At 40.2% G+C, this 571,540-nt stretch overlaps 2 protein-coding genes and 3 long non-coding RNA genes across 7 annotated transcripts; 2 read left to right on the top strand and 3 right to left on the bottom strand.

Moving 5' to 3' along the window:
- Nucleotides 1-13,704: 13,704 nt before the first annotated feature.
- On the top strand, nucleotides 13,705-33,772 carry TMEM242 (transmembrane protein 242). The gene is made up of 4 exons (XM_063151344.1): nucleotides 13,705-13,855; nucleotides 15,602-15,702; nucleotides 19,804-19,941; nucleotides 32,595-33,772. The coding sequence occupies exons 1-4, from the start codon at nucleotides 13,720-13,722 to the stop codon at nucleotides 32,691-32,693; spliced, it is 474 nt and encodes a 157-aa protein (XP_063007414.1). The 5' UTR covers nucleotides 13,705-13,719; the 3' UTR covers nucleotides 32,694-33,772.
- A 53,294-nt stretch (nucleotides 33,773-87,066) lies between these two features.
- ARID1B (AT-rich interaction domain 1B) lies at nucleotides 87,067-411,979 on the bottom strand. 3 transcript variants are annotated; one of them, XM_063151340.1, is made up of 21 exons: nucleotides 410,344-411,979; nucleotides 379,489-379,683; nucleotides 331,111-331,251; nucleotides 312,160-312,270; nucleotides 231,229-231,270; nucleotides 185,795-186,038; nucleotides 168,711-168,800; nucleotides 153,181-153,360; nucleotides 146,552-146,879; nucleotides 128,797-128,942; nucleotides 121,265-121,374; nucleotides 120,326-120,484; nucleotides 114,198-114,407; nucleotides 110,616-110,820; nucleotides 102,856-102,994; nucleotides 101,674-101,846; nucleotides 99,873-100,023; nucleotides 97,220-97,316; nucleotides 93,170-93,959; nucleotides 92,173-92,303; nucleotides 87,067-90,150 (listed from the first exon to the last, which is right to left on the bottom strand). In XM_063151340.1, exons 1-21 carry the CDS (start codon nucleotides 411,874-411,876, stop codon nucleotides 88,438-88,440), a joined length of 6,888 nt encoding a protein of 2,295 aa, XP_063007410.1. In that variant the 5' UTR covers nucleotides 411,877-411,979; the 3' UTR covers nucleotides 87,067-88,437. The 3 variants fall into 3 exon arrangements, with proteins under 3 accessions (XP_063007410.1, XP_063007411.1, XP_063007413.1); XM_063151341.1 differs by lacking the exon at nucleotides 231,229-231,270 and having other exon boundaries at nucleotides 128,791-128,942; nucleotides 410,344-411,978; XM_063151343.1 differs by lacking the exon at nucleotides 231,229-231,270 and having other exon boundaries at nucleotides 410,344-411,978.
- Nucleotides 411,980-432,422: 20,443 nt separating this feature from the next.
- On the bottom strand, nucleotides 432,423-450,544 carry LOC134416715 (uncharacterized). Its single transcript, XR_010027343.1, has 4 exons — nucleotides 450,448-450,544; nucleotides 447,465-447,583; nucleotides 436,059-436,212; nucleotides 432,423-433,059 (listed from the first exon to the last, which is right to left on the bottom strand). It is a non-coding gene; the product is annotated as an uncharacterized LOC134416715 (long non-coding RNA).
- A 6,633-nt stretch (nucleotides 450,545-457,177) lies between these two features.
- Nucleotides 457,178-559,385, top strand: LOC134416714 (uncharacterized). Its single transcript, XR_010027342.1, has 3 exons — nucleotides 457,178-457,216; nucleotides 459,195-459,292; nucleotides 559,305-559,385. It is a non-coding gene; the product is annotated as an uncharacterized LOC134416714 (long non-coding RNA).
- Nucleotides 527,784-561,256, bottom strand: LOC134416713 (uncharacterized). The gene is made up of 3 exons (XR_010027341.1): nucleotides 560,918-561,256; nucleotides 528,566-528,629; nucleotides 527,784-527,936 (listed from the first exon to the last, which is right to left on the bottom strand). It is a non-coding gene; the product is annotated as an uncharacterized LOC134416713 (long non-coding RNA).
- Between the last annotated feature and the right edge of the window lie 10,284 nt (nucleotides 561,257-571,540).

Below are 571,540 nucleotides of genomic sequence, written 5' to 3'. Positions count from 1 at the left end.
ACTGCAACAAGGGAGGGGCAGGAACAGAATGCCCAAGGAAAGGGAAGTGAAAGAATAAAGAGCTTTCCTCTTGAAAAAATATCTATTATATAAACTTGAAATATATATAAAGTAAAGGGGCAGAGAGTAGGACTGTAGACAGCAGCTGGATTGGTCTAGGCTGCCACTGAACTTCAGGCTCAGCCAGATGTACTCATGGAGGCATTCCATATGATGCAAGAGCTGGCAAAACATGAGGACACAATTCACAGCTTCAAGACAGAAAAGGAAGGGAGAGCAGGACCTTGTATCCCTCAGTGCTGGGCTGTTAGAGCAGCCAGCTCATCATGACGTGCCCGGGGTGGTAGTATGTCAGACCCAAGAGCTTTAAAAAGTATTGGCATCAATTTGTCTTTTTTTCATTGATTTTCTAGAAACTTAAAAAAAATATAGTTAAACTTGAAACCTCTCTTTTCCATTCAGCTGAGCAACTTACTCTCTGTGAAGAGAAGTCCAACTGACACTTAAAACAATTGCCTAAGTCTGTTCCTATAGGAAACAAAACAAAGAACACACCTACAAAGGGTCACACAATTTAAAGGATGGTGTCAACGACAATTATTTTAATTAACTAATTAATGTAGTAAAAATGTTTTGATACTGTTCTTTAACTAGTATCTCCTGTTTAAAAAAATATCCCTTTTACAAGTTTTCTTCTTCCCCTCCTGTTTCCTGCTTGAGGCTATAGAAGGAACTGTATTTGTGGTTGACAAAACAGCAATTGTAAATATGCTCTGGTTTATCTCATATACAACCTTTTTTGCCCCTCTCTGTGTATATTTCCTTGTGCCTCTTCCTTCTCTTCTCTGCTGCCTCAGTAAACACCCACTCACAGTACTGTGGGAAAGCAGGAACTTAAAATGCTTTGCTGTGGAGTGCAAGAAAGTGACTCCATCCAGCTTATGTGGGAGCATGACACTCATTTTGAGAAAAGCCTTCTTCATAATATACTTGTGGGCTGTTTCACTGTTTTGGACTACACATTTTGAGCATTTACAGAAGCATTTACATCCATTGCTGTCAGTGGAACACATCCATGATGTCTTATACGGAGTAACACAAAATACAGAGAAGGTTTTCTGGAGGAAATCAGACAATTAGAGAATTCTGTGAATGTCAGAAAGGGGCTACCTGCATCATTAAACACTTAACTAGGCCATCTCAAAATGGAGCTAACTGCTTGTGAAATCTCTCCATTGTCACATTCAGCATCATTAATGGGGAAGATTTAGTATTATGTAGTTGCTTTTCTCTTGAGCCTTTCTTTTCTTTCCCTTCTCTGCCTTCCACTTGGTTTTGTGTCTATTTGAGACCTGCCCCCCGTCATGTAAATACTTTATCTCAGCAAACAGCAATGTTGATCTTAGGTTTCATACCAACCCCTCTTTCCCACCTTCCTAACATAAAACAATGAGTAAAAACAATAAGGGAGAACAGGTAATTTTACACCTCTCAGAGCTATTGTTTTCAGAAGAATAAGCCAGGACTGCTGCTCAGGGGTGCAGCACTGCAATGATTGAATTAATTTCAAATTTGGAAAGCCTGAGTTCCTTCCCTTCTCCCTCACCAAATAGGATAAAAAAAATTAGTTCATTTACTTGGTAATTTACACTCTGTGGAATCTGAATATTCAATGAGCTCTGTATACAAAAGACTAGATATGACTCATGAATCATATGGCTGACAACACTGCAGTAAGAAAGGAAGTCTGACAACAGAAATGTGATACTGATCATACACAAATGTGGTCAGAGGCATAAAACAAAAACATTTTTCTTCTATTTTTGTTCATGTATTTACTATAGTGATCATTCTGATATTTCTGTGAACACTTAAATGGATGGACTTTGCTCACAAGTGTGTGCCCAACTAGGTATGTGCTTATGGAAGCAGAGTTTTAGCAATTACTTCTGCTACTAGTACATCTTCTGATGGAAATCTGACTTTCACTTCATAAATGCATAGTCCATATTGAAATCAACATAATGGCTCACTTTTAAGTGTTCTCAGAAGTTTGTCTTCTTCAAATATGTCTATGTGGGTGTCATTAGACCTATTTCTATTTTTTCCTGTAAGATTTATTAATCTTAATTATTTTAACCAATAATTATTCTTTTAAAAAATCAAGAACTTATTATAAGAAAAGCTGGGGGACTATTTGGATGGTCAAGAGAATGTTTTGGCCAAGGTTCTGAGAATGATTGTAAATACTTTAGAACATATGCTTTTTACACCATAATAGGAGAACAAGCTTATAAATCTGATCTTTGTAGAGTTAGTTTAATCTAACTCTAGTGCTAATCTATTAGCATTCATCTAAATTAATTCTGATGAGCAAATGGCAGTCTGGAGTATAATCACATTTTAAACCAATAAAATTGTAACCAGCAAATATGGGAAAACTATTCAGAATTTTAAAGAAAATTATTCATGCAATAAATAATATTCAAAGATTAGTCTTGGAGGCATTCTGAATTGGTCTGTTTTATTTGATTAAGAGAAGTGTAGGTACAGAATACCAGAGGGAATACAACAGGAAAAAAATTAACATTGATACACAAATATAAATATTTGTATGCAAAAATGTATTAAGTGGGGGTTCATATAGAAGGATGAAGTCTTCTTCCATGAGGACTGAGAGTCCTTCATGTAAACAGCATCAGCCCTGGATGCCTCAGAGATGGTGAATACTTGCTAAAGCTGATGACTGAATCTTCAGGTGGCTACTCAGAGCTGAGGACTAGGGACAGAGGACACCAGCAGGGGAAAAGCCTGGCATTCACTTCCTGTGGGATAAACTGCAGGTGGACTTTTAGGGACACCATACTCAGAAGGAACATCTTGTGAGGGGAAATAATATTTAAAAACTTGCCTTTTTTTTTTTTTTTTTTTTTTTTTTTGTTTTTTGGTTTTTGGTTTTTGGTTTTTGGGTTTTTTTGGTTTTGTTTTTGTTTTTGTTTTTGTTTTTGTTTTGTTTTTTGTTTGATTTTTTTTCCCACTTCTGAAGATAACTGCAATTAGGAAGATTTCTTCCACAGAGAAACTCTAACAAAAAGCAAATTACTGAAGGGGCAGCTCATGGGGATTTATGAGAACCCAATTTAACTTCCTGGTTTTTTTGTGATTCTCTTCATCCAAGCCATCTGGCACAGAGTAGCTTTGGCACTCAGGTCAAAGCTAGGGCTTTCCTAGCGGACTGGCTCCACTAGGAGAGCCCTAGCTGGGCTGCCTTTCTTCACACTCACCGAGCTTATTTTAGTGCAAAACCCATCCCACGCTGGTTTTATCTGCGTGCCACAGCCCTGCCTGTCATGCATTATGCACAAGGCTCAGCAATTGTCCGCTGCAGTCCCTAACCACAGCACATTGCTCACCATGAGCCTAGAGCACGCCCATCACCTTGTGCAGCCTACACCACAAACACACCCCACCCCCTGTTATTGTGCTTTGCTTGCTGGCTGCCACTCTGCCTGCTCCTTGTGCAACAGCTCAAGAAATCCTGACAGCATCTCAGGCCTCTCCTCAGCCTGCCTGAGCCAGACAAGCCAACTCTAGATATCACATCTCAATACCTTGCAAGAAATTCTAGAATTATATGAAATACTTTTTTTTTTTTCAATAACTTCATAACTTATGAGGCTTTGCATCTTGAAGACTAACTTTGCCTGTGGCACCATGCTGTGGTCTGTATTTGGAACAAGCAGCAGATAATCAGAAGCTCTGTGCATGCCAGATGCTTGTCTCAGAGTTAGCACCTGCCATTCAGCAGGAACTGGCATTCTGGGCAGCCATGCATATTCAGGAGGCATCTAGTACAGATGAGCTTCAGCAAATCCAAGGGTCTGCTTTCAGTCAAAGTCAGATCTTCAAAGCCATTCTCCACAGCATATATCCCTACATAATTAATCTTCAGCAACAGTGAAAATATTGATAGCTCTTGCCCAGTCTGGACTCCCCCACTGCCAGGAACAAAAGACAGGATTCACATTCCCACAGGATGTGTCTATGCAATTCTTACAACTACACTGAAGAGAAAAAATATCAGTCATTGTCAGCTCTGTACTCTTCCAGAGTGGGTAGCTGGCACTCTCTCCCCCACTGCAGAACCTCAGCTTCTGCAAAGCTGGAGAACTTGTGTTTATTTCTGGCATTGCTGTCTTTTTATCTTGGAGGAAGTGTCCATTCCCAGCCAACCTGCACACATGCTGGGTTGTGAGGGACTGTGCACTCAGCTTGTTGACCATGTGGACTGCCAGGATTCATGGAATGTCAATTTTCCAGATTCTGTGGGAATCCCTATGAGTGGATACATTCCACACCATCTCTGTGTGCAGGGTTTGGTGTGGTGAATCCTTCAATGTAGAATAGCCACATAGATGTCTTTCAGTCTATCTATGTCAGCCTCTAAGCAATTCTGAGCCCTGGGATGGTAGGCAAACAACACAGCCTCACAAGCACCACCTGGGTCTGTAGGACAAGAAAGGCATTACTTTAATGAATGTTCATTCCAACCAGTGCTTACAGGGCATAATTGTTCTCTTCATACATATCCAAAAAAAATACACTCATTTATTTCCTTCCTCTGCACCTCCTCAAGAAGAAAAATACAAGTTTCCTCTCTATACAAAAAGATAAAAAAAACCCCTCAATCCTCCCACTTCCTTTTCCCATCTCCTTCCAAACTCATGAAAACCACCAGTTTATCTCTCCTCTCCACCAGCCCACTGGAAGGATACAGCTCCCCATCTTCTTACACTTGGTAAGATTAGCTCCTCCCCTGCCTCTGAGGAGTTGGAATGCTCTTTTTGAAGGTCGGGGATCAGGCCTGCATCTTGAAAGGCCCACACAAAAAAAAACCCCAAACTCTTTGGGCAGATCAACTGTATCTCACTGCTTTGTTCCTGCTCCATATCCCCCCTAGACAGAGGCAACCCACATTCCCCACTATCCCCCTCCAGGAGGCCAGCCATGGAGCTGAGATGAAGGAGGAAAACACCTGCCTTCGAACACCTCACTCAAAATGGATGGCAAGCAGAAAACTTTAAATAAAACCATGTTGTACAATATATGTAGATCTAAGTACTTCTCACAAGTAGTAGAGTTCATCATAATTAACCCCCTTGACTTCAATAAACCCAGGTGCTTATGTCTTAAGTCTCCATCTAGTGTTGCTATGCAGAGGCCACTTCAGAAAAGAAAGACTAGATTTGGGCACCATGGATAAGGGATGCTCAGGCTGGAAGCTGCTTGGGCTAGTTCTGTTGCTTGGTGGGCTGACAGAACCCACGTGGCTCCTCCTTGGATGGGGTTTTACAGGGTGAGAGTCACTGTTAAAAGGGGAAGGTGCCAAAAGAGGTTTTGAAGAAATGCTCCATGGTATATGACTAGCAGCCAAAGCCACCAGCAGTGCAGAAGCATGTCCTCAATAATTCAAATTTCTTACACCAGGAGTGAGAGGACATCACTGCTGCATGGCTTGAAGACAGAAATACAGCTGGGGGGAAATAACTCTCTCATGATAGCTGAGGATTCAAACCAAGTTTTTATTACAATTTCCTGTTTTGAAGGAAATTTTCACATTTCCTTCAAAAGAAGAAGGAATTCACTGCAGTGACAAAAGATGTCTAGATCTTGAAAAATGCAATTAGAATATAAAATTCAAAAAAGAAATAGTATGATTTCTGAAAATCATGAAAATAAGAATACTCTTTGAAAATACTCTCTTTGAGAGAGCATACTCTTTTTTCAGTAATAAATACTAATGGGAATACTAATTTTAAATGGTAAGGATTTTGAATTTTGAATATTAACACACTCTTTTGAGCTTTAATTAAAAAGTTGGTACAATTTATAATTTTGTAAGTAAAAAGCAAAGTTCCTTCCATCCTTAGGAATGCTATTACTCTGTATTATTCTTTATATAATAAACTATTTGAGATTAATTGTATCAGTGAAACACATTACATTGTTGTTTTAACATTTGGGAAAGCAAAATAAATTGTATTGACCAACAAAGATCTCCTTAAAATCAGAGACAGCTTAGCTCACTGGAAGAACAGTGAGAAATTGTGCTGGTAGCTGCCAATGTTTTGGAAGGCCTGCTGGATCCAGTGGTAGTGATGTACTGCTTGGAACAAACACAAATTAGATCACAACATACATCATAGGGGTCCACCATCTGCATGGCCAAATGCCATTTTATGCCCTCCAAAAGCATTTGCTGTCAGATCATTTTGTCGTGTCTTTGTCCATGCACATGTCACAACCCTGGTGTTAATAAAGTACAGAATTATACTTTTATTTTCTGTCAAAAATGAAACTAGGAAGATTCTCTTCAGTTGCTGCTTTTTTGTCCGCCACATATCAGACAGGAATACCCTTTTTTGTCAGTTCAAGGGATCACAATTCTTCATCCACCTGAAGAGGAAGTGAGAAAAGAAAAGAGTGCAAGGGAGCTTTCCTCCACACCTGTAAGTTTCTGTGGCTTCTTCTGAGCTGAAAACATTTTAAATGTCAGATGTTAATCAGAAACTCTAGGCTGCTTAGTGGCATCTGTGCCTCCTCTTCTACCAAGTTGATCTTCCAGGTTCAGTTGATCTTTCATGTCCCCCAGGGCCTCATGTACCATGTAACAGGGCAAACCATCCATGTTTGCCCACTGGGACATTAGGTTTAATAAAATCTGTGTGATACACATGCATGCAACATACATGCACAGGTACAAACTCCATAACCCCGCGCACAGACAGAGCAGTGACCCCATCTGACCTTCCAGCCTGTCAGCTTTTCATGGGGCTGATAAAGCACCCTTGTGAGCTACCTCCTGACCCAAGGGTTTATGATAAGATCAGAGCCATAGTTTAAACCAGGTATCAGTCCTGACATAAGCAAGAATACTCATACTTTCAGTTCAGTGAATGTGACAGTGTTCTCAAATGCAGTATTCCCATTTCTTTCTCTAGTCCTCTCATTTCTTGAGAACCAAAAGTGCCATCCAATGAACACAGAAGGAGATGAGAAGTCAGCTGTTAGCTTGAAGTTCTATTTTGGCTCTAAAATCAAAGGTCTCTTTAAAGCCTAATAGAATTATAGACTCAAGTCTACCATTAATAGCATGTATGGCGCCAGTGTAACAAGAAATGGAAATACATTGCCTAAGAAGGATTTATGAAGTCCAGTAATTCATGTCAGAGTTTCCACAACATCATGATTCTCAAAAAGTCTCAGGTCCAACTAACTAACAGTGCTCAGTTAGACATTGATCCTTTAATGAATGAGCGCACTTTACTGATTTTATTTTGGCAAAGTTTCAAGTATGGAAGCAAGAGAGAAAGAGAGAGAAAGAAAAAGTGCAGTAAAATATTCAGTGATATTTCTAATCTGCTTTGTAAGTGGTGGTTTTAGGATATTAATTTCATCTTTCCATCCTCCAGGATGAATTACTATAAGCATGCAAATTTCTGAAAAAATGCACAATTTTTAATATTGAGTTCGGCAGATTATATAAAAAATGGAGATGAAGAATCAAATATCAGATTTAAGTATCATTTCAATAACAGGCTTTATTTCAGGTCCATAATACACATAATCTATAAAAATAGTGCATAAAAATATTAGTTAGCCTATTTTTGACCATTTGTGTCTCTGTAGTGCTATTCCAAGTGAGCTTACTGATTTTTTTTTAAAACAGTGTACATTTAGTTTTAATGGTTCGGCTCTTCTTCAGTCATCAATAGGGAGCCTTGTTACCATGGTGACAGACAGATGGATTAATGTGATGTTTAGGGAGATACAGTAGTGCCAAATTTTGATATATATGGTAAGCTGTAATGTACTGCATACACATGGGGGCATGCATGCAGAAAAATTCAGGAACAATCTTCCATATGCACAGAGTGTCTTGACACAATATTCCCACTATCTTCTGCCAGAAAGTGGCCATCTATGTCCCACGTTATGCTCTTGAAAAATACCGACCTGTTGGAGTCACAGACTCCAGTTGCTCCGGAAACTTCGACTGAATGTGTGATGAGGCCTGTTGGAAGGGGCCGCGTCCAACACCCGACGTTGGCTGCATGTACGAGGCCATGAAGCTCCGGTCACTGGGGAGGGACTGCCCCTAATCCACTCCTTGAAATGCAGCCTGACATCTTCAGCTGACACCTTTCCATTTGCCTGCTTACTTTATTCACTGCAGGTCTCGTTAATGAGAAAGAAATGTGAGCTTTGGGTTTTTACAGAGCACAAGCAGGTTGTGTGTGGAGTAATCCTTCTTAAAACTTTCACACTTCCTTTACTTTTAAACCTTTAATGACCTGCACCTTCCTCACCCATCTCACTCCCTTCCCAGAGCTGTTAATGAGCTTTCCTGTTTTCAAAGTATTAGATTAGCGGTTCATGTCTCGCAAACACCCTCAGACGGAGATGAAATTAATACAGGAAGAAAATGTGTGACAGTCATGCTATGAATTCCTGTCATTCAGACTGTGAATCCCCCATGCTCACAGAACTAAGCAATTATGATAATTGCATAGTTTTATTTTATTATATTTTACTTTATTTGCTGTCCAACCCTTGAATCATTCTGTCATTGCCAAACATCTTCAGTGCAGAAACCTATCATAAGATGCTACTGAAAAGTCAAGTAATTTTAAAAGAGAATTTGACCTGCCAAGTAAAATTCTGGCACAAACTTGGTGCTCTTAAAAATAGTTTAGATGTGAAATCAGAAGTGCTTTATCCAGAGCACAATATTAATTTATGTAACAAGACTAATTTAATTAGAAATGTTTTCCATCCATCTACACAAAGTGATAATTATAATTCATCAGGAACCTAGCCTAATACCAGCTCTCCTTCCAGGCCTTTTTACATTGTAATATTAAACTATACCAATTAAGCTCTGTGAATGACTGTGAAAAGGGCCTTTGGATATAATTGCACTGAAGCCAATTAGGAAAAATATACATCTCATATTCCTGACAATTAATTCTACAGTTGGCTTTCTCAGCAGGTGACATACTACTGGCATACACAAGACAAATTTATAGTGGCCACCTCCCCACAATAAATGAAATGCCAGTCCAATTTCTTCCTCTGCAGCACACAGCACTGGTGTCACTGCCTATATGAGCATGGCCAGTGGCACAGGGTGGGCACAGCAGCGTTCCCACAGGTACATGCAGCACCTTCTGAGGGACCCTCTGCCAGCAGCACCCCCTCCCACCCTGCAGCCACCGTGGTGTGGCTTCCATGAGAGCCAAGCTTGAAGTTTCCCTTGCCCATGAACATGATTGTGGAGGAGTCAAACCAGACACCCAGGTCTTGGTGCAACCTCCTTCCCAAAGCAGGCTCAAGCTGTATGCTCAGAGCAACTCACTCACAGCTTTATCCACGTGAAATCTTCCTTGAAAAGAAATTGTACAATCTCTCCAGGCAGCCTGATTTCAGCCTGACTCTTTGTGGGAACCTGTTTGAGTTACCAAAAAAGTCATCTCCGTGAGCCACAGCAGGACAACTCTGTCTATGGGACTGTCTCTGAGAGAGGCCTCCTTTGTCTTGCCAACCATAATTTTGGAAGTTTCCAGTTCTGGCCCCGTAGGCCAGGAGCAGATTTTCTCTGTAGAAATCCTGCTCCCAGGCTGCCACCCAGCAGAACCTGGTCAGATGGTCTGGTGGCTCAGGATTCCTGCTATTACCTCAGGTTGCAGCATTCCAGTAAGAGTGGCTGAGACACAAGTACCAGGCCATGCTGTAATGACACCATGGAAATAATAATTAATTTTGCTGGTTTTTTTTTTTTTTAATTTAATCAGAAATACTTTTTTCTCCTGGACAACAGTAGAGGTTTTTCTAAAATGGTACAGCAAAGTAACTATTAAAAGTTCTATAATGAAATATAACATACTAAGACCACTAAAGATGTGGTATCCAGTGAAATTAAAAAAAAACAACTTGTAAATATATTTTCTAGGTCACTAAAGACAATGGAAATACCACAGGAATTGGGAAGGGATCTGTGATTTTCCTCTCTAGTAAATGTGAGCAAAGCCAAACAGATATGGGCATATTTCACTTGCCAAGAGAGAATATTATAAACTTAATATAAATAAATAAATAAGTATTATAAAAAGGATAAGAACAGAAAACAAATAGATATAGACATATGAAAGAAGACCCTACTTAAGAGTTCTCATATCTGCAGCCTCACCAGAATTCTGTCCAAGGCATGTGACAGCCTTTATATGTTATCAACAGCTCTGAAATCTGTAGTGTGCCTCTGACCATATGCCATAATGTCACCATCCCCAAATGCTAATTTGGGATTTATAACTGGAACTCTGGCCAGATTGCCAACAGGACTTTAGCCATTACTGAAACTGGCCAAGCTATGGCCATAACAAAAAGTGCTGCTGTGGTGTCTCTGCAGCATGCCTGCACCCCCAAAGTTATGCCTCACATGTGCTCCTGAATACCCAAATGTAGAAGTGAAATTAAGGAAGAGTGCTGCATATTCTGCAGAAGCAAGCTGCAGCTTAGAAAAGCATCTCTGGGGCTGGGGTAGGTGGCTGGAAATCTGGAGATCCAGCCTCTCAGCTCCTGCCTTTGCTGGAGAACCACAGCAAAACCTCGTGCAAAATGATTAATCTCCTTAATCACCTCCAAAACAAAAAGTACCCCTCCATAAATAGGTGAAGCCAGCTCAACCAGTATTTTTTATGTGTCCTTTGATTCTCCAGTGCAAGACTCTTCTTACAATTGTGAGTACATTTGACAAATGAGCACTGCCTTTTGTCAGTATTTCTGTAATTAAAGTCTACACATCTCTATTTAGTGACCAGATTTTTGCTGCAGTGAGACAAGAGATCTGAGGACAGACTCTCAACATGGGAATTTCAGCCACCAGATCCTTAGGAGATGCACAACAGTAACCAGCTAATTATAAAAACAGAGGTTTCTGCAGAAACCAAATCATAGCTGCAGAACACTTTAATTTCTTGTCCAATCGACTAGAAAATTGTTTGGAAATATGTAACTGGTTTCTTCATGCCCCTGCCTGTACACAGTGCTGATGCTGCATGGTGCTTTCAGGAATATCAAAGCTGCCATAAATAGAGGAAATTACCCCAGTGAGTCAGGCAGAGAATAAAGCTCAGCTCTCCTGAGAGCCAAAGGGCAGCTCAACTGCTGCATTTTTCTCTCTTTCCAAAACCAGTGTCCAGCTCTTTCCCAAGTTCTTTTACATAAACCAGTTCAGTTACTGAACACATCAGTTTAACCAGTATGCAAATCAATCTCCTCTATGGTTTGAATTGGATTTTCAAACTCCAAACAGGATTCTGTGTCTCAGGTGCCAACATTTTTTGCAGTGGCACTCAAAACTTTTGCCTATATAAATCAGACAGCTAACTTAGTGAACATAACAAATGACTGCCTTTATTAAGTCCCAGTCAGCTTATCAGCTAGCTTTTTTGCCTCTGAATACCTAAATTGCAAGCTTGGTGCTCAAGTGGATCTCACTGTTAGTGGAGGTGGCCAGGTACCACTGTGCAGCCCTGCACTGGAGAGGAAGGAGAGCAGCAGACACACAGGCCAGGACTGAAATATCTCACAGCATTACATTAACAAGTTTGTACACTGGGCTTCTATTTCTTGATAGAGCTGTTTATTGGCAGCAATGCCACGTGTTTGCAAGGGTTATAAAAATCTCTTAGGGAATATATTTATGCTAAATTATTTCTGGTTTTATTTTAAAATTTGTTTTCTTCCTTGTGGTCTTGCTTACCCTCCACACTCCTCCCTCGCCAATACTGTACAAAAATATGAACTCCCATAGGAGAGGCACCATGTTACTAATTTTTTGTTAAAACCCAGAGGTCATTATGAAATTCCTAACCATAACGTCAGAATCACAAGTGGAGATTTACACATCCTTTGAAGTGGAACACATTGGCTCCCTCTCACTGTCTGCTTTTGGTTTACAAAGATTTTTTGCAATAAAAAGAAAAAAAAGCATTATATTCAATTATACAACAAGAAGAGATTAATACTGTAACCTAAATGAACATAATTCTGCTGAGTATCTCTTGAATTTTTTAAAGCAAGTAAAATTTACAACACTAAGAATTTTAAGTTATTCAGAGTGGATTTTATGGTCTTTATGCTCTACTTTCAGTCTCTCTGAATGATTAATAGAGACAGATCTGATCTGACTCTCTTAAATATAGACTCTTGGCATTGTTCAAACAAGGATTAAATAACACTATTATACTTTTCTCTTCTCTTTCTTCCTGGTTCTGGAAAAATTGGAAAAAAAGATTGATGTGATTTCAAAGAACTATTGACTGTCTTGATTGATGTGAACTCAAAAAATTATTCTGAGAAGAAAATACAGGATTGTTATCATCAAAGACACAAAATAATACAAAAGACACAATAACCTAATTGTCTCACACTTCAAGGATTCCTCTATCAGGTGCAGTGATGATCTTGACACCAATTACAATCAAAATGACATGCATGCTCCTGTTTTAGTTTTATGCATTCTAATAAATTTAAATACATTATATAAAAAGTAATTTCTTCTTTTCACATTGTCACACTGCAGTTTTTCTAAGACATCCCTCTCTAAGCTTTTCGAGGATATTTTGTAATTATTTGTGGCAAAGTCCAATTCTATTCCAAAGCACACACAGGATTTTGGGGTATTTTTTTTTCATGGGAAAAAGAAGCAGGAATAATTTGCTTGCTGTCCAGATTAGAAAAAAAAATAAGTTAGCGATGGGCTCTCTGTGTAAAATATTGCTTAATTTACAGAGCACACTATTAGGAAACAGCTTTGGGTTGGTATTTAGAAGTATCATGAACAGGAAGTTTCCCAAAATACTCATTTTTTGCCTAGCAACCCAGTGCCTATAATTAGACCCTTAGATACATGCTATAAATTATGTTAAAAGATACAAAGAAGGAAGATACAAAGCTGGGGAAGAAACGCTTGGTTTGGATTTATTTACATTCATTGTTTGCTGTTGAAGTACTGATTGTTATAACTAAAAATTCACTTTACCTGTTCATACTGAATCTTAAGTTAGTACACTGTTTGAGAAAGTGATAAAATTAGGTAGCGCATCAATTTATATTCGTCAGCAGCTGAGAATTAGAGTGGTGCAGATGAAAAAACTCCGATTGTATGTTCTCATAGTGTAAAAAACTATTTACATAATTTGAAAGAATGACAATTCGGAATGAAAATATCTACTTTAAAGGAACACCGTTCGTCAAGATACAGCTTACTAAATTAAGAACGGAATTAATAACGTCTCCCAGTTTTATTTCGTAAAGTCCACTACGCGATCCGTCCCAAGAACATAAAAAACCCGCAAAACCAAACCAAATCCCTTATGAGCCTGCTACAAAAGCCTTAAAGATTTAAAAGAGCCTTGGATAACTTCTCCCGATTTTCCCTGCGCGCGGTTTGGGCTCTCGGGATGCTGAACACGCCCCAGGGCGGAGGCCCCTCCTGAGGGGCCGCAGCTCCGCCCGCGCTGCCGCTGGGTCCCGCCGGGCTGCGCGGCCGCGGAGGGAAGGAGGAGGAGGGAAGGCGGCTGCGTGTCCCAGCCCAGCTCCCTTTCCTTCCGGGTTGCAGCCTCCTCCTCCTCCTCCTCCTGCCTGCCCTGGGCCATGGGGGCGGCTGCCGCCGGGGCCGCCCATGACGGAGCTGTGGCCGCAGCGCCGCCAGACCCTGGGCGCGGGCTGTCCCTGCCCCGGGGGGCTGGGAGCTCTGCGGCATCCCAGGACAAGCTCTTCTTAATCAAAGGTGCAGACAGCCTTCCTCTCCTTTCCTCTCCTCCTCCTCCCCCTGCACGGCTCAGGGACGAGCAGCAGCGTGTGCGGCACGCCGAGACCGTCCCCAGCCGTGCTCCCCTTGCCGTAGCCCCAGGTCTTGTCCCTCTCTCCCGCCCCTGGGGAGTAAGCCAGACGTTTGGGAATGGCCTCGCCGCGGCTTGTGGACACAGCGAGGAAGCCCCTGCGGCGTCGGCCGCCTTTCCCCTCGCCCTTGGCAGCGGCGGCGCCGGTCACCCTTCACCCTTCAGCGGGGCGGGACAGGACGGGCGCCCAGCGCAGCCGCCTCCTGCTCGGGTGGGAGCTCAGCCCTGAGGGGTCCGCGCCCCGCGCTGCCGGGCCCGAGGCGGCTCCTGCGGGCTCCCGGCAGCGCTGCGGATTCCCCAAGGGAAGGAGCCGGTGTCCCGAGCCTGTGGAACCGCGGACAGGGCATAGCCAGTCTCCGCAGCCGCACACAGCTGCAGGGCGCACGGCGTGCTGGCGGCGCTGTGCGGCTTCACGTTTATATTATATTGTAATTTTTCTTCCTAACTCCGGCTGCTGCCGGTGTCTGCTCGGTCTCCCCGCGCCCCCCGGCGGAGCGGAGGCCCGGGCTCAGGCGGCCCCGTCCCAGCGCTGCCGCCGGGGCATCCCGGGCAGACCCTTCCAGAGGATGGACCTACCGCCGCCAATTATTGTGTCTGAAATTGGGGAAATGTTGGTTACCTGACCTGGAAATGTAGAACTTAGTGGACTGCATAATTTGGCCAAGGTGCGAAGTCTTTGTGCTCTCGAGCAGAGGAGGCACCTTACAGATTTCACTGACAAAGAGTACAGGAAACTTCCTCATCACAGTAATCAGATCAATAACTTTTTAAAAAGTGAGACCTAATCTAACTGTATTTTTGCTTATTTCCTATTCAGACCATTTTAAAATTACCTAACTGGTGTTAGGAAAGGGGAAACAGGATGGGTATCAATACCTGCAAAGGAAGAACATGTAACGCCCCTGAAATTTTTAAATTTTAATATGAATAAAGTTGATTTCTACAGTGCAGTATTAACAAGCCTTTTTCTTGAAAGTGGGCAGGTGTGGCTCCATGTGCCTTTGGTGCAAGAGCTAGAAAGGATCAAGGTACCTCAAGGACTTTTGAAACTGAAAGAACTGAACAGCAAGGGATTCTTTCATTCTTGGGATACCTTTTGCTAGTGTAATTTTCTTTCTTTTTTAATGAAAATAATTCAGTTATTTAATTTTTTTTAAAAAATTAAATAGAATATTAAAACATAAAGCTGAAGAACAAGTGTTGCTTATGTAATGGTCTTTAGAGGGACAGGTGGTGGCCATTTGAAATCACAAATGATGCAACAAAACCAATTACATTTCCCATTTAGGGAAGGGTGAGGCATCACCATAGAACAAGATTTTAGTAGGCTGGTTATGGAATGAGGGGAATCTCAAAGTACTGCAAAAAAAGCGTCCTGGGATTTGAATTTTTGTGTGTGGCTTGAAAATACATACACATGACATTATTTTCAAAATTCCTTGTTTCATAGAACTAATTCTTTGTCTTGCTATTTTGTCATACTGACTTAGCATAAAAAATGTAGACTACTGGCCCTTTCCCTTCAGCATGGCTAACAAATCTGAAACTTTCTGTTTTTTTTTTTTTCTAAACAGGTTGTTTGGTTTTTTTTTCTTCAAAGTATTGATTTTTATTTCTTCAACTTTTCTTGGCAGGTGGAATTTTTCTAGGTACTGTTGCTACAGCAGGAATGATAGCAGGTTTTGGCACTACACTTGCAATGACAAAAAAGAAGAACCCAGATTGGTTCAGTAAGGTTTGTTCTTTTAAGCTTTTAAGATCTTTTAAGTTTCCCAATAGTGATAATGCAGGAAATAAGAATGCATTGAATGCTCTATAGACATGCTGATATACGTGGAACTTGGCAAAGTTGATGATAAGAGCACTAGATTTAATTGAATTCAGTACAGGTGTAGGATTAATTTAAAAGTCTATTCAGAGTAGGCCCTGCTAAATACTTCAGTACTTGAGATTAGCTGAAATACATAATGCTTACACTGTTTGCTGGAATCATACTTCTGGTTAGTGAAATACAGATACTGATCTGTCTTCATTCTGTGATGTGAGCACGCTTTAGACATGAGCCTGCATCACCTCAGGGATCCAGTTCACTATGCAGTCTCAGAGTGCTGCAGTGAGTCTGGAAGCAAGGTGACTGCAGTAAGGGTGGGAATGAGGAGGTAGAAGGTCTGTAAGCTGTGGAATATGTAAGTGGGATCATTTAGTCAAAACTAAAGCTCTCCACTCCCATCTCACTGTATAAGGGGAAGGATGAGAACAAGTACTATGGGACTGTGAGATCTCATGATCTCAAAATGAGTCTGAGCTCAGGCAATTTCTAACTGGATTCACTTGTGCATTCTGAAGAAAAGAACTGCCAAGCAGAGCTAGCAATTACACCGTGCTGTTGTATTAATTTGAAACACAGCATGTTTAATTGAAGGATGCTTTTTTCCTCAGTAATGCTTTGTTATTTCCAAAAGCATAAAAATAGGCCCTTAAAATTGATCAGGCTCATCTCCACCAAGCTCTTAAAATGCAACATGTATTACAGATGTTCTTAGGGAATTAAGAACTGATCAATTTTGTTTATTTTAAAAATGATGATTCAATAACATATCAAGTTAATTCAATGCATATCAAGAGAAAAAAATTCTTCCATTGTACTTTATATCAGAACCTTCATTTCTGATCACTCATAATCTCCCTTTCTGGTCAAAGAGCATGAGATCCTTCATTTGCTTTCCAACTTTCCTCTGTAGGCTGCTGTGTCGTGACTCATTCATTGCCTTTACAGAAACAATAAGCATGAGTCTTTTTTGAAATAGACAAAATAGAAAGCTTCACAAGAAGTTATTTCACAAGCTGTGGAAATACATTCCAATAAGGAAATTGTCTCCTTTTTTGCCATCCTTTTTTTTTAACTTCCTTTCTCTTGAGCACTGCATTTTTTCCAGCTTTCATATATTTCTGGGTGTCTGAACTATCCTGTTATCAGTGTGAAACTTATCAACAGTGACATTGCATTGACATCTGAGAATATATATTCTAGAAATGTCATCAAGTGATATATATCATTTTGATCTTTGCTGAAAACTGTATCTGCTGCTATTTGTGCAAAAGAATTACAACAGTTTGCTAGAAAAATCTGTGATATCCTGGGCTTCCTGACTTAAGTACTCCAGAGTGTAGAAAGATACTTTTTCATTAAGGTACTTGTCAGTGAGCAGTTTTAAAAAGGAAAGAGTAGACTTTGAGAATAGCTTAACTCTCTGTAGAGGTTCCCCAAGGTACCTATGAGGTTTTGCCTTAGCATTCTTACTTAAATTTATAGTTACTTACTGTAAGTAACTTTTAATAATGCATCATGTATAATAACTACAAAATATTTCACCTTTTTTAGATGTTTCAATGCCTAAATACGATTTTTATCCATGTTAAGGTGAGGCCATAGTTTGGCAGGTACTTTAAGCCAGCATCAGCCAGCACTGGTGTTAAAAGAACTAATTCTACCAGCCCTCAGTTTCTGGCATTTCATTCCTGTTCCAGTGAAGCCACCAATACATATGCCATTGGGATGGTGATATGATCCTGGTTAGTTGATGGGTTTTTTTTCTTAAACTTAAATGTTCAGCTGCAGCAGCCTCCTTTTGAGAAGTGTCCAGTTTTAGCAGCATTTATCCAGGTGTTTAATTTCACAATGGATTAGGTCACACAAAAGAGTGAACACACTGAATGCAATCAACCAAAACACTTGAACACACTTTATTTTAGGCACTGCTTCCTTTTAGACATGCTCTGCACACAAAAGGGCAGTTACACAATCAAGTCCAGTCTGAATAAAAAAGCAATGATTTTTTTCCTTCTCCCACTTCCTGTTTATATGTTCCAGAGGAAAACAAAACAACAGCAACCAACAAAATGAAAAAAGCAGCATATATTTGGAAAACAAATCTGTTCATTCTGCCCTGGTTTTTTCTGGCCTGTTTTTGGAAAGACTCAATATTGTTTAAAAGCTCATTTTTTAAATTAAAGAATGTTTTCTTAAAAAATACATAAGAGTAGTGATGAGAAAAGAATTTGAACATAGAATAACAGGTTAGTGAATAAAATTCAATTCTCTTAGGTTTTTTTTGCTGGTGTCATCTTTTTGTTCCATGCTACCATTGTCCTTTGAAATTTTTTAACATTTCATTAATCAGCTTTCTTGATGCTCTGAACACCATATATGATAATCCTTTAACCAGCTGTCCTGTTTACAGAAACCCTTACCTGTGTACTTAAGTGCCCTGAGGAATCAGCCTGTGACTGAACCCTGTTTGACTGCAGTCAGTAAAACCAGATCAGTTGTTTCCATTTACCACTATTTTTCTGGGACAATCAAGCATTTAAATAGTAGTTGGTTGGGTTTTTTTGCCAGCAGTTTTCACAGATAATGACTCCTATTTAAAGTTTCTGTGTAGAGGATATTTTTGTCCATTCATTTCCCATCTTACAAATAGGACCATTTTTTCTCAGTGTTGTTATATATGGTTAGACTATGGAAGCAGGAAAAATGTCAAAAATAATCAGCATTTCAATACTCAGAGCAGTCTCTACTGAAAGAGTTATAACAGTTCATTATCTGTGGTAGGGAGATAATAGAACCTGATATTACAGCGTGACTAGAGATCTCTGCTTTTTGTGTGTGTTTGCTTACAAAGCATTGTTTTTGTTAACAGCTTCCACTTTGGGATGTCCAAATTAGAATAAATAAGGGTGAAGATCCATTTTGCTTGTGCCTTTTCCAAGTGCATGTTTGTCCTTGGGTAGCTGTGCCTACAGCTGAATGCCAAGGGGGAGTGTCAATGCTGAGGACTGTCTAAGGATCATTTTAACATTTCAATAAATACAAAGCCAAGAGGAGAAAAACTACTGGTGCTATTTGACTGACCATAGTGGTAGACATTAAGTATGTTTAATTGTATCAAAGAAGAAAGAGGAGCATTTAAAAAGAAGTCAAAAATTTAAAGCAAGAATACAAAATATTCCCCCCTCCTTTTTTGTGATGAGAAAAAAAGAAGTTATTTGGCATGTTTTAGAGAAAGGTATTTTGATCCTTCCAAAAGTTAATTTTGCTTTTCAGTATTTTATATTATAAATGAAATAATTTTTTGTAATTTTTATGTGTGCAATCTCATTTATGTTGCCCCTGAGCTTGGTTTTCTTTTTTCCAAGATACCCAGTTAAGTAGAACTGTTGAGTTGTGTAAGGACCATAAATGCTAATCTTTAACAATTGCCATCTGAAATCTGTGTTTACATGTGAACAACTGAACAGTGATCCTTCAGAGGGGAAAAAAAGTTGTAGCCCTCTTAAATTAGTCCCTGGGTCACTGCAATACCCTTTCTGTGTGCAGATGAGAACTGCTCATGTTCTTGTAGGTTTCAGAAGTGCAGATAAAGACCTATAGGCCATCAGGTGCCCCCATGAAAAAGTACCAAAATCAATGCCCTGCAGTGATTATGTTCAGATGCCACTGGCATAAAGGCTTGTGACTGGTTTAGATTCATTTTTGTATTTTGACTGGTGAGATAACTGAGTGTTGGATTCTTGTGCCCATGGAACAACTGACTCTGGGCAATGAAAGTCATCCCCAGGTGGCATGGGCAACTGTGAAATCTGTCCTGGTGGGAAGGCACTTCATCCAGCCCCTTTCTTGGCTCTTGAGGTGTGCTGGCAGCCATAAAATTTCCTGTGGCCACACTAGTGCAACTGGCGGGTCAGGAAAAAATCTAAATCACCAACTTTCTTAGTTTTTAATGTTTTTTTCCAATTATTGTTCACTTTGTCATGAACTTTTTGTCTTTGGTTCTAGGGGATTACTGCCACAGCAGCACTACCAGAGAGTGGTTCCTCACTGGCCTTACGAGCCCTGGGGTGGGGCTCACTCTATGCATGGTGTGGAGTTGGATTGCTGAGTTTTGCCATCTGGAAGGCTCTGGGCGTGCACAGTGTGAGTAGCAAGCGTGATCCCCCCAACTCTATGTTTTTCCTTGGGTAATGCATCTTGGGATGGCATCTCTATACTACCTCAGCCTAAGAATTACACCTTCATTCCCCACCTGTGGAATGACTAACCAGAATGTGTGCAAACAGGGAGGGTGTTCTTACATCTGCAAAAAATGGCATGCTGTGGGAGGAGACAGTTATGTCCTGCTTCATGTTTATTTGCACAGATGTTTCAGATACCTCTCAGAAGAGCCAGTGTTCTAATTTAGAGGCTAAAATAGTAGCTGCTAACTTTGCTTATCGAACTGAAGGCTATCCCCCTGAATCCTGTTTTTAGAGCAATGCATTTATTTGTCCAAGTTCTATTTTTTGCATCAGGACCCAGAGGATGTAAGAAAAACTGAAAGGAAGCCAGCTTGCTTTCTAGAAGCAGCAAGGGACAGAAGTTTGAGTATCCTGTGCATTAGGATGGTGGTCCTTGACGTGTCACATCAAGGCAAAGAAGCTCAGGAAGCATTTGTACATCCCAGGATACCACCTACAGCAATCTTCAGTAAATTGATTATGTTCCAGTATTTCACAATGTTGAGGGTGAACACTGAAGTTCATGTGAGCATTTTTGTTTGCCCCTAGTAATGAGCCGTGACTTAGAGTCCCCTGCAGCTATAAGTTTGGGAGAGCTGTTTGCCTCCTCTTTAGGACTAGGAATGAATTCTTTTAATTTATATGGTAATTATTTATATATTCAGCAAAGCATATATAAAGGAGAAAGATGGTACTACTATTGTTTCTCAGTATTAAATTGTGAAGGATAGTAAAATTCTGATTGTAGGCAGTGGAGGTGTTTGATTTAGCAAACAAGAAGGATGCTTCATTTGCATGTGGGAGTACCTCTGCTCCAGCACTCTCTCAAATCCTTTGCCAGCTCAGTCCCTGTGACTCTGTAGGTGGGATCTTGGTGAATAAAGGACTTGACTTTCACTTGCAAGATTTGAAGGGGAGTTCCAAGTAGGACTGAATTGTTAAGTGTTTAATGTCTTGAGTCATCTGAAAGAGTAAAGTACGAGAAGCCTCAGTGGAAAATGGGATGTGATGGGTTGGCAGACGCCACACCAAAAGGAGTAGCAGAGCCAGCAGATCTTGGTGCAGGACTGGCGTGGCCAGGGAGGCCGTGGGGCTGTTCCCGTCCTGGCCAGCCCTCAGCACACCGGGGCAGGCCTGGCTGGGCCGGAGAAGGAACAGAGCTGGGCACTGAGCTTGGAGCAGTGCAGTGCAGGGTGTGCTCGGTGCTTTTTGTGCTTTGAGCGCTGCCCACGGCGCTGGCCCCGCCGCGAAGGCATGGGATATGCAGTCGGTGTCCCTGGGCGGCCCTGATCCTTGTGCCGCGGCCGGGAATGCCTGGTGAGCGGCCCGGCCCGGCCCGGCAGAGCCTCTCCCGCACGCCTGGAGGGCACGACTGAGCCAGGCGGGCGCTGCTGCCGCCCAGTCCCGCCTGGGTTCTGCGGTTCGCGTTCCTGCTCCTTGGGGTTCGCGTTCCTGCTCTTTGGGCTTTATGTTCCTGCTCTTTGGGGTTCGCGTTCCTGCCCTCCCCCTGGGGTTCGCGTTCCTGCCCCCTGGGCTTTGCGTTCCTGCTCTTTGGGCTTTATGTTCCTGCCCTCTGGGGTTCGCGTTCCTGCCCCCTGGGCTTTGCGTTCCTGCCCCGTTCCCGGCGGCTCTCCCGGGGCGGGCGCGGCCGAGGCGCCGCCGCTGCCCCGCAGCGACACGCGGTGGCGCGGGCCGGAAGTGCAGCGGCCGCGCCGCGGGCCCGGCCCATCCCCGATCCCGGGACTGCGGCTGTGTCCCGCGGCCAGCCGGGCTTTAGGGAAGCCGTGCCGTTCTGCCCGGCCCTGCTGCCCCCAGCACAGCGGCCTCACTGGCCATCGCTGCCAAAATGCTTCTCATGGCGGGATACACGTTTCCCGTGAGCGTGAATTATTGATGGGACAGTGAGTCATTGATAAAGTATGTGTTATCCTGAGCTTTGTGCCTGTTTAAATTATCTTCTCATCACTTCCAAAATCAGAGATGAAAGAGCAAAGTGGAGTGATGGTTTCTTGATGCGTTGTAATTAATCTGTGTTAGTGGCGTGATTGCTCAGCAGTTTTGTGTTGTGGAAGGAAACTGAAACCACAGTTCAGGATGTCTCATCCTCACACCTTCTGAGACAGCCTGTGTTTGCCTTAGAAACAAGTTGTTGTTAAGATTCCTTCCAGGCACTGAGATGATGCACCAAATTTGGTGATTCTAGATTTTTATTTAATCTTTGTGGTTCATTAGTTCTTAAAACAGTGCTGTGACAATGCCTGCTTCCAGCTCTTAAGTGGCTTTATTGTTAAGGGTGGTTCCCTATGGCTTTACAGTCTGCTGCTTTTATGCCAGCATAACCCAGGGGTTGAGAGTAAGTGGCTGATCTTTATGTCTTGGTAAGGAATAGAAAAGATTTTACTGTGTCTCAGGTTAGGTTGTTAACGTTCTTTGATTGCAGTTACCACTGCTGTAATCTGGTGACAGGTTGCTAAGTAATAAATGCCACTAAATTCCACTCCACTCCTTTTCTGAAATGAAGAAGTGATGGTTCAATGAGAACTTAGCTGGATAATGGTTTAAGTTATTTTTTTAAGTAGCATAAAAGAAATTTTTCGTTAGAACCTAGGAGATGGTGCTTAAATGCTTTTACATTGTAATTCTTGGAGAAAATAATCAGGTGTCAGTGATAATCAGACTTTTTAAACTTGCTTCCTGCAGTCACTCGGGAAAATATTTAAATTTGTACCATCTTTGATTATCTCTGAGCATAAAAACTCTTTCTATATTAATGAGTATTATTGACCAGCAGCACCAGGGCAATGAAACATTAGCAGGCTGAGGACCTGATATCTACAACCATTCCAGGAATTTTCAAACTTTGGACTGACACTGGCCTTGCCCCATGGCTTGAATGCCTGTTGGCAGCTGGACTGTGTTATGTGCACTGCTAGAATGCTTCTTCAGATTTGTGTCACCCCGAGGAGCTGCTGGTCATGCATTTTGAGACTGTGCAGTAATTACACAGGCTCGTGCCCAGGGAGCATGGACAGCTGGGAAATTGGCTTCCAAAGAGCTCTCCTGATCTGAATCTGGGACTCATCCAGATGTGCCTGCAGCCTTCCTCTCTGAGGCACATGTGCTGTGTTAAACACAAGCTTTAAATAAGTCTGGCTTAAAATAAAATGGCACCATTATTTTCAACAGGTTTATTTGCTATTTAACAACTTCCACATCGTGGTATTATCTTCCACGGCATTACCTTGCTGGTTTTGAGCTTGCAATGTCCAAACCATATGGGTGACCACTCCTGGTGCAGTGGGATGACTGTTTGCTGATGCAAAACACAGAAGTATTGAAAGAAATTTTGTAGAAAAGGTTGGGTTTGACCAATTTATGATTTCTAGTTTATTTTAAAATTAGTTGTTGAAACATCTTATTTCAAAATTCTGCAAAAGAGCTGTTCAATGAAATTTAAAATTTTCAGTTAAAGAATAAATGGCATTTTACTCAGTAAAAATTTTTAAAAGTAAAATATTCAAAATATCTTAAACCTGCTGTTGTTACAGTTGAACTAAACAAATATTTTCATTGAAGTTTCCAAAAATTAAACTTTTAAAATTTTATTTGCCTATTCTGCTAGTGTTATGATCCACCACATCTTTTTATTACTGGGAAGAAAAATTTTAGTGTCATAGAATCTCAGAATAACTAGGGTTGGAAGGGACCACTGGAGATCATGTAGTCCAATCCCTCTGCCAAGGCAGGGTCACCTACAGCAGGTGACAATTTTCTAGACCTTTTCTAGAACTTTTTAGAAGTTAACTTTGGAGTTGTAAACCTTTCTTTTAAATTAAACTCACAGCTACAGAGTACTTGGCAGATACTAAAACATACCTACTAATGTTTGATGTTCTTTTTTCTTTATTTTTTTTAAGCTGCCAGCAATTATGAACCTTCTTTTAAAAGCAGAACAATGCCCTAAGCCTTTGTCGAGTGAAGTGTGCAACAATTAACAAACAAGATAAATCATGCTTTAAAAGCCCTCTTGTTCTTCATGTCCTCAATAAATTAGCTTTCATTTCCTCAAAAATAAAAGCATTCTCTGTCCCATAGGAAAAGGGCTGGGATGATTCATATGTAGGTTTGTGAGATTCTGATTGTTGCTGTTCTGTGGAAGGCTGGAAAAATAGAAGAATTGCTTAGCAATTTGTGACTAATATACTTAGAAAATATTAGTTTACCAGTTTTATGGTGTCTCCTAATGAAATATCCCGTTTTTCATTGATCTTAACCTTTAAAATATTAAGAGTCTAAAACAATTGCATGGCCATAAAGAGACATCTAAAACAATTAAAAGCAATGCAGAGAATATATGCTTGTTGTGGCTTTGATGGAAAGAACATTTCCTAAGTGAACTGCTTTTCTCCATTAAAAATCTAACCTCTGAATCACCATTTTGAGCATAAAAATAAAATCCCCCTGCTTATGTTGAGTGATGTTTGTTATAATTTTGTGAAACTATAGTCATAGGCACAGTATAAATACAAAGGAGTATTAGCTTTATGGATGGATTAATGTAAAACAGAAGGTGAGAGCATGGAGACATAGTCTTCATATATGGCATCTGTTAATTGTACTAAGATTTATAAATCCCAGTGTAGGCATATTGCAGTGGCTGAAATTCTTACTCTATTTCATAAATGAGTAAATGTTGTTATAAAACCACCATATCTCCTAAAAATTAGAGTCATCCTAGAGTAATTTCTAAATATTTTAAGTTTTTAATTATTGTTGTATTTAATCCTCACGAATATATTATTGATGAAGTTTCTCTTTCTTGTCGTACTTGTGTCTGATAGCATAATAGAAACTTACTTTTCCTTGATATTTCATGGTCATGTATTTCTATATGAATCAAATCTGCCATTTTTTAATGCACTTTTATTTCCTCAATGCTAATTTAAACTCAAGCTCTTAGAAAGAAGATGGAGTACTAGGACAAGTTAGCACTTCCTCCTCCTGTTTGTACTCCATTTTTCTCTGCTGCTTATATTGCCTAATTGGTTTGGAAAGGACTGGTCTGCACACCTATGTACTGCTAATACTTTATTCAAGAAGGAAAAAAAAAAATGAAACCAGTGAACTTCACTGTTTACTTGATGAGGCAGAATGCTTATTCAAGGATTAAGATCATAATTTTTGTACTGGAAAGCTACAGTCTGCTTTATGAATAGGGCCAGCTGTGAGAGAGTATTTCAAAAATGGGAAGGCTGTGGCTGCAGCTTCTGGAGGGGTTTCACTGCTGTGTCCCGGGAGTGACTCGCAGCTGTGGCTGCCACCAGCCCGCTGGGGAGCCTGAGGTCTGAAATGCCTCTGTGCCACCCTCTGTGCGTGAGAGGGTTGGTCCCTGTCCTGGCCTCGAGTAGCTGAGAGCTGAGCAGGTACAGGTAGAACATGAATCCAGGCTTCTCTGACAGCTGTGAGTTACTCGTGCTGCATCTTGTTCCACGGCATCATCCTGTGTGCTCAGTGTGGCCACAGCCGTGGGCTGAGCGCCCTGCTTGCTGTCCCTGCCTGCCTCTGTGTGCCACACTGCCTCTGACAGCTTCCTGCAGGGAATTCAGCCCCCACCGAGGCAACAAAGTTGAAACCTCACTGAAGACTTCAGGATTTTTGCTGGTCCTTTCCCCTGCCTTGAATTTACAAATAAGCATCAAAAACCAAGAAAGAATAATTAATCAATCAAATTATATATACCATCTTGTGGATGATGTATATAATCTCACTTGCGGATGGTTTATAATTATATTATAATTATAATATAATTCCTGGACATATCAAGGGAAAAAAATTACTCAGGTTGCTCAGCAGATTATCTGTATTTTTGAATTTAATTCAGAAATCCAGATTACAGCACAGAAGTGTTTATAGGGTTGGGGCACTCATCCTGAGGTTTTGGGTCCATCAATCAGCTAGCTTTATAACTCTGGATATGTAACTACTTTAAATTTAAAATTATTTCAAGACTAATGTTTCAAATTGCCCAGGGTGGCTAAGGGGCAATGACTAATAACACCATAATAGACTAATAATGTGGATGTCCTTTCCAGGCACCCAGAGTTGAAAGTAAGATTCTGCAGAAGTAAATGGCACAATCTACAGTTATAGCCACACTCCATTTTTCTGCATGGCACAAAAGCCTTTACTTTAAGATACCATTTACTACAAAAATTTAAGTTCATCACATTTATTTCAGAAATATCAACACAGGAATGTATAAAAGTGAAAAGAACACTCCTGTATTTCTGGACCTAAGGAAATTCCTTCTTTTTTTTTTTCAGAATCCAGTTTACAAAGTTGCTGTCTCTGTGAATAAAAAAATTGAATGTAATTAGCTAACAGTGTCCTTTTTTTTTTTTTTAATACTTAAATTCAAAATAATCTAGCCTTAACCCAGAACAGTTTTACTTTCTTTAGGCTTTTTTACTGGAATAGCATCTTCTTCCCACTTTGGGATCTAAGTCACATTTGCACCGAAATGAAACCAAAGGGAGGCTAGTAAAACATGTTTGTGATGGAGATCAGCTCTCTTCCCATTTATGAATGAGCAACATGTCTTCTGCACTCGTGGAAAAGTAATGTGAGGAAAGTACTTCATGTGTTTTATCTCTTCATGTGACCCAATAATTGGAAAAGAGGCAGCCTGACCCCTGTGACTTGACAGTTCTCTGTAGTTCACCAGTAATTCAAGACAGAATATGGAGTAGCTGTGGGAGGCTACTACACACTGAAAATTGTTTGGGAATTGTGGCAGCTTTGCTCTCAACAATGATGGTCCTCTCCCCCTCTCCCTGTAAAGTTCACTTAGGTTCTTTTCGTGTTGTTTTTCTTTTAAAAAGCACTGAATATGTTTTACCCACTTACACAGGATTTATAGAGATAAATTTGTGGGGGAATGTGTTTGTTTGTTTAATTTTGGGCACTGTAAATAGCTCTGTGATTTCACAGAGGGTGCTCAGCACTGCACAAGGTTAGGCACGTGTGTAAGCCTCCATGAGATGGGGCCAGTATGAACTCAGTATGACTTCTCTGGATGGGGTAGCACAATTCTGCTGCTGCTTTTCTCTGAGTAGGCCTGAAATGCTGGGATTAGCAAATAGGTGCTGAACAGGGTACCATGAGAGTACATAGAAAATATTAGGTTGTTTACTGCCAGGATTGACACTCTCAGGGCCATTTTCATAGACTTGTAGTTCTGCATGATCCAGACATTCATGATGCCTTTTCCAGCGAAGTGCAAGATGTAAGAATGTGAACCAGAGCTCTGTTTTCCATGTTATTCCAGAGCTGGCACAGAGTGACCCTCAGTGAGTGCCCCATTTTACACTGAGAGAAGGGCAATCACCTTGAGCCACCAGGCTGGCTGCTCTGCTCCTCCAGTCCTGCAAGGGCTGAGCACTTGTCATTTTCTACAAATAACTTGCTATTTCTGTCTGTGGCCCTTGGTAATCATTTGCTAACAAGGGCAACCGCAATCATTTTAAGATTTGGGAAAAGGTGGCAAGAGCAGTCCTCACTAATGCTTTTAAATCCAGGACAGCCTGTCTCATCTTCCTGCCTTGTGAAATGGATGGTGGCTGAGGAGAGCTGAGGGCATGAATGTGCTGCATTCTGCTGCCACTTGAAATTCCAGTTCAGGGCATCTAACCTCATTTCTCTTGGAAGCTAATGTAAGCACTTCCTACTAAAATAGGAAACTAATAATTCCTGGAATCTGCGTTGGCCTATTATGAATGTCAGACGTTAAAGAGAACATTTCTTCCTAAAACTTTCATTCTAGGAATCAAATAGACTCTCTTAGCCCCTCTTCCATTCATTTTAATATGAACGGCCATGTAAGTGCTCTCAGTAATAGTGCTATCCCAATTTTTGTGTGACATTCTGTCAACGATGTACATTAAAAAGAGATTATTAAATGGAAGATGCTTTTAGGTCCCCATATTTTTGCCATCTGAGGCAGGATCATTAGGTTAAGATAAGAAAATAACAGTGATCTGTAGCTATTACAGATTATTTAATGCAGTAAGGTAGATGATACCCTTTTAGAAAGGAGCCTGACAGAGGAAGAACAGTTACTGTAATTTATTTGGCGAGAAAAAACAGCGTAAAGCTCTGTAATATCTGTGACAAAAAAATAAAATTCACTTGAGTGAAATTCACTTCAGAGAGTCGCCTGCAGGAATGGAGCATGCTGGAATGTTAAGAAATGTGTTACAAATTGTTCATGTACCTGTAGGTTCAGGAGCAGCAGTTGAGAGTGGCCTATGGTACTGAAGGCAGCAGGAAGAGGTAAAGCACATTCAGCTTTTAGTGCTTGGTTTACTGCACTATTAATTGAAGACATTATTGCAGTTGAACTGAGTACCCCAGTGCCGGTGTGGCTGACAATAATAAAGAGGCAACCATTGCAGTGAGTTATGCAAAACATTCCAGTGCTTATGTAGCACATTAGCTCTTGCAATTAAATTAAAGCCTTTTGATTTGACACCACTGACGTGAGTATTGTGGAATCTGGAGGAAATATAGGAGATTTCCTGAAAGGGAGGAGAGAGGAGAAGAGACCTCTTGTGTTGCATGTTTGCTGAAAGGAAAAGGCAGGACAAGACAGAGATTCCTAATTACAGCGTTTCCCTCATCAAGAAGTGTGTTTGTCCCAGGAGTTAAAGCAAGTAAAGGCAAGGTCCTAATTCTCACACCTCAAGTGTTCAGTATTAATAGAACATAAAGCTGATTAATCATCTTCACAAGAAGCTCACCACACTGCCAGAGGACTGGGCACTGGTGAGCCCAGTTTGTTGAAGGACTAAATTGAATGCTTAGTGGACAAATTTTACTTTCAGTGCAAGGATGCTTTGAAGTTGCAATTGGCCTAGTGTGACAGTGTCAACTAAATGCAACCAAGAACAACCTGGAAGCCAATGTGAGGTACTCCGGAGGCCAAATTTAGTCTCAATTATAAAAATATATTTAATAGAGTTTGATCAGTCAAGGCCCAGAAGACTGAATTCCTTGTCTCTGAAAGAATCAGAATCATTAAGACTGGAAAAGACCTCTAAGATCATAAAGTTTGTCCATTAAGAAGTTACAACCTAAAATGGGATATTTGAATGGTTTGTAAGCAGGCACACATTGTCAGTGGGAGAGAAGGGACAGGAACTTAGGGATGTGATTTTCATGGTTGTATATGTGGGTATCCACCAGTTCTGTGACATCAGAGAATAGTTCTCTTTGAAAGCTTTCTCCATGGTTTAAGGTAAGTCAGTTTTAGGGGAGTGCTGAGTTCAGGGAAGACAGTGACTGGGATTTGGAAGTGCCTTTGGGAGAGCACCAAGCACAAGTTTGGAAATGAAGGAAGAAACTCAGAAGCTGATGTTATTGGTGGAAGAGGAAGGAAAGGAGAAGCTACCTTTGAGGTCCAGATCAAAGCTGTAATGAAACCTTGGACTGCACTTTCTGGCTGGGATAAGAGGGGGGAAATAGGAGTCTGTGACTGGAATTAAATAAGTTCCTTAATGTCTTACTAGTGAGAACTTAAAAACTGTTGTGGAGAGAAATAATCAGTTGCAGTATCTTTTAAGGGCTATGAAAATGGAAACTTCTAGTAAGAGTTAGTAGCTGTGACATTTGTACCAGGAAGAAATTGGCCCTGTTTTAGACGTGCTATGAAGTCAGGTGTTAATGAGGCCCAGGCCAGTCAGTGCAGATAATGTCCTTCCCAAAGAGCTGACAGCCTCAAGTGTTACCCTGAGAATACAGTGCGCACTTGTGATCAGCTTGGCATTGTGGTTTATTGAAATAGATCAATGTCCAGGAATCACAAAGGAGGAAAAGCTGTGGAAAAACATAGACACAGTCCAAGCTGTGAATGGCAATGAAAATCTGTTTTTGTGCAGTGTGCTTGTGGGAAAGGGCAGGTGGGAGAGGGAGTGGCAAATGAGACACTGAGTCTGGCATCACTTTCAAAGTGGTTTTACAACTAAGCATCAAAGTCTGAGAAGACAAGGCTGAGGAAATTTCTGAGAGTCTTAAAAGCAAAATAAAGACATTGAATATTTCAGATCTGATCCATGTGTTAAGGAAAGATTGCTTTTCCAGGAAATTAGTTGCTTTTACCTGCAGAACATAAATTAATGTTTTGAGGGGACAGAAATCTATCTAATATTCTTAAATCTACAGCTGCTAGCAGTGTTTCAGTGCTGTCTAAATAAGCAGTTTTTTTTCTTTTAGAACCAAGTTGTAGTGTTTTATTTCCCAGACAAGACTGCTTTTTGCATTCAAGAGTTAGGGTTTGGCTTGTTAATAATTATGAGGTGGTTGTCAGAGTGGAATCACTGCAGATTTATGAGTTGCTCCACCCATCATCTTCTTTTTGGAGGCTTTATACAATTACTTTTAGTTTCCCTTTGGTTTTGTGCATCTTCAGTGTGGTAACAGAGATGTCTTCTAGAGCTCATGACTGCATCATTTAAATTGATCACTAAGAGAAATTTAAGTCTGAGTTTAGAGGCAGCCAGAAAATCCACACTGCACCAGATGATTGGCTGGTGCTGAATATTTTATTTTGGTTATATCAACAGAGCTACAGCATTTTACCTCAGTTTGTTATTTGACCACTCCTGTGTTCCAAACACCCCGATAATACTTAGAGTGACATGAAAGAATAGAAGAGTTGAATCACTCTTTAGGAAGAAAAAAATGTTAAGTAAATTGAATGTTTTCCACCCATCAGCAAACTGGGATAACTTAATTACATAGGACTGGAAAAAACAGCTAAGCCAAAGCTCCTAAAACATTTCCTACTGTAAATACTTGTATTGAATTGGCAGCAATTGTTTAATGTAATTTGGGCTGTTCCTCTACGTCAGCTCTGATACTGGTGTTTATTATTCTTGGAAACATTAGCTGTCTATGAGAGCTTCTCAGTTTTAAATGAGAAGCAAAAATGTTAGTTTAGGAACAATTGTGGATGATGGCCAAGATTTTTAAAAGCCAAGAAGGAATAATTAATCAAAACAACTATCTGATCAGAATGAAATATAAAATAGAGAGTGAATTAGTTTTACTTAGGAACAAAATCAGGAAAAAGCAAAAAGGATAATTTGGCTCTGAATTTTCCTCCTACTTTATATAACATATATTTTTATTTGATTAGCAGTACCCAGGCATTATTACACAAAAACTAGGGTTCTGAAATGCTTTCATCCATCATTGTTAGCTACTGTCTTACTAAAGGACTGGTAATTTATTTGTGAACGGTTTCATTCTTTGTATCAGCTGTAATTTAAATAATTGTATTCCAGTAGCATGTCTGCAAAGAAGTACCAATTCTTTGTCAGAATTATTCACACACAGAAGGACTTGCAGAGAAAACAACCCAGAGGTATTTGTATAAATACTGATGACCTATAACACACAAAACATGGGCATATGAGAGCAGATGCCTGTGTGGCTGTTTGGAATATCTAGATTTCCTGGAACCTCTCTGTGGGACATACTGCCTGAGACTGCATTTGCTCTTCAAGAGGTCATTGCATCCAGTGCTTGAATACCACATCCTGTCTTCTCTGTGTGAATGTCATACATTCTGTCATAGAGCTTCCTAAAAATAGCAGTCCAAAACTTCCCCTTGTACATCCTGCTGTTTGTGTAACAGGATTTTCACTGTTCTGGTTTTCCATGTCTATCCTTTAAAGATATATTATATATAAAAATACATGTAAAAGTCCTGGAAGAAAGAAGCTCACTAAGTCTAAATAGAAGTGATTTTTATTTAAATGAATGTTTGGTTCTGGCATTCCAGGACTATTGAACCACATATTGGTGATAAAGTTCTTAGCATAAATATTAATTATAAATATCATATATCTATTTTTATCTATATCTGTATAATATGGAAATACTTCCTCTTCCCCAGCATTTTAATAGCAGTGAAAGAAAAGCTTTGTCCCATATATTATTATGAATCTTGTTTTCTTTCCTGCTGTTCTATGCACGTGGATGAGACTGTTTTGTCACCTTTATCCACTGTTTTGTCACCTTTATGGTGGGATAAACCTAAGCTGTCAGAGCTGAACAGCATTTTTCTTTAGCCCTTGTTTTAAAATCCTTGAACAGACTACTGGACCTTTTATCCATTACAAGTGTAGAAAAAGGAACTGCAGTCAAAATAGGAGCACATTCCATGGAGGTAATTTTCCTCCAAACAAAAATATTTTAAGTGTGAAGTGTGTGTGTGTGTGTGTGTGTGTGTATTAATTCATGTAACAGCAGTGGATCATTCAGGCAAGCACTCCAAATGAGGCACCCCTGTGTGGTGCATTAGAAGGGGTGATTGCTGTGGGTCCCTTAATGCTTTTTTTCACTTTGTTAATTGAACTAACATAATCAGGGGGAAAGTCCTAGTTTTCTATTATTTTAAAAGCTTTTTACTTATTCTTTACCTCACACACATTGCTTTGTGAGGTTCATGGGGCTACTTTATTTGTTCCTTAGTAGCAGTTAACTGATTTTATTTTTAAATCTCTTTTACAGATGAAAGAATTCCAAAGTAAGATGCAGTCAATCTTCCCAGCAATTCCTAAAAATAGTGAGTCCAGTGTTGAATGGGAAGACTTACTTAAATCCAAGTGAAAGACTCAGAGCCATTTGGAGATGGCTCTTCCAGCAAGAACGGGAGTGGAAGTAGCAGAAGCGTCCCCTCTGGAAAAACAGACTCAGACTGAGCAAGTTACTGAGTGCACGGAACCTGGGAATGCCAGTTGACATCCAGGAGGAAGAGATTTCAAACCAAACCAGTTTATACTGTACTTTTCAGCATGTTTGGTATAGTTGATTCATGAGAAAATGAACCCTCCAAGATAGGTTGGATTCATCTGGAAAAAAAGACTTTTTCAAAGACTTAGAGAATAAACTAATCTTGATTAGTAAATATATTAATATAATCCCAGTAAACTCCTGTCCCATCCTGCATTTCAAGAAGAATTTTATGAAATTTCCCTAGGAAACATGAACACTACTTTCAGTGACTTGTCCTATTAGGAATATAACCATCAAGTCAATCATAACAGATCTGTTGCTGAGCCTGAGGGTAAAGCATATAGTACACTCTTCAAAAGTAAAGGACATATTTGAATTTTCAACAGAGAAAGTATCTAAATCATTTTTATATGTCTGAAGAGTAAGCTTAAAACCCAATATGCAAGTCATGACCTCTGAGCTCCTCTGCAGGAGAATCTCTACAAAGTTCATGGTTTTCTCATGTTAACTTTTTAAAATTAGATCCCACAATAATGAATCTGATCGTGTGTATAAAAGTCTCAACTATATTTGTATATCAATTGAAATAGTAAGTGAAAAAGGTATAAAACAGTGAGGCACCCAGTCAGTCCTACACAAATGTTTTCAGCCAAGTATATGGGCAGGAATAATTTTGTGTGTCCCAGTCATTTCTGTGGCTCTTCTACCAGGAGAAGCAATGTGACATTTTCCACACTGTAGCAACCTCATGAAGCGTGGGTGTAAACTAGAACGAGTAATGTCTTACTCAAATGTTGTACTTGCAGAACTGAAGATATGTAAAACTGCAGAAATAAAAAAAAAAAGTGCTATCAGTGAACTGTCCTTTGTTGCTCAGTTACCAGATTTTCTTATTAATTGCACGAAGTCCAGTTAGTCAGTTGTCAGATTTAATAAAGTCTTTTTGAAACTTGTCTTTTGTGATTTAAGTCTTTATATTCCTGAGAAAGAATGTAAAAAAGCTTTAAATGTCAGATGAATAATAGAGAAGTATGGCTTTCCTATGAAACATGACACTAAAATAATACCTTTAACCAATTAAAGTGCAATAGTTGATGTCTTTTCCAGAGCTTGATGCTTGTAATTCAATATTAAATATATTATGGTGAATATTGCCATCATACACACGTGAAAAATGGTACTATTTTTGTATTTTTGTTAGTTTCATGTGAGTGGTGAGCCCTGTTTTGCCTACATTTAAGCATATTAGTGCTGACTTTACCAAGTTTAACAAGCAGCTGTCTCATTATAGCTGGTCAGGTACTGAAGTGGACTAAATAAATGCAAATCGCATGATGTCCTTAGGATTACTTTTGGTTTCTAAGGTGGGATTTGGGTCATCTTTATCTGGGTTAAATAGCTCACCTAAATCAGTCATTCAAAGTGCCTTGCATGTTCAGTGGAGAAATGGCTTGCTCTGTCCTGAAGTGAATGGCTGTCCCTGGAATTGTGCAAAGTGTGGGATCTGTGCTGGCTGCCTCTGGAGAGGGCTGTCCTACCCTTGCCTGCCCCCATCAGCACAGTGACTGCATGTGGACTACACAGTTCAGGAGAAACTCAGAAGGAAAATGAGTGGTCTTCTAGACTGTAGAGCTCTGAGGGTTAGGCAGGTGTGAGTCTTGGCACAAGAGAGCTGTTCCTTCTGGAAATGGTTAGCCATTGGATTAGTATAAATGTATTATTAAAAAAAATAAATCCATATGACAGATCAGATGAATTAAATCTGGGGCCACCCAGTAACACCAGTAACAAGGACATACCAGATGATGCTCTCCAAAAAATGCTAACAGTGAAATACACAGACAAATCTTTAATACAGAATCACGCTTAGAGGGCAAGTACAGAGTGATGACATAAATCCATGTTGAAGTATAAGGCTGAACATTAAACACGTTTCAAAGAGAGAGGAATTCATAGCTCATTGTATTCCAAACTTCATTCTGTGCTTTTGGCTGGAAATGGATTTTCTCTAGATAAGGGTTTGTGTAGAAGAGTACAAGCATAAATCAAGTCTCAGTTGATATGAAAAACATGGGAGATCTTGGATATTTGTTAGTGCACTGTGCAGCTCTCCTCACTCAGTGAACATTCTGCTGCCTTTGTGGTGGCTCATTTTTTCTTTCTATGAAACTAATTGTCAAAGAGTTACTGGAAACTACAACAACAGGTTGAGCAAATAGAGGGAAAAGTACTTAGTATACCAATAGCTGCAAGATACCATAGTGTATGTAGTTATTGAAACTGAGCAAATAAAAGTAGGCAAAAAACACAAACCAACAGACAGAAAATAGACATTTTTTAAAAACCTAACAATTTTCAAAAGTTAAATACTAGAAGTAGATACTGGTGCAAAAAAAGTTACTGGGTCAGTGACTCCCTAGTTTCTTTCTTTTATGTAAAAATGGGTTACTCTCCTTCTCTTTTGAGGAAGTGTAAGGACTAACCAGAAGTTTATTTTCATCATCAGTTTTTCCTGTGCAAAAAGTTACACTGAAGTAAGCTGATGTTTGCAACACTCATACTCAGAGTGGATAATGTAGAATAGCCACAGTGAGTTCAAATTGTTTCAAGATACTCTTCAGCTGGTTTCTGTTTCATTTCCACTGCTTTTTCTCAACTTTCTGGTTGCATTTCGTTATAGAAATAATTTAGGGCATGTATGTTCTTAAAATTAGCCTGTAGGCTAATGCTTAATAATCCATGAGCTCCATCCATACTCCTGTGTTGCTTAGAAGCAAAAAGAAAAATAGGAAAACAAATGGTGATGAGAAAAGATCAGGAGCCTGCCCATCTCTGCCGTGCTCGTGATTACAGAGGGAGCTCCCACAGTACCATCAGCCCCAAAGTCACCAACAGTGTATTTGCTCTAGAAGGCAGCAAATTAAAACAAACTGGGAATGTTTGTTTAAATTTGTCCACTGCCCCCTCTGGCAAAAACATCTCAGGGGCTTCTGCTGTGATTTTTGTCGCCTGTGGCATCTGCTGACTTAAAGCAGGCAGCTAAGAGCTCACTTTTTCAGAGAATTCAGGTCACCTAAGATGCACGCAGAACTGAGTAGCCTTCAATATTTAGGCTGTCAGTCAAAACTCTCCAGAGAGTTTCATGCCTGAAATGCAATTAAGGATGAAGAGCTGAATCAACACTGCGAGAATCTGGGCTGGTGGTTGAAGAATTTCTAGATGTTTCAAACCTGATAGGCCAGAAAACAATCCCATCTGGGCAAATGGCCTGTTTTAGCAATTGGGATTAAGCTGACAGAAGTTTTCTGTAATTTGTCTCCTTCTTTCATAGTGTGGACATATTGTTAAATTAGTTAATGGGAAGAAAAAATGTTTAACAGCTAATGTGATCCTTTATGTGGCATGCCATCTGTGTATTGTGTGCTGAATGTCACTGGCTCTGAGAGAGAGGAAATCAAAGAATTTCAGCCTTGTCTTCTTTACTGTCATTATCTTGGGCAAGCATAATAAATAATCATATTTATGTTCTGGAGCATATACAATTTAAATCAACCTATTAACCAGGAAGGCATTCTTCACAGACTTTGGAAGGCACAAAAAAGACATCATCTCACCATAAGCAATCCATTTCATGGGTACTGAGCACTAGAAACTTCGAATGGAGTGAACAAGACAAGTTATTTTTCCTTTCACATTTAAATAAAGCTATTTGCAGAGACTTTATTCAGGCATATTTGGGGCTATGCCTGAGTTTCTGGAAGGGAAAAAATCAGATTCTGTAGTCTGTTACATAGATAGTTTAAGAAATTTTTAATTCTCCATGTCCCAAAATCATCAGTTTTATTTATTTGGATACATGCTTGTGTGAAAGACTTTTTGCTATTAACTGGAGCTTCAAGAGAATCTGTTCAGTTTTTCATCAGCCTGACAACTGTGGATCCTGCTCTCCTTCCCTTCTGAGGTGGTAATCTGATGTCAGCAGAGCAGGGAGGAGGCAGCTGGCAATGAGCAGGTTGGGCATGGGTGCAGTTCCTGCCCTGTGACCTCAGGCTCTCGCTCTGGCTCACCTGCACTCACCTGCGGGTGCAAGGCTTTCCTCTCCCGAGGTGTGAGTGGGGCACTCACTCCTCACTCACTCCTCACTCCTCACTCACTCCTCACTCCTCACTCACTCACTCCTCACTCACTCCTCACTCCTCACTCACTCACTCCTCACTCACTCACTCACTCACTCACTCACTCACTCACTCACTCACTCACTCACTCACTCACTCACTCACTCACTCACTCACTCACTCACTCCTCACTCACTCACTCCTCACTCACTCACTCCTCCCTCCCTCACTCCCTCCCTCCCTACAAAGAGTTTGAGCAGTTGCCAATTGCTCTGCAGCACAGCCCACTCAGTCACAGGAAAGCTTCCCAGACCAAAACTCTGTTGCCACACGTATGGTTTAGGAACGTGCAGGGACAGAATCTGCCTCATTAGCTCCTGCTGAAGCTGTTTCATGGAATGTAAATAACACAAGGCTTGTTACATTGGAGAGAAAGAGGAAAAAACCTGAAGAACTGACTGACAATTTTGTGGTCAAGCTATTCACTTGGGATAGGAAAGGGTAAAGTTCAAGAATATCTAACATAAAGGGGGAGCAGTTTTGATGGTGGAGAGGGACGCCTCCTGTGTCAGATATGCCCCAGGGTAGCCTCTTGGGACATGAAGACCTATTTCAAATTCAATGCTTTCTGCTTTGCTCTTCCTTAAAAACCAAAAAACAAAAAACAAAAAACCAACTCAGAATGGGAACATTTACTTTCATGGTTGGTTGGATTTTTCCAGTAGAAAAACATTTTCTGTATTCTTCCCTAGAAGAAACATTTTCACCACAAGACTGAACTTACTTTTATCGTGCACCACTGGACTTGATTTGCATTTGTCTTTTCTGTAAGGCCTCTGGAGCTCTTGCAAGCAATAGCAGCTGATTAAACTCTATTCCTGATTCCTATCCTTCCCCTTGGCTGTTGGACTATGACTTAAAATTGATAAAATGTACTGGACAGGTTATTGTTCTCTACTCTGCTTGGCTACGCAGCTTATTTATTATTTGGTACGACTTATCTCAAGAGTACTGTGGAGATGATTTGCAGAAAGTCTGGGATTCACTCATATATCTGGGTCTGGTTCATTGCTTTCATACTCTTGTTCTACAGAGACATATGTAGATCCATACCAGTTCTTTATTGCTTTTCCTTCTTCTTTCATTTAGGTCTTCCTTTTTTCCTTTTTTTTTTTTTTTTTTTTAAGGAATGAAGAAAAAAGAGAAATGGTTTTAGATGTGAGGATTTTAGATACTCACAGTAAGAGCTTTATTGATAATAGAAGAACAGACAATACTGACAAGTCCTTTTTTGCAGCCCTTTAGAGGAGGAGGATTTTCAGATTGGGCACACAGGGTCATCTGCCTTTAAAAAAATTGCCTTACTACATTAGATATTTGTATTTGTAATGTCTTGGTATGTCCTGTGGGACCACAGTGTGGCTCTGTTTTGGAAATCTGTTCTTATGGGTCACAAGTTTATTTTTATGTCATCTATTAGAACACACTATGAGTTAAAGAAAATTTACTGCAGTGATCCTGTTGAAAAACAGAAGCTCACATACCAGGGATGACTTACTTCATGCCAAACACTAATCTGATATCAAAGTACACAGCAGTCAATAAAAAACAATGCTTTGCATCCAGTTCTTTTCAATTAATGTACTGGATTTCTATTCCCAATTCCTGTAGATGTCTGCAGAAGCATATTTCAAAATTTTCCATGTTAAAACATTTAAGTGAAAAATAAAGTGCACCTTAAAAACTATACCACAAATTGTATAATAAATTCATCTGAATTTTTAGGCCAATTTCTACTGTATAGTCACAAATGATAGTAACTTTGCTAGCAAGCTGACAAGTCAAAATTGAAACACTTGGTTTGAGTTAAGATGGTTTTCCCTCTTTGTTGTTAAGCAGCATTCTTTCCCTCCAAAACTTACTGCTCTGGACTCTACTGTCATTAAGAAAGACCAACAATTTTCTGGTTGTCAGCTTTTGCTACCTGATAGAGAATGTTGGAGAAGAGCTTTTTGAGTCCATGTTGGAATCCTGTGGCTCTTGGCTGGCCCGACCTCAAACCAGCTGTAACATGGTGGGTTTTGCTAGGGGTTTTCTTTTGGATTTTGAGTTTCTTTAAAGCTGAAACTTTGAAGCTCAAAATCCTCAGAAGGAACAGAAAGAGAAACCTCATGCAAACAAATACCACTGATCTTTACACAGCTTTGATCTCTTCTGTATCTATAGTGCCTTTCATCATGAAGAAGCCCAGTAAGATTTATAAACTGCCTTCAAAGTGAAATATCCTATCCTCTGTACCACAATGCACACCACTGAAAACCAGTCTTCAGAGCAGATGACCTACACCACAACGTGCTCACCTGGAGCATGATGCACATTAACTGGCAGTAGGGCAAAAATTAGCAAATACAGAGGATAAACATTATTTGGCAGGATCCGCAATGCCAGAGAAAATAGCAGAGACCTCACATTTTAATGTTGTATTTATCTTAATGGAACAGACTTCGTGAAGCATTTCAAACTCCTGGGTGCAACAACCCCTGCTGCTGGGGATGGCTCAGGAAGGGTTTTTGTTGCACCTGTCAGCAGTGTGAGTTATGCCAACCCATCTTCAGCACGGGGGCTTCTGTATCTCCTCCAGGCATGCACTGGTACCCCACAAGACTTTTGCACAGAAAGTTTTACAAGCACGTTTCTCCTCTCTCTCCACGTCTCTCATGAAAGTCCTGGCCTGAGGGAACCCAGCTGAAGCAGCTCTTCTCCCTCCTTTCCATTAGCCAGAATCTTTGATTAACTGAGCCTCTGACTGTCTGAAAATTGCAGGCACCCTTGAAGACTTCCAGGTAATTGCAGTGTCTAGTGCCTTTCAAAGCTGAGGCTTGGGTTACTGAGCCCTCTCCGTAATGTCTGATCAACGGAGTGATCAATTAGGAATGGGAAAATGAGCTACAGCAAGTGGAATGGCTAATGACCTAGCATGGAGAAGCCTTTTAATCTCTGGGTCCCATGACTGCATGCCAACCTGCTCCCTCACAAAGCCAGCAGGGTCCTGCAAAGTTGAAATTACCATAAAAAAGAGAACAAATAGGGAGCGGGTAAAAATCAATTAAAACTACTGGTATTGTAAGGAGCTAGAGTGGGCTCAGGAAAAAATCTGAGTTTGTTTAATGGATATGTGAGCTTGTTTGCCCTAGTAACTCTGTCTCTGTTTGATATGTATGAGGTTCTGAATATTTTATAACAGTGATGGCTGTGTTCACTTAAAGCCAGCTGCTTAAAAAAAATTAAAATTCCAGAAAACACTTTGTCTTTCAACTCAGCATTATGTAATGTCTCAGGCTTGATACCCATTTTCTTTGAAGGTTTTTTCCTACTGATAACATCAGAAATGTCACCCAGGAAAGATCAAATCAAATTTCATCTGAAAAAAAAAAGGTTGTTGGATCTTAAAGGTTTTGTTTTGTTTTCTTTTTTTATTCCACTGACAGATAATGAGTGTTAATGCTTCATCTGAAAAAAAAAATATGATAGCTGAATTGGAAGAGTGCTGGAGAGGAGGGCACTGGGGAACATATTTGTGAGCCATCACACAAATTCTCTAAGAAGCCCAGGCAGAAACTCAGAACATCACATCTTAACAGAACATAATGTATACTCCAGAAAGAGTAGAGATAATGTATCCTAATGTATTCAATATTTGCCTTTGATGTAAGCTTAAGCATTATTCCATATGTTTTACTCCATCACTATATTAATTTTGGTTGGAAACCATCACACATTAATTATCAAATATGACTAAGCTCCAGCTCACTCATTTTCCTAGGTTAATTGATGTCTGCTGTGAGACAATTACACTGCAGAATTTTGTTTATAATAGCTGTGGCTAACATGTTAACAGTGGCTGCCAGATTTGCCAACCATCAGGCACAGACACAGCTCAGCTGTCCAGGGTGGAGCTGTATAGGAAGGGAAAGACCCAAACCTCAGCAAAGATTTTGCAGATGCACGCACAGGGTCTTCTTTGAAACAAAACTGAATAAATTAAAATAAATTTTTACAGAGAAAGAATCAACTAATTTGGACTAAACATTTTAAATATTGCATGGCAATTATCTCAAGCAAGTGCTTGAATAAAGAAGGCAGAAATGTATTTAATCTTTTTCCCCAGTATTACAGACCACTCCCTGACCTAATGCTTTACTTTGTTTTGAACAGCTTTTATGTGAGTTTTCAAGAACATTTTAAATAATAGATGTGCCATAATTACAGCCTGTGTTTCTTATGAGAGGGGGTTTTACTATTCAGATCTTGTCATTTTAAGATCAAAAGATTTCTATTTCAGAACTCTTCTCCTTGCTGAGCTCTAGACAGACAGACTAGTTCGTGAGTTGCCAGATCTTTAGCTCTTGTAAGCTCTATTGCCATTAAACTAAAGAAATGTTCCTGAAAAATCCTTTATTACACGAGCAGCTTATTGCAGTACTGCCCACGCTTCTTTAATGGAGAAGCCCACATCCCTTTGAAATAATCTAGGGACTATCTTGTGTAAGTGGAACCAGAGTGGTTTTTATCTAAAGAAAACTATTAAAACATTTGAACTAACAGTAGAAATTCATGGGGTTTTTTTTCTGTTTGCTTACTTAATCATGGATGTGTGCAGTTTTTTTGCAATATTTTATCATGTCCTCTTGGTCACCAGAGATCCCTGAGATACATGGCAAGAATATGTCTCTATAGTCAGGGAAACAGAGGGAAAAATGATACTGAAGGTTTTCTGAAGCTGTTCTTTGCTTATTCATCATCATAAACTAACATATAACCTTCTATCACAAGCTAAAGGTTCATAAATCTAGACTCTGTTGTATGAAAAACAACTCATCCAGCCTGTTCCATTGACAAGATGCCCCTACCTACAGGTGGGGGAGGCAGAAGTGAGGAGGGAGTGTGCACTGCTTGTATTTGGCTCTTCAAATTCAAGGCTAAATGACAAAAGCATTCTGAGTACAATAATGGTAAAAATCACACAAACTGCAAAAGCTTCTGCCCAAATATTTTCAAGGGCAAAAATCTCTCAAGAATGATGGGCTTTTTCCTACTATGTGTCATTTCAAATGTTGTTAAGAAAATAGATTGTTTCTAGGTTAGGCTCTGACAAAAGAGACAGTTTGGGCTAGAGTGGAGATGTATTTGTTCTACTTATGACCTGTCTCTAGTGATGTGCCAACCTTGAACATTTGCTTATTCCTATTACAGCTGCTTCTAGCTTCACTTGAGGCTTTAATGGGACATTTATTTAAGAGGATGCTGTTGCATGAAAAAGCAGCCTGTAAGTCCCTTTTTCCTGCAGCCGTGTCCTTTGCCATCCCCTCAGCTCAGCTAGCTAAATCTGTAGTGCAGCTGAGTGACAGTTCAAGCTGAAAGATAATTTCTCCCAAAAGGATTATTTCCCAGCTCTCTGGTTCCCTGACCTAGTGCATCACAATTCCTCAGCTTGGGCTGACACAGAGTACAAGGTAGAGGATGGGGACCAGTTTGGGACAAGGAAGCCATGATCTTGCTGAAGATAGGTCTGTGACCTTTTATTGTAAAAATCATGACCTTAACAAACAGGAAAACTCGTTACAGTTACTTTCATATCAAGCTACATTCTTCAGGCTTTAATCACTTTTTACCAAAACTTCTGCAGTCAGTGGAATCTCACCAAAACACAGGCAAAGCTTGAACCAGTGAAATATGAATCTTTAGAGGAAGGGTAAATAGCAAGAAAGGGGGAAAGGTATGAGAATAGCAGAGATATGATAACTAGTTTTTAGAAAATGTTGAAAAATAAATCTGTCCAAAATATTATGTAATGAACACCAGAATCTAGTATTGTAAGACAATGTTTGGAATCAACTCCTACTTTTTTTATTGTCCTACTGGCCATCTGTTAGCATTATGCCACTTTCCCTTTAAAGAGCCATCTCGTCTTTAGCAGATGTTCAGTTTGTCTACATGTATGTTTTCTAATTCCTCTCAACTCTACTAATGGTCTTTGTACTCTCAGAACTCAGAAAGTTTTCTTATATTGCCTCCACAGTCACTGTAACATCCTCTTAAAATTTGAATAGAAAGCTTCTATTAACATCTCCTATCTTTGAGAAAATAGTATTCAAGCATCTTCCCAAAATAGCCTTTGCAGTTATCCCTAATGGGCAGTAGCTGCAAATGCTGAAGTTCCTATTCATTCTGAAATATAAAATTGAAAGCCTTGACTATCTCTTCTATAGCTCTAAGTTGTCACAAAAAGAAATGGTTGTCTGTTCAAAAGGCTGTGAATATTTCAGAACAGAATATCTGTCTGATACTACTTGGACTGAAACAGAGTTTTCCCACTGTTTTGCATCCCATATAGAAGTCAATGTGTGTGGTTAATAGTAAAACAAGCAAAGGAAATATCCCACAGGGCCATTTTGTGTCCTTCCAGCCAAATGAACATGAGGGATGTCTGCCTCTTGCTTGGTAGGCAGAGATACAGAAGGTCAAACATTTGTATGGCATACATTGCAGTGCAACTTCCTGACATTTATAAGTTTTTCATGTTCTAAAAGAGTCATGTACCTGTCTCCTTTAATATATCTGTTAGCATTTTCTCTTCCCCATTTCTAAATTCTCTCTTATTTTATGAAATAGTTGTACAGTTAGCCTTTGTACCTGTGACTGGTAGAAGAAATCAGGGTAGAAGCAGCTGAGGAAGTAAGAAAGGGATGTTTGCAGTGGCTGAGGAATGTGGATTAAATGATGATCTCGGTAAGATGAAAATTCTTAGCAGGGCAGCAGGTGAATGTGAAAGATGATGAGACTAGGGACACTGAAAACTCACTGGCATGCTTAAAGGAAAGGTGTGCAAAGGTTGCTATTTCATACCAAGCTGCCTGAAACTGATATGTTCCATAGAACAGCTGCACGAGTGGGAGTCAATTATCAGGTGGTGCTGCAGATTTCTGCAGAATACTGCCTCCTTGGGAGGAATATTCCATGGGGTAAATTTGAACCCAGCCCCAGAAGCATTGTACTCTTCCATCATTGCTGACTAACAATTAAGTTTCCTTTAAAACAGCTTGCTTCCAGCCATCTGGAGCTCTTAGCTTCCTTATCTTTGCTTTGTGCTTCTGCTTTCCCAAACAGACTTGGTTTTGATTGTCTCAGTAGCTAAAATAGCACAGCCTAAAACACAGTTGGCATATACAAGCTCTCTCTGCCCCCTTACTTGCTGGAGGATTTCAGCCTTCCCACTTGTTTCTGGGTCTGTTTTTATCTCTGCTGTCACTTCCAGCAGGGGCATGAGGGAGGTGTGCAACCTGTGCAGAGCTGGGCTGAACACCCTAAGAGAAGTGATGAGGAGAGCAGTTTTAGCCATGAATATCCTAATGAAGCTCCTGTGCTGACCTTACACACTTCTGATTAAGCAAATATGCAAATGCAAAGCAGTTTGGAACTGGATTAGCATTCAAAGCTTTTTAAAAAGCTACTGTGGCTACATGCAGAGTGACCTTTAGGCCTGCTCAGATCTGCTGGAATGCAGATGAGGAAAAAGAAAGACATTATAAATACAGTAGGACTTGCAGTCACCATGAAATGTGCCACAGGATTAAAATAATATCCAGATCAACGTTTTACAGCTGGTCTGGTTATGGGGCAAGAGATTACTCTGCATCATACTTGGGGATATTTCTTCCAGCACCTTCCAAAACCAAAGTCAGCTCAACAGTTGGTTTGATCATAATCCTGCAGGTTTAGTAATTTAAAAAGAGAGGAAAGGTGGCAAATAAGGAACCAAATCTGTGCCCCAACAGTGCTGTAAAAATTCAGAGAGGAACAGGAAATCCAGGGCAAGTAAGAGACATATCTCAAGGTAACAGGAGGGTCAACACTCAGGAATCTGCTGCTTCCACCAGTTGGTGATTAGAAGGTGAAAATTAGGAGCAAAACCTGCTGCACACAGCACAGCTCAAAACCACAACCTGGGCTGTGGTTTTAAGATTGACTATAAAGATCCTCAGATGTTCTAAGCTCGTACTTCTGAGAGAAAACCGCTGGAAAGAAATACAGAGAACTGCTCCCTCTACAAATGCACACCTTATTTCTAGGGACACACCATGGAAGAGACCTCTTGGGTTCTCAAGACTCTGATTGCAAGGACCATGTCATATCCTTCATAAACTGATGAGATTTAGTTGCTGCAATTTACTCAACCCACTGAAAATCTGTTCCAGAATGAGCTTCCCTTATAACTGAGAACTTCCTTATGGTTTTTCAGGCTAAATGTATTCGTAGCTACTTTTCACTCATTTTTTCACAAAACTGACTTTGTTTAATTAATTCCTAAGGCCTGTGTATCAATATCTTTATTTTATTGTTCTTTAAATAGTACTTGAAAAACAATTTTAATAATGAAATAATGAAACGGGGATACTCTACTGGTATTAAGATACTCTACTGGTATTAACTGGTATAAACTGGTTTAACTTTCATGCTAATGTGTATGGCCTAGGAATTAAAAAGAAACTTTTTTTAAAAGAAATTTGTAGGGCTTTTTGTTCAGGTTACACAAGATAAAAAATATCCGTGCTAAAATGCTATGAATACCTCCCTAGCAACCACACTTTTGGTTAATATATCTGTATTTTTTTTCCCTAAGAATTCTTTTAAAAGAAATACAGAACACTGAAAGAAACAAACAAGCAAAATGTTTTCTTATTGTGATTCCTTGGCCATATAATATCCCCATATCTTAATGTAGCATGTGTATTTCTGTTTATTTTTGCATCAATCAACTTCTTGATTTGGAAGAAATTGTCAAATGTATTTGTTTGCCCAACACATACTTGAGGTTCCAGAATGTCTTTATGCAGATGGCAGCAAAACATTATAATACATTGCTTTATTTCCTTGTTTTGGAGATAAACAATAAAGATCAAAATTTACCACAGCTCGAAATACAATAAAATGTTCACAATAATTTGTTTCAGTTACAGCTGAAAGGTATAAACTTGTTTTATATCTTAGAAACAATCACTTAGAGCTTTTGAATGTACTGATCCTTTGCATGAGATGATTATTTTGGAAAGGTTCAGGAACTTGTTTTTCAATAGTTTTCTAAATTGACAGTGAACAAAAATTTTGATAATGATAACAAGAACCCTTAAAACCAATATCATGAGACTGTACAGGAAAGTAGCAACAATTCTGTTTCTAATGAGGAAAGAACACATTTTTCCTGTGATTTAAACCCCATCAAGCTGTATTTAGAACTCAAATAATAAAAAAGCTCCATATTTTATGCTGGTTTAAAATGACAGGCTTCATATGGGCTCTGAGGCAAGCTCTAAAATAGCTCAGGCTGGTTCAAAATCAGATCTGAGTTCCGTGATAAAGCTGTTCTGTGCTTATCACAAAATGTGAAACTGAATTTTGTACTTTTACATGTAATAACTCTTCATACAGTAAATATCCTGCTTTATTTCTGCCCAATAGGAGGACTATGTATTGCAGCACCAGGATAAATGTGGCTGATTATTCTATGAGACCTTCTGCTTATGCAGTCTGCAAACCAGAATCAAACGTTCCTTTATGAAAACAGCCTGCACTTTAGGAAAGAAAAAAACAAATCAACAAAGCTTTATGAGGCATAATTGGGATCAATAGAAATTACTGTAATTCTGAGATATATTCTGCAAGTTTTTAAACCATCCTTTAGTATTCTGTACTAAAAGCATGATTATACATTAAATTATAGCAGATGGCATCATGTAGAAGTATCATTTGTTAATATATTCTGCTGGGCTTAGCCATCAAGGTAGTACAAATTGGCATAAATTACATTTTCTTTTGGCTTTTTGGCATGTTGATTGCATTGCATGACGTTCTTTCACAGCTCTGCACTTACCCTCTAAACTATGACTAAAAAGTCATCTTGTATAAACTAAATTCAGGAAGAGCAAAATCTATGGATGCCAGAGCTACAAACCCCAATGGCTGGCACTAATCTTACAGGAAAGTCCAGTCAGCTCCTTTTCCTCCTGAACTAGACAGTCACCCTGAAAAGGATAGGTTGCCAAGAAGACAGACAGAAGACAGGGGATAGATTTCAGAGAAAAAAATGAAAGCTGGCAGTGAAATGAGACCCAAGCAGATCGTATCCATGCAAGTAAAGAGATGCAGGGAAGCTGGGGTTTGGACCAGCTCCTTACGTGGCTTTGGGGCAGAGATGAAGGTCAGGAGGGCTCTGCAGCATCACTGCTGCACATTATGAGAGGCTGTCGTGCCTTGCTTTGTTCTTAGAGCCTTGCAGAGAAGTCAGGGACACTCTCACGTGCCATCTTTTCCGGGGGGAGGGTAGCCAGGAAAACACTGTGGCTGCCATTTAGAGCAAGCAAGCCTATGGATCAGGACAGCAACCTGATTCTGCCCGTGTCGCCTCCAGTGAGCCCGGGACGAGCCACGGGAGGAGTAAGGCTGGAGAAAACGAAGCTGTAGCGCTGCAGTTCCAGCAGAGAGCAGCATCCGCATGTGGAAAATGCTGCTCTCTCCAGCCAGCGCGTCCTGCTCCCTCTCTTACCGAGCCCGGGAATGTCACCCTGTCCCCTCCTCCGTGGTGCATAGGTAAATGAACTTATCACCCGAACCTGAACACTCAATAAAACATGGAACGCTATGATATTCAAAACGTTAAGTCAAGATTAAACTTATATTTTAAAAATCAAAATTATCAGCAATGAAACAATTCAGACTCCTGAAGCGAAATTGAACTCTCTCCATGTCTTACATTCTGCGTGTTCTATGACACACACAGTGTTATATCATTGATTACTGTGATGATTAAATATAGATAGTTTAGGAATAGAGAAATCATGCAATCCCTATCAGGGAGTAGAACCTCAGTTCAGAAGGTGTTGAATGCAGAATCACGAAATATTCTGATTTGGAAGGGACCTCCAAGGATCATTGAGGTGAATCAACTCTAAAGTGAATTGCCCATACAAGGACCAAACCCAAAACCTTGGTACTATGGGCACCATGCTCTGACCAAATCTCTGTGTGTGTCTGTGTGTGTGTGTCTGTGTGCAAATGAATTCAACAAGTTCCAGCAGACACTCACCTCAGCAGCTTTGTTAAGCACTTCTAGGATCTTGGGTTTTAAAACATGGGGTGAAAAAACAGTCTGCCCATGAAAAAGCAGCTAAATTAGCGGTTCTTAGGGCCTAATATTTTACATTATTTTTTATCATTGCAGTTTCATTGTCTCAGTAATTTTGTTGCATTATTGTAAGCAACTGGAGGAAATCTGCCCATGTTGAGAGGCTGAGCCACACTGGGGCTGCTCTGCTGATCTCTGCTGTTCCTTCATTCTGGCTGTCCCTTTGTCTGAACTTAGGTCTTCACAGCATGGTACTGCTTAGCTTCATGAGCAGGGAGGTGTGGTTCACTATAAAGATGCTGAAAGACCAACACGTAGTTTGGATGTTCCAGTCATAATTCAGAGGTAATTAATTTACAAGGCCTTTCTAAACCTTTCCAAAAATATGACAACTGTGATCAGGAGAATAAGAGTGTGCTTGGGAAATTATGCTATATAAGCAGAAGTTCAAGAGACTGTTGGAAGTAACAACCATGTTTGAAGATGCTGAATTAACCTCTGAACTTCTAGAGAGCACCAGCAAGCGTGGGAGACACACCTGCACTTTGTAGATGTAATTCATGGTAATGAGTTGAAAATGGCTGAGCAGAAAACAAATTTGTGAATTTTGTGCATGGTTTGTGTGACACTGAATATCAGACTGATCTTGTGGGTTTTGCCATGCTGAAAAATTATAAACCATGTAACATGGAAATGAGAATATGGCTTAAGACATATTTCTGCTCTGTATCTTTTTGACAAAAAAGATATTGATGTGAAAAACCATCAAAAAATAAACTACCTGTGCAGGCAACCCTTCAGCACTCAGAAAAATAAAGATCTACGCTCTTCTTGTTTATTTACAAGTCTTTCTTTGAGATGAGAGAAAAAAACCCAAACCAACCAAACACAAGCAAACAAACAAACATAAAAACCCAAACCCACAACCCCATAAAAACAAACAAACAAAACCCCTCAACCTCCCACAAAAAAATTAAACTTCCCACAAATCAAAACAAAACAAAACAACAGTAATATCCATCCAATTAATTCTGTTGAAAAACAAGGGTTTAATAGTAAACCAGTGATACTTTATACATAGTCCTTCAACACTGAGTTCATGTGATAAAAATACATTTTATTTTAATGTGAACAATTTTGTATAAGCCTTAAAAAGTCAGGTCCAAGGGAAAATTAGAAGTTTATTGAAAAGAAAACAGATGTTATAGAAAGATGGGCAAAAAAAAACCTGCAGAAAGAAAATGAAAGAATAAAGCAAAGTAGTAAAAGGTGGACAGAAAAAAAGGATGGATTAAAAAAAGAGACAAATTTTGACTTCATACGTTGTGAAATGTAGACATTTGTCATAAATACTTATATCTATCTATGTAAGTGAAAAAACTACATCCATTTCATTGCATTTTCCAGTTGAAAATGATTATGGTTTAAGTGTGTAGTATTTGCAATCTATTCAAAGTAATTTTAAATCCCCCAGGAAGGATAAAAGTAAAACACTGCCTATTTGCTTTTTTCACACTTCGGTGCTCCCTCCCTGTACCTTACTTTTCCTTGTGCAAAAGCTCCAGTTTAAAAACCAGAAAAACTATCATGTCAAATGTCAGATTTTTCAAAGCTGCTCCTGCTTTGAATGTCACAGAAAAGCACACCCCCAACTGCTCATGACTTGGTCCATTAAAAACTATAATTGAAATTGGCTACACCAAAATACCTGTGTGATCCAACACGACCTTCCTTTTTCCTCCTTGTGCATTTCAATGTCTCTTATACTTTCCCCAGACCTTCCAGCTGCCCCAGTGACTCCATTCCTTGCTGACACTTGACTTCCCTCTCATCTACTCTCAACATGGACAAGACTGGCTACACATCCCAACTGCAGAAAACTCTGCAGATGTTTGATAAGCTTGCCATGTGGAAGGTGTATCCAAATTTTTGCTAGGTAGGGGATAATTTTGAAAGGCCAATTTCTTTAAAAGGGGCAGAAATGACATAGTGAAAAGCAAAATTGAGACACTTCAGTATACATGCAGAAAAATCTACACCAGCAGAAAAGGAGAGAAAAAGAAAGGAACTCTTCTGATAAACCTACTTGTCATTCTTAGCAAAACACTTTGCAAGAAATACCGGATGTTGTGCTGCCCACAGAGCCTCCATACCCTGTGAAGGACATGGTCTTATTGATATCTTGTTTTCACTTTCACCTCAGTAATGGCAGAGATTGTATCAGAAAGTTTTTAAAGCAAAATAGAGGTTAGATCCATTTTCGATACTCTAAATTAAAAGAATAAATGAATCACCCAACTGTAGTTAATGGGCAATTAACATAATTCTGGTCCGGTGTAGCTGAAAGATAATGAAAAAGCTGATTGCAAATGAACCAGCAGTAATGTAGGAGGTCATAATAGTCCCATAACTCTGAATGAGAAACCAATTTCTCCTCTAACACTTGGTGCTTTGATTGGTGAAGGGCTTTATCATTCTATGAAATTTACCCGTGATAGTATGAGACATAAAAAAAAAGGTTCTGCTGTGTAAATGGTGGATGGCTGACAGAACAGGTACCCTGAGCTGCTGCATGAGCCTGTAGTAGCTATCATAAACTAGAGGGTAATTAGAAGTGCAGTGGTGAATAGAGAGGAGAGGAGCATATATCTGAGTAATGAGCTCACAACTGTACTGCAGCAGGGCAACAACCCACCAGGGAAAGGCAGGAGGGCCTCAGACTCTGCTCCAGCCTGGAGACTGGATGTGCTGCTGATGCCCTCTAACTCCACCCACCTCCTGGATACAGCACGATATCTTCTCTGTGCTCAATTTGTTCATACTTGAAGAAGGGGTAATGGGGTGGGATGAATTCCACCCACAATGCTTCTCTCCACTTACCATCTATGTCCTGATCCTATTAAAACTTAAGATCGTGTTCAGCAAACTGTCATCAGATAAAGTAAATTACATTTAATGCCAGTGGTAATGCTCTCAAAATCAAGAGAACCATTGTGTCTAGGGCAAGGACTGTCTCTTTCCCCAGAATTTTAAGTAAATCTATATTATCTATATTTAGCCCCTTTGTGGCTTCTGAGGGGGGAAAAAAGGTAATCATGTTAGAACACTGTAATGGTAAATGAGTCTACATCCTAGCAGCAGATGGCACATTAATAGAGTACAGACACATGCACACAAGAAAGCCTTAAAAATGTATTTTTTCCCTTGGTACTTTTCATCACTCTTTCCTATGTCTTTTGTACCAGGATGAATAAAATGATGGTAGATTTAACAGAGAGGACTTATTCCTAGTGCTATATTTATATCATGACAAATCAATAGGTTATTGCTGCATTATGCAAAGTAGAAAAAGTAAATAGATAAAGTGACAGTGCTAAACACTCATAAATATTTAGCATAACACTTTAGGTGCGTGGATTACAAGCAACCTTTTTGGGGAGATTTTTACATCACCTTTCTCACCCCTGTCCTGTTGCCAGCATGAGTGACAGAAGTCACTAAAGGCTTTGAGATAACTGGATCTTCTTGCTGTGTCGAGATGCATGCAGGTCTGACACAGGAGCACCAGTGCAGATGCCTCCAAGCAGTGAGTGCTGTAGCAGACACTTGTGGTTCCTTCACACTGAGTAGAACATCCATCTTTGTGGTGTCCATCAGATAGTAGAGCCTGGGTTCAATATGGAAAAAGCACATATACCAGGGAAAGTATTACTAACCTTCCTGTCTAGCCATCAAGAAAACCACTTCCCAGATAGCGTTCCCATAAATACTTGTTGGAATAATTCTGAAGATCTCATATTTTTCAGCTGATAAAATTATTAATAGCCTAAGAAAGGGCAGGTAATAACTTTGACAAACTCGGGAAAGCCAACGTGGCATGTATAATGGACAGTCCTGTCTTCCAAAATTTACTAGAATTCTCTGAAGACATCCATGTGTTAATGGTGTTAATTCAGTTGGCATAACTTACGTGGATTTCCAAAAGTCTTCTAAAAATCCTTCATAAAAAGTTTATAAGAAAGCTGAGCAGTGATGGGATAAAGGGAAAGGCCCCCACATGTATAAGAAACTGTTTAATGGAGAGGAAACAGAGGAAAAGTGAATGAATAATTTTTGCAATAGAGTGTGTTTCACCCTTGCAGTTCCAGTGGGATCTGAGCTGGCAACTGGGATAGTCACTGTATTCATAAGTGATTTGGGAAAGTGGGTGAATAGGGAATTCAGGAAGTTTGATGAGCATACAGAGTATTCAAGGTAGCAAGGGCAAACAGGGACCAATAAACCAGAGGAACCTTATGCCTTATGAGTCTGAGTGACTGGGCAATTAAGTGACAAATGAAATTCACTGTAGATAAATGGAAAGCAATGCACATGGGAAAACCAATTCTAACTCCACATATTAATATGATGGAGTTGATCATTACTACTTAGGAGATAGATCTGGGGTTATGACAGATAGTCCTATGAAAATGTCAACCTGATGCTTAATAGCAGTCACAAAGGCAAGTCAAATGTTAGAAAACATTAGGAAATAAATGAAGAACAAAACAGAGAACATCACTGTGCTGCTACAGAAAACCATCACTCAACCCCACACTGAATAGTGTGTGCTGAATACTGTCAGGTCCCCTTTTTTCAAAAATGATGCAGGTAAAACAGAAAATTTCAGAGAAAAGCAACAAAAATGATCAAAGCGGTAAAGCAGCCATCATATTAAGGAAAGCCACTCAGCAGCTACAACAGGAGCTGCTGGCACACGTTATCCTGGGAAAAGGATGACCTGTAAGAATATGACAGAAATCATGAACACAAAGAGAAGGATGGATCTTGATTCTTCTTGCATGAAAACTAGGGAACATCAAATGAAGATTTTAAGAACCATATTTAAAACAAACACAGAGGTAGGTGTGTAAAAATAATTTCCTGATTCTGGGGATGCATAGACTAAAAGGGGAGACTATGCAAGTAGATTGGTCAGGCACTGAGAGTTATGAAAATGCAGTGACTACATCTATTCAGGATGAACATATCTGAAGTCTGGAAAGCAGCAAGGGCAAGTATTATGCAGAAATAGGTGATGAGCCTTTGGCCTTTCTAGTAATGGCTCTTAATATGATCTTACATTCTTCTAAAATATTGCTGCACCTGGGATATTCAAAATGAGGTTGATTAACCAAGATGAGGGAATGAATAACACACGTGTTGTACAATTCAGACAAATGGTAGGTATCTTGAACTTCCTGTCAATACACATTAAGGATAACTAGCCCTGGCAGAAGGCAATGCACACATTACAGAGGTAGGCCCTGTAAGAAAATGACATAGTTTCAGATATTTCTTCTTGACTCACATGAATCAATTTATTTTCTTTGATTACTTTAACAGGACATTTCTTATTCAAGAGGGACAGACATTTCCTCCTTTTACTCTCAAATGAATTACGACAGAGATCACCTTATCTAGTGATCTGGGACTATTTGCCAGGATCTCCAATAATCTTCCAGTGTAGTCGCTACCTTAAAGAAATATCTATACTTTGTTCCCTACAATGAAATCTGAATTATTTCAGATAATGATGCCAACTGGGAAAGAAGAAAAGGATCTAAATTTGAAAGAAGGCTGGGAAGGCAGGGGAGCTATATAAAAGAGACTTAAATAAATTGCTATAAAGATGGCATCAGCAGATTGAGCTGTTACACTCTCTAAATTCTTCTCTGTTGCATGCAAAGATCCTCTCAGTTTTAAGGCTTTAAATATTGCCTAATTTTGGGAATTAATTTATGTGGTCCAGCCTACAGAAAGCAGCAGGAGAGTTTGCTCTGTCCTACTGCCTCTACCAGAGCTGCAATTCTGGGAACTCTTCGGTGCTTTCACTGGGCTTCAGAATGAAGACATCACCTGAACCCTCACTGCTCTTTATTCAAAGACTATTACATGACAGTGGAAATAAAGTATCCTGCACAAGGACTATACCCTAATTTTGCCCTGCAATGGTAAGCAGGGCTCAAACACTGAAGGTTGCTTTGGCAGAAAGACAAGCAGTTACAGCTGATCCACACATAACCTTATCGATTGTATCTCTCCTCTCCCGGGCTTTCCAGAGCTCTGCTTGTGATGGGAGCCTCTCTGCCATTTTTCTTGCTGTAGATCTGCTTATTCCTTCTGTTATCAGTTCTCCCAATATGCATTATCTCTGTACATTATCAGCCACAACAAAGCCAAAAGAAGAAAAGCTTTTCCTGTGAAATATTTAACTTAAAACCCCAGTTATCTGATCAAACCTTTAGCTCTGTCCCAGGGAAGAGAGCAACCTTCAGTTTATTGCCCATAAAGAAGCCTGTTCTTTTTAATCAAGACACCTCAGCACATTGTTCAGTGAAAAGCCATGCTTGGTGAAACTAGCCTGATTGCTGCCTCTGTGGGTTGGTGGGAGGGAGACTGTATTTAGAGAGGCTAGCACAACCTTGCAAAAATTGCCTTCTCTTTGTTAAATTCTTGCCTGTACCAGACACTACCACAGGGCTTTAAATTCCACTCTGGAATTCTATTTTTAGAGCTCAAGTGGGATTTATGGTGCTCCGACCTAACACGAGCTCGTTGCACAAGGCTGAATTTAGCCTTGCATGCACTCGCTGCTGAAACTGCTGACTACAATAAACTGAGAAGGGCTTGCTCTACATATGTCTAATAGGCTCCCATGTACCTGAAATGTAGGACTTCCATGATGGCTTTAATTTCACCAAATGCTTGTAACAATAAAGATGACAGATTATGTTTCTAAGTTCACTTTTCCTTATCATCGGTGTCTGCACGTCTTTATTGACTGTTATAGAAAAATACAAAACTTTTGTTTTAAGAATAAATGAAATAAGATTCCCAGATTTTTTTACAACTAAGGAAAAACTGCCTTTTCAGCCTGGTCTGCAATCATGCTATAGTCAGCCCTGTCTCCCTTCACTTGCATAAATTTTGAACTGTTGACCAACTTAAACAAATAGATAGAAGAGCACAGGGGAAGAGGTCTCATGGACATTAAACTACTTTGGGCTTCATTTGGTAGAGGAGAGAGTACTAACATCCCAGTGGCAGAAATATACTGAACCTGTATTAGACAGTAGAGAAGGCAGACAAGAGCAGACAAAGACGTAAATATAATAGAAAATGAGATGCTGTTGATTTGGTTGCTCATGGATAACATATTAATGTGAAGGAACAGATATACAGGAGATCACGACCTATGTGCTTACAATGTTGTTAATGTAGTGTGTTTTGATGTTTGTTGCTTCAGCTTCAGCTGCAAACTGGGCAACCATAAATGAAGTCCTTTGATATAAAAATATGGATTGAAAAAGTCAGTCCTGAGTGTCTTGCCCAAATTCAACCAGTAGTGGAAACAATTATATATGTTGCTTCAAACTGTCTGGCCCTGATAAATTCCTGTGCAAAGCCTGGGCTGAGGTAATGAAAAATATTCCCAAGATGGTCTCAATTTCATAACTACACAGTAGCTATAAGCAAAAAAAAAACCCCAAAACAAAACACCAAATGAAGCCAAACAACTCACAGTAGTAGAATAAAGCAATGAAGAATGACAAAACAGATGAAGAAATCCACAATGTGCTCGCCTATGCCTCACAGTAATTAATGCTTTTTGAGATATTAGATAAACTTTTCTTTGTTGTAATAGAAACAGATTTCCCAGATCTCCTATTTCAGCTCTCAAGCTCCACCTTTTCTCAGCTTTGTCTGAAATTAGCCACATTTTCTACCACTTTAATAAACGTGGAATACAATTTGGAAATTATCTGTTTGCATCAGCACTGGCAAAGAACAATAGCTCAAATTTTGAGAGTCAAGGCTTCAATAATAAGGCCTGATTTTCTTAGCAATCAGATGCATACACACGCGTACACACACACACGCACGCACGCACACCACATGTCTTTGTGAATAGGGCCCAAAACAGCTGCAACCTTCCAGAAATTAATTGGATTCTGGATCATTTGCATTTTTATATAGTTTACCAACAAAAGATGGAGATAGCAAGTTTATTAATGTGAAAAAAGAGAGACAAAGAGAGCCAGGGAGGGAAAGTGAACGTTTTGGTTGAGCCACTAATCCAAATTTTAATACACACAGTGCCTATTCACCTTATAATACTGCAGCAGATCCTCCAAGGTGGAAATTGATATGCAGGTCTAAACTGCAGGCAGCTGTTAAGGACTCCTAGTGATGCCTAGGGCCCTTACAGTTCCTCATCTGGGTAGACATTATGATTTGATAATGGCCATATTCAGACAACACCCAAGGCAATTCTAGGATTTGCTGTCACAATAGACACACTGAAAATAAAGTCAGTGTAAATAGATTAAGAAATTGACAGAATAACAAGGCAGAAAGAATTAGAATGAATACACAAATGGCAGATGACAACTCAATGTATTGTGATGCAGAGACGGGATAAGGAAAGTGGAGCTGGAGGATTTATCTGCTGCCAGTATGCCTCCAACCTGCTTCCTGCCTGCACAGATGCCTATTTCACTGAGAAGTGAAATCTTTATTAGAAGATTTCTTATCTCCCTTGCTGCCCACTGAAAAACTTCCTTTCTGTTCAGTCGAAAGTGAAAGCTCCTGAAATCTCCGGATCCATAGGTGCTCAAGATGTCATTTCCCTAGGGAATAGGAAGAAAATACTGACTCGATATTCAGAGGAGAGACTCAATTCCTCATGGGAGTTGATGTGAACACTGTGTGACAAGGTGGTAACCAGAATATTATTCTATGCAATTAATTTACAAATTTCTTAAAATTGTGCTGAGGTGTATGTGAGGTTTAGTGCATCAACTCTTCTCTATCTTATTAGGTATTTTTTGAAATGACAACAAATTGATGGAATTTCATTTATTCACTTTTATCAGGATTCAATTGCAACTTTATCTCTGCCAAAAACTGCTCCGAGCTCTTCTCAGCCCAGCCTGAAAAACCAAATCATACCAGAGTAAAGAATGTGACTTCATGTGCAAAATAACTGTGGAGAGTGAATGGTTTATTGGTTGGTCTCTGTATGATAGATCCAGGGCATGTGCAGAGATGGAATATCAGCAGGGACATCTCCAGTAGGCTGGTGGATGAAGAAGGGACTGAAGCTGCTGTAGCACTGAAAATGAAACTCAGCGCTGTGTTAGTGCTCAGCTGGACAAGGATCCTGTGAACTTCAGTTGTGTGTTGGGGCAGTGAGTGCTTCCTGAGCCTGTCAGAGCTGGTGCACAGCTTTTCTCCGAAACAAGTTCTGGGTGGGAGCACACAGGAAGGCCAGGCAGTAGCATTGCACAGGGCTGGCTGTAGCACAGGGGGTGGAGACACCATACACCAGGAAAATGCCATCTGCTTTGGCCATGTCAGAGCTTTGGGCAACGAGACTGGACACCAAGGAGACACTGGAGGAAAAGCTGCTGCTGGGAGGGAGGAAAGAGCAACTTTCCCCCCCTGAGGCTACATGAGCACGGAGTTGTAACCTCGACTGTCCAGCCCAGCTCCACCTTTTCCTTCAAGCCCTTTCCTACTTACTTATTTTGCTAAAATCACTGAGAAGTCATGAGATAGCTCTTGTGTTTGAACAACACAAATCCCAAACTCTCAGTGCAGAATATTCAACCAATACATTTTGAGTAATCTGGAGGGAGCTTAGACTCATTTTAGTAAAATACTTAGTTTTGCTTGACTTCATGGGAATTAACCCAGTGCTTGAGTGCTGTGTTGAATCAGGGACAAAATTATATGTGTCTAAATAATGATTAAATATTTTATTATTTTATACGTGCCTATTACCTTTTGAATGTAACAGTTCTATCAAAATCTGAAACGTTTTGCAATGGAACAGTTTTGAACTTTATTATTAAAGTTATTATGAAATTTATTATTAAATTTCCTTACCTCATTTTCTTTCCTCCTGCCACATTTGTTTTGCCCAATAAGAAGTCTCCATGACTTCCTTACATTTTCTCCATGATTTTTCTCCATTTCCTACATTTTCTGTTTGTTTTCCTTCTGCATGAAGTTTGACCAAGCCTACTATATAAACTCTGGTCACAGTCCCCACTTGAAACACCTTTTTTTTCTCGTTCATTTGCTTTCCTCTTTGTTTTGTTCTTTTAGGTGTTATTTTAATTCTTCTTTCTTTGGGTATTATCAACTGCTTTTGTTTAATGCTCCCTCATTCTTCTCTTTCTCTGAATAATTTACCCTGAGCATCGACTGCTTCTATTCCTGTCCCATAATATGTCCTTTAGGGTTAGAGAAAAAGATAAGACAAAGGTCTTGGAAGGAGAATTCAGGCATCAAGAATGAAAAGGGCTGAATGTCACAGAGCCTTCAAGTATGAGGAAGGAGGAGACAGAATAACAAATATTAAAAGAAAAAGAGTCAAGGGAAAGTTTCCATAAAGAACACGGGAAAAATGATTGAAAACAAAGGTAGTGAGGGAAAAACTGCAGGGCTGTTACTTTTATTCACAAGTTGAATGTTCCCTGATTTTTGAAGGACCCAAAGCTGCAAGGAGTAGAGAGCTCCATTTAGCCCTAAATCAATCCTGTTAAAAGGAATACCTTGATTACAGTTAGCTTGCCAGCGTTTAGAAATGAGACAGGAACATGGCCAACATTCTTCTGGCTGAATACACAGATGGAGCGAGACACATTATGGAATGATAAAGCATCGAAGTGCACCAAGCCCTTATTTATCTAACTTTTGTTAACCTTTGCAGAAAGCCTGCCAAAGTATTCTGGTAGGACTGAAAAGCCAAGCAAGTAACAATCTTATAACCAGGCTACATTTTGTATGGCACAAATAACTGTATTTGTACTGCCTAGGGACTTTGTAATTTCCTGCTTTTGAGAGAGTAGAGAAATGTCAGCATTTTTAGATTGAAATCCTGGCCTCACTGAAGTTAAAGGCAATATATCCACTTAAGTTCTAGTAGTACAGCCACTTTCCAGCTAAAAGGGTGCTTATGGAATGTTGCCTGTGTGAATGTACCTAATTTAGATGGTTTAAAAAAGCACCAGAGGAGAAAACGCAGAACTCTGGTGAGTACTGGGGCAGGAGGGATAGAGAAACTACAGATAGAGCAAGATCATGAAAGGAGTAGGGCTGAAAGGGTGGAGGAGAGAGCATGCCCATAAAGGACTGTTAAAGAACAGAGGAGGATCAAAATTGTCAGGGACTGCAAATGAAGTGGAAAGGAGGACACAGGCAATGAGAACTCAGAGCCATTATAGGCAAAGCAGAAGCTGTTGCTACCAAGTGGGCTGAATTTTCTGCATGAGGCTCACTCAGGATGTGTTTATGGAAAGAGAGAATTATCCTGCAGATGTGCTTGGGAACCCAGCACAATACACTGTAGCTTTGTATTTGTTTATTTTGTAGCTATGAAATCAATTTTGTTTCAAGGAAGTACCAAACACATATACTTCTTCAATATTCAGGATTTATGGCAGTTCTTTTCCGTATTTCAAGGGTGCCACACCCTGAACTCTGCCTTCTCCAGAATGAGAAGACAACGCTAGGAACAGCTCTTCCATATGAAGAGATGTATTTCACCTGTTAAAAATCTCATAATGCTTCTCCAAGCAGAAATACAAATATTGGACTGCCGCTTCACTAGGCAATATAATTTTTTTTTTCTCTCTGTGGTAAGAAAATACTCATGAACCACTTATTTCATTCCCTGAGAAGAAGCAAGAGGGAGATGCTGTTACATCGCCAAAACCAAAGCCTGATAACAGAATTTGATATGAATTTTCTATTGCCTTGTCAAAACTTGTTTAAATTCCCAATGGATAGGTCTTCTGCTACTCCTTTGGGGATTGCACTCCATCGTACTCCAAAACTAAAGAAGCTTTCTGGATTTTTTATTTGCTTTGCAATATGGTAATTTTTCTTTCTCCTTAGCATTAACACCCTATAAAAATTTTAAATTTGTTATATTTAATCTCAGTTACTCTTTCACTAAGTTGCCTGTACTTGACTGGTTGGGTTTTTTTTCATGCAAGTTCATCTTCCTGTTCCCATTCTCTGGATTTTCTGTAGTTCATCAGCTGCCTTCTGGTGACATGATAAATCAAAAATATACCTATTTTTCTGTTGTATTCTATTCAAGCTACAACAGAACTACACAGAGAGGCCTATTAAGTCAGGGCTCAGTGGCGCACAGCTTTTGCACAGGCAGCCTGAAATTTTGCTACGCTTCATTGCAACTGTGTCACATTACATGTGCATGCTTAATTTTCTGTTCACTATTATCCCTTTTAGAATATGTAAGACAGTGGCATAAAGCTATTCAGCTGGTTTACTCTTTCTCAGCACTGCTTGAATGCTAGTAATGATGTAATAAAAAAAAATCTGAAATCTGAATTGGGCTCCTGTCGACTTTATCCAGAAATTACAATTTTATTTTATTTTCATTTTAAGCTGTTGTATTATGAGAGGTCTGATGTTTAGCAAAATATTTGTTTTTTGCAGATAACAGTTTCACATAACGAAACCAGGGTTTTGCTTTGCAAAGTTTGAAGAAAGCCCAAAAACCATTTTGCTAATCAGGAAACAATTCTGATGCTCCAATGGACATGGCTAATTCAAAGAGTACTTGAAGTAAAAGATTAAAATCAGAATAGTATATAGGCTTGGTAAGGAGTTTATACTGCACCCTCCTGGGACGTCAGAAGTAGTGCATCATTGCTTGCAGAAGTGAAACTTGTGGTACTAAATGCCTACATAAGATCTACAGAAATGTAATTTATGAGGAGAAAATGCTCCATAAATAAATAAGTATAAATTATTTCAAATAGAGTACTGTTGTTTCCTTACACAGTAGGATCTGCCTGGAACAATCTGAAGATGGGAAACCTCCACTATAGTGTAGCATTAGTATTTCATTAGTAATTGTAAATCATTCTGAGGTAAAAGATGAGGAGGGGATGAGAAGGAGTATTTTTTGTTTTAGCGCCTTTGTGCTGTTACTCTGCAAGATAGGGAACGATCTAGCAGCGTGGTTGATTGCCTTGAAAAGATAAGACATCAGCAAGGCTAAGTGTACCTAGATTACTGCTAAATTAGTTTTCCTCAACATCATGAAAAGCATGAGCTACTCAGGTTTGTCTGGGACCCATGGCATATTGTGAGATAGCTGGTTTATGTGGAAGTCTAATTTACATTCTGCTGCATTTCCTTGCTGTTAGTAACGTTGCGGTTGCTCAGGAAGCAATTAGTCCTTCTTGTTGTAATATGGACACTGCAAGGCACAGAAAGCAAAACACATCACTTGATCAGTCCCTCCTCAATTCGTGTCACACCCTCTCCTATACTGACTTTGTACCTTGAACATTAAGGCAGGAGCAATGCCTTCCAGCTGTGCATTCTCTCCTTTCAGATGAAGAGGATAGGAACAGCTTGAGACACTGCAGATCAGAAACCTACAATACAATATCAGCTAACGCCATAGTATTTATAAATAATTTTCAGATAATGGACACCATGGAATTAATATTATTAGTTCCTAGTTCTTTAATCTGGTTTGAAATTGATAAAGCTAACAGGGCATCACAATCCAAGCCGTACGCCCCACAGATTTAGAAACTGGGTTTGTGCATAAACTAAGCTTAAACCAAGTTTGACCCTGTATTGGCAGCTCAACCCACATTTAAATCAAAACTGCATGGAGTAGTAAGTTTTTATGCCAAAGTAATAAAAACTGTAACGAGACACATACATATACACATCCCTGTCACAACATATATACATTGTGTCCTAGGCATACTTTTAATCTACATCTAACTTTTTTAGTAGTGACAAAGATCCTTTCAGTCATTACTAGAACCATTAATTTAAGTATCAGCATTGTCTGGATGTACTGTTCTCCTACAGTGCCTAGGATGTCCACGCAGCCATTGATTTAGGAGACAATATCACTTGCTTCCAAGTTTATGAGGCAATAAACAGCTCCCGCATATTGATGAATGCGGAGGTGTTTGCTCAGCACATTTGCAGGGGACGTTTATTACCCAAGTGCTGTGCTTTAGAAGCAAATGAAATTGTAACTATTCTCACTTTCTTTTGTTGGGGGGGGAAGGGAGAAAAATACTGTTGTGTTTAATTTGTTCCTGCACTTTCCCTCCTCCTGTGACTCATTAAAATGACTGACACAGGCATGGACGTTTCCCTCATCTGTGCAGTTGACGAGTACAGTCATTTTTTTCTTTGGTGGCTTTACATGAGACTGCTTTAGAACAGGGTGCAATTGTCAGAATACCAGAGAGACACGACTAAGATTATTCCTTCGTGCTTTATTACCCTATTATCCCCTTCCAAAGGATTAAGTTAGCTCATCAGCATAGCCACTTAGACTTACTAACTCTACAATAATATTCATTGCTCTGCCCATACAATAAAAGAATGAAATAATTTTTAATCTGCAGAATTGGATCATGTGAATGTAAAGGATTAAAAGATGAGTCTTTGGCTTGTACACCTGGCAAAACACTGCTTAGAATCTAAACTCCTTTGAAGTATATTATGCTGGGAAGGAAAAGAGAGTGGAGGAAAAAGATGAGATTGCAAAGCTGCATGCCAACTGAGTTGTTATGAGGATGCGAGGCAGAGAAAGCAACCCTGAAAATGTATTCAATTATCAAACCCACAAAGTTGATTTATAGCTGCCGTAATTTCTCCTTTGCTTTTTTTTCCCCATATGAAGAATGTCAGGGGCAATATTTACTTACTAGAAAAAAATGTTTCTAGCTGTTAATAAAATATATACAAACATATTTTAATTATTTTATTTATCTAGGTTGGGAACGAAAACAGAATGACAATTTAAAGAAAAGTTGGAATACAAAATGTAAGAAGTAAACAAATATTTTCCAAAATTCTTAAGATGATGAATCATTGATTCTTCTGGCTTGTATGAAAAGTCTTTAATCTAAATAGCCTTTTTGTTGTTTCAAGAAAATGATGTTTGAAATTTCTAGCAGAGCAGATGATTTCTTTCTTACTATTACAATATGAAATTAGGGAAAAATATTATGAAATATTTATAATGCTCATTAACTTAACTCATTTTTTGTCTCTTTTCTAACTCAAGACTCAGATATGCAAACTTGTATTCATTTATATAAACCTGTTCATCTGAGAAGTGGCATTATAATCGTTGGGACACATTCTAAGGACAAGCCAGTTCTTAGCCATGTTATGCCAAAAGGCTGTAAAAGGTCATACCTTTCCTTCATGTTTGAAAAATGCCTTCCATCCACCTAGGAGTATGAAAATTATAATATTAAGAACCAATCCTTATATTTAATAGTAGAGAAACTTTAATTGGTTGTACCTAACCAGCTCTTAATGCTTTACACTGTTAGAAAGGAATTTTCTACCACACCTGCTTTAATCCATATACTTGGACTTTTCCATTATAGCCCTTTTCTTACTAATACTCTTTCTGATCCATTCAGTTATCCTGAATTTTCATTTTGCTTTGATTTTTGTCCTTCATTCTTATTTGATAGAGTGAATTTTTAAATGGGAAATTGAAATGAATTGTGTCCTGTGCTGATTCACTGCAAACAGCCCGACTCTGGTTTGCTCTTATTGTCCTTTGCCCTCCTGCTGCTGTGGGCTAAGGGAGTTAGTCCACGGGAGCAAGTTGGACCATAGCAGCAGCAGCAGCACCCCTTTCATTTACAATTCAGTTGGCAAGACTTAGTTGGCATTGTTATCTTGGTAATATTAGGTTACCATAGATTTTGAACTATGAAAATTAGAAGGAACAAGCCTTCTGACAAGTTTTGACCACCTCACTGACTGCTGCCAGGGGAATTTATTCGGGGCAGCATAGGGCTGGCTGGTTAAAACCACACATTTAGATTCTGCTTTAACTTATCTGGATTCACTGCAAAAAGTGTATTCCAGAAAGTCAAGAAACTGAAATTGATGTTTTTTCATGCTTATAATTTTAAATAATGGATGTGTGGAATTTTGAAATTGGAATTACTTTAAAAAGAAGTCATGGCAATAATGGATGGAGCCTGTGCTTCAGTCTGGGAACTGTAGAGAAAATGTGTGTCATCATAAAATGGTTTAAGTTAGATCTAGTTACCTCAAGTGTGAAACAAAGTAATGGAAAAGAATGTTTTCTCTATAGAGGTTTTTATGTATCCTGTTCTATAACAATTGGACAATTGAGAAAAAATATAGGAAGCAGGTACAGTTGCTCACTTACGTTTACTACATATTTTGCTCTACTGTTACTAATTTCATCTGAATGTCTCTAGAGATGTTCATAGCTGCCTTGACTAAGGTCCATACATGACCCTGTTCTTTGGAGGTCTGGGCATGACAACAATCTGCTAAGAAAGAGAGCAGGAAGAAATGGTGGCATAACTAAAAACGAGGCACTTGTGTATTTAATGGACCTCTGGAATTAAAGTAAATAGCAATATCTAATAGCACAGGGCTACATGGCCTAATAAAGGACTTTTATACTAAAAATATAAAATAATTCCCAATCAATGTAGTAAATAAATAAAATCAAACCTGACAGTACATACAGCTGATAAAATGGGATATTTTTCAAAGACATAGAATTAAATGAGAGTATGGTATTTTTTGAAGAAAACATTTTTTAAAAAGTTATTTCTCTTATTTCTTATTTAGGCTGTTACTGTGGAAGAAAACAAGGTGTAATTGTTCTAGTTTTGGGCTTTCATCTTTTTAAGTTTTTCTGTACAGGAAAGTTCAAGAAGAATTACTTTATTTTCTAAAGTTTTAAAAATGACTAGTGCAGCATATTTTTATTTCTGGTCACCTTCTTTGATTTTTTTTCTTTCAAAACAATGGGAACACAGTAAGGCTACCTCCAGGAAGAATAACAGAAGCTTTTGACACCACATGCCTGACAGAAAAGTCAACAAAAAGCAAATGGGGGCAGTGACTAGTCTTTGTTAGTCAGGACTATTATCCATATCCCATGGAGGGAAGTGGCTGATGACTTTGGAAAAGACATTCTGAATGTTAGGTCAGGTGTCTCAGTCAAAAGCTAGGACATGGTAATGATTTTGAGAGAGGATCCATTATTTTGATAGATATGATAGGCCAGCTTCTGTAGGGGGAAACTTCAGAAGTATATACCAACAAGTGAGACACTTTTCCTTCTATATTTTCTCTGCTAATGGTCTCAGGTATGAGCAATCCTTACTGTACTCAGTAAACTTTAATAGCCTGGAAAGTGTTGACAGCCTATAATACTTTGTGTGAAGATTATTTGGGGTTCCCCAAAAATCTCATGTTGAGTGACTAATTGCTAGCAGCAGACACATTTCTAATTAATTATAACACAAATTATTCAGATACTCTCTTTCATTGTCTAAGAATTCATAAGTAAGCTCTGCTATTTGCATATGCTCTTTAGCCCAAGGGACATGTTAGTGCTGGCAGTGAAAGGAAACCAAAAAGCACTTTTGTTAAAAGAAGAAAGGAATGATGCAATCAGGTCTGTTCTCTGATGCAGTGTTACTGACTTGCTGATAACAGAGCAATCCTGTGTCTCCAAACACAGAACAAACCTAGGTGGTATTCATATTGACAATTGCCAAGGTTGCCTTCCTAGTCTGTTCGCTGCCCCAGGGCCTTTTCCTTTCTTCTGTTCCCTATTAAAGCCAAACAAGCACCTTATATCTCTACCTGTAGTTGGTGAACCTGGACTTCCAATCATTCCCTTACGTGAAGCCTTTTGCTAGTGAAGGGAATTCCTAATCTTTCCAGCTGTTTCATTTGTATGAAGGGCCTTAATCAAGCCTTCCCTTCAGTCAGATTTAGGGGTGTTTAGCACCCCTAGCTAGAGATGCAATGGCCCAAAGATCACAGGCTTGCTTGACAGCAGCCTTCTAAAACTTTCTAACATAGAAATATCATATCCAGGTATGATTTAATTTCAAATCCCTTTTGTTCCTGCAGGGGTCCCATCAAACAAAGCATACATTCAAAGCATAAATTCATAGAAAACACTGGCTCCCTATGTGGATAAGACATACACAGTAAAGGGGAAAAATAAAAAGGAATTATATCTGGCCTGCCGCTTCTGTGTGATTTTCATATTTATTAGCATAATCAGATTTATCATTATTGTTATGTATCTCTTGAGAAGCAGAATTGCCAATTATTTAATTTCTTAGCAGTAAAGAAAAGCACATCTCTTAAGCACCAGGTGACAGGAGAACCTCGGTGTGAGAAGCAAACATGGATGAGCCAGTATCCATGAAAATATGTATGTACTGGTGTACAATGGACACCCTGAATGGAGTGCAGGTGAATGCAATTCTTTCCTTAAAGAATTAGTAGAGGCAAGCTTTGCATGCTGGATTTATTTACTCCCTCCTCCCCATAAGAAAAACACCACCCCACACTTACCTACTGAAAATGGCTGCATCCATTTGTTATTTCCTGGGCAAAACTGAACTGTGGCTCACCCTCCAAAAAAAATCCCAGCAGACACAGACCTATAAAAACTATCTTGCTATAAAGGACTCTATAAAACAGTATGTTTTAATTGCTTCCTGGTTTCAGCAAACTGTTTTATATTCAAAGTTAACATTAGGTTGACACTTAACTTCCTTGGGCTTTTTATTATTTTAAGGCATAAATTATCAGAGGCTATTTATTTTAGCATTTGCTTTCATGAATGGAGGTAGCATTTGTGTGACTGATTAAGCACTTAAAAAAGCAGCACAACCCACCGCAGATTTAATTAGTTGCACAAATTATCACTGAGCACCGTAAATTTAATGTCATCTCTTTTACAATAAAAAAAAAATACTGAGCAGGTAATAACACATTTGTATGGTTCAACTGAGTATCCCGTGGGCAGGTTACTATTATACTCATTTGGGATATAGGAAGATGGGATTGAAGGAGTTGCCTGGGGTGTTATTCTCAACTGATGGTTTGGCGTCTGAAGGGGTGGGACTGACAGTTCGGGAAATAAGGATGTTTGGATTTGTACAGAGATGACCAGAGCTACCCTGCCACCCACCTACAGAAAAGTTTAGGGATCACAAATATAATCAGCTGAGCAATTACTACCTTTTTTAGAAAAAAATACATGAAACATTCTCTGTTTGCATTGTACATGTCTAACAATATTTTGGTGCTCAGCCAGGTAAGTCTTCCCTTAATAACCTGTCTTCTCACAGATGCTGAGCCTCTAATACAGCTACTAAAATGTATTTAAAAGGTTTATTAACTTTGAGACTCTTCAGAAATCTGTCTCACAACAAACTGATATCATTCTGGAGAGAAAGATACACAGTAGTTTCTGTAGTGAGGCCCTGGCACTGTTTATCTCCCAAATGAGATATCAGCTCATGAGGTTAGAAATCAACCAAGTGAATTTTTACATTATAGACTCTCACAAGAATCAGATGAAAACTGGTGACATGCAGGAGAACTGAAAGCATACCTGCTACTTACAGTACAATCTAGTCATTAATAACCTGCTCCCAGGTGTGGCGTCATGGCTGACCTGTAAGGACAAGTGGGTCATGAGGTAGTTTAAAACCACCAAGTTTTTTTAAAAAAGCCATTCCGCATTCCTCACTGGGGAGGATAGGAATGCACAAAACAAAGCAGTATGTTACTTAAAGGTAAATCAGCATCCTATGAGAAAGAACTAAAATGAGACTGCACAATCTGAGGATTTAGCCCGCTTCTTGGAGCACAGAAAATTTTCTAAGCCCCAGCAGAAACAACAGAGAAACTCTGCATCAGTAGTAATCTTTTTCTATAACAAGTGCTCTTCCAAGGTCATGCATTTAAGGGAGCTGACAGATGAAATCTGACAAACCTAGCTGCAGCAATTTGGGATGTAATTCCCAGCATTGCCTGGATTAATCTCTCCACCTGGATTACCACAGGACACAATGCATGCAGCTGCTTCAGCCCATCTCAGCTTTGTTCCTGGAGGTCTGTGCTGCAGAGGCAAGCTGTGAACGGGGCTGGCAGAGGTGCAGCCAGTCCTGCTGTTGTGCTGCCCCTGCTGCAGGGGCTGCAGCCTCTGGCACAGGACAGGACAGCCTTGCTCTCCTTGGCTAGGTCTGCCTCAGCCTGCCTGTTGAATTCACTGGGGTGCACTGCAATTCAGAGGCTTAACTGCAACCCCTGCAGATAAGAGCTTTCAGCTGCCAAACATTATGCAGGATCCCTGATGGGCTCCTCAGCCTATGTCAAACCCTGTGAGGTTGTAGTTGCCATCACGCTGCAATCATGGATCTGAACTGCGGGCTACAATTGCACCTTGAGAGGAGCAGCACTGAGAGAACACAGCAGAAATCTGTCTAGCGTGCAATGCTATCTCTTAACAGATGCCTGGAGCACAATATAAGAACACAGGTACATTTAAAGCCAGAGGTTGCATCCCAAATGTCTCATGTACAAATCTAGCTAATTGCTTTTGGAACTCATAAAAACTTCTGACTTCTATTTGAGGAGATCCAAATTACATAATTTCCTTAAAATGCATTTCTTCTTGCTGCTTTCAACCAGCCGTTTCCCAGTAGCAGTGGCAGCACCTACTTCTTGGGTTGAAAAAAGCAATGACTCCTTGTTCACTTAGCCATGTATCTCATAGATTTGGATTTTCAACAATGTTGGTCATTGCTTCTCCAGAAAGAACCATCCTAGTGTAGTTGTTTCTCATCTGGAAGACATTCCCTAACTTCTCTCTCTCTTGTCATTTTTTTTCCATCTTTCTTACTCTGCTAGTGAGGTGCAGGTAGCGCACTGTCATCTTTGTGTCACAGGAGTCAGAGTGGCAGATGTGAGGAACAGCTAAATCAGAGTTAACTGCCCAGCATGGGGGATGGCCACCAGCTGAGCATCCCCAAGGATAATGTGCACATCCACCTGTGATGTGCACCTCCATGCTTCCAATTGCAATCATATGCTCCAGACTCTGGGCTCATGAAAGATTTTCTACTCTTCTCAGGCCTCTCTCCATCTCTTACTTTTAGCAAAGACATGAACGATCCTTGCAGAGATGGAGACTCTCAGTAAATAACATCACTCAAGCTAAATTGTAAATGTGTGCTGATATCAGATTTATCAATAGTTAGAAAAACTCTAAAATAAAACTGTAAGTACTTATTCTGCCCTTCTGCTGCTTGACCCATTCAGTTAAATTCACTAAATTAACAAGGTTATTTCCACTCAATTGAACTATCAAATAACAAACAAACACAAACAAGCAAAAAAGCAAAGCAGAAGAGCAAACAGCAACCACAATAACATCCAGGAGTAGTACTAGGCTGGGTTCCAAGAAACTGTGAAACTTCATTACAGATTATGAGGTAAAAAAAACCCTGAATAATCTGGGATAAATATCTTAGTAAGGTAGGGATTCTGTTCTCACATTCTGTCAGCAATTGTAAGACGGAAAAGGTTACTTTTACAAAGAAAGCTGCCTAGATGATGCCAAAAGCCACAAACTGAAAAGAAGCCATTAAAAATTAGTAAAACCAGTGAGAAAATTCTAGGTAATGACACCATGATTCCAGCCAAGGTCCAAGTCACACGGGATTTCAGTTGGCTTAGGATTTTCAGTTTGTGCAGATAAAACTCACAGATTCAGCTCTTTACTGTAAACTAGTGAAGCAAGGATAGTTGTTCAGTGTATTTTATTAGTTTGGGTAACAGATACTCTGGATGTTATATTCACCTTCAATATATTTCATGTGTCTTCTTTTCTATATCCCCTGCCAAAAAAAAGGAGAAAATACTTTTTGAGGGTGGCAACACTATTTCTGGAAATGACTGTGCCTTCATCTTTACAGACTCAAGAGGAAACTGGAGCTGCTGGGGAATTTGTACATAGTAAATGATCTTTTCAGAAAAAGAAATGTAGAGAGATTCCTGCAAAAAAAAAAAAAAGAAAGTACAAGACAATTTCATTACTGAGAATAAAACAGAAAAATCCTAACCAACTGACCAAAAAACAAAGCAAACAAAAAAAAAAAAAAACCCACAAAAAACCAACCAGCCAATCAACCAAAAAAATCATACAAAAGAAAGCATTATAATGAAATTAGCCCTCAAAGAATTTTAGCCAGCTGCAATTACACTTAATACAGTCAGGTTACACTTCTCCAAAACCATTACTTCAGCAGTTTTCATAGTCATTACTGATCATTAATTGGCCACGTCTGATTGCCAAGATATTTTAGTGGGAATTCCTTGACCATCACAGGTTAAAGCAAGTCCTTACTTGCCACTTCTATGACATTTCTAAATTAATAGATACGCACAATCTAGAAGACAGGGTGTGATTTGTCACGAATATTCAAAATGAGTCACACCTTTTCCATATTAGAAAAGAGTATATTTGCTTTAAAATAAGAACTCAACATTACCCACAAATTTTTATGTCTCCTCCCCTATGTCTGAAACTGTAAAGAGCAATCTGCACTCTGTAGGATTTATATATGGAGAAGACATAAGGTTTGCTTAATTCCTACCTTTGCCAATGCTATGAAGAAATATAAATTGAGAAATCTCAACCTCCATTTTTCTCAAATTTCCCCAGACATTACAAAAGTGTATAAAATCATTATACAACAAATAATATTAACCATTGTACCAAACTGTATTACTGCCTTTAAATAAAATATTTATACTGGTCCATAGAAAACATATAATATTTTTCATTGGAACTGAGAGCAAACAATGCATAAAATACTTCTGAGTTTGTTAATTACTAAGGGAGAAATATAATTAGCAATAATAATTCTTGGGATCACTTTATAGTCAGTCTTTCTCAATTAAACTCGCAATCTATAATTTTCCTGGAGGAGATACTGAAATGTCTCAGATCTCAGCAGGCTCAGTTCTGTGTATAAAAAAGCTCCATAAAAGGTTGTCACACAGCAAAGCATGGGCTCTGTTTAAACAGAGTAATAGTCACAGTAATAACTACAGTAATGTTCAGGTTTTGCGGTTTGCAGTAGAATAACTTTCCTGGAGATCTTGTGCAAAGGTTCTCCTGCAGTCTCTGCCAGCAATAAACTAGACTTGAAGAGGGAGTGCAAAAGGAATATTTTGACCCACATCCATCTCTACTCCTTGATCTCTGTGCTGGTGGGCACTTTTCTCTACGTGTAGTTGGCTTCCTGGACTGCTGATAGTCTATGCCGGAAGAATTCACTATTTATATATTGCCATCAGTTCTAAGAGGAAGAATTCCTTTTTACTGCAGAAAAAGCAACTTCATAGTGAATGAAAAAATAAAGTAAACCACACTGGACTATGGGCCATGCAATTTTACAAAGGCATAGAAGAGTTAAAACCTGTGCAGCTTCAACAAATTTGGAGGATGTGTCTTTTATCCTATTTTATCTGTAAGGTTTGTCCACCTAACCAAATCCCAGGAACACATTCTAGAAATGCACTTTACCCAGAGCCATATCTAATAATTTTGTTTACAGATGGGGCACTTTTAGGATTATTACAGATTAAATTACTTATCTTGGTTCAGCATCCTAAAGCATTGACATGTGGAGCAGGAATGTAACATTGTCCTCAAGATGATGTAGAAAACATTGAATAATGTCCAGTTTAAAACATGCATGTTTAAATGTACAGTATGGTCAAAGGCAACTATAGATGGAGTCTGAATTGGGGTACTACAATAGACATAATTTATAGATGACTTTTTAAAGTACTTTAAGATAACTTTGCCTTGAATTTTTTTCAAAAATTTTATAGTAACTTTGCAATCATACCAGAAACATTGCAGTCACATATCATTTGTGCCCCTTGCCCTTGTTCTGTCACTGGGCTCTGCTGGTGAGAGCCTGGCCCCATCCTCTTGATGTCCACATTTAAGATACTTGTGTGCATTGATAAGATCCCCTCTCATCTGTCTCTTCTCCGAGCTAAACAGGCCCAGCTCCATCAGTCTTTCCCAAGGAGAGTTGTGCCTGACTCCTAATCATTTTTGTAGCTCTCCACTGGACAATCTCCAGGAATTCTTTTTTTCCCTGAACTGAGGAGCCCAGAACTGGACATAGAACTCCAGATGAGACCTCACCAGGGCTGAGCAGATGGGCAGAATCAATCACCAGCCTCAACCTGCTAGCAATGTTTTTCCTATTCCCCCCAGGATGCCAATGGCCCTCTTGGCCACAAGGGCCAGCTCTGTGTCCACCAGCTCCTTCTCTGCAGGGCTACTTCCCAGCAGGTCAGCCCCCAGCCTGGGCTGGTGCCTGGGGTTGTCCTTCCCCAGGGGCAGGACCCTGCCTTGGCCTTTGCTGAATTTCAAAAGGTTCCACTCCAGCCTGTTGAGGCACTTCTGAAAGGCCACAAAGTGCTCTGGGGTATTGGCCATGGCTCCCAGAGAGGAAGTGCTCTGTTCCTTCATCCAAGTCCTTGATGAACTATCTAAACAATACTGGACACAAGTCAGAATCTGTGCAGGCAATATATCTGTGTGGAAACACTACAGGGGGAATTTTATCCCAAAGTGCCTCTTTTTAAGTAGAATCTCAATTTTTGATCCCACATAATGTAATCCCCTCCTTTGACCTCTCATTTTGGGCATTTTACTTGGAAATACAGATTATCCAAGAATATAGATTACTTGAAGATTTTTTTCCCCAAGGAACAGAATTTTTAAAATAGCAGTTACCATGTGGAAGGAAATATGGGTAATTCACTCAATCCCTCTATCAGCGTGCTTGAAGCCAAGGAATCCAATACTCAGCTCTCTTGGTCAGGTTGTAATTTCAGATACAGCGGGGCAGCTATCTGAATCCCTTTGCATGTTTATGTGGCCTATCCCCACATGCTGACAGGTTCACACCTATAAATCTGATTAGCAGACAATGTTTGACTTGATTAGTCAAGTGCAAAGCTCAATGCAGTCAGACATTTGAAATTCAAGATTTCCTGGAGCTGTGTTAATAGGTTTGAGACCTGAGCAGTGTGTAAATGAAGCAATAGGAGCCACGCATTCTTCCAGACAGTGTTTCATTTCTTCATTCTCAGGGCATGCCGAATCAGGAACTGTTTGGAGCTGATGTGCCCCTCAGTTACCAAATGCCTCAGGACAGACGCTGGTTGCCATCAGAGCTTTTCTGGAGCTTCTACAAATGGAAAATATCAGGTTTGTGTAATATTAAATTCCAGTTTCCTACTGGTTACTGTCTGTACATTTGATGATCTCTAAAGTTCCACAGGCTGCTTTCAGATTATTTCTTCACATGAGAAAAAAGGTCTATATTCTCCCTCCAGCTTTTCACAAGGGTTGTCTATTGGTAGCCTCTGAGCTCGACCTCTTGTTTACTTATTGCTCTTCCACTCCTGTGAATCCAATTTCTCCTCAAATTTTTGTCCATGCACAACTCTCTTTCTCTTCTGAGACTGTCTCAGTGAAGCATTTCTGATACCACACATCACGGGTGCTCTGCGAAATCACTTTCAGAGTAATGGTTAGCTATACATGCTTAGAAAGGCATTTATGTTTCCAATTATCTCCTTGCACTTTATTAAAGTTTGTGGAAAAAAATGATGAGTCATTCTGCCACCATAAGGAGACCAGAGAAGAAACACATGTAAGTCCAGTCCAGTCTTAGTGTGGGGAAAAAGTCATGGAAATGTTGTCATCTATTACTTATACCTCCCCACTATGAGCACGGTGTTTTACTATCCAGTAACAAGAGATGGATCCTTGCCCCTTGATCCTGTAGATCCTGGAATGTAAGAGAAATTACACTGCACTGGAGTAATTGCAGTATTGCAAACCCTTGATACTGGCACAGTTTGTAAGCAGCAAAGTAAGATTTATTTTCATGTGGTGCACCCAATAACACAGTCAGGAATAAGCTGTACTCTCTGGTACCACACCTTAATGTCTCTATTCAGACTCCCAAAATAGTGTCTTCAATTAGGTCAAAACACAGCATACAGGACATTATGACAGGGCAAAGTAATGGTGGAAGGAAAAAAATCAATAAATATTAAAAAAGGCTGGAAATTGCTTTGAGGTGAGTAGTTATTCCCACAGAAAGACTATTTGCATTGATCTAATTCCTGACATGCTTTGTTTTTAAAACTTATAATGAACTGTGCTATTACTGTTTGTTCTGAAGAATTGTCTGAACAAAGTCATGAATAAGCAAGAATGGAAATGAAAAATTTTAGTCTCCATGCCATCTGTGAAGAGCAGGAACCACCTAGATGCACTAAAACATGAGCTGGATAAACAAGGCTGGCAGGAGGCTGGAGGAGAACAAGATCAGAGAGCAGTGACTGAGGTGACAATGGGGGATTTGCTGGAAAATGATAGACACAGTACTTTTAGTAACCATTGACCTTGCACTAAAGAGCACAGGGAAAAGTCCGGGCTCCAAATATTTAACATAGGACAAACTCAAGAGGACCAACATTAAACTGATATCCCTCTCATATCCACATTATTTCCCGATCCATTTCTCCCTAGCCATATTAGCCGTGTCCTTTCTCCAGTATCATATCTGCTCCCCTCCCTGCAGGCAGCAGTTCTTTCTCCCCTCAGCCACCAAAACTCAGAAGCCTCTGAAACCTGCAGGGTAACATTTATACACAAACCCACATTTTCTTTGGTGTGAGAGGACTACTTACTGATGAAAATTCATGATTTTTCAGAAGACATTTAGAAAGAATAAAACCAAATCCTAAGCTTACAATACTGTATTTAAACAAGGGAAGCCCATGGAATAGCTGATTTTCATTGGGTGCTTATGTAAATGTACAAATGACTATCAGAAGACTTTCCCCCGTACCATTTCCTTTATTGCAAAGCAGCCATTGGGAAACTTCATGATGATTTCAGTAACTTTGCCTTAAGATCAATGTTGGTTACACTATCATTTGGCACAGCACAAGGCAATTAGAGAATCTGTTTAATTTCAGAGCTAAATGTTTCTTGCTCATGGACTCTTTCAAAATGAAGCCCATATTTTTACAAAACGTGAGTCTTGGGGATGGACTGCCCTCTGTAACTCACTTTCACATGTTCTGCCTCTTTTCTCACATCTTGCCAGATGTGTGTGAAGGCACTGTGGTTTACAAGGCTGATGCCTGTGGTGCCTGAGCCACAGAACAGGAAAGCAAGTGGTGCACCAGTTCTGGAGAGCACAAGGTTGCACAACGCCACAATCTCCGTCCTCCTCTCTTACCCAAGACATTGGGTAAGTCTACTTGGTGAATCAAAGGATCAACATTCCAGGGAAGAGTGAGTGCTGTGTGGTGCTCCATCAAAGCATGTGATGTGGTAGCATACTCTAAGTCATGTTTTCTAGGAAGCAGAATATCTGTCTTAAACCAAAATACTGGTGCACCTTCACTGCTGCTTCCACTTCCCGCCTTGACTGACCCAGTGCCCCTTTCATTATTCATCTTTCTCCTTCTACAGGTGATGCAGAAACCTCTCTCACCCAGGGCTCCTCCCTCTCTGCTACCTGGACCCCTGTGTGCCCATCTGAAAAATCCTGCCTACCCTCCTGATGACATGCAGCCGCGGGTTGCACAGCGCATACACACTCACACACACACACACACACACACACAGAGACAGACACACAGACACACACACAGACAAACAGACACACAGACACACAAGCTGTGGGAAGGCAAGAGGCAGCCTGCTCTTACAGCCAGCTCTCAGCAGGGCTGTAGCCTGTGGCAACCAATGGCAAATGCCTAAAGGAATCCTTAGGACAGTATTTAACTCAGTGCTGTCTTCACATGGAACGCATTCAGTGGAAATAAAGAGGAGGGAGCAAATCCCAACTGCTTTGCAAAAGGGCTGCACGGTTTCCAATTCTGAGAATTTCTGCCTTGGGAAGCAGGCATTGTGAATGGCATTTAAATGTTACTGGAAAGGGGAGGGGAAGGCTGGTGGGAATGAATTTCTCTCTCACGACACACCACGGTCACCAAGACTGGCAGTATGGCCAGCTGCCTGCTCTGGCAGCGTCACTGCTGGTCTGCTGCTGCTGCTGCTGCAGTTTGTACGAGAGCTTGGGCCATCGGATTCAGGCAAAATCAGCCAAGGTGGCTGATAATAACCCATTGGAACACGCTGTGTGAGTTTCCCTGGCTCACTTTGTTTCAAGAGCTCACACAAAAGCCGTGGCCAGCAGAGCTGCAGGAAAGGGGCAGCAACAGGCAGTTGGGAGGCAGGGAAGGCTGGAGCCAGAGCTGTCTGAAACATGAACATCTGTGGCTCGGTCATTTACCAGTACAGTTGGTGTTCGTCAGCGTGGTCAATGAGGTCATTTGTCAAAACAAAACTCCGCTGAGTTCCCAGATGCCTCATTCTTTCATGTGAACTTCCCTAACATTAGTGCAGGAATAAAAAGAATGTACTTGTCATTACAAGAATAAATTCATTAAAGGTTAGAGCGAAATCCAAAACAATTATAAGGAAGCATTTACCTCTCCACAGACAACATCTCTCTGTTATTTTTGCCAGCAATTTGGAAAACTAATTAAAATAATGGATTATTGTACTCACTGTTTTAAACTAATCAGTAATCCTAACATGCTATGCATTTGCTTTTTCCTATAAACACTATTTTTAAAAGCCTTCCTAAATTGACACTTTAAAATAAAAATTAATTTCTTTCTCTTCTTAGTTATTTCTAATCCAATAAATAATTAAGCTCATCTTGCTTAATATTTGCATGAGTGTGAGAAAGCACAGGCCATTCGGCATGGGTACTGAGGAGATCCTAGATCTCTGTGAGGGGAAGATTTTCATAAAGCTTTTTAGATACCAAATACATAATGTTTTACAGCCATTGACCTTCCAAAGGGTTGAACACCTTTCATATGTCTCCAGGTGAGCTTTCCAAAGCAGGGGCCTGCTAACCTAACAAGCAAGCTTGAATGCCTTGCCTCAGGGTGTTTTTCACAAACAATACAGACACACACTCTCTGCTCATAGCATCTGTGTCTCCCACTTGCCTGAGAACTAAAAACCAAATAAGGGAAAGAGATCCTCAGTTGAGATATGAAATATGAATAGTTCTTCTGTGAACTGAACTTTGAAGCTTAAATAACAGAGCAGTAAAAGTCTGGGAAACTGAAAGATCTACGCTTCTAATTTAATGCCACCCCAAAAACTCAGTTAAAAGATTTAAACATTTTTTTTTTACTTTAACTAGAATCTTCAATGGACCAAAAGTGCCTCTGGGGAATCAGCAAAGCGTTCTGCAAGATCTGAAGAAGATTCGGGGGGAGGAGACCATGAGGGGAATTATCTGCACTTCAAAGTGTTTCCCTCAATATCACTATTTCAGATGAAGATTTACAAAATGTTTATTATTTATACATTTAGTTATTTAAACAAATGTAATGTATTACTCAGATGAGAACAAAAAGAGTTTGAAAACTTAATTTTTATGCTATAAAAAAAAAAAGCCTATTGGACTGAAGTTTCCTTTGACGTTTCTTTCTCTTTTTAAGGAGACTTTTTTCAAACCAAAGACAAAAATAATGTCAAGTTCTCACCTCTCTGTTGAGGTTCAAAGGATTTTCCTCCCTTCATTTTAGTATTATTTTGTATGGTAAGTATCCTATCAAATGAAGGCTCTGTTTGCTTGAATTTCAATGAAAAATAAGACAGAATTAAGAAGCCAGCAGCAAGTATTCCACACTAAGTGCTGCTTTCTACACTTCTGATACAACTTCTCGAAAGAGTCTGCAGAAAGGATAGAAACAACCATCAAAAAATGTAGAAAACCCCCATACTGACATAATTTTGCTGTTTCATTATGTTGCATCATTTAAAATGAGCTTCAGAAAAGAGGAAAGTACTTTCTAAAGTTGAGGTATTTAGAGGCATGGAGTGGCCACGGCTGTTACCTGTGGGCAGGAGGATGGCACAAAAATGCTAGCCAATTATTTGGTTTTATTAAGTTTCTGTGAGATATAAAAGTCCTTAAAGGATATTTTGCACTCTAAAGATATGTCTAAGTTCAGCTTAATGCTACATGACTTTAGGATGTACTTTCACCATCCTAAGGTGGCTTTAAAATCAGGAACAACCTATCACAATGTAACTTCTATAATCTTCATCATTTCCAGGCCCCACTCTGTACCTCCAAATCATTTCTATTTCTTAGGCATCACACATTTTCTGAGGAAGAAGTTTAATTCAGGCAGGTCAGGCTAACCTTTCAAAAAACCTGATCAAGCGAAGCGAAAGATTTTTTTAGAAAAGTGTTAGCAAGCATCTCTCCTGTGTCCCCATTACCTTTGTGGGACAAGTCCTTTGAGGAGGTAAGCAGTGCAGAAAAAGCATGTATAGCATTGCTCTCACTCCATCTGTTTTCCACACTCTCCTGTGCTGCCAGAGGTCCTGCCTGACACTCCCAGGTCCTTCAGGAGCATTTCTCTGCTAATGGACACCTGCCTGCTCTCAGCCTCACAGCTGTGCTGGGCCCTGCCCCACCTTACAGCCTTGGGGCAGCACTGGAGAAAGCCAGCTCTGCCAGCAGCTTCCAGGCAGTGTGGGCAGCAGGGAAACACAGGTTTCTGTGCAGCTTTGGCTCTCAAGGTGAGCTCCTCCAGACTGCCTAAAAGGCAGCAGTGAACCAGAAGCATTGTAATGGCATGTGATGTATTTTAGCATAACTTTGGTCGAATCACAGGCTATGGATTGATTTCAAGGCTGTATGAATGCTGCCAGCTCGACTAAAATACATGGCAGGCCAGACCTGAGTTCATGTGCCAGCAAGACAAAGAGCTGTAGCCAGCAGGGAAATACAAAGCTCTGAGTTCCCCAAGGCTGTAACTAGGTGAAGCAAAGGTATGGCTGGTTACCTACTGTTATGCTACTGTGACTTGTGCCATTCACACAGCTCATGAGAAACTCCTGGAAAAATGTGGATGCCTTGGCAATAGTGTGATACTGAGAGCATTGTAAGGATTGTTTGCCATTTCTTTGCCTGAAGTAACATCCCTCATTGTTTGGAGAGCACCAGTAGCAGGGAGATTTGGAAAGCTTCTCCAGTTTGCTGTCCTTCATCCTCTTCTGTTATTCCTATCCCTCCTGACAACACACGGCTAGTCAGCACACTTCTTTATTTGGATTAAAATTTGTGTCTTCTTGACTAGGGACTGAACTTCCACTTCAACTGAGAAGGTTCAAAAAAGATATACTGCTTTCAAATGTATTTTTATTATGGGAAATATTCAGATCAAACCACTTGAATTTACTGATTGATTTACTGGTTGAAAGGAAACAACTAAGCACAGTAACAGTGAGAGGTATGAAGACAGACCCAAACTAGTTCATGATTTCTCACATAAGTTGTTGAGGAAGAAATCTGGATGGAAAGTCTGAATGATCTAAGTCTTACAGAGACCTTTGTTATATTAGGGAGTTTTTACCTATTTACCAAGAATATTTCTATTATTTTACCTGTTATATGTTGCTACAATTATGTTGTTTTCTTCCTGATAAAAAATAAAACTCAAGATGTGCTTGATATTTTAGTCTGCAGCCACCAGATGCTTCAAAACACAGAAGTAACAAAATATTGCAATATTTTGTTTGTTGCTATATAGTTAATGGAAGAATGGGTTATTATTTATTTGATTATTTTCAAAACAGCACAGGACTTGCAAAAAGATTCTTCAAAAAAATCTGAAGATATAATAATACCACGTGTTTTTAACTTTCACTTATCTACAGATGATAATGCTGATACCAACACTAGTAAGCACCACTGCCTACAAACTAATTAGAAAATGAAAATTTATGCTTAAATGATTGTTCTGCTTGCATTTTTCATAATTGACTATAACAAAATCATTGTTTGATCTAGAGTATTGCATAATAAATGGTACCAGCTACCTTTTCTTTATCAGCCAATGAATTTTGGAACAAAAGACATTTTTTCAACTTCTTTTTCTGTTAAAATGAAGAGGTATGTCTTTAATATATTACCATGGCACTGAAGGCTCTTACAATACTGCATATTACTAGATACTCCTAAACATGAGGCAAGGATTGCATTTTTTTTAATAGCTTAACAATGATAAAGTGGTCCTTTCAGTGAATGACTAGTACTCATATTTCTTTCAATATGAGCTGAAAGACCTTTTTTTCTTTGTTTTTGGTTTTTTTTATTTTTTAATTAGAACAAGTTTATCTGTATGGGCTTAAGTTTGATACAGTATGCTAATTGCTTGGTTCCCAAAAACTGATGACAAAAGCTGTGCTCATAAATAGAGCTCTCATACAAACGCCTCTTTGTGAAATTGGAAAAAAATGTATATGTATATGTATATGTATATGTATATGTATATGTATATGTATATGTATATGTATATGTATATGTATATGTATATGTATATGTATATGTATATGTATATGTGTGTGTGTGCACTTTTATATCCACTTCCGCAGTCTACAAGAAACATGGAGAGAGGCTTTTTACAAGGGCACGTAGGGACAGAATAGGGGGAATGGCTTCAAACTGAAAAAGGATAGGTTTAGATTAGATATTAGGGAGAATTTCTTTCCTGAGAAGGTAGTGAGGCATTGGAACAGAGAGGATATAGATGCCCCATTCATGGAAAAGTTCCAGACCAGCTTTGATGGGGCTTTGAACAACATGGTCTAGTGGAAGGTGTCCCTGTCCCTGGCAGGGCATTTGGAACTAGATGACTTTTAAGGTCCGTTCCAAGCCAGACAATTCTGTGATTCTGTGATTTTGAGTGCATCGAACAAAAATTACCTCAATTCTGTTCTCAGAGCCGGGGCGAAGCCATAAAGTCAGATTGACTCTTTGGGAACTCACCGACGGTGTTGAGTTGTGTCCCGATTGCAGAAGGTGGCCGAGGGCTGGTCAGTGCTTGTGTGCGAGGGGACGCGGTGGCACTTGGTGGCAGGGTGGGTGCCGGGGTCCCCAGGAGCTGGCTGCCACCTCGGGGGACACGGGACAGCCCTCAGGGGAGGGGGCCGCTCCTGCCTCCCCCTGTGCCAACAGACTGGGATGGATTGCAGCGACCTGCTAAATATTGATTCTGCCAAGGCTTGGAATTAAAGTTGATTTAAATAGTACGTGTAAAGAGTTTTATTAATTGATTTCAAATGACAGAGAAGTATTGGAAAAGCATTAAACCTAAGCGCCATTTTAAACAATAAATTTAAGCTCACGGTAATTGAATTACGCGTTTGCAGCTGGAAGGGCGGGCCGGAGGGAAGCGCAGCCGGGAAGCAGGGGAAGAAGCATGCTGCAGGGAAATGCTGTCCTGGGCCAGAGGGGCTGTGGGAGGCCGGCCCGACCGCCCCAGGCCTCCCACGCCGACTGCGAGGCCGCCGGGGCTGCCGAGGGGCCGGGGCTGCCGAGGGGGCCCTCAGGGAGCCCGGCGGGGCCAGCGCGGCCTTGGCCGGCCCTGCCCAGCCGGGGCAGCGCGGGAGGGAAAGCAGGGGGACACCAGAGGCCGGTGTGGCGCAGGAGGAGCGGTGGAGAGCGGCTAGCATGGCGAGAGCGGTGATTCTGCCTCTCCTGACTGGTGAGACCCTGCCTGGCGCACTGCCTGCGGCTCTGTGGCTCCCAGCGCAGGACAGGCAGGGACCTGTTGGAGAGAGCTCAGAGCGGGGACACCACGATGGTCAAGGGGCTGGAGCATCTCTCCTGTGGAGAGAGTTGGCGCTGTTCAGCCTGGAGAAGAAAAAGCTCTGGGGAGATCTTAAAGAAGCCTTCCAGTACCTAAAGGGTTCTGGAGACCCGTGCAAGAGAGCTGGAGAGAAACTTTTATGAGAATGTTTATTGATAGCATGGGGGACAATGGCTTTAAACTGAAAGAGAACAGGTTGAGGTTGGATATAAGGAGAACTTCACAATGAGGGTGGTGAGGCACTAGAACAGGTTGCCCAGAGAAGCTGTGGGTGCCCCATGACTGAAAGGGTTCCAGGCCAGGCTGGATGGGGCTTTGAGCAGCCTGGTTTAGTGGGAGGTATTCCTGACCATGCTTGCTCTAAGTAACATGCCCATCTTTTGAAGGTGAGGGATGTCAAATGTGTAACTCGAGGCTCTTTTCTTTGTCCTTGGCAGATCTTGACCACATCTGCACTGTTAAGGCTGGGAGCCACTGTAGTCACTTTTCCCTACAGGATAAGAACCTTTGGAACATGCTGCTCTCTCAAGAACTGGTGACTTAATTCAGCACAATGAAGAAATCTCTCTGTATACTAGAAGGTATCAACAGAGAAACCCTAGGCTAGTTATTTGAAAAATGAGGACTCTCTATTTGGTACTAATGCATGGGGGAAAGGAAGGAAGCAACACGAGAGGTTTAGGGAGTAAATATTAATAAAAAATAGGAACTAAAGAACAACTTCTGCACTGTGAGACACATGCCAGTGAAACATGCCTGACTATGCAAATAGGTGGAAATACACTTTTATTTTTTAGGTGAACTCAGGATATTCATAACAAATAACTTCTTGTTACAAGTCTGTCTTCCCTAACTGCATATAAAATGCATAGTGGTAGCTCTGTGGATGAAGCTTTATGCTTAAATTAAAGTATTTCTCAGGTTTTGTGTTTCAGTATGTATGGAGCTTTATCTTTTGTATTAAAAAACAAAAAAAGAATCTTGAAGAAGTCCGCTGTAAGCTTCACTGCTGGTGATATATCCAGTGGAACATTGCTTCTTTCCAAAATCTCTTAGAGCGAAAGAAGTTTAATAGTTGATTTTGAAATTTGGTGTTATAATTTGATGGTAAAACATGATTTAGTTGTTTTTCTCAGTTGCAGATGCATATGTGGAACTGGTAAGTAAATTACTACATGTAAAGTAGAATTTCATCATGGAATACCATAAGTTTATCTAGCATAACATAAACATATCTTTCTCCTGGCATGATAATACATCAACTTGCCTTTTAAAAATGCTCTATAGAGGAGCAAAAGTCAGAATGTTTGTCCTTCAGGAGTCTCTTTGCAGACCTGAATAAGCACTGCAGAGATGCCCAAGTCATTAGGGATTTGATCTGCTAGCCAGGCAATTCCACTGCATCACCCTTTCAATGTAGATAACTATGCTTAATTAATGGAAATGCAATATATACTAAGTAATGACAGAACAAGTAAGTTAACAAGTGCAGGGGAAGACATAGCTCTGTTGAGGGCATCAGATGAAGATCTTGCTATGTCATTTGTTTATGCCAGTTAAAACAAATGTGAAGTATAAACCTACACTTTTTTATACTGCACAACAGCATTGCACTGAAATGCATTTTAGCTTGTGTTAGAATTAGTAATTAGAAGCACAAAATGAGTAGTTTAGGCACATGACAGGCTGTATTTGGTATGCAGTCCAGAACAGCTGTCTCCTTTATCTGGAGTTACTGACACTCACAGAAAGGATGGCCACCCATTTCTGACCGTGCACAAATAAACAGCTGAGGGTGGATTTAACAAAGGTAAATGCAATTAAGAAAAACTTGAATTTACCAGTCTACACTTGGAGACTCATACTTTCCTTCCCTTGCTCCCACTAAAAATATGTTTTTAATTCCATTGTATTTGTACCAGCCACCAATGAAATGCCAAATTCCCCTAGCTTGGTTTAATTGTTTCTTTGGAATGGCATAAACATAAAAATAGAGTAAGGGACATAGGAAGCTTTTCTTTCAGCTTTGTGTTCTGCCTTTCTCCAAATGACCATGCCTATTCACCCTTCCCCCCCACCCCCTTAGTTTTCCTCTCTCCTTTCTTCATGCTCAGTAATCTTTAAAATAATTTTCTGAGGGATGGATGGAAAGGAATTTGCCATGGGGAACTGTAAGATGTAATGAGAAGACAAGTAGGGAGCACCCTGAAATTTTACAAATTATCCTGAGGGAAATTAAAGTGGCATGGGGCTGTGTTCTAGATCTCTGAATTCCACTTTGTTACAAGAGTAATACCTGCCTTCTCAGTTTACTGTTGTTTTTGTTTCTATTTTCTCCTCTTTCTCTACCTGCAGTTACTTCTTTGTGACTTGGAAAATAAATTTTTGCAGCAGGGACTGCTTTGTGTTTTTTTCTGTGATCATGGGTCTACATATTCGATAATTCTGGGCTAAAGGTGATAAAAGTAATCTTTCTCTGGGTGTACTCAGACTCAAAATTTCAGACTGCTCTTAGTTAAAAAGACTCACTTCTGTGGTAGTGTTATTATTGCTGAGGTACATCACCACTACTGCCTGCAGAGTAAGGAATCTGCTCACAGCTTCTTGAAAGGAGAACTCGCTGTGTGCCACCTCTGTTCAGTTTCAAATTGGCTTGAGCCCCTGCACTATATGAATGCTTACAATCCTCTCTCTTCTGCGGGGGGGAACAGTGAAGATGATGGTAATTTCTTTTCAGTTACACCTCTTTATTAGTAAGAGGTATTTTCATATTATTCATAAAATTAGAGGTGTAGCCTGAATTGCACAAGTTGAAGTGTTGTATAGGAATCATTTAACATGAATCATGTGTATATGCTTTTCCTACAGTATTCCTCTAATCAAGTAAATTTTTCTTCTAGGTGCATCCATGCCAAAAGGTAATGGTCTTGGGGGGGTGATGGCACAGATTGTGGTGGGAAACAGCAAAAGAAGATGGAAGAGAAAGTGCACAGACTTTTGAACACAGGAAGTTTTCCTTTCCGTCTTTCATTTTGGGTAGTTGAAAACACGGAGTGTCTGAGCAGGATATTTTCATGTGTTGTTTTTTGTTTTGTGGGGTTTCTGAAAGAGTAGTGTAGGAAGTTATGTTAACAAGAACCAAAACCATTTTTTCCTGTCAAAGGGACAGGCATTTAATTCCTGAAGTGATTCTAAAGGTCAGTAAAGACACACGGATGTTCTTTCAACCTGCAAGTAATTAATTGTTGGGTTTGCCAAAGAATCGGGTAGATTTATATACATGTATACAGTTAGTTAGTCAAGTATTTGTGCCAAAAATACTAATTGGCTGCTTTCCCTTAAATAATTCAAATAGTCCATCCTGTTACTACTGCTCTGAGCTTCATCACAGTGATCACATCTGCATAAAAATGTAGAATTTGCTTCCTAAATAAATGCCTTATGTAAGAACAATACCAACAGCAGTTCAGGCTTGGTCAGGACTCCATCAGAACATGCTAAATGCACAAGTCTCATGAGCAGGTCGTCTCCAAAGGCTTAAGAGACATTGTGGCAAAAATGAAATCATACGAAGACAAGAGGGAGAATTGGAGCTCTGATGTGTCACCTTTCCTCTGATAAATGTGATGTAATACTAACCAGTGATTCAGACTGTTAGTACTGTTACTGTAACAGAATAAAATCATGTTCAGGCAGAGTCCTTACTGTTAACCTTTTCCTTTCACTGCTGCGTTTCCTTGGCTAGTTCTTATACTGCTGGAAAGGTGGCAGGAAATGTCACATACACGTGGACATTATGTGGCTGGCTGGGTGTTTTTCCCCCCCATGTTCTTTAAGCAGACTTGGAGCAGTCCTGAGGAGCATTACATGCTGCCTCTCACAGCTCAGAGTGTTTTGCCAAAGGTGCAGTTTTCCCCAGAGTATTCAGGGTCTGAAAGCTGAAGAGGGAAGAGAATAGAAGTCCTTTGGTGTCCTTGATCAGAAAGGGGTGCGTAGCACTCAGCAGAGGGTTTATTTAACTGCTTGCTTGTATCCATGGGGGTGGCATCAAGCATTAAATATTGGTAAGAAATATGTTTACCAGGGCATTCTACTTTCACACTGCCCAGCAAAAGGCTGTAAAAATCATCCCTGAAATGTGCCTCCCTCTGTGATAAAGAGTTGCAAGTGGGTTATAATTCACCAGACATTTCTAAAAGCAGTGATATGGAAGAGGAAGACAGACCACTGCAACAGATGATGTAGGAGTGGAGAGATTACTGGGTAGGAGAAGCTAGAAAGAGAAATTACTTCTTGTGACACTAGGGAGGCACGTTTCAAACTTGGTTTATAATTGTATGTACTTCACCTGTCTCTGAAATTCTCTTACATATATTAATGTTATAGCAATCTATATGAACAAAATGGGCAGTGTGCCAAAGGGGGTTGTAATTTTCAAGTACCTCTGTATTGTTATTGGAGAGGGGAGGACGATATCCACTAACAGTGTAATTATGTGGCAATTCCAGGGAAATTGATTATTATTAGCTTTTTATGATCACACTAACAAAGTCAATGATCCAAGATAAAATAGCAAAAATTAGTGCTTGAACAATATTCAGCAACAAGGTATCACCAGGTGAGAGTGGATGTATCTGAAACCAGCTAATTCCTGAAAGGGAAATGGCCATCTCCCACCAATTATAACGATGGATGTGCTCCATTAAAGCCTGATCCACTCTAACGGGGGACTCCCAGCATAAGAGGCCACGTAAGTATGCAATGACACATACAGTATCCAGAAGTGGGTGGGTGTTTATTCTAAATACCCACATCACTGGGGTATTTGCACCTTTAACCAACAGAGAGAATTACAGGTAGTGAATACAGATCGATTTCTTCCAGTTGGTTATTGCTTTAACAAAATCTTTTGTCACTTTTTCTAACATCTGCCTTCAGTCCCCCAAACACAGCACGGAGACTGGGTACCTGCATAGTCAGAACTATCACTTGTCAGCCATGTCTTCCCCTTTGAGGCTTCGTGGTTTTATATATAATAATTAAAAATGCTTCTCTGAGATGTGAGAAGGCTTTTCTAAAAGAAGAGCAAGTTGCTGCAATACAATAGCGTAATATTTTTGAAGGTCATAATAATAAAGTAGGGGAAAGAGAATAATCATTATTGCTCTTTCTTGTAATTAGTTTGCTTTCTGATATCCCACACTGTAACTAGAACACTATTCAAGAACACCCATCACAGTGCTTAACAAGATTTAATGTACATTTATTCTTAACATGTGGAACATATAAAGATTTTATACTGAATAAATGAAATTCATTAAGCCAGAGGAAAAGGAGGAATTTACATCAAGTTTTTTCTTTTTTAACTACATTATCTTGAAATACAAATGCAGATTCTTGTCACTGAAAAATCTTTGAAGTTGTGTTTCTTGCTTTTTTTTTTTCCTGTATATATTTTTTGTCTGTAGACTGGTAACCATTTTCTTAAATCAATCCATACGTAACCATTTCCACACCTTGATTTATAAAGCAAATTGTGATCGGCTGCTCTCCCGAAATAGAGCATGACTTTATACATACAGAAACTTGTACATTACCCTCAGTTGTTGGTTTTCTGTGTTGGGTTTTTTCTTTTTTCTTTTTTTTTTATTATTTTTTGGAGATATGGCCCAAATGAAAGAAAAAAAAATTCTACTATCACTTTGTAGATACCACATCATGAAAAAGAAACTAAAAACTTTGTACTAAAAAAAAAAAAATGAGGGTATGTTTCATGTACAACTTCTATATACATCACGGCCCTTAGGCAATAAAAAAATATTTTAAAAAATGATTAAAGGAATTGTGAAGAACTGTCATTGTGGAAGGTCAAAAAAAAAAAAATATGTAGACAAGACAGTTCTGGTGAGGAAGCAATTGATGTTTAACTTCAGGTTTTGTTTAAAAATCTTTTAACTTGACTTATTTTGTTTTGTTTTGCTCCTAGCCTAATATAACCATTTCTCCTGAGGAGAAATCAGTATTGTTTTGGATTTTGACTACTGACTGACACCCTCCTTGATCCCCTATACCTACATCACTAGAATCTTCTATTGCACAGAGCTTTGGGTGATGGTATACAAGTTTTTTTTTATTTTTTCCTTATCTGAAAAAATAAAACACACAGGAACTTGGTATGTTGGTTATTTTTCACCTTTTTGTTTCAAAGTGGTGAGATTTTTTTCCCATCATACAATGGTTTGCCATAACATTTTTTTTAAAAAGTCACTAGTTCGCTTCCCAAAAAATATGCAATACAAACATGGAAAAGAACATTGAAAAGGATAATCTATGGAAAAAAAAAAGTGTGACCTTTGAATGTACTAGACAGCAACTTTGGTTAAAAAAAATAAAATAAAAAGATGTACTTATACACATAGACAGCAAATATTAATTTCATAACTGTTCAAATTAATAATTTCTTTAATTCCCAATTGGTAAATAGTGAATGGGGCAGAGGAGCAAAGATTCTTTTTTTTTCCTTCTTCCTACATTGGATAAACAAGAACAGAAAACAGCCAGTTATATGTGACCCTCTAATCTCCACTCACACATGCTTGGCTTCTCACTTATGTCATAACTGCCCAATCTGAAAAAGTACATCACAGATGACAGATGCAACCAGAGAGTTCAGGACAGCAGATATTGAGATATCCAGCAAACGACCCTCGTGCAAAAGGAACTCGGAGCGGTTCTCGTCCACTCTCGCCATGGCCAGCAAGGCCTTGGCTGCCCTGCACATCATGTCTACGCTAGGCGGCTCCAGAGGCGGAGGCTGCATGTGCATGAGGTTATGCTGGCTCTGCTGGTACTGGGCCATAGTGACCCCATCCTCCAGGAAGCTTATCAAGTTTCCAATGCTTCCCTTCTGCACAGCTATTGCCCTTGCTGCTAATGTGTCCCCCTGGGCAAGGTTCGATAGGAGCGCCATGGACATTTCTCGGCAGACCGGGTTTTTGCGGTCCCCAACGTACCTAACTAAAGTAGCGTAGAGTTTCTCCTGACGGCTGAATGGGGGGGTGGCCAAGATAAGGTCCACATTATTGTCCTGGATACTGAGCTTACACAGGGTCTCCAGCACAAGTCTCTGAGGCGAAAGAACTGAGTTGGGCCCCACGGTTGGAAAAGGATCCTGTGCCTCTGCAGACGGGCACACCATCCAGTGCAGCAAGCCATCCAAAATTGGCAAACAGATGCTTTCTGTGTAAGCAGACAAGTCTAGCTGCCCAGAAATGTTGGCTAATGTGACCAATGTATTATCCCTCAAGACCTCGAGGCAGTCCCACCACCACTCATCCTTGCTGCAGGCCACCCCTTTGTCCTCCTCTTCCTCCTTCTCGTAAGTCTGCGGTGCTCGCTTTCTTTCTGGATGCTCGTGGTGAAGAAGGATCAACTTTCCCAGGATCAGCACCAAGCCTGGATGTTTGGACATTTCGGTGTCATTGCCAGGCACAAAAGACAAGCTACGGACGATATTTGACACACAGATGCAGCGTTTGGCCAAGGAGTCTTGCCAGTGAGTTATGGTGCATAGAGGAGTCTCATCCCGGCTCCTTGGTTCATCCTCTAGCAGTTTAATATTCCGGTGGCTTTTGGCTTGATGGATCCCGAAGGGAAATTTACTGCTCTCTGTTTGGGAACCAGAGTTTGAGTCTTCAGGTAGTGCTCCTGGCCGAGCCGAGAGGACATCATCAATGGTTGCTGTTATACTCTTTTCTTGCTGCTCCTCAGATTCACTTTTCCCCTCGAGGTCCTTCTTTTTGCTTGGAGAGTTCAAGGGAGGAGGGGCTTTCCTGCGTGGTGGAATCTCCATCTTGCTTTCAAAGTGAGTCTGGATATGCTCAGTTGTGTCACCACCACCAAGCTGCCAGTGGAGAAGTCCACTATCAAATTCCTGAACGCGTCCAAGTTTGTCAGATCGGTCAACAACAAATAGGTTATTTTTCTTTACAATCTTTATTGGCAGCTTGTCAAATTTACTGGCTTGTTTTGGCCTCTCACTTGGATCAGCAATGGCACCAGGAGTAGAAAAAACAATGCTCTTTTCTTCTCCTTCTACCTTTTCATCCTCCCCCTCCTCCTCATCTTCATCAAAATAGTCAATACATTCGTCATTCTCATCTTTTCCAGTATCCTCTGCCAAGGACTGACTATCATCTTTCTTGGCTGCTTTGTGATCAAGTGCTTTGTGGCCTGGATCTCCCACTTCATATTCCATAAGGATTCCAAAAATGTCAATCAGGCATTTTCTAAAATATTCTACTAAAAGCTCAAGAAATCCAGACAACTAAGGGAAGAAGAAAGAAAGAAAGAACATAAAAATCACATAAATATTTTTGTCTGCATGGAATTTTACTAGGAACACTGATGCATTCATATGTGAATATTTCTCTCATCCTGCTGTGGACTTGTGGCTAGGTCCTGCATGGCAGAAGTTAATCAAAAGAAATTCTTCTAGAGTCTGTCCAAACAGTATATAATGTCAAATTATCACAGCTCTGTTTGTTTCAGCTGTAACAGCTATGAGATGTACAGAACTTATAAATGTCTCCTTTAAGCCATAGCAGACATCTGGCTTAGCTGTTCTGTCCCCTTGGAAATGCCTATTACTCTTCATTTCTTGTACAGAGTACTGAAGCTCCTAACTTGGCTATTTTTTCTGATTTCTACTTTTATTAGATATCTAAAGTTTGCAATTTTTCCTTTCCTCCTTTGTCTCTAAAACCAACTGTCATGTAGGAACCTGCAGTTCAGGGTCCAGGTACTGATATCCTAGATTAATATCTCATCTCTATTGGAACAGATCCATTTTTTTTGTCTGGCAGTAGTTTAAAACTGTTATTGGAAGCTGGTGCTGTAAGTCACCCTTCAGAAACAGTTTTCATTTAGGTTTAATCTTCTTAATTAACTTGTAATCACTTTCTTATGGAAAGGCAGTACTTGAACTTGGTATTAATTTACGCTTAGTGGCTTTATTATTAAATTTTTTTTGTTATGATGCATTCAGCTCAATTGTCTGGCTTTTAATGTGTTTTTTTTTAAAAATTGTGGGCTAATGGGTTTTCAGTAAAATGTCCATTCTATATTTTGTCCATTCTATATTCTCTTATGATTGCCAACTTCTCAAAGAACTAAGAACAAACCGATGCTTATCAAAACCACAGGAGTTACCAGGCATCATATGATCCTGGCTGCCATTGGAAACAGAGTCCAAAGCAAACATAACAAAAAGAATATAAGTATTTACAATATGTCTGGTATTCTGTGCCATTTGCATAGGGTGTATTAACACAACTTCTGTCAGAATTCAGAGGAGATTCACCTCCTTTAACTTCAAACACCCACACTAGTCACACAACCTAACCTAATTGTCTTGATTCCTTTTATAATCAGTGGTCTTTTACAGGCCATTTCTAGGGTATGATTCATCTGACCTATTTTAGATCACTTTTTCTGGGTGAGATAAATCATGCTATAGATATCCCCAGTTCTAAAGTCAGGTGGGATGTAATGTACCATTTGTGTCTGTATTTTAAAAAAAAAGTCATTATATTTAAAAAATGATGAGCTACACTATTAGTAACCAAGGAATGAATGGAGGAGAGAAACTGAATATTTAATTTGTACAAATTTTAGATGATGTGAATTATCAGCATGCCATCTATTACTACCACCTATCAGGCAAATGATTAGAGCAGAGCTGAAAAATGCTGGGAGGCAGTGAGGCGAAAGCACACACTGTTAAATCCTGTGTTGTTTGTACACTATGGATAGACACTGGATTTTAGCCTTTAAATTGTCAATTTGGTATTCCTGTGAAAACTTAATTCACTGGAAGAAGAAATGGAACAGAAAATAAGCAATTAAACAAAATCCCACACTCTCACAGGGAAGCACTGAACAGGACAAGTTGTCACCAAAAAACAGTTTAATAAGTTTAATATAGTCTTGCAAAGTCTTTAAAGAAACACAGATTAAGAAAGATTACTAACATACTGCTGTTTTGAGGGATTATACTATCATGTGTGTGAGTTTACACATTAGGCTTTTGGCAGTGCTAAAATTCTTATATTCCTACATTCTCCTTTCTACAAGAAACATCCTTTTTTCAGGCTTCTTTATTTCCTCTATGTGACTTCTGTCTGTCTCTTGTTACTCACTGTTGCCAATCATAAACAAGTGCAAGTTTTTCAATATTAAAATTTATGTTAATTAGAATAAATTGGAAAAGCCAGCAGCATTTTTGTAGGTGTCTTACTTCAGTTTTCCTTCCCGTGAAAGTTGAGAAGTATAATGCTTTCCCACCTACCTGAGAGAGGTTGAAAGTAGCAACAGTGCTGTCATCATACAGAAGAATATTAATAGTGTCTAGCGCCCAGGTACTTTCAGCCAAAAGACCAGATTTAAGAGACATCATCACTCTCCAGGCCTCAGGAGTTACTGGAAAAAGAAAGAGGGAGAAATAAAACAGCATTAGTGCATCCTTGGAGACTGTTAGTGAGTTCCGAAAGAGTAAACTGTGACATTCTGAGGATGCAAATTTAAATTAAGTGGCTACTGATTAATACCCTATTTTCACTGCTTAGTTCTGTTCAGTTTTCTGTAACTGCTGCTAAGCCATAGTGCTGGAGAATATCCTGGCAGGGCCCTTCTTCCTGACACTGCTGAGCCTGAAACAATCATACAAACTTAAGAGCTTGACTAACCCAATTCATCAGTAAACAAAGGTAGAACACTGTCAGGAACGTGGAAATCTGAAGTATGAGAACTTCAGATGAATGGATGAAATGTAACCAAACCTTAAGATAAGAAAATACTTGGGGATCTTTTTAAGAAGTGGGGGAAAAACAAACATGACAAATACTATGGAATGATTTAATGGACCATTCAAGGAAAGCAGAGACTCCAACTACAGAGCAGAATGGCATGAGCTTCCATGGAACAAAAACATGGAAAGCTTTGCTAAGCTAAATGCTGTACTGGTGATTTAACAGACATTCTAAAGGACATTTCAACACATCTCATTTTGAAATCTGAGGCAAGCTTCATTTTTAATGCATTTGTGAAGACCTTGAGTCTCCATATAAAATATTGCTTTCATTTCATGTCAGATTGTCGGGATGAGTTTTACCTATCATCCTCACTGATGCACGTTATCACATTTTTATTGAAAACAATCACACTGTAGTTACCAAAGTTCACTACTTGTCAAGAGTGTCTTAAAATGTGAAAAAAAACTCCCAAACCAGAATCTAAGTCCCTTTCCTCACAATTTATATTAAGGTTGTTTTTTTTTTGATGCTTACCAATATCTTTTGAGGTAATCTTTCGTCTTGGTTTTAAGACTGGTTGGGATGCTTCTACAGAGCCTGGGGGGAAGGTAATCTCTCTCCTAATCGGTGGTGGTTGGGGTGGAGGTCCTGTGACCTGTGACACTGGAACTGTGGGTATAACCTTTTGCATCTTCATGGAGGGTAGGAAAGGAGACTTGCTTGGAGACATACGGTTTTCCAAAGAGCGCTGGAAGGATGCTGGACTTGGAGCTCTGGAGATGTGGTTTGGCATAGAGGGTGGTGTCTGGTAGGATGACTGAGGAGGTCTAGTGATAGGCTGCATGGAGGCTGAGGATGACATATAAGAAGGCTGCCGTTGGTTGACATGAGAAGGCCACTGACTCTCGTGGTTTATCCTCTGGTCAGGTACCATCATATCATCAGTGCGATTCATCCCTGGATACGGAGGGGCCTGTGCAGGGCCTCCTGGACCTTGCCTGTTCTGGTAAGGGTAAGGCATATCATTTCGTGTTGGCCACATGTTCTGCTGAGGACCTTCACTGGAGGATGACGACTGCATGGGGCCACCAATCATCTGGGGAGGTATTCCATGCTGCTGCATTTGTCCTGGGCCCTGCATCCTTTCCCTGTTATATGGATATGGGTACTGTCCCTGCATGGGCCTCCTGTCAGGCCCTGTGTAAGCATTGCCATACTGGTTATACATTTCCTGCTGCTGGTTGCCATACTGCATGTTATACATATCCCCCTCGTGGCGTTTGGCTGGAGGCCCATACATGCCATCCATGTGTCTCTTGTAGTTCTGAAAGAAAATTTTGGAAAGATGTGTCACTTTTACTCCGCACACAATACAAATATACTGGATGAAAGCTCATTCAAAAAGCTGAAGGCGCTTAGTTCTAGAGGGATCGTGCCGACTCCAGAGTCGGGCACACAGCACTGTTAGGCTTGATCCAGTGCTTTCTTTTTAAGCCTCTGTTTTGCTGTGTTTATAACTGAATACTGAAAGGAAGCTTATCCTTGGGCTAAATTTTCTTATGCTTGCTCTATTTTTTTCCCTTTCCTTCCCCATCTGTCAGACTAAATTCCACTGGTCATTTCAGACATGTATGAGAAGGCAAAAGTCCTCACCAACTAAAACATTTTCACTTCTTTTTTATGCTTAGTCTATTAAGAAGAAACATCTTAAAAAATTCAAAACCACCCAGTGAATCTTTTCAAGAGACAAGCACTGAATAAACTCTTAAAGTAACAAGATATGCTGCAAGCATGCATGTCTGAAACACTGAATCTTACAATATGACATCAGCTACAGACAAGAAATTCAGTAATAGAAGAAAACAATCTGCTGCCTTTGATACTCTGTGTAATTCCCAGGAATACTGTCCTCTTTGGGCAACCATCCTCTTCCCAAATCATCCTAATCACATTTAATTTACTGTGAGATTATTACAGCAAATGGTCACATCCAAACATTCTGTTCTACTTTGAGCAGGTTCTTACCCTGCTGTTCTGTAATGAATTAAGCAATGTAACTAACAGCTGCCACCTATGGTTTATTCCCTCTTTGTTTCTCACCCTCTCAAATGGGGAATGTTGTGTGAGGTAAGCTGTTTTACCCTGGGGAGAGCTGAGTGGTTTTTAAACCATACAAGCTCGAATGTATTTATGTTTAAGATGGCAGAACAAAAAAAAGACATGTTGCTCTTTGAGGGGAAGGTGGTAAGGTTTGCAGCGGTCCTTAGTTCCTGCGGGAGTTTGTTCCACAGTTCAAACCACACTGACTGTTCTGAAGCAAAAAATGTGAATTAAATGGGTGATTTTTGAATATATGATCTATGGCAAATTCAAAGTTACAGCTCCCCCGGAAACTCAGTAGCTCAGTAGCATTGTACAATGTATACTAATGTACTAGAGTTAAGATCAGATAAAATTCTCTCTGTATTCAATGAGGGAAAGTTAAAACAGCTCTGGGATTCATAAAGTCATCTTCCAACTTTGGTGCACATAAAACCACAACTACTGTATTGTATGAAAGTATTTTTTTTTCCAGCTTATTATAGAGCTTTCTGGCTATCTGAGAAATACCTATTTCCAGCCTTACATGAACTACTTGCTGTACCAAATTGCACCCTTGGGGCCAATTTCTGCATTAAGAAATGACTTGGCAGCAGCCACACCTAAGAAGGTCGCGTTTGTTTTGCCACAGTGACTCAGTGCTCACAGCAGACACTTGGGAATGAAGCATGTGCCTTTCTAAAAGCACTCCCACACCCTGGCACATGCAGTGCCACTGTGCCCAATGGTCCCCAGTGCAGAGGACAGTGATGCACCTGAGCTCCTCCCTCCTGTGAACATGCTCAGCAGGACACTGAGACTGCACCACGTGTCTCTCTCTCCACTGAGATGTGGAATTCTGAGACCTCACAGAGGACAAAAAGCCTGCAACCAAGACAGGGCACCTGCTGCATAATAGCTCTTGGGATGTAAGCATTCATACAGACACTGGAAAACCTGGCTCCTAGTGTTTCATTAGCCCCAGGAGTTCATGCTCCAAACACCTCCTTTGCAGGTCATTCCCTAGCCTTTGGGTTGTAGATAAAGCTTTGAAAGGGTCATTTTTCACATTCCTCCTAAACTACTACAGAGTAAGATTTAGGAAATTGTAAATAAACTACTGGAAACAGAATGTCTAGCTAAATGAAGAAGTGGAATCCTCTAGGGATGGGAGAGAGAGGCCGAGGCTGGTCAGGATCCTTGTCCTTCATTCTCCACTGCTTTTCTGCATTAATGCATTTTGCTTTCAAGAGTCATTGTACAAAATATATAAACAGTACTAAGGACAGAGCCAAATATATTTTTACAATTCTAGCTGTCTCCTCACTTAAAGGAACATGCAGTTAATATATTCTCTGCACGTGTTAGCATGGAATATCACAAATTATTCTGTTATATATCTTTGCAGTTACCCCACTAAATCACCTAGACTGCTAGCATATGCTCGTCATAAAAAACAACAAAACAGTTTTCTGATTATGCCATCTTTGAGATGTTATCAACCAAAGAGATAAGCAAGAAATTCTGAAATTTAAATTTATGTATGCTTTTAGTACAGTGCAATCTAAGATCTGTTTTGGTTTCTCCCGACCACACTCCCAACTCCTGACCCCAATTTCCTAGTAAAGCTCTATCCCTGAAAAGAACTATCTGAAATTGGCTCAAAACTAGTTTACATTTTAGTTTTTTATAATAAGGAAATGCTTTCTATTCTGAAAGCCAACTTCAGGTATTGTATGACTAGAACTGAATCAGTAACATGCAGAATGAAACTGATCCTGTTGAAGTCAGTGGAGTTTTACTATTGACTTCTAATGTGGGATTTTGCTAACAAGGTATTAATCAAGCATGTAACAAAAAAATTTTATTAATTAATATAATTTGTATTTTTGAGTTGTAGGAATTGGAGAGACTGCAATGTACAAATGTTTAAACTATTTTTAACACCAACAACATTCTCTCCTATGTTTTTGTACCATATTATTACTAGAGACATCATGTTGGAATATGCCCTCTGATCTAAATTAAAGATAGGTATCTCATATGAGCCACCACAGCACTGAAAATAATTAAGAGTGTTGCTCATTTTACTTTGTTCCATTTCTTTATTGGGTTCACTTGGCTGCATGACATTAAATTAAGGCCCTTGAACCTGCCATCCAAACAGGTTGTTCCTTCACTTGTTACTTCACTTCTGTTTGTCACTTCACTTAACTATGCTTTATACCTTCCCAGACTGCTGGTTATTAACTTGGGACAATCACCTGATGCACATCCAAAGCCACAAAACATCTGTTAGAATTTACATTCTTCCAGTGTAAGGAACACATTTACCTACAGCTGCACATACATTGTTTATCCATACAGGCTGTGACTTTGACCAGAATTACAATGCTCCTCTGTGCCAAAAAACATACACTTTATAAACAAATTTTTCAATACAGAATCCTGGGGTGAATTTTTTTAAACGAATGTTATGAACATAGCCATTTCCCCCTCAACTACCTGCTGCTGTGGATACATTCCAGGTTGATGTCCTCCATATGGTGGCTGTCCTGAGGGAGGTCCTTGTCCTGGATACTGCTGCCCATATGGTTCATGCCTAAAATAAAGCATTCAAATCAATACTTAGAGCTGCTGGAGTTTTCAAGCCACCAGGAAAAGTAAATTCCTCTGAAAATTTTGCACCTTGAAGGTATCTGCCATCTGGAAACAAGGTGAAGGTACAGTCTGGTTATGGTCCTGAGCCTGAGGTAGTAAGCTCTGCTGGAGCTGGTTGTAGAAGGAAGGAGGTAAAGTAGATAGAAGAGAGGAGGAGCAATGAAGATACAACAGAGGGATTTAGAGGGAGCAGTCAGGAATGGGATGAGGGTATGGTCAGCAAAGAGGTAAGAAAGGCAGCTGCAGACATGGGGAGCCCATCCTTGGTGGGGAAGTATCTGATGTAAAGCTAAAAGTTTGCAGGTAAAAATTCTTGTGGCAAGCTACAATTTTAATCCAATTCTAATAGCAAGCTACTTTCTGGATTATTCAAGAATATATCAATTTAAAGCGAGTAAAAACAGTACTCATAATTTTGGTAATGTTTGTGTAATTTTTAATTAAAGCTACATAATGAAGCATACGCAATAAGAGACAAAGTTGTGTTGCACTTGGAAACTTACCTGGGGCCTTTAAGACCTCTGAGGAGCACTACAGTGCAACATTTTAAGCACATATGAATGAAATTTAGGTTGCTGAAATCAAGTACTTGGAAAGCATTAGGACTGATAAATAGCACTGTATTGCAGGCTAATATGTCAGTAATTTCTCTCTGTACACTATCAGTGAGAACACATCAACAATTAGAGGATAATTATAGAAGTAATGTATCAGGAAGAGGTACAGAAACAGAGAACTGGGGAACTTGACATGTTCAAAGAACTAATGGGACCTCATTTTTCCAAATGTAGAAAACTAATTTCTTTTAAAAAGAGATGACCAGAGAGAAAGAAATAGCAATTCAGTGTCCCTAAAATTATGACATGGATGGAGAGAAATTATCCAATGCCTGTTAAAAGAACAATGTAAATGAGGGGACTTGTCTGTAGCTGCCCAAGAGTATATGCAGTAAGACAAAATTTAGCAAAGGTACACACGTGTTATACATAAGGAAAGACTTTCTAAATGTTCAGCTTTTTAGCCACAGGATAACCATAAGCCAGGTGAAATTGTGGGAGCTTCAGAAGTGGGAAAATTTAATGCTGCTGGAGAACTTGGGCCTGTAAACTACATTCTAGTCCTGTGCTGTGCAGCAGATACACAAGGTGGGATGTACACTCCTTTTCTAACAGCTGATACGACTATTGCAGAAATCAACTCACTCACAGGAGCCTCTGCTGCCCTGCAAGAACTGAACCAAGGGTAAAAGCCTAAACAAGAGAGCAAAACAGAAGTAACACAGTGAGAGGCCACACACTCTGCCTGCATGCTCTCTCTCACAGGGGCTGCCAGCTGTTAGCTGGTTACTGTGGGTACTACAAACAGAGAAATCAGGGTTCACCTTTGCTGGCCAGGGTAACAATTAGGAGAGTACATGCTTGGGTCACTGTTTGAAGGCACCACATTGCCTTGACCAGGTGGTACCATACTGCCTTCAGGACCCAGCCCATGATCCAACCTAAAAAAATGACAAAGGAAACCTCATTCTGTAAAAAGTACTTCTTTTCCAAAATTGCCAACCTAATAAAATAAATCACATCCTTCAACGGAAACATTCTCTTCACTTAACACCTTCCACTTGAGCCCTTATTTTCACCAACTCCCCAGCAATGTGACCAATTGAACAGCATGATGATACTTGATTTACTTGACACATCTACTACTTAAAACTACTGACTGAAAACTACTTTGCCCTTACACTTTAAAAACCCACACTGCACTGCTCTGTTACCATCAGGAAACAAAAAGAGAAGCTAAGTGCACAGACCAATGAAAAGAAAAGCAGGAATATGGCCAGAGCAGCAAAATCTGCCAGAATACTTAATATAATCCAAACATTCCCAGAACATTCTGCTTGCTCTACCAATGCTTAGACATCAGAGATTTTACCACTTTTTGTTTCCAAAGCCTTTCCCCAGATAAACAAAAGATGACCAAATTTATTTCATGTACTTCACTGAAGGACAAACTTATGAGAATCCTGTTGGACACACTGCAAGACTGATGCTGCTACAGCTCTGACAACAGACTCCAGACTCTCCAAAGGCAATTCACTCACAGACCACAAATCAGACACATTTAGACTGTGCATTTTGTTTTTCATTAAAAGCCAACTAGCAACTGTTTAGGTAAAAACATGGCCAGAAGACCAACTCAAGTGCTACTTTATGCTATCACAGCCCAGCCCAGCTGCCAGCTGAAGGCAGCTGTCAAAGACACCCACGAGCTGATCTGCTGCAGCCTGAGTGATTTCTAAGGTGTGACAATTCCTCCTTATTAATTTCTGTGAACAGCCAGACTCAGTCATTACCAGTGGTTTGACTCCCAGTGATTTAGTAAGATGCTGTAGGAAATGTAGGCTGCTATGTTCTCTGCAAAGTGGAATGGGAAAATGAAAAGGGAAGAGAGAGGATCATTTTCACTAATGGGATTTGCTTTTTCCTGAAGATTGACTCACCTCCTGTCATAGCCACTTCCATAAGAGAACTGCTGTCGCTGGCTCATGCTCATGTTGGACATTGCTCCAGATGGATTCTGGTTATACATATCTTGTATTCCACTGTTAGGCATTTGTCCAGGGGTCATGAAAGGCTCATTGCTTCCAGGCACTGCAACAGTCAGTAAAATGAAATTTATTAATCTGGGTGTTTGAAGTTCACTTTCTTTTCAATGAAGTATTTTAGGAGAATGTTCAGATCTCTAACACTGCCAAGGAGAATTAGCAGGTGGAGGTCTAACAAGCTCTCTGGGGTCTAATGGGAACACATGAAGCACCACCACTACCAAGATGATGGGTATAATATTAAGGAGCTGCAAGTAAGGAAAGAAATCTCCTCCTATGGAAATGAGCTATCAGGCACCAGGCAGCTGCTTCCCTCTGGTCTTCACAGCTGAAGATGAACTTTACTCTTGTTCTTTTCACTAAAACAATGCTAAAAATGAACGCAAACATAAGCCTGACAAAACAGATGAAAGCAAATCTGCTAGTTTGAACTACAAAGCTGTCAGAATCAAGTTTTTATTTCCCCCCATAAAACCCTCATAAACATATATACAATAATGTTGTTTTGGAAAGGATACTGTATCCTAATACAGCTTCTCAAGTAGGACGGGCATATCTATGGGTCCAAGAAAAGGCACTATTATCAGATCTAAATCACCAAGCAAACAGAAGAGACTTCAGTCCCTCATAGTAGATACTGAACAGAGATATTTCTGTTTCAACAGGATGAAGTGAAATGTATGAGAAAGTACAACCCACCCACTTAATCTCATATAGATATAAACCTAAAGTGAATCTAAAGCAGAGAGTGTTGTCCCTTCCTTCAACTGCGTTATATGTTAGTGTCCACAGTCCAGGCAAAGGGATTTAAAGGAAAGGCTTTTAAAAAAAAATCACATTCAATTAACTACCTCTTTTAAAGCATCTCCCTACTTCATCACATCTCTCCCTTTCCTCAGTTTCATAGCCTCTTCTTGCCGTATCTCCCTTTTGCTCTGTTTTACTTTACACTTAATCTCCTCCACCAGCTCTTCTCTTTACAGCCATTGTGAGCCCTGCCTGTGTTCTTTCCTCCTACTTTCCTATATCTGAGGCATGCAAGATTGATTAATTTTAAAATCTTCTTACAATATCCACAAAACCAGCTGTAGGCTAAGTACCCAAAAGGACCAGAGTAAATTTTGAAATTAATTTTAAATTTTGCTTTTTAAAAATAAACAAACTTAGAGTGTGTTTATCACCTTTTATCACCTTTTGTCAGGGACTGCCCAAGTAACAAAAAAATTAGCTTTACTATTATGAAAAATATGTAAACTGAGACAGAGAGTATTAGGAGGCTTGCTCAGTTTCACACAGTGAATTCCCACACCAGTCCTACTACAACCAGGCATGTTGCTTCACCACTTCACATTCTAATAGTGAAGTCCAGCACTTGATTTGCAGAGTAGCTTACTAACATCAAGAAATATAAATTCTAACCCTATGATTTATGCAATTTCCCAAAACTTATTCCTACAAACATTTTTAGGATTCTCTTAATTCCAAAATAACAGGCATGACTGTGAGTGGGGAAAATATGACCAGACCAGAAACTCAACTGCACTGCACCTCTCTTTTTGCTACAAGGACACCAATGGCAACATCATCACAGTGACAAAGCTCATTCTGACTGCAAAATCTTGATTACCTGACACAGGGAAGAACACTTAACCAGAAAGAAAATACAGGGAAGAACACTTAACCAGAAAGGAAATACCTTTTCTCATTCCACCGAAAGGATCTTTATTCGGCTCATATGGCATCCTTCCCATCATATCTGGCATGTTTATTCCCTGCTGGTATGGTGCATTTGGCGTCATGGAGTTTCGCTTTGGAAACGCTGAATCACTTACATCAGAAAAGGGATCATGCACACTGACTGCGCTGTTTCTGGCGGATTAAAAAGAAAGAAACATTAACATCATCCTGTATTCTTAAGAAAAAGAAATTCTACAATAAATGTTGTGGCAGTGATCAGTGCAGGATTCATAAAAGGAAGATGCAAAAGACTTTCAAAATGGACAATCATTTAAAAGAATCTACCCAATTTCCCCTCAACCTTCTCTGTTTACTTACCTTAGAGATCAGGGTTTTTTATTTAATTCTTCTATTTGTGCATTCCTATCACTCATTTAGAAGTCTAAACCTTCCTGAAATTTTACAAAGCTGTTTTGTTCTTTTTTACCTAGAAAGCTCAAACTGAATTAAGATGATTAAAGAAGGTTCTTGCTATCCTTTCTGCAGCATTACAGATGGAGCAAAAAAGAAGTTGGAGTGGCTCTGCACACAGTACAGAGCTCAGTCATGTTCCTGATGAAGTCATAAAAAACTGTTTTGCTGGACTTCAGTGGGCTAAGGCTCCTTAATGAATGGTGAGACAGCTTCACTCCAGATTAAGCCAGTCTGTGAGACTTACAGAGCACAGAACTGAAAGGGGTCTCTTGGTCCACCGACTTGAAACCTCTGCTATCTCAACTATTGTTATTGTATGTGCTTTTCACAATTTGAACTCAGGCAACACCTTTAAACCACACATTTCTCCTTCCTGAGCATGATCTGTTGACCAGAGGTGTACGGGATAAGTGAGGAGAGGAAGGTTGTGGTTCTAAGTAGGTGCTCTTGGGTTCCACCTTCCTCCCCACTACTGACATATTGACATGCACTTCTTTGCACTGCTGCTTGTCTGATCCTTTTCTGGTGTTTAGAAAGCTAATGGACCTCTCTCTACTCCTTCCTCCCTTTCCTTCTTTCTCCTCCAAAAATAAGTAGTTTTCTGCCACTTTTTAGACTCTGACTGGTTTACCACAAAATCCTACAAGTGCCAAAGGAGCTAGGAAAGACTGGATTAAACTGCTGTAGAAATAGAGCAATAAAAAATGAAGCAAAGCCCTTTTCATACCTGCCACCCTGCATAGGTGTCATCTGTCCATGAGGTGTGGATGCTGGTGTTGGGGGCTTCAAATCGCCTGGCACTTCTGTCATGGAATTACTACCAGTGGACTGTGGAGTCTGTGGGCCTTGCAAGGAACCAGAATTAGCTGAAAAATTAAAAAAAAAAAAGTAATTATGAAAAGGTAGCAGCCAAATTCCTGTGGAAATAATAATCATCAAGGAAAAAAAATGGTTCTTTCCTCCAGATGCCTGTGTATACTTCAATCCATCTCAGTACTTCATAACTTCCCCCAAATCCTCAGAGATCAGGATATGCTGTGTAGTAATAGCCATCATCTTTCCTAGAACCATGAATTTAATCTGCTGCCTGAAGCAACATGGATAGAAATCATCCAGATGAAGGACCATTTAAATCAGAGGTCAGAGATACAAAGTTAATTGTCTGTAGTTTACAACCAAGTAAATGAAGGTTGTTACTTGGCATAGCTTCTTCATGTAATCACTATCACAACACATGTGTTTATAAGAAATATTTCAGCCAGAAGATTTTCATCATAAATTTAAGCTGCTGTATTAATATAAACTCATGTTTCTATTTAGCACTAAAAGGCAGACATTTCCATGGTGAAACATAGCAAATGATTAGCAGCACACTGCAATCCTGTGTCATCTTTGAGACAGCATGGCAAAAGCTGGTATTTAAGAAATGCAAAAGGCAATGTGGGATCAGAAGAAAACAATAACTCAAAGTAGAACTGGAACAGAAGGCTACAGATAACATTCCTAAAAGAATTGTAAAAATTTAAATGGGCATCTTAACAAAATGTTAGTTAGGGTCAGTGATGGTAAAGCATATGTAACAAGAGCAGGTCAACTCTGCAAAGGATCTGTTTAATCAGCAAAAACTTATTTGTTGAGATCTCAGAAAGCAATAGAATATCTGTACTAGGGTCATCCTCAGTGGAGGTAAATACCTTGATATTCTTGGTATAACAAACGTAGAAGAGCATTTTACTGTTGTGTTCCAATGTGACTGAGCAGCAATAAGGGCATTAAATTAATACATCAGATATTGGTAATGGTGAAGCTGATGGTAAAATACACCCAGACCAGTCTTCCAGAGTACACACCAAAGCTACTATTTTCATGTCACTGCTGAACAGAAACATGCCCTGAGCCCAAAGCTCTACATAACACTTTTATGATTTAGAAGGTGGTAAGTGAGGATTAGTAACAGCATCTAAGCCTTGGATCTGACAGGTCTTGCAGCAGAAATCCTACGGAAGGAGAACTCGTAGGATTCAAGTCTTTAGATGCAACTGGGAAAAAAATTACCAACAGAAAAAATAGACAAATCTAACACATTGAGTAGGACATGGATTTGGCTTGAGAGGTCCTTCTTTTTTATGAACTGTCATGTAAGTGTTTTATTATGCCTGCCTATCTACGTTCAACCAATTAACAAAACTTTATAAATTACCGTTACAGTGAAAATTGGAACAAGCAGTATGGGTTTTTCCTCTGTATATGAAAGAGAGTAGTTTATAATTGACTCAGAATCCTAGAACACTCATCATCCTGACAGGCAGAGCTTGTTTTTAACTGAAGAACACCTTTTTTATATGTGTTTCACATATATCTGTAGCACATGTTCTCCTATCTGGAAATCAGTTTCAGTAGCAAGTGCATATGTAAAATCCACTTTGTGTGGACCACATTGTTCTTGTCATCAGCTTTCTGAGCAGTTTTGAATTATGCTTACATAGTAATGAGGTTCAAAAAAAAGTTTAGGAAAAGCTCTCTAATTGCATTAATACAGGAACAAGAACATTTGCAACAGCTAATATTAGTTATATTAGTCTACAGTTAGCTGAAAGCTTTAGTGCTATAATAAAACAAAAACTAACCATATTCACATAAAATGAGCTCTTTGTATATTTGACCCCCAAGCAGGTCAGGATCATTCTTCTCCCCTTGAGCTTTAAACACAAATCTATATTCTTCTTAAAAGCTTGAAAGCATTTCTGAGTTATGTCACAGATTGTCACATATTAGAAACGTGTAAGCAAACATCTTACTGTACCCATATGCTTACTGTAAATTCAGATATTGCCTAACCCTGCATATTTCTCTTATGCTGGGCTCTTAAGAAGCAATTAAGCTTTTCCCTATCCTACCTGAGCAAGAGCTTAATTCATATCTCTAGGAAACCTAAAGGAAAAAAGTAAAAGATTTTTCAGTATTTACAAGCTGCAGGAGTGCAAATTTATTAATAACAATGTGTTTTATATCCTATTCTATAAAGAATGGTTTAAAAGAGAAAAAAAAGACACCCAATTGAGAAGTTACAAGTCCAATTTCCATCTTCAGGCTGGCAGTTATGAGGTTGTTTATTTTTCCTCTATCTTTCTAAATGACTGGTTATGTATAACTGAAAAAATGGAAGGCAAATGCTGTCAAAGTTTCTGGTACTGCTTTGTTAACACACTTTGCCCCTGACCTCCACTGGGTTAGACACACTTCTAGAGAATAGGAACTGCAAGTCTTTCAATCTCTGGATTAGGACTCCATCTACCAAGAAGAGCCTGTATTTACTATTTCACTGTAAATGTTACATTTGCTGGCTGCACTCTGAAATTTTTACATCTATTTTTGCAGGGATTTTATTATGTTAATGCTTAATTTTGATTGTGGACATTGTGAAAGAGAAACAGTATCTTTTAGATGGCTTCATAAGCTTCAGTATTAAACCAAGCTCTAAGAAGGAAGACAAACAACAATGTTCTTTTAGGAAAAGTAATCTCTGCTTACATGATTCTTCAGCTGTCTTGGGATGTCCAGGAAAAAACCTGTGGGTTCACAGATACTGAATTCCTCATCCCACATCCACATCTAAGCCATAATTGTCTTTCCGGTATCATAACAGATTTGTAAGAATATGCTTTTCGCAATACAAAATACATCAAAACTTAAATACAACTGACATCCTGGTCAGTGAGAAGGTGAGGTCTTCCACAGTTTGCTGCGGAAGCATGTGTTAATAACACATGATAGCATGCATTGTTCTCTGCAGCATGTAATTATGGTACTGGAATGCCTTTTGCCTTGCAAAGCCTGCATGGCAGTAAGCACTGTTTTCTGGAAAGACCTTTATTTACCAGAGAAGAAATATGCAGCTAAAAAGATATACTAAACCTTTCTCTTACCAGCAATTTTTTCCTTTTGGAAATAAAAAAAAAAAAGAAAAGGAACGAAGAATGAAACCTCTTGAAACTCCATTAATGTGAGGCCTGACATGCTCTCTAGGATATCCCTACCTTTTGCCAGAAGCTACAAATGTATACTCTAAAGTAAACAATGGAAAGGTTACTGAAGGTTAAGTACATTCACATACTTCAGAGTGAACAGCCAGCCACCACGCTGGGAAGATAATTTACACAGCACGAAGCCAGTGCCCCAGCTAGGCTGGACTGGGGGCCGCTGGCGGCTGCAGGGCCCCCCGGGCAGGCCTGGATGCAGGCACAGGGCCAGGTCCTCCTGTCCCCCAGCCACCCCTCCCAAGCCCTGGCCCATCCATCTTCAGTGGGGATTCCCTGGCTGGCCTCACACACGCTCCATGACATCACCTGCCTGCTAATAATAGCACTCAGTCAGGCACCGCCAGCAGCAGAGACGGATGGCTCTGGTTACAGAGGCACTCGCTGAATGGCCGTGTCCTGCCGTGCCGTGCATGTCCCCCCAGCACCCCCTCCCCAAGTCTTCTCTGCTGCCAAGGAAACGCAGGCAACACACTCCTGGTGCCTTCTCACTCCCTCCTCCCAGCACAAGCCTACGATTTTCCCAGGTTTGCTTTAATGAAATCTCTGTTGACATCAGGGCCAGCTGCTCTTACTCACAAGCATCCTCTGCTGGACCACTCTGGCCATCCTCTACATGAAACACAGGATAAACTCTGAGCCTGTTCTTTTGAGAGCTGTGCACACATAACCACACATTGCAACTAAGAATTCAGAGTGCCAGAGTACAGCAGTGGAAGGTAACTCCTTCATGCTGATGCTCCTTTGGAATTTTTTCTCCAGCATCCTTTAGTGGTTACAGTAATGCTGCCTGTAATTCTTCTTAGTTTAGAACTTGCCACATTATTTGTGAGCATTTTGGTCAAAACTATCAAACACACATGACAGGAAAAGCATTTTGTCTTTGCACCCGCTCCTGGAAAGAAGGAAGACCTACAATGCCTCTCTCTCTAATGGAGTTTTTAGCAGCGAAAGTCATCAACAGGTGCCATGGCCCTTGGCACACACCAGTGATCAGGACAGAAAGCCATCAGGGATCCTCCAATAGTTAGTTTGTCATTAGGCATTTGCTGCGGGCCTTCACTGCTGATGGTATTACCTGACCCAGGCAGATTTAGGCTGATGTGAAGGCCTCAGCCTACCACAAACACGTCACCAATTTGCACAGCCTCAGAGCAGTGCAAGGCACACTAAAACATTCAGGCCCCCATCCCTCCCAGGAGCTTTATGAACCAGCAGAAGAGGCTCTGACAGTGATATAAAGTAAGAATAATTGAAATGAGCACCTAATCCTAACCCTAACACCTTGGCTACTGTGCAAATCTCTGCTGATCAAGGCCAACCGCTCTGTCACTTTGCTGCTCTACTCTCACTCCTTTTTTCAACTTCTTGTAATTGCTGACACTATTGTGAATTTCACTGTACATAACACTAAGTTATTCACTCCTTTATGTACCATTTACCTTACTAATGATGTTGTAAAAAACAGAAGTGTTGGGAGAATCCTGAATATACAAGCAGATGGACACTGATCCTATATCACCGTCTGGCAGTCCCATAAATTTGACTTACACATCACATCCTTTTCTTGACCGTGCTCCTCCATACGAATCTCCTCGCCATGGCTGTCTCACTGTGCTCCCCAGCACTCCCTCTATGCCTGCATTCTAAAGGTCATCTATGAGGCAGTCACATACCCACCCCTTGGGTGTGAGATATCTGCAAGAATGGATTTGCTCTAAGCTGCACTTCAGCCTGCTCCCACCTTGCATAACCACCCACCTGGAAACTGCAACGACATTCCAACTGAATCCTTCGCTGTACCATAAAGGCTGCCAGTCCTGATGTATTCTTATGAGCAATTGAAATACCTAATTTTAAAAGTTTTATGAAGATCAGCTGACTTTTAAGATCTCAAGACTTGTTTCATAGCATCAGCTGGTTAGAACTGGACAAAATACAGCACCTTCCCCTCTGAGACAAGTTCCTCTGCTTTCCTATCAGATTAACTTCAGCCCTAATACTGTAACTAGTTCCCTGCAAATGGATTTGGCTTCTAAGTGGCTCTGCCTACACTGAGCTAACTGCACAAGAGTGGCTAATGGTTAAAGTAAGGACCTTGGGAGGCTACTGTTTCTTGTTGTATTGGGCTCCTGTTCCCTCTGAATGCCAAAGAGTGACAGATTATCTAAAGTATGTCTACAACTCCGCTTCTTTTGTGCCTCTAAAATGTTAATGTTGGTATATACTGAAAAAAAAGGAACAAGAAAAAAAGCTGACTATTAAAGAGAACAGGCTTGTACTCTCTCAGGCATCTATACCTCAGCGGGATTTCATGTACTAAAGCTGATACACACTGGGAAAGCCTTTCTCCGTACAGAAGTGCAGTCCCATTCAGTGACACGAGCTCTTTTCTCTCCAACAAAACAAACCTTGAGATCCTTCCTTGCTTCCCCCTTTTCTAGTCTCTATGTCCTGCTGTGTTTTTATTTTAGAAAAATAGTTTCAGTTCTCCTCAAAGACAGCTTGCATGAATGTTATGATAAATTTAAACTTGGACTTTGCCTTTTTCATTCATAGCATCGTGATGCAAAAGGACCCTGTAAAGTGGTACATCTGACATTTCCATTCCTTTGTTTCATGTTTACATATTTAAATAGCAATTCCTCATCTCAAAATTCAGCTGATTTATGGTGAACATCCCCAAATCAACTACTGAGAGCAGTATTGGAGAGAGAAAGTAAGGGAGGAGAGAACAAAGTGTAATACTCTTTCATTTTTAGAGACAGATTAATTTCTTCTTCACTGTCTTCAGCAAGTCTAACCATTTCAACTTCACTTACCAGTCTTCTCAGGAGGTGATGGGCACCTCCAACATATATTATTTTTTGCAGCTGTGCACACTCAGGACACTCTGTGCTTATTTCAGACAGATAAATATTTGGACTATGGGCTTTACTTCCAGTACCAAGTGTTTTTCTCTATCTTCTAAACTTGAATTGCAAAGTAACCTAATCTCCTCTCTATTAAACAATCACCACTGGGGTACCATATAACCCTACATTTTAACAAGTTGGAGGAAATATTTTAAGCTATTACACAGAGATGTGCTTAGGAAGATTTTAACTGAACACTCCCTCAAATCCTTACACTGAATAAAACAGGCTGAGAAAGATTAAAGCCTTATCACTGTTATCTTTTTCTGTACTGAGAAAGCACTATTGTAAGAGATAATCTTGGAAAGGCCAGAACTTTATTATATGATTATAAAGGTCTTTGCAATTTTCTAGTGTCCATGATAGGGTAGTGAAGTCATGCAATTGCAAACTGTCTGCAGGGCTTTCTGGGTCTGACTCTCTTTTCCCCATTTTTAGCCAGTGAACTGTACTAATAGAAATTAAGTGAATTAATATTTTCCTAAAACTGTGTTGTACCACAGGAAGCTCCTGTAAACATTCCAGAAATTATATTCTCTTGGCAATAAATGATGGTGGTCTGCCTAATAAGTAACTGTGCAAATTCTGTCAAACCATTTTGTTGGTCAGAAAAACTAGCAACAAAAGGAATAATCCAAAATAATTAAGGGGTTTTTTTACTCTTCCATGGGTAGTCCAGAAGTTAACAGCTAGACTAATATTATGACTCTTCCTATGTACTTAAAATGTTTCCACTCAAGAATAGTCCTGCCTTGAGTATCAATTGTGACTATTAAATCTTGAATATCTGAAGTGATATGAATTTAGAAAGAAAACAGTGGTTTTCATTTACACCACACTGTAAATGCAAGAAAGAGCAGCCAAAATAAAGCAATCCCAGTTCCAATTTTTCAGATGAGAAGACAAAACCAGTGATTCTAACAACCTACCTGACACAGAAGATTAGCAACAAAAGAACAGAGCGTGCCTCCAAACTAGGACGTGTGGCAGTGAGGACACACCGTACTCTCAGCTCTCCATCTGCCACACATTGAACACGAGCTGCACCAGAGCAACCATGTGAGACACGCCCATCAGTCCAGCATCCGCCATCCTGCTCCAACTGAAGCCTTGCTGATCAACACTTGTGCTGAAAAGCAGCTTCAGTCACAGCAAGGAAAGTGCAGGTACCAGAGCCTGACCTTAGGCAAATGCATGCTCCTGTCATACAGCAGAAGCACATCTGTGCAGACCTCTGTTCTTTTTATTATGCCCATGCCACTGAATGTGAAGGGTACGCTGGCACACACATCTTCATGTGTCAGACTGAGGAAGGACAAACCAGACACACAACTGTGCTGGTGCTTCAGAGTTAACTCTGATTTGACTCAGGAGCTGGCTCCAAGTCTGAGAACGAAGACTCCAACAACAGGTTTATCCCTGTTTTTCCAGCATTATCAAGACACGCTTATAAATACATGGGGTGCAACAACCTAGCATGCCTTGCATTAAAAAATTGGTTGTGTAAGAAGGAAGCTGCAGTTTATTTGACTTACCAGGAGATGGCGGCTGAATCTTAGGTTGTTTCTTGGTATCTCCAGTGCTGAAGACTTCTGGAGGGGGCTCCTCCCCTCGCTCAATCTTGCACTCGAAGGCAAACAGGTACTGAATGTATTGTTTTTTCAGGGAGCTGGCTGCACTGCTAGAAGTGCCAACGTTCAAGGTGGTTGCCAGCTCACGCCACTTCTTGTTTTTATTAACCTAGCAAAGTAAACGGCAGAATCGTTGGTTTGCAGCAAAGTGTTTTGTTTAAGTCAGGAAACAAAAAAGGGGAAAAAAAAGCACTTAATGTCTTGGTTTACTTTTTTTTATTTTCCTCTTTTAACTAATGCTCATTACTCCCACACGCAGTAATGCACAGACAGCATTTACAGTTATAAAGCCATTAAGGAACCTGCTGATAGCTACATAAAAAGCTTTGCTTGTGGAGTCTTCTGCATGGTGCATCCTTTAAATGTCTTACACCCTTCCAGGGCCTATGCTCTTCAGTTAGCAATCCATCTCCAAGCAAATTCCTGCTCACTCTCTCCCTCCCCGACACCCACCCACACCCACCCTCCTCTAATTAAAAAGCAGCTTCTAAAATATAATTTAGAAAGCACTAACAGTGTTATTCTGCAATTTGTTTGAACATTGATATGAAAAATAAATTTTTCTCCTAAATAGCCACCAGCTGTCAAACAGTTCAGCTTGTAATTCCTGGTTCAATTCCTTTCACTTTAGTGCATCTTGCAGGGACAGATCAATGATCCTCTGGCTAGATGAGAGGCAGAGTGAAGCCAGGCCCCTTAATTAATTACGGCAGACTTCAAACACTCACGGCTAGTCCAGCAATACTCTGTATTACAGTGCTGACTGCACCACTCCACTGTGAGTCTTGTTTGCAGTGTAAGGCTAAGAATATTGAAAGACTCTGCTCATGAGTTCCTCAAACACAGCTGATCTGTAATAATAGCCAAGCTCATTTGTCATCCTGGGTGATGCCACTGACTCACTCGGCTGTACCACTTGTAGCAGCCATTGCTTTTGCTCCAACACCTGATGCCTTTGAGTTCATTCAACCAGTTATACAATTTCTAGGTATGATCCAAGGAGCAGGGTCAGCACCAAAATAAATTTGCTTTAAACATCTGAGAAATCTCATCTTTTGTGGGTAGCAATTTTGATTCCATGATTGTCTGCTACTTGCCCTAAGGCCTGATATTATAATGACTCCAGCTTAACTTGTATAGATAGAAAGATTATCATTAGCCATACTATTCCTTAGTCTGTGTGCCAGCAAAGAAAACATTTTTTTAAGTTTCTCTCAGTGTTTAATAACACTGTAACTGCTGCCAGTCAGCAAAGATCTTTTGAGGATGGCATTAATAGCAAGCAGGTTGGCATGGCTATGCTACGTGTTTTTATTTCTCTGGTACATCCTACAAGAACCCAGGAGTTAAAGGAGACCAGATTTTCATTAACTGCCCTTGTTGAGGCCTGAAATCCAGTTATACAGCTCTTTGTGCCTACTGGCTTACAGCTAAGTGGTGCGTAATGAACACATTGCATAATGCAAACAGAAACGTTCGTGCCTAAATGCCCAGTGTATTGGCATTTAAAGGAAGACTGCCAGCAGCTGGTCTGTTCCTGTTGAGACCCCAGCAAGGGCAGCTCCTCAGACAGGGAATATGCACCACTGCTGCACAGCTCCTCTCCCTGCCACTCTCTGGCCAGAGTCACGAGATGTGGAGTGCAGCAGCTGGAGCAACAGCTTTTTAGGAGGGCATCACACAGATGCATTTAAATAAAACTCAGCAAGCAAAGCTCTGCACCTCTGAGTAGCTCTAAACAGATAAACATAGGGACCATTCATGTGAGCGCACCAGCAAAATCAGGAGCCCTCATTTTAGGTGTAAATTTTAACCAGTACAGGCATTTGTAACTCAAGCTCCTTCAAAAACCAGTCTAAGTGAACAGCATCTATTCTTTGGCAAAGCATAATGTCTGTCACTGAAAATCAACACTGAATGTCCCAAAATAAAATAAATTTCCATAATAAGCAAACATGAATAACTCTCTAGAATATCCCATCTGCCCCCCATCTTGCTCAATTTTTGATGCTAAGAGTCACACTGTGGGCACAATCATACTGTACAAGGCAGAGCAGCTGCATGATACGATTTACCTGTAATAAAGTTTCTCAGCTAAAAGTAATCAAATCCCTATGATCCTGAGAGGCATGAGCTGATCACTAAAAATGTCAGCATAACATCTCTTACCAATATACGGCATTTAACAACAGGCAGAATGAACTATGTGAGGTTTCTCTGCCTTCCTTTAATAATAAGAATAGCTAAAATCCCTGGATTTGAAGGGCCAATGATCTAAACCAGTAGTCAAATCCTGTGTTGTGAGGTGCACTATTAAAAATAGCTTTGAAATGGGTACTAATTGATGTTGGATATTCCCTTCTTGAACTAACCACATACATTATGAAAATATGCTCTTTTTTGGAGACTCTAATTTGCTTGCTATATTTTTGAGCTCAGATTTTGTAATTAGTGGAGAATTGTATGTTTTAACATTACATTTTATATAATATTACACATGCATATTTATCTACATGTTAGCTATGTTTAAGACCTCATTTTGCAAGGCCTTGAACAAATGTTCTCATAAACACAGAAGTTATGGATCCCTGCACTTCACAGGAGTGTCTAGTGTCTAGCCAGTGATCCTCTATATGCAAGAGATGCTTTGTACAAGCATCATGCAAGGACAGGTGACTTCAAATGCCAAATCTAAGACCGCAAGTACTGACTGTTTTCTCCTGCTTTCCCTTTAGATGCTAAACAGTAAAACATCTCCTTTTGCTCTGTGGTGAACAACCCCATAGAACTCAGTATTTTTCCAACATCCCTTTGCAAAACTTCAAATTAACTAGTGAGAACTCAAATGAAAACTTCTGTCTCCCATCTGTGACTTTTTTAGTCTCAGCTCTTCCTGCTTTCATTTTTCTTCAACTCATTTAGGTAATTCACCTTTTCCTTGTAATCATTATGCTAGCAAGGCAACCTAAAATATCCTGTAAGCATTTTCCAAACAGAGCACAGTCCATGTCTAAGAAACACACATACTGTATAGAGACACTCAGAATTAAAGGTTCGGTATGAAGGAGTGTGTTTTAAGAATATGTTCTCTGGGGAGATGAACTGAATTGTCTTACAGGCTGTATCTCTATGTAGGAAAAACGGATTAAAAAATTTCTTTTTCCTTTTAGCTCCATCATCTGCTTCTTACTCGTAACTTTGATCCTGTGGCCTTTTCCTATTTTCTTCTCTCAGCAGCATTACTAGATTCCCCTGAAAAGGCAACAATTTCATCTCTCTACAGCGATGGTCAATCTTGATTCAAACTTTAAAGTTTTACGGCCATTATGCAGCCCAAAATGAACTCCAGACAGCTATCAAAGCATGAAACCGTTTTCTTCAACAATATTGTCTGGGCTGAAAACCTAATGATGTATTCAGCAGGAATAGTCTAGAAAAAAAGAATATTGACTTTTTGAAGGTTCACTTTTAACCAGTTCTTCTCACCTGTGCTAAGCCTCCAATCTCCTTGACGCAGACATAGAGCCTGAAGAGGTCCAAGGGCTTCTTGCCCACAGCTGGCAGGCTGGCCACAGGCGTGCCCCTCTCCTCCATGAACGTCAGGTACCGGTCCACCCACAGCTTGCGCTCCGGCTCATTTCCCAGCTCATAGACTTTAGTGATCTTCTCTCCAGTTGTGGTCGAGGAACTTGATTTCTAAATTGCAAGAAGAAAAGAAAGAGTTGGGGGAAGGGTGGGAGGGGAAGGGAAAAGAAAGTAAGAAACTCACAACATTGAGAAAGAGAAGATGTCCAACAAACTAAAGCTATCACACAACAGTCAGGAATGAAGGCTACTAGTTCAGGCACAAACAGTACATTCTGTCCATATACAGAAAAGTCAGCTTTATAAATAAAGGGCCCAAACTCCCCATTCTCATATTTCTTTCACTGATCTGATCTTTGGATCCCAGAAGGCAAGTTTCTGATGTTGCCTCATGTCGTTTTAAGAAGAGGTAGCTCTCACAGAGTGCTTCTCGTCCACTTATCTCAAAGTGCTTTGCAAGCAACTATTTCAGTAAAATCAGAAATAAGTTTGTTCCACACAAGTTTAGAAACTCCTAAATCCAAACCTATTCTCTCCTCTTTGCCCTCAAAGATGGCCTAGAAAACCTGAAAGTGATCCTCCAGAGCAGGAATTGCACAAAAATAGCCTAAAGTGTGAATCGTGGCAAACTAATACATGGAGAAGTAGTCCTTTCTTTGGAGTCATAAATGGTTATGCTTTATTACCACTTCACACCACTGGTGGCCAAAAGGCAAGATGAGCAAGAGTGCCTACAGTACAAGGAGATGGTAGCAATACTCCTTGCCAATTAGCTGCCTGATCAATAAGGCTTTTAAGTAGCATCTACTCTTCTCGCTTGCTGAAGTACAGATGATATCCATCTCTGTTGTCCTACCTTGCAAAGGGAATGTGTGTTATCACCTGGGGAAAACCAAGGATGGACAGCAATCAGAGCTGAGACACCACCAGCAAAAGCAGAAGAGGTGGCAAGAGCAGAATTCCATCTCTGTGGCAAAAAGGCAGGAGTGAACCTGCTTTTTCTCTTTTCTCCTTTTTTTTCCTCCCTAATGTAGAGACAGCAGAAAGCACTGAGGCTGCTGCACAAGCTATAAATTCTCAACCTATCTTTTCTGTGCAATGTAACCCTGTGAGCTGGGCTCTGTGCCATGTGTGGACAGACCCTGTCACAGCCCCTGGCCAAGCTCAGCTCTGACAGCAGAGGGGTTGCTGCTACAGCAGGACAACCCTCCCACTTGCACAAAGTGAACTGATTTGCTCAGCGGTGGAAGATGGGAGTGGTTCAGAACTAAACATAAGGGAAAAAGACTGACATAAAGCTTTGGGAAAGGAGCCAAATATGTGAAGGGAAACATATCCTTTATGTCTGTATAGTAAAAGCCTAAACTTTGTTGTTGATTGCAGTAGACACTTCTTAAAACTCATCTAGTCAATCACTTTTTCCCTCTTTTGCCTTTTCCTCACTTTGAACTGAAGACAGACTATTGTCAAGTAAACAGAAACTCATTCCTAGTTGAACATCTCTAAAAAAGATCCTCACTGTACCTCACAGATGCTACTGAACCACTCACTTGTCCATGTCCCCACACAGTGGTGAGGCCTGGCACTCAAAACCATGAAAAAGGGATACAGCAGAGTAGAACCCCACTGCCAATGATTTCAAGAGCATTGCCACCATTCATCTTGCATGTTAGCCTGGAAAATATGACAGACTCTGTATCTCCTTCCAGCTACCAGCTGCAACTTGGCAAAACTGGAAAAGAGTCAGGAAAAAAGAAACATGAAGCCAAGGGGGTGACCTAGCAGTTCCATGAGCCTTTGCTGTTCTTTCCAGTGAATGGATATTAATTTTAATGAAATAAATAGCCTCCTTTAAAGTCTGCTGCCTTGCTGACACTGTAACTTCTTCACAGCAATCCTTCCTACAGACATATATGATTACATTTCTTAGCAATGAGGTGCATGCCTGAATTTACTTCAGCCAGACTCAGTTGTGTTACAACTCCTACTGAAGTGAGAGTCAGGGCTAAATTTGTTTTATTAATACTAAGTGGCTGGCAGGAAATACACTGACATGAATCCTGCAGATTATGCAAAGAAAGCACAAACTGATTCTGTAATAGCAACCAATTTACTGAAAGCATCACTTGCTATATATCTGGGTACTCAAGAAAATCAGTTTAACTCTTAGCAACAAATACACTTTGTCCAAGTTTGGGAGGGTTTTTTTTGGGTAGGTGAAAAGGGGGAAGTGGGGAAGTCATGTTGCTACTAATTTGATGTTGTGGTGAGCACCAGATACATGATCACACAGGCTTGAACAGCTGAATGAACTGGAACTACTCCACTACTTTTTGCAGTAAGCACAAAGTTAACTCTACTGCTCACCAGTATCAATTTTAATCTGACAATTAAGATGCCCCAGATCTCTACAAAAATGAAGGCGGGAAATTCCAGCTTTTACGCAGAAAATTTTCCATGTGCTCATATTCTAATGTATGAGGCAACAAAACAGTTTCTATTTCACTTTTTTATGGTGAACCATGATTAAGAAAGTTCAGATTTACCAGTTTTAGGGTTTCATTTTTATTTGTTAAGATTCACTTTTTCAAATCAGAATCAGAGCAGAAGGGAAACAGTTAAGAATTTTTCTTTCTGCATTTTTCTACTATACATCTCAAATGATGCTGCTTTTCAGCAGTGTGGCAGCAAGCTCTAAAATGACAGTATAATCTGAAAACTTTTCACAGCTTACAGAAGGTAAGAAGTGTTTCTTACTGTGTGAGCTTTCAGGTTGTCATGCTTTGTAAAATGGGTGCAATTTTCTTCTAAAATGAAATGTTAACTTTAGAAGAATGCACTGGAGGGAAGAATGCTATTCCTCAAGAGTAAAGATCTTTTTCTCTTCTCTATTTTTATAAAAGTAAATGGATAAAAATGACAGGTGTGTGCAAGCTAGTCTATACACAAACAAACTTGAGTTTCAAATGGGCAGGTTCAGCTGGAAGCCTAAATTTACCTATAAATATTAACCCTTACAAAGCAAGGGTTTATAAAAGAAAGATCCCATTTTAAACTAAAATGAGCACATCCCAAGCAATGCTGGAAGAACCCAGATCACGACCTCTCCTTCTGTTAAGTATGTTGATAATTCTGGTGACAGAAGAATGCTAGTGCAGGCCTATGGCACATTAATTTACTGATTTAGTTATATCCTACTCTGCCTGCAATCACCAGCACTCTTCTACACAATCCACTGGCAGTGTTTGAATGGGTGATTAAAAAACTCCACCAGTGTATGCGGATGCCAAAGCCAATTCCCATACTGAATCTGTCGAAACCCATACTTTCTTTTCAGTACACCTACCCACTATTAAAAATGTATTATATGCAGACCCTCGTATGGTGAGTCTGCAGAATCCTTCAGAGCAACACAAATTTATGTAGGAGTTATTTTCACATGAAAGGCAGTGGGTAGTTGCTTCTCTACATATCTTTAAGGATCTATATTTATACAATTACCTACTGTTCACTTCCCTGACTTCAGTGAAGAATTTGCCAATATTACACGTGTTACACAGATCTCTTTTGCTACAGGACAGAGTGTGCATACACAGGCAGCTAAAACTGCCAAAGTCCAATCCTTGGCAGAGGCTTGTAGAGGACACATTCCTTTGTCAATATTTTCTCCTGAAGGACTCTGGAGACCCCTCTCAACCAGCACCAGGGAGGTGTAGTACTGTTCAGGTGCATTCACTGTCATGTTCCTGGGTACCTATGGACAGTTAACAGCATTTTATGGGGTTTTTGTAACCTACTGTTCTACTCATGTTGCAGTGACCCTGCATGGTTTAAACCCTCACTTGAAATGCCTCTTTTAAAGAATTTTAGAACTATCTCACCACTGTCAGGGATGCACATTATATGCAGAACTGGTAGAGCAGAAGCATCCTTTTCCTGACATACCCAAGGAAGCCTCAAAACCTAACATTCATCAGTTCTTTCTCCCCATTTTCTCGTGCCTCACTTCCACATAAAACAGCTGAAAGAGAGGATCCACTTAGGAGGATCACAGGGATACCTTGAAGTGAATCAGAGACCATTCACCCCGCTTTTATTCTCTACTGGAATGGACAAGTTGTAGCACATGAAACAGCTTTGGGATTTAATGAAGCAATTCAGGCTGTTTTCAAGTGTAACGAAATGCCTGCAATCAATCGTTCCAGTCTATGTCAGGCTGCTCTTGAAGTCGATGAAGTTATCCAATCCACTGGCCTTCACAGGTAAAAAGGGATCAGCTCATTGGCAGCACTTATTTTTCTATCATTCCAAAGCTCTGTATTTATCCATGTCTAACTGAACCTTTTGGAGAGAAGGACATTCAGAAGAAACTGAAAGCACAAACTTTCTTCATTTATTTTTTCCAGTGTTTTACTCTGTCAATAATCTATACTTTATTTACACAAAAAAAATCTCCACATCTGTTCATGATGACTCCAGGATTTCCTATGCAGTTTATGCAATAAGTTCAGGAATACATTCTTGTTTGGTTGTAGAGGAAGCATTTGATGTGTTAGACAGCCCATGCAATTACTCTCCTGCTTTCCTCCAGAAAACTGCCCAAACAAGCAGTAACCCAAACATCACTACAAAGAAAACTAACAGAATTTTTGGTGTCACCCTTTCACAAATGTTTTTAAGAAAAAGATGAGACCTTGTGGGAACAAGTAACATCAGCTGCCTTCTGAGACTCAAAGTTGCTGTCAAATCAACATCCAAAGATATAAGTGGTGCATTTCATGCCATGCTGCCCCCTTGCTCAGGGGATTCTGTAAATGTCTGGGTTTTGGATGGTTAGATTTCCTCTCGTTTGACTGGCCTTCCTCTGTTTGCCCTAAGACATACTCTTTAACATATTACTTTGTAAAAATTGTTATCAAAGAATTATTGCTAATTTAAGTACACTTTTACATTGGGGAAAACCCCCTTTATATCCATGACAAGAATATGTTACATTATTATTCTACAGAGAAATTACGATCATTTCTACTTTCGAAAGAGAAGAACAACATATATATTCCTAATTATTAAAAAACAAAACAAAACAAAGCAAAAATGACCAGATGGGTATTTGCTCCCCATAGACCATATCATCTTAGGTCTGCATTTCCCTTTTCTATATATGTATATAGATTTTCTACGTGTGTGCATATATATAGATAGAAAGATAGATTATTTGGTTTTAGTACCACACATCTCTCTCAGGTTCTTCTTTACAACCTGTATGAGACTGATTAAACATTACTCATCTAAAAAATAGTTTTCTAAAAATGTACATGCATCAGGATCTTTTTTCAGCTCATAGTCTGGGTTATTTCAAAATAACCAAATGAAGCAAATTAGAAACAATTTTGGTTTAGACTGTGCCTTGAGAGCCTAATGGCTGTATTTTCAAATACACAATTCAAAATTAAAAATGTTTCATAAATATAAATGGCAACTTTTTTGTGGTGCTGAGTCTATAATTTAACTTTTGATGGTATTAGTTTCAATAGGGGAGAAGATTTCTCATTTTGTTTTGTTTTTCTTTTTCCCCCTAAATATCCTAGTAAAGACAAGTGCAGCAACCAGAGTGAAGTCAGTTGTGTGAAGGAGTTTGGGCCCAGGAACAGAAAAGGAATTGTTCTTAACAACACAGTCGGCATGCTTGGAAGCTGATGCGTTACAGAAAGGATGTTTTCTTCACAACAACTGCTGTTTTACCAGACAGCACACTTGCATGATGCACACAATTTTACTCTTTCTTATTTCAAAGTACTGTTGGGACAAATTTTGCCCTTGGATAAGCATGCTCAGGCCCCACTGAAGCCAGGCAGTGGAACTTACAGTCATGTGTCCGAGAGCAGAATTTGTACCCAGTGTTATAAAGAAAGAAAACTGTTTAGTAGACAAATAATAAAGAAAAGGAATTTACAAAACAAACAAGCAAGCATTAAAATATAATTAATTACAAAAAATAAACAAAAACCAATATAACCAGAGCCACTTACAGGGCTTGATGGAGTCTTTGGCCAGCCTGGGCTGCTAATGCTATCACTTTCATCTCCATGAAATGAGGAGATGCTAGCAGAGCTTGGGGACATTGGGGAAGGGACTGGCAGGTTGCCTGGGGTTGGGGGCTGAGAAATACCCTGAGAGCTGTAGCTATCCTGTGGTAGAGGAATACAAAAAAAAAAATATGACAAAGGCAGGGCAAACTTTATTAAAAACAAAAAAAATATACATCCAGTTTAACAGACTGACCAATTTTTATATATAAAATATATATAAACAGAGAGACACATACAGAAAACACACACATATATAAATATATTTATATATATATATATATATATATATATAAATATAAAAGGTATTAAAACAACATTGTTAATCAGTATAATTTGGAAAGTTTGCTGGATGCTTGGCTAAAGTCACTAAGCCACCATGCTTACTTCAAGCTCACATGAAATGCTAAGCATGGGTTTCCCGTTATGAAAGAAAGAAACAAAAACAAGCCGTTCGCCTTATTTAATCAAATAAGGCAGGAAAGCAAAATATGAAAGCATGTTGCTGCTGCAGCCAAAACAGGAAGCTATAACTGAAGGCAGAGAAAAATGGCTGCGAGGACTGAAACCAGGCAAGACCCTTCTCTCCCACCCACCTGGCACAGCCAAATGCCCATGCAACGTTTGGCTTGGGATGCTTTGCCCCCGCCAAGTTAAAATGCCGTAAGAACTAGTAACTTTCAGATCCACACAATGAAGAAAATAAAAGAAAATAAAAGAAAAAAAAAAAGAATAAAACCAAAAAGAAACAAATAGATTGCACGTGAATGGAAAGGCATGCAGGAAACAACAGAAGTGGGTAGGCCAAAACCAGGAGATGAAGGACAACACAGCAGACTTCTGCGGGCAGAACCAACACCACGTGCGGAAGGCGGTAAATACCTTTGACTTGCTCTCGGGCTGAGGGGCTCCTTCTTCTTTGCCATCTGCTTTGAGAGGAAGGGGAAGTTTGGACTCACCAGGTGTCATCATATCTGCAAGACCCATAGGTGCTAATCGAAAACAGGAGAAACAGTTAAGCATGACTATGTTTGGCTCTGTAGGAAAAAACATGCCTCCTGCTGCATGGTTGTGGTGCCACGGGAAGGAGAGGTTTTCCCACGTCTGTCCTGTTACTCTAGCAGCCAGAAACCTGGAAACCTCTTAGTTTAAGTGAGGAAAAAAAGTACAACGAACAAGTAGAGAATACAAGCACCATGCAACAGCAACCATCACTTAAAAGAGTAGAATTCATTCTTCATGCTGCTGGTGCTTTTCAACTGTCTCTGCATTGGACCACAACATTTTAACAAAATAAAGTCTGCTTTAATTACTGCACTCTCCCTTTAGCAATAGACAAATGTAAATGAAAACAATGCACATTCTCCTTGCCATGTTAAATCCAAGAAAAAACTTGAATTTTCCAATTACATCTGTAATAAGGCTGGTGTCCAGCAGATAATTCCTGCCCCTACTGACTTCAATATGAATGGCTCAGCCACTGTGAGCCTTAACTACAGAATTACAAGCTGTAAACCGTGCTCTGTTGGAGAACCAGCACTCAGCTTCTTCCTCCTGCCAAAACGAGGTGGGACTATAACGAACACATAAATGTCTTTCTCTGATAATGGCATGCAGTTGCTTCCCAGGGGTGCAAGGAGTTTAAGGGGTTTTTTTATTTGAAGATGCAAGTGCCAAGTATAGTATTACTGCTGCAGAGCTGCTGGGTTCCTGGATTTCTAGAAAGATGCAAGAAGAAATATTCAGACAAATAGACAGAAAATACTGGGTAGAGCAGATGCTAGGAGGTGCCACGACACTGAATCAATGCAAATAACCAGAAAACAGCAGCAAGACACCAGGTGATTCTTTGCCTACTGAAAACCATGTGCATAGCATTTGTGAAAGACTGGATAACCTTCTCTTTCTCTCTTTTTAATCCCCCTCATGCCCTTCTTTCAAATGATATGAGGTAAGAAAAATTCAGAATAGCCTAAAAGACAATAAAAAAGAAAAAATACATATCCCACATGTAAACATGCAAGAATCAGTAAAGCATCCCTGTCTTTACCAGAGTAGTGTGGCTCTCACAAAATGACAGTGCTGGCTTGCACCAGGCAGCAGGCACACTGCACAGCGAGCCAAAGATAGGAGAGGGAAAAGAAGCTTTAAAAATACTTCACAGATTGCCCACTACAAAATGATTATTGCACATATTCATGTATTACTATGTTTTAGAAAATAATTAGTTTTAATTACAGCAGTGAGAGCATGAGCAGGACTCTAGCGAATACGCTGGCAAGCTTTGCAGTGCTAATTTGCTAATATCTTTAGCATCACTGCAGGTTGAGACTCTGGCTCTGCCAAAAAAACCTACCCAGCCATGTGCCATGTGAGTTTACAACTGTATGCTCAATATTCAGCTTTGAACTGCCCGTGTTTTTCATGGGCACATTTTCTTGTTTTTTCAAAGCACATTTGAAGCCCAATCAAGCCCTTAAAGTCATCACAACACATAAATCATAATTGAGATTTAAAAAAAAACAAAAACTTGCAATAGTTCAGACTTCAAGAATTGGAACAAAAAGCCTTTTACAAGTGATGCAGCTGCACAGAAAAATCTATTGGGATCAGCTAAAAATGCTGTTATTTTTATGTATGTGTGTGAAATCTCAACAAAACAGCCAGTCAACATGCTACTGGGAAGTCAGCATCCACTAAGCATTTGATTTGTATGCATTTTGCCCTTATACTCTGCTTGAGGAGCTGGGGCAGCTTGTGACCATTCTCAAGTGAAGGATGGCAGCCTAACATGTTCTAGTTTTGAATTTGCATTAAAAAAAAAATGGTTATTTTTCTTTCAGAAATTTAAAAAAATACATGTACAAAATGGTCAAATATATGCCACAGTGTGGTTTCAAACTGGGATGCAGAACTGTTATACAAAATCCATTTTAACAGTTAACACATTTCATGCTGTGAAAGTGCTACAGAAGATGTCTTGGGTTTTAGCTTTGAAGCAAGCAAAGCTGACCCTTCCCCTGTAAAGCAATTTTAGAGAGGTCAAACAAAGCAAAGTTAATGATAACGCTTCTTCACCAGAATTCTGCATAGCTAAGTCCTCTGCTGGTATCTCACTTTTATCTAGTTGGCACATCATACTTCTCTCACAAAGAATTTAAAAACTGTGTCCACTTCTGGTAGCCCTGTTTCCATTAGAACTCCCTTATGGAATTCTGTTTCAGAGGGGTTTAAGTTAACACCTCATACAAAGGGCTACTAACTCCAGTCTGCAGATTACAGCACACATTCTGACTCCATTATTATGCTTAGAAATGTAAAAATACAGGCTCATTTTGGCTTTTGACTATTTCTTGTTGGCACATACATATGTAACTATGAGGAACTGGACACAATTATGAAACAAATAATAAAATTACCCAAATTCTGTTTCACTTTTTGTTCTTAATAATTTAGCTCAGCTACATTCTTTCTTTGTACCTCTAAGAGAAGAACTGCAAGCATTTTAGATTTAGGTTGTCTATTTTCCCTATAGCTTTTACCCAAGATGTTTCCACAGCTATTTTTCTGTGCTGTTGAAATGCTGTTTCGTAACTTCTTGCAAACACGCTCTCCAGCGATTTGTGAGAAGACATTCTTGCACTTTTTTTAGCTAAGCGGTACAGCGAGAACATTGTTTTGACCCTTTCTGAGCAGTGAAATACTGTTATTGTCACGAAACTGCTAAAATAAGACACAGTCTCTTTCTACACAGGTACTAATAATTCTGCCTGTGAAGTGCAGACCAAAGGAGAAAACATTGTAGAGAGGAGGATAACAGGGAAATCTTGACTCAAGAAGTGTTGTGGCGTACTGTGAATAGGTTTCAAGTACTAGCCTCTGGCTTATAAGAATTTAAGAGCTAGAATGATTTCAAAAAGCAAGTATAGGTCAAGGTCCTGAATTAGCTATTCCACACTGAATTTAATGTACTCAAAGGCAGATATTGACATGAGTAAAACTGCAGCAAAGAATTCTTTTTTGCTAAAGGCTGCTCTACCAGTCCCAGAAGATGATGAAATACTGTAGAAGCAGCAATATACAAACATTGTTTTTCTCTTTATTGCTAGTGTGATAACAAATCATGCTCTACAAAACAGAATACTCCCTCCTCTCTCCCTTGTAATGTAATACATTCCTCTCTCCCTTCCAACCCTAGCACTCTCCCTCTGTGAAAAAAAGAGAAGCAAAAGCAAAAGCAGTGAATTAGTGACTGTGGAGCCGACGAGAGAATCCCCACTGCTTTGATGCCCACTGAAAAAACAGAAGAGGGACAACAGCACTGCCCAGGGTCCTGCCATGAGTGATCCTCCAGCTCCGGGCACAAGTGCAGCCAAAGGTGGCTGGGGACCTTATCTGAAAAGGACAAGGGAGCCCCCAGGGATCTCAGTGCCACATTGCCTTTCTGCTGACAAGTGCTGTCCAAGGAATGACAAGTACAAGCAGTTTGGGATGTGGGCATTTCTATGCCAGGTGCTGCCTTGATTTACAGTCACTCAGTCATCACTTGTTTGGAGTATAGGTGATGGGACGTTTCAGCTGTTACCACCTACTGACAGCCTCCAGAAAGTTTGTCTAAATGTGCATTAATAGCTCCTACAAAGAAATGTATTACAGTAAAAAAAGACCCTGAAATAAATTGAGATATCAATTTTTCAGAAAAATGCAACAGAAAAATCCAAATAAAGTTTCTAAAAAATATTTCACCTGCATAAATATAATTGCTTTTCCTGATAGAGGTTCATCCAAATAAACATAAATCAAATATATAGCATATGTATGATTTTTAGTATAAAGAGTGTCCCTTTAATTCCCTTAGTGCAAATAATTTTTCCTAGAATCTCACATTTTATGTTAAGTATTATGATGTTGAAAGTTAATTGGGAGTAACAATATCCTGGAAAAGCAAGGTTTCAGTAAGACAGAGGTACTGAAAAAAGGAAAGTATCCTTAAGCAGTAAGGGAATTAATGCCTTTTTAATGGTTTGTTCATCTCCACAGATAGCAGAGATCCTGAATGCCAGTTTCTATGCAAGAACAATGGCGAAACCTGAGAGATATAAACTTCCTATTGCTTCTTTTTAAAAATAATTTTCACTAGAATTAACAAAGCTCACAGCATGAGCTATATATGGGGCTGTACATTTCCTGTTTATTATATGCATTTTTAAATCTGGAATTTGAAAAATAGGGGGAAAAATGTCTAAAATATATATGGGTAATGTGAATTCATACAATAAAAGGACAGCAGCAGTTTTACAATTTTTCTGAATGGCAGTTTGTTCCATAATTGTGAAGGGATTCTGACACCTTTTTCCTGAAGCTTTTGTTATTGTTATGGACGGAATACTCTATTAGAAGAATCTGTCTTCTTTGATCTTGTAATTTCTGTGTTCCTAAACCACTCTGCATCAGCAGAAGCTGGTGATCTGCTGTTTGATCCACAGTCACTGCTGGAGTATCAGGATGCATAACTGCAGCATGACTTTCCTTTCAATTGTGACATTAATTAAAAAAACCTAAAGACAAAAGGATTAACTGGTAATGAGGAGGTATGAACACTACTAAAAATGGGTGACAAAACCAGTGTTAGACATATGCTGAAGCTCCAACACCATATGAAAACAATTCCATCAGTTATCAGCAACCTTCTCCTATTTCACAGTAAAACCTGAAACTGCATTTTATTAAAATGAAAGACCTGCCCTCCTCCCTCACAACAGGCAACAAAACTGCCTCCTTCAAAACCCAGACAATGAACAAACTAACTTCACCTTATTGCTCCCCTTAGGTTTTCACTGGCCTCTACCTGAGACCACAGCTGTTGATGCTCAGTGTATGTGCAAGTTAACCAATGCCTTCACTCCAGCAGAAGCCACTCAGCTGCACTTGGTTTTGGCCCTCCACATTGACTGAACCCTGGTTTATCTGATAGATATGGGATTTTCTGGGGCAGGGAGGAAGAGGAAGCTAAGGAGCCACATAGCTGAATTGGTCTTCCTGCCACAGAAAATCCTGTTTTCAAGCTCCTATAAAGGTATCACCTATAGGTTCTCCACCTCATCAAATGCAGGGCCAGAGCTGTCCTTAAAGTGCACCCCCAGCTCAAGAAACGATAATTAAAAGTACTGTTATTTACACTTGTCTTAAGCTTCCATTTTTTTGACCCAAGCAGAAGGATGAGGTTTGGATATGGGGAAATTAAGCATTCCCACAGCACTTGCACTCAGCAATGTATTCACACCCAATTTTCTCTTTCTGGTGTTGTGTGTGTCCATCTCCTCCCCAACAGTGTCTCCTGGAGGCCTGTAAAGCAATTCTAGATGTGTGGCTGCTCCCACACAGACTGAAAGAGGTGCACTGCACTCCTCTAGCTCATCTCATACTTACTTTCCATTGGGTAATCTCTGAATTAATAAAACTGGAACAAAAGAAAACCTCACAAATGCACTGGCAGAAAAAACCCTGATAAATGTTTAAATTATTAAAAATCCAATATTTCAGAATGCATAACACAATAAAAAGAGTATGACTACCCCATACAAAAGACTGCTAGGATAAATGGTCTTGCATTGAACAGATTTCCACTGTATGAAATAACGAATGGCTGAATTATCTGAACAAAAAAACCTCTGTGAATCTTCCTTTAAACTGGTTATTCCTTAGGAATACATAAATCTTCTTAGGCAGGGCACTCTGCCATCTGTTTGCTGTTGGTTATTTTTGCAGCTCTGGGGGCCAACAGAAAAGGGTGGAAAAATTACTTCTGCTAATAGCAAAACAGAATTTATAGCACAGTTTCAATGCTCAGAAGTAATTTTATTTCAGCAAGCCAGACAAAACACATAACTACACAAACAAAACATAATATTACCTGGGACAGCTCTGGTGGGGAAAAAGCAAGCTATTATCTAATGCTCTTTTCAATAGCTTGTCCCTCTTCATCCAGATGGTGCAGTGTGCTGTCTGGGCTAGCCAAAAGCTTCCAGGCCAGAACTGGAAAAAGCCTTTTTGTTTGTTGGTTGGTTTTTTTTGTTAATTTCTCTCTCTTTTTAAAAAAATATTACTAATTAGCAGGTTCCTTTCTTCTGCTAACCAAAACTGTAACAATGTTCTTGAAATATAAGACACTGTTCAGTGTCTCAGCAGCTCCTGTGTAGGGGAAAGGAACTCTTGGACATACTAGACACTAGCATCTTACTGTGGCTATTTTCTTCCAAAGGCACCAGAACATATAGAATTGACAGGGAAAAAAGACAGCAAAAGATGCAAAGGATGAAAGAATTACACAGGCTCAGAGGGGTAGAGCAAAAGACGTGAAAAACCTGGCTCTTGGTAAGACACAATTTAGGTAGTAAGGCATTTCTTAAGAAATAAATAAAAGTAGAAACAAAAACAATTAAGAAACAACATCGTATTACCTTAGCACAACCTATTCAGCTTTCAGAAAAAACTTCAAAACCCCCAACATTTCTAAAAGGGATAATGTAATCAATAAGGCATGCACAGAAACTCCATGACTGGAATAAGTACTTGGGAGGATCTGCTTCAGGGTCATTGAAACTCCATCCAAACACAGCCCAATCAAAGAATTGATCTTTGCTGAAGCATTATCTTGAAGGAGGATAATTGTTAGGAATTCAAGCTGAATATGGACCATGAAGCACATTTGTGCAAAACTGTATTCACCTGTCTTCAGAGTCACACACAAAGCTACAAGCAATTCTGAACTCATAAATCATGATATGAAGGATAAATCCAGGAGCTACATTGAATATGCCTTTTTTTTTTTTTTTTTTGCAAGAGGAAGTTATGGTAAAATTTTATATACTGATACCAAATGAGGAAACGCTATAAAAATTTTGAAAACAGTAAATATGGCCTATGTTTTCCAAACAGAATATTATGTTAAGTGCTCACCTTACAGCATCTTCAAGTCAGAGCAAGTGCACATCTCTTTTTTTAAATGACTACCACATTAAATATCTGAAATTGCAACCTTAGCAAGTAAAATGGTGAAAACCAAGAGCAACCTCTTAAAACAAGAAGCTGTTCTCCTTTCCTGTCTTGCAGACACACACACAAATATACATATACTTGCTAGGCAACACCTACAGCAAGCTGAGTCCAAGAGATGCTGGAACTGTGCAAAACACCGTACTCATCTACGTGCTGTGCAGAAGAACTTAATGAAAAATGTATCTGTTACTGTACAAAAAAAACCTGAGCACCTTAGCCTGATTTCAAATCACTCCAAACTACCCAACAGGGGTGAATCAAATGAAGAAGGATGTTCCTCTGCCACCAGCCCAGGGCTGATCGTGCTGAGCAGGATTGTGGAGGAAGGTCACTGCTGGAAGGTTACTCACCATTACCTGCTGAGCTGTTCACCATGTTGGGTGCCATGCTGTAAGGAGGAGCCTGTGGGTTCATCAGGCCAGAGCTGTTGTTCATTGGCTGAGTGTAGGGGGAGCTGGAGCCCATAATCCCGCTCTGATTCATGGCAGGAAAATTGCCTTGCCTAGGAGGGGAAAGCACACATACAATATCTCATTACAGACCTCATTGCTGAAGATGCTGTGGTTTGTCACAGAGCACATCACCTATTGTTTGTAAGGAGAAAGCAGGTAATTAGTTCATTTTACCTACGTGGGGAGCTTTGAGTTAGTCTTGAGCTAATTATCATAGATGTGAAATAGAATTGGACTGAAGACTAATTTCAAGACATGTGCAGAGTCTTTCTATGTCACTATCAATCGGAAGAAAAATACAGCTCACATTATATACCCTATGAGTAGACAGCAATATGATCAGGAGCCAAAATTAGAATCTAGCATTGGCATAAAAAAAGCCCCAGCACATCCCCATTCTTACCATTTTGACCATGTAATAGCAATTCTCACCTGCCAGAGCTTAATAAACAGTGAAATGACCAAAAGAAAAATGGGTACTATAGATTCAGTTTCTGATTTCTGCATTTGTAGTTATTGTGTTGAACATGCATCATCCATGCCCAATCTTTCAAAAACCTCCATACATATTCCACTTCACTGAAACAAGAAACCTCACCAGAACTATTTTGCTTTTGAAAATTAATAGCATATTTGTATAATGCTTGTATAACTGAGACTTAAATTTGTCTCAAAAACTGCCCTAAATGAAGCCCTTGCATAATTCTCCACATGTTCAGACCAAGTATTTTGAAAGACTAAAACTTATCTACTTTTAAGTTCTAAGAAGTATCTAAGTATGCTTGGTACCTGATTTGTCAAACTCTATAGAAAAACTGATGCATAAGGAAGAAAATAATCTAATTCAAGTAAGCATGATAACCCAATGTAATGCATGATTTACCTTAAAAAATAACCTTTTATTCTTTTAATACATAAAACAATTACCTACCTTTTCTTAGTATAGTTGAAGACTGCGTGTATTATCATATGTATATGAGTAACACTTATACATATAAAATAATACATATGAATAAAAGACACAGAAAAATACTTGTATATTCATAGGAAAATACGTAGGAAAATACAAAACTCAGATGTCTTTCTTCAGTGTGCCCCCTGTACATTTCTGCTGCTTTTCCAAATAAAAGAAACAAGAAAGCAACCACCCTTTTACACAGCTTTAGTACCTGTTAACTTTTATTTCCTTACAAAAAACGAAGCACTTAATTTCATCCTACAGGAAGGGAAAGCTGAATGTCTGGGTAGCAAGATGAGAGTTTTGGTAGAAATTCTACTTTTAATTATTTTACAGTATTCAAATCAAAAAAGACAACTCCTAAATCAAGAACCCTGAGTAACTTCAATGGCTTCTTGTCTTTCCAAACTCACGGCAGATTCTTAACACAATTGGTAGAAGCAGATTTCTTTTTTAGGAGGTACAGGAGGAAGACCATTAAAGCACTATTTGGCCTAATTTTTCTTGACACACTGTGAATTTCTTCAAAGGAAAAGAGAACGTGTTATCTAAATAAAGCATCTTTTTCCAAGTCAGTTTTGTCCTTTGCTCTCTGAAGACAAACTTTTCTTCACTCTTGCAAAGAGGCAAAGGCTTTCTTTTGATATGAAGGAGATAACTGCCATACAATGTCATTTCCCAGATGAAGCTTGCAACAAGAAGTGGAGGGAAAAGATTTAAAATGCACAGTGGTGCAATGCTCCAAGGGAAATTACAAAGGGAACAGAGAAGAGTAGAACGATTTGGCAACAACTATAAATGATTTCAGTCACACATCCAAGCTTTTCTTATGTAAATACTGTATCTTAACACCCCCCCCCTTTTCTAGTTGAAAATTGCTATATTTCAGCAAATGCAGTTAACTGAAAAAAATGCTTTCTATGGTGGATAAGCAAGGTCCTTTCTGTTACTGGGTAAAGTTACTAGTGAAGATGAAAAAAATGTGCAAGCGTATTTTCATACTTGAAAAAAGAAGTAATGGATTTTCAGAGGTTCTTTTGTGGAGTAAGGCTAGGATCCTGGAAAAGGCAAGTCTCTACAGGTGTCTATCTCTTTAATGCCCTTCTTTTACTTTAAAAATACACAGGAGACACACACCTTGCAGGTAAGCTGAAATTGGTCCTTACCTACCAATATTTCAATAGTATTACTTCCTACCATGTGTATCTTCTAAGCTGTGGGGCTGTTCATTGTCTCAAATTGAGGTACAACCTATTTCATGTTACCCACAATGGTCATCAATCTCAATTGCAGCTCATGCAAGCACACTGCTGTACAACAGCTTTAAATCAAAAAGTAAGAAACTATTTTCAGTTTAGATGGAGAGTGGAAATTAAATAAAGAGAATATAAAGGCTTTGGCCAGGACAGCAAGAAAACAACTGAAGTCTAAAAAAATTGCTTCTGCACCCAGAAGAACTCGAATGGCAGAACCTAATTCTGAAATTTCATCGGGCAAGGCAATAGCTTTCCCTTTCATCCTCCAATGTAATGTTGCACTTGGAACACACACAACTCTCTGTCTCTGGAAAGAGCCCAGCAAGTGAAAAGACTCAGCACCATCCCTGGCAGGACTTTGTCCTTTCCCAGCCCCCTATCAAAGCCCTGACCACAGCACGCATGAGCTAATTCAGTAACACTGAAAGGACATCCTGTCAGAGTAAATGCTGTTTTATTATCAGATTGGGTGCAGTGAGCAGTACAGAGCTCCTCCACATATTATTTTGCTCTATGATGGCTTGGAATGGAAAGTTTCTTTAGGGAGAAATAATCAGGTATTACTTCAGCCTTTAATTCTCACTCCACAGTAGGCCTCCTTTGAGTAAAGACTGCCGACTGTGACAAATTGTGCTGCATCAGTGCCATAATATGAAGTGGAGTCCATTAAGAACTGAGCTGAGATCACCAAACTCATTTTGATTAACCTCCAGGTCACTAAACACTTATAAATATGTTACACAGCAGCTGCTAAACATATTTATATATGCTTAAGGTCACAGCATCATCTGTTGGTTGTTGGAGTTAAGTCAAAAATCTTATGTTTCCTTCTGTGCTGCTTTTAGTTAAGGCATATCCAACATACTACAGTACTAGACTCTCTCCTACATCTCCCAATTCCCTCCTCCATTTTTCCAGGATGCTAAATAAAAATCAAGCCTTTAAAAGCAGTCTGCTGTACATGTAGTGACATCTAATGGCAAAAATTCAACTGGCCAGCTATGATTTTTATAACAGTACAAACTCAGCTAAGTATATAAATTTACATTATTTGCCACATAAACAGCAAGGGCTGGGTTGCTTAGGGATGATGCAATTAGGAATAATAGGAAGAAATTAAGAAAAGATACACTTAAGTTTAGTATAATGAAAAGATGTCTTCCTGGTGAGATACAGTTACCCTCCAAGGGACTGAAGGAAACCTCAGCTCCTGACATTTCTACATGCAGGCAACATATACAAATACATTAAAATGTATTGGTGAGAGAAACCCTGCATTGTGTATGAACTAGAGTATCTGCTCTTGCAATACCTTGATCCCAGATAATGTATTTTTCCCCATTTAGAAGAACAAGCAGCCAGGCCAATACAAATTTGGGATTATGCTATCCATTTAAGCACAATACCTAAGGCTACAATATTTTTTTCTACTCTACTGCTACAAGTAGATCTTGAAGAGTTCTAAAATTGAAGGCAATTTTAAGAGATTTAAAGTGGAAGAGAGGAATCTGCTTGCTTTCTATGGTTTATTTACTCTGCTGACAATTTAGCAATGCATCATGCCAGAGCCAGTTGTTATGCTTGAGGAAAGGGCTGCCACCTCAGGGAACTTGGAGAAGCTGGAGGAATGTGCTGACAGGAACCTTGTAAAAGTCAAGAGGCACAAGTGCAAGGTCCTGCACCTGGGAAGGATGAGCCCCCTGCACTGGTGCCAGCTGGGATTTGCCCAGAGGGAGCAGCTTTGCTGAGAAGTCCCTGGGCATCTTGGCAGAGAGAGCTGGGCATAAGCCAGGAGTCTGCCCTGGCAGCAAAGAGGGCCAACAGCATCCTAGGCTGTGTGACGAGGTGCAGAGTTGGGAGATGGAAGAAACGGACCATTTCCTCCTTCCTCAGGACTCACCGGACTCCATCTAGAGTATCATGTTCAGTTTTGGATCCCCAGAAAAGAAAAGATGATGATGATAAACTGGAGTGAGCAGAGAGCCCCTTACATGGCCAGGGCTTGAGCACTGACCCTGGAAGGGCTGAAGGATGAGGCCTCATTCAGCCTGGGGCAGACAGCGGTTGAGAGGAACCTACAGCAGCCCCATAGCACCCAAAAAGGAGGTCACTTTTCACAGTGGGCATGGTGGGGGGACAAGACACACTGGGCAAAACTGAAAACCCATCAAGTTCAGACTGGATGCAAGGAAACCATTTTCCCAGTGAAAATATTGACAGACTAGATTTGGTGTCCCAAAGGGCAATCTCTACCTTTGGAGATTTTGAAGATCCAAACAGGGTAACACCCTAAGCTCTAAGATGAACCTGATGAGGAGAAGGTTGGACTAAATATTCCTCCTGAGGTTCCTTTCCAGCTTGAATGATCCTATGATCTTAGCTCGTCGGCTTCACTGTGCTATTGACAGTCTGGCGTACTACTGGGTCCAAAACACAACTGCTCAAATTCAAACCATTCCCTTTTAAGAAGTTCTTCTTCTGATCTTTTGTTTTCCTTCATTTGCAATCTACCCAAAGCTTTATCTGCACTTAATCTCTTTTCTCTGCAAAACAAGTAGCATCAGATCTAATTGTGTCTTCTGAGCTAATGCAGAAGTCTGTGTATTTAAAAAGAGGAGTTGACACGCAAGATCTGGTCATCGTTAAAAAGCACAACAAAGAAATTTTTAGAAAGAACAGCACTGCCAGTACACAGGAGCACATGAGTGATCACAGCTGCTGAGCACTCTCTTATACGGAAATGTCTTCCTTTAATTGGACCTGAAATCCTCAGTAAGTTTATGTGTTGTCTCCAACTGTGACACAGAAATCACTCTACAGCCCTTGTGCTTCATAGAACCTCCTGATATGTGATTTAGTACCTCCTCAGTTTTGTCACCTGATGCAAGACTTATATGTCATCTTTTCTTATTGAAAAAATGTGAAAGCACCAACAAGTTGAGTTCAGATGTGTATGTGGTTTACCTATGGACAGTGACAGAAGTGGATTATGCTTCTCAACAAGGCAAGAAATGAAGACTCAGCTTTTCATATGGAAACATGTCAAAGCTCAGGCTGTTCTGTGTACACAGAGATCAAGTTCTAAAACTTTCTGTGGATTTCCTAAGAGGCACCTGGTGCCTCGTACTCTTCACTCAATCTACAACACCAGAACAAAGCCCTTTATACAGTCAGAAAAAGTGAACCAGCTTCTGTAATGAGCCCTGTGGCAGCCTGAGCACAGGAGGAGAGTCCAACATGGAAATGTATAGGGAACAGAGGAAAGCTTTAGAGGTGGAAAGTATAGAGGTGATGGAGGTGAGGAGATTTTGGGGCATAGAAAATGGAAATGAAGGAGACAGTAGAAGGAAATTAAGAAGGAGAAAGGATTGGGAGCATTCTCATTAGGTGCCAAAGGTTTTTAGGGCAAGGAGGATAATAGGTGTGCAGGAGAAGGCAGATGAACCAGAGAGGCAGGAGAAGGAGTAGGGAGAAGCACACAGAATGCTGCTGCTTCCAGGGTAGACACAGGTTATGGTCACTCTAGCACAAGTGGAGCCTCTTAGCCAGATATGCCTGAAGGAAAGAAGGAAGGGATCCACAGGAAGCTTCCAAAGCAGGGCACTACAAGACATGTGCCTTCTGTCAGCTCCTCAGCTTGTGCACCCTGCCCTGAGGTAGGCCCAGGCTCTGAGGTGGCCACCTTGGCCCAATGCTGGGGGGGCCCAGTCCAAATGTGGCACAACAGGGCGATGCTGAAGGGGCAATGCTACGGGGACAAGAGCAGAGATGGGGCACACAGCCCAGGCAGGGAAGAAATGGCATTGAGTCACACTGCACAAATCCTGGCAGTCACAAACTCCTATCAGTTGTTTGTTAGGCACTTGGGCACTGTGCCTCCTGATACTTGACACAGCGTGCACCTAATGTGGGGATTTCCCCCAGTTCTGCTGCTCTAAGTGCTGGACCTGAAAAACTATCCTGTTACTGTGACCTGGCCACCCGACCAGTTGGATGGTGAAAAAAAAAAAAGGCCCCCAAGTTTGCCATTTCTGCTCCAGATCTTTAACCTACATCAGTTTTGCAGTGAATGCACTGCAGCACCTCAGGGGATTAATTTGTGTAAACATTTTAAAAGGAACATTTTTTCTTTTAATGCTGACACACTGCTAAGGTGGCTACTTGATTACAAACTGTGAAAATGACTGCGTTAGGCTGCACTCACAAATCACAGTGTACTGACCAAATTGCCCTGTCCTTATCTGTGCCAGGTCTGCAGCATGACAATATTTCCTCTCTCTTTTAAATGCCAAAGTATGATTTGGGGGGTTGTTATTTAAACACACTGACCTGCACAATAACCAGAAGTACTTTATTTAAATCTGTCTTGAGCTGGGACTAGCCTTAAGCGCTTATAATCTGTCACACTTTGACACCAAATGGGTTATAATAATGAGAGTAATTCAGGAGTGAGACCTGTGAATGCTTTCTCCCTGGAGAATTTACACATAAACATGTGCAGGCAGATACATATGCTCTTTTGTTATGGATTTTCCTTCTTGCTACATTATGGGCATCCTTGGAGAAGTGAAACCATTTCTATTGTCAGCGGATATGGGAGAATTGAAGAAGGGAGAAGAGAGTGAGGGAAAATAAACCCCAACATTGCTTACTTTTTTCTGCCTGGAGGTTCACAGCACTCTTAGCAAAGGCCAAGACAAATGAAGCCTGAATATTGGCTTGAGCAGCTATAAAATGGCATTGAAGGCAGTTCCCATGTGAATAAAACAAATTAATTTAACATCATTATATCTGAAAGCAAAGTATCTTCTTTTTGTTAGTTGCTACTGTAAGTATACTAACCTGGACTTAAATGTCCTCCTCTGTTCAGTGGGGAAATTCACCAATTGTAACAACAAAGTTTCAGAAAAGCAACCACAAAAGCTGCTGATGTGAAAGGTATTAGGTCAACCACAAGACTTTCTGCCATTTTTCAGGATAGAAAGAAAGAGAAAATTTTACACTCCTGCATATCTACTTGTGGGAGGCCTAAGGTCTGAAACACACCGACAAAGCACTGGGAAACATAAATGAAAAAGTGGATTTGTGCTGAGGAGGGAGTGTGTGTACATGTCTGCTGACAAGAGGTACACAGAACTAACACAAAACTGTTCTTCTCAACTACCAGGCCTAAATGCTAATGCTAAAATGGGGGAATAATTCTAACATTGTAATTATGTGATAGTGCAAATCGCCTTGTAATCCACTGCAGTTGGACCAAGTACACTGCAATATCTGGCTGATCCAAATATTGTTGTGTAAGATACTTTTAAAAAGAGTAACAGAAATAGCCTTTCTAAATATATTATCTTTCCTCTGATTTACACAACTACGTCTGCCTTTACCATCATCTCCATTGCTTGGATTTTACTAAAAACCAATCAAGGAGAGGGAGGAACTTAAAAATGAGTTGCTCATACCACACTGATTCAATGCTGAGCTACTCAGAAAAAGTCACAGAAACCTATTGTTGGTTTACAAGCTGTTGTCATCACATTAACCATTCTTCCAGTGAAAATACCTGCCTGATGGGCTACCTACTCAGGAGTCATTTAAAGCCCCATAGAACAGGAGTGTCACACCACATGGAACTCTGGAAGAGCAACATATAGAGGCACATGTAATTCATGAGTAACAATGCTAATAACAACACAACTACCCAACATTTGCACAGCTGAATGCATGCTGGGATTAGAATAAATCTCTCTACCCCATTTTACAGATAATAAAAACTGAGGAAGAGATCCAAGATTAATAATGGTCTAAAATATGGCCGAAAGAATAATAAATTAGTTGAATACAGTTAGGGAAACACAGCACAAGCCTGTTAAAAAGAAAATAAATCCCTAACTTCATTTGATCCTAATGACAGAAGGGTGAGTGACTGAAAAGCATTTAGTAATAGTGAAATAATGTAGGGTTTTGTTTGTTTGTTTAAGTTGCAGCCATTTGATTTTCTATTTAAAAAATTCCATTGTGTTAATTAAAGTAGTTTTGGTCTGAATTTCATAGTGATCACAGCATTTGATCACCAGTATTCAAACCCACAAGGAACCCCTGAAATGCCTTTATTGCACAGCATTCTTACAAGTGCAGCAACACCTCCATATCTGAATTTATCTGTGTAAGAACAAACAAAGTTCTTGGTACTCCATGTAACCTGTACTGGATAAATACAATTATAATGCTGTGTGACAAAAACCACAGAACTGAAAAGTGGGCCAAGTCTACTGGCCTGGAAACCCATCAGAGCTCTGCTCATGGTGACCTCTGTCTGCCTTCCCCACACATGGATTTCTACTGCAGCTCTAACAGCAACTGCTTGCACAACTGTCCCCCTCAGATGTGGTATCTGAGCACTGAGGGGGTACATTTCCTAGCCCAAGTGGAGTGTGTGATGCACAAAAAAGGGCAGCTTTAATTTTTCCAGCAAGCAGGAGCATGCACGAATTGGGTTTACAAGGAAAAAAAGAAATTTGCCCTGTATGGCATGATGCTGTCAATCTGAACCAGAATGTCAAGAAGGGTGATTTAGCCTGGTGTGACTTGATGTCAAAATGGGAATGACTCATATGACTCTCACTATGCACCTTCTATTTCTGTGCATGTTTATAAATAGCTGTATTAAAAAGTCGGAAGGCCCTGTGAACTCTCTCCCAGAAAGATTACTTGAAAGTGGTGAGAGTCTGTGCCCAGCACTTGAACAGCCAGAAGGTCACCAAGGTGTGGTGCTAAAAAGCTACAGGAAACTGAGGACACACTTTGTGCTTTACTAACTCAGTTTCCTCTGGTGGGACACTGTCTTGGAGAGGTTTGACCCCTGAGCTCCCTGTCTTCCACCTGGGAATTACAATGTTCAGCCACATCCCCACGCTGCTTCTGAGCACCTTGGAATGCTCTGTGCTAACAACCAACCGAAAATCCAATAAAAACCTGAGCATTTCATGCCAGCTCATCCACGTAGTTTTTCATAGTAAAATGTCATCCGGCTGACAGCAGCATGCTGAATGCAACTGTGCATGTGCATCAGCATGGTGAGGAAGTTCTCCAGAGGGATTTTCCAGCAGACACGTTTGCACTCACCTATCTTTGCCCAATGGCCTGGAGCAGTTATATGTTTATTGATATTATTACCAGCACTGTTACCATCAGTCTTTGGCACACTGGACAGTTTCACAAGAGCAATGTAGTGCACATGCTGGAATGATTTCAGCTGCCTCTTTTCTTCATCTTTGTTTCAGATGCCTGAAACCTACTGTGGCCACTGCAGCAGGTATTTAACATGTTAGTAAGATTGCCAGCCACCATTAACAAAATCTCATGCTGTTAGGTTATTATTTAATGTAATTCTTACAAGGCTACTTATATGTCCAGCTAGAATTGGTGTTTCCATCTGAACTTATAAACAAACTGAAGGGCTCTTCCCATTTATATTTCCCCAGGCAGCATAGCTAAAAAAAAATTGTTTATTTTTCACACAAATACCACCCTGGTAAAAGAACCTAAAACCCTAAACTGCCTTGAAAACCTGAAACCCTCCTACCATTTTTTATGTCCCTCCCTTTCTGTCACAAAAATTTCAGGCTGTTCAATCACAGTACTGTACTTGCATAGTGTTATGTGCCAAATCACACAGCACAGTCACAGAATTAGCTTTCTTCATGAGTCCCATTAAACAGATGGCTATTCTACTTTGTTTTGGCTTTTTTTTCCTAACCACTTCTGTGATTTAAACTAGTAGATCTTCTGACAGACTGTGAAAACTGTTTCCTCATCTGAAATAGTTTTTGTCACCCAAGAGAGAGTATTCAATCTAAGGTCCTCCCTCATTTAACTTTATACAACATTAATTAATGAAGTATTGCATTCTTAATGTCCTAAAGATCATATTTTAAGGTACAGAATTTCTATATAACATCCAACGCAGAGGCAAAATGTCAATAAGCTACACAAAGTTCTACACTACAGTTTTGTTTCAAAATAATTAGTCTTTCTACAGAGAGCCATGAATCTCCCAAACAACCAAATCAAGCCAAAAATAATCTTGACACAATAATAATCGAATTAGAAGTGTCTCTGAGGTAAGTGAAAATTCTCATTCATGACTAAAAATCGTGCTTCCTTCCCAACACACTCCTTCTTTCACAATTTAAGAATGGTTACTCTCTGAAGGAGGAAAAGAGTAGGACTCTTGAGGTCTGTGGTTAATCTCTAATGGCATGAACAGCATACAGCAGTCTACTTGATTGATGAGTCCAAAGAAGAAAAAAATGCCTCTCCAAATCACTGGTTGCCTGCAAGAGCTCTGCAGCATGGTGACAACGAGGGCTCCAAAATGATGGATTTACCTTTTAGTAAAACAAAATTCCAGATAAAAATGTATTTCTCTTAGTCTCCCACAAGAAATGGCTTTGGTTAGCTCAGCATGTAAAGTTTCTTCAAATCCTTACACAATTTTATCAGCAATTTTGAGCTGATCCATAAAATGCATCTCCATTTAAATAAAATAATCACAGAAGATTTCTAGCTCTCCCCTTACAATAATAAATACATATAAGCTGAGCTGAACTTCCTCCCTCCTAATACATTATGAAACAAACCCATACATGATTCTGCGTTGTAAAGCAAAACATGAGGAAAAGAAAAAAGAGAAATAATAAAAAAATCAGCTTGATACAAATTACTATTTCTCATGAAGAGGGAAGAACCATGGGTCCTTTAGAAGAGAAATATGTCAATGCTGGTTAATAGCTTCCTTAGAAATTACAGTTACAGTAAGCATTAGTATTTGGACTTTTTACCCCTGAAATCACAGAGAAGCCCAGCATGGGGAGAAGATATTCCAGCTATTTTTGCATCTCCTCCAGCCTCAGGTGGAGCCAGCACAGAGTATTTGGGGTTCAGAGACAATACAGCCAGTTAGGCCAAGAAGTAAAACCACTTCAACCTGCTGAAACTACACATGGACTTTATTTTGGAAGCCAAATTTAGTTTCATGGACTGAAAGTACCACCAGGATATTAGAGCACTAATTGAAAGCAAAGTGGGGCTCATTTCAGGGTGATGCATCAAGATCTGTAAAGGAAATCTGTGATTGTCTGGAGGAGCAGAGCAAAGGGGAAATGACCAGACAGCTTGAGCCTGGAGAACTGTGAATGGCCTGAATTTGAACAGGAGCAACTCCTTCGTGTGACTGAATGTTAAATAAAAGACCCGGCAGAAAGAGCCTTTCTTGCCAGGGGCTTATTTCAAAGGCAACAGATAACGCAGGCACTGGCTCCAATTATGGCTACCAGTCCTATCTTAGCCTAGTTTACTTTGGGGATTTCACAGCTGGCAGCCTTTCATCTAGAAGTAGCCTGGTTTGAATAAGCAAAGAAACTGGAATGAGTACTTAACCTTCCTGCACTCCACCGAACTTCCCAGCAGAGAGGAACAGCACCTCCAAGCTTAAGGGGAAAAGGGAAAACAATGGAAAATATACACTCTCTCCAGGGATTAAAGATGGTAAGTTTTACTGGAGCGCTTCAAGACTTCCTGCTACAAAACTGCAGCTTTCAAAATCACAATTAGAATTTTAAATCCAAGTTTCAAGATCAAAAGGGCCAGACTGGAAAATACTGCACAAAACTGACAGGCACTAGGATGTAAAACACCTAAAACAGTTCTGGGGTTTATTTATATTATTATTCTTTTTAAAAAATTTATTCCCCATTTCCGCCTCCTTCTTTTTCCTTTTGACATTTTAATGCACCATGTCCATTACTATATTTCCTCACCAGTACCCTCTAGTCCATCAGCAGTGCTGCATTACCCTGCTGTTGGAGAAAATAATACAGAAAAAGTGCTTTGCTGGCACCAGCAACACGGGATTATGAATTATACATACATAGCAGGGGAGAAATGCTGATGGAAGGTTAGTGTGCTGGATGCGTGCAAGTGTGCAAGTGCATGTAGACACACACACAGACTAAGAAGAAGACATCTAGAAAGCACTTTTAAAACTAATTTACACTAATTGTGTTTCTCTGTACAACAGAAATTCTCTAATATTAGTGCAGCTTTGTTTGATCAGTTTTATGACTGATTAAAAACATACTAAATTCTTCTCACTACATTACAATGAGGCTGTGGTAGCTAACCAGTTGCTAAGCAATTTAGAACCAGAACCACATTCTAGAATGCCTAGAAGTATGTCAAAGCACTGCAACATCACATATTATTGTGAGACTGAACACCACTTCTCAGGTGGGGATCAGCAGAAGATAATGTAAATATCCACCTCAATTTAGCAACCATTGGCCAGGATTTAAAATGATCAGAGGTTGCAAACAGCAAAACTGGTTCCCAATTCCTCAGTTTAATAAACTACTAGGTCTGAATTGTCTCCTCTAAAATCAATGGCACTGAATTCTAAATTCACTCAATCTATAAAAAAAATTGCTTTAATTTACAAAATTGCAAGATGCAATCCTGAGAATCATATTAAGGTACATTGAGGTCAAAGGGGCTGCCTTCAAAGATAGGATTGCTCCTCATGCAGGCACATCAAAACTCATTTTGTTGTAATTAGTTCAGCTATTGATAACTGTAGTTGCACCAACAAAAGGCTCCTTTTAGCATCCAGTTGGATGCACATTTTACAGCCAGCTAGCACCAAATTACATTTTCTAAGGCCACACTACTAACAGCATCCAAGCCAGCCATTTTACAACTATGTTTTTACCTTTCCATATACCACAGTCACACTTTCAACTGCTAAGAAGACATGTTCAGAATAACACTCACTGCTACCACGAGAGATGCTGGAAGTGATGGTGACAAGCATCTAGCTCTAAAGATGGCAGTTGACTTCAGGTGCCAAACTGATCATCAGTTTTAAACTGAGAACTTGCTGTAGGAAGCAAAAGCTCACAGACAGTGCACACATCGTCCTGCAAACGCTCAAACTGAGGAGCTCAACGCTGGCTGGTACTAGAAGATATTGGCTAAATTTGCTGCCTTTCACATCAACAGGGAAATCAGTACCTCATTTGCTTAAAACTGTTATTACTGAAGGCTTATTGTGATGTAGTTTTGTACACAGAGAAATATTTAGCTATCACTATAAATATAAATATAAATATATGTGCTGTTCTAAGAATCACAGTGTGATAAAACATCTTTTGGAGACACCTGGTCCTTTAAGGTCTCCTCTGCGTTCTAATCTCCTGCAGCAGAACCAGCCCTTGGGGTTTCAATCAATGCCAGCTTTCTTCCTTGGATTTATTAGGTCTTCAACATAAAGTCCTCACCAGTCAATGGTTATGCTGAGACCAAGACAATACAAATATAAAAAGGAAAACATTGTTTTCCAGTTCCTTCACACCCTCCTCCTGAAAATAAAGTGAATTACTACACAGGGTACTAGAGATTTATTTAACATTGCCTGCTGTGAACTTTTACTCAGAGCAAGCTTGAACACCCTGGGTATCCTGAAACAATGAAGAGATTCAATGAAGAGATCTTAAAAACACTTTTCTTTCCTCTAGCCTGACATGGCAGTTATCATTTGGGAAGCCCCGGCATGCATGCCCAAGACAGCCTAGCACACAGTAAGATTTTAGGTTACAGGGAAGGTATTATGTAGTTTTGTAAACTAATCTAAACTTAACATAAAGCAGACCTCAAGATGAGGTCAAAGGCTAATTCAAATGGTGTAAACCTAGTATCTTCCACAGCCACCACTTTAATTTATATGATTTTAATCTATTCTAATGAAAAGGGTGTGGTCTGCTCTGAGGATGATACACAGGTATAACTGGCTGACACTCAGATCCTGATCATCCTGCCCTGCTTAATGAACATTGATTTTGTGCCCCAGTGGAAGAGATTTTTTTTTTCCGATGCATGCCATTTAAATTCATTTTATGCTACTGCTTAGTGTGGCTTGGCAAGGCAGAGGCAAACCAGCGTTCTGTGTCTAAATGAGACTCCTGAGCTGGGAAAGGACAGAGCCTGTGGATTAACAGCTGAAGATAAACTTCTCTCCCCTATTGATACTTGGCTACCAAATCAAAAAGTTGGCCTTGAAGTGGATCACAACCAACTTGAACAGAAATACTGCTGTGTAACCATGACTATGACACAACCATTTGATTTTATTCTTAATTCTACACAGAGGAGGGTGCTTTATAGTAATAAGAATGCAACACTTTCTCAGCTCCATAGCTGAATCTTATAAACTCAACACATTCAAAGAAAAAGGCTGGGCACTGTCCATGCCTGTTGGCATACAGGAATGGATGTCTTCCCAGTTAGGTAAAGTAGTGTGGTGGGAGTGTTCTCCCATTTCACTAAATTTTCTTTTTTTGAACTGGATAACCAGGAGACTTCTAATTTTTTTTTCTTTCTGCATTTTCTGTACACATAAATGAACAATGTTATTAAGGGACAAACCAAACTAGCAGTTACAGAAAACTGGTAATTAAAACTTAACTGCCATGACAACAGCAATAATTTGGGTATTAAAGATTTCCTACAGAGGTAACAACTGGAGTAATAGGGTAGCAGGGAAGTCCATAAGAGTTGAATCTCAGGTGAAGATGGACTTGTTTGTGAGAGAGCAACAGGGTGGGAGCCAACATAGATACCTTCTCCCCATTCTGTAACTTGTGATATGGTAACAGAAATCAGTGTGGAGGACTCTGGTGAGAAAACAGTAGTTGCACTTCAGGCAAATGTTTGCAAGGGATACTAAATGCTCCTAAAAATTCTTCTAGAGACTAATTTTTAAAATACACGCACAATCAACTACAGCATACTAAAACTTCCTTGCAAATGCTGTTAAGAAGCCCTGTAATCACTCCTGCAGTACATCATCTCTCAGAAAAGGATCATACTTTGGGGGTTGCAGTTCTTTGCCTAGGCAGTAGTGACAATACCACTACGTCCAGAAAATGTGGCTGCCCGCATTGCTGCAGACAAGAACACCAAAAATGAAGAGAGAAAAATGGTGTCTGGGTCAGAGAAGGTAACAGCTCATTGCTTCTCAGTGATGAGGTTCTTCAAGGAAATGCAGCTGTGCCAAAAGCCATGCAGGTGTGCTGAGTGAGTGACACGTAGATTTTTGTTGTACTGTCACAGTGGCATTAGCAAAAAGAATCCAAAAAACCGAAATCCCCTCTACAATGCAAGTATTTCTGTATCCTTCATGTGATTTTTATAATCCTTCAGCAGCCAGATGGGATGTTCACAAACATTTTCAAAAAATGCCAAGGTCCCACAGCAAATCCAGTTTACACTGCTGCCTACCCGTACTGGTCAGGCTGGTGCACTGAGGGAGCCTGAGTGCTGCCACAGTTCAGGTGCTGTGAAGAAAACATGGTGTGTCTGCCCAGCCCCAGACTGGACAAGCAGGTGACCTAATGTGTGGTGGCCTGAAGCAGAGCCTCTCTGGATTTGATCTGTATCACAAATCCAAGCCAATGTCAAATACATTCCTTCCATATGCGAGTCTCGGGGACTTGCAGCAATAGCCAACAGCCATTGTGCTTTCTCCCCTACAGCTGAGTTGAGATCAAAGAGGAAAACAGTGTGCTTGCAAACCCCTGGCATGAAAGTGGTGTGACAAGTTCCTCCCAATTTGCAGCGTAAAAATAACCCTTTTGCCAGTGTTTGTGATAGAGATTCAGTGATTGCTCAGCTCTTCCATAGGATCACTGGAATGGGCAATATGTGATAGGAATGCTCCGAAATGGTGCAGCTTTGTCCAGTCAAAGCTAGAAAGAAAAAGCAGTTCTACAAAATTTACATGGGAGGAAAATGTGAGATAGAAGTGGTAATCATTTAACCCAGTTTTTGATCAAACATCAGACACTATGCCCAACATGTAAGTTGAATCACAACCAAATGCTTTCCACTTAACACAAAGTCTTTTCTTGCTGTCAAGACCAACAAACGTGAGCTTTTCCTTTCATTCTGTGATTATAGAGAAATCCTGTTCCTGCAGCTGCAGTGATGGCCTATTTATTCCTTCGTGCCTGACCTATCAGCTTATAGCCTAAACCAGACAGACAGAAGCAGACTTCCATAAATCCTACTAGACAGGCCTGTTAAAACAACCAACAGAAGAAAGGGACTGCTGGTTCACAGATATCTGCTGGAGTATGGTCTGCTTTAAGGGAGCCTGTTTCTATTTTACTGAGCAAGAACATGAAGTACACTAAATTAACTGTTATTGTTTTAAAAGTTTGCTGCTGCTTATCATTAGTAGCCACCTGCCTTTCAAGTTCTCAACACAAGAAAGTAACAAATACAGGGACACACTGGCTTCCTATTTCTTGTTTAACACTGCATCTTGGAATAAGAGCAAGTCTAGTGGCCACAAACACTGATCTTGAACGATAAATATCTGGATGAATGTATGTGCATCTGTGTATGCACATGCATAAATGCAGTGAGCAATACACACACATATGAACACATTCATCAGAAGAGTGCAACTAGATTTGTGTAATTCTCAAATATTATGGACCTTCTTGCAACAGAAAAAGGTAATAAATATGCCAGGAATTACTTGAGTAATTGTGGATGTTACTTAATCTAAAAAATTTCACAAAACAAAAATCAATTGCAAATATTCAGTCATTTTAAGAATGACATGGACAGCAAAGTGTCTTTTACCAAAACCCATATACAAATGGCAACATGTAGCTATGCTGCCCAAAGGGGAGACAAGAAGGCAGAGGAGGGCTCCAACCTCTGCAGTTCTGTCTGGAGGTTCTCTATTATGGATGCACAAGTTGCAGGTTCAACACCAGATAACTACAGATTGTTTTATGTCTCCTCTGCCTCTCCCCTCCAGCTGTTCCCCTCAGCCTGCCCTCCTCTGCCCTTCTGCAGGCCTGCTTGGGAGCAAGAACATCCCACAGAAGAGAACTGCCATCAGCACTGCTGCTCAAAACATGGGAAGTAGATGCAAGAGCTGATGGGCAGCTTCACTGGCTTCCTTACTCTCTGGCAGGGGTAAGCTGCTGAGGACATGCTGGCCCTCTTTTTACCAGAGATAAAAATTATAAAAACTCAAAAAAGTTTAAAGTTGCAGAGAGCTTGTCAAATGTCACTGCAATCCTGTGGGTTTCCCTAAAGCTGTAATGCCAAGAACCAAACTAGAAGTGGCCATCATCACCATTGTCACAACTGCTTTTTGAGAGGCTAATTCAAACAGGCAACAGCATGCTTTCTCCTCAAGAAAAAGAGATGATTAAGAAAAAGTATTCTTCGGACACACCATCTCCTCCCAGAGATAAAAGCATAGCTAGAACATGTATAAATGCACATTCACACACCTCTACAGTGCTGTTACTTCAGAAATGACAAGGAAAACCTTCCTACTTGTTTGAACTCCTTTCACCTGAATGCGTACCTGCTCTGAGCGGAGTTGGCAGCAGCCTGCATCACTGCAGCAGCCGCCTCCTGTGCCTTACGGTTCACAGTCGGCATGGGTGGGCCCATCCCAGGGCCTCCCTGCTGAGACATGCCAGGAGAATTGGGGGTCATACTGCTCATGTTTCCAGGAAATGGTCTGCTCTGCATCCCAGCTGATGGCATCCGTCCCAGGGGCATGGAACCACAAGGCTGGCTTGGCCCCTGCCCATGCATCTGACTGTTGGCATTTATACCCATGCCAGGTCCTGGGCCGCTGTAACTTGTGTTGGGGACACCGCTGTACGTCGGTGGTCTGGAGTAGTTTCCTGAACAAAATGATAAAAAGCACAGAGAAAAACATTAAAACTTTTGAGGAAATGTTTCTGTTTAGGAAGTTAGCAGCTGCAGAACTTACATATGCGAACTTAAGTGACCCACACTGGCCTCAAAGTCAGGACAATGCTTTTACACCAGGACAGAGAAGCAGTGACAAACTGCCCAAGGAGGTTATGCATACTCCCTGCATGGAGGTTTTCAAAACCCAGTTGGATAAAGCCAAGACTACCCTGGTCTGATGCTTTATCAGACCTTGATTTGAATACAAGGTCAGTCAAGAACAGCTCTTGAGCAACCCTCCAACATGAATGATCCTATGAATCTGATTTTCATGTACCCTCAAACGTTTTCTGACTAATGTATGTTACAAGGCAACAGGAAACAAAGAAAAGTACAGCCTCTAGAGGGTTAACAGCACAGCACAGTGTACACAACTGCTTTATGCAGTAGAGAGAGATGTGGCATGTAAGAAGCCCATTATATAAGTTCAAGGGAGAATCTTATTTTTGTAATTTCATGTTCTCATTCCTTTGTCTTTCTGCAGTTTCAGCAACAGGCTTCTTGCTCCTAACTGTTCTGCCCATACAAGACAGAGATGATTTGGTGTGGACTGGTGAGGACAACTGCTGGGGTCCAAGAAAGATCCCATCCTGCTTTTCTAGTAAGTTCAGTTTGGCTATGTCAGCATAAGAAGTGGTAGATTACAGTGCAACTCCTCTGAGAAAACTAGTCTTACACAAGTAAGCAGCAACAGTACAAAGATGTTCATATAAGCAGGTGCCTTAAGAAGGACAGCCTGAAAACCTGGCTGAACTCAATCTGTGTTGTCACTAGAGTGAATGCTCTGCTTGCAGCAGCTTAACTCATTTGAGTGCTGATTCTCCTGCCACGTTGAAATCTCAAGAAAAATTGAGTATACAGCATGCAGTGTTACAGCAACAAACCCAGGCAGCATGAGAAAGAGGAAAAAAAAAAAAGAAAGCTAAAGATATGATGGAAAACTATTTTAGGAAACGTATCACATTGCACTACTTCAGTCATCAGTTTTGACTTGTCTTCATTTCCATCTCATCCAGATTAGTGGAAACATGACCCATTCCCTCCCTGTGGGATGCCACAAAGCAGAGTTTCCTCACTACTCTCAGATATTCCCACGCTTATTTGAAGGCAGAAGTCCTTGGACTCTTCCTGTGATTGTGCAGCCCAGCCATGCCTCTCCTCAGGCCTCAGCTACCAGGCTGAGGAGTTGGTGGCATCCAACTCCCGTTTGTATTTAAAATAAACATATTCATCCATCATTTGAATGCACACATAATTAATTCATATGCTCCTGCTGCTGTGCTTGTGCTAATCTTCTCCTCTCCAGTCTGTAACTGACTCACTCTACTACAAGGTCTCCTTGGCGAGAACGTACGAGACCTACGCTTCCTAAGGAAAAGAAGCAACCATCCTCTTCTGCCTTAAAATCCAAGTTTCTGCCTGGGGGTCGTCACAGAAGGATCCCCAATATGTGGTTCAGCGAATATGAGAGGCTCCAGATTCTACTTTATGCTGTCTTAAGACTGCCCTGTCACTTCTACTCCTCTTTTGGGCTTGGCTGCTGGCAGCTGAGTATTCTCTGTTCAGTGAGCCATCGCCCCCAGCCAGAGTTTTAGTTGCTGAGGCCGGCTCAAGGCATGCATCTGATCCAGCAAAAGTGACTACAGACTGAAGGGCTGACTAGTTTCACACTGCTCTGATATGTGTTACAGGCAACAGCACACAACTTGGATGTTGCTCTGGGTTTCCAGTTGCTTTGTGCAAAAAAAATGTAATACAGCAGGATGGTGTATATACGCACTCAAAGATTATGCACAGCAGTTAGCATATTTTATGTACATGCTATTAGTAACACTACTTCCCAAAGTGAAGCAAATTCTCTCCCTAGACTAGCAGACCTGATATCCATGATCACTGGGAGCTACTGTCAGTCCAATTTACATAAAGACAATTTGTTTTGTCATTTAGGGTCTACAAAGTACATTCAGCAGCATGTGTGGAGAAGCAAACACCAATGCTAAAACACTACTGCTGTTTTCATGCTATTTTGAATTGGGACAAAAAAATGTAATCTTATGTGCTTTGGCTTTTCCAGCATACACACAACACAGAAAAAACAGTGGAATCTTCTCCATAAAAATACAGTTAAAATATCTCCTAATCATTCATCTGCAGGGATACAATATGCACAGGGAAGTCGTATCTTTTTAGTAAGGAAAACAAGTTTCAATGTTTTTTTCCATCTTTTTCTTTCCCTAAGCATTTCTTCAATACCTCAAATACTAGCTATTCTTATACCTTTCCCAGACCACAGGAAAAAAAAAAAAAGGGCAAAATAAAAGCCAAACAAAATACAAGAGGAATTGCCAGGAATGAGGAGCGCAATCTTATTTCCATGTTTCTCTAATAGATTAGTAATTTGTTGGCAGTGGCTTTGACAGAAAACAGATGGATGCAGCATTAAACACAATGAATGCAGCAGATGCTAGGCCAGCCCACATCAGCTGGACGTGTCAGGCAGCCAAGTTCAAGAGCCCACACTTTTCAAGTGGGTACAAGCCTGGCAACAGCGGCTGCACAGTACTGCTGAACTACTCCTCCCCTCCATATCTGAGGGATTTTTGATTCCAGCTCCCCCTCGGCAGAGCAGAATTGTACCAAGAGAGACAACATCTCTAATGCATGAGAAAAAACAATGCTGTAACAGGAATCAAGAGGGGGGAAAAAAAGTGTAATGAAGATAAAGTATAAAAAAACTGACTAACAACCTGCCAAAGACAGATGTTCATACTTACTGCTGAAACTCTGGTCCACTTTGTTCAGGTTTGCTGAACAAAGTGCTCTGAGATCTTGCCATTTCTAGGCAAACTAAAAGAAGGAGATTTGAGAACTACTTTGAGAGCTTTGCTCTCTGCTTTAGTCATAGATCAGATTCACCATATTAAAAAGAGCATCTTAGAATAGTTCTAGAATTTTTTACATGTGCACTTAACTATCAAGCTATTCTTCTACAGCCAATTTAAATGTGTTGTTCTGAATTCCTCTGAACTATTTCACCTAGGGGACTTTAGTAAGACACAGCTGATATTTCAGTCTTAGCTCCACAGACTTTTGCATACATGGGTCTGGATTCAAAGGTCCAGACCCTCAAGGGCATCTCATCCTTAAGTGCTACTATTTTAATTAAAATCTAGGATTGAAATCAGTGGGAACTAGACACAAAGTGCTTTTGTGAAATGAGTCCAACATTAAAAGCACAAATATTCAATTCATACTACTTTATCACAAGCAAAAGGGGGTTTAACTTACAGTGATGCTCTGGGGTTGCGGTTCAAACAAATTCAGTACTGATTTCTCTCTTTGTTATACCCCAACAGAACAGCTTTACTGCTGAATTGAGTAGGAAAGGTTAGGAAGACAGGATGCATTTCTGAGACATTTTACTGATTTCACAGGAAGCTTTTCTCTGCCCCAGTCTTAAAAGATCCAACTGACTACGGCATCTGACTGCTCTCCAGAGTGCATTTAAGGGACATTTTGCTGTGGCAGCAGTCTGATGCTCAGGTCATAGACCAGAGCTTCATTAGCCCTTGAGCTAGATGTTGCCCAAATACAAACCAAAGAGATTCTTTCAGTAACAACTTCCATCCTCACTCTGCTTTTTTTAAAAATTTATTTCCTGGGGACAGGAAAATGCTGGGATTTAATAAAAAATTAAAATTATTCTGCTGTACTGTATGCTCCTGTGTTGTATCCCAGACACACAGAAGTGTGGAGCCAAAGCCATTCATTATTTTTGTAGGAAATGGTTTCACAGAATTGGACTAGGACCCAGTACAGAACTGCTTCCTGGGAAAATATATTCTGCTCTTATTATAGTTCTAAGTGTCATGTAAACACATGAAAATCAAATAAATCAACCACAGGCACAGAATGGATCATTCTGCTTTCATGAACTGGGGGCTAATACTTCCAGTGCAAACTTAATGGTGTAGTCTTTACTATGGTGAGCAACTCCACTGCACAGAGGACACTAGCCTTGAGCAATTGTTTTCAGGACAGCACATAGTGAAATCCAGTATTCAAAGCTGGATCAAAAGCTTAGTGTCCAGAATGCTTTGATGCATATATGAAAATACAAGTAGTCCTGTCAAACCCAGCCTAAGCTTAACAATATTCTGGAAGAAGGCCTATGTGAACAAAACATGGAAAGCAAATCAGATCTGTGAGAATTACTTAATTTAATAATTTCAGAACTTGGTTTCAACCCAGGTAATTTTTTATATATTTCCTATTTTGGCAGAAAAAGGCAAATGGGATAATATTATTATATATTCATCATTGCTGGCATATGATTATGCTTTGTAATACGGTATGCTAAGAGTTGCAATTATGGATTACTTTCATTTAAAATTAAAAACTGCTATTAAAACCTTAAGTCCAGATAAACACATAACTTGGAAATATCACTATCTTCACCCCTAATGGTTAGATCAACCTGGTGAAAATGTAGTATTCCTCTGGTGTAATTGTTACCTACAGAGCTGACAGTCTGCAATGCCCTAATTTTATGATGACCAGTGCACAGAATCACTGGTACTTTCTAAGCACTGGCAGAAGAACATGGTTTTCATCCATCACACTATTAACCAAACCCTTTTGAAATGGCCTGCTAATGACAATGATGCTCATTTTCTTCCTGTCCCTCAAGTTCACTTTTTAATAGCAGTTTCTTCCTGACCATGACCCATAAAATCATTACATAGGCACTTTCATCTACAGAGGGAGGAAAAGAACTGCTGAACTCAAGCAAAAAAAGAAAGTAGTATTTGGCATGTTACTTAAATGCATTGATTTAGTACAAAACCCTTTCCATTCAATCAGTGTGGATGGCTAATGTTTTACTGCACTTGACACCCACTATTCCCGTGGTTCGGAATCTCAGCAGCAGCAGTACAGCTGGAAGTCAGGATAGCACATCATAAATCCACTGGATTTTTTACCAGTTAAGCTAGTTGCTCACTGTGCAGATAAAAATAAGCACTTGGACAGCATTTTATGGCCACAAAATGCTTTCCAAATAAAAGGAAAGCACCAGTCAACTGGAGTTAGGTAATTAATCTTCACACATGGCTATAAGGCATTACTAGTCCCATTTTATAGTTAAGGAAAGCAAAGCAGAGAAATGAATCTACTTGCCTAAGCTGAAAGATGATGCAAAAGGCAGAGCCAAAATTAGAAACTGGGAAATCTTGGCTTGTAGCCCTGTGCTCAGAACACTAAACCAAACGCTACCCAGAGATGAAACAGAAAGGAGCATTGCATAGGGCAGCAAGGCTTCTTGCAAACAAACATCAGAACTGGTTCTCAGAAACTCAGGAGACTAAAATAACCATCCTTGCTAGCACGGGAGAGTCACTGAGCCCTACAGAAATTCCCATCGCTAGCTCAAGTCCTTTCTGAGGCTTTTAAGTAAGAAAGCAACAGTAGGAAGTGCTGAAATAGAAAAGCTTCTTTATGTACCTCTAAAGAAAATACTGACCCTTATTTATGCCATGGCTTGACTTCAACTTCATTAAACCCCGAAACAGATGCATACTTTATAAAGGTTATCCATTAAAGGCAAAACAATAGACAAGTTCAAGGTTGTCCAGGGGCAGAAATTGTGAATTCTGTTTTGGTTTACTCCCCCACCAATTCTGTCAAACAAGCAAAATAAAAGGAACTGTCTCTCTCAGTCCGAAGGGTTAGTTAAGATTCACATATGCATTAGAGCTCAATATTCTATTTCCACAGTAGCCACTGTATTATTATGCTTGTTCTAAGACTTTACCCTCAAAGTCACCACGCAATTTCAGGTCGGCCTTGGGATTTCATCCAAGAAAAGAAGTCCTATTTTGGGAGCGGTGTTGTGACCTTTATTCCATGCTTGCTGAAATGCAGCCTCATCACAGAGATGACATGCTTGGGCTCCTTAACAATAGACCTGGCAATGCCACAGATTCTTCACTTCCTTGCCTAATTTAAGGTCACTATTTTTATACAGAGAAAGGTGCTAATAACAGAAACAATTTCTTCTACCAGGTGCAGCTCCACCTTTGGATACAGCTTAATTTGTTCAGAATTTTTTTTACTGAGAGTGTTGTGTGTGTGTTTTTGTTGTTTTTAGCATTCATACTCACATACACAACACATATATATATTGTAAAAAAAAATATAAATTATTGTATCTATCACCAGCAAGCATCTTACCTTGTGGTCCATATTGGCTCATCTGAGGCCCATAAGTACCACTTGAATTACTCTGCTGAAAGCTACCAATTCCAGGATGCACTTGACCTCCAGGTGAAGGGTGTGGTGACATGGAAGGTCCAGTTTGTTGAGGTCCATACTGTGACATTTGGGGATTCCTCTGTATGCCTGCCATAAAACCTATAGGGAGAAAAGCACCAAAGAAAAAATTAATATTCAGGTAACTGTTCTTTATTTAAAAAAAAAATCTTTGTCATAAAATAAACCATCCCTCTTTAGTTATTTCAGACTAAGAACACCCAGAAAACTGCTGTTGTTCATCCAAAGAAAACCAAACACATCTCCAAGTCAGCAATCATGTCTCAACCACCAAAACATGTACATAAGGTTTGAAAACCTTTACTTGTAAATGAAGACAGGGCAATCCTGCTTATTTACAAATGGGTGTCAATTTTAAAATTAAAACAACTTCTAGGGAAAAAAATAAAGGCAATTATATGCACTAGTTAATTAGCAGTACTAGGGAATTTGCCTGATGACTTATGGTGGGAGTATCACATCTTCAAAATTATAGGTCGCTAGCAAAATGCCTCACTTCAGCATATAGAAACCCACTGTAAATACTCCTCTATTGCCAACAAACTTACCAGAGCTAAAATTTACTTCTATGTGATGACTAGCTATACTAGCCAGAAATAACAGTTGTTTTCTTATCTATTTATTCTCTAGGTCCTTCTTCTAGTCTTTCCCCTTCACATTCCATGGCATTCTCTCCTTTTTCCTTTTTGTACATGTATTAATGAATCCCAACTTAATTTAAGGTTCAAAAATGACAGCATGAGACCTAGTGAAACAGTATCAAATTTAGAAGCTTCACATGAAGGAACAGAACTAAGCCTGTTAAATGAAGGAAGAAGAGGGTTTTGAGGTGGGGTTTTAAAGTTTTCATGAACTGGGAAAAATCCTGCAATTGTGCCCATGAAATCTCTACGTAGGGATGCAAGTTTTCTGATGTTTTATACCCTGAAAGGTTTTAGTGCTGCTTTGAATGTTGAAGAGGATGTGCTGGCAAAATGTAGTTTTTTGGGTTTTTTTTTTTTATTTCTGGAGGAAATCCGCTTTCTTTCCTGTTCTGTTTGCATATTAAATTTCATCTTTCCATTTCCCTGCGAGGCAAAAGCCGCACATAGCACAGGCCAGCTCTGGCTGTGCTGCCACCGTGCCGGGTGAGGAGGGAGCCCCGGGGTGTAGCCACATTTCTCTTCACAGAGAAAAGCAAGGCACAGTTCTTCCCAAGAACATTTCTGAGATTCACATTCTCTGAGCCGCAGAGAAATAAAACACAATTCTTATCATTCGCTGCGCCTGTGTTTGTGCAAAAGAAGAATGCAATATGGAGATTGGTTACCCAAAGTGATGGTGTTTTGTTTCCTTGGCCTGTCAGGGCCAAGTGTGTGTGTGTCAGGACTGCCGGGTGACAGTCACGAGATTCAGTGCAGCGTGTGCAGTTGTGTGCAGGGTTGAATGCTTGGCAGATTCAGTTTTAGATGTATAGAATTATATAGTATAATAAAGTAATTAATTAGCCTTCTGATATCCATGGATTTAGATGCATCATTCTCTCCCCTCGTCGGGGCCCTCACACACAGCGTTGCTATACCAGGGTGTGGCACTAAAGGACGACTCTCCCACAGGGCCGGGGTGTCCCCCCGCTGGGTAGCACCAAACATCACCCCCTCCCTACCCCCAGACACTCAATGCCTGATTCACGGAGAAAGGTAATTTTTTCTGACCCATATCCAAACATGTGATCAGACTCATAACTGTAAACACTGAAGTGCAGGTTGTAAGGAGAAAAACCAGGAGGTGAGATGACTTTGTACCCCTTGGGCACAGTTCTTTCGTGCTGTGAACAGAACAACCCATACTGTGCTAAAACTCCAACTGCAAGATTTGCTGAATATGCATCAGTTTTTCCTGATCTTTGTGCAAGCCCCAAGACAAGGAACTTGATCACACCTGAACTGCAAAATCAGAGCCTGGCACTTGCTCTGGAGATAGAGCAGACATTGACACACGACACAGCAAAAAACTGAGTGCAAAATGGCAGCTTGGAAACTGGTCTGTACTGGTTGGAAAACTCCACACTTCTGCAAAGGAAAACTGGCATGACCTTCTCCATTTAGCTTTATTTTGAAACAGACCCCTTGATTTTTAAAGCAGTTCCGCTCTGGGCACAACTCTTATTACAAGGCCTATGTCTTCTGCTAACAGCGCTGTAAGTAATTTAGAAACCTAATACAATCTTATGTCTGTACAAAACCAAAGCCCATGTTCCTGACACACACCATATATATCACTCTTTTGGGATCCATTTGAATGAAGAAATTTGTACTAGTCACACTAAGGTTTTTATTATAAAGATAATAAAGTTACTCCTGTGTCTGGTATGGAAGTGAGGGGGCTTTTTCTGTTCAGCTTTTAATCTATATGAGGTAACATTCCAAACATTGCACTAGTGATTAAGGTTTTTCAGCCCCATTATTATTGCAAGGAGTACTTTTCTTAACACCACAAGGAAGGGTGATATACTGAACAGCTACTGGTATAGGAATTTCCAGTAGAGATGCAGAGAGACTGCTGGTTGTTGAAGCTAATGGAGAACATGGAGTAATGTCTAATGAAAAACATGAAGATTATCAGTTTTAACCAGCTCTGTTGTCAAAAAGGCTTCTAAACGGTCCAGAGTAATAAGTCAAAAATAAGTGTTTCTACTCAAATGACCTCTTCTTCAGTAAACTCCTCCTCATTCATTTTGGATGCTGTGGAACGGACTGTACAGCTATGTGTACAGTCATAAATAAAACATGCCAGGAAGAGAGTGGTACACTTGTGTCCATCCAGATAAACCTTCCCACTCAGTCCTGGTAATCTTATCTGTATGGCTTCTGGGCACAGTCCCTTGTCCTGCCTTATCCATGCTCTGGGCTGCGGCTCAGGAAACACTGGCCAAAACCAAGCTGGGGGCATGCCAGTAACTCAAGAGCAGAGATAACTGTCTGATACTACTCAAACTCAGGCTCTAGCTGCAGTTTAATAAAGATGTTGATTAACACAACAAAAAAGGAACACACTCCTAAACTGCTTTTGATGTGAGGCATGAGTTTCATCATCTCAGAGGGTGTAGGATTCCTCTCAAATCAAGGCTGGCTTTGCTATTTTCTCTTGAAGGAAGATAAAGAATTAAGGAAAAGGAATCCTGAAATTCAGGAAGAATATCTATGCTATACTATGTTCTGCTACTGTCTGTATGGTACACTGAAGTGTGATGTTAAAACAGGACATGTTCTAACTTCTTTCCAGAGAGGAGAGGAGTCCTTTCAGCTATAGATGAGATGTGGAGTAGCAAAGAACAGTTCTTACTGTGATCTGGATTCCATTACAATATAGAGGAGCCTATCCTCATCAACCTCCATGAGAGCCCAGTCATCATCCAGAGATGAGTGCATGAGTATGAAGTGTTTTAAGTATTTGCAGAAAGCTCAGATGTCTTAGAGAGAAAAGGGTTCCCGGTCAATACATTAACATTCATGCATCATAAAGAAAAAAACAACATAAATTCTAAAAATCTTATCAAAAATGAAAGGGAGCAGCTGGCATACATTCCTTTTTCCTTATTTACACACATTTTCCCTAGTGTTCAAGTTCATTTTATGATACAAAAAGAAATAAATTTTCTTTCCAGAAAATTAGATTTAAGATAAAGTTTTCTTCTGTAAAGAATGGAAGTAGGATTACATTAGAGGTGCACTGGAGTAATGGCAGTGAAGTGATTCAACAGCCAGACTGCATCTGACATGTCAACCCCTGTGACAACAAGGTGGGTCGTTTTTTGTCTTTTAAACTGCTAGGAAACAGCTATGAATTAAGCCTTAAAAATTGTAGTGGCAACATACTCATCAGTGAACAAATCTACTCCCTTCCCTTAATATTAATGATAAAAAGAGGTAGAGGTGATACTTTACTTGCCATCACAACAAAAGATTACTTACTGAAAAAACAATTGAGTGGGTTTTGGCAAACTAAGCTATTTCAGAAGTAGCTGAATAAAGTGACCCTGCCAGAAGCATTCTCTTCCTTTTGAGTTAGCTTTTATACTACATTTACACATGTGAAGAATGACTGTATTAACAACCATGCAGAGTCATCTTTGCAGGTTTGGTTTTTTTTTCCTCTCAGTGGAAGAGTAGCATACTATTAACAATTACCACACTGTAACAATAATAAAGTATGTTTGCATGTTCAAATTGAACATACATAGAGCATTTAAATGGTCAGGTAGCATTTTATTTTTCTTCCCTTTTTAGCAAAATACAGAGAAAAGTAAACCAAGCAATGCTCATGCTAAAAGTGGTTCTTCTCCTTTGATGAAGGAAAAGAAAAAATGAAGCTTCTCTTGTTCTAAAGAGCCTTAACACCTGGTAATGCACATCATTTAGCTAATACCACCAATGATGCCTTTTTAAAATAATTTAAAACCTCGTCCTTCCCTCAGGCATATGTATACACAAAACAGATATACAACAGTAAATTACTAAAGCTTCATGAAATTGTGCACTAAGGTTGTCTGCATATTGACCAGTACAAACCCATCTGTTTCTTGAATACTATCACCTTAGCACTACCCATGAAAAACACCCACTGAATGTGCTGGGTGCTGCTGTAAAACCTCAGATGGATTCTTCTGATATTTTAAAATCTTTGCTTGAATATGAAAAAACCTTACAGAAAAGTAGAAGCTCAAACAAAAAGGAAGTGACTGCAAAGGAACAGGTTATTGCATATCAGTTGATGGTCAGCAACTCTACTGGCACACACTTTAACCACAGTCAATGAGAGGTCTTTTGATTTAGCCAGGAGTAGTCCATTGATTTTCATGAATGAATGAAACCTGGAAACACGTGCAACCCTTACTCATTATAAGCTCACAAAAACTTTGGAGTTTAAAGTGCTAGCAGATCATCATTAACTTATGCATCTGGTAAATAAAAAAAGAGGAAAGGTACAACGTGCAACAGTATATTGTAAAAATGAACTTACCTAAGAAAAAGGTACACTGGGCTACAGCTCTTTCTAGAGGGCCATGCTTAGTGACAGAGCTTGGGACCAAAACAACTCAGGAACCTTTCTGAGTAAGGAACAAGGAAGTTACCCTTGTTCAAGGGCAGAGGCCAAAGCAAGGGCTATTACTAGCTAGACAGGCTTATTATTCTGAAAATCATGGAATAAGAAAAGTAGAAACAGATTGGATGCACACACTGATGATCAACTAATTAGGGAAAAATAACATAAAATCGTGTACTTATGAATCAGCTCAAAAAAATTAAGTATGGGAAGAGATATTTTCCACTACCTCTAAAGGAAAACTTGTGTATGGGGAGAAACACAGAAATTTCCAATGCTTGGTATTTTACCAAGACACTGGTCAGTACCCTTGAGAAAAAAGAGCAAATGTTTGCACACCCATGACACAAGGTTTTGGCAGACCTTCCCTCTTCAGACAGCGGTTTGTGTCGTATCCACTCTCTCAGGATTTTCACCAGAGTACACAACAGAACTGTGTCGGATCTAAAGCAGTGACTCCCAAATCTAGCTCATCTGTGGATAAACAGCACTGAGACAGACATGTCAGGGTAAAGCTAAACAAATGAAAAGCATTATTCTGTGATTTGGCACCCTGTTAGCACAGCAGGATGCTGAGGAACATCACAGTGACACTGAAACTCTGCCCAGCCCACCCATTTCAGATGGCAAGGACAGCTCAGGAAGGCTTTGGACTGGTGAACCATGTCTGGGCTTTTGCCCAGCTAAACATGTCCACAGTCAGCACCTCAGAGCACTGCAAGGAAAGATCCAACAGAACACAACTCACACATCATTCAAGTGCTCTAGTAATTGAAAGAGTTGGTCATTCTCAAATAAGGCTGTGACACTAAAACCCTGAATGCAACCAGGCTGTCTGCAGATGGTACTTGAACAAGCATCTTCACATGGTTTGGTCAAACCTGGAGATGTGTGGCTTCCAGACAGCAGGAGCTAAGAAAATACTGTTGTGCCGTCACTTATGGGGGGCCAGCTCTACCTGGCCATAAACGACTTACTGTCACTGACCAAGAATGGCATAGTACCTGCCCCTAAGGTGCTACTTAAAATAAACACTGAAAAGGACACAGTGAAAGAGATTTAGGCACTGAAAAAAATCTAAGCAGTCAAAAATGTTATACAGGTCTAAACAAATAACAGCAATGAAGAAACTGGTGAGGGTTTAACCCATGTACCAGAAAAGAAACTAAGTTAATCAAGTGAAATCATGTGGATTAAAGAACCTGGTATCTAGAGCAAGCAGGCACAAAATTTCTCTACATTCAAGATACCTCAGATCCTATTTTTATTTTCCAGAAAGCAACCTTATTAACATATGCCCAGCTAGACCTGTGTTTGACACACACAAAGCATCTGACTTAGCAATACACTCCACAGGGTGATGGGTTGGTGAGCATGAGTGCCTGAGCTTGACATGTCAATCTCATTTAGACAATGCAAATACTAAGTCTCAATATTCCTGCCCAGTTAACAGGCAGATAAAAGATATAAGAAATCAAATAAATAAAATACCTGCACTGCACCAACACAATATCTTTGGACATAATACTTTATAAAAGCTTAAAAAAGTATGTAAAAATTCCTATTTCTTCCTCCAATCACATTCTGTTTTTTAAAAAAAAAAGTTCCAAAATGTTTTTAGGAAAAAGTTCTTTGAGAAAAAAGAGCAAATGCTTGCACATCCACGATACAGTTTTTGGCAAACTTTCCTTCCTCAGACATTCACTCTCTCAGTTCTTCTGAGAACTCTTCTTCTTCTAATGAACTGCTCTTCTTCTAATTAGAAGTTCTTCTAATGTTTCTCCATTAACCATGAAAAAATATAATCAAGTTTCTACACTGAGCTCTTTTTTTCAGCCCACATAAAAACCCACATAAACCTTGCCAGCTTCTTCAAGTCCATCAGAGCACCACTAAAACCATCTGAACTTCTCCAGGCTAGAGTACCAGTGACATGATTTCCCTTTGGTATCTGGACAATTTATTTTCACAATGGCATCTGCTAATATCTGCAGTACAACCACCACATTTCTTCACATCCATTTAACAAAGAATGTTTCTTCGCTTATGTGAAACAGCAGTAAAGGAAAACATCATCATAGCAAAATTAGGATTTCCTGCAAAGATCACTGCAGTATTTCTTGCTTCCACAAAAAGACCAATGTTCTGTTTAAGAAAAAGTGCTGGACTGATTTTATTTTTCTTTAAAATTATTTTCTTATTATGCTTTAATATCTATCTTACAGTCTCCTCACTGTTTATTTGTCTGACTGCTTCTCTTCACAATGTGAATAGCTTTGGGGAAGATGGAAACTAATGACCTAGCTAAGGTTTTAACCCAGACCCCCTAGTGTTTTACCAGCTGTGCTATTAGGTTAACTGGCTGAATCTCCTCTGCTTCTCTCTCTGATATTACAAAACCCAGTCTATGTATAGCATGCAATAATGTTTAAATTTTTCCCACCCCTAAACCTCCCTCTGCTACTGCCTAGCCTTGAAATTCATATAATCTATCATTGATAAATTAGAATCTGGGGAAGGATCAGACAGATTACCCAGATGGTAGCCGAGGAAGAAATATTCAACCTTTCCTAATGCAAACCTTGCATAATGCTCTCTGATGCAAATTTTAAGTGCTATACTGAGGACAAAGAAAGGAAGACATTTGTGGAGATGTTCATGCACAGCCTAAACAAAACGCACATTGCTCATCCACCATTTTACACATCATTTGTTACTGTAATATACCTTACAGAACATGCTTTTACTATGGCGCTTGAAAAATCAGGGTCACAGCGACTTGCAGTACAAAAGCACCCACCCTGCCCTCCCAGCTGCCCCCAAAGAGAATCCTGAATTTCAGGAGGTAGCTTGGGCTGCTGGAATTAATTTCAGCAGCAAAACAAAAAACCTGAGGATTCTGTCTGCTTTGCACAATCAACATTTGTCTAAGTTTCCCTAGTAACGTGCACTTAGGAAAATCATGGAGGAGAGCAAGCAAAGAACGGCATTTTACACCATGTAATGTGCAAAGCCTGCAGGCTTTATGGTCTAAATTTCAAGTTTGAAAATTTTACCCTCCCCAGAGACTGCTGTTCAAAGGTTCCCTGAATCAACTCAGATCTTCCTTTTCATGAAGTAAATATACTGAATATTGCTATATATACTTTGTGGACAAGACTAAAATATATGTGATGTATCTTCTGTTGCACACATGTAAAATAAATCATATTGCTTCTTTCAAAAACACAAAATCACTGTGTTGTCCTCAGTGCCAAAATGCCTTTGCCTCAGTCTTATTTTTACCATGATTTATGATTGGACTGATTTTTTCCTTTCCTTGTTTTGCAGCTGTTCCCTGATGAGTGTTTATTCTTTTGGGATCCTTTGGGATGGTAGGAATTATCCAGTGTTAGCTATTAATATATACATTATATAGTCTTCAACTCACTGTCCTGTATATTAATTTAAAAGGACATAAAGGGTCTTAGATCAGAGGTCGTTTATCTTCACAGAAGCTTCATAAAAAGGTTAACTTAGTCTCTGAGTGTCCTGACCACCATGGTGCTGTTGAACAGGCAGACCACAGGCAGCTCCCAGTTTACAGGCCACGATGGGAAGCTCTCCCAGGGACAGGGATCCTACCCCGTAACTTTACATCAAGTGTGTGACAGCAACATTGACTCACTCTGTCAAGTTCTTCTTCAGAAACTGCTGTAGCTTATCTTGCTCCCTGAGCCCAGAGGCAGGGAATTTGATGGCCGCCTAATGAAGTCAGTGGAAACTTTTCTATTGAGAAGTCTCTCTGCTGGCAACTATATAAACTCTCTCAGAATAAGTCAATTCTGCTCCCTAATGTCAAAAAGAGAATCCCCAATTTAGTTTAAAAAATGAAATAAAGATTCATCTCCAAGTCTAACAAGATTTAACATCAGCAAGAAGAGTGCAATGACCAGCTGCTAGTATACAAAATTTATTTGTTGAGAACTGACTCTGGGTTTTGATTGTACAGATATTATTACCTACTTCACATCTGACTCCTGCAGTTTTGCTGTCTCCCAGCATGGCTTATCATATGTAAATCATACCCTTTTGTCCTTTGGTTCTTCTTGCAGATGGCCTGCTGTATATTTAGCATAGGTCACAAGTAATCAGATCAACCTAAAGCTGAGACTGGCTGGTGTATGTCTGAAATCCAAATACAGTCTGGAACCAGCATCCTGAAATGGCGATTGACTTCTTTAAGAATTAACCTGTTTTGGTAGAGTAACATAACTTCTAATACTTTTGGGCAAGAAAAGCAGGTTTTCCTGAAGCAGGTTTTTCTGAAACACTTAAGAAACAGACACAAAACTATGCACTCCACAGCTCAGAGAGAAGAATAGGAACTTTTCTTCCCAGTGATGTTGATTACTAATCAAAGTAGACATATTGTAAGCTTATTTGCTGTGCATTGCTAATCAAAAGAGCAAAGAAAAATAGTGTGTACACATTTTAAAAACCTGCTTATCACACTGACACTACACTTCAGTGCACTTCCACTTTTACAATCCAATTAAAAATACAGAGATGAAAATAAATGATGGCCCGATTTTTTTAGAAACTGTCAATAAATTTAGCACTCACTAAGTTGAGAAAGTAATGTAGCTTTTTGAGTCACCAGAAAAGCTTGGTGCCTGGCTCTACTGCACGGCTCTGCCTTCACATACAGACCTGCTCCGTGTTCTCCTCAGCATCATGTTCCTACTTCATCACGTGCCTTGAGATAAAAAAGGGATGCTTTGCAGAGCTAGTGTGACAGCTCCTAAACCCTGCCTTTCCTCCTTACATGATGCACTTTTTCTGTTTGTTGAGGGCACAGCACCTCTTATCCCAGTTTTCTGGGCATGATTTCTGCCCAGCCTGGCAGAGTGCTCCTGCATAGCAGACAGAGCTCAGCTCCCCTGCACTGACCCACTTGAAGAATGCTGTGTGCAGAAGAGGCACTCAAACATACCTGTGGCTTTGCACTCTATGCATGTCTCAAGCATCTTTCTTTAAGAGCCTGAAATACTTCAGTCTACATCAAGTAAACTTATTACCAAGTCTGATTTAACCTTAAGTGGTGTCATCGTTAACATGGCAAGCAGAAGAATGTTAATGACAAGAATCATTTTATTCTCTAGCTCCTCAGTGCTCTGAATAGATCCCAAATCCCCAAATGAGAGCAAAAAACGTATTCTCAGGGAAAAAGTCTTTTTAAGATCTAAAAGCAAACTACAGTATCTTTCTTGTTGCAATAAGAATTCTTTGATCTATTTTCTTCCTTCTGGTTTCCCTTTTTAAGAAAAAAATAGATTTCAGGGAAAAGAATCTCTACCACCAAATGTCAGTATTAAGCCATAAATCTGATCAGGAACTGTAGGTGCAAAACACCTGATTGGTATTCTGTGTCTTCCACACGAGCAAAAACATTTATATTTCGTTAGAAGAAAATGCATGACAGTGGAATTTATGTAATGACTGTGTACAAATAAGCATGCCCAGAAAATAGTTGAAGGGGAGAAAAATACCTGTATGAAATCTAATGGGTAAATTAGGGAATTTTAGTTACAGGAATTCAGTTGCTAGTAGTGTTTGTAGGGAAGCACAAAGAGAACATCAAAATGCCTGATCACATCCCATCTGTTACAACCTCTTACTGGATAACATCTTGACTGCCAAAAAAGCTATTTAAATTTACTACATTGCAGCTACTGATAAATATCACTTCTGTGAAGATCTAATACTAAATAAGGACAAGATCTGAGGATAAACCTTACAAGCAGCAGTGTCAAAAAGATCCAAATTTTGCTTAGTGTAACACCTGTACTCTTAGGAGCGAGCAGTTTTCAGGGACTCCTTGTGCCTGACTGTGATATGTTTTTAATGGAGCACACAACTGTACAACACTCCTCAAAAGCTGGATGTCAACAATGGAACGAAATAAAGGCAGAACAGAAAGAATGACATAAAAAAGAAAAAAATGAAAAGGTACTAGGAGAAGGTGATGGAGAAGGCGGCAACTTCTATTCAACAATTTTGGAGGTGATTACTCCAGGCACTGTCCACATAGATCTGACAGGCACAGAATGCTGCCATGAAACTGCCTCCAGCAATGGAATACATTTTCCAGCACATCACAGCAGCTGCAAAGGCATCAATTCTGCTTGCAATCCATGTCCAAAAAGAAAAGTTCTCAGTGGTCCTATTTCAGCATATCTCAAGGACTAATTAAATCCTCATTACTATCTTCTAATTATTCCAGTGCTCTGGGATTTCGCTCCACAAGTCCCCAATGGTGCATTAGATGAAAAGGGTTAAATAACCTGTGTTGATTTTGAGACTCCAGATCTATTTCAGACCTTTAGCATATCATCAGCATTATCATGAATATTTAACTATGTACCGCTGTGAAAATTATAAGGGGAAAACAATTAAAGATTTTTTAAAAATTAATTCTGACCCATATACATTTGCACTAATAAATAAGGCTTCTTTAAGTATCCCCATTATGAGAGTGCTTGCTAGAGTAATAATGTAAAGTCATTAACTGTCTTCATTAGATTCAATGGTTTTCAGGAGCTCCCAATTCACTATTTTAAGTGAATATAAGACTGAAACCTGACATCTACATATCCAACTGCATAAGCATGAAAATACTGTTTAAAAGCAGGTAAGTTTTCTAAGCTTTTTCAGAATTACATAAGGAACCATTCATTCCTGCAGGGGTAAAAGTGCCTATTTCAACATTATTATGACAAATATTCTCCTAACAGTGCTTGCACAGGTGAATGTTCATATAAGCAGACAGAAATCTCTGTTAGTTTACAAAAGTAAGATTGGGAGTATAAGCTAATGGCCAGGACAGAGGTTTCTTTTTCAGGCTGCAGCATCAGGAAACTAATTTAGTGGGTCAATTGCGATGTGCTGGGCTTTTATTTGATCCCTAAAAATAACTTCAAACTCGTTGAACACTTCTGGCTACTAAGGACATCGTCAAACTGCAGCTTCCAAAACTCAAGCAAATAAATAGATACAGCTGAACATGGGGAAATCAAGTGGCTGTGTACCTCAAGTATTTGCTGAATGATTATGACAGCTGCCCTGCCTCTGGGGCTGATGCAAAGAAAAAGTCTTGACTTAATAAACACAAAAATATGGAACCCCTACTTTTGATCATATCAAGAAAAGTTTGGAGGAGATCTATTAGAAACAGAGAGCAAGATGTGCATCCTCCTTCCTCCCAAAAACGAAGCAGGTTTCAATGACTACCTCAATTAGTCATGACTACACTGTCATTACAGTAGCCCCAAGTCACCGTAATTGCTGGGATTCAGCAGCAGTTAAACACACTCTTGCTTCTCCAAGAGACTTCTGACACCAGTCTGTCTCCACAGCTGATTCCAAGAGTTCTCTAAGATGTATGGGACTTGACTTCAAGCCCCACAGCTTTCCAAGTCATGTGAGCTAAGAAATAGGTTATGTACATAAAATAAATGCAATTTCTTATTTCTTAGACAGCCAATATGTGCTGGCAGAACTAAAACCATTTCACTGACCGGGCGTCAAACAACAGTGGCCAGTTATTGGCTGTTCTAGAAGTGCCTAGAACAGCAGGCTACATTCACAATGAGCAGGTAATGAAAAATTTAAAAATTATTTTTTAGAAGTAAGCATTTTAATGCTTATTACAAAAAAGTAATAAATAAGCTATATGAAATCTGAGGAGCATAAAAAAATCCAACCCCCCAAGAAACTCCTATTACTGTATATATACAGTATATTACTACTCCCCTACTATCACATGCAGAATGTACATATAAAAATGTGGTCATTGCTTCATGCTGCATTGTGAGACAAGGGATGTAGAGTCTTAGGTAGGCAAACATAAAAATCCCAGAAGGGTGCTGAGTAACCATGGAAAGCATGATAAAATATCATCAAACACTTTCACAGTAAAATAAGTAAGTGTAAACTTAATGGTTCAAGGTAATGGTTTAGCATCCTGAAGTGCTACAAGCTCAGACTCCACCCATTGGTCAATCTTCATGATAGCTGGTAAATAACATTTTTTCAAGGATGGAGAGAAGAGGATTCTGCTCAAGCAATGATTAGTAGTCTTTTGTTCATCCAGTTCTCTCTCTAAACAAGGAAAGAAATGCTATATGAAGTGTGAAAACAAACAACATTACCTTATCCTATGGAGTGTCTCTGGGGTTTTTGTTTTCATTTTCCTTTAATTTTTTTTCTCTTTTTTTGGAGAAAGTGTATCAGAAAGTTGAGAGTTTAAATTACTGTAACAGATGCCCAAGGATCAGGTGTCCTTAGCAGCAACGATTTTCTGCTCAGGTTTTTATCAGTAAATGACAAGCACCTTCCCTTTGAGTCCCCATCATTCCCCCTCCTTCCTTTCTTCAAGTTCTGTGGAAACCAGTTCAAGCAAGCAAAGGAATCAACTAATGTAACAGCCTTTTTAAAAGGTGAAGTTTTCCATTTCAAAGGAGCCTCTAATCAATGACAGGGCACAAAAGGGAATGCATGCATGTTTATGCACATACAGCACAGACTTTAGAGAAGCTTTGGGGAACATGATCTGCAAAATCAATATGACCTAGCTAGTTACAAATTTTGAATCTCCTGCATGAAGCAAATGGACTTCTTGTACAAGCTGGGTCACAAGGATCATGCATATTACACCAGATTTTGCATATAAAGTGTTCAAAACATTCCTGAACACATTTTCTCTAAGAACATACCTGCAATTCTCACTGTATACATGAAGGACAAACTAAATCAATCTGTAAATTTTACTTCTCTCACTGTTACTTACTTGTTTGACTTCCCAATTATGGCAGCTGTGTTCTGTTTTACTTCTGAATACCTGTTTGCCTCCCCTGATCATACACTGAACCCCAGTTTTGTTCTACAGCAGAACAGAGAGGTTTGACCTTTGCAGTTCTGTCAGACCTGCCTAAGCTGAGCCCCAAAGCCAGCTGAGGAACATACTCTGCAGAAATAATTATTACTGGGCACTATAACATTTTATGCCAAGACTCAGCTGTGCCAGGAAATGCACGCATCTTTCTGAGATGTTTGGGTCTGCAAAGCCTTCATCTGATCCATTCCTGCTGTCTCCTGACATTTCTATCCCACAAAGCATCATGTTTTTGCATTAGGTACTGAGGGCATTCTTTTTTCACCAAACATGTACGTTATTCTGAATTTTTTTAATGGGAAAATATGTCCCTGCACTAACCACTGAGTATAAAGAATGACTGAAAAGGAAACAGAACAAATCAGCATGGAATTCTGTATTTCATGTTCTCATTAATCAGCATTCCTGGAGGAGGGGACATTCAACCCAGAAAAATAGCAAAAATTAAGACTCTCTGCTCTTCTTTGTAAGTCCTCTTAGCTCCTCCTGGATGCTATCCCAGAAATTTGTCATTCTGTGAGTTCAACTTGTTTCACTGTGAGAAAACTTCTAGTATTTATGGTATCCCCATATGGTGCTACTTGGGATATTTCTGGAAGCAAGACATTTTAGGAGGGGCATTTCATAAATAACTCCATGTTTATCACAGTTATCATGTGTCTGTTTTGCAAGCCTGTCACTGGCACATGTTAACCACTGCATGGACAGGATGCCTGGTTTACAGCAGTTGATCACACGTATGGCCACGCAACAAAGCTGAGACAACTGTATTCCATCAGCTAGGGAGAAAGGAGCTGAAAGGAAAAAGGCCTTAAAGTTTATAAAAGGTAAATTTAACTTAAAAATGCTCTGCTTATTTTTGTGAGCACATGGTAGGGAGCATCCTTTTAGAACAGTGCTCTTGCCTGCAAGGTTTTCCATGGCAAGATTTCCAAATGATTGAACCATTTGACCTAAATATTTGATTTCCCTTTATATTTAAAGATATTTTATCCTAGAACTGGCTAGAGGACTATTGTGTCCATGCAAAGATATTAGACATCACAATTTTAAGAACAGTAGCAACACTACTCCTAGTTAGCACTCTTTCTCTACATCTTAATTTTAATATAGACAATGAAGAGCTGTATTCTCCAGGACACGACTCAAGTATTTACAGAAACTGCCTTTATACTCTGGGCATTCGCTGTATTTTGAGAAAACCTTATTTTCAATTATAGTTTGGTAAAACCTGCTATTCAGTTGCTCTTTCCCCAGAGACAGAAACCCCCCAAGCTTTTTACAATGAAGACTGTCATTATTTTCCCTGGGAAAAGAAAAGAAATTCCAGGAAATCTCACATTGCTAACGTGCAACTTAAAATGAAGGCTGCATTTGGCACCAACTGAAAAAGCCCCAACACCTAACAAACCTCGGTCCTGTGGCATTGGTGACTGGCTCAAGGCAGGGTGGGAGCTGGATTCTGACTGGCTGCCAGGAGGCTGCGGTGGCATCTGACTGCCTGTAACACACAGAGAGAAAAGGGAAAACACACTTGCTTTTAGCATTTCTGTGCACAAAACCAAGCATTGCTGCATTTTTCAGCCACTCAACATCAAAGAAAGTACCAGCTGTATAAGGTAAAGACAGAGCTCAACAGGTCTAGCTTTTTTCATACGTTTTTCTTATTTTTTTCTTTTATTTTCTGAAACCCATGGAGGAAACATGCACAAACACATTTAGCAACAGGCATGGCGAAATGTTCAATTTCGCACTGAGCGAGTTCCCAACCTCACCAACATGATCCAATTTATAGCTGCAAATCTCCTGACACATATTTCTGTTAGGGAGTTTAACAAAATCCAAGTCTGCTGAACAATAGGGCTCATCCTGCCTAGCTTAAACTGGCCTCCAGCCAGGCAGACATGGACTGCTGCCAACAATATTACCAATGAAAAATTCAGTCAATACAAAAATGACTAACAACAGTTTAAAAAGTATTTAAATGAATCAGTGGTTTTAATATTATTTGAATGTCCATGTAGAATATGGGAATAAAGATTAACATGTAGGCACGCATGGGGAAAGTGAATGTTAGAAAGAGATCAGACAGAAAAGGGATATCTTATTATTCAAATAAAAACAAGGGGAAATTATTTATTAAAATAACTAGCCAGAACAGACACATTCATTTTTATGTCCTTGTTCTTGCTGTCTACCCACCCAAACAAGCAGAACACTCCCAGTGCTGTCTGTGAGACTCGGAACACAAAATGTTCCCTTTCAGTGTTAAAGGATAATAAGGCAGATGCTTGCTGCACTGATGCAAGCCACTCCTCTGGGTCATCATCCAACACCATGTCAAGCAGAAAGGCCCAGCTCACCACCCTCCCAATGCCCCAGGAGCCCCAAGCTGAAGCATCAACCTGCCCCAGCCCGAGCAGGAGGAAGAATGAGACCTGGACATACCCTAGGACTCCTCTTTGCTCTTGGTCTTATACATGCCTGCTCGGGACAGCCCAAGTGGCTTGAAGACCATCTCAGGTTAGGCAGCAAATATATACTTTAAGCATTTAGACACTTGCAGTGACGAGCACGGTATAAATAGCAGCCGACAGATTTATACCCCTCATCCTCAGAAACTGTTCAGATTGTTTTCCATTTGAAAGAAATGGAAAGAATAAAAACACAGGCAATAGATTTGTGCCTGCTGAGACTCATTTCCTCCTGCTCAGCAGCTGCCCCTGTGCAGTGGCAGGAGCAGGAATCCTGCGGGCGGTGCTGGCGCTGGGAGCCGGGCTGACAGCGGGCGCTGCCCTTCAGAGCGACCAAGGGCCCCGGCTGGGACACAAACGCAGGAAAGCAAATGTGCCTGCTCTGCCCCATCCACTTCCCGTCCCAAAGCCACCGGCTCTCGGCAGCAACTCTCAAGAAGGGCCAGATTGATACAGAACAAAGAGAAAATCTGTGAAATGTGGAGTGTAACCACTGCCTAGCTATTCAGATGAGGCGCTTTTGCACTAAAAACATGACAGTCAACATCACCGGGAGCAGCTGTGACAACTGTCTCAGAGATGCAAATGCTGGACCAGAGGCAGAATTGCTCCTCCAAAAGACCAAACATGCCACTCAGTGCCCAAGGCTTTGGGTTCCACAGCCCATTCACAAACTCTTAGGCATATGACAATAATAATGACAAATTCCAGCTTATGTTTTGATGTCACTCAAGAGCAGGCTGTGGAGATGGTAAGTGCCTGCATTATAATGAAAGCTTTCGGCTTGACAGGAAGGATTCAGTGACTCAAGACTGTAAACAAACAGCATTTCCATGTTAACACAGGGCACTGCCACTTCCACTGTGTATGCCCCAGGCACTGCTATCAGAGAGAGCATTTCAAGTTGATGTGAACCATCTAAGATTTCTACAAACACTTAAAAAAAAAAAGTAATAAAAAGCAGGGGTGGTTCTGACTGCACCACATAGCTCTCAGAGGATCCTCCTTTGGGTGGATGCTTGGCAACTTTGAGAGAAGCTATAGTGCAGAGAATATCTATTATAGGCAAGATATTTTGTATATTATAGATGGTGTCTTGTTTTCTTGTTTTTTTACATTGATAGTAACATCAGTTATCTGGCTGGAGCCATATCCCACCCAGGCAAATGTTCAATCACTGACCAGTGAAGTCAAAGTGTAGAACAGTACCTGAACAACTTTTATGAAGAAATCAATTTCATCCACATCTTCAGTCAATACAGACTCTGGAGTTTTGCAGATTCACTGGAATTGTCAGTCTCTGCAAACCTTTATGCTATTTTTTCAGTGTACTTCTGTTTTTTTTCCCTTATTAAACAAACTGTCAAGCAGAGTTTTTGTTTCACAAAGAAAAACGGTTTCATAAACATGACCAACTCTGCACAATTAACAAATTTCCAAGAGAAATACCCACTACACTGATTATCAGTGGGTGCTACAGATTATCCAGGTGCTGGACATGAAGGTCCTGCATCAGAGAGTTTTCAATCAAGCTGCCATTTTATTCTTAGAAGTGATGTGAAAGGTAAAAGGAGGTTAAGCACCCAAATACCTTTGAAGACTTGAACTGAACTCTTAATTTGGGTATCTAACTCCTATTGATTGGGAGCTGATGACAGGACTTTAAAACCTTTGAAGATCCTGTCTGCCATGCTTTTTAAGTTTCTTTGTCATGAAAAGAAATGACCTTAAAGATTTTCCGTTTCTTTCCTTTAAATGATAGTAATCCTTTTCCCTTTCAACCAGTATTGCCGTTGTGTTTCTTGGAAGACACTTTAAATAACACATGAACAGACTTTTCTATTTTATTAGGGAAGGAAAACTTCTACGAAAGAAAAATAACCTTTATTCATTTTTAACATAACTTCTACAGCTATCCAAAAATACAGTATTTTTTTTTTCACTGACAGACTGCTGCCTCCTTTGACCCAGTGATACACAGAAGAAAGTTTAAACAGGGAAGACCTTTTCCCATCTTCTGTATACCATTGTTGCCACATTGGTGAGATACTCCACTGGCCAAAATGTATGCAAAGTGAATACTACAGATGTTTCACAATACTACTGTTATGCAGAAGCAAAGAAAATGCAATAATGCATGTTAAAAGGATAGAAACTGCCATGCTGGTTCTTTCCCCTATACTTAACAGAGGAGCAAAATGCTATACAAATTTATATAGCTATATAGTAAAATTAGTTGTTAAAACTACTGAAACCAGCAGTCTATCTAATATAGTATCTGCTATTTAAAATAAGAAAAAGTAATCTGAAGAGGTAAGGGAATTTAAAAATGCATAATACGATATTTGTAACGGGTTTTCTATTTTTTAAATTATGTCAAATGCTTTTAAATTTTTTCACTTTGAAAATCTTCACTTCAAATGAAGTCACGAGAGACTGTGTACTACGTTTGGCAAAGATGGACTGAGAAAAGTACTAAACAGAGACTGCATTATGGCTACAGCCTTGGAGTTAAACTGTAAAAAGTAAATTCCTTAGGGTCAACATAGCAAGCAAGAGCAGACCTTTGATATTCTGCTGAGGAAGAGTCCTTACAGTCCACATCAACAATGTTTTGAAAGATGCTGAGGGCTCTCTGCTCCCATCACTGTAATGATACTGGAGGATGCTCAGCTGTGATGCCCTGTACCAGCTGGACAATTCCTCACAGAGTTATGCCTGAACAGTTGAATCAAGAAAACACTTTGGTGATAACAGGTTCCCTCTGGAAAATAACCAGTTAAGGGGGGAAAGAGGGGTATAAGCATAGGAATTTTAAGATGCATGAGGAACTGGAGGGCGGGGGACTGATCACAGCCTGTGTTGAAAATGGTACACTAGGCTGAAGGAAAGGCAGAAGTTACAGATCTTGTGGGTTGTCTTTGGGACAATTCCCAATCTATTTTAGGAATTGAGAGCTATGACTGTATTAATGACATTGATTGATTACAAAGTAGGTAATATTAGTCAGTACAAAAGACGATCAAAGGTACTACCTGAGAAACCCTTGGGACCACCTTTTGGCTTGGAGTATTAAAAATGCAAACATTTATACACACAGATCAGAACCAGGCCTGTATAACTGAAGAGCTGTAGGTTATCCAGATATAGGAGGAAAAAAGGAAGGAAAAATCTGACCATATCTGTTGACCTAAAATGGTTATAGCCTACAAACAGCTAAACCTAACTATGTCATGTGGTGCTCAAAGAAAGAAATTGATCACTAGCATAAATTAGGAGGATTGTTTACAGTAGAGGTAAGACAGCGCAACATCACTGCTGATGTGTTACTGGTGGGCCTTCATAGAGACAAACCCAGAAAGCCTAATACAAACTGGAATGGGAACCAGCTACCAGCATGAAATGACAGGAGGCTGAAAGTGTGAGTATTATTTAGTATGACAAAAACTAGAGCTGGAATTTTGTGACTACTTTCTAAGAATATATTTGAGGCTAAATATCAGGGAGGAAAAAGAGCATGATGATGTTTAGGAGGATAATCAAACCATTACTGGAACATGAAACAACTTTGCTTTAGGAATAACGAGGTCCTGAAAATCTAGTGATTAGGATGAAATCTGATAAAATAATAAGATAATCATCACACAGTCACCGTTACAATAAAGGCTCATAGACCAGAAGAGACATTCTGGGTCTTGGATCCCTACATCAGAAATGAAAGAACATAAGTAGGCTTCTATATGGGAGTGTTTCAAATGAGCTTTTCAGGAAATTGGAAGTGAGGTGCAAATGACCTCAAAGGAAAGACATTTTTCTATGGGTAGCATAAAGTGAAACTGGTCATGTGTTTTGTGTTATCTCTTTCATCTTATAAAGCCTATGACCCCTTAAGAATAAAGATTATTTTCTTCCTTAATTTATGCATTGTAGCCAAGCTTCCTGTTGTATCAACAGTATTTTTAAAATTACTTATTCATTCCTGTAAAAAGCAAGGGTTGTCTGCATATCCTCTCAAATTAAGACATGCAAAATATTAAAACCTTCCTCCTATCTAGGCAGTAATCTGAGTGCAGATGTTTTAAAAGGCTTGGGGCATGAGGACCCTTTCAGATACAGCAGCTGAGGCTGTGCTGGGGGTATGTGGAGTCAAACACACTCAGACCAAGCCTTTTGGCTCTGCTCAGCACCACACTGCAACTGATAACCCCTTACAATGCTGGTAATCCACTGCAGCCTGCTTACCAAGACAATTTCCACCACCCTGAATCAGGAAGTTGGGACCAAACCCAGAACCCTCCTGCCTTGGAATGCTTTTGGCTGGCTGAGAGGCTCACTGAGGGACTGCAGGAAGCTGATTTGTTCCAGTGCAGCAACACCAAGCTTCTGTACAAGTTCTAAACAAGGAGTTTATCAACTTATGCCAGATTTAGGGATGCTCTATATCATAAAGTGTTATCAGGACTGCTGTCAGGCCCAGCCCTGATTTTCCATATTACATCTTAAAACAAATGTATTGTGCTTTAAACACACGTGATTCCCTAACATACGTGAGTATCACAACCCATGTAAAATCAACAACAAGCAAAACCTCCCACTTTGCTTCTCATGAAAGTGTAAAATTCTCAGACTACCAACACTTTAAAGTTACACTCTCACCTGCTTTTTCCTATCTATGTCACATTCACCATATCAAGAATGGGACTGTGGGTGAGTTTCAAAGAAATCACTGTAACTTCAGTGCTAAATTGCTCTCAAGTCTCCATTAAAAATGCAACAATGAGCATGGGGCCTAGAGAACCCCAGCTCTGATTTTTCTCCACACAAATGCAAAAGCATAAACATCTTAATTTCATGAGTAGAAGCTACTTGTTTGACATGATATAACATTTAATTCAAAGCAAAGTTGACACTGACGGGATGAGGTAGTTACTCAATATTTTGTTTCATCCTCATTACTCAGCATGTAGTCCCAAGGTACTACTTATGGAACACCATCCAAATGTCACCCTTACGACAGAATAATTCATTATATTATGGACTTCAAAAAAAAAAAAAAAAAGAATTAAGTAGCTGAAACTGGGGTCTGTCAAATTAGACATCCAGGATTTATTCCCAGATTGTGGAACCTCTGAGTAAGGTATAAAGACTGCAACAAATACTCAGGAGTATGAAGTGAAATAATTGTTATTACAGCCTGAACTGACAATGGTCTTGGTGGCAAGGGACAGGAAAGAAAATATACTGCCCTCCAAAGCCAAAGCTCTTTTTGCTCTGGAGGGGAAGGGAGAGCAGCAGCAGACACTGCCAAGCAGGTCTGTTTCATCTGCCCCATCCAGAAGTTATCTCTGTGTTTGGACTGAAGTAAAGCACTTTCTCCTGAGATTTTGGAAATAAGCCCAAAGCAAGCTGTCAATTGGAATGTTCAGAAGCATAGGACTCACCCAAATACTGAGTGGCTTTCCAGTGGGTCACAGCAAGCCCCTGTCTGCCTGAGGACTATTCCTTTCCAACAAATTCCAAAATTCTGCTGCAAACCAGGAACGCAGTAGAGCTCCTCAATATTAAGGATGCATCATTTAATTACTTGTATAAGTGAGGGCATAAGTCAGTCTAAATCTAAGAATTTGCTTCTCTATCTTCAGTAACAACTACCCCAAACCTGTAATTTCACTTTGCAGTTATGAAAAGTTTCATTTGGGGGAATCAAATTCTTTCTGCTTTCACCACTGCCTAACTCTGCATCCATTTAATGCATTATTTCCATTAAGCTTGGGAGAGTTTCCAGCCAAGGATATTTCTGCTGGAGGCCAGTCCAGAATGGTGCAGCCCAGGATAGCAACCAGCTAAAGCTTTTCTAATCCCCACATTCACAAACGGTGGCTCACAGTGCCTGGCATGCAGGAACTGAATAGAGCAGGCAAGCTCATATTTCTCTCACCAGGCCAAATTAATAAAAACAAAACCTGATTTCTCCTTCTCATTTTCCTATTCTTCCTGTTCCCCAATATTTTTCCTCTTTCAAACAATTTTTTTTTTTTGTTTGAGAAGCCTAATGTTTGGCTGCCTTCTGAAGAAATGGGCACAGTGACAGATGAAAGGCCGTATTCATCGCCTAATTCAGAATAGGGAAAAACCGACTGCTGTGCATTTAAGATTCTAACAACCTTGCAATTTTGTAGAGCCGTTTTCCCCAACCCATTCTTTTGAAGAAATCTGCTTTTATTCTGTTAATAACTAACCACAGTTGCAGCAGCATGGATCCGATTAGCAGTTCTTACGCTACAAAGGGGGCTGGGGGGGAGGCTGTGAACAGGGTTGCCAATTTGTCCACCTGGGTCCCCAGAAGAAAGATTAGATGAGGTGCTTGCTCCTTTCTTCCCCACTCGCTCGCTGCTCTGCACTAGACAGACCTCTTCAAAGCTCAGCCACTGATTTAATTTCTTTTTTTCCCCCTCTAAAGTCTCCTTTAACCACCCCTCCACATGTTTTGCACTCTGCTGCTGCGTCCCTCCAAAGGGATGGCGTGAATTGGGATGAGAGGGGTTGGGAGAGGCTGCAGCCACAGCTTGCCAGCATTTTCTCTCACGCCTCTACAGGGCCTCTGAATTGCTTTTCGATTTTGAAAATTATATTTTCTTAAATTTTTTTTAAAAGTGCCTATGTTCTTTAGAGAATGATTCAGACCGGTAGGCATACTGTGTTTTTTCATTCTGTCCTTTTAATCCTTCCATAAAAATGGTAGTTTTGCTTGCATTTGAACTGAAGTAGAAGACTGTAAAGGGTTGTATGGATTTAGTAATCTGTAATTACTTAGGACACATCACTCCATGTTTGTAGTAATTACGTGTAATGCAAAAAGCATATACTTCAGCTAGAGGAAAACCATTCTCAAATTTTCTATAAAATGTCAATTAAACTGAATATAAAGCTGCAATTGATGCAAGTGCTAAATATCTAAAAGCTCCTAACAAAGGAGAGGGTAGTATTTCTTTTTTGGCTCATTTCTTCCTTCCAGAAATGAAACCTACCCTGCCACACACCTGAAACTTAAAACCTCAGAATTCTATTTAGAGATTTAAACCAAGTTCCAAAAGGAAGAATTTTTCATTATCAGTGCTCATTCTCTAGACTGTATTTATAACCAGGAGGAGATTTTTTCTCTAAGCTGCTCCTTATTGTGTCACCTGCATTCAAGAGCCTGAGAAGCACAACAGATGTAGCAGACATACATTTCTAAAATTTACCACCTAATAAAAATCTTAACTCCTAACTTCAACATTGCCAAATTTTAACCGAACCACAGATCAACTGTTTATAATATCTGCAGTGTAAAAACATGCAAGATATAAAACAAAGGGTGAATGCAATGTGAAATTGCTGTTTCTTATCCATATTTCTTTTCCCTTGATCCACGTAAGTTTAAGAATTTCTCAGAATCAGGCAGCATTAACTTGGAAGACCATTAGCGATGGAGTTTGAGTTCTCCCTGCTCCTCCCAGCTCTCTCAAGTCTAGCAAGCAGGGAAATTGGAGCAGCGCTACGTGGCAATGAACTATTTACCTAGTCCTGCCTGCTACTCCTCATGCTAGATCACTGTCTCTGATTAAAGAGCATTTTAGTAGCAAAATGTATGTGCTCTCACTAATACTACCCTCAAAAGGAACAAACCCTCAGCTAATCTAGTTTTTCTTATTGTGTTATATGGCATATTACACAGCCCTCGTCTCAGCAATTCTCAGGGATGAGGGAGAAAAGGGCAAGTTGACTGCATAAAGGATAAAAGCACCTTGAGGCAAACCTGCTTCCAAAACCCATTTGGTGGGTCTGATCTCCCTAGAAGACAAGATCTATCATGCCATATTTCATCTTGCCCGACAACGATAAGCTCCAAAGACCGGTGCGGAAGCGAAGCAATTCTTCATGTATTTTTAATCAACCGAGAACTTTCATCTGGCAAGCTCCCTCCGCAAGGTCACACGCACCACGTGCGGCCACGTGCCTCTCATGCAGTTTGCAAACACCAACTCCTATGTCGGCTTCTGTTTGGAAGGGGGAGTATTAACATTAGCAACTCCTGGTTATATCATTTATAAACATGCAGATGTGGATTATTAAAGATTAATGCATTTTGGGATTGGTGTCGGCATTCCGTTTGTCTCACGCCGAAACCAATTCTGTTCTTCATTAGTCAACGACAACCCACATCACCCTGTTGTGGAAGAGAAATCAAAGGTGCAAGCGTGAATTGAGAATAAGTGATGAAACTGATTACTAAGAAACTTAACGGCTGTAATCAATCAACACATCACAATAATTTGAGTCCACTGTTATCTGAAAATGGGGAAAACACAGAAAAGCTTGCCGACAGAGTGAATTGTTCTTTTGTGTTTGCTTTCTAAAAACCCACTTTGCAATTTGACTTATGCATCTACCTACAGAGCGAGGCTGTCAAAGGGCTGTTCAAATCCTTCAAGTCGCAGTTCCAGTCACATGAATTTTGTCTCTAAGGAGGAGAAAGGATATCTCGTTTTTCATTAATTTTTAAAAAAATTATTATCTGGAGGTAGTGAAAATGTTCTTCTTTTGAGACACAGAATTAATTCAAGCCATATTTGCAATTGCACAGACTCCTTCGAAGGAGGGACACACCACGTATCTGTCTAGTCAAGTCTGACACTAACTATGAAGCATGAAGGCCACTTTAAATATCTCTCACGGCAGTGATACATAGTTCACTGAAAAAGTGAAAACTGCAGCAGCCTATCCCATCACAGAAACCAAATACCTTATGACATTTATTCTTTATTTTATCTAGGTATAACAACCATCTGTCAACAACAACAAAAACACACTGATGGAGATGTGAGAGACTTTTCCCATTTGCTCATTAATCACTGCTTAGTATTGCAAGGGACAAGGGAGTGAGAAACAACCTTTTATTTTATGATAAAACACAAATTAATGCCCTATTTGCCAACACCAATAAAGAGAGACAATCTACATTTGTGCAGCCAAATAATGACAGAGTAAAAACCCCCAAACATTCAAAACCAAACACACACCACTTTAAATTTCTTGACAAAAACATAAGTGGGTTGAGAAAAAAAAGTTATAAAGAAATGCATAGTTAATGATCAAATGTAAACTGTAGCTGTCCAAGGATGGCCTTAGAACATGCAGCTAAAACTAACAACAAACATACCTGTCAAATCTTGGCCACTGTGGTTAAGTATATTTGAATTTTGTTACGTGAAGCAGAGCACATGCATAATTATGCAAATATGTTAATTGGATTTCAACAGCCTTCATACTCTAGATGGATTTGTACCAGCAGGGTGCTACCAGTGACTCACAGAGCTACAAGAAGTGGCCTGTGTACATGTGCTGCCACAGTGTCCACAGCAGCAGATGCCCCGCCATGGGGGCTGCTCAGCCATTGCCAGGATGGTGGAAGCAGGCCTGGCAGGAATCAGCAAAGAGGACAAACCTGATATGGGGCAGAGCACAGATATGGGGATGTGAACACCACTGATCTGGCCATTTGGGGGAGGGTGCTGGACAACTCTCAGCGCCGGATCCTTCAGGGTGTTCAGTCCATAGGGCAGAAATGTTTGGCACTGGCTTAAGACAGCAATTAAACACTAAAACTGCAATGTGTGACTGAGAATTATAAGCACTGACCCACCAGATATTAAGCAAGTGAAACCACTTAAAACTAAACCCCATAAACTACCCATAAAAAGTAACCACCCAGGGCATGCTTTTTTGGGGGGATTTACTGTTTTTCTATCTGATACTTAACTTTGGGCCAATAAAAAACAGCAGGTTGATGCCTGTGGAAAATTAAAACCTCTGTCATCATGAAAACTGAACAGGAGGAACTTGAACAGCGTGTCTCTGTCTCTTTTCATCTCCTGCACCTGTTCTGGAAAGACCACCTCTGCAGAGAAGGACACCTCCCTGATCTCTGGCAACGTTGCAAGTATGACAGGAGTTTTTATAGTGCCTTTTGCTGCATAGTGTTTTCTCACAAAACCTGATTGAGACTATTTAGTTATTTCATGAAGCCTTGAGACAACAGATTATTCATCAGTTGTGACCTGGACTGAATTCTAATAGGTATCACAGGCTGGATGCTCCCTGTGCTAGAAGCAATGCCTTGAGCTACAGCGCTTTACAATTTGCTTATTTTTTCGTCCTTTGAAAGATAGAAACACTCTAAATGTTGTACAAACCATTCAAAAGAAAGGCTTTTAAACTACTACTATGTGAAACATTCACATATTTCATTTATAAGCATGCTAGATTTGCAAAACTGCTGATTAGATGTTTTGTGCACTAGAAGTGATTAAGAACATAGCTACGTCAATGGCATTTTGTGTTTTGGTTTTTTTCTGGTCTGGATGCCAATGAACAGCATGCATCTTCCTTGCAACAAGCTGTTGCAATATTTTTGCCTCCGGAGAAGCCAAGGGAGAAACATTGATAGATGTGCTAAAATAATCTTTCTAGACAGGGGGATCATATCCATTTTACAAGGATATAATCCCCTCTTATTTTGCAATTTCTTTAGGGTATTTGAAACTTCAAAAAAAGCATAGTATTACAAATTAATACATTCATACATTTGTTTGTGTTGGAAGGGATCTTAAAGTTTGTCTGGTTCCAACTCTCCTCCCCCCTGTTATGGGCAGGGACACCTTCCACTAGACCAGGTTGCTCAAAGCCTCATCCAACCTGGCTTGGAACACTTCTAGGGATAGGGCATTGACAGATTCTCTGGGCAACCTGTTCCAGTGCCTCACTACTCTTACAGTGAAGAACTTCTTCCCAATGTCTAATATTAACCTCCTTTCAGTTCAAAGCCATTCCCCCTGGACCTGTTACTCGTGTCCTGTTAAACAGTTCCTCTCCAGCCTTCCTGTAAGCCACCTGTAAGTGCTGAAAGGCTGCCTGCCATAAGGTCTCCCTGGAGCCTTCTCCTTGTCAAAAAAACAAAACCAAAAAACCGCAGTTCTCTCAAGCTGTCTTCCAGAAGAGGTGCTCCAGCTCTCTCACCACCTTTGTGGCCCTTCCCTGGATCTGCTCCAACTTAGGGTCTGCTTGTGTTGGGGACCCCAGAGCTGGATGCAGAACTTCAGGTGGGGTGTCACCAGAGCAGAGCAGAGCAGAGGGGCAGAATCCCCTCCCTCACCCAGCTGGCCGCACTGGTTTTGATGCTAAAGGTTGCCTCTCTGGGCTGCAAGTGCACATTGCTGAGTCTTGTTGAGCTTCTCCTCCTCAAATACCCCCAAGTCCTTCTCAGGGCTGCTCTCAATCCATTCTCTGCCCGGTCTGTATCTGTTGGGATTGCCCTGACCCAGGTGCTGACCTTCTACTTGGCCTTGCTGAACTTCATGAGGCTCCCACAGTCCCACCTCTGAAGCCTGCCCAGGTCCCTCTGGATGCCATCCCCTCCCTCTGTGTGTCAGCTGCCCTGCACAGCTTTGTGCCATCGGCAAACTCGCTGGGGTGTGTTTGATCCCACTGTCCGTATCACCCACAAAGACATCAACCAGTGTCACTTTCAGATGGTAGTCTTCTCTCCCCCAAAAATATTTAAAAGAGGTGCACATCATATAATATACAAAATAGTGGTGGTTCACAGGCTAAGTATGTAGAATAGCTCAATCCCAAGGAAAATATTTTCCCAAATTCTTTTCAAAAACAAGATCTACAGTAAAACTATTGTTTTACTATAGTATCTTCTGGAAACTGGTTCAACAGGTAGGCTTCTCTTTTATAAGGCATAAAAGAAATCATCACTCCTATTCAGATTCTTGCAGTAAAATGTCCCTTTGGACTATGATAGACTGCTCCTCACGTTTCTCTTCTTGCAGCATTTTAGTCACACACACTGACTAACAAGCACACCAAGACAAGATGTCCTGTTACTGTTCCATCTGGGTATCCCATTTCCCTCTTGCTCCTCTTTTTTGCCTGGAGTGCTGGCTGTAATGCTGTAATTCTGATGGATCCTGGATTTCAAGCCAGCTAGGTGTGAAAGACCTCCAGGTTTGCAGAGAGTAGAGTTCAACACTGAACAGATTACATCTATTGATTCACATAATTATCACAATTAAAATTTTGGGTATTTTTAAACAGAGGAGGATACTGACTGGTTAGCAAAAATTAAGAAGCCTGGCAATAATACTCCTAAACCAGAGTATCCACAAATGGATCTCTTTCCGAAAATTGCAAATTCATGTGTCCAAGTTCCTCAGTGAAAGGAGACAACAATTGTAATAAAAACAACAATGTAATTGAAGCTTAACAGAGTGAAAATAAACTTGTTTCTTCAGAAAGTACGTGGAATGTCTTAAAAGCACAAGTCAAAATACTGATCAATGTAAGTGAAGTCAAAATACCAATCCACGTGAAAAAAATAATGTATTTCTAAAGGCAGCATTTGCTACTCATTTTTAGCATGGCATACCCTTCTCCTCTATAGAGATAAAAATTGCTGTAGGGGTTTAAAAATAATAGAGTCTTGTACAAAATCTGCTTGTCCATCATGGGTTAAGGGATTCCTGGCCTATCAGCAATCTTTCACAGAACTCTTAATATTAAAAAAAATTTGCTGCTTACACCGCAAGGGAGAAAGAGCTGACAAAAGCCTTTGGCCAGTGAGATCAAAATTGGGGATGGGGGGGAGAAAGGGGAGCTTAGCTTATTTACATTTTTGCTTTGTTAGTAAACTGGAATTGTTAGAGCAGGAGGGAAAGGGGAAAAAAAAAAGAAAAAAGTGAAATTAACAGCCACTAAATCTTCTGGCAACAGCAGTGCATTTTGATATATGCTGCGTCAGCTTCCACTAATGGTTTAGGGTTGAATAAGGCACAGTTCAAGACCCAAAGCAGTGCGGGGCACCACATTTCGTTCTTTGGAAGAATATGTACCCTAATTACAAAGATGGCTACAAAATAAAGAGTTCAGGATTTCTGGCAAAACAGAATAATGATCTACTTAATAGGAAATCTTAATGTCATATTGAATCAGTAGAAATCATAGACAAGTAGTATTTCATCCCTGTAATGAACATACATCTGAACAAGACGTCGTCTGATTTTGAGAGAAAACTACCTTTCTGAAAAAAATCCATCAGAATTGTTTTTTCTGCTCTTAGGAGTTAATCTCCCTGGTCTATTCTGGTAATGTGAATGGAAACAAAGGCTCTATATGCATGTGCCACTTACCACACAAAATATCCATCCAGTATTTCAGAGAGCACAGGAAGGAAATGCCCACTGAGCTAGGGACGTGCCAATGTCAGTGCTGCCTGTGCCAGGCTGTTCCTGTGAAATTTGTGGCGTGCAGCAGAAAGCAATGCAGGGTGGCAGGATTGCAGAGGGGTGTGGAGACAGCTTAAACAGGCAGTGGAAGAGAATCAGCCATTTGGGAGGTTTAATAGGGGGCTGTTTGTTTGTCTGCCCTTTTGATGTTAAATTAGTTTTCAATTTTGTTGCAAGGAAGGAGCCATTGGGAAAAGGACGCTTCTCTTCCAGTAAACCCTGGGAAAGCAACACCTTTATTTTAACGGTCTTCCCACCAAGAACCCCCTGCAACATTTTGGCTTTCCCTAGCTATAGCTATCAGCAACACAACAGCTGCTCATTTTACAATGACTTGCTGGAGAGAGAATGATTGAAAGAGCCAATCTATGTCACATTGAGAAACTGTGGCACAACATCGCAGGAGGTAATAGGAGAGGAATGAGGTCAGAACAAACAAGGGTAGGGTGAGAACAGAGAAGAAAATAGCAGAGAACAAAATTACTAAAGGCAAGGTGCTGTACTACACAATCTATGTTTAAAAACGTCTACAACCTGACTGCTGCAAACAGCCACAGAAATGCAAACAAGCTCTGTGATACTTTTTCTTAGGGTCTCATGAATGCAGCTGATGATAAAAGCTACCAGAGTCCTTGTAATGAAGAACAATGGTGTGAACACACTTAGGTGAAAGCACAGTCTAATTCATACGGCTTGAAAGCCCCAGCATCCAGCAGCATTCCTCTACCACAGGCCTTTAAACAGCAGCCTTGCTTCTCTCTTTGCAGCTCGAGAAACAGCAGCAGCAGCAGCAGCAGCAGCAGCAGCAGCGGCGATGGTAGCGCAGCTGCCCGGCTGCCCTCTGGAGAGCGCTGCCTTAGCTCACGTCTGGGAGTTCACCTTTAGCAAGAGCTGCAGAGACCAGAAGCTTGTCTATGACAGGGAAACAGTGCAGGGTGATTTTGATTTAGCACCATTCATAAAAATCGTTCCTGAGAAAGAATTGCTTTTGTGTTACTGCAGCAGACCAGAAAACCACCGTGCAAAATGGTGGCACAGATTGTATGTAGAGACAATGCTTTTCACTAGGTGAGTTACAAAATGAGCTTTTGGGGCTCATCTGAAATGATAAAATGACTCTGACTCTGACCCTGACCTCTGAGCCCATATACCTTCTATTTTTACCCCATGGGGATTAGGTGGTTTCATAAAAGTTATTACTCTCCCCTACACACTTATGCTCATCCTTACATATCATGGCTACAATAAAGCTATTTTCAGCGTCACAATGTTTTTTCCCCATTCAGCAACCAAGCTGCTAAAATGCCAATCAATTTACTCACCTGAATCTGACTGTGGCAAAATGTTACCTTTCCAGCCAGGTGGACTATCTGGCTTCACTCAACAACAGAGGTGGATTTCTACACCAAAAACAATGCGAACCACCTTGGAAATACAAAGCTACCACACTGCATATAATGCTGTCCCCACAATTCCTGCTCCACCTGAGCATGTGCTGCCAGTCAGAATGGCTGTAGAGGTATGAAATAACTGCAGGGCATGCACAGCATCAGGGCTCAACATGCTCAGGCCACATTTAGTACTAAACATTCCTGTGTGCACTGAGCTTACTTCCCTCCGCTTATCTAGTTTAACCTCTGCAGACAAACAGGCAGGAACATTTTACACAGATACCTTTGTATCAAATACCAAAACACATTCTACTCTCTGAATTTTAACCAGCATTTGGTTTACAACAACACTCAAATCACCTAACAAAAAGGCATCTCTGCTTTTGTTTCTTTTAACTGAGGTCCATGTTTATTATTTTGCAGTTTTGTCAGCAACTGATGTTATCCCCAGAGTAATGTCAGCACTCTCCTACTCCTAGGAATTCCCCTAGTATTCAAAATGTCAGAAGATAATAAAAAACTTGAGCGTCAGAAAGAGAATAAACTCACCTGGAATACTAAATACAAATTGCTGCCTGACCCTCTGGAATAAGTAACATGCCAGATGGGTAGGGATAAGGTAAGAACTGAAATTAATGTATGCCATTTTTTTCTTCTGGGTATCTTAACAGATTTCCACAAATTTCTGAATATACATGATTGTGTGTCATACTCTAAATTGCACAAGAGAGCGAGCATCAATCCTGCCACTGGTATTCCAATTACTACTGATGGGGCTGAATCCCAAGTAACTTGCTAGTTTTTGCAAATATTAAGAAATATTTCATACAATATTCTGTATTCAGGTCAAAAATCACATTGCCACAATACAGAGTTAGAAAATTTCTGCCTCAACCTGCAGGTCTGTAACCACCATTCAAGCTCAACAGCCAAACCCAACAAAAATACACAGGTAGAACAAAAGAAGGACTGTAAATAATCAAGAGAAGTATGTGACAAATGATACACAAAGCAAATACAAAAACTACAATTAAGTATTCACATTCACATTGGTTGGTGATAAAGACATTTATCGAACCTATGTGGAGTCAAGTTCAGAATTTTGAGCTTTCTGAAGTCTTGGTAGCTGAAGTTTAGATTGAATTTACTTTTGCTTTAAGTATGCATTTTTTTTTCAGAAAAAGGCCCTGAAAATGCAGGATTCTCAGAAAATAAGTTAGTTTGGAATATGGGAGTATTTATTTATGTATTTAATAAACCTATCAATTGGTTTAATTTTGTTTGCTAGAACAAACTTACCTGGAATACTCGCTGGAGAAATGGGACCGGATCTTGACTGGTTGCTTCCAACAGGTGAGCCTACAGGGGAAGGCGATGGGCCCCCAGGGATGCCAGAGAGATGTGGAGAAGCATGAGGGGAAAACGGAGACTGTGCAGGGTTGCTCTGCTCCCCTTGGCTGCTCGTGGAGCCTGACGCGCTGACAGCTGAGCTCAGGGTTGCTTCAGTTCCAGTCGGCAAGTCGTCAATGGATCCAGATAAATCCTGAGCAAAAAGGAAAAATGACCATAAGTGCTTGCATGAATGCTCAGGCCACAGGACTCAAGAGCTGGCATGGCAATAGATTCATTTGTTTACTTATTGCAGCAGATAACTGAGAGGTTGTCTTTAACATTTAACACATAGTTAAATTATGTCAGAAAACAAGGACGGTGTGCACAATTCTCTGCTTAATCTCTAATTCTTTTGAGAAAAAGAGCAAGCAAGGGCAACGAATGAATTGGAACCAAATTCATTCAGCATTGAATTTAACCTTTTCCATCTGGATTAAGCTTTCAAAATTAATCCCACAAATGCTGCCTGAGCATACCAAAACTAATGAAAATGATACATCAGTTTCACTTTCACACAGTATTTAATTTTGGGGTTTGCTACCATTACAATCACAGCTCATACACTTCACTCTAAACCCCTACAATGAGAGAAGAGTGTAAAATACACAGCTCTGTAACACTCCCTTGCAGGTCCTTTGCCTTGCAACAAGGAGTGAGAAGAGGCCCTGCCCTCAGCAGCAGCACTGGATCTGCTGGCCACAAGGAATCCAAGGAGCAATACAAGAACTGTATTCTGCTGCTTCTCCATTTCCACCAAACACCAATGTACAGCTCACAGGTTCGATTCAATTTCATCTGAATACACTGCTAACCAGTTACTCCATTTCAGCTCATAACTGCTGCATTTTCAATGAGAAATTTCCTCTGTAGGTCACAGCACATTTGAATTCTAACTATGAACTGCAGCTGTAACACAGAAGTTATACTGGTCTCTGAATCTGTGGGAGTAATTAGGGGTTTTAAATAATTTTAAGATCAGATATGAAAAACCAAGAATGCTGTAACAAAGCAAGCACATGCTCCCCAACTGTCAGAAAAAATGTTAATTCCCAAGCATCACAGAAAAACCTCATACAAACCAAAAGGTGCCAATATTGCTATGCTTCTGTAGCTATTGGCAGGTCATGAGGAACAGGTTACTTTGTTGCTATTTCTATTAGCAAATTAAAGCTCAAAAAAGTGGCATGGATCTACCTCACATATAGATCAGGTAATGAAATGACCCCTGAGACTTGAAATAACTGGCATGACAGGGTGCATTACTTTGACTCATCCTGACTTCATTGGTTTGGCTCGTACAAGTGGTTGCAGCACAGACAGCACACAACCCCTTGTCCAAATAGCACAAAAAGAACTGGGTTCTGCCTGAGCAAAGAGCAAAGGAAGCAGAGCCTTAGTGCTGCCTGATTTTCATAACAAAAATGAAGTTTTTTAGAAGTGACAGAACAGGGACAGATCTCACACGGTGTGAGTTAGAACCCTGCCCAATGATGGCTGCCTCCATTGCAAGGGAGGCTCGTAGCCAGGTTCCCTAACAGACAGGACAGGAGGAGTAACAGCTGAAGCACTGATAACACTCACTAGAGGCTGTAGAATGCTGCCTGTTGTTCCTCCTTGTGCAATGCTACCCTTTATTCCTCCTTGTCCATAAGGGCAGGGAATGCAAACCACCCAACTCAGCTCTCTGCAGGGCATCTTGCAGGCCTTATTTCAGAGGAGTTCCCACAAATACTTCAAGAACAACTCTCACCACAGTTAAATTTTGCTTTTTCTGACAAGCATGAAACTGTACATGTATGCCATGAGGCACATGAAAAGCAAAAATTAAGGCCAAAACTTCAGTCTATGTGTAGATGCTGCATTCACTCAAGAGTAGACTTCCAAACCCGTAAAATGGAAATTTAATTATGATGTGGGCAATAACCTATTTTCATTGGGGTTTTTTGGAACTATCAACTGCAGAAAATGTAAACAAGAAATAACAGTGCTTGGTACTGCATAGAGCAACAGTAGATATTTTTCACAGTAGAATGTATTTGGCAAACAGGTAAGCAATTACTGCTTTTCCATACATAATATGGTGTTTTTCTAAATGGAATCAAATCGCTGCTGTCGTCATGTGTAACAAATGCTGCAGGAAGTGCTGATAAAACAAATGCTGCTGAAAAGCATATAAAAAACCTCTGAAAACTGAATGTTACAGAATAGAGCCTATTCTAAAGGAATATAAATTCTGTCTAAAAAACAGATAGGCACACAACTGACAGAAGATATAGAAAGCACACAGGTTTATGTTTAGAATAACAAAGGTTTTAAAAGGGTGTGTGGAGTAAAGCTTTCATTTGTGTTGGCAAACCAAAGTACTTGAAAAAAACAAATTTGCCAGGATAATGGAAAAGCCATGAAAAAATTAGCACAGTCCTTGATGAAATTATCTGCTGTTCACAGGCTAAGGCAAAACTTCAGGATGGAACTGAAGTTCACTTTTCCTGTCAGGTCACAGAGATTCCTCCAGCCTTCCACAAGAGCAGAACAACTGGTGAGTCCCAGGCCTCTTCCTGAGTGCCTGCTTTCCAGGAACAACTTCACTCACCTGATGAAACTCCTTCACCAAGGTGGAAAAGGAAGAGAAAACTTGCAAGACACCAGCCTATTTAAATTGCCAAGCCATGCCACCACCCTGAAGCAGTGCAGGCTGAGGGAGAGAGCAGCCTTGCAGGCACAGCACACCCACAGGGCTTTGCACGCGCCAGGTGGGATTTTCTCCCAGGAATGGGGAACTTTACAATCAGTGTATCTGCTCAAGATGCAATAATAATGTTCACTCATCAGACACATGAAGAGAATGGAGAAAGAGTTTGATCTCAGGATGGCACAGAAGATTGTTACCTATCTAGAAGTCTGGGCTGTGCAACGCAATCTCCTACATTGTCTTCAAGTGGGCTAAAATAAGAAATATCAGCTGTTTTGTACAGGGTGGTTTGGGTTTTTTAATTTGTTTGGGGGGATATGGGTTGTGTGTTTTGATTTTATTGTTTTTCTTTTCTGTTAACACACACTTCAAGGCCTTTCCTAGTTTTCTAATGTGGAAAGCCTGAGCAAGCAAGCAACCGGGAAACTTGCAGCATACAGAGGCTTTAGAATCACCTCTCTTAAATAAAGAAGCTAATTGGGAAATTAAAGAGAAGGAGAAGAAAGACTTTATGTGAAGCACCTGGACAGAAAGGAGAACAGAAAGTTGACTTCTGCTCTATTATCAGCATTTTAATGCTTTCTTTTGCCTCATTTTAACAGAACCATAGTGAAGTTGTGCAAATTTCACATCACAAACATTTATTTATATATCAAACAGTATACACATACACATTGTATATGTCAATTACATGGATACACTTGCAATTACTTAGCATATCTACATGTAAAGCCATTAGGAAGCCTGCTAATAGGAGAAATTCACAGAGGTTTAAGCATACAGCCTAGTTAACAAAGAAGCTCTGTAACTAATACTCCTCTAGAGGACAATTTAGTCAGCAGGGCACCAAGTCTATTCTTCTTTTATAAGTAGTATCAGATCTATGATGCCTGTAAAGAACAGAGAGACCTTACTTACTGCATCTCATTCAAACCAAGGCACCTTCAAGCTACAGTGCTTCCATTTATCTTGTTGGAAAGTTGGCAGGTTAGGTAATTGCTGGGATTCTTTTAAGGGCCTGAAGTCCCCATACCCTAAGGCATGCCTTAAATTCTGCCTCTTTTCAGAGGCTTTTTCTGGAAAGCACTCATTTCTTCTAGTTAAATCTAGCAAGTTTAAAATTACCAGTAGTCTTGTGTTTCTTGTAGAGCAATCTTATTATTCCTATCTATGGTATTGTTATGACTATATTTTCAAATCTGACATAAAATCTTAGAAAAAATGAAAGACAAAATATTTTCTTTCTCCCTCCCATTACAAATCTGTATTACAATTCTGTACTATTTTACCTTTATATCCTGTATTATCCCAGACATCCTAACCAGCTTTCAAAGTTCATTTCTGCATAATACTTTGATTACAAACTGAAATGTCCCCGTGCAGGATTGATCTCTTTAAGCAAAGTGTTTATCTTCAACTGTCTTCAGTTCTAGCCTCACCTTCCACCTATGCACGACTTTTTTTCTTGTCCATCTGACAAGAACAAGAGCTGAGCAAGGGGTAGAAGGGAGCAAACTGTTTATCCAGAGCCAGGAAACACAAAACTACAAAGAGACCACGGGAAAAAAACCCCTACAAGCACCCATATATAATATAATAACATTAATTACTCGAGGAACACACCTAGATCCAATAAACAGCAATAGGGAGACTACAGTAGCTCAGCAATACCACCACAATTTTACACACCAACTGTGACAGGACTACAGCATTCCCTGCAGAACAAAAATTTACACTGGAAATACTTTGTGCAGTTGCAAGCTTTGCTTAGCAATGTCTCAGCAGATACAAACCAAGATTTTAAGGGAATCCCTTGCTAAATACTTACAGTTATAAAAGGATGAGCACCTTCTCTGAAATCAGCAGAAGGAGAAAATGTGGGGCACCTTGCTAATGGAGCTCCTACGCCACTAAATCACAGCCCAAGTTCTCTAGGAAGTTACTGCAGTTTGGGGCTCTCTGGTGGGGATTATGCAGAGCACATACAACCTGTGACTTATTTAAATTTTCCAACTCTTGCCTACCAGTTCCTTTATGCTCAGGGAGTAGAAGAAAAGCAGAGATATTAAAATAGAAGACATAGATATTAAAATTAAAGACACACAAAACCTTACTGTCTCCAAGTAGCTGAACACCCCACTCTACCCTACCATCCACTGTGCTGGGATGAATCCCAGCACTGCAGGTAGGGAACTGCATCAACTGACTGGCTGCAGGATCAAAGCCTGCTCATTCCATTCAGGCCTTCCTGCAGTATTTCCCTAGGATGGTGCTGCTCAAAAAACACAATCTTGCATGAAATATCCATCTCTTTAACATGAATCACCACTTTAGAAGCAAAATTATATATACAAGCAAACATATTTCACGTGTAAGTATGTAAATATATATTCAAACAGACATACACTCTGCTATTGTTTTGGAGCCATGGGGGATTATGAACAATATGCTCTGTAATTGAGATTAACTTTGAACAAATGATTTGGCTGACAAACACACATATGTACACAAAAGGAAAACCCACAATAGCTCTGTTTAAATTTCAAGATATTTGTAAGACCTCTTTTCATCACAAAGCAGCCTATAATAGCATGTTTCAAGAAGTCTTCCAAAGGCCCTGCTGGTCACATTGTGGAGGCAGCGAGCGAGCTAACAGCCTCCCAGCGCCTACGCAACCGGAAAAACGCACGGGCGCAGCAACGACTGGGACCACGTGGAAAATCCTTCTCTTTTCAAAGGCTGCCACCCCCAACATGGGTATCTTCCTTCCACACCAGCTGCATAATAACCCTCATTTAAGCAAAAAAAATGTACCTAACACACATCCTTAAAAAATTGTTTATCAGGAGACAGCAGGGCTGCCATTACATTTCTGCCAAAATCCCTTTTACATGCCTTACTGAAATTAATTCTGTGGGAAAACAAGGTTCATTCTCTGAATCTTGTTAAATCAAGGTCTGCAGTAGGAAAAGTAGAGAAGACCACTTCTAGTACAAACACCTCCCTGAGGAAAAAGCTTGATTTCTATTGACAGGGCTTATTCCACTTGCAAGACAAACACAAACTTTGACAACAGCTAGGCAGAGGTACTTCTTATGATACTCGCGTTACCTAGAAATCTTACTTAATTCCACTTACCATATGTTTCAGTGTTTTTAAATAGATTTTTAATTTTAACCTCTATGTCCCAAACTATTAATAGAACACTCTAAAGGAAGGGAATTCTAAGTATATGATAAAAACATTAGTGTCTTGCACTAAATTTATTGACAATGCACCACTTGCTAAACATATTCCCTTCATTCTGTGGACCTCATATGCTTCCCAAAATAACTTGGGTTACTGACCTGTGCTGCAAGTACTCTCTCTGATCAGTATCAAGTATTTTCTCTGAGAAGTTTTACAGGCAAGTCCCTGAGGATGCAAAAATCTTTTCCCCAAAAGCCCTATATTCACTCAAGTAACCAAGAAGAAGTGCAATCAAACAACACAGTGCCAGTGCCCTGTCTGATGTCCTTCCAATCTATGAGATCCTGGAATTAGATCAGTCTTCAAGAAGTCATCTCATTGGAAAAACAGATTCAAATCACAGCTTACTACATAATTGCTAAGCAAAAGACTTGTTAATTCAAAGAAAGAGTAATTTTTTACTGCAAAGGATTGTTTTTTGTAAGACAACCTTACCTAAAAATAAAAGTTGTTGACCTAGGGATACAGGAATCCAAGAACAGAACGTGACTTGCCCATATCTGTCACACATGGGACGACAAGAAGTTGCTAGGATGGATACAATCACATTTCTGTGTATAAAATGATCCATAATGGGATGTTACTTGCTTGTCCAGACAAGAGCTTTACACCAAAACCAGCTTGGGGCATCTAGGAATTCAAAACTGATGAAGATGAAGGCCCCACCAGCCACACTCCCCCCTGCCAGTGCCAAGTGCCACTCACTGCAGGGTCTGCAGCTCCCTGGCCGCTACCAGGAAGGGGCTCCTGAGTCCTACAGCTGCATCAAGTAACCTAAAGGCAAAATTTCACTGGTTTATAAACAACGACTCCTGTGTATGAAATGAAATACTAATGACCCATGTGCCATCAAAGCAAATTGACAAAGTCTGACAAGGACTGTAAAGCAGAGGACACACAGCCTGTCAGACAAGGATACTTTTTAATATTGAAAATAAACAGTAAATCTCCAGAATAGAAAAACAGTAACACGACATCTCTCAAGGTACAAACTTCCCTGTTTATCTCTGAAGCAGAATGCTTAGCACATAGAATTTCGGGAAATAAAATTTAAAAACAAAAAGCCACAAACCCTTAGGAGTAATTTGTTTCTTCAGTACTGTAGCAAAGAAAAATTCTCAGCTAATAACTCTTGTAGCTACAGCATCAGTCATTTATCATCAATAAACCATCAACCTTTAAAACAACCAAATCAATGAAAACCACAACAAATTGCCCCAATGAAGAGGAAAGAAAAGTTGTGTTTGCATAACAGCAATCTAATAAAATTCAGTTTATTCATACTACTTCCCATGCATAGTACCAAACTTAACCACTCCCAAACATGAAATTCCTTCTGTTAAACCTAGAGGGTTTTTCATATAAAGAATAGTGAGGTGAGATGTAACAACTTTCCTTTTTTGCTTCTCTTCATATTACAACCATTTTCTAGATCATGTAGCCTACAGTTGCCTCCACAGGGATAAGACAGACTAAATTGGCAGAATAAAACAGAGAAGAAGCTGAATTAAGCAAACCATGTACTGACCCAAAATCTTTCAAGCTCTCTGGAACTTGTTCTTTTGGGGATCACTATCCTTCTCCCTTTATGCGGCAAGCCTAGTGATGCCATCCTGATGTTTAACCTGAATGGACACTGCATGACCACCCTGCTCACCAGCCCAGACTGCTCTCCTGGCTGTGCTTCTGGCCATGCTGAATTCAGCATCAAAAAGCCACAGGGAAAACACCATGTAGCTGCTACTCCTCCTCCCATTACCTACTTACTCTACTTTCACAGCTGATGTAGAAAGAAATCAGACTAAGTAAGGGAGTACCAAATCACAGGAAAGACAAACACGGATTTGAGCAAAGGCATATGAAAAGGAACTAGACATTATTAATAGAACATATGGGTTGGTAGATCTGAAAGAGACCAAACATTTCAGCAAGAGCAGCAGCAATATGCATGAGAAAGTACTGCTTACTCCCTTTATTCCATTTACTCTGGCCATCATACTTTGGAAACTTGCAGCACATTCAGTCAGACATAGACCATCTGTCTTTGAGACTATGTATTCAAAAATCTGATATTATGCAGGTGTGGCTCAAGCAGAAAGGAACAAACAAAACTTCAGAATACCATAACATGTGATGTGGTAAAATTCACACCATGCCTCATCTGGACACACCCAGAGACTGCAGTGCAGAGATTCTCAATAGGTCTGTGCTGGGCACCTCCTGTAGGAGAAGCCCTTTGAACATGACCACACAACCTCATGTGGCTGCATGTACCGTACTGTTTACTACTACAGACATACCCTGAGTCACAACACACCTATTTTGCAACTATTAATTGACATCTTTCTACATGTGCTTCTCACACTATCCCATCCCACACGGCATCCAGAAGGCACTAACTGTGCTTGTAACTTTGGACCTACAATACTATCTGATTTGGAGGCTGCAGCTGAGAGAATAAAATGTTGGTCCAACAACCAAGTGCCCACTGATCACTGAAAGGAGATATTGTCATGCCACAGTAAATTAGCAAGTTGATAACAAGTGAGCTGCTCTGCCAGCCCAAGGACACCTATGCATGGAGCACGATAAAGGGCTTAAACAATGCGTTGAACCACTACACCTGTATGCCCAAGGTTTAAAAACTCTCGATCCACAGCACTTGCCTTTTTTTCTTTTTTTTTTTTCATATTAATACCCTTTGTAGAGTTATGGTTTGATAAAAAAGTCTGTCCCAGCAGGTTACCGTGGGAATAAGGATCTACAAAACATAGTTTTTCATTAGCTTAGGGCTTGTGCATGCATCATACCGCGTCTCTTTCTTCTCTCTCCCTCAACACTCTGTAACCAAATACCACAATTCAATGAGATGGTAAATAAGCCCCAGACACATCTTAAACTTCAAAAACACAGGTGCTCTGTTAACTTTCCATCTCTTCCTCTTGAATCAGAGAGGAGAAAAATGTATACATCAAAAAGACTGATAAATGTTGTAAAGACAACCTTTTCAAGGAACTGAATAAAGTGACTTCCCTCAGAGAACTTCCCTCAGAATATTAATTAATTAATTAAGTATTATTTAAAATACTGGATATGCAATGTTATACTGGGGTAACAGGCAGAAATGAGTTTTATAAGGTTTACCTCAGTAAATTTAGCTCAATTTGCCACTTCAGACTCATTGTCTCATCCTCATGCAAGATTCTCTCCTCCTTGTTCCTTTTTCTCTTCATTTTCATTGAACCAAATGTAACTCAGTGGAATGTAGTCTGATCATCAGTATGGTCACAAATGCATGGGGCTGTGATCACTCTGCTTCTGCTTTGTTCCTCACCCCCAGCCACACACTCCAACTGCTTACTTCTTTCTGAGGTCTGCGGACCACAGCAGCAAAACCAAACAATTACTCTTCAAGAGCTATTCACTCAACCCCTCCCACATTTACATTCTCCAGTAACCTGGAAAAAGATGGGAAAATGAAATCCATGCCGTCAAAGAGCAGAAAATAAACTTTCAGATTGTTTCTCACAAGTGCCTGCTGGAACAAGGCTCCCAAAACACCCCAAGTTCTGGAATTCACATTTCTTTGCAGTAATTCAGTGCTTGCTGGGCATGCTAAATAATTAAGTGGCCAGGGAATCTGGTATTTTGAGATGATACAGCTTTAACAAATTTATGTAGAACTCAAGTCTCAGAAACCTCTATATAAATTTCAAAAGGCTTCTGAAATTCTAGAAAAGTGACGTGGCTTCAGTTTTCTTTTTGAAATAATGCCTTGACTAGCCCAGTAGGAAGCATAACTTGTAGCACTTCAACTAGGCATTAAGAAAAAATTCTGAAATACTAATACCCTTCCCCATCTAGTGCTAAGGACCATTTTGGCATGGGAAGAGGTATCTCAAGGGTAAGATAATGCCAGGGTTGTCTTGACTGCTGAATTATCCAACAGGTTCATAATTTCAGGTGCACTCCTGAAATCCAGTAAAGGAAGAGACACAAATGGATGTGTCACTACAGAAGTGTTAAACACTGTGCACTAAGCAATCTACAAAAAAACCTCAACAGATCAACTACTACGGTTCTTTAATTACTGTATCATACAAAGAAAAAACATCCATGGGGAATTTTGAGGGTTTTGTGTGCCTGAGCATGCTTCAATGTTATGATATAGGGGATAGGGAGTCCTGACATGTTTTAGATAAAGGTTGTAGTTGGTCATTCTTCAAAAATTTTCCTTCTCTTTAAGGGAGGAGGTTGGTATTGCAAGAAATACCTATTCCTTGCAATGCTAATAAAAGTGGGCTGAAAAAATTCCAAGAAAGCATGGGTAGGATGTCCAGTGTACAGCAACTGTGGTTCTCAAAAATGCGACTGCCACAATGGATGATCACTTGGTGGGGCCTTACTGGGCAGGACACTTCCATCTGCCTTTTAGTATGTACCCAGCCCCTGCCCTGAGGTGTCAGCTGTCCTTGTCCAACACCTGCCAGGCTACATCCCTGCTGCAGCTTCCTCCAGCAAGCACCACTGCAGTGTCACAGCCCACAGTGCACTTGGAAGCCACGTGTATAAAATATTTGTAAATACAATAAAAAGTAACTCCTTTCCCCATTGATCTGTATTCCTGTGGCACTGAATTTTGAGTGTATTCATAAATGTTGTGGAAAAACACATCAGATAAAATGACAGTGGTGGAAAAAGAAAGAACTGCAGCTGGAAGCTTCTTTGAAAGAGGGTTTCCCAGGATCTTGTAAGGCAGTGATCCTTTGCTCCCCTCTCTGGCCGCTCCTTTTCCCCTGTGGGAAGCCAAAAGAACTGCAGCTCTAGTCAACAACTGCTTCCTGGTCCTTGCAAGAGGAAGCAGAGACTTCAGCCCTGCCAGACCTTCAGGTGCAGCCCTATGCATTGCTGATTCTCCATCCTCCATGCCTGTCTGAGCTTTGCAACACAGCTTAGGGAGCTGGGCCAAGAAGGTTTTTGGGGAGTGCATCTGATAGAAGGATGGAAAAAGAGTCATCTGTACCAAGGCATCGTTTGTAATTGTTACAGCTTGAGAGGAACACTGTTCTTAACCATATGAAAGTTTTGCTCCATGGCTTCTAAGGTCATTGCTGCTTTGCAGCAGTTTTGCCTGAGCTCCTGTCCCAGTTCCCTATTCACAGTCTTCTATGCTGAAGCCTACAAATGGGGCCACTGTTTATACACTGCTGCCTCTCTTTAAAAAGACAACTATGCATACCACAACTTCTAAGATCCACCTGATGGAACTATCAAGCCACAGCTTAATTCAACCTTTAAGTTATTCATTAGACAGACCACCAAAAAAGAGGGGAAAAAGCCAATCAGTAAGTTAGATCTTCACAAAGTCTCAAAATACTTCTGAAGGATGCTTGTCAGAACAAACAAATGTACCAAAGGAAGAAACAGCCTCATGAATTAAGTAAAAAAATAAATAAAGGGAAAACATATAAAAATTTCAACAACTGTGCCAATCTGTTGCGAGCTGTACCCGTGCCAGTGGGCGGCCTCGGGGCACCGTAGGATTCCTCAGTGCAGTGCCAAGCTCCAGCAATATTGTTATGGTTAGAGAGGAATTTCTCACAAGAGCTAACAAAGGCAGAAGGTCATAAATAAACACAGCAGGATCGCCTTGTCAGTTCTCATTATTAGCGCTGCAGGCACTTGCTTTTCTATGGGCTGCTCACAGGTTCATTTAAGTGTAAGAGCTCCTCCTCAGAATTTCATGCTCATAAATAAAGACAACATTTCATTAGAAAGAAAGGCACACCTAAGTTATTTTTTATTCTTTTTTTTTTTCACACACACAGGGGCACATGTGCTTGAGCTGGCTGTGCTGTCTGCAGCTGCTCTGTCTGTTCGCACCCTGCACTGGCACAACCTTGCACTCAGCTAATCCAGAGCTGCAGCAACACCCTTGTATGCCGGCCTCTGTGAGGCCATGCAGGCCTCCCTGAGACCAGGGCCATAATGAATGAGGAGAGCCTTACTACTGTAATAATGCTCACCAGAATTACATCTGGCCAGGAAATGAGGCTGAGCTCCTAAACTGATCCTGACGTGCATTATACAACTAGGAAAGCACAGCTGTGTGATCATTACTGCAATTATAAAGTGACATTTAGTGTTAATTTTCTTTTCTTACTGAATTTTGAAACAGAGTGGGGGCAGAAACAGCAACTCTGGGGGTACAAATATGCAAAAAAAGAAAATTAAAGTTTTTTGAGAGTGCAAATATTGATTCTTCATCACCTGTCAGAGGTTAACAAACAGCTGAGTGAAAACACCTCGTATCTCCCATACACATACCCACCTTTACCTATATCCATACCAATAAAGATGAGTGAAAAGTAAGCTCTGTGTAAAACTAGACACATTTGAAATAAATTAACACTATCATGTAGTGCATGCTGATTTCAAGTTGCAGATACAGTGCTTTTCAGAATATTAGGGGAAATCAAGAAATCAGCAATGCTATCTCTGGAGAGGTTTTATTTTCTACTTATTACTTTGGGATTTAAAAAAAATTGAAAATATGTTAATAAAGCTCAAAGGTTCACAACCCTGGAAACACTGCCAGTAAATAAAAAGTAAATAAAATAACAGGCCTTATGTTATGCAGGGGATGCCTAGCAATTGGAAAAATACTTCTTGGTCACCATTCCTTCCAGCACAAGATAGGTGACAGAGAATGTAATTACTCACCTGCCTATCCCACCCCCCAAAATATTGCTCCCTCTTGTGAACTGTACTGAACACCAATGTACCAGTACATTAAATAGTTGTGTATATCTTTCTAGTTGCCTAAAATCTGACCAACGTTATTGTTAATATAAACTCAGATCCTCACCTTTTAAAGCAAACTATATGACTGACAAGCAAAAATCCTGTTGCCTTGCACGCTTTCTGTGAGAAGCTTGGGAAAACAATTTTCCTTCCAGTTTGCTTCCTATCCCCATCACCTGCTATCAGAGGAAGTCGGGTTGTTAGTCCTGATGCATTACAGCAGCAAAGCCATGTTCAAAGAACTGTTTCCCTGAGCTGTGCAGCCCTTCATTACACACCATTCATCATTATCAACACCAGGAACTGCTGGAACGGCCCTTGTGAATGAAAAATCTCCCTGTTTAACTTCTAGAGGCTGCCAGCCCACTCCCTTTGGCCTCTACGCTGAGGCAGGCTTTGTACCTTGGGCAGGGGGCTGCTGGCCATGCTGTGTGTGCCCTCTGCCCACAGCCCACCCTGGCAGGAGGGCAGCAGCCCCTCTCTCCCTGTGCCAGCAGGAACGCAGGACTGCTCTCCCAACGGCCGGCCCTAAACTGGCCTCTGCCAGGCAGAGCCGCAGGTGCCAGGGAAGAGCCTTCTCTCTGCACACCAGCAAGGCTGTGCCTCTTGGCTCCACACTCCTGCAGGGGAAAGAGCTGCTGCAAGTGCAAGGAGATAGAGGAAAGGACAACAGTTTCCAGCTGGTCAGTTCCTCAGCCTCACCTGATCAGTAGGCAAGGTGCTGCCAGGGCACAGGGCAGGCAGCAGCCCCTTCTGCAAGCACAGACATGGAGATGCTGCTCTGTTTCTAGCCTCTTCCCTTTGCTCATTTTTTCTTATTAATATTTTAAAAACATTTACATAGCAGACACGTTGCAATTAATTTATCTTCCCTGGTCAAAACACATTTACTTCTGTAGAAACACTGCTCTGCCACCCATTTCAAAAGAAGAGCTGGGTTTCAGCTCACTCACTCAAACACAGATTTGGATTAATTCGTGTGCCTCAATAATTATTTCAGAAAAGGAGAACTCCTCACAGAAGTTAAAAAGTGACCTAAACCTACTAATTGCTGTGTGCTACGAATGGCAGTGGACCGAGACAAGGAGGAAGATGTTTTTCAGGGGTCTCTGCATCACTTTTAAGTCACAGTGAGAAGAACTTCAAGTTTCACACACCCATCTATTTTTCTTCTTTTTTTTTAGTACCATCTATTTGGTTCTTCAGCAGTTTTGGTCATATTTCAGTAGTATGACATCCACAGCTTTTTTGGACTTTTGATATCTTAAACTTATTTTACAAGTTACATGCTTGGATTTTTCTATAGAAAACACAGAAATATTTAAAGGATGTCAAATTTCTAAATTAAATCATTTTGTCATATCCAGCAACATATTTCATTGCCATAGATGCACTACTGTTGTATTTTTCCTCTAGGAGTGCAAAATATATATTTTATACAGTCTGAAAAGGGTCATTTTACATTTATTAAGAATATAAAAACTTATGCAAAGAACAGGTGAGAAAGGGGAAATAGAACAGGAGGTATATTCTTCAAAAGAATTATTGGAGGAATTTTCTTGTTACAAGATATCATTTGTTATTTTTCAAAGAAAACAGCAAGAAAACACAAAGAAGGTTGAACCATCTACTCTAAAAAATTATGAATGCCAAAAGATCACAAACAGCACATTAATGTCAGAGTGTTTGCTCTCATTGACTCCTCAGGATTTTAATTTTGCTTTTTAAGAGAAGAAAAGAGGAGAGAAATAGAGAAGGCATCATTAGACTAAGTCCATCCTGCGTTGCCCTAATTTTTTAAGCTAAAACCCCCAAACTGTGTCCATGATCTGTATCAGTTTGTACCTGACCACTTCAGCCGTCCCTGACACTTGACCTGCTTCCGAAAAGCAAGAAGTCCAATTTAAGTCGACGGTCCTACAGGGAGGTAATGGTTTGACCCTTGGTCCCTCCACTGCAACCGTTCCAATTCTCTAATGATTTCCCTGCAGGGTTCATTTACCAGTTCTGGGTCAAAGACCAGCACATCACGAAGGCAAGGGGCAGCAGAAGCACTGCATGATGGATTTGAAAATAAGTGCATCGTAAAGGAAACCTCCATCAATTAGGGATGGCCTTTGAATCCAAAACAAAAGGAAGCAAAGTGCAAATCATAATGTCTACTCTGCTCACTTTAGCAGCCCATGATTTAGCAGATACACATGGTAAGAGATGCATTTTAGCCTAGGTGCAAAACCAGCAATCATCCTAGGGCAAACAGCTCATCCTCAGAAGAGACTGCCTTCTGCTCACTCTGAGCAGCTGAGAAGTTGAAGGGATTCATTATTCGACTCCATGCCAGCTTTTGGTACAACTTAGTACTTCAATATGTGCACAATGACTTTCATTAGAAACATTAAGACCTCCTATAATTATGATGCAAAATATTACCCAGGTCCACTTTCACTTTTTGGAATCTGTGGTTTAATTTACTTTTACAGGGAACTGCAAAACTACCAGTTACATCTTTTCCATCCACTCATTGCCATGTATGTTTTAAAACGGCTGCAAATTTCCTTTTTCTTCCAGTGCTCTTCAATACTGAAATGCACTATGTGGGTTTTTTTGGAAAGAAAGGTATGAGGAATTATATTTAGAAGTACAGAAAGAGATGCAGTAATGGCATAAAAATATGAAGGAAATAAAAAATATCTTTTGCTTGTTCCTAGTGAAAGATTGAGAGGAAAAAAGAAATACTGCTGGCAAATATGCAAATTAAAAAAAAAAGACAATGCTAAAAATAACTTTTAAGGTCTTTACTTTCCTGAGTGAAGTGACCAGCGACATGTTAACAACTCTGCTGATGCTAGAAGCCATGGCCATGACTAGTGGTCACTGAGCTCACATCTAATGCATTCTGCTTAGCTGTAACAATTAGGGAGCTATATCCTCATATCCTCTTTTAATGCTACAGTTATAAGACCACCAAAATTTAAAACATTAAAGAAATCCTAAAAGTTGTGGGTTTGTTTTTTGGTGTTTTGTTGTGGGGTTGTTTTGTTTTGTTGTTTGTTTCTTAATACTTTTAGTACATCTAGGCTTCACTTCCTTATTTCTTTTTGAAGGACAAGAGAAACTGCTTATCTGATATTCAAAATATGTTCATTATCAAGAAGCCTTGGCTTCTTGCCAAGGCCTTTCAAATTTAATAGTGATTGAGACCTCGTAAAAATACTTTAATTTTCCAAGAGCTGAAGAAGCCTGGAAAGAAAGGATTTCATAGTGTTTCAGCATAGCAACTGAAAACTACAGATTGTCTTTTAAACTTTTGCTTGCCTGTGTGCATGAGTATCATATACTCTCTCCAATATTCTGCCCAATACTAGTATGTGTATTATTTTCTTGCACAAGAGGCATAGAAACCCATATTCTAGCTAAAACAGAGAGAAAGAAAAGTGTGACTTTCTCCAACAATACTTGACTGAAAGAAAAACATGGCTGCTAAAAATAAAACCAGCCAAATTTAAACAGGGAGCAGAGATATAAAATAATAAGGAAAACACAGCAACAAACTTTTTACATCACCTTCTCTTCGCAAGGGCCAAACTTAGAAAATGCGTAAAATCCTCTGTATTGAGCCCATCAAGTTTGCTGACCTTGAATCTCCTGAATTACCTCCCAAAGCCTTTGGTATCCTCACTCCTATTTTGGCAAAAGTGAGGGATGGGCAACATCCGCTGGGATCTGAGTGAATGGGGTTTGTCTGCAACCAGGCTGGCTGAGAATAAGTTCTTGCTGCCAACCACACCATATGTGACAGGAAAACTTTTGTTAATAAAAACCATATTGATGTACTTGTTAACGACTCGAACAGCCCAGTAATTGAATTTAAACCAGTTAACTATCCACCAGGGCTTCATCAGCCCACCTCCTTCATCTCCTCTAGCCCTGTGTTATTTCAAAGCAACTGGAAGAATTTTACACCACCACCACCCTTCCCCACCACAAGCCTTTCACCATTATGTGCGCTCGGGAAGCCTTGCCTTAGAGCAGCTCATTTGAAGAGCTCTTAACTGCGTTTTTGAAAGAACAAAGCAGTTTTATAACTCTCTCTATACAAACAGAAGGCACTTATCTGAGGGGCTCTCTTATTTTCAGTCCATCAATAAGTGACACCGATATGTTACAACTGGCTACCACCACGGAGACAAAGTGTGTCCGTCCCTGACCTCAAAGGGATCAATCACATCAATGTTTCTATGAGGTTTGGGCTTTTTTATTAAAGGGATCAAGGAAAGAAACAAAGCTCCCCAAAGTACATAAAATGTTTTAATGCATAAGTTTTTCAATTTCCTCATCAGCAACATTATTTGAAAGCTGCATTACTAAAAGGTTGCAATTACAGAAAGATGGTTTTCAGTAGTTTTTTTTTTTTTGAAGTAGTAATTCTTTAATTTATTTTCCCTCATTTTTCATCAATTAAGTTTAATTTTTCCTAAGAGCCAACACAAGGGAGCTGACAATAAAAGCCTGATGCAGCAAACCTTTCCAGAGGCCCTTAAGCCAAGTGATTTCAGCTTATAATCAGGATATGCCTGTATTCACAACTACCCTCACTATGGCTCCACCTCTGCTCAAAAGTGTGGTTTTGCAAAATTTCTGGCAACATTTTGCTTTTGTAGTTGTATGCAAAGAATGGCTCGCAACAAACATTACTAGAAATAAAGGACTTATTTGTTTATTTTTGCTTGAATTAAATTTCTCTGTGCAGCTCATCTCACGTAGACAACAATTTACTATTGCCACTTATTTAAACAAGTTCTGCATGTGATGAACTCCTTATTGGTGAGCACCTACAAAAAATTATGAGATTTCTCTCAGAGACATGCCTCTCCCTCCCTGAATTCAGGCAGGAATAGGAAAACCAGTAGTTGTTTTTAAGTGTACACCAGGTCTCAGACATTGCAACAGATTTGCACAACATTTGGGCAGCATCTCAATGGATTGATAGCTCGTCCGCAGAGATGTGAACTTATCAAGGTTCTGCTTAGTGTAGATATCCAGACAAGCAGTTGGCAGCAAGGTTTCTTCTGCACTAATTACATTCTTTTCCAAAAGTTCACCCTGCCTGGGTGTCCAGGTAATTGCAATTAAGGCAAGAATCTGGTAATTAGAAATTCAAGTGCCCTGCCAAGAACAATACACTTCCTCTTAACGTGCTGCCCAAAGAACTAATTCACTTGGAAACGACAGAAGCTGATGTGAAGTGGCAGAATAGATGTTGATTAAGCAACAACCACAGAAGTACATTCCCTTTCCCCTAAAATCATTTAGACTCTTAGAAAGTGTTTCATTACCTTTGAAACATTTAAAATAAATTAAAAAAATCAAAATTCCACGCTTTCAAACAGCATCATCTTCTGCTCCCCATGTCTGCTTAGAATTGCTGGAATGTCTTTCTTGAAGCTCAAAATACAATGCTGCTCACACTCCCCTTCAATCTCCCACCAAAAGCTAACTTTGTACCATGACTCAGCAATTACTGCTCACAGGCATTACTGACTAAGTATCAAATCACTTAGTAATTTCTGAAATAAGTTTAACACAGAGCAAAAAATACATTTATAAAGAAGTATAAAGCAAAGCCACTCACAGTTTAGTGCTCTCACAGGACAGAAAGATACTACACTGTCATCTAAATTCCAAGTTTTTTAATGGTATTGTTAGTTGGAAACGAATGGTTATTTTTTACTCTCCCTACACATTTCTTTCTAACTCACAGCTGTTCTTTTCAATTCAGAATAACATCTCTATCCAAAATCTTGGACCTAGCTTCTTATAGTTAACATTGGTTTTTCCTTTCAGGAAACACAAAAAGCCTTTTTCCACTGGGGATAAGAAAACTCTTACTGTATGTATATTGTGTACATGTGTGTGTGCTTGTTTGCACAGTTACATGAACACAGACCTCTCTGTCCAAATCAAAGCCCTGGAATCACATGCCCGGCTTTAGGTATAGCTGACACTATTCATTTTCATATAGCTGAGCAATTTGAAATTCAAAGATGGGAGGTTGTGGGATAATGTTATTAAAACAATTTGTAAAAAATGGGGTGAGGGAGAAATTCCCTCCCTCTTTCTGAACAAAAATGTATACCAGGTCCACATTCATGCTAGATGAGTCAAGGAAAGTGCTCTCTACAGTCCTGAACTCTGTGGTTCCCAAATAACTTCTTTTGGATGACATCACTACCTCTTCTAGTGTGCTACTCAGGCACTATCAAAGAAGCTTCTGATGCCTTGTCTCGTGTTTCACCCACTGGAGACTTCAATAAAATCCCATCACTGGGATTGATCTGGGGATCAAAAACCACCACAAGCATCACTCACGGCATCCAGAGTGCACTTCACAAACGGAGCCTAGAGTAGCATGCAAAATGTGTAGAGCCCTGATGGAAAACTATGAAAAGGAAAGGATGCTTTGAAATGCTCAAGTTTTGTTGTTGGTTTGCTTTCATAAAGCATTGTAAGAGCAGTACTGCTCCCCTCCCGCCCCCAATGTTTTTAAGCCTAAAAAATGACTCCGTTCTCTCCTGACCTCTGTTTTCTATTGCCTTAGTGGGTTTCCAAGATTTCTTAGATCATAGCCAGACATAACTACTAAAGAAACAAGCTGAGATCATCAAAACCTCATGACTGAAATGCTGAAAACAAAATAAAATGTACAGTTTTCACCACCCACCCCAGAAGTACATCAAGTGCACAGCAAGGAAAGCCTACAGTAAGAAATTACCTCTCACACGCTGCAGCAAAGCCTCAGGAGCTAATAATACAAGAAATAAAACCGCTGTTTTGATTGATAGATCTGTTAAAGTTTCTTATCACTTATTTCCAACAATGTCAGTCAAATATGTTTCATCTTTTATCAGTAACAAAATAAAGTTATTTTTGCCTGAGAATCTAAATTATAGATACTTATATGTAGAGAAATAGCACTAAGCCAAGTGACAATTGGGGACTAATATTTTGCAATTGACCTAACAATGTATTAAAGAAAAAAACCCCAAAGATTACCTCCTAGCATCTAGCACTCTATTCCTTCCTATAATTCATTTCAGCTGATCATAAGCAAGTTGTTTAGTTCAGGTATATTGGGTTATAACTGAAGTAATCTTCCCCTTTACATCATGATTCAATACAGAAATTAATTGTATGGATTCTTTGTTCACATAACAGATAAATTTTACATACGTTACACAACTATTTACATATATTTACATGTTTATGCAAATACACACATTTGCATATACACAATACATATAATGCAATCTTTGATTGGTAAAGTTGGGTAGTGAAAAATGGCTCACTCTCAGCAAGGCTTTGCTGTTGTATGGTAAGTGATTTTTATCTTCCTGGGCAAGTTAAAATCTACTGTTCACAGAGTATGAAAATCATCTAACATGCACACTGAATTTATAGCTACAACATTCTGAAAGTCTTCGGATGCTTTGTACATGGCATAAAAGTGAAAGTAGTGCTTTGCAGGGAATTTGGAGCAGAAAAGTCTGAAAGTTAGGCGCCTTATCCTCCTTGTATATACCCACACCTTCTGAGAAGCAGATGAACAGCTGACTGTGTTTAGGCAGTTGGACAAGATAATTTACCAAGGTGCTGACACTGTCTGCACACAAGCAGGGCAGGGCCCCACTCCCTTCTTAATTGCACGAGTACATCACAATCCAGAGAACGAGTGAAAACTCCAAGAGGCCACAAACCACAAAAACTGCAGAAGAGTTTAGGCCGAAGAGTTTAGGCCAAAAGAAAGGGATTTTTCATGTCAGAAGTTACCAGATCCCAGCCTGATGCATATGTGGGTCCATCCTGCTGCTTCTGAACACCTGCTGGAGGGACCCACTCCCACCTGGACCCCACCATGAACAGCAGCTCCCCTGCTCCTTTCCACAGCCTCTTCTCAGCTGTGGGCTGCTGGGCTAGGATCACAGCTCCTACTACACTAGACCACACTACAACAATGTTACCTCCATTGGCTCTGCACTAATGTTGAAGACCTCAACAGCGTGCCAAGCCCTGCTCATGCTCCCCAAAGCTGACTGCTGTCACCTCAAGAAGCAAAACTGCCTGAGTTTCTCTTGGGACCACAAAATCAATTTCTTTTACACTGAATATTATATCACAAACTAAGTAACATAGAATAAACTTTCTCTTGTAACATCCTTAAAAATGGCTAATAAGGGATTTTTAAAAGTTAAGATTTTTCTATATAACACTCCATAAAACAATAACAGAGCATTTTACTTCTTCTTTCTTCAAAGATGCACAGCTTTTCTGAGAGCTGCATCCATTCAAGTAATGGAAAGAAGCCAAGGTGCAACCAGAGGCACTTATATTTTGAAACCCAAATGGTCACTTTAGAAAAATTATACTAACCAGCACATAGCAATATAAATTGCTCTATAAAAGCAGCAAACTGCCTTATAAACTGCTCTTTAAAAACTAACTTAAGGGGAAAAAAAAAAAAAAAAGGTTAACAATGGACTACATAGTGTAAAGTAAGTTGCCAGTCCCCAGACAAGATGATGAAAATCAGCTATGAAGAAATTTTGGTGAATGGCAGAAGGAACAAGGTGATGAATATATCTGGGGGAATGATCAGGCCTTGCAATCTCTCCTTCAGTAGCAGAATACATGTACAACACTGCATCCACCTCAAGCTGGCATCCAGCTCTGCAGGCATGGTATTCCAGACAAATTCATTACCATTCAATAATAATGACTCAAGAGCCAGTATTTTCTAGAAAAAATGAATTCACTGCAATGGACAAGCAGGAGACTGCCAGCAGTTAGACAGGTCTGGGAACAAGTCAACCACACCACAGATAATTTCCTCCATTTTATAAAGGTTCAGTCATAACACAGACAGATACCTTATTATCCTAACTTTGAATTGGAAGTCCTTTCCAAAAACCTATCTGATGTCTTCGTGCAACAAACTCCAAATATTTTTCTGAACCACAGGCAAAGGCTCGTGTAAATGCAAAGAATGACACAATAGGAAAATTACTGGATGCCTTCACTGTTTCTCATTAGCTATTTTATTTTTTTAAAGAAGATACAGTTTCTAATGACCTTCCCACCCAAAGGGTAAGAGCTTTGTCACTTGTGAGTTATTTGTATACTCCTGCTAATTGTATCATTACACTCCTCCAACCATTATGAATATTCATTTTCTCTCACTTCTCTCTCTGTGCACTTATTAACTGTATAACACAAATACTCGAGAGATTTTGTGTGTGTGTATATACGTATGTGTATGCGTGATATTATTTATGTAAATCTATAGCTGACCTGTGCACACAAAACATTATTCACCAGTGGTAACACAGCCCTTAGAAACAAGGTTTTAAAGGTCTGAACTGCAACAAAAATTGCAAAGGTTCCAAATAACCAAATTTTACCTCAAACAAAAACAGTTCCTTTTACAACGATTTTGTTGGCAAGGATATGAACTCACCGAGCATTTCTTATCATTATTGTTACTATTATTTACTGAACACTAAACCATGTTTTGTCTTATATATTTAAATTATGAAAGTAAGCTGCCTAAAAGACCGCGTCTTGTCGTGTTTGCTTCTATCTGCTGCTACAGTTTTAAAGCACATTTCCCTTTATTTCACTTTTCCACAAGCCATAAAAAAACTCATTTCTAATTCATCCGTTCGTTCAGCTTAACCTCTCTTCTCAGCAATTAAAGTACTCTGCGCATCCCTCATCTATCACACAGCCAGCTAAATAATGCATTGCGTCCTCCGCTCATCTTTTATCATCCCAAATGACAGGTATTAGCATATCTCCCCAGTCAATTACAGTGCAGCGGAATAATCACAGCATAATTGGGCGAAAGCCACTCTAATCACCAACCCTGCAAACTCGCAGAATAAAAACTGAGTGGCAGTTCAGACAGGCCTTGCTCTTGTCCATGACTCCAGCCAACAGGCTTGGCAGGTCTCCATTTCCTTCTGCCTTTCCAAACTTGTTCTTTGGGGCTAAACTTCCCAGCACATACACACGCAACCCGTTTGGGTTTTCTTAAAGGAAGACCAGCGCATTGATAAATATTACCCAAAGACTATTTGCTAACAAATGCCAGCCTGGAATACAGCACAGCTGTTTTCTGCCCTTCAGATCATCCAGCGGGGCTCTGCTTTACAGACTAGCTTTGACAGATGGGTTTGTTGCTCGAGGTACAAAGTTTTACATTTCATGTTAGAGCAAGCAGAATTTCTTTTCCTTTAAGTATAAAGGATTTATGAGATCTAACACAGTTAGGTACTGCTTTAGATGGTGCTGCTTACTGCAGACATTAGCCTTCTGGTTTTCAACACTAGTGAGATGCCCACAAAGCATAATTTTTATTTGTTGTCTGTTTATTACATCTAGATTAAAATCCTACCTATCTATTTGAACATAAAACAAGTGTTTCACTAGCTAAACAAAGAGACAAAAGTAAATTAACATCACATTGCTATCTCCTGTGTTCAATCTGAGCAAATGAGAGTACCAACAGAAATTCCCCACGGCTAATGGGCTCTTGTGCAGCCTCCCCAAAGCTCTCAAACTGATGGTGCAGGACTAATCTCAGGTGAGCTACTTCTTGCTCTGAGACTTCCCCATTCTGGGATCCAGAGCCATGTTCTGATGGAGGAGCTACCTGTGGATGGTGGTGGGACCATCCCAGGCCTGAGGGTGCTCCTGGCATCTGCTTACCCTACAGGGCAGGAGGGCATCAGCTCAGCAGTCTGAGATCTTCTCAACAGCCAGAAGCTGAGGGCATGAATCGTGCCCTGGGAAATCAGGATATGAACTGAATTCAAAAGAAGATTTTCCACAGTGTTACGTCAGCACAGTTGAAATTTTCAAACGTATAACAAACATGGAAAGTCTTCTGAAATCTAACAGCCAAATTATCTTCTTTGAAATTCTAAGTGAGATGTACTAAATTTGTGCTGTTGTCATCAGTGGTAGCAGACTCAGGTTGAGCATATTTTCTAGTTCAGCCCCAAAGAGCGAAGAGAAGAGAGAAGAGAAGAATATGTTACTGAGGAAAAAGAACAGTTAGACATATAACCAGACCATTAGCATAGTGCATTCCTGCTGTTTTGTTAGCTCTGTCCATAACTACAAATTTTACCCAGTATAGAGTTAAATAGCACATAATGACAAAAGCCCAAGATTTTCTGGAAGTAAAGTTTAGGCAAGCTACATACCTATTTTGGTCTAAAGGGAGAGGGTTGCTTTTACTTCCTTGTACTAATTACTTGAGAGCTTACACATTGTTTCAGACAGAATGCATCATAACTTTAAAATAGCATTTAATATTTCATCTTCTTCCTAATCTTTTTGCTCCCCAATTTTCTTTAAACCGCTTTCAAATTTCTACCCTAGCATAATTTCTTTTTCATTGGCAGATTTAATACCAGACACATTTAATCAGTGGTGATCTTCCCATCCTTGCTTTCCAAACTGAAACTTAACAAGATAGGGAGGATTTTCCTTATTTATTAAATTCATTCTGTGTAACTTCTCATGATACAGTTCTGTGTACCAGCACTGCCTCATAGTGCAGCTATGGGAACAATTTGGTATTAAATCCCTTTCACTGGATTTTCTGGGCAGGGAAGAATAACAGTTTGTGACTGGACAAAGAGAAACACCTTCCTTACCCCCATGTCTTCCAAAGGATCTATACTACTGATTTCCCCCACACAAGCTGCTGCAGCCACAGCACAAGTGAGAAGGGCAAAGCAAGGCTTGAGACTGTTTCATAGTGGAAATACCAGCAGAGGATCTGTGCTTCTGTCCCCTGAACAGACCTGAGTGTTTACAAAGATGTGGTAACTATTCTGCTTTCTGAGCTGCTTCTTTCTTATGTGCCACCACAGGGCCAAAGCCTGCTTCTTCTGCTAAGAGCCACACAGCAAAAGACCTACCACCTGTACCCTTCCACCACCTTTCATCTTAACTCGTTTCTCATTTGAACCTTTGCTTAAAAGAAACAATGACATAGAGTAGTTATACAAATAAAATTTTCACTGTTTCAAAATTCCAGTGTTACTCTGCCTTATGGCCTTCCATGCTGCTTACTTCATACAAATAGATGGAGGACACTTTCTAAATTCCAGCTTATTACCTTTTATAATGTTAGGCACTATGTCACTCTCAACAGATTCACTGAAAACAATGTGACTTGGGGCAAAGCCAATCGACAAGAAAAAAAAAATTGGCTTTAAATCATGCTTTCAACTCATAGAAAGACTTGAAAAAAATTTTAATTTCCCTTCTGCAATTGCTGATTTCACTCCCGTTCTGTACAAAACCCAGCAAAGTGAATGAAGGCCAGTCAGCCAGGTCATAACAGGTTACATCGAAAAAACCAGTAAGTTAAACGCTGTTACAGGAACCTTTATAAAGCCCTACAGACTCTGCTTTTCTTTCTGCACTGCATTTACTGCTCATAAGAAGTGTCCAAGAGCTCCTGAGGTTTCTTCATTCCTGCAATCTGAAGGCATAGAGCATGTCCCTGAGCAAGACCCACAAACACTGTCCTTTCACATCACCCTGTGCTAAGAAATGCATCTGTTCTGTTTTTCTTCTTCCTTTTTATCTTTCTTTTTCCCCTAAACAGCAGCATCCAGCTTTATGAAATTAACGACTTCTCTGTGAAGAGACAGACTAAGACCAAATCCAATTTTGCAGAGGTACACAAGTCTCCTTAATTTCTCAATGGATACATCTGGTAAAGCCAAAAGCTGAAGGATTTGGCAGCCTGTAATACAAAGCCTGCCCGGGAACTGGTGACGTATTTTGAAGTGCAAACAGTCTTGTTTAACAATTTGTTTCACCTCCAGGGGCAAAAGTTTCTACAGCCCTATTTCAAAATACCTTGCTGGGGCAGGTTAGAATCGTAGAATGTTTTGGGTTGGAAGGGACCTTAGAGTTCCAGCCCCCATGCCATGGACAGGGACACCTTCCACTAGACCAGGCTACTCAAAGCCCCATCCAACCTGGCTTTGAACATTCCAGAGATGCAGCATTCACAGCTTCTCTGGGCAACCTGTTCCACTGCCTCAACACCATCACAGTGAAAAATTTTTTCCTAGCATCAAATCCAAATTAAGTCTTTTTCAGTTTGAAGCTATTTGCCCTTGTCCTGTAACTACAGTTCCTGATAAACCTTTAGAGTTGAACGATGAAGGCTAGAGCTCTTCCATCTGTCTACCTCTCTGCTTTGCTGCTACTACAGAAAAATCATAAGAGAATGTAAACTTGTACCCAGATACTGAAACTCAAACCCAGTCCCATGGTTTAAACTACAACTGTCTGGACTACTGCAAAATACCTACACGGTTATGAGGTTTGTAACTTCTGGTAAGCAGCTAGGAGTAGTTAACACCTTCTGCAGCATCATCTGTCAAAGAACCTCCTGATAGATAACTAATCTAAAGAATGCAGGGTTTTTCTTAAAATCACACAACTCAAATTCCACAACTATCTGCTTTATAGGATTTATAATGGGACAGCTCTCAGCTGTTACAAGGAAACAAACAAAAAGCACACTCATCACACCAAAACATCAAAACCTTGGCCTAAGTGTTGGATTTTGCCTGCTTGATGGTACACCAGACATACACTGGAGTTTGTATTTTTGAGAAAAGGACAATTCATCTAATTACAACATCCAAAATCATGTGCTAATAAATAATTTCTCAGGAAATATGAAAGTCTTTGAAACAGCTTTTAAGAAAAGGTTCCACAATTTCAGATGGAAGGAGGACATGCTATAAAAACTCCTCCACTAAAACCTGGAACAAAATAAAAGCTTAAAAAAATCTTTTTAAATCTACATTACTTGGAACTGAAATTCAGGAACATTATTTCCCTTCATTAATAATCAAGATTCTGCAACCAACAAACAGATCAAGTTCTACCAAGGGTTCCTATAGATGTAGTATTTCAATGCCTCCAAGTGCATGCAAATTTCTACCCAGCAAGGGAGTTACCGTGTTGATGTTTACAAAGTGCAGATGTGACATGCTGCAGCTGCCTTGCACATTATGAGACACAGTTTTCATTGTCCTGGACAATGCCAGTCTGCAAAACTGTAAGGACAGAGAAACATAAACTATACAACAAGGTAGCCAGCAAAACAGCAGAGGAGGGGGCAGGGGAAGCATGGGTTTAACACCAACCTCAGCTCTACAGTGATGATGGAGAATTGTGTAAATTAGTCTTTGCTCCTCTGAACATTAGTCTGCTCACAGTGGACACTATCATGGTGTCTGAATGCAAAAGAACAGTCAAAAGAAAAAGCATGAAAGATAAATCCAAGAACTAATGCGAAGATGCATTCTCTGGAGTAATTCTCTGGTTAGTAGGGAACCATAAGCTACCACTCTTTAAACTGGCACCTAAGGACTGTTGAAACCACACAGATTTGCAAAGTTTAGTCACACAGGAACTCTCTCCTGGATGTAAACTCTTTATATTCTCATAGAGAAACAGGCAGAAATAGAGTCCCTTTCTTCAAAATTGCATTGGTTTATGTTTCAAAAATTAGGCAGCAGTATCCCTTTATCACTGAACTTTCATCAACAGTTGCAGTACTATAATTTATTTGAAAGTCAGGTTCAGGTTTGTTTTGTGGATCTTGAAGGATGTTAAAATACTGACATTTTTATTAAAATACTTTTATTCCAATAGATCTCACAGTACTAACACTTATTTATCTTTTTCAAGAATGCTCTAATACTGTAATAATTATGACCTATGTTCAATTGACTTGATGACTAATGAGCCTTCTGTAACCCAAGTAAAAATCCCATAAGCTTTGATAAATTGCACAGATGTAATGCCGTAGCAACACTCAGTCACTACTTTTCCAGAGTGAAACAGGAGTATGAAGATAAAGCTGAGAGGATAATTGCCTTCCCTAGAATGTTGTTTTCCCATTTCCCTCTTTTTTTCCTGGGGAGTGGGAGCATAGTGAGGAAAAGATGCATTATGTCCCAGACACAAAATCCTTAAATCTGAAATTTAGGAACCTCTTTTAATGTAAAAGACTTCCTACACTACCTGTATTCTACTACTAACAGGAATGATGCCTTATTTTTTCCATGGATCTTTCAGCATAACCACGCCTATGCCATGGGGATACAAGTGTCTCCAAAGGAACAGCATTTGCCATTCAAGAGAAAATACAGCTGAGTTCTCATTACAGAGTATAATACTCTGCATTTTAGTTACTGCTTGGAGAATTGTAAGAAAAACATACATGGTCTCAAAAATGGGATTAGAGCTCCCTTATCGCAAAAATTAAGTCAAAATATATGGGAAGCAATCAGCTCCATGCATAGCTGTTCTCATTCCCTTGCTCTGTGTGCATGAATGAAAGCAGGCGCATGTGCTTATTACATTTCTTAGTATATGTACAATATCAAGGAAATGATATAATCTATGGTTATCTAGGACTTTCAAATCCACATTATTAAATAACTTACATCATCCTAAAGACAGGTTAGTAAAATGTCATGGTTTTCTTCTATAAATAATGTTAAAGAAATGAGATAAATTAATAAAGTAACTGCACTCAGCAAATGGTTGCAAAAAGTGCTTTCTCTAAGTTAATTATTAAAACTGCTTATGACTCTCTCCCTGAAAAATATTCCAAAACCTGGATAATGTCCAAATAGTATTTTGGAATTAGACATCTGCTCATCACATCATCTATCTTATAATTTCCTCACAGACTGGTTCCAGGTACTAAAAAGCCTTTTTAAGTCTGGAATGACAAGATCCAACTACAGAATGAAAATGCTAACATACATGCACTTTAAAACAACTTCTGTTTTAAAATATTGCTTCCTTTCTGATTTGCAAGATCATACGTATGTAAGAATAGAAACCATTTGCAATCCCTTTACAAATAATTCCTCTTTCGTATCAATTTACCACAGAAACGTAAATATGAATTATTATAAAGCATTCTGAAATCCAGAAATACTATACTGCAATTTTGAATAATTCAATGTGCAACTAACTTTCAAAATTCACTTTAAAAAACTGTCTTTCCATTGTTACACAACGACTTGAAAAAGGGAACATTTCCCCTTTGCTCAGCTATGGCAGATGCCACCTCTGGGACGGAGGAGCCGAGCACCAGACGTTTGTGCAGCCCTTTTGAAACCGAAGACTGGCACCCGCAACACTCCTCCTAAATTTATTATGCTCTTTCTTATAGCTCAGCAGTGACACATAAGCAACAAGCAGTGCTAAGAGCAATCTACAGTGACAATCTCAGGCTTATTTTATTTTCACCACAGAGTTTACTATTACTGCTATCCATGCTGCTAGAGTATGCACAAAATGGACCCAAGGTATAGAAAATCTTTGATTTTATTACTTCCAATTGAGCACGTACAGCTCTACAGATACGCAGTCAGAACTTCATATGTACATAAGCCCTTTGCAAGATGTTCTCAACAAGCACACAAAAATTCAGAGTGTATGCATTAAGGAATCTCAAAATTGACAGAAAGTGAACCTAGCTTTTCCACTTACACCTCCTAGCACAAACTTTCCTGTGCAGTAGGGAGCCATAACTTTGAAATAATAACAGATAACGTTGCATTTGAGCATTATTTCCTGTTATTTGGGGCCTCTTGTCTAATTTTTTTTTTAATACTAAAATGACAAGGGGGCAAAAGCAATTACAGAAACAAGGCAACCTGCTCTTAAACTGATTAGCCTAGATGTCAAAATGGCTGTATTCACTTTTACTGAACATCTTTCTAGCAAAGTAAATCCACTCTCTTCCAGACCAAGTGTCATATACAAGTGCACATATGCAAATATGTACACTTCCATCTACCGATGGGTGTTTGATCAATTTACATAGTCGAGTGGCTCACTCAGACTCTCTGTGCTTTGAGGTTACAGTCCCAGAATGTACTGAGCTTGCTGGCATTTCGAAAATTAAATTTAGAAAAACTTATTACTTCACAGATCTTTCCCCCAAGTTACTAAAATATTTAAGTGTAAGATATTCTACATCTAGATAAGGGGATAAATCAAAGATCAAGACAATGAACTTCCAATCAACACCAGCCCTTTTCTGCACCTTTCATCTCTTTATCAAAACACAGAGAGATGAGCCTTGAGGGAAGCAAGCCCTGGAGTGAGACATTCCAGGCTTGCTGAAGTATGCAAGGAGGCCACAGTGCAATGGTTGCATGTATTTGAGCGTAGCAAAAACCATCTTTCACTTTTAAATTAGAACATGCTGAACTCAAATAACTTCGCAGAGCAAAACTGGAAGTTCAAGACTAAAATAAGAAGAGACAATTCTACCAGAAAAAGATCTGGAAATTGATCCAGCCCTTACAGGCTTTATTTTTCCCCCCACACCTTAAAGAATTTGCCTTCTCACTTTTCACCAGTAGCAAAGTGAGAAGGCAAATTCTTCTCCTCTGCTGAAGCACAGCAATCGTCTGGGCCTCACTGGAAGTTCATTTCAGATTTTGTACACCATGGCACCTAGCTCTGGGTAGACTTTAGGCTCCATTTTGGGAAGACCTCTGATTGAGGGCTCTTGAGATATTTATGGTTAAGCCAGAGCATCCAGCCCAGGGTGGCACTGCCCCCCGGGTCTGTGGCAGCCGCCCCCAGAGCACAGGGCGTGACGGGCCAGGCCAGCTCCCCCAGGAGCGAGGCTCCTGCTGCAGTTTAGCTCAGCACCATTTGCACAGGGGGGATGTAAAGGTAAGGCACCAATGACCTGGCCAGTATCATGAAGGCATTCTCAGTAGGGCTGGTTTCTAAGCATGTACACATTTGGGATTTGAAATGTATATTTCATCAGATTTAGCAGGATGCCAGAACATGATAAAGCAGGGTATGTATGGAATGCAATCTCTAAATTACACTGTCATAGTTTAGATATAATTACTTTAACTCACTGTAAAATATTACAAACTAACTCCAAATCTTAGTGAGCGATGCTCTTTGGCAAAATGTATATTCGCAGTAAAGATCAACAAGAAGAAACTGTGGCAATAGTTGCAGCAGGAAAAAAAGAATCAGGTGCTGCCATATAAGGTGTTGTTCTTAATTACTTTTAATTATTTCAGAAGACAATCCAGGATCAAAAAAGCCTTTATTACATATGTTTGAAATATTTCTATTCTAAACTGAAGATTTCATTCTGTCTAGTCTGAAGGAAATAAGTGGCAGGGAGCACAAACACCCAACAAAACTTCTTTGGCTTCACTTACTGGGGGATTTAGTGATCAGGGATTAAAAATATGTAACCAGTCTTCATCCAGCTCCCTACAATTTAAGGCAAAATAAACAGGATTTAATTCTCAAATGTAGAAAGGACATAGTTCTCTTTTGACCTTTTAACACTGGTTTTCCTTGTTTTACTAAGATCTTGTATTTCAAATCTGATGGCGATATGATCATAGCACATTACCCATGCACAGCTTCTCTCCAGTAATCACAAAACACCATGAGCACAGCCCAGACAAACAAGGGCACACATTCCTTCCTAGGAAGGATGCATTCCAGTATCTAGTATCTTCAAGTCCTAGCTCAATACCTCTGAAATCAGAGAGGGATCTGCCCCACACTGTTCTCCTTCTGGGCCATGGAGTACCAACTTGATTCTCTGCAAGTCCTATCCAAGATTATTTTCTCACTTGCTGTGAGATAAAGGTGTCTGAAACAAATCTTGAGAGCCCACTAGTTGAAATAACGCTGACTCCCTGGTAAAGCCAACGGAAGAGTGGTGGACTATTCACAAAGCAAATCGTTCTGCACATCCTTACCAGCAGCTGGGCCTGTGCCACAATATGTGTGTGTGTGTGTATACACACATATGCCTGATGATAATGGGATCCACATGATTCTCTGTTCATGTATTTTGACTTCAAACTTGTGACTTCCATTTTGGCACAAAAATGAAGCGCACAAAACGATGGCCCAGGAGGAGCTGGAGTACGTGGGGCTGGTAAGGTTTGCTGCAGGGAGCAGTGCTGCAGTCACACCCAGCTTCTCCCAGCTGTGGAAGGCCCCAGCAGCACCTGACTGACAGCAGGGAGGGAGAGCAATTGGAGGCGAGCAGAAAATTCTGAGAAACTTTTTGCAGACATTACAGGAAGATTTAGTGGCCAGGTATGATATGAACCAACTTAAGAAAAAACTACAAGATCAGCAATTATCTCTTTTGAAGCCACGCAAAAATCCTGCCAAAAAAAGAGGAAAAAGCCTACGTAACTAAACATAGATACATTAAAAAAAAAAAAATTACATGTATATTTAAATACACAGCTTTGTCTATATATATTTTATATTTCCGCATGCATGTAATAAAAAACAGTTTTGAGTATTTTAATAAAAGCAAGTGCAAATTGATTTAAATCAATCTCTGAAAATAGTGGAGAGCCAGCAGAGTAATTAACTATGTTATTTATTAATTACTATAACCATACCAACTGTCCTTTCTCTTCATCTCTCCAATAAAAACAACTCACTGCTAATCCACTACAGCTGCAGAAACTTCTATGAAATGTTAGTTAAGGTAATAAAATAGCTCCAGTTTTAGGTATGGAGGATCCATTACTGCCCTTGAATAATTTAAATCAGATTATAATCTTCAGTGAAGAATTTGATGTTATTTTAACAATCCATACCTCACTGGCACATGCTAGCACACAAAACCATTTTTTAAAAATCATACAGCAATACAATCCGAATAGGAAATCGATCACTGAACAAGCTAAATCTGCATGAAGGAGAAAGACTGGAAATGTGGGACAGAGGTGGGAGGGTAGAATGCAGTGAGCAGTATCAGAAAAATGAACATATAAATAGGAAAGGAGGAAGGATCACAGAAGTGCACCTTAGTTGAAAAGATTTTTCCAATATCTGTTGGCACTTTATTTTTATCTACCACTAGCTCCCTCTATTGCAGTCAATAATCTGAATGGGCATAAAATAGATTTTTCTCATGGTTTGGATCAACACAGGATATAAACCACAACTGAAACACATTTCCACGTGCTAAACTCAGCAATAATTATTGTAATCCAATTGCCTATATATAGCATACTTTGAAAATTGAGGTGATAGGCACGAGGAATACAGAGCAAGAAGGAAGGTAGGAACACGTTGGTTCAGATTACTGCTTTCCAAATCTACTTTTGTTTTGCTGGTGTATTGTTAAATCCTTTTTGTGCTTCATAGGAAGCTACACATTTTGAAGACAGTTAGTCATAACAACTACTTTATTTTGTTTTTGGTTTCAAACGCCTGTGATTTGCACACCCTGACACCTGCTGATTTCATGCCCTGCCTTTTCCCATCAAAGCCTCTTCTTGCCTCTCCACACGAGGAAATCTCATTTATCAAAATTCTGTTAGCGTAAGGGGAAGGGCTATGCTGAGCTGAGCTGTACCTTCATTAAACATGCAGAACATAAACTGCTGACACTAAGCACAGTCAACTTGCAGCATGGCAGAGGAGGGGGGAAGAAAAAAGGAAAAAAAAAAAAAGAGTAATGAGACTGAAGGAATGATGTGATGGTGAAACAGGAATAAAAGTCACAATTTTGCAAAGCATTTAAGTCATACTAGAGTCAGTGAGATTTAATCACAGACCTGAAGTTAAGCATGTGCTTAACTTTGCCAAACAGAAATAGATCACTAAATTATGAATGGAACAATCTATTTCTGTTCCCAGGAACACGGACACTTTGTTCCCCAGACCAGTCCCTCAGGGAATGAAAAAGGTGAGGGGGGAAAAATGATAACAAAATTGGAGAAAACAATCCCTTCTCCAACTAAAAATACTGGTCTGGATACAGGAACTGTATGTTATATTTAACAAAACAGGATTTAAAAGGTTGGTATCTATCATTTAGGTTCCAGGAGACAGAAAAGAGCAAGTGCCATTATGGTCATTAATTTCAACACGGTACCAAAGGCCAGGGCTCTGAATAAAAGAAAAATTTGTAAATTTGGAAGAAGCAAGCATGAGAACAGAATTGCATTAAAAATCAGAATTAGGGCTGAGGGCGAACAAAGTGGCTTTTTGAATTTTCACTTCACTTAATGTTCTTCGTATTTTTCCTCCCTTTAATTCTCAAAGATAGCTGTGTAATGCTGCCTACAATAGAAACTTGAATTTAATAGGCACGAAGCAGAAGGTGTGTAGCATTTTCCTCTGATCACAAGGAACAAGCACTTAGCTGTAAGAGATCCACAATGAGTCACTGCAGGGTGGAATCAAATGCATCACAGGTACATGCAAGCCTTTTTTATTATTATTCTACCAACTGAAAATGCATTATAACATACAGCCCTAGGAAAAAAAAATCAATTTCAAACCACCTAGTCCTACAAAAATATATAATTTACCAATCATATATGCCTGCATTTACACAGTTCAAGGAGAGCTAAGGCAGAGGCAAGGCAGGAGGATGGGGCAGGAGATAGGCGGAGAGGGATGTCAGTATTTCTTCTGTAAGCTTTTTTTGGTATTTATAAGTAAGATAATAATTCCAAGTTCAAATTGTCTCAGTACCAAAATGAATAACTTACCATCAAGTTTCTAACAGCAGCTAACACTTATTTTAGCATTTCAGATATTATCTGAAAAATAATATCATATTAACAATTTCTGATACTTTCCCACCTCTTAAAACATTTCTTCAAAATTAATCTAGGAGTAAAGTACCATAAAATTAATGGCTGGATTTTGCCACCATTTTCCATTCTGAATATCATCATATTCCAAAGAGAAAGAATTTGGCTCTGATCAACTAACTCTTAGCATAGTATTAACTTTTTTTCCCTCTTCCAGGGTTCTGTGTATATGCAGCTTTAACAGGAGAGCAGAAAGCAGACACACTTGTGGAATGAGGCATGTACCTCGACTATTCCTCAAAAGTGATTTCTGTAGTTTTGTTTCTTTTAATAAATGTATACATTTAACATAAATCAATAGCTGCTTTTATGTTGAAAAATTGTTGTTTTTCTTGACGCCACCTATGAAATAGAACAGGACAGTCCAATTGTTCTATCATTTCTTTCAATTTGTAAACAATGTGGTATTATCACCAGCTTTTTTAGCTTTTATTCTGGTCAACAAGGCGCTGCAGCCTGCCATATAAAGCTGCACACCACATGGCACCATTCAACAGTATATCTAGGTCAGCTTGCATTTTTAATGTGCTCCATTAGCTTTCCCTTGCTCACTGTATCAAGTTTGAACTTCTCCTTCTCACTTTTCAAACCTCTCTATAACTAAGCCAGACAACACATCAGATCCTAAGAGTATTGTGATCACCTTCAACATTTGCTCCACCAAAGACTGCAGTTCTAATCCTATTTCCTTAATTCCATGCTGTTTCCAAACCCAGCATCCCCCAATTTCTCCTTCAGGATCCTTTTCCACAGTACTGCTGGTTAAAAAAAAAAAAAAAAAAAAAAAAAGAAAGAAAAAAAGAAAGGAAAAAAAAAAAAAGAGAAAAAAAAGAGGTTACCTAAATAAAAAATCCCAATGCTTTACCCAATGTAATTCCTTCCCTCAGTAGTACTTGGGGAATCTTAACAATTTTGACCTTGGCAGCATTCTGCACACACCATGGCTAAACAAACCTACAAGTTAATAAGCATATAAACAGCCTACATACCTACATTACTGTAAAGCTTTTGCAGAATCATATATGCTATAATGGTATTTAGTTACTTCAATGCAACAAAAACCAGTTCCACATGATTCACTTCATTACTTTCCTTCATAAACAGCAGTTAACCCATTTCTTAAAATACATTTATTAATTTCTAAATTAGCTTGTATTCTAACTGCTCTTCCCACAGATGATTTTAAGGTGCACATCCCTCCATCGGGGCACAGCCCTTGCCCAGGGAATGAAGTGGTAAAACCACCCTAGATATAGATTACATGTACAAGGCAATCAGTCCATCAGCTCTGACACAAGGAATAGCACCGTGAGGAAGTTTCACAGGAGAGTCAGGGAGATTCAAACAGATCTTGATAAGTGGGGGGTGGAACTGGATGATGGAATGAAAACAGACAGCCACGTTAAATTGAATGGTACAAATAATGCTTATTTTGCTTCAGATTAAAATGGTAAGGCAAGTTTTAGTCAAGAGACTGTAAATTCATCTGCTGTCTATTTCATGTAGCAGCAAGAATTTAGTAGTGAAATCATAAAACACACAGAATGATTGTTACACTGGAAATCTGTCACAATAGTTCACATGTGTATAGTATAAAACAGTGTAAAGCATTGCAACAATATGAAAATCATGCCAAAATGATCTACAATCTTGATCCTCCTATATTACAAATATGAAACCACTGTATAATTAGCTGTTCACCAAGAAAATCAAAGGAATGACCTAGAAAAACAAGATTTTCCAATGTCATCCTAATCTAATAAAATTATCTGTCAATATCCCAATTCACTAGAAAACTCCTTCTCACAAGAAGAAATTCTTAAAAAGCAACTCAAATAATTGAATCTTCAAAGTTAAAAAATTATGTCTTCTGTAAAAGAAATATATGTTCAGTAAAAGCCCCAGATTCTGCATTATTGTCATTGTTTTTTCCTCTTGGAATCTGCAACACATCAACAGCACTTTTCCCAGCAAAGCACAGCTCTGAACGATGATACACACCTGTCCTTGTCTCAGGGAAAAAAACAGGGGAAATGAAAACCTAAATCACATCTGTCTACCCAATAACTTTCTCATGCTCCTCTCTGCAACTCCCATTCCTCAAACCTAGCATTAGTTTTAACAAGCCAATTCTGAAATCAGGGGAAGCAGCCACGTAGCAGAAATCTGAATCTTTTTCTGTATCTGTATTTCATGCTGCTAAAAAGTATGCTATAAAAAAAAAAGGCAAACACATTTACACTAGCTTTATAAAAAAATGAATACTTGTGGGTTTTTTGTTGTCTCAAGTCCCAATCTGAATGGGAGCATGAATGTAGCAAGGTGGTGTTGGTTGCTGGAGGGCACAGTTCTGGTCCCACCAGTTGTACAATCAGGTAGAATTTACAGAAGAAAAAGAAATCTGGTCTAACTTGCTCACCCCATCAAGGAGAAACAGCAAACTATTTGCAAATATTCTGAACTGCTCTCTTCCCACCCCTAAACAAAGAGACCACCGGCCTCAACATTTATTTAAAATGTGCAGGTATTTACAAGCAAACTTTGTGTTCTGATTGTTAGATGACTTGGTAAATCTGATACTCCCTCCAAGTTCAAACCAGCAGTGTAAATCAAAGGGGCCACCCGGAACTGTAAAGGACCCGCCTGATCCAGCAAGCATCAGCCCCGTTTGCATGTCAACAGGAGGCAGCTGAGCGAGGGAGGATGCTGAGCAGCACACCCAGCCAGACAGCTCAGGCACACCACACTCGGGCTCTGCCTGAGTGCACCCACCAGTTAAAATTTAATGAGTAACAGAAGGAAGACTGAGAAAATAAATTCTTTTTCTCTGGTAGAAACTTAAGTCGCTGTGGCGTAGTGACTGGTGTTAAAGGGTGGGTTCAAACCTTGGAGGAGATGCATATTCCTACCATGAAAACAGTACCAAATTTTGCATTCTTCTGACATTTTTATGAAGTATGGAAACGGAAAAACCATACTACAGACTGTCTCTTCATAAAAGCAGCAAGGGGAAAATATGGATTGCTGCTGCTGCTGATGCCACCACAAAAGCTGTATGTTCAATGTTGCAGCAGTTCATTTTAATATAGTGGCAATCTAAACGGGCATAGGACCACTCAAAGAGGGATGCTCACCAATCAGAAAAGCAAACTTAGTTGCCAAGCCTTTACTGTGAGGGTCATGAAGCACTGGAACAAATTGCCCAGACTGTGGATACCCCATTCCTGGAAGCGTTCAAGGCTGCCTTGGATGGAGCTCTGAGCAACCTCATGAAACTGTGTGGAAAGGTGCTCCTGTCCATGACAGAAGTGTTGAAACTACATGATCTTTAAAGTTCCTAGATGATCTTTAAAGTTCCTTCCAACCCAAACCATTCCATGATTCCTAATTTCAGACATCACTTGAGCAAATACCTAACAGTTGCTTTGAATTGCATACAGATCTTCTGAAACCTCCACACTGGTACTCTCAGAAAGGCAATGAGAGCTTTAAATTCATATCAAAATCCAAAATGTGGCCACATCCACACCTTGATAACCTAAACCGTGCGGAACTGGAGAGGAAGGCTGTTCATCACATTTATGTACGTCCAAAATAAAGATGATGTCGGAAGGAAGACAGCAGTTTACATTTTCTTAGCACTAATCCCAGCTGGTTGCAGGGCACGGGGCCAACCACAGGCCAACGATGTTCCAGGGTGCTGAGGAAGGCACGTTTACCATCTGTGCTCACTCCAGCTTGCCACAGAGTGCTTGGTAGCTTTGTAAAATAAATGTTACCACATACCCATGTAAACTGCCTAAGCCTAACCCTGAGGCCATCAGTATTTATTCTGCAAGCACCATGAGATGCTTCATGTTGAAAAGGAACATTAAACATGTATTTATGGCTAGCCTGGATCACTGGCAAAAAAAAAGGAAATATCCAAGAAAGCCTGAGATGCTGTAGACACACAGGGACATGCCACAGGAGACAGGGCCTCCCAAATGCCTCACCTTGCCTTGTCTTTTCAGAGACTACAGTAGTGTGGGCATGGGGCACAAGGAGGAGAGAACCAACTCTTACTATGTCATTTATCCAGCTGATCTGGACTTTCTGACAAGTGGGTTTCTCAGCTAACATAGCTTTTTCCCTCTTTTTCTATGTATCATTTTGTCTTTTCTTCTTCATGCAGGATTGTTATGGAATTGTCCAGATCCACATCCACAGCACAAGGAGGCATCACAATCTCCAGGAAGCCTGCACTTTTTTCCATCCTCCCAGAGAGCTTTAAAATCTTCTCCATATGGGAAGTGGGACAAAATTCCACAAGTGGGTGTTGTTTGGAATCACCCTCCATACTCAAGGTGGTTAGATACACTCCTCCACTGCCTGCAACTCTCAGGACAAAGCTGGACCACAATTAGGACCGTATGATGGATGGAAAGGAACTTACGGCCATAAATCTCTCGGTGTACCTCTTAATTAGTATAAAACTAATTGGGGAAAAAACCCCACAAACCACAGAGGTATTTATTGAGACTAAACTTACTAGACATTAAGAACTATTGGTTAAGGAGATGAAATCTGTAAAACATGATCATAATTTCTTGGTTTTATGGTTTTTTGGACTGTCACAAATAGCATAGCAGTGATATGCACAGGTTGTTCAGAAAGAAACCTGTTCACGTTGCTGCTACTTAGTTATAAGTACTTTAAAACACTGATACATCTGCAAGGGGTCCCTAAAAATATAAAAACAGCACCTTGTTCCCTGACATAATGCCATTCTCTACTCTTGGATAACACCCAGCATGGAGGGCACTTCAGCAACCCCAAAACTCAACTTTAACAATGAGTCAAAGAAAAGAGGTTGGAAAATCCTTTTAGTCATCTGAACACCTCGGGTGAAACAAGTCCACAAAGAAATGAAAAACAGAACTGGGGAGACATGCAATCCTAACTCTCCTATAAGTAGCAAAACAGAATTTACTGGAGGTTAATAAGAGTATCTATTTTTTCTAAGCTAAAACAAACCCAAAAACTTATTTACAACTCCCAGGTTCCTAGCTAAGTCAACAGTGCAAAGACAGAAGTAAATGAGGACTCATTTCTCTATATTTTCCCATATACTAAGCACACACAGACAATCCAAGTGTCAACACATCAAGACAGAGATAATTCTGACCCTTGAAAACATTCTCTTCTGAAAAGGATTAATTGGCTTTAAAACAATTTAATTTGGCTTTGAAGATGCAACTGTTATTAGCAACCACCAGATGGCAGGAGCAAAGGCTGCTTACAGTCTTCAACAAAAGAAAGCTGTCTTAAATAAGGCAAGCATTAGAAGAGAACAATTTTTTATGTCTACTTTTTCTTCTCTTTCAATTGCTTATTTTCTTTTTCTTTCCAAGAAGTATTATTTTACTGCAAACTAATACATTAAAAAAAAAAAAAAAAAAAAAAAGGAAAACATCTCTTGAGAACATGTCTCTCAATTTTATCTCATGCCATCTCCATCTCATAGCTCAAGGGTTCTGTTACAGATATTGCAAGAACAACAGTTTCTTTCTAGGTTTGCACAGTCATAACTCACAGTCAGCCACCAAATGTATTCCCTTTGATGTCCTATGTTTCAAACCAGGAAGCTGACACATAGCTACACTGTGTAGCTCAATTTACCCTCGGGATTTGAACTTTCTGGGATATGAAAATAAGTAGACTACAGAAGATGCACCATGATGTGCTGATTGTTGCAATAATGCTGTATCTACAAGGTGGAGGAAAGCAAAACCCCTCCCCTAAAAGTATGAACCTCCCCACTCTGCCCAACACTCGCCCACCAAAAGACACCTTGACAAACTGGAATAAAAGTAGTATGTTTGGGAGGAAAAATATTTTAGCCCTGAGCATATTTGATTCTAAAAACATGTATCCTGTATCAGAGAAAGAACACTTTAAAAATGCAATCCAGCAGCACATACTTTAAAAGACTTAGGAATAGACTCTCTAAACAACTTCCAGAGCTACTAAATTATGGAGACAAGGTCATCACTTTATGTTGTGTCATAAAACAAAAAATACGGCTAGTTCCACGAACAATGCTGGAAGCTCCACCATACAGACACATCCACATCAGAAATACCACCCTTGCTGTATTTCTTTGATAGAGCTGTCTCTCCATTATGCTGATTTCTCGATCAAAGAGAAAGCTTTACTCCTGTATTTGTCTTCCGCAAAGGAAACATAAAATCACTCCTACAGTGAACACATCCATCGGGAATGAGATCCTTTTTCCTCAACCCCAGCAGCACACAGTCCCAGAAAAGAACAGGTGAAGCTCTCTCCTACTTCAAACCAGTGTGAGATGCAGTTGTGTGGTTAATTCTGCCTCTGTACATAAGCAAACATGCCACTTGCAAAATATGAAAGGCTTTCTTCCCTGCCCCACTTTTAAATGACACCTGCAAATCACTAATCCAGTTGCCATTTATTTCCATATGTCAAATTACAATCTTAACTTGTGCAAAGCAACATAATAGTAATGATTAAGCCAATTACATCACAACACAGCTTAAAACGACACACAATGGAAGGATTAAGGCTCGCTACCAAATAAGAGAGTCCTGTTCTTGGTGGAGCTCCCCCACTGTGGGAACAGAAGTGTCTCTTTTCCTGTTGCACAAACTTGTGAGCCTTCTGACATGTAGCTGCTGGACTGCCATTAACAAACTTATTTATATTAATGCAGCACAAAGCTGGGATCACTGCACCTCGGCATTAGCTGCGGAGGGCGGGCTCTGTGGCCAGCGCTGCCAGCACGGCTGATGGCACCGCACAGCTCCACACACAGGCTGGGACACGTGCACCAGGTGATCTCACCAGGCTTAACTGAGTGAAGCCTCCCTAACCTACGTTATTTGGGTCAGGTGGATGATGCCAGCAAAAGCTTTAGGGAAAGGGAGGAAGAGCAAACCGAGCGCAGAAATTTAAAAAGTCAGGCATCCTGTTCTTGAGATAGGGCCAGACACCCTTTGCAACCTGTATGAAGCGTGTGCTACTGTATTTGACACCATAATTCCAACTGATGCCCTACAACAACAAAATGTGAGTTAAATCTTTACATAATAACCAACCTTTTATACTAAGATTTTCAACTCTACCTCAGGGATAAAAAGGTTCTAATGGAAATTAAGCATCTGAATCTCTTAGGAGGATTTAAAAAACTCCCACACTCCTATTTTTATTTGTTCATTGCCTTGGTCTTTAAATGAGCATTATTCAAAATGGTTAAACATTTTACCTTTTACTTCTGCCCTGGGCACCTTTTTTTTTTCCTCTTTCTTTTTCACATCTTTGTATTCCTCCTATTTTCTCTGCCATCTGCAAACACTGGTCCCATCTGCTAAAATTTAACTTCCTACTCAGCTAAAATAAAAACAAAATAAATTGGTACTGTTAGTATTTTACAAATCATCATTAGGCTTTAGTAAGATTAATGGGACTCAAACAGTTTCCAACTTGGAAATACATTCCTGTGTGTTGACTGCAGACTTGGGCAGATATCACTCCATCTACAGAGTAAGAGTGAGCTCTTACTCTACCTTACTTTCTTGGCAACTATGGTTTTGAAGGAACTTATTATATATGTAAGTTTATTCTCATCAGAATTTGAACAAACCAGGCCTAACTGTTAAGCCTGTCCCACATCACCTATCAGCTGCTCATGATTTGCTACGTGGTCATTCCCCCTACATCTCTCCATGCATAACCACACATATATCACAACCCTTCTAAATATTGAAACAAAAGAACCAGTCAAAAGCTGGGAGGTTTTTTTCTTTACAAATAAACATGCATTCAAGTACACACACAAATAAATGTGTAAACTGAACTGCACACATCTTCGAAAGAGCTGTTACAGCACACCAACAGCTTCCTCCTCCTGTAAAATTAGTTGCACAGAAAGCTGAATGGGTTTACTTCCTTCTAGTCAACCAAAACAAAGCTTTGGACAGCAATGCAATCAAACCTGTACTTATTTTACATATTTATAATTATCAAACAACAACTTTTTTTAAAAACTGATTGAAAATGTGCTTAGATTTTTATGCCCTTTTAAACAGGACTGGTCTCACATATGCACAAAATGAAAACAAGAACTTCATAATAAATGTAATTTTTACTCTAATAAATGCCTTATGTCCTACATTTGTTTGGGGAAGACTGTTTAGTTATTAATAAGTTGAGGAGGAAACATTTTTAAGGACTGCTATTAATGGTTTGCAATTTGCACCTGCTTCATGCTTAAGGAGTAAAGACAGGATTTGGTACTTCAAGGTGCCTTTTCCCTGGGTATTTTGAAAGTTTGACACAGTTTCTTTTGTTTTCATTTTTTTTTCTAAAATAAGAATTATTTTGTCTAAATCAATATGCATAACTTGTATCAAAAGCATCCTGTAGCTGATTTCTACAAACACTTACGAGGATGATGATCATCATCCAAGACTCAGCCATTCAAGGGGCCAGATCTACAACAGCCAGGTCTTCACTTTGCCCATGATAACTACAGCGAAGCTGAACAATATTCTGATGTCTCATTCAGAACCTTTTCCTGAGAACAGTCCCATTTGCTGCCAGTATGCATATTCACCATGAGACTGAGATCATGGAGATTTTAAGAATAACAAATGACATTGTACATTCTTTTAGTAGTCTACAAATATCCTTTTTAAAAAGACACTATTCTTGTATGTATCTACAGGCAACACAGCCTGTCAACAGCTTAAAACTAAGTGGCATCTAAGGATAGGTGGAATGGATGCAGTCAAAAGAAGAGTCATCCCCTGCAGCATACTGTGCTTCTGCTCCTGCATACAGAGGGGCCCTACAATGTTGCAAGCTGAGACATATTCTACACCCAAACCCAAAAAAGATAGCTCCCCTCAACAGTCTACAATAGCCCTGGAGGAAAATTCAGGCTAAAAGCAGGTACCAAGGAAATCACTGCATGGTGCAAATTTTTAACCTCACATCCTTCTCAACTGTTAGGTGGCCAACTGTGTTATCATATCAACTTACTTCCTAATTTATAAAATTAACTATTTTTTATTTTAAAAATTTTGCTTATACACATTCCCTACTGGCACACAAACTCATCTGTTAATGTAACAGAGACACTGGCATTTATTTGTCATTGAGACAGACAGTAAGGAAAGAATGTCAAGGGAGAGAAGGGAAGAAAACGCTTTTGCAGCATCTCTAAATAAACAGCAAAAATAAATTCTGGGATTAACAAGTTTTGGATGATACATTTAGTTTTCTTTTTGATTGATAAAAAGTACATGACATTCCTAGGCATAGTTAGTTCACTATAGAACATAAAGCTACTATTAGAAGAGAGTTTAAAAGATCTTGATGGTTCTGAAGACCAATCTTAGGAAAAAAGATGCTGTGTAGTCTGGACACTGATGGTCAGAGCTAGCAACAAACTGAATTTGGCTCTGCAAAACGGAAGCTTAGCAACAGAAAGCTCTTAAAACTTTTTGTAATAAAAAGGAGTTTCAAAGGATGTCCATCAGGATGACAAGACATAAAAACACCTTGTAAATCTAGCCATGAAAAAAACTCAAAAGCCTCCTCCACAGTGCTTTTTTTTAGCTCTGAGAGTGACTGGCAAAAATAATCATCAGTAATATTTCTTTTTACCCACCTAGTCTGAAGGATTATGGAGATGAGCTCACAAGAGCTGACCCTCCAGGTTTATTAAATATTCAATGAATATTCTGTATGCTTGCTGGGTATTAAATAAAAATCAGAAAATACTGCAGACTACCATATATTATATACTTCAAATAATACCAAAGTAGCTCTGTTTGTTTTCTAATAATTTATTGAAATAGTTTTATCACATATCAACATAAAAATGTACAATATAGACACAATGTAAATTTTGGCATCATGAATATTTATGTACTTTTAATGCTTTTTTTTCCCTGCTGGTTAATTTTGCTTATTGTATTCCAAATAAACCTGGAGAACTTATTCAATATTTTCTTGCTTTTCCTTTTTACCTTAATAGTAACAGCACTGCTATTTTTCCACCTGCAGTAGAATCACAGCACATGGGCCTTCAGCAGCAGGAAACTCTTCACTCTCATGATTTAGCCTACTGTTCCTACAACCTCCATTTTCCCTTCCCCATCCACTCTTCCTGGCTAAATGGTTATAGCCTACACACAATCTGCCCTGATTAAAATCATCTGCTATTAGTGCTCAGTTAAAACAGTGGTCATCACCACAATGCTCACTGGCCAAAGAAACTTGAGCACTAGGTAGGACACAGCCCATCCACGCAGCTGGGCGCGTCTGAAGTCATCTCTCCAACACACACTGCCCGCCACATGCTGATCTACAATTGAACACAGGGTGATGCAGCTGTTCAATGCACTACTTCCTACCCGAAATGCTCTGTGAAAAAGGGCCTGAACAAAGTGGCTTACTCAGCAGACTGCCAAGCAGACAACAAGTACAGTTTCTGAGTTGCAAATCTATGGAACAAGAATAAATTCAGCGTTTGGGCAAGTCCGATCTTAAAAACTACTGCTAAGCTGATCTTACACGGGTCCACGTGGGTTTCTGCAAGTAAAACTTGCTCACAGGTTTTATACCAAGAAGAGGATTAAGACAGCTTGTGTGCCATTCTCAGATTATCACACACAAGGGAAAGTTTTTGAATTGATGGATGTAAGTCACAGGACCCCCAATTCTCGGGTTGAAAATTGTAATTTTCTATGGCATCACATCCAACAATTCATATTGCTGGGACCTATATAACAAAACTGCACCAAACTACACACCTTGTGTCCAAATGTAGCATCCTCGGAGGCCAAGACTTCAACCTGAAATTATAAGGAGAAAGATAATTTCAAATTTAGCCACCACCAAGAACCTCTCTCTCCTGAGCACAGCACCACATTTCAGGCAAAGAACTGATCTGTAAATGAAGGTGTCAGTCTGGATCAACCCTAGGAAACCTGCACATGATAGGATGTGCAAAACTAACAGCTGACAATAGAAATCCTCGAATGAAAAAACTTAGAGAGCATCCCTCACCACACAAACAAGGTTTCTCCACCTGAATGACATAAAGAATACCTGCCAGTGTCCCAGAATTTACCGTACTACAGCTGGAACATTTTTCTCCATACAGAATTTTGACTACACCAAAAAGCTGCCTGAGCACAACCAGAATGATCTGCCATAGTAAGTCCCTGCAAAAAAAAAAAAAAAAGCTGGAAACCCCTGACCTCTTTCCCTCCTGTTACCCTCTCAGCAGGCTGGGTACTTCTGCACCAGCACAAGTGGAACTGCAACAAGGAGAGCCAAGGTCCTGGTTGCGTGCTCCTGTCCTGTCTTGCAAGAGACAATTGTTTGAAAACTAGAATTTGGGGAACACAGGCTCCCCAGGCAAAGGCTGAGACCAACTGGCTGAGAGATACAGTGAGTGTTTGACAGTCTGAGAAAAACAAGCTGTCAGGTCATTGAGTGGTGCTCCAGATGAAAGCCCTTGCTTTGGCCATACTATGGTTGCCACACTGGTGGCAAAGCCCTTGCTGGTTGCCACACACTGCCCAGCTCTAGAGTTGATACACGCTACACTGCAACAACAGGAACAGCCCTAGGAAAGCAGGCACACTGATTTTTCATTAGACTCCTTAAAAATGCTTCACACTTCGGCACCTTTCACCTAAGAATCTCGGTCTTTTATGAATTCTAATTAATTAAGCTTCCCAATACACCAGTGAAGTCAGAAATGTCATCATCCCAATATAGAGAGAGAAGAGTGAGGCAGAAAGAGATTGAATAATTTTTTAGTAGCTATGTGCCAAGCCAGGGACACACTCATGGAAAGAATCCCAGATCTCTCCTCTCAGGCTCACAGTTTAACAACTATGAAATTCTCTGTTTCTCTGATTTACATCATATTTAGAATGCCTACTCTTGCATTATAATTTATACAACTAGTATAACTAATGCATCTAATCTCCAGTTTAACTTAAGAAGAGTGAAAGATTTAAAGCAAATCAAAAGGGAAAAAATGAATGTGAAGTTTCACCCTGAAGCATGTTATAAGGCCAGAGTTATAAACCCCTGAACAAGAGGGTTTATAATGGAAAGGCTGGTAAACTAACAATGATGGAAGCACTTAAATATATTTATGTCAAAATCTAGCAACATATGGTATTTCTTCATCTTTAAATAAAAAAAGGGAAGAGAAAAAAAAAAAAAGTGGGAGGGAGATAAGGCATTCACAGGAACTAGGAATAAATGAAGAAAATGAACCTAGAGTTACCCAATTGTGACCTGTCCAGCTAATTAGGAATGACAGTAAGAGGCTACAAAATAGCATCTCATTCAATAGGAGGTAGGGAAAAAAATCCAAGTAAATAAAATCAATCTAAAATGATATGATACATATTAGCTCCTTATATTAAGCTTCTAATCCTTTAGGCACTTTATAAATATTAAACAATCAGTCCTGGTGAGACTGATAAATATCCATAATATATTTTACAGATGAAGAAACAGAGGGTTAAGTGACTTGCCCAGGGCCAGAAAGAATAATCAGCCATTGGATTGGAAATAACTGTATGACTGCTTGTCACAATACAGTGCCCTGCTCAGACGCTCAGGTGGCTTCTGAAAGAAGTCATTCCACTATCAGAAGCATCTTGCTTAGGGGTTAGGGTTAGGGTTAATGTGGTACACATCTGAAGTGTCAATGCTCATTTTCACTAGGCTTACTGTTTTGGTACAACATCTGGTACATTTGGGGTCTATCACCACTAGAGAGACCCCAAAAACTTTTTCAAACTTATTCAGTTTTCTCCATCCAGTATTATGTAGTCATATATCCCAGATGCTATCTCCAGTCCCATTAATTGTAGAATCATAAAGGTTGGAAAAGACCTCCAAGATCATCAAGTCCAGCCTTTGATGGAACACAAGTGCTACGTCCAGTTGTTTCTTGAAGACTTCCAGGAATAGTGATTCCACCAGCTCCCTGAGCAGCCCATTCCAATACCTGACCACCCTTTCAGTGAAGAAATTTTTCATGATGTCTGACTTGAACTTCCTCCGGCAGAGCTTGAGGCTATATCCTTCTGTCCTGTCACTTGCTGCCTGGGAGAAGAGGCTGATCCCCACCTGGGTACAACCTCAGTTGTTGTACCTTTCAGGTAGTTGCAGACAGTGGATGCTCATTACTGTGCTACACTTCTATTGTGGAGATTCATTAGAGAAAAAATGGAGCCTTCTTTGTGCCACAGGGTCCTTCTCTGACTTCCTCCTTGAATCCATCAGAGATGCTGAAGCCTTGCCAGCCCCAGTACACTCTGTCTCCCTTTCCCTGCTGGCCCTTCCTCCTCCCTCTCCTTCCCAAGGGTTCCAGCTGGGTGGACAGCCCCTGTCCAGGGCTGCCTGTCCCCTGCCCCACAGAAGCGCAACATGGATGGGATGGCACAGGAACCCTGCACCAACCCAGCACAGACCAGGCAGAGTTTTAGTTTGGACTCTGCACTGCTCTTCATCTGCAGAGAAGCCACCTCACATGCCAGGAGCCCCAGTGCAGAGCACAGGCATATTGTCAGCACCTGGGCTCTGCTGAGGAAGCTCCTGCTCAGGGCCAAGAGAATGCTCCCAACTGCCACAGCTTCAAAACACGTTAATTAACACAATGACCAACACATGTGCAAAACTCAATTGTAGTTTCACCAAGAAACTGAGAGGAAGAACAAACTGTGACATCAAAGAGTAAAACAGACACTTAAGCTAGTTTAACACACTCTTTAGTCTTTTTCATAGATAGAAATATTTTCTTTTATGCTTGGAAACATAAGGCTCACAGAGACAGTAAAATGGTTTGGAGTGAAGATAGATAACAATTCTAATTAAGAATGTTATTGAACAGGTCTGATAAAGCTGCTTCTACTTTTCCAAGAATGATCACCCCACTTCTGTGAAAAATAATTGTCCTCACCTTGCAGATGATACAATGAAACATTCTCTGTATTCTTTGTTACTACTGTGTTTTAACAGTGCACTAGTGCCTTAGTCCTTTCATTTGGATTTTCACCTCCTTGTATAAAGGACAGTTAAGCTAAGTAAGAGACAAGTAACTGCTGACACCATAAGATACACAACATGACTAAAACAAGATGTGGGACTCCATGAGGTTTTCTTCATGCTGAGCTTCCAAAAAAACCCCACAAAACCAAAATGAAACAAAACAAACAAACCCAAAATAAAAACAACAAAACCAAAACAAAAACAACAAAAACCCCAAAATGCACTACAACCCAGGCTGAGTGGACCCCCCTCTAGCGGGAACGCTCGTGTACTTCAATCAGCACCCACATCACCCCAGCAAAAGAGAACATTACCTTAAGAATCAGGCAAGCACCATCTCTCTCTTAATTGCCTTCAGAATGTATCCCTTCCATTCCAATACATAAAAAAATAAACAAGACATTCATTATTGCTTTACGATAATCTGATGTTAATTAAGAACTTTCCATTATATACCTATTTGTGGCAGCTAAACTTTTTTTATTTTAGTTGACTGTTCTGAGTGTGTACACATGTAAATATCTTGGGTAGGTGGAGCGTTTTTCTTTTACAGTGAAAAATTCACTGCATCACTAAAAAATTCAGACTTGATTCTTAAATGAAGCACTGTTGATTTCATGTACATATTTATATCTGTATCAGATACAGCAGCTTTCCCCTAGGCACTGCCCTGAATCTTTGCTCCAGTCTACACTTCCTGCTCCTTCAAAACACAGTGCTACAGTTGAATGCTGTTTGGCCCCTATTTAATTTCTGTGTAAAAGCAGTTTTTGGTCACTGTTCTTTGGTCAGATTTTTCCCAGATTATCTAAAGAACGAAACAGCCTTTTTGCTCCTAATTGCACAGTATCCTGCAATTCAGGGCTAGAAGACTATTGCAAGTGGTAAGGGGTAAATGAAGGGGTAGTATTCTAGGGAGTGTGTGTATCAACCATACGCTGTGGATCAACGACACGAGACACAATCAGTGGTGTAAGCAGGAGTGTCCCACAGCTGAAGCACGCCTGTCCTGCCTGGGCAGCTGACTTTCCTACAGCCTGCTCCCGCTGCTGCCCTCAGTCCGAGCACAGCCTTCTGGGGCTGCCCAGGATGGGGTCCAGAAACCTCCCCAGTGCCTGGCAAGGTGAGCTTCCCGCCTCCCTGCACAACTTACACGGACTCCAAAAATGGACAGCTACGGCCCAGACCACTACTGCCTATGTAGTATTCTATGATTAAATGGTCAAATAGAACAGCATTTAGTATTTTTTTGTAAGATGAAAGAATTCATAAATGTCATGTCAGTCAGGACCTAATGAGTAACGTGTGGAGTACCCTGAAAGAAGATGGTGTGTAGCCTTGAGTCTCTTTTTGTCAGAAGTAATGAAACTTTGTCAGTAGTTCTATTTTGCTTCTCGATAAATGACTCATACAGACCCAGTTCAACAAAGAATATTGCATCGCGACCAAGAGACTTACAGTAAATTACACACAGTCATTTTTACCTCCCTGTCAAAGAGAAAAGGAGTTGAAACATAGATAGAACCCTTGAGGCGCAATGCTGAACATGGCCTTTCTGGAACAAAGTTGTACAACCTAGTGATCAGATGACACAAAGAATTACTATAATTTGTTCTTTTTCAAAGCCATCTTCAGCATTGGTTCAGTCCTCAGCTCAGCCCAAGTCCTTCTTGGCTCATCAACACATTGTTTGAGATAGGATTAGGTGAAACTAAGCAAGAGTCATGAGAAGTGGAAACCATTAAGAGGTGGAATTACAGCCATACTTAATGCCCAGACTGTTATCCAAACAACGGAATACCAAGTACACAAGGACAAAATAACTACCTCACAAAAGACAGGTTAAAAAAGCCCTCTCCATCTTGTTTGGGGGAATCTGAAAATAAGCACTTATAATAATTTCTGATGCATGCTGATTCCCATGTAATACCCTGTTAACATTCATGCTGAGAAGGATCATTGATCTACATTTAACTACCCAGGCAAAAACTTCCAATGCAGCACACACTTAATGCTGCTCTGAGACTGGGGCTAGAGCTCCTCGGAGTTCACCCAATGGAGCCACTATTTGCAGCTGGCAGGTGAGGGGGTTACAGCTACTGTGGCAAGGGATACAGCAGACTGGAGCAGCTCTGATCAAGACAAAATATTTTATATGGGCACTTACAGTTTCTGTGGTTCACACATGAGAATTTGCCCAGCTGGCTGCAAATTTTATAGGCTTTCTATTGTCATTTGTTTGACATTATTATTCTAGGAAAATTATAGCACAGGGCTTCTCTGATACCTAGAGGGTTTTCGCCAACTGCCTGCTTACTAAAAAGGCATGCCTCTGGCTCTTCTAAAATATGCTCAAAACAAAACAAATGTGTAAGCTAATACTTGCATTTTGCAATACTTTTGTTTTCCCTGTTCAGTAACGATCCATCAGTTTAGAAAGAACTCTTTTCCCTGTGATAACAAAATCTAAAAAGAATGAGGAAAGACAGGTGCATCCTCTTGAATTACTACTGCCAAATCACCTTCTTGCTGTTGGGGTGCATGACTTGCTCAATCGTGCCATGAAAAAACACATCAAAGTGTTAAATTCAAACTGTGTGGTCTTGTACCCATTTTGCACTCTGACTTATGCAGGACTTGGTGGTGACTTTTTCCACTCCTGGGGAGGGAGAGGCTCTGTAGTTCCAACAACTCAGTGGGTCTCATTAGCCCAGGTGCAGAGCAATGCAAATGTAACTCCAATTACTATTTTCACATACCAATCTTCCTCAGCTGCCTCTAGAAAATAGCATGGATCGCATGGAACACGAAGGATGCTGTAGTGCTTGGTGCACATACACCCTCATAATCCTTTTCTAGTGTAGATTTTCAGCTTTTAAGGCTTTCCCTTCAGCCCACCCACCCACACACTGCCAGTTCTGAACACATCTTTTAAATGAAGGTGATAGGAAGTTAATCCAGTTTTCATTTTTCAAAGTCTTTAGTTTATTTTAAAGATGAATATGGCTATAGTCATTAATATCTTTATGAAATCCAGTTTAACTAGCTTTAACATCTCCTCCCTTTGCCATCCTTTTCAAGTAATTAGGATTCAGTAATTGTGGAAAATAATTGTTCTTCTCATTTGAGCAGCGACAAACCTATGTGACACACACTAGTTTCTGGCAGTTTTCAAGGATTTACTGAGGGTGTAAACTGCACCTGATAATGCACACTGAACTGTGATAATAAACTTTGGTAATTGCAACAACCCTTCCTTCCCTTTTTCCTCTGCTACCTGCCACCAGTTTTATTTATTTTTAATTGCAATCATGCATGTACTTCAGGCTAGGTTTCAGATCTGTAGCAAGTGAGTATTGGGCATGTTCCCTGGGCAATCCTTGAATAAATACACCAAAGACACACCTTTATTATGACCCTGAATCTATGCCTGAAATAAAGATGTGACAGTCACATAGTATAAATCTCATGAACTAAGGATAGATCAGCTGAAATTTCCTCATATACTCTCTATACAAAGGCTGTTGAGACTACTTACTCAGGCCTTTCAGTTAAGTAAATGCTATTGCCTCACAGTTTGACCTATGTAAAAACTGGAAACCATGTGACCCAGTTCACGGTAATTATTCATTAAATCTGGCATCCCCTTTTTCTTAGGCTTTCTCTTTTATTTATTGCTTCTTCTTTGTAGTATCAGTCATTTATCTCTTAGCTCACTGGGTCTCGCAATAATAAAGATCAACGTTCTAATTTTTGAAGCCACAACTTTTAGGTTGAAAAATACAAAATAAGTAACAAAACGATCCCTCTTTAAATGATAGAGTAACTTTGTGTGCTACTTTGTGTTAAAAAGGTTTGAAAAGATGTTTCAAGAAACTGTTCCGCAGTTCAAATTGCTTATTAATTCTCCTCATTCTCCTTATTAGCATGTACAGACAACACCGTGGCTCAAGGACACAGCTCACTAAAGCAGCTCTGTTCTTGGTCAGCCATTGTTTGAGACAAAACACAATGATGCATCATATTCTTAAAACTTGGTTAGTGGAACAGACCTGTCCTACTTATATTTTTGAAGTTTTTCTTAAATGTCAGTGCTTTTGGGAAGCTGATTTACAACAATTAAAAAAAAAATCATTCACATCTTCAGCATTGAGTCCAACATACATTGCTGGATTTACTATTGACCGACCTGCTGGGTTAGTCTCCCTTTGCAAATATTTTGCAAAATCCTGAGAAGAAGGTCAAGAGAAGAAAACATTAGTTAACCAGAAGTAAAAACAATCAGCCCTGTGAGACATAATACTTACAACAGAATTAGATATATCAGGAGTACCTCAGGAGAAAAAAAATGGGGCTATGGGGCAATTTCTGTAAAGTCAAGACAGAAAAGTACAGAAATATTTAGGTTTGTACCAAGAAACAAACATTACAATTCCCAGAGAAACGGACATTTGGGATTGTGTAGATCTCTGCTCAGTGCACCCTCACTGAAGGGGAATCTGTGAGCACCTTCCCATCCCTTACAACTCTGTCACACCTTACTGCTCCATAGGCCCCTTATCAATAGTGGATCATCAGTAAATCCATGGCAGTAACATGCTCATCTGCTCTTGTCATTAGGAGATGAAATAGGCAAGATATATATAAACACACACAGACCCATGCACGTTTTCCCTCCGTAAGCATATATTCCAATTCTTTTCTATTTTCCTGTCATACTGTTTTTCATATATATATGCAAAAGATGTGTAACATGCAATTAGTTCTTTCACACCAGAACACTGCATGAAACAGAGTAACTGCACTAAAAATGCTTTTGATATTTATTTGTTTGACAGTGTAGAGATCAAAATGACTGTTGTACATAACCCAAAATCTCAGAGCAGTTGTTGTTTAATTTCCCTTAAGAAAGGAGTGGTAGGTATCATAAAAACAAAATTCCAACCTCATGCATTCCAATATGTGGGAAATCCTGAAAAACTGTCATTATACCATGTGACATAAGCAGTAACAATTACTGCCACCAGTAAGTCTTTTATTTAGGTATTGTGACTGCATCTTTTCTAATACATTTGTATTTTTTGCTCTCTTGTTCCAACATTGTGATTTCATTTTGATTTCCCTCTTTCAAAACTGAGCAACATAACACCTTGCCTGCAAAGGGTGTCTACAGCTCTTGCCCTTGGGGGCTACCACGCTGTGGGACTGCAGAGGAACCACTATGGTCGGTGGATTAACTGCTTTAAAAATTATAGAAAACCTCAAAGAAGGGTTAAATGTTGCTGCTCTCTACTAGCAGGGCTGGAGCTTCCCACTGCCACAGCTCAGTGACCCATGGGCCCATCTGAGCAGCCCCAACAGCCCTATCCAGAGAAACCTGGGTTCCTCAGCCTAAATACAAGATGCCATCCACCAGCACCTAGGGGGTGGTAATTGCCATATGCTTCTAAATATTCCAGAAACTTCCGGAAAAGCATGTTTTAAAGCCACCCTCACCAGTGGGAAGGGGTTTTGGGGCTTAAGGCTGCAGCTGGAGAGTACTCCTCTGTCCCCTTTACCTACATCTCTACATAATTACTGCACATAGCACCTGAAAAAGTGAAAGCAAACACAGTTCCAGATAAAACGCATGTCTTAACAATCTTGTCTAAAAGAGGTTAAACACTCTGCAGTAAAATCTGAAGATAAGTGACCAAGGACAAAATCTTTACAGAAACAAAGCTTCAACTCTACACCATTCTGTCAGCAGCTTTCTTATTTAATTGAGCCTGTATACAACCAACATCAAAGATACAAAGCTATTTTGTGCTGAAAATATTGGAAGTATGTTAGGAAGAGGTGGCAAACAGAAAGGATCTGTCAAAGGTAACAGATGTATCAAGGGCACCAAGCACTGTGAAGAAGGCGTTAATTATCTATGCTGAAAAAGAAAAGGTGTTTGAAAAACAGAAACTGTTTTCAAGAGATTCAACATATTCCTATTGTGCTCAAGAGAAAAAGATTCCTACACCTTAGAGAACATTATTTTGAGTATGTGCGTTAAAAATAATTTTTAGGTGAGTTTAAACACAATGTAGGGAGCACTGTTTCAGAAAAAGGATTTTAATTTCAAAACCTTTACTGTGTCTCACAACCAACTGCAATTGTAAACTGCATTCTTTATTCCTACTTTTGATGGAATAGGTAACTTACACAACCTAGCGAAATCTCAAAAATAACAGGAAAAGAAGAACACCTTTTTGAGCACCTTTTTGTAATTTAGCACCACTTCCCACAGTACTTTCAACTCCCACCCTACAAGAACTGTTGCATTTTTCTTCTTGCTTTATCTGAAAAAACTGGTGCTTTTTTAAAAAACACCAGATCACACCATGGCAAAATTTATCACCATAAGATCTATCCTACATATGTCTTATGTACTTCTATACTTGTTTTCTAGATTGTGTATGGTACTACTTGCTTACAACCTAATTCTGAGTCAAAAGAAACGGATCCTTTATTATAGCTGCACTTCCTCTCTCCACCTTCCCTTGGGACATTCTAAAGCATGATTTTGAGAAAAATGATCAGTTAACATAAAAATGACCCTTTTTATCTTCAACAGAAAAAAAAAATCAGAACAGATCCAAAAGGAGATGAGCAACACTTAAAAGCAAGGAAAGCCTATGCTTTTATACAAAAAGGGCTGAAACATATTTTTCTGAAGATGATTAAAACATACTAAAGGCATGTCTGATATTGCACACTCAGCTAAATTAATGTTGCCATAGGAGTGTGATACAATTAGCAAGAGAACCATGGTGCTCCACAAAACTGTAAATTACGTGGGGAAGGGATAAAGGCAATTGCCCGCAGAATGTAACACACTCTCAAAATTTGGCTCCTAATTTCCCAAGCAGATCAAAGGCTCCTCCTGATGTCCCCTTCTCCCATATATCATGCCATATACAAAGAGTGGCTAATGCTGACAACATCTGGGCAACTCATGAGGGCATCAGGTGGGTATTGTCAGATCCAGTGTATGGGTTTAGAACGGATGGTTTGCACAACAGACTATCCACACACCTGCCAAATAGCTCTGCAGTAGGAATTTACTGGGCAGTATTCTATGTTTACATCTTTAACTTGAAAAGGTAAATCTGTGGGACAAGACTCAGCTGAAATACTTGATTTTTGCCAATGACATGCGCTTTTCTTTTGAATTATCTTAGGACGAGTCCCCGTCGCCTTCACACGTGATACAACGATTGATAAACACTGACTGGATTAAATGCTTTAAAAATTATTCAGATGTCACAGCTGGCAAGTTTTTGACCCTTATGGTATCAAGATTTAAGAGCTGACTGGGAAAGAACAAGTGCTCCAGTCAGTGCCATAACTCCTCCACACTCCTCCAGCTCACAATAGCCATACAATTCCTCAGAACTGAATGAAAAACTGTCTCTCACATCTAGCCCAGCTTTACACTGAACATTTCAATGGGGTAGGCAAAAATACCAGCATTCCTAGGAATCACTTCAGTCCTAAGTAGGGTGCATAATAATAAAAGCTTAGAACAACCAACAAAGTGTTTGCATTTTTTTTCCATTTTACTTGAGTTCTCTAGACATTGTAGTGAAGAAAAGTGAGCACAAGCCCTGAAAACATGTCCTCCAAAAACACACGTTCCATAACTCACATGCACAAAGCTCAAATCTGCATACAGGAATCAAACCAATTAGGTTTCTCAAAAGCTTGAACTACTTATACAGATCAGGACTTTTGCTAACCCAGGCAAACTCTCAACGTGTAATTTTGCTGACCACTTAAGCATTTCACTTTTTTGTTATGGCCACAAACAAACAAACACAGTAATTTAAGTCCAAATTCTTCTCAAAGTTACTGCTAGCAAATAGTGGCTCACTTATAAAAGCCTGATTAATTGCAGAATCTTGGCTTCAGAATTCAATTACATGTTGGAATATTAAAAATTCTAGAGTCTATAAACAATGACTATGAAACTGTTTATAGCATTTTTAACTATTTTATTTGCAATATGAACTGTAAATGCTCTCCCCCCTCCCCCATGTTTCTTCTCATTTGTTTGCTGCAGTTTGTTCATGCAAACAGAACAAGAACAACATTGAGGGAAAGTGGAGAGGAGAAGGGATGTGGCAGGCTATTGACACACCACCTCCTCACAAACTCTGATTCTTCACTCTGCTTTATGCCTGCTCTGTGAGTTGTATTCTGGGTCTACAAGGGTGCTTCTGGATAATTACAGAGTACAAGCTAGCATTTTTTTTCCCAGCCTGTCTCAGTTTCAAAGTAAACCTCCTCTTCGTTCTTTTAGTGTTATTCGAAGTGAAAAAGCAAAACAAATCAATTGCTAGCAGCCTTGTGCAGGTTTCCAAACTTAGCATTTCTGTATGAAAGTGTGCATATAAGGTAATATTCAATGTAGCAGTACATCTTCAGGCATGAAAACCTGGTATAAATCCTCAACTTCAATGACTGCTTTTGTAAAGATTTCTTCTTTACACACATATATATTTATATATACAGAAACATGTACATATATGTGTTTTACAAGCACCCCAGTAAAGATTTTCTTTACAACTTTTCCTGAAGAACTAAATCCCACCAGTCACCCTGTTTTCCAATTAGGTTATCTGCACCAATTGTAACACTAAGCTGGCAATCACAGAGACTCCTTTTTATACTTATTTTAAGCTCATTTTACTCAGAATGTAAAGAAAGGACTGAACTACAATTTCAAAGGTGAAAGGCTAGAATTTTAATTTCTGAACTGTGCAGTCCTGGCAGGGCTTTTCAACACTTTCATGTTTTGTGGAGTCCATTTTATTTCCCTATTCATTTCTACTAAGGCTCTGCTTTTCCCGTGGCATAAAGAATGTGTAACTGTATTTACAAGGAAGCTACTCACAGACAGGTTTTGCTGCAGCTCATTTGTTATGTCTCACTCTGAGTTTACAAACAGCTGTCCCATGCATCTCCGCTGGATACAATTTTAGTCTAGACAGGGGAAATCCAAGCTACTACTGCCCAAACAACATAAACACAGGAAGATTTTCAATCAATCATTTCATTAATAGAAACATGTCTAATAATATAAGGGGAGGGTGTTTTGGAAGAAAGCCCATTTCAGAGCCTGAAACAGCATAATTGTGTGGTATTGTTCTTGTGCTAGGCAGGGCTATGGAACGACACTCTCATAAACCAGATTTTGGTGCTGTGGTACATTTCAATAAAATAAGCCTTGTTTCTCCAACACAAGTGGCTTTCAAGACCACTAACAACTTTGAAATAAATGGTAAACAGACTAAGAAAGACTTGCACAGCACTGGCATTCATCTCTGCTTTGATACAATCAGGTCAGTGCCCGCACAACTGTATTTCTAGCAAGACCATTATTTCTGGTTTTCTTCAAGCTGTTTTACCTGGGAAACAGCATTAAACCCAGCAACTACTAACATAACCTTTCTCCTGTTCTCATCTGTGCCAGCCTGTTGTCCGTCCTTAGTCATATAAATGTCTAGAAATAAGCTTTCTTGAATGCAGCTATTCCTATGTTGTTATGTTTCTTAGAGAAATGCACTGCGGTCTCCCTTGTTATGTTTGGAACATCTGCACACTAACTTGTAAAAAGAAAAAATCAAAATGAAGACCGTTGCAATGCTTTTCCCCCAAGAGGAGGAAGGGGAAGAAGATATTCTTCAGTCCATGTTTTATTTTTTATTCCTGAGTAATAGCTGTCCCTTCAACAAGAGGCTCAGTTTACTATCCTGATCTCAGATCAACTTTTACCAGTGGGTGTCAGTGTAACAGTGTAATGATATAATGGGGGGAGGACAGGGAGAAATACATGAAAAAATAACGCTTAAGTTTTATTTTTAGATGCTGCATTTATATTAAAAGTAAAGAAAGAAAGTGTTTCTTTTCAAAACCGATTTCACTGCAGATTTATTGTGCAAAGATTCTCCAACTGTTTGTTTGTGCCAAATAATTAATTTCAATTTTTGTTTTCCAAGTCTATGTATCTTCTGTGTGGGTACACACATGCACACAAACACGGACATACAGTAAATATTCGGGATAGAAACATTTTTTCAATGTTTAGGCAATGTGAGACTGTCTCTTTAATTCAAATTTCACAGTGAACAGTTAAGAGGCTCTGTGGACCCCAACTTATTAACCTGTGCCAATTTAACTAGTATTACTCAAGAGGTTTGAAAACCTAAAAATAGGTGTTAATCTGTGCAGACTGACAGCAACTAATCAGTACCCGCCCTGCCACAACTTCTGTCCCTCCTGCTCCTTGAAGGGGAGCAAGTACAGCACATGGGGAGGCAAGAAAAGGACGGTCCCCATGGTGTGGTTTTTGTGTGTGTGTTTTGTTTGTTTGTTTCCGCTTGTCTTTTCTGAAAGGAAAAAGACCCACTAAGCGTTAATTTAGTAGAGCTCGGCTTGAAAACTTGTTTCCGTACTAGCAAGCAATGGCTTCCTGAAACCAAAAACTGCGTGAACGTCTACCAAATCATTCTGCTGAAGCGATAAAACCCTTTCGTTTTACAGACCTTAAAAATAAACATGCTTTAAAAATCCAGTTGCCTTAGCTCCAAGTCTAGTTAGACATAATTTTAAATTTAAAACGTGCAACTTTGTCTTTTCAAAAGCTGTTACATTAATTAATAACCTAGTTCGGAGTCTCTCTTCACCAAAGCGCAAAGGTACGTGCCTGTGCCTACGCAGGTACGTCCTCTTCTTCCTTTGCTCGCTTCCCGACCATAAGCCTAGCACTCCTGTGCCATGGAGACAACCCTGAGCTGTGTGCTCACATCCCCTTTATTCAACACAAGAAAAATTAAATGCTGCATGAAAAGCAGCCCAAGTTGTGGCTTGCAGCTGGAACCAGACTCTACAAAAGGGGGTTAAAATAAAGAGCCGGCCGGGACAGGCCGATAACTGAACTGTCAAATTAAAAATATGCACCAAACTAGGTTAGGTCTTCCCGAATATAACTCGTACTGCCCGGGATATGCCAGGCTGTTAAAAGGAAAGACCTATCCTTCCGAGCGAGTCACTGCGGGGCAGATTTGCGGGAAGTACCAAAATACCGTACAACAACTCTGCTGCAGCCATTGTTAGCAGAAGGAAGTAAACAACACTGGGCTAGGGCGCTTGTGAGCGGCTGGAACGGGGAGAGAACAGAGGAGCCCCCGCCGGGCCGAGCCGGGCGGGCTCGCAAATGGCGGCGCCAATGGCGGCCCGCGCGCCCCTCCCCCGGACCTGTTTTTGTGCGCGCTTGCCCCCCCGGGTCCCATCCCCCGGCCCCTCGTAGCCATCAGCCGCCCGTCCCAATTACGCTGAACGAGTCGCAACTCATCCAGGCTGAAAGTTATATATTAAAAAGAGAGCGGGCGAAGCGTAGGGAAAGAGGTCGGGAGGGACGAGGGGGAGGGAAAGCGGAGAAGAGCAGCTGAGAGTGGCGGCCGGCGAGGGCACGGCAAGGGGCGCTGCCGCTGGACACGCGACCTTTTATTTTGGGCTCTCTCCCGGGTCAGCAGAAACTTTCCCCCGTCTGTGTTACTCCCGCTCTCCCATTCCTCTCAGGGAAAGATCAGTGTCTTGGTAGCTCATCCCTTTAATACACGTCCTAAAAAAAAATAAAAATGGGCAAAAATATCCCCAAGGGCCAAGTACAACCCGGCCGCCCGAAGGCGCTCGGCCCCGTATACAAGGGCGGGGGCAGGGCCGGCCTGTGAGGAGCGGGTCCTCTCTCTCTCCCCGAGTTCCAAAGTTTCCCTATTTAGGTCGCCTCGAGCTTTCGCTGCTCTTTGAGCCACTCCGAGGAATTAAACAAGGGCCACTAATAGGCGGGGGCTGGGGGAGGAGGGCGGCCTTGGGCAAGGAGCAGCCGCCTGCCATTCGCCTCGGCCCCGCGCTCTTGCCCTCACTCGCCATCCTCCTCCCTCCCCGTCGTATGTGTGGGTTCACAAAGGCACATCTGTGCGTGTCGGAGGGCCGGCCTGACGTGTTCTCCGCTCGCAGCAGCTGCGGTTTCTGAGGAAACAAGGCTGATTTTCTAGTCAGGCTGGAAGGGCTTTTTCCCGCTTCCCCCCCCTCCTTTCCAAGCGCCTACGTGCGGGGGAGGGGGAGCGGGAGCGGCGGGGGGAGGAGAGGAGCAGGAGAGCCGAGCCGAGCCCGCGCCGCAGAGGAGCCGCCGGGGGAGGGGCCGCGCGGGGCCTGCCGGGAATGTGCTGGGAATGGTTCGGCGTTCCCAGGGCGGCTCTCGGTGTCGCAATCTCGCTCTCTCCTTCCCTCTCCGCGCTCTTGGCTTGTTTTCTTTAAGGCTACAACCTTTGTAGTCGGCGGCTGTTGCGCGAGGGCTCGGGATCGTCAAGGGGCGCTTCGCCCCGTTTGCCAAAAATCTCTTTTAATCCTGCCAACTTGGGGGGAGGGGGAACGGGAAAAAGAAAAAGCTCTGCTCAACTAAGTCCTCGCAGTCTCAGTGTTGCGGGGCGGGTTTTCACGCTCTCCTCTTCGACTTCCCCGGCTCCTCGGCAAGGGAAGGGGTTAATCCGAACCACTCCAGCTCTTTAAACCGGCTGCAGATCTGCGGGGCGATAGCGTCCGAGCAGGGGCTCGTCCTTCCCTCTCCCCCACACTGCCCGAACCCCCACTCAAAAGCCCGGCCCTGGCAACCAACACAAACAGATAATTGCCGTGCCCATGAACGCTGAGCTCCGGCGTGACACGCAGCCCGGCCCGGCAGCGGGGGAGGAGAGGAGCGGAGGGATGGGGGCAGCCAGTGAGGGGCCCGCGATGGGAGGCAGCGACCGCCGCCCCCCCGAGCGGCCCTGGACACACAGGATCGCCTCACAGAAATTTCGTGAGCTTTTCCTCTGCTACCTGCGCGTCGTGATAAGACACGCAAAATAATTAAAGGCTGTAGAACAAACCCGGAGCCAACAAGGACGTGCCAGGGAAAGATCAAATGTTCCGAGTTAAAAAGAAGCGCAGCCCTTCAGCTTCCCCGTTCTAGCCGCCCGCAACAGCCCCCCCTCATAACTGGAAATTAAAGGCTGGGAGGGAGGACGGAGGGTGGGAACTGCTGGTGTTCTGACAAGGACGGGAAGAAGAAAGAGGAGACCAGAATGAAATGCACATGGAAAGACTTTTGACGAGTTCGGTAAATAAAGTCGTAATTGACTGTAATAGGCAAAGGTGGAAGACAAACATTTGTGCTCTTTGTTCTGATATTAGAAATGTCAGATGAAACTTTAATCCCTTGTAGCTGTTTATTTGTAAAATGTCCAAACATCTTCCTGTGCACACACCATAACAAATTAATTTCACTGATGTTTAGCGTTTGAGATCACCGTAGACAAGCAAGGAATTGATTCTGAGATAAAAAAGCTAATGTTACAAATTTTTCAAACTTGATTGCCTGCTATTAGGTACCTATGTTCATATTTAGTCACTGAAATAATTGGCCTAATTTTCAGAAATGATAAGCACTCACATTTTCAATTAATTTCACATCTTTGAAAATTAGGCCATTAGATATCTAAATTTGACCTAGGTTTGAAAATTCTGGTGTATCTCTGAAACAGAAAAACCCGGAGTGATTACAACTGAATTCTGGCATAATTACTAAGCATTAAATATGGAGACACTAGAAAAGGAAAATACATTCACTGGGCAAAGCTATCTAGTGCTACAGAAGCTATGTGACAATTGAATTAAAAACATTCAAAGCTCTATCTGAATCTGATACTTAGATTGGCTTCAGTTATTGCTGTGGAAGAAAAAATAAACAACTCATATCCCAACAGAAAATAAAACACACATTTACAAATTGTCAGGACTGACCCCAAACATTTGGCCATATTAATCACATTTAATGCACATTCTCCACAAAGGAATTAGAGGGGGAAAAAAATCACTTCTTCTTTAAAGAGGGGAAAAGGCAAACCGGATAAAGACCGCATGTGCAAATATTCCTCACTGCATCTAATTTAACTGCTATTTGTAACTGTACAAAGACTGTTTTTCCCACAATTTCAAGTGAACTTTTCTGCAAGTTTGAGCAAGGCACAGGGGTGGCTCTAAAGAGGAATATTAGAAACAGAGGGAAAAGAGATTCTTGAGAAATGCCAAAAATAATCATGTTTCTTGCCTTCTGCCAGAATTGGAGTCAGTTTTACCAAGCGGAAGCACTCAAAAATCCTGTGTCTGGGCTCAAAAGAAGGAAAAAAGCTTTACAGAACATGAAACTTTTAGGAAACAACTTTGGATTCGTTTTATACATCTTGTAGGTTTTGAACCTGTAGAGTAGGTGCTTCGATCATTATTCTCACATTCCTCCCCCAACCATTTTACAAGAGCTAAAAAATGCCCCCCTACAAGCACTGGAATGTCGAGGCTGAAGGGTTTTGTTATTGTTGTTTCGTTTTCTCAAATTATCCAAAAACCAGAAATCCAGTCCCTGATCCATCCTCATCTCCTCTTGCCCTCTGCCCTCCCACGAAGCCCTGCAGTAAATTTGCCGAGTTCCAGCCCCGGAGAGCCGGCAGCCAGGCTTCCCTGCGGCTGCTGCCTCTGCCTCAGCCCGGCAGGGCAGCACCAACCACGGCTCCTTCTGCCGCGCTCGCCAAAGAAGGTGACCTGCTGTAATGGTGAGGGAGTATCTTCAGCTCGATCTAAATCCTTCATGCAGGGAAAAATCAGCTGCAGTGGCTTTCAGAGTCCTAGGCTCTCCTTGTCAGCAGGCCCCTAGGCATAGAGATTGCAGGAGGGAATTCACGTCCCAGCCCTACTGCGGCCGGGGAAGGCAGCGAGCAAGGGTGAGTTGAGCACTGCGTTTGGGATGGCCGGCACAAGGCAAAATTTGGAGCTGAGATCCTTGGAGGAACCTATGGCATACGAAATTGTTTGAAACCCCCAAATTATCTCATCCTCATCATATTACCTCATGGTAGTTAACTTGCTAGGAATGCTGTTCTTTGATGACAAGTGCTTTAAAGGCACAGTGCAGAGTCTCAGCCACTGTACTTGCCTTCCCCTTACCAGCTTTGGCAGGCCCTGCAGCAATGTCGAGCCGCTGCTCTCCAGGCTTTCTAAGTCCGCCTCAACTAACGGTCAGTGTTGAGGGCCAGGGGAATGGGGGCTGGGAGAGGGGTGCTTAAGGAACTGAAACACATGGCGGAAAAAAAAATCTAGTGAGCTTCTCTGATTAAGGGGGACCACAAATGAATGGTCTGCAATTTATCAGTACTTTAATGTGGACAAGTACAAGCTCAGATGGAATGACCTCTAAGCAGCAGATGTAGCTTTACATATGGTTGAAGAAGGTATCTTTTTCAGTGTTGTACTACTTCGTGGACAGTAACAGCAACTGGAAAATGACGCAACTATAACTCATATACAGAAAGCAAATGGTCTGTTTATATTTGGAAAAATCAAACATCTAATATGTAGACTATATTGGCTTACAACCTTTTCAAATAAAAAAACAAATGCTTTGTATGTATTATTTTCTAGAAGTGCCAACAAGACCATTCAGAGATACAAAGCCTAAAAAAACAAATGCCATCCATTTCAGTGCCTGTTAAACAAAAAAGCGACCCCAATTCCTTAAAATAAGGTTTCAAAAACTCTAGAAAAAGCAAGAAAATTCCCTTGCTGGTAACTAAATCTCTATTTCCAAATCTTCCAAGATCCAATAGCAACATTCAACACACACAATCACAAAGCTCTGAAAAATGCTTTTAAAGTTCTAAGACAGCCTGTACTGCCTCATAGGAATTATTCACATCTCTCTCCATGCTGTGGAAGACTTGAAAGGGAAAATAAGGTATATATGCATAAATATTTGACATACTGGTCCAAGCCTCTAAAAAGTATGAAAATAAGAACATGTGAAAGGAGCCAAGCCAGACGAATGCCTGCATGATTAGATGAGTGCTGCCATCCATTCCCTTCCTTTTACCACTAAATGAAATTGTCATTAGCAGAGTGTCAGTCCCAATATCATCAACTTAATAAAGCAAGATTGAAACAGGAGACTAAGCCAGTTAATGCAGTCCTCCAAATGTAAACCATATCAGAAGAATACTGTTTAAAAGGCATGGTGCTGCTTCTAGTAGAGAAACTAGTAACTAACAGACTGGACAACAATTCTTGAAGGAAAAGGAGCAAAGATACTCATTGCACTGTACAGAACACTGAAAAACTGTATCCGAGAAAGTTATGGGTAAAGATGAACCATGATACAGAAAAGGGTTATTTACAATACAGTTTAAGTATCTAAAGACTCTTTAGTAATGAATGATCACTATACAAGCAACAGATTGGCTAGGCAGATGCAACCTTGGGCACTTGAAAAGATTAACATTGAGATGAATTGCTAATGCTCCTGGATATTTCCCTTTTCCTCCTCAGTTCAAAGTGGCATCATTACCACTGTTCAGTGGGGAGTGGGAAACACCCCAAACCAGAAAGCATTTACATACTGATCACACCAATGCACTGTATGCAAGGAAAATCCTTATCCAGACTACACAGACTCCCTAACAAGGTTTCTCTGAAAAGAAATCTATTGTAGTAGACGCGGGCAAAAGTGAGACTTCACGGTCATTGAAGGAAGTTGTCTTCTTCAGGGACTGAAAAACTAGGATTGTTTTAACACTGTACAAAAGCCAAACACCCAAATCCATATGAGGAAAGACAAAGAAGTTCCAGCCTAGTGATTCAACAGCCTACTGAAGTTCTCATCTACCGTGCATCAAGAGATTTACAAACAGAGTGCTACATGCTCCACAGCACAATGGGACCAATTTCTGAAACAAGAAACCTGTAACAAAGCTAATTTATTCCATCAGATTGAAACAACCTTCATTAGGTTCCCCACAACCCTTCATAAACACAACTTTATTTGAAAATGTTTGAGCATAAGATTAATCAATAATTGTTTTTAACTGTGTTTTACAGTTTCAGGCAACTGTTCTTGTATAAATATTGTCTATTTATACATTCTCATTGTGAGTGAAGCCACATGCAAACACAGAAGGCCTATGAATTTTATTTTCTCAACAGTATCTGTGGAGGAGGGAGTCAGATATGACCCCTTCCCCATGCCCTGCATACAGCTATGAAATCAATGGCATATGCTCTTCCATCAATTCCTAACCTGAGACGATTTTTTTCCTAAGGGACACCACGGAGAGGGTTTATGAAAATATAGGAGAATAACACAGTTTAGAGGCAGAATAGCTGTGAGTAAATAACGTTTCCATCTCTTTAAATCCCTACCCATGTGAACTTCCAGTTGTACTTCACACTAAATACCATTTTCCTAAAGGGGAATTCCAAAGTCCGTGGGAGATAGAAGCTATGCTCTCCCAAAATCACCCTGTTGAAGCCTGGCTTCAAGAGCTCGGTAAACATGGGGAAAACCTGTCTAGGTGACATGTTGAAAAAAGCTTGAGAGAGAAAACATGCTGGCATTGCCCCAGCTATGATAGAGCATGCCTGGGTCATCCCAGGCCTTCCACTTTCCCAACTGACCCTCAAAGCATCTGACACGCTCTGTCTTGAAAATATCAGGCACAAAGATTTTCTAATTAGATCGAGAAAGCCAAGGGAATCCTCCTGTTTGTTTTCATTTGATGATGATGATGAAGAAACATGTAAAATGTAGGAGGAAGCCTAAAGCCCATAAAGGTGAACAGAAGCACATGAACTGTGGAGACTCAAATGACTGGAGTTGTGACTCAGGGAAAACCTAAGTGTATCCTGGAAGTTACCTTGTCCTGAAAAGTTAAAAATTAACAGTCCACCAAAAGGCCCTGGATCTCTCACTTTGGACAAGATTATGTAGGCATGAAGACAACTCTGTAACAATAACAGACAGGGTAGGTGGACACTGGCTGTAACAGGCGAGTAATCCAGAAGGCTGATTCACTGAAGGACCTCTTCCTCAGCCACAGGACAGACTGCATGGATCAGGGTGGGGTGAATTAGCACGGAGAAGATCTCTACTTGGGAGTTCCAGGCAGAGAGGGAGAGCAAGTGCAACCTGAGAAAACTTAACAGAGGCCCACTTCTTCTCAGCTCAAGCAAGTAATCCAGAATACTGGGCAGAGCAACCTGAAACAGGGTCATGTTTGTTTTGTTCCTCTGCAGATACTGCTGAGGAAATAAAATTTTCTGGCTTTCTGTGCTTGCATATGGGTTCACTCAGAATTTCAGCCACCCACCAAGCTGAAAAATGTGGTTTATTTAGCCATATACATTCATTAAAGATATATTCCCAATCTTCAGTGATTTGTAATTCAAGACTTGCTGAACCAAAGGTCACACATCTTTGTATGAAATAACATTTGATGGAGTTTTCTTCTACTGATTTATCAGATCTTTATTTTGAGCCCACATACTTTTTTGGCATCTGTAACATCTTTCAGCAAAAATATCTACAGTTTAACATGACTCGTTTGGTTTACTTTCAGCATGCTCCCTTGCTTTGAAAGAGACTGAAGTAGGACTGGACTTCACAGGTGCTTCTGAAATAGCACCCCAGGATAGGACTTCTGCACATGCACATGTCATCCCAGAATGAAAGAGCACGAACGGGACTCCTAAAGCACTCAATATTGTACACACATACACAGAGAAATAAAAATACAATTATACCTTTTATGAGCAGGGGACCTGCTTCTTTACAGATGTTATCTGGGAATCAGAGGATTCTAGGTGCAGCACAGTTCCTGCACCTGCCACTTGTTTGCAACAATTGCCAACACTGAAACTGGCACCCCAACACAACGGTGCTGCTCTTAAAGGAGAATAGAGACCAAAACACATGCCAAAAATCTGGGGGAGGAGTAAGAAAACAACACTCTTTGTATATCCAGAAGGCCCCTTACAGAAAAGGCAACCTTTCAGTCTTGGAGAGTACAGTTTGAAATGTTAAATCACTTTGGCATTTGAGATAAAGAAAGTATCTTAACTTTTCTCTTAACCAGCTCCCTACTAGAACTGGTTACAATGTCTAATTTTATGTGCCTTACCAGATGAAGAACATTTGTTGGAATACCTTGGTTAAACATGCACTAATTGACCATGTACAAAATACAATTTACTTTGACAGTTTAAATCATGTTATTTCCCAAAACTTGAATTCAGCATTATTTTTAAGCTAAGGTAAACACCTCTTAAAGTATTAGCAAAATTTTGGAATGACTGCCAGTGTTTCATTCCTTTACAGAATACATTTTTCAGAGAAAAAACAACCTTCTGATGAACTGAATTAATTAACCTAATCCTAAAGGAAAAAAAAAATATGCCTATCAGTCCTAAAATTGAGAGACGCTGTATAGGAGAGGTTGTTACAAACAATTAACAAAGATTATTTTTACTTTAACTTTACTCCTCCCATCCCAGTTACACTTTCATCAAGAGTAACAGCAATAACTTTTAAATCTGATGGGTCAAGTTAAATAGGAAGAAAACTTCCTCTGGCTCTTTCTTGTATTGCTTGTCTTTAAAGAGGCTTTCTGACTATAAAGAAAATTACTTTAACCTAATCCTATTTTGAAGGGGAAAAATAACTGTTGGGCTTTACTGCCAGACTTCTTGGGTTAATAATGAGGACAAGCCCTTCAAAATAGATGTAAAAATACACAACAACTTACTCCAGAAATGATGTTAATTCCCATCCAACTACAAGAGCTCAGTGCTATCAGCAGATGTATTCTCACCTCCACAGCTTTCGCATCTGTGTATGTATCTATTTATATGCACTTAAAAATAATTTCTTAATGCATTTCTTTAACAGAAACTACAGTTCAACAAACTTCACGATTTGCAGGGTGTTTTAGGCCAGGAAGGATGATGACTACAAAGGTGAGGCAGATTTGTATTACATTTGGCTTTGGATCTCACAAAACTACCTTTCACAGTGGAAAAATCATCTCTGTTCTCCAGGGTGCATAATTTACTTGTCTTCAGAAAAGGCAGCTGACACTAACATTACAAATACAAGGCTCTGAGTCTCAATTACAGGAATTAACTCCATTTGGCCTGGCTGGATTTTGTTCCCTAGCCTTGCTGCACCCATGTGTCAATGCAAATTCTGAACTCAATCAGAACAGAAATGGTAGCAAATAGTGGGTTATTGGTAGAATAGCTTTGTTTATGTGCACACACATATACACAGAGTTCTTCTCAGCAGAACTCAGTTAACATGATTCACAAATGTTCACTTTTCAGAAAACATGTGCTGCATATCTCAGTACTAACTCAGTCCACATTCCCTTACTGAAGAAACATCCAGGCAAAAATCTCAAAGCCACAAGCAAGCAAAATGAGATCCATGGAGTTCCACCATGAGATAGCATCGTCTATAGTAACGAGCTGTAGCCTGCAAAGTGTGCGTGTCCCAGCACACAGTGCACCCCCAGGCCACACCTCTGCAGCCTGAAAAATCAGAGGGCTGCACAAGATCTGCTGCATTTTATAAACATCAGCAAGTAAACAACATGCTTTCTGTAGAGTTTGTATGTTATTGCCTTAATGTAAGTCTACGTTAAAACAGCTTCTGTTTGCACAATAGAGGAAAAAGGGTTATTTTCAACTCATCTGAAAGACCCCACATCATCTAATCCAGTCATCTTTAAGATGTAAGGACAGGAAAACTAATATTTACAATTTTTCACAAAAGATGTTATGTTTTAAATAAATCCTATTTTTGAAGTGGGATGCAACACATTAATGTTGTTGGATCTCTTCATACCTGGCATTGTATTTATACTTCTGTATGTATTAAAGCAGTGGAATACAACTTCGTGATATATGTGATGATTCTGAATTTTCTGATTTTCTCTAGTCCTATGCGTAGGCACATGCATACACACACACCTACTTCTCCCCCTAATGGTACTTGTACAGTTAAAGTGTTCCACTGATTAAAAGTCTGAAAAAAAATTCGTTTTTTCCTCCTCTGCTTTCACACAAGCACCTAGAAGAATAAAATGAGTAGGAATGGTTCTGATAATGATTCACTTTGCTCTAAAGTCATCACATCAACATCTCCATTTTCATTTCACATCCACTCCCCAGCTGGTGCACACAAGTGACCAGTACATGGGACAGTCCATTAATGAGAGGAAGAAAACAGAGAAAGAAAATGTTAAGGGAAGACTGCAACTAATTCATACTTACTTTTCAGCATTTGTCAGAAAATATATTCTCACAAACAGGGATGTACTAAAAATTATATGCTTTCTCAAAAACAGAAGAGGACAAAAATACTTATTTTTGGTGCAAAATGACAGACTAAATAAATGGTGGCTCTGTTTGTCTTTGGAATTAACAGCATAACCACAGTATCTGAGCTGTAAATATCTGCAATTAATAAATGAAAACTTGAACTTTCTTTTGAATTTGTTTCAAGTACTCTTCCTGAAGTCCTTAAGAGCAATGTCTTGCTGATCGTTTAACCATTTGACAATACATAGGCATTCAAACCCATCCTATTCTACATTTTTGCTGTACAGCAGTAATGAAATAAATGTTTTAGGGCTAAATGCTCCTGATATTTGCCTTGACTCATATCTGCAGCTGCTACCGACTGACTTCCACGGTACCAGTTCTGGCAAGGCCCTGGTTTGCTGGGCTGAGGGCTCAGGAGAGCTCTCAGTTCAGCACAGCACTCCAGTCTATCCTACATGAAGAAGCCAGTGTAAAATCAGAATCTTGCTATGCCTTGGCTTCTAGAGCCTCCATGTTACAAATTTAAAGAAAACCCAAACTTCCCTGTCCTTTATTAGGACTGGTTTTTGTTGAAAGCTTAATTATTTACTTCAGTAACTATAAAAAGAAATCTAACAAAAAATCTTTCACCTTGGTATCTCCTATACTACAGCCCCCAAAGAAGTGAATTCTACAGCTGTGTTGTGTCAGCAAATAGACAAGAAAATGAAAAGAGAATAGGGAGACAGGCTTGTAAAACACATATTGCAAGTACAAAGTTAGCTCCTAAGTGGCATGTTAGCCTTCGGGGCTTCCTCAGGCCCTGAAAAAAACCAGAGCAATTAACAGATAAACGAGCTGAATTTTGTTTGCTTGTTTGGGGGATGCAATTTTCTTTTTTTGGTGGGGTTGTTTTCATTGATGTTTATTTTTTGATGCTTGAGAACAAAGAAAATTCATAATTTGCAGATTTCCTAAAAAGCCAAGGCAGCCCAATAATGTAACATTGTTATTTGTACTTGTTAACAACAGCAGCAGCAGCAATAACAAAATACTGGAAGAGAAGAGACAGTAGGGAAAGGAATATGATGTTTCCTTTCTTCCCCAGCATTTGGAAAATAGCCTGTAGGGAAACATCACTGATTATTTTTCATAGGAAAAAACCAACAGAAACCGTGCTTAGTCCCCCACCACTGAGGATTAGCTGCTCAGAGAAAAGATTTTTCATTTTCACACATGCACACGCTTCTACACACGCTTGGTTTAGATAAATTTGCACAAGCTGCTTTAACTAAACTGATGGGAAGCTTGGCTGCATCTGAAATACATGGTAATTCTCACGGACAGGAGGGTGGGTACTGCATGCATGTTGTTCAGAATTAGACAGCAATTTAGGACGTCAAATTGATCTGGGATGAGCAACCATGCTTTTATTCAGTGACTTACTATGAATCCACCAATATTGTGGCCATGGTAATGAACTCAGGTGCACATGGGCACAGGTGAAAGCAGCAATACGACAGGCTTTGATTATTTTCTCCTTTTAGATGTTATTAAACAAAATCATTTTATTTTGAGCATGTATAGAGCCATTCAATTGTCTGGTCTGGTTTGCATGAAAGCATAATTTACCTTTTCTTCCTCCTCCCCTTTCATTTGTTCTCTCTTTCCATGCCTCCCTTATAGTCAGATTTGACAAAATGTGAAAAATTTATTATAACATCTTTCAGAAGTTGCATAAGAAATACCTCTGAAAAAACTCCATGACTATGGAATCAGGGGGAGATCATTTCACTCACCATGGCTCACTCTGTTTTAATGTTCAATTTTTCATTTGTAACTACAGTTACATTTCTGCAACAATACATTTAAAGAAAAAAAAAAAAAGGAAGAAAAAATAATTTCCAGCTCAGCAAGTGTCTTTTCTATTGTTTGCCGGACTTAAGCCAAGCTCAAAAAAAATCCCAACAATGGTGGGTTTAGGATAAAGAGTCCACTCATCCTCCACTGGTAGAAAAAGTCCAGTGGGATCAAATTGTGGGAGAAAAAGGAATAATATCCTTGGAAATTCAAATATAAGCCTGATGAGTTCTTTGAGACATGACTAAACTGCATTTCTAAAGAGACTTTTACAGACTTATAGTTTTACTGTAAGTGACATATGTTCTCTATTAAATGTAACAAAATAAGCTTTAATCTCTGTGATAGTAAAATGTTGTAATATGTGAGACTGTAATCTTCTGTAAGAATCTTTTTGCTATTATACACATTTTGAAGGTATTATACACTTTTTGAAGTACTCATACTTGCCTTCCCCCTCTTGACTACACAGTATGTACATTTTTGCCTCCTTTTAAAAGTATTCCTGTTTGCATATGGTATTCCCAAGGAAGATTAATAGATTCCTACAAAATACATAATTCAGCTCTCTCTTGCCATTCTGCAAATACTACCAATTATGCTACACAATTTCTGTACACAATTTCTGAATATCTTAAAACTAATATTTCACATTTTCCAGTTAAAAAAAAAAATAAAACCAAAAACTAAAACAAACAAACAAAAATACCACAATCCAAATCAGTTTTGTGGCACTCCATATAATTGTCTGGAAATTTTTAAGTTTGTGCAGCCTCTTATCAAATTTGAAGTAAGTATGTGAGGAAGTATTTTCAGAACAGTTCCTATTTCTGTAAATACCATTTTATTAATTAATACTTCACAATTATATAGAAGCAAGAAAACTTAGGCTCACATTAAATTCTTATGCAGGTTTTCTACAGATGAAGAAATTGAGATACCAATTTCCAAGTGAAATGCTCTTCGAAGGAAAAAATTAGTTGCAGCACTTAGAATCTCAGTGCTTAAGAGCAGAAAGCCTTCATCTTGGGTCCCATAAAAATGGCAACTGCTGTCCAAGCCCCAGAGATGCAGTTCATCCTCTTCCATCAATGAAAAGATCCCAGTTCCCTCCTGGGATGCAGTGTGAAGCCTGTTTACGCACACAGTGCTCGGGAGGAGTGGGAGGTGGCCGTGCCAGGCGAGCGGCGGTGGGACTCCTGTCCCCGCGTCCGTCAGTGCAGAGGAGCTGTGTGTGACACACGCAGGGGACAGAGAACCGTGCCCACCTGTCATCCTGCCTTTCCCAGTACATTCATTTACCAATACATCTAACTTGGTTCCTGGGCAACCTCCTACCTTCCATTCTAGTTTACTGTGGAACCTGTGATGACTGCACGTGTCCGGGACTTTGGTTTTACATCTCATCTGATCAACAGGGCCAGCAAAAGATATCCTGTCCCCTGATACTCTGCAGGGGCATTGATTCTGCATGGGTTTAGAGAGAACAGTGTCACCTACTGAATCACAAATACCACTTGCTAGAGCAGTTTTTCTTCTATGTGTCACATCTAATCAGCATAGCACAATTCTCACAGCTGCTAGGAAGGCTGATAACATTTTCTTTCAAGGAACTAAAATTTAATTTTATTCAAGCAAGATACTAGCATTGCTGGAAAGAAAGGCTTTTACTGAGATTTGGAAGAGCATTAACAAAATGTTATAGGGCCATATGGCCTTCAGTAATCTGGCCAAGCTAAAGACCATTTAGGGGTAGCTCAAGATGTGGAGGGAGTTTCATCACAATGGGAAGATCTCTTTGTGAGAGTGCAGAGCTGATGAATGCAGAGATGGGTGACACACACGCTGTGGCATATCCATGCTGCTCACCAGATAATTTCTTTATTTTTTTAAATATCCAGGATTTTTTTTAGATTGAATTTGCTATTCAAAACAACTTAACATGAATGTTCTTTTAGTATTAGCAATAAATTTGCACAGCCTCCGTGCAGCGTGGAACACTGAATCCATGTGGCTAAAAAACTGGTTATGCAAGCAAGGCATATGCTTGAGAGGATGAAGAAAAATTGGCAAGATACAGCTTGCCAAGGCATGCCACACATTAGTCTACTTTAAAACTGTTAGGAAATTTCAGCATTTGCAGTTCAGTTTTTTCTACAGATATACAAAATAGGAAGCATCTTCCTTCAAGAATCATCATGAGATGCCCTCCCCTCCCCATTTCTCTCCTATTTTGATCACATCTTCTCTTTGAAATTAGTGGCCAGCTTTCTCAGATGGTGTTAACTCTCAGCTAAGGAACACTATGTCGTGTATTATTTAAAATTAGGTATTAAACAGAAGCAAACATTTCTTTGTAGAGCAATTACTGCACATTTGTGCAGCATGTGGCATTGTTCTTGGAAATGGCTTAAGCCATTGAACAAACACGTAAGAGAAAGCTTGCACACATGCCATGTTATTTTAAAGAGCTGCTTTACCATAAATTGTCTTTGTTTTTTTCTGAACTTGTGTTCTGAATGTTTTTCTGTTGTAATTTTGGGTATTGGAAGAATCCAGGGCAGAATGGATGGTACTAGAAATTTTAAAGAATCAATATCACCTACAGTGTATCTTCAGTGTATGTCTTACAACGACTAGAGAAAATATGTTGTGTGCTTATAGCACAAAAACACTCCCTAAAAATATTTGAAAAATTTCATTTCCTTATTTACAAGTCGTACAGAATGTAAATATTAGGCACCGACCCAATCTGTTAATTTTTAATATGGCCTGGTGAAGTATAAAAACTTCTCCAGAACAAGGAGCTAGAAAAAACCCAGAAAAGGAATAAAGGGGTGTAGGCCTTGTCTGAAAAATATACAGGCATTATAGTAAGCAAAAAGATGAAACATGGTATTTAATCCATGAATATCAATATTTACATTCCTGCCTTTCTTATAACAATAAAATTTCCAGGAACTTTTTTGAAAAATTGTAGCTTTTCAGTACAATGAAAAACATTAAAATTACTCTCAAATAATGGACTGTTAAAAATCCTGTTCAATATATCTAGACTGTCTTCTTCCTCCACAAGGTCATTAACATGCTGCAAACCTCCACCAATGCAGTTGGCATAATTACTGAGCAGTGTTATTTTTAAGCTTCTGCTTTCAAAGTGACCATATATATGTAGAATGTTGCACCTGGAACCCTGTGAGCAAAATAGGAAAAACAAAACAAGCCCACAGTATTTTTGATTAAAACATTGCATTCAACTAAATTCCTGTCTCCCCAAGTTGCTTCTGTGCAATCTTTTTTTAAAAAAAATTTTTAAAGAGGTAAGGTAATTTCATTAACAGTAATGATGTAGATCTTATTTCTCCTCCCACTCTTCCATTATTATTCTTTTGAATACAGATGCACCAGTTACTATGAAGCAGTGGCTCTTCCCCAAACTTCCTCAAGTTTCACTCAACTGTAACTCCATATACTTATACTCCATAAAGCAAAACAAAGCACAAGGTATCTTCCATTAGGATCCCATTATTTTCTCTCCCAGTGTTTGTTCGCAGGAGACAAAACCGATCCCATTTAACGTTTTGGGGGGCTGCAAAGCTATTATCCTTGCTAAACATTCAGCAAACATGTAATTTACTTGGCAGTATTAGACAGAGTTCAAGCTCTTGCTTGGCATGCAGTTAGCATCCCCAGCCCATGACATTTCCATGCAAAGCAGGCTTCCTGAGAAGTAAACTAATGCTAATCAATAGATCTGACTCAGTGAAAAGCCTCAGACTGATAAAAGAAGGCATCAAACATGAAGACAGATCATTATCTCGTCTAGCAGCTGTCTGTCATTTCCAGAGAGGTGCAAAACTTTTTCTGAAAACCTCACTTCAACTCAGTTCAAACTGAAACACCATTTCAAACACAAGCTCAGTGGGTTTAGTGCCAGTGTTGTATTGAAATTGGTCAGATCTCATTCTGCAACTGCCAGAAACCATTGTTATTAGCATCGCTCAAAATGCATCCACAAAGGCTGTTTAAGTCTCCACAGAGAGACATTTGTATAACCCCTTTAAAGTCAGGTACTTTAAAGGTTAAAATAATATTTTTTAAAAATCCGTAAAAAGACAAAACTTTCTTCCTCTAAATATAAAAGGCTGTAAAAAGTAGTCAAAACTGATGAAGTTTTCTGCCTTTGCTCTATATAACAGGTGTTAACAGAGACAGCAGTTAACCCTTAAGCCCACATTCATTCCTGACAGAAGTATTTACTTCAGTGAATTTTCTGCAGCACAGATTAATTCGGCTATCACTGTGAGTAATAGCCTATCAGTGGAATATTTAAGATATTTAAAATTTTTATTAAGAATTGAAAGGAGCTATATTAACATTTGGAAGGAAAGGAAAAAAGTTTTCATTAAATTCTACCTCTTTTACAGAAGATTTCTTTATGTGCCGAAGTCATACTGAAAGCTGGTATTCAAGTGAGACTCATAGCTAGCTTCAAAAACAGTACCAATAAGTCTAATAATCATGTTGAACACTCAGCTTTGCCACCTTCACAAAGTCTTTTGGTAACCTTGTTTGTTATAACTTAAGCCTCTATGTCAGTTTACAAGCACCTTCACAGAAATAGCCAACCAAAACTGAAGTTTTGCAATATAAAAATGATGTGCAGTTCTCATGAGGGAGAATTTCATGTACATGTGCTTCAGATTGCAGTCATTTTAATGAAGCCTTCCCTCTCAAAAGAAAACATATACAAACCTCAATATGTGTCATGATTTTTAGAATATGAGCACTGGAGGTCATGGATGTTAAAGTATGTACTTGTAAAATACAGGCTGTTTTTGCAAATGCTCACACAGTAAGGGTATTCTACGTTCTTCCAAGGTCAGATATTTTTAACACCCCTACGCACAGAGCCCTGTCTGTTAAAACATTATAGTAGGTCACAAAAATAGGATCAAAAGTTGAGATGTGAATATTGAGGTTGCTGATGTCAACTCAGATGTGGTCTTCTTTTCCTGACACCTCCCATTTGTTCATGTCCTACCTAGTCCTACTACCTTTCCCATGTGATCTCTTGGCCTTAATCTCAAGGCAGATCAAGAGGTTTCACTCTCCTCTCCTCAGCTGTAGAGACGATTTCTGTCTCTACAACTCCCAGCCTCTGCTTTCCTTGCCCATCCATCCCTGGGGACCCAGGCCCTGTGCTCCCTCTGAGCTCAGACAATGTCCCCTGTCCTCTTTCTTTCTGTCCAGTCTTGGCTGCCTTCCCCTGAAGCCAGCACCCCTCCAGTGCTGATGTCGCTCACTGCCACAGCACAGCTCCAACCTCCCTATGGCTCCTCAACAGATCCTGGGCTCTCCCTCCTACTTCTGTCCTTTCCCTCAGCCAGTCATCCTCTCTTCTCAGCTCCATAATGGGCTTTGCTCTCTTCCTGCTGTTGCTGAGGGCCATCCCCAGCTCAGTCTTGTGCCTCACCCCTGCTTTCAGAGCTGCCTGCTGTCTCCCCTGCCAGGCACAGCCCGGGCTGCTGCTGAAAGGCTCTTTGAGCCTCCTGAGCTCACTCCAGGGCTGAGCAGGAGGTGTCACCAGCTCTCATCTGCCAGGGGCACTAACAGGGGCACATCTATGGCAATGGCAAGTGTGGCAGCAGTCAGTTTTTAACTTTCTGCTAAAAATAACAGGACTGCAAAGTCTGTTTGAAGAGAAGAGCTTGTGCTATGGTGGGGGTTTTTTTGGTGTCTAAAAAATATTATTTAAACCCATTAAAAAGAAATAGCTGGTTTTGTGGTATTTTCAATGTTTTAAAAAACTATCTGTAAGCAAAACTTAAAGCAGGTTTTTACAGTAGGATATGCCAGACACCCTGAATATTAGTGCTATCACACCTGCCCATAATAATTTCCAAATCAAATTTAGATTCTCTTGTATATCTTTACTTAAACAGATTTCCATAACCACCAACCAGTAACTCTTCTTTTAATTTAGGAGTGCTGTGTTAGATGAATTTGTTCCCAGACTCTGACTATGAGGCTAGCATCCCAAGAGACACTCCCACCTCTTCCTGGGGATAAACAAGCCAGCCCTGGGAACATGAAACAAACAGCAAGAAACACTATTTGACTTTTATAAATTTTAATAAAGTAAAACACAGGATTGAAAGCTTGAGATCTTTTTTATTTACTATTACCCTGCAGTGAAAATAGAGGGGAAAGGAGGGGGTGTGTTTTTTGCATATACTTTAAATATATAAATGTACGATTTTTGTCATTCAATACCCTTTCTATCTACTTACCCTTTTTCACTTACTTTATTTTTTAAACAGTCTGACATTGGGCAAAAACCTAGTTTTCACTCTTATTGTTTCTTTTTTTTTTTTTTTTTAATTGACAGGAGGAATATATACACAGTAAGGTTCATAATCCTAGCAGATATTTTTTATGATCATTCTTTGGTTTGTGAATCAGGCAATTAGAAGTCAGTTGTGCCACTGCCATCACCATTTTGATCACCACATGTGAAAAGTAATTGTTTTACTTTAAAACTTATTCTAGAGTCTGCCCTCAGCACTGCACATTGGTTTTATTACCTCCCCTTCTGCCATTTTTTGGGACATTATAAACATTAATCTCTATACTATATGTCAGCTAAGTAAGCAATTTTTGTATTCCCAAATACTTAGGTTTACAAAGGACATTTGTAATTAAAAGGGCCATTTTAGCTCATTTTATCATTGTATTACTAATACTTCTTTCTAACGTATTGTTGTGTTACACAAATGTGTATGTAATGTATGTATTGCTGGATGGGAGAGGACAAAGGGGAACATATAAGTATCTTGGAGACAGTAAAATACAATGAATAAAAAAAACTAGGCATATGTTGTTGAGAATGGGTTTGTATCTGTTTCTGAAATCTAGGAATTGCTCAGCTGTATTGTATCTATGGGAAATGAGGGGGGCTGCAGATTACAATCGCTCCTCTGACCTTCACCTTCCTGGGTTTAACAGTCAGAAAGGAAAACTGTGCAAATATAAATACCATTAATAAGAATGCAACAAATCCCAAAGAAGATGTCAAACCACTCCAAAGCAGACTAGGCTTCCAGTGACCCATACTGGAATTTGTTTTCTCATCAAATGGGCTATCTCCAGCTATCCTTCACAGGCTCAAAAACCCAGGGAGGAGTAAAAAAGAGAAAGCTGCCATTCCGACACCAATACTTGAGCTGTGTTTTCCTCTCTTCATTCCCCCAGGTATCACTCCCTATTCACTCCCCATGGTGGAAGAGACTCTCAATCTCTTTGAACTTGTCTCCACTATTTTTGAAAGCGATGAGGGGCAGCAGAAGAAAGAAGAGAGGGAAGAAAAGAGAGAAAGAAAGAGACAGAGGACACATCAAGGCGAGTTACGCTTCCACATCATTTATTCTACAAGAAAGCACATGCTTTAATCTACCCTGAGCCATACACAGGCATTGTCAGGGTTGCATTTTGTCTACAAAGCTAAAGAAGTAGTGAGTGTAAGATTATGCTGCTGTGTCAGTCTAGTTTGACCAGTTTCACAAGTTTGCTAGAAAAGGAAGTGTGACATTTTCATTTAGAAGAACATGAGTGAAGCTTGAAAACATGGCTGGGCATGTTGGAGTAAATGGGACGGTGTGTCTGAGCAGGAGTGCCTTGTTTTACAATGAACCGAACATTTTAACAACCAATGAGGGATTTGCCTGAATTTAAAATCTGAATGCAGAGAAAGATAGTGAGAGACAAAGAAGAAAGAGATTTCTTTGAAAGAAAGAGCAAAAGCTTTCCATTTCCCTGATCCCCCCAGCTCACAGACAGACTCCCACGGCAGGTATGGATACACCCTGCACTCGGGAGCAGATGCCCTGTACCAGCCCTGCCTGGCACACGCTGTGGGTGTAGCCAGAGCGTGTCCGTATCGTGCCAGCTTTCAATCCCACTGCAGTATCCCAAAGACAGGAGTTCCAAAAGGACTTTCAGGGGAGAGAGTTAGTGAGGGGAAGAGGAATGCACACCATGATGTTCATGTGCACTGCTGTTACAAAGAGCATCGGTTACCAGTCTGCAAGGTCTGTTTTCATTCACAAAGGGCAAATGCAGAGAGGTCCAGGAACAAGCCCCATTCACACTCACAAACCTGGTAGGGGGTCCAGGAACAATGTCCTGTTGACACTGAAGATGCAAAGAGGGGCCTTGGCACTGGAAGCATGTTAAAACCATACCTGCTGACAGCTGGGTTTAAGAGGAATTAAAAAGCCACTTTGCAGAAAAACTCTGAATGTGCTACAGGAGCCCCCTGTCCAGCCTGCCCGGGAAACATCAGCAATAAAGGCCTGGATTTCTTTCCACTTCCAGAAAAGGTGACTGCAAAAGAAACATCACCTTCACAGTAAGATGAAATAAGAAAAAATTCTTGTGGGTTGAAGGTCAGGCCAAAGAGCATGGAGGTGAGTTTATCCATCAGCATGTGATGTAACAATATAACCTTTAAAATAAGCTAGAAATGTCTGTCTCTTGCACATCATCTTGTCATCTGCTCCCTCAGTCCTGCGTGCTCACAGCCAAAATGTGATCCCTTGTTCAAAATCTGTCACAAAAAACATAGGGAAGGGTTTCCAATGTTGGGGCTGTCCAGCCCTGAAGAACAGACTTCCTTGCTGGGATGTGTCAGTACACTGAGATATTGCTGCATATTAAAAGAAGCAACTACTGCTTACAAATAAGGGAATAGTCTAAACACAAGATTTTAGGCTTTACATCTGTTTATGGAGCTTCATGGTTATGGTTAAGAAGAGCTGCACAGAACCATATTGATTGAAAATGCAATCAGGATAAGACAAACAACACATGGTCTAAAACCTACGCTGCTGCACAACCTTTGAGCTACTGAATCCATGTTCCCTAAAGTGTTCTTTAAAGCCTGGATGAAGCTAACCTGTTGTTACTTGGCATTTATTGTTACACCTCCAACTCTTAAGGCATAAAATGCTCCTACAGAAAAGCTCTAAGATTCTTCGATCAAACAGCTGTTCAGACTAAGTGAAGAAGATAGTGAATTCCCTTGTGGAGGGAACAGCTTTGTTAAGGTGCTCACTTGTAGTAGAAAAGGAGACAATTTGGAATTGGAAACCATTTTACCATTCCCAAGACAAAGAAAGCATCTGTGGGATGTTCTCACAGCTGTATGAAACCAGAAACCTCAAGATCAAAAGGCATCACACCAGTCTTTTACCTCAAAAACCAAGAATTGGAGCAGCCAGGGTCACTATCCTAAACTTGAACTTGCAAATTTTGGTGCTTAGTTTTTCTAAATGCAGAACACATTTAAATCTGCTACTTCTCTTCATTAAATATCTGGTTTAGGTATCTCACACACTTTGTAGTGTATGAAAATTATCTGTAGGGCAGCAAGCAAGCAAGATATTTTTTACTTACGTGAAGTAACTCTAATAAAATTCTCAGACAGGGGTAAAATAAAAGTTTTGGGGAGACAACACGTAGAGAATGATTTCTGATAACAGTGTGTTGGACCCTGAGTCTGACATTGCATGTGCTCCTTGAAAAACTTGGTCTCCAGTGATAAAATCAGTGTGTACTTACTCTACAGAATCACTGCAGGGGAAGAGAGAAGATTATATATAAAAATGTATTTATTCATGTTTAATCCACATCACTTCCCAAGGTACAATAAATTTTAACAGTTTGGGAATCAGATGCTATAGATAACACAATAACCAAGGACAACAGGAGGAATGTCATAAGTTGACCCATTCTGAAGTACTGAAAGTTGCATTATGAATGGTGTCCAAAACTATTTCTGTACAGATAGCTACACCTAATCTGCTGAAAAATAGGACTGCTATATTTTACATCCATTATTAGTTACGGGCGAAGCACATCTATAAAAAAAGTGTCAGTAAAATAAACTGTAAATGAAAAGGATCAGAAGATAAGCATGATGGAAAAGCCAGTTAAATAAAAGAAAGGTCTATGTGGCATAAGCAGAAATGGGTAAAATCCCCCAATAATTGTTGTACTTAAACTGGAAGTCAGAAAAAGTTCCTAAGTAAAGGCATGATGTTCCAGTCAGGGAACTGAATGCAAGAAGGGTCCTGTTTGGAGAAAGAGCACTCAGTGTGCTGTGCACAGAACCAAGTAACAGATCTTGTGGTGATCTGGGATTACAGCATAAAGGTTCCTCATTGGTCTCAGCTGCAGAGCTATTCCATCACCAAGAAGTGTGCCTCTGTGTGTTGTTGACCTTCTCATGTTTATTTCAGAGTGCATATACAAGCAATAGCAAATGAACTGAGTTTCCTTGGTTTCTTTCTCTTTATTTTTCCCTTTTTGTTAGGGGTGAGATGGGTGGTAAAAGGGTAAGAAAAAAAGGCATAAGGAAAGATGAGACAGAAGACATTTTAAGCAAATGTAGAAACATAAACCCTGAAATGCAAGTATTAGTTCCAGTACAGAATATGGTTCCCTATATGTCTACAAATGTTTTTATTTCAAGGAATATTGAAGTGATACGTACAACTGTCTGTCCTTCCTCAAAGGCATGCTGCAGTCACAAATGGATCCTCTTAAAAAGTTGTGAATGGTGAAAACGTCTGTGTTTCAGCCTCAGCCTTAGGCTAAAAACTGAATCTATTTCTACTGTATCAGTTTCCCTTTAAATATCAAGAAACACCACAAGTCCTGGGTAACTTTCTTGCAAGACTTGATGCTTCTGCTTCTGTTCATCCATTAATGCTAAACACATTTTGTTAATTATGAAGCAGGATAGGATATGTCTTCCATTCACAAGCTTTTAATTAAAAAACAAATACATCAATAGGTAGGTTTTTCTAGTCATTTAAGCCTTTAAGCTTGGTCAAAGCCTGCCCACCAAATGACGCAATTATGTTTTATTTCCCTGCACCTACTTCTTCATCGCAGAAGAAAGCTGATGATAGAGATGTTTTTTCATACACTGCTGAGGAAGGAGCGACTGTAAGGCCACAAAAAAAGATTGCTGTTGTGGCTCAGGAGCACACTAAACATGAATGCTCATCTGTAGCACATCCCAGAGTTTGACCCTAAGAATGACCCATAGAAACATGGGAACATCAAAACGCTGCTATAAAGTACGTGACAAACACTGCCTTGATGCACACTGCAAACATGCAGTCATTTTCTTACTGAAATCAGTTTTCATCATGCCATATTTCTAGAGAAACCTGGGGCAGGCAGTGCTCAGATGTGACCACTGCCAGACCACATGACCAGCTCATGGCAGGTCACAGAAAATTCCATAAAAGCTCCAGGACGCATATGCTGGTGTTAGCACAATGTGGAGAAGTTTCACAGAAACATCCACAAGGCCAGGGATGGCGACGAAGAATTATCCAACATTAAAAAGCTATCATACCTAGGTCCTCAACAACAAGCACACAATTTATTCCTCCACCAGATGGGAAACAAAACTGCCTGACAACTTCATCAGCTAATACCTCATCTCTTATCTCCCCTTCATCAGCAAGTTCAGTGAACATATTTCACTTGTGCCTTCCCATGTTCACATCTTCATTTCACTCTCCACTTTTTCCAAACAAACTTCTGCTGCTGCTAGATCTCAACTCAAACTCTTCTCCCCATAAAGCCCTTCCCATTTGAGAATGGGAACAGCTCAAACTATTCCCATTCTTCCCCATCAACCCATCAGCCTTCTTCCTCAACCCTTCTCCTCCAGTAGTTCCCATGGAGGAGAACCATCCTCTCTCAGTGATAAGCTCACCTGCAGTAACTCCTTCTGTGTGCTCCTGGGAGAGCTTCTTCTTGCCTTCTGTCATCTCTCCAAGTGAGATCTGTGAGTCTTGGACACAACGTTTCACACTCAAGACTGATTCCTTGGGGAAGGGAATACCACTGAGCCAGGAAGACAACTGAGGTATGGAGGTGGCAGCCAGTATTTTTAGAGAAACACGTCATTGTCAAGCTGCATTTGTATAAATCCTCCATCATAACAGACTCTCCTCAAAACACAGCATTTCACAGGGCACTTGAAATTTAATCATTGGCATTGATAGCCAAGTGAAAGCCACTGTCAGAGCTGCTGCTCCTAGTCCAGTCTCAACGTAAGGACAGAAGATAATGACAATTAAGGCACATGGACAAGTCCCCAAGAGGAAAAACCTCTTGCACACAAATGAGAAGATGTACTGGGAGGCATCAAATCACTAAAAGGGAACAAAATAATGCATTATTTTAGGAAGCTATTTTCAGTGGGGTTTAAACTTATTTATTAGTTAAATAGAGTATTTCAACATCTGCAGTGTATATCAATATAAATTCTATTTCAATGGTAGGAAATTTCAGGACATTTTGAATTATTTGATTAATCCAGAAAAAAATTCTCATATCAACAGATTTCACCATGCCTTCCTCTTGCATCCATTTACATACCTCTAAAATATTACTGTTTTAAACCCCTAAGTCCTGATATTGAAATGTTTAACAAAAACCCCCACTTCTACTGAATAAACATAAGAACTTTTATCTCAGTATGAACTATGGCACTGCTTCCACAGTGCTATAATAATTAGAGTTAACATAATGAAAACCTAGTAAAAAGACTATAAATTCACCATATGAGCACATATGGATGTGAAAAAGGAAATCAAACAAGTTCTCTGAACTAAAATTAGAGTCAAAACAGAACAGTGTCCCACAGAAATAGCACAAGCCTAAAAAGTCTATATAAATTTACTATGCCAAATCCAATTTTATCCAACATTCCGTTTCATCTATCCATATTTCCACAGTGTATTTAAGGTATTGAGAGCTTAACTCTTCATGTAAGTCTGGACTGCAGTTTAGCTACTTGAGACAGATTTTCATGTTTGAAGCAAACGAAAGCTGGGCTCATTGCAGAGCTACAAAACCATGGATCCCAATCCACCAAGCCGTGAATATGATTCTCCTACCCAAGCTTCTGCTCCCAATATTTTGCACTGAGTGCTCTATTTATGATTACTTTACAACTGAGTCTTCCTTTCTGAGGTTTCAGCACAATGATTCATGTAAAATATACCTCTGATGAGGGGTCTCATCATAAAAAAGGATAGCAAAATCCATGTATCCATATATTTATTACTGTATTTGTATTCATTTAAATATCCTTTTAAAGCAAGTCATCTGTGAAGATGAGCCACCCCTCAGGTCAAATTAAGACATTTGTGAAAACTGGGGGTTTTTGAGTAGCCTCTTCAACTTTGATTGTGACACAGCTTGTGACAGAGCTCTAAGCAGTTTTTGTTTTGTTCCCTTTATGCTGCATCTTCCACATCAGTTCAACTTGCTGTGTACTGCATCTTCTAACATAGCATATGCACAGAAGGAAGGCCATTGATTGGGGAATAAAACGAAGCAGTATCATGTGTCCATTTTGCTTCTGGACTGCCTCAGAGGCATTTGCTGCAACTGATGCCAATCACTGGACCAGGATTCAGTTAAATTTTCAGGTGCCTCTTTTGTGGGATAGAACCAATTTCTTCTGAGCTGTTTAATCACTGTGTGACTTCTGAGATTTAGCTTTTTTTCTTCTTTTTTAGTGAAGTCACCAAACAAACAGAAATGCTACACAACCACTGATGCTGTTGCAAGAGATGTAGTAGCTCAGGATGTGCTGGTTCTACTGGGGAACCATGACAGGGGACAAGCCCGTTAATCATCTTTCCTTTTTGTTGTCCAGATGGCCATCCTTTATATCATAAAATATTCAGGTCCTCTTTAATGTAAGAACAAGCTGCTATTCCTAAGAGATGACTGAAGATTCCATCCCTCACCTACAAGGCCTTACTTGCTGGACAATTTTACAGCGTGTCAGCTCTTACACGCTCCTCTGTCGTGCGTATGCTTCCCCGTCATCTTTCTATTCCTGTTCTCTCTCTTTTTATCTTCTGCTGCATCTCCCGTTTTCAGCAATCCTCCTCTCAGACCTTCCAGGCTCAATGACAGATTTTGTGCACAAAAGGCTGTAAATTTTTAGGGCAGGAATTATCTCACTACTTTTGTGAGTTAACAAGCTATGTACCCTTGATAGGGGAGGAAAGTGCAACCTACTAGATGGTTTTAAATAACCACTATACTCATAAATTATTTGTAACAGCAATAATACGCCTACACCAAAAAGCAGTAGGAAAGATCACATACAGTCGTGGTCTCTCACAGTTGTCGGTGCCATCTGGAGCTCCAAGCGGCTAACTCTGCTCGGCAGTCTGTGCGCAACGAGTTGCACGACACACAGAAAAATATTCCAGGACTTCACAGTTCCTCCCCATGTAACACATTAATAATGATCTTCCACCCATAGCTAGCACTTCAGCTGCGAACACGCTGCTGTTGACGAAGGCACAACAGGTCAGCTGCGAGGAGAGCGAGCGCCTTTGTCCCCGGCACAATACCCTCCAGCCGCCACACATGCCCCTCGCTCAAGTTGCGCGTGCTCTGTCATTATACTCGCTGCCAGCTCCAGTGGGACCGCTCAGAGGCTACGGCAACTCTCCAAGGTCCACAGGACTCCGGGAGGGGACAGGCCACCTTCTGATCCACAGCCAGGATGAATGGATTAGCGGCGAGCCGAGCCAGCTGCCGCGAGCTTTATCAGCACGCAGCCCCGACAGATGGGAGCCCACTGGAGGAGCCTCCTGCTGCAGCCCGCGTGGCCCGAGCGCCGGCCTTCTGCTCACCCCGCGCTCGCTGACACGGAAGCGGACACAGAATATGCACAAGGCAAACCCACATTCAAAAATACACGTGTCCCGTTTGGGATGCTGCTCGGGTTAAGCAACAACAAGTGAGCTGCTCTGGCAGCATGGGCTGGTTCACTGCAGTGAAGCTACCTGTGGTAAAATGCTTCGTTTTGGTCTGGATTTGCAGTTCGTAGGATTTCTGACAGATGATTCAGTTTCCATCAAAACTGAATTACCTGCTGACATTAAAATTGCGTGCATCAGGACTGTAGTAAGAGATATACAAAAGACAGACGAGACTGTAAGTAGAGAAGAATTCAAACTAATTGGCTTTCTTCTGGGCTATGTACACACATAGAAGTCATAGATATCAAAAAAAAAAGGCATAAACCAACTCAATCCAGCAGAAACTGGATTCAGACAAGGCAGGTAATGTCCATTTGACTTTTAAGTCAAATGCTTGTGCCTGCTCCAGAAATATTCAAATATTATCTGACGCAAAGGGTTGCAACAAGATCAAAAACATTGACAGCTTTTATTGTAGCAATCAAAAAGCTTTTAAAATCACAAAACCAGAAAACTGTTGAAAAAGGGAAAACACCTACCTAATTACTGCCAGAAAAAAAGACACTTTTACTGTTGACCATGCCACACTGAAGTATGAAGTGCTACACTTATGAACAGCCGAATAAAAAAAAGGGAAACCCTATTGCTTCTAAGAAAGAGCCTCTCTTAACAATCGTTACACAGCAGATAAAAGCTCAGTTGAGTCAATGACAGCCTTTGCATTCATTGCAAGGGAGTTTGTACAAACATTACACATCAATACACAGTTTCTCTCATATTACATCGCACAAGTCTACAGACTTGGGTACCAGGAGTGAATTCCTGTGTCCTAGAAAATTCACTTGATTTTCTGTGAGCACAAATGTGAACAATATTTAGAAAGAAATGCTACAGTTTGCCAGCCTCGTGTGTAGAAGTCTCAATTTTCCCTATCTCTTGCTTTTTGAAAGGGGTATCACATAAACCTCTAAGTCTGAAGCTGTTTCACTTTAAGAGAAAATTTTGCAACTCAAAAAAGCTGTGTATCTCTGAGCAAACAAAGTATCTACAATTTTATTTGCACAAGTTACACTTGTGCACTGTGGAGAATATAAACTTTAATTTATGTTCTTTCAGGTAATTTCCTATTAGAACTCAAAATCAACTTTGTAACAACCAAGAAACATTTATATCAGCATTCTTGATTTATGCTAGTAATCTCAAAAATATAGTCCCAAACAAGTTAATGCAGATTCAAACTAATTTCACAACTTCCTTAATTTGAAAACATATTTAGTGTACAAAAGTGAAAAATAATGTTAAGAAAAAAGAAAGCTAGTAACAAGAACTGCAGTGAAAGTTGTTAGAACTTTCATTGAGTCAAGATGTCCACAAAAATTTATAAATCATATATCCAGGTCAAAACTGGCTATTTTATTTACATTTAAACACAGTGATTTTGGTACTCTAATATAAGTACATCTTGAGAACAACTTTTTTATGATGCATTTTCTAAAAATTAAATTAAATAACTCTATTCAGTATATGAAAAAGAAAACTACAAATCTATTTAGCTAGTGTCCAATACCATAAGTGAAAGCTGCCAGTACCTACTTCTAAAGATAAATTGACATTGCTTCTGCAAATTACATCAAAATGTATACAAAAATCTGACCAAGTAGCTCCTGAAAATAAAACCTATTTGTCATTAACGATTTCCAGTAGGCATAAAGTCAAGATAAAGAAGTGAAGAGCTGACTGTCTGCAAGTCTTAGACCAGAAGGAGCAAAATTTTTTGTATTATGCTCAAAATCAAAAGCAACACTTAAACAAATAAAAAACCAGGCATCTAAAGCATAAGTAAACAGTATTTGAAAACAGTGTATTTATAAGAAGAAACAGTCTTTCAAAAACTGTTTTCAACAAAAAAATGTGTTAATCACAAAAACAACAAACCAACAAAAGCTGATTGATGGAATTCTCCCTCAACTTTGCATTGTTTTATTGCTTCCTGTATCAGGCAACTCAAAGATACAGGTGCTGTCAAGATACTCTTGTTCTTTGTTATCAGTAAGGGAATTTGTTTTAAAAACTTAATTACTGAAGTCCCCCCCTCCAAACTGATAAAGACCAGTTAGAGAAGGCAAATGGTGATTAGAAAGTCCCACACTTGTGGGACTTCATCAGTTAAGCCCTAACCCCATGTTTCATAAACATGTTTAGAAATTCTGTGTGTCATTTACAAATGCAGTTTCTGTTATGTGGCTGAAGACCCATGACTAAGTGATTTCTGAAGAAATGTGTCATCTGTAGATTTCAGTCATCTGCTTTTTAAATTCTACAGCATAAAAGAATATTGAAGGAACTTATGAATACTGCTAAGGAAGTAAATTAAAATGGAAGGGTAGGGTTGGTGGGTTTCTTTAGTAATTTGGGAGGGGGCATTAAACACAGGATCATCTGTACCTCCACATTTCATGCCATGTAATGCTTGTAATACGCTGACCTATTTAATTCTGATGGCAGCACAAACAAATATGGCCAACAAATTCAACAGAGGAGGAGCATGCACCTTCAATAAGGAAACGAGAACAGAGGAACAACAAAAAAATCCAGCAGCTCTCATCCACTGAAACATCAAACATCTAGGCTGACCAACACAGTTGCACCACCTGAAATGCTCAAAGTCCAGATGCACTCTAAATTCCCACTTGTTGCAGAAGCCTAATTAATGTTGACAGACAACACTTCACTGGAAAGGCAGCAGATAATCTACTTCAAAGACAAATGTATAGAAATAAAAACAAAAACACAGGAGAGATGAGTTTGGGCAAATGCTGGAGCGGCTATCCAAACAGAGCAGAGCAGGTGCAGGTAAGGCAACAAGCTTAAAGACCAAGCTTAATCAATCCATGAAAAGATCTATAAGACCTAGCTGCCTACAGTGGTCCTTCGTTTCCATCCCTCTTCTGCCACAACAGCTACTTCAACATGTCCAAACACGACGTCCTCATGCTTGAGTGTCTAAATGGATCAAAATATGCTGTATGTGTCATTTTAATAGACAAAGCTTGTGGAAGATCACAAGGAGCAATGGAAAAGAGATGACAGAGAATAAAATTTCTTCAGGCAGCTCTAAAGCTGCTCTGTTGTGTGGCAACTTCATCAGATGTTCCATCACAACCAAGAGTGTACAACAAATGAGCAGTGGCAGCACGCATGTTCTCTCTCTCACTTTAAGTTCACTGTGCCTTGTAACCACAGATGTATACGTGAATCCATACATATGATCACAAAAAAATCCCTCAACCCCAACCACCCACCTCAAAACCTTGGGTTAAGAAGAGCTGGTAAAAGACTGAATGAAAATGCAAATACCTAAGCAGAAATTCAGCCAGAGTTTAGATTACTGATGGATAAAAGACAAGGAATGGACAGAGAGAAAAGAAATGAGGCTGTCTAGTTGTTCTGCTTGGCAAATTCTGGAATATTTCTTCCCATCAGCATCATATCCAGGTGTCCTGAGGCAGCAGAATGTTGCTGCTGATGTGAAGAAGCTTTAAGTGCAGCCATTTCCCTTGCAGCAAACAATTTCCCAGCTGATTAAAATACTGTGACAATCTCAAAGCTTGCTAAAACCAGGAGAAGTAAACATATGGATTGCTTTACTGAAAAACTAGAATACTGACTGGGGGGGACACGCTCCTTTTGTCAACGGTATTTTAATGCACTAAACTACAGCTGCCACTATCATTAACAGCTGATGGGCATTAATGTAACCCAGGTGGTACATGGCATTCAGGGCAGAAAGCACGTCCCTCTGCCAGTTCCATAAACAGTGAGAAACCACCTAACTCAATTCAAGTGCCCAGCCCTGGAAAGCAAAGCACAGATACATGAGCGAGTTGCTGTGCACCAGGAGTCATTTACCCTTCTCTGCTGAGGGCTGCAGCACCAGTGCAGGGCACAAATGGCAATGGCTGTCAATGGGCAGTAAGGACACATTTGGAAACCCACCACAAGCTCATCCCTTCAGGTGGGAACGGGCAGGACACAGAGGATGCAGAGATGCAGAGGCCACTGCTCCAGGAGAGCCCCTCGGGTGCCGCTCTCTGCTCCTACCTGGCTGTATGTTCAACAGATTTGTGGTCCAAAAGCCTGTCTGTCTTAAGGTTTGTTTATTCCAAACAAGTTACCAATGCAGAGAACAGATGGGGAGAAAAGAGAAATCGTTTAAAGGAATAAAATAAAGAAATTTAAAAATAGGTGTGGGGTAAACCAAAAGCAATGCCAGCAATTACTTAATAAAAATGAAATATTCAAAGCATGATGAGAAGAAAAACTTAGAAAAAAGCAAGGTGCACAAAAAATGTATGGTTTTGGTTTGCAGTGCAGATGTTTAGGATTTACAATCAATATGGTTTGCTTTTTCATGCTATAAAATGCATATATAATTATGCCCAAGATGTGTGTAAATGTTTAAATATTAAAACAAAACAGATATTCTGGATGTTTGATGTTTGTTTTTAAAAAGAAAAAAATCTATTTTACAAGGACACAAGCACTAAAGTGAAATTAACATAAAACAAACAAACCAGTGTAATAAAATAAAAAGCTCAAAACCAAGTTAACCAAGGTCGTTAATGTCAGTTCAATGGCAAAGATCCATGTTAGCCAATGTTTAAATATCAATTAAATGAGAAAAGACTGCCTTGCAATTGCATTTCACAGATTTCTTTCTGTTTCTTCTAGAGTATATACTGTCTCTAGTGAACACACATCTTTCTTTACATTTCTGAAGTTTAAATTCCCTTATCTAAATTGTCACAACTATTCAGAAATCTCAGATTTCCTCCTTTTTGCCATTTTTCTAAGTATTCTGGAGAATAATAGTGTTGATCTGCTAAATCCTACCTACCTCTTCCAATGGTAAATCTGTAACTAGTGAAACCATATGCTGAACTTCTCTATTTGAACAGGAGACAAAGCTCTTGTCCACCTCTTTGCTCTAGAAATCCCCACAGCTTAAAATGCTGAAACACAGAAGGCATAACATGCATTAGCACAAATTTTTGTGTTTTACTGACCATAAAAAATGTCCTTGTATGGATGGAAATGAAAGTCTGGAAAAAAAAATTTGGTAAGGAGGTTTTTGTCATGCCCTCCCTCCAAGTAATACTGCTTGATTGGAATTTACAGAGAGCCACAGTCTAAAAATACATAGGCTGAGAACACCAAAGCAGCTACATGGATTATACTCAGCTCTTACAACCCTTTGTAGCTCCACAGGAAAGCCAACTGCTGGAGCACTCATCAATAGTACAGTTCTTTCTCATATATTGGGAATGAAATTGATGAGAACAGGTAAAATGTATCCACTACAGAAAAGCAAAGTCAAGTGTTGGCCACTGTACAGTGCCTGCATAAAATATTCAGAGAGGGAAATGTCAGCACTAAAAAGTGCTCCTAGAGTATATTCTCATTTATTTATTTTTAATACAAATCCCTCTGTTTTTCAGGCTACAGAACATAAAGCATATACAGCTGATAGGTATTTTATACTGACAATAGTAGGGGAGGCCCAGCAGCCCGTGTGCTACTGACACAGAAGTATCTATTTAAATAAATTCTGATTTTTTTTCTAACCCTGAAAAGATGATGAAAAGGAGGGTTTGGGGTGCTTGGGGTTTTTTTTCCTAGTTTGTGTAGTCCCCCTCCTTACTTCAGTGTCCTAGGTAAGTTTGCCCTATGGGCCCCCACACACACAGGACAAGAACTGTGTCAGTTCTTTACAAGGATTAAGGCACAGCATGGGAGGACTGCCTTTTAATTGAAACAAAACAGTGCCTACTTTAATTTTTTTTTTTTTGAAAGGTCAATAGAGAGAAAAGGACTTTACTAGCAATCCTGGCCTTTTCACCTTTCTATTTTCATAAACAAGTTCAAGAGCCAAATTATTTTAAACTGCCAGTGGAAATACAGATCTTGCTTACAACTGTATAAGCATTCCCCTTTCCTGTTGATCACTGAGGTGTTAAGTTTTGGGAGTTTGCTTTTCCATTTAAACATGCTATCATCTAAACAGATAGGTTTTAAAAGAGGCAAGTACCTAGTTTGATATTATTTTGTTATATTGTTCTTTTCCTGGAACAGGAGGGTTCAAATTTGTTCAATACAGAGATGCAGCCCAGTTCAGGAAAGATGTTCTTGGAGCCTTTCTTGGTTTAGTTGCATAGGCACGCTACTAACTACCCTGCTGAGCAGGAAAGGATGTTCACACAATCCCTGCTTCAAGGTGAGGAAGATCCTTTGATCAGCACCAAGCTTGCAAATGTCAAGGCAGAGAGGTTCCTGATACCCTATAAGACAAATCAGCTCAAATTGGCTCTTCATGTGCCCAAACTGAAATCTGTGGTCTGTATACACCAGAAATGTACCTTTCAAGGCATGATTCCTGTCAGTCTAATGGCAAGAAGAGCATTCTGCATAAAAGCATATTCCTCTCTCAAGAACTGTATCATGGCCATTGCAAAGTAGTCAGTCAAGTCAGTCAGTCGCTTTTCTGCCTTCCTCCATGGAAACACTGAGACAAAGGAACCAAGCCCTCACTGGAACCACCTGCTTGGAAAACTCACAAGGAGTAGAGTAGAAAAACATGTGACAATCAGAAGCTTTTTTCCAGGATGGTTCTTCCCTGAAAACATACCATAGTGTAGTTTTATTGCTCACACAAGATGCTTCAGGAATGAGCTTAGTAATTTCAAGCTTTCTGGGAAAACACCAGTTTTTCTGGATTTTTGAAACAATATTACCAGCCTTAGAAGATGTCAAAGAGATGAAGTATCTGTGGTACAGAAGTACTAATAGCTTTCTCCCAGCTCCCACTAGGAATGCGTGAAAAGACATGCAGTAGAACTCAAGAGTCCAAACAGTCCCCAGCTCTTTCCAGAAAGAAACGACAACATCTCTTAAAAAAAGACAATGAATTTTGTGCAATGCTAACCATATGTAGACATTCTGAAATGTGGGAGTATGTAAATCAAGCGCACAAAAAAATCTTTGTTAGGTGTGTCCTCACTGGAAATAGGAACATGCAAACGAAAAGCTCTGACAATTACCAGCCTGCTCATAAGGTGAGAAAAAGGAAGGAGTTACGAGTCACCCAAGTGTTCATAATAACCAGTGTGTACAAGCATCAAGTACTCTATGAATACAAGAAATCATCAGTACTGGATATTAAGTAAGCTAATGAAACTTTCAAATGCCTGGAAATTAAAACATAAAGGTTTTCAACACAGATATTAGATCAGAATGCACAAATTCCTCCATCTCATTCTGCAATTCACGTAGAAAACCTTGCTCTTTTCCCTCCACCATCTGTCTAGAATTTAAATAAAACACTCAATCTAGAGATGTTCTTAAGTCCCAATGAGGCAGGGTTTCAGCAGATAATGAAATCAAATTAAGGGAAAAAGTATATAAAAACCCAGTAACGTTTTTTAGTCATTTTTTGTTATGCCTTTTATACAAATAATTTCCTTTCCATGGATTTGGTCAGTAATATCTTTGAATGATCCCAAGTGCAGTGCTTTTTTGAAAGCAACCTGAAAAATTAGGTTAACCTAGAAAGTGAATTCTATCTGTCCTGGTTGTCATCAGTAAAAGATACCTATTCAGTTCCTTTCAAGCATATAATCTAGTACTCAGTCTAAAACAGGATTTTAAAGACTTCTCTTATCAGCTTTTAGCTTTACTTCAATAAGAAGAAAATACACAACTTCAAGCTGTTGCTATGCTAAAATCAGAGAATTGATTCCTCCACCCCCTGTCCCCCAAAAGAAGAATGGGTACAGATAATACAGGAGTTCAATGCAACAACAGATGTGGAAAGAACCTACATACTTTGCAGTCACAGCAATATTTACCACAAACACTTGAAAGAGCCACACAGTGTGCAACTTGGGGATGGGAAAAAGGTGCTGAATGATTATTGCAGCCTAGGTTTGCTACTTCAGTGTATAGAAGATTCTGCTTATTAAAATAAATAACACATCTCTGAATAAATTATTTTTTTAAATCTATTTTGCATATGATGGTGTTATTTCAGAAATATGCTCATTTCATTGCAAACACAGCATATTAAACTTGGGAAAAAGAAGGCTGGTCCAAACCTACAATATTTTTTCAATCAGTTGCATTTCTTCACAAAGTTTCCAGGATGGTGCAGTTATTTACTCAAGACTATGAGAACGACAATTGTTTAAGCTTGCACTGAAACAGGTGTTATTCCTTACAATGCCTACAAATTTATTGGTTTTGTATGAATCTTTAGAAATGGAAGTATTTTCAAACTCAGTTAATTCTAGGATTTGACAAGTACTACACAAGGAGTGCAAAAAATGGTTTTCTAGTTCAAAAACCAAGGCTATACAAATAGCATGCTACATTCTGCCCTTCAACAGGTGATGTAAATTCTTTAACATTTCAACACTACTCACACATCCGGACAAATGCTGCAAAACTTAAGAGTGTAGAGTGTACTCTACAGCTTTTACACATTCCAAGATTTTGAGAGGAGTCAACACTGCTAAACATGTAACTGCATCCAAAGGTTTGACTTGCCAGTACGCCTGGTTATAAAAATCAATGCCCTGAAATTAATGCCCTTGAAATTAAAATGTACACAAGCAAAACAAAGCAGCATATCAACTCTTCAATAAACTGCTTCTCAAAGCAAAGATCACTTGAAAGACCTGGTCATGCCTGTGACAGGAAGAAACATGTCACCATCTATCTCACAGGTAAAGGTTTACTGCCAGGATCAGGCAGAGGTGCACCTCAGCAGGGATGCTAGAGAGGCAGCAGCTCTCAGACTCCAGCCCACAGGAGGAGGCTTCCTGCACAGTGCCCAGCAGACAACCAGCCAGGAACAGAAAAGCCACTGAGACTGGCTGGAGGAGGGCATACTGCAATCCTGAACCTCTCAGATCTGAGCAGCGATCCTGAATTGCCTTCTTCACTTGAAATCTCAGCCCCAACTCCAACCGCAGTCCTTCAGTGACTACACTGATCCTGCCACTCACTGAAGAATAATTTTCTTTAGACAATGACCAGTAATCACCTTGCCAGCTCACCCAAACTTAAAATTGTACAGTAAGAAGGTAAAACAGAATAGCAGAAGTTATTTTAAAAAAACACAAACCAAACAGGTAGGATGAGTGACAGTGTTTGAGCAGTGCAAGGCTGCAGGACAGCTACCACTAATGCACTTCAGCCAATGAATTTATCAAACACCATGACTGAGTTTACTCAAATTTAATGGTAATTACAGTATATGTTATAGACTTGTCAAATTAACAAAATGGCTGGGTTTGTCCCCAAAATGCTTTCTCTGTTTTGTAACACATCATTTAGGGCTTGATATTTACTTGTTTCTTTCAGAGCATAGAATGTGTAACTCACTTTCTGCTGTTCTACTCATTTAATGTTGACTAAAACACAATGAGGATTCTTTACTGCTGTAGGTTCCCAAGAAAAGCTTCAGTATGAGAAAATTAGTCAAATTCCCAGCTATTATAAACTGACTTTTACTCATGTGAACTAAGCAACTACTGACATATGAGTTAATATGAGCATACCAAACTTTATTTAGGGAGGAGAAATGGGCTATTATAATTGTATTTGATTCCCATTCACTTACCAGATCCACTCTGGAAAATGAAATAAACCATGCCAAAAGACATTAATTCCCTGCAATGTATCAGAAGTACTTTACAGAAGCAGCGTAAAGAGAAATAGCTATTGTTCTTATTTTATTTCCAATCCCCTCATGCTCCTTACTGTTATGAGGATCAAATTCAAATACACCAAGCAGCTATTTTGAATGTTTGCAGCCCTAGTGAAACAGAATATGAGCACACTGCAGCTACATTCTAACTTGCCTGCCTGCCATCCACCCGTCATTTGGATGGGTAATTTCTCCCCTCGGGACCATATGCGGTGCTTAAAGCTGAGTCAGTTTGCCGTATGGCATTATTCTATAAAAGCGAGACGGCTTTGCTGGAATCTGACCTAGGAGGGTAAAGGCTTCTACATACTTGGCTCAGTAGTTGCTAGACATGTTAAAGAAACAAAAAGATTTCAAATGTTAGTGTAATCCACTTGTTTTACACGGCATTTTCCCTATCAACAAGTACAGGCTTTACACCATTATGAAGCAGAGTTGAGAACATTACTGTTATTACCTACATCAAATTGCACACAAGAAATTTAAAAACACAGAATGCACAAAATAATTACATTGCACTGAATTATTGATCTACAGACGAATTATATATCCACTGAATATTCTATCTACTGAATTATACAGATCTGCTTTTTACTTTTGTTTCGTAATTTGTACTTTCTGTCTCAGTTCTACTGTGCTTCTTTTCAAACATTTTACATTAATAATTTGGAGAATAATGGACATCACAGGCTGAATAATGGTGAATGGATGCTAGACTGGCATATTAGAAATTTTTACTAAATTCTACACACAAACACACACACACTTTTGTTTTACTGCAGCTACCTATTCCAGCTTTTTTCAGAGTAGTGGGAAAGTAATTAGTTCAGAAGGCTGTAGACAGAAGCACTCTTTCTTTAACTGTGTCTTTTTTGAGCATGATACAATAAAAGCAAGCCAAGAAAAAAAACCCCACCACATAAGCAGGAGAGTTCCTCTTAATGTTTACTCTTGATTTGTTTTCTGTTGCAAATGTTACTAATGCTGTTCAAGATCAACAGAAACAAAAAAAAATATTAGAAAAAGACTTTCTTTATAGATGCTGGTAATTCTGCTGATGTGCATTTTTCAATCTGAACGGAAAATACACTATTAGTTTACAATCACATCAGGCATCACAGGCAAGACTGGCTTGCTAAGACAACAACAAGAAGCCATGTGTCATTACTGAATTCTTTCTGGCCCCTTCTTTTATAAAAGTTTTACTGTGTACATGAGAAAAGGAGGAGAGGAAGATTATAATGTATTTGTTGATGTAGACCTCTGCTGTATTTCCATGGTCCAGACAAATGGTGCTCAGAAGGGGTCCAGCCAAAATGGAACATGTGCGTGTAGTACAACCCACTGGCCTTGACCATGGGTATTAAAATATTCATATCTCCTTTCAATGTCACTTGCATACAAACAGCTTTTCCTCCCCCTTTAAAACATTAACCTCTGCTCTCCCAGGTGATACCAAGTGGTCACAGAATCAACGTTGCCTTTCCATACAAAACCACCGCTGAGGTCAGGCACCTGCTCCTGTATCCTCTGAGCTCAGATATCTATTAACTGCAGCCTACCCACTCTGCCAAAACACAGGTCAAAACAAATAGGTGGGGTGAAAATGTAAAGATCTGCCCAGAAACAAAAGGAAAACAGCATTACCCCCTCAAACTTTATCCCTGGGTAGCTACTCTCTCCCTCCCTCTCCCTGCTGTCCTCCTGCCATGGGATTCACTACCAAGGCACTTTGCAGAAGAAGCTTCATCGACTCCACAGAACCTTTTATTTTAAAATGCAAGGCTCCATAATTCCTCCTTTGTGTCACACAGAGGAATATGAATAATAAGCTGAGGATTCATATGGCTTTATTATTACAGGGCATTATAAGATAAAACACCCAGAAGAGTCAAAACAAAACAAGAAACCTCCTACTGCAGTCAATCTGAAGTGTTTTGATCAGGAAGTTATCCAGATTAGGTATTTATCATTTTAACATGGAACAGACAGAACTATACTCATACAGGAGTTTAAAGCCCAGAACAATGCACACTGATGCTCTGGGGTGAGGGGTGGAGGACACACTAAACCAAACCAATGAATAGCCCCACTGCAAACAACCAACAAATAACCAACCCATCCCCAAAATCCAGTCCCACAAGACAGACACTATCAGCCCCTGAATGAACAGAATATTTTGGCAGATGGGTATCCCGTGGGAAATCACATCTGTATAAGCCTAGAAAAATATGTTTGGAAAGTATTTACCAGGAAAATTCTGTCCAAAAGCCAGGTGAAGTTCAACTCTGGCTGTAACACAGCTACCCACAGACAGTGGAAGGAAATGGCCTCTTTAATACTTTCACCACCATTGCCCATGGAAAGAGATACAAGGAACATCACTTCTGCATTTTGCTTTTTCTCAAGCATAATTGTCACAGTGATGGATGCATCAGAAACATACATAAACCAATTTCAGCATCGAGAGCGTAATGCTCTCCCACAGCCATGCAGCAGGCTGGTTGCTACGCTGGAAGCAGCACTCAGGTTCATAGGACCATTAGACAGAGCTCTCTTACTATAAAAGCCTGCAAATAAATGTAGGCTAAAATAAACAGCAAGTCAGATGTTTTATCTGGGGATGTTACCTCATTAAAGGCTATATATGCCAACTCCAATTCAATTTGAAGCAACCTTACGAGGGAAGACATCTCCCCCCCCAACTGGAATTAGATCCACTTGATCATTTTAATTATACTGCATTGCTCTTTTCAAAAGAGTCCTGCGAGCCTTCATAGGCTGCTGTGCTCCCCTTTGAAATTAACAAATTAGGCTTGGTAATTAGAGAGTCAAAATGGTGTGTTATATTGTTTGGGGTGACAAGGGATTTAAGAGTGTTTCATTTTGAGCCGTTTTCAAGGTCTGAAGGTAAAATACTATCACTAATCATGTATGTTCCCATTTTCCACCTACGCTGATTAATATCTACACAGTGCACTGAGATAAATTTCTTTGCATCTTAATTAAGAACATTTCAAGGCAGATTCCTCAAAGTTCTGTTCTTTTGAATGAAGCTGTAAATATCTTTTAAATGCTATTTACCACAAAAAAAAAAAAAAAAAAAAAAGAAAGAGAGAAAGAAAAAAAAAAAAGAACCCACAAAGAAAAAGCTTCTAGGGTATAATAGTACATGCTAATTTATTCCAGAAATTATAAATTACTATTTTGTTCTCCTTAATGGACCTGTCATCAAATCTTAGGATGTCACAGAAGCCTGATACATCAATTCAAGGATACAGCTGAGTCACCCTTCCTTCTGAGAACAGGCTCATCGTCAAACAAAAACTTTAATAATTTACGTCTCAGTTTGCATTGCTTAACATTATGCTTCAAGCCCTGAATTCATTATTCTTAACCTCCCTGCCTCGGCAGAAGATCTGCTGCGCTGCATCACTTCAGGGACTGACGTCCATCCAGATCCACTGGACAATGCCATCCTCAGATCTGAGCAAAGTGCTCCAGAACTTGGGAAAGGCTGTCCTGAGAAGCCATGAGAGGACATTTATAGCATTGCATCTTTCATCTCAGAGTCTCCAACCTCTTTACATGCAGAACAACTCTTGGCTAGTAAATTACTTTTGTATAATATACAGGGATAAACATTTGGCAGGCTTGGTCACTTATTAGGCCACAAAAACCTCCAGAACTGAAGAAACCCTGATGCCTCCCTCACCACTGTTCTTCTGCAACAAATAATGTACAGGTTATATTTTGATATTACAGAATTTTTAGTTACATCAAATCTAGAGCTGACGTTTTATTCCCGTTTTCAATGTTTGTTTTTCAGCAAAGCCACTGACTTTCTGACAGTGCTCAGAATAGATGCAATATAGCAGGATTTCTCAAAAAATTTACAAAACCTGAAGCATAAGGTATTTTTATCCCATTCAAAGTTTTAAAGCACAGAGTATATAGACTTTCTTCCCCCGAAGTACTCTTCTAAGCTGGCATTGTATAACAGTAGGTGAAAATGTCAGACAGAAGGAGGGAACTTTATTCCCATATACAGGATCAAAGAACATAAAACATAGGAGACAATGAAAAGAAAGCAAGCAAGAAAAAGGGGTATTAAAAGGGTATGATGAATGGCATATACATCCTTGTGATAATTCCTTTCCTGCTTTATTGCTCGGTAATGATCATACAATACTATACTTCATTGATCACTGCTTGAAATCTAAGCTTCATTTCCTTCACATACGTTAAACACCTTTGACTTGAATTCACTTCATGTAACTTTTCAGTACTTTCTTTTTAGTGTAAAGAGAAACTGAATATAAATACTGAATGAAGGAAAAAAAATCATTCTACATTATTGTTCTCTATCATCTATAGAGCTGGGAGCTGTCTTTGAGGTTCAAACGTGTCAGTGGCAAAGCAGGGCACCACATCAAGGCACTCTATATATTAAGTGTGTGCCTCGGGCTAGTGATTGAAAACCCACTTTGACCACGAGCTGCAAAGACTGAATGCAGATTTCCCCGCAGCCAAATCATTCACTGTCTGGCCAGGAAGGAGGGAAGCTCCCGTACGGTCACTTCGGTGAGCAGCCAGACCTCAGAGGCAGGCCAGTGCCTGGGCTGGTCCCAGCAGCGGTCCCACATCCTCTTCTCTCACAGGGCTCACCACCACATGAAGCCCCCCCAGAAATAGCCTACGTACCTGCAGTATGTACAAGGCAACTGTGTGCAGACACTTATTGCAGACCACTCCCTAATGCTTTTTGACTACACGTGTGTTTTCAGATGCCAAACGAACAAATAAGGATGCTGGCAGCTCCTTTTACACAGATAAACTCCAGCTGGAAGGACATAATTTATGAGCAGTTCCTCACTGCATACACTTCCCTTTTAATCAACCACTAATGGTCACTGCGGTGCTCCCCTTGGACAGCCCCATCTCCTGCTCACTGTGGAGCACAATGGCTCCAAACACAGGAAGGCATATAATGAATCAACACACCACTAACAGCTAATATTCTTTTGGCAGTTTAATCCTTTATTGTGATGAATTCTCTGCCACAAAAACATTGGGGGGAAACTATATTAATTAAATAAAATAATGGAATGTATTTTGCTTATGTTGCAGTTTCAACAGGATCAAACAAAGTGCAAATATCTATAATCTTAGAATTAATATATATGTATATGAAAGAACAGATGGTACTTAAACCTGAAGTCCCTAAAAATCCTTTTCACTTAGTTTCTATTCAGGACAAAGGGATGAGGATTGACAAAAGGCAAAATAAGGCTTTTAAGACACAGCATGAGGACCACCTAATTAAGCAAACAAAATCACAAATATTAAGGGGTTATGGTCCTGTGATAAAGGCGTTTGACCAGGAGGCAGAATATCTGGATACAATTCCACCTCTGCCTCTCACTTCCTCCATGACCTTGGGCATATCAATTCATCTTTCTGTGCCATAGATACTCAGCAGGGAGAGTAATAATACAACTTCCTACCTCCCAGGACTGTTGTGAGAAGAAATTTGCTGATGTTCGTGAGGTCAGCACACTCCCTCTTAGGTCATACAGATTGACTCTGTTTTGTTTGTATTATCAAAGTACTACAGCAGCAACTCAACACCATATGATTCCAAACAGCAAGGCAACTATTTCTGCAGATTGTTTTATGCAATAAAAACCATGAAATTCTTAAGACACTCGAATTCTCTGTGTGACAGGGTACACTAAGGATATATTATGGACTTTGCAGCTCATGACCACCAATAAGAGTTCAAAGAAGTCAGGAAGTTCTAAGCCCTTATCACATATTTATGTGTGAAAGATTCCAGTATCCTTCAATTTTGAACATTACTGGCCAATACAGAGGAGTATATGGTTTGAAAATCCTGTAAAATACTCCTTCTAGGAAAAGCACCAATTGTGTGCAGCTTTTACATTCAAAGCACTGGTTCAATACATATGGGTGCAGGCAAAATGCATTGTACTGCTCTCAATTCCAGACTATCTTGTGCCTTATATATGTGACTATATGAGTTTATTGTTTTGAAGGGAAAAAAAAGGGCAAATACTATCTTCTGTGTAAAGTGTGAGAACAAAATAGCTAGACAAGTAAAATAAGTAGTCTGTCTAGTCAAAACAACACTTGATATTTTACAAATATTTCTTTTATTGTATACTTCAAAGAAAAAAAATCTAATTTTGAGCAGACTGGACAGGTGAGTAATAATGAAATTCTTGAATAAAAGAACAGAAAAAAAGTGGTGAGGTGCCTTAAGGTCAGCTTTGCACATCTCGTATTTTCAAGCCAGTTTGGCCTGTTAAAGTTACTCCAAACCTCCAAGTTTGTTTGATTTTCATCCATCTGCCAGACTGCAAATCCAGAAAGCAGTCATGAGCCAACTTAGCATGCTAGAGAAACTCCTCCAACTCAAGGTCTGAAAGCTACATAACGGGCAATGGCACCACCTTGTTGCTCTCAAACCTTTGCCCTAAGCCACAGCAATTTTCAAACACCTACAGAAGTTGCTATAGAAGTGAAATGTAGCTATGTAGACCCCCTTGCCCAACTCTTTCAGCAAAAAGAAGCTGTACTAAAGCGTAATCAACCTCCTTAACTTTCTTATGATAACTTTTATCATCCAGTAACAAAAAGCAGTAAGAGAGCACTACAGCTGTGCTGTATCACTAAACTGAGTTTCCTTGTAGTGGCAGAGGTCTGTAACAGTCGTGTTTTCATTTTAAATTAAGTTTAAAATATTTTAAATCAGTCACAAAAACTGCACTCAGCACAAAATAAATTATAATGTTTCAAGAATTTGGGACCGATTTTAATAAAACTTCTGGGTTCTTCCCAGCTCTCAGCCACAAGATTAGCCACTCATCAGGAAACATTTCCAAGTATTTTCTTGCCCTTCCGTGGCTGAAAACAAGAATAGGAGATGAGGAGAAATAAAAGGAATTTAAAGCTGCTGAAAACTAATGTCTACCACATGAGGCACAAAATAAGCATGCCATTGTATATTTGATGAAAAAATAACTGTTATGAAATATTCATTTGAAAAGTGATTAAGCTTTGCAATTGAAAAGCTAACCCTTCACAACACGAAATAATCATGCAGCTTGGGAATGAACACATCCTGTGTCCTCTGGTGCTCATTATAATATATGCAACATCTCTACCCCACTACTTCAGTTGCTTAGATGTTTTCTTTTTTTTTTTTTTTTAAACTTGAAATAAAAAGATCACTAGACTTGTTTCTTACAAGCATGTTTCAAACCCAGGGAACCAGATTTACCATTCCCATACATTTCCAGGCAAGGAACAGTAGGTAACACTTTCTCTGCATTACCTGCGGGGGAAGAAGGAGGCTCTGAAGGCCTCAGCACAGGGGCCCCCAGGAGCCAGTGCAGAATCCCACCTCCCGCTCTGCAGCAGGAAGAAGCTTCTTTCTTCAAAGCTATTAACAAATTCACTCACCAGCACAACCTATGATGTCTCTCCTAAGGGTTAAAATGAACAACCCTTCATACAGAATATGCAACCTATTCCCTAAACTATGAGGGATTAATCCACTGAGCAAAAGAAATGTTTTACAATCCCATTTATTTTAACTATATTTCTTCAGGGATATTTAACTTTACATATGAAAGCTATACTTTATACATGGTATACATGCAGGCACATTATTTATTTACAAATCCCAGGCATAGAAATCATGAGTCCGAAATTTTCCTTACAATGAGTTTCATAATTAGCCCTTCCGCAGTCAAGGCACACACAGAGATCAGGGATTATTCATTAGAGGAAGGAATTAGAAGGATTTTAGGCTTCAATGGCCTGTACAGACTATTAGCTTGCATTTGGCTATTAGGAGAGTAAGCAGAGTGGTCTCTAAAGCGTCAGCAACAGATAACAATAAATTCTCGAAATGAGACTTAGCACCTGCTTTCCTAATCTTGAAAGGAAGGGGGAAACAAGACAGTTGGGTGGTGATACAGCATCCTTCCAGCCACACAGACTCCCAGTGTCAGGCTGGCAGCACCCTGACAACTTCCAGCCGTGGAAGCCAGAGGTCCCGGGATGAGTGAGTAAATCAGGCAACTGAGACCATGGCAACACCAGGCCCCGGCATCCAAAAACGCCCTCCAGATCTGCATGACAGCATGCAGGCTCCCACTGCTTCCCTCCAATACAGGAGGTTTGGAAAATGAAACAAAAGGATGACACACAGGGCTGGCTTATTTGAGGACTATCAGCTGGCTTATTTGAGGACTATCCAGACCCTTCCAAGGTCTGGATCAGAGATGAGAGGAACACAGCGATTTTGAGTGGCTGATGGATACACAAGCGCAGGTGTGTCCTGTCTGTGCATTTTATTTATTCTGAGTGCCACCAGCACCCCCCACATCCTGACAACACAAACCACCAGCCTGGTAACACCAGCCTATCTTTTCCTTTTAACACGCTAATCTACTGCTTCAAAGCAGATGGGAAAAATGAAAAGAGTCTAAAGATGTTCTCCTCTTTTTTTTTCTTTTATTAAAGCTAATGCCCTCAAAGATGAAGGACAGAATAATGTCTTCACCAAAAATACAGTGCAAGACTCTCAGGACCACTTTGTTCAGCTACTGCTGGCAAGTAAATACTAGAAAACCAAGGACTTTTGATTTTAACTTTTCTCCCCACTCCTTTGCATTTCCAAGGCACACAGAAATAACTGCATTAAATAGACCTCCTAGGAATGGAAGTGCTGACAGATAAGCAGCATGAACCCAATCAGTGAAATGTCTCACAGCTTAGTGCAACATTTCATCCTCACCTGGATCAGTAGAGTATTTCAACTGGAATAAAAAGCACCATCAAGAGTGCAACCCTAATTCACCACTACTGCAATTTTCTATCAGTGTAAGATCAATGATTTCAAAGTAATTACACAGATGTAAAACAAGGATAACTGTGCTTAACCAGTCCCAGTGCAAATTCAGATGAACTCTTCCATGCACATGTACAAATAAAAATATTAAGACAAACCATTACAGGAAGACACATGCGATTACATGTAATTATAAATGCACACTTTACTAGATCCTAGCATCTAATGATGAAATGCAGCTACATTTTGTTCCCAGATTGCTTAAACATCATTATTATACCATACACCTGTTTTAGGAAAAAAAAAAAAAAAAAGCACAGATTTTTGCAATTTAACAAAGATGAAGACTAAGTAAACAAAATAATACAGTAAACCAAGAAGCAGAAATTTAATCCAGACAGATCCAACCTGTCCATGTTAATTTGTTAAAGCAGTAAGTTGATTTCCTACCTCACAAGAAAGGATTCCAAGGAAGCAGGAAAATGAAAGCTTTTCTGGATACTTATCAAAAAACACCTTACATGATAAAAAAAAAAAAAAGTCATTACACACAAAAAAATATAGTTTGTGAAAATTCTGGATGGGAGAGGAAAACGTCCAGGGAACATGTGAGATACAGGGAATAGTAAAAAATTGGTAGTTTTGTTATTCCAGTTAGTAGGACACTGAAATGCCTTTTTTTCTGTCCTCGCTTTTAAAAACAAACTTGAGACTTTTTTCATTGACACTGTTTTCAGACCTATGGCATGACTCAGAACACTATTAATACAAATGAAGATTGAGTTTTTCCTTCCTGTCTTCTGGATTTTTACTTCAAAATTGTGAAGAAAGTGGCTGTTGGTAAGAACAAGGGGCTTACCATGTGATTTTGAGAGGAGCAGACACCTGCACTGTGCAAATCTCTCCACTCCTTGTCAGTGCAGTTCAATCCACGACCCAAAATTCCCCTGCTAATTTCAACCTTGGACCTTACCTGAGCAACGAGCAATAATTTTCTGATGGTTTTTTCGACAGGGACAAAAGGATTCCAGGAGATGGCAAGAAGCTCACTTCCACTTGAGAACTGATCAGACCATTTGAACTCAGTTCTTTAAAAGGTAACATTTTCTCATTACAGAAAAATCTCTGAACATCCCTTTTCAGATCACAACCAAATCATTAGGGCCTGCCACAAAGCCTATTAAAGTCAATGGAAGTCACTCAAAGACTTCAAAGGCTTTGGATCCAGACCTTATGTAAAACAAGCAGACGCGGCCCAGCAGCGCCTTGCACTGAAGGGGAGGCAAAGGCGGGACAGCTCCGTGCTGAGCACCTGACACCAGGCTGTCCCACCCTGTTGGGGACTCTGTGCACGGACAGAGTGCCCACGAGCAGCTGCAGTGCATTAGGCAGGCTCCTGGGGCACCTTTTTCCGTTTTGTTTCATCCAAAAGGAATCCAGCTCGCTCCTTGCCTGCTGGGTAACGTGAATTAAATGGTAAAGGGCTCAACAAAGAGCTGCTTCAGAAACCTTTGCCTGATATGAACCAAAATGCTCATCCAGCCCCACTCCAGCATGGGACAGCTTGAGCAGCCACTGAAGGAGCAACACCAAGTTTCTGTAAAAGAAGGTTCCTAACAGGAATCAAAGAGGTCTCCAGAAAAACCGTGGACTTCAGGGGCTGCAGCACAGCAAGCACCCTCAGGAAGGGTACAGCTTAGAGCCAGATCTACAGCTTTTGTCAGTGCTGACTTCTCAATACTCATCATCTGTACTCACAATGGATCCAGTGCTTTCATATATAATTAAAAATAATGAAATACTACTGTCCAAAAAATTCTAAATCTAGGACTGTAAGTAAGCGAGATTACTTTCTATGAGAAACCAAGTTCAACTTTCAGAAGTCTCCACAGTCTGGAAATTGAAGAGGAATGGCATCTATGCTATTTCAGGCCTTCTCACAATTTTCTGTATTTTTTTGAATGGTTGACTAATAAACCATATAACTTCTCAACACCTCCTACTTAACTTTGAAATATCTTAGTGTAATTCAAATCATTGTTCATTGTTAGCACTCACATTTAAGAATAAAAAATTGAAATAAAATAAAAAATACTTCACCCCCCCCCAACATTTCAGCAAGAATTTAAACAAAATATTTCAGTGATGTCTTTCCCCAAACTGGCTCCAAACCAGTTTTGTTTTTCTAAAAAGCAGAACTGTGAAATACCAGCTGAGTTATTTCCAATGCGTAAATAGGCAAACACCTGAAAATTTTAACATACTTTATACAAACTTAATTTTAGACTGCAAATAAGAGAATCTCAGAAAGTCTTCCCTGCTGTAAGGAATTATACGTATTCCACTCATCAGCCCTCCCTCAAGCTGAAACCACGCTTCATAAAATTTACCAAAAGGAAATTTGTGATGAACTAGAGTGTTTACTGATGTTCAACACTGGTTTAAGTAAATTAACCCCAGAGTAATAACTATTAATTATTTTCATAAAATATATTATTATGTTCTGTACTCTGAGCAATCACATTCTAATTTGGGATACAGCTCTTCTTCTGAGGTATAAAAGCAAACCTAACATTAAAAAAGGACATATTACTGTTGTCTTTTTATTTGATAAGTGAATGAAATTAAAAAACAATTTCATTATGGCAGTGCTACAGGAAACAAACACACCAAAAAACCACCAGAGCAAAACTGAAGAAGACACTTAACCTAGTTCTGAAAGGACCTATCAAACAAAAAATGACAGTATTATATCACTATTATTAGCTTTAGAAACAAAGCTTTTAGGAGTAATTTCAGTTTTTAGTCCATTACCCTAAATGATGGCATATGTAAAAAGAGCACATGCAGAAATGTAGTTTGAGAAAGATTAAGAGATTATTTTAGAAGCAAATCACTCCATAAATAAAGCATAAAGGGAACACAGCATCATTCAGGAATGGACATCTGTCACCCAAGCAGATACCACATCACACATTCGCAGCTTAATTCCGCAAAGTGGAAAAACAAGACTTGAAAAAAACACATAGTCTTACATCCATTACATTTATTTTTAAATTTCTAGTTACCATAAATATCATCAAGAAGTATAAACATTACACAGAGAGGAAATGGTGAGAAATAAAATGAACAAAGAACAGAAGAAAAGAAAAAAGTCACATGGAGTTGGAAAAATCTAGCCCTATCCTGAGTAGCTTTTCTTCTAGTGGGGGGAGGGAATGAAGAGGGAAGAAAAGTCACATTCAGTGTCATTTTGACAGCGACCTCTTATTCAAAAACTATTATTTTTCCATCTTGAATAAGAGAGAACCAAGTGCTCTTCATAATCACATAAATGACCTACCACTCTCTAAGTGCTCTCTCTTAGATCAACAAAGAGCTATCGGAAGCAGAAAGTATTGCACGCTACTCCCGTCGTCTCAATCCAAGTCGTCCGCACAGCTCAACCTACTGTAAGAGAAACCTTGAAAGGCCAAAAGCTTTAGGAAATAGACTTATCAGACTCCCCCTCCTCCTTGAAGCAATCCTTTTAGAGCTTTGCAGTGTTAAAATTATAAAGACACAGAGAAAAATAAACGTTAAGAGCAAGAGAGAAGAAGCATGATGGGAGTTAACTGCTATTTTTCTAGGAGGAGCTACTCAATAGCTTTAAAATGGTTTTACAAAGGTGAGAGGAAAGATTTCAGTTGTCCTTAGAGGAAGGCCATTCCTAATGCTGCATTTTCAATCAGCTTGTGCAATTAACTAATTTAACATAAAGATTCTTATTGCAAGGCATGCCACACCAGAATGTAAACTGACTGACTCACACATCTCCCTTCTTTGGGGGAAACAGAGGAACTTGTCCCCATAAGGTCAATGGCAAGGCTAAGGATCTTTATTCCAAAAGAAGAGCTACTCTGGGGGTTGGAGGTGTTTGTGTTAATTGTGTTTTGTTTTGTTTTGTTTTCAAGGAAGAAGGGATAAATCCCATTCATTTATTTGTCTTCAGTTTTTTCCCTATAACTGAACCAGGAAAGTACCCAAAGGAAAAAAAAATGAAAACTGCATCATGTGAAAGAAAAAAAGGGGGGAAAATCCCCAAACACCTCTTTCAGACTACAGTATTGCCAAACACACAAACATCTCCAGAAATGCTTTGCTGCTATTTTGAAATCCAACTGCAAATTACAGAAATTTAATTAAAAAAGAAGGATCTGGTACACTGAGCAACTCAGCAACTCGGACCTCAGGTAACTCACAGGGTGGAAGTAAGGAGGTAATGCACAACCCAGCTATCCTGCCCTTATTACTGTAACTGTCCCAAAGCACTCCACAAACTCCTGTCTCACTTGTGAGGAACGTGGTGATTGCATATGGCATGGTACATTTTCCCCTGACTCCCCAAAAGCTGAAGTCAGGAGTGATGAAAGCTTACCTTCACCAGGAAGGTCAGCCTGAAATCCTGACTGTGCCAGAATTTCCATTCATCCATGCAAACCACCTGAAAAGGTGCAGACCAAAGTACTTCTAGTAGATGGATTTGCTAGAAATTCAAATCCTCTAAAAGAGAATGGGTGAACCACTTATGACAAATGACATTTGTTGAAATGCTCTGTGTTCACAGGCTGCAATAAACTGGGCAATAACTAAGAGCTGGGGAACAAGCACCATGGCAAGCACTGGGATTGAGTCAGAACTACTTCAAAAACTAAATCCATATATTTACCTCTACCACTACCATAAAGCATAAGGATTAAGTTTACATTATCACTAGAGGAACTAACAGGCCATAACACTTTCTTCTGTTTCTACCAAGACAGAGTATAGTAAGTCACAAAGGAAAAGCAAACACAAGAACACCCCAAGAGAATCAGAATCCTTGGATCTGACCTTCTCTCCATATTCTCCCTCTGTCATCTTTTTTTTTCCCTGCTTCCTGCACAGCTAGCTGTACTGCTGACTGCAGAACACTTACTGAAGAATGCATAATTACATCTTTTTAACCCCTTGCTGTCTCAGTGTATATATACTGTGCTTCGATCTAGAGTTTTTAATATCCCCCTTCCCCCACCAAAAAGAATGAAAAGAATTTGCACAGGCTAGTAATCCCCCAAAAATATAGGAATACCACTGATACAGTCCTATTGCCAAAGATTCCAACCCATACAAATTAGACTCCCATGTTACTTCCCCACTAGCTGCTCTCATGCATTCCTCTCCACTACATTTTATTTCAGACTGATCAAGTATACACACAGTAGAGTCAGTGAAATGCAAGAACATCACCAACAAAAGAACATTTCAGGCCCAGTAGCTTCTTTTCACATGCTTTTCTACATGAATCTAGCAGTGTGCAAGTGCAACAAACTCTTTCACTTGCATCATATCAATCCCTACTCTGAAAGAGCTTGAGAACCTACTCTTATGTCAATGACAGTAATAACTTCCTGTGAATTTTGTTCTTCATCCAATGTCTAAAGACATAAGCAACTCTTCAAATTAACAACTACTTTTGAATTTTTATGGAACTGGTCTGTAATCTCAGGCTATAGTGCTTGTGCTTTGCAAAATTCAAGAACTAGCATACTCTGAAACAACGCTTTATCATATAAGCAGTAAATAAGTTTGTAGGCCCTAGCTGCTGCTGTTAAAAAGGACAAGAAATTTTTTTTCAAAAATCATTTCAGAAGTACCAGCTGTTGTCTTTTAATGGACAGGAGACCTTAACTAATAGGCATATGAGACCATAGCAGCAGTCAGATGAAAACGATGGAAAAACAGAAATCCTGACCTAAAAAAGACTTAAACAAAAAACATTATGTGGGCCATCAGCTAATGGGAATCTGTTGGGCTTTCTTCCTCCAGTTTGTCTCTATTTCCAGCTAGTCAGAGGAATAGCTGAAGGCTTAGAATTCTGAATAAAGATACTACTGGCCTATGAACCACTGGTATCTAAATGAATCTTTGTTATGTATGGTTTGAAAACATATTGTTTTCAGCAAGGCTTCTATCTGTGCTGAAAGATGTTATAGCTCAGCAGAAGGCTACAAATGTTATCAAGGAGAGCCATATTTTCTGGTCACTACAGGTAGAGCAGGGGCTGCTGTGTACAACAGGCTTGCAGACTGTGTCCAAGGGGCTCAAAATGGACACTGAAGGAGAGCAACAGGGTGGTAACTGGGTAGGACAGATGTCAAGAATTACTCAGCCTAATCTAAGCTCACTGAAATCAGTGAAGAAACCCACTTTAGGAAATTTAGAACTGAGTCTTCTAAGAATATGGAGAAGTGGAAAAGTAGAGTGAAATTGAAATTCATTTGGGACTACTGTAGCTGTTTTTCATTGATGACTTGGAAAAAGTCACCCAGATGGAAGAGATGCGACTGGTGTTTGAGTTTGGATTTTTTCTTCCATGTGGTTGGTTGTTTTTTTAAACAGGCTCTCTTTTTTAAACAGTCTTTTCTTCTCATTTCATATCACCTACAAGAAGCCAATACAGTCTTTGATTCCCATGGCAAAAAAGTAATAAAACATAGAGAGCTTTCTAATTTTCTATATGTTCTTTTGTATCATGCATTATAACAGTTAAAGCTGAACTAGTTTAATTATTTTATGAAAATTGTCATAGTTTGATGAGGGCAACAGAGCTATGACAATTATAGCAACAAAAGACCTACACAAAAGATTTTTTAAAGAATTGAGAAACTCAAAATACCAGGAACTCTGGAAAAACCTGCAGAAGGAATAATTTTAAGATGTTCTGAATTCTGCAAATACAGCACTAACAAGAACATTGAGTACCTAAATAATTAAAGTTTATCCTCTTTATTGAAACAGTCCATGTTTGAGAATTCATGTGAGTTTTAATGTTTAATTAAGGGATTTAAACCTCGTTTTAAGTGAAAACTCAGTGCAACCTTAACTATGAACCCATGAGGTCACCTACATAATATATTCATGTTGGGAGATCCAGGACCTGGCTTTTACATAAGTCAGTTACTACAAACACACAGTTCAAATATCAGTCACAAGCACGTGAAAAATCAATTTACAAGGAGATGAAAAAATAAATGTTCTAGGAGATAGGATATGCTAATGAAAATTAGTGTAGTGTGTTTGCTTTTTGTCCACATCCAGGTTTTGGTTTCACATCCAGTGACTGCTGAGACATGTTTATTTAGTGATTAAAAAAGAAAAAAGATTAAGCAGCAACTTTGAAAAGCCCTGTGTAGATAAAGATACGCCTGTTTTAGAAGCAATTAGTAATTTCTTATTCATGGAATGTAAACTGTTTTGTCTAATATTCCCAGAATTTGCAGATTTAAGGGGAATGCAACTCAAAGGATGAAAATCATACCCATAAAGCCTGGAGATGAGAGTAAGCCTCTAGTCCAGCCTATTTAACATATGCAGTTGTACAATACTATATCCACACTTGGAGTCAATTTACCCATCATTGCCTTTTCTTTTTCTTTTTTTAAATATTTAAACAGAATTTAAAAAACACGTAAAAGAAAAAACTTTTTAAAAATGTATGTTATTGCCACGTTCATCAACACTACAACACACCAACTCCAGGCTGGCCTGCAACACAGCCCACAGCTGCTGCTGGCCAGGAGTAGATACAGGCCTCATGCAGATCTCAGGTGGCCAGGGAGCTGGGATGCCTGTCCATCTGCCATCCACCCTGGAACTCCCTGAGGCAGCAAATACACGTCCCTTGAGCTTTGGATGCACCACAGGTGTCTACAGGAGTTACATGGATGCTGATGATGGATGTGGTGGGAGAGCAGGAGCCCTGCACACACAGCCTCCCTGCTCAGATACCAGAGCACAGTCTGCAGACAGCTCTGTAGGTGAAACAAATCTCAGAGTTTCAAAATCCACTGTCCACAAGCTGCAAGTCCATCCCACAGGAGGTACCATTCACATCACCACTGCCACATGGCATCAGTAAAAAAGGACAAAAAATTAGGAATATTTGCCTTCTCCTGAGATGTCCTTGGAAGTTTTCAGGACAGAAGGACCTGTGATAGATACAGATGGACAAAGCAAGGTGCCAGTATGCACCCCATAACAACAAATTCACGGTTTAAAAAAAAAATGGGGAGGGAGGGGGTTAGGAGAAAATATGAATTCCAGGTTTACTTGTTACCCTCCAAGTTTGTAACAGAGAGACCATTTGTGTCGGCGGGGATGACTGAATCCCTGTATCCACAGCATTTGACTGCACTTGGATATATGCCTCCTACTAGAGACTAAAATGAAAGCTATATTTTAGAGCACTGAAAAAGTGAAACAAAGCCTGCAGCTTGTGTTTATAGCAATACTTCTACATGTCTAGATGTATTTCACCAGCTCCATATTAACAAGAAAGGTGGTAGACGTAAATACTGTGTCCTCAGGACTGTTCTGGATTTTTTGTTCCCCAGTCCTTCCACCATGAGATGCATCTCTTTTGAGGGCAGCCAACAAAATGCTACATGTAAAGAGTATGGGGTGAAAACACTATGGGCAGAAGAGAAGATGGGCACACAAATTAAAAGGCAACCCCAGAATATTTCCTCAACCCAAACGCTCCACAATCGCATCAAGGCTCGTGTGTGCTGACTTCAGCATCTGCTTCAATTAAATTACAAGAACAGACCAATCTGCATTGCTTTTTAGAGTGCTTCAAAAAAGCAGAATTGTTGGGAAAAAATTTTAAAATAATAATAAAAAGAAAGCTTTCTTCTGGTTTTGAACACATTAAATGGGAGCAACCAAGTCTGCTGTAGGCTTGGCTCCAAGTTTTTGAAGACAAGATCAAGGAGAGAAAGGGTTAAGTCCCGAAAAATAAAAGAGCAGCAGAGCAAATCTGTCTACATGTTTGAAAGGGCCTATAAAATGTTACAAGCAAAACAGGAAAGCTTGTGTTAATAATGCATAAACCAAAGGAGGGGGGGAAAGCTACCCATTTAATGGAATAATGCTTTTATCCCCGCAGTTAAAACGAAATAAACCATGACTATTAATCTGGTCCGGCCATGTAAAAGCGCAGTTTTTAAACATTTTCGAAGAGGGGACGGCTCAGTGAACGCTCCGGCGAGCGGGGCCTTGGCAGGGCCGCGCTCGGCGCTGAACACCAGGCTGGGCTCGGCGGAGGCCATTACCCGCCCGTCGCCATGGCGACGCTAACAGAGCGCCCGGCTTCAAAGACAAAGCTGTAATTTCAGCCGCGCAGCAGCCAGGGGGAGCGGGGAGAGCTCCCTGCCACCTCACCAGCCATTACACAAATGCCCTGCACGCCGCCCGCCCGCCCGCCCGGCCCGGCCCAAGGACACACGACCCGAGCCTGCTACAGCGACACGGGTTCGGGTTTACGGTGTCGTTCCAAGCACCGCAACAACCAAAGTCGTTTTCACTCTTTCATCCTGCGTGAAAAGAGTGGGGGTACTTGTGAGATCATCAGTTCTGGGGAGAAAACCCTCAGCGGGAAGGAAAAAGCTCACTTAAGTTTCACCACTGTGTGGATAATGGCAATAAAAAGTAATGGTAGCGCAGAAATAACAGACATTAACTCAGCTTACACACTGTTGTCTCATCAATGTGCTCTTATTAAACGTGACAAAAATGTCCACTTGGAAATCAATCTGTAAAGCTGGCCTTGTAGCCTAGCAATAGTTCAGCGTGCTGCTGGGGAAGCCACGGGTCCATCGGATGCACCTTCTGAAAGCAGCTGTACCGAGTGAGTCTCCAGGAGGGAACACAGCTCTCCTCCGAGGTGCCATGTTCCCCACTGCATCACAGCCATTCCCGAAACCAAGATAAAAGTAATGTACTCCCTTTCGGTTTACTGAAGTTGGGTTACCTTGCAAACCCCTTGGAGAGGAGACAGAAGAGATGGAGAAAAGCCAGATCCTTAAACAACCCAAAATTTGGAAGTGCATTTTTTATTTTAACGCATACAGAGAGGTGTGTATAATCAAATGGTATTATAAGCATAACTTGGTTATTGCTTAGTCCGAAAGAAATCTAACCCTGTTCTGCAGAAATAGGGACACTTTGCTCCCCTCTCAGTACAAAAGTACTGTGAGGTTTGTACCCTTACCAGAAAGGCATCATCTCACCAGAGAGAGAGCCCAGAGCGTCCAGAGACATGTCTAACACTAAATCCCAAAGAGAGCGCCCTGGTTAGCCAGCAAACAGAGCACACAGCCCATGCACACAGCTCAGCCTAGGATGACATGTCAGCCTCTGAGCTGACTGGGTGCGCAGCAGCACAAGCCACCACACCCTGTCCCTGATCCACATTCTCCCAGTGCAAGGCACAGTGGGGGCCAGCACTTGCTCTTGGCTTTTGTCACTCTGTAAGGCTTGGAGATAGGTACTGCTCACAGGCTTGAGCTGGATCCTGCACGTGACCCCGGACCAGTAACCCCGGACTGAACTTGGAGAAGCACAAGCTGCCTGATCGGCACTTATTTAATCATGAATCTCTGAGTTCTGCAGAATACAAAATTCAGCTTTTGACAAACCTGAGCCCAGGTTATTCAAAATAAGCACATGGAAATTGAGAGTATGCAAAAAATTCAAATATATATAGATGGGTATACAGAATGTTTAAGATTGCAGGGAAAAGTAATAATTTTAAAAAGAAATAATAAAGGAGGTGTTGAAGATTTTTTTGTTTCTACCTTCTTTTAAAGAAACATTTTTTTAAAAAGCCTTTGCACCATAGCTAATCACATATTTTGTTTCCAAGCTTAATCTTTAATGGATGTGGGTGGTGGAGAAAAAAATGTGTCAGACTAAGTCCTTTAATTACTTCTAAACTCTGGAGTTTCACTGTGTGTTGTAAGTGAAGATACTCTTGAGCTGGCATGGCTAGCTGACTACTGCCCTCTGACCACATCTCCATGGAAATGGAGGTCGAGTGATCAAAATTCACACAGGAGGGAAAGTTTGTTTTTCTAGTAAAAATAAGTTAAAGAAGTTACAGGATACACTTCAGTCTGACCTATATTACTCTGAATATAGCATTAAAAAGCAAGCACTAGAATTCACTGGTTCTAACCAGCAAAAATTGAAGAGCTGAAGTGTAAATATATGCAAGTACATGCATGGGTGCATTTCTCATCATTTCACAGGATTTGATACGTAACCTCTGGTTCTTTGCAGAGGAGAAAGACAACTCTGTAGATAGGCCAAATGGCCCCTCTCACATCGAGCTGCGGTCTCAGCGCTGGAATGACCCTCTGGCCAGAAGCAGCCCAAAGCTTACAGAGCCAAAAAAATCCCTGTATTTCATCATACCTCAGAAAAGGAACAAAAATGCTGTTAACTGTGATTTCCAGTGGGGCAAAATGTCTAAAAAGCCCCGCAAGAAGAATCAGCAGCCATTTAAAAACATTGATCGGTATATTCAATCTTCGTAAATCTTCCTTAAATGTACAAGCAAAAAAAACGAAAGTAAAGAAGGCTGACAGAAAATATATTATGGGAGAATCTAAACGAAGCTGTGAGATGTTACTAAAAAAAACTAATTTGGCCAGGCCCCTCAAACAACAGCAATAAAACCCATAGATATTAAGATTTTACAGCTTTGTTTCAATAAATTCTGAAGAGCTGTGCTGAAAATTGCACTGAATTTTGAGTTTTTCTCCCACTTTCATGTAGGCATGATAATTATGATACAACAAACAAGATGGAAAAAAAATAGGTTTTTATGAAGCTTTCATTAAGCCATACTATTAAGATCTTGACATGACTTGTAAGTTAAAAGAAAGAAATAATCTGGGGTTTTTCTTCCATCTCCACTCTCACATGGAGCATCATATGAAAAACTGCTAAGGCTTTCAGTTTCAAGTCTAAACCTGAAAGATAACAGTTTGCATTAAGTTTTATCCCACGCCGTAATGAATTTGTTCACTAGGGTCAATGTCTGTACTTAATCCATATACCATTTTATCTACCTATTTAATCTTATTTTGATTGTAACAACTGGGTTTAAAAATCTCAGACCACTTCCACATCCTTTAATTCCATACTTTTCAAAAGCATCAACTGGCTACTGAATAACTTGCAGTTTAAGAAACAAAAATAGTAACAGTTTAGACCTCTTTCATTACCTTTTATGCAAAATGCATTGGGAAATTTCATCAGCTACGATTCTGTAAATATACATGTGAATCTACACCTTATTGCATGGCATGAAACAAGCTTTGTCCTCTACACTAAGTCCACTAGTGTATATTCAGCAAACCTTACTAAAGCTTACTGATGCATAATGTATTACTACATGCAAACACAAATACAAATGCTCATGTACGCTTATCTTTGTATTACTTCCCAAAATGATAACTTCAATTGGAAGGTGGAAGATAAACCATTAAGTGAATCTCCACCTTAAGGGAAAAAAACCAGAACAAAACCACCAAACCCAACACCACACACTGATACGAATTCATGCAATTTAACTATAATATAAAACAAATGATCCAGGATGGCATATTTTCCTATCCTAATGCAATTATTCAAATGCGCCTCAAAATTCAGGTCCTAAGTCATATTTAACACAGTAAATCGCACAATAAGGTTAAGATGATTAAAAGGGTCATCTGCAATTGTATGCATGGAAGGAAAGAGATCAAAAGCCTAAAGACTGGGAACTGAAAGTAGCCCTTTCCTGGCATTATCAGCTTTTTTATCTTAATTTCAACATTCTACGATGTTTCATCTCCAAAATTACACTGCCAATTCAAACAGGACCATCTTTACAAAGTCTTGGGTTTGGAATTGAGTAGGAAATGGCACAGAATAATCTGCATGGCCTTAGCAGCAGGTTAAAATGTAAATGCCTTCCAAAGACAAATGCAGACGCCCCCTCTGTTTTGTGTGTGTGTGTCTGTGTATATGTATTTTTAAAGGTAAATTGATAATGGAAACTTATCTACATGAGACACACTTCAAAAGCACTTCTCACATACAGCACAATATAGCACAGATTCTGTAAAAAGTCACCACACATCACTGTCTTTAAGAGAAGATTCATAGTGAATCTGAGATGTATGGCTCAGCACAGAAAGGAAGGTTGTGGAGACTTAAGTAGTACAAGAAATTAGGTTTAAAGAAAACATATTTAACAAATGTTTAAAAACCTGTTTCAAACCTCAAAAAACCCCAACAAGCCACCAACAACAAAAGAACACTACTAAAATGTGTGAATGGCCCACAGTACAGGACCGAAATTATCATTATTTGAACACAGTATTATGAAACAAACAGTGTGTTACAAACACTTCCCATTTGCACTGTGATGGCACCTAGAATCCCCAGCAATTATGGACACACCATAAACAATCAGACAAAGCACTGTGAAACCTGCCCTAATCTTAACACTATTGACCGTGACTGCACAAACATCTGCTCACACAGAAACAGCAGCTGACCAGGACCACTCAGGAGGCAGCGTCACATCAAAGACTGCTAACTTTGTTTTTTCTAAACATGAAAGCTGCAACAACAGCACCAGAAACCAACATGTTCCCAGCAAACAGGAATGGAAGGAGGAAGAAAAAGAATCTACTGCTAGGCTTCAGATGTTGTTGGTCAGAGTGAGTTACTGTGTTTAACCAAGGTTATGAAGCTGAGGTCATACTTCACAACGGTTGGACAAGCAAAGGAGTTACTTGAAAAAAAAAAAATCCCATCTTACAGGAAGACTTGTGGTAAAAATAAAGAAAAAACATTTACAGTGTCTCAGGTACTTCCTGAAATGGTATTCAAGTGAGTAATACTCCTTTGTCTTACTTTCTGCGTTGTAATCCCCATGTTCACACAGGCATGAACAAAGACATGCACCAGTGAATACATTAAGCTTTGGAATTTATAGTATGCTATCAACTCAAAATTTACAAACAACCAAGCAGATAAGATATCTGTCCTTTTATACAATACATGTATGTACACATATTATGTAAAATGTTCAAACAGTAAAAATTGATCCCCAAATAAAAAAAAAAATCCCTACCACTTTAGAGATAGATTCTCATATGCAGAAAAGCACTGACTTGCAAATTTAGGCAGATGAAAAAGCCAGTGCAGTTACTGCCCCTGCAGCAGGTACTCCTGGGCCACGCATACAGAGGCACCTATGCTACTACAGTTTACAGTGCATATTAAAGTAACCTTGGGAGCCTTCAGCTCTCATTTCTAGCTGCAAGATTTGGTGGTTCAGGGGCTACCACATGTGCAGTTCAGTCACCCTAGCTAGAAGGGCAGCAGCCTCTGTGGAAGGAATCAGCATAAGTCAGAGGGTGGTAAGGAAATAAAACGTAAAATGCTTCAACCCCCCAAATTAAATCTAGTTTCTTAATTTCTGAATCAACATCAATACTACTCTAGTATTTGGAGGTATATGATGCAACTTCTCATGGCTTCAAAAAACATTGCAGGAAAAAAGCTACTAATACTTTACTATTCCACTTAGAACAACATTGGCCTATTTAACTACAAGTTTTTGCAACCTTAACCACTACTGGGATCAATAATACCTTAACAGGTTTCCCACATAAATTTCATGTAGAGGTCAGACTAAGTATTTCTTTTTTCATTTGTAAATTTTCTTGGATCATAAATTAGCCATTTTGTTATTACAGGGATGTTGTAAACATTGTAAATGCAAAGTATTTTGAATCTGGAAAAGGCGATGAACAGTCAAGTATCTTTTTTACAATACTTAGTGAAATTACTTTTTATACTTCAATAACAACCTGAAACCATTCTTTTAAATAAAATGATCAATCTGTCAGGCAAAATCAAGTAATTCTGTAAAGTGCTAAACACAAATTAATAACAACAGGTCCTTCTCTTCACACTATAAATATTAAGAATACCTAATTCCAGCACCTGTAATTTTGGTTTCAGTGTTTCAGTTTAACCCTACACGGACAACACATGTCCAGGGCTGCTCTGCACTACTTTAATTACACTTTTTTCCCAAAAATGGGACTGAGAGTTAATGTACAAACTGACTCTAGGACAATGAATCACTTTGACCACCCTACATGAAGTCCTGGTTTAACTGAAGTCAGATGTAAAATGTGGGCTAGGTTGTGGGCACACAAAGCTCCCTCGCCTGACAGAATCACCAATGTCAGTGGTGCTGCAGTGGCTCACACTGGTTTGGACCCACTGTTGTGACTGACATAAATGGGATGCCACAATCAAAATCTGGACACAGCAGCTACAGAGCATGTTTTGCACCTCAGAAACACACAGAAATACATATACTTGACCTCTCTATACATGTGCTGAGTGAAACTGGTTTTAGCTACAGGTTTACAAAGAATGTTAAGGGAAAAAAACCAAAAAACCCCCACCAACCTAGCAACTGCACTTGATCCAAAATTAAAATAACTTGGAAAAAATAGCAACTTCTTCCAACTCTGCATGTAATGGCTAAGAAAAACCTTTGAGACAGCTTAGTCACTTCTTTGCAACTTGAAGCTTTTTTCCTTTTATTCCAGGCTTAAACAAAGTTCAGTGGGGCATCAAACTGCCTCAGTTTTAAATTACAGTCTGTACTTTAAAATAGAATGCATGCACCACATGTTCCTGAAGCTAGAGGGTGGGAGTGTTATTCACTGAAAATTGAAGGCTTGTTGAGTCAATAATCTTCTTTCACAGAGTAACAATTTTCAGCTAAAATTTCTTGACCCAAACAAAGGAAAACAAGATCATTCAGTTATTTTACAATGTTGCAGAAAAGAGAAAGGAAAAGTAGGAAAGAGGCACACCAGTTTTATCCTTCTTGATGTAAAAACAGTGGAGAATTTAATTCACAAGTATTACATACTCACATTTCTTTCTTTTTCACGGTTTACCGTACTCCCAAACAGATATTTTCAGGCAGAGACATGAACAACTTCAGGACAGATTTGCTATCATGTACTACACACATCTATCAGCTGGAAATGGCATTTGCCTCTCAAGAATTAAAAAAAAATCAATTTATAGGATTTTTTTTTCTCTTCTTTCTCAAATCACAACCAATACTCTGTATTTTTAAAATAGTACTTAAATTCAAATCAAACTTTGTATTTGCTTACCAGCAAAGAATTTAACAAAGATTACAAAAAAGAGGGTCACTGCACTTTCTTCTCCTTTAATATTGGTTTGTCCTAACAAGAAAGGCTACAGTGGTAATTAATATTTACATGATGGTAGTGCCCAGAACCCTGATCATGATTAGGGCTTACTGGACTAAGTTGTATATAAATGTCACCAGAGTCCCTCATCCTAGTAGTTTAATCTCTGAGAAAAGAAGAGTTACTTCCTGCTCCCAATCACAGTTGCTCAAGTAATGCTGGGAAGTGTTTTCCTGGTCTATTAAGACTTCACCCGTTAAAGGCATTTGTTCAGGGTGTGCTGTTGCTGGAGATGACTTTCCAAGCTACTTCATACTCTAGAAGTGGAACAGAGAATCTGGATTCCCAAACCCTCCCGTGTGTTTTCCTCATAGCCTAGACCTACTGAGATCCATTTGAAATGACGCTGTTCCATGAGCCAAGTGTATCTAGTTTTGGATTTAGTTCACTACTAATTCCCGACAGAGGTCCTCTGAAATCTGATTTAGTACCCACTTCTACAACAAAAAAGGTGTGTCAACCAGAAGAAAAACTCAGCACTCTAAACATCTTTCAGAGGCTCATTAAAATGAGGTAGAACAGAACTGTGAAGCAGTTAATAAAATCAGGAAGGGATTGCTGATGTGCTGTTTTGCACAGTACCAAGCATAATGAAACAAGACAACTGACATCTTAAAAAAGTTTATCTGTCCAAGCAACAGTATGTATTATTTTGAGCTCTAGAGCTCATACAACCATAGATGTGCAGAATCACAACCAACTTTGTCAGGTCACAGCACTGCACGAGATTCAAGTGGCATTCTACCTCCACTGCTGGCTACTGTTTTGTTTTGCACAGGAATTGCTTTGCCTCAATGAAAACACCCAGTGAATAACTGATGTCACAGAATGAATCCATAAACTCTGAATTCTGAGTGATCTAGCAGAGTAGTGATTCCCTCAGTTCCAGATACAATCTTCCCCTTCCAACACTGCATTAACTCCAGAAAGCACAACATAAACCTAAGTTATAACACTAAAGCTACAATTTCCCTACAGTTCACACAGATGCAGGTGAGGACCACCACAACCCCACCTTGTCCACAGCCTCCATCCATGCAAGCTCATGCCTCCACACTTGCACTCATGGGCTTGCATTAAGCAGTTTAGGGATGGGAACTGGCAGAAAACTTGCCTTACAAAAAGAAGTGAACGGTCTTCTGTCTGTCTGTGGCTCTGTGACTGCTACAGGGCCTGACTGTGAACACTAGAATCTGCTGTGCCACCATGTCTCAGCTGACAGGATGACAGCATCTTAAACCCTTCCAGCAAGATCATACAGTCATTTAGGATATGGCTAAAATCAAAGCTGCTGTGGACCCCCTGTCTATCCGCTTTCCCATCACAGCTACTGATTTCCATCTCCTTGACCAAGGTGTCACTGATGCCCACGCAGTCACTCAGTGATTCAGTCAAACACTAACCAGAAATAGAGGGAGATTATTTTTCATTCAGTTCCCCAAGTCAAATCCACTGGCCAGTCCCAGGAGCAGCAGTGGAGGACATGGGATGGCACAGACAACACATGGTGGGGCACTCAGCAGGACTGCAGCTGCCCTGGCTTACAACAGCTCAAGATGCCACAGAGCTTTTACCTGTATGTTGCAAAAAAAAAAAAAAAAAAAAAAAGCCTTAGCAGAAACCTGTCTTTTAAAAGCTTGGCAACCTTGAGCCATTCGACCTCATAGCTCAAAAAAGCACACCTGACACTGGGCAAAAAAGGGCCTTATTTAAACAAAGTAACAGTAAAAACAGTAGCAGCTACCTGAAATTATTTTAATACTCATGCCAATTTAAAAATTATATTAATTAATGTTTTTCTGCTCCTTATTCTAGCAACAATCCAATCACAATCCAATGTGAACATTTATAAATGCACTTATTAAAGACAAAATAAAGGATTAGTCTTCATACACACACAGCCTACTGCTGACACAAGCTCCTTTACTGCAACAACAAATCTGCAGATGCATCCTTTGGAAGCTTTTTCCTGCAAGTCTGCTCCAGTTTTCTCACAATAGAAAAAATGTGTATTTTGCTATTATCCCTTAAGTCTTGATAAATATGTTCTGTAGTAGTTGTTCTCCAGACAATTTAATTCAGGTCTCTCCCCCTTTATTCTTCCACTCTAATAGGGAACAGTTTCTGTTTATGACTTCCTTTCCTTCACAGAGTACCTAACTCCCATGTTTTCTCAAAGGCTTGAGATTTCCTTCTAATTGTGACCCCAACAAAAGTGCTTGGAGCACTATTCTGTGCAACTTTTCATTTGGGCTCTCAGTGACTCCACATGGTCAGAGACCCACAGGTCAAACCCTCCAGATATCAGAGCAGTTAGGAGAAGGAAAGCAAGCATTGTATAGAATCTGACAGGCCATTAGAAGTAGCTAATAAAGCCATATTTTGTTTGTAGCCATTTGTTACCAACCCACATTACAAATTTGTCTGCTTTGAACTTTATGGGAACATTCATGCCAGGACTTTTATATACAATGTGTGAAGGAAATGGAACAACTATTGAGCTGTTTAGCTGTGCTTACTGTGACACAAACCTGCTGAAAAAACTCCCCCAAAGGGTGACACAAGCCAGCATTCAGTGCTGCAGAAAGTGGCCAGCTCCTCTTCGAATCCATCAAAGGGAAATTCTTTTTTTAAAGCCACATCAGAGAAAGCCATTCACCATTTAGCATTATATCTCTTTTGTAGTTTTTTGACACTTGTATAAGCTTGCTATATAGCTGCTGTGATTTTACACAATGCCCTTAAGAAATAAAAAGATAACGGGCAAATTGTATAAATACCAGAATACCATGAAACAAGACATAACTAAATTTTATTAAAAGCCTAACACCACTGCTATAATTTCAAGCTTCACTGTACAGATAACTTACTGACTACTACCCTAAAGAACCACATTACCCAAAAACAAGCTTAAGAAGCCATATTGAGTATACCAAAATAGGAATACTGAACAAGGAACAGTGATCAAGGGTTTTCATAAGCAGTCTAAAACAGAATAAAGAACTCTCCTGCTTCAGGGAAAAACCACCATGTTCAAACCATTACCCCAAATAGAGTTATATTAAAGCTTTTAATGTACGGATCATCAAAAAAAAACCCTTGGTGCTGCATACAAAGAGTTGAAGTTGTTTTTAAATTTGAAAAACAAAACAAACAAAAACCCCACACCAACACTAAAATACAGATCTACAGTATCCTATATTCCCCTTCACATGAAAACAGCAGGTTTTTTTGAGTGTATGAAATGTTCTCAGGTTATGCATCAAAGCTTTTCAGTAATTAGGAGTCTCAGTAACAGCATTCAGGACCAACTTAGAGTTTCAGTTCTGTGGCCAAAATGGTTAACATTCACTGTTAATACAACCAGCTTACTCATACCTAGAATAATTATGAGCTACTAAATATACCAAACACTCTGGGACACAGATAATACCCAATACTCTGCTTAAATATCATGATGCTGGAGATAGGACAGAGCATGGATTAAAAGTAGGACAATTCTTTAAGAAAAAAACACAGGCAAATTAGCAGAACATTAGCTGATAAATAACTTTATTTCTCTCTACCCTAATAAACGCTGTCCATGAAAAACTGGGAGATAAAAAGTCCTTTTTAGTATCTCTGCTTTTTAAACTAGGTGGTTATTGCCAAAACAGTTCAATGTCCACAGGAGCTACTATTTTTTAAGCTAACTGCCAACATCCATTTTTGAGAACTGTTCAGACAAACCCGTCTGTTTTAAAAAGGTCTCCTGAAAACTGTCAAATTAGTACTAGGTTCAAAGCAAATGGATATATTTTCTCATACCAGTTTCCATTGCTTTTCCTGAGACTTGCATGTTTCAAATGTCATGTAAAGAATTTGTAGCACATATACTCTCCTAGGTGCCAAAGATGTAACTTTAAAATGCTATGAAGATGTTTATTGCCCTATTTTTAGGGATTTACAATTGTGCCATGTGCCAGAGGTAATATATACATCATACTACCAGATTTCACAAATAAATGTGATATCTTGATACAGTAAACTTTTCAGAGATCTCTCTGCCAACTGCAAATGAATAAATACCCAGTGAACCGTGGGAAATATCTTACATGTTTCTGATACATTATTCCAAGCCAGAGGTCACATAGTTTATATAAAGTTTTCATCATTTAAGCTGAACATATTCAAGTTGGTTTAAATTCATGCTGGTTTATACCAACAAACAAGAAAATCCCCAAACCACAAGGAGCACACAGAGACAAGGCTAAGTACTTTGTCCACTACAAGACCTTCAAAAATGCAAGCAGCTGCAATGTCTTCACAACATATATTCATTTGTGCTGTTTCCCCCACAGCGGAATGTGTAGAGCTCAGAAAAGCTGATACATATTGGTCCAAAATAATTTCCTAATAAAAAATCAACCTAGCCCAAGTACTGCTGCCATTCTTGCTTCTACACTTGTGTAGTAATAGATATTACCAGAATTAACATGTCAAACTCCTTACTGATTATCGGGGTTTGGAACAGACAGCTCTTGGTTACAGTATTCTAAACCAGAATCTACTGAAAACATTTGAAAAAGGACACAGAAAAAAAGCCTCCTCCTCACCAGATTGATTTGTGCAAGAATGGAATTCCTAAAGTTAAAAAATCAATCAATTTCCTCTATGCAAATACACATGTGCAGAAGCACAGAACATGAATGTGCATAAATAGTGCAGTTCTGAACCAGAAGAAGCCTAAGCCGAGTCCACTCACATACAAACTATCTGTTCCCATATTTTTAAAAACAATTTTTCATCAACCTTATTTAGTCTTTCTTCTTTCACTACTTCTCATCTGCTCATCCCAGATGCAATAAACTGGTATGTAAAGTGCTTTCAATTTCAAAATACTGAAACAAACATTATTTTCTTACTGGTAAGCTCGATGGTCTTTCTTGCTGGATTAGATTCAAGTCTTCATGGTTAGGCTTTCCTGGGGCCATAGGGGGTTGAGATCTGGTTCCATAGCCTTCCTGAGACATGTCCTGCAACAACAGTTGTAAAAGAATTATTAACCTGACTCAGTAATTCTAATTAAATCTGCATAATGGAAGGGTGAAAATAAAAGAGCTGAGTGCTGATGGGTTTTTTTGATCTGAAGTTTTTACTTGTTAAACCTTTCTGATACAAGTATCAAGTCCACACAGGTACCTCTATGACATGTGCTGTTTGTAAAGAAAACCAGGGAACTGAGATGCATGCCAACAACCAGCAGGGAATCATACCACTGGCACATGGGAAAACACACTAAACCAAACCACTTAAACAACCCCATTTTACTGTAAAATAGTCAGTAACAAGCATAAACATTCATCCTACTCTAAGACTTATTCTCAAACGTTTTGATAAAGTACTAAGCCAGGTGGAAGACTGGGCTTGAAAATAGGATTGCAATCATGCTGTGTAATCAGACTCCTGTAACAAGCCTGGATTTACCATCAGTACTACTGGCTGGCAAATTTCAAACCCTGACCATCAGGACACAGCACAGCCACTGCATCTGCTGGACACACATTTTGTTTGAAGGTTAGAGGGCACATGAATTTGATCAAGCATAGCTCCAAAGCTTGTACCAGTAACCTGGGGATTTTCCTCCCTACACAGGCCCAACCAGTTGTAGCTAATGGCCCAGCACCATCAGTAGTCGTAGTTAATGGCCCCCACCCATGCATGGGTGGGATGAGCAATGAAGCAACCTCCTGTCCCGCACCCCATCTTCCACCCCCCAGCACAAGCTCATATCACACACAGAGATACTTGCCCATTGCAAAGCCTTAAATTCAGGCTTCATTTTAGCTTCTGTAGCAGCCCCTACACCAGCTTCTTTAGGGAAAACAACAGAAAGCTCAATACTGACTTCAGCATGCATAACTGGCAGGGAAAGTTGAAAAACCAGTTCCTGCTAGAAAAGATATCTCACCTTTTTCTTTGTTTTTAAATGATTTAACTCTCCTCTCCCCTTCCCTAGCTTACTACCAGTTCAGTTTGCTTCAGCCACCCTAAGGCTTTGGATTTGGTGGCATACCTGAAGCAGGCAGAAGCTGCAAGGCACAGAAGGATGGGGCAAGCTGCCCTCTGCCCCACCCCAGCACACCTTGCTGCTGCCTGTGCAGGGCTGCCGGGCTGCCCAGTGCCCACAGCCACAGCTGCGGCTCATGCACAGACTCCAGAAGGCAGCTGGCTGGCAGAGCAGGAAAGCTTTCTGTCTCTGGTTTTAGCCCAGCTTCTGACTGAGAGAAATTTGTTAACAACTGTACCATTTTCATTCAGCCCCTTCCACCCATTTGGACTCTCACAGATTATTTTAAGGGATGCAGAAAATTCAATGGGGCTAATTAAACAAACCCCAGCAAACCTGATACGATATAAACCCAGCAATAAATGACCCTATCCCTAAGCCTGTGCCAAGTAAAATCAAGAAACACTTAAAAGGCCAGCACTTCAATGTGGTTACCAGCAGAGGGTAACAATTAGGCTTAAGGGTGACAAAGGCTGATGGCTGAATGATTATTATCCCCTGTGACCCCCCGCACTCCCTCCCGCCCAGATTTCCACTTGTCACACAGCTCTCCTGCTGCGCACACCAGCAGGTTCCTGTGGATTAACAGTGAGGTTTAAAATCAACAAATGGCACAAGGCCTCCATTCAGCAGCCTTCACCCCAGTACAAAGGAGTAGAAAGGTGCAGGACAGCTTCACAATAGGCAAACAAATGAGCAAACCTCTGCTTTCCTTTTTATTTAAAAACGCGCATGCACACACACACACCACGCTCATGCACGCTGGGGCTGTCACTACACAGGCATTCCCAAAAAACCTGGCAACCCCAGATTTCAACTTCCAATTCAGCATTCGATGCTGTTCTTCCTAATTCTTAAAAATTGGACCAAATAAAAACCACTTGTCAAAACAACAACAACAACAACAAAAACCACACAGCTATACCAAGAGTGGTGAAAAAGGATAAATGGGATATTCAGTTTAGGAGTCATTGTAGAAACACAATTGTTCCTCTTTCCAAACAGACACTACAGGATTTTGCTGGGAAGCAAAACATGTTTTTAATATTTTGAAAAATCAAGAGGCATTACTTCCTTACGAAGTACCAAGCATGGGTTTTCCCACATGTTTGCAAGATTTTAACCTTGCTTCCTACTGAAATTTCCAGGGAGACCAGAGCAGGAGAGAGAAGAGACAGCATGCTTTCTCATGAGAAATACTGCAGGTTAAATGGAATTTACTTTTACCTGGGTATTTGAAGACTATGTATGAAATGTCTTTCCACACGCTGAAGAGCACAATAAAAAACCCAGACACAACACCCTTTGTCTTTTTAAATGCACTGTTTTCACAGAGCTTTCCCTTCTGTCTGTAGAAAAATCAAATCCATTTGCTGAGTTGTAGGTGAGGTTTGCAAACACACAGACATTTGTGTTTGTTAATGATGCAGGCACCTGTGCACTCCAAATGAGACTGAGATTACTCTTTCTTACATTCTCTGCAAAGCTATGTAGATACTCAAATCACTAGAAACTTGGAAAGCAGCTCTTGAGAAATAAAGGATCAGTTTGCTCTCAGTAAGCTGCAGGCTTGGGAATCTCCCAGATGAAATATGCATGGGACTGTGTGTATAATTTTATCTGTTTATACACATGTATTGTCCAATAAAAACAGTCCATTTATATCCTAAACATAATGATTAAATAATAGCATATTTCACTAAGAGGTTGGCTTCATAACCAAAGTAGTGCTTAGTATCATTTTCACTGAAAAACAGAAGAGAGAAAATCCCTACTGCCTGTCTTCAGTTCTCCATTTGGAAATTTTTGTTAACATACAGCATATTACAGAATAGCGACAACAGATTTTGAGAGATAAATAAGAAATAAGGACAGAAGTATTAGAGTAAATTGTCTGTCACAGAGGAAATGCATGGAATTGGCAATTCTCACAGCTTTGAAAGGTCATTTTTCTTCCTAGCATCTAGGAATGGATTTATCGGGCACTGAAGAGAGGGAACATAAGGGGAAGAGAAACATGTAACCACGTGTTGTGCTGCAGTCATGGCTGAGGAATTCCCCACTGATACTGGGGCTCAGTCTTCTCCTGGGATTCCTGACTTTTTTTTTTTTTGTTTGACTCCCAGTATTTCATCCATCATTGACATCAGCTTTCAAAATAAAGCTTATGACTTTTTATGAATCACAGAAAATCCTTCTCCCATAGATGAGCATGTGTGTTAGACAGAAACCCAGGCTTTTATAAACAGAAGGCTACAAGTTTCCACTCAGAACTTCCCAACTTGGCACAAACCCAATCATATCATAGCTGTTACAGCACAAACTGTCAACAAAGTTGTAAAATAACTAAAGTCAGGGTTTCCCCCATCAGATTTTAGAAAAGCACAAGGACACATAATCAGCAAGTCATAAACATATACTCAAAATAGCTGAGGTTTAGACTTTTTTAGACTTTTAAAAACACATTTATGATTAAAATAGGTAGACAAAAAAAAGGACTAGACAGAATCTAACGCCTATATATTGGGTAAGCTGTTCAGAAATTGGTCCATAAACAATTATTATATTTGGGAAGCAATAATAACAACATTCAACTGCTTATAATTCACAGAGCCTGGACTAGTTATTCATCTCCTATTTACATACACTTTCAGCTTTTTCTGCAAATTGAGGTATATGGAACTCAAGATTTGTGTAGTCTAAGGAGTAAGGGAGGAAATGGGATATTTTCATCCCTCTTGTTCTCTGTTACTGTATTCATCTTATAGACTTACCAAGTCTCTAATTCTGGTGTGGGATTTCACTACCACAGAGGTTTAAAGTGACAGAGTGAGCCTACGTACTGGCCTGCAATAAAGTCAAAGGCTCCTTGTTCCTGCCTCCCACAAGTCTTGCAGCTGGACACACATCCCTTAGTTTGTATTAGTGGTCTTTATTAGACCACTTTGTTAGATGGTGCAACTTAAAACTTGCCAGGTAAGCAACCCCTTCCCCTTCAGCTTTATCATGGCTCACTGAGCTGAGCTGGCCTTGGGAAGGGTTGGGCGAGCAAGAGAGGAAGGAAATTTCCCTTCTTTGGCAGCAGCCAGCCATGAGCCTGGCTTCACACTTGCAGGAGTCAATTACACTGCAACCACTTTGGAGCAGGCCACTGCCAGACAGTTTTTTCTCTTTTCTCCCTCACCATGTGCAGTGGTAATTAGTGTCATGCTTTCATTCTCTAGCTGGATGTAGCCTAAGACAAGCAAGCCTGTCCACATGGATGAGTTCTCTGCAAATCTGAATGAATACAGCACCAAAAATGATTGAAACCATGTAGATGCAATGCACATTTGTTTTAAGTTTTGCCCAAGAAGATTAGATCTAATTATTAAATAGTTTAAATTATTTTTAATGGAAAATAAAAGCTTAGTGAAAATATTAATGTTTGCGGGAAAACCACATTTAAAGGAGGGCTGGGTGAGAAATGTCATTCAGGCTTCATTCACTTCTACTGCAGCGAGTTTCAGAGGGATAACATGACCACCCAGGAAGATAAGTACCATGATGGTTAAACAGAAAGAAGATAATTTATTTAAAATAATATGCTAGAATTCAATCTGAAAAAAACTCATTAAAAAGTATTTTAGCCCATGTTCTTGATTCAGTGGGTTAAATTGAAGAACACTTCAAGTGTGAGAGCAGTAAATTCTATAGCAATGTGACAACAAGCAAAAATGAAAACAAATGTTAATTCTTTTTTTTTTTTTTTTTTTTTTTTTGCCTCAGACCACTTGAGAATGGAAATCAGAACCCAGCAGAGCAGCCAAGAGAAGTGGACAGCCCTAGAGGTACAAGAGCATTTTACTCATCTCTGAAGGAATACCACTGAACAGAAAGAAGCCAAGTGATATGTTAGGGGCTATGCTAGAAGGATATGCCTTGTTACCAGTCAGCCAAGCATCTGTTCATTCTGTGCAGATAAGTATGTATCAACACATCTCCCCTATTTCTACCTTTTGCACTAACAGACTACAATAAAGAAAAAATTACTTACCAGAATGGTGACATATCCCTAAACAGCCAACTTCCAGCCCAACCTTAATACCTAACATGTAACCTCCCAAGTTGTATATTCTCTGGTAGCACAAAACTGACAACAAAGGCCAGCCAACCTGCTAGAGGAATATTGTAGGTAAGGCTGCAGAAAAAATGTTATGCCCAAGGGCACAGGCAACACTAAGTCTCATGCAAGCAGCCCTGTGGGGAAGGATCCACGAAGGACAAAAGAGCAGAGACATTTGCTTGAATCCTGGCCAGATGGTCTGCAAAAGTCCTGCAGGATGTATATGAACTCTTGCAGAAGTTCTAGAAGTTCTTGGGTCAAGAAGAAATACATACATACATATCTTGAATTTTATGAATCAGAAATGGGAAAGGAAAAAATGAAACAGAAGCCTACAAAGCCTACAAAGCCTTGAAGAAAATTGCTATCTTGCAGCTGGAGAGCACTGTGCACAAACCAGCAAGCAAGTCTCTTGCTGCACAGGAGGAACAGGTGATTGCTGAAAAAAAAAAATTTGGTCCTAGCACCTATTACACTAACAAAAAAAGAAGAGCATGCTAACCACCGGAGGTGGATTACCAATGCAGTCTGGTAATCCTCTTAAACACACGAGTCTGTGTTTACGTGACGAACTGAATAAACCCCGTTCACAACCAGAATACGTAAATCACTTCAAGCCAACCCTCTCTCACCACCACGGAAAGCTGAATGGAGACAAGCAAAGCAGTGGTCCTGAAGAACGGCAACCAGGAGCTTGGCATCTCCTGCAACACACTGACACTTTTGCTGACGGCTACATCAGTGGGACCAGCAATTTTCAGGTTGTTATCATTTGCCCACAGTCAAGCCAGGGTTGTAACATGCCCTCAGAAACAAAGATGATACTCTGCCTCACCAAGTTAACTTTGGTCTTCAACATCTTTACAGGTACTAAAAGGAATCAACAACTTCAGAAAATTCCCAAAGCAAAATAGCACCTTCCTTTCTGAAGAGGAGAGATTAATCCAAAAATCATAACTCATCTGTAAGAGAAAAATCCTACCATGTACATGGAGATATTTGGGAAACGTGCCAGTTTGCATGCCTCAAGTGCTGACCAGTCATTGTCCGTAAGACACCTCATCACCTTCAATGTTATTAATACTGTCCCTTCTAAAATATCTGCAGTTTCTTTCTAAAACTTGCTATATCCTAGACATCCTTTGTTAGGCTGCTTAAAAAAATATTTACAATCGTAAGATAATTTTCTCCCTTCATGATTCCAGTTATCATGAAATGACATCTAAGTTAAGTCATAAGACACTGCAGAGGGAAGAAAAAAAATACACTATGCAGCAGTTGATGCAAAAGATACTTAGGTAAGCAAATATATTATGGAGGGTCAGCTCATCAGAATTCTCCAGAAGTTATTAGCAAGTCAGACTACCTATCAAAGGCTTTTTGCTGTAGAATACACTGAAAACATTTTAAGCACAGACAGGGTCAAAAAAACCTCTCCACATCTTACAGGAAGATTTTTTGTTTGGACAACACAGCTTCTAATCGCATATTAGGTAACCTGAGCATATCAACAAGCCAGAAGGGTCTTTCTTCCTCAACACTCTAGTCCATTTTCACATGTGTCTTGCTATATGGCCTCCAGGAGCCACATTAGGCAAGTGATGCAGGAAGAGCTCCAAGATGAAATCATTCTCAGAAACCCTTATCTTGCTTTTCTCTTTCGCCACTATTGCATTCCATGGATCACAGAGCATATCAATAGTGGATTTAATCAGAAACAAGACATTTCTTCTCGTTTTCCTCTCTCATACTTGTAACATGCCACAAGAAAAATAGGCCAGTTTGATGTTTGTATTAAAATGTGACTTGCACACCGCACAACCTGATAAACAGTTGTCAGCTCTTCATTTACAGGCAAAAAAGGTAGGATTTCGTTCTAAAGATCTAAAGTTCCAGTTTATTTATAAAGAGATGAGAGACAGTCAAAAGAAGTAAACTGAGAAATGTAACTTGGAAATGAGGGGTAAAAAATGATCATTTTATTTCCATGCATTTTCCCATGTTTACAGAGCTTTTTGGACTTTTCCTAAAAAACCCACAAGGCTTGACAGTCCAACCATGCTTTCATTTTCTACACCCCCTCCTTCCTCTCCCTGCCATTTTTTCACTGACAAAGCTATATTTAAAACAAAACAGAACAAAAAAGTTGTTTTAAAAAGAGGCCTGGCTGGTTTTGCATGTCCTATTCTTTACAGTCACTTGGGACAGACTACTATGTTAATGTGATGACTTACAGATTTTGTGCCATCCAGCATCCTGCCCTGCCACACTAGTCCTTCCTAAAACTCCAGAATCGCTTCAGCAGACCCGAGACGTGAAGCGGGGCTGAGAAACAGCTCTGCACCCCAAAGGAACAGCTGAACCCAGCAAAAGGTGGGAGAGGGGCAGGATTTCAAACCTGCCATTTCTTCCAACTCGGCTGCTGCAGAAGCAGAGGGCTGGGGGGCTCTTTGCCCCAGAGGGCAGCAGCCTGCCCCAGACTGCCTGCTGCTGCCGAGGAAGCTCTCCCAAGCATACGGCTCGCTGGCAGAAATGAGGTCAGAGCACTGCCCGCAGCTTACAGCAGAGCTCAAAGCCTGAAGCCAGCTTACAGAATAAAGAGAAAAGCTGCACCGAGAGCAGCTGCTACCTCTAGGCTAATCGAGCTAGGTACCCAAGGATGAGACTTCCTCACTCAAGACTGGGAAACATTACTTCAGTGTTTTCTTAGGGGCACGTCTGTGTCTGTGCTTTGAGGTAGAAGCCAGGACTTCATCTAAAGGCTCATGAAACCCTGCAAATCGGTGAGGAAGGGCTGCAAAATATCACTGAGGTTACATTTTAAAAAAATCAGAATAGAGAGATTTGCTTCCTAGCCCCTGTCCCTCATATATAAAGCTATATTGTATAAGGGACAATTTATACCACAGTCCAGTGACACCTGCTTACTTACCCTCTAATACTCCACCACAGACAGCCCTTAATAATAAAAACTGAAAGGAGATTTACCTACTATTTTATCAACAGTACAATCGTAGGAGAAGGAACTAAAGCTCAGATGCAAAAAAGTCTGAAATAAACTTGGTAAAGAAGGTATTCTCAACTGGTCTCTACTGTTTTGGTTAACTTCGGCTTTCAGTAAGTGAAAGCGCTGGAGTGTTACATTTAGGGCTGGCTACTGGAAGCACAAAATTAGCTGCATTACCATCCTCCCTTTCTCTGCAGTCTGTGAAGACAACACAGTATCTGTGCAAAAATCTTTAAATCCAACCCACCACACAAAGCAATATCTTAGTCCAAGGAGTAGGAAAAGAACTGAAATTTCCAAAAGGAAGCACCCACCAGTAGAAGAAATTCAATGGACTGCACAATACAACAGTTCAAACCAACAGCAGTAAACTATTTCTTTATTCTTTTGAGATAGAAAAATCTTCACCACCATCACCACAACCACGATTTCTCAAAAGAAAATATTCCCAGCTGGGTTGCTGCTGGGAGTGTCAGGAGAAGGGGGTAAGAGGGTGGTGGACAAATGAAAGAAGTGGTGAAAACTTAAAACTCTGAGACCAGACCACTGACTACTCTTTAACATAGAAATGAAAAAACAGTGATGTTCATTAAAAGTTGGTAAAGGATTACTAGGTAATAAAGCAACAATGATCCTCTCTTTTTTGTGAGAGTGAAGGAGAGCAATCTTCATGAATTCTATAGGCAGAGACCCAAATCCCAGACTGGTTATAGCTGGTTATTTAGCTTTCTACCTACAAACATGCATGTCAAAGATAGCTTCTTGGCAGCCAGGGATAAACATGAGGAAGACACAAAGAGAGAGGCTGTGTTCTTCCAGAGCTTGATTTATTGAGGGACAGCTCACCAAGACCAACAGTTGTTCTCCTATCTTCCACAACATAAACACCAAGTAGTTTTGTCAACATGTAAAGGTAAACTTGTTTTTTAAGTGGTACCTTATTTATTTTTATTTTCTATTTCATTCTTTGTTGTACATATCTGATTGCAACAACTAAAACACTCAGTAACAATTCAGCTGCATGCTCCAAAATCTATTTGAAATCCTACTACAGTACTGGAAAGGATAATGAATGCTTATGAAACGTATGCTGGTCAATATTCAGATAATTCATTGTCTCAACAACAAAATCCCAATGCAAAATACAGAAAATAAAACTAAATATATTTATACTGAACAGCTTCGATTATTAAAGAAAATGCATTCAGCCAACAAAACACAGTGCTAGATTTTATGCCATGAATATTAACAAACTTATTTTCCCTACCTCTGAGGAAAATAATGTGTATTAATTTAAAGGCCATAAGAGAATATTGCTATATTGCAACTGGCCATGAGGCGCAATTTACAAGACCACTGAAATTTGGAATATATACTGCTCATACAGAACTAAAAACCAAACCAACCAACCAAACAGAACAAATAGTAAAAAAATACCCCAACCACTTAGATTTATTAGTAGTTTTTAGACTTTACAACATGAGCACTTAATTCAGAATGCTATTCTATTTACATTTTAGAATTTTTCTTAGAACAGCATTTGTGCCTTTATATTCTAAAATATTTGCCTACATAACTTTTGTCAATGAACAGCCATCAGATTAGTGGGTCATAAAATAAATGACAGTTACACAATCAGGTATCTTCTGATAAACTCTGATAAATTCTGTTTAACTTACTGCTACATGGATAAAATTTTTTCTGGGATATTAATTTAGCTCTCAGAATAACATTAAAAGAAAACCCTCCTTGAGTAGTAAGAAGAGTGGTAAGGGTAGCAACAATAGTTATAATCACTAATCTCCTATAACAAAATAGTTTTTATCAGCCTGCATTCCAGTAGTTTTACTATCAAGTTAATTAATTGACTCCTATGCTAATATCTAAATGCCAAGCAATTAATGGCACTGAACTATAGATGGCTTTTCTTTGCTCTTGTAGAGTTATTTTATAAAGCAAATGCAATTCTGTCACTTCGTTGATTTAATGCAGGCTTTGTGAGGTTAATATTCCAAAGCAATTGCAAAATAAAGAACTGCTTTAATTAACCTTCTGTGATTTAAATACTGGGAGAAATCAGAACTCAGAAACTTTAAATAATATCATCATCATAACAACATTACTTTGTGGATCAAAGCCAAACCACTGATTTGAGAACTTTAAGAAATACATTTGGACACGTGCATCTGACTGTGTTTCTAAATTCATTAAAAGGACCTTTCTCTAAGCATAGCATACAAAATCCATGCTAGATTTTACATAGTTTTTGTAGTTGAGCTGAAAACCGTTTCCTTTTAAGATTATCCACTTATAAATACTGAAGTTTTTAGTTAGAACAAATGATTCAGCACCCCTGCTTTTTGCAGTAGAATACTTTGTGAAGATTTTTGTTATGAACATAGGACACTGCTCACTAAATCTACAAACTGATTGCACATAAGTAACTGACCACTTAAAGCAGCAAAACAGGACTTCCCTTTTCCTAGGAGATTAAGTTTTCTCTCTTTTCAATTTATCTGAAGGAAGGCTTTTTTGCCAGAGCTTCTTTATGATATTGTATGCTAACTTCATTTTAGAACACGAAAAAAATCAAGACTCAGGCCTTTCAGTATTGCAGAACTTTCAAGCACAAAAGCTGCAGTATATCTGCCAGGGTCAGAATGATACAAAAACACAGGAATAAAAATTAAAAACCAGCAGGATACAGGTGAACATGAACATTCCTGCCAAACAGGTTTGCAACGCGCGCTGACCTATCTCCTCTGACTATCCTGCCAGGTATCACCAAACCCCCATCAGCAGCAGATGCCTGAAGAGGTGCACTTGCTGGTTTCTCAGGAAAAGAAAGATGACCTTCAGAATTCCTCCTTCAAATGGAAAAGCCTGCTTTCAGCAGAAAACCATTAAGAGATGAAGACAGCAAAAGAACATACACACTGAGAAAATATTTAACTACAATGCGGGAACTTGAAACTGAAGGTGCTGTTCAGTTGTTGAGACAACTCAGAGGCAGTCCTTTGGAAGATTATAAAACAGAAGTATAAACAAGCTTGCTACATTTTATACATGAACAGTAGTGCCACTTTGCAAGATAAAGTACTTCTCCTTTCCCAGTAGTACCACTTAACAAATCCAAGTTACTACAAAGACAGTACGTGTAAGGAGCAGTTATACATGCTAACTTTAACAGCTTCAGGCCTAACAGAGAGGAGTTGGATTTTTATTTGCATAAACTGATCACAATCTCTGTAAACACTCTCTTTAAAATAACAGGGCCAAAAAAGTCTTCCCTAAATCTGAATGCAGATTTTTGGGTTTGGTCAACAAGCCTTCAGCAAAAACAAGCCTGCGCTGCTGTGACTGCTGCTCTGTGCTATGCCCTCAATTTTGTGTTTGTGCTCAGGTGTGAGTTTACAGACAATTATACTTTCTTCTTCTGCCTGACTCTATTCCTTCTAGCTACTTAGCTCCGGAAGATTATTCTCCAAGTCTGAGGAGGCAGCACTTTATAATCTTATAAATACAGAGAGAAATACTGAGGAAAAAAAGACAGAGGTTTGAGACATTTCCTGAAATGATATAAGCAATGATGAGCAAACAGATCAGTCCCCAAATGGACAATAATCAGCCATTCCCACTGCTGGGAGAAGACACAGCACAGGAGTCAGTTTCACTGAACTCCTGAGCTGAGCTAAGTACCCTCCACCAGAAAAACAGCCTTATGCTGAACACTTATTTGCTATCAGAGCAGCATCATGATTATGAAATAAGACTTTACAAAAGCAGAGATCTAACTGGCCAAGATTTCAATCAGTTAAGTACTCATTGAACCTACAAGGGTTCAAACCCCTCTTGTCCTTCCTGAAAATATCATGTGCTTAAGAAAGGCTCAAAAAGGATAAATCAGTTTAATGCACAAGTTCAATACGGTTTCTAAGTATTTCAAGAGTTCTTTAATCACTTCAGTGCTGGGCAGGTGCTGGTCACTGGTGGCTTGACTAGAAGAAGTTGTGGTGTGTGAGTTTGGAAGCCATTTGCTGAAAGCCTGCTCCCCTTCCCTGCTCTCCCCAAGGCCAGTCAAGCTTTACTCCAGATGCAAGAAGCCAATATTGCACTCTGCCTTTTGGTATCTATCTGACCTCTCTGAACAGGAAGTTCAGTGTACCAAAAATGATACCTTCATACAAAGAAGTACTATTGGTGTTCCTCGTCTCTCATTTCAGCTTCCCCCATAAGGGAGGCTGAAATGGCTGGCAAAGTCTATATTTATATATATATATATATATGTATAGGTTCTGTGTGAGTTCTTAGTATCATGAGCCTGGGACTAAATGTTTTACAGGAATTAATTCACTGTGGTATCTCTTCACTCTGGAGAGAATAAAACTGCTCCAAGGCTAAAAACAAGTCCAGCATTTCAGAATGGAGTGAGTGTACAGTGAGCACTAGGCATCTCTGTTATTGAGATGACAAAAGCCAAGAAGGATTTATGGTACACAACAAGCAGTGGTGTCAGCCACTGCTGCTGACAGCAGGTAACTCTCTCTTCTAAACATTAAATTTGATTATGAGTTCCCATATAACTGTAATAGCCAACTTCCACAAAGAATACTTTCCTATATGCCTGGCAGCAAATGTCAGATTAACATACAAGCTTGTTCTTTCCCAGATTTCCTGTGGTTCATAACCCAACAAATATTAATGCAACCACTCAACTAGTGGCAGAATGATTACAGACAGCAAGGTTTAAAAAGGACAGAAGGACAAATTATTTATATTATGACTTTTAAGACATGTGCAGCTGTATGGTAGTCATTAAATAAATTTAAATTTAAGTCTGAAGGATGTGACACTAAACTACTGTACAGTTGACTGCTAATTCTGTGCAAAATTCTAATTGCTTAAGAGTGAAGATTTTACTACAAGGAGTAATTGCATTGAGGTATACCAATTTGGACTCACTGAGGATTGTCTGTATTACTTACTAGTGAATTTGATATTTGCATGTACAACAGTTATTCCTATTATTACAATACTATTTTTGTACAGTGTTACACCCCAAAACAGCTTGACAACATTAATTAACATGTTTCTTATTATACTGTTTAAAGAACTTTAGCAGCTCACATTGAATTTAAAAACAATACTTCATCTTCATTGTACCAAAATCACTTTAATAATTTGGTGCATTCTGCCACAATACAATTTGTTCTGTTTTCATGACAGTCATACAGATTGGACATGAAAACAGATTAATTAGTTTCACATTTTGTTCACATTTTCAAAGACTGTTTCAAATCAGGAAATGTTTTATCTGTCCTACCTTACACTGACTCAACACTAGAAACAGATGTCTGTGGAAGAACTTTCTCATCATCATCTCAGGCTTAAAACTGAGACTAATTCCAACCACTGATCCCAGTTCAAGGAAACATAGAGAAGTTCCTTATGGAAGCATCAGTGGTCTCCAACCTTCTGCCTGGAGAGACTGACCAAGGTGTCACCAGAGAAGCTTCCCACCTTCTCATGTACACTGCCTTCCTGCTTCAGATGCCTTTCTACCTGGGACTACTAAAACAATTCACAAATTCCTACCGGCCCAAACTGCATTTTTTCCCTGGCCGAGTCTCAGGAAAAAAACCCCACAGTCAGTCTGCTCTTTATTTGTCCTCTACAGGCTGCGTTGGGAAAAAATCTTGCCAAGATCAGTAGGTAAGGTATATTATTCTGGGGGGTAAACAAGGTTTTGGCCTTCTTTTAGAACACTTAAATAAAACCTGTGAGACAGCGAGAGAATGCTGTTTGTTTGCTTGTTTATAAAACATTTTCTCCTTTTAAGTAAAAGCAGACTAAAGAGTGAGCCTGAACTACTTAGAAAAACCCATAGTAACCACAACAAATGATGTACAAACACACACAAACTCTTGGTGCACACAGTTAACCAGAATGACCAATGCCCCAGAAAAGGGCACATGCATGCCCCACCTCAGGGACCTGCTACACTTTTTTCCCATTTAATCTTATACCGATATGTATGAAAAGGGATCAGCATTCTATTCTGGAAACTTGCAAGCAGAGATCTTCCAGGAAGGTGTAAAACAAAAGATTACTTCATTCAGGGTAACAGCAGTAGGTGTAGAATAAAATCACTATTTTTGTTTAACTAAGAGTGAGACCATAAGTATTTTGCAGATCCATTTCATCTGTCAAAAACTGATACAGTCCCAATTCATAAAATAACACAATAAAGCTTAAAGGCACAATTCTATCTCGATACATATGAACACATGCTACATAAAGCAAGGAAATATATAAACATGGCTGTTTACAAGCCAGTTGGAAAGCATAATAACCAAAAATATACATCACACTATCTTAACAAAATAATGTTTAATGATGACAGTTTAAGTTTGCAATTACATGACATTCTTGAACAAAATATCACTTCTACTTATGGCAAAAGATTTAAAACTGCAAAAACAAGTGAAGCATTTATTCATTTATATGCCATTTCAAGATGAAAAGCCCTGCCAAGGGCAACACTATAGTAGTGAAGCACATCTTTCTTCCTCTTTTTTCTTTTGAAGAGCAGTAAAGGTAAAAAGAAGTTAAAGAAAAAAAAAAAAAAAAAAAAACCAAAAAACCAAGGCAGTATCTACATCTACTGGCAATATCTAATGATCAATGAATCTGCTACTGCAATAAATTTGCTTAAAACAAAGCTCTTCCTTTAATGGTTTCTACACAGCAGGCTCCTGATATGAAGAGGGGATGACTGATGCTGGCTTAAAATATGGTTCTATAGTAAACTGTGCCAGTTTTACTATCAAATCACCTCTTATGAAACTCTCTTTCTGCCTACCATGCAATCAATTTAACAAAGATCTAAACAACTTAACAGTTCAAACATTCAAATAAACCCCATTCTCCTCCTTCCCATCTATGCTTATTAGAAGAATGAAAGTCACAAGTCACTGGAACAGTCCCAGAAATTGTTTTATCTGTTTACTTTTATAAGACAAGATTGCATATTGAATTCAAGTGAGTCAAAGAAAAACAGCAATGGCTTCACACTTCCACAATATGTGAGAAATGAAGACGAGCACCAATTCTAAGGCACAACACAGAGCTATACCTGACCTCAGGAGCTCGCTCACAATGTGTCTAAAAGAGCAAAAATAAAACATCATCTGCAAGAAATTTCACATCAGTTTTCTCCCTATAACAGAATACCCAGATCATCACACTATGAGGTTTTACATAAAAGGAAACTGGTGGAAAGAAAAAGTCCATCATCCAGACAGAATAAACACTGTTTTCAGCTTTATAATCTCCAAAACAAGTAGCTTGACATAAATCTACAAGGGAAATAAAGAAAATACAGACAGGAAAAGAAGGCAAATTAGAGAAACCCTCTTTCCCCAGTCTAGCATTTCTCTTCTCCCTCCTGAAGTAAAACCAATTTAATCACACACACATCACAAAATCAATATAGAAAGACAAAAAAAAGGTTAATGAACAATATAGAGAACACAAAGGAAATTAATTTGCAAGCTGAAAAGAAAGAACAAAACTAAGGATGACAGACAGAAAGGATGACAGATTGTATGACTGAAACTACCTCATCTTTCTAATTGACAGGATTATATAAACAGGATGTACTGATATTTTTAGGAGCAGAAATAAGAAAGATTCACCAACTGGTGCAACAGGTAATATATGATTCTGTAGTTTATTTTAAAATTGTGTTTAGAAAATGTAAAGCCAGTTTTAAATCACAGCAACACAATCACATATATTCAGAGAGACCTTCAGAGAGAGATCCTATAGGCAAACCCCCAGCTCAAAGCAAGCCTAGCAAGAACAGGGTGCTTGGGGGCTTTGTCTAGTTGAATTTCTCCAATGATGGAGATTGCAGTCTCTCTGGAATTTTGTGAAGTTTATAGTTTTTGAGTTTGTTTGTTTCTTTCTTTTACAGAGTTGCAACATCCCTCTTCTTAGTGTGCCCCTATTGCTTCTTGTCCTTCCATTGTGCCCCTGAGGTAAGTTTGACTCTGTTCTCATTCACATTCCCCAAACCTCTCCTAAAACTAAACAAGTACCTACTCCTATTTCTCTTGCTAAAACTTTAATCAAATAAATTATAATTCTTTATTTTTCAAAAGTAATCAGTCTCATATAAGCAGAGATATGTTTGCTTAAGTAAGCACAGTTTGTAATTTTTTTGTCAGCAGCAGAATTTGACATATGTTCTCAACTTTTTTATGTTTTTTGTTTAGTATTAATTTTTGTATTCCGCATTGGTTACCACTTGATGGTAATTCTACTATGCATTACCAGTAGAGAAAGAACACTTCTGCTGCAGTGTCAGAAATATAGATTTCAATTTCTTGTGTTAGGAATTGTTTTCTAGATGAGCAGTTCTCAAAGAAAGGGAAAGCACACACTGGTGAGGTTTTACAGAGAAACATGACAAGAAGTGTTCACCTGCTGATTCTTCTTGAGAAAGGGGGAAGAGCAGCCATGGAACCAATCTGGAGATTGGGAAAGAAGCAAGCCCCAAGGTGTTTTAGGACTACTTATTATTTATACAAAATAGTACCATCTACACACAAATACTCCAACTACACAGTGAAATTATCATATATTTCAGAACCTGAGATCAGAGTTCAAAACTTAAGAGGCTGACCACTACCGAAGAACAGTCATTCATAAACCATCAAGAATTCAGGTAAAATTCTCACAGAAAGGACTACCAACTGCAGGGCTGTATTGGTGAGGCCCTAATGCATCATCTCGTCTTGCAGGCTGAGGCAAAAAAATGCCTACTGACCTTCCTAAGATGCCTGTATCAGCCTTGGAGCCTAGATTTTGACTGTCCTTCAGTGTCACTTCAAATCCTCAAAAGGGGAATTTGGCTACATCAAGGCTGGTATCTTTTGCCTGTGAATCTGCCTCTGCCTTTCTCTTCATCCTAGTTCTCAGAAATTCAAAATATATGGAAAGCTTTACTCTAATTTTACTTTCATCCTTCTATGATCCCTCTCACTTCACTGCACAAACCTTCTCCTTCCCAGCTATGATAGCAAATGATGTAATTGGAACACCTATCAACAGATAAATCAGTACCTTGTTACTCTTAAGGCCTATAAAGTTGGAATGCTTTGTGTATTTTTTAAACCAAAATATTCAATCCCTTCAACTGACAGTATATTTAAAATATGACAAGGTGTCCAAGGCAGCAAAAAACCCATTTCAATTTCATACACTGTGATATGTAGACATTAGAGCAGCTGTGTTTCTTCTATCTTATAGGCCGTATTACTAGGTCTTTATCTGCTGAGACTTCACCAAGATGCTTATGAACAGTATTTTCAAGTCATAGAGAAATCAAGCATTTAATGGCTAAGTAAAAAAGGAAGAAAATTAAATTTAAAGACACAACTTCAATCTTTAAAGCTGCAGTTACATATAATCCAAAAGACAGAATGTGGTGACATTTACAAGAATATCATAGATACAATTAAGAATTCTATTTCATAAACCATCCAGCATTTTAATGAAAAAAGTTAATTCTCAATGGAATTTTAAAATGTAGATGAAGAAAAATTAACATGTAATTACACAGTGAAATTATCATAGCTTTATTTTAAAGTCAAAGGAGGGGAGTCAACAGTATCATTGCCACTTCCAGCATCTTTTGTTAGTTTATTTTACGCACTATTTTTATTTCAGGCTAAGATTCCTACATTGCACCAGCATAATCGCAAAATGTTAATCAACCATGCCTGACAGAATTCCCCAGTGATTTGCAGCAAGTGCTGATGCTTCCACTAATATCCAGTCTTGAGCAACTCACTTTTGTTAGATTTCCCAGGATGGTGAGTATGCTTTAGTTTCATCCTTCCATTTCCAGATCACCTCTCCATGATTAACAGAGCTGAGACTGCAGACAGAACTGAGCCTACATGTTCAGCTGCATCAGCTATGCACATCCATTTTGTTCAGTATCAAAAATCCAAGTGTTTCTCCAGCTCTGGGAACCAGACCCATACATTATCACTACTGATCTTGGTTAAAAACAGAATCACTTGAAATTAATTTTAATGCTTAATATAAAGAGCACAATTCAAAAGCAGCAACGGATAACAGATTATGTGGTTTGCAAACTGATGTGCAAACTGACAACATTCAAATTAATAGCTGCAATATCCATTTAAAATGTCTTTTAAGAAGCTCCCTTGACAAAGCAACTCCAAAATGCCTTGAACTCCTCCACAAAAAAACCCAAAATAGCAGTGACCACACTAGATGCAGGAATTCTCAACAATGTCTGTCTTGTGAGGAAACAACAAAACAAAGGCAAGGAAAAGCTCCAGCATCCACTGACATCTCATCAAGAAATTGTTACTTGTTTTTAAAAGCACAGATGCTGGCTTTACCCTAAAAAGGTAGTATGAAATAAAGTCTGAAAATGTGTGCAGATGTATTTGGGCATACATCCTGAAGACCATTCAGAAAGATGTGGTCTGATTCCACGTTTGTTTCACTTTGCTCCATTTACTACTTAATTATTGTTATTTAATGAACACTGTTCCCTCGGAAAGATGAGGGATGGGTTTTGTTCATTGCACAGGGGTTCTTTTTACACTTCCAGCCCCAGGGTGCCTGTCAGCAGGGAGGGCAGTGCTTACCTGCTGAGCCTGGTACCTCTGCTGGGCCTGCGACAGGTACTGTGCCTGGGGCGGCAGGTGCTGCGGCTGCTGGTTGTAGTACGGCTGCTGGCCCTGCTGGCAGTAGCCACTCACGCCTTGCTGACCATACTGAGGTGGGATCTGTTGGAAGAACCAAGCAAAGCAAACACATGAGTGGAAGCAGAAGGACGTGAAACCAAGCTATGTCCCACCCATGGCAACCTCAGCAGAAGTGACATCCCCAGCTGCACACCTGGCCCAGCGCTCTGACCCCTTCCCTCAGCAGCTAACGGCAGCCCTTACATCCTCTTGCCTTAGCAGGAGAAGTAAGCTCTGCATGGTTACTCTTTCCTGGAAGAGCTTCTGGTGAAAATGCCACACTTCTGTAATGCCCACCCTTAAAGCACAGAAGCAGTTATCTGAAATATTTGCTCTCCTTGGGAACACTGGTGAGGCAAATCAACAGAGGAATCATTCTGATGCGCTGACCCAAAAGCTGAATTGTGGAAAAAAGGCACAATTCTTAAACTGACATTGAAAGATAAATGCTTTTTTTTTTTTTTTTTAGCAATCAGGTGCTAATTTAAACTTAATATTTTGCCCACAATCCTCAGGTTTTTATTGCTTGTATTTAAGCTTTACACAAAAGGCTTGGGGTTTGGCACAATTTGGGTTTTGTCAAATTCAATCCCTCTTACTCTTCTCCCCCCTACTAAGATACACTTTTTTAAAAAGTAACAACAAAACAAAATAAATGTTACACACCAGTTGGAACGTGTATCATGTACTGAGAACATGCACACACTGAGAATCTGTTAGAACCAAAACCAAGTCAATTACAGTGTCAGAGAAATTTTCTGCATTGACTTAGCCTGTAAGCCTTGTCTCAATAGACACTGACATTTTCTCGAGGTATTTGAAAGCGCACACTTTCAATGGACTCCTGATATTGTGCCCAGATTTTCTTGATTTTAGGTACCCATGCTTTTCCCCAAAGTCTGGAATTTAATATCATTTCAGATGCAGCACATGGCTTTTCCATTCTAGAATGGAGTTGGTCCTGCACATCCTTGCCCCAAGCAAGTGTTTCAAATACCTGAGCACATCCAAAATGCTTTGATCTCTGAACTGTTCCCACTGAGTTTCTGATACAATGATAAATCTGTTTATTCAACAAGCAAACACATACCTGTTCTACCTAAAGTTAATTCACTACATTCATTCAACAGTATTTGCTATGTAGTAGGAATAATAATAATAATAATAATAATAATAATAATAATAATAATAATAATAATAATAGTAGTAGTAATAGTAACAGTAATAATAATAATACCATAAATTTAAACACCTGCTTAGGCTGTTTTCATTATCACAACTTGATCTGCTCCTGTTACTTCTGCCAGAAGCTGACAGTCCTACCTCTTGGTTACTCCTAAGGTCAGCACTATAACCCCATTCCTGCACTTGCTCTCTTTGCCTTGACATCCATTTTTTTCCCCCATCATTTCACAGGCAGTTGAATGTTTCTGTGACCAAAGCAGCCCTTTCTGACAAACACCCTCTCCCCGATGATGCATAAAATGAGGCCTTTATAATGCAAACTAAAAAGGGTGTGTTGGAATATCATCAGGCAAACAGACAGCTGGAGACTGGGATCTGACAGAGGACCACATGGTGATTTGCCCATCATCTGCAAAGGTCACAGAGCCTGGACTGGTTCCTATGAAATGCTGAGGAGAAACCTATGTTGTGGTGCATCTGGCTTCCAGTTACACCGGGAAGGACAGATAACCAGACAGCAAAATGTGGGCTGTTAGAAGAAAAGAAAAAATAAAGAGTGTCCAGTTAACCAGATGGTAACAAAGCAAAATATCAGATGCATGAGCAACCAGAATATTTCTAGAATAAAGACACTTGCACAGGAGAGCTGGAGTTCACCTGAACATAGAAGCCAGGTCACTGGTACATAAAGCACAAGAAAATGAAATTTTAAAATGAAGAGGGGATTAGAAGAACTCATGGTTAAAAAGTGTGGCATTGCTATGTCAAATGAAGACATGGAAATTCTGGGACGTCAAATGAAGATGCTGAGAAGAATCAAAGAATGAAAAATGGACATGCAGTGACTGCAGAGTAGGTAGAGTGGCAATAAAAAATTCTAACAATACATGGACTTCTACACAAAGAGGGGTGGACTGGATCAATTGCAAACAAAGCACTAATAATAGCCATTTAATAAATTTGGCAGAAAGGAAAAAAATTGTGGGGTGACTAGTAGGCATCATCCTAGGATACAAATTCAAGGAGAAGACAGCTAATAACAAAGTAACATTATATGCTACATAGCATTTAAAAACTAATCAAAATAAAACTCCACCTCACCACGCAGCTGAGGTCTGGAGCTTGGTCAGATAAAGAAGATTGAGTGCTGGAACCACCATGCATGGCTGGACTACAACAACGCTGACAGCAGCATGCTAGCAAGATCAGCAAAAGGCACGCTGCAAGATTGATTAGGAGGAGATTTCAACTCCCCCCAGACAGACTGAGTAAGCAGACTACAAAGCTGAGACCAAAGTATCAGATAATTCTCAAACGTTGTTCCATAGAACTGCTGGTTAAGGAGCCTGCATGAGGAGCCACTGCCTTTGGCTCAGTCCAGAGCAGCAAGAATCATCTACTACTGCATCCTGCAGCTGCAGAACCACTGTGCATCAGTGACCATAAAGGAGTTAAATTGAGCATCCCTACAGGAACAATCAAACCCGAGGAATCTACTACTGTCGTGCTTAACTTCAAAAAGTGTAACTACACAAAAAATGAGAAGGCTTGTTAAAAGGAATCTCAGACAGCTATGAGAAATAAAATCTGACTGACAGCATCAAAGCTGTTTAACAATAACCACATGGAAAGCACAGAAACAATATTCACCACCCATTCAGAAAGATTTGATAAGAGCAAAGGGACATCAGCAAGGCTCACTGCAGCTTTCTAGAGGGAAAAAGGCATCCCCTTCAATAAGCCAGCGCCAGGTCCAAATGAGGAAAACAGAAAAGACTGTAAACTCTGGCACTTCAAATGTAATAAGACAGGCCAGAAAGAACTGTTGGAACAGCTAGAAAAGGGAATCAAATGAGTAATGATTCATTTCTTCAAACACATCAGAAGTAGGAGGTCTGCCAGAGTCTGCAGTGACAAATGATGATGAAGGTATAAGGGGAGCTACAGAGAGCACAACACCATCACAGAGAAGCTTAACAAAATCTTTGGCTCTAGCGTGCACTGTAGAAAAATCTTGGGGTGTTCCCATGCTGGAGTCCTTTGTGAGGGACTTGATAAATGTCTCAGAATCTGATGGGACTTTTCATGGAATAAAGTGACAAATGAACAGTCAGAAGTGGCTTGGAACCATAAAGTATCACTCCAGAGGTCTAATCAAATTCAAAAAGCTGAATCACTAATGACCATATACAGCCTCTAAATTGGAGCTGCCTTAGTAGGTGAGAATTTCAGTATGGCTTAAAAAGAAAAGTCAGAAATTTGAGTAATTTAAGACTATATAACACTGATGACTGTTCAGAGAAGAATGAAGATGAGATTTAGGAAACATCAACACAGCAAAAGAAAATCCCTCTCTACTGACTTCTTGGACTTACTAGGAAGAGTCAGACAAAAAGATTCAGGGAAATGCAACAAGAATCATCATAGGTATAGAGAACAGTTTCCATAAAAAGCATCCATAACCCTTTGAGGATGGAAAAGACACCAGGAAGTAGGACCATGGTGGAAAGCTACAAAAGCATCTGGTCCACCAACAATTAGGATGCATTCAATAGCAGAAGCAAACTTCAAAACAAGAGAGAAACAGGTTGGCTAGTCACAGAGGTAGCAGATGTTTAGAACTCCTTGCCAAATTGATGTTTTGAAAGCTGAAAGTTTATGTGGGCTCAAGCAAAGACTGGACAAGTTCACAAAAGAGACATCCTCTGAGAGTTACCAAATTTATAGAGCCACATCTGGCTCAGGAAGTCCCTGAAGTGAAAATAGCTGAGGCTTGAAGAGCACTGGGGGAAGTACCACAGGTTTGCTTTGTTCTGACTCTCCTCCAGGCATGCAATGAAAGCCTCCACTGGAGGCAGGATATCCAGGGCTGCATGAACCCTTGATCTGCCCTGATAGAGCCAGGACTGCATTCTCACCTCTTTGCAAAAGATAGTCCCCAGAGAAGACAATGAAACCTTGGTCTGCAAGATACTTAGTAACAAATACAAGCAACCTGAAGAGGCAGTAACACCTGGACTGCCAAAGGTCTGAGACTGCTCCATTTTCTTAAATATTTCCCCAAGAAATCTGCTTTCAGACACTGGTTTAAGAATGGGTACCAGGCTCTTCTTCTGAACTTATATATCAGTTACTTATGTTAGAATTTTCCTCCATAACCTGCCACTTCAAACTGTTTTAAAAAACAACCAAACACCACCACCTAAAATACAGCAATAATCATAATGCTACATGTATATTTGGATGCTGTTCTCTTCAGTGCAGAGACTCATCACCACTGTCTTAGCAGAGCACTACATATAATGCTGTGGCTATCTAAATAAATTACAAACATCAAATTAATCCACCTGCTTTACTGATGGGGATCACAAGATACTGTTTATGGACAAATGTTTATTAAACAGCATACAAAAAAAAAAAAAAGGTTAACTAAAATCTCCCCAGAATAAAACAAATCTAAAGCCAATTACTTACAATGCTTGGAGTGAATGACCCAAGCATCCTCTTTCTTCATAAACTAAACCCTCCCTCCCCTTCTCCCTCACACTTATATTTTTTGTGGCCACACAATGCAGGAGATGAGAATTTGGCAAATTTCATCATGCCTGTGGTAGTGCAGACATTCCGGGGATGGCTGAAGAGAGAGCAGACCTGAGTTTGAATCTATTTCTAGGGAAGCACAGAAACTGTAATAATTACTTTGGACTTGAGCTATCTGACTTGCACAGTATAAATAGCATTATTTTGGGAGAAGTATGACTGACCAGAACTGATTACACCACTCTGAACACAAACAGAGAAAGGATGAGAATAGAAGGAACACAACTGGCAGCCAACATGAAGAGATGGGGCAAATCCAATTAAACCTACAACTCAGCCCATTATCTTTAATTCTTGTTTGAATAAGAGATCTGGTGGCAGGCATTCTTTTCCCAGGTAATACCTTGATAGAAATGGAAGTTTTAAGCAATTTTTGCAGGTGCAATCCATGACTGATGTCAAAGAAGAAGGATCATTAGGCAGCATTAGAGTCATTATAATAATTTTTAAAATTAAAATGTAACAGAATTACTGTGTTAGCATAGGTACACTAATAATACCAGCAATATGCAGCTACTGCCCTTTTACACCATCCTGATGGCTAAATCCAGTCAATAATGGAAGAAGCTTTACACAGCCCCTATCACAAAAAGCTTTGGGAAGTCGTTCTGGGATCCACCTGAACACATCAGATACCATGGACATGCTCACTACAGGGGAAGAGTCCTGGCTACATCCTTGCTTCTCCTGGGTGCACAAAAAGTGAGGCATGACTTTGGCAATCCATTACCCTGGATGATATTGGTAAAAGGCAACAACACAATCTGGAAGCTGTGGACCACATGTCATGATATAAAAATCTGGGGGGAAACAGGTCTGTCTGGCCTGATCAGAATTAAGCCTGGCTTACAGAGAGAAGAAAAACTGAACTTGAGGGGCAGGGGTGACACTCAGAAGAAAGGATGGCACTACCTGGTTCTACAGTGGCACTACAGGTGTCAACTTTGCTGAGGAACAGTGAGACAGAATATTGTGAAACAAGTACCGTCCTGAGTAATATAATCATCAGTAACATTCCACTTTCTTAGCACCTGTAACACTATAATTACATAGAAATTAGAATTTAAAAATGTATAGTGAGGGGCATTCTCAGAAAAATAAAACCCTTCCACCTGGTACTTTAGGAGTAGAACAGCGCATTCCTTCAGTTAACGAAAGGTTACAGTATTTAATTCTAATTACTTTAATTTTACAGTGATCAATTCAGTTATAGCTATAAAGGAGGATGTCACTCAGTTACTATCAAACCTTCAACTAAAACACTTATGATTCCTGAAACAACTTCTGCTTCAGTTTTAGATTTCCAAAGTCAGACCTCTGCCAAACCCTAAGTATTTTCCTCCAAACATTCAAACCATGCACTTCTCCATACTTTCCAACAGAAAGCTGTAATAAGAAACTAACTCCTTGACTTCCACACACTTAACAAAAAGGTCTGGTTCATATCAAAAACTTTCAAATTCACATAAGCCCAGGTCTTCATCTGTATGTTTAGCTGAATTAGAGAAAGAAGAAAAATATAATATGCTTATACAGCATAAGGAAATCCTCTGGCACATGTTCAGTAGAATATTCTGCCACAGTTAGGGCAGCATGATCTCCTGTCTCAAATCAACCCCAGCATGCTTGTGTACACAGCCTTAACGAGGGCTAAAATCCTTGAGGGACAAAAAAGAAAAAATCTAAAAGGAAACCAAGCAGAAAGCTGGGTGTTAATGTCAATGCTATTAATCAGAGATAGATCTGAATCCTGATGCTACGGCATTTTATTCATACATTCTATAAATTCTATTACTTCTTATTACTTAGCTTTGACCTTTTGACAATACATTAGTCACAATGTTCACCTGTGTTACTGTCTCTCCTACACTGCTTGCCTTTACACTGAAGTATGAACTTCAACATCTTATTAAGAGCCTTTAAAATATTAACACTAGGCCTGATACTGGTCCACCCTGTGACCCAGAGCAAGGAAGCAAAGGCATAAAAAGCATGTTTCTGTGTCACAGAACAATAATCCCCATTCCAGAACTTGCAAGGTAGTGGATTTTGCAGAGTCATTAAATGCATGCCTATGTTGAAGACTGCAGTGCAGCACACAGATCTGCAAACTAGCTCAGATACTGGCAGGAGCCTACACCAAAAGCTGTGCTCAGCTAATTTGCTGTGCTCCACAGAAGGGTGAATTAGGTCAAAGGGAGATCCACACTTTGTAGCCAGACTGCTTCTTGTACACAAGCCAGTTCATTAAAAAAGGTAGCTCAACCATCTTCAGAAGACACTGCAGTCTGCAATGCAGTCATACCCAGTAGTACAGAAAGGACAGGACTCACACACACGCCTGTAATCCCCTTTTCCCCAAGAAGTACATGGCAGCACAATTACACCCCTTGTCAGTGCCACGTATATGGCATCACACATGTACCTGTCATAAGGCGCTCTCTACATACTGCCTTTTACTGGAGCTTAACTCAAAATAACATCAGCTAACCAATTATTAATACAGGCATTTTCCCTCTTCTAAAAAAGCCCCAAAGCAACCTATAAAAAAAAAAAAAAGTGTAAAAAATCTACCAAGTTTACATGATTAAGGAACTCTCCAGTCAGAAAATACTGATGTTAAAGTTCCAAAAGCAACATTAACTGAGCCATGTTACACATATATAGCACCTTCTCTTTCTGATTTATGTTGTCAAAGGCATTTCATAAAATACAGAGGATGTGAAATGTGGCTTAGTTACTGTGGCTGCTAGAATCTTATCATTTATGTTTTCTGACTTCTTAGCTGTGCAACCTTCACATCTTATTAACATAGTTTTTTGCATAGATTGTAGTATGGAATAGTACTTATGTTTTATGTATTGACATATTTTTGATGTACTGAGATTTTGAATAAGTTTGCTATTCTTCATGATGAGAGCCAAATAAATAAAGACTACTGCCACAAAATAGTCAATCATTTATACGGAAAAGCAATATCTCTCCTTCCAAAAAAGAACACTTTGATTCCCCTGTCAGAAATTGATGAAAACTACCTCAGCTATAAATGCTAAATCTATGCCAATATCACAACCACCTCCCACTCCCATCTTCCCCTAAAAACAACAAACAAACAAAAATAAAAAATTTGCATCTTTCAGATGAGCTAAAATTAGTTTCAAGGGAGAGGTAAACAGCTGAGTCTAGAAACAAAAGGAACAATTTTTTCCTCCAATAGTGTTGATTTGCACAGTGCATTACAGCTTGAACTAATGCAACATTTGGTCCATTCTGCAAGTTAAGGGATGAAAATATGATAATCTCCAGTAAGAGATTTCCACATTGCTTTATTTATGCTCTCAGACCGACACTATAGAGAAGACTAAAGATTTGCAACAGAATTGTTTTTGGAAGTGCTATTTGCTAATGCAGTGCTATACACTGCATTAGAGAGAAATAGAGAGAAATTATAGTGCCTACACACACAGACACATGCACACACTCTCAAGTGATGAGTCAGGTAAGATATCTATTCTTATACTCTGCTTTCCTTCCTTTTTTTTTTTTTTTAAAGTGATCAAAATAACTAAAAGGAATAATGTAATTTGGTTAAGTAATAGATTTCCACTTTACAAACCAGCATAAGGAAAAGCACATCACAACTGTCACAAACTGATCTCTGGTGATTCTGATGATTGCAGCTTCAGTAAAAAACTTGTAGGAAACCTCATCTCTTGCTGTGTGAGTACCATGAAATTCACCTATGAAATGCTGGCCATTACAGAAAAATACAAAAGCCTATATTTAACTGATTTTTAATCATATAACAAATAATTTATTACAGGGCACTTCTTGAGCATCCATGAATGGAACAAACAGTGATCTTTGATCCTCAAATCCTCTAGTTGCCATTTATTTTCCAGGAAATCTGTAACAATTTTGACCACTATTTCTTAAATGGTGATTAAAATAAAATATGGTTTAAAAAATACAGAGAAACATATTTCTTCAGACAAATTCTGCAATACCATTCAAATCTTCTAAAGTAGGGAACACAAATGAGAGGTATGGACTGAGTTTGAATAGCAGGTAATCCAGCTGCATGAATAATCCTCCAATTTTATGCCTTTATACACAGAGAGACCCCTAACACTTAACTACTGGAGACTGAAAAATCCCTCACAGGTTTCACTCTACATTTTTTCTGGCACATAGTCTTGGTAGGAGGAAAAATTGCAAACATTCTTTAATCTCAGTAGTAAGAAAAGGTAGAATGTGCACACACTCTGTTTATCATTGCTTCCCTGGCATCTTGCACACCCTTGAGTTTTCTTTCTTTCTTCCAGTCTTTTGAGAGAAAAGGGTGTTTTTTAATTAATTCATGTTCTCCTCCAAAGATATCAATCTTGATGAATACTGTCTTTACCATTCCTAAACTCAATGGCTTTCAGAACTAAATCATTTGAGATCATTCAGAGCTCTTCACCGTATCTCTTAAAACAGCAGGAGAAGAATATAATAGATCTTCCACAGGGAGCAACTCCATGCACTCTTAAGCAAGCTTTTTCTTTCTTTCCATCTAAACTTGTCCAGTTCCACATAGGGCTTCACAGACCTTAAAGTGCACACCCTCTTTCCATGACAGCTGCTCTTCTTCCTTTACTGCTATCCTGCACCTGCGGAGGAGCAACCCCAGGCACCAATATATGGTTGAGGCCACCCAGCTGGAAAACACCTTGGCAGAGAAGGACCTGAAGGTGCTGGTGGACACCAAGTTGAACAAGAGCCAGCAATGTGCTCCTCCCTCTAAGAGAGCCAATGGCATCCTTGGCTGCATTAGACAAAGTACTGGCAGCAGGTCCGGAGAGCTGCTTCTGCTCTGCTCTGGAGGACTGTGTCCAGCTCCGGGCTCCCCAGCACAAGGGAGACATGGACATACTGCAGAGAGTTCAACAAAGGGCCACAAAGACGATTAAGGGGCTCATGCACCTGTGCTGTGAGGAAGGGTAAGAGAGCTGGGGCTGTTCAGCTTGGAGAGGAGAGGGCTCCAGGGAGGCTGAATAGCAGCCTGCCAGTACGTACAGGGACTCTAGAAGAGAGCTGCAGAGGGCTTTTGTACAATGGCATGTAGAGATGGGACAACAGGCCATGGCCACAAACTGAAAAAGGGAGGTTCAGATTAGGTATTAGGAAGGAATTCTTCACTGTGAGGATGGTGAAGCACTGAACAGGTTGCCCAGGGAAGTTGTGGAAGATGCACTTCCACATCCCTGGAAGTGCTGAATGAGGCTTTGAGCAACCTCCTCTAGTGGAAAGTATCCCTGCCCATAGCAGGGTGGTTGGAATTTGATGATCTTCAAGGTCCCTTCTGACCCAGACCATTGTATGACTCTATACTTCAGTTTAGTAGTGTCTTATTACAAAGTTATCTGCAAAGGGGTGCATGCAAGTTCTAGTCTTTAACAGAGAACCCCTCTGGATTTGGCCCAGACACCTCTGACAAAGGCACCACATTTGAGTTAACCCCCACAAACAGCAGACCAGCAAGTCATCTTCTGTTCTGGTCCTTCTCTGTGTTACAGGATATCACTCTTTTAATCAAGAAAACCTTGCAATGACAGAGCAGATTTACAGCTCTTTGTGTTCCCATTATGAATTTGAATCCCCAAGTAGTGTCCACAGCACAGGAGGTTGGTCAAGACACAAAGAAAAAGCGACGACCTCCCATATCTACCATTTAGGTTCAGCAATATCTGTGATAAATCTAGTAATTTGTACAGTCCAAATTCTTCTAGTTTCTTCTATTATAGCAGGATCAAAATCATACTTTTCATCTGGACACTAAAAATTCCCCACAGCAAGGAATCCTGAGGCAAAGAGAATCACTGGCTGAACTAACGGTAAGAAAATTTGATTACATCTCTACCCATCCAGGATAATTTATTATCCTGCAGCATAGCATTAACTGCCTAAGACCAGGATCCCATTCCTGTGGCACAGTTCCTCAATATTCTTTTGAGGGTACTTATGCTGGCTTAGAAAAACAAGAAATACAGAGCTACTCCTATCAGAAACCCTTCTTCTTTAGATGAATTTGATCAAAGTGCACCACCAATAAAACCAAAACCAACCAACCAAAACAATTTTTTAAAAAAGGAAGAGTAAATCTTTTCTGTGATGGCTTTTCTTTCCTTTTTCCTACTGGGAACAGATAAAAACCAAGTCAGCCTCTTAAATAGGAGTACTTACATAACAGCTATGATTTCAAATATTCCTGCAAGTATTTTTAAAAGAAAACTTTCAAATCATTCCTTGTAGACGCAGAGTTCAGATATTTGATTTATTCCATTTCTATTATTTAATTTGACCTATTACTTAGCACTGGAAAACATCAAAAGAACCCTGACAGAAACATCAAAGACATCTATCTTATAAATTCATAGCTGAAACCATATAGCACATAATAATTTTTAAAATAATTACAGTTTTATTATACTCAAAATAAGATGATTATTGTAAATTATTCCTCATATCAGTTACCACAAGTAAGTTTTAGAAACATCTGCTAAATGTAAGTATCTGGATACAGTTAATCCAGTTCATGTAACATTATACTTAAAATGGAACAGAAAAACAAACAAGAACCTTTAAAGTCCTAACATCACTTATCAAAAAATTACCTGTTTTGCTTAATTGAAAATAGCAAACTTAAAAACCTATGAAGAATCAACCACCAAATTCATACAGTCATTCTACAAAACTACTAGATTTTTTTAAAATTAATATTGCAACTAAATTAAACTCAAATACTGTGTTTCATCTGCTAATGTTCATAATACCTACTACTCTTTCAAAGCATCCAAGCTTCTCCAGTATATCCATGCATGGCTCCTTCCTTTCTGGAAAGCTCAAGCCCCCCTTCCCCCAAGCCTGGTTGTTTTGGGCTATTATCCTGAACCAATTTTGTTTAAACAGATTCACAAAACAGATTCTTACACTCACAAGAAAATGCTTCCTTCTCATTTATGTCCAGACTGAAGTAATATCTATCTGTACACAAAATTAACACACAAGTGTATAATTGTAGTTTTATGCTCAAGTGCCCCAATTATGCACTTTGAAACACTTTAAAGGATCCATCAGGAACATTCAATACCTCCAAACTGTAAAGTCTTGAGGAGTGTCTTTTGACAAGACAGCTGCATTATGGAGAAATCTTTCAGCTAAAAACAAAGAAAGCAATCAGCTTTGGGCTTTTTTCTCCAGGATACTCTGGCTGTAAAGAATGGTGGGACCTATCTGGTGCAGTGCATTTTGCCACAACTACGAGACAAGTAGGAAACTGGACACCTTGTTTTGCTTTTGTGCAATATGTCCCAGGTAAGCACCAAAGGCCCAGCCTCTGGATTGTTTGAAAAGGTGATTAAGGAAAGGTGATCAAGAATGTTTGCAACAGACGAGTGAGGACCCTACACCTTGCTCACTGCAGCCCCAAGTCAACTGCAGCTCCACACACACGCTTGGTGAACATTCATCCTCTGCCTTCTCACGTCTTACAAAATACTTTGTAGTATTACTTACAAAATGCTTTTAAGAAGCAGCTTGTTCAAAAAGGGAGTGCAGGAGGTGACTGTCAACAGTTTTTTGTTACATAAATAAATTTCTCTGCACATGTGGTGAAAAAGGGAAGTCTATGTTAACCCATCTGACTTTGCACTGAAATGGGTTACAGGTGCTCACAGAATGCATTACACTCTTTCACACAGACTGGTGATAAACTTGCCACATCCTTCATGTTATAGCTTATGAGAAACACTGGTGGTGTTCGTGGCAGGGGGAAAGTGGGAGGATGTCTCAGCAAACACAAGAGAAGAAGACAAACTTATTTCACATGACAAACACATACCAAGTTCTTAATAAATAATAAGTGAGGAAATCAGGAGTGGTAAAAACAGTGTAAGAAGAAGGTCGTTAACTCATTACATTAAAAACATACTAATAAAAGTGCTTCAGGCTGACCCAAAGATGGTTAAGTAGTGAGGCCATGTTAGCAATGGTTTTCTAGAGCAGAGGACTACAGCTGTCCCTGAATCTTTGTGATTCCTCAGTAAAACCAAGACACAGTAACTTACACTGAGAAAATGCAATGCTCTGTGCAACTCATGTGGGATTTAGCATCAGGTGCCAGGGGCATGCAGTCACTGTTGACCATCAGCAAAAAGATAAGATGAGCCTATAGTGAGCTCAAAGAGTGATCACAGGTACCAGGCAGAGTGAGACAAAATTCCAGCTGTAGTGGTTCTTCAGTGGGGCCAACAGAATGCCAAGTTCTTCCAAGGGTGATGGAAAAACCACACATTTTCAGGAAGTTGCCATTCAAAGCTGTTCTAGAAAAAACACACCATGCAGAAATGCTGCCAAGCTACTCATCCAATGCACTGTATGGGCATTGTATGTCTCACAGTGCCCACCTCTGCAGGCTGAGGAGCTGTGGAAAGAAGAGTTCTCCTGACAGCAGGCACCGTGAAAGGCACAGTGTGGGTTGATCACATTTAGGATAATGCTCCAGAGGCGAAAGCACCATGGTCTACAGCTGCAAGGTGATCTGTCTGCTGCCACAGAAGTCCCACTTCTTCACCCACCCCGTGAGTTCTCCCTGAATCTCCAAGGGTTCTGCACACTCAAATAGCAGGAAGACAATGGGCAGCCTTCTGCTGCCTCAGCACACCCAAACAGTTCAGCATGGCCAGACGAACCCGGCAGTGACAAGAGGGAAGTGGCACTGCAGGTACCAGCTGGGTTGGCTTTGGCTGCTGTTGGAACTGCAGATTGTTTGCGTTTCATTTTCCATGGCTCTACTCATCTCATGAATACAAATCCGTAATTCTCACTTTCCAAAAAGGCACCCCATGTGCAAAATAACAACTTCCAGCTCTCCATGCAGGGCCCTGCTAAGGGAGAGGTGCAATGAGAAAGCTGCTGCACTACCAAGTGAAGGTACAAAAGAAGCCTCTCCTTGACTTTCCAGGGAGGACACTGGCTTTCACATCTCCTCAAACTCAAGACACTCAAATTTTGCCATAAAATTTAATCCACTTTAAGAAGAAAATAGTTCATTGCTTCTCTCACCTAAAGTGACATCCAAAGGAAAGTAGTGATACAGGGAGGGGGACATACAGACAATTCTCTCTCCCTTCCTTACAGGAAGCAAAAATATATAATGCACTTCAGGGACATTCTTAGCATGAAATTGCAAGTGGGTAATGCCCATTTAGATTAGTTCTTGAATATTATTAGGGCAATGATCACTTATCTATATTGGTAGTTAGGTATTTTAACCTCCTGTTTGGCTTGGCAAAGCTTCTGAGTACCAGTTGTACTTTAGGGGCTACAGTGTTGCCCAGGCAAGAGCTTCTATGATTAAACTAAGCTTCTGATTTTGTAGTTGCATAACTATTGAAAATATTTCAAACAATAGGTCAATATTTCTCAGAAGCTGTATATACCTTCCAGAGCACAGAGTTCACACGTCCTGGAGAACAGGCTTTTAATTTTAAAACCAAGTATTTTCATTACTTAATTGGCTCTGAAGTATATAATTTTTTTTTTTTTATAGTATAAAACTAGGGAGAAAAGCTTAGGAAGCAGCACTGTCTGCTTTGGAGGGAGTACTTACCCATCTGCCCTTCTGGCCAGAGGTTTAATAGATTTCTATTTTTATAAAGGACATAAGGGGAGGGGGTGGCTCCATCAGTTTCCTACAGAAACCCAGCTGCCAAACTGGATGTGCCAAAGGGGAATTTTAGGGAATTTTAAAGAGATAACCTCTGCTGAGACTGCAATGTCAGCTTTGTAACCTCATGACTGGAACATGTGCAGTGAATGCTGGATTGAAAAAGCTGTGCTATGGGAGTTAGAAGAAAGAAAAGGAGAAAACAGGAACAGCACGAACTGGGATTATTACTCTGTGATGAGAAGAGGACTGAAGCTAAAAAACACTGCTAGTTCACTGTGAAAAAATACATCTATAGAGTAAGCTCACTTTGATTTGAGTATTTATTGATAACCTTTGTGCACTTTCCTTCTCCCAGGCCCTAGTATGGTCTCTGCATTTTATGCTGATTCTGTTGTTCCATTTAGCAGGTCACTTGCAGCATATTTTAAACAACACATGGACCCAAACTGACCTCTGGTTTAAATGTTCAGCACAGAAATTGCGGGGTAGGGGTTGAGCAGGGAATAGGAATGGGAGAAGAACAGGAGCACTGCCAATTAAAGGCAAATAATAAGTAAATTTTAAAAAAATGAAATCAGTGGTGCTTTTTCGATCTAATCCTTCAGCTTCTACTCAGCTTTTCTTGCATGTTGAGACAAAACTAAACTAAATCCCCTTACTTCAAATTATCAATTTTTTTAAAATTTATTTTACAGGAAATAGATAAAAGAACTATGCCATGTATTGCTATTTACTCACTGAGATCTGAATGTCTGAAGAAATTTAGTATGCTAAAGAAGCTGTAAAACATTTGTGATTCTAAACGAAGACCAACATTCAAAATGGTAAGGACAGCCAAAAAACCCACACAAATAGAGCAGCCACAAATACCTTCAAAGGTCTATAAATATGTATTATCAACTCTTACTTTAGGATTAAAAATTTTAAATTAGTGATTTGCACTCAGACAAGTAAATTTCTATACTAAATTACAGAAAGGGAAGTCTCTTATGGGTAGGACCCCATTACAAAACACTTCTGATGTCCACCTGTTTTCTTCTGCTCTTCACATATAGCAGTGTGCTTGAGAACCATCCCTTTTACTACATTTAAAATAGATGAGAAAAGATGATGTCATCATATTTCACCTAGAAGAGAAGCAGTAATAAATATCCTTTTGCAGTGAAAGCAGGAATGCTTTATGACAAAATATAACAGCTCTTTAAAAAGAAACATTTCAAAGTAACAGGAATGTTAGAAAGGTAAAATAAATTAATAGCCTATGTTGTTAAAAACTATCTACAAATCTTTATAATCCAATTCTCTCAACAGCTTCGATACATGGTGAATGTCATTAAATTATCAATCTAAGAGAAAATCTGTCTTCAAACTTGAAGATATATATCCCATTTAGCCTAATATTTGGGAGTTTTAGAAAATATTTTTTTCACATTTTGGGTTAGTGACGGGGTTTGGGGAGTGTTGCCTTATTTTCTTTTAAGGGAAACTGTCAACTGAGAACCCTTAAAAAAACCAGCTACAACATCACACCATAAGGCATACGCTAATAAATGCTATCTTTAACTAAATGTTAGTTTGCTTCACTAGTGTTTGTTCTTCTTTCTGGGCAGCACTTCATTGAGGATCTGCTCCCTTGAGGAAACATAAGCTGCTTCAGTGCAGTGTATCTCAACATCTCTGCAGAAGAAAAGGCATGTAATCAAATAATTAGCAACCAGTGTAACCATTCTGTGCATCAGAAACAAAAACCTAGACTGCTCTTAAAAAACATTGCCTCCTCTGTTGCCTCTAACTGATCTGAAAAAATTATTATTTCATCTTCAAGTCAAAAAGAAAACAACTTGTTACACTGCAAGTGGCTTTTCCATTGCCTTTCAGCAAGAAAAGCTTTGCCAAGTCGGAAGATTTTTGCTCTCTCAGAAAAAAAGTATTTCTATGATGTATTGTAAATCTTTACCTCCCTCAATTGGGAGGTAGGTTTTTATGCCTTTCAAAATTTATTATGTCTGCTCAACTGTGCTTTCCTAAAGATCCCTTTCAGCTTCTGTTCCAACTAGCAAGTGAAAATTCTCTCAAGTGCAGTAATGTAAAAGGACTAGGAAAGAAATTCAGGACATGAACAGGGCAGACACACAATGAAGTGCAGTGCTTTGCACAGCCCTACAAAGCATATTATGGCTCAATTCATGGAATACCCGAATTCAAAGTACTTGCTCTATGGGTCTTATAATTTATTTAATTTGATACTATAAATAAAATCATGAAGTTAGTCCCAGCTGAAATGCTCACATTTCCAAAGAAACACTACAAACTCAGCAGAATCTTGAGCCTCTTCTATACATCTTTCCTAACCCCATCCTATTTATTTCCATTATGTGTGATTCAGGTTCCAACTCTACAAACTACTATGCAATTTAAAATTTTAATTGTAAGAGTAGTGCCACTGAGCTTAACAGGGCCAATGCCACCAAGGCAACCAGTGACGCACACATCAATCTATTGAGCTGAGGGATTTACACCCCAAATTCCTTGGGGCAAGGAATATGGCTTTTCCTACATTTCACAAAGCAGCACATATTTTTGCTGGGAAGCAGGAAATAAAGATTTCAGTTTTAAAATTTTCCTGTTACCAGCAAGCCCAAGGAGAAGAGCAGAGAGCCCAGAAAAAGCTCTTCAATATGTCTGATTAAAAGGATCTCCACAATGTTCCATCCCATGATGGTAGTCAGGAAAGGTTCCTATCACATATGTGATAAAAGAAAGTTGTGATTAACTGGAAAACTAATCAGGAATCAACTCTTCCTGCTGCCATTCTTAGTAATCTTTTTCTAGTTTTGTCTAAAGCAAAAGACTATACTACTATTAAAAAACCAAACACAAAACCAAAACCAGTTTCAACCTCCACTACATTTTTCCTGCTGTTAAGCTAATTCAGTTAGTAAAAAAAAGGGGGAAAAAAAATCACACACAGATGCACTACCAAATTCACCACCAGAGAAACAAGCAATCATTTGCCTAGCAATGACTCCTTCTCTGATATTTCAGTACATATAAACTGCATTAGATATTCAACACTCTTTGTTCAATAGCAAATTCAGCCCTCATGTGCACAAAGTGCAGTAAATTCTCTCATAATTATAAGAGTGCAGGACAAACTTGATAATTTTAATTACTGGGAAGTTTGTCTTGAGTTTCTAAATATCATCAGTAACAAGGTAAATAAAGACACACAGAAATGGAAGCCAAGGCTGTTTTAGCAAAATTGTATCTTACTAATACATTAGAATTGCAGGGTTTGGTTTCGTGACCAAGTATGAGCAAGTGTATTTCACTGACTTTTGTAAGATGAATTGATTATTACCATGACATTTCAACCACACACAAAAGAGAAAGGTGACACTACAGCAGAAATGTGCTATCAGTTCAGCAGCAGTGATTTACAGAAAGAGCTTTTCAAGTTTATACTAACAGGGTTATTTCATGAGCTGAAAATAGTTTTATTCCCTTATGTCAAATAACATTTATGTATCTGTAATGTGCACCATACCATAAAAAGGGAGACATGAAGAAAAACATGACTTTACAGACATGACTACCATCACACGGTACTGCTTTATAAATAATGCTGAAGTAAACACAATCTGCATATAAATAACATTTCTTATATTGACTGTTAAATATATTGACAGAACCAAACAGCAGCAACATGTTGCTTATGGTAAAAATCTCTGCTTTTATTTTAAAGATATAAACAAAACATTTATTTTTGCAACCATCAAACCAAGCAGCTGACTTTTGATTTTGTCTGTGAGGAGCACATATCTACAAATAAAGGAAGAGAAAAAAATCCCCAACACGGTAGAGGAAAAAAAAGACACAAGTGAGGTTTCACACTATTGACAAGGCTTATAATCCAGAAAAATCAGCTGTGTTAGCCAAGGCACGGCAACATAGCATTTAGGCACATAGAAGAGAAATGCTTGTAAATTCCACGGGTCCAATGAGCAGAGACACAGTTTTCATAATTTTATCATTGTGCTCCACGGCTGAGCGGCTGTCAGGCCAATGGCAAGGCACAGGTTCCCATTTGAATGACATATGGGTTCACCCAACCAGAGAGATGTTAGAGCATTAAATACCACAAACAGACAGGACCAGAATACAAAAAGCCAAATTAGCGCCTGTGCAACGGCACGCTCAGGCAGGGACCTGCCTGCTCCAGCCCAGCACCTCTGCCAGGTCCCCAGCACCAGGAAAACCAAGTCCTCCAGGTAACAGTCTCTCACCTCATAAAACTCAAAGACACGCTGAAAAATTATACTTCTAAGCGTGGCGGGAAAAAAAGAAAATGTGTATTTTTAAAACACTGGGAAATGTAGACTTAAGACATGTGGGGAGTGAAAAGGGAGCAGGAATTATTCTTTCCCACAGTATTTCTAAAAAAGTGCCATGGAAAATACATTTTACCTTTGTGAAAAGCTGTTCTTCAAACAGAAGTGTTTAACATGTTATATAAACATGTTATGCAGTGAAATGTAAAACACAGGGGGATTTTCATCACATTTATTGCATTTGTTAGCCAAAACATAGTAGTCTTGTAATCACTGCCACTGCTGTAGTAAAACACTTCAGTAATATTAACAAAAAAGTGCTTTCAGACAGGCTTGTCGAAGGGGAAAGAGATTATATTTGAACAACTTGGACCTAAACAAAACAACAAACCAAATAAAACCCCCAAAGAACTGCAGATGAGCATGCAAAAAGAGGTCATGGGGCTGATTTCAACTAGCAATTCACCATGCCTTGAAATTTTCTTTTATGAAAAAACCAAACCCAAGTCACATAAATTACTGAACACTGTGTAGGACACAGGTGTCCCCTCTCTGTACAATGTGATGGAGCAACACATGAACCACACAACACCACCAGGCCACAGGAGAGGTTCACACTTCAGGGAATTCAATGGAGGAGGAAGTGATGAAGAAATTGCATTAGCAATTTTCAGTCCAAGTCGAGTTGTTCACCACGATGGCATATAATGAGCACCGCCTTGGCACAGCAGGATTTGCAAAAGCAAAGGCAGAGAACCAGCTTTACTCAGGCTGCCTAAGAGACCCTGCCTGTACACAGGCAACTTCTCAGGTGAGGAGGAGTGGGCACCTTCACTCCCACCCCTCATCCTGCTCCCAGTCAGCTGCAGCCTCCCCACAGCTCAGAACAACTCAGGGAAGTGGCAGAGATGGTGCCTTCCACCAACTTAAAGGGAGTTTTTCTTCTCAGTCTTTCTGTGCTCTGTTTTCACTCTGCAGATCTCTCTAGACATGGTCTCTTTAGATTTACTTTATAATACCAGGATTCTCTTCTGTTTGTACTGTGTTTTTCCTGCTCTCATTCGTTTTACCCTTTCAGTGCTAATGCTATCATCGATGCAGAAGATTTGGGAGACTTCACTAGGTTCTACAGCATTTCCATCAATAAACCAAAAGCACCAGGAGGGAGGATTATCTTCAGGCATATATTCAAAATAGCTGCTTAGAAACAAGGGTACTGGTTGATTAATTACTGAAGCTCAAAAGTCACTGACAGTCTCTTTCCGACCAAGAGGAAGACCATTGCTGCAAGAGCAGCAATCCATAATAATCCTTATTAGAAACACACACTGTTTATGCTTTAAGTGGTTGAATTTGTACTTTATTGGCAAAAAGAAATACTTTTTAGGACACTAGTGAATTGTTAGGGAAAACAACAAAGCCATTTCTTTCCTTAAGACTTCCAGCACCACATCACCATCTCCTACAGTACCTCCACATGCTTCACATGGCAGATGCCAGAAAACTGTTTACAGGTTAAACTTTGCCCTAAAGTTTATCACAGAAGTTCATCTTTTTACTACTGTTTTTTTTTTTTTTGCCTGAGAACTACACATTCCAGTGTAACTTTCAACTGAGCACATCCAACTAGTATCCTACTATCTTCTTTATTTTTTTGTAGTTAATTACTAAGAACTTATTTCAGGACTATAGACATCAAAATACTGAAAGAACCCTCTCTGACTCAGGAAAAAACCCAAATTCAGTTAAATATCTCCCTAATTGTTCTCCATATAAGCAAACTGTATGCCACCTGAAAATATAAGATGAAGAGGAAATGAATCAAACACTACAATAATCCTTAGTTATTCTAACATCTAACAGTAGAAAACTGTTTCAAAGCTCCCATACATACACAAAACAGTGCTGGCAAAACACAAGAAAAGTAGATATGAAGCAGAATTGTCAGTGATGTCCTCCTTAAAGTACTATCTTCGAGAACGACTCTCATACCCTCTAGGCTAATCCATTCCCATGCTCTGTGGTGGAAGATGATACTCATATTAAAAGATCCATCAAAGCCCGCCCTACCTTAGACAAGGAAAAAGAAGTCAGCACAGCTAATGGGAGAGAAATCTTCTGAGCCGTAGGCAGAGCATCTCCCCCCTGCCATTATCTCTCCCCACCCGACCATGCTGAGGGAAGTTGGCAAACTGAGACAGAATTCCCAATTCAAAAAAGCAAGAGCTTTCAAAAATGCTTAAGAAAGGGGAGAGTAAGGCTGAAGATTAATAGGATCTTCAGAGCTCAGCAAAGTGCAGGACAGAGGGAGAAATATAAAACTGATGTCTGTGACATTTCAAAATAAAAGAAATGTGAAAACCACTTTTTTCTTAGAAGTTGAAATTTTTAGTTATAGGGATGAATATTTCAGTGTCTGATATGGAGATGTGAAAACTCCTGAGGGTTAGTTTAGGATGTTTTGTTGTTTTGTTTTGTTTTAAATAAAATACAGTACACTAAAGTATGGTGGAAATTATTAAAAGTGGTTTTTAACCAGGATGTTTTCAACTCAGAATGAAAGCATTATTACACAAACACACAGAAAAAGAAAAAAGGTCTGTCAAAACAGAAAACTAAAGAAAGTTACAAAATCTGAATATTTAGATTTGACTATAACTGCCAAGAACATACAAGTTTTAACTTACAACTGGAAAAAAAAGTCAATTAAAAGAAAAACAGTATTCAGGGTGGCTGAATACTGTTTTCAGCCACCCTGAATACTGTTTGGGGGAGAAACAAAAATTTTCAATTCCTATCAAGTATTTCTTTTGAAACCGATTTTCTTTTGAGGATCCGTTAACTATGACAAAAATTCATCACCCAGTAGAAAACTACACTTGCCACATTTTCCAACAGTTACAGGTAGCCAAACAAACACACTGCAGTACACCATCCTGTTTTGGTAACATGGAAATTAATAAGCACTTAATACAGATAAAATTTATATGGACTTACAACAGACTCAGAACAAAGATAAGCATACTGAGTTAAAAGTAATACATTGTTTATAATCTGCTTAAAGTAGTGTTCATGTAAACCTGTAGGCAGACACAAACTGAGTCACAATGGAATATGACTTTCTTGGAGGCTAAGGTAATTTTAACATGAAAAATGCTGTACCTATCTACAGAGCTGCAGGACACTAACAGGTCTTTTCTAACTCCATTTCTCTGGAACATAGGCAACCTGACACCAATAAAATGAACAAATCATTCTCATAAAATTAATGAAAACAGAGTTATGATACTAAATATACTGGTACCCTCTTTTAAAATTGCTCTGAAACCAAAAGCACCAAAGAACTGAACAACACTGATGAAAATATTTTCAGCTCAGAAAATAACATAGGCTTGATGGTCAATGCTTGGGCTGCAACAGCTCAGGGGTTTTTTCAAAGTTGAGATTCCAGTTGAATCCCAAACTCCAAGGGGAATGAACTATTGATTCTCCCTCCCAGGTGCAGCAAAGCCCTTGCATGAATATCACCTGAACTCCCAACCAAACAAGACCACAGTAAATAAATTTGGCTCATTGAACACTTACCAATGTGAACTTCAAACAGGAGATACAGGAGATTTTCTTTTTAAGTTTCAAGGACAGTATCCAACTGTTTGCACCCATTCTACCCCCAACCCAAGTTGTGTAATGGATGGAAATGGCAAGAGCTCCACCACCACCACCACTGTGAGCACCTGTAAGAATGAACAGCTGTCCAAACCTTTCATCTAACTGAAAGACACAAAAAAAGTCATGCCTAAATTCATTCCCTCTTCGGTGCTTTTTCAACTGATGACCAAGCAGTACTAAATAGAGCGACAAAAAGACAACGATGGGAGAGGGGATGGACAGAGGGAAGCACATTAACAAGGCAATGATGCTCATCCTTCAAACGTATTTTTTTCCAAACAGTTATAAAGCTGTTTCTAGATTTAGGGTATACTCAGAAAAATACTCTGTACTTCTGCTGTCAGAGCCAATGAGATAAACATCAAAGTCCTGCAGGAAGATAGGTAAGTCTCAGGCAATCACCCAGATGGACGAAGGTTTCAAGTATTAAGATGTAAAACTGCACTGAAAATACAGGCTAGGCAGAAAGCTAATGATGGTTTGATAAACCTTATTAAAAACCCCACATGGATAGATGGCAGCCAGTGCCTATTATTGCAAGGGTTGGATGGGATTACTTTAATTAATGTTCTACCTAAACTCTTACTTCAATAGCTACTAATTACCATTAAGAACTACCAGCTATATCTGCAGATTAAACATTTCTCCCCACCCCAAAGACTCAATTTTAGAAGCTGCTTCTACAAAAAATTATTTGTTATATTGTTTATGGTGCCATAGAAACCTCTACATCCTTTTAAATTTCTGGTAAGATCCTTTGATGTAAGTCCTTAAAAAAACTTGTTGAACAGATACTCACAAACAAATGCCTCTTTAAGTCTATGCTGAAAGAGTGTGAAAAAATGTCAATATACTACATAACTTTAAAGCAAAATTAGAGGACTCCCAGTATTTGATGCAATCTTCAGATTGACTTAAATCCTGTGGCTTTCTCTTTCTTTCTAAATGCACATACAAATAGAGAAATAAGAAAGACCTTGTCTTGAAGATGCAATTTTTTGTAGATTGATGTATTCTCTTTTAAAGGGATATAATTTTACAATCCCTCATAGGTGAGATAGTGGGTTTAACATCTAAAGGAAAGTACATATTTGTCTTTATGTCAATCTGCATGAAAGAAAAATCACTGGTAAAGTAGCAATAAAATATATGCACTGCAAGGATCCATCTACATTCCTATTTTGTGGCTCAGATTTGACATATTATTTGCCATACTCAGAAATGTAGTATTTCTGTATGCACACACATTAATCTTGACAGAAAGATCTTATTTCAGTCATGCTGATCCTATTTTAAAATTTATTTAATACTCAGCTAAAAAAGGCAAATACTATTTTATAATTGAAAAGGACATCACAGTTGAGAAATATCCCTGATTGAAAACACTATCTGAGCAGTTAAAAGAAAAATTCTACTGTCTTCCCTTTAAAAATCAATAGAAGAAGACAGCTATGTACAGATTTGGAGAAACTAATAAACAAATTGCAAGAACAAAAGCCTTACCAGTTTCACACACACATACACACAAAAACTCAATCATATTTTTCCCCACAGTATTGTGAATTTAATAGAAACTCTGCTGTATACATATATGAGATGCTGTATTTAAGAATTTTTGTATCTCTTTATAGATATCCACAAATTTCAGTAAGCAATTATATAGGCTTACAGTTTGAAAAAAGTGAATTAAAAAAGGAACAATTCTAGTAGACAATATCTTTGAAAAAGAAAGTTAGTCTATTCTCCTGCAAGACAGAACCTCCCTTTATATTTCTCAACTGTAAAACTGCCTGAGAGCATAATGGTTTTAGTATAGCCAAAACAATAGCTTTGTACAAGAAAGAAAACACAAAGAACAAAAAATAAATGTAAAACCAATCGAACCCTGTACAGCAATTATGATTTAAAAGTGACTATTAGCAGAGCTACAATACTTCAGACAAAATTTTTAACATTTGCTTTCTCCATCTGTCTTTTTTAAAGACTTATTTCAGCAGTGAGTCAGATTTTGGACAACATTTGATGCGATGCCATTTAAAAAGTAAGAGAAATAAGAAGGAGATTTTATGAAATAAATTCTGCCAAAATCCAAGGCAGATCTGGAATATGACAAAAAATTCATGTCAAATAACAGTCTGCCTGATGTTTAGATTGCTAAGATTATTTAGGAAATGTGAAGAAAAAAGTAAGCTTTCCAAGCAGTCTTAAGGAACTCAGATTCCAGTGTATGTAACATATTAGAAGAAAATTAATAGATACATGAATTTAATTAAAAGATTCTGTGTTTGCCTATTGCTGTTATACACAGAGGAGCAATCATATGCTGGTAGCAGATCCATGTCATTAGAGTGACTTCTGCAATTTTTCTTTTCCATGTACAAAAGCAACTACACATCTATGGAGACAGCAGCAAGAGGGCCAGCTATCACAGTCTTTTATTCTGGTAATTCACCTTTGCTACCAGTGTTGTACAGGTTCTTCTCTATCAGAACTAAGGAGAACAAAAACCATTTCAAACAGCTGGATGGAGCAGACAGCATTTTGATGAGTGGATCTCTGGCACGGAGAATAAGTTCATAAAGTAAGAGTGCATTGACAGCACATTTCTTTTAAAAAAACGACCAAAAAATTTACTAGCCCATTAGAAGTGCCAGCCTAAACGTTTTTGTATAATCCTTCTAAATAAATGAGAAGTTGGAGAAGTCAGACAAAGCTTCTTGAAAAAACTCTCTTCTGTAAAACTAGGAGAAAATAATGGAAACTTATCAATTCCTTTTAAACATTTATTAGGTCCAGAATGGGACTGTTGCACAGAAGAGCAAAAAAGCATTGCCACACAGTTTTGGCAGACCCAGTTGCAGTCAAAAAGGTGCCTTTCTCAATTACATGAGCCTTAATTACCCAATTATGTCTTATTTTTAAGTTATTCTGACTGTGGCAATGGAACAAAACAAGTTGATCTAACTGCCAAGTGCCAGAGATTCACCTCCTCTCCATTCTCCCAGCACATACTCCCAAATTTTTTTTTGCATGGCTTTGGCACCAGCCTAGCCATGAGCCGAGCCATTTTAGTGCACTGAACCTGGAGAAAACTAAGGCTTCTCCCTTCCTTCCCAACAAAAAAGACCCCAAAAGTCTCCCACCAATTCAGCAAAACACTGCTAAGCCTCATGAAAATGAGGAACGAACTGGACTGCCCCAAGGGAAAGCAGGAGATCCAGCTGGAATCAATGGGCTGCAAGGAATAGAAAGGCATCCAAAACTAAGGAAACTGTTTCCCACAGTTGCCCAAGTCTGACTCAGATTTGTAACACCAGCTAAGTGCCATGTAACAGCAATGTGATTGATGCAGACTGTATTTTGCATCATGCAAAGCAGAAAAAGCGTAAGAGAATCTCAGAAGCGTAAAAAAATCACTCCAACATCGAAGACATTAAATACATACATACACATCTACACTTAACACAGACATCCTTACTGAATTTTGTTAGTAATTAGCCCTTCATCTGAAAATGCTTAAGTAATTCACAATGATGCATAAAATATATCAGTGAAGCTGACAGATATTATTACCTCAGTAGGGGCTGCATATTAAACCTTGCGTTCAAATCTATGGCAGAGCAATGAAGCCCACCACCTACTCTCAACTCTTCGAAACAAACTCTCCCTATATGGAATGACATTTTGCCTGTTTATCATTTCCTACCAATTTAGTTTGCTAAGTATTTTTTCCCAATTCCTTTCTTCCAAATACGTTGTAACATGTCTAGCATGCTGTAGTTTTTTAAGCACTTGGGTAGCCAATGCACATATATAATCCTGTTTTCAAAGTCATAACATGCCTTGAGGGATGTGAAAGGTGTTAGGAAAAATAAATAAGGCAGGAAGAGTTTTTGGTTCAGCCAACCAGCCTGAAGTTACATTTTTCTAAGTCTTGTATGTATTCTTAGCCACTTTTAAGTATGTGTTAAAAGCACAGAAACAATAAAGGATTTGTAGTTCTTCAGTGAGCCATGAAAACCTCTGTAGCTCCCTGGTGTACATGTAGAGAAGTAATGGGTGAAGAAAAAAGATGGTCACCTTCTTACTAGTAACTGCATTTGGGTGTTCAGCCTACTTAAGCTCTTGAGTAACAACTTACTTCAGTGGCTAAACCAAAACCAATATTTAAGAAACTCAACAAATTTATAACAAAAGCTACTGAAACCACCTACAGAGAAAAGCTAAAAATTATCTGAAATAAGAGAGACAGAGACTACATAAGTTATTTTCAAAACACTGTTATTAGGGTATTGCCTGGACTCTTCAAACATAAAAGGTTAGTATCTTATTTGTTCAGTCTGCACAGTGCATGTATATATGGTTACAAAACCAATGACATTTTTAATTTTTTTCCTCAAGTTTTGTATTTCAAAAATATTTTCTGAAAAACACAACTGCCTTATAAATGAAACATCTCTAGAACAACCCCAAAAAGTTGCAGAAAACCAAGGAGGGATGAAGTGAGAAAGACAAGCCCAGATGTTTAAAATATTACCATTACTATGGGTACCAAGGTAAAAACTGAAGGGATGAATTGAAGATACACTCAGCGCTCAAAGCACATTTCTGAAATACAAGATAACAATTTGTCTGAGAACATCTTCTCTTTATCTCCCTCTGAGGGTTGTAAGATTATTAATCTTCAGAGCACAAATCACTGCAAAACTACAATTCCTGATGTACCCTGCAGCCCCTCACTTACCTGAAGTAAATGAGTCCTTGCTAAGAGGAGGCAGGTAAGTTTTAAAAAAACATAAACCTAGCTCTGCTGTGCAGTTTCCAGCTTCTAGTGGCTGGACAGACATGTATTTCTTCCCATGCTCCACTCTTTTTGCAGAAAAAGATGTAAGAAATTAATCAACTGAATGAAGGTGAGTATTTTTGGTTTACTGTCGAAGAACAAACTGAAGGTGATACTGCACATACGTAACTGCCTCTGGGATGAATTTTGGCAATGCCTTCTACACAACTCTGTATGGTATTAAATAAGCTCAAAGCAACAGGGTATATTACTAGGTTTCCACTGTCCTCAAAATGCTTCAGCTGACCAACAGAAGAAATGAAACACAAGATGAAATAATTAAGTGGCACTGGCAAACAGGAACAAAGCCCTCTGGTATAGCTCAGACAACAGGATCAATCCAGGACAAATGCTTGTTTCTCCTCTCCGAGTTTACAACTTCACCTGTGGTCCTGCACTCTGGAGCAGCTTTCTCCAGACAGGGAGAATGTCCTATCAACTTCTGTAAGAGAAAGCCAGCATATAGCACACACATGCCTGCAGTAAGGATGATGCCATCTGAGACAGGTGCATCCTTTCCAGGCCTGGAGTCATAGCCACCACACCAGGGGTTGATCCCACACACTCTGGTTATGACTAACAGCCCAACTTCAGCTGCAGCATCTCTCCTGCGTGGTTTTAAAGGTTAAATGAGGAAAATAAAAGGGGAGTGGTTAGGGGGAAGTGTTTTAGCCCCATGATATCCCCATAGTTTGGCTGAGCTTCATGACCTCAGCCAAGTCCCACTGCCTGGCTCCTCCATCCCACAATTTGAGCTCAAGTAACTCAAGCGCTGCAGTAATGATGGAGAAGAGATTTGCCCATACCACATAAGCACAAGAGGCTCTGGCAGCACCAAATTGTCACCAAAGTCTCCACAGTGTCCACTGGTGCTAGAAAAGATCCACCCAGATATCAGTGAAGCAAAGATCTCTCCAGGGTATATCCCAGGAATGCACAAACCACCACGTGAAAGTAACTAATTACATTTACTGCATTCACTGCTTCAGGAGCAGACGCAAAAAAAAAGAAAAAAAAAAAAACCAAAAAAAAAAAAAAAAACCCGAAAACCACCCCCAAAACAAAAACAAATCTTGTACAGAAGACCACTGTTAGTCTGTAGAAGAGTGAAGAAGATGGACTGGGAAGCATTCAGGAGAACTAGCGGCCACCCCACAGAGAGGACAAGGGAGCCTCACCCAGGAGGTGGCCAACACCAGTTTGTCCCAGCAGGGCCCCACTGGGTCAAAACAAGCTGGGTAATAAACTCTACCTCACAGAAGATTAAGACACTTGGAATTTGGTGCCTGTTCCAGTACCCACCCCATTACTGTATTAACCACTGGGGAGGAGGCAGATGACATACACCAAATTTACTGCCTGGTACTGCAAAACCATTAATTTATCTTACAGCTATTTTACTGGCACAACCCCTGCTCTATAATGGCACTCTTTTCCTGACTATGAGAAATTATTGGGCAGTTTGTGCTAACTGCTTTCCCGTCATGTTTCATTTCCAAACACCATCTTCTGTCAGTTTATTCCCATTCAACCCAAAGTGACTGTCAGCATGAATACAGATGATCTGTTCATTTTTATAATGGTCTAATTTTGAGAGCAGTTTCCACCTTCCTTACTCCTTGAACTTAAAAGGCCAAGCAAAACCAACAAAACAAAAATAAAAACAAAAACTAAGGAAAAATAGAATCAAATAAAAATCCACCAAAGCACAGGTAGATTAAACCTCAACATTATGGGAAATACATTCTGCATATGTCATTGACTCATTTGTATTTTACTTTGTTTGAGAAAAGAAATGTGGAAAATAGAAAAGAAACAACCAAACAAAATGGGGGAAAAAAGCCCAACGAAGCCCAGAATCACCCTACTCCTGCCTGTTTTATTTGTACATAAACGTTTTTCACCATGAATAGGCAAATTCTGCTTTTATATTCCTGCCTATTCCACTAATTTTAACATTTTACCTGAAGTCTTTCTTGAGGGGCTGAACCATCCTCTCCTAATACTCACAAATGTCCATCTGCACTGGAAACACACTCAAAAAGCAGAAAAATCCAGTAGGGCTTGGGAGGAGGAACGGTAGGGTTAAAATGAAAATAAGGAATCCCTGGAAATGGTCCTGCACTGCAATTATGTAACTTGGTATCAAAGGTGCGAAAGCTAGAATGAAAATATTTGATGTGACAGCTCTTCACCTCAGTTGTAGCATGCCCTATCTAAATAGCAGGAGAGCAGATGGTAATTTTCAAGCACATTTAGACCGGAATGCAAACGATACTTAAAAATAAATACATAAATAAACAAATAACACTATACATGGAATAAATAAAATGAAGCCTGTGGAGGGAGAAAGAGCATCTTACCAGGCTAACCAACACAGTCAGAGGAATAAAAAACACCACTGCACACACAAATTCACAGTCACACAACCCCTTCTTCAGATCTGACATTTATGATTTATTTTTCTAAAATAAGCTAAACCACCAACTTGTGGAGCAATACAAAGATACGCGCACTTGTCCTGGCAAAAGCTTTCAAAGTTCGTTGGTATTAAATCTGCAGCCCAGTAAGCTGTGAAAACTCTGTCCTTTCAAATGAAGCAGCTTTTGAATACTTGTTGTGAAAATTTTAAGTGAATAAGCAGACTGCATAAAATTTGTTCAAACACCCACCGCTACCTAGAGATTTATGCAATGTCAGACTCAAACTCCAAGTTATTTTAAACATAAGGAGAAATAAATCATTTTAATGTTAACAAAGACTGGTTTCAAAATGCTGCTTGCTCCACAGATAATTCTGAATTGTCTTCCAACTGTCCAATCAAATAAATCAATATCTGGGGTCATGGCAGAGGGGGATTTGTGAGCTATACATGCTCTGTATTTAATTGTCATAGTAAATCCCAGATTTAAAGCATCACTATGGCTGACAGGGCCAAGAACAGTCAGTGCTGCGACCAAGAGTGGTGCCTATTACTGCCCAGGAACCCACACCACCAGGATGCTTCTGCACTTGGAGAGCTACATACCACCACATACACGGATGTGCTACAGAATATATTTATGGATGCATGTGTATAGTACCTCCAAGACAAAATTTAGCAACACTGGGACCAAATGGAAGAGAAAAGACAGAAACACACAGTGACTTGTTTTCAAGCATCTATTATTCACCAGTATGGCTGGTGGCAGAGAATGCCCACACACACCTTTCCCAGCTCTCCTCAGTGATACAATAGGCCAACATGTTTTTCTGGTGGTTACCTTTTCTCTTTTGTTCTATTCTAAAAGGTGACAACCAACACCTGACAACTAAAAGGAAACTGTTACAAATTTTATGTTTAAGTTGTTTTAAGGAAAAAACACACCAGTTTTCCCACTTAAATAAAACTTCTGAAACTGCTTTTACATGTACTATTCTAACAAGCTACATGTATACACAGTCCATTGTATTACTGATCTTTCAGAGATCCAGTAACATCAGTAAACCAAGGAAGAAAACACAAAACTTTTTGTGCCTGAATAAACTATTGAGCACTCTTACCTCAACAATCCTGATGTTAATTATTCCAAAGCCCTGATGCTTCATGCACAGCAACAGCACCTAAAATTTAGAGTTTCCCTTGCTTGCATAGCTACATATCCTATGCCTGCTCTCATCAGTTGAGGTCAGTCACTGCAACATTCCTCTTGGTGCAGTCACACCAGCTTTGCACCCCAATGTCCTACACTCTGCAGACACCTACCTGACTCTGTGCATTGGCCAAGTTGACCCTTGAGTACATCTCTGTTGGTATCTGCTCCCTCTACTCATACTCATTTTGAAAGGTCCTCCACACCTCCAGACCTTCTCCTGTGATGTAACCCAAGTATGCCTGAACTGGCAAAGAACACAGCAAACCCCACTACTTTTGAGAACAAATCTGAACCCCAGTGCCACCCAGAGAGGGTAGCAGTTTCTCCTGACAGAAATATGGCACATTTAACATCAACTGAGACAGAAAAGGTTTCAAGACAAGACTGTATTAAGGGGGGGAGCAAGATCAAATTAAGTCCTGAGATAAAAGCAATTAATTGCTGCATCTACAGCATGAGTGCTTCTACCTGATGTGCAAGAGCAGATTTGCTCAAAGCAAGCTAGAACTCCAGCACACTGAAAACTCAGATTTCACTCCCATGTTTTGCAAGAACACCATTTCTGCTCAGTAAATATTATTTTGGATAAAGCACTACTATATGCAGCACTGGGTAGGTGTTTTATCATTTATTTGCACGTATCATGCTTTTTATAATAAATTAGCATAGCAGTTCACCAGCAGAGTCAAAATTTGCACTGAAGCATCCTAATTACCAGGATTCTTTCTATATTCCAATTCTAAAGTGTTATCTCATTTGCTCATTAGTATGTAATATACATGCATTCCTAAAAGCACATACAACTGAAATTATCATAAATATATAACTACAGTTACATTTTTATTAGGTTTACCAAAATCTGAAAGAAAACTGGACTATTAAATGCAAAACTTACATGCAAAATTCTAATAAATAGTGTCTTAAGTTTAATTTATTCTCCAAAACATCCCCAAAATGTCTAAAGTAAAGATTTATATTTTACATAAAAATTAGCAATAACTGTTCATTTTCTAGAAGAATGAGAGGTTGAAAAGTAACTTGAGTGTATTGTACACAGATTCCAGGTATGAAAAAAATATAAAGCCATTTCTTAGCTATTAATAGAGCCAGACTAAATTGAGAGGATTAAACCTCATTTAATCTACTGTATAGTTTTATAAATTTGTAAAATTTGCTTCCTTGTAGTCAATTTTGGAAAGTAAAGTGTTAATCAATCCATATTAAGACCCTTACACCCAAAGCATGCAGACAAGAACAGATACACAGTAGTGTGCTTAGTATGGGTACGCTTGCACACATTTTCACGAGGAAACTGGTAAGGTAATCTTTGCTTTATTTGTATGTTTTTGATTTCACAAGGCTGAGAATCAAGATGACAGCAAACCAACATAAAAAATGCAAAAATCATTCTCCAGAAGTGTCTCATGCGAAATCCACACCTGATCTCCCTTCCTTGGAGAAACTCTCAGTAAGCTTCAGTGGTATATAAGCAGCTAAAAGGGAAAAGCCCTCCACTGTTTAAATGGGCTTTACGGAGATGGAAAAAGTCAAATACAGGAGATAAACTTCTGTGTGTCCCCTGCAGTGAGTGTCCTACTCAGAATTCCTCGCTATCAGCTAGGGTGGGTCAGCACCTCTCACAGCCGAGCTTGCCCCTGCTGTGGAGCCCAGGCTGGCCTGCCAGCCTGCTGCCCTCTCAAAATAAGGTTTCTTTTCTGCAGGATGCAGGTGCAATTCTGCCCATGATTCCAAGTGAGACACAAAATACCATTGCTGTGTCTTCTGAACTCTTACAGTTTGCATGTGATATTTCAGAAGAAGTAAGAATACCTTCCATCTCCAGAAGGTGTTTTCACACCTTCTACATGTATTTTAAGTTACTTGCCTGATGGCAAACATCTTGGGCCCAGAGAACCCACCTCCACAAAAAGCACTCACTTTTACAAAATTAGGAACCAGAGCACATAGGGGTTTTTTTAGTAATTAAAGTTTCTGGTTTCTGAAGGCATAACAATGTGGTGCAGATTTAATACACTGACCACACTGTTGGAACATATGATTCACTACAGAAAGAAAAACAAATGCTCTGAATGCAATATGGCAGAAGGAAAGTGATTTCACATCCATGTCACTCAATACTTTAAACACCATGTTAATTTTCAGACCTCTTGGGGTTATTTTGATTTTTTGAGTTACCTGAAGGGCATAGTAAGCCTTACACAATATTTGCACATGGCTGCAGTTCTCTAGGCAATGGGCCTTCCCTGTCTGTGAAAGTATAGCCCCTATATACCTCTGTGCTGGACTGAAAAATTCTTTAAAGTTTTTGTTCTTGTGTATTCAGTTATACACAAGTTCAGGCCAAGAAACCTGAATCACTTCCTTTTAACCTAAAAGGTTATTCAGTTCTTTGGAATTTTTACTATCAACCACACTCTCCAGTTCACTGCAGCCATCCTAACTCTGTATCTGAGCAGTATCTCTATTAGCCATTTTGAGGGACCAAAACCCAGATTCAGTTTGCCAGTATCACCTTCTTTTACCCAGTCAAATATCATATTAATGCTTTTAAACTGCAGGACTGCACAAGGAACTTGCACTCAACTGATTATCTACCATGACCTTCAAAGCTTTCTCTGTCACTGTGTTTCCAGAAGAAAGCGATATCCCGTAAGTGAGAACTGCATTTTAGTTCACAGATCACAATGGATTTATTAAAATCAAAGTATTCTCTATAAGTCTGGTTTTATCTTCATTTAAATTGGCAACAGGAAAATGTGGTGTGGATAATGTATTTCATCTTGTGTTGCCTTTTTTTAAAATAATTTTAAAGGAAAGTTTAGTCTCACTGATTGGTAACTATTCTGTTTCAGTTTATTAGTAGCTCTAGCTTTCACACCATGCTTGGCAAGTCTTTTTGCTAACCAGAAAAATGTATTTAATGTCCTCATGCACTTATTTAAGCAATTAGGTGCTTACACAAATATTTATTCAGTGCTTAAGTTTAACATGCTTATTACATTATAAAAATGGCAAACAGAACATTTCTTTCTTACCAGATCATTTTTTAAAATTCATAATTAGTCCTCATTTATAGTTGAAGGAATTTTACTCCTTTTAAAATAGGTCTTCATTACTTAAAGAAACCACATAAAAATAAACTTGATCCACATTCAAAATATTCTTTATAAACAAAACAAGAAATTGCTTAGAGAAGTGAAGCTTCTAGTTATAAAATTCTGATGGATGTTGGAAACAAGAACAGCAGGACAGCATTAACTTTTTCTTCAATCATTTGTTTAGTAAAAAAACCTTCAAGCCATTCCAAGCATCATCTACAGAGAAAAAAAAAAACCCTCTAATTGATTCAGCTTATGACCATTCCCATCTTCTGTGCTGCTGTCCCTCTAAAAGCAACAGACGTGTATGTGTGTGTGTGTAGGTACACAATATATCTACCAATCAATACACATCCATGCTCATGGATTTTATACAGTTGCTTATTTGAGCTCAATTCTTTCTGCATATAACTTAATTAAATACAGCTATGGTCCTCTCAACTAAAAAAACACTGACTGACTTCTGTGACTAGCTCTTCTTCATCTGCTTTTGAATTCCTCAGTGCCAGACACAATGTTTTGCCAGACAAACTGCTGCCTGCATTTACATGCACAGTTTTAAACAGACATTCCTAAAGGTTTCAATGCTTGCTGCAGGTGGTGTTCAGTCCCTGTATCCCCCTTCTCACTCCAGCACAAGTTACATTCTTGAGGGACAGGTCATCTTGCTTTTACTTCATTTCAGAGGTACCTAGCAGGTACTGGTTAGTAACCTTATCTCTTGCCTTCTCTGCCAGGACAATAACTCACAAGCATTTAGTATCATTTGCTTTTGAGTACTCAGTTACTCAGAAATACATAATATCACTCTTGATACAGAGTACCACTTACCTTCCCCTTCTATCCATTCAATTATCTCTACATAGGTTATAACCATTTATTTTAAAATTCTAATCCTGTGAACCTTTCCACTAGATTTCAAGTAATACCAAGCAAACAAAATTTGTAATTGTAAATGAGAAATTCCAGCTTCTCCTGTTTATTATGCTGGCTGCCAGCACTAGAGTATAGGCAATTAAATGGGGATGGGGGGGTTGTGCCCCTCCTGTCATCTTTAGTTTCTTGATCACAGCTGTCCACAAAACCATGATTTCAATCTCAATGTGTGCTCACATGTTCCTGTAATGTCATCCTCCACCTCCACTGTTCCAGCTCTGAGTTCTTCTACTCACCCAAGCCAAAGTGACCTCAAGAAATAGTTTCTCTGCTTACCAGGGGGAGCTCAGCCTAAGAACATGCTCCCTTCCCTTTGCAGACAATAACCAGCTTCTAGAAAACACCAACACTTACACTAAACTGCTCACTGTACCAGTGGGACACTTGCAGGATCTTTGTTTCTGAACTGCTTATCAGGAACACCTTTTGTGCCAAACTGGATAAGGAGGCTTTTAAAAAGCTTCTGCCTACTGGCAAGTAGCATCAAAACCCTACCTTACTAATGTGAATTCTTCCACCACAACTGACAGAGAGAACAGCCACTGCAGCTGGGGAAAGGGAATGGGAAAAGGAGAGGTGCTAGGTTTCTTGCACTGAATGGAAAAAGTGGGTTTTCTCCTACTTCATGGGATGTTCTGAGACTTCAGAACATCCCTCGGTAACTATCTTCTGGGAGTCTCTACAGCATCAAATGTGTGAGGCATTCCTTTCTTCTTTGTGTCAGAAAAGGCCTGTCTAGGTATATTTTCTGGTCAGTGGAACAATTCAAGCTTCACACCTTCAGCCTTCTCCAATCCCACAGTAGTGTATTTATTTCTGCTACCTTGAAATTTCTGACATAGTAATTTTGTTTTCAACAGAAAAAACAAACAAAGAAAAACCATCCAAAAACCAAAACCCAAAACAAACAAACAAACAAAACAAAATCCCTACTGCTTTGATATGCAGTATGATTTCAGATCTAAATCAGTGGTGGTACTACAGGGTGTCCAAAGGTATGACAAGTACAGGCAAGGACACTAAAACACAGCCAGCCACATATCAGCAGCTTTGTTCAGGAGAAATATTATCGACTTTTTTGTTAAGATTTGCATCCGTACACTTATTTTCACCTGTCAAGTCTTTTCTTAATAGTTATCAAAACAAACTTCAATTCAAATGGCTGCTTTTTCAAGATGTATTTGTTGATGCAGGTCCCACAGCTCCCACAGCCCTACTGTCACTACATTTACCTTGACTGTCTCCCAAGGGGGAGGCCTTTGACACAGATCAGCTCAGAGCCACTGGAGTTTCCTACAAAACAGCTCCATGAAGGGACAGGCTGCCACAGGAAGGGCTGGTAACCTGGCTCCCCCACCTAAATGGGAGCCTCTAGTTGGAAAGTGCAGTGCTAAGTGCAAAACTGGCATGAACAGCACAACCTTAGGCAAATTTCACTAAAAACCATGTAAGCCAGTGGCAGAGCTAACAGCCAGTGGTGCCCTTCCTGAACACAAACAGGGAGACTCCCCCAGCTATACTGGGTGGGTTTCCTCACCCAGTAGAGAGAGCAAGCAGACAACTGCCCAGGCATCCATAACACCTCTGTCCAGAATGAGGCTTCAGGCTTTCATTACTCACTTAATTTTCCAAGAGTAAATACAGTGTAATGAACAGTATTAACGTAGCAATATGGACAAACATGTACACCTCTGCCTCAGCTGACAAATATGTTTGCAAGGCTCATTTCACCTTCAACTAAACAGAGAAAGCTGCTGCAAGACAAGGAATCTTAAGGACAAAAAAAAGACAAGAAAAATTCCTCAAGGGCAACTGCACACAAATACACTGCTCTATGTTGCTTGCTCCAATAAGCATTTACACTGACTTTAACCGTAGGAAAAACTATGGGACAAGAATGAATTCACGTCCTTTCAGAGCTCTACTGCCCAATTCATTCTATCTTTTTTGAACACAATTGGGATTTTCACAACATATCAAAACCTGATATCTGAATATCTCAATTTCCAAACCAGGATGTTAACAGCATAGATTAAGAACTCCAGCAAGAGTGCAAAAACAAGACTATGCTGTTTTCAACTACTGTTCAAATTTCACCTGCAATCTCTTGTCAAATATATAAAAATAACAAAGAAAAGACATCTCTTTTTCAGGAAAATATTAAGTCTTTGTATTTTTATTGCATCTTTTAGGTGAACCATTCACAATATTTGTTTCCCCTTGTAATTTCACACACCCCACACCAGGTGGTTATTAGATGAACAGTACTAGTGAAAGCAACAAAAGGACAACAATACTGCATTTCAAAAATGAAGATGGCATAGCAATAAAGATGTGCAGATTTATGTTACATTCATTGTAAAAACATCTCCAGGGTAATCACAAAGTGTTACGGCATTCCCAGTATTTCCCACTGCTACGGTTTTACTTTAAAGGGGGAGGGAAAAAAGGGGGAAAAAAAATTCTGTGATTCAAAATGGAAGTTCAGTAATTATTTACAGCCCAGTATGTAACTGGCAAAATGACTGGCAAAGTTCTCAGCACATCAGCTCAGACGTATGTAAGCAAGGCATTCCTTCCCTGCAGTAGGCGGCCCCATGTCAAGCAGCTATGTGCTAGAACTTGTCCTGTGCTACCTGTTCAAAGGAAACTGTGCAAGAATATTTCAAGCTCTGACAGATACCACTTTGTGCAAAAACATCCACAGGAGTATTACAGAAAAAGACAGCACTGATGTTTCAGCAACCTCTGTGTCAAGAAAGGTGCTCTCCTGCATTTTTATTGACATGCAGGAAGCAGATGATCATTCCTTGTACAATCAGTGCTAGCACTGACAATACTACTTTTCTGCCAGTCCCAGACTCCCTTCCATGCCTTTGCCAAACTCTTACTCGAGAATTTGCACCCTCCTATTTCAGAGAAATTACCACTTGGTATTGCAAATAGAAATGTCACATCTCTAAGACAGTAAAAAGTACCCAACAAAACCACAATGCAATAATAAACCCTATCATTTGCAGCATTTCATTACTACAAGATCTACACCAAATGCCAAAGTGTGCGCTCCTTTCTTTTAGCAAATATTTATTAAAATACTAAGATCACTTAAGTTTATTACCTTAAAGAATTCAGGACACAGCCATTCATTCCTGTCTCTGAAGTGCAATACATAACATCAGGTCCATGTATTAAAGTACTTTTCAAGTAAAAACATGTTTTCTTCACTAAGCACAACACGTAATATAGATCTTTCCACATTCCTACAAACAGCAGTCTCACAACCAGGTTAACTCTAACTCTTTTTTTTGGATTTTTGTTTTTTCCTTTTTTAACCAGATATGCAGAAAGCTGAAGTTTCTAAGTTCCTGCAAGCTGGTCTAAAGCAACTCCAGTAAAGACACAGCAAGTCACACGTACACAGGGTTCTGATATTTTGTCAAGTTTTTATTCTGCTTTACAAGATATTAATGCATGCCAAGAATAGGAGTGTATTTTTAGTCAGTTCTACATGTGAAAGACAAAAATGGGATGACAGAACACAAGAGAGAAAGAAGAAAGAAAAGCCTACACCTAATACACCCAAAGTATATCTGATCTTTTCCTGGATATTCTTCAGTTACTTTTGTGGTTATGCTTCTCTTGTAACCCTGGTGTTATAAGCCTAAAGGAATATTAAAAAACATTATTTTTCCTGTGATGTATAAAATCAAAGCAGAAAAGGCCAAATACCCTACACAATCTTGGCATTTACTGAATCTACTCTTCACAACTTGCTGCAAGACTGCAAATTTACTCAGGTCATAAAACAATCTTCAGTTTGAGAAGGATACATAGAATTTCTCACAGCATCACCTCAGAGGACTAAAAACCCACCCGCCTGCTCTCCAACATCAAGTAGGATTTCTTGTGAACATGAGGTCTAAAGTACAATTTTCTGCAGGACTTAAGGTTCATTTTAGAAATAATAGTTTCCTCCCTAGAATACCCTTCCAAGCATAAAAAGGCTATAAATCTATTAAGCACACACTTCCCAAACCTGCGGGGAGACATCTTGGCCTCTGATTTTCCTCAGTTTTGCCAACCAGCAATAAAATGAAACCAATGAAAAACACAAACCAGTCAATTTGCATCTGTCCTTTAAAACATTCTCCAGTACAGTAGAAGAGTCAAAACACATGCCCACTTTCAGTGCTGCCAGCTCGGAAAGCTGGGAGAGACAGCAGAGGCAAGCAGTGGAGTTTCTGAGGAGGGGCAGGAGTAGCTTCAAGCAGAGGTCCTTGCTGAGCAGCCCTGCTGGCTTTGTCCATGCACAGCCTCAGTTCCCTGTGTTTGTTTCTATTAAGCACCACTTGCTGAGCACAAAACAGAGAGACAATCCTGTGGGAAGAACAAGGTGGTTCCACTAAGGTGTTCTGTAAAGCACATCCTTGCCAACATGGCCTCTAAAACACACGTGTATAAAGACTCCAGATAACTAATGTTACTTCTTAAATAATTAAAACAACATCTTCCCTAAGTGGCTATATAAACCTTGTTTATTTTGATTGGACTCTTGTCTCAAAAGACAAGTTATGTTACAGTATGCCAAGAAATGTGCAGAAACTCTTCATCACTGTTCTGTGAAAGAAATGAACAAGCAAGTGTAATTTACCAAAACTAAATTCACTTACTTTCCTACAGGTGTATTTGGATATAAGATGCAAATATGATTTCTAATAATGTTCAGTCACTGAATTGTTTATTACCTGTGTCTTGCTTTTACATTCAAATGCAAAATGCATTACTAAAAAACAATATTCAGAAGAAGAGGGAAAAAAAAATGGAGTGGACAAAGAAATAAAACAGACATTGATTTTCTCCTTGGTACTCTTCCACACCCCCAAAAGACTTCATAAGATTCAGAGATGAAATACGTTATCAGCAAGGATGCGAGCACTTAACACATTTTTTCTATTTCAGGCAAAGCAATGAACAAGTACCAGAAGTACCTAAAAATGGGGTCACCCAAGGTAGCAGAAGAATAAAAGCCTACAGAGATTGCATGAGTTGTAGATTTGAGTTATTCTTTAAGTTCTTAAATCTTTCTTTCAACCGTCTTGAAAAACAACCGAACACCAAAAGCTTAAAGTATTTACAATAGGATTTTTAGATGTGCCGTTAGAATAGTTATAAGGAACAATGCAATATATAAACAAACACGAGTATTAGAAAAAACTGTCTACAGAGAAATTAAATAGTCTCAAACATGTTTAAGATATATATTTTTAAAGATTTTATAACTCATCCACTCCCACAAAAAGGTCTTAATGTTCTAGATGATAAAATATGCAAAAGTAAAGCAGGTTACTGAGCAAGCTTGAATTGTACTACATGGAATCCATGTCATTTCAGACTGACTAGATTAAAAAGGTATGGAAAATACTTTTGGTTTTTTGCAGTACTACTCTCCCACTGTAATTTTTGTACAAGTTTTGCTGAAGCTAAATCTAATATAAATCTTAGTCTATAAAAAAATAAAAGTTCCTGCTAGCAATAAGAGTCTAATCTTGAACTACTAAAACATCAGGTATTTTTTGAAAGGCCTATTGTTTCAAGAAGAAACCTACTTGACTCTGTCACAGGGTGAGCAAAGTGAAGGGTACTGACCTGTCTCATTCTGAAAGTCTCTTCAATTGACTTAGTGGATTAATTCTGCCTACCCCGATATCAACTCAAGACAACTCACCCAACCTCACCAACATGGCCCAAAGTGAAATTGTTTTTCCAATGAAATCACAGCAAATTTCCCACTGATCTCCCCTTATCTTCAGCCCTATTTTCAGCTGTGGGAAACATACTCCCTATTTTTAAAAAAGCATACTCTATTGCATCCCTTGTTTCCTTTGAGCAAGTCCAAATTTACAGACAAACGATAGCATCTTCTGAGAAACTCGTATCATGATTTTAAAAAAATAGAAAAAAAAATCTGAGTTCCCTCAGGAATATTGGGAAATACAGTTAGAATATAGTTAAAAAATCATATTGAATATGTGCGTGATGGGTCGGGACATTATTTCAACTATTTAAGTGTCAATTATTCTTTGATTAATATTATTAACAAAAAACTACTATGACTATAATATTAAGAGTAACAGTCAATTATTCCTTACCTACACTCTAAAACCCTCCTGGCACAATCATTATATGGCAGCTGTTGAACAGAGTAATGCAGCAGTCTTTTCTTAAAGCAAGATGCTTATTTTACTTCAAATGTAAATAAACTCATGTCTCCTGCTGCCATGTAAAATGAGCTGTTCATAAGCAAGTGATTTTGTACCCTCCTAGTGAAGCAGCAAACAGCTCTCTGTTCTCCATTCCTGATCACCAAATTTATTTCCTGCCTAACACCAGCGCAGAGTGACAGCTAATTCTGCTAGCAAATCAAGCTCCCAATAACAAAATAACTGCTGCTTCCTTAAACAACCTTTTTCAGAACACCAACACAGAGGGCCTGCATGTTTTCCCCTCTAATGTCCCCACTTCCAAGCAGAACAACAAATGTGATTACAGCTATTAAATATTCCAGCTAAATGACAATCGTTTAGCAGTAACAAGAATACATTTCATTTGTCATAATACATTGATCATTCTTACACACTTTCTGTACAAATGTTGTCTGCCTAGTACTCCAGTTTGGATGTAAAAATTAGCATTTACTGAACATCATTACATGGTAATTCAACAAATAAAAATGTTGACCCAGTCTCATTTCCGAATCATCTCTCACCAGCTGAAAGATCAGTTATTTTCCCTTTTCAAACTACATTTTTTTTCTGCACTGTTTCAAAGAATGATGGAAGCTACTGAAATGTTTCTATTTACCATAATAATGCAATTCTGTTACTTAAGGGATTTTCTTCAGTAAACAATCTCAGATGACCAGCATTAAGATGAAGAGCTAAACTATCATAAGGACCACAAACTTATGTCGAATTTGATTCTGTGATTATCTGTAATCTGTGCTCACCTCCCTCTATAGAGTGAATTACACTCAATAGAAGGGATAATTCTAAAGGAGACAATACAACATAAAGCCTTATCCTCCCATGAACTAAAGTAGCAGCCTTTTTTTTCAATTTAGTCAATGAGGCTTAGTATACCAAAAGAAAGGACCATGCTAAACATTTTCCTACAGTCTGCACAAGCACAGTACTTAGCATTTTCCTAAATCTGAAATTTAAAAATCCCATTTCTTTACATGACAAAGAGCAACAACTTTTCTTTGCAATTATTAACACTTGACTATCAAAAGACCCATTCTTAAAGATGGCCTTACATGAAAGGCAACTAGCTATGACTTCTTGTCCCTTTTTCTGGTTCAAACATTACATTTCTCCAGGAAGCAGCAGTTCTACTTACTTTACTGATTTTTTTTTTCTGAGGTTTATAGAAATTCAACAGGATAGCAGATCTATCATTCAAATAAAATGTTACTGAGAAATTATTTTAATTAAAAGTATTTATGCTTTTTACAGAACAGGAAGTTGGGAAAAATAGTAACAAAGTAGATCCACAATCTGCTATTGACAGCTCCAAATAAACGCCCAGTGACATACCAAAATAAATGAAACAAGCAAACAAAAACACAAATAGAACACACACATGCCACAAAAGCCATACCAAAACCAAAAGGAAAACAAATGCCCCCAAAATCCCAAAGGTAAATCAAACAAAAATCTTGAAAAATATACTTCTGAAGCACATGCTGATCAAAGCTTTACACTCCCTTCTTATGTATGTGCATCAAATGTATCTATCAATCTTTAAGAAAAAGCAACACATCTCACTATTTTGTCCTCTGCTGGCTGTTTTTGAGATTCTCTCACATTGATTCATTCTCTGTTCTTGCAAAATAAACAGACCAAGAACCGAAAATGGTGCTTATTTTCTGTGTCTGCTCTTTTTAACAAGACTAACATCAATTGTGCTAAAACGTACTTAGGAGCAAAAAACTGCAACACATTTAGTATCATCTGGGTGCTGAGGGCAATTATACATACAGAGGACCAAAAAGGTAATCACTTGACCAGTACTTGCTCTATGTATACACAGCATTTCAAGTTACTGGTTCAGAGCAAAATATGATACTAAGTCTCACTTTCTTAGCAGACTTCAATTTTTTAGAATTAAAATGACTTCAGAAAATAACTCATACAACCAGCCAACCAGCAGTAAACACCTGTGTTTGCTAGCTTTAAAATTCTATCTGCCAAGGCAACAGCCAACTGATTTCCTTGGCGTAAACTCGCCATTTCCAGCCTGGGACATTACCCAGTCCAGGCACTGTAAATCCTTTCCTAAATGATGTAATCACACTGCTGCTCCTATAGTTCTGGTTTACTTGCAGTTTCCATTACAATAAATCCTTGCTACATATTCCTAGAGGTTTTACAACTTTTTCTCCCCTTAAAAAAAAAGTTACTCCATATTGAAACTTGCCATATAAGACAACAACAGGCATATCTTCCTTACATCTCAAAATAATCTGTATATCAAAAAAAGGGGGAAATGGAATTAGTACTTCTCTGAATATCTACAGTTCCATTCTTAAAACAGTGAGGACACTGATAACATTTGGTTTTGAATTCTGCAGATCAAGAATATTAAAACAAGTTAAAGGAACAAGTGATTAGCACCCTTTCATCTCACAGAATTTCTATAGCAAAAGAAGGAGAAAGAATAGACCGAGGCTCAGGCCTCATAACTTGTCTTGCTGCAAGCAGGCTCAAGGCACTAAAGCAACTGCATGATCAGTACTGAAATGTTCCACTTAAAATAGCTATTAGAAATGGCTGTTGTACACATCCATGCAAATATCTTTCATAAAGAATTTACTATGCATTATAGCAACACGATCCTATTTACACAATAAGTTGTTGTTCCAGTCCATCAAGTACACAAGGAATTTTAATGCACACTAAAAAAAATCAATTAGGCAATGATCATCTGATTAAACAGGCATATCACACCATTCAATTCTTTCAAACATATTCATAAATCCAAGCCTTCAAACTTTGATGAAAAGTTTCAAAACCTGCGAGTGAATATTTCAAGTATATGATTTTTAAGCTTAATTAAATTCAGCACAAAATAATATCCTGCATGCTATTATCACGAAAAAGCAACACCACTGGTGAGAAAAAAGCCCCTTATTTTGACCAGTATTCTGAGGTCTTTTTATTTTTAGCACAAATGTCTTCACAAAGCAGCAAAAGGCTTTCCTACAGCACCCAGCACTAAAGCACTTTGAGTGGGCAATCGAACTAAAGCCAGAAGGAACCGATCATGGCATCATCACTTGCTTGACTGAGGTCCAAAAAGGGTGTGAGGCAAAAAAGAAGTTAAATGAAAAGCAAATTATTGTCGTTCTAATCAGATCTTATTACTCAGATAGTATTTCACTCAGAGTGAGATGTATTGCAAAATCAAGCCTGAAGTTTTCAGGTGCTAGCTATCCCTGCATATTAGGATTTTCAGTTTTGACATCATCTCTTTGTAATTCCAAGTGATATCTAAGATATTAGAAACTGAAAGCTAAATCTGAGAGAATATTTTTCTGCTTTCTGGTTTTACATACATTCCCTGGGTAAGGAGTGCTAATAACCCAAAAATTACATTCAACCCATGCAAACCAGGAGAGAGAGTTCACAAGATTATGAGATAGCAGTATTAAGACTTACAGGCAAGAACAGCATTTTAAAACCTTGCTGCAACTTGTGTTCCATTCATAAGGACTGACAACATCGGCACAGGTCATCTTGCTCCCTGCTTTTACTTGCCTTCTTCCCCCCTCTCCCACTGAAGGTGAATGGGAAAGAAACAAAATCCCAAGTTTCCTAACAATATAAAAATCTCTTCCTAAGTAATTAATTTTCCATTGACAAGAGATATGTTGTCTGCAATCCTATAAATTTAGCATATGACTCTTTTTTATCACCTTCCTTTCTCATACTTTTCCTTTTATATAGGTGTCAAATCAGTCCAGAGACTTTATATATTTATTTGATTCACACTGAATTAACTGGACATGCCCTCAAAATATTGCAAAATGCTGCAGCACTCTTCAAACTGCTTAGCAATTTGTCCCAGGAGGCTATGACCCATGTTCACATGACTAATCTGCATCTCTGCTGTTAACTGTCAGAAAATAAAGGAAAAATCTCAGGTTACCATTACTTTATTTACAACCAACCTGCCTTTCCTATATGGCCATTTATATATCTAGACCCCTTTATCTTTAGCTGATTTAGTGTAAAGAGATTGCCTGGATTTCAAATTGTGTCCCTTATGTAAAGCTCAGTGTGTTGTGCTGGGGCTTACCATCAATAACTCATCAGAGATGAGTTCCAAACACTTGGGGGATCTGCTTTCTCTCTTCAGTCCTTAGCAGAACATATCCCTTACCTTCCATAGTCACTTCAATATCCTGCAGTTTCCACACGGAATTTTAAGAGAATATGGGGATTTATTTGCACCTTCATGTTTGGTGTCAAGCATGCCTAGACCAAACAGCAGTTGTAAGAGAATAGCTGCAGCATTTCATAGATACCCCTTTTAAAACTGGTTAGCAGGCTGCACTTGACACCCATGCTGCAGATATGTAGGCTGACTGCACCTGATACCATTTCATCTTTTTTATCCTCTTTAATCTTTTACTTCTTATGCCAGAGGCCTCCCTTCCTGAGAGAGAGCTCTTCCACCTCTGGGCTGCAGGCCGGAACACACTATTCTCTGCTGCAATATGACATGGACCAGCTAACTACATCTAGGCAATTATCTTCAATTCTACCACTTTCATTAATTTTAGCTCAATCTTTAGGGTGCTGTTTTTCATCTTTATTTCTTCATTTGCAGCATCCTGCAGCAGAGCCTGCAAGTTAAAATCTGTCAAGTCCCATAGTTCTAACCTCAAGCCACAACACTTGCTGACAAAGAGCCAGACTTAACATTTCAAGGTCTTCTTCAAAATTCAGAAATCTTCACAGTTTAACAAAAAGCCTTCTTGTTTCATCCAAGGAAACAGAGCTGACACCCTCAGCTATCTTTGAGCAACAGCAAACTATAACTTAAAATAAGAACAATCTCTCCCATTGATGCTTCCCACCCTTCCTACAGTGTGGCACTTCCACCCTCATAATCCATCTACTCAGTGCTATCTGTGCACAATACTTAAATCTGAGCATAGTATGTGTCTAAGGCCCAGTATTTTTTAACCAATCAAGTTTCTGGAAGTGCCTTGTGCTTGTGATAAATTCAATGTGACACTGTAAAGCAGCCCGATTTCCAGAAAGTGCTGAGATTCATCTTCTGAAACTTCTGGCAATATTATGTATTTTATATATATATATATATGATATCTAAAGTAGGTATGTGCTACACAGTTTTAACAAGCGTAGCTAGGCTCTCCTTACTTAATATTCATGTCACAGGAGTAAAAATCCAGCCAGGAATCAAACTGTGGCATCCTGTGCCAAAGACAACTTACCACTCAGCTGGTAAGTTGGCAATTCAATTTACAAACCTGCATTCCTGCATTTTAATCCTTTGTAGAAAGGTGGTAATATATGAGCAATATGAAAAGAACTGGATTCAGATCATTAGAGGTTCACAAACCAAACACACGAAGCTCTGGAAGCTGTCCAAAACACAACCATGCCTAGGTGGTGATGTCCGTTCAATGAAAGCTCAATGTCATAATTACCGGGCCCTGCTCGCCAGGAGCCCTGGGCTGGGCCGGCCCTGCCGCGGAGGGAGGGCAGCGCTGTGAGGGGACGGACGGGGCCGGCAGCCAATGGCGCCGCCAGCTCACTGCCGCCTGACGGCTCATTCACCATTACCCAGCAATTAGCGAATGCTCTGAAAATTCAACACTCGTCGCCGCAACACAGAATAACTCATTTTTAAATTAAAAATGTGTTTTAATAACTTCACTTCGGTTACAGATACACAGAGGAAAATAAAGCCTCCTTTATTCAATTTCAACTCCCTTTTGCAACTGGCAAAATGCTTTGCTGCCTGCATCTAGCAACCAAATATACAGTTTGGCATTTCTAAACTAAATAATCTCTTACCAGTAAGTATCTATTTAACAACAGAAAAGAATAAAAATTAAGACCTGTGATAATGATATTATAATATATTTGAAACTGTTATTTAATTACCTGCCTGATTAACATCTTGTCCTACTGGATGGTTAATAACAAGAATTGGCCAGAAACCTATCTGCCAGGAGTCCAAAATTTTACCTTATTTTCTATATTAAACAATAAATAGAAAAAGAAACTAATCTGTGACTGCTCAGTTGCACAAAACAAATATTCTTTCCCATTAATGATCAAGTTACTAAGCTGTTCTGCTCACAAGGCAGCGTAGAGCTCTCACTGCCTACGCTCATATCCCTAATTTAAAAAAAAAATAGCCTAACTTAAACTTCTTGATAACCTCAGTTTATCTCTCCCTCTTGAAAACTGCTGTATTTTCCTTAGTACATGGTATGCACATTGAGATTGACCTTCTTAAAAAGGGTAGGAAAAAAGCAAAAGGTCTCCATCAGCAGTGAAATCCAAGAAGATAAAAAGAAGATCCTTACCTTTCTATGTACTCTGATACAATTAAAAAAATCCTGTCTTTAAAGACTTGGTAAAAGAACAAAAATAAGAAAAGCTACAGACTCCTATCAAAATGAGGAGAAAAAAGAAAACCAACCACCACAACAACAAACAGATGATATAAATATCTACCACTTTTGTATGCACTGGACTACACTAGCCTTGATGTACTGATGTCAGCTCTAGGTTTTCATCTTACATTTAAGTGTGTGTAAGCCGGAGAGAAAGAGAACATAAAAAACCCTAAAAAACCAAGAACAAAATAGCAACAGCAGCAAAGAAAAGAACCAAAAAATATGCGAGACTAAGTGTTGTCAACTGGAAAAAAAAAGAAAACTCATGCCATTTGACATACTTCTCTCTCTCCAGAAAGATCCCAGCAACAAACTAAACCCTGTACAAACTGTAAGGGATTTCAGAAAACATTCACACTGTGAACATAATTTCTTTAGTTTTAAAACAGCCCTTCATCCTCTTTTTGCACAAGAAATACTTATTTCTGAGGGTTTTCTCTCGCCCCTCTGTATTTACCGGAATGTCAGCAGGGAAGAGAAAGAGAGGAGGGAAACCAAAGCAACCCAGAAAAATCCTGCACAAACCTGTTGCTGTGGATACTGCATTCCTCCCATGGCTGCCGGGGCTCGGCCCTGCATTCCCACGGGATAGCGCTGGGGGCCGGGAGGGCCGTAGGACTGCCCGGGGTAGGGGCTGCTCTGCTGTGCCTGAGAGTGAGGGTTATTGCCCATGCCGTACAGCTGCGGCCTCTTCATCACCATCGGGTCCATCGGGCTGCCCTGTTGGCAAACACAAGCAAAGGAATATTTAAGACATGCAAAGAAAAAGGTCAGAATCGTCATGCTCACTGCGGGCAAATGATACGAGTGTTTTCTCAGTTCTTTACACATCAAATATTGACTCGACGGACAAACTGGCAAAGTACCATACCCTGGGTTCTCTGATTAATTAGATGAGGTTTTGAGTAGTAAGTCTGGGACTTCCATTCCATTTAAAACGACTTTAGAAAATATTTTGCACTATAACTCGAGGCTGACTGTTACCTATACAGACAGAGAGCAGAAAATCTCGCCAAAAAATTTCAGTTTAAGAAATAATTAAATGTACTTGCTGCACACTGATTAGCATCACTGGCCTTAACGTTAAAAAAAAAACACCAAAAAATATCAATACATATCAAGAGAGACACAAACAGTGGACAAGTCACTTAACCTTGAGAAAATATCTATGCTGTCATGTTCTCTCACATCAGAAAAAAAGAGAAACTGGAAAGAAAATAAAGTTTCCAAGAAGTGCAATGCACACAGAACACTGCATTTCAGCATTTTCCTGTTGCTTTCGTGCACACTAATAAGTTTCCAGATCAAAAAGCAAGTCATAACCCACATTTTACATGAAAGTTTATTTGCTTCCTTAATAGACCTCAGAAAATCCAAACTGCAACCAGTCATGGAGGGGGAAGGGAGGCAAGGGAGAGAAGTTTTATTTTTAGACTTTTTGGCAGCACTTACCAAGCCCTGTAACAGTTTCAGGACAGGTGTCAACCATTGTGTAGTATTACTCTCATGTTTTATTACTGAGAACTAACTGAACCAGAAAAAATACCATACTTCAGTGAAGTGCAGCCCTATGTTGTTAATATGACATCCATTTTTTAATTCCTGAGTTCTGGTTAGATTAATGGAAGAATGTTCAGGGAAGCTTTCAAAAAGCCTATCACAATCTCATCTTCATGAAAGTGGCAAATATCCCCCTCCTGCCCAAAACTAATAAAGTATTCTGACTATGGGCACACTACACCTGAGGAGATGGAAATCATAACCTCTTCCTTACAGGAATCTCCATTCACTTCAGAAGAGGACTGCCCTTTTTTGCTACCATAGCAAATTCCACATTCACTGCTAATTTTGGAAAAGTATTACTCAGCAATTTTCCTTTTATTGTTTGCCTGCTCTATAGCCAGATTAGAAGTTTCTATCTTTGCCACTAAATGTCTCTGGGTAATTTACTATTTATATTTCATACTTTTCAAAATCAATGGTTCCTCAACCACTGCAGATCACCTGATCCACAACAACATTCTCAGTTTTGGTTTTTTTTAGGCCATCATGCACTCTCACCACAGTTTCAAATAAAAAAAAAAAGGCTAAGCCTTATAGATTCCTTTTTACAGTGTCCCAGGGGAAAACTTACATTTCCTCCTATAGACCATAGTATTTTATCTATGTTTACTTCTATGTTTTAATGTTCGGTGCATCACCTGTCATATTTTTCTTCTCAAGCATAAATCCTTATTCAAAGTGAGTCTTGAGCTTCCTCCATTAGATGCCCATGAAGCCAAACAGCACTTTTCATTGCTACCATCTTCTGTATCAGGGTATAATTTCCAAGTCTCATCTCCAATAAGCACATTACTTAAATTCAAGTTTGATTAATTTTGAGTGTAATATTTTCTTTTCTGCATCCAACTCTTAAATATAAACAATGCAGATAGCTACACAGCTAAAACAATCTGACATTATCCATTATTAAGACTACTTTCAGGTGCATATAAACTTTGCCAAACTTCAAGCATTTAGGCTGAAATTTTCCAGGGCATATGTATGCCTGAGGCTGAAATTCTCTGGAAAATTCAGCAGAAATAGTTCAGCTATGTCTTAGAATGAGGTCACAGAAAAATACATCGTTTATGTTCTCACATAAAACACTTGAAAATACCTCTTGAACACCATGCTTTGAGGCAGAGAATTTTAATTTCCCAGGGTGACACTGGACATTCATGAAAGGTAAGGCATGTGCCCCTGTCAGAGAGAGCACCTGAATGTCACCAGACTGGGAGCACAGGAGGAATAAACAGGAGCACATCCTCATGTGCAGGGCAAGGTTTTTTCAGAGGAGTTACAAAGTGCATGGAAGCTGCCTTGAATTTGCCAGACAAAGGAAGAGGGACAATGAGTTAAAAAAGCAATGGAAACAGAAGTGAGGCAGAAAGAGCTGAAGGGGAGAGGAGGAAACAAGGTCAGGAGGTGACATGGACACAGGCCAAAGAGTCTCTGTCCTTTGGACTAGTGACCTCCGAGCAGCAGAGCTTCTGTCTGTGTATGTGTGTTGGGAGAGTGAGCCTCACTGCCAGTGCATCCTTCCTTCCCTCCTTCTCACCAGCCTGCCATCACTACAATCACTACACTTCTCCATGTTCTCTTCAGGTGAGCCACTCCTCTTTCCCTCAGGTGACATCCTCCAGTTCAGAAAGGTGGAGGGATGAAGAGCCTCAGATATTGCTGTAATCCAGGCACCAGGGGCTGCAGTGTCTCACACAACACTGGAATCAAGGGAGCTGTGGCCACTGGGAGGAAGGGACTGGGACATACTCAGAACTTATTGTGAACACTGCGAGTCAAGAATCTGGACCAAGGACTGGAGATACTTGAATATGAGAAGGCTAGACTGAGGTAGCAGTGACTGTGCCTGGACAAATTACTGGGACAATTCACAGGGACCCACCCTAGCTATCAGTGCTGCCTCCTCCCTCTGAAGACCTCAGGGAAAGAACAAACTGTAGAACATAGTAGTCCTATGATCTTTACTGTTGGAGAAGACGGACTTGGTGAGGAAACATTTCTCATCCTATGCACTGGTAGGTCCTTATGGGGGGTGGCAAGTCACCACCACTATTTCTGACTCCCTTCAGATTAGATCTCAACCCTCTATGCAGTGCAGCTAAAGGTGAAGACATCTACCAGTGACTCAGTGGCTGTCAACATATTTCTGCAAGGCAAAACAAAACCAAAGAGCCAGCTCTCCCCCAGGCTTAAGAAAGATTATTACTGCAGAAGTTGAGAGCTCATGGAATTAAGTTTGCCCTTGCACCATTAGGTCTGTCTCCTTCACAGATGTAGCTGTCTTAAACCCACAGCCACACTTCAATCCTGACAGGCAGCACATGTGCCCGCTTCCACCCAGCATAGGGCAGTGAAGGGGCCAGTGTGAGCTACTGGAGCAGGGCTTCACTTATCACACAGGCAGTGAATGCAGGAGACAACTGTCCTACCATCTAAAGCAGCTGTGTTGCTGCCCAGGCAGAAATCGACTCTACCTCTGCATCTGCCACAAGTTTTCACTAAATCAAAAAAAGGTCAAAATTTACCAATTTAATGCATCTTGACTTGAAATCATGGGGCTTAAATTGCAGGAAATGCTGCATATCTACAACTGCAACAACTTTTGAATTTGATGGTAGAGGTGCTCTGAAAGTGTTTTCAGAAACTGTGTGTTTTAACCAAAAAATGAACAAAAAACCCCCATCATTTCTTCAACAAAGAACCGATTTTAGAATTTAATATGTTCATGATCAATACCACTGAAAACTCTATAACAAAACCACAAATTTTGTCTTAAGAACAGTGTATGGTGAGGAAGACCTGGAGCCATACACTTTACAGAAAGAAAGAAGAGCTGCTCATCAAGTACTGTCCTCCCTCCCATGAAGGCAAAAATTTCAATGTAACTTTTTCCAGCTTTAATGCATGCACAGTTTTCAGCTTTATCATTTTTGTAGACTATCTGATTTCTTTCTTATAGCAAGACTTTCTCTCATCCATGACATTTTGAAAACTTATTAAAAGAAGGTGCTACATGAGACATAAAGTAATCTTATCTGAAGGTTCCTTTAATATTTATTAACTTCCAATATTTTCTTTAACACCAGTTCCAATAGTTTTCAAAGACAAGTTTTCAGTGACAGGATGATTATGAGATGTATCTTTATCCCTCTTTATGTATTCCTCTTTATGCCGTAGGGATCATAACCCAACCACTCCACAAGTGCTCTCTAACATCAACCAAAAATGACAGCACTGCTCTAACTGCATCACATTCCTCTAAAACCCAGCATTCATGTTTGACTATGAATGGATGAGCATGTATTTTCACATCTTCCATGCCTTTACTTTCTATTACATGCTGTAGTGCAAAGTTTTAATCACTTATTAAATTTTATTTTAGTGTCATGGTAGTAATCGATATCCATTTGTTTCTTTTCCTGCCTTTACAGAACATCCCAATTTTTCTCTAGTGCTGTTTTACTCCTGATACACACACTACCATTTTGCCAGTTTATCCAGTGTTTGCTCATGCTATTTTTTACTGCCATATTCTTCTAGGCAAGCCTAGATGGATTCTGCCTTTTGCTTCTTATTCTGCACCTCCTCTTCAACTTGCTGCATTTCATTAAAACCGAGTAGATCTGCAGTTCCTCAAAATACCTCAGTCTTGTTCTTTGCTTCAGTCCACACAAATACCATAATTTATAACCCCTTTAGAATAGTGCCTATCTCATGTCAGATTCATTTGCACATGTACTATCAGGCTTTGTGAGAACAGAGCATTTCGTAAGAGTTCCTGCCTATTATGTGCCACATGAGCACCTTAAAACACCCAGTGGAAGGTTTGCTTATGATTTCAACAGGGCCAAGGTTTCATTCTCAGTCTTTAGATTGACAATACAACCATTAAGGTAGGACACTGAAAAACCTACACTACCTACAAATAGTAACTGACAACCTTTTTCTCATACCAGCTCCTTTTTTCAATGTTTTGTGTAAAAAAATACATAAATTCGACATTTCTGCTATATGCAGAAGTGAAAAAATTAATATTCTACACCCACTTGTAAACTCCGTATCACCACCACTCCTGCTCTCCTCCCATCCAAAACGATCAAATAAATCGCCTCACCCTGAAGTACGTGCAGATTTAATTTTGCCTTTTCTAAAGTGACAGAAAAATACACTACCATTTTCTTTAGTTGTTTAGCCAGTGTTTTCCAGTTACATCATCTACACTCAGATCTGAGGCAGCTTGCACAAGAGAATAACTTGAGAAGCAGTCTGATCAAAACCAGCTCTTACTTTTAAGGTATTACTGATGTTGTGCACACATTACATATATATATTTATCCACTATTAAGTTATCAACCAGTGTTTCACTTCTAACAACAAAATGTTTATTTGAATGGTATTTATGAACAACACCAGTCACTGTCCCAAAATTCAACTAACATTTCCATTTAAAGATGCCACAAAGACCTTCACCACTGAAATCTCCAGACAGGGAGGAGTGGGAGACACTTGAATGAGGTCACAATGGGATTTAGATGTGAATCCCATTCAGCTAGTGCTCTTTTCTACAAGGCAGACAGAGCAATTCACTAGAAGATGAGTATTTACATGAGAGATGTAACTACTTTTCAAGTGAAAGTGTGCTTTCTTGTTTAAACAAAAAAAAATTGAAAGAGGCATTAGTTTGGCTGACAACAGCAAATGCAGCGATTTAAAGCAACTATAAGCCACAAAGCATCCCAAGTAATGCTCCATCATTTGTGCCTGTAACAAAAAAACATGAACTCAACACTCTCAAGTAGGCTTCCCCTCAAACTCCTAGAGCTATGAATACAATAACTCTTTGTTTATTCATGGATCTGCAGCCAAAGCTTCTGTCTCCATATTAAAAAAAAAAAAGGAAAGAAAAAAAAAAAGAAGAAAACACATCTCTGTATAAAAACCAAAGCCTTGAAACCTCATAATAAGTAAAGACAGCTGACAATCGGTTACCGACATTCCAAGGAAGACAGGCATGGAGCTCAACTCTATGTCAGGCACCAAGTCACAAATTTATCGCTGAAGATAATCACAAGTATTCACTATAATACAATGACACAGCTGGCTTGAGGATGGAACTGCAGAAAAGATAATCCACTCCTAGATAATGTCATCATTTGTATGAACATGTACAAGGACGCCTCAGCCAACATTCTTACGTGACAAAAGAGGGAGTATCAAAACAACTCTCGTCAAGTGTGTTTCAATATCCACTTAAGAAAGTTGCAAGCAACTATTAAAAAAGTATGAATGTACAGCATTAAATTCTAACATTAATAAAAGTATGAATGTACAGCATTAAATTCTAACATTAATAATAAAGTCTGAGAGGTGAATAGTAAACATGCTTTCTATTTTTTTGAAAAAGGAAATCTACTGTCTCTTTTACAAGAATTTTAATTTTAAAAGGCAGTTGCTCAAACACATAAGTAATAAGCAAAAACAAAAAGCTGAATTCAACATAAATCTATGATGAAAGAAAATCCAGTAAATGAAGAAGCACACACTAGCAGAGTTTTAACATAAATAGCCATTTTGCTTGTCTTAAAGGCTCTGCATAGTGTCTGATTTCAGCTGCAGGGAGACATCAGAAAGATTATTTCCCACTCAAAACAGAAAGTAAGTAATTAACAAGGTGAAAGAAAAAAAACATCAAAGCTACGCCCCACAAAGGATCAACTACTACTTGCCTAGACCATTTACAAATACTTTATACAAGCAACTGTTTCTGCAGGGTGAGGTAGAAGGATATACTGTTTTTCAACCTTCTTCCGAGTCCTCTTTAACACATACAACCTGTAAAGCCTGTGTATCAGCCATTCTCTATTTATAATTTTGCATATAGATAAAACTAAACAACTACTAAAAGAACAAATCACAACAAACGTTGCAAAGAAAAGAAACCTGTTTTTAATGAAGTGTACATAACTAACCTCTTCAGTTGCCACTACAAGTGCATGCAAAGGTTAATACAACATCAAGAAACAATTATACACATTAACACAGCTGATGGCCAAAACAATCCTAGGTGTCTGACAAGTTCACATGGATATACAGCCCAGAACCGCTGCCCCTCAAGTTGCCTTTGTCATTGCCAGCTACTGACAGCTAACAGGTTACTCTGAAGTCAGCTTAATGTGTGTCATCTGTCCTCATCACACCTGAACATTCAGTTTTGTCCTGTAACCCACTTTCCTAATATCAAACTTTTTCCAGGAAGTACTCCGGAATTACAGTCCTGTCTTTAGGTTAGTTTTCTCCAACTTGGATGCCTCTGCAAAGAAGGATGCCCACTTTTCTTCAGGCATGCAGAAGCTCTGCTCCCCTCCTCACCAAGTCTGCAGCAATTTCAAACACAGCAGAATTCAGGGGTTCTTTAAAATGTCTTCTAGCAAACTTATCTGCCACTATAGAACAGGTCACTCATTCCAGCTGCTTCTCCTATGCGCTGCCATATCATGACCACGTTTTGGCTGCTCCAATCCACAGCCCAGTGTGAACCCAGAACTGCCTCTGTTGGATGGCTTTGCACCAATACAGCAGCTTTGGCACTGGAGCACGGTCAGACATGGGCAGAGCGCTCAGTCTGGCATTTCAACTGTCAAAATAGCAACCCCCAGCAGGAAAGCAAGGCAGATAGCAAGGCAAAATAGTAACCTAAAGTTCTCAAGCTAGATTTATCATTGGACGCCTCAAAGCTTTAAGGCCTCCTCAGTAGCCAAGGCTATGGCTCAACAAGGAAGAGAAAATCCATTCATAAACCCAGAAAACCAAGTTTAAAAAAGCAAAGCCCCACCCAGAATACCAGTTACTTCTATTTTGTCTGGCAATGAGGTTCTCAGCTTCCTAGACAAGTAAACACCTTCACTCACTGTGCATGGCTGCCATCTGGAACTCAGAAAAAAAAATTCCCTTACCTACTTTGTACAGCTCTTACACAAACACGGCGTTAGATGGACAGAAAAGGATGTACTAAAAATAGTGTCTGTCAGCCAAGGAATAGAGCTCTGCCCTGAGTGGAACGAGGGGAGCTCTGCAGGAAGGCTGCCTGCAGAGAAGTATTGCAGTAAGAGGGGGAAAATGCACAACGTCCTAAATATAAGTGACGGGGGGAGGGATGTAAATGGAAAAAAATCCCACATCCACTTTAAATTTTAAAGAAAAAACTTCCTAAACTTAATATTCATGTGGATCTGAATACACTTTTTCAACTACTTGGCTTTACTCACAGATATAAAATTAAAAGTTAGATGTATTCAATTGCTGGAGAGAACGCTAGCTGAGAAAGTGACATTGTGGACACTGGGGATGACAGAGTACCCACAAAAAGCTATAACCAATCACATCTAGGTCACAAGCCAAGAGTACATACAGTTAGCTGCAGATTTTTTCCACTCCCAGTGATATATATAGTTCTATATTAACACAAACACACACACACATACACTCAAAAAGGTATGCTGGTCATATATCCTCAGCATTTATGGCAAATTATTAATCAAGTCCCACCTGAAACAATTTGTTAAATTGATTTTAATCACTGGGCCTCTCATGTGAAGCTTTGTATAATCAGCATTTCATTTACAAAATTAATTGCCTGATTGATTCTCAAGAGGCAGTAGCTGTCATTACACTGCTGTCATAACTTTTGAGTAGGGGTGTCACAACACTGAATTCTGACAGTATGAAGAGCACTGCTATTTAAAAAATGAGGGCGGGGAGGTAGGGGGGAAACAAATACAGTGATTTCACAGAATTGCTCTTTAGCCCGATAGAATGTTAAAACCATTTCCCAGCAGTTCCAGCCAGCCTCCCTGTTTTCCATTCATTGAATAATGTGCTACTCAGCTATTCAGTATCTTTTCTTAGAGGCAGGTTCATTTAATTCAATTTTATCATAGTTGCGGTTGCATAAAATGAGTTTGTTGTTGAATATACAAAAGATTTAATCACAGGCTGCTCTTAAGGTTATTTGTAGAGCAAAGTTTGACTTTCAAACACATGGAACTTTTTTCCACATCCTAAACCTTCAGGAAAGCTCTTTGCAATTAGGGGTGGTTTTTTTTTTGGTTTTTTTGTTGTTTTTTTTTTTTTTTTTTTTTGCTGCTGTTTTTAAACAAAGCAAAGCAAACCGTAACTTCACAGAACTTATCTAGGAGCTCCTTTAGAAAGCTTTTTTTCCTCCCCTTGTCTTATAAGCTGTGTATAAGCCTTGGAGCCCTGCCAGAGCAGGAAGCAAAGCTCCTACATTTGCTGTAGTTACTCCTATAGCCATCACCACTATATTCTTGGAAAAGACTGGTGCTCCAGAGAGGCGGCGCAGGCCAGTGGTTAGGGCACTGAGTCATGAGACAGGACTTCTATTCCTGGCTCAGCAGCTGACCTGATATGCAAACATGAGCACAACACTTCACCTTCCTGTGACTGCATTTTCACTCTCATAACAACAAGTCTTATATGCACTTTTAACAAGGAAAGACACAGCATGACTTTGGGGAGACTGATGTCAGTTATTAGGCAACATAAAACAGGACTAGGAGTCAAGGGTAGGCTAAGGGAGGAAAAAACCCCAAACCTCTAGAAGATATTGAAAAGGAGAAATTGCATCAATAGGCTGCAACAAGATACTCTAAACTTTCAGAAACCTCCATTCCAAAGAAAAAAAGGTCCCTAGAAGCATCTTTAAAAGGAGTGGAAATAAAGAGAAAAGATGACCTTAAATTTCTGCTGCTAGATCACCTGGAATGGTATTAACGCCTTTGAAAAGAATCACCTATTTCTAAGATAAACTCAAAAATAAGCCCCTGAACTGCTCAAATTCAGTCTTACACACTAGATTTCATCAAGTGTTCATGAAAGAAACAAATGTAGAATTTCTAGACCATGTTCTGAGATTATACTGTTACCAAAAAAAAGCAAATGACAACTCTTCAAAAACTGAATTATACTTACTGCTGGTATTTGTAATTGACCTCACCAGAGCAATTCCAGAATAAATCAGAGTTCAGGTAACATTAGAACCTAGCAGATATTTTAGACAACACAGCCCCTTTCCTCTTCCTACCCCTCAGTTCTTACTCTCATCCTGAACTACTGTCAAATATTATCTTCCATTCTTCTCTGCAAAGTGCTCTGCCACTTGAGTGGCTTTATGCCATTTTCTTCCCTTTTTGCAGGTGTCTGAGTTCATGATGAATAAAATTGGGGAGGAGGTGAGACATGGACAGGGGGACGCAAAACCAAGTATCATTGACAAAATTGATAGATTACTGAAATAAAGATGCATAAAAGAGTAAATGAATGGAAAACTCGACCAGGCAAACAAAAACAATTAGCTGTTTTCCTTTTCCATAGCCATAACATGAAATTTCAACAAAGGGAGGTTCAGAAAGTTCTGTCCACACTGAGAAATATTTGCCAGAGTTTTAAGCTATCTCCTTCTGCCACACCAGCAAGGGTTCAGAAAAAGGAGAGAATCAGTCACCCTACTTACAAGACAATATAGCAGACTGGGACACTAAAAAGCAGTGCCAAGCACTGATTTTCTATATTTGTTGGTTTCTAGCTTCACAGCAGGTAGCTTACTGATTAATTGAGCATCTTCTCTTTTCAAGCCTAACTTTTCTTTTTTTTTTTTTTAATAGGTAAAAATGGTCTTAATTAAAATAAGAAAACAGGGGAAAGCCCCTAGCTAGAGCCAATTTATGCAGAATTCCTAAAGGCATATATTTAGCATCAGGGTAATTGGAATGCAAACTTAGCTCTATAACAGAAGCCCTGTCACTTCTTCAACTGCCAAGAAACTTCTCTTGTAACATATTTTCTATATTAAAACTGCTTCCTGTAGAGGCTGAGAAAACCTGGTCACAAATAGTGCAAAATTTTAAGTTACCTGGAAACAAACCAATTCATCTTTTTTTTCACCATCATTCCATAATGATCTCTGTATCACACTGGCAAAAATAAAGTGTCCCAGTTAGAGACACACCAGCAGCATCAGCTCAGCCCAAGGGTCTGCTACAAACAGATAATGAATGTGGAGTTATACACCCACATTATGGAGCTGGAGCAATAGAATCTTGGTGAGTACCTGCCTGTGATTATTTTTCATTTATAGTGACCTTTCTCATCAACACAGACACTGTCAGCAGCATGGAACTAACTTCCTGGGCAGGAGCAAAGCAAACAAATTCACCAGCAACAGGTGATTTAAAGCACTAGAAAATGGGGGAGGAGGCAGGTTGTAAGTAGCTAAAATAAAAATTGAAATTAATCACCAGAACAAATTACAGTTATGAGTGGGAATTTTCATTATTGACTGAAAACATTTAATAGTTAAGTTATAAATTAGAAGAAACAGTAAACTGAGGGTTGAAGCCCTTGTATCACTTGAGAGAACAATGTGACTAGAAACCATGAATCCACACACATGCCTACAAGTCACACCCGCTCTATTGTATAATGTAACTGATTCCCAAGTATCATTTTACAATTCTGATTAGGTCTTACAAAAATCTTGTTTATTAAATTGCTTTCTTTAGGCATTCATAACTGCTAATTTGTTTCCGACTAAATCATGTATCATCTGAAAAAGACTACATTGCAACAGCAAAACAACACTCCTGGGATTACATTTCATCTAGATTTTAGAATTAAAAGGACAAAAACCAGACGAGTTGTAAATTTCACTTTGAAGGTAGCGATGGTAACACCCTTAAAGTAATTCTAAAACTACTAGTGCACTTAGCATGTAGCAGCTGTACTGAAACAAACAAAACAAGTCAAAAACTCTAAGTATTAAGGGATCTGTTAATCCTTGAATTTCAATTTCTATAATTAAAAAAAAATCGATCAACATACATGTAGTATACAAACATTTTTGAAGCAAAATAACTTTCTGTTATTATAATTTAAATGCTATGCTGATTTTAAAATACTGTCAGCTCTAACTCCTACATGTTTTAAACAAGCTTAAAACTTTGCAGAAATTAGGGAATGACTTCTGAAGAATTCTAGAGAAATGACCTCCAAAAAAGGTATCTCAATGTTAATATAAAGTTCACTGTGGCTTACTCAGGGTCAAAAAAATCAGACCTGGGTTTCAACCATGCCAAATTCTGGTTTATCTTAGAGCCTTCATCTATTTCTCAAAACTGGCAGAAGTCACTAAGTCTTCATTATTCTTCTTGCAATCACAACAAATGGGACAAATTCTTCCACAAATCCTGGCATGTCGCAGACATTTTTTCACAGAAATCCTTTCTTTAGGATCTGTGCATCTTCTGGGAAGCAAGAGCCCCAGAAGAAGAATGTAAACAATTGTTATCAGCTGCTGTAGAATGCAATAGGATGCACCTGTGATTGGTTCATGTTCCATGTGTACAATTAAGAGCTAATCACAGGACAAGCTCTCTAGAACACAGAGACAGAGAATTCTCTTGTTTTTAGATTCATGCTATTCTACTCTTAGCTTAGCAAGCCTCTGCAACTTCTCTCCTTATTCTTTTTAGTATAGTTATAATGTATTATATATCATATATCAATAAATCCAGCCTTCTGATCATCAAACAAGATTCTCATCCTTCTCTCACCATAGAGACCTCCTCAAGTCGCTGTAATACTGGCAGACTACGGAACATCCCAGAGCATCTCAGCTCAAACACATGCGAATAACACACATCTAGGTAAGTGCAGAAATAAAGAAGTGGGATTAACCATGGGTATGAACGCCTCTGCAACAGATGTGTAGGATGTTCAGAATTAAAGGCATAGTTTTAGTATAACTACTATCAAGAACTTTCACTTTCTATAGAAAGTAGATGTGTTTTCAATATATGACCATAATTTTCTTTTAATATCACACCATTTAAAATAAAATTAAAAATCAGCATGTGAGACATATCTGGTCTGAGAAATATGAAAGATGACCCACTTCTTCAGTATTTCTCATCCAAAAAAAAATTTTATTTAACAGGAAACCTGATAATGCCATATTTATAGAACTGCCTTCCCTCTCCCACAGCAGAAACCATTATATTTTCAAATTCTCTCTGCCTGAAAACTCTTGGCTTCTTTCCACTTTTATGCCTACCTCTTATTTCCCAGTCCTTAAGAGAGCCCATATCAGCCATCATGCAAAAACACCAACACAGCTATCTATTCACACTTCAAAGAAACTTCTTTACTGTTAGAGAGGATCTTCAGGATTAATGAGCCCCCTTTGGGCACAACCCAAAACAGAGTATTCCCAACTTCCTAAAATTACTAAATCTAGAACAGAAATAAAATTAACAATCAGATTAGATCGGAAGGAAAGAGAAGGGAATCACTACCTTCATAAACACTGAAGCAGTACAGCTACAGGGAATCTTTTCTGTAAGTCTGAATAAGCTATTTCTGGGGGCAACAGCTATTTGAGTATATTTACATCTAAACCTTCTCCAAGGCGGCAACTTACATCAGCACCTTCCTGCAGCTGTTGAGGGCTCAAAGACAGTCCACTCAGTCAAAATCACTTGGCCTAGTCAGAAAAGGTCATTTAGCAGCAAAGACAGATGTTTCTCACTGACATAACCAAAAGGGAAAATGAAGCAAACAAACCCAAAGACTCATTTTAGCAACAAGGTATCTGCAATTCCAATTTCAGGTATTGTTCCCTTTAGAAAGATGCTATTCATCTGACATTCATTTGCAACCTTCAGTTTAGATTAAAGAGCTGCAGATACCACACATAAAATTCTGAAACATATGTTCCCTTTATTCTTCAAAGAATATAAATCTTTACTTAAGGCCACACTGTTCACTTCATATCTAAACTGACATTTCAGCTAAACCCAGCTCTTCTGCTGAGTACTATCATTTCTTGAACACATTCTTCCCCTTCTCACTTCTACACTCCTACCCACAGTTGTTTTTCTTTTTTCTGCTCAGCTCTTTCATGCAAAAAGAGATTGAATGGAAAAGGAAAACTGAAACTGATTACACACCAGAAATACTGTCAAAGTATGAAAATGAAATGCTACACATTTTTAAACCAAACTGCTCAATGCTAAAGAAGAGCAGACACTGGTTACAAAGCCAACACAGAAAAATAATCATTTCAGGAAGAAATACACCTGAACAACTGACAGCCAGATAAAATTAAAATGGGATATTACACTCAAAAATACACAAACATCATTAGACTATTTTGACAGAAAACACGGAGTTTCCCAACAACAGAACTAACTCAGAAACTTGAAATAATCCTGAAGGAATCCATATATCCATAATCTCTCAAACCAATTCCATGTAAAGTTCAGCTTGCACAAAGCTTTGGGTGGGGAGAGAAGGGGAAACAGTAAGCATAAATAATTCTTTTTTGCTCAGTCTGTTACTACTACAGGACAGATGAACATCTGCCATGAATGTTAAGTCTGCCGTATACTGTCCCAGAGCTGACGGATAGATTAAATGACCTGTTAGTGTCACTTCAAGCCCTGCTCTTCTATGATTTGGAGGTTATTACATCACTTCTATTTTATTATAAGGTTTCTCCCATTTCTGCAATTCTTCATTTCAAGTCATAATCCTCAATTTCTAGCAAAACTAGACCATATGGACATTACAACACTACAAACATACTAAAGACATTGATAAAAGAAAATTAAGGGAATAAAAAGAGGTATGTTTTTCAAACCAATTTTTTCATAGGGAGTAAAAAAAGATATGTAAGAAAAACTGTTTCTAAGTAATTTATGTTGATACTTGCAGAAACTGTGAAAATACTGTAAAAAATGTTTACATATTCCTGGTTTTGGGGAGATGTAAATGTAAGGATGAGATGAGCTGTGTGCTAAGCAGCAAAGGAGATATGGGGAGAAGAGAACCAAAAAGACAGCCAACTTCAAAGCACAATCCATGGGAATGCCTCCCTCTAGGTACCCACCTGTGAGTGAAGCAGGCAAGAGACATCATCCCTACCAAACCTACCTTCTACACATCATCACCCTCCTCCTGACTACACTACACACCAACAGGGCTCCTGCACCTTCCCCTTCCTCTAAATCCAACTTGAGCTGCTCCTTGCACAATTTATGCCTAGCAAGTCAATTATGATCCTGTCTTGTGTAAAGATCAATAAATTTCAGCAGTTCTCCAAACAATTAACATTTTTGGAAGCAGTTTTTTCAACTTCATCAAGGAAGCTTCTTTCTGTGATCCATGGAAATACATGCAATTAGAGCCACAGTACAACAAAACTCAAAGAATAATGAGAAACAGCAGACAAAAAGTGTCCAACACAGAACTCATTAGACAGCCACACACTATTCCACCTGTTGTGCTGTACACCAAATACTGGTAAAATCACAGGGGGGGCAAAAATGCAGATATATCCAAGCAGCTAGGAACATGAATTCTGATCCCTCTTTATATCCTATTGCTATCCACAACCCAGGAAGCTGTTAATTGGCCTAAGTAATTGGTTTAAATACCCAAGTCCCATTATAAAAATATACTATAAAAATGCTTAGACACTTATCACAGCCAAGAAATTCTTAACTAAAGTTCAAAGCTGAAAAGGCACAAGGGACTTGTCTATACTGAAGTAAAAAAAATGCATAATTATACCAATATGACTATCTCAGTGTGGAAAATTTCTCCAGCATAAGAGTACCCTCTCCCTCTTAAGCTTACGTGGTTTGGAAGCAGAGTAAGATAAACCATAAAAACTCTTATTCTGGTATAAGAGTGTCTCCATAGGGAGTTATATTGGTATAATTATAGCATATAATTATAGCACATAGTTTTACTGTGTAGACAAGAACTAGATGCCCAGTCCACATATATTTTCTAGCAAAACAAATGATTATCAAATTCCAATAGAAGCACACAAAATACTTAGCTTTTATTTTTGTTTGATGCACCTTCTTCATTTTAAAGTGATGAATTACTTCAATTAATCTTCCTTGAAAATGCTTTTCTCTCTACTATTCTATATGGTAATAGATTGTTCTTCTGGTGGAGGCATTGTAAACTAACACTTTGAGAATGTCTGCAATATCTCCCACACTGATTTAGGCTCTCATCTAAAGCAAGTGGTGAGAAATCAGGTACAAGGAAGGAATAAGGTGCTGTTTACACATTTGACTGTTAGACTCGCACCTTTTATAGTACATCCCCAGCCACTTTAAACAGTCAAGTGCTTCAATAATTTAGTCTCTATCCTTCTGACAATTTCATTCTCACCTCATTTGCTGTAGAAGTTAAAACATTTCAGTCAACCTTGAGGAAGCTGTGCTTCCTCCTCCCCCTTCCTCTGTACACACTGGGGGGAAAATAGTATATCTGAAAATCATGCCACTAGTTGAACCTCAAATTATAAGAGAGAACCGAAAAAGAGACAAAAACTTTAACACTACAAAAGACTCCTCCGAATTTTTTTAAAAACAAGCAACTTTTCAGATACCTAACTCCAAAACCTAAGCCTAAGCCAAATAAACTGACACCCTTTGTGAGAAAGATCCCTTAAAAAGGATGCTAACAAAAATGTGGTTGTGCTAGCCTCCAAAAAGTGGAAAGCACTGACATCCTGCTACAAAGATACCAGTGGAATTATTAATCACAATAATACTTCAGTTTGGGCATTTGAAATATTTTACTAAGAAAGGCTAAGTGAGCCTAGAGATAATTAAGGATTATGGTACCCATTTTTCAGGATGCACGGGTAAATCTGTTTAGCAAATTGTGGTTTTTCCTCTTCAACCATTTTGAAAACACGATACTGCCAAGAAGAGCTCTATGCAGGATAGGCATCCCTGTGTTTTCTTTTGTCCTAAACAATTTCATCCCTCAGCATAACACCAGTTTCATCACCTTGGAACACACCCGCAGTGTTCAGAACAAACCTTGTTTGCATTCACAACCACCATCCCTCTCGGTGGCAGAGATCTCCTGGCAGGGCCGCCCCTTCCTAACTCCCCCTGCCCAGCACAGCCCCTCAGCCCCCCAAAGCCCACACTGGGTTTGCTACTCTGCACGATGCCCCACAGAGAGACCCCCTGGAGCAATCAGTGGGGGGAATGCGGAGTCACAGGGAGCACCAGTGCTGGGTGAGGAGAATCACCACAGCAGGGAAGCTCCTTCCCAGAGGTGCTCACTTCTCTGCATGCTGAAGTACCAGCAGTGGGTAAAGAGTTTGCAGTGGACTGTGAAGCAGCATCTACACAACAAAACTGCTGCCCTATTTCCAAATCAAAAGCTTGCATCTGTGTACAGAGGAAATTGCGTACCTAAGCATGAAGGTCAACTGATCTGGAAATTCATCCTGGTATTTTCAAATTTGCCAGTATGCCAGTATGTCTGCAAATATGCTGGGAAAAAATAAACAATACTGACAGTTCTTACGTGCAAAAATTTGACATATCAAAAGAAAAGTAGCAGCAAAAAAAAAAAATCTCTGAATAGGCATTATACAAATGACAACAAAACAGAAATGTATCAAGCTTAAACAGAAATGGGTATGAAAACCATTAGTTCCAACAGGTTATAGCAAGACAAGAAGAGGAAGCTAAGTTAGTCCAGAACTCCAACACAAGTCTGGAATCATTTGCCTTTATGAAAACACTGTAAATAGTGGAAGGAATTAACTTCACATGCCCTTTGACATCAACACCTGAGCTTATCAGCTTAGACTTTCTTTAGAGCAAGGGGAAAACCATGAAACTTTAGGAGCAGGATTCATCAGACCAGAACTACACATCTACTTTAGGATGAGATGATTCACATGAAGATCTGACTATTTTTTTTGCACCAAAGATCCACAAAAAGATCAGGTACAAATGCCTACAGTACATATGGTTACATGAGTTCCACCCTTGATATCATATTTTTCAAAGATACTCACAGCTTATTTGGCCACTGCAATCAATGCATTCTGTATAATTATCATCCTTGGGGAAAAAAAAATACTCTCTGCCTCAGTTTCTCTCCTTTTAAGAGAGGGATAACAATGGCTTCCTGCTCCAGACAAATGTTAAGAAATTGCCTGTCATTATTTATAGACTAATTTTACACTCAAGAGGCAAAGTAGGAGGAGGAGTTTAGGCTGACAGAACCACCGCTTGTACCACAACCAAAGGGGCTGCCATGGCCTGATGCCCACCCTCAGTCAAACTGGCCATATTCTCCCTTGCTTCACCTCTGTGCTGCAAAGATTATGCTGCAGCTCAGATCTGCTCAATGATCTGGCTGAAAGCTAAACATTCACAGGTCTTACTTGGCAGGATTAGTTTTCAGACAAATCTTGAGCGGATGCGATTCACCTTATGACACAAGGGAAGCAGCAGGGAGCTGATAAAAAGGTGGGGACTGGTTTTAACAGCAGAAGTGAAGTCTTAGATCAGCTTCAGACAACCATTAGACTCCTATAGTGGTGCAAGATCTTTTAACAACACAAAACTGGATGAAAGAGTACTCAAGGAGTGTAACAAAAAGCTACTGAAAAATGCAGAAATAAACAAAGATTTTCAAGTTTTCTTCAGCTTCCCCCAAGAGAAATTCTGGCTTGGTATCTACACAAAAAGCAGACGACCACTTGGATCAACACCTATTTTCCTGTGCATTTATGTGTTACAAACTTTCTCCTGTTAATTTGCTCTTTTTTTCAGCCTGTGATCCTTAAAAGCCAAGAAGGACAAAAAGCTGTCTTTCTGAGGAATACCCTCGTGGACCTTCTCATCGATGTACATAGACTGAACTCAATTTAAAAATATATTTGCTGCTTATTCCCAAGTATTAATCTAAAAATGACAAACAAAACATGTTACTGAATGCTCAGTATCAAACATTTGGGGGAAAAAAAATGGGAAAAACCCCACCCCATCATGTTCATTGTCTCTTTGGATATATATATATATATATATATATATATATAAACCCACTTCTGGAGAGGAAAATTGCATTTCTTTCTACTTCTACTAGGCTGAGATAATTTGCTCAAGTAAGACAGACAACCATATGCGAGACCAAGAATTTCAAGAATGTAAAAATATCATCAGAAATCATAAATATTTGAACCTTCCATTATGGTGCCATGACTAGCTGCAGCCTTTAAGAAAAAGCACCTACTTTCTTCCATCTCATCAAGGAAGACATCAGCCACAAGCAAATGAAGAATTTAAACTGAATGTTAAAAAGCAGGAGTAGAGAAAAGAAACACAGAGGGTAAATCAGACACTGTGGGATTTTTTTTTCCAGGCAACAAGATTGTTGCAAATAAACATCTAGGTGTATTTACAGGCAAGGCAACAGAATTTGGAAACGTACACAGGAAGAAACTGGCCTCAGTTCTTTCTTGAATCACTAAGCTATTCTTCTACAACAATGGAACCTTAACTCACTTTTGAAATAGGCTTCATTCACCACCTTCATACGATACATTCCCTCAAATGAAATACGACATTGTGGAATAACAAACAACCATTGCTGGCACTCCCAATCTTCTGAAGAGAATTAAAAGGAAAGGAAATCTATGAAATGAAGTATCAAGTTCTATAAAATTGTATAGAACTACCTAGTACACCACATCACTACTTAATATAGACAATCATATGCCAAGTGTTTCCTCAGTTCCAGTCTTTTCTACACTTTCCACATGTACAGCAACACCACACTTGAATTTTCATGTAGACGTCTTTCCAAATATATTTTGGGCAAACAGAATTTTTTTTAACCACACCTGCCATGCCAGGTAAAAAATTATGCACATCAACATTTACATTTCAGCTTGGTTTTGTCTCCTTTGTTTGTTTCCTTCCTTTAAGTCTGCTATTGCTTAGAAGATAGAAGATCAGCAATAGAGGAACCTGAAACAAAAATACCAGCACCATCACCCATAGATAACTACTTGCACAGTTTTTACTGTTATACTGCCAAGCCTTGTCAGGATTTGGGGGCTTGCTTGGTTGGTTTTTTAGTGACTTTTTGTTTTCCTTTTTCTTAAATGCAACTTGATCCCTAGTCACTAGGAGAGCCTGCACAGGAAGCTGGATAGTGAAGACACTTTCCGTGCTGCCACTCTTTGCCCAACAACTTTTGTCCACTTGGAGCACAGAGGAGCAAATACTAGTCAGAGAGATGGATGGGTACCTGGACCACTGAAAAGCTATTTTCTCAGTGACTATACAGTCACACTAATCACTCTTTACACAACTGTTAAAACTGCAGAAGACAGTAAGGACGACTTTCCCATCACCCCGATGACTGACTTGGAAAGTGAGAAAGACATCTTAAGAAAGAAAAAGAAGTATCACAAGACAAAGGAGCAAAAAATTTGGATAAAGCAAAGTACTATGTCTTTGGGAAGAAAATAAATGAAACAGATTAAAACAACCCACAAATAAATATTTCACTCACTGAAGGGGAAAATACAGAGGAAGAGTGTTGAGCGACCACACCACACAACAGAGCTGACACATAACAACATTAGGATCTGCAGAAAAAGTAGAAGACTGCATCCACCATTCTGTCAGCCACATTCCAGCAAAGTAACAGCTCACTCAGGCCCTCCTCAACCTTGCTCTTAATGAGAATGTGTATTGTTACTGTTGCTATTATTATTGAAATCAGCTGAAGAACTAAAAGGAGGAATGTGTGGCTAGGCAAAGTCTTCCTAGGACAGAGAATCCCTCTCCACTGCTTGTTCAAACAGCTGCACTTAGCAAGTTTCCTGTGAACAACCAAATCCCTAAATGTCCCAATATATGAAACAACCAGTCCATGTACCTAAATCTAAGACTTTTCAAGGATCTCAATTAATCCAGAAAATGTTCTGATTGCCATCAGCAATCACATATAAAGCCCTCAACAGCTTAGACTGAAGTAGCCTTTAGACTTCCAGCTAAATCTTGGAAAAATCTTTGAACATTGGCCTCTACTCCAACACCTTGATCACTTCAAGAAATGCGAGACACTTTGTTTCACATGCTGCTGCCCCATCAGTCCCTCCTCTTTAAAGGAAAAGTTCAATTAAATTGGGAACTTTTCTTCTGAGTGATTTTAAATGGTTTTTTTTTAGTTGTGGTTGGATCTCAGTTAGTGTAATTGCTATTTATATCAAAACATTAAAAGGTCTGGTTATGGGGTTTTTTAGAAAAGCAAAATGTGTTTTTAATACTTAAAAAAACCCACAACAAAATACTCCATAGCACTATTTCCATTTGTATTTGCATACCACATGTTCAACAACAAAAAGAGCATTCTGCAGAAAGTTAAAAATCTCAGAAATGTTGCTGAATTAGTAGCTCCTACAGTTTGTTAGTAGGAAAACCGGCTCTGTGCCAGGCTGGAAGTGGGGGGGCTATCACAAGGGATGTGTGTTAGCTTCGGGATTTAAAAGAAAAAACACATACATTGTAAACCAAAACGTAACATACAAGACAAACAAATGCAGTATCTCTCTGCTGGCAGAATTTTTAAATGTAAAGTAAGTGTCAGTTAAGATGCTAGAAACACCCCACACGGTGCTGCTCCTCAGATGCGAAGGCAGAGCAAGGCTTCTCCCTTCTCCCCAGGGCAGCCGGGCCGCCAGGGGCCGTGGACGCGGCGCCCACACCCGCCGGTCCCACCGCTGCGGACCGGGGCATCCCGCGGCCGGGAGCAGCGCCTGGCCCGCTGCCCGAGCGGCGAGGCTGCTGAAAAGCAATAGATAGCTTCTGGCAGCGGCAAAGGGGAAAATATTTTGATCATGTGACGCCACACAAGCGAAGTAGTTCGCTCCGTGTGTGCAACTTGCACAGACGCTGCCACCGGCCCGCACCCCGCCGCCCCCCCCGCCTTTCCCGGGGCCGCATCCCGCCTGGGAAATGCCTCCCTCAGGCACCGCTGCGGCAAAGCAGCCAGCGGCACCCACACGGCCGGCACGGCCCACGGCCAGCGCGGGCCGGCACCGAGCGGGAACCGACCTCCCGCACGCAACTCGGCCTTTCTGCCCACAGCAACGGACAACTTTCAAATACAGGTAAAACTGACACGTAAAATTATTTTGCTACTGCTGGTACGCAGCTAAAACAGCCTCAAATGTACCTACCTCTATTTTTCAAAAAATATTACTTTAAATAGCTTCTGTGGTCAACGATAAACTTAAAACGGCAACAGCTCTGAAGAACATGCTTATTAATTTTCTTTGCTTGGGAATTTCAATCAAATAAGAAACATCAAATTTTAAAAAAAATTCACAAAAGCGCAATCATTTTCCATTAATCATGCCTGAAAATAAGACATCAATACTAACGTTTCATATAAACAGAAAATCCAAGATATTCACAACATAAATTGCTACACAACAAAAAAAAATACAGAACTCCATACATTCCATCCAAATCAAAGGCTGCAAACAAACCAGCATATTCCTTTGATGCTGTCAAAACAAACCTCCTTATCTTTATTTTTAACTTTAAAAGAATAAAATTTAAGAACTACAAATCCTGTCCTTGTGCTTTCAAAAGAAATTTTCAGAGCTGATGTTTTAGTATCTTGCTTACAAACAAGTAAGTCTGACAAGCTAACCAAATAACACGATCAATGCTGGGAACACCAAGTCTCTGATCCCATCCAAACAGAGGAAGGCACAGTGCAGACTGGATACCTTCCCATGTTACAAATATTTAGGCTGCCTATTTATTCTGCCTTACTCAGTAATTAAAATTAAAACTGCACATCAAACTCAAATGATTAAACAAGGCAAATATTATCCTTATTTTAACATGGGGAAACTGAGGTATCGGTCAGTGAAACTAGCTATCTTGTCATGCAGATCATGCAGACTGCTGAGAGATACCAAGAATTCCTGCACCAATTCTCTACTAATATCATTTTCCTGAAGTCACATAATTTACTTACCATGGCTGAATTCACTGCTTGTGTAAAGAAGGCACTATTCCACTTCAGTCAATCTGTGAATTAAGCCATGTCCACACAGGGAGCAGCACACATGATTACAATTATATTTTAAAAGAGGATCCCTCCTTTTGGGATTTTCCGAACCGATTTCCTTTCTTTACTCAAACAAAGAAAGAACAACCATGCTCCAACCTGAGGTCCTTCTGTGAAAGACAGCTGTACCAGGGACTGCTACAGCCAGGCCAGCCCTCTCTTTGCCACACAACACAGACATCCTTGCCCTTTTAAAAGGTGACCAAAACCTGTTGTGGAACTATCCACCTTTTGAGAAACTCAGCAAAATACCTCAATAACCATACCCGCAAACCCTTCAAGAGAGGCTTCTTATAAAGGCTGTTATTCTGGCAGCGAAGATACGCTACCACCCCAATGGTAAACTAAATGCAAAGGGGTTTGCCACAACAGCTATTAGTCAAGGATGCAATTAATTCCCTGAATCTAACTATGTAGCTGCAACAACAGAACTTCACAGTGAACCTAGCCACGTGGTCTTTAAAGGGCAAGTAAATTGATTCAGTAACTTGGCAGAATTACATCCAAGAGAAAGCCCTGCTACATAAAATTTCTTTTTGGAGTAAGTGGATACCTAAAACAAATACCAAACAAAACAAAACAAAAAACAAAAGAGACAAAAAAACCCACACCACTCCCCAAAACCACATGAGTATAAAAATTAAAGTAGAAGCTTGCAAGACTCTAATAGTAACACAACTAACATTATCCCTTAAAAAAAAAAAAGGGAATTTATACATCAAGGGTTTTCCCCATTTTCATATTCGTTCTTTTTTTTAGCAACAAACTAAAATTCCATATATATCTACTTCCTTAATTTATAAAAAAATTTTAAAAATTAGAAGAATATTCTTTCCCCACCCTCCAATGGTCAGAAAGAGACTGATGTGGGTGGCAGGGGAGATCAGTGGCACAGATTTACAGATGGAAGTGTCAGAGGGCCTATCACTCAGATGGATGTCTTCATAAACAATTACTACATCACAAACCTGAATTCAGTATCTTTTCAAATCTGAAAAGCCTACAATGTAGGGCGAGGACAGAGCACAGCAATGAATTCTTAAAGGCAGGACATCATTTGGCAATTGTGCATGTTTAGGTGCAAAAGATTAAATAACAGCTCTTAAAATTGGAGGAAAAACTAATAAATAGATTACATACTTCTACACATGCTTAGTCCTTCTGATGTAGTTACTAACTCACAATGACTCAAATGCAAAAAGCAATAGGAACGTAGATCACACACTGATAGGTCTGTACTGAAAGCAATTCCTTATACATGCTGCAGAATCATCCAACTCTGTTTTATATCCGCAAATTGGCCACTACACATTCAGAAATTCAGGCCCTTCATAAACTTGTTAAATTTACAAGGAAACTAACATTTCCACTATACATGGAATATAAATGCACAATGTATCAACAAAAACTGCCAAAAACTTTTACACAGATTTCTCATTAGTTTTAATAAACACAGATAAAATATTTTAATAGAACATCAGGACAATGATCTCAGGTTTCCCAATTTCCAAAATAACTGCAGGCACCTTCAGATAACATAAGCATCCCACCTTGCGAATAAAAAGTTTGATAAAAGGTACTTCGTATTTGCAATAAGAACAACTCCTATGTGAAAAGCAATCTTTAAGTAAGACAACAACTGTGATTTCTGCCTCAAATCTGTTCACTTCAAAACTGAAGACAATGTATCTGCCAGATAAAACAACCGGACTTGGTGATAAGGAAGTCTGTGTGCACCCCCGCAGTCACCCCGCCCCAGCACACACCGGTGCTCTGTGCAGAATACTCATCAAAAGACAAGTTCCACAACACTCCTTAAGCTCCTGGGCACTTGTTCAACTCAAGTTCCCTCAGAGTTTAATTTCTATGAGAAATCTAGCATCTTTATATAGATGATATTGGGTTGTAACGATAAAACAGTGCAAGGAATACTGAAATTTTGAATTATGATGCCTCTAGTTTAAGGTGACTGTCCTGATAGAGCAGACAAATCCTTTGTTTCGCTCAGTTATTTGTCTTCTTACTCACTGAATAGATTCCAGTAAAGCTTACGTTCTCCCACAACAGAATGTGTACACAATAAGACTGGATTTATTCAAAAGCTAGAGTTTATGGCACCAAGACCCTGGCTATTTCCAAAACACCTGCCCTCAGGTGTGCCTGTCTGAAGCAAAGTGGCTGTAATGTGCCTCAGTTTCCCCACCCTATACAACAGGAAGAATAATTTTTTACTGCAGTCCAAGGCACTCTAGAAAAACAGTGTAAAGATCAAATGTACTTGGAATATTGTTACTGAGAAGATAAAGGTAGTCAAAATCAATTCTGTACAAATTAGCCACTGTCCCCACTGTTTACAGACTCAGATAGGTTTTTTAAGATACATTCATCCCTGAGGATTCCTTAACTGCAGCGGAACACCACCACGGATGTGTTTGGCTTTTTTGGAGCTGACGTATTCCTGGTGGATCACTGGATGCCACACTCTCAGAACTGGAAGTACAACAATGGAAATTGTCTGGCCTACCTGCAACACAAACACTGCAGCACTATGCCAGCACATCAGCATTTGTGTGTGAAACTGAGCAGGAGCAGGTACCATTGGGAAACAGAAAAAGTAAAAAGGTAATACTATGATCTGAATGGCAAAACATACATGTAATGTACGATAGAAATCCTTCAGGTCTACGAAAAAATAATTTTAAATTTATTAACAGGTAAGACTTCCTTAAAATAAATTTTACTCTAGGATGATTAGCTCCAGAAGATTTTTGTGCATTACATTTATTTGCTTCTATAAGCACCAAGCAATACAAAAACAACACCGCTAAGCAGCACTTTTCTCTTAGTAGTTTTCAAAACAAATTTGAAAACCACTAAGGTATACTTTTAATTTAAGTTTAATTAAAGTCCTCATTCAATCGTACCAAAACATATATTTAACACTATGTAAATAGCCCCAAAATTGAAAGAAAAAAGTTTTTTTTTCCCAAGTACCTTAATAATCACAATTCTAAAATATATTCTAGCAAGTTAGCCTACCACAAACACATGCTACTGAAATTCTGCAGCCTTGAGCATGCATGCACAGTGAGTGTGGCAACACTGCTTTACATATCCACAGAGAATCTTCAAAGCCTCCTGATAAACGGCACATTTTGAAGAAGTAATAGAAGATGTAACTGGTATAGGGCACAGGTACAATCTCAGGGACCAAAGAATAAATAAACTATGCAATTCTCACATTAACAATTAGAATGTCAAAATACCTACAACAAAACACTTGAGGAATAAAAGTAACAAAGATCTATCAGTAGCTAATCAAACTTGTTTTCATTGCATGAATTTAATCTAGTTTTAACTAAGATAATATTTCAGAATGAACAAGCATCACCTAACAGACCATGCTTAGTAATTTCAAAAACATTATTTTACATATGTAACTAGAAAATTTAGCAATGGATTAAATGCCTTAGTTTTTGTGCCCTGAGATTCAGATCAGAATGCCAAAATGACAGTAATCAACTGCTTAGTAGAAGAATCCTTACATTATGGAAGCAGTAACAGAGTAGGCAGGTTTGCATCTCTCTTTCTTCATTGTATCTCGTACACAGGGTTCTGCTGTTCCATGTGTAGGCATAAGCGCTACTACAGAAACCAATAACTGAACACCAAACCACAAAGTGTCAAATATATGGTCGTAATATATATATAGATGCTACTAACTGTGAATATTGCTATTTGCTACTTCTAAATAGAAGCTATGTGAATACTAAACAGTTTATTTGAAACTGCACAGGGAAAAATATATTTTATTCTCCCATTGAGACATCAAGAATCTATTCACCACACTAACAGCTGTTTAATGGCCTTCAGGCACAGGACATGATTCTGCAGCCTCGGCTTAGCCAGAACTGTCAATACGGGCAATCTATTTGGCATAAAAAGAGCTGCAGAATCGGGCATATTCAGAGTTTCTCTGCAACAAAACAAACAATACATACACAAACTCAGAGCGGCTCAACATATTTTTTTTCTAACACTTTCTCTGTATCTCATACAGGTACTCCTGAAAAGACTCAGGTTCTCTCCTTCTGTGTAGGTGTATGTAAATCATACACACGTGCACAAAGGAGAAAGACGTGTATAAAGTGCACACTGAGAAGCCAGCTAATGTGTTAAACTACTGCAGTGCAAATCAGAAGTGAAGAATAAAAGGAGCCTTAGGACTCTAAATATCTGTATGCTGTCAAGGATTAATCAATAATCAAAAGACCTGAACGACAAGGTACTGTACTAGCATCATACAAGTCCCCCACCATGAAATCAATGTATCTGTGTGAGCAACATCCATCTCCTCTGAAAATGTGCATTTCTTCAGAAGCAGGAAGCCTCTATTGCAAGCTTCCATCGCATCTCTCTGTTGGGTAAGGTGATTAAATTAAATAGAAGCAAAATTTTCTTAAATAATTTAATAGGCTGGACAAATATAGAACTTAGTTCATAGTAGGATGCCACAGTTCTTTGTATTACAAAAATTACCCATGCCGAGGCAAGCATCCTGAACAAGCATCTCAGATGTTGTAACCTACTGTCGGTCCTTTCTCTCTGTTCACAGGACAATAGTTCCTTATAGGCTTAGGGGCCAATCAACATCTGCTTTACAAAGGCACATGACAAGTGAGCATATTCTAATGTGTGTATACACATATCGAGAGCACACACACAGATGATTATTAGAAAAATGAAGAGAAGCCTTCTGTTCCGATGCTGGACTAAATATTCCGGTTTTCTTTTTCAAAGAGCAATCAATTTCTCTACTTACAGGGAGATTGACATGTGGGAATTAAAAATAAATAACAGTGTACAAAACCAATTGGGTTGGGCAACCTAATGGTAACTACTTTTTGACACAGCCCATTTTATGCATCAAAAATATTAATTTAAAACCTAAAAAAAAAATTATCTCAATCTCTTACTGGTTAAATGAAAAAATCATAATATAAAAAACAATGATGTCTTGCCTTTATGATAATTATTTTAAGGAAAAAATAATTTTAAAAAATAATCAAAGAAATTGTGCTCTTGCCAGACCATTCTTTCTAAGCTGAATGCCAATCCTTACAGTGCAAAAAAAAAAAAAAAAAGGAAAAAGAAAAAAGAAATCTGTAAGAGAGGATGTAAACCCAAAAATATAAGGAAGTATTTCTAAGGGTCATACTGAGGACATAAATTAATTTACTCTCACTCCTCCAATAAAAATAAAATACTGTAAACAATCTCCGCCACGAAGAAAGAGCACCCTGAACGAGCATGTACGATGTGTGACAATGGTTTTCCTAGCTTTTAAAGCCATAAATTCTGAACTACCTGTTTAAAAGGAGAGGATGTAAATATTTTTAGAGTAATTATGAAAGGTTATGCATACGAGGCCTCATCACATTATGGCTTCCAGTGACCCTTTTACTGTTGCAAATTTAAAAAATGGTAAAAATTAACACATACACAAATCTTATTTCCTTGGAAGAAAAAGAAAGGAAAATGGAATAAAAACTAAAAACATGACAGGAATGGTCTGTCAGAAGTAGACAAACACACACATAGCTCATCTAAGGTTACTATTTTTTTCAGGATTAATACACCATTTGCAATATTAAGTGGTGATTTTTCCAGATTCTATTCATTACTTTATGGAAAGATGCAGCCGTTGGAGTACCCCAAAAGCATACACCTGCATTTGTTCCTGTCAGACCTTGCTGTTAAAAGCTGTTAAAAGATTTAACAGTTCTTAATAGAAAGATCTTGTTGAAGGGAGAAGAAACCCATAAAAATCTAATGCACTACTCCATTTAACACAATTCACTTTTCTACTGAGAATTCGAGCCTAATCTCACACTTGTGTAGAAAAATAATGAGATCAACAACTCCCGATGCTTCTTGAAGTATTCTAACCACAATTCAAACCCAAAAGCACGTTTTCTCCCGAATATCTGGATTTGTTGCAGAGCTGAAACAAACACAACCTCTGGCAGAGCGGCTCCTTCTCCCCTTCTTTGTACAATACACGGCATTTTCTCACCTACAGCAGCTCACATGCAAACGCGATCTTTTTAAGAGGCATGCACAGGATAGGCATCGAGCTAACAGAAACGCAACGAAACTAGTATTTGGTTTCTTTTTTTTAATAAAAATTCAATCCCTTGCATAACATCCATAATATGCAACATTACAAAATGTTTAGGTTTGTCAGGGTTTTTTGTTTTTTTTCTTAAAGAAGGCTCGAGCGCGACCCGAAAACCCGAACCCTCGTCCAAAAGCACTGTTCTTACGAGGCACTTTCCCTACCGCCCCTAATTAGCGCGGAATTAAAAATCTGAAAGAAGCAAGTAAATATAGATAAGCAGATAAACAAATCAATGGGAGCCCAGGCGAGGCGGGCGGCGCGGGCAGGCCGGGGGGCGGGGGCGGTGCCCGCGCGGCGCTGGTGCCCCGGTGCCCCCGGAGCCCCGCGGTGCCGGCGGTGCTGGCGGCGGGGGCTCTGTGCCTGCGCCGCTCCAGCGCCTCTATTTACATCAGCGGCGCGAGGTGCCCAATGGCGCGCGCGGAGCCAATCAGATGGCAGATTAGATGTCAACTCGGAGGCAGCTGTCGGGAGACGGTTGCAGCCAGTTTACCTCCACAATTCAAATTCCCAACCTGGCGGGCGGAGGAGACCCGGACGCTGCTCCAAGGGTCGCGCCCGGCAGCCGGCATTCCTGCCGCGCCTGGCCGCGCCGCCCCGGAAAGGCGCTGCGCCGCGCCCGCCGCCCCGCGATCATCGCGCCTGCCTATCGATCGGATGCATCCATCGATCGATCGCCGGAGTTACCGGGGCTGGGGCAGAGGAGTGCGGGAGGGAGCGGGGGCGGCGGCCTGCCCCGGTGCCCGCGCCCCTTCACTGACGCCAAGGACTTTTCCCTCTTTTTTTTTTTTTTTTTTTTCCTTTCTTTCCCCTTTTTTCTTTTTTTTTTTTTTTTTTTTTTTTAATTTTTATTTCCGCATGTGTTTGGAAGTGAAAGGCAATTACGCGCCCGCGCACCCGGGCGCGCTCCTGCCGGCCGGGCGAGTCCCCCGCAAGTCACCGGGCCGGGACGACCCGCGCGGACCGGGCGCACAGGCGCGCACACACGCGCGCGCGCGCGCGCTCTTCCCACAGGGAAAGGAACGCGGCCGCGTTACGTGGATCTCACTGCGGTAACTCCAATCAGTGACAAACTAATTTGCTGAGAGCGCGCAACGGCGCAACTCGTTCTGCTCGGGGATTAAAAAAAAAAAAAAAAAAAAAAAAAAAAAAAAAAAAAAAAAGGCAACGGGTTAACGAGAGAAGAAAAAAAAAGGCCCCGTGAAAGATAATGGACGTTATCCCCCGGGAGCCCCTCGGGTCCGGCACTCCAGTTACAAAATCCAACCCCCCGCCCCCGTCCGTCCCGAGCTGTTTGTCCTCCGGGCCCTGCGTCTCTCCGACGCTTTTTAAAGTGGTGGGGGAAAATATTAATTGGGTCTGAGAACAACCTAATTTCGGCAGCGAAAGCTACACTCCGGTGCCTCCAGCCCCAACGGGGCCGTGCATTGTGCACGGCTCACCCTCGCTACGGAGGCAGCGAGGGGCAAAACTGGCCCAGAAGAGAATGGGGGTTGGGGGGGAAGGGAAAAAAAATAAAAGACAAAAAAGGGGGGGGGGGGGAAGAAAAAAAGTGAATTACAAAGAAACTAAGAGCCCGACACGAGCGACACGGAGGCACGAGCCGTCATTAAGCGAGCGCGGGGAGTTACCTGGGTCCTGCTGATGGCCTGCCCGGTGTTCCCGGGGCTCATCGCCGGGTGGTTCCTTTGTTGAGCCGCTGCCCAGGCCGGGTTCGCCGCTCCGTACTGGGCGCCCATGTCCTTGCCCATGCCCATGCCCGCCGCTGCCTGCTGGCTTCCCGGGGCGGCCGCCGCTGCCTGGGGCTGGGGCTGCGGCGGGGCGCTGGGGCTGCTGTAGTCGGGGTAGCTGCTGCCGTAGCTCCGCATCATGGGGCTGGGGGACGTGAGCAGCTGGTTCAGGGTAGGGGTGGCCCCGGACGGGTGCTGGTTCTGCCCGGAGAACCGCGCAAATCCGCCGGCCGCCGCCGCCGCGCCGGCACCAGCCTTGCCGAGGCCGGCTCCGCCGCCGGGGCCCATCATCATGCCGCCGCCGGGCTGCCTCGGGGAGCTCAGCACCCCGTAGCCCGCCGCGGAGCCCCCGTAGCCGCCGCCGCCTGCCCCGGCGGCCGCCGCCGCCGCCGCCACGGCTCCCGCGCCGCCGCCGCCGCCCGCGCCGCCGCCGCTGGGGCCGCGGCCGTAGCCCGGGTAGTGGTTGTACTGGCTGTTGGGGTACCCTTCGTGGGAGTTCTGCAGGGGGTCCATGCTGTTGGGGGCCGCCGTGGGGTGCATTATCCCCATCCCGGGGCTTTGTTGTCCGCCATGTTGATCAAAGCAAGGCCCGGCGCGGCTCGCCGTAGCGCTGCTGGCAGGGGCAGGGGCAGGGTTGCCATAATAGCTATTGAACTCCGAGACACCCACCGCGGAGGGGCCGCCGCCGCCTCCCCCGCTCCCGCCGCCGCCGCCGAGGCCGCCGCCGCCGCTCCCAGCGCTCGGGGGCGGCTGCTGGGGCTGCTGCTGTCCGCCCAGGGGTCCCAAGCCGGGGTGGTCGTAGCGGCCGCCGATGGGCTCGCCCATCTTGCCGGGCATCTCCTCCTCGTCGGCGCCTTTATTCAGCATTTGCTGCGGCTGCTGGGGGGGCTCGGCCTGAGCGCCCAAAACACTGTCTTTTCCTCCATGTTGCTGCTGCTCCATGTCTGCACTGGGCTGAGCAGCGCCGCCACCGCCACCGCCGTTGTTGTTGCTGCCGCTGCCGCCGCCGCCGCCGCCGAGGCTGCTGTTGTTATTCTGCACGGGATGGTGCTGAGGCGGCGGCTGCTGCGGCGGCGGCGGCGGGAATTGATTTAGCTGCTGCTGTAGTGCATGGTGGTGGTGGTGCGGGTGGTGGGCATGGTGGTGGTGGGCATGGTGATGCGGGTGGTGGGCATGGTGGTGGTGGGGCGGCGCGGCGGGGTGATCGCCTCCGACGCTCTTCAGCTTGTGGTTGGGGAGCAGCCCCGTCTCCATAGCCGAGCCCGGGTTGGAGGAGGAGGAGGAGGAGGAGGAAGAAGACGAAGAAGATGAAGATAACTCCGAGGAGCTTCCACCTTCCTTCAGAGCCGGCTCCGAGGAGGAGCCGCCGCCGCCGCCGCTGGCGTTGTTGTTGTTGTTACCGGCGGCAGCGGCGGGAGCCGCGTTATTGGCCATGTTCGGCGGCTCGCTGCGGTGGTGGTGGTGGAGATGGTGATCTAAATTATTCACGCTGTTGCCTCCGGCCGGACTCCCCTCGCCGACCCCCAGTGCGGGGCCCGGCCCGGGAGCCCCGGCCCCCCCCGGGCCTCGCTCTGGGCCCAGGCCGCCCGGCAGGCTCGGGGCTTTGCCCTTGCTGTTGTTCGCACTCGCCGGAGCCGCTGCGACTTGCGCGGCCATGATCATCGCAACATTGCGAGTCCGGAGAAATTGGTGCTGATAATAGTAACTACAAAAAAAAAATTTAAAAACCCCAAAATTGAAAAACTAAACAAAACAAAACAAAAAAAAAAAATCGACTCCCGCCCTGAAAAATGGGGGGCGAGCTGAGGGGTGGGGAGAAGGAGAGGAGAGGGGCAGAAGGAGAAGCGGCCGGGGCAGGGACTTGACTGGTCCCAGAGTATCCCCTGCGGACCGCTCCGCACGCACCGAGTTACAGCGATTTCCCTCCCCGAGTCCGTGATTGAGGTTAGAAATGGTAAGAACGCCTTACGGTCCGTGCCCGTTCCCGCTGTGTGATTTCACGTTGAAAGTTTTTTTGTTCAGGTTTAAATGAAACTTTTTTTTTCTCCTCCTTTCCTCCCTAACCCGGATATGGGTAAACACACGTCTGCCGGAGCCGCGCTGGCCCAGCATGGCATGAGCGAGCGAGCGAGCCAGCGCCGGCAGCCATCGCCCCCTCCGCCCCGATCGCTCCCGCGCACCCGCAAAACGCGGACTGGACTCCACGCTGGACTCGCTCGGGCTCCCGCTCCCCTCCCTGCTCTCCCGGCAGCGCGGCGGGATGGGGGGCGCGGCCCCCGCGGGTCCCCCCGCTCCCAGCGGGGTCCCGCCCGTGTGCGCGCCGGGGGTCGCGGCCTGCGCGGAGCACGGAGCCCGCGGGGGCTGCTCCGAGCGAGGGGTCGAAGCGGGCCCCGACGGGCGCTCCGGGCCGCCGAACGCCGCTGGGGCGGGGCGGGGAGCGGGACTGTCCCCGGTGCTGCGGGGCCGAGGGTGCCGCCGGCGGCGCTGCCCCGCGCGGGCCGGTTCGGCGGGAGGGAGGCGAGGGGCCGCCATGCGCTCCAGCTGTGCCGGAGCAGATGGATCGGTCAAACTTTCGGGAGCCGCACGCTGTCCCCCAGCCCCGTGTGCCGTGCTCAGCAGCCGCCTCGTGTTCCGAGGGCAGGGACACGTTTGCTCGTGTGATGGAGAAATCAGACTTGTTCTGGATTCCCCCCCACCCCCAGCCACCCGCCCCCTGAAGATTTATATTGTATGTGCAGACGGTTATAATATTTAACCTAAAATTCTGCAGCAGTAGCATCTTTGCAGTTGTCCACATTGTCCAGCTGTCTCTAAATTCTAACGGTCATTTGCACTGATGATGCTTTTATATATAGGGCTGTTTTCAATATGTTCTGTGTACTTATTTGCAGTTCAACAAGAGATGATCAAAGAGCGAGAGACATTTTCAGTCTCATAATTGTTTCCCCAAACAACATAATTTCCAGTATGCACAAGACACTCATGTAAACGTAGTAACACAAACCCCAAAATATATAATCTGAGTAACTCTTGGTCCAAATGGAAAGCTGCTGCTGACCTACATTTTTGAACCAGAACAGTTTGAAGTTTTTTTTATAACTATCTTAATACAAATGATACCCTAGTATAACAAAAGGTAATAGTCACACATTACGTTGAACTAATGAAAGCATTTGGGAGATCAAATACTTGGCTATGAATACAGCAAACTGGGATATGAGTGAACGTTTTCAATACAGCAAAGGTCTAAACCACGATGTTTTAAATTAATATATTTGTACGGTCTGTTAAAGGTAAGCACGTTTTCAAATTTCAAAAATGATAAATAGGAGATTCAATCATAATGGTAGAGAAAAATGCAGCATATCAAGAAAGATGCTGTCACGAGTAGGTAGGCTTTTTTGAATTCACTGTGAAAATATTAAAGGAGCAGAAGCTTCACGCTCTAACGTTGAGTTACATGTAAAGATTATTGATAAATGTATGAGCAGTGTGATTCCAGTGTCTATTAATTTTAGCTCTGTCTCAAAAGTCAGAAATACTATTATTTGCATTAGGGAGTTAGTTTTGAAAAGTCTCAGTGCTTGTGAAGTACATCTTGCTAATACTTCTGGTTTACAGTTGGGGGGATTTGGTTTTTTTGGTTGGTTGGTGGGTCTGTGGGGGTTTTTTTTGTATCTTTTGCAAGTGCAAAAATTTTATATGGCTACACATATATAAACACAGAGCGGGGAAAAAAAATGGTGAGTAATTCTAGCGAGGGGAATCAGGTGCATACCCAAGGGTCATTACAGTCTGTAACAACAACAAATTGCAATTCTATGCAAACTGCTAGAAAGGGATATATCATCTTTGTAGGAGAGAGAATAACAGAACCGTAAGATGAATTCATGCCAAATCATTCATCAGCTTTTGCCAAGAGAATACTACATCTTTGTTAGTGAGCCTTTTTGACATTATCTCCTGGATTTTCTTCTTTTCTATATTCAAATGCACGCTAATTATACACATTAAACCACCTAAGTTGATTTTTAAAGTCTTTCATATGCAAATAAAAATATAGACGTCTCCTTGGGTGTATTTCTTTACATGTGTACTCTAACATAAAATATAAAATCAATTAAACACTTATACTTTGAGACATTTATATTTGAGCAAAAATACATGTATTGATGATCTGCTAAGATGTGCTGATAGTGCCTGGGCTGCAGATCGCAGTACTTCCTGACACACTCCTCAACTCTTTCCAATCAGGAAAATAACCCGCAAAAGTTTAACACAGATTTACTTTGAAATGTTTTCCCTGAAAAAGGGCAAAAAAAGCATCAGGCTTTAAAGTGAAGAGTTCGTACCGCTAACTCCTTTTCCTACCATTTGTTTCAGCAACTCGGCTACAAGATTGGAACTAAGAGGCTATAAAATTGAGGCCCTCAGCACAATGAAATCAGTCTGCTATAAAAGGCAACACATGCCAGTTTTTCCTCCCCAATGGCAGATGCCACACCCTAAAGCAGACAGAAGGCACTGCAGTCTGTGCAAGGGAAGCACAACACAAAGCAACAACGATGGTTCAATTTTTTAGATCGCAAATAATGTTGAAATTCCTTTTGCCATCTTTGCTCAGATGATGAGTGGTAGTGTTTGTTAAATTCAAATGCTCCTTTCCAAAAGCTCTCATTGTATGCATGAATTATGAATTTATTATAATATAATGTAAAAAAGCTCTAATTGCCATGCATATTATCTGCTGCAAAGTGATTGCATTGATATTTGATATCGCAAGTGCACAGTTTCAACTTTAGTTCTATTTTCATTGTTCCTTCAATTTAATTATTTTCCAGAAACCAATGTTGTCCAAGTATAGTTTCTTTCTCTTGATTTTTCCTGATAAATTATAAACTCTGGTGCTCTAGGATCCCTCTTCAAAATAAACAACATAATTTTCTAAACTTACTGTTGGTAATTTGTTTACACCATTGGCTACAACATTTATACAGACGCCCTAAGCCACCTGTCTGTAGCTCGATCCCATGAAAGTTACTGCCTTTCCCCTCAGTACAGCAGCCACCCTTCTGTCTGGCCTTCCAAGTCATACAAAGAGTAACACTGAAGGGAGAGACAGAAAACCAACCAATATTGTAATATCTCTGAGATGTTATGTTAGAGATATTGGGAAAAATATTAAATTTTTTTTTGTAAAAATCCAATCCTCGGTTCAAGAGTCTGTTGGATTTGACATTGGTGCACACAGGAGTCTGAAAAATCTCTGTGTACAAAAGAAAAAGCTTTTCATTGGGATCTTGTTGTGCTTTATGGTTAAATCCACTGCACAATTTAATGAAACTGTTGTCAAATTCACTGTAATTCTCAATTTCCTTCTTTTAGATTTGCATTAGATTTAATGAGAAAAAAAGAGAGAAGTATGTGAGCTTTTATTAAATTATCACTTCTATTACTAGTTAAACATCCAATCGAAATCATTCTGAAGTCAGTGCAAATCTTTTCATTTATTTCAATAAGGCATAAATCAGATTGCAGAAAAGTAGGCAGCCAGCTCAGGACTGTTTTAGCCTGGTATTTGGAACTATAGTAATGGAATTTTGCTTGAAAGATCCCTTATGTGGTCAACATATAAATATAACACAGCACTGTTTTCTTTATTATGTAATATTTACATTTCAGTCACAAATGTAAAAAGTCAACTAGTGCCATAGATGTCCAGCTGATAAGCCAGAATCTGTTAGGTGTAAAGCCTGTAGGTAAGTGTAAAAAGTTTATTTTAGCTGGACAAAGTGAACTTGGAAAAAAATGTGGTTTATGCGAACAGATCATGGCCTAAAACATGTAGAGAGTGACACATTGTACCATTTAATTAAAAGCCAATCTTTAGCAGCTACTAATCCCAGTCAATTTAACCAATTTCTTCTGGCAGTGTGTAAACAAGAGGACTTCAGAACATCACCATCTCCGATCTCGAGAATGTCATACATGATTTTATTATGAAAATGCAACTTGCTAGAGTTAGACCACTTGAATAGACTGTTTAAATGCCTCAATTTTACAAACGTGAAGCATCCATTGAAGTCAGTAAGATCACTTGCTTCCTTAAACTTAAGCCCTAACTAAGGGCTTTTGTGGACTGAGGCCTCTGTGAAAAAACAGCTCTTGTGTCTCTACTTTAGTGAGATAGGGACCCAACCAATTTTCTAAGTCAAAACAAAATCTCGCATTTGGCAGTAAAAGGAAGGATTGTTGATTTCGGGGTTCGCCTACCAGTGAAATCTAAGCCTTTAAACTGAATTACTCTAATATTTCTGGATCCTATGCCATTGTTTGAGAACGTCATTGCATTTGGAGAAATTTAGGAAAAAGCTGGCCTTCCTTTGAATTAAATATTTATGGTCACATTTTTTATAAATTAGAAAAGTTAAACAAGAATCAGTATAACAGTAACCAAAGAGTTCTCTGCTAAGTTTCTTTCCCATTCTCCTGCGTTTTACAAATCTTTTCTTTTCTGATGTGCAAGAGATACATGGGAAACCAAAAGAAGTATCTGCTGCTCACTACACAGTGGTTGGAGGTCCTTCCTTTTGTCAGTTGTAGTGTGCCAGGTTGACTGATACATTGAAGGAACAATCAAACTGACAGTACACAGCTTTCACTCTCATAAAATAGATGAGATTGGTACCTTAGCTGTAAATACGCTGGATGTTCCAAGAAAAATAAAAAGCCTTAAGTTTTCTTTTCTAAATTTTTTTCACTCTATAGTTTTATATTTTATATATCACAGTATTTATTAATTGCTGTTTCTAGAAACAGATTACTGTGGCCTCCATGGCTTAACCAAGTAAAATATTTTTCTGTAGGATATTCTTATTTACAGACAGAAATGCATGGATTTTGATACAGGATGGCACAGTATTCTTCCTTTGCAAACTGAATTATTTTTCTATGACTAAAGTGTCAGATTATATGTAATTCTGAATTTTTATAAGTGTGTCAAATTATGATTTTGCCTGATGCACTCTATTTCTGACCCATTTTTGTAGTATTTTACCATTTACAATCTCAAATACAGCATCTCTGAGTATTTTAGTTGGAGACTCACCTTTTTCCTTTGCTGTAATAGTCTGTAATTCCCTCTTTCCCTCACAGTATCTTCATTCCCCACCCTTTCACACGTGTATACACATCTGCTTGCTGGACAATCCCAAATTCCTGCAGCCCAATTTGCAGCTTCCTCAGCCTCCTGAAGTATAGTCATGCTGTATCACTCACAAATATCAGTCACACTGTAATCGTGTCCTCCATGTCCCAACAAAGTTCACCCCGGGGCCAATTTTCTTCAGCTCCTTTGCACAAGGGACACAAAGTGAATGCCCTTGAGGGTGAAAAGGAAGAGCTGCAAAGCCTCAAAGAGGGTGAGGGAGATGAGAGCTGGAAGAGGCCATATGAAATGGTCCTGAGCCTTCTCCATCCCAACTTTGTACATCTTGTGCTTTCTCAAGGGGGCAACTTCCTGGTTTGAAAGCTGTTGCTTTGATACAGTTACCCTTAAAGCACTACTGAACATTACTGAACTGAGAAGTCCAGTTGCTCCCACTTCACCATCAAGGAAAAGAGACACAAGAGAGGAACACCATGACTGCATGAACACTTCTTTCAGCTGCAGTGCCAGCTCCAGGAGCTCCAGATGACTGCCACACTCCCTTGGTACAGACCTAGGGGTGCTGATACAAGGGTCTGCACAGATGCATGATGTGCCTAGCAACCCAAGAGGGGAGAAAGAAAACTTATTTTTATCCAGATCCTTGCACTGACTCACCCAACGGCCCAAACAGTAGTGCTGGCATAACAGGAAGGGGGAAGAAAAGGGGCAGAGCGCACGAGGCCGTTACCCACTTCTTTCTGTTTGACCAAAGAGGAGGTTTGGTGGCAGAGGGAGATAATAGGGTCTGTTTAGCCAACACTACTGCTGAAAGAAAATTATGTCTTAGAGATTATAAACAGGTGGTCTTTTCCAAAACCCAGCTAAGACAGTGAAAAAAAGTTACTGTCCCCATTTTTTGTTGGCATCATCCTGTCAGATATTAATGATCCTCACACCTGCTGGTACAGTTGCTCCTATGGATATTCCCCAATCCTGTCTAGATTAAATAACCCAAGTTACCAGACTTACTGTTTAAACTATCTGCATTAACTGAGATCCATTTGCCTAAATAAGATTAGGATAAAGTGAGCCAACAGATCTGAGGAGACAGTGGACGCCAGCTGAGGGACAATAAACCGCTGGCAGGTGGTAGTAACCTCTTCAATAAATGCAATGTACTTTTGATGTACTGAGGGACTCCATCCATTTAGGCCCTAAATGCTAGTCATGGTGATGTAGAGACAGTTACATGTCAGTAAAGACCATTTATCCACTCTTTACATGTCAGACCTGGAGTAGTAAAAACTTCAGAGTGTGGGGTTTGCCTCTTTATTTCTTTTTTAATTTCTTACTATATTCTTTCTATTTCTGCATCAATGGGATGTACGCTTATAAAGCATATGCTGAACTATGTGTACATCTCCACAGTCCCAGGTCTGTATTATAGCTGCTGGTCCATTCATCCTTGCTTATTCAGTGATTCTATAGAGCCTGTAAGCTGAGAAAGTGAGCTTGCAATTCTTGCAAGGGAGTGCTCCTTGCACAGGATGCAGCTGAACTGCCTGCAATCTCTAGATTCACTCGGAGAGGTTAGCTGGGATGAAGCTGCTCCACACATCAGCTGGAGATGGGGCAGCCGTGGCTTTGTTCCCAGGGAGCCAGCAGAGGAGAAAGCTGCTCTCCTGAGGGGCGCAGTAGCTCTGGTTACACGCGCAGTCCCCATGGACACGCTGAGCTTGCTCCTGTCCTCAGCAAACAGGACGTGAGCACCAACTGCAGCTCGCTCGGTACCTCACTTTCACATCCTCTCTGCCACATGCCTGACTGCCAAAGCCACACTCAAATCCTCATTCTGAGCGTGAAGCGTTTCTTTAGAGGAGCATCCCCCACAGCTGGCTGCCTGCTTCAAATAAGCTAAGAGCTCAACTAACCTAAGAGGAGAGTTTTTTTAATATCGTGGATGTAAACAACTTCAAGATATACAGTTCTAAAAGTTCCCAGAATGCTACTAGTTTAGGGTGTGATCCTAGATATGCTTACTAATACATGTAGTCCTTGCTCCATGAAACTTAGTGACAGACTAGAGAATCTACCATGTGATGAGGACTGGATTGTTTAAAACATCTGTTTCTTCTTGCTTAAATATAAAAAGTAATGTTATTAAAATTAGAAAGACCATTTTATTAATCCAAAATATCATCTAGTTATTTAACAAAGACTTAATAACGTGAGTCATCTGCATTACCAAATCCAGATGCTATAGTCAGAGGCAGTAAAGACTCAGGGACTGACAATAGGCTTGCTTTTTATGCTGATTACTTTTTGTTCTGTTTGTTTTTCACTCCAAACAGACCATCCCTAATATTTTATCTCTCTTGGTGGATTTTAGGAAAATTGTAAGTGAAGAGAAAAATTATGGGTTCTCTCTCTTTCTTAAAAAGGTAATATACAAATACTAATATTATTTTTCTAATCTATTCAGCAGACTTCGTAACAAAATTAAATGTGTGTGTATCTTTTTGCCGTGTTACAACTGGTTTCTTCTCATCCAGAGGATTGGACAAATGTGGTTTTCATTTGACCACATTTAAATTTAAATTGCCACACCATTTTGTGCTGGATGTAAACTTACTATGCATATGTCCAAGAAGAAAGGACCATAATTTGGGAACCACTATCCATGGTGATTCTCACCAGCAAGAAATCAGGAACTGCACTCATTCTGGGAAAGGCCACATAATGTAAAATCATCACAGTCACCTTGTCTGTTTTGCTCTTCATTGAAGAGCTGGTACTACTGAGAAGGAATTTTCAAAGTGCCTTGTGACAGAAGAATCAAAGCTCAGCAAGAGCAAAGTGAGGCCAGTACTAAACATTTTGCTGAATTAATTTTAATGCATATAATTTTTATACAGGGATCTTATTTGCACAGCTCAATGGAGTAATGTATTTGAAAAGCACTGCTGATTAATTAGGTTGGTTCAATATGAATGAATTAGGTGATCTTTATTTTATGTCTGTTTCAAAGTTCACTATTGTGAACTTCACTCCTTTCAATGCTCCATCCTGTTCAAAAGACTTGTTGCTAACTTTACTTGTGCAGGAAAGGGAATCATAAAAATCACTATGCAAGCCTCTTGAGTATGGTGGGTTCTGTTACAGTTGTATAAATGCAGCTCATTACTCAGCTAGGGGGAACTGACTTTCTAGGTAGGTTTTGAAAACAGAGGGATCATGAGTCAGAAGGTGTGGAAACTGCACATTTTATGACCAGACCTGAACCCAAGTTCTCTGTTCCTGGGATGGAGTCTATACCAGCTTTAAAAGTAATCTGCTTCTTTTTCTAACTATATTGTGTATTTTGCTCCTATTTTCTCTAAAGACTGAAGAAAAAACTGTTTTCATTTATTTGGAATATTTATCTCAACCCATCAATAAAAACAAATTCACATTTCCCTTAGAAATACAAGGTGGAACATGCTAGACTTTCCTTTTTGCTCCTTTACTTCCAGTTCAGGAGTTCCTTTATTCAACTCTGATGTTAAATCTACTTGTATTAGAGAATCCTTTTTATCTGAGCAAATCTTATTCCTTAGCAATGAATCTCAGAACATTGTGGGGTGATTGTATAAAGCCATTGCTTTTTCTTTATTGCCCACTAAAGAAACATTTATGATTAAATGGGAAAGGGAACTATCTCATTCTCCTGAGCTGGAGATATTGGACTCAATAATGTCCTTCATACGTGTATGCTCTATTTCAGCTAACCTGTTAGAATTGCAATATAAAATTGTAAATCAATGGCATCAAGCACCTGTGAAGACGAGTAAGATTGCAAGTCATTTCTCAGATAGATTCAGAGAAACAGCTCCCAGCCAAGAACTCTTTTACATGTTCTACAGGGTCTATCCTAAATTACCCCAATAAAATCACTTGTTATACATCATATTGAGAAAATTTCCAGCTGTCTGATGTCAAGTACTCAGAAACACTATACATAGGGACACTTGGACTTTGAGGTATGTGACGTACAACTGGATATTAATAAAAATTGAGTTACAGGCTATCCAGCTGGTTATTTGCAGAGCTAAAAATTCAGAATCTTCTTCAATAATGAAAGGGGATCCTTAGGAATTTGTTAGAATCTGTTCTGTTTAGCTATAACTGCGGAAAATGCAATATTTCTATACAAGGTGTTCCTTTATTGATTACTTTTGTGCTGGCAGGAATACTTAAATCCAGCTACTCATAAACACTTTATAGGCTAGAAAGAATGAAAGTAAGAATTTTGTTTGCTTTTCTTGTCTTTCTGTAATCACAATGGTATCTCTTTTTAAGCGTATCATCTTCTGCTTGGCTGATTCTCTTGTAAGGGCTTTAATAACATGTATTTAATATAAAGTACACCTTTGTACCTACAAATATGTATCCATCAAACCCCTTACTTCCTGCATTTTGGAATAAATTTACTAAGATTTATATATGTGAAATATCCCCAGACCTTACAAAAGCAGAGTTGTTAGTACCCAGGCATGCTTTTTACCTCCACAGAGCTTGGAGACCAGTGCAATGTAAAACTCGGCATTGCAGACAGAAAATATAAAATAAAAATACACACCACCCAGCTGATTTCAGCCCCACTCACAGAGCTGACAGCAGCCACTGAGCACACACTGTCACAAAGGTGTTCCCCTCTCGCTGCAGAGGACACCAGAAGGAGGAGGAGACTATGTCTTAGTGTATCAACCTGGTGGTTTATGCTGCTCTGGGAGACTGATGGTAGGTCTGCTACTGGAAAAGGGATTAGAATGTTACCTAGAAGAATGCAAATAAAAGGAGTCAAAGAATGGATCACAGAGAGGAGAAACTCCAAGGAGAGACACCTGCATAGATGATGGCATCACAGAGGTCAAAACATCTTCTTGGGGCTTTGGATTCAAAAATGTGAGGCAAAAGCTATAAGCTAGAAAGAAAAATGGTGACTTCTTCCTTGGTGTCTTTGACTCAAAAATGGTTTCTAGAAGATGCTTGCTCATTTATGAGTCATGAGGCTTAATTACATAAAATTGCTTGACCTGTGTTATACCTCAGGTTATGTTACCTAAAGGTATCTTCTGACCTTAAATTTTATGAATCTGCATAAAGTAGCTGTAAGGAAAGAACAGCAGAATATGATGTTGTTTCACTGATTTGAATTACAACATGCATTTGCATCTTCATTTGCATTTACTGTCTTAAAAGTAACTGTACTGAATGCAGTTGTGTGATGGAGTTGTCACTGTGAGTCAAAAAGAGGTGAACATGTGTTCTGAATGACCAAGATCACATTTACAGGACTGATGTTTACCAGCATAGCTCTATAGAGTTGCCAGCCCTGACAGGCATAGCTATGTGAACAGAAGCCTCTGGTAGAGACACAGTTGTACCAGTAAAATGGTATTTTTACCAATAATATTTTATGCCAGTGCTGGGAGATGGTTTTATTCTACTAGCAGACAGTATCCATATTAAACTGCTTAGGATTTTAGTATTCACAACAAAATACTCCCCTCAGTGATTCCTAAACCAATCAATTTTGTTGGTGCTGCCAAAGAAAGGGCATATAATGGGCCCTGGCAACTATCAGCTTTATGCCACACATGACAGCATTTATAAAGAGAGAGTACAGAGAGAGACCTGGAGAAGTCCAGGCTAAATCTGTTGGCCAAATAGTTATGGCAGGGAGGAGTGTGAAAAGATCAGGCTGATCAAAGTCAGAATAAACAATGACTAACAAAAAAGTTCTTTCTCAAAAACAGTTTCTGTCATTCGAAGCAAAGGTTTAACAATACTGGCAAAAGTGATACTGGAATAAATTACCCTGACCCCGTGGTTTTTGTAATTACAACTATACTGGAAAATTCTTTGTGGTGTAAACTAGCTCTTAGAAAAGACTCTAGGGGAAAGGGTGAAGGGTGATAACAGTTAGCACTTCATTCAGGAGCAGGGAATGAGGAAGGAACATCACCGCTTAGGTCTGTAAGTGTAGGCCAGATGCACCAGCCTGATCAGACTGTGAGCAATTCTTAAGCCTTGCCCATGAAAGGTGTGGGTGTTACTCTAACTTACTCTTTATTTAGCTGTGCTCACAGTCTCCATTTCCAGGGAGTTCCTAGGAGGTAGGTGTGCACGCCTTAAGGACCAGCCTGGCATGTTTGGTCTCTACTGAGCTGGTGCTCTAAAGCGCAACTCTTTTTCACTGTTCAAATCTAGGCGCTCTATAACTTGGAAGGGCATGACCACCTTTACTCCACCTTCATAAAGTTGTGCAACATTCCATGCCCTTAATTATTTTTTTTCCTTTTTATCATACATAAACTTCTTGAAGCCTTTCAGTACTCTGGTGCAGTTTCTTCTCTGTGACTAGTTCTGCAGCTTCAGTTATAGAGATGACTTTCCTGCTCAAAGGAGGTTTATACAACTCACTGGTTGCATGTTATGCACCACTCACACCTGAGCCCTTCTCATCACTGAGGAACAGGACTCAAAGCCTGACCCTCAGGGCATTCAGAAACAATTTGAAGGTGATTGTGGGAATGTGTGTTTAAGTAAGATGAACCAAGGGTGACGGGTTTGGGGAAGCAAATTTCCCTGGCTGTTCTGACTGCTTCTTCTCTCTCTCCCTTGAATTGTTGTGCCATTTGTGCCTCATGGTGCTGTTCACAGTGCTCACCCACCACAGGGATTTTCTCCTTATTTCAGCACTGAAGCTCTTCCTTGACTCGTCCCACCATCACCCCTGCTGTCTGTCCCCCATTGCAGCAGCTGCCAGTCTCACGTGTGTGCCGACATCCCACGCAGGGCTGTGTGGTGCTTTGTTTCACTCCTCCTCTCGGGGAAAACTTTAAGGACTGGCAGTGAGGCAGGAAAGTGAGGGCCCTGGGAAGGGTGTAGGCACATCTCTAGAGGCCGGGAGAAGCAAAGGACTAGAGAAAAGATTGCAATCTCTGCTTCAAGGCTGTGCTTTGTGCCTCAGAAAGGACGGCGCTGGCACCCAGCAGGTCTGGAGAACGCTGAAGTAGCCTATTCCTCTCCATGAGGTGTGCAAGCAGCCCAAGGAGATGAACACAGCTGGGAACACTAATCCACAGCTGGATTAGTGAACTGCTTTCTGCAGTTACTGCGCGTTCTTGCTTGCCCTTTCCAAGGAATTCGGGCTCACTCAGGCAAGGGAGAAGGGCTCAGCTGCCAGCGGACGTGGGAGCAGCGCAGATCCAAATTCGCTCCCGTGGAGGGGCTGGTGCGGAGCCGGCCGTGCCGGGGAGACGGGCCCTGCAGTTCGGTGTGCCCAGCTCTGCCGGCCACGGCCCTGCTGCTCCCAGCCCGGGCATGGGCGACGCTGCTCGGCTTGGTTTGCTGCCGCCGATGGAGACGGGAGCCGGGTGAGGCGTGCACCGACTGCTGCCCTGCGCCAGGGAGGAGCAAACACCCAGCGGGAAGCTATGTGGGCCTCGGGCCGGACCAAAACTTTGGCAGGATTGTGGGAGACGCCTGGCAGGGCTGTGCTGGGCGACTCCTCGGGCAAGCGGCCTCCGGCTTGGAGTACGAGCACTGTGCAGCGCTTGCTGAGGCACTGGGGCGGTGACTGGCTTGGGACATTCACAAGGGTCCCTTTTGGAGATGGAAGCACTGCTTGGCGAGAGCTGTGTTTGCTTTTGCTGGCACAGAGAGGGAGATTTATAAAGCAAGCAAACAAACAAAAAGCCACAATGGCTGAAATAGTGAATTCAAATATCACTTACACTCATGTCTTGCAAATTTGCCCCACAAGAAATGTTATTTTAGCGCAAAGATTTTGGGAGTGTGAGCAACGCAGATCCCAATTTGTCGCAACAACACTTAATATGTGAAGAAGTATTTATATGGGACCCCAAATTGAGTGGGTAAATAAAGCGTCTGTCTTTAAATCGATTCAGTCTGGCTCTGTGCAGCTAAGTACCCCGACTCCGCTGCTGCTCAGGATGATCCCTGGAGCGGTTTGCGAGCACCGGCAGCGGCCGCCGTGGGGCCGTGGGCAGGCCGGGCCCGGGCCCTGCTCCGCCCGGCGCCACCTCGCGGCCGCCCGCCCGCCCGCCGCGCGCCCGGTGCCTGCCGGGAGCGGCCGCCATGTCGCGCACGGCGGGCGGTGGGCATGGCGGGGAGCGCTGCCCTCCGCGCACGGACCCACCGCTCTGCCATCGCACCCGATCGGAGTTTAGGCGCCTGCCTCCTTCTTGTGTTCTGTCTGTGCTGTGCCGGATCATCCGCGCAGTGGTGCCACTGGAGCTGCCGTGCCCTATGCCACTTGCTGAGCTGGTGACGCTGCCTGCCAGCGTTGTTTTTCTGGGGCAACATTTTGCCCCATGGCTGTCCATCCCTTTCTTGTTTTACTCAGAAGTGTTTTCCTAAAAGATATCACCATTTAAGTTCCCCGTGTTGGAACCCATTGTCTGTAGAGAAAACGCTTGAGGTAATAGGAGTTACTATAAATCATGGTTACCTTGAAGGGGCATAAATGGAAAAAACCCTGGAAAATACTAAAAACTTTTATTTGGGGTACAAAGAGCACAGAAGCTAAGTTGTTAAAGGGTTACAAATACCAATGGAAAATCAATAGAAGGATTAAACAGGAGTACTGGTTTATCACACCCTTAAGTCTTGTTCTATAGATACATAGAAAGACCCTTACTAACCTCTAATAAAAGTTCTCAGGGCTGAGGTGTATCTTTGCTCCATTCCCCATTTGGTGGGCATTAAGTCTGTTTGGTGATGGAGGTTTTGGGAGCAGGCAGGGAAGCAGCTGTGATCCCACTGCTCCACCAGGCCCTGTTGTGTGCTGCCAATGTCATACGAAGTTGTAGTTGCCACAGCCTTGACAGGCAATGTTATAGCAAGTCAGTGTTCTGCATTCTTTTGAGAACTTGATTAAGTTGATTTTTTTTTAAATTAAAGTAAGTTTCTGTAAGTATATTGACAAGGTTAGAAATGTTACTGAAGTATACACTTCAATGGACTGAATGCTAGACAATCCAGACAGCCATTGTTTGTTTTTCAGTCCCATTATTAGGGTAATATTTGACTTGGGAAAGGGTCTGACATCTGTTTTTGTATTTCCTTGGGTTTGCAGTACTACCTGACATCATACCTGAACTGTGTCCTAGTGTAGTTTCTCTGGGTGTGGAAAAAAAATCAATGCTTGGAGCCACTATACACTGATTTACAGGAAGATTCGGGTTATCAATATTGCAACTAACATGGATATTTATGCATTGTGGTTGTACTGTCATTGTACCTGCATTTGATCCATAAGCTTACATCACATCAGAAATTCCTGCGCATTCAAAGCTTCTACATAAATGTAACATAAAGAATGGAGGGATTCTGATGAATATAACTGCCTTCTTGAACATGTGTCAAGTCATGGTTGTAGAGAATGGAAGAGTGAGTTTGTAGAGTTCATGCTTTTTCTCCTTTGTAAAAGCAAGAGCAACCAGAAAGAAGGTGTAAGTTTTAAAATTCACATGGCTCAAGTGCCTTACTCTAGGAGTTGGAGGAAAGAACATCTTAGCTATACTGCTACCACTTACATGTATTTAAAAATAGACAGCACAAAGACTGTGTATACTTCATGTGTCTTGCAGTGTGAATACAATTTTGATGGTTTATGCCATGTCCAAAACAAAAAGAGATCCTGTACCTTCTTGTCTAACAAAAGGTTTACTTGAGAGGGGCAAAAGCTCAGCTGAAATTGAGACGTGTTGCTTCCCCTTCTCTAATTCAGCTCAGAGTATATCAATTCCCAGATAAAATTTTTCAGACAATTAAAAAGGGATCCTTCAGTAAAACTGTATTTTTTACAGATACAGTATGTGAGGAGGAATATTTTCCCTAACATTTTCTTTCTCCAGTGTCGTTTTTATGTGGCTATCATGTAGATAACAGCAGGGAATTCCACTTAAGGAGATCCTTAATGGATTTAACTAATGGTTTCTTTGTGATGCTCTCAGACGGTTCTCCTGTAATGTGGATCCTCTAAATATTTAAATCCACCATTGAAGCATTTAATAGGAAGAAAGTCTCCTACCATTAGAATAAAGAAAAGGCTTTCATCTGGAAACAATACCAAAACAAAATCTGATTTGTACAACTGCACCAAGAATCCAAGCCCACTTACTCTGTGAGGCAGCTGGTACAACAAGGACCTAGGGTGCCAGGTAAACAATAACCAGTCATTTGTATATTCAGACAATATCTGTCCTTCGTCCATATTTTTGAGAGCTGTTTGTACTGATTGTTGGTTTCACTGATCAATTAAACTGATAAGATAATACTGCTACTTACTGTTGGTACAGGGAGACTGCCTAACCCGTGGGCTTGTGGAATCTTGAAAATAGTGGATCGGTTAACCTGGGATGCTTCTCCTTGTTTTGAGTCTTCTGACACTGTTTCAAAGTGATCTTTTTTACTGTTCTATCCATTACCCTCCTTTTCTGTTTTTCTTACAAGTGGAGCCTAATGTTTGTCGAGTTCCATAAAATATTTGAGCTGGAAGGAAAAACCTTTTAGAAATCTACTTACTGTACTGTCAAGACCCAGTTTTTTCTCTCCTGTCGCTTGCTTGGGAAGAACAGTCACTTCAGAAACTAACACTAGTCCTTAAGCTGTCTGCTTAGTGCTGGATTTTACCACGTTTCCCTTGCACAAAGAACAAAATCTACTGTTTCAATCTAGATTGTTTCTGAAAATGATAAATAATAGAGAAACAAAAGCTCCCCATAGCTTCCATTCAATCGAACAAAACCATAGAGCTGCAGTTGCCCCACAGGTGCTTTTGTGCTATATAAAATACATCCCTACCTTTTGAATACATAGGACTCCTTGAAAAGAATAAATATCACTTTCAGCTAAATAAATCTGTTTATTTTGTTCTGCACAGTTTGGACAGGGACATTTATTTCTGCAGATGATATTAATACATTTGTAGGATTTTTCTGCAATCTCTTGACAATCTGTACTGTCTAAATCCGCTTGTAACCTGTTCCATATCTAGTCCTTAAATATAGACACTTTAAAAATTTTATTCTCTGATATTTCTGTGATGCAATTAATTTCTGCATTTCTGTCACTTGGTATTGTTACACATACACGAGCACATCGAGCCTTTCTGAATTCTTGTGTGCACAACCATGGTATAAATAATACACAATATAAGCGGTAAAGTTTCTCACTTGCTGTGGAAGCTGGCCTTCCAGAAAGGGCACACTGGACCAAGTTGCCCAGAATGGCACCCTCATTTGGCTCTAATGGGGAGGTTCTCTGAGAAAATGAGCAGGCACACTTAGATTTTCCTTCTTGTTGCATCTCAGCATTGTTAGTGATAATCAGAACTATCAGCATGTTCCTCTCACGCTTGTACTTTATGTTGCATGGATACACTCAAAGGCTCGAATTAAAGGCTTTCTTGCTATCCTACCCACTGCCAGAAATGGAGTGTCTGTTTTTAAACCAGGTGCTGTATCTCCTGCAGTTATGTAAACCAAAGACAGTCAACAGAAAATGGCTACTGGATAGCAATATCTATGTAAATGGGTGCAGATGCTGAACTAGTAGCACTTTGTATCCCCTTGCAGAGCAGAATATGCCTGCCCCAAAACAAAAATGGGGTGAAATTTATTTTGGGGGAAGGAAAGCAGTAATCAGTTAGTACGTGGAAACTGCTGTTACTTGGATCCATTTAAAACTTTTTTACTCCAGGTGCCTGTGTAGGTTATTATGTATGTAAAGTATGTTATGCATATATGCTCTTGCAGCCCCAAAAGCCCACTGTATCCAAAGCAGCCTGGCCAGCATGTCAAGGAAAGTGATTCTGCGCCTCTCCTCTGATCTAGTAAGACCCCTCTCAGAGTGCTGCATCCAGCTCTAGGGTCCTCAGCACAGCACTGACCTGTTGGAGCAGATCCGAAGGAGGACCACAAATATGATGAGGGGGCTGGAGCATTTCTCCTATGAAGACAAGGGTGAGAGAATTGGGGTGGTTCAGCCTGGAGAAAAGAAGGCTATGGGGAGACCTTAGAGCAACCTTCCAGAACTTAAAGGGGGGCTATAAAAGAGCTGGAGAGGGACTTTTTACAAGGGCATGTAGTCATAGGACAATGGGAAATGGATTCAAACTGAACAAGAATAAGGTTAGATAAGATACTAAGAAAAAAAAATCTTATTGTGAAGGTGCTAAGGCATTGGAACAGGTTGCCCAGACATATGGATATCTCATTCTTGGAAGTGTTCCAGGCCAGGTGGTATGGGACTGAGCAACCTGGTCTAGTGAAAGGTGTCTCTGTCCATGGCAGGGCGTTAGTTTAGGGAACTAAATAGTCTTTAAGCCCCCTTCAAACCCAAACCATTCTATGATTCCACAATTTGCATAGTGGTTAAAAAGCAGAGAATGCAAGTGTTGAATTAATGATAAAGGGCACTTCACAGTCAGGTTAGAAGGGACCACAGTGGGTCACCTTGTCCAACCTCGCTGCTTAAGCTGGGTTATCCTAGAGCACATGGCACAGGATTGTGTCCACATGGTTCTTGGATGTCTTCAGTGAGGGAGACTTCACAACCTCTGTGGGCAGCCTGTTCCGGTGCATGCTCACCTGCACAGTAAAGAAGTTCTTCCTCACATTCAGGTAGAACTTCCTGTGCATCAGTTTCTGTCTGTTGCCTCTTGTTCTATTGCTTGGCACCACCAAGAGGAGCCTGGATTCATCCTCTTGACACCCTCCCTTCAGATACTTATGGACATTGAGGAGGTCCCCTCAGCCGTCTCTTAGGCACCTAACTGGTTTTGTGCCTTTATGCCTTTGTAAACCTCCCATTCTTACCTAATTTATGTATGTATTTATTTTTGAAGGTGTTTCTTATTTAATCCATGAGAGCAAAGAAAAGATATAGTACTAGTCCGAATTGGTACAGGAGCAAATGCCTCCAAAAATAGTGTGTTTTTTTTGGAGAGGCCCATCTGTGAAATGCTGCTTTATGCTGACCCACAATTTATGCAGCTTTTGCCCAAATCTATCAGACGAAGCTCTTTAAATGGCTTAAAAATAGTTTGTAAGTGTTACAGGCATTCAGTCAAATTAGTCACTTAGTCAAATCATCCTTTCAACTGGTGCTTTCAGCAAATGGTTAAAACATCATTTGAAGAAGGACCAGGTGTATGATCTAATGCCTGAAAGCAGCTCATGCTCAATGACATAATCCTAAGAATAAATGTATTGTAAGTGTATGGCCAAACACAAGAGAATATCTGTCATCAAGTATCTAGAAATGCCACATGGTTTTTGTATCACTGTGCCGGAGCCACTGAGTGCTGTGCAGCACTTGCCGCTCTTCTGAGAAAAATACCACATACTGCTTCAGCACTCCCTCAGTCCAGAGCAGATGCTTTTAAGTAATCCTTAACTGGCAGAAGTAAAATCTTGCTGGGTGTGTCTTCTTCTGGGCAGAAGAGACTAAAACTCACAGAATTTTACATGTACAAATTTTAGCGGTGTATTTTGAATGGACTGTGGGACAGTGTCTTGTGGCAGCACAGCTAAACAGACAGAGGCCACTGGGAGTCCTCCGTACGAGGATCAAAGTCTGGGTCCCTCAGTGGTGCACATGATACCAGGCTAATCATTTGGCCTCTTTATGGCCCGTTTCTTCTAGTGTTTCAGGATAAAGCACAATATGGACATATGGACATTTGGAAGAAAAAAACTTGGAAGAAAGGAACTATACTATTGCTACTACTACATTGACTATTACAGTTGCAGCTGTGCTTTCAGAATCACAATCAATAATACATCACTCATTTAAAGATTATTCTAGATTTCTCCAAAAATGCCTCTTGGGCTAGCCCTCATTCTTCATCTCTTCATTTTTCTTCACTGTGAATGTGTATAGCTCTGTCATTAATATGTTTACAGGTAATTTTTAACTGGACTTATTGTCGCTGTCTTCATGCTTTTTCTTGCTAATCAGACGTTATGCTAGATTTCCTTGCTTGTTGATTTTTTTTTCCCAGAAAATGGTGTGTTTCCATTTACTGTTTAAAAACTAGCACTTAAATGGAGTGTTAAATCACTTCTGGAAACTGGGCCTAAAATAAACGGTTATACTCTATGAAAAACCACATCAACCTCTTGACCCTGCTCTTGTCTCTTTCCAGAGGCATGTTAGGAACAGCTGTGTATACAAATTGAATGTACTCTCTATCTTCAAATCCTTTACTAGGACCCTTCCTGGTATTTGAGTGCTCATTGCAACTCTATCATAGTTCAAATCCATCCTCTCCTCCTAAATCTGCAACTACCTTCTCAGCTTTCCTCTCTGTTTCCTGCCTCTCCTGCAGCCCTTACCATTACAATCTGCAGGTGCTCCCCCTTCCCCCCCACCTCTCCTGTGTGTCACTTGCAAAGCACTCTGCATTACTCATTCCACTGGTGAGCCCTCTGAGTTCAACTGAATTGCTGTTAGCTTCCCAAACAGTTAAAAAAAATTACACCATTGTATTAAAATCAGGGAATTAAACATTGGACAGTGTTGAACCAGTCAGCATGGATTTTGCCATTTCTGGGGAGGAGGAGCTTTATGGTCTTTGTTTCTCACAAGTGTTGGGCAATGACGCTTTAAAGAAAAGTAAAGAGCCTTAATTTTTCAACATGGAAAACAAAAAAGGAAGAAAATTATCTGTAATAAAATAAGAAATAAGAATACAGGATAGAACTTATTTTGTGGCCATGGTAGCAATAGTGAATATTTATATATAAGAGGATCATTCAGCAATCACCTCTTTCTGGCAGCAGATGATGACTGAGATTTTTGTTGCTCCTGGGTAATTGGTGCTAGTGGAGCAACAAAGGACTGGAAAGTCTGATCTTGCACCAGCCAGACCCAAATTTTCAACCTAGTTTCTGAATAAAAAACTAGGGAGAACAAAAAGAAGGGAGGAGGAATTTTTCTGCAGTCTTTCTTTCCGGAAGGGAAGAAAAATGTGAACAAGTGAATCCTCACAGCAGCAGGTAGAGACAAGTCTTTCCTCTTCTGTCCTAATTCAGCAGTTGGATCGAAGCCTGGGATGTTCACTGGGGAACCTTTCTTGTAGCCTCCTGCTCTAGGGGGTGGCAGACAGTCCCACAGCCTGTTCTGACATTCAGAAGTAAAGGCAATGATGAAGGAAAGCTCTCCATGGCTTAAACAGGAAGGCAGGGGTAAGAAAAGAGATCATTCATACAGTCTTTATTTCTCTTGATGTGGAGCTTGTATCCTGGTGCTATTCTGTGTGGATGTCCCCTGATGTCAGTGGAATTAGTGTCAAGGGAGGAACAGCAGCATGTCCCACAGGCATGGTCGCAAGGCAAGGAAGAGATCTCCCAGGGACCTCCTGAATTTATGAAGGCAGTGGAATAGTAGATCTGAAAATGAATACTAAGTGTGAAGTGGGGGGCTGGGATATTTCAGCTCATTAGTGATTGTTAAAAATAACTATTACTCTGTGAGTGTAAACAGTATTGAGTACGCCGTGGTTAGAATGAGGTTGAGCAAGAGACTTCTTCACAAGCCAGTTATTATGCATGGTCATTTACAATCATTGCTTTTTACACTGTGCCTTTCAAAGTGTGTGAAAAACACTTCATACTCCTGAGTGTGTCTAAGTTGATTTCACACAGTCCAGCCCAAGACGCCATGTGCAATTATTTAGTTATTATTTTATGTGCCTTCTAATATAAGACTCTTTGAGCAATGGTAGATATGTAATTGATTGCTCTTTTTGTAAAGTATTAGCTTCAGCTAGTAACCAATCTATTACCAAATGTTTCTTGGAATGAGCAGCTTTCTCCCTGACAGTAATCTCATTGGTTGTGACAAGATATGATCAGGTGACAATGAGACTTTCTCCATAACACTACAGTAAATCACACTCAATAAGAATAAAGAGACTTGAGTAAAAATAATTCTATTTTCTATTAACAAAGCCCTTGGCAATTGGCAGCCAGTGCCACAATGGCAATACTACAGACGCTGCTGGAGAAGTGAGAGATTGTTGTCCAAAACAGAAAAAGTTAGTAGGAAGCTCAGTTTAAGTCAGCTTCCTACATATGCTCATTTTTCACTGCTGGTTCTGACAACCTTTTTGGGGTGAATGTTTTAAAGCTTCTCTCCCTTTGTTGTTTTGGAACTGTTGGGAAAAACTTAATCCCTGGTATCTGTTAAAGCTATATCCAATTTACCTCCATGGTCATACACTCCAAGATAATATATTTTAACAATTACACACAGAGGTACATATTTTTTATCTTTTATATCTTACAGTTAGCATTGCATTTATTTATTGTATTGTATTGCTGTTGTGTCTCATGGACAAAAAGCAATCTCGTGGCAGGAAGGTCTGTTGCTGTTCCAGTGTTATCAAAAGGGAGATACTTCCATATTCAGCTTTCTGCTTCCTGCACTGACATCTCTCATTCTCGTCGCAGACAGTTGTTTCAGAGAGATGCTTTGAGAAGTCATGTTAGTGTAGGCTGAAGAGATTTCTAAGTCTCTCTGAACTGTCCCATAAAAGGCTCTGAAAACAGCTGAGAATCTTAAAAATCATTAAGCACAGTGGCTTAAGAAGATACACGATCTCTAGTCTATAGTATAAGAACTGTACTTTGCATGACTGAAGCTTTTAAACTCTCTTTGCCTGATGAATACAATCCTTGGAAGCTGCAAACACATGGCTGTACTGTGTCCAAGACATGATGTCATTGTGCTCAAGACTGGGTGCTTCTCAGCTGTGTTTGGTCAAGTGCAGTACTGTTCAATTGGCTTCAGTCTTCGCATGTTGATTTAAAAAAAATTAATTTGTCACAAGTAATGGTGGACTCTAAGATAGCCTCCATCATACTGGCCCTGAGTGTTCACATAACCTGAAATAAATTCTAGTGTGAGACCTTCCATATTTTTATCAGTTATGGTAATCATGACCAATTAAGTGCTCATTCTGATATTTTAAGTCTCTCAGTCATTAAGTATTATTTCTTCTGGTAAAATCAGTGAAGAACAAAGAACAAATTGTGAATATCTGCACTGCCTACTGTGAGTAGCCTATATTTTGCCATGGGTAGGCATGAATGGCTATTTAAAATACCAAAGAAGCCTGAGACAGAACCATACTATATTTTCCTCCACTAGTTCCCAGCTAACAACTTTGGGAAAGAAAATGTCCTTGATGTATCAGTTCTTTAAATAAACCATCCGGCTCAGATCAGCTACTTTCTCAAAACTCAGACACTTCTGTGAAATAAGTGATCTTTTCTAAATCACTTCTGTGATTTAAAAGAAGTTGCCTTTGGCCACAAAGTATGAATGGAGAGTTGTAACCCAAAAGTGGTATTTTCAGCAAGATCTTATCAAACACAGGACTGAAATGATTTTTTTTTTCCTTTTCTTATCTGTTAGCAATGGGTTTCCTTTCATCCTCTTTATGATACCTCCCACAATTGCATCCAAATCCATGATTAAATTTCTGATTGCTAATTAATGCAAGTTATTTACTGTTACTGTTAAGTAAGGGCAGGGCTGCCTTCATCTGTCTGGAGGGTCTGCCATTATATCTGCTCTGTGTATTGCTGCTACAGTGGAACTGAATATGCCTCAGCCTCATACAGATGCACTGTGTTAGAAAACATCTGCTAGCTGCTGATTTTATGCATATTACAGAGACTTTATGTACTGTTAAATGTACCACTTCTTCATTCCAAACCATAATTTTCCATGTGGCATAATTTGATCTGTCCTCACTCCAACATTTGGTTTGATCAACTCATTTCTTCCTACCCAATATATGTGTTGTAACCTCCTCCATGGCTGTGTGTGTCCTCCCTGTGAATGGAAATTACCATATTGCTCTTGTCACAATAATATGGTGGTTGGGCAAAATGTGTCATTTTAATCAATATATTTTATTTCCATTAGCTTCTTTCATCACTGAGCTTGAGTCTATGCAGCTTAGATTTGATTATGCCAACTGCTACCTGGCTTCATAGTAGTGTTCTGTGATCTAATGCAATGCAGTTTTTCAGAAGTACTAAGGACATCTAACTGTGTATTTAGAGCTTAAATGCAGCTAATGAGGAAAAGCATGTCCTCCACACAGAACTTTGCTGTGCCTGTACACTGAACTTCCAAATGGACAAGTCAGAGGGGAAGCTTATTTGGGTCACTGCCCTTTGGGGACACATTCATTTCAGCTCTGTTATTACCCTCCTGGGAGTCAAGCTGCAGGGCCATGGCAGCAGAGAGTGCTGAGTGGGAATGGGTTAAAAAGGGGGACCATTCCCTTTGGAGATGGGACATGCTTTGCTGTCAATTGTTTTGCTTTGGTTTTGTAGCAATGGTTTCTTGTGATGTTTAACTTTATATCACCTACCATGATATAATGCCATGGTTAAACTCGAAATTACTGCGGAGGAAGTTCCCTTGTAGATCCAGGCTGCTCAGGATTGCTCTGCACGGGCTGTGGGTTGACGAGTCTTTGCCTGTCCATTCCTAACACTTCTTGAAACAACAGATCTCTTCTGTACCTGTTGAGTTACAACCTGGGATTAGTACAGCTCTAATTACAAGAAAGAAAGCTAACCTTCGGTCGCAGTGACATTTCTAGAGGCTACAAGGAAAAAGATGTAAAGTTTGAATGGCACCTACCAATCATTTCTGATATATGTAAGTAGCAGGAGGCATGCACATGCTGCAGGGGAAACATTTTTGCCAATCAAACATGACACAGTCTTTCTTGGCATGCATAGAACTTCATTGCTACATTAGAAAATAATAATATGCACACACACCCAACAGAGATTTTGCATATTTAGTGATTCTGAGAAGTTTGTATATGTATGGTTTTTAAAAATTATTAACAATAATAATGCACATTTAGGTATCTCTTTTAATGTTCAAAGCATTTTATAAATGCTTGCTTGTTAACTAATCCTTGCAACATCCTTGTGAGATGCAGAACTATTGTCCAAAAATTAGAGATATATATTGGTGTGCAGTACACCAATTTCCAGAAACTTTTTAACAATACACTGACATCTGATATACAATGTGTGCCCCTATATTTCTGGAGTATCACACGGTGACAAAAATGTACCTAAAATAAGTGATTTCTTCCATGAAAACAGAGTAGAGTAGATATATTACTCATGTGTCTATAATTCTCTTCCAATTAATTTTCTCCAAAAACATTTATAATTTAGTTGTGTTTGAGGTAACAGGGAACTCAGCAGTGATGTTTGTGGGGGTACCGGGGTGCAAGGCGCTATGCTGATTTTTATGGGCGAGTGAAAAAGGCTGGTTCTTATCTTGCATATTTTTTATTCCAAGAATATGTTGAGACAAAAGATGAATACAACAAAGAGACAGAGACAGATCAAGGTTACAGTGGAAGGATTACAATTGCTATACGAAGTGGTGGTCATAGCACACCAGCTGTTTAACCATTCTCAGATAATTTTTTAGTCATCGTACAGTGAGAGTAAGAGAATTATTTGAAGGAGGATGACAAAATGACTAGGCAGACTCCTGTAATGTCTCCTTCACATGCAGATATAGAGACATGGGGAAAATACCTTCATAAGAAAACGGCATGAAAAGCATTTCACCTTTTGCAAAAATGAGGCAAAAGCTAAGGATTCCGATTCACTACAGGAAATAATGAAGGATGAAAAGGGATAAGCCCTCAAGATAAATACTGAAGTGAATTTGAGTCTGAAATGAAATGCAAGGTATAGGCATGTGGTGACAGTGAAGTGAGGTGACAGGAGTGAAGTGCCAAGACAGAAGATGATGGGGGTGTTTTGATAGAGATGTTTGGTAGAAATTATTGCAGTTCAATGGCTGTAAGAGCATCTGTTTTTCAAACTTCAAGGAAAGACCTGTGTTTCTTGTCTTCTGACCCTTACCTTGTGTGGCCTCCATGACATGGACACCGGTTTTGTGCTTTGCAGCCTGTGCTAGAGTGTCTTGCACTCTTGCTTGGTGTTCAGCTAAAACACTCCCTGTGTTTGATAATGTGCCTGAAGACTCAGTTGAGACACAGAGAAGGATTGAATATTTACATACCACATTTGTCTCTGATCAATGTGGTCTCCATTCCTCACTGCTCATGGTAAAGCCTTCTCCACACATCACTCCTGAGGCTACAGATCCTTTGCCATACTGCCATTCCTGCCCTTTCAGACAGCCTGGCATGGTAGTTGCACATATCCCCACGGCATACAAAGGTGTAATGTAAACATATACAAACCCATTTTAAACAGGAAACAGCCTTGTTGTGGTAGCACTGAGGTCTGTGCAGATTAATCTGTCCTTTGAAAAAGGTATTAACCCTAATTTGTGTATTATTTCCAGCATAAGCACATGGGTTATGATAGAGCAATTAATGTACTTGATGTGAGTCTTTGCATTGCCTGCAATGGGCTTTGGATTGGAACAATAATCCGGATGCCTCACATGCATATACGTCCTTAATTAAAAATTTCTAAATTGCTGTTACATAATGAGGATCCCAAACCTCCTGTGAAGCATTTCTAGCTAAGCCAGTGGAAAAAAAAAGCACTCAGTATCTTGCCATCACAGTGAACATCACAGTCAACTTCTCTATATTGAGTATTGAGACAGGTGAATTATTGGTTCACTGAGAACACTAAGTGAATGTCCTGACTTTTACGTGTTGTGTAATTTATAAACAAAGCTGCTTTACAGTAATTTAGCTACATTACACACAAATATACATACATACACACACACACACACACACACATACACATATATATATATACATACATATACACACACACTCTCAGAAAATTATGATCAGCTTTAAAAACAGGCTTAATATGGACATAAGAAATAAAACTTAAATATACCAACTGTTTCTATTGTTTCAGTTTCTGTATTCATTCACTTTGTCAGGCATATTTTAGAAAATATAATAGATTGCTATACCTTTTTACCAAGAAGAGATACATCCTGTAGCAGCTGTCCATCATTAGCTGCAGAATCATTTTACAATGACCTATATGAAAAAACTGAAGCAGGCCTCAATCATATCCCCTCTCTTGTGCAGTAAAAGCAGTCATTCAAGATTTTAACTCATTTAATTTTTTTTCAGCAGGAAATACCAGTCTGGTCTCATAGCAAGTGCTCTGACTTAGATTCATATGACCTGCTTTCTATTCCTGGCTCTGGCTCTGAGTGACCTTATGAAAGTCATTTTTATCTACTATTGTTTTTAAATGGACAGAATGGTTTCCTAGCAGAATGGGTCAAGCATAGGCACTTTTTTTCCATTATCCCACCTCAAAAACCTATCCCTGAAGAAGCTATACACCTACACATAAAAATGCCAGTCAAGTGTTTGCTTCAGATAAGATGCTCTGCCTCTCTCCTTCCTGCTTTCTCTCTCTTTTGTTCTTTATAGCATGAGGAAGTCAGAGTGGAGTGCCTAAACAATATTCTTTAAATATACATAACTTGAGAAGACTAATTACATATACACATCTCTGCTCTAGTAGGCTGAGGTGATTTCTGAAAGCAAATACCACAGGGACAAAAGTGAGCTTCCCAAAATATTTATGGGCTTACTGTGCTGCTACACCCAATACATGATAAGTGTTTATTGGAAAACTGCCTTCCCCTTTAGCAGTATAACTGTCAGACAACAGTTCACACACAGCAACACAAAGTCATAACTTGGGAGATAATCTTTTATATGTTCCTAAAAATATGCTTTGAAATCCTACATTTAAAAGGGTTTAACAACAGACAGTACCCCGAACTATCAAATAAGCAGTAAAAGTAACATGCAGAGCCAGACGCAAAACCAGAATGAGAACGATTTTTTATTATTCTCCTCTGTATTACCATAAATGACATGCTATATTTAATTTTACAGTGCCCCTGGACAAATCATCAAATACTTTAATAACTACACAAACATTAATATTTAAATACAAGAGATCCCCTCAGTTACTGAATAATCATAACTCTGGATTGATAGGGCACTAAATGGAAAAATCTTGTTTAGACAGTTGTAAGAGGGGGGGAGGGTGTTTAATGAAACAAGTTTGATGGTCTTGTCATCATAAAACTGATAGATATTTGGCACAATTTATATCTTTGCTAAAAAGAAGTTTGAGAAATGGAACAATTGTGGTGAAGATTAATTTTCCCTTCTTCTGCTGTGAGAGTATAGTCCTTTAGGTCATTAGCAGGAATGTGTGACAAAGATTGCACTTTACCCATGCAAGCTCCATGCTGACTCTTAGAAAATGCACTTGTTAAATAGCTGTGGCTTCTATACTTGTGAAATAGGCTGCCCAGCTATCATCACAGCTATCTAGACCCATTTTATGAGAGTGATGAATATAGATGGTAAAAGAGACAGCATACAGAGGTCTGGCTCTCTGTGTTTGTTAGGCCTGCCCACCCATTCTACTCGCTGTCCTTAGAGGGATTTTTTTAAATCCAGATTTTGTCTTGTTGCTTCAGCCACTCTTCCAGTTAAATGTTCTACCTAATAGGGGGAGTTTGACTACTAAACCACAAGAGCAGTGAAGTGGAAGGTATTTTTAATACCTCCAGCACCACTAAAAACTCAATCGACAAACAAAACAAATCAAAACAAAACAAATAAACCAAATCAAAACAAAAAGACTGAAAGACTTCTCAGTCAAAGTCACTCACATAAATGCCTGAATCAGAAGCCTGAGACTTGACTAGATTTTCAGGTCTCCAGATCTGTGACTACTTTCATGCATGTTTATGTGTCACTGAGCACAGATGACACTAAGCTAATGAAAATATCTGATCATTGCTGGACAAAGGCTTGGCTTTTATTTGTATCAGCTCATACTCTGCTTGGGTGCCACAGCTTTTATAGCTAAATGGAAGGCTTACAGACTGGGAGGTGGGCTGTATTTACTTACCAATCCCTTATATTTGGCTTCATGCCACTTTCCAGGACAGTCTATCTCTGCAATGCATTTTAACACTTTCTTTTCTATTTTGGGGCACTGCCTCAGACTGCAATTTTCAGAGTTCCTTTGTTTTTGGTGCACTTCACGTCCATGGAGATAATATAGTTCTAGCTGTATTGTGTTTCTTGGCACTTTCTCAACTGGGAAATACCCCTTTGAGGGAAATTCAAGTGAGAACATGAATGTGTTCACGTTCTAGGTTTGCTGGAGCAGAGGGAAGGAAATGGCACAGAGACATAAGGCCCCTGAATAACAGGACATGGCCTGGCAGACCTGGGAAGCAATACCATTAGTACTCCTCCAGATGTGGACAGCTGACAAACTTTAATGATGAAAGCTGCATCCAAGCCAGTTATGATGAACTAATTAAATATCTTGCTCCATTTAATAAAGGAAGTATAGAAGAATCCAAAGCTGTCTATAAATCACTTACCCACTGCCCTGCCAAGCTTCTACAGTGGCAGGAAAGGTGAGCAAAAGAAAAGACAATACATCAAAGCTAAAGGAATAAGACCAATGGAAGTTTCTGTGCTAGGAAAGAATGGCTGTTGTCACCAAATCTTAATGAAAACAAAAATAGTGTAGAAATTCCAAAGCCATGGGCCTGGAATCAGAGCAGAGAAGGTTAAAACAGCATAAGAAGTTAGCATGAACACTGCTGCTTAGAGCTGAGCAAATCTTTAAATAAGTAATTAATTCCCTCTGTCTTGACTTTATATGCTTAATTTATCATTCAATTCTTGTAACTTCATTTATTTTTCTTTTTCCTTGTTATAAGGCAGCAATAAAACAAGAAGTTGGAATTGAGTTCTTGATATTAAGAAAAGAGCTGATTAGTCTCTGAGACTAACTCTGGGCTTGGGCTGCCTCCACTCTGCTGCTGCAGTAGTAATGCATGCTCCCTTGAGAGGACAGATTTAGTCACTGAGCACAACCTCTTTTTCAGGAGAAGAAAATGTAAAGAGACAGCAGTTTCTAGCAATAAAATAAAAACCAAAATAACATAAACCATTTCTCCCCCAGTCATTTCTTCCTCCTTCATTTCAGCTTTTCTGGAAATGGACAACCCATGCCCATTGATGAGATTTTGAGCTGTTCATGATTATTTGTAGTGCTTGAGAGAAAAGCTGATTTTGCACTTATATGTGTACAACAGAAAATATATTTTCACCTTTTTACTTCACTCCAAAAATCTACCTGAAACATACTGAGAAACTAGAAATACATTCCTACAGATTTATCTCATTTGAAGACATTGAAACACTGGTGAGGAATGAAATTCTACAAAACCCTATTACTTTATGATAAAATTGTGAATTCAATGTACTGGAATGAGTAATTGAACTCCCCAAATTGCACTGTGATTTCTCCCTTCCCCTGCATGTGCATGGGTGTCTGTATTTTTTACAGCCATAGGAAAGCTACTGTGAAAGGATATTTTAGTGAAGTCTTTCAATTTACTGTTTACAAGTTTTTTGAGATGCATATACATTTTCCTCATTGCCAAGTAACCTCTTTCAAAGATATCTTTGAAGTCCTACAATTTGAAGGTTGAGTGCTTTTTGCATATCACTTAACCATTCTGATTGCTTCCTATTCCTTGACAAAAACACAGATAAACAACTATTTTGTAAAACTATATTTTGAATATCTGACGTAATTTCTGGGGATGGACATAGTCCCAGGGTGTACTGGAAGCTTGAATTAATCCTAGAAATCATAAATAGAAATGCTGGAGAAGTCTTCTGTTCACCAATAACACAGCTCACAACTGAAACGATCATTTTTTCAGCCTTCTGTGAAATAGAAGTACAGATGGTTGTCTATGTGCATAACATCAGTGATGCCCAAAGCAAAGAGATTACAAGTACTTTACAGAGTTGTTATCACCAAGTAAGAACTCAGGAGAATACAGAAAGGCAGAAGTTCACCTTAAAGCTACAGAAGATGGTCATGGCACTCTGTTTACCACTGTACTGTTTGTTGCCATTACCTCTCAGAAGGCCCATATCATTGTTCTAGAGCAGATTTCCTTCACCTTTTTTTTTTTTTTACCCTAGAACAGGCTGGATTTTGCTTGGGATGTCACTTTACACTGATGAATATTTAAGTTTGCAAATGAAATTAATTGCCGGAAACTTATCTTACACAAACTGAATGTGTGGTCAAAGAGTTTGTAAAAAATTCCTGTGAAGGTGAACACTTCTTGGCACATGCAGTGGTTAAAACCTTGTGTCTATAATGGTTCCATGATAAAAAATGGCCTCATGGATTTAGCATCTTCCAGGAGGGATTCACACTAACACTGTTGCGTTTAGCCAGGATACCTTTCCAACTCTATTTGTAAGGTGTGGCTCTTTCTTGGGAAAATCTATGATATTGCAGAAGACAGTAACCCAAGTTGCCATTTTTGCTTCACAGGAGGAAGAAGCTTCATGAAAATAATTCGCTGTTGAAGTCTGGAAAAAATCAATCAGTGCACACGTTTTTTTCACTGTAAGACCAGGGCCTGACAGCTTTCAGGCTAAATGAACATTTTTGGACAAGCCTGTGGATATGCCTGATATCAGGCTGAACAGCTCCAACATGTGCTGTTCTTGCAGAAGTCTCTCTTTAAACTGCTGCAGTCCTTCAGTTCTTGTGCTGCTGTTAGTTTCCCTGTCTGGCATAAACTTTTAACAAAACTTAAGTATATTGCTGAGATGTGGTTTGTCTTAAGTTGTGTTCCTTCAAACTGATTTTAGCATTATCTTTTATTAAGGTAAATTTATATGTTTTCAAATTAATACAGAATGCAAATTCATTTACTGTATTACTGCATTTCAGCATACCATGTCAGGAAGGTGCATGTCAGTAAATCCCAGAGCTGCGGTCTGTAATATTGTCTCTAGGACAAAAGAAAATATATTTATTTAGAAACATAAAAATATTTTCTGGATTTAAGTGCCTGCTGAACTGATATTGATGCTATTAGTTTCATCAGGTAGCACTTGTTCAAATATGACAAGAAGTCAGCACCTCATCACACAGAATGCCACCAGGCTCCAAAAGACCTGCATTACTTTGCTCCAGGTAATATAACTATATCCAATAGTTTTCATTCTTGATGATTTCTTATTCCAGCATCTCTTGCTGGAATAGGCTGAAAATTAATGTGTTACACTGGTGGATGTGATTACCCTGATCCGTCTGAAGCACATGATGATTTTCATTTGTTTTAATAGCTGCTGTAAACATGAAGGCAAAGCGGTGGTGTAGATGAACATAGAAAATAATCAAATCATCTGGTTTTGATGAAAGTGTGTAAAACTCTAAAGTACACTTAAAAAACTGAATCAAAAGTTTATGGAAAATATAAAGCAGCTTGTCCTCAGCAAATTCATGATTTACACCAGATTTAAATGCACCATAACACACTTGGGTCAGCTTGAGAGAGTTGGTTTTGAATGTCTGGAATAATATGTAAGGTGCAGAAAAGATGTGCATTTGCAGCAAATCTGTTCTGATGGAAAGCAGCAATAAAGAGGCCTCAGATATTTGAGCTCCTGGTGGCATGAGAAGTATCCCAGGGACTTAGACATCAGCAGAAGGATGCCCCATTTTCCAAGGCAGGTAACATGGATGCCTCTGAAAATCTCAATGGGTGTGCTGGTATTTGTTGCAGGGGGCAAATCCTCAGGCTAGGTATCTCCTGGGGCTGTAGAGATTAATTTCTGCTTTCATTTTTAGAGAGCTTTAGCTCTTAGAGGCAAGACAAGGCTGCAAGTATTCCTGGGATGGGACTTTGTCCTGCACTCTGAAGCAATTATAAAGGTGACTTTTATATGGACATAAGAGAACAAGACTCAGCAGGTGACTCAGATCTCGCTGCTCCACTGACCTATCTTAGATGGTGGCCGTTACCAGATAGCTCAAAGGAAGGTGTCAAAGCTGAAGGACTTTCTATTTAGGACTGGATTAAAACAAGAAGGGAGGTTTAATTCACTTTGTAAAGCTGTTATTATCTCTATGGTAATTCTGGATAGTTTAATCTCAATGCTAAACATGATAAATTCTTGGCATCAGGGACTTCCAGAAGTGAAAGGCTTCCCCTAGATAATTACTGGTTTCATGACACCATTCCCTCCTTGACTTTGAATTTCTCACCTTTGAACTTCATTGCATGTCATTTTTTCTTGCATCACGATATAGGGAGAACAGAAATTCCTGACCTACTTTTTCTATTCTATTCATCACTTTGTATCATATTATCCTTTCCCCTCTTATTTGTCTAATTACTTAATTAAGAACTCCTCCATATACTCAGTTTCTCATCAGCTACTACTTAAAACCACAGCACTTTTTTTTTTCATGTGACTAAATTGTATGCTACAGACAGGAATGGGAGAAACTGAGGTGCCCACAACTCTTTGTGGGAGCTGGGAACTGTTTCTGTGACAATTATTTTGTCTTGTCTTTGCTGCTAATAATGGTATGTTGAGTCAAAGTCCTTGGTGATCCCAGATCTACAAGATGTCCAAGTCCTATTCTGAGCTGCTACTTCACAAAAGCAGAATCTCCAATTATATCCTGTCATAGGGCAGACCAAGAAGGGAAGAATTCTTTGCCTTCTTGTATGACTTCCTACAGAAGCACCAGATGCAACCAATCCATGACTAAATAATAAAAGGCCATTGACCATGCAATACATAACAAGATCTGTCAAAATGCCTTTGTTTTGGTGGGGGTTTTCTTAGTTTTTCTTTTTTTTTTTTTTTTTTTTTTTTTTTTTCCTAAAACAAAGAAAAGAGCACATTTGGAAGAAAAGTTTTCTCTATAAGCCAAAACATCTTTCCTGTGTCCCAAACACTTATCTAACAGGAATGAAGTAATGACACTAAACTTTTGTTTGTTCAAGATAAAAATCACGAATAGCATGGCTAGAACACTGGTTTTTAGATGGTCCATTCAGTGGAGCTTGGGAGCCTTACTGTATTCCCAGTTATGTGGCACTGAAGCGGAAGTGCTGCGCACTGAAGATTCAGGGCAGTGCAACAGAGAACAGAATTAGGCCCTCATGAAATCTTAATGCATTGTGAAGCTTTCCAGCTCACATATATACCCCAGTGAGATTGGGAAAAGCCTAGTTCAAAAACTGTCTAGCAATGAGAGGATATGGTTCAGTTCTGCTGTGATCTAATGAAAGATGAACCAAGCTTCTTAGAAGTCTCATAGGATTTTTACCTCAGTTGTTATAGACAGGTATGTAGATGGTACACCTAAATTGAACAAAAGAGGGGGAAGAAAAAGGTCTGGAATTAATTAAATATCTTCTCCTGGAATAGCCTCATAAAACTATTGTCTGATTAAAGCCTCTAAAAACAAGGAAAAAAATGCCTGCCTACTAAAAAGCTAAAAATAAAGTTAAACAAAAGATGTTTTAAAGATGGCACCGAATAAGTGAGAGATTCCATGAGCTTTTGGCTTAGTGGGCTGACAGCCTTTTTTAAATGGCAAATGCTTGAAGGTTCAGTTTTAGGACAGGTTGTTAGTTGCCCAAATAGCCTGAGTGCTCCCAGAGGCTGTTTGAGTGTGTGGTTAAGGGCTTGCTGCTCAGACAGGCTACACAGAAACACTCAAAAGACCCTGCGTGCTCTGCCAGATCCTTCTGATTTATTTATATGAATAAGCCACCAGGCCCAGACTAAGCTCTTTAGACACTACTCATTTGTAGGTGGTTCTGCACATTATTCTTTTCTTACAACCACCAAAAAATTAATATTAGCACAGATATGCAATACTGTTGTCTTTCTTAAAAGCTGAGCATTCAGTGTTGAGAAGGCTTTGGAATATAACCTTAGAAAAACTAGGGACCAGACCTTAAGGCTTTTAAGAAAGGGACAATCATGAGTCTGGATGATACTGTTGGCTGTGAAATGCAATACTGACTGTGTGAATACAGTAAGATTGAATCTCTTGATTTAATCTCTTCATGGGGGACATGATGCATAGGAGTACACTGTAGTTTCTCCATGCAATGCCCATATTGTAAAGGGTGGAGCACAGATGAATTTGGCTTGGGCCAGTGGCTGCTCCAGGAACTGCCTACTGATGTGCAAAAAGGATGGGGCATGTTTGACAGTCAGTTTTTAGTGCTTTGAAGTTAACCATTGCTTGTAGTCATACTACATATATTTCTGTCAGCAGTGGACAGGTAATGAAATACAAGCGTGTCGGGTTTCTCTGTCTCCCATATGCATTATCTCCCCTTTGGTGTGAGTGGGAGTGAAGCAAAAGTAGTAATGAGATGAACTAATTTCCTCAATAGGCATGAATTCAACTTTCTATATTAATCCAATATCCAAGTTGCTTTGCTTTCACTGTTACTTTAACTTAACTTAGCTAACTGTGGCTTGTTCAAGAAGATAGGTACACAACTTCTTTTTAATTGATTGTGACATGCACTGCTACTCTATTTCCTTAAACCTCAGTTTGGTTGCTTACCAGCTATAAATAGGGCTGGTTATGGACATGTGGTCCTGGCTACTATTATTTTTCCAGTGACAAAAAGAGACCAACCACACCTGACTTCCCAAGTACCAATATAAACTGACAGTCAACTGACTGGACAAAGGAAAGCTTTTTCACAGGCAAATTCTGAGTTAGCCCACTTAATTTTTTATATTTTTTTTAATTCTTTTTTGTCACTGGCAATAGTAGATACTGGCTACCAGCCACACTGGCTCCCAGTCAGCCTTGAGAAGACCTGACCTCCAAAGCCATTTCCTCCTTTGAAAGGATGAATGTATTCCTACCTTGTATGAGTCTTGAGTGGAACTGATCACTCCTTTTTTTCTGAGCTGGATAAGGATGGTGCTTGATCAGGTAGGTTTTGCAGAGCTCTGAGTCAGCAAATCCTCTGCAGCTGAGTGTTCTGTGGCAGGACCAGAAACCAAGAGTTAAACATAGCAAGTAGGAAGACAGATATCTCAGGAGATAAGCAGTCGTTTCTTCTCTAAAAGTGGCACGGTATCCAAGGAGGGTTACCTAGGAGGGATTTTGTCATGCCTCCACATACACTGAGCAAGGCAAAAGTATAAAATAACCCTGATGAGAAGCTAAGCAGCATATTGTGGTGAGAAATGTTACCTCAGGAGGAGTGTGACAGTGGCAAAGAGGTATGCACAGAGAAATTATTAGAGTGGAGACCCACCCCCATGGGTCCAACTCTCTGTTCTCTGTGATGGTGCTCACAGGACCAACTAGAAAAGGCTGCTTTAAACTAGCCAGTGAATGCTAGACCATGCACTTGCTGTTCTAGGAGAGCCAGAAATGCACTATTTTCTGAGTAGCTCCATGCCACAGGTCACTTCCCAATTGTCAGTGTTCTCCAACTGCTCTCATTTCACAGGCTCCTCCATGAAATTACTCCAGTAAGGCATTAGAACTGCAGATGCCCTTGGCATTTGGAAGAGGCATCTACAATATTTGATTTTTTTAGCTTCCTTCTGCTTCCTTGCCCTGTTATCCCTGGATTCTGTGTCTACCTCTTTCTTGGTCCTGTCTCTGTACCAATTGCTTTAGCCAAAATGCTCCGATTGTCACTGAAAACCCTCTGCTTATATGCTGAACATCTCTGCATGAGCAGACCTCATTATCATGTGGCAAGAGGTCATTTACATATGCAAATCAGGTTAATGAGAGCAGAACTGTAAAAGGCTTCATTCCAGAGGCATTTGCATATCTAGCTTTAGAAATATTTGAGTGCTCTGCCCCTAGCTGTGCAACCAGGACACAGAAGCCCTGGCAGTATGTCTTCAGTGGCGATTATATCCACAGACAGCTGCCATCCTGGTTTGCAACAGCCTCTGTCTGAGGTACGGGCTCGTTTGAACACAGAGGGCAGTTGTGTAATGTGCGCTTCTGCACCAGACTACTAAGAAGCAGTTAAGCCTTGGCCCTTATTGGGACAACATGTGGGCTTCTGACAGGTAGATATATGCATTTCAGTATGAAGAATACAATTTCCTACGGTGCTGTCAGGAATGCACGCCCGGTGTACGATGAATGAGGAAAACAATGCAGGTGCCAGGCATGGCTGTCTGTGAAGAACACACTGTGTGTGACACAGCACCGTGCAAAATACTGATCATGTTTATTCCATAACTAACCGGGCCTTCAGCCCCCAGAGTACAAGGAGGGATCTCTTTTGGATGTTTGTAAATTACCCATGAGAAAGCTCCAATTCCCTCCTCTGCCACAGACAGAATAGGCTGCTCCCGGTCCCTCTCTTAGACAGGTTCTGGGCAAGCATGTTAGGTGCCTTCTGACTGTCTAATTGTGAAGCAAATTTGCACAAAGTGTTCCTTATAAGAAGCATCTTTTGCTGATCCTTGTATTTTTTTCAGCTGTTTTGTTTTCAGGAATATGAACACTTTTTCACTGTAGAGCTTTCTCAGGTATTGCTCTCTGCCAGGGACTTCTGTGCCTGATTCTAGGGAGAAAAGGCAATTACATCATAATTTCTGAGAAGAGTTACTGATTTTCCCTTTGCTCCTGCCCAGTCCTTCTGAGTAAGCTAAGCATGTTTCTGGCACATCCTGATGACTAATATAAGAAAAGACATTCCATCTTGGAAGAGGTATTTCTCTGCCTTGACACACAATACTACAACCTATACAGCTGCCAGGCAAATGCCAGGTGGGCAGCCTCAGAGTCAGCTTGGTGCATGGTTTTGGTGATGACCCTGTATGTGCTAGGCTGGAACAAGCTGGGATCTTTGCCAGCTCCTCCAAAGCATAGGATCTAAAGCAAAATGTCCAATTTATGCCTTCATTTTATCTCTACCTCCACTTATTCTTAGGGGCATGCAGATGACAGAATAATTCACCATAATTCAAATAATAGTGCTCAACTGTTCAACAGTATGTCCAGTCCCATATGCTACTGTCCACAGATTTTCTCTCATTTGGCCTTATACTTCTAACCCTACTGACTTAGTGTGGGTCAAACTCCACTGCAGTAACTCCTTGGAGTGATTCCTGTATTGCAACACTTTGCCTGTAGCTATTCTAAGCAGCTCTGATATGACAGACAAGATTAATTACCTGTGCCTATAGGAGCAAGAATAGCTCTTACACCTTTGTAGAACCTGGGACTGAGCTGGTTTCTCCCTCTCAGCTGATGGCTATCACAGAAGACTCTCTGTCCACATACAGTACACAAACACTTAGACATTTGCCTACTTTATGACACATCAGTGGACAGGCACCACCATCTAATAAACCAGATGCTTTTTGCATGGAGTTGGTCTGCAGACTGAAGATGAGATTCTCACACTTGTCATGAAGCACAAATTTACCAGTGTGGCCTGGATACTCCTTAAGGCCTATGCCTGTGTGCTCACAAGTCAGAGGTACAGCCTGCAGCTGAGCAACCTATCTTACTGATAGCACAGCTGGATGTGGTCATGACTTCATTGCTGACAGCTCATAGCTATGAGAATCCCCTCTTGTTTAAGAGCACTCTGGACTGAGCACTCAGCATCCCTGCTGTGACCCCAGAGTGTCACCTTTGGAAGCTGATCTCTCAGAAAAGCATTCCATTGTTTCAGAGCAGAATTGTCCTCCTCCTTCAACAAACTCTGCCACACAGGTTTGCTGAGAGAAGAGAAAAGCAAAATACAAATTGGTAAAATAAATACCTGTGGGGCTAATGAAAGCTGATGTCTTTTTTCCGTTTTTGAATCCTACTTTTCAACTTTGAAAATTCAAATTTAAGTAGCTCAAACATATTTACTGTCTTTGTTGTTTCTGGAGGTGTGCCTTTGTTTTATGGAATATCCCCTTTCCATTACGCTCACGTTTAAAGCTTCTCACACAGAATACAATTTACCTTCTTGTGTAGCGTGAGATCAGAAGCCAGAGATTGTTTAGTAAACGATGGCTTAGGAGGTGTTCTGTTTTACATAAGCAATAGCCTAAAAGCAGCCAAACCAGAAGGGCAAAGAAAATGCAATCACTTCTAGGAAAAGGGAGCAGTCCTCTCATTATCATTCATTTGTTGGAAATATGTATGGATTTTTTTAGGTATTAATAATAAACAGTTTTTCACTGGATCACTCTTCAGGTTGATAATATATCTTCCATATTTTGCTTAAAATCCAGCTCTCCCTATTTTGAGAGCACTGAGCTGATTTTATTGCCAATTCTGAAAAGTGTTAACAGGAGTAAATCTCCCCTCAAATTACTGCTGTTGTTCCCTTGCCCTGAGCCAAATTCACTGTTAAGCACCTCTGGCCACACAGCCCATATAAATGTACATAATAGAGGAAGTGCCTCACATTTGCTTATTCTCACAGAATTAGGAAAAAAACCTCACAAAAACCTATGTTATTGTAGTTTTTGATATATAAACATATATATTTGGCTGTAGCTTACTTTTTCATACTGCATGCTAAATACTCAACGGAAAAACTAAAGTCAAATATACAGATGCCAAAAAAAAAGCATGTAACATCCAGAGAAAGAAAGAGGGAAACTAAAGCCATTTGGTGGTGTCAGTTTTCATTTTGTATTACATTGTGGGAGAGCTTTTGAACTCTGGTATGGAGGAGCTTTATTAGAAACCCTTTCTCCTCTGACCTCTGGAGGCCTAGTCCTATACATGAGCAAGCCAGGTGCCAAAAAGAAATGGGGAGACTCATATAGAAGTGTTTGTAGAAGTTTCTAAGGTTTGAGCCAAACACAGTGAACTACTGCAAGCAGGATTGCTACCAACAAATTTCAATATTCCTGCAAGAAATTAAAGATGTTTCTTACTTTTTTTTCTATCTCCTATATTAATTTCCCCTATTTTATTTTTCACTTTAACATCTCCCTTGTTTTTGCAATTCCTGTGATCTGCTGTTCTTTCCTTCATCTTTTGCTCTTCTGATGTCACCTATTTCTCCTTCCTAATTCTTGTCTCATTATAGACCTTCTCTGTGTCCTGTTTTCCTCTTCTCCTTATTTACCTCCTTTCCTTGCTCCTTATTTACCTCCCTGTTCCCTCTGACTAAGGAGAGTGGCATAAATTAATGTAAAAACTTAGCAATATAGCTATGATGAACTTCGGAGAAAAAAGCGAAGCAGCAAATGACTTTGCAGTAAGCGTTCTTACAGAATTCCAGCTCAACAATGTATGTACCTGGAGAGCTGGGAGTTTAATTTCGTTTTCAGTGCTGCACTTTGCTTAGTCTTTGCTGATGGACTGACAAAGCAACCTGGTTGAAAATGAAATGATTTCAACAACTGTGAAATACTGCATGACATAATGGCCAACATAAAGCCATCATTCTCTGTGTTTACATCGGTACTGATTCCTAACAGCATGCTGTTAGCTCAGCACAAAGCTCTGCTGCTCTGAAACAATTCAGGTACAAGGACAACTCTTTTACAGCCAATCATGCTCTGTCCCTATAAAGAATTATTATATCAATCTAAACTGGCATGTAAGTTAATGCTCACCCCTCAGCAGCTTAAATTTACATTGCAACCCACAGACTTATTCATCTCCCTCTGCTGAGAATCATAACCCTATGATCACTACATGCACATCCACACTATCCAAGAATCAATGCCTGCTACAGCATTATACGTATTATCAAATCCAGTTGCTTGTCAATTAACCCAGTACAACATCTGCATGAAGGATTTAAATAAGGAGCATCATATTATGCTGTGTGATCGATAAAGTGAAAATGCAGGCACTGACAAGGCTTACCATTTGGCCTGATACCACAGCATCCATCTCTCTGAATGGAAGTTATTTATGCTCCCACTGAATTATGGCTTGTATTCAAATATTGGCAAAGATGCAATGTATAAAAAGTGTAACATCTACAGTATGCTGTGGTTGGCTACAGCTCTTGGGAATCTCTTAAAAGAGTAATTTCTCCTTCAGATGCACAGCTCTCAGCCCGGGATTTAGGAATGGATCCTTTTAATCTCAGACAGAAAGGTGCTACTGAAAAAAGTTACCAGAGAGCAGATGTGTTCTTCAGCGCACACATGTACAGTGGAAAGAACACCTTTCATAGTGCTGGCTAAACAGAAACTTCATTAATTAGAAAGAATCCTGACTTCCACAAAGTAAAACAAGGTTCAGCCTTTTTCTCCATCAGGAAAAGCAAATGAGCTGATGAGGATAATGAAATGCATCACATTGACAAATGAGTTCACCCTGGACATTGGAAGAGAATTAAGCTCCTTTATAACTTAAAATAAAACTGCCCTCAGTACAGTGAGATGTCCCACATACAATCAGTATGAGCACATGGAACAACCGTCCTCCCAGTTAATTTGGCAGAAGTGGCACTGGCTTCTCAAGTTGGAAAGATATCTCCCGCTCTTGAGCAAACTGGTGATCTGCAAGTTGTGAGTGAGAAAAAAAGAAATCTATCCTGTTGAAGGGCTGCAAGCAAGTGATATAAAGTATGTTAAAAGGGTTCCTGTTACGTTTAACTCAAAATTTAGGCTCTGTGTCAAATAACTTCTAACCAACTTGTGATAGAAGTGTTTCCATTAAGAAACATTCCAGTGGAAACAATTTGGTTATAGACGGATAAACTTCAGTAGTACCTGTGGAACAAACCTGTGTCATGGTGCTGCTACAGAAGCCAGGTGTGATGCACATTAGAGGAAACAGAGGCTGTCTAGTGCCCATTGCTCAACTCAAAAGAAACTCAGAAAACTAACATGGGTGGAGACCTAACATTTGGGAAATGCATACCTACACAGGCATTGTAAAAAACACCCTACTGCTGAACCTAGTGTTATTTCATTCTACAGGCTGACTATAGATATCAGCGCCCACATCCACTGCCACTGCAGGCAGTAGAAGCTCTTCCACTGGGTTTAATACCACAGACTATAAAGTTCCATAAAATTTTTTCCTTCTATCTCACTCTCTCTCACAAAACAATTTTTGGCTTATGAAGTTTTTACTCCCACTCTTCTGAGTGCATTATTTCAAACTCTTGATACTTCACATGTGAATGCCCTATAACATAACCCCTAACAAAACATACAGAGACAATTTCGAGTCATTCCTGAACATTATGAAAATTCATGAGCTCCCTAAATTTGAGAATTTGGCTTGGTACAGCAGGACAGCAAACCAAAATGTTTGTTTCTTAACCTCCTAGGTCCACAGGTATATCCATGGGAAATGTCTCTTAGGAATCTCATATCTTCAGGAAACAGGCAACCTAAAGACCAAAGTGCTTTTTTTGGTTGTGCTTTAACAAGTGAGAACACAAATGATATTTTGGATTTATAAAGATTTGGCTGATTTAATGGCACAGGGCCTTTCTGAAACGGAAGTTAAAATGACCTCTCTCCCTTTTGTTCAATTAATATATTAATTCACAGCACTATATGTAGTCCTGCACTCTTGTTTAGAGCTCAGATGGTTTTGTACACAACTAAGGATGTATTTTATTGAATATCAACTTATGTGTTTTGCAGTGTACTTATTCCTGGAGTAGATGTAGCCTCTGAGAAACAAGGCTGCCATGGAAAACTGGAAGACTCTCAAGGACTGTAGGCTGCATCTTTGAAAAGTGTTGCCATGGTTGCAATGGAGCGAACCGACTTCCTCTGGTTCTGCCACAGAACCTGGAGCCCTTGATGAGGTGGATTGTGCAACCAGCCAATCAAAGGGACATAAGGGTGTGGGAAACAGGAATACAACCACAGAGAGATTCAGGAGTCAATGGACAGCTGCCCCAAACTATGGTGCTGGCAATGCAGCCCCTTGAGAAAGGATGACCTCTCCTCTCAAACCATGTGGCAAATATCTTCTCATAGGTGAAGAGTACTTGTATGAGTGTGTGTGTGTGTGTGTGTAGGTGGTGTTAGCCTGACCATGACAAGGTCAGGAGTCAAAACTGTTAAGTGACAGATGAATGTTCTCATGGCAAAATATAGTAAGGGGAAATTTGCTTAAGCGGTATGGAAAGATATAAGAGGGTGTTTGTCAATGATGGAAAATAAGACAAAGTAATCTTTCTATTCTGTATGAATAGGTCTGAGAAAAAAAGAAACTGAAAAACTCCTGAATACCTCTCCCATGGCAAACTGTGGAAAGCTATGGAATGCTGTACGCATCTAGAGAAAATGGCATCTCTCTTGTAGTACAACACAGCTTTCTACTGAGATACTAGCCTGTAAAAATCATAAATTACTTATTTTTACAGAAATCATCCAGACAAAAACATATACTCAGCTGCCAAAACTACAGTCCCTCAAAGCAAGGGGGGATAAGAATAAATACATACCTTGGTTTTGCAGAGAGAACCACCATGACTCTGTAAGTGTAAATAGTGTAAGCAGTAGGTAATAATGCTTGTTTATCTCACCTTAAAATATAGTGGGAGAGATCAGAGCAGAGGAACAGGTGGCTGTGTAAGCTGCACAAGTCTTTTTATCTGTATGTTATATTAAGTATTTCCAGGCTATAAAGAATCAGGGACACAAGTATCAAGAGATCAAAAATAAAGCAATACCAATGATGGTCACAATAACACATTTATGTTTCCTTTCCTTTTGGTTCAGAGCTGCTACAGAACACAACATAAGTTTCTGCTGAAATCAGAGGACCAGAAATGGATGCTTTCCTTTTAGATGAAAGCCAGAATTCTTACTTGACTTGCATAACTGGAACTTTACAGAATTTCTACCACAGAACATCAGTTCACCAACAACCATGACAGCTGACAACACTGTATTACAAAAACTACATTTAGGAAACAAGGAAAATTTGTGCACTGGTGTAAATCACAGCTACACCTTGTTCAAAAAGAGCCACATGCTCAATGTCAAAAATGGGCAGAACTCCAAGTAAGATGTGTACTTGTCAATTAGTGGATGAAATTTAATCTGTAAGGGAAGAAACATATTGCACATGGGAGAAGAGAGCTCAGGGAGGGGTAATATCCAGATACAAAAAAATATCTTCCATTTCATTGAAATCCCCAAAGAGGTAATGGCGAGTGATAGTGGTGACTATCGATGGACAGCTTTTGGCTGGCTCTTGTGAAATGATGTTGGCAGAACATGCCCAGGTCTTACCTCGGCTGAACTTACAGGCTGGTTCGTGCAGGATCCCAGCCTGAGCAGGCTCAGGCGAGTTTCATGGCATTTAGGGGAGCATTTGTGCGCACTTTAGGAAAGGAGCTCAAGGCTGCCAGGAGCAGGCACTTCCTCAGCCCCCACTCCTGAGTGAGGATCTGTGGGGTATCCAAAGTGGGGGGCCATGGGGTACCATAGCTCTTGGTAGCCAGCACTCCTGAGGCAGCACAGCCTGTGCCCAGGCTGACCTATTCATCTAGAGAAAACTGAGAGGGGACCACACTCATGTGTAAAAATACCTAAAGGGGGGGGGGGGGGGAGGCGGGGGGGGAAGTGTCCAAGAAAGTGGAAAGGAGCTCTTGTTGTTGATGCTAACCTTTAGGACCTAAGGAACAATGGGCGTAATCTGATGCACAGAAGTTCGACATGCATGTGAGGAAACTTCATTTCTCTGTGGGTGATGGTGCACTGGAACAGATTGCCCAGAGAGGTGTGGAGTCTCCTTCACTGGAGATATTCAAGAATCATCTGAACACAATCCTGTGCCCTGTGCTCCAGGATGACTCAGCTTAGGCAGGGAGGCTGGAGCAATGACCCACTGTGGTCCCTTCCAACTTTACCTATTATGTGATTCTGTGATCCTTTACGCAGCACAAAATTTGATTTCTCTGTTCCTGTTTTACACCTCCTTGGCCATTTGTACCAAACCGACACAGATATTTTACAGATATTTCAGAGGTGCTGAAGACAGGTGAAGTGAGGGGACACGGCCTGCCGGGGAGGCTGCGGGAGCCCCGTGACGGGCTCGGCTGGAGAGGCCGCAGCTCCGACCCAGCCGTGACTTTCAGAAGTTGGGCCCGGCGATGGGACCCTACGAGCCGCCTTGACCCCACAGAGGAGCGCTCCCGGCTGAACCTACGCCTCCCCCTGACGCCAGCGAGCAGCCGAAGGTGAGCCCTCACCCCCACCCCGCGCCGCTCCGGAGCTCCAGGCCGGGTTTTGCGTGCGGCCGCGCCCCGGCGGCCGGGGCCGCGCTCCCCGCGGCAGAACGAACGAAGCGCGGCTGGGGCGCGGCGGTGCCTGCGCCGGGCCGGGCTCGGGAGGGGGCAGGGAGCGCCCAGCGGGAGCTGGGGCACGGGGACGGTGTCCTGGGCGCCCGTCCCCCGCGGGAGAGAGCCGCATTCCGGGGTCGGAGCCGGCTCCCCGCGCTGGGCCCGGGGCTGTTCCGCCTCTCCCGCCGCTTCAGGCGGCCGCGGGGCGCGGGCGCTCCGGCTCCTGGCGGCTCAGGCTCCTGGCGGAGCGACCCGGAGCCGCTCCCGGGTCCCGCGGGCTGTTCCCGCATATTGTTTCCCTGAGAAGTGCCGGGAGGCGGGGGGGCGGGAAGGGGGATCTGCCTGCAGTTGCTCCACGTGCATCAATAGTTGTCAGTAACATCAAACTGACGTCATCCTCGGGTAAAAAGATCTCTCTTTTGTTCTCGTTCCCTCCCACCACTTCTTCCCCCCAGCCCCCCTCCCCCGCCCCCCCCCCCCCCCGTTTAAAAAATCAAAAGCCAGAAGAACATTTGCAAAAAATAAAAATAATAAGAACTCCTCTCCCCCACGTTAATTGCAATGCAAAGGGAGATGTTGCATTACGGCTCCTGCCTGGGCTGTGCTGGGCTCTAATGAATGCGCCGAGCCTTTGATCTGGGTGAGTCAGTTGGGTTCAGTTGTGCCGGAAGGTTAGTTGCACATCCTGGCTGATCTGAAATTCGATCAGCAGAGGGGGCAAAGAAAAAGAAAAGCATTTTAATGGGAATCAATAGAGGATCACAGGGTCCTGGAAGGAAATAGGTGTTGATTAAAGATGTGTGGGTTTTGTTAGCGTTTTTCTTTTTTTTTTTTTTTTTTTTCTTTTTTTTTTTTTTTCCCCATGTACACGACTTGTTTAAAAATAAATAAACACCAAAAGCAGCCCGGCAGAAACGAGGGAGGGCAGGCTGGAAAACAGCTTTCCCAATCACCCGTGTGTTTGTGTTCCAGGGAGGCAGTCAGCAGACCGGGAGTTTGTGCAATGCTTCAAGCTACAGCGCGCAAATTTAAAGCAGTAGGCTCCAAAGGATAGCTCCGGTTCTCACTGCACTGCATTTCTGTGCCTGAGCTGTTTACTAGTGCATTATTAAATGAGCCCAAAACACTCGCCCCTCTCCCCCCAAGCCAACTTGTTTTTTCTCCCTCCCACTTCACCTCCCCCCCTTTCCTGCCTGCTGCCGAGCCACAGGGATTCGAGAGACTCGACATGAAGGGTGCAGACCTGTTTAGTTGCAGTCACAGGTTTCAAAGCTAAACTTTCTAGGCACGTTTCCACTGTTTAGGAAATACCGAGCTGGAAGGTTCTGTATATGTTGCCTGACTTTACGTGAAAAAGAGGGAATTACAGTTGTGTTGAACATTTTTTCACTCAGAAGGGGGTGAGTCAACTTCCTACACAAAGGCTTGAATCACCCACCCTGCACATTGCAATGAAATCCAGACTCTCTTCCATTCATGTGCTCGTGTACACATGCACGTGCAAAAATGGGGATTGCAGTTGAAGAGCTGGGAGAAATTGCTGCTGAAAGGCTGAACATCCCTGGCATGATTATATGCTGGCTGTCATCATAGAAACAGGGCATTGCTGCACCCCGGTGCTCATGTTTTTATCCACATGGGAAACCTTCCGATCAGTTCAAGTTCCTTGTTGAGTTGCCATTTCTTCTGGTTTTGCGTTCTGGCATGGCTCTCCCTACCTGCTGCTAAAGATCTCCACATAATTCACAACTGTTGCTGTTAAGGGCGCTGCAGTGGTGTGTCCAAGTCCCACGTAGAGCATGCATTTATGCAGGTACTCATTAAAATGCAGCTTTTTAAATGGGGACACTGAGTAGGAGGAAGGACCTCCCAGACTGTAAGGCCAAAGAGGTTTCCTGCCTCCCAGGTAATCATAGGCCATGCTGTCGCACCATGGTGGTGTTAGAACATCCTTATCAGCAGCTGAATTGTGGTTGCAGTGACAATTTCCATTCTGAGTAAGAAATAGAAAGCACTTGTTCTACCTTTATAGTTTTTGCCCAGTGTTTGTTTAAACTGAAAATGTTTTGGGGCACATTTTTGGATATTCTGGCAAATACTCATCATAATTTGCCTCCAATTTATAAATTTATATATATATGTATATATATGTATATATATATATATATATTTATATATATATTAGTCAATGTTTATTTCAGTGATCTTTGAAGAAAATTGTTTCAACTTTCTTTGAGAAGAAAGGCGATGTTAGATAACATGACCATGTGACCAGATATATACATTTTATAATAGAATGAGGATTTCTTCTCCTGTGAGATTTAATTCATTTATTTTAAAATTATGCTGACAATGATAATAAATTCTCTATTTGCTGCAGGACAAAATGCAGTAGAGAATGGGGTATGACAAGTGCCATTGTCACTCATTATCCTGTGAACACATGGAAGACAATGGAAGGTCAACTACCTAAATAAGGTATATACCTCTTCTAGGTTTGTGCTCATGGAAGGTACCAGATTAACAGCCTAGGAGAATGAAGGGCTTCTTTTATTGTCAGAACTGGTACAATAATGGGATCTTTCCCACACCTTACTTTACTCGTCACTGCCTCAAACCATTTTTTGGAATAGACCACAATTACACCCAGAACCTGCATAGACTTGTGTTCTTAAATTTATTTGTAGAGCTAAGTCATTAGTACTAAGAGGCTGTGGAGACCTGAGAGGCTGTGGAGGCTGAGCTATCTGCTGAGAATGCTAAGAAAGTTGTGAATTATTCAATTTTTATGTGAATACTTGTGAAATACCACTGGAACGTTTCATATAAGCCAGCATTCAGCAGATTACCTGCATCCATTCTGGCCTAGATTTGATCTATGAATGAATGGCTCTCAAGCCCTTAAAAATGCCCTGGGCAATCCTGTTCTATTATCTCCACCATTGTTTTTCCATCCAGATACCAGAGGGATGAGCACAATCAGCAGAGAAAATGAAAATCAAATTGCCTACCAAGAGCTGACCATATGGGGCAGCTGGTTGCTGCTTCCCAACCCCCTGCCTGATGTCTCTTCCCTGCCTCCAATGATCTGCTACTGAGTGCTAGTCAGTCCCCATCACCCCTTCCAAATCTGTTTTTATGCTGCAGACAAGCAAATTTCCTCAGGTTTTGTATTTTCTGAGAATGTATCCTCTTTTCCCTCCACTTTTCTTGTTTCTCTGCAGACTAAAACTGTTTGGTGCGCTCTGCTCCCCACCCCCCCTGCCTACTTCTGCTCCTTTGAATATGAACACTGGGCCTAGAAATAAGGAAAGGAGGCCAAGAGGAAAATGTGTCTCACTGAAACTTGCCAGATATCCAAGTTGCATGTGGAGAGACAGAGTTTCAGCTCATGTGTCTGGCTCGGACAGCAGCGTAGACCATTAAACATCCTGTTGTCTGTCTTGCACTGTCCCGACAGCACAACTCCTCACACTGATACCTGGAGGGGCTGGGGGGGAAGGGAGGGCTTGGAGTAGTTGGGGTTACTGCTGTGTCGAGCTGAGATAGATCTGGTGGGTTATTGGTGATTTCTGTGCCCAGGGAGGCATTTCATTCTACACCATAAGAATGAGGACGCTGGGAGGAGGAGATGTGTCTGCAATCAAATGCTATCACCTGTCATGTAGAGGAGCACAGTGCAGGTTTCCTCCTGCCAGCTTGTCCCCTTAGAGTCTCTGGCCCTTGATTTCTGCAGGGTTCTACAACAGTGATTGGTGCAAAGTTGTTGTTGTTATATTATTATTTTTATTATTTTTATTATTTTGTTGCTTCATGGCAGTTCACACAGCCCAGTAAAAGCTGGATCCCACTGTGCTTGGCACTGCGTAAACTGTGGTACTGTGTGCTGCCACCCTAGGAATTGGCAGTCTAAATAGGCATGGCCAACAAGGTGAGACAGAGGCATACAGGAAAAAACCCCAACCAGCTACCAAAAAAATATCCCCACGTGTTGACTTACAGGCTGACTGTTTTTTGACAGTTCCAAAATAGGTACAGTTTAAAATACCTGTGTTGCTAGATAAAAACACTCTCCTCCCCCAGGCAGATTAACAAAAATTAACAGAAAAAGTGCCGAGGTGTGTCTGCCACAGTACCTTAACACATTTCTCTGTGCTTTATTGTTCTCAGCCTTTGTTCTCAGACCGTGGAGCACACAGATTGTGTAATACCTCTATTCTGGGACACCTAGGTTAGCACAGTTACTCTCAGTGGGGTGAAGGAGGAACTCTGCGGTAGCTTTAGCTGAAAGTGTTTTACTTCTTGTGGTTTGTGTCCTGACTTTCAGTAATCTTGAGAACTTGAGGACGTGTGCATTTATCAGTCTGGCAGTTTTGAAAATGCAAATGTCCTAAATGTTAATAATATTTTTTTTTAATGTATGTGTTTGATCTGTAATTTACTTTGTACAATAGAAATATTTTTACAGCACTTGCTATACAAGCACCACCTCAGTCTACTGACTGTGGTTAGGAGATAGATGATAGCAGCATGTGCTTCCATGCAAAAAAAAGAAGGAAAAAAATAAACCTGCTATTACATTAATAGCATCCTGTGACAGAGTCATAAAAAGTTTGTGCATTGGCTCAGTGTCTCTCTCTCTGCCTGGAGTGTCAAGGCTCCTGGTTTCTCCTGTGCTCTGGTGGGGAAGCCGTGGAGAGACAGAAGAGCAATTCCAGATTCTGTGCTGCGAATGCTTTCCTTTCCCACCGGCTGGCTACATCCATGCGTGCAGAGCTTCTGATTAGATCTGCTGTTTTGCCTATGGCAATCTTCACTGCAAACGTCCTTCCTTTGTCTATACATCATTTGAGCATCTATACATGATAAGATTGCCACCTTTTATTACAGTAAAAACAGGAGTTTTCTTCTCAATAAGCTTTGCTCCTTCCTCAGCTCTCCAACCACCCCTAGGGGAAGTGAGAAGGACAGGAAAACTTTGAAAAACCTTTCACCTCTTTGTTCTCCTTGGAAGAATGTGAGAAGACTTTTTGTAAAATCCAAGGTAGACATTCATAAAAGGGGACTTGCCTGGGTGGCATAAAAGTGGGAAACTCGGTAAAATAGGTACGTGTAAATACACAAAAATTACTTAACTGATAAAGTCACATTTTTTTTCTCTTCAAGAAAAATAATATCCATGTATTTCTTAGCTTACATCTCACTTTCAGTCTTTTTCCCCCGTTACTTTTAACACCAGGGTCTTGGAGCATTACAATGCATTTCAGCATTAAAATCTTCCTTTTTCACTGTGAATAGATTTGTACTGCAACTAGGCAAGTGCTAGTATATTACATGAGAATGAATAAAGACATTAGTGTACAGAAAATTGAAAAGAGAAAGGCAGTAGACATGAATAAGCAAATAAATAACTTAATCACATTTTCCTTTGAATGTACAAAATATACTGAGGATGGCATCATAAAAAAACACGTCTGCTGAAAAAGAAGTGGGTTTTGTGTAAAAGCAGATCACGCATCTGTTTGTCTCTCAGTACTTTAAATAGTCAATGTGTGCAGTCACTTTGCTTTTACTCTACAATTAGTCTTTGGACTAGAGTATGTGTTCTTATATACAGAAGTATATGTGATATGCATTTCCTTGAGAAATAATGCTGTATGTAGGAAATAAACTCTTAGGCCAAGTAGTTCAGCTTCTTATGAGTTCACAACTGTTCTCTATGGTTTGCCATTGAGCACTTTACCTGCTCAAGTTTCAAATGCTTTGTTTGGTGGGACTTTATAATTAATTCTTCATATGAAAATTACCTGCTAGACTAAATCATGTGGTTTCTGAGAAATTCTCTGATACTTTGTCCAAATTTTATTCTTCTTTACATTTAGGTGTACCCACTGCGTGTTAGCATCTAAGAAATTCCTTTCCATTCTCTCTGTTCATCACTCATATTTCTAGACAGTGGTTGTTTTGCCCTTGTGTCATGGTTTAACTTGACAGGCAGCCACACACCAGGCAGCCGTTCACTCACTTCCCCTCTCCCAGCAGGATGGGGGAGACAATTTGAAAAAAAAGTCCAAATCTCAGATTTAGATAAAGACAGTTTAATAGGACAGAAAAGGATGGGAAAATAATATTATTGTTAATAGTAGAATTAGAATATACAGGTGACGCACAATGTGGTTGCTCACTGCTCACTGACCAGTTCTGGAGCAGTGGCCCCCAGCTGTCTTTCCCCCTAGTTTATGTGCTGAGCATGACACCATATGGTTTGGAATATCCCTTTGTCCAGTTGGGGTCAGCTGTCCTGGCTGCAACCCTTCCCAACTTCTTGTGCGCCCCACCCTACTTACTTGCTGGCAGGGCAGCATGAGATGGGAAAGTCCTTGACCACTGTTTGGCAACAACTGAAATAACCAGTGTGTTACCAACATGATTGTCCTAAATCCAAAACACAGGACTACTCCAGGTGCTGGTAAGAAAATTAACTCTATCCCAACTAATGCCAGGATAACTTGTTACCTAGATTAATAAATCAAGCCCCTTCCTTCCCTAATCAGTTGTGTTGCTCTTCTCTGTAGTCCTTTCCAGCATACTAGCATCCTTCTGTTGTGGAGGTGCCTAGAAGTGGATGCAGTATTCTGCAGAAATCTTCCCAGATGCATAGACAATAAGTTTCCTCTTCTGACATTATTCTACTGCATTTGCAGCCCAAAATTGCATCGGTCTTTTAAAATGATATATCTCCTTGAGAGCTCATATTCAATTTGTTGTTCGCTGTCACACATAGGTATCTTGCCGTGCAGATGCTTTCCAGGTTTTGCTTTCTCATGGACTCTTCATATTTCCGATTATCTTTCCTCAGTATATTAGTCTACATTTTTCTACATTGAATCTCATTTTATTGCCTGTCTACATATCTAACCTTGTTAGTTTCCATTTATACTATTGCTATCCTCTCTGACATTTGCAAGCCTCCTGGTTTATTGTCATTTGTGAATTTCATTAATGTGCTATTTACCTCCTTTTCCAGATCATTAATTGAGATATTAAATAAGAACATACCAAAAACACCCCTGCAGCAAACTGGCTCCATACCTCACCTCCCATCATTACCTGCTGCTTACACTCCTTCTACCACCTTTTCCATTCAGGTCACAGGACTCAGATTCAAGTCAATTTCAATTAGATTTTTCTAAGAGATTCATTTCAGTTTTTAAAGTGTTTATAGGATTTAGCTCCATGACCTTTTCTCCTTTTTCTTCATTGCACAGGTGGGACTGATTCTCCTTCCCCGTGTTTCCATAGATAGCAGTAATGAATTAGACAGTGATATGGGGCAGAGGGGTGGGCATGAAAGGCTGCCTTTGATTAAACCAGAATGCAAAATTGTCCCTAGTCTTTGTATTTTCGTTCTTATTTATGCACTTTAAAGTTGTCATAATGTTCCTTTTTGTTGTATCCTGATAGGTGATATTTTGTTGCTTTTCTCACACTTATGCTTGTAAAAAAACCACTTGTATTTCCTTTATTTACTTGGTCATCTGTTAAGCACTTTATTTTATGATGATGTGCTCCTTTTTTCTCTGCAGACTTCATGTAGCTTTGAACATCAGAAACTGTCTGTGTCTCTATTATGTAGATAAAATAAGCCCTGCGAAATAGTTAATTTTTATTTTCATTATTTTTATGATGAAAGATCATAGAGTACAGAGTGTTCTTAAAACTGCTTCTAAAGTAATTTTTTCCTCACCTCTCCTTCAAGCAGCATGACTGAAAGCCCACTGGAGTGGGAAGAGAGTCACTCACTTCAGTGAGCTTGGGGTCAGTTCCGGAAGCCCCCTGCACTCTCCTTGTGCATTGGAACACCGAGATAGAGAGGAGGCCGACAGAACTACTTCTGAGGTGTTTTCCATGTGTACTGCATCTGGTGTGATCTCCCTGGCAGCCATGTTCCCAGGTGCTGCTCTGTATTTCATTGGAGCAGCTGGCCAAAACAGATGTGTGTACCAACAAGTGATTTGGAGAAAGAAGCTTTTTGCTGTTATTTAAGGATTGGTGTCAAAACGGTGCTGCTGTAGTAATATTCTAAAAGCTGCATGGTTCAGTATTCACAGTAATGCCATTGTGAATTTATCACTTACTGATTGCCTGTAAACAACATTTAATGGTCAGACAGGTTTTAGCAGCAAGGGTTGTGGAGAGGAGGGAAGTGCAAGAGGCAGGAATAATGAGAAATCCTGTGAAAAATGTTCTCCCTCTTGTTTCTTTCCCTGGATCTGCTTTTTGTCAGATGAACAGTGGAGAAATTAGCCATAGAAAAGAATGCTTCACAATAGCTTTTAGGGAGACAAGGAACCCTAAAAATCCCAGCACCTCCTGAGGTTTTTCCAAATTCCACTACCATCTTTCCAGTTTTCTCTCTGCTTCTGCATTTCCTTCCTTTTTCTGTTCTTAACCACTCCTTGTCCCTTTGCTTTTATTGCCATGACCCTCCAGTGTCCTTATATGAGAAGAAAGCCTTCTGCAACTGGCTTTTAGTAAAGGTAGCCTCTGATTCCAATAATTATATTTTGAATTAACAGAAGAGTAAGTATGAGTCCACAGTTAGGACCATAACTTGATAGAAAAGCGAGTTATACTTGGAAAAATTATTCTGGGACTGTCTGTGGAGTTAGGCATATCTAAATATCTTGGAGAAGATATTTCTTGTCTTGGAAGAGGCAAGATTCCATTACTCCTGTTTGCTTTGGAGATGTTGAATTTTCTGAAATTGGTCTCAGTCACCTTCATTAATAGAAGAGGAAAATCTGTGACTTACCTTTTATCGATTGGTATGAAAAGATCCATAATGACAATTACAGTTTTGAGGGAAGGAAGCTATGAAGTCTAGTAACATATATATGATGTGTGCTGATTTCTGGTTTTTTCTATATGTATAAGATCCTGATCTTAAAGAATGTACTTGTCACAGTTTCCCCATCTGGAAACTCAGATAACCATACTCTCTGTCTCTCTCCAGGACTATGGCAGACCTAGAGCTAGGCAGATTGTCTGACATGAAGCTGTGGAAATAAATAAGGCTGCCATTATTCTTGTTCAATGCCTTTGAACACTGTCTATCTTTCATAATTCTGTCAGTGGCATCTGATTTAACAGCTGCTGAGTGTCCACTGCTTGTGTTGAGTTCAGCTGGAGCTGAGGGGCTGAGCACTGATCTAATTCACAACCAGGCAGCGGAAAGGCATCCAAAATGCTTTTTCTGCTGTGCTGCTCCACTGGCATACATTATGCAGTCCAACAATTTTTCTCCTCAGCTTTTTAAAAGCTAGTAACTGTACAAGCTTTAAACAAAAATGTGGATTATGGTCCTTTAAAATGTTTGTTGCAAAGCATTTTTCTTTTTTCGTTAAACTAAACGCCTGCATTTTGGGTGAGATGTGGAATAATGTTAGAGTCCAGTGGGAGGATAGCTTGAGGTAGGAAGGGGTGAAAGTGATAGCTTGGTCACTGAGTGGTAAATCTCTACTAATCTTCAAAGCAAGATATAACTCAGGATTTTTCTTCTGTTTCTTTCCAACCAAAGGCCATTGTGTTTCCATCCTTGGCTGTGTCAGCAGTGATAGCCCTTTTTTCCAGCATTGATTGTTGACTCCCCCTGACACCATATCACAACCCATTAGTGCTGAAAACTGACAAGCCCAGCTGCAACAGCAAAATGGCAAGTTTAAAAGAAAATATACAAGGGACAGGCACAGAATGCTATTAGTATGAAAAAGTAGTAGTTGTTTTGTTATTTTTTCTGTAAAGGTCAAAAATGCAAACATTTTTTCTATTGCTAACAACAACTTGTGTATGTTTTGAACTAACAAAGCCATTCTCTCTCTTTCTCTGTTTTTGTGGATTTTTTTTTAAATTCAAGCTGTATGTGGGTTTTACAAAAGCAACCATGTTGAGGTGAGTGTAAAAGATTCCTTCTTTCAGGAAGCTCACAGGGAGTGTTGTGCTTATACATATGTATGGGTATGAGGGTTTTTGTAAGGCAGAGACATTTCAGAGAAATTAATGGCTCAGCAGTTTCTGGGTACTGCGATCCCATCATCAAGCTTATGTGTTGTCTGCAAAGTAGGATTTCTTTTTTCTTTTTTTTCTTTTTTCTTTTTTCTTTTTTCCTCTTTCTTTTTTCCTCTTTCTTTTTTCTTTTTTCTTCTTTCTTTCTTTCTTTCTTTCTTTCTTTCTTTCTTTCTTTCTTTCTTTCTTTCTTTCTTTCTTTCTTTCTTTCTTTCTTTCTTTCTTTCTTTCTTTCTTTCTTTCTTTCTTTCTTTCTTTCTTTCTTTCTTTCTTTCTCTCTCTCTCTCTCTCTCTCTCTCTCTCTCTCTCTCTCTCTCTCTTGTCTCTTTCTTGTCTCTTTCTTTCTCTTTGCCTCTGGAATTGTATGGTGGTGTCAGCACTCTGGACGGTAGAGTAACAGTAATGGCAAAAGTTCCTTCTGATTGTACAGGTGATTTCCTAGGGGAGGAAAGCAACAGCCTTCATTGTCCCAGTGCTGTGTACTTAGAGAGATAATGGGGCTTGAGCAAGGGCAGATAACTCTTCAAACCTTAGTGCCAAGGTCCCAATTTGATACCAGTTAAAAGGCAGAGTGTACACTTTGCTCTGTCAAAGCCCAGGGGAGAGTGGAACACAAGCAGAGCCCAACAGCTCTCTTGGCACCCAAATTTGTTGCAAATGATTATGTAACAGCAGCAGCAAAGGAGCAACAGTGGTGGAAAACTGGTGAAATTCATTATTTTTTTTTTTTGTCTTTTGAGGAACAGCCTAGAGAGGTGGGTTTGTTCAGTCTCAACAGGAGGAGGCCCATGGAGACCTCATCACTCTCTATGACTTCCTGAAAGGAGGTTGTAGCCAGATGAGGGCTGTTCTCTCCTGATGTCCCTGCAGTGAGAGGACTGAAGGAGATGGCCTTAAACTGAGGCAGGGGAGGTTCAGATGAGATATTAGACAAATTTTTTCACCAGTAGGGTGATCAGCGATTGGAATAGTTGCCCAGGGAAGTGGTAGAGTCACCATCCATGAAAGTATTCACGAGGCATCTGGATCTGGTGCTGGATGATGTGGTTTAGGGGCTGCAGTGGAACTGCTGGGTGCTTGGCTGGACTGGGAGATCTTGAAGGTCTCTTCCAACCTTGATCATTCTATGATTCTATGAAAATAATCCAAAACAGAACAAAACAAAACAAAAAAACCCCAAAACCTCAACTAAACAAAAAACCCCCAAACATTAAGACTAAAAGTCAAATTAAGTCAAAACCCCAAAATTTATTTGGAATCCTGTAGAGCAGTGTAGATACAGAAGAACTTGGGTTAACAAGGTAATGAATTTCTTTTTGAACAGGTGGGAAGGTGGGATTATTAAGACCTGGTTTTGCAAATTGATAGCTATGGACACAAAGGACATTAATCTCAAGTAATCTGTTTAGATAATTCTGTTATCACAAACATGAGTTTTTTCAAACTTGTACCTATGGACATTCCTGTCACAGTAGCTGCTTGATCCCACATTTTGCTGGAATGTTGCAAAGCAATGATTTCTGCCCCAAAGTGCTTGCAGCGAAAAACCCTGCTCATCAAATAAAGGAAATTATATTCAATTTTATTGTGGAAAGCTAAGTCTTACAAACCAGGTGACCTATCCAAGGTTATACTGTGCACCTCTCCTGAAGACTGACTGCTGTGTGCTTAAGTATGGATTTACAAGGTCCAGCCTATTCTCTTAGATTTCTGGGTGATTCTCCAAGCATCTATTAAAATGCTTTTGTACGATGTAGCTCAAAGTGAAGTGTGTGGGTAGAGAGCCACCACATCAGAACACACAATTAAGGCAGAGTAGCTAAAAGTGAGTTAGTTGATATCCTGCTTTCTCATCTTCTTTCTCATTTATTTAAACCATGGGTTAGTGACTGAGGATGAGCTGAGCTCCATTCCTTCTTTTATCATTGCTAGAGAGCTAGGCTGCATTTGAGGCTTCCTTGTTTTTCCTTTGTGAAGAAAAGATTGTGCTTGCTTGACCATTCCAAGAGCTTAATGAAGATATCAGACATGTTTATGAAATTTTGTTTTAATGCATTGGGATTTAGGTCTAGTTTATCCTCACATGTTAGCTACAGTTGAAACTGTGGATCGGATTCCAGAGGGATGCTTACCAACTTTTATTTTTATGGGTTGGGGCAGGTAATGCAGAATGATCTTATGCTGAATATGAATTTATAGCCGTGTGGAAGCTTTATTATGGCAGTCCTAGTCTAGTAAATCATGGGCAGCCTTCTCCAAATAGCCAAAATTTTTGTAAACGCTCAAGTATCCAAAAATCTGACTTTGTTCTTATTTATACTGAAGCCACGACAGCTGTAATAAATCAGGCTTCAAACGTCCTTGGAGTAGTTACCTCTCACAAAGAAAGAAAAAAGGATAACTTCAAGTAGTTAAAACAGGGGAAGACAGATGAAGGCATGATTGCACTGAGTTAGTACTTGCCTACTTAATGCACCTAGCTAATCCAGTTGTCTGGGTCTGACTACAGAGCCTGCTGCTAGATTTTTCAATATGAAGACCACAGTTTACTTTGTGACTTTGGACACAGATGACCTAAGTTCTGAGATTTTATATTAATACTCAGTCATCCCTTATCAACTTTACAAAGCCAAAATGGGTCTAGTGGCAGAAAAGCATGGAAGGAAGACTTCCCATCATTAGGGTTAGGCTGAAAGGCATTTCTTTGTGTTATTCAAGGCTCTGTATTTTCACTGAAGTTCATGTCTCAGTGAGTCAGTCCAAAAACAGTATTTAGTGAGATTTCATCTGTTTATTAGTTCAAACTGTTGTAAACTGAGATTTCATCTGTTCATTAGTTTAAACTGTTGTAAACCGTGTCTACCATGGTTAACTTTAATAAAAATAAGAGACAAAGCCAGACAAAATGGAGAATAAATTATTGCTTACATGTAAGCTAATGTTTCTAGGAGAGTATCTGTCTGTGTTATACATGATGGTTGGTTTTGGATTGGTCCCGACTATAACTGTGGATGGCACTGAGACCTGGATGTAGAGGCAGAGTTGATGTATTTACAGGCAAATAGGTTAAGTGCAGGTGGAATTTGACTTGTGCAGTGCTGGCTCCCTCATCTTCTGGGCATCTCAGAGAAAAGCCTGCCATGCAGTTTGCCAGCTGTCGATAACCCTGAGCAGTCTCAGTCAGCCGTACTCCACTTTGACAGGTATCTAAAATCTCAGTTATCTGAGCTGCTCTGTTCTGTGCACTGCTTTTGTGCCTTCTGAGATACCATGGGGGAGAGTAGCAGTGCAGACTAAGCCATCCACACTGTTTCAGATATTGAAAGGAAACTGGATATCATGGAAGTTGTTGCTAGAAGTGTACTGTTTCTCTTTAATCAGTCCTCCCAGTGCTAAAATAGACACTAAATGAGGAAACAAAATATCTGTGTTTGTGAAAAAGCATCTGGAACTCTGCTGTACCTAGTTTTTCTTAAGACTATTAACGAAGGCTATCACTTTTAAGGGTGCTTAAAAACTCACTCTTTAGCTTTAATAAGAAATTTCAGAACTTCCTTAGGCAGCAGACACTTTAGGTGTAAGGCAAAACAATAAAAGGCGGCAATTTATTTAGTTCAGTTTCAACTCTCCCTACCTCCTTTCCCCCAAATGCAGAGTGGGTAGCCCTCACCAACTAAACATGTCTTGAATTTTTTTTTCAGTGCTGTCGGGGCAGAGAGGCCATGTGGGACATGCCTACCATTATGAGAGGACTAAATTTGGAGGAAAAACAAGTCTTTCTGTACTTTTAAGGAATTTTCCTCCTCCAGAAATTACCCGGAGTAATGGTAGCAGCCAGATGTAATGGTAGCATAAAGGAGGGAAACTGGATTCCTGGAAAATCTTGCAAAGCAGTTAACATTCTGAATTCTTTGGACAATAGGTATCATCTCTCAGAATAAGCTGGACTCTGATTCAGGTACTGAATTAAGTGAATGTTTTTTAAAATCCACTCAGCCTACTGAGCTTTACTGGAAACCTGTCTCTCATTTTGGTGTGAGAAATTTGAGCTCTTTCAGGACTCTGTCTCAGAATAACCTGGAAGACTCTAAGACCTGACTTCTTCAGTCCTTTCAGGGTTTTCAAGAATTTTGCTATGAAAAGTCTCCTTTGGAAATTCCTTCTTTTCTGCTGAGGATACAAATTTTTCCTCTTAGTATCAGTGACATATACAAATGCATAGCAGAGGTTATACGCGGAGGTATTTTGTCTCTGAAGGAGAAAGGCAGCGTACAGGTGCCATGGGGTGAGCAGCACCAGCTGATGTGGGAGGGAGTGAAGTCATGTCCCATTTCTGTTCCCTTTGAGAAGAGCAGCCCTTCAGGGTGCTTGCACTTCCTCACTGGGTGTGCCGAGCTGGCAGGCAGTGACAGAATGGAGACACCTCAAGTAGCTTTTAGCTGTTATTTTGGTTGCAAGGAGTAGTTTGGTTGTGACAATTCAGAGCTCAGTAAAAACAGATGATTTATTTGCCAACCCAGCTCCTGCATCTTGATGATACCCTAGAACGTACTCATTGCCTGCAGAGATCTAGGATTCTTATTTCCCTTCTCCTGTGAAGAACCAGGCTTTGGCCACTTTTGTGCAAGACAGTTACTTTTGTAGCAGTGACCTGTGAGTTAGTTCTCTTATATCATGTTTGGGCAACTAAATAATTAGCCTTCTTTGGAAAATGCTGAGTCTACAACAGCTCCCAGTGAAGTGAAGAGAATTACAGACTACTCAGCAATCTGGAAAACGAGACCTATTACTTATTAAATATGGAGCTGGGAAGGTAATTTATGCTGTTCATTTTTAAAATTTGAAGCTGCATAAACTACAGCTTAAATTAAGACTCTACATGTACAAAATTGCTAAAGGTCTGGTAAATGACAAGTAATTCTTTCTATAAGTGATTATCAGTTGGTTACAATGTCCAGAAAGTTTAGGGTTTATTTTAATTCCTCCTAAAAATACTTATAATATACCCATTTGTGTGCCTTTAATGTACCTTTGACCTCTGTAGCCTGAAAGTATTGTTCTTTTGTCAATTTAATATCTCCAGAACATTATGTGTGGTCATGATATATTTGTGGAAGGGATTCTTTGGTTGAAATGTCTGCTGGCTTAAGTCAGCTGGGGCTGACTTCAATCCAGCACAAGAATCTCAGTTTGGGGACGCAAAGAATGGGGCACTGTAGTCCTGTGGACAGCTTAACCAGGCAGGGAGTGGAACCAGGTTCTCTGAATAGCCTTCCTTTGTCCACCATCATGAAATCAAAAAGCAAATCTTTTGAAAAACATCAGGCAGTAATTCCCCTGGGGCTTTCCTAAACTCATCCATCATGGGGAAAATCTAATTTTCCTTCTTTCTCTATTGTACTCCAAGAAGCCTTGTGACTAGTTAGGTCATTTTAGCTTTAAACATTAACTTTGATAAGACATTTTCAATTAGTAGAGTCTTTTCAAAAATTAGACCATAATCTTACACTCATGCCCTAGGAATTATGATGCATTCTTTCTGTTAAATGTTAATGATTTTTGAGTGAAAAGTATTTTGTTTATGATACTACTCTTGAATAATAATAACTAGTAGTAATGTTGTAACAGATTTTTTTTAATGGTCTAGGAGGCTTCCACCAGAGAGTTGACTTGAAACTGTTTTACTCTGGTAAAGTTCTCTTTTACCTGTGTTTATATGTTATTAAAGCGTCAGGCCTAGTGTTTTGGTTAGGCTATATCCAAGTTACACCCAACTATTAAAATGTCCATTTATTAATTCACTAATTTCATGACTCCTTCCAAAATGTTCTACAAAGATATTTTGCTAACTCTGTTTACATAAATTCCCCATTGTACTTTGCATTTTTATTAAATAGAATTGGTGTTTGAAATAGCTTGTAAATTGACAGGATACAAATTAGTGGAAAAGCAGACATTAAAGAGTCAGTGATGTCTCTGGGTGAGCTTTGGAAAACATTCTATTTAGAACCAATTGTATGGATGTATAATTTATTTTTCTGTTTCCCCTTCCTGCATTTGTTATAACTAGGGAAATTTGCATGAAAATTGGTTGTGGTTTTTTTTCAATGTTTACCTGTTTTGACTATTTCTTTTATATGTGTCTGCTGTTTTAATGCTTGTCTTATGACATCACTGTTCATTGCCAGGGGGCGGACAGTGATGTCACAGAAGTGATGGCTTGTACGACTGAATGCTTCTTGAGACTGTGAGTGACTATAAAACCCTTTTTTCTCTTGGGCCACCAGATTTTGCTAGTTGATGGCTGTCATTCTCCTGTGGAGTCAAAAGCCATCATGTCATGGCCAGTGCTTTTGCCTATGTGTCACCAAATGGCCATGCCTGACAACTTCACTGCAGAAAACCAAGCGTTCCTGATCACAGGAGACCATGTTTCCTTGTAATTCTTAGTCAGGACACAGATTTAATTGGGGATGAGGACTCCACTGGAGTTTGTCTTGTGTTTTCCATATCATATCTCTTCTTTGTCTAAATAGTCACCTCTGCCTCTCTTAATTCAAATCCAAAACCTTCCAGGAAAATGAAACTCCTCTAGTACAGTTTGGGCAGGGTGGGAAACTATGGCTCCATGTCAAGAAATAAGCAGTAATGAGATTAATCACAAACATTTTTCTTGTGTATATAGGTTTATATGAATGAGAAGTGACAGAAACAGGACAGTGCAAGAAGAAAAAAATCTATCTAAATGCATATTTTCCAAAATGTTCCTGGAGTTATTGGAAGCTCCTTGAAAGCATCCCATGTCTTTTCCAGTAGTAGATGGACCACAAGAGGGCCAGCCCTTATGAAACCAACTTCCTCTAATATATCCAGACAGTGGATCTGTTATATCTGTTGTATTGCTGGGCAGAAAATGGAAAGACAGTGAGCACTCCTTTCACTTTTTTTTCCCTTCATGCTCAAAATCGTCTCCCACACCTCGAGTCTCCTACTGAACGTGACCCAGCGGTCAAGCTGCAATCGCTCACCTCCAGCAAGCAGGAGGTGGCTGGGCTGCTCCTTTAGCAGCCCACGCTGGTAACAGCGCACCGCCGCTCGCCCCGGGGCTTCTCACCGAGCGACTCGAGCTGCCCTGGCCTCCCTCTGACGACTCGGTTTGTCATTTCTGTCAGTCTGTGGCACATACACACACACACACAGCAGCTGCCAGTGGCCTCGGGGGCCTGGGATCCTCTTTTCTTTGAGCCCAGCTCTCCTGCACACCGCTGGCTGCATTGCAGTCTATTACCTGCAATGGGCTCTGACCTCTTCCTGGGCATCTTTAAACACCCTGCCGTGGAGCACCAATGGCATGCAGGCGGTTGCCCTGTTTGCTGGTGTCTCTTCCTTGCTTTCAAATTACCTCTTCAAAGTCGATTTGGTATCAATGGCTTGGGGTTTTATTCTTTTTTGAATGGTGGTGGTTGTCTTTGATATCAGGATTTTAAATTTTTCACTCTGAAGGAAATAGAGATGCACTTGTCCATTTTAGGTATATTTGAATAATCGCTAAAAATAACATGAAAAAATCAGGTCTCTACTCTGCAAAGTAGTTCTCAATCCCCTGAAGAGTAACATGGCTCTTTCTGACTCCACACAGGCAGACAGGCCTAATTCAGCTGTCTGTTGCATGGTATGTTTAAGTGGTTCTGTAAAACAGTGTTCCCTAAATGTTGACAGTTTAATGGATTTCATTAGTGGCTGCCTACCGGCTGAGGGCTCCAACCTGCCCCCACCAGGGTTAGCTCAGATGAGTTCAGATGTGGCTGTGTGGACGACCACCCTCATCCTGTCAGGGCTGCTCCAAGAGATGCATCTGGAGACCTGAAACAAAAGCAGGCATCTTCTGTGCCTCCAAATCCTCAGCACAGTGTGGGCCGTGGCTGGTGGGTGCATGTAGTCGTGTGTCCTTCTCACTAGGCAGAAATGTCTCCAGGGCTCCATTGCACACCCAAAGACATGTGGGTCTTCTCAGGGTCTCTTTCCAGACTGCCATGCAGGTGAACTTCCTCGGTTCACTGTCTTGGGGAATGAAGGAGTGTCTCTACTATGCCAAAACATGCTTGTGCTACATCCCCTGTGCCTGTGAGACCTGTAGCTGCATAGAACATCTGGGGGCCCTCCAAGTCCAATTTCCATTAGCAAATAATGTTCATGATTTTGTTCCAGTCACTGCCTGTTAAGTTGAATAACATATGAAAGATAGCTTCATCAAGGTAAGTAATAGCCGAATCAAGTCTCTCTCTCTCTACACTCTGTGAGGTCAGAGGAAGCTTGACTGCTTTGTCTGGAATGTGTGTTGGAGGGGAAACACTTTGAAGGGGAAAGCATTAAAACTAACAATACGAAATCTTGGAATAGACTGTAATTTTATTCCTTTTTCTGAACAAAGCAAAGAAAAATAGTGTCTTAAGAAGCCATGAGTGTAATTGAAAGCCCATTTTAATCTAATCATTGCATGTTAAGCTGTTCCCAAACTGAAGAGGACACTACAAAACTAGCAGAAGTAACTTTTTTCTGACATATTGAAAATCTAGAGCGTGACAGTTAGCTGTAACAATTACAAATTGAAGGCAAGTCATATAGTTAAAAATTAATTCCGTCATCTATTCTGTGATATGTAATGATTTCCTCAGATTTCTTTATCTGGGGGGCAGGTCTGAAAACCCCTGTGTTTAGTGCCTGTGCAAAGACAGTTTCTCCCCTGGCCATCCTGAGAAGAACTGTGTGAGGTGCCTGTGTCTGCATTAGGCACTAGGGAAGAAGGATGCAAACTACCCATCACTTCAGCATTATGAGCATCAGGACTGCAGCTCAGCTGTGCCTGATGACACACCAGCAATTTCCCTCTCGAGTTTTGGGTCCAGGTCTCTTCCCATGCCCAGTTCAGTTAGATGGTCCTCACACTTCTCAGATGGTTTAAGTCAAGTTCATTCTTGTGTCTCTGCTGCCACGTGAATGCTGTGTTCTGGAGCAGGGGAGGCAGCTTCTCCATATGCAGCATACTCTTTGCCTGGCAGCTTAGTCTTTCCTGCAGCCTTCCTGTGCCTGCTGATGGTGCAGGTGAGGCAGTCGAAGAGGTGTTCATTCATTTTGTAGCCAGCCTGACTATACAGCTTTTTGGGACCCATTTTACTATTACTGCCTTATTTAATGCACTTTTTTTCTCTTTTTGTTCTCCAGTAGCAGCTTTTTCAGGCCTGGTTTTCTCTTGAAAGTAGGCAAGAGCAGTGAGACATATAAGCAGGTCTTTCATACTCCAGTAGAGGTCAGATACCTACCTACAGTAAAGGAGCTAATTCATTACAGCATGATAGATTATAACAGCTTATTTGGAGCCCTATTATATAAATCACTTAAATGTGTATTTACATAACATTCCTATTAATTACCACAAAGACTGTAATGACTGTGAGCTGTTCTAGTTTATCTTGTAAATATGTATTTAAGCAATTCTGTTGCAGGTAATATTTAATCAATAGACCGTAACAGATCATTAATCATGCCAAACCTTTGTGCAAAAAGTGAAATTCTACTGGTGGAGTGTAATGGATCCCTTGGAGTACCATATAACATATTACACTACTCCTATTAAACCTTGACAGTGCCACCAATTATACCTGTTAAAAGCCTTAATGTGACCTCCTGTATGGTAGGTTTGTGTATTGACACATGAGCACATACTTTTCTTGAGGTAAAGAAGTCAGTAAGTTACTCAGTGGTGATTCTTTTGGACACTTGCTAGAAGCTGAAAAGACAAGCTCTGAAGGGATGCACCTGCCATATATTTTCTTGGCCAAAGAGTTACTGAGTAAAAACATCTATGTAGAGTGTTTATATGTGTGCCAGGTGTCTGTTGTGTCTGAGCACCACACAAGAGTATTCTGCAGCACCAGTGATGGCAATGGCTCTGGAATGAAAAGATGCATTACTCATCCTTACTTTGGAAGTGGAGAAAATCCAGAGAGACAGACCATGTGGAACACTCAGGACATAGACATGTAGCAGGGGGGACCCTGCTCTGTTGCTACCAGGCAGATGACCATCAATTTACTTGAATGAAGGCAAGTAATGCTGCTGTCTTTATGGAAACGTAAGACATCTCAGTGAAAACATGCATATGTTCAGGAGCCAGTGTTTAAGTGATAGTATTTTGGTGGTCTTCACAAAACCATTCAAAACACAGGTGCAAAAAATTGAGATCATCATCAGGGAGCCATTTTTTAAAATACTTCATGCACAGAGCAAATAGAAAAGAGAAAGTAAAAACTTAAAGCACTTTAAAGAGCACCAGTGAAAGTCCTAAGAGTTTTGTTTCCTTCATACAGTACAGAAGACAATTCATGTCATCAGAAAGTAGAGAACTTGAGAACAAAATTTTGCTTACTTTACCTGTACCAGCAGCCCAACTTGATTTTAAGCAGACTGCTTGGGAGACGGAGGTGAGCAGGATTTTCTGCAGAACTGAATTATCAAATATCATAACTGTGCCACTGCAAATCCACATGATGTAGTGCATGCATGCTTGCCAAACTGTCCTGGGAAGTTGGCCTTGAGCTCTAGCTGAAGTCATAGCTAACAGCTAAGAGCCAAATTGTGGTCATGTGAGTTGGTCACTGGCATCATGCAGGACTACTGCACAGGTGTACCATCAGTGCTCAGCCTGGGAATGCATTTCTAGAAACTCTTTGTCTTCTGTCCTGAGTGTGCCATGAAGTTTGTGCTGAACAACAGGAGGATTCATGGCTGAAATAGTAAGGAAGTCTTAGTTCAAGGCCATAACGTATTGGCAAAGCTTTACAGGAAGTCTGTGCATTGCTGGCTCTGGCCAACTCCACCGATCTCTTGTTTTCATAGGCACCAAATTAATTTAATTTTTTTAAAAGGCTTTTATTAATGGTTCCTTTGGAGGTTTTGCAATCTGTTGTCTAATGCAAGCTTTCATTAAGTTAAAAAAAATTTCTGCAATAACGTTCTCCTGTGTAATAACTAATCAATTTATGCTAATCGTTTGCCAAATATATTTCTTACAGAGAAATGGTTATGAAGTCAGGTGACTGTCAGAAAGGAACAAAAACCCCTCAACAAGCAATCATAAAACCCCCCACCTTTACAACCCTTCTTTAATACCCACAGTGGGTATTTCTATCTGTACAAGATTGACCAGTTTTTTACTTTTGAAAATTAGTATAGAAATTTGGCATGAATATTCAATTCAAATGATTTTTTACAGCTAAGTTATAAACCTGTAGAAAACATGGGAGGCCAACTCAACCCTGAGCATAGTGGTGAAGCTGAGTGCTGCTGTAATAAAGAAATCTATTAAAAGGTTATCTTTCGTATAAGATTGCTTTCCCTAAGCACCTAAGCATATTAACAACATCGGAAATGCTCTTGTAATTATACACACCTCAGAAAAGATTTTAAATTGCCTTCTTTGTCCACACTTGTAAAAACATCTCAGTCACTCTGTGATCTTATTTTACCTATGCACCTTAAACCTTGTAAAAGCAGAATGGAAGAAGCAATCACCCATCAGAGAATTGCTCATAGGTGAACTTTGGCCATCTCTAGTGGCATTAATTTTGGTCTCTGTGAACTGCACTTGACACTCTTGTAAGGTCTGGAGAATTCTTTCTGTCTCTGACTGGCCTACATGACTATTTGCTACTAATTTGCGCATCAAAGATGATGCACTGGGAAAAAATATAGTTAATTTAATCTCTGAAGAACAGCTTTATGGCTAAACCCTGCAACTTTCTGGGAGAGACTGCTCTTTACCTTTTCAGTCAGTGCCAGTGAAATCGGCAGTGTGCTTGCATGACTGGGAATGGAAGGGTGGGTACAGCAGCAAGGCAGGAAACGTGCTGCTTTAACCAAACCAACTTCATTCGTGTTTGAACTCCAGCTGCCTTTTCCCTGTTTGCTGACCATACTAATGAACCTAAATGCCCTGCAATACTGTTGCCATCATCTTTCCATATACTGCAGGAATATATTGTATATAACACAGTAAGAAACATGTATAACATAGTGTATAGCCTATTTGCTTCTGGTGTGGACCAGACACCAAGACCATCAAAACAGTTTCTGTCAATCCCATAGAGCAGAGAGAAGCACAACGGTTTGAAAAACACTGGGATTTTTAGACATAAAGGTGGTGGGAATGCTGTTTAAAAGTTGCTATGTCTCTTTGCCTTGTTAGAGATGTGATTTTGCTTTCCTACTCAGACAAAAATACCTTTGATTTTAAGCCCTTGTAGAAATTCCTTTTGAAAATTTTCAGCTGACTCCACTTGGCAGCTAGGTTTATGAAGGAACATTTTTATCTGTCTCCAGTCTTCTGGGGCTACTGGTTATTTGGTGAAGAGCATTTGAGCTAATGGAGCTCACTTGAATTCCCCTTAGGAATAAGATTCTTTCCTGAATAAGGACTGCGGGATCAGTTATTAGCTGTTCTGCTGAATAAACTGAATACCCATGGAGCTTTTTAGCTTCTCCTTTGTGAAACCCATGGCTTTTAGAAAGGTCTGTGATGGTTCTGGTGATTTTTATTGTGATAATACTCCTAAATGCTCAGGCACAGCTGAGAGCAGTACTAATATTCACCACATGCTACCTACAAAATTGCTATGGTGGAAGCATGGGGTCCTTGCCCTGAGCACTTCATGGTGTCAGGTTTTTCAAGATGATTCGTTGCAGAGCTCTAGTTGCTGGATTTTATTTCTAAAATCATCTTATTTCCAAATGTTAATTCTCACAATGGAATATCAGTTATAAATGCATATGTTACTGGTGTATTTTATCATACTTAAGACGACTTCATAGCATCTCCCTCGGCAGTTTGATTAAATGAAAGTATTAGTTTCCTCCTCTGGAATGGAGAAAGCTGTGCAGTTTGGGTCTAGCTGTAACAAACAGATGAAAAACTTATACAGAACTTAATGGAAAAATCTGGCAGATTTAAAAGAAAAATGTCATCCACCACACAACCCTCTGGGATGATTCAAAACCAGATGAGAAGAGACTAGCATAATTTCATACCTCTGTATTTTAGGAGCAATTTCTTAAAAGCTGAATATTGTCTTTTCTGTGAAATTTTTACCAGTATTGAGTCAAAAAGACCTATTTATAATACTTTTGGGTTTAACGCTTTCCAGATCAAGGCTGGAGGAAAGAGTGATGAAAGGTGAAAGGATATGGGGAATCTGTCGCAATGGTGTATTCCTCTGTTGTATCACAGACAGGAAGCATGATCATGCACAAAGCATTTCTGGGGTGGAAAATGTGTCTCCAGAGCTCTCCCCACTCCCAAAGGCTGGGTGGAAGAAATGCCTTTTCAGCATTAAGGGAGGTGTGGTGTGGTGTCATTGGTTGTTTAGGTCAAGACTTGCCCTACTCAAGCCACACCTATATGGTAGGTGAGACTGGATAAGATGGTCAGGTGGTCCCTTTTTGGCCTTCATGGTACAGGAAAATCCTGCAAATCATTTGCATAGAACAGCGTCAGCAGGTATGCTTTCATTTCTTGAGGCATTGTGTAAATTGTATAAAATCATATGCTGACTTACAAATGATGGAAGTATTAGGCCCATCTTCTACTGTGCTGATACAATGGAGGAATTAATTTTAAAAAAGTAATTCTGGTAAGTAAGCCGAAAGAGCACTAGAAAGTGCCTGCTATTTCAGACAGCGCAGAAAAGTCACTAATTGCTCTAAACTAACTTCACTGAAGTGCAGAGCAAGGGTACAGATAACACAAAAATGTATTAGTTGCTTTTGTTGCAATATAGAAGACTGCAGCAAGGGATTAGGTTTTTTCTGTTCAGCAAAGGAGGGGACTGTGTTTCTCACACACTCTTCTTCTTTTGCTATATTTCAAAAATCTCAAGATACAGCAATTTGGCAGTGTCAGCAGTGTAGTTTGACATCACACGGAGTGGCACAGCGCTGCCCCACAGAATGGTGTCCCAACGCCCTTTCAAGGCTGCCGCTTGCAAGCACGATGTACGCTGAGAACATTTTTATGGGAACATTCAGGCAAACAAACACAGATGGCTGCAATTGCCCTCCCCCCCTCCCCTTCCCCGGTGGGTAATCGGCACTAGTGTTGAATTACATAATTATTGGGGGTAATACTGTATTATCAGGTCAGGCAAGTTCTCTTCGTGAAGGTTCACCTGGTAAGCACTGCATGGTGATAGATGAGTTTTGTGTTACTTCACATTGCTTGGGACTGGCGCCAACCAAATCACCTCCTGACTTGTGTACCAGGTAGTCAGTCACACCCAGCCTATCTAAAGCTGTGCTTGCCCGGGCCAGTCTTCTATGAAAACAGCTGGGAATCATGCCATATCAGCCGTGTTCCCGGGGAACGGCAGATGAAAGCGGCTAGGAAAGCTCGGCCGCGCTCTCAGTACGCGATGGTACTTCTGGCACTAGCAGGGAAACAAGAGCGAGGGCCGGGAGGGGGCTGGGAGACGAGCGGGGGAGCCTGTGGAGCAGCTGCAGTCACAGCCCAGCGGCTGGCTTGAGCTGGGCCAGGGCTGGAGAGTGGGATGGTTCCCACAGCATCTCCCGGCTTCGGAAACCTCTCCCCTTCCAGCGCCATGTGCGCCGCGCTGGCTCCGAGGGTACGGTCGGATGTTTGCTTGGGAAACAGCTGTGGTGGTTTAACAAGTTACTGCTTGATCAGCTATTTGTTCCTGCTCCCCTCTGCTGAGGTGCAGCAACCGAATCCGTGGGCTCTTTCAGGCTGCTGCAGGGTACAGGGAAACAGGCTTTGCTTCAAGTGTTTGCAGGTACGGGCAGCTGCCGCGCCTGAGTCGTGGGGGCAGAGATAAAGAGTTAAGGGGCAGCAACTTTTTAAGCAGAGACAGCTGTCTCCTAAACGAATGTCTGACTGTGCCATAAAAGACACTCAACACCATTAAACATTGGGCTGTCAGCAATAATTACAGAATGTGTTCACACTGTTTAAAAAAGCAAAAACTACAGAGAGGAAGAGAAGTGACATGAAAATTTAAATGTGAAGAAACTAAATAACTACACTTGGAAAAATAAAGTGTTGCTTATGTGACTAGAGAGTGTTGTTTCAAAAAACCACAACTTCAGAGCAAATTTTGCCAGTGAATCTTTCATGTAGGAAGTGGGAGTGATGAAGAAAAAAAAATGCTTGGCCCTTTTGCAGGTTGCCCCTCTCTTTCTCTCTCTTGATCTTGAAAGGTAGGCAATTTCCACTGCAGTTTTGTAATGCTGATAGTTTAATGTACATGAATGTAAATATAGCCTTATCTGTCCACTTCAGTGCACATATTAGAAATTGCAAGGTACATTTGAACAGTGGAAGCTAAGGAGTCTGAATTCATCAGTGATCTTCTACTCAACACCTGCCATAGAAGAGTCACACTTAAGATGTGTTTTTTATACCTGTGGTCATCCCAAATAATGTCTCCAAGGGCCCCCCAGTCAAAATAAATGTGGGTTCTCGAGTGGTTTGTGCTAGGTGTTTGCTTTCATTGCAAAGTCGGCTATGAGTTTCTTCATCCTTGTCATTTTGCTCTGACTGTGTAGCTGCACCAATTGTAAGGCCCTTGCAGTGGATGCAGGAGGGGGTGTAGTGCTGCAAATGTACACTGTTTAAAACTGCTTCTGTCTCTCCAAAAACAATTATAATGCTCTACAGCATTCTAGTTCAGATAGTAGTAAAAAAAAAATCCCCCCGTGTTCCCAAATGTGTGTGCAAAATATTATGCAAGGACTATTAACATCCTTTGGTTTGCTTGCTGAAGTAGAAGCACTTAGAAACACTTTTTGAGCATTCAATTCTTGTGTTTCTGTCAACCTTTTGTGGAGCCATTTGGAATCATCTGTGGCTGTGCATCTTGCCCAGCACCCTGGTGTTGGCACCTCTGTCACTGGCTGACACGTTCCAGCTGGTTTTTAACACATCCACATGCACTTCAAGCAGACAACAGATATTCACTTTGGCTGCGCTGTGCCAGGTGCCAGCACCAGGTATCCACTCTCTCTGTACAGAACACACCTGGAGCAGAGCAGCCATGCATTGGCAGGACTGACAGTGCAAGCTGTTACAAATGCTTCTGGCTCTAAACCCTACGTGGGTACCCGCCTGTGCCTGCCAGTGCCCTGCAGCCTCACATCATATCTTGCAAATAGTGTGCAGACTCTCTGAAGACTCTCTCAGAAGGACTCTTGGCTTTCCCTATATGCAGCAGTAAGGATTTGGGAACAATTTCTTACTGCTCTCTGAAGCAGGATGTTTTCACTGGGCAATACGACTGACGGCTTAATGCAAATAGTCCAGAAAGTGGTAAATCAGTTTGTTAACCCATTTACAAATTTAATACATTACATGGGGAGCTGAACAAAACTTGGCAGCTCTGCCTATATCCCCTTTGCACCTGAAGAATTGCTGAATGACAAAGTAAGCAACCTTCACTCTGCCCTTAGCGGGATACAATAGCCATGGCCCTCACCAGAATCTGCAGCGCAAACCTTGCTTAGTAAGGTAGCACTTGTGAATTTTTGTGCCTAGGATGTCTAGCTGCAGGAAGATTTTACTTTATGGAACTGGAGCATCATGTAGAAGTAGGTTGATCTCCTTGATCTCCTGACCTAATAACACAGGTCTTGGAACTGAGGGTTATGTAGGGTCAGTATTCCTGAACAGAGAGGTAGAAGAGGTAAAATATGTTGTTAATTCTCAAGTATTTCATCTGCTTTCTTCTGTGTTAATGCATCACAGGAAAACCCATGTTTCCCAAACGCCATCATTATTTTCTTATGTGGGGTGGCTGGTTAAGATGTGGACCTGAAAAAGCACAAAGCCCCTTTAGTGCTCGGTAGACTCCTCTGCTAGCACTGACGGTAAAGGATATGGCTTTCCTGCTGACTTCAGCGAGAGGTAGGGCTGTTGGAACAGTTTTCCCTGGCTGTGCTTTAGTGATATGCATTTCCACATGCGGCAGGGTTAAAAGATTCATCGCCCTTCCTGACTCTGCTTCACCCCAGTGTTTGAGAGCAGTGGTGGGGGGCAGCGAGGGAAAAAGGAAGACATTAATACACAACGAGAAGCTGAAACCAAAAGGCCAGCCCGTGCTGCATGTTCCCACTTCTCGGCAACTGTGAGTCACACGCCTTAAACACATTTGTGCGCCGGTTGTGCGAGTTGTCCCTAGAATACTTCAAACTTTTTATAGCTGCTCCCACTTGCTGCAGTGTCACCTGCTGGTGAGATCAAAGCACTCAATAGCACGCTCCCCCGCTCCATGCTCAACAAAGTCACCGGAGCCCTTGAAAACTCCTACAGATGTTTCCTCTCTGAAGACAAAAGGATATTTTTCTCCCCTCCCTTCCTCCTTCACACCAAAGAACAAATCCTATGCCTGGCTGAGTTTGTACCACCTCAGATTAATTGGCACTAATGCAAATGTTCGTGGCTGTGTGTGGGATGTTGCTGAGAGCATAATGGTTGTCGTATTTGCTTGCATGTGGTTACTCCACTTCAGCTGTGTAATTCATTGCTTTATAAAGTGCCTTACAATGCGCTACAGCACAGGAAGCTAATCATATGCTGTGGCAGACAATACAGCAGAGATTCAGAGTTACTGCAGGTCTCCTAAGGCCCGTGCCCTGAAGTCCCCAGTCCTTTTTCATCAAAAGTCCCCCTCGAGTGAGTGTCTATTTTGCCACCTGGAACAAACTCTTAGAACTGCCAGAATGTCTGGAGCTTTTCTGCTGGCTCCTCATGGGATTCCCTTTCATTCCTTTTCAGTCTAATTCCTCTTCCCTTCACTCCCACCCTGATTTTCTCTCCCTCTTTTTAGGCATCTTATTGGCAGTGTACTCCAGGCATAGCAGTATGAAGGTTGTACAAGAGTTTCCATTCTAAGGGGGTTATTTTGAGTTGCTTATGTTTTTGGCTGCAATTTTAAGCATTTGATATCAAGCCCAGAAGCAATTTTTTAATTGGAAAGTGTAAGCTGAGATAGGTACAAGAACAAAGATTTCTTAATAAACAATACTTCCAACTGTGTAATTTTAGCAGTTCTCATAGATGTGGGGATGGATTGGTGTTTGGTTCTGCAGTTTCTTTCGCCTCTTGTGCCCTTGGCTAGTAGTCACAGGGCATTTTCTGGTGAATTCGGACTCTGGTCTCCAGGTACCAATCTATGCTGCTAGCAAGCTCTCATCTCTAGCTTCTTCCTTTAGAGAGGAAATATCTCCTTGTCTCTTTGATCAATAAAGCATGGATGAAGAATTGTGAGCTCCTCTGCTATACAGTGACAATTGAAAAGCCAGCATAGAGGGAAGCAGTGAATTTGCCCAGTTGGTTGCATAAGTTTTTGCCTTGGTCTAGTTTGCTGGCCTAGCAGAAGCTGAACCATGTAGAAGTTCATAATTTAATTTATTTTCTAAAAATGCACAAAATTCTATTAGAAACCCTACATGACAAGACTATCAAATTGCTAACACTCAAAGGCTAAGGAAATGACAAAATTGAGCTTGCCTACCCAGCCTTAATTCTGTTTCTTCGCTTGTATAGTTACAATAAAGTTTAATTAGATTGTCGCATATTATTTTGGGGAGCTGCTGGAGCTGGTCTCCCGCCTCATTCATTTTGCATGCTAATGCAGTGCAAGGCAGTTTTTCTTGAAACACTGAGGGCTGGAGTTTCTCACTTACTGCAGGGGCTGTATGATGTGTCATAAATAAGATTGGTGTTCATAGAAGGCAGGAGCTGTGAATGTAGAATGATAATGAAGAGTTTGGATAGTGACAGAGTAACCACTTACTCCTTCACCCTGCCAGCCACCCACTGCTATTCCAGTCCCTCCAGTCCACAGCTGAGGACACCAAACTGATACTCCCATACTGGCTGCCTCCCCAGCAAACTTACATATTCCCATGCTCCAGTTTCCTGGGAACCATTCAGGAGAAGATGTCAGGATGTTATGTGCCCTAATTCAGAGACCAATCCTGAGGGACATACTGACCCTCTTACATGTCCTGTGGTAAATTACTGCTGTGGGAATGACAATGGCTCCACATCACACTGGGTCTTTCGCCTTAAAAATTAGAATCTTGCTGTGTGGTTATTCATAGAGAGGTTTCTTCACAAATAAACACTCTAAGGACAAGTTCTCTTTTCATTTTCAGACAGTGGTAAATGTGAAAATCAGTTCCATGCAGTAGAGTTAATTCATATTCAGGCAGTCATTACTGTTCCCAATAAATGAAAGGTTTGTGGCCATTTATTTGAGGGGTCAGCTATCTGTCTTCCCTGTTTGTATTTAAGGGTGGCCATTCCACTTCTGATAAAGATTGTGTAATTCCTCACAAATGTTTTTTTCTGTTTATTTCTGATTGGTTATAAGTGCTGGAGTGAGTTTTCCTTTTAGCTACAAATGCTACTCTTTGAAATTGAAGTGCATGACAGTAGAACTTAAGTGTAATAACAAAACGCAGACTGTGCTCCTGTAATTTCACTTGCCTCTTTCCCATGTTCTTCTGCAACTGTAGCAAAATGCTGAATAGCTTTAGTATTTCCTCTTCAGAAAGCTAGGAAATATAGCCAGGGACACTGAGCCACACTGAAATCAGAAAGGGCTCCCAGAGCACTGAGAAATGTTTCAGTTCTTTCAGGTTCAACCAGCCCTTTTCTGTTTGTTGCTTCAGCTTATGTAAATTATTAGAGTTCAAGTAGATTTAATATTTATCATCCAAGACAGGAAGGGTCAGCCCTCCTTTCTTCTACATTCCCTCTATTGGAAAAGTTTAATTTCGGAAAAATGTCAGCATTTGTGATTTAAATGCATTTCAGCAAGAAGACTTGCAAATTGTTATTTCTTCTGTCCCTCTCCCAAAAGTGTCTGTAATTTTTTCTCTCCAAAATAATAGGATCTAAGGAGTAAAGATGACTGCAGTTGCTACATAACAAGGCCTAAAATCTGTTTCCATTTTAAAGCTCTTAAGGTTCTTCAGAGTGTTTGGACAAATTGCTGAATAAAGTACATCACATTAGTGATGGTGACCTGTGAGTGTCCACCAGGATCCCTCCATGAGACCTCCTTTTTAAGATGACATCTCTACATGAAATACTTTACTTGTTCATTATTATTTGGAGATGTCACTGTTTGCACTGAAATGATGTGTACATCCCATTGTGCCACGCATTGAGCATCATGAATTCCTATGATCTTGCCATATTCCAGGAATAAATAATAAAAATTAGGAGCTTGTAATGCTTGGTGTGATGTCAATATAAGAGCCAATGTTAACCCTTGACTTGATTTACTTCCAGAAAACCCAGTGACTGTTCTGGGACATGATGGACTGTCATGCTAACATTTTATGGCAGCAACATCAGTTCCTACAGAATAAAGACTTTCATTAGAGAACTACCCCATGCAATTACAGATCTTGCAGTCTTCACAGACCAGATGCAACACTACTTTACCAGCTGTCAATTAGTGTTTTGAAAAGAAATGCTATGTTGTTCCACCCATTTTTCAGGCCTCATCTCTTCAGAATCATCAGGCACTTGATTTCCTTTGGATCCATTAATCAGGTTTTAGAATATGTAGGCTGTTCTGGATATCCATCTACAGCTTTTTGTGACATCCTTCGGCTGCTCTCACTTGCTTTTGTTGTGCAGGCTTTGTCCTGCTGTTCATTCCTCAGGACCTTTCCTGACCACCTTTCCTCATTCTTGCTTTTTCATGGATTAGTCTCTGATGGACAGGTCCTCTAGGGCTCTTCATTTACACTCACTCTGGGGCAGCTAAAGTTCATCCTTCAGTACCTAAAGGGTGTCTACAAGGGAGCTAGTGAGATTTTTTTACAAGGGCATGTAGTGATATGACAAGGGGCAATGGCTTTGAACTGAAAGAGGGCAGGCTTAGATTAGATGTTAGGAAGAAATGCTTTATTGTGGAGTTGATGAGGCACTGGAACAGGTTGTTCAGGAAAGTTGTGGATGCCCCACATCCACAGCTGAAGTGTTCAAGGCAAGGCTGACTGGGGCTTTGAGCAACCTGATCTAGCGGGTGGCGCAATTTTTGTCATGTTCACTCTATCTCACTCCTTTGAGATGTAATGTACAACCTGTAGTCTGTCCCCTCATGCTGGGCCTTGCAGGCAGCTACTGGAGAGTGGAAGAAGGGGTGTTCAAGAATATTTGGCGTAACAAAGGAGTTTGTCACAAAAGCAGGCCTCCAATGGTAAACAGAGTGACAGACTAATCTTTCAGATCATGCTGGATGTTCTACCAGTTATGATCTAACACTATGGCCTTCTCACCCGTTGGATGATTTGGTAAGCAAGAGGGTTTGTGGAATGTTGTGCATGGGGAGACAAAAAACCCGAGATGTCTGTCCAAGCCAAAGTCCCTGAATAATTTTGACTCTTCTAGAAAGGTGGTGGTAGGCAGGAAAATTTCACATTTCTTCCTTGCATTCACTTCCTTAAAACAACACATTAGGGCCTTATTAAAAAGAAGAAAAAAAGGAGTATTCAAAAATCCATTAGTTCCCTCACTGTTTTTTGTTTTCTGAAGACTTCTGTATTTTCATTTTGCTTGAACACTTCAGCTGCTCTCAGCCATTCCACTCTCAGTTTGGAGCCCCTCTCTGCTTCTCCCACAAAGGTCCATTGCTGATGTGTTTGTGTTTCCAGGTCTGCTGAGGAAGCCATTATCCTAAAATACAAACAAAGCAGATGTTTTCTTCTGCTAGACCTCATACTGTAAGGAAACTGCAGAGAATTCAAAGAAATAAATATGACTGTATGTGTGCATCTGTCCATCTGTGATCTGTCACAGCTCGCTGAGGGAAGGCTGTGCGTGAGGGAGAGCTGGCTGCACTCAGTGCCACAGCTGGGCTGGCCAGCTCATGCCTGCAGGGGCAGCACAAGGGAAAGAATTAAAATCAGTTGCAGGCAACATCTTATGCTCCCTTTGTAACCCACTGCAGCTGGGGAAGGGAGCCAGTGAGTGGAATGAGGAGGTGCACACAGACAACTACAGGGTGCAGGATTAAACAGTGTTTGGGAAGGGGAGGCTTTACTTAAGGGTTGAGTAAAGCAGCAAAGGGTGATAGGTTTATTCCTGGTGGGAGTCACAGATTGAAAACGCTGCTGTTTTGGTTAATGGAGAAGAGCAGTCTTCTGTCTTTTCCTAAGTGTTGTGTGGAGAAAGTGAAGGGGATGCGGAGAGGCACAGCATGATGGGGAGGAGGTGCTGGGGATAGGAGAGGAGCTGGGAAAGACATGATGCTTTGACGCAGCTGGAGATGAGCTGTTTTGCAAGCTGGCTGCTCTACTACAGTGAGACAGAGGGAAGAGTTGTCAGCAGTTGATGTACATTCAAAAACTTGATTGTACTCTACATTTTGTTTATCAGTACAAGTGGTCCAAAGCTCTGCTTTCTTAAGACTGCACTCATTTGAACTGTAAGAAAAGAAAGAATAAAACCAGTCATATGAAGACTTTAAGTTGCAATGCCATCTATCCAATGGCTAAAAAAATATACTACAAATTATAGCACTGAATTGATGAAGAGCATGCAGTTTATGGTAACAAAGGGCAGTTCCCCTTTCTCCCCTTTTCTTCACATTTTTCCCTTAAAATCATGTATATGATCATTATGCATATCTGTTAAATTATTATAAAATATAATATATTATAAATTATTATATATTATATAAGACCAATTATTATATAAAATACATATAAAAATATTATATAAAATATAATATAATATAAATTATTAAATAAAGGGTAACCCTTGGCTTATTACTGGCTGGGGAATATGGCCATTCCACCTGAGGAGCTGTTAGGTATGTACTGTTGTAGCAGCAAATGCAAAATGTCACTGTGACTGCAAATTAACTGGTACCACCAAACACTTAACAAGTTTCCATGTTGGGCATTAGTGTCCTGCAGGGGCAGGTAATTTTTCCACTAAACTATGTGTGCAGGGCTGGGTAGAAGTGTAAGTTCACACAGCTTTTGTTGTAGTTAAAACACCCCCCACACTCAAAATACAATCTGAGTTTAGTTCGCTCATTGGACGATGCGTGTGAGCACAGACTCTAAAAGTCCTGTAGGTTAAGTGTTATGCATATCTGACCTGAGAAGTTAACCAAAGTTCAGGGTACTGCTGCTCTTTTGCTAGAAGAGATGGATGAGACAATCAGGTGGTCTGAGTGAAATCTTGTATTATGACAAAGAACGCATGAGGAACTGCTCTCTTGAACCCATGGGGAATCTGACAGAAGATAATCTCTTTACACACAGGGTCAGGTCTCTCTGCCCCAACCTCTGCTCATCCAGATACTTATTCTTCCCTGTTTCGTCACAATAGCGACAAGGTCTTGGTTTTTTTGTCTTCTTCCTGAGCTTTTCTGGTCTTGCTGTCTCTGTCACGCACAAACCCTCGCAATAGAATTGCCTGTGAAACCTCTCTGTCCACATGTGTCTTTGTTTTGGGAGATGGCACGTAGTTATGTTTGGGGTGGAGATCATTATTGTTTCAAACATCTGGCTTCATAAAGAACCTTAATGGCTTCTCTGAATTTGTTCTGAATGAAAGGATGAACTGTTACGCCCATCATCTTCCACTAGCTTTTACTCAGCTCATAGCAAAAAAGTGGCTGGAAGCTATATAAGCTGTCAGGCTGCTTATTAAAGATGTCAGGAGAGGAGTATTAAACCCCTACTCAGAGAGGGACATGTGTTGACTTACCTATACAGAAATTTTTATTGCAGTGTTGGAAAGGCAAAGTACAAGAAATTTCTTGTCTTTCAAAAAGGAGTAGACTGCTTAGATGGAGAAGTAAAGGGACATTTCCCTCAGGGCAATGGCAAGGATTGCCCTGAAAGGGATGTGTTGCTGTGGCCTTGAGTGCACCCCTCCCTGACAGCTGGCTATGGGTGATGGGCTTGTAGGATGTGGTCAGTGCCATTCCTGCAGATCCACAGAGGTTTCAGGCAGGATCACAGCTCATGGCAGCTTGACCTCACCCTGTGCGCCATGGGGTCATGTGTAAATCAAATCCTTTGCCCTGACAGGTGATGACTTTGTGTGGTATGAATCAATATATGTTCTGGAAGAGCAACTTTGAAATACATATCTCTTTAATGTGTGTGCAGATGGGGAATTATATCACGTAAATGCTAATTTACACCCATTGGGAACACAAGTGAGTAGTTAGCCCGTCCCCCGACACCAGAGGAGAGTCCTGGATAAAACGTGCATGAGCCATTAAAAAGAGATAACATTTAACCTTAGCTGGTGATGCATGTGAGAATGACACCATTACTGCTTTGGTGGTGGTGGAAGAACAAGATGTTCAGTGGTGCTTCTGAAGGTTTGTGATCCAGTGTTAACAGCGTGAGTGTCAAGGACCTTGTACCTCAGCCATGGGAACCCTTTACTGGTTGGAAATTAAAGAAGAGGAAACACAGAAAAGCTGCTGTGATTATAGTTGACTAAACTGTGATAAAAGAAGATCTGTTTGTGGGCTGCCATAGCCCTGCTTCTTATTTCCTTGCTGTGAAGCAGTGGCATGCTCCCCTGCAGAGCCTTAATTTCTGGTTGTTTGTATGGAGGGTCTTAGTGGTTTCTGGCAAGTTATTCCTTCCAAAGTGAGACTGAGCCAGTGGAAGAGAGCTGCTCAGCTACATGCTATAGAAGTGCATTATACATGACATCATACAGCAAGGTTCCTGATGGGAAACAGGGGAAGTGAGGCTCCATTAATAGGAAAAATGGGTAACAATATAATTTTAGAGGCCACATCATCCATGGGTCTTACAGAATGTTGTAGAGGGAGACATTAGGTAAAGTAGATAATGTGATGCAAGGGTTATGGCCATTTCACAAACAGAAGGTTCTCTGAAGAGTTAAGGCACTGTTTTTAAAAGCCTTTCTCTGTGCTCAGCTTAGTATGCTCTTTAATATTAATGGTTTGTTATCTGGATAGGACTGGAAAATAAGTATGTGTGAAAATAGAATATTGTTCAGGCTGTCAACCAAGCACGTCAGCAACATGGGGTAGTATGGGGCTTGCCATTGGCATTGTGTACCAAACCCTCCTTTTCTGTAAAAACTAAAATTTGCTACTCTACAGCTGCTGTTGAAGACATGGAAGGCTTGAATTGACCAGTGCTGAGAAAACAGGCTGAAGTCACAATAAATTTAGTCCCCAAGTGTGGCAACTGCATTTGAGGTGAAAAAATTGTAGCATAAATGATACCCTTATCACTTCAGTGTGAGGGATGAGTACACCACAGTCAAAGAGAATACAGCAGCTTTAGCCTCTTCTCACTGCTGCCCTAAATGCAAATAGGGCATCACTAAGATAGACAACACTTCTGATTTTGTCAAATCACTTGATATAAACATTGATCCAGCCATGGCTGAACATATAATACCCTCCCTCAGACATTTTCCTGTGATGTGGAGTTACTGGCTGTGCTGTAATTCAGAAGTCAGCCATTCCCTTATGAACATGCAAGTGTTCATGTGTGTTCCTGCATTGTTTTCTGTGCAGGATAATGAGCCTAGTGGTCTTCGCAAAAGAATCGCCTCATCAGATGGAGCAAATTGAAAAAGTACCCTCAGCTTTGCAATAAGTGCTGTGAACATTAGTTTTCCTATTTAAATTAATCTTAGATTGTGTTTTATTTTGTCCATAGTACAACAGAGACAAATTCTGCAATTAAACTGGAATAGTTCATTACAGATGACACTAATAATTGAACAGAGACATTGGAAAATATCTCCTCTCCTTTACATCAAGTGCACATGATTGTTAGAAGGTTATACTGGATATAAAAAGTCACATTACTGTACAGGAAGAGCATGAATCCATAATCTGGATGATGGGAAAATGTTGCTGGCAGGAACAAAGGGCATTTTATAGTCCCAAACTCTAATGAGGGACGATAAAGAAGAGAAACTGAAAAAGAAGCTTGTAAACCTATGAGAATGCTATAGCTTTGGCTGAGATATTAGGCCAGGAGTTACAGGGACATTTAATCTTATGCCTGAGTCACAAAAAAGCTGAGGAATATTTATTGTTAGTGCTCTTATGTCTAAACTTCACCTCAGTATCTCTTTCTCAACCCTTTCCTGGCAATTAATAGCTGAGAGCAGGACCACATTATTTTTCAATCCAGAAGTAGGTGGTACCTTTGTTCTAATACATGTAACTTCCATACAGCTGGAAAGACATGAGGGACAAAAGGACTACCATAGGGAGGGGAGATAGAGTATTCTTGTAGTCAAGGGTTAAAATAGCTTTCCCACTAAAGCTAAGATTCAACATTCAGGCCACATTTACATATAAGAAATAAAACAATGAGTTCTTTCTGCAATTTCAAGTTACCACTTCTCTTGCTCTGTCCTTCTATGAACTTCGAGAAATTACTCACTACTACTCCAGTAAGAAGAAGGAAAAGTAACCTCTGTATTTTGCTCAAAGTTTGAAGTGCCCACATTACAAAAAACCACCAAACCTAACACCCAAACCAAACCAAAAAACCCACCCACCCAAACAACCAAAAAAAGGCAAGAAGTGATTACATCAGCAAAAATGCTGGTTTGGGTAACATTTTCACAAGTGCCCAGCTGGGATGCCAGAAGCCCAGTAGCATCTCCCCTGCTTTTGAAGGTGTGATGTTTTGCAACACTTTGTCCTCGAGGTATTCCACTGGTGGAGCTGCAGCTGCATGGTGCAAATGAAGGCCTGTATAATTTATTTCTTTCCTCCTAATAACAGCTGCAACCCCAAATTTACCCACAATTACTTTTCTTCCCCCTAAGACACAGAGCTTTTTAATGCACTGCTGTGCAAATACTTTCACTGGAAATGACAGCGATTTGGAAGCAATTTTTACCTTGGCCACCATTCTGGGGGACATGGGCAAGCTATTTCCCTTGCCTTTCTGCAGCTCTCTTTAAAGGACATTGTAGTTATTTGCCTCTCAAAGATGTAATGAGGTATAACTTGTGTATACCTGGGTAAGTATTTGGAGAGAAAAAGCTTAATGTAAATGTAATTTAAAAAATGTTATTATATTGGCCTTCAGAACAACTGAAATATGCTGAATTTGGTATAAACTAAAATGAAAAATTAGAGCAGAATTCACTGCTATGGCTTTCTGGTGGTTCAGTACTTAATGGAGACTCAGGTATCTTACCATTGTGGACTTCAATTTTAAACATATTTCAAAAGAAAGTCTGGTGGTAGAATCTTCTGATCTGCTTTATACATTTACCCTTGTGTACAACTAATTGCAGATTTTTGAATTCCTTTTCCTGACCCAGAGTTTTGCAACGGCAGATCTCAAAAGTATTACACAAAGTTCATGGCTCTTGTTCTGCAGATCAAGCAACATCTTGGCTTTGAATGCAGAGACTCACTTGGGAATTCAGGGAGTGACTGCTGGAGAGAGAGCTCCTGATTCCTGAGTCCCAGAGGAGCTCTACCCAGGAGACTGTTTTGCCCCTCTGAACAGGAATTTGAAGAACTCCCCAATTAGCATTTGCCTGAGCCCTGCTTCTTGGTATTTTTCTACTTTCTTACAAGTGTTAATTTTGCTAACATTGCTCAATGATATCTTAAAAATATCTTCAGCACTGGAGGCATTTTTCCCTTCACTGTTTTGTTGTTTTTTTCAAGCCCTTGCAGTGAGTCCTTCTCTTCCTGAGATAACAGCCTCACTGAGGTCTAGTAGTTCAATTCGTAAATATTATATCCTTTTTAAAAAACACACCAAAAAGAATATGAAATGCCACATATAAAACAATATTTTGGAACATAAAAAAGCAGCTTGGATTAGTATTCCATAATAACATGATTATTTCTCTTAAAACCAGTGCTACTTATGTTGTTTCCTGTTTGAAATATCCTGCTTTGCATTTTTTAAATTTATGAAATAATTGGTTTCTCACAGCAATCCACAGCAAAAATATTCAGAGACCCTTGTGCATTTCTGCCTGATCTGCTACATTTCCTCTCTCCAAAAGAAAAAGACCTTGGATGTTTTAGATACTGCACTCAGCATCCTTCAAAAGACAAACTTAAAAATTAGCTTTGATGTGATATAACTAAAATGCTGATGATTCAATTTTTAGCTTTTCAGGGTTGATGATAGCTGAAATAAACCAGTTAGACAACTGGAGTCCCTTTCAGGAGCACATTTAAGCACATGCTTAAATTTGGGCATATATGTAAGGCCTGAGATTTTTAATATTTTTCTAAATTTGATCTTTGTTTTTCTGGGAATGTGTATACAAGAGATACCCCTCAGCAAGAGAAGTATTTCTCTGAGCACTATCAGGGCAAAGGGAATGCAAGTCTAAAGTTTAGGGGGAGAGCCTCTCATTTCCAGTTTCTTGAAGTTTTGCCTTAAGCATAACTTTGCTACTGAGGGTTGAATCCTCTTCACTCTGGCTTTCTCTTGTTTGATTTGGAAGATGCAGCTATGTATTTCCTTAAGTCCTGATTAATGTGGAGAAACATTCTTTTCATGCTCGTAAAAAACAGACGCATCCCAGCCAGGCCCAGAACATATGTGACTGGTTCCATCCTCTTTGCAGCATATTGCTGTGTGAAATAAGGAACATGCGACAATCATCACTTTCCAGTCTCCGGAGTGATGCCAGATAGAAGGCACCCATCCATTTTTTTCCCCTCATCCTTTTTATAGTCCTTACTCTCCCATATTGATTAAATTTGAATAGCCATTTTGTTGCCAATTCTGTTAGCTATGATCATGCCTGATTATTCTATTAAATTAAGTTAAATGGAAGTAGGAGAATCAGGCCCTTTGCTTGCCAGTTGCTGGCTTGCAGGTTGAAATGGTTCACCATTCCCTTTCTTCTATTGTTGATAATAAATAAGACATGCAATTCTTTCATTTAATTCATTCCTGATCTTGAGGTTTGATGGTGTTGACATTCTAAGAATCCAGAATGAATTAGTCATTTCGTGGTGCCAAAGCTCACTGTGCATAGGAGAGTGCTACTAGTGATGTGAAAATAAGAATACCACAACAAACCAGGCAGTAAAATTTTTATGCCTTTTTTTGAAGCTTTTTTTATTATTGTTGTTTTAGTTTAAGGTGGTATGTTGACTGTAAGTGATCATATCCCTGACTGCGCAGAAGAATGGACTCAGGTGTTCTTGCATGAAAGAATCTCTCTAGAAAAATTCACATTTTTTCTGTTTAGTTTTGCTTTTCCTGTTTCTCTTTGTTCAAACAGAACCACACTTTAAAAAGCTTTAGACACACAGCTGGACATACATAAAACCCACACCTGATTTGTATTTGTAATTTACCTTTGTCAATCATATTGTTATTTGAACACATAATTGTTCAAATATGCACATACAGGTCTCTGGTTGTGTACCTTTAAAATAAGCAGGAGCTGTGCCATTGAGTTTGGGGAGTATCAGATAAAATCCTGTATGTACAGATTAGACATCCAGATTCTCGTGTCCTTCTTGTCCAGTGGTCTTGAAAATGCAGACACAATTTGGACACATTGGGCCACTGGATGCCTCAGTGTTTGTCCCTGAGTGAGTAATTCTCTTACTCTAGGAATAAAGTGTCTAAATCTGGCTCTATGTTCTCTTGGTTCAAACCGTGAATGAGTGAATCAATTTAGTAAGCACGTAAAATGCATTGAAAGTTGAGAGAATTTAGGTTTGCATTATAGGTATAGGATGTGACTTCGAAAAGTCTGTTCTTTATTTCCATCTCTTTCTTCCTGATTTATTTACTGACTCCCAGGCAAACTTGTTTGCCATGTGGTGCAAATTGAATTGAAACCGCTGAATTTCTCTAACTGCTTAGGGTACCTACTGTCACAAAATCTGCACAAGTTTTAGAATTAGCAGACACACAAAATGTTTATCTCACTTGTTAGCTTGGTAAAAGCCCACTGACTTTCTGAAATCACAGCAGCGAGCTGTAAATGATGTGTGAAATGAAAAGGCTTTGCTCACCCAGCGAAGACAGAGCAAACATTGAGGAAGCTGTGCCATTGGACTGGGCTTGGTGGAAAGGAGAGAAACAGCTGTGATACAAGAAGAATTAAGCCCAGAATATACTGGCAACGACAGGAAATAAATCAAGTTTGATGTAATTTTCCTACGCAGGTTTTTTTTCCTTTTCTGTCTTGCTCTGTTTCTTTTTTGTGTAGAGACTGCAAAGCTGAGTGGTTCTGGTTTGTGTGACTTGCATGAAGTTTTAAATTTGAAGTGATCATTGATTTGTGCATTATGTTCCAGTATGTTCTACTGCATCAGGCATTCTGTTTTGTTTCTGTCCACGTCTACGTGTTTTATGGGGAAACAGCTTTAGCAGGGAGTCTGTGATAGAAAACTGACTTGGAAAATGAGTGCCAGTTCAAGGGCAGAATCATCCATCTTTTCTGCCTTCACCCTTCTGGTGATCTGGGAAGGAAAGGGAAGTACATGGAGGTTAGAAAATTGAATGACACACTTAGAGGTTAGACAGAGGTATAGATTTTAAAGAGTTTGCCCTTGCAGAGGCATCAGATGCTGAATCTGTTCTGGTTATCACCACACTAATGGGAAAAGAAGGAGAAAGGGATAAGTTGAGAACCACAGGATCTCCTCACCAGTGGGTGCTAGTGGGTGCCAGCAGGGATCACACATACCTGGCTCTCTCCAAGTTTACTCTGTTTCCACACTATCTGCCATCCCTACCCTCCATACTTGTTGGCTTAACCCCATTAAACACGTGGCTCTGTGCATGCTGGAATGAGTAGACACAGACCATTATGTGGCTGCTTGGTTTGAACATTGGATCAGGGGAATATGAATATATGACTTGGGTGGTAGCTGGGGATTGATGTTGTGCAAGCGTGCTAGCACAGCTTCTGGATGGGATCTAGCTTGCACTCTCCAGATCCATGTGTGAGGAGAGCAGGTGTGTGGTTGTCTGCCCATGTAAATCTACGTTAAATACTGCATTGCCGGGCAGTATTAGATTTAAACCCCATCGTGCAAAGATGCTAAATAGCTATCCCTGTCCCAAGATCCAGCCTTTGAATTAGAGTTTTTTGTTATAACAACTTGTATTTCCAAAAAGCCAAGATGCTCTGTTGAGACAGTTCCTAACAGTACAGTTTACAATTTTTTTTTTGCTGTATTTTGGCTTGTTACTGTAAAATACTGTGACAGATGGAGCATCATCTGTCAACCATTCCAATCTGACACAGAGTAGAAATTATTGCTGTGATGAAATTATTGATCTTGTATCTTTACATTTAGGAGCAAGAGGGATCTTATACTCAACTGAATAAAATCAAAAGCAGTTTAGTTTAGGATCCAAGAGGGATTTTACTCTAGGAAGACCCTTAGTGACTGGAGGTGGAAAAGATTTTAGTCTTGGCAGACACAGCTACATAAAAGCTAATTTCTCATAGCTGTCTTATTGCTTTCTATGATATGTCAACACTAGTATGGAACACTAGCATGGATTTATCCACGAATCTTTCGTGTTTTTCAGGCAAATAAGAACTAAAAAAAATCCAGATTTTTAAATTTTTTTTTTTTGGTGTGTGCATGTGTGTGTTAAGTGCATTCTCTTAGCTGGGAGCCAACACAATTCTCTGTGTAAGATCTGAGAGCAAGTGGAGAATGTGACTAGCGAGACTTGCAGTCAGAAAAACTATGGGAGACAAAGGCATCATGAAAAACAATTAATAAAAAAGATTTGGTTTTCTAAGAGTTTGCTGGCACAGTTAGGGACATGGCACATGGCACTAATGTGGCCTAATGTGGCAGTAATTGTAGTGTTAATGCCATCTTATTAGTTCTTAAACCCAGGATGCCTTCTCGTTTTAATGACCAGTGGCTTTTATCACTGATTTGCTACTTCATTTGCTAATACTCTTGATTTAAGTAGTTATGTTGGAGAAACAAGGAAGGGCTAAGATGAAATGCTAAGAAGGAAAGAAATTTGAGGATGTGGCTCTTATGAGTGATGGTCCTTGTGCCTAAATATGGCTCCTTAGATTGACCCTAACACTGGAGAGGAAAGCTTATCTGCATACAGGTGAATGCAGCCAATGTCAGACAGCAGGTAAAAGGTCTCGTTGGCACTCTCCTGAAACTGTTAGGAACTGACTGGGAAGTCTGTTCTCCATTATTTTTTTGTTCCATTAAAGCTACTCTGCCTAGTACTTGTAAGAAGGGCCAATTGTTATCCCTTCAGCAAATAGCGATGGGTTTGGTGCTTCTTGGGATTATACCCAAAGAAATATGCCACCTGAACATCTTCAACCTTGAGCTAAAGCACCTGTAAACCTAGCAGAAAATCTTGACATAATGGATTTCTTAGGGCATTTCTTATTATGGCTTTTTGCCATGCCAGAAAAACAAATAAATAGTTCATTTTTCTCTGCTTCTTGTTTAAACTAGAAGGACACAGGCTTTTTACTTTGTCCTGGAAAACAGTCCAGCCACATTTGTGGACAGTGGTTTGGATTGGTCTTTATTTTTTTCTGAATCTGCCTGTCCATTTCCAACAGTGAAAGGGAATCACTGTTCATTAGGTGATTAAGAAAAGTTTAGAGTGTCTTGGAACAGCACAGAGGTGGATTTTCCTGCCAGAGAGTCTATTAGTAAATGCTTTTATGGGACTCTTCACTCCTCCAGAATGAGTAAGTCGTGCATTCAGAGTCTTGCAAAGCAGTCATCTGTGAATTGTACGTGAAGAAATGTAGGGGAGGCATGTGTGGTGTGTGTTCCAATGGGACTATTCCCTAGCCACCACTTGCTTCGGAAATTGTATTAAAAAGTACAATTGTTGGTCATTAGGGTTAGCCTTGCAAAGCAGGCATGACAGCATTAGCAGGAAATGCTTCCTTGATTTCAATTATAATGCATAAATTATACTCTTCTTCTGTCTTATCCGTGCAACATTCAACAACAGCATTTTCATCTCGGTCTGGGGAATAGAATTTTGCACATGGTATAACTTCCATTGCCTTAAATACGGCCTCCCCAATTTTATCACTGAGCACTCAAAATCTTCATTATTACAGTTCAGCCAGCAGAAATTAGTTGTATTTAGGTCCCAGTAGGCCATGGGATGCATGCAGCTTTGAGATTTGGCTTCCATTTAGCCTTGGGAAGCAGTCTTAAAGCTTGATGATTGAATTACAAGAAGTACTTGTATCCCTCTACAACAGTAGAGTAAAAACCAGAGCTGTCCTGGGGTGTGAGAAGCAGGGAAGGGGAAAGATGGGACTAATCATTCCTTCCTGTAAGACTAAAGTATCTATGGGAAAATCCAGTTCCTCTGATTTGCTTTCATCTAGCAAAACCCTTGCGTGAAGAAGTGGTTGAGATAATTACACAGTGGAGGTCACTTCATTATTTACAGTGGTTTATTCATGAAGTGTAAATATGTAGCTTGCTGATCTTGTTGTCCACACATGTGAGACTTTATCTGCCTTTATCTGAAACATTTGTAGGGTTTCTCTGGCTGGTTTGGGTAGCAAGAGCTGTGAAGCCTCCTGGAGCATGGGCTTCAACCATGCAAATCTGCATGTAAGGACTGTGGTGGACTTGTATGACCCTCTTGCACTGCTGAAAAGTCTCTTCTCCTAATACCTAAAGTAGTTACTTCTCCCTTTACAATCATCCTACCTCCTGTGATGGTCCAAAACCAGCTCACCAGTATTAAGGAAAATGAACTGTTCAGCCTATCAACTTACTGTGTAAAGTCAGTATTTCTTCCACCTTTTGTATTGAAACACTTCTGTGTGTGTGTGTGTCTGTATTTGCATTAGAGGATTGTGCTGCCTTGCCTATGTTTAGCACATATCTGCTTGGTAAATATATCTCAGTTGAACTGCCTGTGTGCATGAAAAGAGGAGTTTCTTGATGTTGTCTCTATAGAAGACTAAAATTATAACTCCAGGAAAGGAATGTGAAGTGTTCAAAATGACAAGAAAAACAGATCTGATGTTGAAAAAATACAAGTCTGTGAGTTTTGTTCCAGAGAAGAAAACTACTTGCCAGTTACAAATCTTCTTCATTTTTTTCACGTATTTTATCTACATCATTAATTGAAGTTCTTCTTAGTCAATTCTTTACTTCTCCTCAGTGAAAGCAACAATTTTTTTCAGTTTTGGTCCTGAACTTTTCAGACCTTCACATGCATTACAGAATTGGCTAATCCAGAGAAAACCATTGCCTGCTTTCCTGTTTCCATGTATTTACAATTTCAACTTTAGAGGAAATGCACCAAGAACTAGTGAAACATTAACACTGGAAGTTTTGCACAGTGGAGCGCTGACTTGAAATAATTTTACACTCTGGTCCGAACAAAAGTTGTTTTAAAGTATAAATACTTGTATGTTTATATTATGAGTTTATCTATTTGTCAACTAAGATATTAGAAGTAAATATTCCTTGTGATTGTAACCTAAGAGGAAGACAGAAAACTTAGTTGTGCCATACCATCTAACAGGTGCTGCCCAATAACCAGTAAATTAAGGATTATTATGACTGAAAAATTTTAATGCTAAAATAACCAAAACTGACTTTTTATCACTGTTCTTCATGGGCAGGCAGCCCTGTTTGAATTGACTTTGTCTCCAAGTCTCTTTCTGAATGTCCTCTTGCTGCAGAAAAGAAGGAAGTTTGTGCTGTGTCCAAGGAACATGTTAACCACCGTATAAAGTTCTCGACATTGTACAAACTGGGAGGAAAAAAAATCAATATTTTGCATTCATAAAGCACTTTCTGTTTGTCTCAGCTCACAGTGAAAATGTGAACTCTGAATTAAGAAGCAGCACTATTATTATACCCAGCCTACTGATGGGTAAACTAAGACAGAAAATACTATGAAATTATGAACTTGGCTAGGAACAAAATTCAGGAACAAGAAAAAATCTTCAGCACTTAAAAGACAGAAATGTTTCCCATTGCCCTTTCCACTGTATCAATTGGATATATAAGAACGTGGCATTTTCCTTCCCTTAACATTTTCTGATGTGGTAGACAGACAAATGAGTAACATGTGTGTCATAAAACAAGTTCAGATTTTTTTCTCTTTTTTTAACATAAAAATGTAGTTTACCCCTAACTCTTCATGTCAGGATTTGAGGACTGGGAATCTATTTTGTATCCCCAGTCTGCACAAATCCTTCCTCATATGTGCAGAACACCTGGGGGCTTCTCCTTATCACCACTTTCTCACAGCTGTTCCTTCAAGCTCACACTTGATGGCTACAGTTGGTGTAACAGAGAGGGGAGTAATTCTGCATTAAGTGCTACTGTTTACAGGTGGCTGGGGATATTTGCACTAGAATGTGGTGCCTGTGCCTTCAGCTAATAAGCAAGAGTTTGGCTCTGAGAGGTCTTACTGGTTTTCACTACCAGTGACCATAAATAATGGTCACTGATGCACAGCATCCAACAATTTACTTGTCTGTTTCCTTTTATTGTGAATGTTTTATTTTCCATTCTGGCTATGCAAAAAATTTTTGTGATTTCCAATGCTCCTTGTTAATCTGGGAGCAGAGGCATTGCAGAGCAAACACACGCTGGAGACCCCAGGGCAGAGGTACCCCCAAAGCCACCACCCACCCCTTGGACACAAGGGAGAGTAAGCCTGGCAATGCCATAGCTGGGGTGACCTGCTGTTCTTCACTTCTTGAGCTTTTTCTCCTCAAGTATTGGTTTAGCTAAAACCTATAAACCAGGTAGTTTATCTTACAAAAAAAGGCTTTGGCTATCTTAAAAATTATGTGGACTGACTGCTGAAATGTTGCTCTGTATCTGTCAGAAATGGGACTGTATTGCTTATTCACTTCACCCATCCTCCTGAAGCCTCATTCCTAAAGCAGCAATATTTCTCTTCCATATTTCCTAACATTGCAGCATTATTCTAAGTTTCATAATCTCTCCTACCATCATAGTCATACAGAATTCATGTGCTTTTACCCACCATGCACAGAATGGAAGACCTGGAATGAAAATGTAATTAAATCATATGCAAATAAAAAATGCTGCAGCTGACTTCATAAGAAGGCGACTGTCATATCAAATACCATATTGTATTTGATTTCAATATTAACTGATAGGATTAGCAGAGATGAAATTTACCTTAGAAAGGTGAGCCTGCCTGGAGTTACTGGTGAAAGGATTTCAGTTCTTTTGCAGCTTTTGCACCCAGGAGCTCTTTTGTTCCTAACCTTGGTGCAAAGAAAGCTGTTTTGTGGCACCTGAAGGTTTTGCTGTCTGGGTGGTGCTGTATTTCCATCCTGCCTGGTCCAGGGGGTGGCCAGGGGACAGGTCAGCCTGCTGTCTGCAGCAATGCCAGGGTAGGGCTGGGCTGTTTGCTCCTGCTCCTAAGTGGGCTGTAGAGGTGGGCAGCCTGGGGATACTGTGCCCCAAAACCTGCGGCTGCTGAGGAGCTTTAGCTGCAGTCACTGAGCTGTGTGCACTGGTGGAATTTTAGAGCATCCTTTTCTTGCAGCAGTTTTGGACTCTGGATAAAAAAGTGAGGAGGCATGAATTGCCTTTGCTGGACCCTTTGGATAGGAGCAGAAGAGGCACAAATTGCTTTTCCTTTCCCTTGGTGCTTGTGGAGCAGCTGGGCAGTTCTTGCGTTGTCTCTGCCCCACACCTCATGTATGGGTCAGTGCACTGTGATGTTTCCTGGCTTTCCTCGTCCCCTGGGGGTGCTCAGCCTGGCCCTGTGGTGCAGGGCCCTCTCAGCCAGTGCCATCTCCTGGTGCTGCTGCCTCCCAGCCCCTCTGCCTTGGCTCAGGGCTTTTCTGACCCGCTGCCTTCATAAACACTTCAGTGGCTTGGCCTTTGGTGTGAAGTGCCTTGGGAGCCCAGTGTGAAAGGTGCTATAGAAATGTAGTTTTGATTTAATTTGGTTTGATTTACAGTTTGAAAAATGAAAATCTTTCTGCAAAGCTAAGACCCCTGTACAATTTTTTCCAGCTTGCTTCTGCTGCTTGCAAAGCTACTTGCATTCCCTTTTGGATCACTGGGGATTTCCTTGACACATTTACGCTCCTGTTCTCAATAACTTCATACCCAGTCTCATGCTGACACTTTCTCTCTCTTTTTATTTATTAAAATTACCTGCTCCACAGGTATTAAACATAACCAAGCCAAGCAGAATAGAGGCCAGTCGTAGAAACATAGATGACTACATTTTTCTTGGTTATGATCTACGATAGGCACTTAGTCCTTTAAAAAATTGCTACACCTTCAAAGCCTGGAGATCTGGAGACCCCAATAGCATCAGGGATTTTAAGAAAACATTGTAGACATTTCTTTTCAAATCCCTGTACTTCCTGAATTTCTGTCCTTATTTTTGTACTACGGTGTCATTCTGTTTGATGCTGGGTTCCTGTACTGGCAGGCACTCTGCAAACACACAGGAGTTGCTCCAGAAACCACACACTTAAGCAGACAAAAATATTGACAAGAAAGCAGAAGTACAAGAGAGGTGAAGTGATTTGTTCAAGGCCACAGAGCAGCTCAGTGGCAGGGCTCAGTGTGAAAGACAGGCTTTCTGGTGCTGTACCCACAACAGTTACCTGCCTCTAAATCTCTGAATTCATCCTTTAATCCTTTGGCATTCACAAAGATTTAAAAAAATTTACTTTTCTGGACTTGGGGAAACTTGATGATCCCTGAAGTGGAAAATACCAAAGAATATGGTCAGCACTTGTAAAATTAAGTTGGGTTATTTAATGTATTCCTAGAAGCCTATATCTCTGTGAAGAAATACAGTAATCCAGGTTCCTTGCCAGCGTTTCCTTATGTGTGACCGACTTATGGTGAAGGATAGGAGAAAAATGGGAATGATTTTACCTCTTACCAGGAACATTTTATTGTGCTTGATATATAGTAATAAATGGTGAAACTACACTCAAAGCTCCACAGGTTGGGAACAACTTTGGAATTGAAACAAGGAAGTTGTCTTGTAGGTTTAAACAGTGGAGATGTGTTTTGGGGTAGAATATGTCTTCTTTGTGATACAGTAATCAGAATAAAGATCTCAAAAATTAAAAATGGAGGGCAGTTTTGGCACAGGCACAGCTTTTCACTAGAGGCACTGCACTTCCCAGTGATGTTAATTAATACATTTTTTACTGGATGATATAAACTAACAAGGCAGAAAGACACAGCACATGGTGAAATAGAGGACTTAGCTGGGTCATCCTGAGGTGACACCAACACTGGTCTAAAAGTGTTTTGGGAGGGATTCTTCTCATCTGGCTTGTAACAGGCATCAAATCGAGATGGTGATCTGAGACCCCTCTGCTGTGGCAGGAGGACTCTGCAGAGAGTCACCTCCTTCAGGGGTGATTCATCCTGTGTGCCTCAGGCATCCATGTAGGAAGGGATGCGTCCCTCTCTGAAGGGATCTCTCACTCTCCACTGAGTGCAAAGGGAGCTTGGATGACTAGTGCTCTCTTCTAGCTGCCTGGACTTCCAGGAAATTACAAGCAGGGGAGATCAGTCCCACACCTTTATGTCCTCCTTCATGTTGCCATCAGAAATTGTAAGAAAACCTGCCGGGGCAGGCCGACAGTCTGTGCCTGTGTCCCTCTCCCTCATTTCTCTGGAGCACTGCTGGATTCATTCCTGTTGCATTCATAGCTTTCTTTACAGCTTCAAGGTGGGCTGCTAGCAAAGGAGTATTTGCTTTGTGTGTCAAAACATTATTTATTGGGGAAACATAAAGAAGATGGAGCTGCAACAAAGTGGAGAGACAGGTGCAGATGCCTGTTTATGTTTTTAAAAACTGCAGATGTGTCTATGTGTACATAGAGCTGCTCAGGCAAGCTAGGGTGCATGGATTAATTGAAACTTACACTCTTCAGAAAGCCATTTGAGATGTACTTAGTTTGATGTTGTATTTGTAACCAACACTGTAGTGGTTGTTGGGGTTTTTTCTGCTTGGAAAATTTCAGATGTGGTTATTTAGCTTTGTTTGGAATGAAGACAAGTTTTTTGGCACAGAATAATTTCCTGCAAAAAAAAAAAAAAAAAAGGGACTCTCTAAGGCTTCAAAAGTCATGTGAATAGTTTTATCCTGCTGGCCTATTCTTAGTGCACTATTTATCTTCCTTCTCTGTGTGCTGTGCATGGCAGGGCCTCATCCTCTTGTGATGCATGAGACAGGGGAGCCTTGGTTCTGACTAGAAACTGCAGATACCATATCATTAAAATTAATAAACAGGAACAGTGGAGGTTCCTGGAGAGACTATGATAAACATTTGACCAAACTTACTTTGTTTTAAATTGTGTCATCCTTCAAAAAACAGTATCTTCACTGTCTCATCCCTCGTGCCTTTCTATCATGTCTCTGTCATGTGCTCAAGTTACCCATTCGCCTCTCAGCCCACTTTCCTCCCCTTGTCACAGTTACAAGGTGGCTGACACCTTTTCTTGTCCTTCACTGACTGATGGCTCCTAAACCTGGCTTTCTGTGCTTCTCCCTAGCACGAATCTCTGGGTGTTCTCAGAGTATGCATGGGGGTACAGGCATCTTTGCTCTGCAAGTGTTGAGTCGTGTCAGGTGGGTGTAGTTACTCAGAAATAGCTTCTCCAAAAAGAAAATAGCATTTATCTTCTTATTTTATTTAAACAGGAAAATACACTCTTTTTTTTTTTTTTTTTTTTTTTTTTTTTTTAACACAGTTTGTTAAAGCATGATGTTTGTAAAAACAATAAAGAGCTGTGTGTATAGTTTGGCTCCGTAACCTTTGATCTTCCCTTGCAGGTTTTTTTAAGCTGTCCTCCACCCCAGCCTGGGCTAGCATTCTCTCCCTGCTTCCACATATTCCCTCACCTGCTGGGAAGCCACATGTAACAGTATATGAGCAATCCTCCTGATGACATCCAGGCTCCCCTGCTGTACTCCAGACTTGGGATCCTGCAGTGATTTAACATCTTTTTTCTAAGCTTAGTTTAAAAAAGATTAAACCGTTCTTTGCATAATGTGTGCTTACTGGATCCATGAGACTTATTAAAAACACATGCAGAAAGTCCCCACCTCCCATCTCCTCTCCTGGGGCTAATGGTTGTGCACTGTGATAGGTTAATTATTTCAGGTGTTCTCCTGCAACAAGCCCTAGTCACTCCCTCTTGGAACCTTCCCTTGGAGCTTTCACCTTTCAGGTTCATTCCCTATTTTTGTGGGCCGTTGTCATCCTGGCTCCACCTGTTGAAAATCGTCTGTATGGGGAAGGGAATCTTCTTGTGCTGTAACTTCTTTTCTGTACATTCACCCATTTTTTCTCCTCATCATCTTCCTTCCACACCAACACTTTCTGCCTCTGAAGCCTTCTGACCTGAGAGAAGCCAGAAGGAGTGTTACTGCAGGATAACCACACTGGGAAATTGATAATAGATTATATCTGCCATGGTTTTGAAGTCAAGACAGCAAAGCCATTGCTGTGCTGGAGGAGTTTGTAAAAGTTAACATTATCCACATTTATGGAGGTCTTCTTTCCCTGGGAAGACCGTGGGTTTTCAATCTGCCTGAAACAAGTCTCAAGAGAACCCAGTGGTAGGTGAGAGAAGGGCTGTTGTGAGGCAGAAAGAGGAGGGAGTATAAATCATTCACTTCTGACTGAGGTACCAAACAAACCTGAAGCTACAGCTGAGACCTTGGAGAAACCAGTCAAATGTATTGTTCCCTCTCCTGAGGGAAAAAAAAAGGTGAAAAAAAATCAAGGGGAGCAAAACATTTCCTTTGCTTTGCATATTACAAAAGGCACCAAATGTTGAAAAGAAGAGGAGCAAGTAGGCTGATAAGAGATTTCATTTCATTCCCCTCAGGGTGCCAACTTACCAGTGGTAACCTCGTGGTCTGCTGATGTCATTCACACAAAGCAGTTACTTCAGAAGAGATAGATTTCCTCAGATTTTACCATCTGAGGGAAAAATAGAGGAAGAAATTGTTTGAAAGGGAAAAAAATGTTAAGGTGTCTGTGTTTTACCAAAAGCCTTTGTAGGAGGTTATTAACTTCAAAAGAAAACTAAATTTATCGTAACTTCTCTCCTCCCTCCCTGTGTTTCTGAAAAGAGCACTTGCTGTGATTGTCTGAGCCATTAAGGGCTCCTGGAAGGGCAACGAAGTCCTGTGCTCCCATGTCTGTGTGCTTACTGATTTATAAACCTCTCTGTAGGTAGAAAGAAGAAGGTGAAATTTCCCCTTTAGTGGCAGATGGGCTCCAAAGACTAAAATACAATTATTATGCAGACTCTCAACATGTAGAAAATGGGAATAAAAATCTGTGTCTAACATCCATATGAGGGAAACTTTCTTCTCAGGCTCTCAAGGGAGCAGACTTCATCACCCCAAACTTTTTTCTTCTTTTTGAACAATGATTCCTGGAAAGAAAGACAAGGTTTAAAAGCAGTTTGCAAAGGTGAACCGTAGATGCCACCTGTTCCTTTTGAATGTTAGCCTGAGATCCACACAAGCAGGCTGTGCTATTCATGTATCTGTGTGACATTTCGAAGGAAAACTTTCTAAAGAGTCTGTGCAGTGGGACTGGTAAATAGGAGGTTTGTGTTTTCTCTTGCATTGGGGTAAAATCTGTAATCTGAAGGAGACAGAATGGGAGCTGAACTGTTCATGCCATTGCTGGTACAAGGGATTTAATCTGGCATGATGCAGAAGGTGGAAGATTTCATAGAAAGCTCATGGCATATGGTAGTGGCTTCTAGTGTCCAAAGACTTGTTTCATATCAGTGTGACAGGCTGCCTTTATCTTCATGGGAACCTTCTCCCCTCTGAGCAGGTCCACTTGCTTCTCCCATCTGTATGAACCTGATCCTTATGTTCCATGGCAATGTCACACTTTTGGCAGAACTCTTCATGTCCCAGCCCTTCTCTCTTTCAGCAGGTAGCCTTGTATTCAGGGGCCTTTTCAGGAGCTTACCCAGTCAGTGCTCACCAGCTCTGATGGAAAGAGAGCCACCAGGTCCCTGCTGGCAGGGGGGCAGCTTTTCCTGCACACTCTGTTCAGACAGACTTGTGTCGATGCTGACAGGGAGGTGGGTTAGTGTTGGAGAGCCCTGCATTACAAGGTGAAACTTCAAGCAGTTTTAGGGTGAACAAACCCTCGGTTTTGCCTAACCTGGTAAATATGGGGTGAGAAAATTGGAACCTTTCCTAGGGACACGGGCATTTAATCTTGGATACAAAGCTGATAGCCAGTGCTGTGGGCACTGCCAGGGGTATGGCAGGGAAACTCCCTGCCTGCTTGGGAGAGGATGTGCAAAGGCAGCAGACTGAAGTGGTTGGTGCTGGTAGAAGCAGGGCCTGTGGCAGCCAGGAGGGTGGCAGGGAAACTGCCCGGGTACTCATTGCCCTTGGGCACCCTGCAGTGGGCAGGAGAGCCATGGCAGGAGCATGGAAATCAAAATAAATCCTGTGCATTTACACATTCTGTGCATTTACACATTCTGTCTGTGCTTCCCCCTGCTCCGGCGTGTGCCCCATGCAATTCCAGCACTGTTGCTGGATGGGTACTGATGTAGGTGACAGCCCCGCTGAACTCTGGGCTCTCTCTGCCTCTGAATTAGGAAATGGGTAGCTAAAATGCCCAAATATCCCTGAAGTAAGCTTAGCCACAAAGTAAGTGACTTAATTAGCATACAGTATATCCTTATTGTTAAGTGAGAATGCCATCCCCTCCTGCAGGGATTTGAGTTAAACATGATGATTGATAAATTGTTATATTCACACGGTGTCACTCAGTGATATAATCATGGCTTTTGTAAATATTTAGTCAAGAGAGCAATCCAGCTGTTCCCAGCCAGGTTTCATCCAGTGTCAGCCAGTGTTCAGTGCTGCTGATTTATTTCACGTGTTGCTTAAGCCTTGAGTAAGAGCACATTTTTATGAGTCTTGAAATACCTATGGTAATAAATAGTGAGAGTGCTGGAGCTAATGACAATAGCAGAAATAATTATATGGAAAAATATTGCCTAGGGTCCAGAGTATGGCCAGGTACTTAACTATTTGCAGTTTTTTTTAGGACAACTGCTTAGCAGCTTTTGGTCTAGATTTATGGCAAAGCAGCCCTCACCAGATGCCATTGGAAAAGGAGTCCAAGCAGGAATCATTTTTCAAAAGGACACTAGCATCTTCTCCCAAAGCTTGACTTAGCTGCTGACAGAGTTGAACTTAAAACAGTGTTGAGCAATGACTGAAAATTCTAAAGGATTTCAAGATTTTGAAATTTACCTTAGGTTCAATTTAGAAAAAAAGTCTGAAATTCCTCCTCACAGAGGAGGGTTTTACGGTGCTGGTTTTGCTATTCAATACAGTACTAGAACATAAAATATACAAATATATTAAAAATGGAAAATAGTTCTCAGATGAAACACTGACACTATTATCTCTGAAGGTGTCCAAATCTTATGTATTCAAAGTGTTGGAGCCTTGTGTTTTTTTCCTAAAACATATTCCTGCAGAACTGACACTTCTGTGAGCCAGTTAATCTTTAATGAATTTATATTTTCTGATACTTCTTTCCTGACCATGTTCTTGTTTGATGAAACACCCATGCAACTTTTCCTCACTCATCTGTCTCACTTTTATTTTGAGAACCCTTCAGGAATAGCTTTTGTTCTCATGTCAGTTCTTTGTTGAGGAACTGGCTGTCGTGATGTCCTACCCCCAAGACTTGGAAGTGATTCACAAAAAAAGAAAGTTTAAAAAAGATGACACCCAGTTTGGGCTGCATTGCGTATTTGAGATAGCATGCTTCACCCACAGGACAAGATGGTAGATGCTGAATTTAACTTATTCCCAGTAAAGAACCTCTTCAGTGACCCATATAGACACCTCTTACTGACAACAGAGGAACAAATTATCTTTACTGCCAAAGTTTTATTTGCATAAAATCCAGTTTTTGTTCTGTCTTTGCAATTTATGTTTTTTCACATTCAGAAGCAGCTCGTAATTACAGGGTGTTTCTAATTTCCCAGGGAAAGTGGATATTTTGAAAATAAATACAGTATTAACAGCAGTGGGGTGGGCATCTTCAAGAAGGTAAGCTTAGATACAATACACTCAGACCCTTTTGCTAACTTGCATCCTAAAGTAGGGGGGGACACACACTCCAGGAAGGAAAGTGAAGTCTAGAAAGTGCCTGAAAGCAACGGTAGCTCACTGACAGAATGAGGTGAGGGCGTCCTACAGCACTGCAGATGGAGTGAAGCAGAGACTTTTTATTTGTTGAGTGCATGAAAACATCTGAGGCAAAGGAAAAGCTATTTCAAATGGGCATTAGCATGCCTGTTGGCACTCTCAGACTGATATCAAGGGCGCCCTTGAGCTCAGAGCCAAGTGGAGGTACACCCCTTGAGAAGCCGAGGTGACAAAGTGCAGGTGGAAATGCTGTTCAAATGTATATTTAATGGACATGGGGAAAAGCTGTGTTCCAGCCAGTGAAGGTAGGAAAAAAGAGCACAAAATCCCCCTCTAACAGTATCTCATGGTCAATAGCACTAATGGGAAGTAGAACTTTGAAACCAACAGAATTACTCCGAAGCCAACAAATTGAACTGCAGAAATGAGTGCACGACTAGCCATTTTTAAACCCACTGCCCAGTGGGTCATGTGTACTACCCTTTCTGCTGGAAACATGGGGAAGGTAGAGCAATTAGAGCCTGCTGCTGCAGAGTCCAGCTCAGGTAGTATGGATTTGTTTGGGTTTTTTCATTCTAGATCATCATTCTGATTTTTGTGGTGACTAAAGAGAAATTACCCAAATCAGAACCAAAGTAGAAATTGCCCCTTTGCCATTTGCTGACAGTGGTCATCATTTTTCAGTACCTATAGGGAGAATACTTCAAAGTTTCATTGTCAATAGATATATTCAAAATGCTAATGTTAGTTGCCTTAGCAATATTTGTTTGTTCCTTATGAAAGACCTCTTCATGCAGTTGCAGAAGTTTCTGGGTACTATAAACCAGTTCTTGCTTCCGTGTCGACCCTGAGAATTCAGGGTTTATGGTTTGCTCTTTCTTATTCTCATCCAGCTGTGATGTGGAATCTTCCCACTCACTTGGTTTTTGCAGGCTAATATTCACCAAGTTTGGCATTCATCTCGCCTAACCAGAGTTATTCAAAAATTACACAGTTTATCTGAGTGAGTAGTCTGGGCCGCCCCTGTAGTCAGTGGTGAGACTCAGGCAGGTTGATTCATTCCATCCTCCCAGGTATCACCCTCTGGAGGTGCCTGAGTCTCTACAGGGAGACAGATGGCCGAGGTTAGGTGAGGTGAACCTCAGCCCCAGTGCTCAGCAATAATGGTTTGGCGCTTGCCCAGAACACCTGGGGTTCCCTGGGGAAATCACCCTTCCAAATGCTAGTTAAAACTTGCACCTTTTAGCATCCAGAATTAAAGAGGTTTTTATGTGCTTTCTTTCAGTTCAGTGTACATGGAGGTTTTGTGTGTAATAGAAAAAAAACTTTGCCCTGTATTTGACCTACATACTGAAACACAAATACGGCCTTAAATTACATATTCAGTATTTTTATATATCTGCTGTCTGTGTGAACATGCACATATTTTCAGCATAATAATATTCAGATATATGGTTCTCTATGATATTTTATTATTAAAGTGCTGGCAATATGCTCAAAGCTTTACAAAATACAGATAAAGGCAATTCCTGTCAGAAGAAGGTTATAACAAAGATAAACGTTAGATTCACAGGGAGTGAGAGACCAGAAGATTCTGAGTTCACTGTTTGTTTTTTAGCCTCATTTCCTTAGAAAATGAGGCTTCTGTGTTGCACTGTGGGTGAGGTGAGGTGTGTAGCTGTCTTCTCAGTGACTTTTGAGCTGGTTGGCCAGCTTTAGCCAAATATAACCAAAGAACATTTTCTCAAGAGACAAAGCTCTCTGAAAAAAGGCAGCTATTTAGAAGAGAGAATGGCCTTACTGGGAAAAAGGTACAGGGTAAGCCATATTAGGTGCTACAAAGGAATCCGTTTTGGAAATCCAAATAGGGATAGAGCTTCACCTGTCACTGGTGTTGTGTTAAACCCAAGGGAATTGGGCAGGGAGACCCATACAAATCAATGCATTAATGATTTTATGATGCAAGAAACATATTCTATACTAGTAGTGGCCTTTATATCTGAGTCTTCCTTAAGAATGTAATTCATTAAGAGTTCTCCCAACGACAGGAAGAAAGCTTATTAACTGGATCCTCCAGAGCAGTGGAAGAGATGAAGCCGAGGATTGGTAGAAAGTGTGAAAACAAAGAAGAAATGAGCATCCCTTCTGCCATTTCTCATATGCAGATCTATCTATCTATCTATCTATCTATCTATCTATCTATCTATCTATCTATCTATCTATCTATCTATCTATCTATTCATTATGACACTAAAATTAAAGATGTTTTTCTAAAGTATGGTATCTTTGGCTAGTTTTATCAGGTGAGGGCATCTCTGGTTAGCTGTGTGTTGTGGATTTCTGGCCTGTGCTGTGTGATCACTCACACAGGGGTTAACCTCCCTCATCTGCTCTGACATTGTCTTCAACGTACAGGTTTACCAGCTTATGAAAAGTCCATAAGAGCAGAGGCAGGAATTTATTGGCCAAATAGCTCAGTTCCTGGCCTGGGTGTTCCTATGAGCACAGCTTTATCAACATGCTTTATCAAAAACAGGCAGTTCCAGGGTGCAAATAGTTTCCATCCCTGCCTGCTGATGGTCAGAATTAGGAGTATTTTATCAGATACGGTGTGTACCTCTGATGCACCCAATGTCTGTTTTGATTCTGATACTGGCACAGGCTTCTGTAGTAGCTCTTGGCTATTCTGAAAATGAGAAGAGAGGGGTCAGGTTTCTAAACTGAGATTTTCTTATTACATTCTTGGTTTTAGCACAGGAACAGGTAGACTTGGATTGTTGAACTGGGTGGGATGAAACAGGTGCTCTGTTTCTACCCCACGAATAGCTTCAGCTGTCCTCAGTGCTCTGGGTCATCCTGTGCAGTGCAGTTTGCCTAGGACTGTGGGTGCAAGATGCTTTGTGAATCTCTTTCCAGCCCAGCTTGTGGCCTTTTAGGCAAGCTGTTTATTCTGTCATGCTGCTATTTTGGACTTTCATCTTCCCAAGAAGCTTTTCCAGAGAAAGCTGAGGGAGAAAGAAACAGCCATGGCAGTGATGGCAAATGTTTTGAGTGTGCCTGCCTACCTGCCCTGAAGCAGCTCTTGGGCTTATGGCTCCTTCCTGATCAGTGGAAGAACTGATTGGGTTACAGACTGTAGGGAGCAGAAATATCTGCCACTTTATCCTACATTTCTGCTTCCCCCGGTCACATACTGGGTGATGACCCAAGATTGTATCATGCAAGACACGCTGCATTTGCAATTGGTGAGGTGTTATCAATAGTTCTCATCTTTCTCTAAAACACGAGGTACAGACCGCTAGATTTGATTTACAATTAAATGGCAAATCCTACAGTATATTCCCAGGACCCCAGGAGTGATAAGTCATTTGAGTTGTATTTTTAATAGATTGTTATAAATCATTTTTATATTGCCATAATTGATTAAGGTGCTGTAGAGAAACAGAGGACTGCACATTCCCTGCCCCTAGGAGTTTGCTTGCTAAGTACATCTTGAGGTCCAAAAGGTACTTTGTGCAATTTTATGCAGTGTGAGCCCTTGCTGCTAATGACAGTGATATAAATGTGACCCATATCCTGAAACAATTTAATGTGTGCTTAACGTGGAGGATTTAGAGTACCTCTGGATGAGCGTGGTGCCAGAGAACTGACATGAACATGCCACAAGACTCCTGCTACACCCCCTGCCCTGCCACCAGAGGTGGCTGCCCTGCTCCTGAGGGTCACTTCACACCTAAGGGCCATCAGCCTAGTGCCATTGGCTTCCTGGCAGTGACCAGGGAAACAGCAGGAGGAATAGGCCAAACCAATCCTCTGGCACATAACCCCAGAGCATTTTAGGGACTTTGTGAGCCAAAGTTTGTTTAATGGGCTGATGGGCCTATCTTCTGTGAGTTTAAGCTTAAACTGAAATCGATATAGTTGCAGTGTGGTCATATTCCAGCCTGGATAATTCCATTCTGCATTTTCAACTTCCCTTGATGCATCTTCAGATAAAGCATTTGTGCCCTAAAGCTGTGGTGTTTTGTTTGCTATTGCAATTTTGTAGCAGCTGCATTCCACTCCAGAGGTAGATGCATTTTGGTGGTAAGTGATCCTTAGGTTTAAATAATCTATAATTCTTTGGAGCACTTTTTGGGCTTGTAAAAGGTGTTATACAAATCAATGAATAATTTTCACTCACCATTGTTTGTAATGTATTCTTAGTTTTCAACTGAAAATAAAATTTCTTTTCCTATTGATTTTCTTCTTTTATGTTTTGCCAAATTGATTTTTCCTTTTCCTAATGGAGCAGAAACTAACATATCTGGATTTCAGTTACTTCACCCTTTCTGATTCAGCATCATTTAGGATATCAGAAGGAATAAAAACAGCTCTAAGGAATAGTATTCATTCATTAACTTCAAGGGAGCTGACACTGTTTTAATCCATTTTAAGGAAGAGCGTGTCTTTTGGGTTTTTAAATTTCATCAGTGGATTTGTAAGTGTTCTCTAAACAAGTATTAAAGAGACAAGTATAAATATGATGTTATGACTTGGGAGGGCAAGGTGTGAGAATCAAGCCGAGTTTAAGGTAGGCCAAACTGCTGGGTTGCAGAAGAAAGGTTCAGATCTCTGACTGAAAATGTGGACTGGGTTTTACGGGAGTTTGATGATCTGCTTCCATTTCTGCACAACAGGGGCCTTCTACATTCAGCTGGAGAAGTGACAAGGTAAATGTTCCTATGGTATTTTCAGATCAGCTTTCATCAGGAAGAGTCACAGTTGTCTTGAGATACAAAGTATGAACCTCAGCTGGGGGCTTGGTTTTTTTTTAAGACGCTAAGCACTCCTTTCCATTTAGGAGATTAAGGAGGCCTTTGAGCATCAGGTAGCTAAGAAACAACATGAGAACTTCTGAAATATTTGGTCTAAAAAGGTTGTGAAAGACTAGGTCATTCCCCCAAAGTGAATAGTGTTATCGGAAATAAGTTATCAGCTTCTGAATCAGTGTTGCTTGTGAGGCTCAGCTATGATTGAAGGGTTAATAAAGCCAGTGCTACAGGATAATAGTTCAGGCTACAGTAGAGAAAAATGAGATTAGAAAATACTGAAATAAACAAAATGGCTTTCTAATGTATCAGGTCTTATGAAATTCAACCTTGGGTATAGAGAACCAGAGAACTGACTGAAACAGTACCATAAAGTTCAGTATTTGTCCCAAGAAGTCATGAAGGACAGGAGATGTTCTAGAGAGTGGAAGAACGGCAGAGATAGTGTTGATCCATAGCAAGGAGAAACAGCTGAACCCAGGGATTTGTAGTCAAGTTGTATACCAGCCAATACATGGAACAAACAATCAAACAACGGATCATAAACCCCTTGAAGGGAACAACGATGTAAGCAGGACAGCTGGCATGTATTTGTCAGGAGTCAATCACCTGAAACCAATCTCTTTTCCTTCTGAGACACAGCAACAGACCTTGTTGGTTGGAAAAAAACAGTAGTTGTCAGGTGTTTTGATTTTAAGAAGGTTTTTCATACTGTTTTACAAGACACAGTCAGAAGGAACATGGTAAAACCAGGGTGAGAAGAAACTGTCCTCTGAGGTCAGTACACATGTGTCCAGCAAGCTGTAGTCAGAGACTGGTTCCCAATGGTTACCTGTGAAACTGTAAGGGATTTTGAGTGGGTTGCTTTGGGATTTGCTGGGACAGAGTGTGATGCAGAGCGATGGTGGAAAGCAGAGGTTCTTGTTCGCTTTTCAGGCTGGGATAGGCTGTGGGACAGGTGGAGAATGGGTTCAGAATGTAAAGTAACCTGGAGAAGTTGGATGGGTGGCCTGTACAAAATGGGGCAGGGACAACTGCAAGACTCTCCTCTGTTGAGGTAGGAACACTGAAGAGCATTAATGCAATGAGAGTAGGCGGCTTCTTGAAGAGAAGGCTCTGGGTTTTGGAGTGGATCATCTTAGAAGAGGGAATAGGTGAGATGTGAGTCAATAGGGTGACAGACTTTTGATTGATGAGGAACATGATCTGTGAGAGAAGACTGCACAAACCAGGGTTGCCAAATCAAAAGAAGAAAGAAGGAACATGATAAATCTTGAGAGGTTACTAAAAAGCAGAAAAAAAAAATCTGTACTCTTTGTCTTCTGGGACAAGGTGTAATGGGCTGGAACCTCAGTGAGAGAGACACGGCTTAGATGCCAGCAAGATCCTTCTACTAGTGATAATTGCAAAAAGAGGAAATAGCTTGCTTGGAAGCTTACCAAATGTCCATCCTTGGGGGTTAGATTACAGTCCAGAGCAACGTAGGTCTTATTTATCTTGCCTTTGGGAGATGAACTAAATGTCCTTCTGAAATGCCTTTCAACTTCAATTTCTTGAATTTAAGAATCTTGTAAACTACATTTTAATCTCCTCTCATTTTGGTTCAGGTAAGCCTACCTAGTCTATGAAGAGTTAAGAATTTTCCTTATTATCTTACAGAATAGTTAGCATTTAGCATCAATTCAAATAACAAAGTCTTACAATTCACTCTCCACCTTTGCTCAGCCTTATCCATTACTCTTGAACAAGTTAAATAAATATGGTTTAACTGCAATCTACTGAATAAATGTTCTCTCTTTATTTCTCTGTATGTATGTCTGTACATATATAATATATATATATATATATTTGAAATTATGATTCCATTTATCCCAAGTTTCTGGAATTTATTGATTTTTTTAACAGTGTTTAAATTACATCCACTTTTATGGAGACAAATCTGTTGAAGAATTAAACAGCAAACTTTGCTCCAATCTATAAACATGACAGGGGGATGATTTCCTCTCATTTGCTAAATATACTGCTCCTTAGTTGGAGACATAAATAAGAATGTTGCCTAAGTAGGTCATATTTGAGCTAGGGCTTTTCAAAAGACATGAAAGCACCCACCGTGAATATACACTTCAAAGCCAGAACCCATTTTTTTGTGCACATTTTGTTCCCGAGAAGTTTTCCATCTGTTCTAATGTCATGGCTTTGCCACAGTGGCTTGTCCTCAGACTCTGTATCTCTGGCAACTCATATGTTTTACTTTTTAATGCGGCAGGTAAAGGAGATAATTGGAAGACCTTCAGAGTCAGTGGGGAGGTGGGGGGAAGGGGGTGGGCAGGAGGGAAGGGGGAATCTTTCACTTCTAAATGGAGGCAAAGGACAGACTTCCTCTTCTCCTTGTTGTTAGATAGCTCGTTTGATTGGATGCCAGGAGCTGAAAGGAGGCAGCGTGCATTTTGAAAGGCTCTTCGAGGAGCAAATCTGAAATTAAATGACAGATAATATTTATAGAGGTTAGTGAAGTTCACTTCACCCTGCTCTCTGTAGCAGTGCAGTTCCAAATTCAAGATTCTTGATGGATTTAAACCCTTTTTCATCAGCAATAGTCCAACCTGATCTGCCTGTCACTTTCTAAAACGATGCCTTTCTGACTTCTCCATGTAGCTCTGAAAGGGGAGGAAGCTTCCTCACTAATATGTCACTCAACCCACCCACCTAGACACCCACAGCTTGTTTGAAGCCAGCATAGGAAAAAAAAAGACCACCACACCACACACCCTGGATTGTAGCCACGCTGAAGAAAGCACTTCTTTAAATATCAGTATCAGTGAACATTGGTCCTAGGGGTGAAGCCAGAAATAAAACCTTACTTAACTTGTATCTCAAGCCGCCCCTCAAACTTACAAAACAAGCTGAGCTGTGCGTTTGCTATTTTATGTGCAATTCAGTGGCAGCATCACTGTGTGTTATGTTTACACAAGAATTTTTATTTATTTGTATTGCAGAGTGCCCATCACTCACGCAGGAACTTTGGGAGCACCACTGGGTGCCGTGTGAGTCGTGAGTTGCCCTACTCAGTGTCCAGCTGGTGACACTTCTGTAATGGCCTGAGGAACAGAAGGAACATCCAGCGTCTGGGGTTGGCTCTGCAAGGAACTGGCTGCAGTGCCATTGCTGGTGCAGTAATGTGGAAAGTGACATAAAAGTCAGGGAATGGTTTTTGTTGGAACCAGACTCTAGCAGGAGCAGTGATTGCTGAGGAGACACGAGGGGTTCAGACCTAAAGGCCGTGTGCATATACTGAGTAAGTCCACAGCAATGGACTGAAGGGCTGAGCTCAGCTCTGGGGGTCAGCAGGTCCCAGGACCATGCCTGGGAGAAGGCTTTCACGTGGTATAAAGAGCTCCTCTGGTGTCTTTGGAACAGTGTCCAGGCATACTGCCCAGGGAACAAAACCTCTTTCTAAATATCTGAAAAAGCTCTTCTGGGCCAATCTGTGTCTTCCCATCCTGAGGCTGATAACATCCACCACTACCACCACTTCATTACAGTCAACCCTGAGACAAGCAAATTCATCTGGTACATCACCACTCACATGCATAGCGACTCTTTGGGCAGCACTGGTGTTTTCTGCTCTCTAAAGAGAGGGCAAACTGCCTTTCTTCCTGGATTTGAAAATGCCTCCATTACACAGTCCTAGCAAGCCTTTCAAGATTCAGAGCAGGTTCACAGCAACACATGGCAGTGGGATATATGGAAACACACTGCCATATACAAGGAAATTAATTTTTTTCCCATTACGAAAATATAGAACAGCATAAGAATGTCTTCAAGAGACTTAGCAATTAAGAGCAGAATGAATGTAAGTCATCTGTCCAGGAAAAGCTGTGCCAGATGCAGACATAAAGTAGTTCAGCACCTTAATCCCACTTAGGCAATGCTTGTCCTATGACAGGGAACATTTTCTGCTGGTTTGTGAGGCAGTACATGCACATGCATGTACACAAACTTCAGTGTAATTTGGGGCTGTTCAGTTTGCTGATCTGCCAGCTATTTATCTTAGAGCATTTTTAATATGTCCCAAAGTAATTTGGAACTGTATAAATTTTTGCATTTTAGTCCAGAGATTGTTAATGTAGGCACTAACTGCAGAGCTGCCTAAAAATTTGGATTTCAGATTGAAAGAAATGCTGTTGTTTCTAAATGTGATATATATTAAAGCAAGCAAAGGAAAGAAAGACTGAAGAAATTTCCAGCAGCTCTGCAGGGTCTATACCTGCTCAGTGGAACAGAGAGGACAGTGTAATGCATCCTTGACAGTAAACCTTTGCTGGCAGTTCCCGAGACTCCTGGCTCCAGGGAAGTTCAGCAGGGAAGGAGACTCTCAGTGCTGAACTGGTGTCCCAAATCCCAAGCCTCACCTCCAAAGCCTTGGGTGAGGTTCCCAGACAGTTGAGATGTCTGCTGTGTTTGGGAAAACAGCAACAGTTTGGGAAGGAATAAATTTCTATTTTCTGATCAGAAAATTTCTGACCAGCTTCGCTTTGAAATGCTTTGGTGTTATTCTGTTTGTGGAATGGGAAAGCTGCAGAGTCCCTCGTTTCTGGATTAATCCTGAAATCCTTAGACATCCTGGTCTCAGTCTGAGTATCAGAGCATGACAGGTGGCATGGCTGATGAGAAACACTGGCCAAAGTGCTCTTTGCTCTGCTAGCTCTAGGCTTACAGACAATTCCCCAAGTGATGTTTTCAGCCACTCAGACAGACCTCATCTTATAGAGAAGCCCAAGGTTTGAAGCTCGGGAGGGTTCATACCTTCACCTCACTCTACCTTGTAGAAATGCAGCTTTCTGGATCTTGTGAGAGAGACTCTGAGGTCCTGGAAGATGAAGTCAGACTGTTTTGGTGAAGGTTAAACAGGACTGCTACCTAAAGAGCTGTTAACTATATGAGTGTGGAGGTACTAGATGTGCTTCAGACTGCTTTTGAGAAGGGTGGTAGTAGTGGCAGACATTGTGATGCTGAAATGTGATTTACTCAGCTGCTTCCCATGCTTACCATGACTTTATTTACCTATTCCTTGTATTGTTCAGGTTGTCTGGATGGGGAAATGTGTACAGTTGGGAGTAGATACGACTTTTGAAACACAGACCCAGGGTCATGTGAAAAATACATGTTGCTGTTTCAGTTGCAATCAGTTGTGAAAATGCAAGAGGATGAAAGGGTTATGCGGGCTTGCTAATGGGTGCATGTGTATTCTTTCTCATGCTATTTCAATGAAAACACCTGGAAATGAACTGAGGATTTGAGGATTAAGGGAAGGAAAATGAGCTGCCAGTGCTGAAGGCAGCCAAGTTGAGCAGCAGACAGCAATACGCTACAGCTTGTGAGGCACTGCTGGGAGATAGGGGAACAGAGGAGCACAGAGGTCAGTGCTATTAACTCGGTGTAGTGGTATGTGTGAGGGAGAGCAGGGCTTTTTCAAGCTGGGCTATTAATTTTTAACCCTATTTTGCTGAATTTTTTTCATCTTCAGTTTTATAAAGAGGATACGTTTTTGGTGAGGACTTGCAAGCTGCCCTTAGAGGAACTGAGTAGAATCACATTGCTGGATCTAGCACCGATCTCTCTGAATTCAAGTGCTTGGTCCCTGTGACAGACTCAGGGGAGCAGGATCAGCCTCTTGGGGGTCCAAATCTTCCTGGCTTCTCCACTTGGCTGCTCAGCTCACCTGTGAAATGCATGAGCTGTAAGCACAGGAAACATGAAGGCATGAAATAAATTCAAACTTCTAAGATGCCCAGCTCTAAAATCAGCCAGCAGCAAAGTGTGGCGCAATGGTAGTTAACTTGCATGATGGCAGCTCTGGGAGAGAGACACATTGGGCACTTTGGGAGATTTGGTGTGATGGACTGGAAGCACTGCTGAGGGGGTCACGGGCTGGTGGCAAAACCCCCCTGGGAGCAGGGAGCACAGCAGGGTGCTGGAAAAGAGCAGCCATGAGGGGAGGAAATAAAGAAAAGAGCCCTTTGGTGCCTTCTGTGTTCCTCCTGCCCCTCCAAACGTGGCAGCTGCTCAGAGAGGCCATGAAGTAAGTGTGTTTCTCCTGAGTGCTTGCTGTAAACACTGCGTAGAGCAGCGCTGATTATGCATCAGCTCGCTGGGCTAACTATAGCATGGTAATTAAAGGGGTGAGAACATTTTGGAGTACTTTCCACCACTTGTTGTCTGTGTAATCCCCCTGTGTTTGGCAATAAATAGAACTTTTAAGTTTAATTAATATACACTTGGCTGGCTATCCATTTAAAAGCATGCTTCGGTGGCCTGAGACATTATCCACTTATGCAGAGTGTTGCTGGAAGAGCTGGTGCAATGCTGGAGAGGGAGTGCAGGGCCAGGGCAAGGGGTGCTGCCGAGCCCTGGAGCAGGGAGGCACAGCTTCGTGTCCCAGGGAATGTAGGTCAGTGGGCAATTCAGAGCATGCTCTGACACAAGCACACAGGCGCTGCAAGAGAAGGCAGAGTAAATAAACAGCTTTTCTCCTGAATGTGGGGCAGCTTGGGCTGTTTTTAAAATTTATTTATGAACGCTGGGTTTCGTAAGCGAGTTCCTCCCAGGCTGAGGTGTCAGAGGGTCAAGCGAGTCTTGAGAGAAAAATGGAGTCTAGTATCTCTCTTTTTCCCTCAAACTTCTTTTGTGTAGGGCAGTTCAAACCATTGAGTTTTTTTTTTGTTGTTTTTTTTTTTTTTTTAGAGTTTAGCAGAAACAACAGCTACAAAAAAATTGGTTTGGATTAGATCAAATATACATTCCTTCCCTCCTCCTCCCCTCCTGGGATGAAACAAACAAACAAATCATGCCGTTTAGCACCATTGTGTCATTTGCCCCGGAACAAGCCATTTCATTTCATGTGCTTTTTGAAAAGCAGAGGCGAGGAACAGCCAGAGTTTCATAAAACTGCCAGAGGACTTGGACTCCAGTCCCAGCTTCAGTGAGTGCTGAGTTGTTTGTCTGCAAGAGCAGGGTGTCAGCAGGAACAATTTCAGGGCCCCCTTTACTCCAGAATCCACCCCAGGCTGATGTTTGGAGGAATTTTCTGTGGGTGGCAATGACTGTGCAGGTGAAGGAATGAGTTCAGCTGCAATAGATGCACAAAGTGAGCCAGGGCAGAGAAGAGAGGGTCAGGGTGGATGGAGAAGAGACTTTACTTGGAGAGGAAAGAGAAGGGTTCAGGGATGAAGCAGGTCTATAATGTTGCGGCTTCTGCTTATTTCTTTCAGTCTCTGATACTATTTTTCCACTGCTCTCCTTGCCTCTCCTGGTTCTTTACCCCATGCCTGCTCACCTTCTATTCTCATGTCTTTTTTTACCTTCTCAGACTTTCCCTCTGGATCAGGTGCTTTGATCCAGGAAGTCAAGTTAGTATGCCACCATGCAAACTGGTAACTTATCCTTCCTAGTGATGAGCTAATGTATGTAGGGTTGTATGTCTTGAAGACCCAGTTGTAGGTAACCAGCTTTAATTTTCAGAGTATTTTATTTTATTTTATTTTATTTTATTTTATTTTATTTTATTTTATTTTATTTTATTTTATTTTATTTTATTTTATTTTATTTTATTTTATTTTAATGTGTTTGTGTTGATTAAAAAAAATAAAATTAAAGTCCTCTGCAAGAGCAGATTCACTGGCCTGTTCTGCAGGGTGGAGGGCATGAGAAATGTCCTCTCTCCTGACTTCAGGGTAGAATGAAACAAACACTTGTTGGGTACAAGTAATTTGTCCTATTTTCTCCATTGGTTCCAGGATGAGAGGAAGTGTTTCCCCAAGAAAAACCTCTCTCTGCATTATCAGTAAGGAGCCTGAGGTGGCTGGCTCAGGTGCAGGTGTCGGCTGTGGGTGTCCACCTGTGCCCGGAGGAGCAGTGTGCTCTCTCTGATTGGCCTGCCCAGTGGCAGTAGAATTAGCAACAGAGGGTCCAAAAATAGGCAGATTTAATAAAAAAAGCTTCATGGCATGGTGGTTGGGGCCGTGCTGTGCAACTAATTAACTTGCTAACCCTGTGGAAGCACTTCCAAAAATGAACTCCTGTTCTCTGCTCCCGCGTTTCCTGCATTCAGTTTCCTGCGCTGCTTCGGCTTCTGTCCCCTTCCCCAGGCGGTCAGCATAGCAATGTCACTTGTGCCTGCTGTGTGTATGGGAGGGACATGTCACATCTTGCGCCTTTCCTGGCCTGCACTGTGACCTTCTGCAATAGCTGAGAACATCAGCTCCCCCTCCCTGAAGTGGGGCAGCTCTTTTGCTGAAAAAAGATTTCTCCTTTCTTTGGGCTTCCCTGTTACATGCAGTAGTCACTCACCAATAATTGTATATAAGGACAAGGAGATAAGTGATTTTTGAGTTGTGCTTCCTTTTCTTCATGGCAAATGGAGTGTTATCCATCTGCACAGTTATCAAAGGCATAGATGTTCTTTTCTTTTACATTGTGAGATTTATCAGCAATGCATGTGAAACATAGCTTCCTTTTTTCTGTCTTTTTTTTTCTCCATTCACAGAAATATCCTGATTTTCATTCTGTGGCTTGAAATGCCTGGCTCTGGCTATTTGTACCTGCTTTGTAATAGCCCCACTTGAGAGGTGAAAAAGGAGGCTCTAAAGCCCAATTCCAAGATTACGACCTGCACATTATTTTAATTTAAACTCGCCTCCTGTTACAACAGAGAATCAAGGTGTAAGTGTGTAAAGTGCTTTGGGAGCCCTGTGATAAAAGGCCCTATAAAAACATAAATGTAAGCAGATGGCAGTCACAACCTGCCTGGTAGGAGCAACACACAAGCTCACAGAAGAGGGTGTGAACTCAAGCCCTTCCCGAAATTATCTTGGACCACAATAAATGTAACCTTTGCCAGGGCCTGGGCATTTGTAATATAGACCCCATTATTTCTCACCACGTTGCCTCAGCCTGAGACACAAACTAAATAATTGGGTTGCACCTCCAAGCATGTTCAGGCTTTGTGTGCCTTTGTGTTCAAATAGAGATCCATGACTGTGGAATAACACCAATGACAAAATCATGGCCATGGCTGTATCTCAACCACTTTGATGTTGATATCCTCAAGAAAAGGCATAAAATAGGAAGTCCTTGGATACTGCATCACCAGTTTGTAGCTAAGCTTAGACTGGGCCATGATGTGCAGAAATGGAAAGGAGTGAAATGTAATGAGCAAGGCATGCAGTGACATGTGTTTGCTTGGGAAAAGGGAGAGCTGATCTTTTTTCTACCCTTGCCTTGCCTGTTCTTCTAAACACCATTTTTTTCTCAAAGAATGGATTTTCTCTTTATCTAACTTGTCTTTTTTCCCTGCTGTGAAATGTTTTGGGTCAGATGATGTTTTGCTGGGCTTTAGAAAACTGCTAAGAATTAATTAATCCGTAATTAAACTGATGGGGAAAAGACATACAGAACTGTTAATAGAATTACAGCCTCAAAAGGAACAAAAATAAGACAGTTTCTTTTAATTTCTCTTTTTTACAGTTTGCAATGTGACACATTTCTGACCAAGTTCGAGTTTAGACAAAGTGCATGTGGCAAAAGTTGGAAGTGTTGTAATGCTGCCTACTGTGATTTGTATAAACATTTAGGATCCCCTGGAGAGGAATGTAATCCAGGGTTCCTTGCTTACACAGAAACCCTCAGAACAATATAACATTTGAAAGAAAAGAAACATTTTTAATTGGATTTGTGCTGACTATTTTTGAAATACAAAGAAGACGCTTTATCCAGTAAGCTGCAGATTGTTTGCAGTCACAGAGAATCGGCAGGCCTCAAATTAGCTGCAGGACAGCCCTTGCTGTTGTTCTGTGAGCCCAACAAAATGTGAGATTTAAAGGAAAAATACTGATGATAAGAAAAGGCTGTAAAATTCAATCCACATGTATCTCTTAAGTTTATGCAAGTTAGGCTGAATGGATCATGTGATTTCCTCATGCATTCCTCAAATTATAAAAAAAAAAAATTGAAGGGGAGGATTGTCAAGTTTGTCGTTCTTCTGACAAGAATACTTGCTATGGGATGGGGCAGATCCTGGTGTGTGCTCTCCTTTGCTCACTGGGACTGTGCTGCCAAAGGGTGACCTTGGCTTGCTCCCCAAGACCTGCCACCTCCCTCTGAACCCCTTGTACCATGGTGGATGACCTTCCCTGCTTTTAGCACCCATCCCACTGCTGTTAGCAGGAGAGGGGCAGATCAGGCACAGTTCCCAGTTTCATGCTGGGTTGAGTCCCTTTCCTGTTTTTATTGAACGTGAAGAGAGGAGAGACCTGTTGTTTCATCAGCGACATCAAAGAGAAGAAAATTGCTCTCCAGTGTATCCAAATTTGCAACATCCCTTGGCTTTTGTAGTAATAGAGAGAGGATATTAGAGGTTTTTAGTAAAGGTAGAAAGCCTGGTTTTATTTCCCTTTTCCTTCCATTGTTGCATTTTTTTTCTTTCTTTACATTGTTGATCAGTGGGGTCCATTGGTAATGTCAACAGGCCCTATTTTGCCAGATTCAGCATTCCTCTTAACCTCAGCAGCAGTTGAGGAATCACTAAACTTGAGGTGAGAATAGGCTTCAGAGCAGATAGAGTGCCCTGAGGCATCTAAAAGTTCAGTGCCTCTGTAAGTGTTTGTATTTATTATTTCCAAGTATTAAAAGAAATGTTTAGATGTATTGCTATAAAAAGAAAAGATACAAGCTCAGGTTCACCCTACTGATCTTTTGGCACTTCATGGAAAACGTAAAATAAGGAATATTTCCACTCTGGCCTCCTTCTATGTAACTAGTGAAAAGAAATTAATTTCTTCATGGGGAATTTAAAACTGCGCAGAATCTGAAGACTCCTCTGGAGGGGACTGTTGCTTCATTGGCTCGAGTGACTACACACTTACCATACGTGTCTCATCCAGCCTGTAAGTGAAGTTCTGGACAGAACAATTTGTATGTGACAAGATCCCATAACTGCTGTTTAAGGAACGTGCAGACTAGGTTGGTTCCAGTAAGTGTTTGGCAGAGCTGTTAGCACATTAAGTCAGGTAGGAATGATTTTTTTGAGGGACTGGAATAAGGAGGCCTCCTAGAGAAGGAGATTTAAACTGGGGCAAAAAGAAACAGGATGGGAAGGAGGACTGAGAGTAAGGGCTTGGAAGGAGGGACAAGGAAGTTAAGCTGAATATACCTAAGTAACAGATAAATGCTTATGCTCTTACCACCTCTTTGTTAAGGACCTCAAAAAAAAGTTCTTAAGAAAGAAGACAAAAGCCTCTCTTGTCTATAGATGATGGTCTATGGGTGCCAGTTATAGCAAGGAGAAGCTAATACAAGGAGGAATGCAAGGGGGGATAATTCTGCAAGACAGTTTTGGGAGGTGACCCTCATATTTCCCAACGTTAGTGATCTACAGGTATAGATGTCGAGGCTGAGCTAGTTGTCCTGAGCTGCCTTTTCAGTCAGAGGAGATCAACTGCTGCCTTTATGGTGCAGTTCAGCTGAGCTATTTTAGATGTCTGCTTAAAAGTGTGATGAATCCTACTTTGCCTGCTTCCATTGATGAAAATGGAGCTGAGGGATGTTAACTCAGATGCAAAGTCTATGGTTTATAAGTCACTAAGAAATGATCTCTAGACTTGCATTCACCTCCAAACAGAATACAAAACTGACAAATATTTGTTCCTTCTGGACAAATCTGACTCTCGCACCATCCAAGCAGGACTTTTAGGTGGTCAAGGAGACTTACAAGACTGATATATTTAAGAAAAGGCAAAATGAGATATTTTTGGTAAATTGCATTTCCTTATTAGTCATCACTTCCCTTTTTATTCTGAGTAACAGCCCTCTTCAGACGTGTTCGTTTTATTTGGCAGAAGCATAGATAACTCCAGATGTTGCTGATTCTTTTTCAGTTTCTTGCCTTAGGAAACTTTAGTTGCACCTGAGAGAAAATAGAAGCCAACCTGGAAGAAAAAGAAAAGAGATACATAATAGCCTTGATAGAGGAAAAGAAAAATCAGATTAATTTATATGCTCTGGATGATGTCTAATTGTTTCCTTAAAGATGAATTAAAAGCCTTTTTATTCACAAAGAGCTGAGTTCAGGGCCTTGTACTTCTCCTATTAGAGCTGAAAACATCACTGATTAAGAGCTGGATTTTCTAGCTTCCCTTAAGGGTCTGCTATTGCAATGGAAAACAGAGCACTAAAGATAGCAATTGGCAAGTAAGTAGAAGTGATAATAGGCTTTGATATTAGGGAGCAATATCCTTGGCTTACATAAGTAGGTGCCATCTTCTTATTTCAGCAGAGGTCTGCTTTTTGCCCCAGATTGACAAAAAATTTCCCCGCACTGAGGCACCTAGATTTTTAGCTATGTAGTGTTGTAATTTTAAATCTGCAAATACAATGTGTAATCCACCATGGCTTTCACACTTTTGAAGTTTGTTGAAGGATATTCTTGATGTTCTAATCTACTTAGGAGAAAGCCTGAGAAAACACTGATTTTTTTTTGCCATTCTTTAGGATACGTTTCTTTGCTTACATTTTCTGTTAAATCAGCAGAGGTTGATGAGGTTAATGACATACAGACCTTTCCCCTCCAGAAGAGCAGTTCATCTCTAGTTCACACTGCTAGACACTGAAAGTCATTCCACCTAAAATAAGATAAAATAAAATAAAATTTATAAAAGGAAAGAAAAAAAGAGATAAAAGATGTCATCCAGTTAATGACAAGTAAGAATTCACAAGCCTGAGACCCATGAGATAGAGCTTTCCATGTCACTAAGCAGAGTGAGCAGGCCTGGAGTCTAAATAACGTGCCAAAGTGTTCCTCTGTGCAGCCCCTGGAAAGCTCAGCAGACTTTTCTGTCCAGGGCTGGAAGACACCAAGATTTCCAGGCTATTATCTTCCACTGGGATAACATTCAGTCACAGATAACTTGCTCCTTCTGGTGAAAGTACTTCCATATAAATAAGGGAAGGAGTGGTGTTCTTTGGAAAGCAGTCTGGTATCGCTTCTGACAGATAACAGCGATTGTGATGAGGAGTAAACACCTCAGTCACCGGGTGATGCAGAGCACGCTGATGCACCCTGGAAGCAGCACCACGGAACCGCAGCTGAAGGCTGAATCACTGCTGTATCTAATTAGGCACATCAGTTAAGATATGCAAGCCTCCAACTGTCTGAGAAGGGCTGAGATTGCTAATACCAATCTGTTATTGTCCTCACGGCTCAGAAGAGGGGATGGTTGATAAGATTAAAGAAATAGCATTTTGTGTTAGAGTGGTCAGTAGCTTTGGTCTGGTTGCTTGTTGGGGGAAGGAGGGGCAGGCAGTTGTAGTAGTGTTGCATCATTTTCTGATTTGGCCTTCTGACTAATGTCAAGGTAAAGAAGTAAATCGCTCGCATTTAATGTGTTGGTGAATAACAGCAACCCCTTGATTTTCTAATGCAGTGTCATTTGAATTGTATATGCTATTGAATCAGACAAAATATGTATTTATGCATTAGGTTTCTTCAAAATTCCTAGTATGTTTTTTAACAAGATGCAGGAAAAATAAACTGAAATGCCGATCTTTTTATTCCTGGGTTGTTTGTGACAAAGCATCAGCGATGTCCTGTGCCGAACGTGATTCATGTACGGCGCAGACAGCGGATACTGAGTTTGAAAGGGGGCTAATCAACAATCTTTGGAATAAAGAAGTGTCTTAACTCAAAAATGTTGATGCATGAATGAACGTAATTCTTTGTGCACTGAGTTGCTCTTTAGGGGACACATCTACTGTAGCAACCACACTGAATCAGTTCGGTGCCATTCACAAGCAAATTAAGTTGTAAAATCTCACTGTATGTGTGTGTGTGTGTCTAAATATCTCTAGAGAAATTATTTATTTATTTTCTACTTTGCTCAAGTTTTTCCTCTTCCAGTGCTCATTTCATTCTTGGAGTCACTCCATTGACGTTAACAGTGGGGTATCAAGGAGGTATTTTGCTCTTCTACATTTTTAGGATAAAAGTTTCTGGGACGAGGCCACACACAGCTGCAGGCGAGCTGTCTGATCCAGGCAGGGGACTGATGTGGGGGTGGAGGAAGGTCTGCCTCTCTGGCCTTGGGGGACAGCACAAATCCAAGCCGGGTAGTGTGTGATAGAGCAAGGCAGCAATGCAGAAATGCTAAGGAAGGTGGATGTCTTGGTTTCTAGATTTTTAGGGACAATTTGGTGAAAGATTGTTGGAGGGTTCCAGGGAAAGTGTGCCTTGTGTAAGAGCCTGGCAAAGAGCAGGTGTGAAGAAGGAGTAGTGCAGGGAATGTCAGAGTGCTGTGGCAGCTCATCTCATCGATGGCCAGTTGGACAGGGAGCCTTTGTGCTCTGCCTTTCTGGCATACAGTAGTTGGAGATGAGATAAAGAAACTCTGAAGAAGGAGGATGAACAGATTATTCTTGCTGGGAAGATGACACTGTGGGTCTCTAACCTAGGCAGTGTTGAGTATTGCATTTAGCCTCTGAGTTGTCTGAACGAACGCGAAAATGCAGGGTCCTCTTGAAAGTTAGGGTGCAGCTCCATGGATCCTTCCTCAATGGAGCCAATATACCCTCTCCCACCCTTCTTTTCTCCCACACAAGGATTTGCTGTCTCCACTGCTGTGTCTGTTCTACTGCTTATGTGTCCAGGACTGGTGAAAATGAGATGACGAAGGAAAAAAAGATTATGACAGGAAGAAAATAGAAAAACAAGTGGATAATATGAAAAAAGTGCTTCTTTAGAACCAGATCATTTTATATCTCTGAGTCAGCTGAGTTGGTGCAAAGAAGAGGGATAACCAACCCTTCCTGGGGATTGGAAGGCACAGAGATGAGTAGTGGTGGTGGGGCTGAAATTTTTTAGCCAACACTACTCCCAAAGGATTGGAAACACCATAATCCATTTTTAATAGGAATGGGATTCATCTAATGTTTCTAAAAAAACAGGTGTGTGCATATGGACACTGGTCATATCTGGAGAGCAAGAGCTCTACCCAGTCCAATAAATCAGCTCCCTACTGCTGAGCTGCTTTTTCTGTCCTCCATGAGGGAGTCCAGGTGCCCAGCTGACCCCAGTGCCTGAGTCTTAGAGCACTCAAATGATCTCAGATGAGTGCTACCCATATCCTATAAATAGTTCATATATTGTCCAAGTTTACAATTAAATCCATTAACTAGCTTGATTATAAACAGATTCTGTAAGCACCTAAGACTGGACCTATTTTAATGACAGAAAAACCTCTTGTCTGTAGGTTACATTGTTAAAGTACGATCCTCTTACACTTAGTGTCATTATTTGCCAAATATAATTTCTTGCCAGCAGTGAAAAATCATGTTTTGCTGGAGGAAATTCCTTAAACACTTGCCATCTCTCAACATTGCTTCCCTCCTCTATTGTTTCTAGAAGGAATAAAACTCCAGAGTGCTTTAAGCAAAAGAAAGACCTCTGCTTTTCTTTGTCATCTGAATGTGACTTAACCTCTTCTCTAAGGACAGCTGGCCTTTGCTCTCCAGTGGGGGATACAATGACGACATGACACTGGAAAGCTGGAACACCTTGCTCAAAGAGTCATTTTATCTAATATGGTGCCATAGCTGCTACAGTGACTCTGTAATCATTTTATGTTTACTGGCTATAATAACCATATGAAATGAATGTGCTACATAGTATACTGCATACAGTAAACCCAAGGCAGAACTGAGGTTATTTAGGTACCTATTTGAATATAATTAGAAACTATTTCTTTAGTTTAGAGTACTTGGTTTGGAGATAATTAAATAACCCTGTAAAAGACACTGTAAAAGATAAATATGTATTTAGTCACCCAGCTATTTTGCTAGAGTTTTGGTCTGGCAATTGTTACAGCACTGCAGAACTATAACTCAGCAATATGGTATGTAATACATTATTATTACCTGGCCATTGATCAGATGAACTGCTGCTTCTGGCTGCTTCTCCAAGCCAGCTGAAGCTGGTCCTGTGTCCCAAGCTAGATCAGTGCACTAAGTACCTAGCTGACCAGAAGAACTGGGTTTTATTTATCATAACTGTAATAACATTGTCTGTTCTTAACTAAGGGATTCTACTTTTGTTTATATCCTGTTTATAAACTAGATTAATTCCATTGCCATTTTCTTACCTGGAACAACTACAGATGACTTTATTGAACCCTTAGTTGTTGCCTAACACTTTTAATAACCCACCTGAATAGTTTGTGATCTCCCACAGGCAGGGAACAGAGGTATGTTTTAAAAATGAGTCTATACACTTTGTGTGCCATTACGTGAGACGTTTTGGAAGGATTTGGTGTTTATAAAGTGCAGATCATCTGCCTTTTGATGAGCAGGCCTGTCAAAGTGTCCCAGAATAAATGTCTAACTCTTTTAGACATTTATTATTCTTTACCTTAGAAAAGATAAACCAATCTGTCTGGGATTACTGACTATTAATTAATTTCTGCAATTCTTTTTTTTCCCCTTGCACTGTGCAGAATAAAAGAGAGAAGCTAACTCATCTCTGCGTGCTTTTTCCATAGTTTGAAACTTCTGGGTTTTGTTCCTTTCCCACTCTGTCATCAGTGTAAGCTGTGGTTTGCAGGTTTCCCCCCTTATTCTTTCCCATTAGTCGCTCTATTAAATATGTTAATTGTAGTGTCCCAGATTACTGGGAGCTCCTTAAATCAAAGCCATGAGTCTTGGTAGCAAGGCGCTTAGCTATGGGCTTTGCTGATGATAACTGCATCATATGAGTATTCATACAGAACTGATTGAGCCCCTGAGGCCAGATGCTAGAGCTGTTTTGTGCTGCTCTAGTATCGTCATGCAAACTTCAACAGTTTATAGGTCTGCTTGAAGCCTATTTCCAAGTGAGGAAGTCCTGCCATACTGGCTTTGATGCTGCTGCATCTCTTGCAAAACATAGCCCTCACTGCAAGGAGGGAAATGAGGCAGAAAGATGTAGCCCAAATGGTCTGGCCAGGAGGGCCAATCCCATTTATTTCATATGAGCTGAGAGGAGTTGGATGGTTTTTGTGGTCAATGTTGTTTTTACAGTTCAAGACTTGGAGAGGCCTAAAAGAATAACAATAATAACTAACAATTAAGAAATTTATTATTTTTATTATTACTACTATTACTGCTGCCACACAGTCAAAATTGACAGTGCTTGGTACGGTACAAACATATTGTGTCTGAAAAAACTTGCACTGGCAGCTTTAAAATTTCCCTCGCTGTGCATCTCTGATCCTGCTTTTGGCTTTTCCCAAGGTATATTTGTTGAGATGGGCTGGTACATGCTACGTCTTAAAGCAGCTACAAAGGAGCTTTATTTGTACTGCCTGTCATTTCAAGCTGGAGGAATTCAGTATCTATCTCACTGCCTTTGCCATATGCAGTTGGGTTTTCTCCTTCCCCTCTGTAATTCTTCTGGGGACACTGCATAATAAAGGTCTCAACTTAATCAAGAAAAATTCAACATGTGGCACGGCAAGAGAGAGCGTCGGGATTTAAAAGCGTAAAGCAAACAAACAAGCAGGCCCTTGTGATGTCAGACTAATAACACACTTGCTGCTGTGCTCTCTGGCTTGCTGGTGTGTGCACTGTTTCCCTGTACAACGTTGTTCTGGGCTTTGTTTCCTTCGGCTGCTCAGCCCGAGAGGATTCCCTGCTGCCAGGGGGCTGCTGGGACATCAGCAGGTGTCTGAATAATTGGAATAAAAATTCTTTTAGAAAGACGCAATTCATGTAAAAGAAAACCCTGTCCTTAGATTAAAAAAGTAAAAAAATAAAATAAGAAAAAGATCTTCATTTTCTGGGGCAATTAGCAGTTTCAATTCTTCCTTTCTCTTAGTTAGAGATAAAATTAAGTCACACACATGAAGGAGCAATTGTTCCAGATTGGAGCAGACTCAGCATAGCATGTGATGAGGGCAGCCGTGTCCTGTGAGCCTGTGAGAAGTGGAGGCTGTTTGTGGCATAGAGTCCAGTGCTTGACTCCTGGGTCAACGCCACAGAACAAGGCTGTGCTTTGTCGCTTGTGGCAGCGCTGCCACGTGAAAAGCCAAGGAAGGACGAGCCGCCATTCCGCACACAGTCACAGTGGTTTTGAAACCCCCATTTCCCACACCCTGTTTGAGAGCAAAGACTGACTGCTGCAGCAGAAGCTGGCTGCCGAGGCACAGATGGATGTGGGTGTCTTTTGCTGCTCGGGCACCCAGTAGCATCTAGCAGTCCAAAAGGACATCGATGCTGCGGGCCAGCCAAGCCACGGGGGCCAGCTGGGGGGGCTCCCTCCCCACAGAGGCAAAGAGCATCTCTGACACCCCCTCCCCTCAGCCCAGCTGCCTCCCCTTGGGGCTCTGCTGTGCTTGCCTTCGCTGCTGGCTGCTCCTGGCCAAGCAGAGGGAGGGGGGCTCCTTGCATTTGGTACGTAAAGGGTGTGGAGCTGGATGCGGTGTGGTGCGTGTCTGTGCTCCAGGTTGTCTTAGCTGCTCCCTTGAATGCTTTGGGAAGGGTAAGAGAAGAGGGCTGAGCTTGCAAGGGTGGATGTGGGCTGGAGCAGCTGAGAAATAGCTGCTTGTAGGGACTTTTGATGTCAGTCCTAGGGAAAAGACCTGGGCCATTTTAAGGCATCCCTATGCATTAGGTGTCAGGTTAGGCAGGAACATGCAGCTGTTGGGGGTGGAAGAGAGACTCTGTGCAGAAATTGTGTCCTGGCTCTAGAAGGAGCAGCCTGTCCCCTGCAGTGCCAAGCAAGGTAGAAATATGATGAGAGAGCCCAGACCAGGTCTGGGAGGCATCCTGGGACTGATGGTGGGAGTGGGCTTTAGTGTTACCGCCCCGAGTGCTCCACAGAGGAGTAAGGACTGCACCCAGACTGTTTGCAAGGTTCCCTGGGTGCTGGCTCTCTGGACTTCAACCCCAGGGACAAATTCATTCTCTCTTGCATGCAATTTCTCCTTCACAACCATCTGAGAGTCCTGAATAGTGTGTAAAATACCAGAAATCCCACCCACACAACAAGAGAGGTAGTAGGATGAGCAGTGGTTAGAAGAAAATCCCTGTGGAAGGATATTGAGAGGGCTGGGTCCTTGCATTTGCAATGGGATGGGGAGAAAAGGGCTTAGTGGCTGCGTGTGTAAGAGCCCTATAGCTTCTGCGATAATTTTGGCATTCAGCATGTTTATGAATAATGAAATAAACTGGTGTGACATGAGGGAATAAGCTGTAAAGTGTCACAAAGCACCAGAAACAAAATCCATCCAAAATGCTTCTTTTCTTCTTGAGGAAAACCTAAAACAACTTTTCTGATTACCTGACAGTCCATTTAATCCCCAGGAAACATTCCTTTGTTACAGTTTCAAGGAGAATTACTTGAAATAATCCTTTGTACAATGCGCTTCATTCTATTTTAGTTTAAAATCATGTCCCTTTTCTTTTTTGATTTTTTTTTAAGGAAAAAAGAAAAAAGACCCCTAATCAATGCCTATGGAAGAGCTGAGGGCAAATCTGAGGCTTTCTGGTACAAGGATTGCCTTTGTGAGGAGATGTGTGCTAAAGACTGCAAGGGCTGAAGAAGAAATAATAATAAAAAGAAATTAAGAAAAAAAAATCCCTGAAGCTCAAATCATTGCAATTGCACAGTGCAGATTTGGCCATCACTGAGATGAGGAATGGTCCCTGATGGGTCTGTGTCACACGTGGGTGCCTTCAGCAGGGCTTTGTGCTGCCAGTGACCCAGATTCAGGAGGAGACCTGGGGTCTCCAGCACAGACATCTTCAAGGCTTTTGAGTGACACATGGTCAAGGAGGAGAACTGGGCTTGTCTGGGGCTGCTGCCATCTGCCTGCCCTGCAGCAAAGGTCACTTTCCAGGAAAGAGCCAGCCTGCCTCTTGGAAAAGCAGAGTGGTGTGGTGAAGGGAGGAAAGTAAAAGGCAAAAAAATATAAATAACACATATTTTGTTCCTCACTTTCTGGATGTCATTAGTTAGTATAATCTGGAGGATGTGGGGAGCTGTGAGTTTGACATTTGAATGCTCTCAGCTTGTCTTCTCTTTCCTATTGACTCCTGAGATTATTTTCTCTTCTGTTATATTGACACAAATCTTACCTTACAGAAATGTGTAAAAATTTACTCTATCCCTGTTCCCAGACACCTAAGGACATTTCACATGTGCAACCTGAAGGATGCTTCCCAGTGGGATGTCTTAGTTTATGCCAGGGTATTTGTTTAAGTGAGGGCAGGTGGGTCAGAGCCTTCCTCCAGAGCAGGTTTGGAAGGTGATGGCATTTTCCCCTTTACCAGGTCTCTTCCTTGGATGATCATGCTGTTGGACATGGAGAGAAACTGTGTCTTACTGTCTGTGGTCAAGGTCTGTTTTTCCTCACATCATCTGTGACCCTGCTCTTGACTGAGCCATGAAACTCACTGCCACAAGCTAGCATGGAGGCCAAGGGCTTAGGAATATTTCAGGAAGAGCAAGGCCTGTTTCCTGGAAGTGAGCTTCCTGAATTACATTGGATGGGCAAAAAAAAAAAATAAAATTTGCCTATCTGCCCCAAACTGATGAACACCTTCAGCCTCCAAGGAAGGGAATCAGGAACTTGAGGTTTGCCTGAAGTGGTTTTGCAGTGATTTCCAGATTTCCAGTGCTGTTTCTCCTGCCAGGGTCAGCAGCACTAGGTCCTGGGCACATCTAGGAAAACATATTGAAGTACATGTGAGAGGTTGGAGAAGGCTGCTGAAAAATATTCACTCTACTGTGGTTCAGCACTGATTGCACTGGAGGGAAGAATTAATAACTGCTGCCTAGGCCACAGGTTATTCCCTTTATTTTCATTCTCATTTTTTTCACCTTTGCTTTCAGAAAATTGCTTTTTGTTTTTTTTTTTTTTTCCTCTAGAGAAAGAAACTCCCTTTGATCTATAAATAGCTCCACGAGTCAAAGCAATGGGGCAACCTTAAAAATACATTATGGCTATGCCAGTAGTGACTCTGTTGCTAAGGTTCTATTGAGGTTTGAACTTAAAGGAGGACTAATGTTCCTTTTTTCACCCTCCACTGTGTGGATACAGTGGTTGGACTCGGCACAGGAAGACTTCAGAGGATGACTGCCTTTGCTGTATCTTTACTGGAGGGAAATCTGGAACCTGAGATCTCACCCTTCCTCTGGGATCTGCGTGCGTACCGGCGTGTCTGTGTTGGGTACTGTGAGCTCGCTTTTGGCCATGCAGAGTGGTCTGTATGAGAGATTCCCCAGAATGACAATTTTTTTCTCTTGAGGAACCACTTGGCCATGTTGTTTGCTTCCCCCTCCACCCCCAGCATTCCTCTTCGCTGGCTGTGCCAGCTGGGAGCAGGTCCCAGTGGAGCAGAGAGGGAAGGTGGCAATGGTCTGGGGCATGCCAGGGTGGTGTGTGGGACTTGGGACAGCCTCCTGGAGCGTAGCATTCAAAGAAAGAGGGATAGAAAAGGAGACAGTAGGAACCTCTGTGTGAGGTTGGTGCCTTCCCTTCTGATACAGGGAGATTGAGGGGGCACAGAGATGAGATGATGTGGGAGGATGCAGGACTCTGCAAAAATCCAGAGGGATCTTGTAGCTGCATATTTTCTGAAACACTTTCTTTAAAAAAAAGAAAAAAAAAAAGAAAAAAAGAGCTCTTGAGAGAGGAAACAGCAAACACAATGTTATTCTTTAAACAAATACCTTTAGAAATAATATCCTATTTGGTTCAAACAGAGCAGGAAAAGAACAACTGAAAATGCAGTTAATGTGGAATGCACTAAATGCTCATATGAAGTTGCCAACACATTATCCTTGTATCTTTAACCAGGGAGGACTTCACTTGCAGAAATGGCTCTTGACAAAGTTAAGTGGACCTATATATTGTTTGGGAAATTGCCCTTATTTTGTGTGCTTCTTGTTCCCGTAATGGAACCCATGAGCAGAGGATAATTGCAGCAGTCTCATCTGTCAAATAATATTAGAAGTCAACAGCTATAATCTCAGCCACTTGCTTTACACAGCTTTTCTCTGTATTTTCTGTTCAAATTGTCAGTTGTTACATGTAAGTGTCCCCATTCCCTGTGGCTGATAAAAGTAAAAAGATTTAAGTAAATCAGGAGGAGTGCAGAGACAGGGCTTGGGCAATGGCTCTCAGTGCTAGCACAGTAAATCATATGACAACAGCACAGTGGATATGAAAAATTACAGCCTGAGTGTAGTGTTACTTGTTACTATTATTGGCAAAGCAGCGTGGCACTGAATGGTTTGGCTTTGCAGGGATTTGGGGAAGCTACTGATTGGTTTTAGCTTGTGTGGGTTTGTGCTTTATGAGCTTGGCTTTTAGTTTCAGGAGATGAATGGGTCCCTAAAAACAGAACTCAGCTGAAATCATCTTCTCATCTGTGGGTCAAATCAAAAGCATTGTAAAATTAATTTGTTGGGATAGTCATTCATCTGTGACACTGCAACGCAGGGCACAGTTTCCCCAAAGCTCCTGTATCATCACCTCATCATCCTTATTCTCCTTTTTTCCCCCTCAGTGTTAGGGACACAAATGTAGTTATGGTTACATTGATACAGACTCCCCACACCACCACCTCCTGGTGAGGCTCTACATTTGCTCCTGCTTTGCAGGAAGGAGGAGGAACCCATCTCCCTCTCTGTGTCTCTGCGGCTCCCAAAAGGGCACAATCACTGTTGTGGTTTTGTGAGCATTTTATGGCTCTGTGAGGAGCTGGATTGAGACTGCCAATGTATTTTTTATTGCCATTGAATAATTATCAATTGGTCGAAGCCGTATAGTGCATGCATGAACTCAAATTCATGCTCCTGGCTGGAGGGAAGTGACTGTTTGTCATTACCAGCCCTCTGTGCAGCAGACAGGGTGATTGTTTCCACAAATAGCTCAAGCCATGTTTGGCACCCTCTCTTGCGTGCTGGCGGCAGCTCTTCTTGGTTTCACTTAGTGGCACAGGTTATATGCACTGAAATACTGTGAGAAATGCTTTCAGAGGGAGTTTAAGGACTATTGTGCTAGAGATGTTTAACTCCAGCCTCCATGTAGAAATGTGTTCCACCCTCAGACAGCCTTGTGTGAGTTTGCTTTACTGCATGCCAGACTATGAGCTTCCAAAATGAGCAGAGCCATTGCACTCCGAGTTCACACCTTCCCATGTGTCACAATAGCTTCCTGGGCTGACAAGCCCTCAGTGGTCAGAGCTTTCTCTTTTCTTGCTTTCATATTGATCGCATCCTGAGGCTATCAGAAATCCTTGATATAAAACCATATGTTAAGTTCAATGTAAAGCTCTGGATGAGAAGCTGAGGTGTATTGTTGCCTGTGCTATGTGATTGAGTCATTGCTCAGGTGCTCTGATAATGTCAGCTGCCTCTTTCTGCTGAATTTTACCCCTCAGAGCTAGCGATAGGGTGATCCCATCCATCAGACCATCTTCCTCCAGTTCTTATTCCAGAAGGTCTGTAGCAAGCTTTTGGCTTTCTTCAGTGGAATATTTGTATGTACGTGGCAGTACAGGTCATGATTAATGAGCTCTGCAGTCTGAATGTTTTTTTTAATGTCAGAATAATAAAATATCTGGCTCGTCAGATTGCTTGCCCTGATTGTTCAGCTAAATGCATTTAGCACCAGAGGTAGAACCAGCATATACGTATATGAATACCATTCTGGCAATTATTGTCAGAAGTGACAGCTGATTGCAGGTATTAGAATGATGCAACTTGTTCAAACTTAATGTTATCTATTATGAACTCTACTTCATGATGATAATAGCTGGAAGGCATTGATTTTGTTTTCTGTTACTTATCTCAAGCCCATACATTTTGCTTGCATTATTGACTTTTCTGATCATTTCATGCATCATCTCTTCAGAAGATGTGTAAATCAATGTTGACTGTGCAATGTATGTTGTTTATTAAGCTGCCACGTAGGGTTTACACCTTGAAGAAAATAATCAAACGCATGTCTTGAATAACTGTTGAGCAGGCCTGGCAAGAGAGGGCAGCCTTGGAGCATGCTGGTTCTGGCGTGGAAGAGTTCAGTTAATTATTTATCTGGGCCACAGTATTTGCATGCCTATATGAATTTTTTATGAAGTTAATTAGCTTTTCAAGATGTTGAATCGGTTCAGTGCTGCAATGATTGCAGCCCGACACACTGGGCGAGTGGCTCGGAGAGAGACGCCTGAGTCACAGGCAGGAAAACAGGCAGTGGGGAATGCAGAATGGGTGGGGGTGCCTTTGAGCAACTTCAACAGGTGGCCCTTAGCACCATGAAATCTATTGTGTTTGCAGTCAGCAGTTTGAACACGTAATATGGGAAGGGGCTCAGATTGCACCTCTTTCTCAGGCAACAGATTTAGACATTTAGGTTGAACTAAAACTCCACCCACACAAAACCCGAGAGGGTGGAAAGAAGAGGAACTGGGGAAATTAAAACTCATCCCATGAGATGGCCCAGGCTGCACAGCTGCTGCACAGGCTATTCACTCAGAGCTGCTCATCCAGACCATGGATGGAAAAAAACAGTCATCGCCTCTCTGCACCAGCTGGGGCACAGCAAAGTCCTACAAACAGGCTGTGTGTGTCAGCACTCGAGGCTGAGAATTCAGCCCTACTGTTGCACTGGGAAGTAGATCCCAGTCAAACGTCAGGAGACAAACCCAGGGCCAGGAAGCAGCAGGGGCTGAGACTGCAGAGACTGGTGCTATCATACGGCATTTGATGGCAATCTCACTTGCTGCTCAAAGCAGGGCAGGGAGGAGTGCTGGGAACTGAGACCTGCCCTGGGTTTGTTAGGGTTGCAGGTCTTTTGCTGCTTTTGTTGGGGCCAGAGGCTGAACCAGGGTAGGGTGTAATCCTTATGCTGCAGGTCTTCTTGTCTGCCACCATCATCAGGCTTTGTGCCAGCCTTTAAGCAGGAATACACGCACCCAAAGCAGCCTTTTCCTCCATGCACCTTGAAAACGGAGCCTGGCTGATAAGGAGTTTCCTATGGAGCACCTCCTCCAAGAGGTAAGCTCCTTCTCAAAGACATTGCTCACTGTTGTCCACTGTTCCCATTCCTGAATGTTGGGTGTTGATTGTACAAAATTTAGAAATCTTTGCATTCTTTTCCTAGGGGTATCTTTGTACTGAAACATGGCGGTCTCATCCACAGCAATGAAATGCACACTGTGAAAAAAAAAAATAATAGTAGAATGCAAGAATGTTCATTTACATTGTAAACGAACAGTTGCTATATAAAAGATGTACCCATATCTGATCTTTTCACACATATGGTCATTTTTTCAGAGAACAAATATTTAGCATTTAGAAAGAGCCTCAGCTTTGAATATCATCTCAAATCTAGCTAAAGTGAAAAGAATGTCAAATAGGCCATATAAATTCCATTGAACTAATGTTTTCATAATCCATATTGAAAAAATCTGTGAATAGAACATTTTTTTAAAGTGGCTGAGGGTTAGTTACTGAGCTCATTTGGAGAAATGAAATTTTCGCAGGTCTAGAAATGACAAAATATAATTGATATCCATGAAGATTAAATGAGATTTGGAGCCAAGTATTGTTCATATTTAAAAGTTAAATAATAATTTGGCCTCTACATCATTAACAGTAAGTTTCAGCTCAGTCTGACTTTATTGTTGGCTATGTAGTTAATTCTCTATTGAAGAAAATGGGAAAGAAGAGCTTCATAGGAAACTGGGGGTATAGACTAGAAGGAGATGGACAGAAGAAGGAGAGAGATTGTGTTGTTTGGGATGTGTTTGTGAGCATAGTTGCCTTCTGAAATCCTTGTGGAAGTGAGGAACAACCAAATCAGGGTACTGTGGTCCATCGAAGCTACACAACCTCTTTTACATGCTTGCATTCATTGCTTTATCCGTGCTTTTGAAAATACATTTGTGTTCTTTGTGTATTTAACTCTGAGCAGCATTGTTCCTCATTTTCCCCTTTGAATGAACTCCTTAGAAATCCTAATGAAAACCGAACAAAAGCCCCCACCAGATGACTCATGGAGTAGCTTTGTTCCTGCCGCCTGATGAGAGCCTCTGTGCAGTATCTCCTTCTAACACATAGTTTCCTGTCTCTCTTACATCCCCATCCAGAAATGAAGTTTTATTTATCCAGAGAGGTTCTTAGATAGAGAAAAGTACTTGATAGGAACTTTCCCTTACTGATTGTCCATTCTTTCTTATATTGCAGGCTTAAAGCATGTTGGAATCCCTGCTTAGCATAACATCCTGCTCAAAATGCTTGCTGGACTGTGTATAATGTCACCTTCTCTCCCCTGCAGAGTTTCCAGGGAATCAGTGGATAGTGATGGGAATGTTTGATCCTTTCACTGTAATTTCTCTCTGTAGGTGCTTGGAATCCTTGCTGAAGGACTCGGGAAAAATCAGGCAAATGGTCTTTAATTTTACTCTTAAAAGGAAAAAGAATGACAAATTACTACTAGTCAAGTAAATGAGAGACTTCCTTAACCATGTTAATTGTGCTCATTTAAAGCTCTTTTGGTGAAACTCTAGCCAGCAGTCAGTGAGAATTGCCACTGAAACAGTAAAACCAGCATTTAACAACAATGTTGTCTTCATTTCCCTATCTTTCATAGTCTGTATGTCATATCTGCCGGGTCTGTGCGGATGTTTCAGATATCCAAGGCTTTGAGCAGCATAGAAATCCTAGTGAGTGTCTGTATCTCTCTTCTGTCATCAACAATGTAATCTCTAAGCAAAAGAAATTATTGATTGTATCTGGTTACTAGAGACAAAGGATCATGTCCTTAATGTCCTTAAAATAAATAGGACATGAGTTGAACTAAGTTTTTTTTTTTTTTTTTTTCTGCAAGTTCATCTATTCATATTCTCTCAGTTAAATAGATATATTTTAAGAAATGGTATCCTGGTTACAAACCCCTATCTCCCAAAAGGTAGAAGACCTCAAACTTTCTTCCACCTTCTCTAATTCTTCCTCAAATGCAATCCCAAGTGGGAAGGAGAACACTCCGCTTACTAGTTCTCCTAACTGGATGATATTTTTTGCCAACAGATACAACTTAAAGCAATAGGGCTTTCATTCTTCATTAGTTCTAAGGTGAATGGTTTAGTATTCCTCTCACCAAGGAAGTGTAGGCAGAAGGATGGTGCACCTGGTCTCAAGGCACACAGGCAGGCAGGTTTATGGAGGATTTAGGCTGGGAGGTAAATACACTTTTTACAGTCTTGATTTCAAAGTGGCCTGAGATGCTCTTGGGTACTTGAGCCCTCCACAGAGGGTAGCCACAGCCTCACCTAGAAGAGATCTCTGTCCTTCTGGACTCCCTGCTGGAGTCCTCATACTGCATCCCAGATGGCACCAAATACCTATCCCTGGTTAACACAGTTGAGCCCACAGCACGCCTGTAGCACCATTCATGTAAACACTGGACTATAGACCTAATCTTGAGGTCTCAGATAAAAAGCAACAAAGGAAAGACATCCAGGTTTCTGTGTGGTTGCAGACACCACAGTCTTTCCCCCTGCCCCCACCCACACTCATGGTTTCTGACCTGGCTTTCCTGTCATTTTCATTCCTCCCTGGTTTTCCAGGCAGTTTGTGAGCACAGTACTCAGGTGGTGTGAATTAGATTAGCTCCAATATTTTAAGCCATCATTTAATTTGCAAATGAATATTTAATTGGCTACTGAATACTCAGGCAGACATGGGAAGCTCTGAATGAGTGGTACATGGGGCTAGCTCCATGAAGGCAGAGACTGGGATGGCACACTGGGACCAGCCTGACCTGTGAGCTGAGCTATCAGGTTATTTGGCAGTATTCACTTATTTATATTCATATTTATGTTTATTTGCATTTTAGAACCCATTTAGTTAATGGGAAGGGAACTTGATTATCTTTGCATTTTACTAACTTGTATGAAGTCTGCTCTGAAAACTACCAAAATCCTGAGATAACCATATAATATCTGTGTCCTGATTGGGCTGGGTAGTTGTGAATCACCATGTTTCCATTTTGACATGGGAGCAAATCTGGTCTGAGAGACAAAGTCACATTATACACAAATCATTGCAAAGTAATAGAGATTTTAATATCACTTCCTATCTGGATGTGTATTTGCTACTTATCAGAAAACAGCAGGTATTTGATATTTGACAGGTCAGAAAAATGTGTGACAATCCACAAGGAAAATAATTTCCCTTGATTATGTCTCTTCTGGCTGCTGAGTCTGAGAGTTTATTCTGTTTATCTGTATTCAGGTACAAATTTGATGAATTTTATATTTTCACTTGTTTTTGTTGCTGTGTAATTTATATTGGTATTGCATAAAGTTGCGCTGGCTCATTTATTTTTTAGATGACCTGTCATAAATAGGTTATACTTTTATACTTTTACATAAGCTGCAAAACATTTTGACGCTCCATACATGTTTAGTGACAAACATGCAGAAGTGTCTGATATTATGGCAATGTGAAGGGCATTGGATGAGCAGGCACATCAGAGCAATCTCCCCTGCTCCAGAGGGGAAAACTTCCTGGACTCCTCCTGCCCTGAGAGAAGGTAGACCAAGCCAAACAGACAGTACTGAGAACAGAAGAGAAATAAGCCAGGCAAAGCAGAGCAGCAACACAAGAGAGGATTTTGTTTCCTAGTGTTTACTTTTAACTGGAACTAAACCTATTTTGACTTCCTGTCAAAATATCTACCCATATGTAGCTGGATCGTTTAAGGGGCAATGTTGCTGACATTTCTATAGGGCGATCACATCCGTTTGAAGTGGAAGTAGCCAGGACACTGCATTGTTGTTTTACCAGGCAATGTGTATTGGTCATGGTGGGAGGAATTATGTTCCAGTTCCCTTGCCATCTGCCCAGCACAGCTTTCTGCAATGCAGCTTGACACAGGGGTGTTTATTCCACAGGATGCAATACATATGAACTCTTCTGGTGCACGAATGCAATCATTTCAGATTCTTTTAACTTCTTTTTTAACTGGGACTTAGCTTCCAGTCCCATAAGTGCTTCAGTGTGTGCATGGGTCTACTCATATAAATTGCTTTACTGCAGAAGCAAGTGATATTTTTCTGACTCTAAGTGGATACTTGTTTGGAGGAGCAAGGTTTCTCAAACTATTATTTTGTTAAAAAAATAAAATCTAGAGATTTTAAAATATTAATTACTGTGTGATGTTTTTTTGTTCAATCATGTAGGTTTACATATTTAATCGTAATTTATTTTTCCATGATATCTATTAAAAGTCACTGCCACTTAAAAATGTGATGTGAGAGAAACCCAGCTGCAAGGTATTTAAACTATTTCTGTACTAAATAGCTGGAGAATGAGAGCAAGCTTTACATACACTTGGTGTTCTGAGAGACAGAGTTCCTGTTGTTGTTTCATTTTCTGTTGCTGGAGAAAGTCCTTTGCAAAGCATTGCTCACTCGTTAGGGCAGTTCCAGAGGCGATGCCGGCCGTGGTTGGCGTTATGTGGCAGCATCCTTGGAGCTTGTGCTGCTCTGCTGACATCCCTTTCCCTCCACGTGCAGCCCAGCCAGTGCTGTACCCCAGCAGGGCTGATTGCACCTTGCCCTGACCATCAGCATCAGAGGCACTTTTGTAATGTGAGCAGCCTGGTCAAAATTAAGACCTCAACAAATTAGAGGGTTGGGCAATCACCAATAATATGAAGTTTAACCCAGTGCTGGATTCTGCATTTGGGATGGGGCAACCCTGGTTGTGTGCACAGACTGGGGAATGAGGGGCTGGAGAGCAGCGCTGCAGAAAGGCACCTGGGGGTCCTGGTCAGGGGCAAGTTGAACATGAGCCAGCAGTGCCCTGGCAGCCAGGAGGGCCAACCCTGTCCTGGGGGGCATCAGGCACAGCATGGCCAGCCAGGCAAGGGAGGGGATTGTCCTGCTCTGCTCTGGGCTGGGCAGCCTCACCTCCAGCGCTGGGGACAGTTCTGGGTGCCACAAGATAAAAAAGATATTAAGCTATTAGAGAGCATCCAAAGGAGGGCAGCAAAGATGGTGAAGGGCCTTGGGGGAAGCTGCATGAGGAGTGGCTGAGGTCACTTGGCTTGTTCAGCCTGGAGGAGACTGAGGGGAGTCTGCAACTTCTGTCTACAACTTCCTCAAGAGGGGAAGAGGAGGGACAGTCACTGATCCCTTCACTCTCCTGATCAGTGGCAGGACTCAACAGAATGGCCTGAAGCTGAGTCAGAGGAGGTTTAGGTTGGATACTAGAAAAATGTTCTTCATCCAGAGTGTGCTTGAGCAGTGGAATAGGCTCCCCAGGGAAGTGGTCACGGCAGCAAGCCTGTCTAAGTTCAAGAAGTGTTTGGACAATGCTCTCGGTACATGGTGTGACTCCTCGAGTGTCCTGCTCCAGTCCAGGAGCTGGACTTGATGATCCTGATGGACTCCTTCAGCATATTCTATGATTCTATGATATTGCTTTTGTTTGAAACTTCTAAAGGAGAATTTTAATAATTTAATGAAAGATGGGAAAATGTCTTTTTCTATCAGTCATCCTGACAGCCCTTTCCCCTGAGACCATCCTGATGAAGGCACATTTGCCATCCCTGCACAGTGCCTTTCAGTGCATCTAACAAGCTTAGTAACCCCCTATGTGCTTCTGAAGTTACCAGCAATGGTTTACCTAACAATGAAGACTCAAGTTACCGTTGATGGGTTTATTCATTTAAATAGCTCACACTTCCATTATTAGCATTTTCTGTGGACCTAGAGGTCACAACACTGGCAATGCTGCATTCACACTTTGAAATCCTGAGAGGTTTATCTCCTCAATGATGCCCCAGATTTAGATTCACAAAGTAGATAATAATCTTTTCACCTGCCTTGGGGTTGCAGGTTGTTGTTTTTATCTTGAGAGGATACAACCCTAAAAGGAAAATTGCCTTGCAAGGAAGTGAAAAGTCTTGTTTCTATATTCAGACTTCCAGGAGGTTTTAGTCATCTACACATTTCCTAGTAAATTATTCTGATCAGCAGGAAGGGTTGCCCATAGAATTTACCCCTTGTTAGGAGCTATTGACCAGGAAAATGACCTTTCATTCCTGCAATCTATAAATTACCTTTTAAAGTCATTTGCAATAACCATTAAAGTAGGGAAGCAGTTACAGGAGAGATGTATATGAAGGAAGGTAGCTAAGAGATAAACCATCAGTAGACATTGGCCACAGTGCATTTTCGTGTCAGTGGGAAATGAAATCTTTCTGCATAGGAAATAAAAGTAAAGCTAAGTTATCATTAAAAAATTAAAATATTTAATTAGCTTTACTCATCTTTAGCAATCACTGGAAATGGAAAGGTGGTGAGAGCAGGGGAGATGAAAACAGCAAAGTCTTCAAATGCAGATGAGGAGCACTGGTAAAACCCAACTTTGTGGTAAGCATTTAAAAGACCCCTTAATTAGCTTTTCTGGAAAGTTCACTGATGATATGCTGGAATAATGATCCCATATGTTCAAAAATGTCTAGTCATTAGCCAGCATGGTTGCTAAACATACTAATGCATTTGCCTTTTAGATATTTCAAGAGTGGCTGGTGCCTCTGCTGCTGATGCTACTGGGGAGGTCAGCCCTTTGTTTTGCTAAATCACATACTGGCTTTCAGGACTGAATCATTTTCCTAGTCACACTGTGAACATCAGTTCCCAGCAAAGAGAGGAGAATGGTCATGTTTAGAGTGGAAGGGACAGAGGGTTCAAAAGGGATGGGGCTTGCTTTGTTCTTTTTTTGTTTTCTGTCCTGGCCCTGGTCCACCAATATGTGCAAAAATCTGGAGCGAATTAGCAGAATAAGTGCGGGACTGGCAGCCCCACAGTGTCAATAGATTATTGATAGCATGAAAAACATTTTTTTAACACTTAGTCACTAAAACACCTTAGGTTTTCAGACAGATGCTCAGGTGTATTCTAAAATAAATGTCATCACCTCGTCTTTTTGTAGCTGTGATAAACAAGTAGCCTGTCTAAAGCCTGGTACCTGGAGACTGGGATTTGCTGAGGACAAGAAATCTCTTGTCTGACACCTCAGCTGTGAAGTTACAGACTTTCACTCATTAAGCTCATGTGCTAGAAGACTTCAATAATCTTCTCTAAACTTTTTGGTTTTACCTGGTCCACTTGTTGGTGCAAGTCCACCTGGTCAAATGAAAGAGTTCTCATTGATTTCATTAGGATTGTATTAGGTGTGAGTTAAAAATAAGCAGGGATAGAGCTAAACTAAGAAAAATTAATAGGAGAGGCATTTCTGCAGATAGAATTTCAGAAATTTCAGAAAGGTAGGTTTGAATGCAGAGAAACTGATCAAAATTGTTGGTGTGACTAGGAAAAGGATCTTGTGTCAGTAGTAAGGACACCACAAGAAAAGTGCAAAGAAAAGTGAATTTTGGACCAATAGAAGATGTGGAGGGAGGAGCAGCACAAATTATTCTCATGCTTTCAAAACAACAAGATCTTTGGGAGATCTTATTTTCAGGAGGCAAGACAGAATTTAAAAAGAAGATGTATTGAAAGGACTCTTAAGTTTAATATCCCAGAAATAAACATCTCAAATCTGATTTAAACTTTTCCACTGGGGTGGTTGTTTTTTCCTTCTTACAATTTCCGTTTTGAAGTCTAGAGGACAGAGAAAAATGCAGAATCAATAAACATACAAAGGTGTCTTTTTATTGGTCTCTCTCTCAGTGTTTGATGGAATTACAGGAAAAAGAAAAGCAAAGGTGTTTCTTAGGATAAAATCTGACACATTCTTCTTTTTAAGAATATTTTGAAGCTAAGGCAATGTGATTAGGTATTCTCTTTGTCCTGTGGCTCTCTGGAATAAAGAGTCTGGGCTCCAGAGTACATTTTCCTCCACTTACAGTAGAAGAACCCACATCAAGTTCATTTTTTATGACTTCCATAATCATGTGTGGATTGTCACAGTGTGAGAGCTGGAGTTAATTTTAACTGAATTGTGGCCTAGAAAATATAGTTGCTTAATAAGCCTGAAATATACATCAGATCAGAATTTCCATTTCCAAAATTTGGAATGAGTTACTCATCTGTGAAGCTGACAACAGCTTCCATGTTTAAGTGCTAAACAGCTTTTATTGAGCCAACTTTTAGAAGGTGCTAATATCTAGATCCACATGTCTTCTATGTTTGCAATGGCAAATACTCAAAAAGAAGCATAATTTGGCTCAAAATGAGTTGATATAACAAAAAAGTTCACATTCTTCCTATGTCACTGTTGCCTGAAACAGATATAGAGGCAATTTATTCAGAATAAATTATTGCCAGCCTTAGCTAAAATAACTTGCTCTGTGAAGCTTCCTTATGTATTTAACCAAGGGGAGCTGCCTGGCTACATCTGTTTTTGCACATCTTTCAGATGTATCACACACAAAATCTACCATTTGGGGATATTGTGTCATCAGTGACACAGTCGAGGGAACTCTGAGCTCATAAACCAAAGAACAGATTACATACATCCATATATGTAGCTTTTTTCATCTGTGTCAGTTGCAATGTTGATAATATTCTTCATTGTAATATTTAATGACAATCTTCATCTAATAATTGATGGCAGTATAATTTAATGCATAAAGTTACTTATTCACGGGAGGTTGGAAAAGGTTCTTCATTTTTCTTAACTGTTTAAGGACACCTTGAGAAGGAAGAAGGAAGGGAAATTGTTTGGGAAAAAATGAAGAATATAGATTGGTCACTTGAATTGCAATATGGCATTACACATATTTGTCTGAAGTGCACTAAATGGCCAGGAATAGAAAGAGCTATGTTTTTCTCTTTTCAGGTAGCCAGCTGCATCTTTGCTCACATTCTGTCTAGTTTTGCAACAACACAAGCTGGGGCATTTCCCTTTCTTGTCTATGCTGCCCATGTTCTTGTGTGACAGGAACGCCAGTGTCAACCCAGCAGTCTGCTTCCAGGATGGGGCATCTTGCAGAGTGTGAGCTGCAAGGCTGGGTGGGTGTTTCAGAAATAAGTTTGTGTCTCCTTTCTTTCTGAGAGTCTATCACATACCTCTGACAGAGGCAGAAAAATTTGTGTCAGTCTTTGATAAGATCTTTGCTCTTTTGGAAACATCAGGCTTTTCAGACGTGGCCTTCAGCTGAGCCCACATGTGTTAGAGAGGGGGAATGCAACTGAGACATTCCTGGTGCATGCTGATGTAAATACTTGGTGAACGGGGTCTGGAAATTTTCAAGGCTTGTTTGCAAGGCAGACCACAGCAGAGCAGTTTCCAGCAGGCAAGGTGTAGACTTTCAAAGTCTTAGGTCACAGAGTCCAAAAACGACACCTTGTGTTTCTGTACTTTGCTTTACTAGATGAAACATGATCTCAGATTCATCCTCAGCAGATGTACACCACCAGCACTGGCTTTTGTAAGGGCACTGTTGCTCAATGAATTTTCTATGTTTTATCAGAGCAGAGCTGTGGGAAACATCACATGAAAGTAATACATCATATAAAAGATATTAAAAAGGTGAAAAATATACTTGTGGGAATTGTCTCATAATTTTATTATCCAAACCTCAGAAATTCGCCAAACAGAACTGGAAGTCTCAGAGGACTGGCTAGCTCACAAAATTTCTGCTGCTTTGCTAAGGAAAATAGGGCAAATGCACATTTTAATTCTGAGCACTTTGTTGCTTCTGTTTCTGCTCTGTAACTGAGTGAAGTGTGAAGCACGGAGGTATATGAAAATGAAACTGAAGAAGAAAAGGAACTGCTTTTCTAAACATTTTGGCATTTGGCCAGGTCTTTTTGGTGATGTAAATTGGGAAAGCTGTTGGCAAGCTAAGGAGCTGCTTTAGATTACACCCCATGAGAATCTGGCACAGAGCATTTAACAAGTTTTTGGAATTTAGATTTTCAGGAGACACAATATAAGGCTTTTATTTAAATACTCAGGTGCTAATATAACCTGAGCTCTTCTTAGGTGTCTGAAAATATCTCTTTATCAGCAAGCTCAGAGAATTAACACGCAAGCTAGCCAGAGGTCCTCCTGTTATTATAGCATCACTTTTGCATAGTCACACCCATCATAGTTATTCAATGACTGCCCCCATAGCCCCCTTTTAAAGCTAAATTCAGCTATAACTGACTAATTAAGCAACTTTGAGATGTATTTCAGAACCTATTGACTAAAAAGTTATATTCTTTCAAAGCTGAAAGTGTTGCCTTAGGGGAATTAAGTCAGCCCTTTAAATTTTTTAGTAGCGCAGCTTTCTGCTTAATAGGTTTTGAAATACATCTCAAACTCACTTAATTAGCTATAGTGTATTTTAGCCCAGGAACGTGGTTGTCTTTCTCCAGGCATGGACACCAACGAGCAAGGCTTGCTGCAGGCGTGGCCACTTGCACACCAGTGCTGCTGCAGGTGAAGGTGGAGTGTGGGAAGCTGAGTGTCACCCACGGGGACAGGGCGCAGGGCACTGACGTGCTGTGTGAGGCATCTCGTGCAAGGGCTCCTGAGCAGGTGTCTTGTGTCCCCTTGCGTGTCCTGGCTGGCTTGCCATCAGCAATGACGGCAGCCAAGGCAGTGCTGACGAGATCCTGTTGCTGCTGAGGGTGTCGAAGGTAATTTTAGGTTTTGTGGGATATTCTTCCTGAGAAAATGTGCAAGACCTCTGCAGGTCCTGTATGATTTCTGGCAGCCCTGTACAGATGTCTCAAGTATGCTGGGACAGCTTGTGTAGCCAGATACATGTTTAGGCAACCCAATTTTGTGCCTGTACACTCCGCAATTCCTAAATTTAGGATTCTTTTTTATTTGTTTGCTTGGGGTGTTTTTTTGGTTTGGTTTGTTTTGTTTTGTTTTTTTTTTATTTTTATTTTTTTTAATTTAGAGCTGAATCTTCTGTGGTATGCCTGCACTGTGGTGTGCCTACGCACGCTGAGCTTCTTCAGCCATCCCAGCCTGAGGAATGTGCTCCCCCTGTGCCCGGTCTGCATGGTGGGGCAGCATGGAGAGTCCTGTTGCTCCTGGGCTTGTAAATCTTCCCTCCTTCCAGGCAGAAGCAGAGCTGCTCTGCTAGGCTCCTGATCAGTTCTCTCTGTGCTCACTGGCCTGAACCTGTGGTGGTGCTGTCCTTCACCTTTGCAGAGGAGAGCATTTGGACCTATATTAATGAGCTGCATGCTTAATTACCTGTACCTGCTGCTTGAAACATTCTTCTTTTACACTAGAAAGGCAAATTTATATGATTCAGCAGGCATTCTCTGTCACAAAAACTTTGAACAAATGCCTATAGATATCACATTGCCCTTCAAAATCACGTATCACTCTCTCTGCTTTTATCAGCACAGATAATTTGTTAGTATTCACATTAGCCAGACTTCACTGAAGTCTATTATTAGTCCATAACACACTCATTTTCTAATATAGCATATACCAGCTTAACCTGTCTACTAGATTTAAGGGTGCTATTTTTTTCTGAGTCTCGTCTACTGTCTACTGCCTTTTTTTTCTGTGCTGTTTTTACTTTCTAAAACCACACAGAGATGTACTTTGAGAAAGACTTTGACTAATAGCTCTTTGACCTGCTAGGTTGGAAATCTTTTTTACTGATTCTATGCTGCCAGACTGAAACTGTACAAAAATGTACATGAACTCAGATGTTTTCTTCTGAATATTGACATTAAGATTTTTTGAAAAGAATTTTAAATTTACTTTCTGAACCTAGGACTAAAGCAGGAATATAATTGATCTAGGAACTTGCCAGAAATTGTCTCTTCTGTCATTGATTCTTTTATTTTTCCCCCTAAAGTTCTTTATTATATTTTTAAGTGTTTTTGCAGCAAATCTGTTCAAGAATATCAAGATCCTGTGCATCTACTGTGATACAAAGAATACTTCAAGTAAAACAAAAATTATTCTTAACTTCCCTTCAAATTCAATCGAAGCCTGCTGTAAATAATTCCAGATAATTTCAGTACTCAATGGTTTTTGAGCTCTTTAGAATCTGTGCAAAGAGAGGAAGGTAGCTTCCCCCATCCCCATTAATAAGGGAAAATGAGCTTAAAGTAAGATAAATTTCACAAAGTTAGTATTTTGGTTACCCAGAAGTAAACAAATACCAGTCTAATAAGTATAACTGGACCAAAACCAACGTTAACAAAAATTATGTAGCAGTATGCAAACGTTACTCAATTCTGAAAGCTGTAATTGGTCATGATGATGAAGTCTGACAAAAACCCCATTCCTTCTGTAATGAAGACTTGATAGAGGAGTAGGGTGGTGACTGACCCAATGACACTTAGTGAACTGCTGTGCCTGTGCTAGGACATATTTATACCTGAGCAGGCCTGGGGTATTCCCAGTACAGGCTGCATCTGGTCTGGGATATCTACATGTGCTACAGCATTGCTCTCCATAAATCTGACCCCTGAGCAGAGGTGCCTGAATTATGTGCCAAGACTGGTTTTGTTTGACTTTTCTCTGCTTACAGCTTATCCACAAATGGCTTTGAGATTTGTTTAGATTTGTTACTATTTTTGTGGGCATAAATAAACTGTTAATGAAACAATTAGCTGGTATGATAAGGTAATGGAATATATTTATGGCATAGCAATACTCTCTGAACTCCAGGGATATTGTCTCTGCTCCACAACTGGACAGCCTGCAGTTTATGTGCAGTGATCTCTGCCCTGTTCAGGGCATTCAGAAATATTAGTTACTGCTTGGGAACAAACTAATCAGTTACAGTGCTAATAACGTTCTAGATGCTTGTTCTAACCAATACTTGTGAGGTTTTTGTTTTTCATTACTGATCCCACAGCTCTTGGTATTGTGCCAGACTGTGAGGACACCAGTGAGACAAGATGCCAGGCTTGGACTGCATTTTAAAAAGTTTTTTTTCTTTCTCTGTTTTTTTGCAAAAGCCACCAACTTATGAGAAGATAGTAGTCATCATAGAAGCAGAGACAGTAAAGGCAGGAGGTTGGGTGTTCTCTATAGTTCTAGGAAGAAGTAATATCTATGGGTGGAAACCTTTACTCTTTTAAAACATCTGCAAATGGCTAGAAGGTCTTTGTTGTCTTTGGCCAGAGGCTGGTAGTCACAGAGTATTAGGAAGAACTGAATTAACTATTCCAAGTTAAAATATAGTCAACCTTGACCTTTTGCTAATTATTTTTTCTGCAGAAAGTGTATTTTCAACAAGAAATGAGCCTTCTTTATTTGTTTGTTCTTAGAAAACAAGCACCAATAATATTCCATTTTACCAAAATTTCTCCCCTTTGCTTAGGAAAACAACTTTCCATAAATTTTTAATTCCTTTCTTAGTTTATCATGAACAAATGATACCCTTTTCTTACTTGCGCTAATAAGTAGAACTCAGTTCTAGTGAGGAAGAGCAATATTTGTGCTGCAGCAGAGCAAAATTTTAAAGTGATCTAGAAAGTCCAGTAAAATCAAATTGAATCCCTTTTGTTAATGAGTGCTTTGAAATTAGGAGATCAGTTAACAGGTGCTGATAGTTCTGCTGGAATGTTTTGACTGATGATCCTTCCTGGTCTATGCAGAATGTTAGCATACTTCTTTATCTGTTGGCTGCTGAAGTAATGATCCAAAACATGATTTGCATTTTGTAAACATGACTGGGACAGGTTTTTTAAAAAGTTTTACCAAATAGTGTTCAGGGGCACAAAGATATGTTTAGACTGGCTTGATCTTTTCTCACTTCCTTGCAAGCCCAGTGGGAAGCTGGCCTATCAATGCAATCTTTCCTCTCTACATCTTTCTTTGCGGGAACTGTAGGGAGTGGAATTATAACTACCCCACCACAAACAAACTGCTTGCACTGAATTGATGCATGTATACCCAATATTTGGCTTCAACATAACATGAGGGTATGCTGCTTGCTTGCTATTGTTTAGCTTGTTGAGCTAACAGTGTATTTTTTGGGGGGGGTTGGACATAATAACTAAACCACTGCAGCAAAATACAAATGTGGCAAAGCTCACACTACCTTGTTGTGTGATGCCCTGCCTGTTCTTCCCCGTTTGCCAAATTCTCCTGCAGCCCACTAGTGCAGGGGCTCCTCTGGCTCTACCAGCCTCTCCTCTGGTCTCAAGGCTTTTTCCTCAGCAGAACTTCCAGGTCTGGATCATAAACAGTGTGAGTGTTTGACTACTTATGCTTTTAATGACCTTGTTATTATCCTACCGCAAGCCCGATATAAATACACATAATTAATTGTCTTTTAATTTTATATGTCTGAATGATGCATCAGGTTTTCCTTTTCCAGACAAGGGAGAAAGTGTGTACCAATTTTATGAGATAGTACTATATGACTAAAGTAGAAAAAATTTGAAGCTGGGAACCTCTTTGGACTAATTGTAGTGTCCAGCACTTCACGTGCATTCCTGCTGAAATGCAGTCCAGACCATTGGTAACAAAGAGCCTGGGATGGTGACTTGCCAGTGTGATAGAGTGTAAAATAAGTGGACTGTCCCTGTTCTTTCTAATGGACAGATGTTGAGACAAATACCCTGATTATCTCCTCTGGCATCCTCAGCCGAGCCAAAGGGGTGGTGCCTCTCCTGGTGATCTCCCCTTCCCATCTCTGGTCTGATTGCTCCTTTGTAGCATTATGGTCGAGTCCCAGGTTATGAGAAGCCTTTCCTATGTGGGCTTCAGCTCCAGAAATGATTTTGCAGAGGGCCAAAATGTACCACATTGGGATGTTGGATGCACTGAATGCAGTCCTCAGTCAGCATGATGCCCAAGGGTTTGCCTGGTTTTCAATAAAGTTGTGCAGCTTGCTCTTTAGTACTGTGCTGCTTTCAGGCTGGGAGGAGAGGTTTTATGAAGTAGACAACTCAATTATACAGGGAAAGAGATTTTTGTTTGCTCTCGTGTTTTTTTTTTTAGTCCATTTTGCAAAAGGGGTAAGTAAATATCTTATTTGTTTGGAAAGATAATACTCTGGTTAGATAATCTGTTGTTTTGAAGGATCTTGCTTTTATTAAGGAAAACAGCATCTATCTGTGTCTATCCGGCTTAGCTATTTGCAGGACACTTATCTCTGCAGTGTCTGAGAGCCAAGGATGATCATTAAGGGAAATGCTAACATGTTTAAATCCTAAATGAGAGCCACATTACAGGATAAGTTCAATTTCGTGTCATAGTGGGAAAACTAGAGCCTTGCTGAAGATGAGCTTAGTATTGAATACAAGCCGCATTGACTTTGTATGCTGGGCTTTTTTTTCCCTTTTAACTTACTGTTTATTAGAGACTTTAGATCTTGATAGGTTATAAAGCTTGAGGAGGGGGAAAAATGATATAATAAAGCCAAGTAGCATCAGTAGATTGGAGAGCAAGAACCACCTGCCACTCCGTGAGCTGTGGCTGATGAAAGGTACAGAAAGAAATGATTGACACCAGCACACAAACACACGCCCTGACTAGACACAGCAATATAGCTCAATAGCAACTTTATATCCTGTGATGAGATGAAAGAATACTGGCTTTAAAAGTAAAACACTTTGTAACATCAACTCCCCATATATTGGAGTGCGTCCCTGAGGAGCAGCAGTGTGCCCCGTGCCCCTCCTTTGCTCCTGCTCACGACAGATCCCGCTCCACAAGCAGCAGGCAGGTTCAAACAAGGTCAGAGTGTCTGGCTTCTTGGCAGGAGCTGTCCTTTCTGCAAACTTAATAAATGGAGTCCAGGTGCAGGAGATATTCTTTGCAAATATATTCTCCAATGCGCCTATAATGTTTTCCATTGCCAGGGCTGGATCTCCCAGGTTGTATTAGTCCCCTGCTGATCAGAAAAGGGTTTGACAATGACCAGTTGCCAAGAGAAGGAACTTAATCAAATTAGAATGCATAAAATTTCTGAAAAACATACCAAGAATTCGGAGCTGCATGCAGCTGCCTAGAGCAGAGGTCTTGAGCACCCTGCCCATAGGCTGGAGTTTTATTTCTCTGTGGGCCATATGGCACATGAAGCCTGGAAACATGCTTACTTTAGTAATAAAATGCTGCTCACCCACCTGGCTACAAAGCTAACCTTTAAAAGCAAGATAAGCATAACAGACAAAGAGTTCTCTTCCTTTTGTGAAATGAGACCTCTGGGAAAAATGAATTCCTTCCGCCTTTTCTCCTCCTTTGCACTGCACTACAGTGGGACGTTCACTCTGAAGCCTAGTAATGATACTAATCCCTGCACAGAAATCTCTGTCAAAGTGACCAGGTTTTGTCAAATGAACTAGGAAACAAGAAAGAAATATAAGGCTGGAAGAGACTTTCTAAATCAACAAATGCAGTTACATACTGTCACTGGTAATAATGTTACTATAATATGAAAAGTCAAGCCTAGTTTGAGAAAAAAATGAAGATGCTGAAGGAAGACATGGGAAGGAAATTCAGAAGCAAGAGAGTTAGGGCTGGAAGAAAAATGCAAGCAAGGGAAAGGGAAGGGGAAGAAAAATGTAAAAGGATACCAAAACAGTGGGAGGAGGTAAGGGGGTACCAAAAAAAAAAAAAGGGAAAAAGTTACCAAAATACTTCAGAGGCATATTTTTCTGCTGTACAAGTACAGCATAAGTACAACTTGAATAGCTGTTGACAGCTCTGAGCCTTGTTATTGCATATGAGACACATGCCAGTTCTGATTATAGTGTAACTTCCTCTGTAATATCACTGCTGTTGTGTAGCAGGTAACAAATTTGTATTTGGTGGTGTTTGTGTCCTGAGAGCACCTGAGTTTTACCTGGGGAGTCGCAAAAATGTAGCATTTTATCTTTAGTTTTACTGAAAGCAATCTTTGCCTGTACAATTGGCGACACAAAGAGTGATTTGCACAGTTAGTGCTACACGTGCAGGCTGTGTCTAGTTGTGGATCACAGGTCCACAAGAGACATTACTTCTCTTCCCGACTGGATGAATCACTCCACTAGTTAGTGTGAGTCAAGTAACATTATTTGTTACTCCATCTCTCCTCTGTTCAGTCAAAGACACGACACCCCACCATGGGATTCAGATGTCTACCCCACTCTATATTCAATTGAGACATTTGCAAGATGCAATTTAATTGGATTTTCATACTGGTTGCAGCTTAAATCAAACTTCATTATTGGCTCACTCAAATGGCAAATACAGGGAAAGTTGTGAGTGACTTTGGATGGGATAAATGAACCTAATAAATTAGTCATCCAGCTGTGTTTTGAAAACAATTTTTTTTTTTTCTGGAGTGTTTACTTTCAACTTGCCAAGCAATGTCTCAGCTTTCTATGGTTGTGCAGCAATTTTGAGCAGAGCCTGGCAGCAATGCCTAACTCACCGTTAGCTTTGTCCTGTGCAGAGTTTCTGTTAAGCTGGCCCCAGACTGCAAGCTGACTTTCCTTTGCAAATTGGTCAGGACTTAAAACTGTCTCCTGTCACTGCCCCTCATTTCACATTAACCTTAACTGATGCCCAGAAGGACCTAACTGCAGGGCACTAGAAACAAATGTACCAGAAATCCATCCTTCCACAGTTTTACCACCAGGCATTAGATATATCAGAGATCATTCTATTTAATTTATGAGGTGTGAGAATCAAATAACCTATATAAAAATTTATGTTGTGTCTCTAGATGTCCAATCGAGATTGAAATATGTCTGGTTAACTTCCAAATAAATTGACTCCTCTAGAGTTTTCACTGAATTTTTCTCTCAGGCTAGAGTATGATTGAGTTTTATAGGTTTAATGTTGTGAAGTAGCACCTTAGAGAGAGTAGAGTTGAGACATTTGCCCAACCATAGGCATATGCTATTGTTTCAGTACCCATGAGGGGGACTCACTTTAGAGGGAGTTTATGACTCTGCTTTGTCTGTAATTGCTGATTAAAATAGTACCATAGCAATATTTAAAAAGAATCAAGCCCTACTCAGGGATAGAGCCAGTGTTGTGGGAAATACTTCTGGATGAATCCATGCTTCCCAGCCAGCAGAAATTCAGCCATCATGTTCAGATTAACTGGGATTGGAGAAAAGGAAAGGTGTGAGTCACATTCTCCTGTGGAGGGGGTGGGGGGTGTGAATGTGGGATGCTGAGACCTGTGAATCCATTTGGCCAAAGACCTTCTTCTCAAAAACATAAGCCAAACATCTATGAAAGCAAATTCAGGCACCTTCCTGAGTGTGCCCTTCATGTATCCCTCACAAAGCTGCTGGGATACATGCTGAGGAATTTTGGTGGAATCTATGGGTCTTTCCTTGTGGCTGGTGTTGGTGCATCAGACTGTCATTCCTCTCACCTGCAGTGCAGATGGTGGAGCTGAACATGGGATATCTTTGTCCATCCTGGAGATGCAGGCGTACGAATAGTTCTACTGGATATACAGGTATGTTCCCCCTTTGGTGCCTGTCTGTTTGTTGATGCTATATCACCATGCCTTGAAATGTAGGTGGTAGCTGTAGTTAAGGGTGTGCCATAGTTTAACCCCAGCCAGCCACAAATGCCAGGCTGACACAGGCACTTGCTCACTCCCCCACCAGAGAATCAAAAGACTAAAGGCCGGAAAACTTGTGGGTTCTGATAAAGACAGTTTCACAGGTAAAGTAAAAGCTGTGCATGTAAGCAAAGCAAAATAAGGGTCAGTCAACTATAGCAAAGCAGGGCTCCAGCATGTGCAATGATTATTTGGAAGACAAGTGCTGTAAATCCAAACATCCCCTCCCCTTTCTCCTTTTTCCCCTAGCTTTACATGGTGAGCATGATGTCATGTGATGTGGAATATCCCTTTGGTTGGTTGGTGTCAGCTGTCCAGGTTGTGTCTTCTCTCAGCCTCCCACACACCTCCAGCCCCCTTGCCAACGTGTCTGTATGAAAAGCAGAAAAGGCCTTGGCTCTGTGCAAACCCTGCTCAGCAATAACAAAAACATCTCTGTGTTATCAACGCTCTGCTCAGCACAAATGTAAAACACAGCCCCACACTAGGTACTGTGATGAAAATTAACTCTGCCCTAGCCCAAACCAGCACAGGGTGGAAAGCTGTATTTTGCCTTGATGCACATATAATATAGTTGAGCTGAGTATGATATGTGTGAGAGAAAATCCAACACTAGCAATGTTCTGGTAGCAGTGGGGAGAGGACTTGTGTTGGTCAGGGGACAGCCTCAGCAAAGGGATTAGTTGTGTATGATTACATGAGAGATTGAGCAGATATTAAGCAGAAGTCTGTTGCAAATTTTTCATTAGCACTGAGCCTAAACCCTGCATTTTTAACACTCTTTATCCATTTCTAAGAAATATTTTGAGTAATGTTAATCCCACCTTATGAACCAGAGAAGTAATTTGTGCAAAGACTGCACATAAGACTGTTTTTTCTTCTGGAAATAGAAAAAGCAAGATTGGAGAATGGACACAAGATATGTGGTCTCACAAACCATTATTTTTTACCCTGAAATCTTTCCTTTACTTTAGTAAATCTGTGGCGGGAGTTGTATTTTACCTTGCTGTGTAGGGGAGCAGCTTTGCCTTACTTTACATGTTGTGTAACATTTCAGGCTTTGACTTGATGATTGTAATGAATTTTGTAGGGTAGGCAAAACAGCAAAACAGAAACATCTGAATCTCTGTTCTTTTTGTGAAAACTTATAGCTGCCACAATGATTAAACTTTCTTGGGTCTGCTAAATCCTGTGGGAGTTCTTTAAAATTATAGCAGATTTCATTGATTGTACGTAGCAAATATGACCTATGATTCCACCTATGTTTTCCTTTAGTTTAATTCCTGCCCTTCTGCTTTGCTCCTTTCATAAGCTCTTTTTTAACTTCGTCCTGTCCTTGATTTTTTCCCAGAACAATCTAGCTCTCTTGGGCTTAGTCTTCATTAAAAAGGAAAAAAAAAAAAAAGTTATCTAACATGTCTTACCTAACAGCCCCGTTTTTTCCAGTAAAGGTGAGAAAGGTGGTTTTCTTTTCAGGCCTGCCAATTCTTGTCTTTTCTTCTGAGATTGCTTGCCAGCGTGGAGATGGCTTTGTGTTGTGAATTCCTCTTTCACAGTTCTGCTCCAAACTGGGTTACAACCATCATGTTGTGCCGAGGTTACCACGCAGGTATCCATTCAGGATGATTTCCAATGAGAACCAGCAATGTTTTTTCCTTTGCAGTGCTAATAACAGTTATTGTTGGATTCTTCCTGTCCTGGGTGACTTTACATAAGTGATTGTGTATGTGTGTGAGATAGCAAAGGAGGGGAAAAAGCAGATGGAAGAGTAGTAATAACTGGGGAGTGGATGAGTCCGCAGCACATGGGCAAAGGAAATGCTGGGAGAAATAATTAGTGCTGTAATCTGATTTGCTAATAATCCATTTATAAAACAGTTATGATATATACTTGTAGGAATGTGACTGATCATAAGGACAAATGGTATTACTTCCTCCCCTCCCACTCTGTATTAAAGAACCTTAATTACTTGATGGCTCAAGACTTTGTGGGTGACTCATGCTACAAAGAGTCAGATGCTCACAGTGCATAATGGAGCTCTTGAAAAGCTTTCATAATGATGGCGGGCTTTGCACTACCTCCCTCCCATACATCCCTCTCTGCCAAAGAGTTATTAGGTAATTTAAAATAATTAAAAAGGAAATAATTAAAAGATTTTACACACACAGAAATAGCACTTGCAGCTAATTATGTAAGTCTATCACTTCTAACAGTGGAACACAGTTACTATTATCAGAGAATTGCGTTTGAATTGTGACGGATAATCCCTCGGTCCCATGTTGTACTCTTGCAAGTGGGAACTGGTTGTCTAGGTTTTTACAGAATGAAAGAGGTGTATGGAGCCTGTGGTCTAGCCACAGCTCTGCCATGAGAGGCTTCTGCTCAGCTTTGTTCCCTGCAGATTTTTACCTAATTAAAACATAGCAGGGAACACAAACTCCTTCATCTAATCTTAATGTGTTTGCACAGGATGTTCTGCTAAACGCGCAGGAGCTCCTGAATGTCTGCAACTCCTTGTAGGCCTGGGGTGCCAGAGTAACTTCCCGACAAGGAGACTATGGGCGTGGGTCATGTTAACTGAAGTAAATGACAAAATTATCCTACAGTCTTGCTGTCAGTAGCATGGACACCATCTCTATGAATATGGTGATAGGAGTATGAGGTAATAATTCATTTCATCAGTCAGCAACATAGAACTTTCACATGGATAATGGCAGCTGCATAATGGTGAAAAAATTACATTGTAATTTACTGCAGTAAGCTAATATCCTAACTAAATAAAGCCTTTGGCATTTTAGGCATTCAGAATCTAATTATTCCGAAAGAAATTTAGCCAAAGAAAGTGAGACAAAACTCCTTCCACCTTTGAAAAATATCTGTAATAAATCATGGCTGCTCATCAGACTGCCCCTAACACTGGACAGTCAATAATCCAACCATTGAACAGTGATAATCCAAAGGCTATGGCCAAACTGTGAAACAGCAGCAGAAAGTAACAGTGACTGTTGGATTTTAGGATTGCTGGACTTTTTCTTTTTTTCCTCTTTTTCTTTTTTCTTTTTTTTTTTTTTTAAGAAAGCTATTGGCGATATTATCTTACTATTTGTTTCATCTTACATGTAGAGGTGTTTGGGTCCTCTGAAGCGGTGTTCAAAGTAGAAAGTTAATTTAGCCACTCCAAAACAGGCTCCAGTTGAGTTTGTATCTCTTTGTCCTCTGCTTGTAGATGAAACTTAGGGAAAGGAAACCAGCTTTTGTGAGTACCTGCATCGTTTGCATCTTTGGTTGTAATATGGGCTAACAGCAATTTCCTGACATATGAAATGCTTTTTGAGTTATGAATAGATTTTGCTTTTTAAAAGCTAAGGATTATAATCATCTTGCAGTACTTTAGGAGTGGTGTAAGACAGGTTGTATTAAATACCATCATTAATGATCTAAAAGAAAAAAGTGAGAAGAATATGATTACAAAATTCAGAGGATATTGAATTAGGAGGTCTAGAGAGAAAATGAGATAATAAAAAAAGAGAACTAAAAAGATTATAAAGGTAGGCGGGCATTTTTATAGAAACTAAGATTCAGCCCAGAAAACTGCAGGGCAATAAATCTGAGGGAAAATAATCAGAAACACCTATCTCCAAGAAGAAGAATAGGCCTGGGAAGCATTAATTCTGAAAGAAGTAAGATGATAATGGTTAGCCAACCAAGCTTGAATTTGCCATATCATAAAGCTGCAAAATGTCCAAATATAGTTTTAAGTCACAAATGCCAAACTATCATGTCACAAGACTCATAATCTTTTTGCAAACAGTTTATTACCATAAAATGCAGAACAGCTCAAGCAGTTTTCAGCTCTGAGTGGTGAGTTTTGATCTATTTAGTCACTGTGCAGTGTCCTCACTAAAACTAATACCTGCTTGAAATTTTTGGAGATATTTGCTTAGAACTGGTGAGGTGCTGTTTTGTTCATGCTGCTGTGTGTGTCGCACAGAACCACTGTGGTCTTCAGTTGCTGTCCACTCAGGTGTGGGAAACAATGTTGGTAGCAACCCTCACACACTTTCTTTTGCACATCCTCTTAAGTGAAAGGTTTGCATGTGTGGGTGGAAGTTGAAGAGGAAAATACTTAATATTATTTTACTGAAATGTGCTGGGAGCTGATACTGGCAATGGGTGGGTTGGAAACCTACCCTTTCCAAGGAATGGTCAGTGGGGAAAAAGTGGTATGATTCATGGTGACTTAAATTAAGAAATTTCAGCCTGCAATTGAGATGTGCTCAGAGCACACAGGCAGGCTATTACTACACCTTGTCTGAGCAGTAAAAACTCATATATTTATATAGTTGATGACTTTTGCATTGCCCTCATCATGCCCTCAGTTCCTTGGCCCTGGACCAGCAGGTCTCTGTGCTATTTCCACTGAGCCACAGGCAAGCAAATCTTGTTCCAAAAAGTGACATGATCTGTTACATATCCTGGGCTGAGACTGCTGGGCATTTTGCAGAAGAATAACAACCTATTGAAGCTGCTGCAGTAGGCAGTGACCAGCCAGCACAGTGAGCAGAGGACAGTTTTGATATGTTTCCAGGAATGAATATTGCCAAAGAGGAGCTCTGTGGGTCAGCTGAGGAATTCCGTTGCTAAAATTGGTTCCCACAGCATTTTTTTAACTACTGAAATTTTCAGACCAAGGGAGATTATATTTACAGTCTCCCCATTAAATCATCATAAACTTCTAATGCTGGGAATATGACCCGTTCAAAAAACCAAATGTAAATAGCAAAAGTTTGTAGAGGTTATTGAAGCTGCTGTCAGTGTGAATCATACTGTCTTACCCAAGAAATAAGCTGCTGGGTTTAATAAGGCAGAAGTTGTGAAAATGAATATCGTCTCCAAATAAAGCAAAACTAACATTTTACTGTCTTCTGATGGTTGAAAATTTATGGTGGCAGCTAAGATATGAATGAAAGTTAAATAGTCCTATTAATTTGATTACTTGTTTCCAGAGCCATCAGACATGTGGAAAGTAATATCATGTGGGAAATGGTGTAAGATTTACACTCGCCTGAGAGAAATCACTGCTCCGTCTATCAGATTTGATAGGTGTCAGAGGGCCCTTTGAAAATGAATAATAAGGGAACCGAATAATAAGAAAGATACATAGCTGTTTAAAACTTTTAAACATTTGGATGAATTCTTGAACTAATTAAAACAAAAGTTTAAATGGAAGTTTTTACATATATCTGGAATATGGTAGAACTGCTCAGCAGAGTGCGTGAATTATCTTATGCTCACTGGCATTTGTGATGGTGGTTTTTGAGGTGCAAAAGATTTTATGGCCTTTAAAATTAGAGAAAATTTGGGTTGAGTTAGTGCTTGTATCCTTTTATGCATTCACAGTACAGGAGAACTCAACCATATCAGGGTGCTGCTGTTGAAGCCTTTGCACAGACCTGAGCCATATTGTGTATACAACAATCCCCACAAACAACGTCCCTTCAATCTATTTTATGTTAATATTTGCTAACCTATTAAATGTAACAAAGTCATCTTGTCCAGAGCAGCAATGGAGCCTTACTGCTGTAGCAGTCATCACAAGCCCAGGCTGTTGAAGGGGCTGTTTCTTGCCTTGTGAATGCCAATGGCAGAACTCTTCCGTAACTTCATTGGGAGTGGTGTTAAACCCTAGAAGAGACTTACACAAAAAATAACTGACCTGAACTGGTGAACGGATAGATGTCATGTTTCATCTTTTCTGTTGAGGGGAGTCCTTTGCCAGACCAGCCCAGGGAAGTTCGGTTGTGGAAGTTAACAGAGTGATGTGGAACAAAGCACTGTTCAGAGCCTGCATTTCCCATGAAACAGCAGCAGTTGCTGTACAGCCTGGCACAGAATAGGGCTGGATTAATCTCTTATTCTTCATTTGAAAGGCTCTGTATTAAAAGACTAAGGTTTAGGATTTTACATCCATTTAATACCTGGCTAAGTACTGGGGGTATGTGTTCAGATATTAATGTGACTAAGAAGATATATGCTTGGGTTAAGGTTATTTCAAAAAAAGAAGCTCTGTCATTAATAACTTTTGGTCAGGAGCTCTGCCCGTCATCAGGAGATAAATCATCTTCCAGCAGCTGTGACAGCTCTTTAAGTCTGAGGCCTGAACAGCTTAATTGGGGAAATGATCAATTCTAAGATACATAGTCGAGATGACATCCTCAGTGCAGTAAATTCTTTCAGGAATGAACATGAATAAAATGAATATATTTATGGAACAGTGATGTAATTCAGAATCTTGGCTGTTAGGGACCCTATGCATCTTCATCCCTTCCCTGCCCTGTAGCAGGTTTCTGAGACTCCAGCCTCAGATAACTGTGAATGGTCTGAAAACTACTCTAGGTGAATGCAGATTTTGTAAGAATGAAGAACCTTACCGAATGCTATGAATGAATAAAAAGTCTGCGTTTCCCACTGAGGGTTGTGAGTCGACTGTACCTTATCTTACCATATACATAGTAAACATAAAAGAACACAAAACAAAAACAAAACAAACTGCAGAGCACCAAAAATTCCTACCTGTGAGTTGCTGGAAAATATTGCTCCTTTACAGTGACAATTATGTGCACTGACCCCATCCGTAGTAACACAGATCCCATAAGCAGATGCTTCCTGTACTTTAGGTGCCTGAGCAGCACTTGAAAATCTCATGGTTTGTCTTTGTGCCTTTTTTGAATTAACAATTTTTTCAGCTGAGGTCACCTAGAAAAACTGCTTCACCTTTTGGGAATGCAAGGAGTTTCTAAGGGACGTGATTTGTTACACCGAGCAACTGGCAAGTTTTCCTCCGGACACTGTCATTACATGATTCACTGGCAGCACTGACTGCTGCCCGGAATTTACTTTGCAATGGAGGATGGCTCCCATTGGTGTGTATATGTATTGCTGGAGTTTCCAATCCTGCCTGCTTTTTCTCCCCAGTGAGAGTTTCCAGTCCTGAGACACGCCTGCAAAGGTGCTTTGGCTGTGCTTCACTGGCTGGACTCAGGCCAGGAGGGAACCAGAGCACGGGCAGGGCACAGAGGCAACTACTGGTGCTGGCCAGAGAGCCTGTGGGTGGCCTGGACGTGGTTGCCCACCACTCAGTCCTGGTGTTGTAGCACACCAGGTGCTTTGAAGCTGTCAGCGTTGCTTGCGGTAGGGAGAGTGATGGACAAGCACAGCAGAAATGGGCTCCAGAGCCTGCTAGGTATGCACCAGGCAGTTTTGGTTTCACATTAGATTATTTTCATTCTTAAAATGTGCCGTGCACATGTTCCCAGGGATGACAAAACACTTCAGCAGCCATTCGTAAATTACGATTGGAGACTTTATGCAGAAAAAAATGGCTTCAGGTTATGTGAAGAGTATCCATTCATACACAGGTTCTTGATTAACCTTGCAGGTTCCCATTGAGCTGTTACAGTGAATAAAGCAAGAGGCTGCATGAAAAGCACTTTCATATTGACGTGAAGAAAAGCAGACCAAGTGCTCTTACTGTGTATTTTGTCAAAATAATTTTCATGCTGAAGTTTAAGCCACATAGCATAAATATTTTCCAGCTAGCAGGCAGTGATCATGAAGTGCATTCTGGATTGCATGACTCAGGCCATCAAAAGAAAAGCTTTAACCATGAACTCTGTGAACTCTAAGGAAAACCTCCAGTCGAGCTAATAAAATGTATTGGAAGTGACTTGGATACCTTCCTGTCTGTGATGCTTTTTAATGAAATCTGTCCTCCCCCACTCTGAATGTGTTCGTGTGAGGGTGTGTACTTAATAAATACAGGGCAGTGAACTCCCCAGGATTAGCTAATGAAAATAGCGCTGTAAAATGAATTGAGCAAATCGATACAGCTGGAATTTTTGAGCACTGTGACAGATGCACCAACCCGAAATTCCCCTCTCCCACTGCAGCCAATATTTTATGTGCAAGTATGTGTTACAAACTTCCAAAATGAGACTGCTATTTGTAAATTAAAATTGACTCATGCCACAGGATACTGCTTAGGGAAGCAAAGGAGAAGGAAGAGCTCTTCAAATAGTGGAAGATGGGACTGCCCTTGGAAAACTCTGGGTCATGCTTGCCATTAGAAGGAAGGCCAAGGAAAGCCTCCTGAGCTATGCCAGTGTGACGATCGATGTTCAAACGTGTGAAATAACATGGGGAATGGAGGATCTTGGGAATTTGTCCAGGATCCTCTGAAGCTTCCTGCCCAGTTGTGAGAGCACTGGGTGAGGAGGGAAAGTTACCCACAAAAACAAAATGCTGTGGACGGGCCAAAAACAAAAGCCTGGGTGCCTTATGTAGTCTCAACTTTTGGGACTTCATAAACACATCCTCCTGTTTCCTCCAACGCTGCAGGAATCCAGGCTTTTGGGAAAGCAGAGGAAGCTTAAATTTACTCCATTTCAGGAGGAATTTTTCATCTTTCATGCAGGGTAAGTGACACATAATTTCAAATGTGAATGTCATCATTAAGTCTAATTATTTTACCATACTTTTGCCTTCATTAGACATTGTGTTTGCAATAATTGCTGTAATCAACCATATGGTTAGTATTAACTCGTTAACTACATGAGGGCAGATAATCCCTGCAGGAGGAATAGATGACTTCCAGGTCTGGTGGTGTCCTGCTGAGTCCCATCGCCCCAGGGAATGGCAGGGTTTTGGCTCTCTGTCACCTCTCACAGATGAGCCAGGAGAGAAAGGTTTCAGACGCTTCACATGGCCGTGTGGGTTCAGAGGACATGAAAGCCCCAAATCTGTGCTTTAGACAAAAAAGCAAATCTGTCTGCTACCTCTGCTGTGCTACAAAACATGTCCCTTGGGTTCTCCTTCTTCCCAGGGAGCAAGCTGGACAGCTGGCTGATCTGGGGCAGCCTCACCAGGCAGCTCCCTGTGGCCCAAAGCTGGGCACTTTTGCTAGGCAGACTGCTATGATTTAACAGAAGTATGAAGTGAGTCTGCAGGAAAACTTCTCTGTGCATTAGTACTTATATTTATCCAAAGCACAGCTTCAACCTTGTGCCATCAGCTGTAATTTTAAGAAGCTACTACTAGCATGTCAGTGTGTAATGATGGTATCTACCAACTCATTCTCTTTTTGCTGGCTTGCTAATAATTTTGTCATCTTGTTCGTAATGATTATACTCTCAAATTAGCTTTTACAGTTATAATATAAAAAAAAAAATCTGGTTAAAGTACACTGTTATGTCTGGGGTTTGTAGGATATATGTTAATTTTTCTTTTGCAGTGTGCCAGGTTGCCAGAATCAGTTAATCAAGTATTTCATCCTTCTGTATAAGCCTTGCAATGTACAATGCTTATTGAGTAACATCTCACCTGACCTGCTATTAGGTGTCTCGTATTTTCCCTGATCTCACCATAAGTGAACTTCAGTTAGCTACAGAGCAAACCAGAGAGCAAAATTTAATCCTGATGCTATTTTTCAGCCAAATGTTTAATCCATATGCTGATTTCTTCATTTGTTCCCCCTTTTTCTGTTTTCAGGAAAGCAAAAAAAAAAGTATCTATTCATAGAGCCAACAGTGAAGATGTTCAGAGCTAATCCATGACCTCTTCAAAATCTTTAGTGGAGATGCAGCACAAGAGGGCACAAGAATTAATTACTTTAAGAAGTTTTGACAGACCTTCTGCAAAATTAAAACTGGTGATTTCCAAGACTTTTTTACTCCCTGGACATATGCTAGTTTTTTCTTCTGGATAATTCCTTGACAAAAAGAAGGTAAAGAGGAGTTTTTGATGTCTGCTCCACACAGGCCACTTCCCAAATCCCTTCTTTGTGATTTATTGTGATTTGTAAAGAAAACAAGTGAAGCCGGTCTCAACAGTGTGAAGGAAAATGGAGAAATTTGTTTTGTACTGATTATAATACAGAGGATATATTATTACTCCTAATTGTAAATGTAGTGAGTGGAATGGAGGCCAATCATGTGGACAAACAAATGGGGTAGGTGCTTTTTGAGGTGTGTAGAGATAAAACCTCAAACACAAGACATTCTGAAAGACAGCAGAAAATCTGTGGCTGAATGCTCACAGGGCTTGTGCGGACTTTGGAAAGCAGGCTTGTGTCTTGCAAAACATACAAAGTCCTACCAAGCATGGAATAACCACTTCATCATTTTAAATGAAGGCTATAAAAAATTACAGTCAGCACATAATAGGTGTTTTGCACCCATGCTAAGTACTGCCAAGAAAATAGTTACCTAAGTAAATCAATAAAGTATCATTCCCTTCCAAGGTCTTCCTGTCCCAGTCCCTGAACCTCTCATTTCAGAGGAGTACTGAAACCTGTTCAAGATTTATTTTTATGAAAGTAAGCATCTCTGCATTATCAGGCAGTAAAGAAGTTGTTTACTGCTACTCCAGTAGGGTTGAAAAATCTCTCTGAATACATACTTGCATTGTAGCTATCATAAAAATGTCTACTAGCTATTGGAGCCCCCAAATTGATTTTTTTTCCCCCAGAAAACAAAGAGTTCAGCCTGAAACCTAGAAATTGCTTCATAAGAAAAACCATTTGTGGAGAGAGAGATGGACTAAGCTATCCTGTCATACATGATGTTCAAGTTTGGTATAAAACATTTCTATTCATATTCTGTTAGCAAATAAGCCTGGGCTGAGGTAGCAGCACCTGTTCTGGGTTCATTTCCTATAAATCAGTCTAGATGTTTAATATGTTCCTCATTACCGGAGGGTTTGAAAACCAGCAATACACCTGAAAACCAATTTGCTGGCATTACTGTTCCAGCAAAATAGTGACTTTCCAGTTCACACTGTCAATTATTGGCAGGAAACAGATTCTGACTTGGCCCTTGTCAAGGATAATACAATTCACAGTCATGCTACTCCAATCAAGCTGGGCAAATGCAGTGTGCAGGATATGTCATTGCAAGAGCTGGAATTCCAAATTTTTAACACATGCAAAAAAATCTTTTCACAGGCACTGCATATATAAAATGATTTTGTGAAAAATTTCAAAAGGAAAAGACAGTGAAGAAAATCTTCATCTGTTTGCAAAATGTGTGAATGATAGGAAAGCTGACTCAGCTTTCCTGGCAGTGAAAGGCTTGCCCTGCTCAGAGAGGTATCATGCCAAGTAGGTTGGCAGAGAAAAGCTGCAAAGGGGAAAATGGCTCATGCTCTGTGCCTTCACCCTGGAGTCCAACCAGAGTGGTATCCCCTCCTCTGCTTTTGATCTCAAAACAGTTTGGGACAAAAAGAAAGCAGGGGAGGAGTGCTGACCTGCTTGGTGCAGGTGAGTGGCAGGCAGGTTTCTCATCCTTCAGAACTGCAGAGCCATGAGCTCCTGGGGGGACATGCCAAGGTGCCAGGTTTCCAGCACCTCATAGCACCTTAACAGATCTCCAGGGGCTGAATGGTTGTTCCTGGTGAGGGACTGAGAATTTAGAATGAGATTCACTTTTACTTCAGTCAATTAAAAGTTGCACATCTATTAGAAGTTACTTTTTTAGGCTTCTTGCAGACATCACTTTCTTAAGCCTTGGCATGAAGCCTTATCTGGATGGGTTTTCTCACAATTCCAATCAAGAAATACAATTTTGTGGCGATGTGGAGAAGACCAAATATCTGCACATCTGAAATCATTAATATTTTAGCCAGAGTGGACATCCTTGGGCAAGGGGGCAAACTTGCATTACTTGTTGGAACTATGATGAGTGAAGGGGTGGAAAAGTCACACTTATCATTTTAAAAAACACAAGCACTGCTTCTTGTGCCTCATACCTGTGAGTAGGATGCACCAGGTTTTATCAGACCTGGCACAACAGTGACTCTTTGACATTATCCTCCTTCTCCCAGATGGAAAATGTCATTATCAGTATTTCTTCATTGCCTGAGCATGTTCTCTTTTTTATTAAACTGAAATACTGGGTTCAGAGCAAATGTTAGTTGGGAGCTTTATGTTTCACGTCCCTTATTGAACTTGAAATTCATCCCCCTTTTTTTTTTTTTTTTTGCTATACTTACAA

Source organism: Melospiza melodia, chromosome 3 (genome assembly GCF_035770615.1).
Source record: "Melospiza melodia melodia isolate bMelMel2 chromosome 3, bMelMel2.pri, whole genome shotgun sequence".
Lineage (NCBI taxonomy): Eukaryota > Metazoa > Chordata > Aves > Passeriformes > Passerellidae > Melospiza > Melospiza melodia.
This window is presented reverse-complemented; position numbering and strand designations above follow the sequence as displayed.

Excerpts from the sequence above, each read along its gene's own strand:
- TMEM242 (XM_063151344.1), top strand. The coding sequence starts at position 13,720 with ATGGGGGCGGCTGCCGCCGGGGCCGCCCATGACGGAGCTGTGGCCGCA. Across the intron at positions 13,856-15,601 it reads CAAGCTCTTCTTAATCAAAG|GTGGAATTTTTCTAGGTACT; the intron begins GTGCAGACAGCC and ends TTTTCTTGGCAG. Across the intron at positions 15,703-19,803 it reads ACCCAGATTGGTTCAGTAAG|GGGATTACTGCCACAGCAGC; the intron begins GTTTGTTCTTTT and ends CTTTGGTTCTAG.
- ARID1B (XM_063151340.1), bottom strand. The coding sequence starts at position 411,876 with ATGGCCAATAACGCGGCTCCCGCCGCTGCCGCCGGTAACAACAACAAC. Across the intron at positions 186,039-231,228 it reads ATGCTACATTTGGACACAAG|GATTTATCTGGATCCATTGA; the intron begins GTGTGTAGTTTG and ends CTTTTTGCTCAG. Across the intron at positions 128,943-146,551 it reads GCCAACTCCGCTCAGAGCAG|GCAAGGCAATTTTCCTGCCA; the intron begins GTACGCATTCAG and ends TTCCCCTCCTAG.